General features: G+C 56.5%; 26 protein-coding genes, 1 long non-coding RNA gene and 1 other non-coding gene across 48 annotated transcripts; 15 read left to right on the top strand and 13 right to left on the bottom strand.

Annotated features, from left to right (window-relative positions):
* Positions 1 to 21,348: 21,348 nt before the first annotated feature.
* On the top strand, positions 21,349 to 32,330 carry KCNK3 (potassium two pore domain channel subfamily K member 3). The gene is made up of 2 exons (XM_062573343.1): positions 21,349 to 21,631; positions 31,144 to 32,330. Exons 1-2 carry the CDS (start codon positions 21,349 to 21,351, stop codon positions 32,052 to 32,054), a joined length of 1,194 nt encoding a protein of 397 aa, XP_062429327.1. The 3' UTR covers positions 32,055 to 32,330.
* A 5,420-nt stretch (positions 32,331 to 37,750) lies between these two features.
* SLC35F6 (solute carrier family 35 member F6) lies at positions 37,751 to 43,419 on the top strand. Of its 2 annotated transcripts, none has more exons than XM_062573344.1 (6): positions 37,751 to 37,854; positions 40,702 to 40,774; positions 41,452 to 41,623; positions 41,863 to 42,075; positions 42,280 to 42,390; positions 42,668 to 43,419. In XM_062573344.1, the coding sequence occupies exons 1-6, from the start codon at positions 37,778 to 37,780 to the stop codon at positions 43,135 to 43,137; spliced, it is 1,116 nt and encodes a 371-aa protein (XP_062429328.1). In that variant the 5' UTR covers positions 37,751 to 37,777; the 3' UTR covers positions 43,138 to 43,419. The 2 variants fall into 2 exon arrangements, with proteins under 2 accessions (XP_062429328.1, XP_062429329.1); XM_062573345.1 differs by lacking the exon at positions 37,751 to 37,854 and adding an exon at positions 38,009 to 40,058.
* Positions 43,420 to 43,533: 114 nt separating this feature from the next.
* Positions 43,534 to 52,324, bottom strand: CLU (clusterin). The gene is made up of 9 exons (XM_062573341.1): positions 52,220 to 52,324; positions 49,226 to 49,339; positions 48,288 to 48,436; positions 48,041 to 48,211; positions 46,899 to 47,277; positions 46,465 to 46,578; positions 46,121 to 46,347; positions 43,760 to 43,941; positions 43,534 to 43,672 (listed from the first exon to the last, which is right to left on the bottom strand). Exons 2-9 carry the CDS (start codon positions 49,308 to 49,310, stop codon positions 43,666 to 43,668), a joined length of 1,314 nt encoding a protein of 437 aa, XP_062429325.1. The 5' UTR covers positions 49,311 to 49,339; positions 52,220 to 52,324; the 3' UTR covers positions 43,534 to 43,665.
* A 320-nt stretch (positions 52,325 to 52,644) lies between these two features.
* SCARA3 (scavenger receptor class A member 3) lies at positions 52,645 to 57,178 on the top strand. Of its 3 annotated transcripts, none has more exons than XM_062571250.1 (6): positions 52,645 to 52,867; positions 53,945 to 54,004; positions 54,129 to 54,248; positions 54,845 to 54,943; positions 55,426 to 56,469; positions 56,561 to 57,178. In XM_062571250.1, the coding sequence occupies exons 2-6, from the start codon at positions 53,977 to 53,979 to the stop codon at positions 56,989 to 56,991; spliced, it is 1,722 nt and encodes a 573-aa protein (XP_062427234.1). In that variant the 5' UTR covers positions 52,645 to 52,867; positions 53,945 to 53,976; the 3' UTR covers positions 56,992 to 57,178. The 3 variants fall into 3 exon arrangements, with proteins under 3 accessions (XP_062427234.1, XP_062427233.1, XP_062427232.1); XM_062571249.1 differs by lacking the exon at positions 52,645 to 52,867 and adding an exon at positions 53,357 to 53,461; XM_062571248.1 differs by lacking the exon at positions 52,645 to 52,867 and having other exon boundaries at positions 53,850 to 54,004.
* A 2,521-nt stretch (positions 57,179 to 59,699) lies between these two features.
* CCDC25 (coiled-coil domain containing 25) lies at positions 59,700 to 73,021 on the bottom strand. Its single transcript, XM_062573340.1, has 9 exons — positions 72,851 to 73,021; positions 69,772 to 69,819; positions 68,827 to 68,866; positions 65,905 to 65,956; positions 65,303 to 65,378; positions 64,585 to 64,688; positions 63,216 to 63,418; positions 62,078 to 62,123; positions 59,700 to 60,693 (listed from the first exon to the last, which is right to left on the bottom strand). Exons 1-9 carry the CDS (start codon positions 72,873 to 72,875, stop codon positions 60,664 to 60,666), a joined length of 624 nt encoding a protein of 207 aa, XP_062429324.1. The 5' UTR covers positions 72,876 to 73,021; the 3' UTR covers positions 59,700 to 60,663.
* Positions 73,022 to 74,768: 1,747 nt separating this feature from the next.
* ESCO2 (establishment of sister chromatid cohesion N-acetyltransferase 2) lies at positions 74,769 to 94,832 on the top strand. The gene is made up of 12 exons (XM_062573135.1): positions 74,769 to 74,841; positions 76,762 to 76,830; positions 78,149 to 79,154; positions 81,420 to 81,513; positions 84,517 to 84,577; positions 89,428 to 89,557; positions 90,365 to 90,490; positions 91,224 to 91,355; positions 91,666 to 91,755; positions 92,814 to 92,957; positions 93,302 to 93,483; positions 94,606 to 94,832. The coding sequence occupies exons 2-12, from the start codon at positions 76,778 to 76,780 to the stop codon at positions 94,766 to 94,768; spliced, it is 2,181 nt and encodes a 726-aa protein (XP_062429119.1). The 5' UTR covers positions 74,769 to 74,841; positions 76,762 to 76,777; the 3' UTR covers positions 94,769 to 94,832.
* A 1,075-nt stretch (positions 94,833 to 95,907) lies between these two features.
* Positions 95,908 to 110,613, bottom strand: PBK (PDZ binding kinase). Of its 2 annotated transcripts, XM_062573337.1 has the most exons (8): positions 109,429 to 110,613; positions 108,133 to 108,197; positions 107,531 to 107,615; positions 106,728 to 106,870; positions 105,062 to 105,231; positions 100,315 to 100,444; positions 98,297 to 98,473; positions 95,908 to 96,594 (listed from the first exon to the last, which is right to left on the bottom strand). In XM_062573337.1, the coding sequence occupies exons 1-8, from the start codon at positions 109,839 to 109,841 to the stop codon at positions 96,380 to 96,382; spliced, it is 1,398 nt and encodes a 465-aa protein (XP_062429321.1). In that variant the 5' UTR covers positions 109,842 to 110,613; the 3' UTR covers positions 95,908 to 96,379. The 2 variants fall into 2 exon arrangements, with proteins under 2 accessions (XP_062429321.1, XP_062429322.1); XM_062573338.1 differs by lacking the exons at positions 108,133 to 108,197; positions 109,429 to 110,613 and adding an exon at positions 107,814 to 107,909.
* Positions 110,614 to 111,070: 457 nt separating this feature from the next.
* SCARA5 (scavenger receptor class A member 5) lies at positions 111,071 to 148,344 on the bottom strand. The gene is made up of 9 exons (XM_062573336.1): positions 148,159 to 148,344; positions 146,682 to 146,800; positions 145,306 to 145,434; positions 138,960 to 139,634; positions 132,444 to 132,524; positions 129,092 to 129,190; positions 120,254 to 120,301; positions 113,355 to 113,546; positions 111,071 to 111,891 (listed from the first exon to the last, which is right to left on the bottom strand). The coding sequence occupies exons 2-9, from the start codon at positions 146,791 to 146,793 to the stop codon at positions 111,755 to 111,757; spliced, it is 1,473 nt and encodes a 490-aa protein (XP_062429320.1). The 5' UTR covers positions 146,794 to 146,800; positions 148,159 to 148,344; the 3' UTR covers positions 111,071 to 111,754.
* A 1,128-nt stretch (positions 148,345 to 149,472) lies between these two features.
* Positions 149,473 to 165,673, bottom strand: LOC134138944 (nuclear GTPase SLIP-GC-like). The gene is given in 17 exon segments (XM_062573134.1): positions 149,473 to 149,559; positions 149,970 to 150,060; positions 151,103 to 151,239; positions 151,837 to 151,945; positions 153,149 to 153,281; positions 154,708 to 154,865; positions 156,029 to 156,193; positions 156,837 to 156,970; positions 158,058 to 158,163; positions 158,914 to 158,996; positions 160,924 to 161,131; positions 161,680 to 161,925; positions 162,208 to 162,417; positions 162,742 to 162,964; positions 163,644 to 163,749; positions 164,274 to 164,366; positions 165,658 to 165,673. Coding segments are annotated over 17 exon segments (2,277 nt in total). The 3' UTR covers positions 149,473 to 149,500.
* Positions 165,674 to 170,755: 5,082 nt separating this feature from the next.
* Positions 170,756 to 187,659, bottom strand: LOC134139026 (nuclear GTPase SLIP-GC-like). Its single transcript, XM_062573333.1, has 19 exons — positions 187,574 to 187,659; positions 186,932 to 187,061; positions 186,301 to 186,369; positions 185,701 to 185,815; positions 184,764 to 184,986; positions 183,875 to 184,081; positions 183,070 to 183,297; positions 182,298 to 182,473; positions 181,866 to 181,881; positions 180,260 to 180,349; positions 179,649 to 179,754; positions 178,601 to 178,734; positions 177,695 to 177,859; positions 176,219 to 176,376; positions 174,121 to 174,256; positions 173,497 to 173,605; positions 172,553 to 172,689; positions 172,072 to 172,162; positions 170,756 to 171,709 (listed from the first exon to the last, which is right to left on the bottom strand). Exons 2-19 carry the CDS (start codon positions 186,957 to 186,959, stop codon positions 171,642 to 171,644), a joined length of 2,256 nt encoding a protein of 751 aa, XP_062429317.1. The 5' UTR covers positions 186,960 to 187,061; positions 187,574 to 187,659; the 3' UTR covers positions 170,756 to 171,641.
* Positions 187,660 to 189,325: 1,666 nt separating this feature from the next.
* LOC134138943 (L-gulonolactone oxidase-like) lies at positions 189,326 to 205,180 on the bottom strand. Its single transcript, XM_062573133.1, has 12 exons — positions 205,079 to 205,180; positions 204,450 to 204,551; positions 203,663 to 203,788; positions 202,077 to 202,171; positions 200,831 to 200,921; positions 199,404 to 199,589; positions 192,215 to 192,322; positions 191,668 to 191,744; positions 190,614 to 190,763; positions 190,104 to 190,268; positions 189,787 to 189,877; positions 189,326 to 189,454 (listed from the first exon to the last, which is right to left on the bottom strand). Exons 1-12 carry the CDS (start codon positions 205,178 to 205,180, stop codon positions 189,326 to 189,328), a joined length of 1,422 nt encoding a protein of 473 aa, XP_062429117.1.
* Positions 205,181 to 209,092: 3,912 nt separating this feature from the next.
* Positions 209,093 to 220,613, bottom strand: EPHX2 (epoxide hydrolase 2). Its single transcript, XM_062573334.1, has 19 exons — positions 220,459 to 220,613; positions 218,887 to 218,971; positions 218,655 to 218,814; positions 217,942 to 218,132; positions 217,701 to 217,823; positions 216,307 to 216,381; positions 215,807 to 215,902; positions 215,068 to 215,146; positions 214,167 to 214,201; positions 213,559 to 213,585; positions 211,370 to 211,455; positions 211,131 to 211,242; positions 210,832 to 210,906; positions 210,191 to 210,236; positions 209,999 to 210,101; positions 209,838 to 209,907; positions 209,677 to 209,757; positions 209,520 to 209,578; positions 209,093 to 209,261 (listed from the first exon to the last, which is right to left on the bottom strand). The coding sequence occupies exons 1-19, from the start codon at positions 220,557 to 220,559 to the stop codon at positions 209,177 to 209,179; spliced, it is 1,689 nt and encodes a 562-aa protein (XP_062429318.1). The 5' UTR covers positions 220,560 to 220,613; the 3' UTR covers positions 209,093 to 209,176.
* Positions 220,614 to 221,540: 927 nt separating this feature from the next.
* Positions 221,541 to 223,878, top strand: LOC134139032 (uncharacterized). The gene is made up of 3 exons (XM_062573339.1): positions 221,541 to 221,564; positions 222,579 to 223,066; positions 223,427 to 223,878. Exons 2-3 carry the CDS (start codon positions 222,585 to 222,587, stop codon positions 223,572 to 223,574), a joined length of 630 nt encoding a protein of 209 aa, XP_062429323.1. The 5' UTR covers positions 221,541 to 221,564; positions 222,579 to 222,584; the 3' UTR covers positions 223,575 to 223,878.
* A 4,199-nt stretch (positions 223,879 to 228,077) lies between these two features.
* CHRNA2 (cholinergic receptor nicotinic alpha 2 subunit) lies at positions 228,078 to 235,000 on the top strand. Of its 2 annotated transcripts, XR_009958055.1 has the most exons (7): positions 228,078 to 228,371; positions 229,668 to 229,822; positions 231,228 to 231,272; positions 231,424 to 231,533; positions 231,961 to 233,044; positions 233,583 to 234,268; positions 234,508 to 235,000. XR_009958055.1 is itself a non-coding variant. In XM_062573335.1 (6 exons), exons 1-6 carry the CDS (start codon positions 228,308 to 228,310, stop codon positions 233,706 to 233,708), a joined length of 1,584 nt encoding a protein of 527 aa, XP_062429319.1. In that variant the 5' UTR covers positions 228,078 to 228,307; the 3' UTR covers positions 233,709 to 235,000. The 2 variants fall into 2 exon arrangements, 1 of the variants encoding a protein (XP_062429319.1); XM_062573335.1 differs by having other exon boundaries at positions 233,583 to 235,000.
* Positions 235,001 to 235,528: 528 nt separating this feature from the next.
* On the bottom strand, positions 235,529 to 264,216 carry PTK2B (protein tyrosine kinase 2 beta). Of its 2 annotated transcripts, XM_062573331.1 has the most exons (31): positions 264,154 to 264,216; positions 255,999 to 256,246; positions 252,801 to 252,979; positions 252,588 to 252,675; positions 252,080 to 252,159; positions 251,788 to 251,850; positions 251,316 to 251,370; positions 250,508 to 250,648; positions 249,628 to 249,702; positions 249,226 to 249,327; positions 248,641 to 248,758; positions 248,056 to 248,095; positions 247,903 to 247,949; positions 247,518 to 247,571; positions 246,780 to 246,877; positions 246,567 to 246,651; positions 245,435 to 245,535; positions 245,184 to 245,299; positions 244,501 to 244,601; positions 244,145 to 244,234; positions 243,288 to 243,492; positions 242,301 to 242,409; positions 241,967 to 242,032; positions 240,676 to 240,801; positions 240,091 to 240,237; positions 238,678 to 238,713; positions 238,180 to 238,207; positions 237,465 to 237,511; positions 237,180 to 237,323; positions 236,693 to 236,773; positions 235,529 to 236,567 (listed from the first exon to the last, which is right to left on the bottom strand). In XM_062573331.1, exons 2-31 carry the CDS (start codon positions 256,203 to 256,205, stop codon positions 236,352 to 236,354), a joined length of 3,045 nt encoding a protein of 1,014 aa, XP_062429315.1. In that variant the 5' UTR covers positions 256,206 to 256,246; positions 264,154 to 264,216; the 3' UTR covers positions 235,529 to 236,351. The 2 variants fall into 2 exon arrangements, with proteins under 2 accessions (XP_062429315.1, XP_062429316.1); XM_062573332.1 differs by lacking the exons at positions 240,676 to 240,801; positions 264,154 to 264,216 and having other exon boundaries at positions 255,999 to 256,124.
* Positions 254,483 to 254,564, top strand: TRNAS-GCU (transfer RNA serine (anticodon GCU)). Its single transcript has one exon. It is a non-coding gene; the product is annotated as a tRNA-Ser (tRNA).
* Positions 264,217 to 273,658: 9,442 nt separating the features above from the next.
* Positions 273,659 to 292,578, top strand: DRC1 (dynein regulatory complex subunit 1). Its single transcript, XM_062573132.1, has 20 exons — positions 273,659 to 273,957; positions 275,532 to 275,625; positions 276,195 to 276,307; positions 279,091 to 279,274; positions 279,824 to 279,961; positions 280,709 to 280,795; positions 281,061 to 281,183; positions 284,054 to 284,193; positions 284,554 to 284,688; positions 284,835 to 285,064; positions 285,861 to 286,033; positions 286,787 to 286,876; positions 287,963 to 288,049; positions 288,789 to 288,997; positions 289,477 to 289,620; positions 290,090 to 290,192; positions 291,069 to 291,139; positions 291,251 to 291,346; positions 291,471 to 291,712; positions 291,921 to 292,578. Exons 1-19 carry the CDS (start codon positions 273,659 to 273,661, stop codon positions 291,490 to 291,492), a joined length of 2,538 nt encoding a protein of 845 aa, XP_062429116.1. The 3' UTR covers positions 291,493 to 291,712; positions 291,921 to 292,578.
* A 2,534-nt stretch (positions 292,579 to 295,112) lies between these two features.
* On the top strand, positions 295,113 to 301,158 carry TRIM35 (tripartite motif containing 35). 3 transcript variants are annotated; one of them, XM_062571246.1, is made up of 7 exons: positions 295,113 to 295,128; positions 297,341 to 297,853; positions 298,694 to 298,825; positions 298,967 to 299,197; positions 299,336 to 299,358; positions 299,851 to 299,972; positions 300,450 to 301,158. In XM_062571246.1, the coding sequence occupies exons 2-7, from the start codon at positions 297,410 to 297,412 to the stop codon at positions 301,013 to 301,015; spliced, it is 1,518 nt and encodes a 505-aa protein (XP_062427230.1). In that variant the 5' UTR covers positions 295,113 to 295,128; positions 297,341 to 297,409; the 3' UTR covers positions 301,016 to 301,158. The 3 variants fall into 3 exon arrangements, with proteins under 3 accessions (XP_062427230.1, XP_062427229.1, XP_062427231.1); XM_062571245.1 differs by lacking the exon at positions 295,113 to 295,128 and adding an exon at positions 296,481 to 296,572 and having other exon boundaries at positions 297,406 to 297,853; XM_062571247.1 differs by lacking the exon at positions 295,113 to 295,128 and having other exon boundaries at positions 297,309 to 297,853; positions 298,730 to 298,825.
* A 12,636-nt stretch (positions 301,159 to 313,794) lies between these two features.
* STMN4 (stathmin 4) lies at positions 313,795 to 320,530 on the top strand. 7 transcript variants are annotated; one of them, XM_062573329.1, is made up of 6 exons: positions 313,814 to 313,897; positions 315,822 to 315,880; positions 316,377 to 316,472; positions 317,025 to 317,230; positions 317,496 to 317,687; positions 318,681 to 320,530. In XM_062573329.1, exons 2-6 carry the CDS (start codon positions 315,868 to 315,870, stop codon positions 318,738 to 318,740), a joined length of 567 nt encoding a protein of 188 aa, XP_062429313.1. In that variant the 5' UTR covers positions 313,814 to 313,897; positions 315,822 to 315,867; the 3' UTR covers positions 318,741 to 320,530. The 7 variants fall into 7 exon arrangements, with proteins under 7 accessions (XP_062429308.1, XP_062429307.1, XP_062429309.1 ...); XM_062573328.1 differs by having other exon boundaries at positions 318,231 to 320,530; XM_062573326.1 differs by having other exon boundaries at positions 318,228 to 320,530.
* A 4,934-nt stretch (positions 320,531 to 325,464) lies between these two features.
* On the bottom strand, positions 325,465 to 339,839 carry LOC134138940 (angiopoietin-related protein 7-like). The gene is made up of 6 exons (XM_062573131.1): positions 339,402 to 339,839; positions 332,540 to 332,762; positions 329,410 to 329,547; positions 327,548 to 327,764; positions 326,294 to 326,489; positions 325,465 to 325,611 (listed from the first exon to the last, which is right to left on the bottom strand). Exons 1-6 carry the CDS (start codon positions 339,837 to 339,839, stop codon positions 325,465 to 325,467), a joined length of 1,359 nt encoding a protein of 452 aa, XP_062429115.1.
* An 18,261-nt stretch (positions 339,840 to 358,100) lies between these two features.
* On the top strand, positions 358,101 to 359,830 carry POMC (proopiomelanocortin). Its single transcript, XM_062571244.1, has 2 exons — positions 358,101 to 358,226; positions 359,096 to 359,830. Exons 1-2 carry the CDS (start codon positions 358,101 to 358,103, stop codon positions 359,732 to 359,734), a joined length of 765 nt encoding a protein of 254 aa, XP_062427228.1. The 3' UTR covers positions 359,735 to 359,830.
* A 732-nt stretch (positions 359,831 to 360,562) lies between these two features.
* EFR3B (EFR3 homolog B) lies at positions 360,563 to 374,060 on the bottom strand. 2 transcript variants are annotated; one of them, XM_062573321.1, is made up of 23 exons: positions 373,998 to 374,060; positions 370,666 to 370,742; positions 370,423 to 370,550; positions 370,100 to 370,250; positions 369,297 to 369,418; positions 368,693 to 368,842; positions 368,186 to 368,320; positions 367,940 to 368,018; positions 367,407 to 367,542; positions 367,132 to 367,290; positions 366,568 to 366,679; positions 365,420 to 365,471; positions 365,113 to 365,285; positions 364,593 to 364,668; positions 363,973 to 364,134; positions 363,283 to 363,414; positions 363,107 to 363,174; positions 362,597 to 362,724; positions 362,379 to 362,470; positions 361,901 to 361,949; positions 361,629 to 361,735; positions 361,464 to 361,513; positions 360,563 to 361,332 (listed from the first exon to the last, which is right to left on the bottom strand). In XM_062573321.1, the coding sequence occupies exons 1-23, from the start codon at positions 374,002 to 374,004 to the stop codon at positions 361,227 to 361,229; spliced, it is 2,451 nt and encodes an 816-aa protein (XP_062429305.1). In that variant the 5' UTR covers positions 374,005 to 374,060; the 3' UTR covers positions 360,563 to 361,226. The 2 variants fall into 2 exon arrangements, with proteins under 2 accessions (XP_062429305.1, XP_062429306.1); XM_062573322.1 differs by having other exon boundaries at positions 361,629 to 361,732.
* Positions 374,061 to 378,030: 3,970 nt separating this feature from the next.
* DNAJC27 (DnaJ heat shock protein family (Hsp40) member C27) lies at positions 378,031 to 387,300 on the top strand. Of its 2 annotated transcripts, none has more exons than XM_062573319.1 (7): positions 378,031 to 378,156; positions 379,927 to 380,009; positions 380,498 to 380,567; positions 381,780 to 381,944; positions 382,399 to 382,521; positions 383,134 to 383,294; positions 384,599 to 387,300. In XM_062573319.1, exons 1-7 carry the CDS (start codon positions 378,070 to 378,072, stop codon positions 384,729 to 384,731), a joined length of 822 nt encoding a protein of 273 aa, XP_062429303.1. In that variant the 5' UTR covers positions 378,031 to 378,069; the 3' UTR covers positions 384,732 to 387,300. The 2 variants fall into 2 exon arrangements, with proteins under 2 accessions (XP_062429303.1, XP_062429304.1); XM_062573320.1 differs by lacking the exon at positions 378,031 to 378,156 and adding an exon at positions 379,272 to 379,471.
* A 1,987-nt stretch (positions 387,301 to 389,287) lies between these two features.
* On the top strand, positions 389,288 to 409,018 carry ADCY3 (adenylate cyclase 3). Of its 2 annotated transcripts, none has more exons than XM_062571243.1 (19): positions 389,288 to 389,962; positions 390,048 to 390,197; positions 402,198 to 402,328; positions 402,402 to 402,513; positions 402,705 to 402,832; positions 402,967 to 403,125; positions 404,389 to 404,683; positions 404,777 to 404,919; positions 405,021 to 405,182; positions 405,266 to 405,353; positions 405,589 to 405,705; positions 405,852 to 406,105; positions 406,156 to 406,285; positions 406,742 to 406,900; positions 407,262 to 407,408; positions 407,827 to 407,940; positions 408,043 to 408,169; positions 408,486 to 408,610; positions 408,691 to 409,018. In XM_062571243.1, the coding sequence occupies exons 1-19, from the start codon at positions 389,288 to 389,290 to the stop codon at positions 408,871 to 408,873; spliced, it is 3,399 nt and encodes a 1,132-aa protein (XP_062427227.1). In that variant the 3' UTR covers positions 408,874 to 409,018. The 2 variants fall into 2 exon arrangements, with proteins under 2 accessions (XP_062427227.1, XP_062427226.1); XM_062571242.1 differs by having other exon boundaries at positions 406,141 to 406,285.
* Positions 409,019 to 411,061: 2,043 nt separating this feature from the next.
* CENPO (centromere protein O) lies at positions 411,062 to 415,560 on the bottom strand. Its single transcript, XM_062571241.1, has 6 exons — positions 415,478 to 415,560; positions 414,838 to 415,007; positions 414,354 to 414,477; positions 413,242 to 413,501; positions 412,464 to 412,635; positions 411,062 to 411,319 (listed from the first exon to the last, which is right to left on the bottom strand). Exons 1-6 carry the CDS (start codon positions 415,545 to 415,547, stop codon positions 411,195 to 411,197), a joined length of 921 nt encoding a protein of 306 aa, XP_062427225.1. The 5' UTR covers positions 415,548 to 415,560; the 3' UTR covers positions 411,062 to 411,194.
* An 827-nt stretch (positions 415,561 to 416,387) lies between these two features.
* Positions 416,388 to 417,670, top strand: PTRHD1 (peptidyl-tRNA hydrolase domain containing 1). Its single transcript, XM_062571240.1, has 2 exons — positions 416,388 to 416,620; positions 417,399 to 417,670. Exons 1-2 carry the CDS (start codon positions 416,417 to 416,419, stop codon positions 417,567 to 417,569), a joined length of 375 nt encoding a protein of 124 aa, XP_062427224.1. The 5' UTR covers positions 416,388 to 416,416; the 3' UTR covers positions 417,570 to 417,670.
* A 1,144-nt stretch (positions 417,671 to 418,814) lies between these two features.
* Positions 418,815 to 544,666, bottom strand: NCOA1 (nuclear receptor coactivator 1). 4 transcript variants are annotated; one of them, XM_062573318.1, is made up of 22 exons: positions 534,403 to 534,505; positions 500,086 to 500,258; positions 466,900 to 467,005; positions 463,099 to 463,265; positions 445,086 to 445,180; positions 441,600 to 441,777; positions 437,580 to 437,759; positions 436,908 to 437,003; positions 436,372 to 436,512; positions 435,548 to 435,695; positions 433,477 to 434,815; positions 430,223 to 430,406; positions 427,976 to 428,102; positions 427,222 to 427,390; positions 426,624 to 426,941; positions 424,968 to 425,069; positions 424,185 to 424,584; positions 423,445 to 423,619; positions 421,621 to 421,804; positions 420,793 to 420,882; positions 420,092 to 420,148; positions 419,913 to 419,998 (listed from the first exon to the last, which is right to left on the bottom strand). In XM_062573318.1, the coding sequence occupies exons 3-21, from the start codon at positions 466,986 to 466,988 to the stop codon at positions 420,104 to 420,106; spliced, it is 4,227 nt and encodes a 1,408-aa protein (XP_062429302.1). In that variant the 5' UTR covers positions 466,989 to 467,005; positions 500,086 to 500,258; positions 534,403 to 534,505; the 3' UTR covers positions 419,913 to 419,998; positions 420,092 to 420,103. The 4 variants fall into 4 exon arrangements, with proteins under 4 accessions (XP_062429300.1, XP_062429299.1, XP_062429302.1 ...); XM_062573317.1 differs by having other exon boundaries at positions 419,930 to 420,001; XM_062573316.1 differs by lacking the exons at positions 420,092 to 420,148; positions 534,403 to 534,505 and adding an exon at positions 544,642 to 544,666 and having other exon boundaries at positions 418,815 to 419,998.
* A 1,297-nt stretch (positions 544,667 to 545,963) lies between these two features.
* Positions 545,964 to 547,360, top strand: LOC134138046 (uncharacterized). Its single transcript, XR_009957798.1, has 3 exons — positions 545,964 to 546,024; positions 546,101 to 546,343; positions 547,034 to 547,360. It is a non-coding gene; the product is annotated as an uncharacterized LOC134138046 (long non-coding RNA).
* The last annotated feature ends 1,308 nt before the right edge of the window (positions 547,361 to 548,668 follow it).

The following is a 548,668-nucleotide window of genomic DNA, read 5'->3' as shown; positions in this document are numbered from 1 at the left end:
AGACAATGGTCCAGCACACTGTTAGGCAAAGTGTGGCTTTTTGCACATTGCCCTGCAAGGTTTTATGTCAGGTGGACACCTACTCTGAAAAAGTGTTATGAGAAATGATTGAAGCAAAATCTCTTAAAAGCATCACATGGCTCCGGAATCCAGTTGCTTGATAAATAGAGCCTGAAACTCTCATAGGTGCTGTTGTCTCTTGGTCCTGCAGCACCACAGCTCTTGCAAGGCCTCTCTCCTGCTCCAGGGCTCAACGCATCAGATACAGATGCTTGCTGTCATTTGCAACCCAGCTGCCGGCCGTGTGTCAGGTTGCAAAACAAGACAGAAGCTGCAGAGAGCAGGTTATCAAGCGAGTCCAGAGGAACCACATTTGAGGGTCAGGTCTACAAATGTACCTTGGTGCTTGGTCTGTCCCTAATGTGGCCCCACATGTCAGTGTTTTGGCTGTTAAAGCAGAGGAATGAAAGAGATATGAGCCTATAATGTGCTTCAAACCATCCAGGGGCAATCTCTGCCCCTCACCCTCTTTATCCATCACAGAATGCCTCTGGAGCTCAGCTCCCACCTTGCTGAGATCCCCCCACCTCATACAATGAAGACAGTAGAAATTGTGCTGTCCTAGCTCTGCTGTTGAGTTGGCTGGAATACAGGGATCTACCACCTGCAAGAACAGGCATTTCAAAGGACAAACAAGAAAGTTTTGGTGGGAGATGAAGCCACTTCTACCTATCCTGGTCCCCCGGAGCAGGAGCACAGACTCACCAGTGTAGCTGTCTTGCACCCAGCAGGCTCTCAGGCTGGGCTGCAGTTTGCCACAGAGGATCCCAGGACAATGCTTTTACTTTGAGGAGAAATAGCTTGTTTTGAAGAAATTACATTTCCTGGTCTCCAAACATCAAAACTTGCCAAAAGGAGATGGGTGGCTCTCGCAGTAAATAAATGCATAAACAAGCAATGGCACTGAAAGACTGTGTGTTTCCAGTGGTGAAAGAGCTTTGACAGAATTATTTTCTCACACGCATGCTGCCTGCTACCTGCTGCGTGCTGACTTTAGGCAGCTATTTGTATAATTAGATGGGAAAACACAAAATTAGTGTAAGCTCTGTGGGCATGCTAAGAAAACATGTGGATTAAAAAAGCTGGTAATGAATACTCAGGAAACACATGCAAGAAATTGGCCATGAACCCACTGCCCCATGTCCCAAATATTCCCTAGAAAAGTATTGTGTTATCTGTGTTACAAGGACTTGGGGAAGGCAGCACACCTGCAGACCCTCCTCACCACAAGAAGCAGAGTCCCACCCCTTTGAAGGAAAAGGTGCCTCGTCCCATCTCCAAGGGAGGAGTGTGATGGGAGGGACCTGCAAGAGAGGACTGGTGGGATGAGAGAGATTCCCCTTGGGGTGCCCGGGTCCACTCCTCTCCCTAGAGCAGGGAAACAGGGACCTAAGACACACGCCCACCCGGGGCGTCCCTGAGCAGGAGGACGCCTGGACAAAGCGTCTTCGGCCAAGGTCTGCTGCAGCCCGGCTCCGCGTCGCCTGGTCGCCTTTCGCCGCTCCCTGCTCCCCAGATGGCTCCTTGCAAGGGCCGTCCGTGGCCCAACGCAATCTGCTCTACCCAGGCGCCCCCGGCGCTCGCTGAAACACAGCTGGACTCCTGTGCCCACGCTACAGTGCAATCCAATTTCCTACATTCGATTTTAAAAGTACTGGTAGAAGTGAAGAAATGCCGTGGGGACGGGAGAGGAGAGAGGAAACAAAACTTGACAACATTTGATGTTTCTTCCCAAGGAGTTGAAAGAGACTTCGTGTTTTATTTATTCACTGGCAAACCAAAATAGCTGCTGGGAAATGGAAGAGCTTTTTTGAAAAACTCAGACGTGGCTGGGGCTGAGAGCTCGCCGCCCTCACTGGGAGACCTGCTGGAGAAAACCCTGCAGAGCCTGGCTTGCCATGACACCTCCAACATGTCTCTTAGCCGTGAGGCTGTTGACCCATGGTGATATTTGCACTGCAAAGCTTTTGGCAAAGGGACTGATGCCATTAGATACCCAGGCAGCAGCCATCGTACACCCAGAGCATTGCCAGTGAATTAGCTGCTACTAATGTTTATCTTTCCAACTGACTTTAGGTCATGGATGGAACTGAAGCAAACAGATTTTCTCTTTTTGTAGATAAAAATGAGCCAGAAAACTGGGCACTTGAAGTCCTGAGAGCCCAGTGGGAAACAGGAGGCAGGTCTCTGCGAAAAGGCAGCTTTATCAAAGGGAAAGCGAGACAGGGAGAGCTGCAGCAGGGCAGTTTGACATCTGCCTCTTGGGCCTCGCTGTGCTCATCTCCCGGAAGAGATTCGTTTGTACATTCGCGCTGGCTCTGCAAGAGCCAAACTTGTCACTTAAAGGCAGAGCTGCCTGGCTGAGGGGAGAGAGGTTTCAGCCTTGCTTCACCCGCGGTTCACCTCCAAACACACCAGCCTGCTTGCAGGAGCTGCAGGGTTTGCAAAGACCAAGTAGTCACTGCAACTGGGGAGGAGGATGTTGCAGCTCAAAGGAAAAGGGGAACCGATGCCCCCGTGCAGCCAGCAGACCATCCTAATGTGCGCGTGGTGGCTCAATGCCCAGGCTGCTTCGGCAGCCGCAGGACTCTCTGTGTGCTCAGATGCATTCCCTGCTCCTTCACGCTGGAGAAAATCTGATGCAAGCTATGGAAAAGCTGAATATTGCCTCAGAAATTGGCTGGAGAGGTCTTGGCCAAGTAGCCAAGAAGCCTAAATCTCTACAGCCAGCACAGGGCTGGGAGGGATGGCCAGGGCAGGTGTTCTTCCGCTGTAACTCCTTGCTCCTTGGGGGTCAGTAGTGACCCTCAGTTAGTGCATTATGCACCTCTCTGCAACCTCCTTCCCCCCCCCCCGCCAAGAGCAGCCCATCCTTGAAACCAGAGGGTGCTGTCAGCACTCTTTTTTAACAACAGCTTGCCTGGTGCTGGTAGTGCATGAGCTTCTACACGAGCTTCCACGCAGCTAAACAGCATCCCGTGCCCCTCCTGTGGTCAGCGCACTGCTTTTCGGCTAACGCGTGAGAACTCCCCTTGCTGAGGTACTCACTGAGGTCCTCCCCACCGTCGCCAGGCTGGGATCCAGCCTGAATCCATCAGGGCTCGTTAGCTCAGGCATTGCCTCTTGGGCGCCTTTCCATGCCGTGCCCCCGATGCCCAAGGGGTTCGTTACCGCAGGCAGTGCACACCAACCGCACGGCACTGTAACAAACTCCACTGGGACTGCAGCCCCAGGCAGGGAAAAGCACGCATTTCTGTCCGGGCTGGATTTGCAGGGCACAACCCCACTGTTTCTGGGGCTCTTTGTAACCCCCAGATAAAGGCCTGCTGGATGCACGCTGGTGCCCATTGCATTTGGTTGTGCGCACTGCCTGGAAAAGCAGTGGCTTGGGGAACACGCTGTTCTCTTCCTCTGCTCACTTGTCAGAGTTTATTTTTGCTCTCCGGTGGAAATTGGATTTTCTCTGATTTCATTCCTCTGCTGTCATATCAGGTGGTTGTGGCTTTTATGTCTCTATCCACTCCCGGTACTCTTCTGTTCTAGCTTCAAACAACTGTTGGTGCAGTAGGAAAAAGCTTGGTTGCCTTCGTGATGCAGAGTCTCTTATTCCCCTGCACTCAGCACCACGGCCAATGCAGATCCCTGAGATCTCACATTGCTTCACTGGTGCTCTCATTCTGATTGGTTTTGGCAGTACAGAAATACGACCTGCAACAACAGTCAGGAGGATTGGGAATTGCTCTAGTGTAGAGCAGAGGCAGTGTCAGGGAGACAGGGCCATGTATTACAAATGGATAAAATGTGTCCGCAAATAGGAAGGGAACATCTCCTGTGTCCTGATGAGCAGATAGGAAAGCCAGGCTTGAAATGCAGCAAGAGAAATGAAAGTTAGGAAAATCTTTCTAGAAAGAAGAGTAAAGTGCCAGTCTGGATCATCCAAGGTCAAGGTGGAGTCTCCATCATGGGACATTTTTAAGAGCAGCTTTAAGAAGACTCTGCCTGGAAGTGTTCAGGACAAATAGGACGTTCCAGCTTGGGGTTGGAGTTTTTCAGAGTTTTTCATCTGGAGATACCTGATCTGCAGATCAGAGTTTTCCATCCTCTCTTAATTCACAGACCACTTAGCCCTGTTTGAAATAAAGCCCCGAGCCCCTTTAAGCTGCTCATCTGACATGATGGCAATCCCTTTGCATTGCTGATTTGCAATAGATTTGCAAGCCAAGAAAAAAGTTCAGCTGAGTAGGGATTGTGCCTTTCTTCCTGTCTTTGCCTTCCCACCACTTCCTGTCCTGCTCAAGGATATATAGCGTAGGAGTCTTCTGGGCAGCTGATTTTGTCACTCTTCTGTAGTCATCTTATGGGCTACCTCCTTCCATCTTGCATAGCCTACTGACCACCAGTGGGGCTACAGTGGAGCTACCAGTGGACTGTGCTACCCCTTGAAGGTCCTTCCAGCTTGCTTTTCTCAGCATTGTATGTAGTTCCCCTAATCAGCTTCACCAGCATCCCCCAACTACTGAGTCAACTGCAAATCCGTACAAGATACAATCCTCCTAACACAACAGCTCAACTTCGTTCACTCCGTTCTCCTCAATGACACCTCTTGATTCAGTTTTCTGCAGGGGTCTCAGTGGCACTACAGAAGAGCTGAGACTACAGCAGGACCCAGTGCTCTCATCATTGTGTCACTGGTGTACATAATGTATTTCCCAGGAAAGGCATCACATCCCATTAGCTAGCTGTGAAGTTGCACACGTGTGCAAACACAGTCCAGGCTCTTTCCTGCCTATGACTGCCATAGCAAATAGCTGTGGTAACTTGAACACATGGTTCAGGGCTTTGTCTGTACACCTTCAAGCTTGTCTGCAGTCAGTTAAATGCGAGTTTGAGTTTCTATTGAAGTCCAAGCTCTCCCTTTGCTTCTATTCCTCACCCACAAACATAGATGCAGGTCCAGCTGCAGAGCTCTTTGGAGGAAGACCAAAAGGGTCCTTGGCACTAATGGGACTGGTCCAAATTCATGTTGATCAGGGAGGAGGAAGGACATGCAAAGCTGAGCAACCACCCCAGTGCTCCAAGCAATGTCTTGTGCTTGGCAGTTCGTTTACATGGCAGCTGCCTCACTCAACTTCACAAATCTCCACCCAAGCTATACATCCTCAAATCTATTTCAGACCCCCGGAGAAAAGTATGAATTCCTATGTGCAATGAGACGAATTTGTTGTACTGTGATCAGCTGGGATGCGCCACTTTGCAGAAAAGCCCTTTGAGCAGAAAGGGAGTAGGAACAGCTTGGTCTGCTGCTTAAGAATCACGTCACTCATCTAAACGTAGTTGGCCAGATCCACTTGAAGTACTCGTGGCCTCTAAGAGGGCAACCAAGACGTGCTGAAAGGGATGGCTGAGATGACAGAAGAAGTAAGGGAAATCCATGGTTTTCTGGACCAGCAGGTGGGATACCTGAGGGCATCATGAATGACACTAGACACCTACCTGCGGGCATCTGGATCACACCCCCGGGATTAGAGACATAAATACCTACTTCTAGTCAGAAATGTTCCCTTGATCTCACCCAGTTTCTGAGCTAGTAACCAACTAACATCCAAGGAAAGAGCACTAGGCACAGTTCTTGGTGAGCCTGCATTCACCCATAAGCCTGTTCTTCAGTTCCCAGTTCAGATATAAGCAGGATATTTAGGGAAACTGTGATTGACTTGATTTTCAGATGCTGAAGTCCAGACAGTGGAAAAAGCAAAAGCTCACGTTTGTTCGAAAATCAGATGCTCTTGCAGCATCTCCAAATAGGTACTGCCACATCTGTACCTTTGTCTACTTCACCTTGGCCTTGCTCAGAGCTACGTGTCCCACAGATCCTGAGCAAAGTTGTAGCAATAAGTACATCTGCCTTCCCATTTTGCAAAGTGTTGTGTTTTGTATTTTAACTCATGGCTTTTCTCTTCTGGCCTCAAGAAAAGCAATCTGCAGTGTACCTTATGATTCACACCACATCCTTGGATAATCCTTTTTTCTTTATTTTCTCCTCCTTTTTAAAGGGAAAAAATATTTACATTTCCTGTTGGTAGACTGTGGTTCCCAGCCACAGACCTCAGCAGGACCAGTAGATCTAAGATTTCAGTTTAATATTTCCCCACATGTCTGTATCTGTGAGTCACTTATGACGCTCGTTGCACTTAGTCGTTCAGAATGCAAATGCCGGAAAGTGGCCCAGATGCTGCAGGGAGCTGTGGGCAGTTTTCTGTTGGAATTACCCAGCTTGCACATGAGTTGCCTTTGGGGCCCACAAAAAGCGAGGGATCCTTATCATCCCAGCCCAGCATATGTCTTTTACTCGCTGCTCTTTCCCAGGATTTTTAGAGCAATCTTTGGCTGCCTAAGTGAGGATGAAACACAGCCAACTGTGTGGACCAATGCCTAGTTTCAAGCTGGTTGGAAGAGTGCTGACCTGGGGTTTGCTCTTCATACCCAAGCAGAACTAAATACCCGGTCCAGATTCTCAACCACTGTCAATTTGCGTAGCTTGTCTGATGCCAGTGTTTGGAGATCTGAATCACGAAGGTCAGCAAATGCTCAGACTAACGTAGAAGCTGCTGTATTTCCAGCAAAGGCTCTCACACAGCCTTGGACTCCAGAACGCGTCTTGTGGAGAGAAGGAATGTGATCTAGGTCATAATGTCCCAAGGACCAAGCCCCCTGGATTCCTGAGTGGGACATGAGAACATCCCAAGGACAGGCTGGTCTTGGGTCTACTCAGAGCTGGGGCTGTGTTCCTGGGACACAGCCTCTGAAACTGAATCCAAGCCGGTGGGTGGCCTGTCCAGCACAGATATAGACAGCAAGGGGTCAGCCCTTGGCTGGAAGGAAGAAATCACAGATTTTAGTAGGGTAGCTCCATCCTTTCATCCTTCCCAGCAGCTGTGGGAGCTCAGGACCCCTAGACTCAAAACTGAGCCCAGGGACTAGCTGACTGTAAGAAGAGATGTCTTTAAGATGCTCTTGCCCACTCCAGGACTCTTGAGACCCTAAAGATTTTGTCTCCCATGATGAAGGTTCCTTCACTGCAAGATCTTGCTTCCCACAGTTTTCCACTTTGTGTACAGCTTAGTCCAGCCCCAGAGTCTCGAAAAACTTTATGCCCTCTGGCAGTGCAGGCATGCTCGGCTCTCAGGAAAGAGAGTCCTTTTACAAAAACACAGAAGGGAGCTGAGCAACGGCCCCAGAACGGTGGTCCTTGCTCCTTTGTGGGGAGGGAATATTTCAGCCCTGCTCCTGGACTGTCTGCCTCCCCAGAGGACTTTTCTGGACACCTATGGGGAAGGAGAGGAGGGCTTCTGCCTTGCAAAACTGCCACATCCACTTTTCTGCTTCAGATGAAAGAAACCAGAGCTGCTCTGTGTTTTCCTTCACTTTAGTGGAGACACAGATTTCGCTTGAAGTGGCGATGTGAGTGGTTTTTCAGAGTGAGGTGTTTGGAGACCTTCTTCCCTAAACCTTAGCCACCTCTGCAGGGATCTCTGGTGCCCATTGCACTCTCTTACCTCCCAGGACATCTCTCATCTCTGCAGAACAAATGTGTAGGATCCAGTGCACAGATGCTCCCATGAGCAGAATAGGAAGATTTCATCTCTCGTAGTGAACTAATCATCACCAGGGCCCCACGTCCGGGGAAACTCTCCCCACAGCTGGCACCCATCTGAAGGCCACGGGCATGTCCTGCCCCAGGCTAACCCCTGTAAGAGATGGACTGGGGCTAGGTGCACTGGCAGGGGCTCCACCATGTCAAACCTGGCAGACAGCAATCCCAGTGAGCACTAAAACCTACCAGTGGGACAAGGTGAGTGCTGTTTCGGGAATCACTTCCCAGCAAAAGCAAAAATAGGCTCTCTGGAGACCTCGAAGGGTCTGGGAGGATTGGCAGCGTTTGTGCTGGTTAAGAGCTTTCACAGGAAACCTTCTCCATCTCAGCTCCCAGAGAGAGGAAACGTGTGAAAGCCCGGCCGTCACAAAGCAGCAAGCGCTGGCCAGGCCTCCAGGGTACGTGGTGAGCAGAAGGCTGCGCTGTCCAAGGCAGCAGGAATCCAATGCGATTTGCTCCAGAAGGTCATTTATTAAAGTCAGTCAGAGCCGGAGCCAGACTGGCCCACATGGGAGGGGGCTCAGTCAAGAAAACTCTGCAAAGGGAGCTGAAATCCCAGGTTGTCGTGACAACAAATGAAAAGATTTGAGAAATAGGATTAAAATGCTCGGCTCTGCAAGCAGCATGATGCACTTTACTGCTGAATTTTATCGGAGGAGACTGCAGCCTCTTCTTCAGTGCTTCCCCTAGGGTCAGGAGGAGCTTTACTATTATGGCTACTCTCCCCAGTATCTCATGGGAAGCCAGACTGCCGTGATCCCACCAACAGTCACTACCTGCTTCCCTGGAGATAACCTGGCCAGACCGGGCTGTAGAGAGCAATCAGTGTCATCCTATTTCTACAGCACTCTTTCATATTCCATCCTTCACATTTCTTCTTTCCTGTCCCATTTTTGCCATCAGCCTGATAAAACAGTAGTCAGACTGCCCAGGAGGATGCTCTTCTTTTATCGTGAGAACAGAAGGGCAGCTAGAGGCAGCATCTTACTCAGCCCATCAGTACCTGGAGTTTGCCAGGTCTCAGAATGGCAAGGAAGAGCTCACCACGGGTTTTTCTAGCAGTCAGTGTCAAGGAAACATCAGCCCAGCACTTGGGACCTGTGTCCTCTGCCCTAGCTGTTCTTTCCACTTCCCTGTTGTATGTCCTTGACTCGGTAAAACACAGTGGAGCAACAACTTCAACACATCCCAGCTGAACTTCCCCTCACTTGCCTGGAGAGTGCAGAACAGATGAGGCTGGAAGAGACGAGCTGGGGACGTATCTCAGGAGGACAGCAGACCCACGCAGGGATCTGCCTGTGGGCAATGATTCAGGTCAGATGAACACCTTGTGTTTGGAGCCATCATCTTGCAGAGAGGTTCAAGCCTAGTCAAAGCCCTAGTTTGGGGCAGGATGTAGCAGACGTGCTCTGGAAAGGACTTCAGCTCCTCCCAGCCTTCAAGCCTATTCCGTGGAAGGTGCAGGGCAATATATAACCCATTCCTTGCTGGCAGCTGGGAGGCTTATTCAAGTCTTGTCCTCTTGAAAGCTCCTTCCTGAGGCATCCCATAATAGTCACTGTCGGAGCCTGTGCTAAGGGGACTAGTCTGGTCTGTCTTAATCATAAGTCTTTCTCATGTGTAACCCAGGACTTTTCCCAAAGCGCAGAGATTTCTCCCCAGCCGGGCGCATGCCAGTTGTGATTCCTCAGCTGACCCGGGCTCAGTCGCTGCCCGAAGAACGGGGCCGGAGCCCAGGAGCGAGGGAGGATTTCACGCTGCTCCGAGCAGGTGCCGAAAGCCTGTGGATTGAGCGTTTGGCAGAGGAAAAGGACATTGGCAACATCTCGCGGCTCGACTAGACCTCAGCCAAATATTCCTCTTGTTATTGCAGCTTGTTGTGTTTTACATAAGATTTGCAAGACCTTGGGAGAAATCCTCCTGGCACGGGGAGGCAGCGGGAGGCTGACGGACTCGCGGGCGCAGAGGCAGCTCCCAGCACCCTCTGCGGGAGGCCGCCGGGGCGGTTTGCTGCAGCTCGGCAGCTTGCTCTTCCACAGCAGGTCGTTTAACTCAGGCTGTGCCGCATCCCCGCTCCTGCCGGCGGAGCGGGAGGCTGAGGAGCACCGAGCTGAACTCTCCCGGGGTGGGCGCAGGGGACCTGGCCGTGCACAGACGTGCAGCCAAGCCGCTGCTCCTGCCATGTGTGGGCAAGGGTCAGACGGACCCTGCTGGTAGATGTCATGCACATGGTCCCGTAAAAGAAAAAAGCAGAAAACACTGCAGACAGAGGAGTGTTGAGGTGGCTGATTGGTTTGGGGAGCTGGTGCACCCCTCCTGGAGCCAAGGTCCGTGGGTGCACCTACACCAGGGTATACCCATGGCCAAACCCAGCATTTCCCCATGCACATCCATCCTGGGACGTGCCCCAGGCCTGGCATGGGGGGTCCGGGCTAACGTGCCCAGCCCCAATCCACCCCAGGACAGGTTAGCCCAGGGCAGGGCATCTCAGGACAGTTCAGACAGACGCTGGATGAAGGAGAGAGTTTTGCAGCCTGGACATAGCCAGCCTGGTCCAGGAGCTCATAGATGGAGAACAGGCCCTGGCACTGGTAATTTTGCAAGTAGGAATGGTGGCACTCTGGCTGGTTTTGGTGCACGGCAAGACAAGGTACTCAGACAGCTGCATGCACATGGACGGCTGCGTGCCGGCTTATCAGGTATGCTCGGGCAGGCACAGCCCCGGGCACGCTCGCCTCCAGCCTCGCGCTCGCCTCTCGGCGATGTGCAATGAGACACCTGCTTGCAAGAAGTAGCCTCAGCTCTGCCAGCTTTCCTGTGTCCTTTTGTGACCATGCACGTGGCATTGCGAGAAACTCGACTTGGGTTCTTGGATCAGAGAATGCAAATCAAATTCTGTGTTTTGGTCTTGAAAACCGCACTGATGTGTTTCAGGCTTGGAAACCTGCTTCCAATCAGTCTATGATGTTGTTAAAGCAAAAAAAAAAAAAAAAAAAAAAAAAAAAAAAAAAAACTATCCCCATGGTGGTGGGGGGGCTATCAGCTCCTTGCAAACCTCTCCTTCCAATCCCCGACTGTGTTTTGGAGTGCAGGGTTGGTGCTTTGTGTGTCACTTAAGATCACTGCAAATGTTGTTTTTCTTTGTTATGACTGCATTGCTCTATATTTACATTGCTTTTATTTTATTAGCATTCTTGGTTTTTCTTTCTGTGACAGCAAAAATATGTACCTCAGATGAATCAAAACACACATTTGGGAAAGTTTTCTGGTGGCTTCCAGTTTTCTGTTCTGTTTATTCTTTTTTTTTTTCCCTCTCTCATCCTGCCGGTGTATATGCTCTTAAAAAAGCAGTCACTAAACAGAATTCATTTGCTCTCTGGCCCTGCCAGAACATGGGACTTGAAAAAGCTTTGGCTCATCTCTGATGAGCCCTTCCTCGTCCCATTTTAAGCTGGGTACCTTAGGTTAGCTTGATCTACTTGAACAGTGATAGTCGCTTTCTTGTCATCTCACTGTAGCCAGCTAAATGTTTTACATCTATTTGAAGTCTAGCAACTTGTCTCCTTTTATAATCTGTGATGAGAAATTGCCATCTTAGAGGTCGTTCATCTCACCCTGTTTTAAAAACACCTCTCTGAGGATGTGCTGAATCACTGTTGAGCTCCTCCTGATGGAAGTGGGTTTGGGAGCGCTCCAGGAGGGCAATAACCTCCTGGAGATGTGAAGGTCTATGTAGCTGCAAGCAGGGCCATTTCCACAGCACAGCTGGATCTGGAAGACAACATCCATGCAGAACCTCCATGTTCCTGCGGACCCAGAGCCAGGAAGACCTGAAGTGCCCAGAGAACTGGGAACAACAGAGCAACAGAAGCTCAGTATTTTCTCAGCAAGGCTCATAAATGAATGCAGACACAAGCAAGGTTGTAAGAGAAAAGTTTTACCTATAAAATTATATAAAAAACCCAGTTTATTGCATCTTTGTGCTCACTTTTCACCGTTGTGATGACCTTACCCCATGGTGGAATCAAGTTGCTTTGACAAGACCTTCAGTCCATAAAACCGTGGCATGAATTCTGTCTGGAGCTTTCCTTCCCCACGGGCGAGTCCTACGCCAGCATCTCCTTTCCCTTGCGTGGGATTTCCATTCGGGGTCACTGGGGTCCCCTGAAAGCCACCTGGAGCTGCAGTGCCAGGATTTAACGACACAGCAGCTGCCCTGGCTCTCCAAAACCACATTCCCTGTGTTACTTGCTCCCCAGAACATTTTTGCTTGGGTTGCTATGAAATTAGGGCTGCCAAAACCCACCTGGTCACTGTGCTGTCCTGGCTGTCCCTCTCCTGGGCAATGGCCTTGGGGAGGACACCAATCCCATGTGCTTTGACCCAGGAGCTGGGCAGTGATGGTGTCTGGTAGCACCCCATGGACCAATTCCTAGCAGGGGACCTAGGGCGCACACAGCTGTGCTCTTTTTTCCTTCACCCCAAGGACAAGCAGGCTTAAGCCTACTACCTTGTGTGAGGACCTGTGTGAAAATATGGAATTACACCTTATTTTAGCATCTGAATGCACTGGGCTCCAGTTAATCCAGAATTTGGATCCCAGTCCACCTTTGGTCACTGAGTTCAATTCAAAACAAAGTCTTGGGAGGAGTTTTCCCTGTGGTGCATGGTTAGCTGGTGGGACCCCTTGCCACAAGATGTTGTGGCAGCCACAGAGGGAATGGGCAAATTCATGCTGCAAAGCTCCGTCCTTGGCTATTTAAAACAGCCGTTCCGATGCGGATTCGACTTTGGGAGATCTGCAAGCGTGTCCTGGGCTCGGGCTGCCCCTGTTCTCCAGGAGATAAGACCCTGGGCCAGAAAAAATTGCGATCAGTGCTGCTCTCAAGAAGGTTTCCCTCTCCGGGTTGTCCCAGCTCTGGGGAAGAAGAAACCCAGGTCCCTAGCTGTTCAGAGAGGTGCTGCCGGCGGCTGGTGGGGTGGGCACAGCGGAAAGACCTGCCGGAGGGCCGGCGAGCTCCGCCGGGCGCCAGCCCTCCGCCCCGAGGGCGTCCGGCCGTGGCAAGGCAGGAGGCCCCCCGAAACCCCTGTGTGCCGGCGCCTCCGGGGCCGCCGCTTACCGGGGAAGCTGAACTGAACGGGCAAAAAAAGAAACCCCAAACCAGCAAAAAACACAGTAATGAAACAACAACCCTGCTCCTTTCGCTGCGCCTGGGATCAGACCTTTGTGTTCCTGATGGGTGAATAACTTACAGCAAGACGATGTATTTATAGCAACCAGCTCATGAGTTTTTAATTAAAATTCCATTTTCTTTTGCTCCAGATGGCATGAACGACCGCTTTGGTGTTTTCATTGGGTTTTTAAGGGCTCCTGCAGCTCTTGGCGGGCCGGGTGTGTTTTGGAGGTGCGGAGCGGGGCCGGAGGGGTCCTTACACCCCGCACGGCACATCGGGTTTGCTTGGGCAAGGCGGGGGGTCCGGGCACTCGCTTCCCCCTCCTCAGCTCCGTGGCCAAGTGTCACGGCCTCGGGGACGGCGGCCGGCCGGCGCGGCGCGGAGGGCAGAGCGGCTCTCGGGTCAGGAGCGGCTGCATGTCAGAAAAAATCGCATCAGGAAATCAAGCCATTTACCAGAGCTAAATCGAGCTGGCTGCAGAGGCTGGTGCATTAGGGAGTGACGGCAGCGGTCTGCGCCCGGCGCTGCAAGCCCCTGTCCAAAACACGGGCGTTATGGGCTGCTCAGGATTTTCCTTGGGAAACAACCCGTCCAAACATGAACTAGCCCCCTAAATTTGCATTTGACCGAGCTAGTGTCTTGGATGGTGCTGTCAGTGCGAGATAGGAACGGCAAAGCTGGGAACGGCCGGGATGCAGCCAGCGCAGACAAGCCACGCTCAGGTCTGGCATTGGGGCTCCCCTCCTGCAGGAGCCCTTCCTGCAGCCCACGTCTCCCACCAGATCTGCGCTGACAGTTACCGAGGCAGAAAGAGCAGGGCCAAGTGCACAGGGAAGATGCAAAAGGCAGGACATGCGAAACTCAGGTTCAAACCCCAGCTCTGCTCTCCTCCATGGTCACCAAGCCACTTCCAGGTGCACCAAAAGCTACTTCACAGCAGGGCTTTGTCCTGATTCATGGTGATTTTGGGATCACTGGTGCTGGACAAGTGCTAAGCAAGGCAGACTGGACCAACACAGATTTGCTAGTCAAGGCAAAAAATTCAGAAAGATCCTGGAAGAGGTGGATGTTATTTCAGAAAGGAGCAGCGAGGGCAGGAACGGAGGACCCTGGTGAGGGCTCAGCTACTGGCTGCAGGTTTCTGATGGAGGGGTCTCCATGTGAGCTGGGCGTCTGAGCTGAGGCATGGGGAAGAGCCATGGAGCTCACCTCAGGCTGGACCCCAACCTTTGGCTGGACAGCCCTGCCCTGGGCAGGATGCTCTCACCCACCCACTCCCCTTGGCCTGAGACACAAGCAGATTAGGAAGCACCAAGAGGACATCTCAGGTTGTTTCCATTGTGCTATTGTCTTCTGCAGGAATAACTCATCAAGACGGAGCTGTATCATGAAAATCTTCCAACTCAGTGGCCCTATAAAGATAGGCAAGGCCCACATTTTGTTAGAAAACACACCTGGTTATATAGCACTTCAGAACGGCCCGGGAGGTCCCACAAGCTTCACCAAGGGATGGCACAGCCAGGCTCCCTCAGCACCCATGGCAAGGCTGCTGGGTGCCTTCCCGTAAACCCCCAGCAGCAGGAGCGGGCAAAAACACTGCCAGAAAGCTCTGCCAAAGAGTAAGCGGGGAGCTATGCAGCTGTCCTGAGGAATAAAGCAGGATGCATGGGATGGGGTCTTGGAGACCGGATTAGGGGTTCCCATCGAGCTGCAGACACTGAGGTCCTCCACAGGATGGTCCCAGGCTACATTTGTGGTCAAAACTGAGTCAGACCCAAGGGCAGTGTTAGGCCTGGACTGTGCAGGAAGGGAACCCTGCGGGATCAGGCAGCGTCTCGGCATTAAGGGAGCAGGACCAGGCATAGAACGGTTGATCATCTAGTCCAAACGCCCTGCTCAAGCAGGGTCACCTACAACATGTTGCACAGGATCACGTCCAGGCAGGTTTTGAAGGAGACTCCACAACCTGGCAGCCATCACAAGGAGCTGGCTCTGCCGTTCCAGTTGTGCCATTGCTTTCCAGGTCTGTTTTAATGCTGCCAATTGGAGACATCCCTCCTCCTGGGGGGTCCAAGCGGCCCTTGGCATCTCCTCCCCATGATGGTAATTGCTCTGCCTGGAAAACCCCTCATGCTCCATCCTTTCCTCGAAGGATTTTGCTCTTCCAGCCTGAGAAGAGACGCAGAGACAGGCAGAGCGCGGGCCGCTCGCTGCACGCCTGCCTGGGGGAAAGGCAGGGGGTAAATAAGATGTTCAGGGAGTGCGAACGGCCCTGTCCGTGCCAGCCCCCACGCAGGAGACCGTCAGCCCGTGCAGGCGCCGTGCGAGCGCGCAGGGATGTCGGCGCGGCGCGGAGGAGCCCCCCGCACCCGGGGGGACGGACGTCCCGTCCGGCCGTCGGGACGGAGACGCGCTGGGGCCAGCACGGATCCCGCGAAGACAAAATACAAACCCTTCGGGCAGTGACTCGGCAGCGCGGCCGGAAGAGACACAGCGCAGTTTTCTTTTTAGGAGGCTTAGAGGGTTTTTTTTCTTTTTTTTCCCCCCTTTTTGGCAGCTGTGATGGCAGCAGGAAGAGAGTAAATGGCCTTGCTGGAGCGGGGATGCATTAGCGGCTTCCGAGAGGCGGCGACGGCGGCCGGCGGCGGGGGAGCGGGCTGCAGAGCCCGGGCGGCTCCCGGGCTCCGGCCGGGTCACGCGCTGCGGCGTCGGCCGAGTCTCGGCACCAGACCTGGGCACGGCCGTGCAGCGGCCGGAGCTGGGCTCGGCGAGCCCATCGCGCGTCTCCCCCACGAAACCGCGGGAGCAAAGCAGACCCCCAAGGTGCTGCAAACAGCCCCTCGCTGCCTGAGGCCCTCAACCACCTTCCCAGGCGCCCCAGGCCATTTCTGCTCCAAGCACGGCGTTGCCTGGCTTAGGCGTGGGCTTCTCGCCTCCTCTGCTCTGGTTGTGGTTGAGGTTCATCTCAAACCCTGGCTGCAAACCCTTAACTCTGTCCATCCCGCGGTGAGCTCTAGCCGTGGGCCCTGGAGGGGAGGCAGGGATGCAGGGATGGGGCCTCGCTCTGCTGCAAGCCTGGGAGGAGCACGATGCAGGAAAGGACGAGAGCTTTGCTGGGCTGGAGACGAAGCCTAGGTCCCCCTCCACCCTCTGCCCCAGAGACCCCGTCCCAACCGCCAGGCCTGGGAGATGAGCTCTCCAGGAAGAGATGCTTCACCAGACGGTGCACGGTGGCTCAGCAAAACCCCTCACCACGAAGCAGAGGAAGCCGAAAGCTTGCACAGGATGCAAATGCAACTGGATGCCTTTGGGGGGGGGGGAAACCCGTGGGTGGTGTTTTTCTGCCCAGAGGAATACCTCTGCTTCGGCACACGATGACGGCTCTGCTGCAGAAGCCGCGGCCTCCCTGGGTGCAGCCAGTCGCAGCGGGTGCAGGATCCCGCGTGCCTTTAGCCCCTTCCTGCTTGGGCGACGCAGGTGCCTGGGCCGGGGCGGGCGAGCGGGTGCCAGGGCAGGCTCTGTGCCGCCACGCAGGGCTCCCCATCGCCGCGGGACAGCCGGCTGTGCCCCCTTGCACGGCGGCACTGTCCCCTTGGGTGAAGCAGGCTGGATGCTCCTCTTCCTCCAAGCAGCAGGTTTAAATAGACCGGAGGAAAGGGAGATGATGCTATTGCTTGAGCCCTTTCCAGTCCGGTGCTGGAAACAAAGCCATCTGCTCGCACCCCGCTCGTCTCCGCACCATGCAGAGGCAGCTTGGCAGGGCCTGTCTCTCCTCCCTGTCCTCCAGCCCTTTCTAAAACCATCCTTCTCCTCTAAGTGGAACCGGGGTGGGGGATCCGATGGCCTGGGGAAGGAGCAGGTTCGTCCCGGGTTTGTCCCCGGGGTGAGGAACTGCTGCCAGCACCAGTCCCGGGCTCCCAGCCCGCATCTTCCTCCATGCTGGGATGCTGCAGCTGGGAGCTGGGCCAGACCAGAGGTGCTCCAGGGCCCCCCAGGAGCAGGGCAGAGCCCAGCACAGCCCCGGGGCAGGCAAAATCCCCCGGCTTCTGCAGCAGCGAAGGGGGAGGCCATCCAGCTGGGCTCCTGCGAGCACAGGATCCAGCATGGCATTGCGGCTCGTTGCAGCTTCTTTCCCACATCCAAAGCGAGAGGTCCCAGAGCTGGAGAGGGCCCCCGGGCTGCGCTGCGGCCAGGTGACACGGGGCTCTTCTTCAGCCGGCTTGCAGGGGAGGGGGAGCAGAGGCAAAACGCAGTTAACCCCGGGCTGGCCGGAGACACCAGGGGTGAGCCCAGGTGCGTTGGTGCCGCCGGAGGGGCTGGGGCTGCTCGGTCGCGAGGCGCTGTGCACGGCGCTGTGCGTTTCCCCGTGAAGGACTGAAGCCCCCCGTGTCTGCTGCTGGCCGTAATCTTTACATCGCTAATCCGATCTTCTGCCTCCAGCTCCAGGCACCAAGACCCGAGCCCAGTCCTGGTCCAGGGATCCCGGTGGGTTTGTGAAGGGGGCAGGTCACGAACCGGTTTGGAGACTGGGGAAGGAAGAAGCATCAGAGGCTGATGGGCAGCACAGAGGGAAGGCAAGGCTGGGCCTGCAAAGTGGCACCTTTTTATTAAATATTAATCCTTCGTTTTTGCCTACTTAACAGCAAGGCCACTAATTCAGCGCGTCGCTTCATCTGCAACAGCTGCCTTTGGCTTCGCCAGGCTTATTCCTTAGTCCTGCCCTGGTGCCGGCACCTCGGGACCACGTGAGGTCCAGCTGTCTCAGTCCCAGCAAGCAGGATGTGGCCCCGGGATTGCTGGGGAGAGACCGGTGCTGAACTCTCAGGTCTGGGGAACACACTGCTGGCAGCAAAGAAATCACATCTCTGCCTCCTGCGTCAGTATTATCTCCTCTTTTTACACTTTGCACTGCCCTGAAAAATCTTTTCTTTCTCCTCTTTTTGCTCCTGCTGGATGCAAACCTTTTTGTTTCTTCTTCTGCCTCTTCAGGGCAGCCAAACCTGCAGCATCCTCTGGAGCAGGCACCCTGCGCTCGTCCTTGTCCCGGCAGGCAAGGAGTCCTGGCTCCAAGTTGCAAAATAAATGAAACGTTCCCGATCAGGTGGAAAAAAAGCAGCTTGTGAGCCGGGAAGGGTAATTGTTACCTCCCGGCGTGTGGGCAGGTCCCCAAGGGAAGCCGCTGCTGACAGCTAATTTAGTGTGACCGTTCAGCATCCTCCTTCCTTGTGCCCTGCGTCAGAGCAGCAGCCGCTGTGACATTCAATAATTCCCCGGCTCTCGCATCCCCGCCAGCCCTCGCGTGCGTTCGCAGCAGCCCCTGTTTGCACTCAGGCCCGGCTCAGGCAGGATTCGCTCCCCCTCCCCGGGGCGCGATGGCAAGCAGCAGAGACGACGTTGCTGCTGCGCCGTCAGTGCAGCAGCCCGGCCGCAGGACTCCTGGGCCTCCGCGGTGCCCGCAGCGCCGCTGCGGTAGGAACCCTCTGGGGACCGGAGGGGCCCAGGAGTCCTGCTGCTGCAACACGTGTTGCTGTTTGCCAGCTGCTTGCCCGAGGGGCCGACAAATGTGCAAAGAGCAACTGTTTCTCATTTCGGGTGTCGACAGCTGATGGATCGTGTCCTGGAACCACACTTGCAGGCCGGGATGATTTTCTCTCCAGACTCAGCGGACGACGAGACCCATTCCCCGGACATTCACACTTGGGGCTCTTCTCCCCCAAACCTCTGACGCTCTGTGTAGCAGGATGCAGCAGGTCGCGGTGCATTGCAAACACGCGCCAGGGCGTTGCCACCTCTTTGGAGTCAGGGAAAGCCCCAGCGCAGCTGCTTTGGGCGGTTTCAACTCTGTCCCCGCATGGTGCGTGCGGTGGCCCGGGTCCTCTCTGGGCACGGATGCATTCGCGCGAGCTCCTTGGCTGGTGGGACATTGCAAGGGGAATGGGCAGGTCTTGGACATGCTGCAGGGCAGATCTTGCTGCCTGCGTTATTTGCACATTGCTATGAAAATAAACAAATTAATGTCCTCTGGGCTTTTTCTGCTCTCCAAAGGCGGGGAGGGACGTACCTTGGCGCCATGCTGCCGCAGCCCAGGATGGGAGTAACACAGGCCACTATTCCCACAGCAGGAGAGGCCACAACGGTGGTGCCACAGCAGCTGGCCCCAGCTGAGGACGCCTGCAGCTGGGGCAGGACACTCCACCTGCCCTGGAGACTCCCAAAGCCCGCTCTGCTCAGCGGCCCTTTCTCTGGCTTGTGCTAATGCAGCCCCCACCCCTGCTGGCTCTGGTTCCCAGCCCTGTGTGACCTCTCTCTGGCAAGACCAAGTGTATCAGGGATGGGGACGCCAGCTCGCACCCCTGGAGATGCCAGGAGCCCGGCAAAACCCCTTTTGCAAGATGCAGGCAGTGGAGGCGCAGGGCTGCCGAGGGGCTTGCAGCCTCCTTGCTGCCAAAGGCAGTGACACCCTCGAAGCCCTCTGCAGAGCCGCAGCTGCATGACAGGCTTGGGGCAGAGCAAAGCCACCCAGAAAAAAGCCCCACAGGCTGCCTGAGCCGACTGGGGTGTCCGCACGTCCGTGCGGCTCTTGGGGTGGGTGGGTGTCTGTGTGCCCCTGTGTCGGGAGGGAGTGCTGGTGCATGCACGTGCCGGTGTCGGCGTGGTGGCCAGTGCTGGTGCAGGTGGGGGGGCCGGTGCGGTGGCTGGTGCTGGTGCTGGTGTGTATGGTGGCCAGTGCTGGTGGAGGTAGCAGCGCAGTGGCTGGAGCTGGCTGTGGGTGGGGGTATTGACGCCAGTGCAGCAGGTGCTGCTGTCGGTGCCAATGCAGGTGTGGGTGTGGGCGCAGGTGCCAGTGCAACGGCCGCTGTGGGTGCAGGTGCTGGTGCTAGTACTGGTGTGTGCAGTGTCTGGTGCGGGGGCCGGGGCGGGTGCTGGTGCTGGCGCAAGTGTGGGTGCAGGTGCTGGTGCTGCTGTGTGTGGTGTTCAGTGCCGGTGCAGGTGCCAGTGTGGGTGCAGGTGCAAGTGCAGGTGCTGGTGCTGCTGTGTGCAGTGCCCAGTGCGGGTGCAGGTCTGGGTGCAGGTGCCGGTGCTGGTGTGGGTGTGGGTGCAGGTGCAAGTGCAGGTGCTGGTGCTGCTGTGTGCAGTGCCTGGTGCGGGTGCAGGTGCCAGTGCAGGTGTGGGTGCGGGTGCAGGTGCTGGTGCAGGTGCAGGTGTGGATGCGGGTGCAGGTGCTGGTGCTGCTGTGTGCAGTGCCCGGTGTGGGTGCGGGTGCGGGTGCAGGTGCAGGTGTGGGTGCGGGTGCGGGTGCCGGTGCTGGTGCTGCTGTGTGCAGTGCCCGGTGCGGGTGCAGGTGCCAGTGCAGGTGTGGGTGCGGGTGCAGGTGCTGGTGCAGGTGCAGGTGTGGATGCGGGTGCAGGTGCTGGTGCTGCTGTGTGCAGTGCCCGGTGTGGGTGCGGGTGCGGGTGCAGGTGCAGGTGTGGGTGCGGGTGCAGGTGCTGGTGCTGCTGTGTGCAGTGCCCGGTGTGGGTGCAGGTGCGGGTGCCGCTGCAGGTGTGGGTGCAGGTGCGGGTGCGGGTGCAGGTGTGGGTGCGGGTGCGGGTGCCGGTGCTGGTGCTGCTGCTGCTGTGTGCAGTGGCTGGTGCGGGTGCGGGTGCCGCTGCAGGTGTGGGTGCAGGTGCGGGTGCGGGTGCAGGTGTGGGTGCGGGTGCGGGTGCCGGTGCTGGTGCTGCTGTGTGCAGTGCCCTGTGCGGGTGCGGGTGCGGGTGCAGGTGTGGGTGCGGGTGCGGGTGCCGGTGCTGGTGCTGCTGTGTGCAGTGCCCGGTGCGGGTGCGGGTGCGGGTGCGGGTGCAGGTGTGGGTGCGGGTGCGGGTGCCGGTGCTGGTGCTGCTGTGTGCAGTGCCCTGTGCGGGTGCGGGTGCGGGTGCAGGTGTGGGTGCGGGTGCGGGTGCCGGTGCTGGTGCTGCTGTGTGCAGTGCCCGGTGCGGGTGCGGGTGCGGGTGCGGGTGCAGGTGTGGGTGCGGGTGCGGGTGCTGGTGCTGGTGCTGCTGTGTGCAGTGCCCGGTGCGGGTGCGGGTGCGGGTGCCGGTGTGTGCAGCATCCGACGCCGGCGTGCGTGTGGCTGCGGTGGCCGGTGCCGACGGTGGCTGCGGGGTGGCGGAGGTCGGTGCCGCTGCCGGTGCCGCTGCCGGGTCGCGCCGGGTCGGGGCGGGGCGGGGCCGGGCCGGGCCGGGCCGGGCCGGGCGGGGCGGGGCGGCGGTGGTGCTGAAGGACAGCTCCGCCCCCGCCCGCGGGCCGCCCCCGCCCCCCCCGTCCCCGCCGCCGTCCCCGCCGCCGCCGCCGCCGCCGCCGCCGCCGCGGCCCCGCCGCCGCCGCCGCCGCCGCCGCGGCCCCTCCGCCGCCGCCATGCCCCAGACGGCGCGCGCCGCCGCGGCCCCGCCAGCGCCGCCCGCCGCCGCCGGCCGCGCACCATGAAGCGGCAGAACGTGCGGACGCTGGCGCTCATCATGTGCACCTTCACGTACCTGCTGGTGGGCGCCGCCGTCTTCGACGCGCTCGAGTCCGAGGAGGAGACGGCGGAGCGGCGGCGGCTGGAGGCGAAGCGCCTGGAGCTCAAGAGCAAGTACAACCTCAGCGCCGAGAGCTACCGCGAGCTCGAGTGGGTCGTGCTCAAGCTCAAGCCGCACAAGGCCGGCGTGCAGTGGAAATTCGCCGGCTCCTTCTACTTCGCCATCACCGTCATCACCACCATAGGTACCGGCCGCCGCCGCTGCCCCCCGAGCCCCCGTCCCGGCCGCCGCCCCGCTCCCGGTCCCGGGCACCGGCTCCGGTGTCCCCCCGAGCCCCCGTCCCGGCCGCCCCCCCGCTCCCGGTCCCGGGCACCGGCTCCGGTGTGCCCCCGAGCCCCCGCCCCGACCGCCCCCCGGCTCCCAGCCCCGGGCACTGGCTCCGATGTCCCTCCGAGCCCCCGCCCCGACCGCCCCCCGGCTACCAGCCCCGGGCACCGGCTCCAGAGTCCTCGGAGCCCCTGCCCCGGCCGCCCCCCAGCTCCCGGTCCCGGGCACTGGCTCCGGTGTGCCCCCGAGCCCCCGCCCCGGCCGCCCCCCCAGCTCCCGGTCCCGGGCACTGGCTCCGGTGTGCCCCCGAGCCCCCGCCCCGGCTGCCTCCCCACTCCCAGCCCCGGGCACTGGCTCCGGTGTGCCCCCGAGCCCCCGCCCCGGCCGCCCCCCGGCTCCCAGCCCCGGGCACTGGCTCCGGTGTGCCCCCGAGCCCCCGCCCCGGCCGCCCCCCGGCTAGCAGCCCCGGGCACCAGCTCCAGAGTCCTTCAGAGCCCCCGCCCCGGCCGCCCCACAGCTCCAAGCCCCGGGCACCGGCTCCAGTGTCCCCCCGAGCTCCCGCCCCGGCCACCCCCCAGCTCCCAGCCCCGCAGCTCCGGCTCCGCTGTCCTTTGGAGCTCCCATTCCTGCGGCTCTGGTGTCCTCTGGAGCCCCTGCCGCGACCCTCCCCAAAGCTCCCATTCCCGCAGCTTCAAGTCTGCTCACCCAGCCAGCTGCCCCACCACTGAGAACCCCTCTCTGGACCCTCCCTGCAGTGCCCATCCCCGAGGCATCGGGGCTGCTCGCCCTGCTGGCCCCCACCACCCCAAAACCCGTGTCCGGACCCTCCCTGCTGTGCCCATCCCCGAGGCATCAGGGACCCCGCTGGATGGGCCCCCTGTCCTCGGGGACACCCACCACGGTCTCTGGTCTCTCCACCAGACCAGTCCCCCCAGTCAGCTCCTGTCCCCACAGCCCCAGGGTCCTCAGAAGTTCCACCCCCCACACACCTTTGGGGGCCTAATCCAGACCTCCCCCCCCCCACTGCTCCATCCCCATGGCCATGGGGCTCCCCGCCACCACAGTCCTCCCTGTCCTCGGGGTCTCACCCAGCTCCCCCCCCCCAAACCATCCCACCCTGAATCCCTGCTTTCTGGCCCCAAAGGGTGAAAGCAGCTTTGGGACGGCAGGTCCGGTGTGTGTGGGGGGATTCGGACCGTTGCCTGGGGCAGGGACCCCCCTTTCCCAGCCCTCCAGGATGGTTTTGGGCAACACGTGGTGCAGAGCGCCTGGAGGGGCCGAGGCTGCTCCGGGGGGGTCCCGGCGACTGAGGGATGCAGCAGGGAAACAGGGAAAACTGCAAAGGGCTGCAGGCCGGGGGGCTTCTCCCTGCGGAGGCGGCAGCGGGACGAGCCCGTCGGCGAAGGTGCGACAGCCCGGGAGGGCGGCGGGCAGCGGGGAAACGCGGAGGGAATTTCCCCACCCGCGGGCTTTACTGCTCCGCGGGAACCGGGGTCGCCTCGCAAAGCAACCCCGAGCTCTTTCCGTGGCGCCCGAGGGTGCGCAGCGGGTGGACAGGGCTGCACGTACGAAAATGCGCAACTCTCAGCGTCGGTTTTAACCGAAACCCGGTAATTCCTAGGGAAGATGTGAGCTCCCTTAGAAAGGCGCTTCCTGAACCGGGCCAGTCCCTAACAGCGAAGCGAGCAAAATCATCCCAAGCCACGAACTCCTGGCGGGGAAGAGGGGAAGGAAAACCCGGCTGCTTCCACGCCGGGGCGTTTCGGGGCCCCGCGCCGCGTGCGCCCTTCCTCGCCTCCCGCGGCAGAGGCAGAGCGCTGCCGGCCCCTCGAGACGCCCCGCGGTCCCCGCGTGGCGCGAGCTCGGGCGCTCCGGCCCGAGGGCGGCTTTAAAGCGGGAAGGAGGGAGAGCGCGGAGGTCAGCAGGTCCCGGTCAGAAAGTTTTTCTTCCATTCTGTCTTTTTTTATATATATATATATTACTATTATTATTTATTTTTCCTGGGAAAAGAGCCAATGGGCGACGCAAGCTGAGGCTCCCGCGAGAGAGGCTTTCCGATTAACGTGCACCGTGTTCCCAGGGTCGGTCTCCGGCGGGAGACCCCACGAGCGGGAGCGCAGGTGGCTGTGTCCGGAGCGGAGAGGGACCCCGGAGCACGGAGCAAGCCCGGGGCTTGGAGCCCTTAGCTTGGCGCCGCAGAGGAGGCTGTAAAAAGGAGGGTGCAAATCTCATCCTAGCCCCATTCTTGCCGGGTTTTTTGGCCAGAGTGAGCGTTTGGGAGCTCCAAAATGCTCCCTCCAGTTAATGACCCTCCTGGGCCGGGGGGTGAGCACGGGACCGGCCCCGCGGCCCCGGCGGCTCCGGGCACGCAAAGGCGCGGGGTGTCTGCAGCCACGGGCCGGGAGCTCGGCAGCCGGCCCGCGGCCGAGCTGGCAGGTCCGGCCTGAACCCAAGCCAGGACGAATACCGCGCTCTGTGCTTCGTGCCCCGGTGCTATTTTCATCTGCGCTGCAATTCGGTTTCCCCCACTCCCGAACTGCTCACGCGCCCCCGCCGCACTGAGCCGCCATGGGGAGCGGGGAGGGATTTCTGGGGGGGGCGGGCAGGGGGCAGTGGTGGGTTCACAGATGGGCTCTGGGATGGAGGGGGGATAAATGCAATGGGGGGTCTCTGGCCTCAGGGGATGCAGCTTCAGGGGCAGGAAGAGGAGCCTGCCAGTCGGGGCAGCGTCAGGCCCGGCTGGCGGTGGAGGAGCTGGTCCTGGGGGATGACGGCCAGGGATGGAGCGCCCACCCTCTCCAGGCCCCCTGGACCTTTCTGGTCTCATTCTGTGCTAGCTGTGCCTCCCACAACCGATCAGCTGTGGCAATGAGTGCAGGTGCCCATAAACAGGCCTTTGGTAGGTTTCAGAGTTAACATATTAGAGGGAAAAACTGCAACAGTTTCTCTCAGAGCTGGGGCAGCAGCGGGTCTGTTCATGCCACCCCTACGGCTCGTCAACACAGTCCGGTCACTCAAATCCCTGCTGCTGGCGTCCCGGGATGCCCCTTGGGAAAGGGGCTCTGAGTGGTCCTGGTCCGGGGGTCTCACTCTCTCCTGACCCCACGGTCAGTCCCAGTAGAGGAGAAGCCTCCAGGGCGCTGAGCGAGTTTGGGGGAAATCGCTGGCCAGGGAGAGGGGCTGAGTTTTGGGGGCCCTTCCTGAGGTAGGGGCTGTGCTCTGACCCCCATAGCACGGCGCCAGCCAGAGGGGCCATGGGCTCTGCCCAGCCGGGCCGCCAGCTGGGACTCCGGCACCGCAGGCTTTGGAGAGGGATAGAGGAGAGCAGGACAGCTCTCCTTCCCTCTCCAGTTAGGCATAAGGCCACCCCCCCTCCCCTGTCCTCTCTGCCTGTGGTTAAGCTAGAGTGTTCACCCTGAAACCTAGTGAGGGCATGTTCACCAGCAGCACCTCTGCCGCTGTTCCCTTTAGCAGGAATGAGTGAGAAGAGGCCTGGCAGGATGAGGAGCTGCCATCAAGAGGGGACACACACCCTGGGACCAGAGCAGCGTCCAGGCCGTGTCCCAAGGGCCGAGAGCGGGTTTCCAACCCTTCCTGCACGCTACGAGCCCTGGCCCGCATGCCCGTGGTGCTCGGGGCCCCCGCACCGCTCCGCGGCCCGCTCGGCCCCTCCAGAGGGGCAGCAACGCCGCCGGGCGATCCCTGCTGCAGCCCCGCTCCCACCCCCCCCCGGCCCCTCTCCCTCCTCCCCGGCTGCCCAGGCTATAAAATTTCCATCCCGGGGAGATAACAGCAATTAATAACCGCGTCTCCCGGCCCCCTCCCGGCCCGGCCTCCCTCAGCCGATGCCTCATTAAACTCCGGCAAAAGCCCGACTCAAAGCGAGGCGTAAACAACACGTGCCGGAGCGGCGGTGCCCGGAGGCGAGCCGGATTTATTGCCCGGGGCCGAGCAAGCAGGGAGCAGCTGGGAGCTCCCCCGGAAACGGGCCGCGAGCGTCCGCCTCGACCCGCTCGCTGCCGCCGCGGCGATTTTTCCTGGGGAAAGATGCCCCAGCGGTAGGAAGCACTCGGAGAAGCCGACGTTGTGGAGAGCATCCCCGTGTCCCGTGGAGCGGGAGCTCCCGCCGTGCCCGGGGCGGCGGGGGGGGGACGGGTCGGAGGCGGCCGGAGCGGCGAGGAGCCGGGAGAAGGGGCCTGGCGGCGCCCCAAGGCGCGGCGCGAACTCACCGGGCTTCTCGCCGGCGCAAACAGGGCCGTTGGCCGGCGAGCGGATTTTCCATGACACCATCCGCCCTGGCGCGCGCCCGCGCGCTCGGCCGCCCGCCGGGGAAAGCGGCGCCGCGGGCAGGGGGGCAGCCGCTCTGCCCCCCCCCAATCCACCCCGTGCTCCCTGCCTCTCCCTTGACCCCCCCCCTCCCTGCACGCAAGCGGGGAGAGAGGGAGTCCGAGGTCTCCCTGCTCCATCCTCCCTCCCTGGCAGGTCCCGCGGGACACGGGGGGGGGGGGGGCTCTGAGCCCCCACGGTGCTCAGCTGGGACAAACCTGGGGTGGGAGGAGGGGGCGGCGGTGGCGCTGGGACCGGCAGGTCGGGCCGTGCGCCCGCGAGACGATGGGGCGAGCGACGGCGGGCGGAGGGGCCGGGGCGGGGGGCGTCTCCGCGGCGCGGGCTGAGCCGAGCTCCCGTCCCCCCCGCTGGGGCCTGCGGCCTGGGCGCGCGGCGGCGGGGGGGGTGCCGAGGGGGGGCAGCACGGGTGGGTGCGCGGGTGGGTGCGTGCGCGGATGCAGGCACGGGGGGATGCGCAGGCGGGCGCGCGCCTGCACGGGCGCGTAGCTGGGTGGACGCGTGACGCGCCGATGGACGCACGGATGGATCCCGGTGTGGGAGGGTGGCTGTCCGACTGGCTGGACAGGTGGATGGAGGCTTGCTTAGCTAGACGGACAGATGGACAAAAAGCTGTGTGTGAAGCCGGGTGGACGGGAGGCGGCTGGGTGGGGGGATGAAGACCCCCGCGGGAGGCTGCGTGGGTGGCCGGGCAGCGGTGGGACGTGCCTGCCGCGGAGCCGGGGAAAACGCCCGGAGCGGGCGGACGGAGCGAGGCACCGCACCGTGCCATGCCGTGCCATGCCGTGCCAGACGTGCATCCCCTCGCGCCAGGCTGCCGGGGGGGCCGGGGGGGCCGGCGGCGCTTGTGCCGCCGCCACGTGTCGCCTTTCCCAGCCGCTATCTGCCGGCGCGTTTGCTCAGCCCGCAGAGCCGGGGCGTTTCCCAGGGGGGCGCAGCGGACGGGCACCGCGCCGCACGCCCCCCAACCCCCCCGTGCCCCTGGCCCTGCCGGGGGAGCGTGGGGCTGCCCCCCACCCCCAACCCCGCGCCGGCCCCGGGGGGCGGCCGAGGCCCCCGGGCTGAGGCCTGACACCGGCTGCGTCGCGGGTGCAGGCGCAGCCCGTGTTGCTCTTGGCCGCGGTCGACGGAGGGAGATCGGCACTGCCGGCGCGACCTGAAACTCGGCCGAGCTCGCGCCGCTGGCACGGCGGGGGGCACTGGGGGGGGGGGACAAGCTCCCTCCAAACCTTTCCATGAGATACTCGCCGCTCTTGGAAGCGGCGGGGACGGGCGGGGGCCGGCGCGGGGCTCGGCCGGCCGAGCTTTCCGGCGGGCCGGCGCGTGCCGGAGGAGGCCACTGCCCTGGGGGGACACGGGAGCCCGGGGCGCGCTGCAGCGCCGGGCGCCCACCCGCCTCCCCCGGCTGCGGCCGCCGGCCCTGGCCCACGCTCGGCGCCTGCCTGTCCCACGGCGCTTTGCTGTGCTGGGGGGCTTCTTCCCTGGCCGCTTCGCACCCCGCCCCAGCTCCCGGCAGTTGGTGTCTTCTGGGATTCGCCTCGCTCTGCCCTGGCTGCCTGCACCCCCTACCCTGCCCCGTGTCCCTGCATCCCTGTGTCCCTGCATCCCCGTGTCCCTGCATCCCCGTGTCCCTGCACCCCCTACCCTGCCCCGTGTCCCTGCATCCCTGTGTCCCTGCATCCCCGTGTCCCTGCACCCCCTACCCTGCCCTGTGTCCCTGTGTCCCTGCATCCCCGTGTCCCTGCACCCCCTACCCTGCCCCGTGTCCCTGCATCCCTGTGTCCCTGCATCCCCGTGTCCCTGCACCCCCTACCCTGCCCCGTGTCCCTGCATCCCTGTGTCCCTGCATCCCTGTGTCCCTGCATCCCCGTGTCCCTGCACCCCCTACCCTGCCCCGTGTCCCTGCATCCCTGTGTCCCTGCATCCCCGTGTCCCTGCACCCCCTACCCTGCCCTGTGTCCCTGTGTCCCTGCATCCCCGTGTCCCTGCACCCCCTACCCTGTCCTGTGTCCCTGCATCCCTGTGTCCCTGCATCCCCGTGTCCCTGCACCCCCTACCCTGCCCTGTGTCCCTGTGTCCCTGCATCCCCGTGTCCCTGCACCCCCTACCCTGCCCCGTGTCCCTGCATCCCTGTGTCCCTGCATCCCCGTGTCCCTGCACCCCCTACCCTGTCCTGTGTCCCTGCATCCCTGTGTCCCTGCATCCCCGTGTCCCTGCACCCCCTACCCTGCCCTGTGTCCCTGCATCCCCATGTCCCTGCATCCCCCTACCCTGCCCTGCATCCCTGCGTCCCTGTGTCCCTGCACCCCTTACCCTGCCCTGTGTCCCTGTGTCCCTGCATCCCCATGTCCCTGCATCCCCCTACCCTGCCCTGTGTCCCTGTGTCCCTGCATCCCTGTGTCCCTGCATCCCCCTACCCTGGCCCTGTGTCCCTGTGTCCCTGCATCCCTGTGTCCCTGCATCCCCCTACCCTGCCCTGTGTCCCTGTGTCCCTGCGTCCCCCTACCCTGGCCCTGCATCCCTGCAACCCTGCATCCCTGTGTCCCTGCATCCCTGTGTCTCTGCATCCCCAAACCCTGCCCTGGCTCCCCGCACCCCGAGGCCCAGGCCCGTGACGCTCACTCTGCCTTCCCAGCCCTTTTCCTTGTCCAGTTTTCCAGGCAGTCGCCTCCGAGACGTTTCCACCGTCCTCCCAGCCCCGGGGAAGCGACGCCCTCCGTGGCTTTGCTGACAGCAACCCCGCCGGCCCCTTCCCGCGGCGCAGAGACAGCTGCCCGCTAATCCCGGCCATCCATCGCGCCCGACAGCCCGAGATTTACTGCAGGCCCGGAGCCAGCTGCCGCCTGCACCTGCTCCCGGGGAATAACAGGCGGATCCGCCCCGGCTCCTCCACGGCCCTAAAAAGGACACGAGCCGGCCACGGTCCTCAGGGACATGCCACGTAGTCCCGCCGTGCCGCCTTGCAGCACCCGCCGCGGAGGGAGCCCGGAGCGCCCGGACCCGGCCGTGCTGTGCCGTGCCGTGCCGTGCTGTGCCAGCCCGCGGGCATAGCAACCCCTGACCGCGTCGAGTGCACTCGGGGGCACACCGGCCTCTGCTCCCGGAGCACCCCGGCTCTGGGAAAAGCCTACGGGCTTTCCGCAGCGCTCCGCCGGAGCCGCTGCCCGAGGAATCGCCCGCGGAGCCCCGCATTGGACGGGGCAGGGAGGGGAATTGCGCAGGAAAGAAGGAAAAAGATGAAGGGATGTGGCACATCCCTGGGGCGGTTCGGACGCCGGGTCAGGAGTGGGGCGCTCCTGTCGGCTGCCCTGCCAGCCGGCTCCGGGGCGTCTAAGGTCAAGTTGCCTCCAGCCTTGGCACTGGCACTGCTCCACACAGAGCACACGGCTTCGGGGTTTGCTGTGAGCCAGAGAGGGAGGGAAGGAGAGGGAAAAAGTAGAGGGGAATAGCAGCTGCTCGGGGGTGAGGGCACCTTCGGAGAGCACCGGACACATGGACCACTCCCCCAGGGGAGAAGAGGGCTGGAGCAGGACCTGGAGGACCATCCAGCCTGCTGGCTGTAGCCCCCTCCTGGCAGCTGGGAGATGTGGGCTCACCAGGTGGGAAGGGGGCTAGAGCAGGACCTGGAGGACCATCCAGCCCGCTGGCTGTAGCCCCCTCCTGGCAGCTGGGAGATGTGGGCTCACCAGGTGGGAAGGGGGCTGGAGCAGGACCTGGAGGACCATCCAGCCCGCTGGCTGTAGCCCCCTCCTGGCAGCTGGGAGATGTGGGCTCACCAGGTGGGAAGGGGGCTGGAGCAGGACCTGGAGGACCATCCAGCCCGCTGGCTGTAGCCCCCTCCTGGCAGCTGGGAGATGTGGGCTCACCAGGTGGGAAGGGGTCCTGGAGGATCATCCAGCCTGATGGTTATAGTCCTCTCCTGGCAGTGGGGAGGTGTGGGCTCACCTGGCCTTGATCAGAAAGGGGCTCCTGTGCCCTGGTGTCCTCTGCTAAAGTGAAACTGGTCTCTCTGAGCTGAGCTTTGTGGTGTGGGTTAAACAAAACTGCTATTTTCTTTTCCTCCTCTTCAAATATATCAGCAGAAAGCTGGACAAATCCTGTGATGTTTGGGTCTCCATCCAACCTCACCTCGAAAAGCATTCTCAGGTCCTCCAAGTCATGCCAAGATGGAGCCCAGGATGGGGTCCAGACAGGGTGTCCTGCCCCCTGCCCTGACTCCAGGACCCGATGCAGCACGCAGAGGGTGCTGGAGCCGGAGAGGGGCCAGGATCGGCACTGGGATGCAGACGGGAGCTCACGGCACCCCAGAGCACCCAGCTGGGGAGGCAGCTGCAGATTTCCTCAGTCTCAGCTGCCTTTTCTCTGTTTCAACCCCCCAGCATCCATTAGAGGCAAATAATCTGGCAGCGCAAAGGAAGAGTAAGTCCTCTCTGCATGTGTTTGGTGCAGAAAGGAGATTAGCTGAAATCCGGGTGGGCCCCGGGGCCAGGTCTCTGGTGCACACTCCCTCCGTCTGCCCTCAGGGGCTGGTGGTGGAGGAGCGAGGACCCGTTGCCCTCAGCCAGCCCGGGGACCGCAGCGGAGGCGCCTCCAGCTCCCCCCGGCTCCTCTCCCAGCAAGATGAGGGCTTTTCATTTTTTCTGTCTTCTCTCCTCTTCCCCATTATTTTTATTCTGAGATCCTGTTATCCTCTTAGTCTGAAAAACCATCTGCAACCATTCCTTGCATCTCGGGGGTAGGGCAGCATGGGTCAGCAGCTGGCTTTGACCGCCAGGAAACTCAGATTGGGGAAGCGATTTGTGAGGGAAGCATGAGGGCAGGCCCCCGACTCAGTAGGAGGCCCTAAAAATAGCAGATACCATGCTGCAGAAAGTGCTCAGAGATCAGTGGATGCTTCCTCCAGGAAAGCTCCCAGTGTTGCCCTCAAAGAGCTGGGCAGCTTGCTGTCCCTCTCAGGAGCTTGCTCCAGGACCATGGCAGCCCTGCACCCTGAGATATGGCTGCGTCCAGCTGCCCTCAGGCAGCAGAAAACGTCATGTTAGGTGTTCAATGACCAAGCCAACTCGCTTTGTCTTTGCTCACCAGGGTACGGCCATGCAGCCCCCAGCACGGATGGAGGGAAGGTCTTCTGCATGGTGTATGCCCTGCTGGGGATCCCCCTCACCCTCGTCATGTTCCAGAGCCTGGGCGAGCGGATCAACACCTTCGTCAAATACCTCCTCCACCGCATCAAGAAGTGCCTTGGCATGAGACGGGCCGAGGTCTCCATGGCCAACATGGTGACCATTGGGTTCTTCTCTTGCATCAGCACCCTGTGCATCGGGGCAGCCGCGTTCTCCTACTACGAGCACTGGAGTTTCTTCCACGCCTATTACTATTGCTTCATCACCCTCACCACCATCGGCTTTGGAGACTACGTGGCTCTGCAGAAGGATGAGGCCCTCCAGAACAAGCCCCAGTACGTGGCCTTCAGCTTCGTCTACATCCTGACTGGGCTGACGGTCATCGGGGCCTTCCTCAACCTGGTGGTGCTGCGCTTCATGACCATGAATGCCGAGGACGAGAAGCGGGATGCTGAGCACCGGGCTCTGCTCACCCGCAATGGACAGGCCAGCAGCGTCCACACCACGGACACTGCCTCCTCCACCACGGCGGCCGTGGGGGGCGGCGGGGGTGGCAGCGGGGTGGTGGGCAGCGGGGGCAGCGGCTTTCGCAACGTCTACGCGGAGGTGCTCCACTTCCAGTCCATGTGTTCGTGCCTATGGTACAAGAGCCGGGAGAAGCTGCAGTACTCCATCCCCATGATCATCCCCAGGGACCTGTCCACCTCGGACACGTGCGTGGAGCAGAGCCACTCCTCGCCCGGCCGCTACGCGGAGACGCCCTCCAACAGATGCTTCTGCAACGCCCAGCGCTCGGCCATCAGCTCCGTCTCCACAGGCCTCCACAGCCTCTCGGCCTTCCAGGGACTCATGAAGCGCCGCAGCTCCGTGTAGCCACCCGCGCCCCCTCTCTTTCCCCACGCGCCCCCTCGGCCAAGGGGAGCTCACAGCCGGAGGGAACTGTCCTACGACCGGCAAAGCCGGCGGGGGCACCCGGGCGTCCCTGCCAGGGTGCAGCGTGGCCACGTACTGCAACGTCATCGCCTCCCTCCGCTCGCCGAGCCTTTGCTGGTCCTTTCCAGAGGTGAAGACGGGGCTGTTGGTCTAAATTTATTTCATGGTTTTGTTTCATTTTATTTTATTTTATTATTTTATTTTATTTTATCTTTATCATTTTGTTTATTTTATTTTATTTTGCAAACCACTCCGCAAAATGTGAAACTTGAACTGAAGACCTGGAGAGCTTTTTAACCTGATGGAGAGCCAAAGGGGTTGGGGGGGGCAGGAGGAAACAGGGAGGAAAGGGGCAGCCCCAGGGCGGGGGGCGAGCGGCCGGGCTGGGACCTGGCCGCCTCGCGCCCGGCACGGCCCTGCCCGGCCCCACGAGCCCTATCCCAGAGCCAGGGAATGTGCCGGGGGGCGTGAGGGCATTGCTGTCAACGGGGCGTGGGACCGTGCAAGCATGTCCACGCTTTTGCAAGCGTGTGCAAGCATGTCCACACGTGTGCAGGCGTGCGCAGGCATGTGCAAGCATGTCCACGCTTTTGCAAGCGTGTGCAGGTGTGTGCAAGCATGTTCACACGTGTGCAGACATGTGCAGGCATGCGCAAGCATGTCTACGCATGTGCAGGTGTGTGCAGGCGTGCGCAAGCATGTCCACACGTGTGCAGGCGTGTGCAGGCGTGTGCACACGTGTGCAGGGAAGGCGGCGGACGAGCCGGGCAGCGAGACCGGCCGCACGAGCCGGCGCCGGGAGGCGCTGCCTGCTCGCAGCTCCGGTCCCGGGGCCGCTGCGGCCGGGAGCGACGGCGCGGCCGGGCGAGCGCGGCGCGGCCCCCTCCCCTCCCCTCCCCTCCGCTCCCGCGGGGCGCCGGGTCCCGGCGGTCGCCTGCTCCCCGCCTCTCGCCGGCCCTCGCTCCGGGAGCCCGCAGCGCCCCGTCCCGCGCCGCGGAGGCGGCCAGGGCCGGCTCGGGGCTCCGGGGGCGCCGCCGAGGCAAATCAGGCTAAGAGGGGCTTAGAGGGAGCGCGATGCCGCCGCCGCGGCCGAGGAAACCAGCCGGGAGTCACGTAGCCAGCCGCAACCGCCGGCGGCGGCCCGGGCGGCAGCCCCACTGGTTTTAATTTATTATTATTATTTTTTTAAACTCTTTTTAGAATGCCAAACGCAGGCATTCCGGTACCTTTCCCCGTCGAGGACGTCCCACGGCAGCGGCGGCGGCGGAGCCGGAGCCGGCCGGCGCGCCCCGGGGGGGGCTCCGGGCAGGACGCCCGCTCCCCGCCCGCGGCGAGGGGCCGCCGGGCCGCAGAGCCCGCAGCCCCCCGGCGCAGTGCGGCGCGGAGCGGCGCCGGGCCGGGCCGCGCCCCGCGCCAGCCGCGCTCCTCCTCCCCGCCGCCGCGCCCGCGGCCCGCCCTTCCCCGCAGGAAAACCCGTGCGATCCCAATGCTTGGCGACCGTACGTGCTGGTAGACAGCAGAGGGGATATTTACTGCAGACGACGCTATAACCGCATCTATAGGAACCTCCAAGTACCTGCCGCACAGGAGCCGTGCGGGGAACTCGCGGATGACTCCGGGAAATTTCTTTTCGCTCTCAGCATCTTTCTCATCCTTAGGCGCCGGCGGGGAGCACAACTCCCTGCAGCGACGTTTCTCTGTTTCTCATGCCAAAGTGTATTTGAACTGCTGATTTCCCTTCGTGATAGAGAGAAATAAAGGCTGATCCCAACCTCGGCGACCGCCTGGGCTCCCTTTCGGGGTGGCGGGGAAGCCGAGGTGCCGGGGCCGTGGGGAGGCCGAAGGCTCCGGGGCCGAGGCCGAGGGCCAAGGAAGGAAAGGCTCGTCTTTGGATTCTTCCAGGGCCGCGGCGTCCTTCGGTGGCCTCGTCCCCAGGAGAGGAGGGCCCGGGGCTGTGGGCAGGGTTGGAGCCCCTCCGGGCTCCTGTGGTCCTCTCCTGCCCCGCCGCGACCCACGGGCATGAGGCTGGAGAGATGCCTGCAGGGCTCCCCCCCCCCATCACCAGGTCTCCCCAGGAGCCCATGGGGACCCCTGAAAAGCAGCAGAGCCATTTTCCTCCTACCACTGCCTGTAACAGCGTCTTCTCCAGCCTGCGCTCCACGGCCCGGGCTGGAGACCAGCTCTGCCCTTCGCTCAACGCAACAGCCAAGAGATGCTCAAACTCTGCCAGCAGCTGTGATCTGGGCACCCACAACCTTCTGCCAGGGGAAACCGAGGCTCGGACAGACCGGGGCGGTAGGCGGACGCCCGCGCAGACGTGGCTCGAGACATCTGCAGGGCCAGGAGGTGAGCGAACAACGGAGCCAGAGACTCGGGTGTCTCCAAGGGCCAAGACACCTGGCGCCCAGCCAGCCCGCCCGGGGCGTCCCCATGGCTCTCGGCTGCTCTCCTGCCTTTAAATGGATGACACGCGCTCCGTTCGAACCCAGTCAAGAGCAGCCATCTAATCTAATAACGCTAAGCCCTGCGAAGAGCAGATCTGCCTTGGCAGCAGCTTGCCGAGAGAGCAGCTTATCCGAGGAGAAGCTCGGAGGAAGCACCCGTGGGCACATAGGAACTTCCCTGCTTCCCGGTGGGCCCAGGGACCAGGACGGTCCCATGGCTTGCTCCCTCTGCCTGTCCTCTCCTCCCACTGCTCTCCAGGCCCGTGGTGGGCCCACGGTGGAGCTGTCAACGTGGTCGGTGGTGCTCAGGTGCAGTTCGGAGGCAATGGGGGAGTTTCACAGAAGAGAGGCTCTGGCCCAAAGGCCCTGCGAGTGCCCTGCTCTGCCCTCCCACTCTTGCCCTTGCTGAGGACATGATGCCGAGCCAGCAGGAGCTCTGCTCCGATCCTGGGGGACGTTCCCGGGGCTGCCCTGGCATGCCGGGCTCCCAGCCCCCTTCACGCAGCCACCAACCCGCCTGGCACGTCGTGCGACCCGCTGGGCCTGATTGAACGGGAGAAGCTGGGGGAGATGGGGCAGAGCCCACCCACAGCGAGCTCACATGCCGTACAGGTCTGGGAGGAGTGGTGGAAAGCCCAGAGGGCTGTGCTGCCCTTCAGGGGGACCTCGACAGGCTGGAGAGCTGGGCAGAGAGGAACATCATGAAATTCAGTGAAGGCAAGTCCCAGGTCCTGCCCCTAGGGAGGAATAACCCCACGCAGCAGTACAGGCTGGGGGCTGAGCTGCTGGAAAGCAGCTCTGCAGAGAAGGACCTGGGAGTCCTGGTGGACATCAAGCTGACCACGAGCCAGCAATGTGCCCTCGTGACCAAGGCCACCAATGGTATCTTAGGTTGCATCATCCATGTGTATAAGAATCTGAAGGGAGGGTGTCCAGAGCATGGGGCAGACTCTCCTCAGTGCTGCCCAGTGATAGGACAAGAAGCAATGGGCACAAACTGAAACATGGGAAATTTCATCTAAACATCTAAATGTGAGGGTGGCAGAGCACTGGAGCAGGTTGCCCAGAGAGGTTGTGGAGTCTTCATCCCTGGAGATACTCAAAACCCACCTGGACAGGATCCTGGGCAACCTGTCGGAGGTGACCATGCTTGAGCGGGGCTGTTGGGGGGATTGGACTAGATGATCTCCAGAGGTGCCTTCCCACCCCATCCGCTCGAGTTTCTGGGGAAAGAGCTCTTCCCTGGGGAAGCAGCAGGACCCTGGGGCTGGGAGAGCGACTGCAGCTGGGGCTGAGCCCATCATCACCCAACCAGGGCACCGCGGCTGGTCCCTGGTGAGGCTGGAGATCAGCCCGGGGCAGAGCCACCGGTGCGTCCGCGGTGGCCAGAGCCGCCTCCGGCTGAGACGATGGAGGGGGTCTCACTGTGCCAGAGCTGGGTGCCTGGCGTTCCCTTCTCTTGGCCAAGAAAGTTTTGTTAAATCCCTCTGTTTTTGGTTCCTAGCTTATTAAAAGCTATAAAAAAAGCTCACCCTGACACTTCTGGGTGGAAAAGCTGCTTTTTCTTCCAGCTGAGGATTTAAGAGGACCTGAGGGTCTCCCGTGCCCGTCTCCCACGTTACCGCAGCGGGCACCAGCCCGACACCAAGCCCGGCACTGCCGGCAGCTGCTGGGGGTCTTCCCGCCACCGAAATCGTCCCAGGCTTTGGTTTGGGCTCGCAGGAGGATTTTCCCCGGAGCCAGGAGCAGCTTGGCCCCGCGGAAGAGGTGTCAGGGAGGATGGAAAAACGCCGCTTTGACGGGAGCCAGCTGCAGGCGCCACCGGGCAGAGGGCCCCGTGCACCAGCGGCAGGAGGGGGAGGAGGAGGAGGAGCAGCGCGGCGCTGGCCCGTGCACGGCCGCCGCAGCGGGGGCCGCGTCGGGGGCGCGCCGCCGCCTCTCCCTCCTCTCCTGTGCTGCTCGCCGCCGCGCGCGGCCCGCAGCCGGCGGGGTTGCAGCCGGCGGGGTTGCGACCCGGTTTACGGGTGGCAGTACTGCCGCTGGGTGTGCGGCAGGCAGTACTGCGCCGGCTTTGCAGCTGGCGGTATTGCCGCTGGGCTTGCAGCTGGCAGGGCTGCAGCTGGCAGTATTGCAGCTGGTTTTGCAGCAGCAGCATTGCAGCCGAGTTTGCAGCCGTCTGTGTTGCAGCCGGTTTTGCATCAGGCAGTATTGCATCTCGGGGCAGGAATAACCCCGGAGCGGCCAGCAGCACTCCCTCCTCCTGCCGGCCTCCCCAGCCCGGCTGCGGGTGTCCGTGCAGGGGATGCGCGCTGGCCTGAATATGCACTCGCATGTCAGCGTGTGTATGCATGCTCAAGTGCTGTGCACATGTGCGTTGCAAAAGGGTGAGTGTGCGCGCACTGGCATGCGAGAGTGTGCATGCATGTGCACGTGTGCATTGCACAGCTGTGTGCGCACGCACACGCGGGCGTTGCACAGACGCGAGTGCACGCGTGTGCGTGTGTTGTGCAGGAGGGTGTGCACACACTCGCGGTGAGCGTGGGCAAGCGTGTGCCAGCGGGGTCTGTGTGCGCACGTGCGTGTGTTACCGTGCTGCTCATGTGCATGCTGGCTCTGCTGGAGGCCGCAGGGACGCGGGGACAGTACAGGGCTGCGGAGACACAGCGGGGACGCGGGGACGCTGGGGATGGGGGCCACCTCCCTCGGGGGCACGGGGACAGGGCGGCGCAGGGACATCGGCGCTGGACATGCAGCACCAGGACCCAGCGCGGGGACGGGGGGGGGGGCTGAGAGCCCCCACTGGGAGCCTGCGCTGGAGGGGGCGGGGCCAGGCGGGAGGGGGCGGTGCCAGACGGGAGGGGGCGGTGCTGGGTTGTAGGGAGCGCCAGTAGGGGGGAGGGGGCGGGACCCAGGCGGAGGGGGCGTGCCCGGCAGGGATGGGGCGGGGCCAGGGTATAGGGGGCGGGGCCGAGCTCTAAGCGCTAGCAGCCGAGAGGGGGCGGGGCCGAGTGGCTGGAGTTCTAAAGGCAGGAGGGGGCGGGGCCGGGCGGAGGCAGGGTAGCAGGGGAGGGGGCGGGGCCAGGCGGAGGGGGCGGGGCCGGGCGGAGGCAGGGTAGCAGGGGAGGGGGCGGGGCCGGGCGGAGGGGGCGGGGCCGTGACGGCGCGGGAGGAGGCGGCGCCCGGCGCGGCGGCAGCGGCGGCGGCGGCGGCGGCGGGTCCATGGCCTGGACCCGGTACCAGCTGGGCCTGGCCGCCCTCATGCTGCTCACCGGCTCCATCAACACCCTGGCCGCCAAGTGAGTGCGGGCGGCCCCCAGCCTCCCCCCCGCGGTGCTCCCTGCCGCCCCGCCGGCCCCCGAGGCCTGCCCCGGCCTGCCGTGCCCCTCCGGGGCCTGCGCTCGGCCTGCCCTTCTCCCCCCTCCCCCGTCTTTCACCCCGTGGTGGGTTTGGGGTCCCACCCCCACCCTGGGGCCCCTCTTTGGGCACTGAGGTGGGGGCTGGGGGCCTCCCTTTGGGCGCTGCAGGCCGCCGAGGACCGTGGGGTGGGCATAAAGTCTCTGTTCGGGCCCTGGGGTGGCCTCCTTGGGTCTGGGGTGACCTTTGGGTCCCCTTTTGGGCCTAGGGTGGCCCCTTTGGGCCCCAGAGCCCCCCCTTTGGGTCTAGGGTGACCCTTGCAGTCCCCCTTTGGGGCCTGGAGCCCCTCCTTTGGGTCTAGGGTGACCCTTGCAGTCCCCCTTTTGGGCCCCGGAGCCCCCCCTTTGGGTCTGGGGTGACCCTTGCGGTCCCCCTTTGGGGCCTGGAGCCCCCCCTTTGGGTCTAGGGTGACCCTTGCAGTCCCCCTTTGGGGCCCTGGAGCCCCCCCTTTGGGTCTAGGGTGACCCTTGCAGTCCCCCTTTGGGGCCCCGGAGCCCCCCCTTTGGGTCTGGGGTGACCCTTGCGGTCCAGAAGGGAAACTGGGCCAGGCTGAGGCTGCCCGCTTTCAGGACTGATCTGCTTCCCAGAGGGGAAGTGGGAGCTCTCGAGCACCCTGGGGTGCTCCCATCACTCGCAACATGGATGAGGTTCCCAAAAGCCGAGCAAGATGGACCTGCTGGGCCACCAGGTCTGGGACCACCAGGGAGAACTGCAGGCATCAGCGCTGGCCCACGTGGCCAGGCTGCGGCTCGTCCCCAGCATCGCGGCAGCTTGCGGATTTGCAGCTCGCCACAGGTCCTCAGCATCCTGCTGTCCTGGGGATGCCGAACGGGGAAACTGAGGCACGACAGCCCTGCAGCGCGTGCTGCAGCGGGGCAGAGCTGGGCCAGGAAATGGCGCGCCGAGCTCCCGGCCGCCCCGAGCTCCCAGCCGCCCCGCCAAAGCCACGCGCAGCCCGACGAGCGCCTCGCTCGTGCCGGGGTTCGCTGCCGCTTGCGAAACGCGGCGCTGAGCCGGCACGTGACGGAGGGGCTGCGGCACATCGGCAGCGAGTGACTCACGCCAAAATCTCGCCGGCCTGGCTGAGAAGCTCCATCCTGCAAAAGCAAAGGCAAGTCTGGGGTTTGCCCTGGCCTCTGCTCCCTTGGCGTTTCCCCGAGCTCAGCAGGCCCGCTGGCATCAGGCTCGAATCTGGGTGCGTGCTGCGGGTGCCCTGGAGCCGGACAGCTGGTCACCGTGAGGCTGGGGAGCCCTCGGAAAGCAGGAGGAGAAGACCCTCCCCGGAACCGGCTGCGGGGCTGGGAGGAGCTGTGCCACAGCCTCTGGGTCTCTCTGGACTTCGCATCGCTTGGACATGACCACCCCGAGCTCTTGCTGTTTGTCTTGCTGCACTGCTTGCTGCGCTGCCCTTCGTGCCTGGAAGACCCCAAAGGAGAGGTTTCTCCTGCCGCAGAACGCCGTGACTGGGTGTACGAGTGGTGGGAGCTGCCGCCTCTTCCAGAGCAGGGCCCTGGTGCTCCGTCTGTCCTGTAGCTCCAGGGTGGCTCCACTCGTGTTCAGGACCGGTGCGTGGGGAGGAAAGGGGCTGAGCTGGCCCCCCTCCCCGCCCCCGTAGCGTGGTCCAGGCGCTGCCTGGCGGGACGGTGACGTGCCAGGTCCCGTCCGCTGCTGAGCCGGCAGCGGTGGGCGCGGGACACTGGATCTCCGTGTTGTGCGACACGGTGGTGTCCGTTTCCCTGCCTGTCACTCAGGGCCGGGGAGGCGCCGGAGCCCGGCCAGGAGCCGCTCGCGGAGCTGCGGGCAGGTCGGGGCGGCTGCCGCGGCGTCTCGCCTTGCTGCGTGTCTGGAAGCGGGCGCTGGGGCCCGGGGACGGCCCCGGCTGCGGCCCGGGACCTCGGTGCCGCCGGCGCTTGGGCTGAGCGCGCCGCAGGGGATTTCCTCACTCAGCAGCTGAGCCGGGAGCAGCTCTTAGCCGCTTCCCCAAATCTCTCTCGCCCTCAAACGTTGCCAAGAAGAAGCCAGGATGAGCTCGGAGCAGCGGTTCGGCTCGGCCAAGCCGCTCCAGCGGGGATGGCAGCTGGAAGAGGTCCTGGATGCTGCAGGATGCTGCAGTCCTGGCCCAAACCCGGGAGCTGTTACCTGCTGGCCTGGAGGCTGCCGTCTCCGGGGGCACGGAGCGGATCCTGCGTGCTGCTGCCTGGAGCAGGCTTGGGGCAGGACTTGGTGTGGTTATGGAGAGGAACCACTTCGGTGGGCCTAACTCGCTCCTGGCCCTCCGTACCGCCTCTGCATCGCCTTGCCCTTGGGTGCTCCTCCATGGCAGCCAGGGCAGCGCAAGGGGCAGGGGAGGGAGGCTCAGGCCCTCCAGCACCTCTGGGTGTCACCCAGCCCTGGGCAGGGTGCTGGAGACCTTCAACTCCTGCTATGGAGACCAGTGAGCTCTCAACATGCTGGGGCACCCCAAGGTGTCGCAGACAGCCGGAGCTGGGAGTCCCCTTCACCCCACCCTGCTCTGCCTCTTCTGGGCATCCTCATAGAGGGTCCCAGGCACAGTGTCCTCTGGCAGATGGAGGACAGGACACCCCTTTTTTGCTCACTGGGACTGGGTGGGATCATCTCTGTTTCTCCGGGAAGTGGGAAAGCGAGGACAGCTCTGGGTTTGCTCTCCGGGTGTATTCCAGCTCCCTGACTCCCTGTGTCCAGCCATGACCTTCTCCTCTGCCTCTCAGGTGGGCCGACACCTTCAGCGCCGCCGGCTGCGGTGGGACAGAGGAGCATGACTTCGCGCATCCCTTCCTGCAGGTGAGACCCAAGCGTGGCGCGGCTGGGACATGTGCCCTGGGGCTCCCTCGGAGACGTGACCGCCTCGTGGTGGCTCACAGCGCGGCGGAGATTCCCCGCAACCTCTGCCCAGGACCACCTGTGGCTGGGGTTAGTGGCTGGGCCTGGCCTTTGAGCACTTGGCCTGACAAGGTGCTAGGAAGGGCACGTGCCCCTTGGGTTTCACACAAATAGGAGGCTTCCGGGATTTCCGACTCCTTGTCGTGGTGACCAAAGCAGCTGCTAGGTTGCCCGGGGCCGTCCGGGCCCTGGGGCTCCCTGTGGGGCTGGCACCAAGCCGCTCACCTTGGCAGGCTGCTCCCCGTGTGCTGCAGGCTCTGCGAGGCCGGTGCATCCTCGCCCATGGCTCAGCAGAGCTGCCGGAGCCCACGGGCCTCTCCAGGGCAGCAGGACGTGTCCGTGTGTGCGATAACCCCGTGGCTTCACCCGGGACCAGCCTCACACGAGGCTGTGGGATGTCTCAGCATCCAGCAGAGGAGAGGCTAAACCTCCTGGGCCTGTAGGCCACCACTAACTGGAGGTTCACAGCTATTCTGGGGGGGGTAAAACCTGGATGCGGTGCCCAGAGGGGCCCTCGTGGTTGCGGTAGGGCCCTGGTTTCCACCAGGCCCAGCGTCCCTCACCTACATCTCTTGCAGGCCGTGGGGATGTTCCTGGGGGAGTTTTCCTGCCTGGGGGTGTTTTACCTACTGGTGTGGAGGGACCGGCACAGAGCAGAGCCCAGCATGGCCTCGGCACAGCCCTTCAACCCGCTGCTCTTCCTGCCCCCTGCGCTGTGCGACATGACGGGGACCAGCATCATGTACGTGGGTAAGTGCCGTGTGCAGGGACGGGGACGGCCCCACCGCTGAGGCCCGTGCAGCAGGGGCGCAGGGCCCTGGCACACAAGTGCTTCTTCTGCTGACGGCCTTAAATAAGGAGCGAGCGCGGTGGACAGTGTCGCTGCCCTGTCCTGCCATCGATCTGCCCTTAATTACTGCAGCAGATCCCCCCGGAGCCCCGGGGCTGGGCTGCTCGCGCGACTCGTGGGTCCCCCTTTCCGTGCGCAGCCCTGAACATGACCAGCGCCTCCAGCTTCCAGATGCTGCGAGGGTCCGTGATCATCTTCACCGGGCTCCTCTCCGTGGCCTTCCTGGGCCGGAAGCTGGAGCTGAGCCAGTGGCTGGGCATCCTGGTCACCATCGTGGGGCTGGTGGTGGTGGGGCTGGCTGACCTGCACGGCACCCACGACCAGAAGCACAAGCTCAGCGAGGTGATAACCGGTACGTGGGGGCCGTGGCGGGAGGACCGGGCCGGTGGTGGGATGGCGGGGGTGAAACGGCGCCCGCGGTGCCACGTGCCGAGCTCTGCCGGCGGCCGACGTGCTGCTGCGGCGGCGGTGCCGCGTCCCCGCTGGCTCCGGGGCGGCCGCGCTGCCCGTTCGGCGGTCACGAGCTCAAGGGCTCTGCGTGATCCTCCCTCCCCAGGCGACTTGCTCATCGTCATGGCGCAGGTGGTCGTTGCCATCCAGATGGTGCTGGAGGAGAAGTTCGTCTACAAGCATGACGTGCACCCGCTGCGGGCTGTCGGCACCGAAGGTGCGCGCGGCCTCGGGGCGGCGGGACGGGCGCCGGGGCTGGGGGCTCCGCTGCTGGAGTCGGCTCGAAGGGGGCTGAGGGCGCGCTCGAGGGGGTGCTGGATCCCACAAACCCAGCTCGGGGCGGGCTGTTTCGGGCTGGCGGCGCCGTGGCACGGGGCGTGCCGAGGGGGTGCCGGCCGCCCCTCTGGCCCTCTTCTGTGGGACGGGGCTGGGGAACAGCTGCCGTGCTCGGAGCTGGCGCCCGTCTCGTGCCACGTCTCCCGCTCGCTTCTCAGGCTTCTTCGGCTTCGTCATCCTGGCCCTGCTGCTGGTGCCCATGTACTACATCCCGGCGGGCAGCTTCAGCGGGAACCCCCGGCGGACGCTGGAAGACGCGCTGGACGCCTTCTGCCAGCTCGGCCACCGGCCCCTCATCGCCCTGGCGCTGCTGGGCAACGTCAGCAGCATCGCCTTCTTCAACTTTGCCGGCGTCAGCGTCACCAAGGAGATCAGCGCCACCACCCGCATGGTGCTGGACAGCCTCCGCACCGTGGTCGTCTGGGCCGTGAGCCTGGCCGTGGGCTGGGAGACCTTCCACGGCCTGGAGATCCTGGGCTTCCTGGTCCTGCTGGCGGGCACCGCGCTCTACAACGGCCTGCACCGGCCGCTGCTCGCCCGGCTGCCCCGGCGCCCGGCGCCCGGCGGCGCGGCGGAGAGCGAGAGCTTGCTGCGCGGCCGGAGCCGTGCCCTCGACAGCGAGCGCTGAGCCGCCGCCGGCCTCCGCACGGCCGAGCGGGGACCGGCGTGCTGCACGCCGCCGTCCGGCTCTCCGCTCCCCCCCGAAGGACGGGAAGGGGCTTAAGGAGCCCCAGCAGCGGCGGCCTCCGTCCTCCTGCCGACGTTTCCAAGCGGCTCCGGCGCCGAGCGGGCTGCTGCGGCGGGTAGCGCGATGGGGGCCAGGGCCGAGCGTCGCCTCCTGCCCGGCGCGGGCTCGCCGTCGGCCACGCTGGGTCCCCCCCTTGCCCCCCAATAAATGCATCACCCCGCAGCTCTCTCTGGGGGTGTCTGTGCCAGCAGCCGGGAAAAAACCAACCCGCTGCGCCGGCACCGGCTCCCGCTGGCTGCCCCGGCCCGTGCGCGCGGCGGAAGAACGAGGCACCTCGGCTTTGGACTCTACCTTTATTTTCCGTTTGGGGACCCCCTCGCCGAAGGGGCCCCCCGCGGCGGGGGGCAGGCGGCGGGGTGGGCGCCCCGCTCAGCGCGGGACGGGCGCGAGGGCTGCGGCGCCCGGCGGCTACTCGCTGTCGGAGGGAGGGAGGGAGGGAGGTCAGCGGCGGCCGGTCCCCGCCGTGGCAGGGGCCGGGGCCGGGCGCCGCGGCAGGACTCACGGGCTGAGCTGCTTGTAGTGCTGCAGCGCCTGCTCGGCCACGAGCTCCATGAAGCGCGGGTCGTCCCACGCGATGTCGCCGGGCACCGTGAGCTCCAGCGGCTCCGAGTCGAAGAGCTGCACCGTCACCTGCGTGTCCGGCAGCGCCGACGGGTCCTGCGGGTTGGGGGTCCTGGAGAGCACCTGGTGGGGAGCGCGGGGAGCCCGGCTAGCGCCCGGCGCCGGCTCTCGGGCGGGCGCGCGCGCGCGCGGCAGCGCTCTCGGGCGACGCACAATCGCCTCTTTCTCCCCCTGACCCACTTTCGGTCGCCGCCGGCAGCCTGCCACCGCTGCCGCGGGGGAGCAGCCGGGCTGCTCCGAGGGCGAAGGAAGCCCCCGCGCCGGCGGCCCGTGGTGCAGGGCCCCGTGCGGAGCCTCGCGGTGAGCCTCGTGCAGAGCCCCGTGCAAAGACCCTCTGCAGAGCCCCAGGACCCCTGTGCACAGCCTCGTGCAGAGCCCTGTGCAGAGACCCTCTGCAGAGCCCCGGGACCCTGTGCACAGCCTTGTGCAGAGCCCTGTGCAAAGACCCTCTGCAGAGCCCCAGGACCCCTGCACACATCCTCGTGCAGAGCCCCGTGCAGAGCCCCGTGCAAAGACCCTCTGCAGAGCCCCGGGACCCCTGTGCACAGCCTCGTGCAGAGCCCTGTGCAAAGACCCTCTGCAGAGCCCCAGGACCCCTGTGCACATCCTTGTGCAGAGCCCTGTGCAAAGACCCTCTGCAGAGCCCCAGGACCCTGTGCACATCCTCGTGCAGAGCCCCGTGCAGAGACCCTCTGCAGAGCCCCAGGACCCCTGTGCACAGCCTCGTGCAGAGCCCCGTGCAGAGACCCTCTGCAGAGCCCCAGGACCCCTGTGCACAGCCTCGTGTAGAGCCCCGTGCAGAGACCCTCTGCAGAGCCCGGGACCCTGTGCACAGCCTCGTGCAGAGCCCTGTGCAGAGACCCTCTGCAGAGCCCCGGGACCCTGTGCACATCCTCGTGCAGAGCCCCGTGCAGAGACCCTCTGCAGAGCCCCAGGACCCCTGCGCACAGCCTCGTGCAGAGCCCCGTGCAAAGACCCTCTGCAGAGCCCCGGGACCCCTGTGCACAGCCTCGTGCAGAGCCCCGTGCAGAGACCCTCTGCAGAGCCCCAGGACCCCTGCGCACAGCCTCGTGCAGAGCCCCGTGCAAAGACCCTCTGCAGAGCCCCGGGACCCCTGTGCACAGCCTCGTGCAGAGCCCCGTGCAAAGACCCTCTGCAGAGCCCCGGGACCCCTGTGCACAGCCTCGTGCAGAGCCCCGTGCAGAGACCCTCTGCAGAGCCCCGGGACCCTGTGCACAGCCTCGTGCAGAGCCCTGTGCAGAGACCCTCTGCAGAGCCCCGGGACCCTGTGCACAGCCTCGTGCAGAGCCCCGTGCAAAGACCCTCTGCAGAGCCCCAGGACCCCTGTGCACATCCTTGTGCAGAGCCCTGTGCAAAGACCCTCTGCAGAGCCCCAGGACCCCTGCGCACAACCTCGTGCAGAGCCCCGTGCAGAGACCCTCTGCAGAGCCCCAGGACCCCTGTGCACAGCCTCGTGTAGAGCCCTGTGCAAAGACCCTCTGCAGAGCCCCGGGACCCCTGTGCACATCCTCGTGCAGAGCCCTGTGCAAAGACCCTCTGCAGAGCCCCAGGACCCCTGCGCACAGCCTCGTGCAGAGCCCTGTGCAAAGACCCTCTGCAGAGCCCCGGGACCCCTGTGCACAGCCTCGTGCAGAGCCCTGTGCAAAGACCCTCTGCAGAGCCCCGGGACCCCTGTGCACAGCCTCGTGCAGAGCCCCGTGCAAAGACCCTCTGCAGAGCCCCAGGACCCCTGTGCACAGCCTCGTGCAGAGCCCCGTGCAGAGACCCTCTGCAGAGCCCCAGGACCCCTGTGCACAGCCTCGTGCAGAGCCCTGTGCAAAGACCCTCTGCAGAGCCCCAGGACCCCTGTGCACATCCTCATGCAGAGCCCCGTGCAGAGACCCTCTGCAGAGCCCCGGGACCCCTGTGCACAGCCTCATGCAGAGCCCCGTGCAAAGACCCTCTGCAGAGCCCTGGGACCCTGTGCACAGCCTCGTGCAGAGCCCTGTGCAGAGACCCTCTGCAGAGCCCCGGGACCCTGTGCACATCCTCGTGCGGAGCCTCTGTGCAGAGCCCCGTGCAGAGACCCTCTGCAGAGCCTCGTGCAGTCTTTTGCAAAGCTTTGTGCAAAGGACCGTGCAGAGCCTTGTGATGAGCCTTGTGCAAAGCCCCGTGCAAAACCCTGTGCACGTGCAGAGCCTCATGCTGAGCTTTGCACGGGGCCTGGCGCGGTGGGACCCACCGTGGTGACCTGGAGGAAGCCGCTATCGTCCTGCGTGAGGTTGGCCAGGCGCGCGACCCAGCCGAACTGCCTGTTGAGCTGCTTCAGGAGGCTGGTGGTGTTGAGCATCTCGGCCTGGAAGTCGCGCAGCAGGTCGTCGTAGTGGCGGCTGAAGCTCTCGGCCAGGCGCAGGGCGTCCTCGAGCTGCTCCCGCGCCAGGCTCTGCTCCGCGTCCGTCTCCGAGCAATCTGCGGGCGGCCGGCAGCGCGTCGGCGACCCGGCGGCGCCGTCCCCATCCCTGGCTCTGCGTTTTGCACCGCGGCATCAAGCCGCGTCCCGTCCCCCCGCCGCGGCGCCGCGCTCACCCACGGACAGGAGCTCCCGGCACTTCTCGCACTCGTCCCGCATCTTCAGGCAGCCGGCGGAGTTGCGCCGCATCTCCCGGCACACGACGCGGTCGTCGCTGGCGTTACGGGACTCTGCGGCGAGGCCGGGGCGGCCGCAGCGTCACCCGCCGCGCGCGTACAAACAGCCTTTGCCTTTTCGCCTTTCCCCCCCCCCACCTCGCTCCCTCCCTGCTGCAATTCTGACTTCACCGAAATGCATTTCCTGGCCCCGAACCGGGGCTGTTTTTTCCAGCTGAAGGGTTTTGTGCCAACGGGGATTTCGAAATGCCACCCTCCCCCTTCCTCCTCCTCCTCCTCCTCCTGCTCCTCCTGCTCCTCAGGTGGGTTCCCGGCTGCCGCAGCAGGGCTGAGCTCAGGCTGGCGAGGCGGCCCGGAGCCGGGCGCCGTCCTACCTGCGAGCGGGCGCTGCCAGGGCTCCCAGTCCGCGGCGCGCTGCGCGTCCTCCACCATGCGCTGCGTCAGCTCCAGGAAGGGCTGGAAGAAGCGGTGGAAGCCGGAAGCGGGGTGCGGGAAGAAGGGGTGCAGGTGGCGGCGGCGGCGGGTGCCCGGGCGCCTGAGGCCGGGCCGGCGCCAGGCGCCCAAGGGCAGGGCGACGGGCGCCCGGGCGCTCTCCTCGAAGACGTCGGCGACGCCGTGCTCCAGCAGCTCGAAGTGCTCCTCGAGGTCCTCGAAGCGCCGCTCCTGGCGCTGGGCGCGCTCCAGCAGCGCCTCCAGCCGCTCGCCGTCCGGCCACAGCAAGAAGGGCGACGAGCGGTTCAGGAGCTCCTCCAGCTGCGGGCGGCACGGCGCGGTGTGGCACGGCACGGCACGGCGTGGGTCCTCCCGCGGGCCCCCAGCGCCGCCCGGGGTTTTTTTTCCCATGCCCCGGCATTTTTTCCCACGCCCCGGTGTTTTTTTCCCACGCCCCGGGCTTTTTTCCCAAGCCTCGATACATTCTTCCCATGCTCCATTTCCCCCCCCATGCCCATTTTTCTTCCCCACACCCCAATTTCCCCCCAGAAACCCCATCTTTTCTTCCCATGTCCCATTTTCCCCCCATGCCCTGTTTCTTTTTCCCCACGCCCCATTGTTTCCCCCCACAGCCCCTTTTTCCCCCCACACCCCATTTTTCCCTCCCATGCCCCATTCTTCACCCCCATGCCCCATTATTCCCCCCACACCCTGTGTTTTTTCTCCCCATGCTCCATTCTTTTTCCCCCAACACCCCATTTCCCCCCCATGCGGCATTTTTCCCCCATGCCACATTTTTTCCCCCATGCCATGTTATTCCCCCCTGCACCCCAGATTTTTTTCCCCCTTGCACCCTGGGGTTTTTCCCCCCGCACCCCAGGTTTTTTCCCCCCATGCTGTTCTTTTTGCCCCGTGCCCTGGGTTTTTTGCCCCACACTCCAATTTTTCCCCCATGCCCCATTTCTCCCCCCACACCCCAGGTTTTTCCCCCCGTGCTGGGTTTTTTGCCCCGTGCCCTGGGTTTTTTGCCCCTGCACGCCGATTTCCCCCCGCGCCCCGGGTTCGTCCCCCGCGCCGGGCTCACCTGCCGCCCCAGGAGCCCGGAGCCGCTGTGGCAGCTCCTGGAGTAGAAGCGCACGCAGGTGCGCTTGAGGCAGGGCTTGCACTCGTCCCAGAGCGCCGCGGCGGTGCCGTTGCACGCGGCCCGGCGCGCCGCCAGCCGCCGCTCCGCCGCCTGCGCCCGCTGCACGGCCTCCTGCGGGGCGGCCCGCCGGCCCTCAGCGCCGCGCGGGGCCCCCCGCGCCGCCCGCGCCCTCCTCTCCCTCGCCCACCTCCTTCCTGCGCTTGGTCTCCTCCAGGGTGTGCAGCACGGCCTCGTGCTCCTTGCTGCTCTTCTCCATGAGGGTCTTCATCTGCTTCACGCCGTCGATGGCGTTCTCCACCTCGGCGTCGATGTACTTGCTGCCGGCCGCCGACAGCTCTGCCGGGGACGGGCAGGGCGAGGAGCACCCTGGGGCGCCCGCCAGGCTCCCCCCGTCCAAACGGGGCTCGGCGTGCACAGGGCTCCCGGGGTGCCCCCCATGCCATCCTGGTCCTGTCCCCATCGTATCCCGCCCCTTCCCATCCTATCCCCCGTCCCCATCCCCCTGTCCTCATCCCCCCATCCCATCCCCCCATCCTATCCCCCCGTCCCCATCCCGGTCCCCCCATCCCATCCCCCTGTCCTCATCCCCCCCGTCCCATCCCCCCATCCTATCCCCCCCCCGTCCCCATCCCCGTCCTGGTCCCCCCATCCCATCCCCCTGTCCTCTTCCCCCCACACCCCATCCCCCCCATCCTATCCCCCCATCCCCATCCCCATCCCGGTCCCCCCATCCCATCCCCCCATCCTATCCCCCCATCCCATCTCCTCATCCCATCCCCCCATCCCATCCCCCTGTCCTATCCCCCCGTCTCCATCCTCCTGTCCTCATCCCACCCTCCATCCCATCCCCCCATCCTATCCTCCCATCCCCTTCTCCCCACCCCATCCCCCCATCCTATCCCCCTGTCCTGGTCCCCCCATCCCACCCCCCTGTCCTCATCCCCACCCCTGTCCCTGCGCCCCATCCCATCCCTCCATCTATCACCCCCGTTCCATCCCTGTTCCCATCCCAGGTCGCACCCCAGGTCCCATCCCCACCCCCCTCCTGTTCCCGTCCCCGTCCCCATTCCGGTTCCATCCCCGTCCCTTTTCCCGTCCCCTTTCCCATCCCCCGTCCCCACTTACGCTTGAGCTCGCCGGGGGGGACGAGGGCCCGGCCCCCGGGCCAGGCGAGCAGGGTGACGAGCAGCGCGAGCGCCCGCAGCGCCATGGTCCTCGCCGGCGGTGGCCTGAGCCTGGCTGCGAGCGCGGCGGCAGAGAGCGCCTGAGCCCGCCGGCCGCCCCCCCGGCCCCCCCGGCACAGGCCGGGCCGGCGGCCAAGCGCTGCCCGGGCACGCGTCCCCCGCGGCGGCGGCTTTCCGGGGCGGCGCGTTCACACGGGGGGGGGGGAAGGGGGGCAGCCGAGCATCCTCCCCCCGCTACCCCTCTGCGGCCCCCAGGGCTGCCAGCCCCCCCCCCACCCCTGCCCTGGGCTGTGCAATGGCCTGGCTGCATTGGGCTACAAGTCCCCCCCCCAAAAAATATTGTGCAATGACTCAGCTGCATTGGGCTACTGCCCCCCCCAAATGTTGTGCAATAGCCCGGCTGCATTGGGCTACCAGACCCCCACCCCAAATATTGTGCAATGGCCCAGCTGCATTGGGCTACAAGTCCGTCTCCCCCCCGCCCCAGATTTCATGTAATGGCCCAGGGGCATTGGGCTACCAGCCCCCCCCCACCAAATGTTGTGCAATAGCCTGGCTGCATTGGGCTACCAGACCCACCTCCCCCCCCCAAAAAAAATATTGTGCAATGACTCAGCTGCATTGGGCTGCTGCCCCCCCCCAAATATTGTGCAATGGCCCAGCTGCATTGGGCTACAAGTCCCCCCCCCCCCCAGATTTCATGTAATGGCCCAGCAGCACTGGGCTACCAACCCCCCCCCCCAAAAAAAAAATGTTGTGCAATAGCCTGGCTGCATTGAGCTACCAGACCTCCCCCCCAAAATATTGTGCAATGACTCAGCTGCACTGGGCTGCCGCCCCCCCCCCAAAGGCTTGCGTGATGGCTGAGCCGCACTGGGCTGCCGGCCCTCTTCCAGCACCTTGTGATGGGCTAGCTGGACGGTGGCTACCGGCTTCCCACCAGCACTGCACGCTGGGCTAGCGCCCATGCAGCTCCTAGCCCCCTCCCCAGCACCATGTAATGGGGAGCCACTGCAGGGCTACTAGCCCCCCCAGCACTGCGCCGTGGGCTAGCCACCACGGGGTTACTAGCCCAACTAGCACTGTGCCATCAGCTATAGCTGCAGCGTGGCCAGCAGCCCAGGCACTGCGCCACGGGCTGCAACTGCAGTGCGGCCACTAGTCCCATCCCCATGGGCTATAGCCACAGTGCGGCTACAAGCCCTGGCCCCATGGGCTATAGCTGCAGCGTGGCCACCAGCCCTGGCCCCATGGGCTATAGCCGCAGCGTGGCCACTAGTCTTGTTCTGAAGGACTATAGCTGCAGTGTGGCCACCAGTCCTGGTCCCATGGGCTATAGCCGCAGCGTGGCCACCAGCTCTGTCCTGAAGGGCTATAGCTGCAGCGTGGCCACTAGTTCTGTTCTGAAGGGCTATAGCCGCAGCGTGGCCACCAGCCCCCATCCCCATGGGCTATAGCCACAGCGTGGCCACCAGCCCTGGCCCCATGGGCTATAGCCGCAGCGTGGCCACCAGCCTCGTCCCGAAGGGCTATAGCCACAGCATGGCCACCAGCCCCATCCCCACGGGCTATAGCCGCAGCGTGGCCACCAGCCCCATCCCCATGGGCTATAGCTGCAGCATGGCCACTAGCCCTGGCCCCATGGGCTATAGCCACAGCGTGGCCACCAGCCCTAGGCCCATGGGCTATAGCCACAGTGTGGCCACCAGCCCCATCCCCACGGGCTATAGCCGCAGTGTGGCCACCAGCCCCGTCCTGAAGGGCTATAGCCGCAGCGTGGCCACCAGCCCTGGCCCCATGGGCTATAGCTGCAGCGTGGCCACTAGCCCTGGCCCCATGGGCTATAGCCACAGCGTGGCCACCAGCCCTAGGCCCATGGGCTATAGCCACAGTGTGGCCACCAGCCCCCATCCCCGTGGGCTATAGCCGCAGTGTGGTCACCAGCCCCATCCCCATGGGCTATAGCTGCAGCATGGCCACTAGCCCTGGCCCCATGGGCTATAGCTGCAGCGTGGCCACCAGCTCCATCCCCATGGGCTGTAGCCGCAGCGTGGCCACCAGCCCTGGCCCTGTGGGCTATAGCTGCAGCGTGGCCACCAGCCCTGGCCCCATGGGCTATAGTTACAGCGTGGCCACCATCCCCGTCCCCATGGGCTATAGCTGCAGCGCGGCCACCAGCCCTGGCCCTGCGGGTTATGGCTGCAGTGTGGCCACCAGCCCTGGCCCTGCGGGTTATGGCTGCAGTGTGGCCACCAGCCCTGGCCCTGTGGGCTATAGCCGCAGCGTGGCCACCAGCCCTGGCCCTGCGGGTTATGGCTGCAGCGTGGCCACCAGCCCCATCCCGTGGGTTATAGCTGCAGCGTGGCCACCAGCCCTGGCCCTGCGGGTTATGGCTGCAGCGTGGCCACCAGCCCCATCCCCGTGGGCTATAGCCGCAGCGTGGCCACCAGCCCTGGCCCCGTGGGCAGCGTGTCCCTGGCCCGGAGCCCCAGCGGGAGCCGCCGCAGGCGCCCAGCACCGCACCCAGTGTCCTGGCGTTGCTGCCATCCAAAACATCCCCCCCACCCCCCATCAAACCAGAGCACCCCGGCATCCGCCCCATCGCTGCCCCACGGCATTGTGGGAAACTCCTGCCCCACGGAGGCTGCTGGCGCATAGGGCCCCTGGCTGCAGCCCCTGCTGAGACCCGAGCGGCTCGTCCAGGATGGGGGGGACAGGATGGGAGGGGACGGGAAAGGGAGGGAAGGGACCGGAGGGGACGGGAAGGGACGGGAAGGGACGGGAAGGGAAGGGAAGGGAAGGGAAGGGAAGGGAAGGGAAGGGAAGGGAAGGAAGGGAAGGGAAGGGAAGGGACGGGAAGGGAAGGGAAGGGAAGGGAAGGGAAGGGAAGGGAAGGGAAGGGAAGGGAAGGGAAGGGAAGGGACGCGAGCGGTACCTGCGGTTTGCGCTCCGGCCGCCCTGGGAGCTGCGCCGCCCCCGCCTGCCCCTATTTATCGCGGCGGCGGCGCTCCGGATCCGCCCCGCTCCCGGCCCCGCTCCCGGCCCCGGAGCTTTCTGGAACCGGAGGGCCCGGCCCGGCCTGGGGAGGGAGGGGCGCCCCGGCACCGCGACGATGGGCACCCCCCCTGCTTGCGTGCTCCCCCCCCTCCCCCGACAAAAGCAGCGCCGCAAGGGCCCGATCCGGCTCCTTTCCCCAAGGGGGTGCTGAGCACCCCTCCGCCAGGGTCCTGGCCCCCGGCTCAAGCTGCCCCCCGCGCCCCCTCCCCACCCCACGGGCCGCGGTGTAAACCCGGAGCAAAGCGGGACACAAGCCCCCTTCTGCAGCTGAGCCCCCCGCAGGGGAAACTGAGGCACGGCCAGGGGCCTTCCTCCCCCTCCTGCTCGCCCCCGAGGGTGCCCCGGGGGCGCTGCGCCGCCAGCGCCCGCCTCGGCAGGCACCGCGCAGCGCGGAGCAGCACGAGGAGGAGGAGGGGGAGGAAGGCGAGAGCAGAGGCCCGGAGAGCGCAAACCCGGGCTGCTCGCGGAGCGGTGACGCAGGGCCCGGCGGCCGCGGTGAAAGCGAGGCCACGCGCGGCACACGCGTGTGCGTGGGGGTGTCCGTTCCCCTAGGGGCCGCGCGCGGCACACGCGTGTGCGTGGGGGTGCACGGCCCCCCCTGGGGGTCCACCCGCGGCACACGCATGTGCGTGGGGGTGCAAGCCCCCTGGGGTTCACACGCGCGTGCGTGGGGGTGCACACCCCCTGGGGTTCACGCGCGGCACACGCGTGTGCGTGGAGGGTGCCTGCTCCCCAGGGCCCTCCCCCCCGACACCGCCCGGGGCCCCCGGCGCTGCCCGCCGGCGCGGCCGAGCCCTGGGGTCGCGGTTAGCACCGACGGGGCGGCGGCGGCGCTCGCTCCCTCCCTCCCTCGCTCCCTCCTCCCTCGCTCCCTCCTTCCTTCCTCCTCCCTCTTCCCTCCCTCCCTCCCTGCTCCCTCCCTCCCCCCTCGCTCCCTCCCTCCCTCCCCGGCGCGGAGCGCGGCGCCGGGGCCGGGGCCGCCGCGGCCCGGCGGGGGGGACGGCGGGGCCGCGCCGCCGCCGCTTCCGAGGGCTCCGCAGGAAGCTGATCCGGGCCGGGGGCCCGCGGAGGCCGCGGCGGGCGGGCGGGCGGGCGCTCGCCGCTGCACGGGCCATGCGAGGTGAGCGGCGGCGGCGGCGAAGCCCGTCGGAGCCGCGAGCTCCGGTCGCCGTCGGGGCTCTGCTGCAGCGGAGGGAGGTCGCGGTTGGCACGGGCAAAATCCGGCCCGTCGAGGGGAACCGGCACCTGCCGGGGGGCCGCGGGGCGCTGCCCGCAGCGGGCCCGGCGCTGCCCCCGGGGCGCCCCGTCGGGGGGGGGGGGAGAGGCCGCGCTCGGCGCCCGCTGCCGCTGGGGGGGTCCCGCTTCCGAAGCAGCTCTTTACCCCCGCGGTGCGGCAGGTAGGTGCCCGGTTCCCCCGCCCCCAGCCCCCCCCCCCCCCCCCCCCCGCCATCACCTCCAACCCCCTCTGGCAGGGAGCCGGGCCGGGGGCGGGGGTTGAGGAAGGGGGGAACGAGCAGGATGTGGGGCCGGAGAGGCGACGGGGGGGGAGCGGGGGGACACACACGAGCCGGCAGCGTCCCCCCCCCCTTGCGCTGGCTTGCAGGAGAGGAGCTCGCCGGCGGGGAGGAAGAGGAGATGCCGTCTTTCCGATCCCGGCCGAACGGTAAGGGCCGAAGCCACCGCGGCGTGTCCCTCCGTCCGTGCGTCCGTCTGTGCGTCCGTCCGTGCCCCCCGGCCCCCGGCAGCGCCGGCGGCGGGGGGCCCGATCCTTCCCTCCCGGCCCCCAGGCAGGACCCGGCCCGGCTGCAGCCAGTGTCGGAGGAACCTGTCGCCTCGGACGGCCGTGCGGGTGCTCTACGCCGTCGCCGTCCTGCTCGCCGTCGCCGTGACCGTGCTGGCGTCCCTGGGTGAGAGCAGCGCCGCGAGTCAGCCGCCTTCCCGCCCGCTGCCTTCCTTCTTTCCCACCTTCCTTCCCTCTTCTCTCCTTCCCTCCTTCCTTTCCACCTTCCCTCCTTCCTTCTTTCTTTTCTTCTGGTCTTCTTCCCGCCTTCTTTCCTTCTCTCTTTCCTACCTTCCTTCTTTTCTTCTTTCTTTCCCTCTTTCCTTCTTTCTTTCCCTCTTTCCTTCTCACCTTCCTTCCCTCTTCCTTTCCCTCTTTCCTACCTTACTTCTTTACCTCCCTCCTTCGCTCCCCTAGAAGGGCCCAGGAGTCCTGGGGCCCGGGCAGGAGCCACCTCGCGGCCGGGACGCCCAGCCTGAGGCCCGGGAAGCGGCAGAGCAGCCGGGTTGGATCGCTGGCTCCGGTGGTGGGGGGTCACCCGGCCCGGAGCAGCCCCCACCGGGCGCTTACGGCTTTGCTTCCCTTGCTCATGGGCCCAGAGCTGTAATTTGGTTTAAAAAATAATAATAATAAGGAGAAGCATCCTGAGGGTGGGAAGTCCGGGGCTGAGCTCCCACCGCAGCGGCTGCTCGTGTCCTCTCACCACCTGCCTTTTCTCCGCAGTGTTCAAGAAAGTCGACTCCGTCTCCAATGACATCAGCTCTGCCCAGACTTACTACGAGAAGAAGATCTTATCCATCCAGGAAGACCTCCAGGAGCTGGGTGAGCGTCCTGCACCCCAACCGCTGCCGCCCCGGGCGGGAGGTTTTCTCCAGGGTTTGGCACCCTGCGTGTCACCAGCTGGGCAGGTCTCAGCACGGAGGAGAAGCCAGCCGGGGACCGGAGCATCTCCACCCCCTGGGCTCCCCCAGGACCAAACCCCCGCTTCCCTCCCAGGACTTCTGGGGCTGAGCTGCTAGAGGAGACAAAGTCCTCTACCACAGAGGTGGTAGGTGACGTTTCCATCAAGGAGCAGGATGAGCCCGGGAGTTTGTGGCTCCTTGTCCTGGTCTGGGACCACACAGGATGGTGGGATGGGTGGTTGTCCCAGCTGTACTCACCTCCAGTGTCTGGCAGGGCCAGACTGTGGTGAAGCTCCTTGCTCTGGCTCTGTTCCTTAGCACGGATGTTTCCAGGCCCAGCAGCTGACTCAGGAGATACTGGGATAGTGGTCAGGGTAACGCAGACCTCTGTCCTTCGTTCAGATCAGAAGGCCTTGGGGAACTGCTCCCTTTGCCATGAGACGGGGCAGCTGGGGCAGGAGATCACCAAGCTGCAGGGCGAGCTGGAGGAGATCCAGAAGATGCTCCTGGTGCAGGAAATCCTGCTTGACCGGACCTCCCAGACCCATGACCTGCTCTCATCCACCAGCAACAAGATTACCAGCGAGGTGGACAACTGCTCCTTCTCCATCCGGCAGGTCAACCAAAGCTTGGGGCAATTCCTTGCCCAGGTGGGAGGCTGGCAAGCGGTCACCTCCGAGCTGGACAGCTCTCTCAAGGGGCTAGTGCAGGAGCGCTACGACGTCAGGGCAGCCATGCAGCAGATGAACTTCACCCTGGGGCAGACCTCCGACTGGATCCACCTGATCCAGAGGAAGACGGACGAGGAGACGCTGACGCTGCAGAAGATAGTGACCGAGTGGCAGAATTACACCCGAGTCTTCAGTGGGCTGCGGGCCACATCCTCCAAGACCAGCGAGCTGGTCAAGAGCATCCAAGGCAGCGTTGGCTCTGCAGCCCAGCAGGTCAGCCAGAACTCGGAGAGCATGCACGAACTGGTGCTGCAAGTGATGGGGCTCCAGCTGCAGCTGGACAACATCTCCTCCTTCCTGGACGACCACGAGGAGAACATGAACGACCTGCGCTACCACACCAGGTACACGCAGAACCGCACGGCCGAGCGCTTCGAGACCCTGGAAGGCCGCATGACCTCCCACGAGATCGAGATCAGCACCATTTTTGCCAACATCAACGCCACCGACAGTCACGTCCACAGCATGCTGCGCTACCTGGACGACGTGCGGCTCTCCTGCACCCTGGGCTTCCACACCCACGCTGAGGAGCTCTACTACCTGAACAAGTCCCTCAGCCTGGCCCAGAGCACCACGGACCTGCTGCGGGAACGCTTCAGCCTGCTCAGCGCCCGGCTGGACTTCGACATCCGCAACCTGTCCATGATCATGGAGGAGATGAAAGTGGTGGACGTCCGGCACGGAGAGATGCTGAGAAACATCACCGTCGTGCGAGGTGAGGTGCATGCTGGTGTCCACGATGGGTCTCCGCATCTGCCCCACTCCCCCCCCCCCCCGTTCACCCGCTCTCCCTTTCCCTCCCGCAGGTGCGCCGGGCGTCCCGGGCCCCCGCGGCCTCAAGGGCGACGCGGGCACCGAAGGCCCCGCAGGCGGCAAGGGCGAGAAGGGCGACGCGGGCAGCTTGGGCTCGCCGGGCGCTGCGGGCTCGCCGGGCGCCGCGGGCGTCCCCGGCCCCCCGGGCGTCCCCGGCCCCCCGGGCGCCAGGGGCTTCCCCGGCCTCAAGGGCGCCAAGGGCAGCTTCGGGCAAGCCGGCTCCACGGGGCGAGCGGGGCCCAAGGGAGACGCGGGCGCCCCGGGGCCGGCCGGGGCTCCGGGACCGGCTGGACCCGCCGGTCCGCAAGGCAAACCGGGAATCCCGGGGAAGCCCGGCGCTCCGGGCAGGATGGGGCCGGCGGGACCCAAAGGGGATCCCGGTGCCCCGGGTCCCCCCGGCCCGCCGGGTCCCGCGGGACAGTGACGCCGAGCCGGGGCCGGAGGAGGGCGGGCCGGGAGCCGCGGCGGGTTCGGGGCGCCCAAGGGGCTGGTCCCCGGCCGGGAGCCGCCGCGGGGGTCGCGCGGGCCGCGGGGCGGCCGCTCGGCGCCGGGGCCCCCCGGCGCCCCCCGCACCGGCACTGTACTCGGGGCGCAATAAAGCTCTTTGGGGACGGGCGGCTGCTGCCTCGCGGCGCGGGCTGGGGGGCGAGGGGCCGGGGGGGCCTCAGGGCGGGCACTCGCACGGGTGTGCGCACACTCGTGTGCACGCACAGCGCTGCTTCGCTGCGCACCAGGGTGTGCACACGTGTGTGCGCACGTGCAGCGCTGCTTCGCTACACACCAGGGTGTGCACACGTGTGTGCACACATGCAGCGCTGCTTGGCTGCGCACCAGGGCGTGCACACGTGTGCGCACACAGAGGTACACGCGCAGCGCTGCTTTGCTGCACACTGGGGCGTGCACATGTGTGCGCACCAGGCATGCAGATGTGTGCGCACACATGAGCACACGCAGCGCTGCTTCGCTACACACCAGGGCGTGCACATGTGTGTGCACACGTGCAGCGCTGCTTTGCTGCGCACCAGGCATGCAGACGTGTGTGCACACATGAGCACACGCGGCGCTGCTTTGGTGCGCACCAGGGCGTGCACACGTGTGCGCACACATGAGCACACGCGGCGCTGCTTCGCCGCGCACCAGGGCGTGCACACGTGTGCGCACACGCAGGTACATGCGCAGCGCTGCTTCGCTGCGCACGGGGGTGTGCACATGCGTGCGCACTCCTTCGCACAGCCGTTCCCCTCGACACGTGCGCTCCCACGCGCGGGTGCGCGCCGGGGCTGACCGTGCACCCGCGCGTGCCCGCGGCGGCGCCCAGCCCCGGGGGGCCACGCTGGCGCGGGACGCGCCGCCCTCCGGCGCGCAGCCTCCGGCGCGCCCAGCGCTTTATTGCTGTTGGCAGCGCCGCTTCCTGTTTTTCCTCTCGGAAAGCGCCGTTGCTCAACGCCGCGGCCGCGGGGCCCCGGCCGACGGCGGCGAGGAAACCCCGGGGCCCGGCTCCTCCCGGCCGAGCTCGGGGCGGCCGGCCGGCGCGGAGGCTCCAGCAGAGAGCCGGCAGCTCGCGGCAGCGCCGCCGCGCGAGCCGGCGACCGGGGCCGTCGCCGGGATTTGGGCGGGTGACGCTGTTCCCCGCGAGCTGCCCGGCCGGACGCCGGCACGGGGGCGAGCGGCTTCCCCCGCGCCGTGCCGGGGGAGGACGGGGGGGACGCTCGTCACCACTGGGGTTTTTGCAAGCTCGAGCCGTCGCCTGCCGCTCGAGAGGGGCTGCTGGGGCAGAGACGCGTGTGCACGGCGGTGCACGCCCGCCTGCCCGAGCGTGCGCACGCCCGCGCCCACGTGCAGCCGGGGGGGGGGGGACGCAGCCCCCGGGGGTGACGCGCGGGGTGTTTGGGGACGCCGGGCGGGGAGGGACGGCGGCAGCGGCGGGCGCCCGAGCCAAGCACAACACTCTGCAGCTGCAGGGCCCGGCCGGGCGCTGGCCCTCGCGCGTGACGAGCCGCGGGGTCGGCGGCCTCGGCAGACGCCCTGCTGCCCGTGAAAGGGCCCATTGACTGCAGCGAGGAGGAGGAGGAGGCGGCCGAGGCCCTTCGGCTCCGAGCCCGCGCCGCCCCGAGGAAACGGGCTGCCGCACTCCCGTGTGCCTCAGTTTCCCCTCCATGGCGGGGTGGGAGGCCCGAGCGTGACATCCCCCGCGGCCGGGGACCCCCGCGTCCCCCCGGCAGCGCCGCTCTCGCGGCTGGGCTCCATCAGCCGCCCCCGGGTTTCCGAGGTCGGGAGATGCTGGCGGAGGGAAGGCATCCGGCTCCCATCCCCGTCACGGAAGGGGATGCGGGAAACCTGCTAGGGGCCGAGAGCTAGCTGGGGCCCAGCCGAGCCGCGCTCACGCGTGGGGCCCCCGCCGGCAGCCACGCTGCGCCCTGCTTCTCGCCCTCGCGCGGGAAGGAAACACAAACCGAGCTAGGAGGGACGAGGGAGCAACGCACCCAAGGCCTGGGAAACGCAGGGAGCAGCGCGGGCGGGAGCAAAGGCTGTTGCAAACGCCCACGCTGGTCCCTCTGCCGCCCCGGAGCGGGGCCACGACGGGGAAAGGCTGCGCGAAGCAAGCGCAGCTCTCCCAGGAAGGCTCGAGCAGCAGAGGAGGAGGAGGAAGCCCTGAGGCAGCAGCAGCAGGGTCCAGGATATTTAATCCCGCACCTTCAGACGTAGTAAAGCAAGAGTATCTCAAACCACACGTTTACCAGCATAGGGCAAGTAAAGGTGGTTTTAGGACCGAGTGTTTTTAGGCCTTCAAAAACACCCAAAGGCCGAGGCCTGCTCCTTCCGCTCCGAGCAGCGGGCAGCCAAGCCAGACAGCAGGGCTGCAGCACCGGGGGCCGCGTGCTACCGAGCCCCGGGAACAAGCCCTGCGCAGACAGCTGGGCAGCGCAGGCAGGTCCAACCCAAACGCCCAGGCGCCCGGCCGGGAGGAAGGCAGCTGCCTCTTGCAGCCTCGCCCTGCTCCTTCTCATTGCAGCTCTGCTCCACGTTAGCTCCCACCGGGTCAGTCAACTTCATGCTGCCCGGAGGAGCAGTTCCACTGACACTTCCAGCTCTGCTCATCTTCAGGCATCAACAAAAGCAGGCGAATCTGTCTTAAAAGCGTATTTTACCACCATGGTATGAATTTAATTGCGACATATATACAGGTGCTGCAGCAATTACCATGATCATTTCATACAGACTTATCCACAATACCTTACAGAGTGTCAGTCAAGAACTTTGAACTGAACAGGTTTAGATGCTGTGCAAAACTCAACTCTTCTTCACAAGCTTCTCTCTGCAAAAAAGGTTTCCAAGGAAGAGCCCAGAAATGAAATGTAATTATATATAAAAAAAAAAAAAAATGCAGTGTGGGACTATTCTCATCTTACGCTAGGGGTGCAAATCTCAGCCCGTGTTAATTTGCTCAGCTGGGCTGCAACATCAGCCAAGCTCAGCCTTCATGATCTGTAGTTCTGTATTCAGTGAATAGCTACAAACTGCTGGATTTACTACCAGCAAGGGCTCAGTAGGTCTGCAAAGCAGCTCTTAGCTTGTCAAAGATCAGGCACCCCAATTTTATAGGGATCCTCCAGCCTTGCTGACAATCACCGACATAAACAGAATAGTTAGGCAGTCAGCAGTGTCGCTTTGGGGCTTGCTTACATACCGGTAACACAAAGTTGTCACTGGCAATGCTTTTTGAGTCACTGCTGACAGGACATCAATGAGACAGCATTATTTGTTTTCTTTTCTTAAATCTCATTAGATTAAAAGCTATACCAATACCTTTCCCATAATAAATATCATTGTCTTTGTAGAACTGAAATTCTACTCTTTTTTTCTTCTACTCATGTCCCTTAAAGAGATGTATGTGCAGGCATGTAGATCTTCTCTGTTCAGATGTTGTCCATGCCACAGAGCTGGTGAGACTGCCAGGAGGAACCAACTAGGTTCTGAAGAAATGAAGTCAGTTTGCTTTTTTTCTTTTTTTTTTTTTTTTTTGGCATTCTTGTTGATGGTCACACATTAAGACATCCCAAATCCCGTTACAGTTGAGAAAGGAGAGAGACCTTATTTACATGAAGTCATCTGAATCGTTGCCATCCTGTAGAAAAACAGACAAATCAGGATCATTGTGCATGTTAAAATGGAAAGTGATGAAATGGTGTATTCAGTAGAATTCCAGAATTGCCATTTATTTTGGTTTCCTGCCATTTCAGTACCAAAGTCAGACCAGACAGACACTCAACAACAGGTCTGGAGTGGGAACAGCCCCGGGTGAGGCACTGCATTACGAAACAGCAGCTGCTTGGGTCAACTCCTGCTGCCCCTGCAGTGCATCTCCCCTCTGCAACTGCAACCTATGTGCTCTGACTTAGGAGGAAGCAGAGATCAGGCTCCCACCAGGAGCTGACTCTTTCAAATCCAGCAGCAGAAGGAAAGCAGCCTGGTGTCACGTGAGGCTCAGATGCAGAAGAGAGAGGAAACTTGCCCCCCACACAGCGTTTTCCACTGTCTCTCTGCCCAGCCCAGATGTGTCACCAATCAGGCAGAGTCTGCTTGTGCGTGTCAGGAGGCGCTCACACTGCAACACAATTCCCCACAATGTCACAGGGGATCTGCCTGCCAGCCAGCAGCAAATCAAGAATTCACAAAAATCATGTACTCCTCTAACAGTTAATCAAGGAGTATGATACAAGAGAGATTTTAAACTGAGGGTCACTCAGATGAGCTCCAAATTCTGTTTGCCCAAGATCTACCCAAGGGGGAAGCCGCAGACATGCCAGACCTCAGGCAAAGCACAAATGCACCGCGTACATCAGGACCTCTTCTGAACTTCAGCCTCCAGCTCGCATGCAATCCACCTCCTCTTCTCCCTCCTGCTTGCTCATGCTGCGCTCTGGTTTGGCTCCAGTTCTTTTGTTTCCTACTTTCAGACTGCAGCCACAGCATGCTGCTCTGTTCCCAGGCTGAAAACTGTTTGCTCTAACCAATGTAGCCCTTCAAGCTTTTTCTTCTGCCCCTTAGCACCTACAGTCTTCTCTCCTTGAACTGCTGTCCTTGCATCTGTGGTTTATTTCTTGTTAAAAGTATGCATTTTTCCCCTCTCTTCAAGCAATGGTATGGCACCTGCAGTTCATCTCTGCCTTTAGGGGGACCTTCTCTGCTCATAAGACAAGTCAAATTTTGCCCAAGCAGTTCACAAGGACAGTAAAGTCCACAGCTCCACTTAAAGCTCTAACTGTTCTTTCACTTTGGTGGGAGAACTTAGCACGCACATTACAAACAGCACAGGCTCACAACAGGATCATCTCCGAAAGCAGAGCAGAGGAGCAATGTCCTTGAATTAAAAGGCACAAAAAAAGATGTGCTGTATCATGCAGCAGTTGCTAAAAACAGACTGTCAGGCTGGGAGCTGTTCGACCGCAATCCTGTGTTGAATTTCATCCATCTCTGAAAGGATTCTGTGGGCACCAGCCACAGCTTACCTGATTAGAGGACATGTTCTCAGCCTTCATTAATGATGAGTAGCTCCTGAAAGAGAAATTACATTATCTTGCATTACAAATTCTAGAAGCCATCTACAAAGGAGCATTTTGATAAAACAGGACCAGAAAAGTGTTTTGCCTTTCTAAATTCAGACAGGCTGGACCAATATTTGCTCATCTCATACTCTTCGACTGGAGAAAGCCCAGATATATGCAGCACGCTCATTCTCCAGAGTTTTGTTTGGAAACTACCAACCAGATAATCTCAGAAGGTAGAAAACCCTTTGTTCTGGGGGAATGGCCAAGAAGCAGCTCCAAGAAAAAGTTAAGCAGGAAGGCAGACCCCTTACTCTGTAACACAGATGTGTGTGTTGGTAACTTCTCTTAAGTTTAGCTTGCATAGGTCCTCCTCTTTCTGATCTCTGTGTGTTGAATCACTCAAGAAATTCCAGGAGTTTTTCAATTTCCAGTCTCATGATCATTTACAGATAAATACGACTTACTACAATGAAAGAATTTCACATGCTTAAAAGCAAGCTCTTTGGACCAGTCAGCTGGTACATCCAGGCCTCTACAAGGGCAGTTACTACTGAAGAATAAACCCACACATGTTGTTACATGTTTCACTGTCAGACGATGGAAAGGTCAATACTCATTTCAAAACACTATTCCCCATTGTTTATTTAAAGCACTATGCAATTGCTTATGGAAAACTGAGGATTCCAACATGTTTTAATTCATCCTTTGGTGCAACATGAAGCTGAGGAACTCTACCTAATGCTCAGTGCTTTCCATATCTCACACAAGGCTGGAGGAAATTGCTTCCATCCTACAGACAGAAAGAGTTAAACATCTCGCCAAATTTCACCCAAGTTAGGGATAAGTGCGAAAAGAAACAGTTCTTTCTTTTAACAATGGTTTAACATCCGGGTTTATTTTAGGAGAAACTGGGAAAACACATTCATTGTAAAGACAAAGGAAATCACTAGGCCGTGCAGACATCTATGTTAGAGTAGGTCAGCTGAGTGCTGAATAGCATTAAGCCGACTATTAAACAGGAACTGCTGACCCATGACTCTCTCCCAGCGCTGATGAAAACTGCAGAAGATACAAGTTGGCACTGCAATTTATTACTCACCTAAGTTCTTCCAGCTCTTTCTTCTTCTTCATCTCTTCCTTTTCCTTCCGCTTCATCTCTTGGATTTGGGCTTTTTTCTCGTTCCTTTCTTCTCTGTCCCTGGCTTCCTTCTCAGCAGCCAGGTCTGGGAAGCGCTCCACTTTCGTCTTCTCTAGCCGGTTCAGGATCTCATTCACCTTTTTCTCCACTGTCAGCATTTTCACCTTTGGAGGGCAAATAACTATGATCCTTATAAAAGAAGTACTTTTATTCTGGCACTTTCTCTATGGAAAGAAAACATCCTGTTTCTACTTTACACATGACTGAAACCCACAAAAACAGATGCTAAGAAAAATCCCTGCCACCTCAGCCTATTCAGCAGGTTGCATAACAGCAAAAAGAGCCCACTCCCAACACCCATAGGCACATATCTAACAAGCGTAAGCACTATTAAGCACATAAGCATTTCCAATTTGGTTTCTTAGTGCATGTCTCAGCAGAGGCCAGGAGAAGAGCACTGGTCTCTACTGACACCTAAGGAGGTGGTGGCAGATCTCAGTAGACCATTTTGGGAAGAGAAACTCACGTGCTGCTTGCTCTGTAGGCTGGAGCGGTTTTGTTGTTTTGGGCCAGTCATGCCCCGGTACCGACCTGTTTTAATCTAACAGCTGCATGTCTAGAGAGCCTTCTCTCTGAGTAGACAAGCTGTGTAACTACCAATTTAAGCATAATGCAATACGGGAACATGAGCTCAGGCTTGGGAATAGCTTAGTACATTGGCCTGACCCTACAGCAAAACTGAGAAGCTCTGTCTCTCAACAAGTTTGACAAATTTAGAGGTAGCCTCAGGCTGACACAGCTTGTGGAGCAGAGACAGTAAAGCCAACACAGTGACAGACATCCTAAGGACCCTGTGAAGCCCTCCTCTGAAGAGTGGGTTCAAGTCCTGAGCCCTTCCACACATGTGATTACACTACCACCCGTTAGCCAGATCCAAAGCAACCGCTCACACGCGGGTCTTCAGCTGTCACAAGTTAATAGTTAATTTCAACAGAGATAAATTCAAGCAGAAAGCATAGGCTAACACTTCACACCATTCTGCACGAGCAAAGATTCATCAGCTGCGCAGGGCTGCTGTTTGGAAACACAAGCCATATAGGCTACACACTCACACATGCTCACGCTCAAGCCACGGACTTTCAATTTATTTTTTGGTAAGTCCAAACACATCCCCTGGGATATTGCTCAGCCTGCAGGTGCGAATGACTCCTCTGCTTCAGGGCAAACGCTGGAGACGATTTACCCAGCTTCTACCACAGAAATGTTACAGGAGTGGAAAGCTCACAGCCTGCCAGGAGGTCACCTTCACTGGCACGAAGCAAACACTTACATCTTTTTGTCTATGAAATCCGATCTGCCCCACATCCATGTCCGCTGTCTTCTTCAGGTTAGTCCACGGCGTGTACACCACATTGACGTTGTTCATCTTGCAACCTAAGAAGCAGGGGGAAAGAAAGAGAGGAAACATTTCTATTCTCTCCCTGCTGGAAGATGTCTTAAAGTCTTCTGTGTGAATGGAAAACCTGAGTGATTCATGTCACAGTCATTACTAACTAGGTAAGAAAGAAGCAAAAAGGACAAGTCCTTCCAGTATTACAGCGAAACAGAATAACACCACTACATCATTTTCTGCAGTAATATGAGCACTGCAGCAGTGTTAACGAACTCCAGATGGAGACCGTCTTTGCCAGAAGAGCGACTGCTATAGAAGGGGGCCCCAAGGCGGTGTAAAAGAAGAGACTGCAAGGCCTCTTTGGCTCGCATAGCAATATGGAGGCACAACCAGGAATTTAAGAGATTGAAAATTCCTCCTTATGAAAGTAAAACGGGCAGCCCCAGCAGCTGCAAGCGACATCTGCTTCCCATAAGACCAGCAGGCGTAGACTTAACAGAACAACATAGCAGAAACTTCATAAATGCTTGATCCAAAAAACACATATCCACATAGGCCAAATACACTCACCAAACACCTTGCACACAGCTCTTCTACCTCCCAACAGATGTCCCAGTAGCAGTAAAGATCTCCCAGTATCAATAATTAATATTACCTTGAATGCTATTAGCCTTCACTAGATGGGCACAGTCTATCAAAACTTCTTTGGGAATGTCATCCACCGTCTGCCCCTGTGACAGAGCAATGTAACGTGAGCAGCTTGCTGCGCAAGTGCGAGGGGGCTTTAGGACCGATGAGTGCACCAAGGCCAACCAGGGCCAGGAAGAAGGATATACCCTGCTGGCACACCCAGAATGTCCTATACTCCACATTTTACAGGATTAGAGTCTCTGCAGCACTTGTAAGGAGAGGCTCAAAGCACCAAAGTGACTTGCATTCTGCTTCTCAAAGGTATTCTTCCCATTTTAGTGCAGTGATCACTCTTAGACACATGCCTGGTGTCGAGCCAGAAATCATTTGCTCTACAGTCCTGGGCCACATTAAGTCTCCCGCTCCTCCCCACGTTTGGTAACGGAGGCTGTAAATTCAGCCTCTCCACACTGCTAGTTACCTGTATCCTTAGAGAGCCCCACTGACTTTAGTGCTTCGTACGGGAAAGAGGAGCTCACGTGCAGGGCTCACTGCAGAACAGGAGCCTGCAATTCTTACGCAGGCGAACGTTAATAAGGACTCATTTCAAGTGTGCCACAGGATTACCTTGTGTAACCGAAGATACACGTGCGCGGAGGAGAGCTTATCCACATGAAACCTACAGAACAAAAAAGCACATTTAAATACAGCATGCAAGTTGGCAATCTGTTCTGAAAAGTTTGCTTTCTAACAAACGACGTAGTGGCCACTCCACAGAAAACAAAACTGCAGGAAAGTTCTTGGTACGCATGTTTAGAAACGTGTAAAGGAGTCAGAGGTTATCTGTCAAGAAACATCATCTTATGAAGAGACCAAAAAAAACAAACCCTTCCCTCCCTGTTTTGAAATGATACACTACATGCAGAGGACACTCACGAGATAAGTCAACATGTGCAGTGTTTTGGTATTTCTATATATTCTTAAGAGAAACAGCAAACTAATGAACTCTTTAGCAGGCCCTGCTAATTATATCACTTATATGACTGGTCTCAAGCTCATATGGCAACCTCCCTCCCCAGGTTTCTTACTGGCTCAGTAACTCAGTCCATTGAGCGCAGTGCTCTGCCTCCAACAGTGGCAACCGGCAATGCTATGTGGGAAGCGCGTGCAAGCCTGGCCACCTCCTGCAGTCCACTTCCTTCACGGTCCACAGCAGCTACCATCACTGGATCAGGGATGCTATGGGGAACACCCTGCTGCTTAAAGGCCTGCTGTGTTTTTGAACTTGTTACTCTCTCCACAGCCTCCTGCACTGACAAGTTCCTGAAGTTCCCAACTCAAAACATAAAGAGTTTTTCCTTGAAACTGATCTAGCAGCTTCAGTGGTACCAACTCTAATACTGGGAGACTTGGTAAATAGCAGTTCACCAAAATGCCAAACACTAATTCACCCCACGCACTGTCTTCATTCTGTAAACCTTGATCAGCTCCCTCCTCAGCCCCCTCCTCTCCAAACTGAAGAGCAGTGGTCTTTTAAGTCTCTCCTCATAGCACAGTTGTTCCAGCTCCTCGAGTATTTTAGTCGTTCTTCTCCAGACCTTGTCTAACTCCACTGCATCTTTACCAAGGCCACCTATTTTCCTGATATCACCTACTACAACTCTATTCAACTTTCAAGGATGGAAGGGCCACTGAATTCATGTCACCTTCCCAATGGAAGGTGAATGGAATTTCATGTCTGCTCTCAACCTTTCTTTCCATCATTTTGTTTTTAACATAATGGAAAGTTCTTCCCTGCTGCTGCTGCAAAAACACCATACAGCACCAGTATCTGAACTCTCGCTTTTACTTTTTAAGCCTCTACTCCTCCCTTTCCCATTACACCCGGACCCCTATTAAGCAAAAGTTTAGACTAAAAGGTGCTAGACACTGTTTGGAGAACAATTCCCAGGAAGCCTTCCCAGAAAGACTTATGGTAATTTCTTGAGCTAGAACTACAATATAAAAAAAAACAGCACAGATGAAGTTGGTGTGAACTACAAAATGAGAGAGATGGGGAAGGAAGACTTTCATGGTTCAGGCAAATTGAGGATCAGTCTCAAGGTCACTCCTAAATAACAGTGCAGATATACCTAAATTATTATCTAGTAACAGGACAAGCATGAGACAGAAAAATTAATCTGACATCATTACAATGTTATTCAACTGAAGTAAAATGTCTTCTGTTAAAAAAGAAGAAATATACCCTTGCCAGTTAGCCTAATGATGACAGAACATCCTACACAGAGTGTATTAGCTAATACATATTCAATAGGGAGGGCAGACACAAGCAGCAGTGGCAGCTCCACTTCTACCAACACGGCTCAATTCATCCTGGAAAAGGCCACCTTGAAGAACGAGCGAGCTCACAAGCCATATGGTGATTCTTGTCCAAAACTGTTAGCAAAGGAGAAAGCAGCAACCGTGGCGTGTCCAGTCTGTGGAAGAGTGCCCGGGAGCAAGCTAACCATTTCAAAAGCCTCTCATGTACCTTATCAGTCTGCAAAACTCATGGACTAACCCAGCCAGCACAGACGCCATCAGCTGCTGCTAAGAGCAGTGCAAGAACTACCCCACTCTTGCTTTTGTTTTCTGATGAGATCTTAAGAACCAGAAATGATTTAAAACAAGTCAGAGTACTTCCTTTTGCCAGTCTGACCACACAGTTCTGGTGGGCCTGCTTAGAGCAGACATGCCTTTTGCTTGACAGGAATCAAAGTGTCAGTCAAACTCCTCTACTCCTGCTCACTGACTCAAAACACCCTAGACAGCAAGGGCTATTTTATCGGACAGGACAACACATCCATGGTACACATAAGGGTGATGCTATGCACACACACGCACACAGCAAAAAGCATTTGGAGACAGAATTTCCTTTAGGCATGGAATTTACTGTTGCTCAAGGCTTCTGGCTTCATCCTCAGACCCTGTTCTGACTGCTCCACAATTTCAGTTAAGTTTTCATACATTTGTGCTTCTACTCTCTCAGCGCTCTGTCAGCCTTTTGTTTTAGCTGATTATGCTTGTCTGTACACAGAGATATTCAGGAGCAGCTACACTTGCTTGACTCAGGACGTGCTTACCAATATCAAAGTGTCCTTCTCATTTAACTCTGCCTGTTTCCCAAACACACTAAAAGCAACAATAAGCAAGAGGGTGTATTCTGAAGCACAAATATCCATATATGGAGTTATTCAGCTTATTGCTACTCCAGCAGCTCCACGCACAGATAAACCCCGAAGAGCTTCACAAAGTGGCCAGGCAGGGAGGAGAGAGGGGATATGGAAAGGAATTCAGAGTAACTGGGATCCTAATATCTGCACTTAGGTCTGCTGCAACTCACTTCCAACCCTAGGATTGCATTTAAACTGCTAAATGACCTTGGGAAAGGGAGACTCTACAGTACCTATGAAAGCAAGACTGTTGATACAATCATTCAGCTTGGTTGCTTCAGGAAAGGCAATTTATTTCGAAGCACAAGCGCATACAGAAGAGTGTTCCAGTACCTACCAGATATCTTCAGGCCAGCCATACTTTATTAGGTCTTCATCTGCAAGAATAAAAGTAGCAATGAGCAAGGTAAAGGATCTCATCAGCAACAAACCAAATTACTTGTCAGGACCTTGATGAGAGTAGAAGTCAGCTGCTAGAGACCAGCTTTGAACTTGGTTAGCCACTGCACAGTAGTTAAATAGAAACAGAATAGTGCTTTTATGCTGTAGCTGACTGCACTAGACCAAAACACATGCATCACACATGCTAGGAATCACCATTTCAAAAATACACAGCAGCTTTGGCAAGCAAGAGGTCATAATCCAAACTCTGAATATATCTAATTTCCTCTCTCCCTCTCTGAACACATCATCATCGCATTTTTTTGAAAATTTTAAGTGAAAATATGTTTCTTCAGGTATCTGTCTAATGGAGACAGAGTTTCTTTTAGGGAAGGTCTTCAAGATAGCAATACTAACTCTTCTCACTTAGAGTGAGATATCTTGGTTTCACATCAGCTGATTTGGAAACAGGAGATGCAGCGAAATTGTAACCTTCAGCTAATGGGAAAGGACAGGAAGAGAAAACCTATGGGGTATGAACAATCACTGGAGAACAGAGAAATATAGACTAAGCATGGAATTGAAAGGTTCATTTGCAAATGGTTATCAGATACAAACAGAAAAGTGGTGTTTTTCTCTAGACAGATTTTTCAGTTAATTTAAATGATTTGTATCTGAAGTATTTATGTTGCTTAGAGGATCATAAAACTTTAGCTACCCCTGTTAAAACTAATACTATGGATTTCACAGGGGTACGTCACAATAACTTGCAAAGGCGGAAGTATTTTTAAACAGTGCATGAATTCAACATGTAAAAAGATATTCTTTCAAACAACGTTAAAACCCCATAAATCTAAACCCAATTTCTTAGGCATCTTCTCACATACAATAATATACTTACTTTCATATTTATCTTTTCCCATGTAAATGGTGTAAACGGAGGGAACAACTGAGGGATAGAAAGAGAAGAACAAATCAAAGGGGGTTTTGGACAAATTGTGCAAGGAGGTAGTGATGAACACACCAGTCTTGGTCACGGAAATTAGAATGAAAACCATCGGATCCATCCCACCTCCCTCCTGGTGGCCAAAGGAAGATTGTTTTGAATTTCCTCCAGACTTTGCTCCGACTGTTTCACAGAACTTATCAGCAGTATTACCACCCACTTTCCAAGGAAGATTATCCAGTAAGGAATGGCTTTCCAAGTAAAACACCCTTGGACATCCATGTGGTTCAGATTATAACAACCAGACAGACGCAATTCAGCATTCAATTAAGCAAGTCTGTGAGCCAGAAATGCCAACACTGTATTTGCAGTCCAATACTAGTTTCCTGTGCAACCAACGTAAAACATCCTGTTTTCCTGGCCTTAGTTTCCACAAAACGTCAGAAGGAGAATGCTAACCTATCTCAGACAGCTTACAAAGATTAACATTTGCAAGACAACTAGAAGGCCAAATTGCAGCTACTGACTAACACTGTTAGTCTTATTTGTGCTGTTTTGTGGCACTTTGCGGAATGAGCCCTGAAGAAGAGCATGGCGTTGTTCAATGTAGTAAAGAGACGCTTCGTTTCTGGAAAAATCAAACAACTCTCCCTTCAGTGCCTCGGGCCACCACAACTGGAAGACTGACACAAAGCAATAAGAGGGTGCTACAGTCAAGGAAGTCTGATTGCAGAGACCACTGAGCAACTGCCTTGAAAACATAACCAAACAAAAAAGGGCTTTCATATATGGCAACAGGAAAATACCAACTTCACAGCAACAGAAACTATCTATGTCATGTTTCTAGCTTCCACAATGCCTGAGCAGCAATTATGTTGTGCATGAGTAAACAATATCTACAACCAGCCATAGCTACAAACTTCAATGTTGTACTAAATCTTATCTTTTATTCATAAAGAACAAAAACATCCACACATTTTGGCAGGAATGATTTTTGAGCCCAAGCTTTTAGCAGATAGTTACAGTAACATCCAGTGGCTAAAACAATCTGGTAGAACAACATATAACGCTTTTTTCATATACTACTGGAGAACAAACAGAATTCAGAATGAGGCTTTTAGAGTCAGCCAATGATAGTAATCAAGAATTAAAGAAATCACAGATGAAGAGGAAACAAATAAAATGCAGATGACCAAAACTGCCTCAAGAAAGTATCCTTTGGAAATATAAGATCTAATCTTATATTTTCAAAGTCACTAAAATAGTAGACAGTATTCACTTATATGCTGCAATTCTGGTAGCAAAACAACTCTGACTCCGAATCGCATGGACTTGGATCGCTTTGGAATTGCTTGGATTCCAAATCACTCACAACTTTCTGAGGGCTTTTTTATTCAAAATCTAACATCAGCAGCATGAAGCCCAAACAATGCTTTTCAAAAGAAACCTATTACCATTTTAATTACTTCTAGTAATGAGGTAAACAGAAATGGAAATACAAATATATGAAAGGGTTTTATGTGCCTCTAGGAGTTAAAGAGTAGAAAAAAAATCCACCTTTGACACACAGGAAAGAAAGTCCAGAGAACATGAGTTCATCATGATTACAGGCACTACACATAAGCCTAAAACTAGATGCTCAAAAATAAAGAGGCATAAGGCTTGGTTTCATGAAAATTAAGTCCATCCTGTCAAAAGGATGGAAGAATGATATAATAATATGGCAACATAGCAGGACGTTACTTCCAATCCATATGATTTAACACACTTCAATAACAATGTTTTAAGCAAACTGCTAGAGCCTTCTTATTGCAGCCCTCTCTCTACCAACCTAACCAACTAACAGTATCACAAACTCTTTGCAAAGCTATCTTTTAAATATAAAGGATATAATTTGTATCTTTAGCCCATATAACTGCTTTACTACTGCAGCTTGTCTGCTTCTAATACCATCCAGGTCATCCCACTTGTCTGCTGTCCCAAACATGTCTGCAAGACACTATACCCAAAACATTTCCAGGACACTAGGAAACATAGCAGTCTCTTTGAGTTTCTCACTAGCAGTCTGTTTATCAGCAGCAAGCGCTTACATTACACTGTCAGATTAAATTAGCAGGGCATGTCATCAGTGCATCTGCTTGCGAGTGTCTAAGAGGCTCTACCTTCCACATCAGAAGAATCTTTTTAAACTGATCCCAGGAACAAATTTGCGTAAGAAACATCAACAAGACCAGAAAGCCTTGTCTCGTCCAAAGGAGATGAGGTAGCCAGACTCTCAAACACTTCTCTTTAAAGATCTTCACCTCCACAAGGGAGGAAGACAGTGCTATGAACGTACCAGCCTGTGAATACTGTGGGTAGGATGCAAAATCATATAGAAACTTATACTGTTGAAATGAACTGATGCAAAAATAAATAAATAAATAAAAATTCTACAGTGCTCACTACAATAGCAGTGAACCAAATCACAGATTCCAGATGCTCCAGAAGTAGCCAGTCTTTTCATATGGGCAAGCAAAGAGAATCTGCGTCTGTTCAGACAAAAATAATGAGACACTGCACACATTACAGCTTCCCTCACACCTCTGACACCATCAGAGCCCACTCACCACCACAGTTATCCCCTCCAGGCTGCGGTGACCGCAGAGAACACCCTCAGCTCAGGGATCCCCCTGCTTGCTGATGCGACTCTAACCTCTAGCCCACTCGCCTTTACCCTCGCGCCGCCCCCAGCCCAGCGGCTCGCGGAGAGGCAGCTACGGGCTAACAGCCGCGCGGGGAAGGGGGCAAGGGAGGCGCTCAGGGCACGACAGGGCCCTGCGGGCCCGGGAAGCCGGGAAGGGGACGTGGCGCTCCCGCACGGACGCGGACACGAGCGTGCGTAAGAAGCCGGCGGGGGGGAGACGAGACAAGGCCCGGCCCGGTCCGGCCCGTGTTGGGGGGGGGGGGGGGGAAGGACGAGGCCCGCCGCAGCGCCCCGCGCCCCGCCGGCGGGTGGGGGAAGGCCTCGAGCCGCTCTTCCCCCGCCTCTCACCGCTGGAGGTGAAGTAAAACACCATGGCGGCAGCGTCGGCGCTTCCCAGCCCACCGACCCGGACCGGACCGGACCGGACCGGACCGGACCGGACCGGACCGGGACTCCACTCGGCTCCCGCCGCCCAGCTCCCAGCAGCGCCTAGCGACCGCCAGGCCGCCCACCGGAAGCGAAGCGGGGCGCATGCGCACTGAGGGCGGGGCGGAGCCTGCGCGCCTCGCGCACGCGCATAATGACGTGCAGACCTTCTTCCCCTCCACGCGCATGCGCTATTTCCCCGCGCGGCTATAGCGCTGCGCATGCGCCGCAGTCTGCGCGTTGAGCGCCGAAGGAGCTCTGCGCATGCGCCTCCCCCCCCCCCCGGCAGCGCCGACACATAACATTGCGCATGCGCAACTCTGAAGCGCGCTCCTGCCATATGCCTTGCGCGCATGCGCAATGTGCGCGCAGAGACAACTTCGGTGCTTGCGTGTGCTTAGATTGCTATTAGAGGATGTCGGGGCGTCAGAGGGCTGCCTCCAGGAGCTGCTGTGCCCCGATAACCCCTCATGGCCCTCCTGAGGGTGCCACAGGCAGGGAAAGGGGGCACAGGACAGAAGAATAACCCGAGAGAAAGCAGAATTGCTGAGGGGTCTGTCTCAGAGAAGGGGAACAAGATGGGGGAGCATTCAGGAGGAGTCTCACCTGGCTTTGTGAATGAGTGTTGTCTTGCTGCCACTGCTGCCTTGGCTTTCACTGGCCTTTCCCTCCTTGCAGGTGTTTAACTGAGAGGAAAATAATAATAAAAAAAGAAGTAGCAATGGCCAAGAGCAGAGGCAGAGGGAAGGGTTTAAGAGGACCGGTAGGTAACAATCACCCTTCTGGCTTCCTGAGGCAGGGGTGTTGGTTTTGTCTACTAATGGTGGGTTTCCATTGCACAAACTCATCCACTCACTCCCTGAGCCCAGTAGACTTAAACTGGCTCCTGGCATAATCTTTATGTCCTACATCCCAGTATGATTAGCTTTCTTGGACTTCAGGTCAAGCCTCTGCAGTTTCTGAGTGACAGCAGGGTCAGTCAGTGCTGTTCAGCAAGGTGTTGTAGGATCTGTTCTGTTACTGTTTAGTAGAGGTAATGCTGGAATTTATGTTTATCCCTCAGCAGATGAGAGGACAGACAGGATTTGTTGTAATTAGACTTCGTAGCACATTATGCTCCAGCCATAGAAATGCTGCAGGGTCGTTGTCATTGCCACATCCAGTTCCTTTTTTTGTAGTTTCCAGCTCATTTTGTGTTGCCAATTTTGCTCTTCAATTGCAAGTAACCATCATTTATGGGAGATGTTCTTAACAGCAGGGCTCAAATGGCCCATTTAAAATCAAAGGCAATACTTGGCACACCCTTACTACCCCTGAGCACAACTTAAGCTGTGTGAATTCCTCTCAGTTCATGTCATGCCTTCATAAACCAACCTCCTCTTGCCCCCAGCCTCAGTGTTCTCCTTTTGGAGTTCTTCCTCTGCCATGTTCTGCCTGCTCATCCCAAGGCACCTCCTTTTTCAAGATCCAAGGATATTTGGATCCATACAGTGTGCTTGGAAATCTGTCGGTCTCCACGAAGATGCCCCCCAGCAGACCTGGCAGACTGGTCTTCCTGTAGGGGCCCACCGCCTACAAGCCCCAGCATGCCCCGCTCCCGGCGCGCTTCTGCTCCCCCGGAGAAACTGCAGCTCCCAGCAAGCTCTGCGCGCCATGCCAGGCTAGAGGCGGCTCTGTATGCGCGAGGCACGCCGGGAGTTGTAGTCTCCGACTGTGTGTGAGCGAGCTCAGCGAATCGACGGGCTGGAAAATGGAGGGGGCGGGTTCAAAGGGACCCGCGCACGCAGAACCAATGGCGATGAAATTCCGGACGAGTGACAGCTCGCTGGGCAAATTGGAAGAAGAGAGCAGGGGGCCGTGACGGGCGGGAGAGCCCGCGCGCTTTTGAAGGCGCGAGACGGTTGGCGGTTGAGGTGAGTGAGCGCGGCTCGGGGCCGGGGGGGGTGTTCGGGTGTGTGAGGGCCGTGGGGTGCCGGGGTGAGGGCCTGAGGGGGCGGTGAGGGCCGTGGGGTGCCGGAGTGAGGGCCTGAGGAGGCGGTGAGGGCCGTGGGGTACCGGAGTGAGGGTCTGAGGGGGCGGTGAGGGCCGTGGGGTGCCGGAGTGAGGGCCTGAGGGGGCGGTGAGGGCCGTGGGGTGCCGTGGGGTGCTGGAGTGAGGGCCGTGGGGTGCTGGAGTGAGGGCCGTGGGGTGCCGGAGTGAGGGCCTGAGGGGGCGGTGAGGGCCGTGGGGTGCCGGAGTGAGGGCCTGAGGAGGCGGTGAGGGCCGTGGAGTGTTGGGGTGAGGGCCTGGAGGGGCGGTGAGGGCCGTGGGGTGCCGGGGTGAGGGTCTGAGGGGGCGGTGAGGGCCGTGGGGTGCCGGAGTGAGGGCCGTGGAGTGTTGGGGTGAGGGCCTGGAGGGGCGGTGAGGGCCGTGGGGTGCCGGAGTGAGGGCCTGAGGGGGCGGTGAGGGCCGTGGGGTGCCGGGGTCGGGCCCAGCGCCGTGTCAAGTGCGCGGTACGTTGATTAAGTGCAGGTGCGGGCTGTAGGGTGCGTGGGGGCTGTGGGGTGCCGCGGTCCAGGGTGCATGTGGGGTGCCCGGGGAGGTGGGGGTCTGGCGCCCTGTCGACGTGCAGGGCGCCTAGCGGGAGCTGTTGGGGGAAAGCTGTGAGCTGGCCTGGTGGCTGTTAAAGTTACGGAGAGGGCTGTGCGTGGCTGGGGCTGATGGTGCGGAGCTGCTCTGCAGGGAACAGCTTACGGGATCCTCAGGTTAATAGCAGAAGAGTTTTAAGTGTCCTCGCCCTCTCCCCACACCTTGTATCTTATGCCCTAGCTACCTGCAAGCTCTTTCTTGCTGCCCTGTGCTTCCAGAGCCCTGGGCTGAGTGTGAGGTTGTGCAGCGCACCTTTTCTTGTAATTCCCCTTTGTCAGTGCTGCTGTATTCTGAAATTGTATAAGCTCTTGATACAGCTACACAGCTGACGGTTTTGATTCCCTGCCAACGCTTGTGCGGTGGCCCACAACAGCTTGTCGTTCACGGGTCACACTTCGGTTACTGCTTCCAAAACCAGCAACGCATAAATATCGACATGTTGTGAAGAATCTCCCCCTGCTGGCAGATTATTGAATAAGTTATTCTTTACATGGTGTTCTAGCAGTTTTTGAATGCATGTTGTAAATCATCTTGGAAAAGGGATACTGGGGATGACCGTTGCAGTTGTCTTTCTTTAATGACAAGCAACACAAGAGAAAAGTTAATGTCGTACAGCACTTATGTCAGATTGGAAGAAATTGAACAAACAATATTTAGTGTTAAAAGGGGTTAGATGGCTACTTCATTAATGAAGGCTTAAAAAGTTTTTTTTCTTGTATCTAGCAAGATAGAAGGTGTGTGAGTGAGATTTTTCTCTAAGCCTTTTGGGGGTGAACACAACAAAATAGCTCTTTCCACTTAAAGGTAAATGCCTCATGGAATGAACTGACTGTCAATATATGTAGAGGGAGAGTAAGAAGGTTTATAGGAATCACAGCGGTAAGATCTAGAATGAGCTTTCCAAAAGGAATATGAGAAAAAGTGTAAATCACTTCTGAGTTACGTGACTCCATTTTAGAAAAGAGACTTTGTATGATGCATTTGCCGTGATGACAGGACTGGACTTGACCCAGAGGATTCTTTCTGAGCTTAAACTCAAGTGAAACATAACCTGAAATTATTCTAGTCTCTGTCATTCTGTCAAAAGTTATAATGCTCCATCATGTTTGAACTGCTTCCATTCAGTGTTCCTTCCTAGTCCTTCAGCGTCTTTTCCTTCTTTACCAAGGCTGTTTTTTCAGGCTATTAAAAATGTGTTTTTTCAGGTGCTCTTGTGAAGATATGGCAACTGTTACTCCACGAAAAAGGAGCCATAGTTCTACTGATACTAATGGGTATGTTAACTTGTTGTAAGTATTTTGGTTTCTTTTCCCTTTGATTTAAAAAAAACATTTCTCTAATACTTGCCCCACATACTGAGAATAAAATAAATGTTTCAAATCCTCAAAAAGTTTTAATGTAAAGTGAAAAAGTATTAAGATGGTTATGAAATGCACCATCATTAACTCAAGTTTATCATTCAAGGACACCCCCAGTTACAGAATGGTTGAGATTGGAAGGGACCTCTGGAGATCATCTAGTCCAACCCCCTGCTCAAGCAGGGTCACCTAAAGCACAGGATCGTGTCCAGGCAGGTTTTGAATATCTTCAGAGAAGGAGACTAATGCACACATTATTTTTACACTCATGTAAAAGTGTTTATTATTTTTACCCTAAATCTGGTAGAGGAGAAGCCATTGACCGTGAACAAAAAAAAAAGTTTGAAATCTGAAAGAATAGATTGTTTTTTGTTCTTTTATAACTACTAGCTGAACAGATTTTTCTCATGCTTGTCCTGTATTTCCCCCACAAAAGTATTTCTGGGTGGAGACCAAGAGTGAGGTTTGATCTGTGAATTAGAATGACAGATACTTGAGAAAGTGACTACTGTTTCAGTACTTACTAAAGAAAAACCTCGCTCTGTTATGAACTGAGCAATCGTATATAGTATGTTACAGCCAGAAAGAAGAACAGCTGAATATGTCCTTTATATAAAATTTTATATATATATATACATATATACACACATATACATACATACATATATATATATATATATTTTTTTTTGGCCAGTAGATTCAAAAAATATTAGTGAGGAACTGACACATTTTTAGATTCTCACACAGCCATCAGAATGATATAAGACTTTTGCCTTTTGGAAACTGGTGGGGGGGATTTTTTTTTTTTGTCCTTTTTCTCCTTTACCTTTATCAATCATACAGATGTGGAGAGGGAAAAGGAAAGACAGGCTTTTTCAGAAGCACAAATCTCAGTTGACAGAGTTAGTCTGAAATGTATCAAGCATTTCTTTTGTTTAATCACTGACAGCATTGATTATATCATCAGCATTCCAGAAAGTAAAATGACTGTTGCTTCCGTGTGCTTTAAGAAGTTCAGGCAGGAAAATAGATTAGTTCTTTAAAAAAAAGAAGCAGTGTGAATGGTAAGAAATTATTATGCCTTATATTGATCTCTGTTCATGTTTGCATGTTACAGGGTATGTGCTAATATAGGCAACTAGTTTGAACTAAACTTTAGTGTTGTTTAAGCCAAGAAGTTACTGAAAAGCTTTTTATAATACAGATTATATTTTGCTTATTTGTTTATTTTTAGTGCATCCTTAGCTTTTGAGACTCCAGTGAAAAAACTGATTGTAGACTTTGCTGAAGATCTGTCTCCACTCAAGAAATCAAGAAGTAATTGGTGTGCTTCTCAAATAAAAAGGTCATCTACTTCCAGTGATGAACTTAAAGAAAATGAGGTTGCACCCACAAAGTCATCACTGGCAAGGAAGCTGGATCATTCTCCCTTTCAGACAGCCAGTGTTCCCACAGCTGCGTGTAGGGAATTCTCAAATTCTAAATTATCCCCAAAGACTGCTGCCTCATACAAGTCCGTTGTGCCTGTGGTGTCCTTTTACAGCAAGGACAAGCAGTATCTTACCCCTCTTGAGAGGAAACAATTGAATGAGAACTACTCTTTCAGTGTGAGGAAAAATGATGAAAATCTCCCAACTGCCAGTAAGACTGAGAAGATTGATGTGAACTTCAGCAGAAATATAAGCTCAAGACCAGCCAAGCATACAATAAATTCCAGACATGGCAAAGCTGTCCCCAAAAAGCTTAAGAAGGCAAATGGAGATATACTACCTAGTAAACCCAGCATAGAGAAAGAGAATTCTAATTGCTTAATTAAAAAGAAAATGGATTCACCTTTCAGAGTCCTGAGCATGAAAGTTAAACCAGCTCTGAAACTCCAGTCAGGAGCAGCGTTCTTTTCTGCCAGAAAGAAATCACACTCTGGTTCTAAAAAACTACCTGTAGACCATAAGTCACCCCAGGGTCTCCCCAGGTCTCCATATGGAAATGATCAGCCCAGATCACTGGTGGCTAATCAGTCTAATTCAGCTGACACACAAAAAAATCTTGAGGCTAGTGGTGTATTGAGAAGTATTTCTGTGCCTCAGAAGGAAAAAGAAACCATGGAGGAATTTACAAGTCTCAGAAATCAAGGGAGAGATGCAATTTGTGAAGGAAAACTATCTCTGCAGAGAAGTGAAAGCACCTCTGTCATTCAGTTTTGTACTTCAAAATCTCCCGCTCTGGATGCAGAGAATGTGGTAGGTAGAGGTATGACCAGGGTGGGTGTGGTGACATGCCCTGAGCTTGCTTAGCAAGTTGGAAGTAATGCACACTCTTGTTACTCGCCTGTAGGGTACTTAGGAAGATATGTTAGTGGATTTTGCCTAAGAAAGTCTTTACAGATTTGCTCCTGCCTTATGAAGACATAAAACTTTAGTAAACCTCTAATAACTTCTGTCATTCCTGTCTGTTGTTACTGCTACACTGCAGTAAAATATTCCATTTATGATAGCTGAAAGGAAAGTTTTTTGGATGGTGTTTTGCAAATGTTAATCTGTTTTTAATTATCAAGGGCAAAGCTGTAAAATAATTTCTTAAACATGTCTTTTTTTTTCTGTCTCTCGCCTTAATAAATGTAACAAATGCCAAGTCTGACATGCCTGAATTTTATAGGAGGTTCTGAGCTTGTATCCTAGGCATTCTCCCTAGATATTCTTTCTTTTCAAAAGAAAAAATATGCTTCCTCAAAACTGGAGGAAGGAAGCATTCTCAAGAGCTCTGCTGCAGTACTCCTTGAAGACCTATGCCTCTCCACGAGTGAAGTAGTAGGTCAGAGAAAGCAAAGTTGATCTTTTAGAGATCGCCTCTATGTTATAAGAATTTTGTTTGCTCATGCTCATACAGCCTGTGCAATAATTTGAGCAATGCTGGCCTGTTTTGATCTGGTCTGTGATTATCTTTAAGCAATTATAGCAATTATTTCCTTGTTAGAAGCAATGTGTGTTAGTTTTGCAGTTCCCTTAGCCAAAGGAATGAGGCTAAGCCCAAGCTTCTTTTATCTTTAACAAAGCAATAATGAGTTTACTGAGTTGGTCTGTATTTGAAGAATTTAACCTCTTAGTGTATTATTAAAGAGAAACAAGCAATTTCTATCTGTTGTTGACCTAGCAGTGAACATATTCTCAGCGCTTGATAGGGAAGAGATTTTCTGGGAGTGTGTTTTTTTTTTTTTTTTTTTAGGAAACTGCTGTCAAAATAATAATTAAAAAAAGGTGAAAGCATATTTTTTTAAACTTACTTTTAATTCTTTTGCAAATATGTCCAGCAGTGCTGGAATGGTTGAACTTAGAAATGAGTCTAGCTCATTGACAACCAAGTAATTCTTGCCAGACCTCACTTTTAGTTTTATGATTTGTTAGAGAATTGTTTAGTTTGGGATGTGGATTTTGCTTTCTAACTTAGGGCCCAGGTGTGGAAGGTAGGGGTGTCAGTGGAATGAGTGTAGCTACGAAATACAAAATTGGAACAGATTTTCATGCTGTTTCATTACACTTAATGCTGTATTTTGCTGTTGCATTCTGGCATCTAAAATGTATGGAAATAGGAAGGGACACTGGAATACATTTGTAGTAGTTCATACTAGGCATTGAAAAGAAACAATGAACAAGTTGGGAAGTTCTTTTTGTAGGACTAATATGTGGTTTATATTCCTGTATTGGTTCAATAAAGGGAAATTTATTGCCTTCTTTGTTCACCTGTACTGTATATTTCTCACATTCCTGATTTGATTGTCAATGTGTTTTTACGATGCAGCATTAATAAAAGACAAATGTTGGCTTGTGCGATCTAATCTTGCACATGCAGCAAAAAATATAGTTTGAAAGCATTTGGGTCTGCTGGGATTGGTTTTGTGTTGGCAAACTATTTCTCAGAGGGTATCACAAGAAGAGTGCAGGAAAAAGAAACATAGTGACTTTGTTATTGCAAAATCAATATAGGCCCATCCTAGGCCTTGATCGAGTTTCAGATCATTCCTGGTCGAGCTGGTAGCTTTAGCTGATGATTTTCTGGGGTTCCTGATGAGCTAGGAAATAGTATATAGTCATATATAGAAGAACAGCATTTAAGGCAAAAATCGGTTTGGCAAACTTTTATTATTATTGAAGATTTGCAGGAGGCTTCCAAAAGCTCTGAAGTTGCATAGTTCTAGACAGAAAATATGTTGATGTTATTCTGAAGTCCACAAGGCTGCAAGTAACTTGCAAAAAACCTGAAATTTTCAGTGCTGAGATGCAACAAGAGATTACAAATTCAACATCCAGTTATAGTGTTGATAATGATGGGTAGTCTACTAAGATTGTTTTGTTATTGAAAAAAACAACCGTTAGTAACATTTCATAATGTTGTTTAATGCTTATTCTGAAGATCACATCTGAGCTGTATTTGATTAACTTTTCAGGCAGTAGTTACAAAACAACATGAAGAGTTACCTTTGTGCCCTAAAAATTTGTCTTAATTTTTAGGATTTTGGTGAAATCAATTCTTCCATAGCCTGTGAGTCAGATGACCAGGAGATTATTCCTTCAAGCCAATCTGCAGGTGAGGAATATAAGAAAGGTGAGTAAGATTATATAGGTCTTGGTGTATGACTTTTGTTACTGTAGGAGATGAGGTGGAAGGGATTTTAAAGTCTTTTAGATTTTCTCCTTTTCCCCAACCAGGTCAACTCTACTTCAGTCAGATATTTTCCTTTGTTCTTTTCTAATAAGTTATACAGTAATGATTGAGATTCCACAGTCTCTCTGACAAACCTGTTTTAATGTTGAACAATACATAAATCTATTTTTATCCTGATATCTAACCTATCTTCCTCTTCCATCTTACTAGTTATCCCATTCCCAGTAGGATTTGAGAAATTACTATATCTGAAACTTATTAGCTCTCTCCACATTATTTTTTTCTCCAGGCTAAATAAGCTGGTTCTTTCAGCTTTCCTTTCAAGTCCTTTTTTTTTAAGGTATCTGTTTGTTTGTTTTAGTTTTGTTTTCTCTCCAGACTGAACCATATCTTTATTGTACTCCATGTACTCCAAAACAGAGCTCCATCTGAGGCAGAAAGGCAATAGTTTGCGTTTCACATGCAGTGCTGTGGTATACATTTCCACAAGAAGCATTGTGTTTTTGCCATGTGTCTGGTTTGAGATACAGAAAAACCCAAGTGTTTAATACACAGCTGCTGCCACCCAGAGAGTTGATCCCTATGTTTTATTCTTGCACCTATTTATTCTTTAGTAGTTCCCCTTATCCTTATTTCAGTCGCTTGCTTCTGCCTGTTTTCAATTTAAGAATGCTTTCTAATTAGATTTTGAAATGCCCCTATCTACTAGCTATTATTACTAAACTTAGAAGCATATATTATTCCTTCATCCAGTTAATTCATTTAATTTATTCCTGATAGTCACCTAGAGAACTCTATCCTTTTGACAGTGAATTATTGGCATTATTTGAATGTGACTTTTTTTTTCCCTCCCTACTCCACTTTGCCTTTCTCATAGTGGTTTCTCCTAGATCGCGTTTCCCTGTTGACACAACGCAACAACAACATAAGTTAATATATTACCTTTAAGACATCTATTGTCTCTTTCCTTTCTTGAGAATGACAAGTGGGAATAAAAAGAAAATATGTTGCTCAATGTTATTTTTATTAAGGCAAAATAATATGTTGGGCTCTGCCTGCAATCTCATCCTCCAAATATGTGCTAATATGAGCCAGTATGTTTGCAGAAATTGAGGTTATGTGTTTTGATCCCTAATTTCCTGGTTTTTCCATTTTGCCCTTTTAAAGATGGGTAGTATTCATTTTTCTAGCCTTTTGTGTTCTCCAAATTGCCTCAGAAGCCTAGGATTAATTCAGTCTTGGCTAATCTGAAAGTGTTTGATTTAACTGTTCTCTTTACATCTTTCTTTATACTGTGCCAAGTTGATACCCCTTTGTGTTTGAAGTATGATCACATAATCACAGCTGATCACAACTATTTATTTTTTTTGGTGACAAATAAAAAGGCATTAAATATTTTGTCTTACTTTATCATCTGTTTTAGTGTTCCCTTCTCTTTCAATAGCAGATACTTCTTGATCTTCCTATTAAAGAATGCTTTCTTGCTGCTGTGGCCTTTCTAGGTATAGCTCATTCTGCATTTTGGCATTTCTAATTTCAATCCTTCGTGTTGTTGCTATGCTTTCCCCTGATTTCTGTTCCTTGTGTGATCCTTGAGCTCTCAGTCAGTGAAGAGCTTGTGATTTAGCCATGTTTGTCTCTTAATTCACTTCTTCCATGCTGGTGTAAATTGCACATCTGGGCTTAATCTTTTTTTTGAGAAATTGCCAGCACTCTTTCACCCCCCCCCCTTCAGACTTGCTTCCCATGGGAACTTATTTATCCGATTTTGGAACTTACTAAAGTTTATTTTCTTGAAGGTCATCATTTCTCTGCTGTACTTCCTCTTCTTGTTCCAAGGAGTCATGTACTGTTGCTGCCAGCCACATTTCTTTCCATTATCTCCACCTCTTCCCTGAAAGACTCCCTCTTTGTTTTGTCCACCTGTATCTGTCCTCAAGCTGTATTGTTGTCAAAACAGGTTTCTCAGGGAGACCATGGAATCTCAGTCGTTACTGTCTAACCTGTTAGAAAAAGCTGTCCTCAACCCATTCCAAAAGCTTGCTTGACTACACTGGCCTGTTGGACAACATTTGCCTGTCACTTTTCCAAGTGTCTGGGCCTTGTAATGCCCTGCATTTGTATGAAGTCTTATGCTTATTATTGATTATTATTATCATGACTCCTTTTCCATTTGTGATGTTAACAAGAGACTTTTTGGGGGTGTCTTGTTTCCTAGAAGCAACTGGTTCAACTTAATGGTATGTTTCTGGGAGGCTATTAGGACCACCTTTTTTTGCTTATGTATGTTAGCATTTTTTTTCTGTAGTTACTAAGGAGACTTTGTCTATGTGCAGATGCAATCAAAATATTACAAGAGCAGAAAGCAACCAGCAACTAAACTTCCTATACTTGAAGGGAAAATATTTCTAACTGATAATTTACTTGTCTTTCCTTACCAGCTTTGCTACATTGTCCCAAAACTTGCATCTTGTATGCTGTAACCTAGCACTGAGTCTATAACTCTCCCACCTTCTCCAGGATGAAGAAGCTATAGCATCAGGCAGTCTTAGCCAAAGGAATGGAAACCGATGCTTGATTTAACACTGTTTATAATAACAACTTTATAAATAGCCAAGGAAACTACACTATTGCGACAGGATTTTCTGCTTGATGTAATTGTTCAGAATTCCAGTGCGACAGGGTAAAGCATAGGATAGCCTGATCAAAGTCAGTTAAGTGAATTGAAGGTAACTATTTCTGGATACCAGTCATGAACAAGTTTTATTATATTACAGTGTCAACAACTTCTGGTACTTTTATAAGCTACTGTAGATGGGAGTCCAGAGTTTCACACTTGTGTGTCATTTCAAAGTCTCACTGATTCCTGAATTTCTGTTTCCATGTATTCATGCGTTCTATAACTAAACTTTAAATCACAATTACTTTACTCATCTTTTCCAGGATCCTCTTCAACTGCTGTTGTCTACCCCATATTTAGTGTACCCTCTGCTAGCAAGAAAAGGTATGTTAATCTTTGCTAACGTTTCCAGAATGATCTAAAGTGTCGTATGCGCAGAATCATTATTTTTTTTTAAAAAAAAATCATTCTAAAAGTAATGATAGCTTACCTTACTATCTCAGTGTTCTGAGACAAAAGAAATAATTCTTGTAAGATTTGAGAACCTGGGGTTTGTTTTTTTTTTGAAGATGCAAGATTAATGTTGCTTTGATTTAGGGTGCTAATAGCCTGAAAATAAGGAAATACCCACTTTCTACCTGCCTTTAGTATATTTTATAGTGAATCTGGACCTACTGTTGAACTAAGAGAGCTCACTCTTCCAATTGAAAAAGAAATACTGGTACTTCTCAGCTGTTAACGTTCATGATAAAGTAATTAGAACTAGGGGACTGAATCTGGATGTGTTAAAAAAAAAAAGCTCCACTAAATCACATGCCTCCCAAAGCCAAGCAGAGAATTAAAAACTGACCCGCTTCAGTGACCTTGAATCAAACTGTCAACTTCAATGGCCCACAGGACAGAAAAATCTGATCACACATCAGCTTCATAGCAGCTATGAAGCTTCAACTACTACAAACAAGATGACAGACTCTTCCTTTCATACCCCCATACCTCTTCTGGGAGGTTGGACTAGATGATCTCCAGAGGTCCCTTCCAACCTTACTGATTCTATGATCTCTACTACAAATTTGATTTGGTACTAGGGTTGTCAAAACAAATTGTCTTTATTCAGATACTCCGACAAATGCAGTATAGTATTGCTTTCTGGCCATCCGATAAGTGGTGAAGCATTACTCCCATCATTAAAACCTGAAGAAGAATGAGTATATACATTTTAACCTGTTGCACTGTAGACAATTAGCAAACAATGTATGCTCATAAATTTACTACGCATACATCACCAGTCAGTCTGTTTACCTTTTTTGTCCTAGTATTCTGGAATATTTTTATTCTTAGAATTCAATGTCAAACTGATACCACTCTGCCATTAGGTTCACTGCTTTTATATATTAACCTTTCCTTAGGTGTGTTTTTGTTACTGCTACAGTGCAGTGTCTAACACTGACCAGATCTTCATGGTTTGCATTCTGGGAAGTATCTCTGTAAGAGGCATTACTCTATAGAAGATGCCTGAAATGTGAAGATCTAATGTAACTGCAGTAGCAAGATGCTTGTTGTGTTGCATTGGTTTCCTAAGAAGTTTAATACAACAGCACCAGTAGCAGTGTGGACAGTGAGGTGGAATGAGAACTGGCTGAAAGGCAGAGCTCAGAGGGTTGTCGTCAGTGGCATGGAGTCTAGTTGGAGGCCTGTGGGTAGTGGTGTCCCCCAGGGCTCAGTATTGGGTCCCATCCTGTTCAACTTACTCATCAATGACCTGGATGAGGGGACAGAGTGCCTCCTGAGCAAGTTTGCTGATGGAGGAGTAACTGACACACCTGAGGGTTGTGCTGACGTTCAGAGAGACCTGGACAGGCTGGAGAGTTGGGCAGAGAGGAATCTCCTGAGGTTCAACACGGGCAAGTGCAGAGTCCTGCACCTGGGGAAAAATAACCCTAGGCACCAGTACAAGCTGGGGGCTGACCTGGAGAGCAGCTCTGCAGAGAAGGTCCTGGGAGTGCTGGTGGACAATGGGTTGACCATGAGCCAGCAATGTGCCCTTGTGGCCAGGAAGGCCAATGGTCTCCTTGGGTGCATTAGGAAGAGTGTTGCCAGCAGGTGGAGGGAGGTGATCCTGCCCCTCTCCTCAGCCCTGGGGAGGCCTCATCTGGAGCCCTATGTGCAGTCCTGGGCTCCCCAGTCCAAGAGAGACATGGAGCTACTGGAGAGAGTCCAGCGTAGGGCTACAAAGATGATCCGAGGGCTGGAGCACCTGCCCTGTGAGGAACGGCTGCGAGAGCTGGGCCTGTTCAGCCTGGGGAAGAGCAGACTGAGGGGGGATCTGATCAATGTGTACAAGTACCTGAAGGGAGGGTGTCAAGGGGACGGGGACAAACTCTTTTCAGTTGTCCCGTGTGACAGGACAAGAGGCAATGGGCAGAAGTTGAAGCATAGGAAGTTCCGCCTGACCGTGAGGGGGAGTTCCTTCCCTGTGAGAGTGACTGAGCACCGGAACAGGTTGCCCCGAGAGGTTTTGGAGTCTCCTTCTCTGGAGATCTTCAAGGTCCGCCTGGCTGCAACCCTGTCTACTATGCTCTAGGTGACCCTGCTGAGCGGGGAGGTTGGACTAGATGATCTGCAGAGGTCCCTTCTGACCTTACTGATTCTATGATTCTAAGACTTTTCCATTTGATCTAGCTGCCAGAGAAGACAAGTGAGAATAAAAGTGGGCAAAAAATAATTAATTGTAGCATCTACTCATCTCTTCCACTTCCCCATGTTCACCTGAGTGGGTCTTTTGTAAGTCTGTTGGGCAGTGTTTGATATTTGTCTTACTGTAAATAAAACACAAGCAATAAAAATTGCATGGACTGGTTGCTTAAATTACTTGCAGGCACTAGTAAACTTATACAAGTAAATAGTCCTAACTGGTGTCCATGTTTCTCATCAGCTTATTTCTTCAATTAATTTGCTGCTATATCCTTAGCATTTTAATGGAAAGACTTCTGTTTTCTCACACAAGAACCGGAGCTCTAATCCCTCTCCCTTATTGAATCAGCTTGATACATTTTGTTAACAATAAAAACATTCTGAGCATAGTTTATTGTGAACATAAACACTTGAAATTACTTCTAAAAGAGCCAAAATAAACCTTCCAAAATTTGTCACACTACTGTAGTCCTCCGCCATAGAGAAGTGTTGAAAGAGAGATCTGATTACAGTATTTGCTTTGCTTCCTCGAGTGGCTTTTCAAATACCTTCCGTGGTGCAAATGGAACTCTGGAATATGTGAAAAATCCTGATGTTTGTGATTAACTAAAAATTGATTTTGGATTTGCTGTCATCTCTTGGGAAGTGATGAGTGCAATTTTTTTCCTATGTAAAGTCACTGCTTTGGAAATTCTTCTTAGAATCTAAATCTAGAGAAGTGCTTACTGCTTGTATCTCTAAATTACTTTTATGTTAAGGTTCATTGCTCAGCAGCTGGAACTTCCCACTTTAGGGTTGCTCAGGAAATGCCACCTTACATACAAAAGTCTAAAGGTAATGTTAGAAAAAAGCTGTGCAGTTATTAGCATGTGCTTCCCAATAGCTCAAGCCTGTGTCATAAATCTAAAAATCCATGTAAAGACTCCATCTGGATCTTTAGCTGTATGAAAAATTCCTCCTGGGCTTGCCTACAATTTGGTTAGCTGTGTGTTCTGCCTCAAAGGTCCCTAACGGATTACAGGGGAGAGCATAGCTCCATCATCACAGGAGTTTTCCTCAAATGCTGTGGATCCTTTGGGCTAAAGGTGTTGTTAAAATTAAGGTCCTGGATTTGTGGCGACAAAGCAGAAAATGGGTGGGGAAAGGGTCTTGGGACCCCAGCAGTATGTGGAGTGTGACCAAGCTACAGTAAGTCTTGGCCAAAACTTTGTCAAAAATTCTTGTATGCCTAGATAAAAATGCTTCATAGGTTTTTTGGAGTTCAATTTTTCATTTTGCTCCCCTCCTTTTCATAAGGGGAGATGAGTGATACACTGTACTTACAGACAGCCTTCCTCACAAAACAGGAATATTTGAGGCTTTATAAGATGATCTCAGATGGCAGAGTAGGATGCTTATCCTTGCCTTGTATCACGTTGCCCAGAAATTCAGTTGTTTAGAATTGCTCAGAACATGATGTTGGGTTATGGAGTGCAGTGCACTTGTGCAGCCAGGCACACGTTCTCTCTGCCACTCTCATTTAAATTCACGTGTGTCTGTAGCGACATTTCTTTGTACTCATCTCTTTTGAGCCCTTAGACAGTTGGGGACCTTACAAAGCTAGAGGGCTGCAAAACGAAGAGAAGGGTAGAGTGCATTCACTGCGTGCATCCTTGGTACGGAGTGTCTGACTCCAGGATTTGCTTCAGTGCCTGACACTGGCTTTTGGCGACCTGTTCTGTTGCCTGAGTGTTGGGTTTATTGCCTAAAGGCTGCATCGCAGTGTTTAGCGGCTACAGTCCTGTGCCAGAATTTGGGGTTTGTTGTGCTTTGCCTTGAAAAGAGAGGTATGGCTTTGAGTGCCTGGAGTGTAACAGACGCTGAACCCTTGCCAGTTGTGGTAAGCAGGGTTCTCTCTAGCCATGTTTTTAGGTAAGAGATTACAGCTGTGATTTTATGCAGAAACTGCACATCTAAGGGTATATTAGGAACATAGATGTGGGATTGTTGTGGGAAACTTTGGTTTTGGATCCCAATTGGACTCGAGTGTGAGAGTGTCAAGCGCTGAGCAATTTGCTGCCTGAAGCTCTGAGCTTGCACGGAAGTGTTTTGGATGTCTAGCTGTGATTAAGCAGTAGTCTGGCGATGCAGCTACTGCATTTGGGCACTTGAACTTTTTTTGCCCGCCATTTCCATGCTTCACAGATCCCAACCTTTGCTTCTCAGTTTTTGCTGTACAAATTCCTTAGTGACTTTTCAAGCAACTGCTGAGTTATGGCTAGCAGTAATGCCCGAACATCCTTGAAATAGCCTGTTCATGGAAGTGGGAGAGGGGTGCTTAATTGGGAGTTACTTAACTCTTCTGATGCAATTGCTGTTCTTCCTAAAGTGGTCTGCCTTCCTTCCGGGGGACTTGGCATCACAGCTCTTAAGAAGTTAGCTTTGCTGTATCTGATTTAGTTGGGGTATTCTGTAATAAATGTTGCTACTTTGTCCTGGCTCTCTGACTTGTAGCTTTAACCTTTGTGTGAAATGACTAACTTATTTCTGAAATGATTTTTCAGGACACAGGCTAACCTAGATGAATCAGCTACTCCACGCAAATCCAACCCACCTGCAAAAATGGCTCACAACTTGCAGAAAAACAAGAGCACAAAAGAACTCTGCAAACGCTCTAAAGATCAGATGATAATTGTAAGCTTCCCTTCAGGGTATTCTGGATCCTTTGAGCAGCTTGTGACTATGGTAGTGAGGAAATGAGAAATATGTCTTGAGGCTAACCAGTAACTAGATTTCCTTACATATAAACCTCAAACAAACCACATTGCAACTACCGTAACAGGACAGTGATTAACGTGTTCACTATACTCAACTTTAAGTATTGAATAAATCTCTTTCCAGAAGTTCAGATGCTAGGATAGTAGGAGTAGCTGGGAAATACAATTTTATGGTTTCCCTGGGACTAACACTTTGTTACATTTCAAAATTAATAAGAGATTTATGGAACATGATATTAAAAAACAAAACAAAACTCAAACAAGCTTGTATGGATACTATAGGAGTGAATTTGTTTGACTTTTTCCTTTCCCACGACTTCATGGCCTGCTGTGTGAGCAGAGTCAGCACAGTACTGCAACCACAGCAGCAAATGGCTAATGTCAGCAAGGGCAGTTCAGAAGCAGGAATGTGCTTTTTTTATTCTTCCTACCTCCCTCCTCTTCTTTTAAAAATTCATTCTGTAACTAAGAGTTTAGCCTGAAATATAGACTGTAGATCTGTTAATTCATGGTCACCTGTTCCGTAGATGTGTGTCTGTTCCTGCCGTTGTCTAAAGTCATTTATGGTCAGTTACAGGATACCCATCATGTACATGGATTTCCAGAAAATATGCCCTCGGTTTTGATTTTTTTTTTATTGAGCCATTTTAACTCAATGACATCCATGACTTTTCAGCCCATTTCCTGAGAAAATGGGGCTTGAGTGATCATTCTCGTCTATTAGTTTGCCCTTGTCACAACTTATGACAAATTGTCTAATAGATCAAATTTGATAATAGAAGCAGAGAACTCAAAGATACAAATTCTTGAGTGTTGTAAGACCTGGTCCCTGTGGAAGAGAGGGACGCAGGTGAGTGCCTGCCCTGAGAGGAAAGCTGCAGTGTGTACACAATACTCTTCCATTGCCTTGGCTCACCGTGGGCCGGCTGGCGCCCTGGGCTGTAAGCCAGCCGCAGCGCGGCGCTGCTTTGTGTGACTAACTGCTGGTCGGGCAGGTGATGGAGTGGGGACGGACTGCAGATGGTGTGAGGTGAGAGGGGAGCCCGTGCTGGGCCACGGAGAAGGGGAAGCAGCTGCTGCCGTAGCAGGCAGAGGGAAATAAAACACAGATCTATTTTTAGAAAAGCTAGGCTTCGTTTTGTTTCAAAGTGTAAAGAACAACCTGCTGTTTGTTTGTGCAATCAGCATTTAATGCCTTCTCTTCCCCTCCCTGTGTCCTGACAAATAAAGTAAGCCGTGTTTTTTTCGGATAAGTAGAACAATACAGTCTTTTCACCAGTTACCTGTTTTTTGGGGTTTTTTTTTCAGTGCAAATGTTGCTGCTGTGTTTTTTTTTTTCATGGCTTGTTCCAAGAAACAGATTATCATATGCCTCGAATAAATGAATGATGTATAGTTTAAATATTCTGCAAATAAGCAAAAGCTTGTCGTCCTCTTTTCAAATTCAATTGAAACCAAATATTCGATTCTTTAATTGTTACTATACCGAATTCTTAGCCTAATTCCTAAACTGGTTATTTTTTTTTTGAACAGCTGCTAAGAATGCTTGATGTTCCTGCTTAGCTGACTCTGTTTCTTGCCAGGATGCTGGTCAGAAGCATTTTGGGGCTGTTGTTTGCAAGTCATGTGGCATGATCTACACAGCTGCTAGCCCAGAGGATGAAGCCCAACACATCCAGCACCATGAGAGATTCCTCGAGGGACTCAGATATGTGGTGAGGCAAAGGTTGCATTTGCATGTGAGCTAAGGAACATTGGAGGAAGTAGTGTGTGTTATTCAGGTACAAAGTCGAGACAGCTGCAGGAAAGGTTTTGTCATCCAAAGGGGAGGCTGAAGTGTAAGTTGTATGCGATTCCAGCAACTGTCTGTGTTCATCAAGTTGATAAATGTGACTTGATTTTCTTTCTGAGAACCGAAGTGGTTCAAATTACACCTTCATCTGCCAAGTCTTCACTGAATCACTTCCTTTCTCTTGCTTGATCACTAACCTTTTGTTTTTATTGTTTTCTTTTTCCCCTTGGCAGGGCTGGAAGAAAGAACGGGTTGTGGCAGAGTTCTGGGATGGGAAAATTGTATTGATTCTTCCGGATGACCCAAAATACGCAGTCAAGAAGGTGACATTTTTCAGTTTGGTGTTTGTCCTGGGTTAGTGTTATGCTGGCTTAGCTCCACAAACTACCTCAGTGCATGACCTCATGTTGCTTGCCAGTGCACAGGAGGGAGTAGGAGAGCTGGGTGGGATCGTGACAGCTTGGACTCAAGCAATCCAGGTTGCTGTGGACATGCATCCCAGCTGCCCCATTGGAGAGGGACAGCTGCTCCACTCGCAGTTCTGAAGCTCTTGTTCTTAAATGACCACTATAACCTGATCTCTCCTGTACCGAGGATGAGGGATCTGCAGTTCTTTTAGCTCTTTAATGCTGAGGTAGGAGCTGCTTGCTCTCCCTTAGCATTTGTTTCCATGGGTAGTTCCATGAGCTCCAGGAGGTATGGTTTTCCTCATGCAAATGCACTTTGTTGGAGTGAGCAAGTAATCTGTTACCTGGCACTGAAATCACTACAGCAAGAAACAGACTGGTATGAGCAGTCACAGGGTTGTGGTGAGCGGCAGCTGTGCTCCATGCCCCGCAGGCGATGCAGCGGTATGAAGATGCCGCTGGAGCCTTTCCTCTTGCACCAACTGATGTCACTGGCTCATCCTGCAAAATGCTGCTTTTGATGCCAGGGCAAGATAGTTAACTATGTTGTCCAAAGAACTGTTCTCTAGCTGCAGAGACGCCTTTTCTATGGACTTTGCTGAAGAAAAGTGGGTTTTGGACACCAGTACTTTAATGTTACCTACACAGTTTACCTGTCTATGAGGAGATGGTTGTTCTGTTACAGGGTTTTTTCTTGTTAAATGGGGAAGCTCCTTGTTTAAAAACTGTTTCTGAAGAGATTATCCCTAAATAATAAGCACTGAAATGCAAGTTTAGCTACACGTGCAGCAAGAACCCTGGTATTGTAAGCAGTTGCAAAGCATTCTGCAGCTGCATCGTGAAGCCTTATCTTGGGTGACCACAGAATTATTTTTGGGGGGAGGGGGAGGAACTAGCCCCATTTCTGGCAGGGCTCACTGAGTCAAGGAATGTGTATGTCAGGTGCAAACATAGCTCTGTTTTTGTTTTCTTAGGCAGATGAAGTGCGAGAAATTGTAGATAATGAACTAGGATTTAAGCAAGTTACATTGAACTGCCCAGCCAAGACAAAAATGTATTTGTTTGTGTCCAATGAGAAGATGATTGTTGGGTGTTTAGTAGCTGAATCAATTAAACAGGTACGTGCTATTATTTGTATAAGTAGGGGGCAAAATTTCAGGCTAATGACTGGAGTCGTTAGCATATGCTTATCAGACATCTGGCCTTGCATAAGAAAGAGAAAAATAAAATTAACAAAATGACTTTGGAGCTTGAACTCCTCTTGTCAGAGATGTTGCTGATGGGAATTTGTTCTGACTGATACTGATACAACAAGCTTCCATTTGAACCCAGTTTGGGTATCACTTTATGCAGTGGTTTGTCTTGTAAAACAGCAGAAGACGTGGTTGGGGTTATAGGCATGTTGGCTGCTATATGTGCTTCTAGGAAGGAGTAGTTTGACGCCTCTGTTTGTCCCTGCCAGGCTTTCCGGGTGCTGTCGGAGCCGGGAGCCGAACAGTCCCCCGGGCAGGATGCCCTGCAGCACCAGCGAGCCTGGCGCTGCGCCACGAAACCCGAACCCGCCATCTGCGGCGTCAGCAGAGTCTGGGTGTTCAGCCTGATGCGCAGGAAGGGGGTCGCGCGTCGCATGGTCGACGTGGTCAGGTACGGAGCTGGGCGGGAGACAAAGCTCCGCAAAGCGGGGAGCGGCACTGGATCGCGATTCCTGCGGGCCCTTATTCTCCGGGAGAAAGTGATGACTAGAGCAAAAACTATTCAGAAGTAACTTAGGTGCCTTGTTCCTTAAAGGAAAGGTCTGTTATTGTGTCAGTAAGCAGGTCTGAAGTCCTCGCCTCTTAGTGAAGAGGTATCAAGTGGACGGATTAAAAATACATAGTTTAAAATCTGACACAAGTGTGAGCCAAGTTATTAAGTGCTGGGTGTAACATGAACACAGAGCTACATTGAGAGAATTTTTAAAGAAAAACTATTTCTGTTGGAAAGGAATATATTTTTTTAAAAATTGAACAACTTGATGTGCCTGAAAACTTGAGTTTTTCCAGGTGGGAAACTCCAAAGCGTTTCAAGTGTATTTAGCTTTGATGAAACTAAAAAGAGGTACTTTGGAGAAGTTTCCACATGTATTAATATAGATCCTTGAGGTTTAACTTGATAGTACCCTGTGAGCCCTTAGCAGTACAGATCGCCTTTGCATGTATTATCTGCTCGCTATGTATTTGTAAAATATATCTGTTTTGAGCTCAGCATTCTTAAAATTCACTAGCCAACGTCTGATTTCCATTTACTCCTATTCTGTGGTTAGTGTTTGACTTGCCAGTAGATGTGCTGCCTCCTTAAACGCAGGAGGCTCCTGTGCTTCCAAGCCTGTGGCAGGTAGGAGACAAAGGGACCGCGGTGACCTCTAGGTGCCCAGGAGCCCCGTTGCTGGGGTGGGCTTCGCTCAGGGACTCCTCCGGGACATGAAACTGGAACCTCTGGGCTTCCAGGTGCAATTGTAAGGGGTGTAATGATGTTCTCTGTCTGTACTGTCTTGTATTATCCTTTTTGCTAATCTTAAAATTCCTCCTGGACTGCTTCCCGATTAAGCCAGAATCCAAGACAGCAAGCTGGCATCTCGAACCTGTCCGCTCTGGTTTGAAAAGAAGGGTATAAAAGAAATACCTGTTCCCCACGAAGAAGGGCCTGGAGAGACTCTCCGTGTGGATGTTTTACGAGTCGGGTAGAACAGCCTATTATTTGCGCTGATAGCTCCGTTCTCTCTTTCAGGAACACGTTCATGTATGGCTGTTGCCTAAGCACAGACGAAATCGCCTTCTCTGACCCAACCCCAGATGGCAAGCTGTTTGCAACTAAATACTGCCAAACCCCTAACTTCCTTGTTTACAATTTTATTTGTTACAATCAAGTCAAACCAGTTAGCGTAAGCTGAATCAAAGCTTCGTTTGTTAATTCATCTAACAGAGTTTGTGTTTTTAAAATAACATTTAAGTGTTGTTACTGGGCCAAACTGCATTTTCCTACTGAGTGCTAGTTCTTCTCTCCATCTTGTGAGCAAGCTGTGAGAAAGGAGGTGTCACCTTCTGTACAGAATTGTTATATATTTTAATGTGTTCTGTGGAAACCAAGCAAACAAAAGCTTGCCTGGATTCCAGCTAGATTTTTAAATGTTTATTCTGAAACTAAATTTTATTGCAAGTAATTTAATTTCTTTAAAAGTTCTATTAATATAAAGATGTCTGTTCCCTGTCCCCCCGCTGTGTGGGTATTTCTCTGAGCTGTCTGCACGCTTTGGCGTCGCTGTAGGTGGGAGTGCTGCCCCAGGGGACTGCTGCGCAACTTGTCCGTGGGCGAGGACTGTGCCTGCCTCTAAGCAGGTACTGTGAACGTGCGGGAGATGAACGCAGAGGCCGTGGCTGGGGCCTAGGCACACGCTGACTTGTGCGAATACTGGCAAGAGCTGTCTTAAAACTGAGGCGTGTGGCCTTCCCCCGGCTCCCGCGGGGGGATTTGGTGGTGGGGTGCGGGCAGCCGTCGCGTGGAGCGCCTGTTCAATAAACTGCGCCTGAAACCTTCCTGCCTGAGCTCGTTTCTGTGCCCAGAAGGGAGGGGGGGAATAGTTCATGCTTCCCTAATTCTTTGAAATCGGGGGGAGGAAGACTCCAGCCCCTACCTTGGTCTCCAAGGAGTGGCTAAAGCCATGGGACCAGGGCAAGTGTTATAATCTGCTTAGCCTTTATCCAGCTGTGCGTCAGAGATTTCCTGACCTCGCAGGGTTTCCGCTAATAATGCCCCAGTAAGTTTGTCTTGAACAACCTCCACAAGCTTTCGCTGTTGCACAACCCCGTGAACCACCCTGTGGTTGCGGGAAGCCGCCCCCGGTCTTGTCTGCGGTGACTGCCCCGGCAGCCCAGGGGAGCGACCTGGTTGAGCTTCCCCCCCCAGTCTGTGGCTGAGCCCGAGGGCAGGGGACAGCGCAACCCCCCCCGCCCCCCAATCCCTGCTGTCCTGCCAGAGCTGCCTCACGCGGATGGATTAGCAGCCCGGGGAACGTTAGGAAAACGCCACCACTTTTGCACCGAGGTGGAGAAAGAAATTTATTTTAGAAGTTTCAGGCACAAAACAACAGACCAACAGTAATGAACTGACAAACATACAAGGGCCGTTACTGTATTCACAGCGGGGATGGGGCGATGGCAAGCATCTGCCTAAGGGGCTTTGCACAGAGAGCGGGGGGGCCGCTGAGGACCTAAGTGCAGGCCGGAGGGAGACTGCAAGTCCCAGTCGCCTCGGGCATGTCCTTGGCAGGGTAGTGTTAAACCGGGGTTATCTCTTAAGGACATCGGCCTCTGCGCGGAGCAGGTTTCACATGCTACAAGGATACGTACTACAGGCTCAGCCTTCCTCCTCTACCTGAAACGGGCCCTGCAGAACTCGGCAGCACCCGCCGTGGCCCAACGGCACCGGGCAGCTGCCCGCGCGGAACCCACACAGAAACAGCAGTGCTGCAGGCGCCTCGGCGCGCTGGAGCCGGGGCCGCACCTCAGGGCAGGCACTCCCGGGGCAGAACCGCCTCCAGGACTGCCACGATCTGGGCCGCGGAGGGGCGCTTCTGGGGCTCCTCGCTGGTGCAGATGGAGAACAGCTCGACCATTTGGTGGTACGACTGGTCCAGTTCCTCCAGGTTCAGCGCTGGCCTGGTTCCCAGAGCCGCGTAGTAGGCGTCCTCATCAAAGTCATCCTCATCGAAAGAGTCATCTGGCCAAAAGAATGTTTCAAATGCATTGGTAAGGGCACGGCTCACTTGCCTGCAAGCTGCACGTGCCTCCCCCTGCGGCTTCTGAGACACCTTTAGCCCCAGTTTCCCCCCATTTTTTTCGTGTGTGTGTGTGGGGGGGGGGGGGCTACAAAAGCAGGATCCTGGACTTGGGCCCTCACTTCGCAGGGCTGCCCAAAACCTACCTCAACTCCCGGCCTTCATTCAGCTCTGCTCCCTTGACCCTTGCGGCTTTACGCCCTGGCCGCCCATCACCCGCCTCTGGGCTCCTGCCACCCGGGTGCTCAGGCTGCTGCTTTACGCTAGCCCCAATCACTTTGCCGTCCAGCGCCAACAACCAAGCATCAGGGCGCCGGGCCAAAGCCCAGAGAGGCGCCCCGAGCGGTGCCCTGCTGAGCCTCGCGGAAACGGCCGCTGTCAGCAGTCACCCACGCGCACGGGTGAGAGCCCTGCGCACCAGGCGCATTCCTGGAGGTTTTTCCACCCACTGCGCCGTTTCCTTGCAGAGGTCCAGCCGGATGCGGCCGCTGCGCGAGTGCAGCCGTCGGCTCCTCAGCACCACAGCCGAGCTTGAGTTACTCCCTTCTGTTAGCGCTAACTACTGCCCGGGTCCCCTTAGACTTAAAACTTGGCTATTTTAAAGCTGCGCCCACCTCGCTTCTCCCTCCAGAATAAATTCGAGTCGCCACTGCAGAATCGGTGGCGTGAGAAGGAAAGCCTGCTGCTCCAAGATACCGCATACGGAGACCGGGAGCCGAGCGGGATTCCCTGGCTGCTCGGAGACGCCAGTTAGGGAGGGAGCCAGTCTGCAGGTACCGGGCCAGCGTGCCCGATGGCTGGCACGGCAGCGCTTTCCCTGCTCAGCCCCGCATCATTTTGGCGTTATCTAAACAGCATCCACCACCCTGCTGCAGCGTGCAGCTCCTCCTACGCTGCCCCGATGGCACGGGGCGAGGGGGAGCATGCAGGACAGAGGCCCGGAGCGTGGCCCGAGCACGCTGCTTGGCTCTCGGCGGAACAGTAGTATAGCTCAGGGACATCTTTCAAGCCTACTGTCCGAGCTGGGAACGGTGCTGATGGGAATTTGATGAGCAGCTGAATTTCAAGCTCTCTCAGCTGCTTGACGAGCAGCTGGAGCGCCTACAAAGAATGCTGGCTTGCGCTGCGATTAGTTACGATCGTTTATCAATTCGCCCTTTGGAGTTAAAAAGCCAAACAAACTTGAAAGCAGCCCAGCCACCTGCAAAAACACTGAACGAAGCTGGCAGGCACACGGTCTGCAGAAAGTCCTCGGGGAAGAGCCGAGTATTTCTGTGGGGAAGCGAGAAAGGGCTGGGAAAGGCAGCAGCTGCGCTGCGGTTCAAGGCAGAACACAGGGTTACAGTCAGCGGGCAGGAAAAGGCAGGGCTGCTCCCCAGCACTCACTACGGCTTCTCCCTTTTCCTCAAAGAACCCCTGAAGAGACCAACACAAGTGGCTCCAGACTCCTGACTCTGTTGGGTTTCTGGCGGTACGGACACACGCGATGGATGCCAGCCTGAGGGCTTGAAAACACGGAAGACTGACCATTCTGGTGGTACCAACACGCACTGTAAAAATCAATTCCACTAGGAAAATAAGGCACTTCTAGGAGCAGAAGTTGCTCAGCAGCGCACAACTGGCCAGCAAGAAATAAAGACAAACCTTCATCACCACTCTCATCTCCCAGGTTGAGATGGGGCACCGAGAGGGTCATCATTTCCCAGAGAGTCAGCCCAAAAGCAAAGATGTCGGCCCTATCGGTGATGACGCCGTCCTCTTGCAGAGCTTCCTTGGGCTTCCAGGGCTCGGTGCCGATGTAGCATGCCTCCGGGTCACTCACTGGAAGGAAACAAATTACTTGGTTAGCTGCTGGGACTCACAAACACAGTAAGATGTGGTCACAGCTCACCGCACCAGCTGGTCAAGATGTTCCAGGGATTTATCCTGCTCAGGCATGCCCTCTTTGTAGCTGCACCTGTTTGTTTATTCTTAAGCATCTACCTAGTCCCAAATTCCCTGTAACCTGCAACTTGCTCTGCTCAGCAGCAGTGTCGGACGCAGCAGAGCTCACGCTTCTCCTCCGCAGAAGCTGCTGAGTGCAGTCCCCACAACACACGTTAGGGACTGTGGGGATTTCATGTCAGAGTGCCTCTGAGGCTGCGCGGCCCCAGGGCGCAGCAAACAGCTGAAGCGAGAGGCCAGAGCTGATGTGCTCTGCGGCTTAATTCCCACCACAAGGAGCCCTGCAACGAAGAGGTGCGAGACCACCTGAGGTTTACAGTCATTTCCACTTCTCAGCTTTGCACTCCGGGGATGCAAATTCAGGGTGAGAAGCACTTCCCTTCCCAGGCCGGGTGGCTCAGAAAGTGCCAAGGTGACAAGTGACAAAGCCCGCCTGGCCCTCCGAGGCAGACCAGGCTCCATCAGTCCCCACCGCCACAGTACCTCCTGCTGGCCACACAGTCATTTCGTTTTCTTCACCCCAGCACAAATCAAATTCTTGCTAGTTTGTTTAATTTAACATCTCCACGAGCTTACTTAGCCTTGGGAGAGTCCAAACAATCCACTAACATCAGCCTGAAGAAGAAAGCACCAGGCCTGGCTCCATTCTGGCTCCATCTCTTCCTGCCAAACCAGCACAGTTATAGGAAGACTCTCCGGAATATAAGGACATTTCCCTCCACTTTCCTTAGCAAATTGCTGAGTTTTCAGTAATATCTCAGCTGTTCAAGAGACTACTTTCTTCCAGTGCTGATCTTCAAAAGCCCCGCCCGTAAGGAGAAGCAAACACTGAAATCCCTGAACACTTCACACGGATCATGACCTAGCATCCTTTCCGAAGCTGGGTGGATGTTGTCTCCTTAAGACCTTGAGGAGGCAAAGCCAAAATCAGGCTGAAGCGAGAGGACTTCTTGTTTAATCGACCCAGAAATTGATGCTTTAACCACACTGCTCTTTGGGAGATTACTCTGGTGCATTGCCTCTAGCTCCCTCACTCCTTATAAAAGGGAACAGCTACTAATAAAAACGTAATAGAGCAGCTTTATAAATGATAAGGCTGTTGCAGGCCCAAGCACCGTGGAAAGCAACACAGAACAGGGTTATTGTAATTAACCCAAACACATTCCTGCTGTTCACAGCCAAGCCATGACGCCATTAGACATCTGCTTCTCATTTACATGAGGTCTTTATAATGTTTGCATTTGGCTCGTGCTTCCTTCCAACCCTGTGAGAAAGATTCAGTTACTTAACTCTCTGGCAGGAGCATCCCCTCAACAGCGGCCAGCAGGGCCTAATCCAGTATTCCTTGAGCAATGGCACTCCTGCCGGCGGAAGCGAAGGTGTGAGCGCGGAGGAGCGCGAGGCTGAGCTGACAGACCTCCCTTTGCGCTGGAAAGGGTCCAGCCTCCCTGCCGGAGGCAGTCACGCAGCAGCGGCCGGCTGCCCTCAGGCTCTGGAGGTAGCAGACGTTGCGGGTCTGGGGGATCAGAGGAGGATCAAGGGGCCTTGTGCCAAAGATCCCCTTCACCCACACGCAGTGCCAACAGCACAGATGAGACCACGAGCCAGTCCTTTCCTCCAAGGTATCAGGAACATAAGTGTCCAGATGTTCTCCACCCATGGAGCCAAATGCTAAAAACCACTAAGCACTCAGGTCCCCTCCTCAACGTCTCACCTACCAGTCATGTTTTCATCCAGGGGCAGGGACACTCCGACATCACAGATCTTTACAGCTTCAAAGTCACCTTTAACAACCACATTTGAAGATTTGATATCTCCGTGGAGCAGCTTCTTATCATTGTGAAGATACTAAGAGGCAGAGAGAGGCAGTTAACACCTGTCTACAGGCTGAGCTATGAAGAAATTCACCTCACCAAGCAGGGCACATTTGCCTTTGCAAACAGGTTGGCCAGCCTAGTAAAGAGGGCTTTAAACTAGGTAGGAGGAGGGGACGGGGCGTGTCATACAGACGGGGTAGACACCAAAACACAAGTTGGGTTGGGGGGGCCTCCAACGGGTGCATGCAGCTGGGGATGTGCGTTTGGGACATGGCTATGGGGGACCCCTGTACACCCTTCCTGGGAAACCTGCAGGCATGACCACCTCTCTGAAATGCCTGTACACCAACGCATGCAGCATGGGGAACAAACAGGAGGAGCTGGAGATCTGTGTGTGATTGCAAGGCCATGATCTCACTGCAGTCACGGAAACATGGTGGGATGGCTCACATGACTGGAACACTGTCATGGATGGCTATGTGCTTTTTAGGAAAGACAGGTCAGGAAGGTGAGGTGGTGGAATTGCTCTTTATGTGCGACAGCAACTGGAATGCACCGAGCTCTGCCTAGGCGGGGAGGAGGCAGTCAAGAGCTTATGGGTAAAGATCAAAGGGCAGGCTAGCATGGGGGACACTGCTGTGGGTGTCTACTATGGGCCACCTGACCAGCAAGAGGAAGTTGATGAGGCCTTCTATAGACAGCTGGAGGTAGCCTCACCATCACAGGCCCTGGTTCTCACGGGGGACTTCAACCACCCTGACATCTGCTGAAGGGACAACACAGCAAGGCACAAACAGTCCAGGAGGCTCCTGCAATGCACTGATGACAACTTCTTGTCACAAATGGTGGAGGAGCCTACGAGGAAGGGTGTCCTGCTGGACCTTGTCCTTACCAACAGAGAGGGACTGGTTAGAGATGTGAAGGTTGGGGGCAGCCTTGGCTGCAGTGACCACAAGATGGTGGAGTTCAGGATCCTGCCAGAAAGAAGTAAGGCAACAAGCAGGACTGCAACCCTGGACTTCAGGAGAGCGGACTTTGGGCCCTTGAGAGACCTACTTGGAGGAATCTCATGGGTTAAGGCCCTAGAAGGAAGGCGGGTCCAGGAGAGCTGGCTAATATTCAAACATCACTTCCTCTAAGCTCAAGAGCGGTGCATCCCAAGGAATAAGAAGTGCAGCAAGAGGGGCAGGAGACCTGCATGGGTGAGCAAGGAGCTCCTGGCCAAATTCAAACAGAAGAAAATACACAGACTGTGGAAGAGGGGACAGGCTACATGGGAGAATTACAGGAATGCAGTCAGAGTATGTAGAGATGCTGCGAGGGAGGCTAAGGCCCAGCTGGAATTGAGTCTGGCAAGGGATGTCAAGGACAACAGGAAGGGCTTCTTCAAAGGCATCAGCAGCAAGAGGAGGACTAGGGAAAATGTGGGCCCGCTACTGAATGGGGCGGGGGCCCTGGTGACAAGGGACACAGAGAAGGCAGAATTACTGCATGCCTTCTGTGCTTCAGTCTTCACTGCTAAGGGCAGCCCTCAGGAATCCTGCAGCCTGGACGTGAAGGAGAAAGTCTGGAGAAGGGAAGACTTTCCTTTGGTTGAGGAGGATAGGATTAGAGACCTTCTGGGCAGGCCAGACATCCACAAATCCATGTGCCCAGATGGGATGCACCCACGGGTACTGAGGGAGCTAGCGGATGTTGCCAGGCTGCTCTCCATCGTCTTTTAAAGGTCCTGGAGAACTGGAGAGGTGCCTGAGGACTGGAAGAAAGCCAGTGTCACTCCAGTCTTCAAGAAGGGCAAGAAGGAGGACCCAGGCAACTATAGGCCTGTCAGTCTCACCTCCATCCCTGGAAAGGTGATGGAACAGCTCATTCTGGATGTCATCTCCAGACATATGGAGGATAAGAACGTGATCAAAAGTAGCCAGCACGGATTCACCAAGGGGAAATCCTGCTTAACCAAGCTGATAGCCTTCTCTGATGGAATGACTGACTGGGTAGATGAGGGGAGAGCAGTGGATATTGTATCCCTTGACTTCAGCAAGGCTTTTGGCACTGTCTCCCATAACATCCTCCTAGAGAAGCTCAGGAAGTGTGGGTTAAATGAGTGGACAGTGAGGTGGCTTGAGAAGTGGCTGAAAGGCAGAGCTCAGAGGGTCGTCATCAGTGGTGTGGAGTCTCGTTAGAGGCCTGTGGCTAGTGGCGTCCCCCACGGCTCAGAACAGGGTCCCATCCTGTTCAGATGAAGAATGACCCAGATCCTGGTTGTTCTTCATCAGTGACCTGGATGAGGGGACAGAGTGCCTCCTCAGCAAGTTTGCTGATGATCCCAAGCTGGGAGGAGTGGCTGACACACCTGAGGGCTGTGCTGCCACTCAGAGAGACCTGGACAGGCTGGAGAGTTGGGCAGAGAGGAACCTCCTGAGGTTCAACAAGGGCAAGTGCAGGGTCCTGCACCTAGGGAAAAATAACCCTAGGCACCAGTACAAGCTGGGGGCTGACCTTCTGGAGAGCAGCTCTGCAGAGAAGGTCCTGGGAGTGCTGGTGGATGATAGGCTGACCTTGAGCCAGCAATGTGCCCTTGTGGCCAAGAAGGCCAATGGTCTGCTGGGGTGCACTGGGAAGAGTGTTGCCAGCAGGTCGAGGGAGGTGATCCTGCCCCTCTCCTCAGCCCTGGGGAGGCCTCATCTCGAGTCCTGTGTCCAGTTCTGGGCTCCCCAGTCCAAGAGAGACATGGAGCTACTGGAGAGAGTCCAGTGTAGGGCTATGAAGATGATCAGAGGGCTGGAGCATCTGCCCTGTGAGGAACGGCTGCGAGAGCTGAGCCTGTTCAGCCTGGGGAAGAGCAGACTGAGGGGGGATCTGATCAGTGTGTACAAGTACCTGAAGGGAGGGTGTCAAGGGGACAGGGACAAACTCTTTTCAGTTGTCCCGTGTGACAGGACAAGAGGCAGTGGGCAGAAGTTGAAGCACAGGAAGTTCTGCCTGACCCTGAGGGGGAATTTCTTCCCTGTGAGAGTGACGGAGCACTGGCACAGGTTGCCCAGAGAGGTTTTGGAGTCTCCTTCTCTGGAGATCTTCAAGGCCCGCCTGGATGCAACCCTGTCTACCATGCTCTAGGTGACCCTGCTGAGCAGGGGGGTTGGCCTAGATGATCTCCAGAGGTCCCTTCTGACCTTACTGATTCTATGATTCTATGAAACAGGAAACATGAGATGCAGACAGCAACGCATCAACTTCTTGATATTTAACATATCTTAAAAATCAAGGTTGGATCAACATTTAACCGTAATATACACAAAATAACTACAAAACAACACATAACAGCCACAAAAATCTCCAAAACAAGCAAGCAAGTCTGGGGAGCTCAGGAGGTTTATAGCAGCTGACACTTCACCCCCCAGCATTTTATGCTACTATTATTAACAGCAAAGCTTGAACCCTACACAGGACAGATTGCTCCATTCAGCCTCGTTTGAGGCTTATAGCTGCCTTTTTGTAAAAGGCTGCTTGAAGTGCCTCCTACATTTCTAGCATGGCAACAAAGATTTGAGAGAATATTTGTGTGTGAAGAGAGGGCATCAGCTGAGGGTCAAGCACACATTAGTTTTGTCTCAAGAGCTCGGAGCCGCCTCTCCTCAGCAGCAATAAACTCACTGCCACGGCTCAGGAAACCTGTGCTTTGCTTTGACCGCTAACATGGCCTGGGAGAGGAGCAGTGCTCTAGGCTGTGCTGTGATTTAGACAAAATAATGCTGCTCACTGCAGCGAAAGTCACCATTTTCCCTTTTATCCCTGCAGTAATAAGGTGGGTCATGACAAAAACATCCTATATGGCTGCTGCTGCAGGTCAGAGAGAAGGTACACAAGCGGCACCAGCTGGCAGCCGCAGGCATCGTCTAACTGTTTTCACTGCCAAGACCAGGTTCCCGTGACCACCCAGCAGGGAAATAAAGATAGAGTTTGGTCAGGGCGCATGGAGGCTTCTACTAGCTTTCCAGAGGTCTTTATCTCACACCAACGTAAGGAACTGGGACAAGGAAGCTTCTCTCTTCTTGCTTCTCTCCTTCAAGCTACTCCAGCTCCCTGCTTCAGCTCCTCCATAGCTGGAAGAAATCTCTCCTGTCTCTCAGTCTCTCCCCAGTTATCCAAGGAGGGAAGCAGAAGGCTAACACATGTCACTACCCTCTCTTTATTCCCTCCTCAGCACCTCTGGCCAGACTCTGACCACCCACGACCTGTGGTGCTGCCAGATTTATTCCAACAGGGATCTGGCAGCCCGACACCTGCTGGGCTAGCAAGCAGGGACAGCAGCTAGCCCTCAGGGAAGGCAGCAATACGTTAGCAGGACATTAGTGCCAACCACTCTGTCTCATCAATTTTAATATATATGTTTAATATTACTTTGATCATTAGCTTTGGGGCTCAGACCGGCTGGGTTTCACTTTAGTTTGTACAGCCGTGATCCACCTGACCAAGTCAATTTTTGAAAAACCACCAAGGCATTATATGAAGCCTTACAGCATCTGCTCTCCATTTGCTGACACGAGTGCCGCAAATGGCCTTCTCATACACTGAATTCATTTATTTTTCCAATGTCACCAGTGTATACAATTCCAGAAGGAACAGCTAAGGTTAATACTAAACATACCTTCAGCCCCCTTGCCATGCTCAAGGCAACTTTGAAAATTGTAGCAGCAGGGAAAGGGCCCAAATGTTCCGAATTTCTTTCTTCAATTAAGGCATTGAGAGATTTTTCTCCTCCATACTCCATGGCAAGACACATGCTTCCATCGTGGGCCTCGGTAAACGCACGGTAACCTTCAGACAAAGACTGCATTTGTTAGAGAGTTGGAGTGGGCATCAGCAGGAAAAAGCACTTCCTTATGCTTGCACACCAACGTGACAAAGGAGTCTCACCGATTCATGAGGCATTGTTAATTATGGCAATCTGCAAATGAAGAAACCCTCAAACACATCACAGAAGGCACCTGAGTCCCTCAGTGGGAATTTTGAGATCGTGCCTGATGGCTCAGCAAATGCAAGGCACCCTCAGGCCTGACCAGCATGGAGCCCCAAAACGCTACACAACTATAACATCTTGGGGCTCTTTCCCAGGTGCTCTCCAGGCAGCTGCAGCTGGCAACCCCAGGAAAAAAAAATCATATCACGGGCAATCTGGATGAACGCCTAACTCCAGCCAGTTTTACATGGTGGACTCCCAGACAGGTGAAGCCGTAGGAACGTCAGTGGAGACCCGCGCAGCCGAGGAGCGAGGGCACAAGCTGCAAACCTTGTTAAGATAAGCCCCTCCAGAGCAAGGGAGCTCCCTCCACCAGGAACTCCCACAGACACCCCCCCCTTTTTGCTTTCCAGGTCAGCTTTGCACCCCGTGACAAAAGAATGGAGGTCCAGGGAGGTTTCCAAAAGAGGGAGAAGTGTAGGAGGGCAGCAGAGGAGCTGACCTGCTCTTTAACGGGCAGAAGAGCCGAAGATCTGTAAGACTGACTTTTCCAGTTAAAGAGATAAGGAACTGGTAAGTGAGACAAAGGCCTGGGGGATATTTGGGAACTCTAAGCCTCTTATCTCCCAGAGGCAACTTCACAAGGTAAGAGCGATGTGCATGTGGACCATCATTTAATCATTATTCCTCTGTGTTTTATCCCCACCCTTAAACATTGCTTTTCAGGCGGAAGTATAAATGGGATAGTCTTGCGTAACAGTACAGCAAGAGTCTTATCCTGTAAATGATCTAGGGCACATTTTACAAAAAGCAATGAAAATGTTTGCTATGCAAGAGGTCAAAACTCTCTTTGCTCATAAATTCCTGACACTCCATTTTAAAAACATACACTGGCAAAGTTCCCTAGTAGCATGCAGTGTTTATAGTGGAAGTGACATCACCTAGATATCTTAAAGTGCAAATAAAGAGAAAGCCAAACAGAGTTGCTATTCTGACTGAGAGATTTTCTAGAAGATTAGAGCAGAAATTAAACCACAGACAAGAGCAGCTTCTTAAGATATTTCTAATATTGACAGCCAAGAGATCGGCAGTTAGAGCCTAGACTTTGTCGCCCACACCTATAATGAAGGTAAGTCTGTGAACTAAGCAGTCAGTTAGCCAGGTTAGTTTAACAAGCTGCTTTGGGTGTGACAAAGGTGCAGGCAGCTCAGTATACTGCTCCAAAGCCTAAGAACAGGGCAAGCAGGCAGCGATGGGTTCCCTGTGCGTGCTCACGTCACATCAGCTGGCTCCAGAGTCAGCTCTGACAGCTTTAATTGCAACGTGAGTGCCATGGGCTGTGCCGGAAACTTACCCACAATGTTTGGGTGCTGGAGGTTTTTCAAAATCTTGGCTTCTTCATTCAGTCTCTTCTGATAGATGTTTTGCTGGCTCTTGTTGCATTTGGGGTTAATTTTCTTCACAGCCCACGGGGAACAAGATGAACCTTTGGGAGATCTGCATGGGAAAGTCCCACATACCTGAATCAGGGAGTGCTGCACCACTTCATTTGTAAGTGCCAGAGTTAAAGCTTTCAAAGGTCATTGAAGAAGCTATTCTCCAAGGGCTGAGAGTAGGGGTGGGATGCATAATTCACGGAATTAAGAAAAACAAACAAAAAAACCAAACCACCCCAAAAACCCTGCATTGCTAAAATAAAGAAACTATATTCTGCCAATGTACACACATTGCATAGGCGCATAGTGATGCTTTGTCCATATACAGCACTTCAATGAATTTAAGTGTTTTAGAAAAAGACACTGTATCCTTTTTAATGGAGAAACTAAGGCAAGGAAGGAAGCAGCTTGCTCGACAGACTAAAGCAGAGCCAGGAACCGTCTCCAGATGCCTGAATTCCAGTCCAGGGAGAGGCTGATGGGGTTATCCCCAAAACAGCTCCAAAACGATGGGCCCCTTTCCAGCACTGACACCTCCAGCACTGCTTTGGCGTATGTGGCCCTTCCTCAACTCTGTGCCCATCGCAGCCTGCAGGTCAGTTAAGCCAGTATTTTTTTCCTTCAGAATCGAATCACTTTCCGTCCCATGACATCTTTTCCTCCCGGAGAACTGTAAATCCCGTTCTTGAGCACCACATCCTATTTCTGCTTTCCCTCTTACCTTTTCATCAAGTAGACATTCACTCCAGTGCCGTATCCAAGCTTTTGCATGAAGGGAGAGGCTGGAATAGTGACAGAAGCCCCATCTAAAAAAAGAAAAGGCAAAAAAATAAAAACCGATCCCACAAATGACCACACAACCAGCAGAAAGATCGAAAAGCAGTACCTTTGCACCCTGTAGCTAGGAGCTGATGCTCTTATTACAAATCACATTTGTGACTATATCATCCTGACTTTGCTCTGTGCAGAATGAGTTTAGATTTTAGAAAAGCTTCTTTCCAAACCTCCTTTCCTCCAACAGCTCATAGAAGGGAACTCAAACGCAGAATGCGCCAAGATATCGTCTCCATCACCCTCGCTACATGGCCTCACCCAGAACAAATCTCCATGAAGCATTGTGGGAGGTTTGATTTCCGAGTCTCATCTCAGATCCAGCTTGTTTGCCAGCAGACAGGAGCAAACACCAGCCGAACTGGCTCAGCGCCGGCTGGGTGAACACCCGCTGCCACCAACGCAGCGAAGCTCGGGGCCCGAGGAAAAGCCCGAGCAGACCGGTGAAGCCTATCGGGAAACACGCAGAGCTTGTGTCTGAACGTGACTTACCAGGTTTCTCCTTGCTCTTCAGGTTATTCTGAGCTTTGAAGGCTTCCATCGCTGCAAACTGAGCTCTACAGCAGAGAGGAGCAGAGAATTACACCCCCGCCAGCCCGAAATCGCCCCCCAGCGCAGGATGCCGGGTGTGTGGCAGCAAGTCCCTACTACAGGCAGAGCTACTCGCTGCTGCGTGGTAACGTGTCGCACGCTTTGTGCCGAGCTGCAGGGAACCGCGTGCTGGTGCTGCCCCACCGACCGGTGCCGCAGCTGCTGGAGGAAACCGTCCGAGACGACCCAGGAGAGAGCCCCCCAAAGGGCACCGGGGTCCCTGCTGGGCGGTGGGGGTCCAGAGACCACCCCCCTCCAGAATGCTGGGCTGGGGAGGGGGGAGGAAGCAAGATACCTCGACCTGAGGTGGGGAGGGGGAAGCGAGACCCCCAGGACGCCGGGGTCCCCACTAGAGGGCAGTGGGGAAGCAAGAACCGCCAGGACGCCAGGGTCCCCACTGGGGGGGCAGGGAACAAGCGAGAACCCCCCCCCCCAAGGATGCCGAGTCCCCACTGGGGAGGGTGGGAAAGCGAGACCCCTCCCAGAACACCAGCATCCCCACTGGGGGGGGGGGGGCAAGCAACACCCTCCCCCCTCCAGCTAGGACACCAGGGTCCCCACTGGGGGGGGGGTGAGAACCCCCCACCCCAGGATGCCAGGGTCCCCACTGGGGGGGGGGGGTGAGAACACCCCACCCCAGGATACCAGGGTCCCCACTGGGGCGGGGGGGGGGGTGAGGCCCCTCCCAGGACACCGGCATCCCCACTGGGGGGGGGGCAAGCAAGACCCCCCCCCCAGCTAGGACACCAGGGTCTCCACTGGGGGGGGGAGGGTGAGAACCCCCCACCCCAGGATACCAGGGTCCCTACTGGGGCGGGGGGGGGGGGTGAGGCCCCTCCCAGGACACCGGCATCCCCACTGGGGGGGGGGGCAAGCAAGACCCCCCCCCCCCAGCTAGGACACCGTGGTCCTCACTGGGGCAGGGGAGTGAGACCCCCCTCCAGAACGCCAGGGTCCCCACTGGGGGGGGGGGGCAGGCGAGACCCTCCCCCCCAGGACGCCTGGGCCCCTGCGGCAGGGAGGGCAAAGCGAGCCCCCCAAGGACGTCGGGTCCCCACTGGGGGGGGGGTGTGAGACCCCCCCCCCCAGCCAGGGCGCCGGGGTCCCCACTGGGGGGGGAGGGGGAAGGGGAAGCGAGAAGCCCCCCCCCCCCCCCCCCCCCCCGCTGGACGCCGGTTCCCACCCCGCGGCCGTTACCTGCCGCCGCCGTTCGAATAGAGGCGCGCGCGCGAGAAGCGCCCCCCCCCCCCCGCTACGGCGGCCGCCGAGCGGCAAAACAGCGCGGCAGGCGAATCGGCGTCGGAAAGGGGCGGGCGCGACATGGCTGAGGGCGGGGGTATGGCGAAAGGGGCGGGGCTTGACGGGAGGGGCGGGGCTTGTGGGGGGCAGCGGGGAGCGGGGCCCCCGAGGCCGTGGGGCAGCAAGGGGGTCCCCAAGGCCTGGGGAGGGGGATGTGCCCAAACCCATGGAGGGGTATAGGGAGGGCACTGGGGCCCCCAAAGGCACTGGGGAGATGGGGGGACGTTGGAGTCCCCAAGGCTTTGGGGGTTCCCCAAGCCCGTAGGGAGGCATGTGGGGATATAAGGGTCCCCAAAGCTATAAGGGAGCATAGACAGCCATTGGGACTCCAAGGCCTTGGAGCGGAGGTCTCTTGGGGTTCCCCACACCCACAGATTGGGGCCCCAAGCCTTTTGGGGGGCCTCTTAGGGGTCTCCAAACCAATAAGGATAGGTCTGGGGGGCATTGGGGGCCCCAAACCCACAGGGAGTATAGAGGAACATCAGGCTCCACCAAGGCCTCGATGAGGGGCCTCTTGGGGTCCCAAATCCATAGCGGATCGGGGAGGACACGGGGCCCCCAAGCCCTTTGGGTGGTCTCTTAGGGGTCTCCAAACCAATAGCGGGATATAGGACAAGCTCTGGGATCTCCAAACCCATAGGGAGGCATCTGGGGATCTCTTGGGGGTCCCCAAACCCTTAGGAGGAGTCTGGGAGGAATTGCAGCCCCTAAACTCATAAGGAGATGTAGGGGGGCATTAGGGTCTCAAGGCCTTGAGGGGGATCACTTGGGGTCCCCAAACTCATAAAGGGGTCTTGGGGGACACTGGAGTCCTCAAATCCATAGGGCAGTATAAGGGGGGCACTGAGGTCCCCAAGGCCTTGGGAGGTTGTCTTGGGGTTCCCAAACCCATAAGGGGGTCTAGGACAGCATTGAGGACCCCAAGGCCTTGGTGGGGTCTCTTGGGGGTCTCCAAACCTATAGGGGGGCACGTGGAGGGGGCATCAGGGTCTCCAAACCCTAAGGGGGTCTAGGAGGGCACTGAGGTCCCCAAGGCCTTGATGGAGTCTGTTGGGGTTCTCCAAACCTATAGGGGGGCACGTGGAGGGGCATCAGGGTCTCCAAACCCATGAGAGGGTCAAGGGGCAATCCAGGTCCCCAAGGCCTTGGTGGGATCTCTTGGGGTTCTCCAAACCTGTAGGGGGGCACATGGAGGGGGCATCAGGATCTCCAAACCCATCAGGGGATCTGGGGGGGGGGGGCATCGAGGTCCCCAAGGCCTTGGTGCGGTCTCTTGGGGTTCTCCAAACCGATAGGGGGCATGTGGAGGGGCATCAGGGTCTCCAAACCCATAAGAGGATCAAGGGGTCATCGAGGTCCCCAAGGCCTTGGTGGGGTCTCTTGGAGTTCAACAAACGCATAGGGGGCACGTGGAGGGGCATCAGGGTCCCCAAACCCGTAGAGAGTACGTCTCTCTCTATATTTCTATATTGCAATCGCTGCTGTTTGTATGACCTGAGGGCCTCCCAGTTTCCGTAGAGACCAAACACAACACGTAACCTGTAACCGAAAGCAGATTTAAGGGCAGGATCTGCCCCTGGGAGACCGTAACGGGGCTTAATCACCCATCGCAACGTTAGCGCCGAAAAACAGGCGAGCGTCGCAGCTCGGGGTGTTCGGTTTCAGGGAACACCCTGAGATGTTTTCCCCTTTCCGCACGAGGCTGGGACAAACCCAGATTTCGACATCGCAGGCTTTCCAGCGGGACAGAAACCAGGCGGTTTTCCCGAACTCGCCGCGCGCCGGGAGAGTCGGCCGGCACCGGCGGCCGGTGCCTCCTCCGGGCTTGGTTCGCTCCCAGGTGAAGGAGTCCCTCGTCTCCCGACGTCCGGGAGGGAGCCAGGCTCCGCGCGCGTCCTCCGCACGCGCTCCGCGGGCGCCCGCTCGACGGTCCTAAAAAGATATTTATTTCTCTAATAAAAGATTTGAGGAAGCGCAGGCGGGAGCGGCTGGCTGGGCAGCGCGGGGGGCGACGGGGCCGTCCGTCCGTCCGTCCGTCCGTCCGTGCGCGCCGGGTCGGCCCGATGCTGGGGAGGAGGAGGGCAAAGCCGCGCGGGAGGCGAGCAGGGCAAGGCTGGGTTCCCGCGCGCCGCGTTCCCGCGCGCCGCCCTCTCGCCCACCCCCGGAGCCCCGCGGGCGCCCGGCCGCGGCGCCGGCTCCTCCGCGGGCGCCCGGCTGCGCCGGCTCACGGCGCCAGGCACTTGACGCTGGCGTCCTCGGCGTGGCCGCAGTTCGTCTTGCCCCAGCTGGAGAAGCTGCAGTGCAGCAGGCTCTCCTCCGTGCCCTTGCAGGAGACGTCGTCCATCCAGATCCTGCCGGTGCCTGGAAAAACAGCGCTGCCGTGAGCCCCGGGGACGGGTTTATCCCGCGGGACCGCTCGCCCCAGCCATCCCCGCCGCAGGGATAAACTCAGCTGGCCTGGGAGATCCCTTTGGAAAGTCCTCACCACCTCCACCTTCTTCCAGCGCTTTCAGGAGTTGGGGGACCCCTGCCCGCTCTGGCTGGAGAACCATCTCCTGGCGGACCGTGGGAAGGGGGGACCCTTCCTCAGACAGCTGGAGGACACTGTCCTGCACAGAGCTTTTCCCTGGGGCTGCAGGTGAGGTAGGCGCTACCCAAGCATGGCCCCGAAAGCAGGGCCCTCGCTTCGACTGAGGCGTCGCGTAGGAGCCCGCTGGTCCCCAGGCATGGTCACAGGTATGAAGCCAAGCGCCCGCCGGATGCCACCCGTTCCCTCCGCCTTATTGCAAGGAAAACCAGAAATCCCTCCGGCCTGGCGCGTGGCAGCGTCCAAAAATTTTTGCAAAGGAATTTGCAGGAAAAAAAAAACAGCTTGGGAGAGCCGGCGGCCGACCGTGTCTTGCCAAGGAGGAAGATGAGCTCCCCCACCCAGTGCCACCTCCCCGGGGTGCTGGCCGCAAAGGGCGCAATTAGCATCGTCCGATTAGCTCTGAGCAGCCCCAAGCTCTCATCCGAGCACCAAGAGGCAGCTGCCGAGCCGGGAAATGTCAGCTCCGGACCCTCCGGGCCATGGAGCTGGCCTCTGGCAAGGGGGAATATCCATGTCCTCAGATACAGGATCCATCATCTCCTTGGCAACTCCAAGCAATTGGAAAAAAAGCAACTAAAACACTTAAAAAGTCTACCCAGAACGAGAGCTAGCCTAAACAGAAACACCGCAACCAAATAATCTGGGGGCAAAGGCCATCACTCCACCTGCCAAAGCGTTACTGACATTTCCACTGTTTTTAAAGGGCCTTTATTATTATTATTCTAAAGGGAAAATTGATATTGAGAGTTGCCTCCAGCAGAAAAACCAAAGTGTTTGTCCAAGAAAGCCCTGGGGCTGCTGGGGCCGGCGCAGGACGGTTCTGCTTCGTTTGCTCGTGCCACGATCCCGCTGGCAGGACGATTTTGGCTTTTGCAACCAGGCTCAGCGCTACCCAAAGCGTCGTTGCGACCCCGACCCTGACAGCTGTGCTCCTGGCTGTCCCCTCTCCGGGGAGGACTTCCCAGCGTGGAGCACACCGAGCCGGGTCAGCCCGTGCACGTCTGAGTGTGCACGTGAAAACGGAGCCAAAGCGGGCCAAAGGAGGGACCTGGGAGAGAGCCAGGACCGCGCTTGCAGGCCATCCTGCAGGCAAACGGCAAACTATGTGCAGACACCCAAGGTCCGAGGTGAGGAAGAACCTGGCCCCAGCCAGACCACGGTCTCTCAGAACCTCTGGCCTCTTCGCAGGGGAGATGCCAGAGGCTGCCGGGCTCCTGGTTTGTTTTCTCCCTACCTTGGCCGAACCTCGCCATGCGGTACACCTCCTCGGCCCCGCGGAAGCCCAGCATGCGGCACACCACGTCGCCGTCCTTCTTGTCCCAGCCGTCGTCGCACACCGTGCCCCAGCGGCGGTCGTAGAAGACTTCCACCCGGCCCTCGTGGGAGCCGGAGCCGTTCACCAGCCGGATCATCCCCTCCTCCGTGGCTGTCACATGGAAGAGAGACGTCAGAGTGGGCAGCACAGGGCCACCAGCTGCCCCATACCCACCTCCGGCCACCCCCGTGTCTGCCCTCAGCACCCGTGCGTGGGATCCCTGCATGGCTCCATCGCCTGGAGAGCCAAGTGGGCTTTTGGTGCACGCTCCACTGAAGACCACCAGCCTCCGTTTGCTGAGCTGGTCCCCACAAAGGCAATGCTGCTGACCCCAAATCCAGCCTCTGCCCCTGTTGGCGTACACAACTGCAGTACAGAACTGGAGTCAACCCCGAAGCCAGTGGTACAAGCCTAACAGGAGAAGTTCAGGGATGAAAAGAGGAGGAAAGTCTGAGTAACCTCAGAAGAGGATTAAGATGGCAGCAAAGCCAAAGAACAGTTTCCAGATAGGATTAGGAGACAGGATTGCGGGTGATGGAGAAGGCTGAGCTCAGCCTAGCTCTTCCCAGTGCGTATTCCCAGTCAGCCTGGAGACCTCGGAGCCCTGCACCAACTCCGCTCTGCTGAGGTGGACCCTGACTTTGTGTTTGAGGGAACACCGTGGAGAGGAGGGGAAGCTCGAGTTGGTCACAAATGCCGAGTCAGAGGAAGGACTTGCTCTTCCTCGTTGCACTCCTGCTTGCCTACCCCTCAACTCCCTTTCTTTCACTGCTCCTTCTTCCTCCTCCTCCTCATCTCCACTGGTGCCATGTGGGATCACACATGGTCTTCCTTCTCCATTGCTCAGGGAGAAGCACAGGGCAGTGGTGATTTATTTGACAGGGGAAGGACTGACGAGCTCAACAGCAAAATTAAACCACAACTGTTCTTCCTCCGTGCCCAGCCAAAGTCTCCTTCAGGGCTGAGAAAACAAATTGAAGTGAACATCCCACAAATCCCATTATTTGGGATTATACACGAGTTGGATTTGAACAGAGAAAATAGCTTTCAGGCAGCTGGACTGGCTCTGTGACTCACTGAGTGCTGGGACTGCATCTGAGGATGGAACTTGGGTTCCCCAGAAACAAGGTTATATTACAGCTGGTTGAAGATTTTTATTTAAGGAAATTTTCTCAAAGCCAGTTTTTTTTTTCCCTATCAAAACACACATTCCCATTAGAAATGCTCACTGACATTAGTTTTCAAATGCTAAGATGAATGGCTTTTGGATTGCTGCATGAAATATTTCCAGTAAGACTGAGGGCTCTGCCTCGACAGCCATAAATATTCCAATTTTTGCTTCTTGAGCCAGAGTCAGAAAGTTCCCCAGGTAGAGAGAGCTGCTTGGGGACTTGCGCTCCGCTTCCACCGTTTCACCAAAATTGCTGCAAATACGGTGGGCAGGGCCCTAAGCTAGGCACCGAGACCTACTCCCTGCCCAGCCTCCAGCTCCACCACCCCCACCACTGCTCACAATCACCCCCTGCCCATGACGGGCGTCGTGGGAAAGTCTTTCCTTATATCTAAGCTAAACTTCCCCCCACTGACTTGTAAGTCTATTCCTGTCTTTTTTCTTCCAGCTGAAGCCTCAGAGCGTAGGCAAACAACTTCTCATGCCCTGTGGTTTTGCTGGTAGGTGGACCATGGCAGTCTTGCAAATGACAAAGTGAAAAGATCTTGATGCCAAGAGGCGACCACTGCAGCTGTAAAGACTTGGGTGGAATTTGACACTTCACTTGTTCAACATCCATGCTAACTGGGACTTCTGCTTTGTGCTAGGAGGTTATGGGAGATGTGTTGCATAAGGTCCTCAGCCACATGCTCTAGATGACCCTGCTTGAACAGGGGAGTTGGACTAGATGATCTCCAGAGGTCCCTTCCAACTTCAACTGTCCTGTGATTCTATGAGTCTGTGTTTGGCTCAGGCTTGTTTAAGTTATCGAGCCAACCAAGTTAGAGATTGTGAAGTTGAACAGCAGCCTAAACACCTGCCTTTTGATGGGCAAAGCTAGCTGAGTCCCAGCCTATGACATACTTTCTGGGCTGCAGCAGAGGGACACGAGTGGGCGTTGCAGATGTAGTAGGACATTTAGAGACCAGGGCAGTGTTTGAGACCTGCTGCAGTGAGATGCAACTGGTACTGCCAACTGGCTGGGACCTGCACAAAATTTCTTCGTGGTATCAGTCTCTGGGTTTACAACCCCTCCCTGGCTCACGCCGAGCTGGAGCAAGGCCACCTCTTCCCATGACCTACTGAAAGCACAGGCCCTGCTTGGCTTCAGCATACACTGGTCTCTCACTTCCACAGCCTGCTCAAGAATGGATCTGGAAACCCTGAGCATGTTTTTCTGGATCTCGGCAGAGTATCAGATTCACAGAGGAGCCAGGAAATATTTCATGTTGACTCTAAATTGTCCTGTTGATATTTTGCACAACCCCCTGTCTTGGGGCTGGTTGAGCCATTAAGGAGAGGCTCATCTGGGATGCTGCAGTGGTCTGATGGGTCAGAGGGCTTTCTACTGGTGTGACCTTTCTCAAGCAATGGAGCCATAAATTATGCAAGTCATCTCAAACAAGTCCTGGTTAAAAAAAAAAAAAACTGTTTGCAATCTGGGATGGGATATTTCCTCCCTGTCCTTGCACAGCTTTGCTGAGCCATGCTGAACAGCTGCCTTGGATCACCCTAGGGATGGTGTCATCTGAGGGCTGGACGGAGTGACTCTTCTCAGCTGAACACGTGCGCCACAACTGTGGCCACTGCTTTGAGTTGCCAAGAGAACTGCTGCTGCCAACCCAAGCTTGTGCCTGATTCAACGCTGATATCCTCTGCTCACAAGTCGGTTCAGACTCCCTGCTCCAAACAAGCAAGCCATCCCCCTTGAGCAAGGAGAGCGAGATTCTGCCAGAGAAACCCAGGATCTGAATGTTTTTGGCCCTACTCTTCACCCAGAGACAGCGAGCCTGTCATGACATGACCTTCCCAGTTCCGCAGGGATGCCCCAGGTGTTTGGTGTCCCCTGTCAACGCTCTTATCACAGTTGTGCTTGGTGGGAGCTTCGGGTCCAGCACAAAGGCAAAGCCACCCCAAGATGCCTTGGGGCCATGACTCTTTCTGCTCTCCAGGTACTGGAAAACGCAGCAGCTCTGGGACCTCTCAGGGGGGCTCTTTGCTACTGACAGCCCAAGTCCCTCTTCCTACCTCCAACCTGAATCGATTCCTCAACACAGCATCCTCATTTCCTCCTCCTCTGACCCTGTCCACAGCTTCAACCCTCCCCTCTTACCCGTGCATTCACAGAGAGCAGCCCAGTCCCCTCACAGCCTTTCTGCTTCTCGAATCAAGCCACGCTTTCCCGACCTCCCTTTGCATGGTTCCCAGCTCATATCGGCTGTCCTATCCGCATGCATTTGAGATCACGGTTTCTACCTGCACATTGCTGCCAACGAGGGCTGCCCAGCTCCTTGCATGCCTGCAGCAGTGCATCTTCGAGTGGGGATCCTGAAGCCCAGGGTCCTCCTGCCTAGCTCTAACTACACCTTGTCCCTTGGGTGCCCCTTGCTCGTCCCTGGATAGACACAGAGGATGATTCAGCCCAACCTCAACGTAAATCTGAAGGTGGCTATGTCAGGTTGCAGAGAGCACAGGGCACTGAGGACACATTGCCATGCTAACCAAGCACTGCCCCAAGCCTGTCCATCCTGGACATATCTCCAGGCCTGGCAGGAGCCAACACGCCTGGCTCCAACCCACCCCAGGCAGGGATCACTGGAGGACAGGGCAGTTTGGATGGGCACGTTGGGAGGGGAGCTCTGACCAGTCTGCCTGTGCCAGATTGCCCCAGACAGGCTCAGGACCAGAGGGTGGTACCAGGCGTCTAATACCAGGTTCTCAATAATCCTGACATCGACTGAGCCCCGGGGAATTTTCCTAGTGCACTGAAACACCATTTGCACTGCAAGGGAATTACTTAATGCCAGATCTGGTCCTGACCCCCCCCCCGGCACTGCCTGACCACAGTCGAAAGGACCAGCTCAGCCACTGCTTTGCACCAGCAAGGTGCCTCCACGCAGATGTCCCCGAGATGAAGCCTGGAGGACGCGGATGGGCTGGAGCAGAGGGCTCCCCACTCCCGCTGCGGCAGGGGACAGCCGTGCGGGAAGCTGATGCAAGCAGCCAACGCGGCCCTGGCGTACCGCAGCCCGCCCGGCGTCAGAGGTATCACTGCAGGTGGTCCCCACAGCCTCCTCCCAGCTGCTCCCCCCCGCTCCCTCCTCTTGCTGTGCCGGGAAGCTGGCACTATTGCACACGGGCTCCTTTACTGCGCCCCTCGCAGAGCGGGGAGCTGGCAGGACCTTCGTGAGATGCTCAAGAGCGCCTGCCGTGCTGGAGGAAAACGAAGGCTTCCCCGAGGCAGGGAGGAGATGTGCAATCCAGGCACGGCTCCAAGCACGCCTAGGACTGGGATGTTCCCATTAATCACTAGGGTGAGGGCTGCTAGGAAAGCCGCAGAGCTCAGCAGGCGTGAGCCCTGGCCACGGCCCTTCCGTTCAGCCTCTAACGAGCATTACTAATAGCGCTAAAAGCGGCCGAGAAAGCCCAGCACCTCCGCGGCTTTCCTACCAAAACAAAAATCCTGCAAATCCTGCAGCCCGGCCATGCCCAGACCCCTCTCACCGCAGTCCCCGGGCAGCTGGAGCAGCTCAGGGCGTCCCACCTAGTCCTTACTGCCACCCCGGCTGTCCAGAAGTGGCACCGGTGCCCATGGACACGTCCCCCCTTCCCCAGGAGCTGCTCCGAAGTGTCTGCACGGGGATGTTGGCGCATCCCGCGCTGCAGAACCGGGACGGCGCCGGCGCATCGGCATGGGTTGCCCAGGGCAAAGAGCCAGCACCATGGCAGCGAATCCCAGGGGCTTGGGTTCAACTGCTAACTTGAACTTTAGTGCTTCAGACCTTGCTTTCCAGCCCCAGAATCCCCCCTTTTTCCTACCCTACCCTTCCCAGCAACTCAAGGAAGACGGCTCTTCCCTCCCCGGCGTGGGCAGCCCTTGGGACCGGGGCTGGGCCACCACCGCAGCCTGGTGCGGGGCTCGGCCCTGCCTGCGACACGGCCCGGCCTTATCTGCCTTGGAGCAGCTCCCCGACGCATGAGGTTTTCCAACTTTCCCTTTGCATCATACTCAATAAACCCCGAGGTCTTTGCTCCTTTTTTTTTTCCTGTGCTTGTTTTCACCACATCAGTGACTTTCAAAACCTCTCGACCTCCTCCTCCCCACCCGGCCTGCTCCCCGCCAGCCCTCGAAAAGCCAACGCCAAACAAGAAAGGAAAAGCTAAAGAGGAGAAATAAACCCTGGTGGCTGCAAAAACAAGGGCCTGATTCTTTGCAGCTGCGGCGAGATATCGTCTCCTGCCTGGTAATTGAGACCATCTGCCCGATGAGGAAGCGGGGCCGTGGCTCCCCGCTCGCCGTGGGAGGAAGGCTCAGCGCCGGCACTGCCCAGCCTCTCCTTCATCTCCGCGTGCCGGTCACCCAGCCAGAGCTTTGATCCATGCGACCCGGAGATGAACCTCAACAGCACTGGCCTCTGGGTGGGAGAGGGGACGGGCAGGTCCATGCCGGCTTCGCTGCCTCGGCTCTGCTCCGCTGAGCCAGAGAGCTCGAAGCTCTGGGAGGTGCTAAGTTTTTTGGGTCCCACCAGGAAACTGAAGGTCCTGCTGGGGTGTGAGTGGATGGAGGGGTGGAATCTTCTCCATGCGTTGCCTCACTGTAGCTACAAGAGATGCCAGAGCCTGGGACCGTGTGGGTCCCTTGGGTGCGGGAGCTGGGACCTACACTATTCCAGCCAGGCAGCTTTGAGGCATCCTGGGGTCTGCTGTGCACATGGCCAAGTGGCCACATCTCAGGCCTTGGAGAGGCAGCAGCTGAGATGTCCCCAGCATGGTGTCCCCTGCTCCCCTGTCTCCTTCACTGCTACTCCTGGCACTCCCACCATGCTGGAGCCACCAGCCCCCTCACGCCCCTCCGGGCATCGCGGAGATGCTTGTTCCCAAGCTCTTGGAGCTTGCTGATGAGCCGGGACACTGCAAAGAGATGCAGGTCCTCCAGGCGCATCCCACACCATTGGAGCTGCCCCCCCCCCAGTTCGAGCCTGTTCCCAGGGAGCCACGTCCCCGTCCCCTCCTGCACCCGCGGCACGGGATGGGGCTGCGCGTACATGTCACCCAGAGCACGAACAGGCCCAAAGCACACCCTGCCAGGCCCTGCCTCTTTCCACTGCTGAGACCCTCTTTCACCTCCCACGTTGATTCCTCATGATGTGCAAAGCTTTCCTCTTGCCCCAGTGCACCACCGGTTTGACCTCCTTCTCCCACCTCATCCCTTCTGCCTTTCAATGCCCCCTGCTCCTGCTCTGCTCCTGCAGCAAGGTGGAGAAGGAGGGGTGACTCGGGTGAAGGAAGAGAGATGTCCTAGCTGGGGAAAGAGGGACATCCCAGCTGGGGGAAGGAGGGATGTCTCACGCTTGGAGAAGACCACGAGCATCTCTGGGGTTTCAGGGGCGAGCTCTAGCTCCTCATGCTCCAGGCTCCTTCCCCAGACAGGGCACAGACGCTTCTCTGGTTGCCAGCCTGGAAACCCAGCGCCGGGCTGCTGGGGATCATCAGGCACATGCTGCTTTTGGCGGAGATGCCCGCCGGAGACCGGGGCTCTGCGAGGAGGGGGCAGGATTGACGTCCTGCTCCCCGTGCCCCAGCCTTGCTCCCTCGCACGCCCGCTTACCCGTGTCGCCGCCGCGGTCCCCCTTCTCGCCCTTCGGGCCTCGGTCACCTGCAAAGAGGAAAAGCCCGGCGTCAGGCAGGGCGCCCACAGGCTCCGAGACGCCGGAGAGCATCGCGCGGGAGCGGCCGGGCCCCGGGCGCCCGCGGCCCCGAGCCCGGGCAGAGGCAACGGCCCTGCACGGGAACCAGCGACTGCAAACGGCTTTGGGGAACGCGCCGAGGGGCCGGCGCCGGTCGCCGGCAGGGCTGGACGCAGCTGTCCCCGACGAGCGCTGGGGTCCAGATCCTTCTAATACGAGTTTTGCACAGGGCTACCCGGCACCGCTCATCGGTATCGTTTATCCCTCGTTTTACAGACGGGAAAACTGAGGCACAAAGCGGCAGACGGCTCCTCCGTGGCCCCCGGGGTGGTCACCGCTCCCATCCAGAGCGGTTCTCATCGGGAGCCCGCCAGGCTGGTGAATCGGAAGCTTTTCCTGGGCAAAGAGCAGTTTGCTGGGGGTCCCTGAGAGCTCGGGGGAATATTTGGGGCAGAAGAACCAGAATTTTTTGCTCTCAGGGAAGCACCTGCTTCTGACGCGTCCCAGCCTTGGCCCGGTTTCGCTTCCACCTCTCGCCCAGCCGGAGCGAGTCGAAGCCTCCCTGCGGCCGGCGAGCGGCCGGGTTTGCGCCGCGGCTCCCTGCAGGCAGCGGCAGAGCTTTTTGCACCGCGCGGAGAAGACGGGGCGGGTGGGGGGGGCGAAAACCGGGGCGGAAGGAGCCGCTGGGTCCGGGCGCGTCGCTCGGCTCCCGCGCCGGCGCCGCCGGGACGGCTCGGCTCGCGGCGGCCGCTCCCCGCGAGCCCCCGGCGGGCTGCGCCGCTGGGCTGCAGCCGGACGGGTCTGCGGGCCCCGCTCTGACATTGGCTCCTCTTTCATCTCCGTGTAACAACAACAACCGCCACACACGCTCACACGCATGTAGAAATTTCTTATTAAAAAAAAAAAAAAGAGAGAGAGGGGGGGAAAAAAAAAAAGCGTGCAGGAAATTCTTGCCCTTTAACTCGGAGGCTCTGGGAAGCCGGGATTGCTCCCCTGGGCGGCCGCAGCTGTGTCGGATGGAGGAAAGCTGCCTGGAGCCTGCTCCGTGATGGGAACCAGATGCCACGAGCCCGGAGAGCAGCGGGAGAGGGGCCAGGGACGCGGCACGTGACGCCGGCTCCGCCGCCCCGGCTCCTGGCAGCGCCGCGCACGCGAGCTCCCACCCGCCACTGCACTCCTTTCGCGTTTCTGCCCCCAAAACGCTGCCCGGCTTCCCAGCTCGCTCTGCCCCGCCGCTACAGCAAAGCCGCCGCTAAGAAAACCTCCCCGCTGCGCCGCCCGCTCCGGCAGCGCGGGAGCGAGGACGCGGCGGGGAAGCGAGAGGCGCAGCGGGAAGGGCCAGGTGATGGCAGGAGGCTCCTCGATTCGGTGGCCCTAGGAGAAGCGCAAGGCGGAAGGGCCAGGCCGGCTGAGAAGCCGGGCAGGGGCGCGTGAACCGGCATCCTTCGGAGAGCGGAAGCGGGATCCAGCTGGGAAGGGTGGCAGGGAGCATCAGCTTCGGCACAAACGGAATTTAAGACCGTAATCGAACGCTCCAAGGAGAGATTTTTGAGGCACAGCTGGCGAAAGGCAGGAAAGGCAGCACTACCCCCCTTTTCCCGCAGCCGCCTCGGAGGCGGGACGGCTGCCAGGCCCTCCGCAGCGCTCGCGGCCGGCCGAGGCGAGAGCGGAGCGTAACGGAGCGCCGGAGCCAAGCGCCCCTTGGGATCCCCACCGCCGGCATCTCTCCTCGCGGGGGACGAACCTGTCCCCCCGCGAGGGCCTTCTCCAGCGAGGAGGCAAAATGCACCATTGCAAGTCTTCAGGGCCAGACGCTGCTCAGCCGGGAGCCCCGAGGAAAGCCGAGTATCGCAATGCTCAAATATCGCAATGCTCAAGTATTGCAATGCTGAAATACTATCAAACCCACCAAACCTATCACTTAAAACAACCCCCAATATCAGAAAAACAGGAGGGGCCAGATGCGGCGGGAAATGCCAGCACGGGCTGGACCCGGAGCTCCAGGGAGCCTGTTGAGAGGAGCCAAAACACAGGTTAGCTTCTCCTTTTATACGGCAAATACTACGTGCCAGCGCAGCCCGTACGGGGGAGGTCGTGGCTCACACCTCTACCAGAGACCCTCGGCAGAGCCCGCGAATGTGGCTCTTAGCGGCGTTAGCTGGGAGGTTGCACCTGGGTGCAAACAGCTTCCGCCGGGATCCCGCGGCAAACGGCCGCCGAGAAACCAAGCTGCTAAAAACCGCTGCGGCAGCCTTAGGAGCTGGTCTCGGGCAAAACAGGTCTCGAGTTGCCGTTTGCCCCTGCGAGGGCCAAAGTCTCTATTCAGGCAAAACCAAGGAGTGCAAAGTACACGCTGCATCAGCTCAGCGCGGCCGCCGCGGGGGCAAGGCAGAGCTCAGGCAACCGGGGCGCCCGGATGCCAGGGAAAGCCGCTGTGACAGACCTGGGGCACGCCAAAGCTGGTAAACGCAACGAAACAAATCCGCGAATTCATTTCCTCCCCATCTCAGATCTGCGCTGCCGCATTAGAAGCTGATTTAAACTGCTTTTTTTCTAGCCTCAGATACATCTGGCACAGGAAAGACCTTCGTCCCAGTGACCTGCTGCTACGGTGCAAACATAAATAGCGATCATGTAGGACGAGGAGACCTGGGAAAACGACCGCTCCAAACCGCAGCCTCTGCAATGCCCACGTGGCGCCGGGAGGAAACCTCTTTGCAAGGCCTCCCGTGCAGGCCACAGGCGTGCAGGGGAGGGAAAGCGCAGCACGGCCGCCCCGGCGCAGCCCGCGGCTCCGGGACCTCCAACATCCCGCCTCCAGCAGCGGCCGGCGGTGGAGTACCTCCCGTCGTCTCTCTCCTCTTTCAGCAGCGTTTGCCCAGCCGTGGGGCTAGCCACGCTGGGATGCTTTCAGTGCTGAGGAGCCATTTCGGATCCTGACCCCAGAGATGGTTAGAAAGCAGCTTCTTGCTTATACCCACTTGTGGGTCCTCCGAACCACCATCCCATTGCTTCTGCTCTTGCATCTCTCGACAGGGTGAAGGACATCAGTATTAGCACGTAGCTGCTGCCCACTGCCCTCCATCGGCATATCTCAAACACTTTGCGAAAACGCTGAACTTCACGCCCAAAATGCAGGGGCCGGCACCCCCGTGGAGGGCAGCTCCTCTGCTCCTTCTCCTCCTCATTTCCCATCCCTCCCCTTCAACCTCAGTTGCTTGTATTTCCTTCATTTCTGGATTTCCCTTCTTCCTTTCTTTTCTTCTAAACAAGCTTGCTGATGAGCAGAGGACAACCCCTTCGTGGCACAGCTCCTATCCAATTTGGTTCCTGTTCCTTCGGTTCAGGCCCAGCTCTCTGAGCTGTTGCGTCCCAGCCAAGTTTAAGGAGCATCCCAAGCTGAGGGCAAGGTCCAGCACCAGCTGGAAACGGGGGAGCCGTGGAAGCTCGGCAGATCAGGAAGACCGGGGGAAAGCCCTGGTGCTGGCATCACTACTGGTCCCACCAGGAGGGACGGCTGGTGCCTTCACTCTGCAACTGTCTTGGCAGTTTCTCATTGCAGTTAAGTCAGTGCAGTTGAGTCTCGGTTTCTTCTGGACAAACCAGTTCAGGTTTGCAGGATGCAGTGGAGGAGCGTGACCAGATCCCCTGGTCTCCGGTCTGTGCCAATGGCCCCGAGCAAACCCCAAGAGCAATTGCAAACCTCCCATGCAGTCAGCAAAGTCCCATCCCTCAGGCAGCTCCCAGGAAGGTTTGTGTGCCACGTCCTGGTGAGGAGAGGGATGATATTGTTCAAAAGACACAGGTTGAGTCCAAATGGCTCTGCAGGGTCATGTCCAACAGCTGTTGAGAATTATTGTCTGCAGAAGAGGCGAAATCTCTGCTAAATCCCACTTCCAGTTGCAGTAGGATGGAAGATAAATGATAAGAAACAGAAAGTATATAATATTTTTCTTCCTTCAACAATGCTGTATATGGAAATCACTGGTCTAAAAGGAAACCCTGAAAACAGGAAGACTTTAAAGGTGCTTTGCGCGATGTACCTTGGACGTTATTTGCTGCTCCCTTCTTAATGCAGAGGTAACCTTGCATGACTGCTTGCACGCAGAAATGTGCTCTGTTTGCAGCAACATGCAAGAAAATTCCTTCTTACCTGCACGCGGGATTTAGGAAGTGGATTTCTCTCATTGGCCGTGAATTCATTTATAGGTGAATCACTGCAGGGGCTAATTCACTGCTGTTTCCTCGTAAATGTGTTCCCCATACAACGGTCCCCGAGGAAGGGTAAAGCAGGCTGATTTACAGTCACTTTCAATAATAATTTTCCCCATTTGGAAACAAGGAAAATAATACTTTTCTGGGGTAATTCTGAAGGATGGGATGAAGGATAAGAAAACAGCAAAATGGAAAACGATGGGGAACGGCTGCTCCGTCGCGGAGAGGAAGAGCAGCAGCAGCCCCGCGGGGGAGGCGAGAGGGCGGCTGCACAGCGGTCAACGCTAGACCGGGTCGACCGTCCCTGTAAGCGAACCCAGACCTGCCAGAAACGCTCCCGCGGGGCTGTCGGGACCTGCAGCAACGGGATTTCCTGCGAGGAGGCTCCTCCGCCTTGACGTCCCTTCCCCCCGAAGAGGCTGCATTTCCCAGCGAGCTGATGGTTACTGTAGACTCAGAAGAAAGCCGGTGCAGAAGTGTAAGACTGGTGCTGCAGGAAAACAGGCCTTTCCCTAAAGCCGGGGCTTGGACCAGTGCCTCGCTTCGGGTCTGTTTCCTATAAATTGCAGAGAATCCCATAAACCATAGAAATTCAGTGCTTGCTGCCAGAGCGTTTCGCTATTTATTGGAGACCGGTTGAGATGAAGCCCCTTTAGCCGAGCACCCCTGACCTCAGGGAGCTGGAATAGGGAGGCTGTGATTTGGGAGCCGGGGCTCACTTGGGATGAGACATGTCCAACCCTGGTCTTTTCTGGCTGTCTTTGTCCAAGTAGGTTAAAAAGGCAACGTGAAGGGAAGGTCCCCCTGATGCAGACGGCGCTGGTGGGACCAGCAGCAAACACGACTGGGAGGAAGATTGCAAATGTTGCCCAGTCACTGGGCTAGCGGCTGGAGACAGTGCAGGCGGCCAAGGAGGAGCGAGGGAGCTGATGTGCTCCCAGACCCTTGCAGGGACGTGGGTCTTGGAGGGGCTCTGTCCTTGTGGTCTAGGCAGTTCCCAGCTTGAAGCATGACTTCATCAACGTCCTCCATCCCGAAGAGACATCTCCTCCCAGGGTCATTTTGCTGGGCAAATCTGGTGTCAGGGTTTGGTCCTGATGAGCCTCTCATCTCGAGAGACTGATGTTTATGAGGCCAAGGCCTCCGGCGCTTCCTGACACACGCACGGGCACTGGTGCTCAGGGAGAAACAAAAATGCACTTAACAACCCGCTTCAAGGGGGAGAGGAGGAGTGTTTGGCTGGGCCTGAAGTACAGTTTAAGTCGCCCATGCTTCTCAGTACAATTTCCTTGTCAAATCATTGCTTGGCATCAGCCAGTGAGAAAAGCCTACCTTCCTCTGCTCCAAGGAAAGAAAGGAAACCACAGACCCAAAGTACACTGTGGTTTTGGTTGGCGAATCTCAGCGCAGCAGTTGTTTGATTTGCTGCCAGGAACATCTTAGCCACTGATTGCTTGCGGAGTCACCACCTCCCTCGCATTAGCGCAAGGCTCTGTAGCGCTCATGGATTTGCAAGGCTCTTGCCAGAGTCCATTTCAAGGGAGTTTTATGACCTCCTGCAAAACCAGGCCAGAGGTTTTTACCCCATAGCTCTTAGCTTCTGCCTTAGCTCTTCACGGCTTGGAAAGAGTCCTGCACCTGGGACACTCATATCATTACCGGGAAACTGCAATCTTAAGGGCTGGACTTGTCTCCAAAAAGGCGGAGAGGTGGTATTGGAAAGCAGCAAAACAGACTTGAAATACTGCAGTTTCTCTGTTCTCTCACCCTCACAGCATGTGCCATGTAAGGCTCTTTGCTCTGACAGTGACCTCCACTTTGGTTAGCACGAGGCAGATGCAGACTGGGAGCCAAGGCTCCATCAGCTCAGAAACACTAGGTTTCCTTCCGCCGCATGAGAAGGGGCAATGGAAAAAGCAACTTGCAGCACTGAGTGCTTCTAGACCACAGAGCACTGCACAAATATCATCTAACCAGCTGTGTGGCCTGGAGAGCCATCTCCCATCAGTAAATGGGTGTTGGAAGGCCAGCTAATGTCCGGGCTGGGATGACCAGGAGACCGATGGGACAAATAGAGCTGTCATGTCAGTAAGCCAGGTGATTACAGCAGTAATGGCTCAAGGGAAATAGGATCAGTCATTAGCGGGAGTGATGATAATTCCTCCTGAAACCCCTCCAGCACTGTAGAAATGTTTGGTATGAGAAGAACGAGGTGAATAGTGGAGGCTGCCATCAGAGCTGTTGGTGAGAACCAGGAATGCATCTTGCTCGTGTTTCACTGCTGTTCGATGGCATGGACTGCAATGCAGCCCAGCCTGGTCTGGAACAGAGCTTCCCATCTGGAGGACACCGAGCTCCTGGCATCTCCCATGCTGCAGAGCAGCACGGGGGCCAGAAAGCATCTAAATCTCAGACACTGACAATCTGCCGGCTGGATGCAGCTGGGCTGCAGATGGGAGAAGGCTGCTGCATAACACAGCCGCTCCTCATCACACAACCCAGAACATGTGCTGCATTGCTTGAGACCTCCGTTCTGCAAACCCACCCCATACCCTACCTTCTCACCCGCCTCTGCTGCAAGGATGCAACTCTGCTGCGAACCATGCCAGCCCTCTGCAACGGTAGACAGAGCAATGCCTCTTTGCTGTGGCAGTGCCCTCAGCCTCCTTGGACCACTGAAGGGGGACACGAGCCAGGCAAAGGGAAGGAGTCCCCAGAATTAGCCCCTGTTGCCTGCTGAATGTGAACACAGCACGCAAAGCTGAGTCAGCTAGACTGGGATGTGCTAAGTAACAGAGATTAGAGTTGGAGAAGAACTAATGCACACCGCATCGCTGGGTTAAGAGCTCGTGCTAATTCTACAAAAGAGCATCTTGCCTTGAGCTGCATCTCCGAGAGCTTTACTTTGCTCTCATGCTAAGTAGGGCTGCCACTGGAAGTGTCTCTTCTCCTACATCTCCTTTCCACCTGGAGCTAAAGCTTTCTGGGTCTGTACGTTCAGGAACTGGCACTGTGGGAGGGGGAGACATGTCCCTAGGAAAGGTCCTTTGCACAAAGACACTACAAAATGCAGAAAGGGTGGACAAGCTGGTCCTGCTCCTAGGGCGCAATAAGGCTTTTGGTTAGCATGCCTGGTGCAAGAGGTGATAGACACAGCTTTGGCTAGCCACAAAAGAAGGAGGGACGATGAGGCTGGAGGTCTCCTCTGGATCCCTGCCTCTGGCAGTGACCGACACCAAACACTTCAGAGGATGTACAGGAAAACTGGAAGCTAACTCTCTGACCATCTTTTCAGTGTGATGCCGAGTTAGCAGATATAGGAGAGAGATGTGTTTGAAGAGGACATTTTCCTTTAGCTTTCACACGTGCAATTCATCGGAAGAACTCACTGTGTAGTACCGTCAAAAGCAAGAGGTTGTAAGACGTGTAACATACGGGACCTCCACACGAAGGGCCAACAGCGCCCACATTCCCAGAGCTCAGGGCGTTATTCCAGGCACGCTCATGGGCCCATACTTCCCTTTTCCCTGACCACTGTCACACATCCACCGGGGCCAGTGTGGCCATGTCCCAGGTCAACATCATGCACAAGCAAGAGATGAGGAAACGCGGACAGACGTACAGCTTTCTGCTGCGTGAGCTACTTGAAGTCACGGCACTTCCCAACTTCTCTACCGCTGTGCACCCAGCTGTCCGCAGAAGGGGCTCCCAGTCGCCGGGGCAGACTGCACGCACACACACTGCTCTGCCCAGGGAGGCACCACTTCTGCTGGGCCGGGCGCTTCCTGCCTCCCCCACGCTTCCGCCGCCCAAGGCGTTTTGAGGTAAAAAAAGTGTGCTTTGGAAACTGATTCTGTTTTAAGTCATAGCATGGAGCTTCTTTTAGAAGGTCTCCTGGGACTAATCTGTCCTGCTAAATAGGTGTCCAGACATTTTCTGCACCCAGAACTTTTCTCTGCTCTTAACCTGGGTGTGGTGAGGCACTGCAAAACCACAGGGAGCCAGAAAGGGTGACCAGAAATCTAAAGTCTGAACTCCATAATGTCGCTAAAACCCTAGCCAAGCCACATGTGGGAGGGTGGGAAGGCAGCCTGGCAGGTCCTCACACGACCTTGAAGGAGCCAGCCCCCAGCCCAGACAGCGCTGCCACCCATGCCAGGCCCTGGCCAAGCCTCCCTATGCTGCAGGAGCCATGGTCTCCTAGACTACAGCTGGCTGGAGCATGACCTTAACTGTCTTAACCTTCTGCCTCCAAGCTTTGTACTCTCTCCACCATTGTCCGTTGGTGGAGAGGACTCAGTGGAGAGGTCATTCATGCACAAGAGCAAGTAGGCACACTCCAAGCTCAACAAGATTTCCACTCTGCCCAGGAGGCTCCAGGTGCGTCACAAGCAGTGCAGATGGGCCCTGGGCCCTGTCACTCTCACACCACAGACCAGTGCCTCTGCCTTCTTGATGCTGGTCTCCAGAGCCAGCTTGTTGCAGGAAGCCCAGCTGGAACCAATGACCCACCCAGGAGCTTGTGCACTGAGGTTGGTCCTTACCTCTGAATCCCCGCAACCCTGCTGGACCTGGAGGGCCAAGATCTCCTTTGTCCCCTTTCAAGCCACGTGGTCCTGGTGGTCCTCTCTCCCCGGGTAGCCCTGGAGTAGGGACAAAGAAACAAAACAGTCCTATCGCAGTGGGAACCTACATAAACCAGCTTTAAACACACACGCACACAAACACACATGCACACAGACACACGTGTTGCTTGCCAGCAGAAATGCTAGTTGGTCTGTGGTTCTTTGTCAGCAGTCAAGGATCATCAGAAGGACACACCTGAGAGTTTAACCTGTATTTTCTTTCTGTATCTGCACCTAGATAAAGGATGGATTTAAGTTGGAGAAGGACTGGTGCTGATAAAGCTCTGAGCATCTTAGGTCTCAGAGCAATGTGACAGCCAGGCCCCAAGATTGGAGAGCAAGGAATGAGATGGAGGAGCCAGGGGTGATGAAGACCACATGGAGCTGTAAGGTGCCATGGAAAGAACGGGGGTTGTGCACCCCTTGCATCCGTTCATATTAGCCAAGCGGGATGCATGAGCAGTGGCTGCCCTGCAGCATGGACCCCCAACTGTGACCTGAGCCCAGGCCAGATGAAAAACTCGCTGGGGAGAAATCCTCAGTGAGAGCACAGCTCCTCCAGCATCCAAGCTCAGCCCTCTGCCTGGCACGATGCTGCTGATCTCCCATGCCCACATCCGGGGGTAGAAGGAGATCTGAGTTCCCCTTGCACTGAGCTTCGTGTCCCTCCTGAACTGGGCTTTTCCAGTCTAAGTCAATATTTTCCTGTGATTTGAATCAGATCCTTCCACCATCTACAATGCAAGTGCTGTACAGCCACAAGAGCCAGGTCTTCTCCATCTCATCTGCTTCAAGTCAGGTCCCTTGGGGAAAAGCACCTCCGGAGCAGAGGGCTGTGCACCCCGCTTGCCAAGGGTCACTCTGTACATGGACACATTTCTTCCCTTGAGGCTGAGCTCTGCAGCCAAAGCAGTCAAGAGGAATTTGGGCACCAGTTCCAGTGGACACAGTCTGGGGCTTAACCCTTCCTCTGCTGCATTCAGCTAACGCCTTGCCTCCTTCTAGGGGGGGAGTGCGGTGTCAGGGCCAGATTCGTATTTGGGTGGAAGACCCAGGGGAAGGAAGGAAGCACAGAGAGGCCCATCTATTATGTGAAAGGGAATGCAGCTTTATGGGATATGCTTGAAAATGCTGGCCACGTCTGAACCTGAGCCTCCTGAACCCAAAGTGCTGGTGTTGTGACCTCGTCTGGAAAAGCACCAGGGAAAGCAAGAAGGACAAGGCGCTAGAAATCATGGTTGTTTTGGCAACTTTTCCCATAGGTGAACCCTCCAGGGATTGTTTGGGGTTTTGGGGTTTTTGTTTAAACAAAAAAAAACAAAAAAAAAACAAAAAAAAAAAAAAAAAAAAAAAAAAAAGAAAAAAGGAAAGAAACCAGACGATGTATTTCTGATGCTTATTACACCCAAGAAAATGAGCCATGAATCTGTCAACGCAAATAAAATAGCCGTCTGTGAAAAGAGCACGGGCAGCCTGCGCTGACAAGGGCTTTCAGAGAGCGATCAGGTTTCCCAGCTGCCTTGGCCAAACTTGGACGGTCCTGCCATCCTCCTGGGAGCAAGGGAGAAGGGGGCACCAGAAGTGTGTGCGTTTCATACCAGCCCAGTACTGGCAGTTCGGATCCAGGTGTTTGGGGACCTGAACCCACCTGCTCCAGCACCAACACCTCTACGCAGGTCACATCTTCACTGGTTAATTCATCAGTGCCAGGGTGGGATATTGCCCCACAGCACTCCATGGTGCTGCCTGTCAGGACTGGCATGGTTTAATTTTCTGGCGGAATATGAGGTTGATGATTAGATCTGGTGGCAGGCAAATTTCTTCTCTAGGATGTAAGAGGATGGAAAAGGAGGACTATGGCACCACATCCACCCCAGACAAGAAGGATCTTCAACTCAAGAGGAAAGAGCCTGTAGGGGATAGAAGCCACCAGACTGCAGAAGATCTTCACCAGAACGGGTCCTCCAGTAAGCTCTGCACTATGTCCAAGTGCTGGGTGTAAATCCAGTAGTTCCAGGTTTGGCTTAAAATGAGAAACAGGCTCAAGCTGAGCACTTATCCAGGGGCCAGGCATACCTAGAATATCTGTGGTCAGAGTTCACTTGGCCAGAGCCCTCGGCCTCAGCCGTAGGGGAATCCGAGCTTGTTCCTCCTGGCTTCTTCTGATGTGACAGAACAGATTTCTTGTTAGTCTGAAAAACATGTTTTCCTGGAGGTACGGGATTGTTGCTTCTTAAATTGAATTTCTCTTAAAAACAATGGTTTGAATTAAGAAGAAAAAATAATGCATTCTTGAAATTGAAGAAATAGCCTACCAAAACCTCAGCTTTCCCAACCTTGCTGATGACTGTAGTCCCCTCCCACAGGCTGGAAGGGCCCTGAGCTGGGTCTCTCCTCCCCATCTTTGGTTGCAGGCTGCTGGTGCCAAACCTCCCGGTGTCTTCTTGATGTGCTACGGCCAGCTTCAGCTCTGACATCAAAATCAACAAACATCAACCTTTGCTGAGTGGCTATTTCAAAGAAGCCTGCAGGCTGCTAATGGACTTGTGTAGCTCTCACTATCCTTCCAGTATTGGAGGGGGAAGGTAGGAGGCCAAGGGATAAGCTGGAAGATGAGAGAGACTTTTGCCCCTAAAGACCTGCATTTCTGCACCTGAGAAAGAGACAGTATGGTCCAAATAGGAGCTTCTCTAGACTTAGTGTCTCAGCCCTGGTGCTGTGTCAGCCCAGGCATTGCAGTACTGAGTACCACAGATTTGCCCTGCTAATGGTGGGAACACGGGGTGCACACCCCATGGCATGAAGGTCCATTCAAGAGGCATGAAGGTCCTCTTGAAGCCCATGATCTGGGATCACTCAAACCTTCCAAATATGGGACTTCAAGAAGGGGCAGCTGCTAAGCAGCCAGAGGAAGAGAGGAACTGCCACGCTGTATTGGAAATACAGATAAGCTGAGCTTAGGGTAGAAGTGGTGATCTCAGATGACAGACTGGTCTACAGGATGTGGGGGACACATCATAATTTGAGGTACTGAAGTGTGAAAGGAGGCCAAGAGACAGAGGAATCTATTGCAAAGAACAGCCCCAGCTGTCTGGCAGGTGATGAGACAGCAGGTTTATCCTAATACTATTTCATCTTTGCGCAATGCCAGCAAGGTCCCAGTGGTCAGACTGGGACCCTACAGAAGTCATTGGGAATGGTCCCGTTGACTCTGTACGCTTTGGGTCAAGCCTGGCTGGATTATCTGTACACTGGACATGTTGTTCCTTACCTCGCAGCCCAGGGAGGCCGGGAAGACCAGGTTCACCTTCCATTCCTTCATTGCCTTGGTCTCCTTTGGGTCCCGGAGGCCCTGAAATACAACGGGTACGGAGTGCAGTGATCCCCCCCCCTGCAGAACAGTCATCCAGCAGATGCACGCACACACGTATACACACACGCACAGACTCCTTCGCCGGCCGTTATTGTTTATCAGGTATCCAGGGGCCTCTAATAAACACAAATCTCCGCCACAGAGGAGCTAAGTGACAAAGAGGCAGTTTGCCAGGAGCTTTGCTCTGTGATCTGTGGATTTTAAAGGCCAAGAATGACTCTCCCGATTGCTGCCTTGCATGCCAGAAAACTTTACCCTGTAGTTCCTGTGATTCCACCTGAACGTGGCTCCAAAGGAAATTCCAGTTTCCTGGAATTTCCTCTTAACCAAAACCCATGACTTTTCCAAAGAAATTGCTTTAAGAAAAAGGAAATGCATTTTGGAAATACTGAGGTGAACCTTTAGGAGGGGATTTGCATCACAGAACTTATCATGGCTGGCTAATAACCCAGTCCAGAGCTAACCATCCAGAGCTGCTTCAGTGTAAACTGTCGTGACATTATTGTATATACAAGCAGAAAGCCCAAACTATAATATATTTATCGGCTTGAAAAGGGCCAGTTCCACAAAGCTGAAAACAATTAGGAACTAAATCAACTGGAAGAAAGAATATGAACAGAAAAAAATGACTCATGGGATCATATAAAATTGGGCAAAGAGAGGCCTTAAGGGGTCACTTGGTCTTTGTCCTACCAAGGCAGGATGATAATTGGAAACTTTTAAACACTGTTTTCCTAGAAATCAAAAAAGGCGTAAACTCACAGTCATGCAGAAAGCAAACAATTGGCCAGGGTTATGGACAAAGAGGTAATACAAAAGGATCAGGAAAGAAAGAGGGGGGAGGCTTAGCAGTACTAACAAATGAGTTATTAGGAACTGCAAATATCACCCATAAATTAAGAGCAGTGTTCTGTGGGTTCCTAAGAGATGAACCACAACAGGCTCAGGACATATCCCAAGCTGAACATGGTCGGAGGCTGGGAGAGGACTACTGGAAGATGTTCCACTCGCTTGCCCTGGTTTTACTCTTGGACTAGATGGACTAGGCTAGATGGATGGATGCACTAGACGTCCATCTCTGGGCTCTGAGAGGACGTGGGGCTTGGGACACCCTGGGGTGACCCTGCATGGTAGGTCTCATGTTCTGAGTTGCAGAAAATCAGTTAGCGAAACAAAAGGATGCTAAGAACAGTCAATACCCGGGAGAGCCAAGTACAATAAGGAGGCACTTCAGCATAGGAGCAAAAGGGACGATGCACTGCAGGGGACGCGACGTGGCCCTGGGTGGGAGCGGCAGAATTGTCAGTGGTGGAGCAGGTTCAGCGATGCACAATTCAATGTTCAGCCGATGTCAAATGGGGCCATGGGGCAGGAGCCAGGAGAAGTATGTGCTGCATAAAGCTGCTGCCATTGCTGATAAAATAGTTTTCATTCCCATAGTTTTACGAAGGGTGTTACACAACAGCCATGAACACCACACATGCTTAAATAAGCCTATCTGTGTTAGCTGCTCCTTGGAGTCCGAAAAACTGAATGAATAGACAAATAAATAATAGGAAGCATATGATTACATAAATAGATGGTGTTAAGTACTCTCATTGATTTTCAGTGTCCCGAAAGGCCAAGAGGGAGTTCAAATCATGCCAGTTTGTTAAAGAGAAAATGGAATAATGTGGGAATATGTTTAGTCTGCCCCACGCCACTCAATCCCATCTGAAATAAAGAGCTAATTCAGAATTTGGTAACGATTTCAAAGACGATACCATTAATTCCAGCCTGCGAGGCATTACAGAGCCCATCGAACCGGAGCAATATCCTCATAAAGGTGACGGTGAGCTTGATGGGTGGTAGCAGAGTGTCGGGACAGGGGCATCTCTGTGACACTAGGGTTTTCTTCTGGGGTGTCTCCAGCCCTACAGCCCCAGGTCTCCCAGGGCGAGGAGCGGAAACTTTGTAGGACCCAAACGTTCTCCTGGGTTTGGGTCAAGTTCTTCCTTTGCCAGCTGCAGCCCAGCAGAGCAAAGGTTGGGCTGTAAAAACCACTTAAACCTAACAGATGCTTTCTCATCACAAGCAAAACTAAAAGCAGCTCTGGAAATATCTCAGAAAAAAAGTCTTCTCCTTTCCAACCCTTACTTTGCCCTGAATATCCTTTCTGATTAAACACCCTTCTCTTCCCCAGGGCCAACAGCAACAGGACAGGAGCAAAGCTGTCGCAGACACCAGATGCCTTGCTCCCACACACACTGGCTCCAGCATGGCTGGGCTGGGCTCCCCTGAGCAGGGGCAGCTCCAAAGACTTCCATCTGCTCCGGTTTTATGGGCACACTGGGAAGTAACCCACACAAAGGCCCCACACCTCATTTCCATTAACGCTGGGGACGTGGGAGTTGCCTGCCCTGGGCATATCCCAGAGGGGTTTGGAGTTGTCCTCCCTCCTTAAAATCAGCCCCGACCATCTCAGGTTGCAGATTCCCTCTCCAGAGACGCTGTCTCATTCGACAAGCGAAACCACATCAGCCGCCCTCCAAACAGCAGCCCAATGTCAAGGCGAGCCCACGGCACCGGAGCGGAGGCTGCTCCAGCGCTGCCTGCAGAGCCCCATTAGCTCTGCACCCTTCCGCCCCGCACAGCAACCCCGGCAAGGGTGGAAAACCATCCCGCAGGGTGTCAGGGAGGCCAGGGGCATGTACAGGCTAAGAGGGGGACTAGACCTCACCGAGGACAAGGCTATGGATAACTCAATCTCTTCTGCTCACAGAGCGCTGAAGAGTGGGAGAGTAAAGCCAGGGAAGAGACACGCTGGACTCGTCTCTTATTCCAGCATATATGCAGTCGAACAACAAACAGCAGAGATCTGACAGCCGGCCCCTCTTACGGGCCTCAAGGGCAGCAAACTTGGAAGCAAATGAGCAAAAAAGCTATTTTGTGGTCCGTAAGCCATCAGAGCATCTCCTCTTGGCTACAGCAGAGTGGCTCAATGAGCCATAGGGGAGCAGAGATGGTCCCATCCCTAGCTATACCCCGTGGCTGGGATGGGAGAGCAGGGAGAAGCTGGGATGAGGATGCAGGAGCACTGGGAGGGGTGGTTGGGAGAGGCTGCAGTCCGGAGACAAGGAAACATGACCAGCACTGCAGACACTTCGCCAAGCTGGTCCCCACCCCATCTCAGGCTGGAAAACGCCAACCCAGCTGCACCCCAGCTTCACTTTGCTGACTGCACTGGGCTGGGCTGCATGCTACGTTTGCTGCTGCTCCCTTGGGAGCAGCACAGGAGAAAAGCCATTCAAAACAGGCAGGACGTGGACTTTAGCAAAGCACAGAGCTCTGAAGTCCAGATGGGACTTTGCAATCACCCCACCAGACCTGCTGTGTGGTGCAAGCCAGCACATCCCACCCAGTGAGTTGTGCAAGGGACTCCGGACAGGCGGCCTGAGCTGCAGCAGATTTTGGGCACCCTCCCTCCTGCTGACACAGTTACTTAAGATCCAGATTCCCGCTCTGTGCTGCAAGGCTGAGCCCCCTCCGAGATGCACAAGGTGCTTGGCATGGCCAGCTGCGAGCTGGGGTGAGACCCCAGCCACCCACGTGCATCGAGTCCTCCCTGGCCTCTGCTGGAGACGATCCCAGTCCCCATATCCCCAGGACCTCCCCAGGCAGCCTTCATCACACAAAACGGCCTTGAGAAGCCAGAGCCCAGGGTAGTCTCCGGGGAGGGAAATGCACCACCCAGGCAGGCAGCCCCACACCTCCCTGCTCCGTGCCAATCCGTCTGGGAGCACGGCTGGCTCAGCTGGGAGCACGTGGAGCTGGGAATAAAGCCCCTTCCTGGAAGGTGGGTTGGCCAGATAGGCATAAGGCTCATAAACTGTCCAGCCGCCTGACCCATCGCTGCCAAGAGCGAGCGCGAAGGGAGAAAGGACGGGGAGAGGAAAAAGAGAAAGAGGGAAGTGGAGCAAGCACAGGTCGGGGCTGCCAGGAATGTGTCAGAGCGGCGACTCACAAATCAGGTGCCAGCCTATTCGGATGGATTTGGTTTGTTTTCTGTCCATGCTAATTGGAGCACCCTGGCGCAGGGGTGTCAGACCGTGACACGTGGACGGCTGTTGCCGTTCCTGAGGAGTCACAGCACAAATCCTCCTGCCCCTGTGGATTTATCTAAAGTTGCAAACCAGTTGGGAGTTTGGATGCAGTGTGGCTCCAGCAACCCTGAACCTGGCATCAGCAGCAAACGTCCCTCAGGGACCAGGGAAAATTATCCCAGGGTGCTGCTGGTGCCGGAGGACTCCAGGTGGCCAGCGTAGGTGAAGGCAGTTGCTGCAGTTCAGGATATGCAACCCGCAGCTGCCCAACAGGCAGTGCTTTGGTGTCCACTCCTCCGTCGCCTGTCTGGTGTTTCAGCTGGAAGCACCAGAGAAAGGTCTGCCTTGACTCAGAGGTTTGGTAGCAGAGCAATGTCTCATTGCAATGCTGTAGGTGTAAACAAATAGCCTGGAAGTGGGCCAAAAATTGCCCCCCAACATGCAGCTAGGCCTGGATGTGTCTGAAACTGCAGCAAGGACACATCACCGCTCTATTTCCAGAGCCCTAACGCAGCTTTCAGCACAGGGGCATCATTCCTGGGAGAGAAACTCATGGTGGTTCGGAGGCCCTGAGCCAGATGTGGTGGTCATGGGCAGGCAGCAGATGAAGCCGTGAGCTAGATGGACTGATGCTGCCCCACTTCACTGAGTAAGACCAAAGGGACTTCCCAAGCCACTGTGATCAAGCCATTGAATGTGTCCTGCATGGGTCTCAGCCAGGTGAAGAAGGCAGCATGTGGAAAAGGGCTTCCTTGAGCCTGTCTTTGGCTTGCTGCCTCCTTGATCTTCTGCCATAAGTCACAAGGATGCTCACAGTTTGGTGGGCTCCCATCACAGCCCTGCTCAGATGCCCTTTTCCTAAAGAGCCCAGCCCTTTCCCTCCCTCAGCATCCCCTGGAACCAGGTTGCTCCCACGGGCTGCAGGTCTCTTTGCTCTGCTGCTGGCTGTCAGAGGTCACTCTATCCATTGCACTTTTCCAGCCTCAGTCCTTTTTCCCTGCCCCACATCTGCCTCTTCTACTTTAGTATCTAAGACTCTTGAGGCAAAAAGCATCTGTTCCTTCATGGAGCACCTATCACAGAGGGGTCCTGATCTGACTGCTTCTCAGTCACATTAGACAACGGGACTGGGATCCATCACAGCAGACATGTCTCTCTCCAGTGCAGATATTCTCCATCTGAGCTGGTCACCTTTGAGCTCTCTATACCCAAGGAGATCTAATTTGTGCAGTTACTTGCTGCATGAGCTGTGCTGAGGTACGTGGACAAATGGTCTGTCTCAACTGTATGGCAACACTAACAAGATAGTAATGTTAAAAACAAGGAGAAATTCCTGATATCAGAAGAAGTAACGTCCAAGCAGCTGGCTCACCCTGACCATATAGTCACACTAATAAGATAATAATGTGAGAAACAGCTGGACATTATACATAATAAAAAAGGGGAGTAGGTGCTTAGCAGATTAGTGACTAAAGGGGGAATACCAAGGCAACCATGTCATAAACACCGAAAAAAAGATATCAGCAAAATTAGAGACTAGGGGCAAAGAGTAAACAGGGGTTGGCCTTTGTCTGGGAGGGGTTGAGGGTGGTAAAGGAGAAGAACATAGGAGTGAAAACATGGGGGAAAAAAAGGATAAGGTAGAGCAAATGATGTGATCAATAATTGAGGATATCTGCTGGGCAGCCCTCTGCTTGATCACTGCAGAAGAAACTCATTGCTTCTGCTGTACCCACATCTGGCTCACCTTCATGGTCAGGTGGGACCTGGCAAGGTTCTCCCTAGCATCAGTGAGGGAACCCTGGGAGATTTCTTCCTAATATTGACTGGTGAACATTTGGAGGGACCACCTAACATGTCACCCCTGCCTAACGCTTTAATAGACTAGACACTCACTTGCTACAAACAAAGTACAAGGTGCTGAAGACACCCGAACATTGCAGGCACCCAAATGTAGGTGCTTAGTGGGTTTAATACACCCCCCCAAAGACCCATGACATCCCCATAGGACAGCTACGTACAAGGGTCTGGGGAAAATCCAGCGCTGTCAGGACAGTAGCTGGAGGCAGGTGGGCTACCCTACAGTATCTCAAGTGATGCTGAACAGTCGGGTTTAGGTAGGTATACTCAGCCTACAAAGACAGAGGAGATGAAGCACTTGTCCCAGCAATAGCCAAGGATCCCATCACCCCACCAACTGCAGCTGCATGCCATGGGCCACTTTCTGTCACCCCTCAAATCACTGGAGACAACCCCTTCCTCACGCTTCACGCACAAGCTTGAGGCTTCATGCAGAGCAAGGGAGATGCTTACAAGAGAGTGCTCAGTTTACCTTGTATCACGGAGATGTTCTTTAGAGCAACTGAATGTTCCCAGTCCTTGAGCCGCAGGTCCTCTGTCACATTGTTGAGGATGGCCAGCTCATGCTTCAGCTGCTCTTCCATGGCTATATGGATGAGACGCATCTGCCGGGCATCTTCAGTGGCGTTGCTGATCAGCACCTGCAGGTCCTGGATGCGGGTGTGGTGGATGTTCACGTCATAGGAGAAGGTCCTGTTCATGGTGTCCACGGCCCCACTTGCCACTGTCACCTGATCACTCAGACTCTCCACCCTGCTGCTGAGGTGGGTCAGAAGGTGGTCGTGGTGCTGCAGTAGCAGCCGACTGCTGTTGCCTTCCACAGAGAGCTTGTATATCTCCTGCTGAGCTGTGTCACTCTGCTGAGTCAGACTGTCCCAGAGATTGGACACTGCCTTGTCAGTTTGGCTGGCCTGGGTCTGCAGGCTCCAGAGAAGCCCTTCCAGCTTCTGCAGTGATCCCGTCATGAGGAACAAGGAGTCCGAGTGGTTCTGCAGGAGGTCCTGGAGCCTCCAGATGTGATCCATCACATCCCCTTTCAGAGGTAGGTGCAGCAGCTTCAGCTGCATGTCCCGGAAACTCTCATTCAGGCGGTTCACGTTCCCCATCAGTGCCTTCAGGTCCTCAGGGGAAGTCTGTGGTCTGGAGACTGCAAGGGAAAGAGAAGAAGGGGACATCAGAAACAACTCCATGAAGATGAGAGGGCCCAGGCGAGACATGCAACCCTCTTTCCTCCCGAGGAGCACTTGGACATCCCCACTGTTCCTCCGTGCCTGGAGATGAAAGCTAAAGCTCTTTTGCAGATCCCCACAAATTCATCCCACTGGCCCCTCTTTGGCCCTGTGGTTTCCTGTGAGAACAAGGTTGGCTGCTGGGAGGGCTGGAGAAGGAGGTGGCTGCACAGGTACCTTGCTCAGGACGGACAATAAAGGCTCGCAGCAGTTCTGGATTTCAGGGTAGCTCTGCGCACGCGGGAAGGGCTTTGCCAGAGAGGTCTGGCAGGCCGTGAACCTGGGTGTGATGCTACGAAGCTCTGCACTGTGGCTTTGTCTGGACTGCCTTTGCCTTTGGTTAGCCTATTGGCTGCTAAAAGTCTCCACTTCCCTTTCCTGAAAACAGACCTAAAAACTGCACGCTCAAACTCCTCTTTTTTTTTTTTTTTTTGTCCTTTTCTTCCTTTTTTTTTTTAACCCACTGAGATTTTAATTGCTTAACAATCAGGTTTCCCTTCTGGCCACTAACTCCGGCCTGAGCTGCATCCTTTACTCCATAATTAACACCAGCAGGTTGGCTTAGCGGGTCTCTGCGGCTCCGGGTGCGGTTTGCAGAGCTGTGGCGAGCTCCCAAGCACCACACCATGGGCGCTGTCCACCCTCTCGCACAAGAAGGAAGAAAACCCACCCCAGCTCGGGAGCTCCAGCTGCCTCCATGCCCTGTACCTCCCTGCTCTCCATCACGGGTCCTGCTGGGTCTTGGCCACTGGAGATGCATGCAGGGCCACCAAATGAACGCAGAGCAGCATGACACCACACTGCAAACGCTGGGGCTTGTGGCACTGCACCCTACAGCACACTCAAATTGAAAACCAGCTTGTGGCCGGTCTTGCCCAGGGGAGGGAAGTGCAGAGCCTGCCTGGGACCCAGGCAGAGAATATCATGTTCTCCCTCCGCTTTGCGTTGACTGTGCGTCTCCAACGTGGTCCCAGGGCGAGGGACTCGAAGCCAAATCCATCTGAACAATAAGAATAAAAACCTCACCATTGTCCTCCAAGCGGCGGTTGGGCTTCACCTGGCACCATGCCCCGGGCTGGCCTGGGACCGGCCTGGTAGCTGCCCCCCTCCTTTCCAAGGAGGAGAAACCCAGCAAGGACATTTGGTTTGCATTAAGATCGCAGGAGTAAATATACGGTGAGAGAAGACATGCACACGCGAGGACTCCAGCGCTCTGTGGGGCGCCTGGCTGAGGTCCACCACCAGCAATAGCATGAGGTGTCTGAGAGGGCACTTAATGGACTGAACCGATGCAGGGGGGTGGACCGTACCCTGGACGCTCTTCTGCAAGAACAGGAAGGAAAGAAATCTGCAGTTACATCTGGGCTCTGCTGGGCCTGTGCTGGGGAAAATCCAGCCCCTCCAGGATAGTAGCTGGAGGCAGGTAGGCTGGCCTACAGTATCTCAAGTGAGCAGGACAGTTGGGTTTGGGTAGGTATACCAAGCCTATAAAGATAGGGGAGATGAAACACTTGTTCCAGCAATAGCCAAGGATCCCACTGCTCCATCAGCTGCAACATATGTCAGGAGAGCCTTGCTCTGGAAGGTTTATAGCTCAGCAAGACATGCCAGAGGAAGGGTGGGAGAAGAGGGAGAGTGTCTGCCCCTCTTACCCATTGGGAGCTGAGAAAGACACTAGAGACTTGCCCAAGGTCAGCCAAGGAGGAAACAGCTGGGAAGGAAAGACCTGGAGAAAAGCTGCTGTGGGACTGGCTGGGGTGTGGGTACCACCACCATCCACATGGACCCAGGGGGTGCAAAGATGCTCCTTCAAATCTTCCAGACCCAGCATGCCTGTGATGGACACCCAGGCACACACACAACCAAGTTGCAGGTGGCTTTCTTGCAACTGAATCGAGGAGCAAAACAGTCCCAAGCGGCCATCATATGTGGAAACAACCTAGAAATCAGGTCCTGCTGGGGCTGAGGAGGCAGAGGCAGGTCCCATACTTTGCATCCGTGGTTATCTGCAAAGCCTGTGGAGTTCTGCAATTTCACATAAACCATCTCCTACAGCTTCATCTCAGCATCCCCGCTGCTCTGCTCCACCCAGCGCTGGCCCTGCAGCCAGAGCGTTAAGAGCGGACCCGCAGATCCCGAGCCAAGGCTGTTCCTCGGCCAAAAACACCCTGGGAGACTTCCAAGGAGTACAAGCACCTCCGCGAAGGCAGGCTGGCCTGCGCGTGCAGGGGTAACAACAACTCTCCTGTCCCCCAAACGCTGGCTCCCGCTGCCCACGGCGGGTGCATCCTGCTGTGAGGTCCCACGCATGGGATCGGCGCGGCGTGGCACGCATGCGCACAGCGCCCACATGCAGGTGCACACACACGCATGTGCATGCGCACACGCGGACCGTGCACGCATGCACACAGCACGGATGCAGGCACACAACCGATACGCGCGTGCATGCGTGCGCAGAGCAGAGGTGCAGGTACAGGCACGCACATGTGTGTATACATGCAAGCACACAGCACATACATGCAAGCACATAGCACATACACGCAAGCACACACACAAAAGAGAGCCACACACTGTGCCACGGACACCCAGCCCGCCGCTAGCTGCGGCAGGAGGCCTGGCAGAGCTCGCGGTGAGCTAACAGTCCCAGAAGAGCCCAGCGGGGCAGCGGTTCCCTCCCTGCTTTTGTGTTTTGGGGACATGTTGTCTGCTGGCTCCCTCCCCCGCCAGCTCCTGGCGGCCTGGGCGCTCGGGACTCTGCAGCGTGGTGACGGGGCGCGCAGAGCTGCGAGCCCCAAGCTCGCCGCGCCAAGCCCTGGTGTCCAGATCCCAAACCCCAGCAACATTCCCGTGACCCCCGTGCTCTGTGCTGGGCGCTTCCTGGAAAAAAGACTGGTCTGGAAGTAGCTGGCTGAGCAGGGGTGCAAGAAATGGCTGAAAACCCCCGAGTGGCCTGGAGCGAAGAGCTAGAGACCGACTGAGCACCTCTCCCAAAAAACACTAGTGGGCATCAAAGGAAGTCAGGCCCCCCCAGCTGCACACGCGTATTTGCGACCCAGGCGCATGCACGGGACCGCTGGCGCCCCGAGCCACGCGCGGGCGCACTGCAGAAGTTTGGGGTTTATCCTCGGAGGAGGGGAAGCGCTGCCGACAGCCTGGACCTGGGCACGAGACGGGGCTGCCGGCGCTGACCGTCCTCGCTCCGGTTTTCCTTCCCGCGGGGGAGCGTGACGGAGGCTGATCTCAAAACGCAACCGAATGACGTCCACACACGCAGCAGCAAAGTCCTTGGACAGGATTCCTGCTCGTCGACCCCGACGAAATAGCCCTCTGGATGCTGGGGCGGGCGAAGCAGGTTTGAAATGTCAGCCCTGACGAGCAGGAAAAGAGCCAGAGGTTGGGAAAAGCTGTGACGGGCAGATCAGGCCGGGTGGCTTTGCAGAGCGCGTCGCCTCCCCGCGGCATTTGCGAGGCGAACGGGGGAGCGTTTCGGGGCCGGGCTCGAACGAGCCGCGTCCCGTCGCTCTCCTCCGGCTCCAAGCGGGACCGGCGCTTCCCGCGTGTCCAAGGTGGGGCAAGGACTTTTCCCCTCGCTTTGCGCCCCTCGCTCCGCTCCGGCGCCCCGGCTCCTTCCAGCCGCCCGCGTCACCGGCCGGGGGTGGCTTCTGCCCCCGTCTGCGGGCGTTTCGCTCCTCCAATTAGCTGAGCGAAGCTGTTTCCGGAGGTCACTCCCCGGAGCGCGAACTCCAGTAAACTCGCAGCTTGCAAAACGCCGTCTTTTGGCCCGGCACGGGACTGGGAGGCGCCGGGGGGGCCGGCACGGCCGCTCTGCCCGGCCCTCCGGGAGCGGAGCCGTCAAAACCGCGGCTGCACCCGTGCCTGCGGGAGCGTGGGCACCTGCACGCACACAAGCGTGTTTCTGCGCGTGCATTTGCACACCTGCACGCGTCCCTGCGCGTGCGTTTGTGGATTCACTCCGCTTCCCGGGGGAGGAAGGCGGCCGCGAGGTCCGGGCCACGGGGCAGAGCGGGGTGGAGGGGGCCACGGGGCAGAGCGGGGCGGAGGGGGCCATCCAAGAGAAAATGCCTCCGGCAGGCGACTCTCCCGCTAACGGGCCCTGGAGGAGAGGGCCTGGCCGGCCGCCAGCCGAGCAGGCTCCCGGGGCCCCGCTCCACCCCCTGCATCATCACTTCTTTAACGGCCTTAACGGAGACATCGCTTTTCCTGGGCCAGCAGGATTTTCAAGCGAACCAGCCTCCGCTGCCGCTGGAGCTTCGCTCCGACTCCTCGGTCCCTCGCGCGCTCCGGCGAGGGGACGCCCGGCGAGCCCGGGCGGCTTTGCAGGGCCGGCTCCGGGCTTCCAGCCCCCGGGAGCCCGAAACAGCCGAACCCGGGGCTAAGCTGGAGGAGAGAGACGTAGAAAGAGCAGTAACGAAAGAGATGATGTTCTCTTCATTTTCCTGCTTTCCTCTCCAAGATTTTCAGCCGTAATTGGGAGAATTGGGCACTTTTTCCTGTTTTTTTTTTCCTCCTTTTTTTTCCTTTAATTGAAGCATAAAAGCTGAAATTCTGCCAGTCCTGGGACTCTGGGAGGGGAGGCTTTGGAGAAGGTTGCCCGGTCCCGTGGGGCTCAGCTCTTCCTGCCACCACTGGGTGCCAAAACCTCGTCGCCGCTATTGCTGGAGCCGCTTTTGGGCAAGCAGCTGCAGCCCGGCGCGGTTCACGGCACCGCTCGCTCCGGGCTTTCTCCGGCCAACAACAACATTCAAACAATGCGAAACGGGGAATAAATAAGGAGAGGCTTCCGAAGCCCAGCCAGCCTCCTCCGGCCCGTCTCCGGCGCGAGGAAAGCCGAACCTGCCCCTCGCGAGGCGGCGGGCTGCGCTCGCGGAGCGGCCGTTCCCGCGGCTGCCAGCGCGGAGCGAAGCGCCGGACCCGCCAGGCTCCTCCGCGGCCGGCGGCGGGGAGCACCCAGAATGCTGCCCAGGAGACACGTGAATACCTAGAAAACTGCTTTCTGCTGCTCCGCGAACGGCCGAGGGTCCCTGCGGCTGGAGGACGGCTTCCCGGCGAAGGGCTACGGGTGAGGGGGGAGCCCTCCCCTCACCCGAGCTGCCCCCGGGGCCGGCGCTGCCCTTCTCGCACGCGCTCTCGCTGCTGCCCGGTGCTTCCTCCCAGCCCACGCTGCGACCGCGCGGCACCTCCGGCCTTAAAGGCTAAGGCACGTAATGCAACGCAACACCCAGAGCGTGCAATTCAAATGCAACATCCAGAGCCCGTGCAACTGCCCCGCACCGCTTCTAAAGGTTGGGAGCAGCTGCTGTGCACCAACAGGCTGCAAAACGAAGCGGGGTTTGGCCCTCAGCAACGTTGCCGTGGGTATTTTCCTCCTGTGGCTGGTCAGGAAACTGCCCCGAGCAGCCGCTAAAGCGGTTGAAACGAGGTCCTGGGGACAGACCAGGCTCGTTGTGCATCTATCCAGCAGCTCACGGATCCAGGACCCCCTTGGAGCCTGGCTCACACCGTGTCCCACCCGTGGCATGGGGACGCTCGGAGCATCGTGCCGGTGATGGCTCCCAGCTCGGCCCTTACCTGCGAGGATGAAGACTCCGACGAGGATGAGGAAGACAAGGAGGTAGAGCCCCACCACGGCATACTTCAGCGCTGCCAGGGAGCCCAGCCGGCCGCAGCGCCCGGCCGCTTTCATCCTCCTGCCGGGACCTGAGGGACGGGAGCGGGCGGTCAGGAGAGCATCTCCCCCTCGCCGAGCCCGCGTCCAGGGCTGGACCCCGGCGCCAGCGGGACCCAGCTCCTCTTCCCTCCCTCCGTGATGCCCAATCCAGGAGCCTGCTGCAGAGGCCAGGGCAGGCTCTCTCCCGCTTTCTGCCTCAGTTTCCCCAGTTGCCAAAGGGGCCTGGTGATCCCGGCCTGCCACATGTGCAGGGAGGTGGAATCTCAGTGGACCGTGGTCATAGGTGGGACCTCTGCACGGAGGTGACCCCGGAGTGGGGCATCCCAGAGCTCCTGGGCACCCCCATACCATTGCTTCCCTTTGGCCGAGGGGAAACTGAGGCATGAGGCTCCAGCTCTGCCCTTCCCTGGCCACCGAGACCTGGCAACTTTGTGCCAGCTCAGCTAGCGCTGCCCGGCTTCACCCCTTCACGCTGCCGGACCCGAAAGGGCTCCGGTGCGGCATTGGCGCAAGGTGGAGGAGCACGGCCCGAGGTTCCCATCCCCTCGCTCCCGCGTCTGTCCGTCCGTCCATCCGTCCCCCCCCCCATGGCACCATGCGGCTTGCTACCCGCCCGCCGTTCCCGTTTGCCACCACTGGCCAAACAGATGGAGCTGATGGGTTTTCGTGATGAGCAAAGCCGCAATATTTTTCTGACATTAACACTTATATCAGGTCCTGGGAGACTCCGGGAGGAGCTGGCACCGGGCCTCGAACCACCCACTCCTCTCGGCCAGCGCTCGCCGCCTCTCCGGAGAGCGGGAGGGATCGCGGCTGCGTCAGCCAGGGCTTCGCCGCAGCCCGGCTCTGGGACAGGATCCTGCCCGTAACCAAGGGGAAAAGCAAGATATTCCCCCCCCCCCGCCCGGCTTCCCTGCCCCTTCCCATGGCAGTGGGACACATGGGCTGCCCAGCCGCCAAGGAGACACCCAGCATCTCAACACCAGGATCTGTGGCCAGATTACAAGAGCTCCTGTTAGGACCAAGCACCTTGAAGGTCCTGTGGTGCCCTGGCCATGCTCAACCACTGGTCAGACCAGGAACGGTTGCAAGAGGAGAGGAGAAATCTCCCTGCAGCAGGATTCCTGGAGCTGCCCTCATCTCTGTTGCAGGCAAGGGCCATTCGGTCTCTGCTCACGAAACCCTCAGGTTCCCCTTCAGGGGGTCCCCAGGTTCCTGCCCCCATGTTCAAAGCCCCCAGCACTGAGCATCTCCGAGCAGGAGGACCCAGACTCACCGTCCTCACAAAGGTTCAGCTTGGAGAGGTTCCTTCCCTCGAAGGGCTCCTCGAAGATGGAGCTGTTCTCCCTCTCACTGAAGGTGTGAAGATACATGGCCTTGTTCTCCATCTTCCCACTGCCAGCAAAGCAGAACAGGTACATGAGAAGATGCTTGGCAGCTAGGAGAAATGCTGATGATGCAGGAGCCCAGCCCCATCTAGTCCTCAGCTGTGCACAGCCTGGGCACCCTGACCCAGGACGGTCTGGTGCAGAGGACATGGACTTGCCACCAAAGGAGTCCTCTGCTCTCCTGTGGCAAAGGTGGCTGCTACATCTCAGCATGTGCCAGTCATCCTGGAGGGGTTGAGGGGCCACCACCTGCTGCTCCTGACCTGCTTGCCACCAACACAGACCCCTTGTTCCTGGGCAATCTGCAGCAACGTGCAGCCTACTGGCTCCCTGCTCCAGCCATGCCCTGGATGTCTGTCCTGCTCCAAGGCTGGACAGGGAGACTGTGGCTCGGTCCATGCATGCAAGCTCTTCCCAGGACCTGATCCATTCTTGGGGCTTGAGGTCCCCCGACCCACACCACCTCGAGAGGTGCTCATGATGCCCCAGCGTGCTGGGTTTAAGACAAGCCAGTTCTTCCCCTTTGGAGACCGAGGACCCAATTCTGTTGTCACAGCAGGATCTGATCTCCGATATGGACAGCTGAGCTCAGCTGGTCACAGCTGTCCTTGCTTTTAGGGAATGGTCAGTCCTGCTAAGGTTATGCCCCTGCTGCCACCGAGGTTTTACAACGTACAGAAACTCCTGCAGGGAACCAGCCTCCAGCCCCCTCACCCCAGCAGGGCTCTGGCATGGAAGGAGTTAAAAGAAGTGACCTGCAGGCCTTGCCAGGTGGGATCTGCCGAGCACTCCCCAAACTCCTGTCTGCACACCCTTGGCCAGCTGGCTGGCTGCAGCGCGGCCGCAGGAGATCCTCTCCTCGCCCCGGCCACCCCTCGCTGTCAGCACATCTGGATCTGGCACGCTGCCTCCCGAGGGGTCTCTGCGCCTCCCAGCCAAGAGCAGCCCCGCTCGGAGCAGGGGGAGCCGGGGGGGGTCCCCAGTGCAGGTGCTCCCAGGGGTGCTCTGGTTGGGGGGCACGGGGCAGTGGGGAGCCTCCCCCCCCCCCGAGCAGCTCCGAGCTGCTCGTGGATCTCAGAGCGCTGTATAAACGCTGCGGAGCCAAAGTTTGTTGCCCAGGCTGGACACCCCCCCCCCCGCCCCGGCCGCCCCACACCGCGGGGCTGCGGGGCAGAGCCGGCGCCGGGATGCTCCGCGGCGGCGGGGGGAGAGAGCGGCCCGGGGGCCCCGGCAGCCGGCGGGCGCCCGCGCCCCACCGCAGCGCCCCTCCCCTCCAGCCCCATTGCACGCTGCCCCCCCCCCCCCAAAAAAAAAAAAAAAAAATCTAAAAAACCTCGCAATCTGCGCCGCCGCGGAGCGACTCACCTGCGGGACCAGGCTGCTGCCGTCTCGCCTCCCTCTCCGGAGCGCCGGGCTGCAGCGGGGGGCGGCGGAGGGGAGGGGAGGGGTCGGGGGGGCAGCAGAGCCCGCGGCCCCCTCCCATGGAGGTGCCCGGGCCGCCGGGGGGAGGCTGCGCGGAGCCGGCGTGTGAGCGCCGCTGCGCCCCGCCGGCAGCTTTATGCAGGCGGCGGGGAGCGGGCCGGGCTCCGCACGCCCTCTGCCGCCCGGCCCGGCCCAGCCCGGCCCGGCCCGGCCCGGCCCGGCCCGGCCCGGCCCAGCGCGGCCCGCCCCGCGCGCTGCCGCCGCGCCGGGCACCTGCGCGCAGCGTCCGCACGGGCGTCGCGGGTTGCTTCTTTATTTTTATTTATTTTTTTGCAGGGTTGGGGAGCAAAACAAAACAAAACAAAAAAAAAAAGATGCGGGTACGGGCAAGCTGCCTCCCGTCGCCTTTGCTGCCCCCTTCGCAGCCCGCTTCCCCACGGCGCGCTCGCCCCGCCGGGGCCCGGAGAGCCGCTTGCGGCTGCTGCGTGTGCGGGGAAACTGAGGCACGGAGGCTGGCCCCCGCGCCGTCGCCCCCGCGCCACGGCCGCCCCGGTTATCGTGGAATATTTCCAAGCTTCCATCTTAACACACGCAAATTCCCTGCCAAGCGGGCCAATTCCTCCTTCTGCATCCTGAGACATTTTGAAAAATACAGCCGTCAAACGCAAACCCCCAAGCGCTTAACATTTTATTATGTTTCAGGAGGAGAATCTCCATCAGAGCTGTGCTTTGGTGGCCTTACACGTTTCCCCATGCATATTCAACGCAACACATTTGTCTTTGGGCAGTTCTAGCTTTGCACCAGACCTAGGTGGTCTCACTCTGCTTGGCTTATAGCTGAATACTGAAATCTGCGGAATAAAGTTGTTTTCCTTCATAAAACCAACACAAAAGCGATGCACAAGCTGCTAGTAACATTTAGTATAAAAGCAATGTAACGAGGATGCACATTACATATTGTCCCGTTTCCTGGAAGACTTTCAGAAAGGCACCCAAGACCTCATGGCCGGACCTCCGCTCGCTGCCGGCGTGGGGAAATGCCCCTTCGCGAGGGGCTGCGGACGCAGCTCGGGACCTGCAAGGGACCTCAGCTCTTCCGGATCCTTACAGGCCAGCATTTTGGCTACTGAGTCCAATCCATAAGGTCTTTAAAATTCTTGCTTACAAAGTGGTCAACACAGAGAAGTGATGATCTGATCAGTCAAATGCAATTAAAGACAACAGCCAAAAATAACTTTGCTTAAAAAAAGGGGGGGGGGGGGAAGGGAAGACTTCCAGCAGGTTTTCAGTCAGCATGGAGACTTTTGCACAAACTCTCAATTTCTTGGCGTTCTTGATCAAAAACTGCAAGAACAACAAAATGAGAGAGACTCAGTTTTTGGCCTTTCTGATTTTATAGAAAAGGAAGAAAATGACACACGTTTCAGTACAAATGGTTGGGGATGTCTAATGTACACTCCTCAGTCACAGACCCCAGCTGCTTATGTAGGAATAAGCAGTGGGGAAAGACACGCATTACCCTCTAATCTGCAGCCCAGCAGCCTCTGATGACCAGCACTGAGAGTAATCCTCCAGGTCCTGACCCAGCAAAGGCCCCATGATGGTGTGAGCACACACCAAAGGCCTTTCCAAGCTCAGGACCCCACTCACTCCTCAGTAGCTTCCTTCCAGGACTGATCCTCAGCCTCTCGCTCACAGGCCAAGGGCTCTCCCTCCCAGCCCAGGTGTCCTGCAGAAGAGCGCTCAGACCCTACCTGGCAGCCTCAGGCACATCTTTTCCCACGGACACAAGGTGAGGCTGAGCATGTCAGAAAAGTCCTTCTCCAGCTTCGTGGTCATATCCACCTGTAGTCATCAGAAACGATGAACATATTTTTCTTTTCTCTTTTCTTTTTTTCTTTTTTTTTTTTTAAGAGAGAAGCTGTATTTAAGGCCATAGAGACCAGTGCAGACGGTGGCATAGAACTGAATTGACTTTATTAGAGCGCAAATTCAAGACACAAAAAAACAGCATCGTTACCTTCAGAAGCCATGGAGCTCCAAGAATTACTGCTCTACATTACTGTTATGTGCTGAGATTGCCAAGATTGTGACATTAGTGATGGCAGCTTTGGTGTTTGCACATCCAAGCTGCTTGCTGGGGAGCATCCATGCTGATCTTGTATAATACCCAAAGCAGATAAGACTTTTTTTTAGGTGAGCCTACCAACTCTGTCCATCTTCCTTGGTCAAGCAGGCATGCCAGATCTTTGGCCAGCCTAAAGGAGCATCACTCAAACGACTGTGATGAATCTTGGTGTGTGTGAACAAAACTTGAACCCAATAGGTGGTAACACATATGAAGGAACCCAGATAGCGAGAGATGAGGTAGAAGAGGTCATATAAGGTCAGAAAGCAGGAAATAAAGGGGCCAAACTAGGAAATTATTGCCTAGAAAACTAAAATTTTGCTTGCTAGCTAAGACAACACAGAAGTTGGTTTGGGAGATAACCAGGGAACTGAATCCAAACAGAAAATCCATCTGATGTTTTCTTTTCTCAGAAAGAAAATAGATTTGTATTGAAAGCACAGACAAAATTTGACTGGAGCAATTCCAGACAGATGAACCTCTCAAAGAATTCATTTTTGCATTTTGAAATTTATGAAGATCACCAGTTTTATAACATCCTAGAACAACCTGCATCTCATGCATTCACTCTATAATCCCAGGCAGTTGCTATGTCCTGTGTAGTTCATAAAACTTCACGGAGCATTAAAATTACTCTGCAGTGACCACCGGACTGTCTGCAAAGGGCTAGAGAGCCTTGTCTACCCATCAATTTGTCTATCACAATTGCTGCTGGCGCAGGCTTGGATTCAAAACAGCTATTTTTGAAATATCGCTCACCTTCAGATCCTGGAAATGGCTCATCATCTTCTCTTTTGCTTTTTCAAACATGCCCTTGACCACCTCCTCCTCAATGGACTGGGAAAGTTTGTTTTTTATATTTTCACATGCCTGCTTCCCGCATATCCTAGCTGCTTCTGTTGTGGTGGTGAGAAACATCATGTTGTTACCAGCCCAAAGCAGATTTGTGAAGAGGCACCAGGAATGGCCTGGAAGTGCAAAATGCATGCTCCCTGCTCCCAAGCAACTTTGACCCCTCCTAAAAAATTCCTTTGCCCATCAGCAAAACTGCCAAGCTAAACCCTTCCATAGAGCTTTAGGCCATGCTCAAGCTAAGCTACAGGTCTCCTCAAGCTTTTAACCTCAGGCAAGGTCTTCTCTCTCCAACCTCTCATGCTACTCTCTCCTTCCCAGCCTCTAATTGATTCACAAGAGATGTGATGGGTTTATGTGGTCTGATGATTAATAGATAGGACGACAGCATCATCAATAAAACAAATCTGTATAGCAGCTTTTGGAAGTGTAACATTTTCTTCCATGGTGACACAATTGTGACCCACTGAACGTGTCACCCAAAGGCAAAAATTTACACATCCTCCTTCCTTCCTTCCAGTTAGTGCAACTGTGAAGGCTTCTGTAGTGGGACTCTGTATAAAAGCCAGGAAACCCTCTCCCAGGGCCAGACAGCGAACGAGCGACGTCAGATGCAGAATCACTTAGAGGACCAGTCCTACCGTCATAATGCGGCGAAAGGCAGCTTTGGATGCACAACACAAGGGACTCATAGATCGTCTTCTTTTTCAAAAGAATTTGTCTTTCAAAGGTTTTCATGATGATGTCCATCTGCAGGAATTGATGTTAAAGTGTTCACCTATTTCACTTCAAACCCTCAATTACAAACAGAATCTGAACAAATGCTTAGAAGCTTAAGAGCAGGTTGAACATCCAGGTTACTCCAGCAGGTTCTACGCAGGACAGAGATGGCACATGCGGGCAGTTTTAAGATCAGATTTTAGGTAAAAGTGAGAGATATGAGGTGACACCTACACAGCTGAAGCCATTCACACGAGCAGCAGTCGCAGGCCAGCAGGCCAAACGGCACGCGGTGAATCAGGTTGCAATCGCTCAGGGATTCTCCCTCCCGCCCCACTGCGGCATGCTGCCGGTGTCCCCACGGCCAGAAGACAGACACTTCTGTGTACAAGAGTGATTTCTCCAATTCTAAGTGCCTGAAGTAAAAAGAAACTTTTCTCTGAGCTCACTTGACTGGTGTTTTAACAGCATGGCCTCAAAGGCACGCACCTTTGAGACTGAATTTGTATCCTGGGCTAGTCTGCCTTCCTAACCCTACACCAGGAGCCCCCTGACTCTCTGCAGTTCAGGGTATTGTCATTAGCTCTCGAGCCTCGAAGTAGACCCATCATGCTCACCGGGGATTCTCATTTGCTTTCCGTTAGCATCTGGCTTTGGTCTATCCCTAGCAACTCCCAAGGGACGAAATCTTAAAAGCCTTAAAAAGCTGTTTTGGGGATAGGGTCGTTTCCATCCTGGCTATTTACTGCCGCTCAGACCGTGCTTCTTCAGTGTGTTTGGGGGCTGAGCAGCACATTATCTTGAGGCCACCAAGGTGCTCTTGCTGCATAAGGCAGCAGGGGTTTTCCTGCTGCACAAATCTGACGGCAGTGTAAACCCAGTGTCACTAGCCACGGAAGATACCACTGCAAGCTCTCTGCCTCATGTCTTCCTGGGATTACCACCAGGAGCACAGCCAGGGTAGCTACCAAGCTGCCTAACATTGGCCCAAGGATGAAGCTGGCTGTGGTATGGCATTAAACAGTTTGCTCTGCCTGATGCCAAATAAGAACTCCTGGTCGTTAGAGGTCATTCCAGATGCCTGCACAGCAGAGGCCTGGCCATACTGCAGCCCCCTGAGCCCCTGCCAAGCAGGAGGGAGGCCAGCATCCACCCCCAGGGCTGGGCTAGCAACATCGGCTATTCCGCCTTGGGCCGTTGCATTGGGCTTCTCCTGCCAACTAGTAAACTTACCTCTTGGCGGAGAAAGTTGAGCCTTGTATTGCTCAAGTTGTTGCACTTGAAAACCTCAGTGAATTTTTTTTTTATCTCTGTGCTGAATTCATCGATGAACAACTGTAGGCTGTCCTTCGTGGGCCGCTGTTTTCTATTTGGATAGTAACAAAATGACTGTTAAATGCAAGGTGGGCTTGCTTCCCACTCGCTTTCTCTCTTGCACTCATTTCTCTCCCACCAACAGGAAGATTGGTGGGATAGGCAAGAGAAGCGGGCTCCAGTGCAAGGGAGCTGCGAGATGGGGCGGTGCTGCTAAAAAGTCTTCTAGGACAACTTTAGGAGCCCAATCCCAGGCTAGTCCAGGCTGAGAACTTAATTGCAGCCATTCTTTTTCTCTGTCCATTGCCAATCAAGGTAATTTTCTGTTATGGGAAGACATGAGATGAATTCACTCTAAATTTCCAACTGCACAGCAGAGATCTCTTCAGTCCCTGGGCTAGCTGGCATCCCCCTTCTTCAGGGAACTGGAGATAGGGAGATGAGATACTAATTTTCTTTTTTATTTCTGTCTGAACCTATGTAAAGCAGAGAACAGAAGGGGGAGATTGCAAGTGCCACTGTCATATACATATTGCACGGTTAATGCAACCAGCAGTCCTGATTTTCCAAGTGAGCAGATGTTGGAGGCTACTGATCATGGGAAGATCAGTAGCAATCAGGTTAAAGATGAGCAAGTTGCTGAGATCCTTCAGTCAGTCAAAAGTTTTGCCTAAGTTCATGAATTATGGATTTTAGTGTGTTCTTTGCCAGGCCAAAGCAATGCTGTTTTACGTTCCTTGCGGAGGAAGAGGGAAAGATGTGATGGCTTCCAGCACTGGGCTGTCTGTTCCCAAGATGAGGTCAGTGAGGGTATTTGAGAAGAGACTGGACAAAGTCTGACCACAGTGAATATTTCAGCATAGTGATACTAGTACTGTCACATAGCCAGAAGAATGGGAGAAACAGGAATGTGTATCACCAAGGCAAGGAAGGAAGAAGAGGGCTATAAAATTGGCACAATGAAGGAAAAGCTCTTTAGAGTTGCTTTGTCAAAGATGACATATTCATCATCCTGGCCTTGCAAGTCCAAAGCATGGCTTATGAGGTTATGTTTATAGTGCTTAATTTGACTACAGCAAGAGAATTAGCTCACTAGTTGTTTTGTTTCTACTAAAAAATAAAAATGATAATTGCAAAAAAGTTCCCAGTAACAGTTTTTATGTAGGAATAAACCTGAGAAAGGGAGAGTATCTAAACTAGCTTCACTTGTTTCGTTGCTGAACAGAGTACTTCACTAACGTCAGTGGAAAAGCACTCCCTCCCACTCTTTTATGTCCCTTCATGATATTTTTTGTTCCTGGATTCTTAGGTTGTTCCTACTTGTCTGAAAACATGGAAAGGGCACCTGGAAACCCTCTGCCTCTTTCTGCAGCCCCTTCTGCAGGTGCAGCCAGCAAAGCTTCTGCAGCCTCCCTCTGCCACAAGAGCGAGATGCAGGCTTGGTCTCTGCCCTCCAAGGAGGGCATCGTTCTCCTCACCTGAATATTTTCCCAAAAGGTACATCAATATGTTCATAGATGGGTTGCGCCAGGAGACTGTTGATGTCTAGGCGGTTGAAGACGCGGGATACAAACACTCCTTTCCTCACACACATGGCTTTTAGGGTCCTGTAAAAATTGCGGGAATTCTTGCCTTGCTGCACAAGGAGGAAAAAAGATGGCATAAGGGAGCGAGCAGCACCATGACCAGCAGGGAGATCCTGCTGGGACGGAGCCTCACGAGCCCTTCGCATGTAAGCATGGCACTACCTAAACTACTTGGTAACAGATGCCATAGTGAGAGAGGACTGAGACTTAAATAATGTCTCTTTTCAGTCTTCCATACCTCTCGCGGCATGCCGTCTCCACTCAGGATGGATAGCTCTACAGAGTCAGAAACTTGATTTGGCTCTAAGCCTGCAAGTGGAATTATCTCAGCTCACTCCAGCTCTCTAGAAACACACTGGCACTCAGTCTCCTGCTACAGAGAGAAGAAACAATCTCTAAAGGATAATGTATCCTATCTTAACAGGCAGGACTCAAATTACCCCTCCAAGGCCTCTCTCTTCACAGAATCACAGAATGGTTGAGGTTGGAAGGGACCTCTGGAGATCATCTAGTCCAACCTCCCTGCTCAAGCAGGGTCACCTACAGCATGTTAGACAGGATTGTGTCTGGGCTGGTTTTGAATATCTCCACCACATATCTTCAACAGAGGTAGCAGAAATCCAAGCAACTAGCCTAGCTCCAACGATGGATCTCCCACCCTGAGTGTGGCCAAGCTCCCACAAATGTCCCCAGCCAGTACCATAGCAAGAAATCCACTCTTCCAGCCCAGGCAGCAGTGATCCAAGAAAAAATCCAGGCACAGCTGGGTTCACAATGGAAAACAGCATGATTTACTCCATTTCTATACCTAACTCCACCTGAGCACTGTCTTCTTCAAGCAGAGTATATGGCTGCAGGGACATCAGATGTCCCTCTCTGGCTTTGGCCCTGGATTGCAAAACACCTGTTCTCCTCCCAGGAGTCCTGCTGAAGAACAAGCCCCTGGAAGAACTTGCTTCTCAGAGGAAGGACATCAGGTTTTGTTCTTCCCTTAGACTTTACAGGACGTTGACCTCTAAGTTATATCTAAGGTTAAATAACACTAAATGGGCAGCAAATATATCCCCTGATTGCCTCTCTCTTATCCACAGACCTCGAAGTATTTGTCAGTGATTAAGGAAGAACACAAAATGAACTGATGGTGGAAGCAGTTGCAGGACAGAAAATGAAATAAACTTAGTCTCAATAAGACTGTCAAACTTCTGCTACTCACGCTGAAGAGCTTCTCCATATTCCTCTTGTGCAACCTTCTGGCAGACTTCAGCCCATTGAGGAGAGGCAATTCTATCTTGTCAAAAACACGCCCAGCTGCCGTTCCCAATTCCTGGATCTTTATCTTCAAGTACTCTTCTAACTCAGCCTCCTGGAAGGGCTGATCCTGCAAGAGCAGAATGGCACAAACCTTATCTCTTGGCTGCTGGGGGTAACGGAAACATGTCCCAGCATTTTTCTCCCTGGAAACTTCTGGGCAGCTCAGAGTTAAATCAACACTCAGGAGGGGGAAACCAGAGTAAGGGCACCAAGTGAGAGAAGGAGCCTGTCGTGAATCCTAGCAGCGTGTGAGAGGGTCGCGCAGCTGAGGGAGAGGAGAGATGGTAACAAGAGCAAGTGATGGGGTTTCAGTGCTGTAAAAACTTGTTGAATCTCTGCATCTTCTTGCCTGTTCTGCTTCATCCCCTCTAAAGGGGCAAAATCGCTAGTCAGAAAATGGCTTTAGTCTTGGTGCATCTTCACAGCTGTACAAAATCCCCATTGCCCTGCTGTACAGCCCTGCTCCAGGGCTGCCCCACTCCTGCTGCAGCTAAAGAATAATCCTCATTCACGCAATAATCCTCTATTTAGCTTACTCCAGTATATGGGGAGTAGACTTGCGGTCGTTTCCCGAGAAGGATGAGGATGTTGGTTCCCTAGCTCAAATTACTAGAGAAGGAAGAAGAAGGTGGCAGCTCACAGATCGGTAGCTACAGAGGCAATATCCACCACTAACATTGCTCTGTTAGAGGCAACGCAGACGCACGTACCCTTTCGGTCTCCATGCAGTTGTAAACATCCATGAGATAGAAAACGACAAGAATTTCATTCATATAATCTCGTATCAGATTCTTCATTGTATTCAGGTGGAGCTTCCTGACGTAGTCTCTGAGTATGGGGATTTCTGAAACAGAATTATAAGAGGACACTTTAAACATTGAGTAGGAGGGATTTTCCTGCTGCTGGACACACTCTCTTTTTCCCATAGGTGAACACAGGAGCAGACAGGAGCTGTGACCCAAAACTTCCAGGTTTTTGACCTATCAGACTTCTAGACTTTTTTGGGGAAAAAAGAGGCTGTATCCTTAATAAAGTATATCATGAAAGCCTAACCAAAGAACATTTGGGTTAGAGAGCTTTCTAGCAATGACTGTCCTAGCTTTCCGGAGGAAGGGAAAGGCCGAGCCCTCTCCACAGCCAGTCTTCATGAATCCGACCATGTCTTTTGGAGATTAGACTTGACCCTGCCTCCAGGCAGGGCGACGGACAAGGGGATGGACAACTCTTCCAAGCCTGGCCATATGCAGGATCCAGAGAGAGAGAGAAAACTCCCCAGAAGTGCATGGTGATGCCAGAACAGTGATCTGGAGCAACTCCTGGAAAGCCAGAAAAGGGTACATAGCTCCTTTCCTTATTTGAGGTAATGCATTTATAAGATGATAAAGCATTTAACCTACTGCTGACAGAGGGAGGCAAATGCTTCTTTCTCTCCTTTGCCCATAGGAAGGCCATAAACAAGTGCCTTAAACTCAGCCACTCATTGATGCTAAAAGTTTGTAAGCAGAGAGCCCGGGAATGCTTCACCCTCCCCAGGACCGTGCTGCAAGCCTACAAGAAATGAGTTGTTATGTACTAAGAAGGGGCAAAAGGAGACAGGGAAGAGATCATGATCATAAGTGTCATGATCTTGAGGAATTTAAGGAACACTGATTCATGTCATGGGCCCTTCGGAGCGAGACTCATGCAGCACGCGAGAAAGCCCTGAATTCAACTAATGCCGCCAGATCTGACAGTGGTAACACTAAATATTCTCCCAGCATGTAGGGAGAACATCCTCACAATGACATACTTTTTTTGCACCAAATTCATGCACTTCTATGACTTTCCCATCAGTAATACTTCCCCCACCCCAAAGCCCCCAGTAGACAGGGCATTGCTAGCACTGACAGCCTCAACGCAGAATGGAGGCTCAAAGGCAACCTGTGCATTACCTGTTTCCTCTTTGCTGAGAATTTCAGTTCTCCAGTATTCTCGGGCACTGACTGTGTAAACCAGGTCAGACTTTTGCAGTACCTCTGAGTCAATGGGCAGTTTTTTCTAAAACACATGCACATGCAGTATTTATGCACGGGAGTCTCCACAGCAATGCAAAGATCCTGTTGCCGCAGCAGAACACTGTGGCAGTTCACGAATGCTGAAGAGAGCAGATGTCACCAGTGGTGCATGCTCAGCCAACCCACCACCCCTCATAAACCTACTCAGCATTGGACCTCCTGATTTACTATTTATGTTTTTGAAAGACAAATGGAAAGAAAAAGAAGTTATTGTATTTCACAAGAAAAGACATGCATAAAGATTAGATCCGAGGGCTGGAGCACCTGCCCTGTGAGGAACGGCTGCGAGAGCTGGGCCTGTTCAGCCTGGGGAAGAGCAGACTGAGGGGGGATCTGATCAGTGTGTACAAGTACCTGAAGGGAGGGTGTCAAGGGGACGGGGACAAAGTTTTTTCAGTCGCCCCGTGTGACAGGACAAGAGGCGATGGGCAGAAATTGAAGCACAGGCAGTTCCACCTGACCGTGAGGGGGAATTTCTTCCCTGTCAGAGTGACGGAGCCCTGGACCAGGTTGCCCCGAGAGGTGGTGGAGTCTCCTTCTCTGGAGATCTTCAAGGCCTGCCTGGATGCAACCCTATCTAACATGCTCTAGGTGACCCTGCTGAGCAGGGGGGTTGGCCTAGATGATCTCCAGAGGTCCCTTCCAACCTTACTGATTCTATGATTAGTACGTTACTAATGCATTGGTTACTGAAATAAAAAAATGGATAGCAAACTCTGCAGAATGACTTTACCTCCATCCTGGCTTTTATTGCTTTGCCCTTTCTTGCTTTCAGATCTTTGTTCTGCTCCAAGATGGCATCATGCTTGCTTATAACTTCCTAGATTCCAAAAGATAATAAATGTTACAAGGAGATATTTCCCAAATCTGTCAGAATACCCCTAAACCAAGACAAAGTCACCAACAAGGCTCTGTCCTAGGCCCTTGGAGCTCCTGTATGGGCTACGGTGGCATTCCCAGGCCTTTAGCATATGTCTTAGAAAAACAGCCAATCTGAATATCACAATTTCAGGCAACAGTCAATCCTCTGCCATCACCAGGTAAGCTATTCGAGCAGCTGGCATTGTTAAAAACTTGTCCCTGAAATAGGATGACTTGGCTTTAATTCACATTCCCACATGTGAAGGATTAATTTGGTAGCATTTAATACAGCAAGTAAGAGAGCAAAGTGGCTTTGTCCATTAACTGAGTTTTTTTTTTCTTTTTCATCATGACTCTGCTGCACACAGATTTCTTGCTGTATCTTCCCAGTTCCAGCTAATTAGCCTGCCAGGGCCCTCAGGAGTCTAACCAAGATTCAGGCTACCTCCTTTTTCCCCACCAAAATGCAGGACCAAGGCAGGGCCCAAGGTCTTCTGTTCCCAATGCCATGCATGGAGAATTGCCTAACCAGGTGCCCAGCATCCCTATGTTTCTGCGTCTAATAAGCAGAGGCCCTCAGTTTCTCCCTGCTCTGTTTAGAAGCTATGGAAGATAATGGTCATCTTCAAAAGATCAATCTGGCATATCTTGTTTCTGTTCTTTGGAAATATTCTGTTATAAAAGGAATGCAGATTTCAATCACATGAAGAAGTTGGCAAATACTTACTTTTGTCTTTTTTTCCCTGGAGGGGAGGAATGAAAAAAAGAAAAAAAGACTCATTTGAGCAAACATGATAACCTGGTAACCTTATATCATATCCTTTAGCAAGGATAGGGAGCAGAATCCACAGAGAAGCAGACAGCATAGCCCATCCAACCCATAGCATAGTCACAGGGTCTACTAGCTCACATTGGAGCCAGAGTCCACTTCAGTACTTAAATGCTTAAATTCTTCGATTTTGGCTGTTCCACAATAACTCATTACTTCCAAGATCCCTTAAATTAAGGATGGCTCATGTAATGGGATCCACAAGAATTCATCACAGACAGAACAGAAGGGCGATTCAAGGGAATTCTGGAAACAGAGATACTATTGATACAGAGGGCAAAAGGAGATGGATGATTTGTGCTTTTCAGAAAGACAGAAATAAAAATGAAGGAGATGAGGCAGCATTGGGCATTTGCTTGAAAAAGGAGAGAGAAGGGTTCAAGCAGATTGAGGCTGGATCAAAATCACTCTAGGGAAAGACAAATGGATTTTACTGGCATAATGATGGAATCGTGCTGTAACCCCCAGAAATGGTCTGGGTTTCAAAAAAGTTATGTTTGTAAATGCATAATGATCTTAGAGCAGCAATAAAATGTCACTCGGATATAATCATTGTGTGAGAACACCATTTTCCATGTGCAGAGTGGGTAAGAGAGGATACTAACAAGATCTGATCCTGCCATAAACAAATAGCCTCCACTCTTCAGCCTGTTCTGTGGGACCTGAACCATGCACAGAGGCTATTACAGCTTTAACTAACCTAGAGGGATCTTCTGGAACAGGTACCCAGAAAGGTTGTGGAGTCTCTTTCTCTGGAGGTATTCAAAACCCACCTGGACATGATCCTGTGCAATGGCTCTAGGTGACCCTGCTTGAGAAGGGGGGGTTGGACTAGATGATCTCCAGAGGTCCCTTCCAACCTTAACCATTCTGCGATTCTACCTTAAGTGTCAGCACCACCTCAGTTTAAACCCTAAGATCCCAGGCTAAATGCCCCTGTCTCTGTGGTCACTGAAAGCTTCAGGAACTAGAAGGGTTAAATACAGCTTGGAAAGTAGCCAGGGAGGTGGTATGTTGGAGGAAGAGGCAGATGAAGGCACTGCAAATCTCTACAGTCCTGAACACATGATGGAGCTGCTGCTTACCTCAGGTACTCTTCAGTATTCATCTTATCCATCTTGGTCACCACAAAAGTGATATCACTGCACTTCCCAGCCTGGCAAGCTTTAATTGCCTCTTGTAGAATATTTTCATGTTCTTTGGCCGCAAAAACACGCTCAACATCAGCGATAATCCAGATGGATGAACACTTCAGGATACTCTTGAATGAAAGAAGGAGAGACAATTTTGAGAAAGACATGGGAGAACATGGGCAGAGAAGATGCCGCCTTGGGGGGCAATGCCAGGCAGAGGCAGAAAGCACTGCGTTGGTGCAGACACCGGGCTTGAGGCTTGGGATGTGGCTCCCAGGGGCGGTGAATCCCTCCCTGCACATAGGACTGCACTTGGGGGCCATCGAACTTGGTTGTCATGTACATTGCAATGGCCAAGTGCCAGGAGGGCCAGCAAGGCACACAGCCAACACTAAGTGACAACAGAATTGCCTTGGACAAAGGCATATGGGGAATGGCACAAGAGGCTAAGGATACTTCTGCAGAAGTAGTAAAAGATATTGAGAGGGAAAGTATGTTGGGGTACACCATTCCTGCAGAGTAAGCATCTGGCCTCCAATTGCTCAGCTTGTGTCTTCTCTCCCTTGCCATAAGCATGTGGTCCCTTTGGAGTCTCCCTCTAAGATGGAGTCACGGAAATAGAGAAGCATTTCCCACCCAGATGTGTTTTCCCTCCACAGCATAACTTGCCAATCACCTCTTTCCACATTTCATCCCTTGCTTTGTTGGAATCTCCTGTCCCTGGAATATCCACGAAGACAACACCTTCTGGAATCATGTCTGACATTGGGAGAGTCACTTCCACGTGCTTGATCAGTGGCCAAAGACGCATCTTTTCTCTCCTTTCTTCCATCTTGCTGTCACCACTGTCCATCTCGCTACTTCCCTTGTCATTGTCCTGGCTCCGGATATATGGGTCCAGCTCTTCAGCGAGCTCCTGTGCCTGGGACACAATAAATAAGTTAATCTTTGCCCCATATAGAGTTAAAACCTCCAAATAGGCTAAAAAGAACAAATCATTTCATTTTCTTTTTCACTAGCTTGTCATCACACCTAGAAAGGCAATTCTAAACCCTACAACTCCGAAGGGAGGTAAGTCTTCAAAACAGAGTCACACGAAGGGTAGTAAAGGAAAACACTCACTCACACAACTGTTTCAATGCCCGACGTGTTTGAACCTGAAAGGAGAAATATTGGCCTTCCTAGCCTGGAAAGATACACTCACCTCTGCTTTCCTAAGAGTGACACGTCTCGAGGAGGGAATGGTAATCACAGGCTTGGCTCTCAGCAGCTCTTCGTAACTTCTCCCCTCTGCTCCTTCCCCATAAATGGCCTGCAGCTTACAAATGGCATACTCTGTGTCATCGTCTCTCTCACCGTCTTCGTTCTCAGAGTCCAAAAGCATGAAGAGATTATTCAGCTCATCCTTCCATTCCTGCCAAAGTGGAGTGAAGAGGATGCTGTTTAATGGGACGGATCAGGCTTACTAGGGTAAGAGCAGCTTGGCAACAGGATTTGGTTGTGAGGACCAATGGGAAGAAGCAGCACCGGTGGCTGCAATGCACCTTCTGCCTGCAGTCCTGTCTGGAGATACCTAGTTCAGACAACTCCAGCTGCCTGGAGCAGAAAGGAAAAAGCTTCTGCTTTCTCCTGCCTTCCCTTCAGTGCTGTGGCCAAAAAGCCAGCCACAAAGAAGAGCTTCGCTCTGGAGGACCCTGTTAGAAACTTGCTGGCACCTCTGTGGAGAAACTCATCTCACCTCCTCTGAGAGAAGAAAAATGTTCGCTTCGTAGTGCTTACTCCTGCAGGTACTGATCTGAACCAGGCAGGAGGTGCAAGCCCGTGTCCCAGAGACCGGCAGAAAGAACTTCTTGTCCAGAAGGGCGTTCAGCAGTGTGCTCTTCCCCGCGCCGGTGCTGCCAAAGAGACCGATGCGGGTGACGCTGAAGACAGACTTTGCCCTGAGTGCATCAAGGCGGTCTCTGAGGAGGAAGGAAGCAAGGAGAAATGTAGACCACTGTAGCAGATGCAAATATCAGGGGAGTTTTTTCCTTTGTAAACACAAATACTCCGTTAATAACAGCCTCACAGGGGAGCTTTTTCTGCAGCATAGTCTCTGTTCTCTGCTGTCCTTACATTTCCCTCAGCTGTCTGCTCCAAATCCTACTCCAGCCCATTTCAGCGGGGTAGAAGCCCCAGTGAACTCTGTAAGGACATGGCACCATGCTCACCATGCTGCATGCAGCGCTTGGCTCAGTTCTGGCGTCACTGCCAGGAGGTCCTATTGCATGTGTGTGCCATGAGGTCATACCGCATTTGCACCATCAGGAAGATGCCAATGCTGCAGTCGCCTCTCAGGAGGAACGCTATTCTGCCTCTGGTTGTAATGTCTTCCCTGATATTTCCAAGGGATGACAAGATGGTTAGTTAATTTTCCCTATGGAAAGAAGTTGTTCTCTGGCTGCTGTCAGAGAGTGAAATCTGCTTTATACACACCTCTGCCATGAGCCAAGTACGTAATTCCTTGTTTTATTTTCCTCTCTAGAAACAAGTCTCCTCCAAACCTGTCAAGCACAGCAGTGCCTTGTAGCTAGATGCAACACATAAAGTCCTATGCCAGTGAAGGACGTTCTGACTAAATCACTTTGGCTGCAGACTCACCTGAGATATCTCAGCTGGCCAGGCAGCTCATCCAGAAAGAACGAGTTGGGTATCTTCTTATATGACATGTTCAGAATTTTTTTGGCCTTGAACTCGATCTTTTCATCTAGGAGGGAGATGTGGTTACAGCATCAGACTGCAGGGGAGTGCTCAGAAGTTGAGCAAGAGTGGGAGGTCTCCAAAGAAAACAGCACGAGCATGCAATGAGCAGGCCTCAGGAAGAGGCTTTTACAGCTGTGAGCCACTTTTACTTGTAAAGTTCCCACATTCCAACTTACATAGTTCCCACCAGTATTTTTACCAGATGCAGTTTGCTGAGGAAGGCAACAAGGGTCCCTTCTCGTGAGCAGCAAAGTGAATGAATTGCTGCTGGCATGGCAGACCTGTATGTGATGCTCCTTGCTGCTTGGAGGCATCACTTGACTGGATCCAGTGATGGGATTCTCCACAGAAACCATCACAGCTGCTGCAGCTGCATCCACATGAGCTGCTGCAGCCTTCGATCTGCTCAAGCCTCACGTCTCCTCTCCACGGCAGACAGGGCTATGGTCTCTCCCAAAACCTACTGTGTTTTAGGGATGTCTCTGCCTGCCCCTGGGCCAACATGTGCTCTTGGCTTCTCATACTCACAGTTTTTAAGAACCTTTTGTTCATCGTCCTGGAAAGCCTGATGCATTCTTGGTCGCTTTCGAGCTATTTCAGAGGCATTTCCCCCTTCTGCACCTTTTCAGGTTGAAAGGACATCCTCATTATCATACTCTCATGAGAACTGAAGAGAGTTACAAGGCTTAATATTAAATAACCTACAGCATCTTATCACTGATGTCAAAAGATAGTCTCTGAAGCCTGATTTGATGTTGGAGTGGTTTATAGGGACAAAAGTCATGTCACTCACCTGCATTTAATCATTTGAGGCCTTACAATCCCTAGGGATAAAATCGAGGTGATGACTTACTTGATCAAATGTGGAGATGTTCTTCAGGGCATGAGGCTTCCTAACTCTGGTGACGTGCTTGATTAGATATACTTGGAGTATCCCATGGGGCTGGAGGTGACTGGCTGAGCTATACATACCGACAGTGTCGATGCACTGATGGAGAAACACTCCACCTGGGAAGTCGTCTCCTCTTTGACTTTCTATAAGCGGCTTTGGTAAGTCCTGGGAGCTGAATCCGTGCCTCCAAAATCCTAGAGGACTGCCTTTGGCCAAGTGGTAAGACTACGGCAAATCTTGGTTCAACCCAAAGGTTGTCAGTGTTGGATGTTTAAGGAAAAAGCAGAAAGAGCAGAACAGGACTCGGCATGGTAGGCATGCTATCACTGCCTGCAAATAGACCACAAGCCTGCGGAGACTGGGGGTGGAATGGACCTTGCCTAACAGACAACAAATATAATACAGAAGTCTCCACTTGAGCTAGTCACCCAAAAATTCCACTGGAGAAACAAGTATATTTAGGACATGATTCATCTGATTGATTCTGGAGGGAAGAGAAAATTATTTGTTATATTTATGCACAAATAGCATCAGGATTCTTGAGTCCTTTCCCATGTCCTTCCTTCTGGGTGAGTCTTCAGCACATCTATTACACTTCACCTTGGAGAAATTTCCATGAATCCCTCCTTTCTCTCTCTCTTTTTTTTTGTTTTAACAAGCTTCAAATTTTGAAGGAGACTGTGCTTGCTACAAAGGTAGTCCTCCAAAATGAGTTGTATGTCTAGGGGAGGAACCTTCACTCAAGCATCCCATCCTCAGCTGGCCCACGTTGTCACTGTGCAAAGTGGAGAAATTCTAAAAGGTTCATTCCTCTTCTAAGAAATACACTTTAAAGAGACACTGTGACTTCACTGTCCTGACACCTGGCTAAGCAGAGAGCGTTCTCTTTCAAAAATTTGCAAGTAAGTGAAAGCAGAATAATTTTGTACCAGCTGGTGTAAATTAGAAGCTGATCTGGGGAGTCTCTCCCCTCCTACTCTTGCAGAAACAGGGAGGTGATTGTAAAGAAAACCTTCTCACCTTGGGCCTCTGCCATGTCCACAGACCTGTCTCAGAGGCTGAGGTGAGTCCTTGCAGCTCAGGGTTGTCCCCAGCTTTTGACAACCAGGCTGTGCTCAGCGTGAGCAATAAGCACTCCAACAAAGACACCAGTATCCCAAAATCACCTAAGAGAGAAAAAACAGATAATCATGACATTTTTCACTCGATTTAATTTGTATCTTGGATCAGGCACTGGAGTGTGAAAAGGATATGCTGTCCAGCTCTTCAGTGGCAGGTTGGAAGCTAGTTGTGGCATGCAGCAGCAGCATCTCAGAGGCAGCCACCAATATAGCTCCCTAGTCTTTAAACAGAAGACACCTTACACACAGAGGTGTAAAAGAAATGATTTTATACCTTATGAAAGTCTAGGTGATGGTAAGCTGAAACACAGTCAAGATTTTGGAATGAAACCCCCCCAAAGATTTGTTTCTAGAAGTGAACCAGTCCAGAAATCTTGGTTGAGTGTCAGGAGACACCCAGCCAACCTTCCTGAGCTGCCAGGGAAGCAGAGTCCACCCGGGGGATACTGGCAGCCTACTTCCTAGAAAGTTGACAACCTTGCCTTTGGCCAGGGTGCAAATGCAGGGTCTGCACTGGCTGCTGCAAAGCCCCACCTGGAAACATGCAGGAATGTGAAAACAGCTCCTGGAGGCTTGATCCTATTTTACTGAAGAGCCATCCCTGCAAGATCCTCTAAGGGCCACAGGTATGTGCTTAAATTAAGTGTGTCCACAGATATTCTTCAGCTAGAGACTGCTTGGTCCTATCTGGTCATGGTCAAGCTGCTGAGTTGTCTCCTAACCCAAAGGAGACAGGCTGGACAGTTGGGCAGAGAGGAACCTCCTGAGGTTCAACAAGGGCAAGTGCAGAGTCCTGCACCTAGGGAGGAATGACCCTAGGCACCAGTACTGGGCACCACTGAAAAGAGGTCGGCCCCATCCTCTTGGCATCCCCCCTTCAGGTACTTGTACACACTGATCAGATCCCCCCTCAGTCTGCTCTTCCCCAGGCTGAACAGGCCCAGCTCTCGCAGCCGTTCCTCACAGGGCAGGTGCTCCAGCCCTCGGATCATCCTCGTAGCCCTATGCTGGACTCTCTCCAGGAGCTCCATGTCTCTCTTGGACTGGGGAGCCCAGAACTGGACACAGTACTCGAGATGAGGCCTCCCCAGGGCTGAGGAGAGGGGCAGGATCACCTCCCTCCACCTGCTGGCAACACTCTTCCCAATGCACCCAAGGAGACCGTTGGCCTTCCTGGCCACAAGGGCACATTGCTGGCTCATGGTCGACTTGTCATCCACCAGCACTCCCAGGCCTTTCTCTGCAGAGCTGCTCTCGAGAAGGTCGCCCCCCAGCTTGGACTGGTGCCTAGGGTCATTCCTCCCTAGGTGCAGGACCCTGCACTTGCCCTTGTTGAACCTCAGAAGGTTCCTCTCTGCCCAGCTCTCCAGCCTGTCCAGGTCTCTCTGAATGTCAGCACAGCTCTCTGGTGTGTCAGCCACTCCTCCCAGCTTGGTATCATCAGCAAACTTGCTGAGGAGGCACTCTGTCCACTCATCCAGGTCATTGATGAAAAAGTTGAACAGGATGGGACCCAGTACTGAGCCCTGGGGGATGCCACTAGCAGCAGGCCTCTAACGAGACTCCACACCACTGATGACGACCCTCTGAGCTCTGCCTTTCAGCCAGCTCTCAAGCCACCTCACTGTCCACTCATTTAACCCACACTTCCTGAGCTTCTCTAGGAGGATGTTATGGGAGACAGTGTCAAAAGCCTTGCTGAAATCAAGGTACACAACGTCCACTGCTCTCCCCTCATCTACTCAGCCAGTCAGGCCATCAGAGAAGGCTATCAGCTTGGTTAAGCAAGATTTCCCCTTGGTGAATCCATGCTGGCTACTTTTGATCACGTTCTTATCCTCCATATGTCTGGAGATGACATCCAGAACGAGCTGTTCCATCACCTTTCCAGGGATGGAGGTGAGGCTGACTGGCCTATAGTTGCCTGGGCCCTTCTTGCCCTTTGTGAAGACTGGAGTGACACTGGCTTTCTTCCAGTCTTCAGGCACCTCTCCAGTTCTCCAGGACCTTTCAAAGATGATGGAGAGCGGCCGTCCCGTTCAGTAGCAGGCCCACATTTTCCCTAGTCCTCCTCTTGCTGCTGATGTCTTTGAAGAAGCCCTTCCTGTTGTCCTTAACATCCCTTGCAAGACTCAATTCCAACTGGGCCTTAGCCTTCCTCGCAGCATCTCTACATACTCTAACTGCAGAGTAATAATCTCCAGAGGCTCCTGCCAACCTCAACCATTCTATGATTCTGTGGAAGAACTCCCTGCACTGGGGTTTGGTCAGAGCTGGGTGCTCTGGCAGGGAATCTCCACACTCAGCCGGGCACCGTGTCCCGGTGTGACCATCTATAACCAGACTTGGCACCGGAAAATTTTGTTTGCATAGCAGTTGCCCTGGGTTTCAAATAAGAAACTTGACACGGATGCTCAACTACAACGCTAGAGCAGGTTAAGTACCTGCAGGGACACTTAAGAGGCTTAAAGCTTAACCTGTAGTGCATGCAACTGCCTTCCTAATGAGGCCGTTCATCACAAATGACATTTTCCCCTTTTTCTTGGCACTAGCTATCTTTTCTGTCTCTCAGTTGCTGTCAGAGCCACGGGGCTGCACTCCCTCAGGAGACAGTGAAAGAGGAACAGGAATACTGAAACTCTCCCTAAAAAGGGATCTCAGCATGCCACTCATCCCCTCCACTCCCCCCAGATGAGACCCTGGCAGCTGAGCACTGGTTTTCCCCCCAAGGGTAAGTAGATCAGGGACCAGCCTAATCCTGCAGCTGGGGACAGCAGGCGCCTGCTAAGCAAAGTGGTCCCTGCCACGCTCCCAGCTGAGGTCTGAACTTCCCACATGACGGAAAGACAAAGAAGCCCCAATTTCCGTAGGTGCTGAGAACCCAAAGCAAAAGCATAGCCTTCTCCGTTATCGCACCTTATGGACCTTGTTCCGTCGGCCACTTGACCTAACAGACACACTTCAGCTGGAACTGCAACTGAGGCAGGAAAACCTCTGTACACATAAACCAGCAAGGATCCAAGGGGAAAAACTAGCTTCAAATACACCAAAAGCTCCCATGAAAACAAAGGGAACAAGTAAAAGGAGTAAAGCAAACAAGTAGCTTTTCTCACCTGTGCTCCGCAAAGACTTCCAAAACCCAGAAACGAACAGAAGTACAAATGACTTAATAGAATCTTTGTCTCAATCCTACCTCAGAACTGTTTAGAAGTTATTACTTCTGCCCAAAGAAACATAAATGCAGTTAAATCCTTGGCTTCCTGTCACTCTTCTTCCGTCTCAGAAAAAAGAAGAAACGAAACTTGTTGCAGAGCAACCTCTCACTATATCATGCCCCACCTCTTTCACCAGCTTCTGTACTTCTTCCTTCTTGGGTTTCAGCTTTGATTTTAATGATGCGTATCTCTGTTAGTAGAGAGAGTAGACACTTTTGCACCTTTCTTTAAGACTGAGTTTCTTAGCACAGTGAGGTCCAGGAGACTCGTACGAGAAACCCTCTCAGCTGTTGCACCTTGCAAAGTAGCTCAGAGCAGAGCAAAAAGCTCTGTGGTTTCTCTTCTCTAAAATAAAATGGTAGGTAGAGTCAGACCTGAAGAAACTCTGGTATGCGTGTGCAAACCACCACTTGTGCTTGCAATCTGCCGCTCCCTGAGCCCAGGGCAAAGGGCTCTGAGACACAGAAGCAGCTCCCAGCCGTGATGCCTACATCCTTCTCCTGCTGCCGTCCCGGACTTGCACGCAAAACACATCATGCCCTTTTGCTCCAAGTGCTCTGCAAAGCGACGTTTCACCTGCGAGAGGTCGCTCCTGTCGCCACTCTCTGAGCCGTCTTCTCACCAGTGTGAGCCACGCTCTTAAAATCCTTCCCTTGTTTTGCTGGGAACAAAGCTGGGACCTTTCTCCTTCGTGGCGGCTGGAGCTGAAGTTCCCTGCTCAGCGATGTCCCTTCCCTGGCCTGCTTTACAGAAGGGTTTTGTTTTAGAGGCAAAACGAATGCTCAGTTCGTTGTCCTAGCTCACGGAAGGGGCACGCGTGGATTTCCCTGGCACTCGTCAAAATCTCGTAGCCCCCAGCCTGAAAGTCATTGCCTGCCCCTGGCTGGGGCATAGGCTTTGCAGATGCTCACCTCGGAGATGAAACCTGCTCCGAATGGGTCGGTGCCACTCACGAGAGGGGGTGCAGGAAGTGGCAGCAGGCGTCCCGTGCCGGGGCTGGCAGCTCTGCGGGGAAAGGCTGGGGCCGCTTCCAAGCAAAGCAGGGTACAGAGGGCGTCCTCTCTGCCTCAGGCACCCTTTCATTTTCTCTAGTTTCGACCTGATGCAGATTTCCAACTGGCAAAGTGCTTTCTGGCAATTAGACGCCAGGGTGAAACCAACTCAGATTACAGGCAACCAGTTTTTAGTGTCTGCACGCGCGCAAGCGGCCCGAGGCTCCTCTGTTGTCAGCACAGAGCACGATGCAGGCGGCAAGGCTTGGAGCACCACTTCTTTCAGCCTAAAGTAGGCTCTGCCTTGCAAATATAAAGGGACAAATGTATGGCAGCAAATTTGACAGTCCGACCCTCAACTTTTTGCACGCCAGCGCCTACCCGCAGAGGAAAGAAGCAATTCCTTTCTCCTTAACAGCAGGAGAACCAAGCGAGGAGGAAAGCCACCTCTGCTTCCAGGCTGCGAGGGGCTTCCCACAACAGCATTACAAGGCTTTTCTGCGTGCCTGCTTGTGACGGCTGCGCTCCTTCCCCCCATGAGGAAGGGTCTGCACCCGCTGGTCACCCAGGTTGCACAACAAGCTGTTGCCTGTAGTAGGTATCTCTGTAACAAAATGATCCGCTATGGACAGCCACTTCTACTGCGCTTCAGGCCTTCTTGCAGCTGCCACTTTCCACAACTGTCACTTTTCATCACTTTATTTCACAGAGCCAAAGCACCTCCCAAGCAGCTCCTTGGGGCCAGTTATACCGAAGTACGGCTTTCACAGGACCAAGTGAAATAGGAGCAAGTTTGTTCTGAACTTTATTATTACTATTATTACTATTGCCAGTAAAATCCAAAGTATCGAAAGAGATATAAGTCTGGTAAGGAAAATCAGAACATATTTGGTGTGGGAGCATGGTAAGCTATGTGATAAAAGGCTTGTCCCCCCACACACGAAGGGGCACAGAGGCAGGGCAGCAAAGGAGGAGGTCCAATCACCCATCGGAGACATGGAGCCCCCAGCTCACCTCCTCCCTGGGGCATCTGGGACACACGGTGGACGCAAGGGAAGAGCATTTTGGGATTGCACAAGATTTGCTGTGGGATGTTTAGGGGAGGAATCAAAGGTGGGGAAAGAGAGAGACCAAGGTGGTTTGGAGGAGGAACAAGCACAGGAAAAGAGCAGGATGGTGGATAAAAGGGGCTGGTTGAGTATAAACAGTTGCTGGTTGGTACACTTGTCTGGGGATGCCCTGAGCCTGATCAGCATTGCCACTCCTGTCTTCTCATTACAATCCACTTCTAACTATTTTCCTGCATGAGGAAGTCTTGGACCAGGAGGCCCAAGCCAGCTCCTGGAGATACCATGGTGTCTCGGGATGCTGGAGCCCCATTTGCATGTGTGGGTTTGTGCAGGAGGTGACTAGAGACGAGAGGCTCCTGGGGCAGCTGCTGGGCAAAGCAAGTGTCTAAGGAGGGATCTACATTTTATATATGCAACAATGAAGGCAAATTTGATGCGTAAGGAATGTTCCTGATTAAAAAAAAAGTCATAAAATGCATATGAAATAGCTCACTTTAAAAAAGCATTTTTAAGAGGAATGTTTCATTAGGAACACATAGAGGAAAAAAAGAAAGGCACCAAGACAAGCAGGGAAACCCATGAATTCAAGGCAAGCCCCACAGCACTCTAAGCATCTTCAGCTGCCTGCAGCTCCTCATGTATCACGCTGAAGAAGAATAATTCCTGGTCTACGTCTGCAAAAAAGAACAGTACCTTAAACACAACCAGACAGATGCCGCATGTTCACGACAAACTTGCCTCGCCTACACCATAGAAATATGGCACGGTCCTCCATCCAGCTGCTTGGGAACAAACTTAGCTGTCTTAAATTGCAAATGAAGATGTACAGGTGGTATTTGCCTTGTCACCAACCACTTTGCCATCCCGCAGGCCCCCACAGAACGGGTAGCTTGTGTTATCCATGGAGCTTACAGACATGGATGGTCCCTGCTGCCCTTGGGCCATGACACCCTCTGTCCCTCAAGCCCCTTCACTCCCAGGCAAAGGCATCTCTCTCCCAGTCCAGGCATCCCAGAGGGGAGAGCTCAGACCATACCTGGTAGCTTCCCATCCAGCTCGTCCCATGGACAGAAGGCGAGGCTGAGCACGTCAGAAAAGTCCTTCTTCAGCTTTGTGGTGATCTCCACCTGCAGCCATCACATTGCCGAGCACATCAGCGGGCGGGTGGGGGGGAGAGAGGGAGGGGACAGGGCTCTGGGCTCCCCACCTTGACAGCCCCATAGAGCCTTGGTCGGTTGTCATGGGGTATTCCTGGCCTTGTAGCCCTGAACAGGCTCCTCCATGGACCCCCAAAACACTGGAGCTCTTCTTCCAGTGTCCTGTGCGATAGTCACACTTCAGGCTAGCACAGGTGAACCAAAATATCCCTTGGGTAGTTTCCCAGGCAGCATTTGCCAGTATCTTTGGCCATAAGCCTTAGCATGAGGCAGTCCTTTTCGGGATATTGTCCTCTATCCCCAAAGCACTGTCCACTACTGTAAAGGAATTCCCCCAGAAGAAGAAGATGCACGACTTACCTTCAGTTTCTGGAGCTGGCTTTTCATTTCCTCCTTTGCTTTTTCAAACATTCCCTTTTCCACCTCATTTTTTAGACCCTGGTTAATGACATTTTGCATCTTTTGATAGGCTTGTGATCCTCTTATCTTAGCAGCCTCTGTGGTAAAGTGGGAACAGTCACAATGATCTCCAGACCCAAGACGGATGTGGGGAGAAGGGCTGGTGTTTTGATCAGGGAACAGAAAACTGAAAGCCACAGTCTGCTGCAGTAAGAGGCCAACCTGGCTCAACTAGTGCCAGTAACGTGTAGTAACGGAGCTGACTTCCCTCCAGCACCTTTTCTCTCAGCCTTCATAAACGTTTCCAGAGGGCACAGGATGAGCCATTAAGATAGGATTTTACACTGCTGTGTTGGAAGTCACCCGTCTCCAGGACACTTTCCTACTCAGGGCTAGGTGTGACTAACTATTTACTGGTGTCAAGGCCTGCAGTCTGTTTTCAGAATCCACTAATCAAATAATTCAGATGACTTTCTAAAGCAAAGATGAATGATTTCTGGATCTTGTTTTTCACTTTTTCATTTGCTGAGAATGCCACCTACTGATGTAGAAAGAAGGTGGTAACAAATTCATGGGCTTTTTACTTTAGCATCCTTCATGCTCCTTCCTTCAAAGATATCTAACTAAGAATGAGTTAATGCTAGAAAAAAAAATCTTTAATTTACAAGAATAAGCAAATCAGAATAAATCAGGCAGTTAATTTTGCATATTTGAGCACGATCCACTTTGGACTTCAGAAATCTCTCTGAACTGATAACTCTGATCTTTTTGATCTTTGTTCCCAGACTTTCAATAAGCAGACTGTAAGTCTGGGCTCTTCTTCAGAGCCCTTGTTAGGATTATTTTATAAAAATCAAAAGAGATTTCTCAACAAAATGAAAGAAAAAAAGGATGACTGCTCATACCTTCATAACATAGCAGAAGGTCCTTTTGAATGGACACTGAGAGGGAGTGATAAACACCTGCTTTCCGTTGGAGGATGAGTTTTTCAGTCTCACTGATGATGAAGTCCAGCTGCAAGAACAGCTTGAGATGTTTACCGCTGTTGTTTCAATCACATAAATCATCTAAGCCAACAAACTCATCATACTAATCTCATAAAGACGATCTAAATTTAAGCTCGGCATTCAACACGTGATGGTGCCAACGGGCACCACCGTTCCATCGTGCTCTGAATTAGCGTGAAGGATGTCCAGCCAGGAAGGTTCTGCCACAATGTAAGAACAAATGTGTTAACTCTATACATTCCTGGATACCATGCTTGCCAAAGACAGGGTAGAGCTGCTCATATGCCTCTTCCCCACGCACTCAGGATCTTGAAATAGAGCGAATCTCCTCCACAGGTCCTACAAAGACCATGCTCTCCTCCTTTCCCTCCTCTGATAGCTCATTCTGGTTTGCACAGCCCCTCGTGGGACTGCCCTGGGCTGGGGGCCAGAGTGGGCCGGGCAGCAGGGCAATTCTCATGCCCAGGTTGGTGGATCGGAGCGTGTGCATTTCGGGTGCATCCCCTCATGACGCAAGCATACCTCCTGCTCAAAGAACTTGAGCCTGCAGGTGTCAGCCGTCGACTGCTCTGTCTCAGTTTCCTTCAGCTTCTGCTGCACTGCACATTTGAAAGCAATCAGGCTGGTTTTCAGCATGGCGTCGGCACTTATTTGGATCCTAGCGGGGGGATAAATTAATTGGCAACAAGAAAGAAAAAGGGAAGGCGAGGGAGAGGCTGCAGTAACACAACAGTAACGCTTGCAACAGAGCAAGCAGGGCAGCGAGATCTCCTGGGAGCAGTAAACCTTTCTCGCCTTTAGCTAGTCCAAACTGAGGACGAGGCCTTACTTACTTTTTTCCTTTGGAAAGGACCAAATGAAGGACACAGTCGCTTGTCCCTTCCTGAAGTCACTCACTAGGTTACATGCCCCAGGTTTTGGGGTGCTGCTACCCTGTTCCCCAGGTCTGCCGGACACTGCAGTCAATAGCTACCAGACGTACAGCGCTCTTCAGGTTAAGCAAGTTAGTGATGAAAAACTGCCTTCATTTTAGCTCTGTTCAGTGGTCATTCACCTTCCTCTAGTGACTCTCTCCTGTCCCCCACTCATCTACCATGCAAAACATGGCAGACAGAAACCTGCCTTATGCCATTCTTAACCGACTTCCTTGTACCAAGGGTGTTAAAGCAGGCAATGCAGGCAGATGTCCAGGCCTTGGCCTGAGGTTTAGCTAACAGAGCAGACCCTGAGAAACTACTGAACATGCCACAAGCAGCTGCTGGTCACAACATATAGAAGGGTGAGAAGCAGACAAAAGTTACAGATAGCGCCCTGAGAGATGGCTGGGGCTCATTGGTGGTTAAGAGGAAGGTATATAAAGGACAGTGAAACCTCATAGATAACCGAAGGAGCACCTTGGGGACATTTGGGGGTGTCCTGCAAGGCAAACAGGGCCCAGATAGTGCTTATCAGTAGTACCATATAAGACTGAGATCCCATACGTAATGATATCAGAAATACAAAGGTTTCATGTGCAAGTAGCAAAATTGAGATCCTTAGAGAAAACATAATTAGAGGTTAGTAATTTATTTGGGGCAAGAAAGAGAGGGATTGAGGTGGATATGGAAGAAGTAACATGAGAAAAGGGAAGGAAAGGGTGGATAAAAGAGGCTGATCAAATGCAAGCAATGCTAGTCAACATGCTTGTCAAAAGAAGCCCTGTGCCTGATCGCCAGCCCATCCTTGTCTCTTATTAAATCCTGTTGCTAACCATTTCCTGCCTGACCTCGCTCTATTCTGTGAGCGTGCACTTGCAGGCGTACATGTAATCTGCTAGCAAGCATCAAGGTGCGCTAGCTGGATTCAGCCCTCCTTAGCAAAGGGGATTCCTCCTGCTCCTCGGTACAAATGATGATGTTGAGATACGGTGGAGAGCTCAGTGATGAACCAGAAAGTGATTCCTCTCCTACAGTTACAGTGAGCGCCTGACCCTCTGCAGTGGAGCGACAGAGTTGGAAGTTGAGGGAAGAGCCCAATGGGACCCAAAGGACTTGTTGAGGAGAAGCTAGAGCCCGATAGCTCCTTGGAAGGCACTCACAGCCAAAACCCCGTGTCTGTAAAGATGGGAGTAAGCACAGAAAGGACAGACAGTGGTGGGCTGGGCGATACCAACCAAAGCCACACATCAGAGGGACAAATTCTGCTGGGAAACAGCTGCAGACAGCTGGGAGACGATCCAGAGATGGGCAACAAGAGTGATGAGAAGTCATGAAAAGAAATGACAAGCAAAGACTGAAAATGTGATTTGTTCAAACAAGAGGAGACTGAGGGCAAACACAGGAGGTTTCAGCAGAAAACATTAGCCTACTGCCATAATCCTGAGGAATAAAACAAAAAGCCAGAGGTTTAACATGTGGGACAGGACATTAAAATAATACAAGGGTTTGTGAAGCACCAGAGTAGGTTATGTAGGGAGAGTGTGAGGCCGTCGTTGCTGGACATGTGTAAGAATAGTTTAGACAAACACCTGTCAGAAATAGGGTGGACACAGCTGTTTAGCTGCAGGACAGTGAAAGAGCTATGGCACCTCAAGGTGCCTTTCTGCGCAGTTTAATTTCAAGCAGGGATGGGAATCTCTCACCTGAATATTTCTCCAAAATTCTTGTCAATTTTTTCATAGATGGGCTGAGCCAGAGATTCATTGATGTCTATCCGGTCAAAGATCCGGGAAGCAAATACACCTTTCTTCAGGCACACGGCTTTCAGTGTCCTGTGATAGCCTTGGTACCCACGGTCTCGCTGCAGGAGAGGAGACACAAGGAATAAAATGCATATAGGGCAGATGCCTGACTGATTTGCATTACGGTAACCCCAGGAGACTGGAGCTCCAGCATGCTGGACATAACACATGCTGGGTCTCTGTTGTGGAAAACTACCAGAGAAAAGGAGGGAAAGAAGGGTTTTTCATCCACTCTCCCAGTGGGTAGCTGAGGTTCTCAAAGTTTACAAACTACGTCTCTGCAGGAGCAAAAGGAACATTTTTACAATCTGATGTTTAGCAACCAGCCTTGTAGTGGAAATTAAGCCCTCTCTAAGCTTGCAGGGTTATCACTCACTGTGTAGCAAGCATCAGGTAGCTCAGCATGTTGTAGAAGAGCCATCACAACAATATTCACAAAGCTGCTCCACACTAAGCTGGGCTGTGTCTTAGTGCCTGCCTCTCTCCAGACCTCAGCCGAATACAACCAGGACACATATCCTGGAACGTTCCCCCTTTTCCTTCGCAAATTCCAGGTAGTTTGGATAGGAGAAAACAAGTCATGGTTTCCACACCTGGAGACCTCTGAGACACTGCAAGGGCCAACTACGACCCAGCTAAGCCTTCCTACTGAGACACACAAAGAAATACAACTTGCTGGTGCTTAAGCACAACCAAGCACGTGCGGCACATGTTCAGCACTGGGAAGAAATTTCTCCTAGAGCTATAGTGCCTTGAGCCGCAAACAGCCGTAAACAGTGCACTAGTTTAGCCTGTAAAACAACAAGTAAGTGTTCAGGAAGTTTCGAGGATGCTCTGAACACGCTGGGCACATTGTCCACCCACCAATCACTCTCTCATCTCAAAGTATTTTCCAGCAGCTGGCAAGCAGCAGAGCAGGAATGGCTAGCAGCATGTGCTGTTGACCAGAGGATGAAAGACACTGCATCTCTTAGACAGGGGAGTATGATGCACGTGGAGGGCCTGACAGCCCGGAGAAGAGAAGGCCAATAGGGGGATCTTGCTGACGCCTACAACTACCTAAAGTGGGTTACAGAGGAGAAAGAGACAGACTCTTCCCAGAGACATGCAGCAAAAGCACAAGAGACAATATTCACACATTTTAGGAAAGAAAATCCCTGCTTTATATAAGGAAAATTTGTGCAATGTGAGCTACGAAACACTGGAATAGAGGCTGAGAAAGGTTGTGGCAACTCCCTCCTTGGAGATTTTCAGGGCTTGGCTGGACAACTAGACCTAGCTTTGGTGTTACCCATCAGGAGTTTGGACTGCAGACCTCCAGAGGTCCTTTCTTAATTAAATTATTCTAGGATTCAAAACACACTGCTTTATACCCACATTAAGGAACTTGTGCAAAATTTTCCCATATGATCTTTTTGCTTCAGTTACACCTTCATTGAGCGGCTGTTCCATAGGTGCAAAACACTTGTCAATGTCTTTCTCCAGCTCACAGATCTTCCCCATAATGAAGTCTTTCAAGACAGTTTTTTTCACATGCAAATGCTAAAATGAAAGGACAAGACAGAACAAATCACTGAACACATGGTGGAAGCAACTGAAACATATCTTTGCATCTCTTCCATCTAGAAAGTGCGAGGCAAGCTCAGGGTGAGTTAGGCTTAGATTAGCAATATCCAAAAATTCCCCAGGGTGATGAAAGGGGCCGTGTTGGCAGTTCTGGGAGCAGTTTTCCTCTGGACTCATTACTGAGCCATAAACCCTGGGTTGGCAGGAGGGGGGTGTAGAGAGGGGCTGTTTAGACAACCTTCCAGCCCCAGGTTTGGGGAAATCCTGCATTTTTTTTTCCACCCTTGAATGCGTTTTCGGCTCCCTGGACTGCAAAATGAGAGACAAGTTTGCCCTATGCGCACCCTGATTCAGTCACTACGAGCAGTGCTGCCCCACTGGCAGCTTGCAGTGGGTTCATGGCCACTTCCCCCACTCCAGGGATGTCGCTCAGAAATGCCTGTGCAAAACTGTTCCCCTCTACCACCGAGAGATAAGAGATGGCCTGTGATACATCTTGTTGGGAAGGACATAGGAGATGCAGTCAAGCAATCATTTGGGGCACCCATGCATCAACACCCTCGTCTGCACACTGCTGTATATCTTACATGTCATGCACATGGCACATCTTGCCTGCTCAAAGGCATAGGGAAGGAGAAAGGCCTGTCTGGAGCCATTATTGTCTGCTCAGCAATGAAAAAAATGTCATAGTATTTGCTAAGGCTGTTCTTGACAAACCTGTTTATCTTGGTTGAAGCGGAGATTCTGAATCAGTTTAAAAATGACCAAAGTCTCTTGTACATAATCCAATAGCACCTTCCTCTTCTCTGATATATAAAACTTCTGGATGTATTCTCTCAGCTTTGGGATCTCTGAAACCATGTAAATAGGTTGAGTTAGAAGTGCAAGAACCCCATGGAACCTTATTAAAACCCTCTTAAACCCTTCGTGGAAACTCATCCCTCCTGCAGAACATCTGGGAGATCTACATTTCACAAACTACGCCTTGCAGGCCCTTTGGGTGCCAACAGGAGATCCTAGGTGTCCAGAAAAGGTATTTTCAGTTGCATCAGCTCCCTGAACTCGTTCAGCACATAGCCATAGAGGCACAACACAGGTCCATCAGAGCACAAGGTGGGCGCATGAGGGCATATGCAAGGTCACCTCAACCCAGATTGACTCCACAGCACCTTAAGGGCACCTTGGGGACAGGAGGTTGCTGTAGCAAAAATGCACCGAAAAAATATGTCTGTGATAAGCCAAGGACTAGATAAATACAGAGCCAGTGTATGCTCATGCTGATGTCCATAGCCTTATTATAGTAATAGATCCTAGTTCTGAAGAACAGGGAAAAGTTAATATTAGGATAAAAAGGTACCAGAATAATTATAGGCCCAGCACTTCAGCATCAAGCGGACTGAAAGTGGGAGGCCAAGGCCAAGGCGTGCTCTAAAGGTCAGCTCCATACTATTTGATACTTTTATCAATAAACTTGAGGAGGGAAAACAATAAAGAGAACTCCTGAGGACCTGTCTAAGCCAGGACATTGTTCTAATGCCTCTTCTTGCACTTTGTGCCCTCACTGCCTCCCTCCTTCTGCCACTGTCCTATCCCACCACTGCTGCCTCTGCTGTGGCCATGCAGCCCTGTGCCCTCTGCTGAACCAACCACCTGGTTCCAGTACCAGGACTGGGGATTTGTGCCAGTTCCTCTGCAGTCAGCTTGGGTCAACAAACATTCAGAGAGCAACTGCATGCTTTGCACAGAGATAAAACCTGAATGTCACCTGTTTCCTCCTTGCTGAGCTTCTTCCCCTGCCAGTATTCCCGGGCGCTGACTGTGTACACAAGATCCGCCTTCTGCAGAATTTTGGAGTTGCTGGGAAGTTTTTTCTGCAATGCACATGTACCAAGCTTATATATGCCATCTGCTAGTGGCACGACAGCTCAGGTACACATATTTTAATATATTAATTAGTGTATAGTAATTGCTGGTGCGTTCTCAAGCAACTACAATCATGTCATGGACCAGCTCAAAGCTGATCCCATTGGTGTAGCTGGGCTCCTTCCTTCTCTGCCTATGGTAAAGTTGTTTTGGGTTCTTAATTTTTCTGAAACAAATTCTGAATCAAAGGTCATCCTGGCAACCAAATTACTTTCTAGATTTCTTGCATATGGCAGAAAATTAAACTGAAGATGACTAGGAAGACCAGTCAGTCCCAAATAGAGAGATAAGAGAGAGTTTGGAAGTAATCAGAAGCTGCTAGATAATGACTAGACTTCATGGAAAACATTTATTAATGAATATTACAAGAATGAGCTACAGACATGCCATCAAAATCTAAAAAGGGGAGATTCTCAACACAGGCAACTCTGGCCAAGTTCTCCATGCCCTTACCTGTAGATTAGTCTTCATCATATTGCTCTTGTGCTGCTTCACGGCCTCATTCCTTTCTAGGATGGCATCATGTTCATTTGTTATTGGTGTCTATATTTGGGAAAGCAATAGGAATTATTACTCACATTTCCCAGCATGCTAAAGAGAACCCTAAGTTTTTAAGACCAAAGGGCTAGTGTGGTTTCTCCCTAGTACAAGGCAAAGAACTGCATGAGGTTTCTGGTTTCTCCATCAAGTCAATCAATTCTGTTCAAGTTGAATTAGATCATATGGAAAATTCCCCAGTTTTCTTAAACGACTTCAAGGGATGAAGAATCCATTCCACTTTCTTGTAAACTGCTCCAGTAACTTGTTAAAATTTCACACGCTGGCTCTGTTTATACTTGCTCACACCAGCTCCTCCCCATGCAATACTTAAAGATCCTGATGAAGTTATACTGTAACCCTTGCTTGGATGTATTAATCAGACTGGCTGATAATGAGGGAGCATAACAGGAAGAGTTCTTGTATCAAAGTAATGCTGTAAAATACTCATTCTCTTATAGTACTGGCATTGTGACACTTTGGCATAGTTAGACAACCTTCCTTGCAGTTTTTGATTTGTTCTCTGAATTAAAAGTAGTATCCCAGGTTTCTTAGGGAGACAATTTATATGGAATATTCAGGACAATGCTAGTAAACAGTTAGTTTAGGTTGCGACCTGAAAGGAATCTAATCTGATATTACGGTGACCTCCAAGTACTTCACTGGGCAAACACTAAACCAAGACTTGTCTTTATCTAGTTTCCAGATCACTCGTTCGCAGTTCAAAGTTGAGCATGGAAGTAGAAAGGCTAACCTTAGCTTAAGGCAGGTGATCCTCAAGGTATCAAACCTCAAGATATTCCTAGCCCTGCAGCAGACTTCTCTAGGTCCCTGGCTACCTTATTCTATTACAGCTATCAACATGGGAAACAGAAACATCTCCTCCTTGTAGCAGCGTACAGAGGACAAACTAATGAATGACTGTCAAGATTGTGCCCATATAGGTAAACATGCTTAAGTAAATATAGAAAAGGTGAGGCCATCCCACCTTGCTCTAGCCCTGTTCAGTTTTCTCCATGACTGTATTTTGCATTTCTCAGTGCTTTGCAAGCAGGGATCACTTCATATCCACAGCTGCTGCTTTGCCGACGTGGAAGCGGAGGCACAGGGCTCTCAGTAATAGTCCAAGAGTATATGACAAGCTGGGAGGAAAATGCCTCCTGGCTCTTGGGCCATTACCAATTGCTTGCAGGTCATCTCATCTCATGGTGATTAACTTATTCCCCAAATACTGAAAACCCAGGTTTAATTGCTGTTTAAGCTGCAGAGCCAAACTAGTTTCCTCCTATTCACCCAAAACCTTAGGGGGGCCCACATAAGCCTTTGATGTAAGTCCTCCTCAGACCCTCAGGTAAAATAATTATCTTTTAATTCACATTTAGCTTTACAGTTTCTATTGAAATAGGGAGGGCCTGCATCTTTCTTTGAAACACAAACCAGGGACCTGCCATCTGTGTTTGTGGAAACCATTCCTTGTTAACCCCTTTGCACACTTCAAAACTTAAGTCTAAAAAATACTCACATTTGTTTTTCTTTCCCTGAAAAGATAAATAAAAAAAAAAGTTACATATTTGGATATTTGGACTATTTTAACACACTGTACTCCTCAACTCTGGCAAGCACAGGGGAAGGAGGACAGGGCCGAGACACATCACTTTCAGTCAGTATCACCCACTCTTAGCTTGGCTCCAGCCGTGGGTAGGACTCAATGCTTTATAAGAAGGTTCCTTTTTTCTCAATTCAAAGATACCTTATGCCCTGAAGCCAGAAAGAGACTGTCACAAGAGAGCAGGAGGTTCGCTCCTTTTACCTCTTCCAGTCTGGTCCAAGCCCTGGTACACACGACTGCCCCAGGACACAGCTGCTGCTGTTAGTGACGGCCATTGAGCATTTTATACATATCCAGAATGACCTCTGACAACTCCTGGGCTTCAGGGATAGCTTGTTTCATTACCTCTTGTATTCCTCTAGGTCCAGGCTATCAGACTTTGTGGCCACCAAAGCGATGTCCCTGCACATCCCACACTGGAAAGCCTTCATGCCTTCAGTCAGTATATTCTCATGGGTTTTGTCTCCTTGAATACGTTCAAAAGCGCCAACTACCCAGATGACAGAGCATTTGTTGATGTTCTACAAGGGGCAGTAGGGGAGGAGGAACCAGAAAGAAAAGATATAAACATCAACAAAGAATGAATGCTAGAAATGGTGAACACTTTCAGTTCCCAGGAACTGGCTGAAAGAAAAGGATGTGCAGTCTTTGCAGAAGTGTATTTCCAGTCAGAGATCTCAGCCTCCCATCACGAATTCCTACAACCCACCACTGCAGGTGACAGGTGTTTGGACCAGACACCAGCACTTGCCCTTGTAGAGTGTTTGGCAGCAGCTTAACTCCAGGTGGGAAGGATGAATACAGGATAAGCACCTGCAAGGCTTCTTACCACCAAAGGAGAAACACTGTAAGACTTTGATGCTGTCCACAAGTAGAGCAACTCCACCATACCTGAGCTGCAAAGCTCATTAGTTCAAATGTGCACTACGGCATACACTGAAACGCTATTCTGGGACTTCTGCTAAAAGGTTTCCCTGTCCCCCACTGCACTGCTGATGACTTTAAATCTTTCCCTCACTTATTCTTCTGGGACAGGAACAGCTCTGCAGCGTTTAAAAGTTCCCAGCCACGGTCAACAAGTACTCCCACCCATCCAATAGGACAGCTTGCCAGTCACCTCTTTCCACATCGCGTCCCTTTTGCTATTGAAATCGCCTGTCCCCGGAATATCCACAAAGATGACATCTTCTGGAATCACTTCTGACCTTGGGAGAATCACTTCCACATTTTTGATTAACGGCCAAAATTGCGTCTTTTTGTCTTTTTTGCTTATTTCTGGTTCCATGTCATCATTAATGTTTTGAGCCCGAATATATGGTTCCAATTTTTTAGAAAGCTCTTCTGCCTAGGACACAGCAGAGAAATAAAGAAATATTCGTCCTTAGCAAAGAACCTCAGAGACACAGGAAAAACAAGATGATCTTCCATAGCTGGTTGTGACTCTCAGAGCCTCCTTTTTTTGGTGTGGACCCTGCAATATGAAGAAGGGAAATGACTTATCCAGGGTCCCTCACTGTCATCTCCGGTGGGGCAGTCTATGAAATCTCCACCCTTCCCAGCAGGAGGAACGTCCCTCAGGAATGCAACAAACAGATGGGGAAAAGACATTACCACCCATCCCCAGTGGACAAAAGCAGGTCCCCAAGATCATTTGGCACTTGGGATTCACCTTCCTCAGTAATCTGCTGGGCACTGCTGCTCACCCACACAGGGACAGACACAACGGAGACACAGTTTAACAAGATCTGGAGAGGAACTTGCATCACCAGCCTGGGTATCCTTCCCAGAGAGAGGCTCACTCCAAAGACTGAGCCCACTTGCTGGAGTTGAGGCAGAAGTGACTGGGTTAACGTCCCTGATTGTATTTTGCAAGGACACAGACTGAGTTGTCATGTTGGCCTGGAAAGGCACAGGCTACTCACTTGCGTTTCTTTGAAGCTGATACACCTTGAAGAGGGAATATCGATGATGGGTTTCATCGCACACAGTTCTTCGTAAGTCTTAGTTTCAGCTCCTTTCCCATAGACTGAACAGATCTTCAAAACATTCTCATCACTTTCATCAACTTTTTCGCTGTCTTCATCCGGTTCTATAAGTGTCACCAGATTCTTCAGTTCATCCTTCCACTCCTGTCCACATAGTTCAAATACACAGAAAAGTAATAGCTTGAGTGCCAGGAAGAGGGAGGGGAAGAATGGGTTGAGCAAGATTGCTGCAAGGTAACCAACACATGTGCACAGCTGAGGTATCTTGGGCCTCTGGGATAGGAGAGCAAAGAAGAAGTTATGTTGCTTCTCTCCTTGTGCACCTAAACCAGTGAGAACCACTGCCAGAGTCTTCAGGGACACTTCTTCAGGTACCCTTTGGCCATCAAGTGTTACATCCTCCCCCATCCCCAGGTCCCTTCCAGAAGGCTGAACTTCCCTCTGGAAGACTGAACTTCCCTCTAAGACCAGGCTGGACTGTTTTCAGTGGTGCCCAGCAACAGGACAAGAGGCAACGGGCACAAACGGAAACACAACAAGTTCCACCTGAATGTGAGGAAAAACTTCTTGACTGTGAGGGTGACAGAGCACTGGAACAGGCTGCCCAGAGAGGCTGTGGAGTCTCCTTCTCTGGAGATCTTCAAAGCCCGCCTGGACACGATCCGGTCTAACATGCTCTAGGTGACCTTGATTGAGTGTGGGGTGAGGGGTTGGACTAGATGATCTCCAGAGGTCCCTGCCAACCTGAACCCATTCTGTGATTCTGGGACTCAGTCTCCTTTCCTTTCTCCTTCAAGTGCAAAAAAAGCATGAATATTATCCTTGCCTCATCATCCAGAAGGTAAATTTTTGCTTCATATTTTCTGCTGCGGCTTGTGTTGACCTGCACCACACAAGATGTACAGGTTTTGCTCCCAGACACCGGCAAGAAGAATTTTTTCTCTATAATAGCATTCAGTAATGTGCTTTTCCCAGCCCCAGTGCTCCCAAAGAGACCAATGTAAATGGGATTCAGAGAAATATCTGTCTTGAAGCCTGCAAAGCGGTTCCTGAGGATAAAGAGAGAAGAAACGGCTATTTAAATGACTCCATCAGGTTTGCGTATTTGAAAAAGGTGAAGCACATTTTGTTATATATACAAGAGACTTTAGCTGGAAGCTGTGGGATCCTACGTATGCTCCATACCCAGTTCGAAGATGGTTTTCCAGTGACTCACTGGACGTCACACCAGCTTCATTCTCTTAGCAAGGCTATATAAATTTTCACCTTCTAACGGGCATTTCATCTCATCAAGAAAGAGGGTTTAGTGTCTTTAGAAAGGATTTCCAGCAAGCTCTGCAAGGTGAGAACAACCTGCACCCAGGGCCTCTTTCTGTACAAGGACTCTCTCCTTGGCCCAAGGAGGATAGTGCTGTTGAATCTGGATTTTCAGGGGTGCTCCTTGGCCAGAGTGAACCCCTGGAGTGTCAAGGATTGCTACTTGAGAAAATAATATTTTCACAGGTCATGCAGCTGAGGGAATGAATTTTCCTGAAAATGGAGATATCTCACAACTGTCAAGGCTCCTGAACATTTTTTTGGAATATTTACTGCACATCCAGCCTAGCACTTTCTCTTTTCCCCTACAAATACAAACTAGCTTAAAAGCCCATGAGTATGGCAAAAACTCTGGACCATCTCTTTCCACAGAATAACCAAAAGATGTCGTTCGGCAAAAAAAAAAAAAAAAAAAAAAAAAAAAAAAAAAAGGGCTGACAACTCACTTGATATATTCAAACCCGTCTGTTCTCCCAGGCATGCTATGCAGAGAGAGAAATTCTGATAGCTTCATGCAGAAGTCAGCCAGTCTTGTCTTCAGGTTCTCTTTCTCTCTTTTATCTGGAAGGAGGACATAGTTGTATGATCAGAGCTGCATCTATGTCCCCGGGTCCTAGGGTGGCACCTCCCAACCTAAGTAACCCTCAACAGAAGACCCCTCAAAACCCAGCCTGCAAGCATCAAGTGGACTGCTCAGCATGCTATTCACAGCATGGACAGCCCCCAAAACATTGGTGCTGCAGGGCGGTTTGGAGGCCAGGAGACCAGCAATGAAGAGCCTCAAGGATGGCATCCCCTGGCTCGGAGGACAGCTTCGCCCTTTCAAGGTGGGCAACAAGAAGGGTGGGAGGGCCACTGAGCTGGTGACTTCTTTTCATGGCAAGTGCAGATGCATCCACATGAATTTAAGCTGACACCGTCTCATGCAGACCAGTTTTGTCCCACAAGTCATGGCTGAGCATAGGTCACTTTACTTACGTGCAAAGCAATTTTTATTCCAAACATGCTCCCTGGGGTCAGCAAAAGCTGCAGCTGTGCATACTCACACTCCTTCAGAAGAGGAGGCATCTTTTTCCTCTTCCTGGGAACCTCTTCTGTTACGTCCCCATTGTTACCTTTCCAGAGAAAGAGGAATTCACATCAGCACCTTAAGTCTATCTAGGGACTACCCAGCCCAGAGCTCACGCCTGATGGCACTGGGAAAGCATCCATTTAAACACCTTACCTATTAGCTGGTACTGCTAGAAACGAAAGCCCAGGAGACTGAAATAGCTAAACTCAGAGCAGGATGCCTCTCACCTAACCCAAACCTGCTATCGTATCCCACAGGAAGCTTCATGAGAGATCCCCAAACTGCCTTCATTTGCTCCAGCTTAAATCCCCATTTTGCAACAAGCACTGAAGATACCATCGTGGTCCAAGCCCTAAGTGCTGCCCGCGGGTGATCCAAAGCTAGACGAGTAAATCAGCATTGAAACGGATTTCAGAACAATAAAAAACTAGATGAGGTGGGAGGGGCTAGAGTCCATTTCAGAGCTTGGAAAGCAGATGCTAATGGTGAAAATCTGGGCCTCTTCTCCACCAGGTGCAGGCTGAAGGACATGAAATTACAGCATCCAGGATGCCTCTGCAGATGCTGGGACACTTGTGAGACAGCAGGACACGATCGCTGCTTACCTTGTTGTTCTGGTCTTTCCTCTGCCATCAGGAGACACCAGCTCTGAAGCCGGGTGGCCTTAAGTGAGCAGCAGGTTGTGATCGCTTATTTGGAACTCAGATGTGTGCAGATCAGAACATAAGGTGGTGGCTTCAGGGAAAAAAAAGAAAAGAAAGTGAAAGTATTGCAGCCTTCTGAGGGAGAGAGCAGAGCACAGTTACAGGCTTCAGCCAGGCTCGCTTGATTTGAGGAAGACGTCACTGCTAAATCTTTCAGCTCACAGCAAGATTTTTATGAATGTTTATGCTACTTGCTCGTTTGCAGGACACCATGGCTTCACCTTAAAGTATCCCTAGGAATAGGACTAGCTGCACTTTCTGGGTTGCTACATGATTTTAAATGAATGAGAGTGACAAAAGGCAGAGAGGCTTGGAAAAGACAGGGAGACTGACAAGCAAAGTAGGCTTAACAGCACATGGAAAATTTACTCTTCAAAAACACCTGCCTTGCAATTGGATTAGGCAGAAAATAGTTGTCATGTACTCCATATAAACATGCTGCACTGCTGAACATAGGGGCCCTGTAGAGAATGAATTCTTATCACCTTAAAATCCAGTCAATTAAAAAAGCAAAAAATATTACAAATAATTTCTAGTTCTTACCTTCAGATTTGTGGAGATTCCAGGAACTGCAGTAGAGCAGAAAGGCAGAAACGAAACTAGAGCTTGCAGCAAGCTCTGCAGACACTCCTCCCTCTGCGGGTGCAGGCTTGCCCGCTCCTCATCTACTTCCTCTTCCAGCCTCCAATCCATCCCTACAAGCAACAGCCTGCCTTTTGCTTCAGGCTTTTGCCTGGCTTTGAGAGCTTCTGAATTTGCACTTCTCAAGTGTTTGTTTTGTTTTGTTTTGTTTTTTCTTTTTTTCTTTTTTTTTTTTTTTTTTTTTACATCCCACCTTACTCCAAGGGCTGGAAGATAGAAAAGCCACCAGCTAACAGGAACCTTGGGGACAAGCTGTCTGAAGCATCATCTCCCACGTGGCAGCTCTTGGCTGAGTGAGGATCCCCCCTAGGCTGTCTTTCACCTCATGTGCCCGTGTGCTGGCCACACATGTGCCGAGGCCACAGTGGGAACCTTCCTAGTCCCTAGAGACTCTGGTCCCCAGCTCTGCCTTGCAGCTGGTTGCTCACCATCTGCCCAAGCAGAAAAATAAACATGAAATTTGCCAGAAATCACTTTTGACATAACAGTACCGTTCAGACACCAGGTTTGTTAACTGACTTTGCATCCAAGTGCAGAAGTGGGTCTACTCGACAAGCTCACAGGAGCCCAGGACCAGCATCAGTGCAGAGTCCACAGCACCCTGACCTTGGCCATGAGGGCATCTTGGGGTAGCTACACCCTTAGGGTGATAAAACTCCCAGCAACGCAAAGCATCTCTCTAGAAAGGTTGTCGATCTGTTGGTCTGCCCTGGCCATTCATGCAGACCATCTGCCTGTGCCTGTCCTCCCTTATACCAACATGAGTAGGGATGGGGTTAAGCTGGGAGGGAGCAGCTTGGGCCAGTGTGGGGGCTGCCCTTCCGTGTAGAAAAGTCTAGTCCAGCACTGAGAACCTGTGGGTGATGTTGTGAGCTCAGCTTCTCCCCAGGTTGCGGTGAAACATGCTCCTCTAACCCCTCAATTCTCACCCATTCCCATCCTTGCAGAGGCTGCTCCTCCAGGGCACCCGCTCCAGAGTGCTGGAAACCTCCCTGTGTTTGGGAAGCAGCATCCTCAGGCTAAGCCCACTCTGCCCAGCCTCTTCCTCCCAAAATCTGCCCGTGTGCCTCTGTAAGGAGAGCCAGGCCCAGGCCTGGCCTCTGAGGACCCAAGTGGCACCTACGCAATGGGCTCAGCTCTCTGCACCCAACCAGCTGTGCTGTTACAATGGCCCCCTTCTCTAATCCCTGGGGCTGGGATCACCCTCAGACACATGCCTGAGCTGGGAACACATGTTCAGGTTGGCTTTGCTCAGAGAAAAGATCTTTATTGAGGCATCAGCTTGGACAGGAGGCACATGGGGCTGTGGAGGTTGCAGGTCTTGGGGTAGAGTGGGGGTGGGGGGTGGACAGGAACATGGCACACCTGAGCTGCTGGTCTCCTGGAGTGATTTCCAGGCCCTGCAGAGGTCCTGCTGGCATTAAACGTGGGGGCTGGGCACTGGAGCATCTGGGTTGCTGGAGCCTGGAGATCAGCACAAGCCCCTTCCCATGGAGCCAACTCTTGCAGCCATCCATGGTGACAACTGAGGACAGAGCTGGGGGTGCAGCGCCTTAGAGCCGTGGAAGACCATGAACTTTGTTGTATCCAGAGAACCAGGGCTGATGGGGCTGGTCTTTCCTCTATCCCCTGCCTCGCCCTGTCCTCACATCATCAGTAAAACACCTTTTCCAGGTAGGTGTTCAGGAACATTCCCGTGGGATCCAGCTTCTCACGGACAGCACAGAATTTGGGGAAGGCTGGATACATGATCTCAAAGTCCTTCCGGGTACACGTGTGGGCCTGCAGAAGAGAAAGCAGTCAGGGTCTGCCCATTGCTCTGCTGGCCCTGGATGCCCCCAGCATCGCAGCACGGGGGACACCTCCTTGCCCTTATCTGCACACCCAGGGTGGCTGGCAAAGAGGTGTAACCCCGCGTGCAGGGGGCTGCAAGCCATCTCCTTAAGGCATCCTCCCTGCAGTGCATAGCGAGCAGGTGGATAAGGGTGCCCTTCTTGGACTCTCTGTGGACTGCAGCCCCCCAGATGAAGAGCCTGGATGGACAGAGAAGGGGAAGTGACCCCCTTCCCAAGCCCCAGGCTCCCTCTCCCCCTGAGCAACAGGGCTGTGGGTACCTTTGCCCAGTGCGGTCTCCCACCATGCTTCTTCATGATGCCCTCATAGGTGAGCCAGTAGTTGAGTCGAGGGACGTTCTTCCCGTAGGGCCTGGAAGAGCAGTAGAGCCATTCGCAACCCCAGGAAACCTCCTGGAGAAACCTTCTCCTGGTGGAGAAGGGCTTCAGGGCAGACATCAGGGACCTGCCACTGCCTCTTTCACCAGCACTAGGGGATGGAAACCCTCTGGGGTGCAACCCCAAGGGAAGGAGGAGAGGAATAGGATGGGATGGGGTGAGGTGGGGGATGCCCCCGAGCACCCAGCACTGCAGCTCACCGGTACATGATGATGTTCATGTAGCAGCTTTCCCGCCGGAAGCAGGGGCTCAGCCAGATCTCATCTCCCTGCGCAAAGCGCACCTCCACGGGGTAGTGAGCCACTATCTTTGGGTTGTTCTCCAGGGCAGCTTTCAGCTCCAGCAGGGCCTCCTTCGTCTTCTCACTGCCCAGGAGCAGTCCCCAGCCCCAGTTAACGTTAGTGTGGCCATGGCCAGCTCCCACTGGGTTGGAGCCCTCCCCCAACCCATTCCCCAACCCAGTGCTAATTCAAGGTATGGCTTGACACAACCCAGCAGATCTCTCCCATTTCTTGGGGCTCACAGGCCCCAAGATGTGCCATGGGAGTTGGATCTGGTAGCCCAGGACAGGACACAGAAGGGTCCCTGTGCTAGGCCTGCAGGTGGGCATGGTGCTGCGAGTCGTGCTCCTTTGCGTGGCGGCATCGCCAATGCACCTGGAGCAGAGCACAGGCAGGGGATGGACATGAAGGGGCTGCAGAACCATTTACATGGGAATGGCCCAATCCTGAACGTGCTGCTTGAAGCGACACTCGTAGTTGAAGATCTTGTAGCTGATGGCAATGTTCTCCACTCGGGAGCTGAAGAGGAGCCAGAAGAAGAAGCGGTTGATCCAGCCCACCAAGCTGGGCACAAAGGTGCTGCAGGGAAGAGAGCAGGAGGTGAGGCTGGACCCTGGAGCTGCAGGACTGCCGCGGGCGGGGTGGGGGGAAGCTGCAATACCCCAGCCATAGCACGGGGATGCTGGGAAGGAGATGCCCTTCTGGGAGGCTGTAAGCAAAGCAGGGCAACCCACTACCATGGTCCTGGAGCCCAGGGCGATCTGCAGCACTACAGGGAGCTGCTATGCTCCTTGCAATCAAATCCGGGGCCTGCGGCCTTTTCCTCAGCTCCCATCTCCACATCCAGCTGCAAGTCAGGAAAAGGGTGCTGAGTTGTTATCCTCCATCCTCCCTCCAGCCTGTGCACACAGCCTTGCTGAGCTGGGGACACCAAGGGCCAGCGGGGACAAAGCAAAGCTGCCCCTGGCTGAGGGACACTATCAGCATGTTGGAGGTGAACCACTTAGCATCCAAAGCAGCCACATCCCTCTGCTCCATACTCATTAAGTCCAGACAGGCTCTCCAGTGCTACCAGGGTCCTGCTTTCCAGCCTTGGTGACCGGGCTGGAGCTCCTCTATCCAACTTGAGGCTCAGGATGTGTCTGCAACCAACTCCATCTCCCAAAGGCTCCTTTCCTACTGCAAACCCACGGTGCTCCCTCTCTGCGCACACGAGAGGGCACTGCAGACCCAGACATCACTCCTGGGCTGAAACCTGCTCCTTTCTGCAGGGAAGCTTACTGGAGGGGAACAGACGAGACCTTCATCCCCAGGGTGGGATCACCTGGTAAAAAGTCCCCCTGTGCCACTGTCCCTCCCTGCTTAGGGCAGCCAGCATTAAGGGAAGCAGCACAGGAGTTACTAGGGCATTTGGAGCTGTGCAAAGGGCCAGCAGCCCTGGGAAAAACCACCCTGTCCCTTCTTCCCCCGAGTGTGTTCCTACCTGATCCAGAGCAGAAACTCCAGCAAATAGTAGCCAATGGCGTAATCCCAAAACCAGCTGGCAGAGGAAGAGGGGGGCTGAAAAGCCAAGCAGAGGAAGGTGATGATCACTGGGGACCACCGGGACCTGCAACTTTCCTCACCTCACTTGCCAGCAGGAACCAAGGCGGGTGGCATGCACCTCGAATGGGAGCAGGGGTTTGGAGAAGGGCATCCTGGCGCCACCCAATCTCTTCCCAATGGTAAGATGGGGCCACATCCAGCCCCTGGAAGGGGCAAGCCTCATGGTGCTGGGCTGGAAAGCAGGCTTTGCAATGGGAATGCCAGGAGCTTGGAGCCAAGGGACAGGCCCAGCTGCCAACAACATCAATGCTTCTCCCCCCAGGACTGCGGAGCCGCTCCTGGTCCAGCCCTGGGATACTCCAGCCCAGCCCCAACTCCCATTTGCAGCATCAGCCACCCCCAACAGCCCTTGTCCTGCCTGGTTTCCCAAAGCGCTGGCTCTGGAAGGGCACCTGGGCTTTCTCCCTCCCATTGCAGGGGCTTGCCTTGCTGGTGGGGTCCTGGTAGATGACACTGACGTTCTCGCTGTGCGGGAACCACAGGAAGCGGAAGTATTCGGATCTCTTCAGGTGGTCATCGAGATGATCGAGCACCTGAAACACCCCAAGAAACCACAGCTGGTCAGCACATGCCCCCTTGGAGCTGGTGAGGAGGCACCTCAGGGTCTCCAGGCCAGCCGTGGAGCTGGGCATCACCAGTGCTGGAGCAGGGCCAAGGAGATCATTTGCAGTCTCAGCAATTCTGGGGCTGGAGGGGAATCAATGCAGCCTGGCTGTTCCAGGGAGGGGAAAACAGAGACCCTTGAACTCTGCTGCTGGGAAGGAGGGGAACGGGGCATGCCTGTGGTCTTCTCTGCCTCAAGCAGGCTGTGGCGGAGACCTCCGTCTTGCAGGCACTGCTAGCTCCTTCCCGCTTGTACAGCGCCTGGCACGTGGGGTGCCCGACATCACGGAGCACCCTGGAAGGATGAACCTGGAAAAGCCTGCACCCAGCAGCAGCACCCCAGCTCATGATCCTCCACACCCTCTGCACACCCCCGGAGATACGCAGAGCCCTGACCCGCTCACTACACCCAGTGAAGGTGCTGGAGGGCGACAGCCCTGGTGGAGGCTGCTGCCCCGGGCTTTGCCGAGGTGCTCCGTCACCTACACAACACCCCTACCCAGAAGCGAAAGGGGCGGGTGCTGGGGAGCGAGGCCCCGAGAGCTTTTCCCTGCTCGGCTTTGGTTTCCTTCCAATGCTGCCAAAAGCACCAGGGTCCCAAAGCCATCCTCGGCTTCTTGGGAAAAACACAAAATTGCGAAATCGTTCATAAAGACACAGAAAAGCTTTGAGAGGAGCCGTGCAGCTATGCTCCGTAACCTTGCAGAGAGGCTCAGAGAAACCCCAGCCACCTTGTTTTGGGGCGTCTGCCCGGGAAGGTCAGGGCGACCTTGGCTGAAGCCACCTGGGTCATTCAGGAGACCTGTTTTAACGAGCTATTCAGTGCCAGGCTGGGCCGTTCCAGCATCGAGCGCTTTGCCGCGACCCGCGCAGGGGCGAGACCTCCGTGCGGCCGCGCTGCCCCAACGCCGGTGGAAGCGGAGGTGACGGGAAGGCGGAGAGCAGTTACTGCAAGCGATGAGAATTAACAGCCTGGTGCCTGCAGCTCCCAAAGAGCCAGGAAACCCCCTCCAAAACGCTCCTGACAACAGCTGATTTTGGGGGCTGAAAAGTTCTTTTTTCGGGTGCTGCACCTCCGCAAGGAAACAGCTGCGGACTAAGCAAGAGAAACAGGGCAAAAGCCACGATCGCACGTTTTCACCAGTTTGGCTTAGAAACTAATGCGTCAGGTAGCTGAAGTAACCGGGGCGGGGAGAGGCCGTAGCAGGCGACAGCTCTCCGCGCGTTTCCGCAGGTGACGGGTGTTTCACGAGCGAGCTGCCAAACGCTTCGATCCTTGCGTCCTTGCAACAGGAGGATATCAGCCTGCAGGAAATCAGCCTGCAGAAAAGGAACCGGCGAGCCCGCGGGACAGCCGGAGCGGAGGCTGGGCGGCAGCAGCCTCGGTGCAGCGGAGGCAACGCCGGCGCGGGGCGAGACCCGGGGCGCTTGGCTCGGCGGCAGCGGAGCTCGCGGGGTCCGACCCGGCGCTGGCACGGCCGGGGTTGGGGCTGGCGAGCGGCTGCTCCGACCCAAAGCAAGGAAACGCCCCTGCACCCGAGAGGTCGCTCGGCTGCAGCCGTGCCTGCTGCGGGAGGCCGACGGCTTGCACGGGTTCACGGGCAGATCCGATAACCTAGCGGAAGAGAAACCCATCGGCTTATTGCATATATAGAAGCTGCCTCCAGCGCAGAAAGGCCCAGAGCTGCAAAGCGATCGGGGGAAGAAGCATCTCGTCTTAGACTCATCCCTCGACCACGCCAGGCTCTGCTGCGCTGAACGGCCCTGTGCTCTGACCCGGTCTTGTCCTCCTTAGCCCGCAGGCAGGGCTGGGGCAAGGGCAGGCTGGGCTCAGCTCTGCCACGGTGCAGGGACACGCAACACGTCCCTCGCATGGGCGGCCCCGCTGATTTGCCCCTTGTAAATTGGTTATTTGCCCAGCCGCAGTGCTCCCGTGCACGCTCCTTGCTGCTCCTCCCCAAACGCCCGCTCGTCTCCAGCGGGCCTCCTTCCCAGGCACCAGCAGCAGCCGGCACAGCTAAGGGGGTTTGTTTTTTGTTTTTTGTTTTTTTTCCCCAGTGATGGAGACGATCACGAGGCCAGGAAAGAAAGCAGACAGATCTTATATAACCGCAAATCCACGCCTGGCTCCTTGCACACATATATTATTTGCAATGTCTTAGATAACTCGGGCTTAAATATTTCAAGCAAGCTTCTCCCTTGTCATTATTCTCTTCCACCTCGCTGGGCCGCTCGACATGAAAGCCAGAGATCGGGAAGGGGGCGAGGAGTGGCAACAACCAAGAACTGATAATGGCATGAATATTTATCGCGCGCATTCCCATCTCGCTCTCCTAACAGTCCCGAGGGATGGGGCGAAACAGTCCTTACATATGCGGAGAAAGTAAACAGGCAAATTTTCTGGTCGAGGAAAGGTGCCAGAGGATGTGGTGAAGGTCCAAGCGGTCTAGTTGGACAGGTGAGGATGGGTGTGAGGTGTGAGGTTCAGTCTGTGACCTAGGGGCCATCAGCACCACGAGGACGTGGCAGGTCCCACCTCAGTGCATATCTCAACCGGGGTGCTGTCTGCCAGGGGGCACCAGGGAAGCCACAGATCAGGCTGGCTCAGAAGAACAACAGGCTGTTCCAAAGCAAAAGATCCCATGAGCTGACCTCTGCATCTGGCAACACCTAAATGCAACTCGCTGTATGCTGGAAGAGAAACGTCCTGCCAGGCTTGCCTCACTGCTGCATCTTCCTTTCCCATCTTCCAGGAAAAATAAGACCCTGAAGTACGACAGCTTTGGACTGGCCTGGTGTAGCCCTTGATATGGCTAAAGGCGTGACAGCGAGCAAGCAGAGACACACTAACAGGGTGAGACAACGCACCCAGACCTCCACCCATCTTCCTGGGCCAGTCCAGCCACCAACTGCACTGCACAACGAACCCTGGGTCGCTTCGGATCAGTACTTACAAAGGTGACATTGAAAAAGTGTATTAAATTCACATTCCTGGTGGTGTTCAAGCCACCCTAAAAGGGAATCGAATAATTCAATCCTAAAAAAAAAAGAAAAAAAAAATAAGGACAGCATTTTGCCAAGCTCTGCTAGAGCTAGTGCAATCCTGAGATAACAGATGAAGATGCCACTAAGGTTATGCACAGTGAAAGATGTAGGAACTCACAGAAAAACAAAAACGGCTAAAAAGGTGGTTGACAGCAGATCCAGGCACCAGAGAAGTCTGGCTTTCGTGGCTACTGATTTCTTCCTCCTGCTGGACTCCATACCTCGGTTTCCCTATACAGAAACCTAGCTCTGGGCTCCTGGATGTGTGCACAGCCAAATCACCACAACTCATTTTAGGGTAGAGGTTCCCAAGCTCAGAAGCAGAAGACAACCATGCTAGTCCTTGGCCATTAGCCACACCTCACCCCCTGGCACCCAGGATAGCAGCTAGCTCCACCAGGCTGCAGTGCAACGAGCTATTGCAGGCAGGAGAAGCAGCCAGTGATGACTCTAGATGTAGATGTGCACCACAAAACTGTCCCCTTTTGCCCATGTATCACACATCAGGATAACGCAGTTGCACAGGGAAAGCTGAGCTATGCCCTGCTGTGGTGGGACCACGTTTCTGCCTGCATCTGAGCAAACACTTTGCTCCACCCAGTTTTCCAGAGCTACAACAACACGTGCTCCATCCAACTTCCCAGCACCATGAGGGTAAGAAGGCTCCAAGCAAACGCACCCAACAGCTAAAGGGAGTTTATGTAACAGCAGAGACAGGGTTGTTCCCAGGAGAAAGAGGCTGTGTTCCTTAAAATTGCTCTGCAGAAATGCTCACAGGGCCTTCAAATTGTTTTCCAAGGGGTCCAGGTCACCCACTGTTGGCTGCAGAACCACAAGGAGACCTGGGTTTGTAAAGCCAAGCAGATGTATCACCCTCCGAAAGGACATTTCATGCCTCTTTCAGGGAAATCAGCCATTCTCCTCCATCATGCCAGGTGGTCACAGGATGCCCTTGCCTGGCTCACTGCATCCTCTTGCTCTCCACGGTCAGTTAGCTCAGGTCTCATGGACTACATGCAAGATGTAGGCCTTCAGAAGGGACATGGCCACAGAGAGGTGGTGGTAGCTGGGGCAACTGGGAGAGGATGGACAGCAGGACAGGTGGAGAACTGCCAGGGGACGACAGCATGTGAAGCGTTCAGAGCCATACAAGATCCTGATCTGTGAAAGACAAGCTCTGAAACCCTCCTCAGAAAGCCACATCCCTTGGAGATGTCCCAGATCAGGCCAGTCACTAAAACGCTGAGTTAGACAAGAGACACCTTTGGCAAGACAGAGACAAGCAAGACCAGCAGTGTGGCAATTACTTTAAAGGGAATTTTCCATCATGCTACACAAATGCAGCTCTGGACTGGTTCTGATGTGGGATTTAATTCAGTCTAGCCCTTGAAATATGTGATGTGTAAAACCCATACTCATCCTCAGCACAGTTCATCCCAAGCTCAGTTCAAAAAAAAAAAAAAAAAAAAAAAAAGAAAGAAAGAAAAGAAAAGAAAAAAGAAAAAGTTAAATCCAATCTTCACACTGGCAGAAGGACAGCCCATCCTGGAAAACACCCAGACCTCACTGACAAAATGGGATCGAGTCATCCTCAAGAGCACAAGATGCTCAAGAACTATTTTAGGAGGCCCATCTGTCACTGGAAGATGCTAGGTTCTCCGTCAGCTGAGCAGCAAGAGGCAACAGGATGGGAGATGATACCTCCCAGGAGAGGACACGGCCTTGCTCTGCAGGCTGCTGCTCCGCTCCTCCCGGACCTGCGCAGGCGCTGCCTGGCGCTGGGCACACGAGCCAGAACCAGCACAGTCATCTCCTCATTTTTGCTTCATCACATCAGTTCGCCAGCCCAGCCCTGGATTTCTAGCAGGGACAATTTTCTCCAGCTGTAACAGTAAAACTGCATTAGGCTTAGTCATACGTGCCTCGAGTTACCAGCTCTCAGCCGGCCTGCGGGGGCTGCCAGCGCCCGCGAGCGCTAGGTTAAGCCTCAGAGGCTGGATGGAGGTTTCAGCTAATCCATTTTGCACCGACGTTTTTCCACCGCTACAAGCCAGCGCACGGCTCTGACGCCTGCTCGCGCAGTAAGCGGCCGTAACCCGATCTGCGCCGGCGCGCAGCCCCGCAGCGGCCCGGGGACGGCCCCCGGCGCGCCGCGGCCGCGGGCGGCACGAGGAGCTCGCGCTCTGCACGCCCCAGGAGCGGGTCCCGGCCGCAGCGGCTGCACGCGGGTTTCTGCCCCGCAGGCAGCATTTCCCCGGCTGAAGCAGGACTCCACGCGGCTCCGGAGCTGGTCTCCTAGTCCAGCCTCTTCCCCAAAGACGGCACCAGCCGTGCTCGAGGGCGTCAGAGCTTCCCGGGATTGGCGTCCAGGAGCGCGAGGTGCAGCGCTGCAGCCCGGCGGCAGCCCGGTCTGCGAGCAAGGATCCCGCGCCGTGGCCCGCGGTGATCGAGCAGGAGCCAAGCCCAGACGTTTCTGCGTGGCAAAGGCCACAGCGACCTGCGCGTTGCAGGCCGACTTTGCGTGGAGCGGATGAGGTACGTCCGCACGAGCGGTCCCACCAGAAACTCCCTTCCGGCGAAAGGCAGCATGTGAAACGGCGATGGCTGCGCCCCAGGCCACCGCGCGGATCTGCTCTGCAGCCTCCTGCAGCCCAGCGCGCGGAGGGAGAGCGGGACCCAGGACGGTTCCCACGAGCGGGACCTCTGCGCCCCACAAACGTCCCACGGCTCACAGACCCATCCTTCCCTTCTGCTACGACCTGGCCCAGGTCCCCCCATTGCAAAGCCACCTCTGAAATGCTGTTTTGGCTGCGGGGAGAAACCCCTGACCACGGCCAGGGCTCAGGGCAGGGACAGCCCTGGTGCTGTTCCTCATGGAGAGGGGGACGTTCCCCAGGGACATGGCCACATTCCAGCTCAGGAAGCGCTCTCCAGAGCCCAGGATGAGCACAGAAAGTCTTTGATGGTTCACCAAGTATACCTGAAGCCTGCAGCCCTCCTTTGCAGCCATGAGCTGCTCTGGGTCTGCACAGAGCACTGAAACGGGGCTGGTCAGAGCCACTAAAATCAGCTACTCTCATCTCAGGCTGGAGAAACGCAGAAGTCGCAATCAACCCAGCCCAGCTTTGAGAGGACCATGGGAGCAGCTCAGGGGTGAGACACTTGGTGGCAATATGGAAGGAGGTGAGCTTCCTTCACCTTCACACCTCTGACCTGCCCAGGACAGACTCAGAGTTGAAAGCAACCGGGAACGCACATGACTTCTTGTGAAGACCGTGGCCTTGCAGCTCTCAAAAGTGACCAGGCAAATAAAGAAAATCACTGTCTTTTCAACATCTTTCCTCGCAGATCTCCCTCCCTGCCCTATTCCCACAGGCTGCACAGGGGTGGGGGGGTCACAGCAGAGGTGTTTCTATCTCCTCTGCTGCCCAGGAAGATGCCAAGCTCCCAGCTGCTCTTTCGCAAAGGTTAAAGCAAATGCAAGCGGCTGTCCCTGTCACAGCTCTTCCCGCGCTGCGGAGAAGCTGGGAATTCAGGGGCTCCAGCACCATCCCTTCAGCCTGCGCTCCCAAACCCCACTCCACTCCTCAATGTCTCCACATCATGATGGCACCACACGACACCTCTTGCTGCAGGTCCCGACCCGCCACCTGCCCGAAGTGGCAAGGAGGTGGCATCGACAAGCGCTTCTTCTCCCCACCTACCACCTGCACCGCTCTAATCTCAGCTGATGCTCTTCCCACCCATGGGAGACTGAAACGGCCTTTCCCAAAAAACAAAGTTCTCTGCTTTGCCGCCATGGATTATTTTCCAGCCAGAAGACACCATGAAGATGCACAAGAACTATAACCCACACACATTTGGAGGATTTGCTATCAAAGCATAACCCCTCCCCAGGCCATTTCACCCTGCAAAGAACTTTGCTTCTCCTCAAGGAGGCTTCAAAAGCATGAGCTGTGGAGGTACCTCAGTGAGGGTGGACGGGAAGGCCACCTCGTGCAGATGGAACTGGGGGACGCACTGGAAGGTGACCGTGAGCACGACGCCCAGGCAGCCCAGGTGCAGGCGGGCAGCCTGGAAGATGTCTGCGTTGACCGACTCCGAGCACTCCAGGATCTCCCCCGAAGCAGTGAGCAGTGTCAGTGCCACGACCTGTTGAGAGGAGAGCAAAGCGTCATCCCCAGGAGCACAGCCCACCAGGGAATGGTCTCCTTGGTCTCCTCTTCCCCATTTACACTGAGGAAAATGGACAGTATCAGAAAACAGGAGCACAGAAGGAGAATAAAGTAGGGCAGTGCTAATAATTCTTGCGTACTCCTCAGGAGTTGCTCTGGATTTGTGCCCTAGGCTTCCAGAAGACATCTCTCCAGCCCTCAGCAGCAGGTGGGTACCTGCCTGTGCCATCTCCAGGCTATGCATTTAGCAAGCGATATGGGGCAGCACAGGGCTGGTCAGGAGCAACAGGAAACCTCAAAATGTTCAGCATAACCCAGGGCACAGAGGGGGGAAACCTCAGAGGAATGCAACCAGCCGGAAGACCCCAGGACCCTCTGAACCTGCTGCTGGAAAGGGCCTGGTGTCCCATTTCCATGCTGCGCTGGGTCCCTGCAAACCCCAAACCACGGGGCTGGGGGCTGTGCACGGAGACGCCAACACCACGACCAGCATGACAGGGAGCTTTCAGCTGAGCTGAGCTCCACCAGCCCCTCTGTCTCCTCCCACTGTTGATTTTTCAGCATAAAAGGATCCCTCCCTCCCTCTCCCTCTGGAGGATGTTAGGAAAAATCATCAATTAAAGAAGTAAATCTCCTCCAAATGACTTCACTTCTCTATCATCATAGGTGGAATTACCAGACAGGATTTGAGTTCAGATTGAAGGATTTTCCATAACTATTTAAAAACAGACCTGAGCCCCAAAGAGATTTGGTTTCAGGGGGAGCTCAGACAGGAGAAGAAATGGTTTTCCTTTGATACAGAGGCTATTCATTGGTTCTAAGACAAGAAGCCCAGGGAGAGGAGTTTGGGGCCTGGAATGCCTTGGTTGGCTGATGAAGTTTTGCAAGAGATCAGCAGACCCAGGCTACTCTGACCCTTTGCTCCCCGTCGGGGACTTACGCCGCCATCAAGGCGGCAACATGAGGCCAAGGGCTGCGGTTCGGCAGAGGCAAAAAGCCCTGGCAATGCTGCGTGGGGGTGCACGGTCACACGTGGCTTCCAGCGTGCGTATGGGGCCAGCCAAGCTGGCCACGGTCCTCCGTCGCCCCAGGGCCAGGTGCACCAGCTTTTTGACCTCATGCTGGGACATCCGCCTTGCAGGCCAGATGTTGAGGTCCATGCACCCTGACACGCGCCCCCTCGCCCCTGCGAGAGCATCCCGGCAGTCCCGGCCTTACCTGGGTGGGGAGGATGCCATGCTTGATCCCAGTGTTGTGCGTCCCCGTGCCGATCACACCAGCCGCTGCCACCTCGGAAACGGCGCCCAAGCTGTGGGCGGATGAACAGGTCAGGTGAGGATCTCACCACCTAAGGTCTGGCCAAGGCTGACCTCAGCACCATCTCTCCAGCCACGCGGGCAAGGCAGAAGGTTGGAAGCAAAAGGAGAGCGCTGTTCCCACTCTGCGCTCCAAGCAGCCTTCCCACTTCCAGCTGTGGGTGTTCAGGGACTTCCTGAACCGGACAGGGTTTCGGTGCCTGTTGCAACCTTTTCAGTAGGTTTCACTGCCCTACCCCACGGCTCAACCCCACGCGCGACCTTAGCTGCTTGCTCGGGGCTGGGGGGGGGGGGGCTGTTCCTTCCAAACCCTCTCCCCAGCCTTGGCCAGGCCTCTGACGAGCTGATTGCTCATATGACCATGGAACACGTAGCACTGAGCAAGCCTGCAATTAAAGAACACTTTTCCCCTGGGGTCAGCAAATGAAAGAGTGCGAGAAAGGCCCTCTGCAGCTGCTGTTCCTTTCCAAATGCGTCTCCCAGCCCATTGCGAGGCAGCCGCGGCGAAGCAGGATCGGGGGGTTCAAGGTAGCGGGAGGCTGTGATCAGCTTGGGGACTCTGATCTTCCACACAGGGACCCACGACCCATCGCTGCACCTCTGGTGACAAGAGAAATCCTAAAGCGATGCTGAACTAAGACCCTCCCACGCCTCCCACTAACTCGTTCCAGCGGTTAATTACCCTTCGCCATTAAAAAACTCATTTCTAGCCTGATTTCATCTGCCATCAGCCCGCTTTTATGCCAGATTAAAGAGCTGTCTGCTGTCAGCCTCTCTCCCCTGCAATGCACCCAAGGAGGGCAGTGCTAATCTTTTTAGGGCTAGGGAGAGCAAAGCTTTTATTTGCGACAAAAAAGCACCAGCCTGGTGGCTGCAGGAAGGTCGGTACGAGGACGAAGGCTCCCTCATCCAGGCAGATGAACCAAGGCAGATGAACCAAGGCAGAACCAGCCATCTCATCCTGGTCATTTTGACCTGTGGTCTACAGAGCCCCCAGCAGAAGACCAAATCTCAAAGCAAACACCCCTATTTTGCAGTAAAAGCTCCTCAAACGTCCCTGTGTTGTCATGTCCCAGTACATAACATGGGGCAATGACGGACAACCAGGAGAATACCAGGGAAGGGCCCCCAGCAGGCATCTCACTCACTTGGCCAGGGCCAGTCCATGCTTGCTCAGCTTGACGTTCAGATCCGAGAGGAAAATCCCACCTTCCACTGTCACTTGCTGCTTCTCCTTGTCCACCTGCGAAGGAGTGGATGCAAGGCAAGAGGGAGTGGGTGCAGAGCTTGGTAGAGGAGCAGCCCATGCACAAATGCACCCGCTCAGCGGATGACATCTATCCAGAACAGGGTACCATGTGGTATCACTCCAACCTGAGTTGCCACCTCTCTCCAACTCTAACCCAACCCTAAACATCCGTGGTACCCTTGCACATCATGCAATGCAAAAGCTGCAAGTTCTCCTAACAGACCGTGAGCTGGGCGAGCAGGCACCTCCAGCAAAGCTCTACTCCTTGCCTTACTCAGCCAGCTTCGACCAGCTCCTGTTCCAAGGGTGGCTCATCAGGAGCTCCTTGTTCCGCTTCTGACAGATGGAGCTGTCAGGGAAGGAGCTGTTCTTTAATCATTTATTGCTGTTAATTACCATTAATGACCCAGCTCTCAGGATTTACTGCTGCAGTTGAGTGCTTCATCTTCAGCTACGCACGTGTTTGTGCGCTCCCATAGGTGCACCCTACCGAAATGCACGTGCATGCATATGCACAAACACATGTGTGCACACAGCCACACCCCCCCACACTGGCAGTCCTCTCGCTGTGTTTACAACCAGCCTGCTGTCCAGCCCCGGTAAGGGCCCCGTCTCTCCCTGGGCCCTGGAGGTAAACCAGGGCACGAGAATACCCCTCACTTGCAGCAGCTCTCCTTCTCCACCAGTCAGTTAGGATGTGATCCAAAGACAACCAGTCAGAGCTTCCTCCTGCATGGTGTCAAGCATAGGAAACTGGAATGGAGCAATTCTCCTCCTTCCAGTGGGGGCATTTCCCACCTTACACAGGAAGAAACCACAGACCACAAACATCCACATGAAATGCTCTGCCAGGCCTTTGCTAGCCCACTGTGCTAAGGCACGTTTGCATGTTTGCATCAAGTGAGCCATGTTGCATTTCCCAGAGCATCCTAAGAAAGGTTGTCCTGCCAGATATCTGCTCTCCACCCAGCAGATCATGCTGGCATGAGGCTGTCAGGCAGAGGTTAAGCCCTTCCACCTACACAGGCAAAGGCTAAGCTTGGTGGGATCTACAGCGATGCAAAACCAGGATCCTCAAGACAATTGTCATCTCCTCCCTGTTCATCGCAAGAGGGAACATCACCATGGTCCCTGCTCTCCACGCTCCAGCATCTGTCCTAAATAATTCTGCTATAAGGGGGAAGGAGCTGTGGGTTATGGGAACATAGACCATGTTCCTCCCCAAAGGCAGACTTTGCATTCATTGCATTCTCATAGCTGCTGCCTATGCTTCCAAAGCAATCATTTCACACAGGAAAAATCCCTATTGAACAGTCTTGCACCAGCATTTCAGTGTTTGGCTTGGGGAAAACCCTTGCTATAGGAGAGGAAAGCCTCCCAGTCCTTTCTTCCCCCACCCCAGCTATGAAGATGGTACTGCAATGCCTCCCAGCCCTCAGTGGCTGCAGACAGGATTGCTGCCATGTTGCCAGAAGAAGGTCTCACCTTCAGGATCCTGTTCATCTTCCCCATCTGGATCATGAAGTCATCAGTGCAGGCGATGTCCGAAGGGGAGTGGCCACCTCCCACCACCTTCACTCTCTTGTTCCTTTGCCTGGCCATATCCAGGATCTGCAGAGACAACGCAGCACCCTGAATGCCCTCTCAAAGCTGAGGGAGGTGCCAGACTGACTGAGACTTGGAGATCTTGGGTTTCTCTTGCACACATTTAGCTCTCTGAAGGTCAGAGTGATTAATCTTATCTAATCCCCAGGGTTCCTTCTTCAGTCAAGGGCAAGAAACTAGCATCTCAAGCAGATAACAAAACTCACCCATCTTTGACATCTGCTTTACATGGATGTTTCTCCCATTGCCTGGGGCGAAAACCATTGTTGGAGCCCAGACATCTTCTAAGACAGCCATTAGGATCAGCCCAAAAGACATGATGCCCATCCGAGACACCCTTGAGTGACCAAGGCATACTCAGAGCTGACTGAAGTGACACAAGACCATCAAAATTCCCCTGGAGGTGCCCAAATTTCCCTGAGCTAAACCCTACTCCAACCCAGGGATGGAATGTTGGTTTTCTACATCTTTCAGATGCTTCACACATCTGCTAGAGCATCTGTTGAGAGGCAGTTTGGTAGGATGGACCATTTCCTGGAGCTGAGGACTGATAGTGTAATCATCTGTGGTCTTTATGACTGAATGCAATGGAGCAGCACAGCCCTTCCTGGCCTTTCTTTCTCTTAATTTCTAATTTCCCTTCATTTCCTGAAACTACCTGCCTTACCTCCCGGATTTCCTCAACAGATGTAGGCTGGAAGTACAGCTCTGGAGAGGAGCCATACGTCTTGGCCCAGTTCTGGAACTTGACTCCTCCTTGGCCGTGAACCTAAATCAAGAATATGAGCTAAAGCAGAGGAAAGCAAGTTCTTTTTCTGGTTTTCTGCATAACCCATCCTTCACCTATCAAATCCACTGTCCCAGGGAGCCTTGGAGAGCCAGGTTTCCAAATGGATTTGATATTTATGCCCATCCTTCACCTATCAAATCCACTGTCCCAGGGAGCCTTGGAGAGCCAGGTTTCCAAATGGATTTGATATTTATGGAGACAGAGGGTTCACCTCTCCCTCTTTAAACCCTAGAGTGGAGGTGTTTCCATTTTAGGGAGACAGTCTGGGCTCTCTTTGAAGTCAGTGGAGAAAAGTGGGAGGATTCCTTGATCTGTGTGAAATATCCTCCCCCAAAGCAGCCCATTCCTTCCTTGTGTGCCAAAGTACAACCATGCCCTCTTGGTTCGCACATCCTCTTCTGCTCATGCTCTGATCTCTGCTCAGACCCAGTCTCAGCACCCATACCTAGGTTGTGGCCTGCAGGTTTGGCCTCACCATGAGGCTCTGCCTGTGACCTCCCTCCAACCTCAGCCCTTGACTCCAAGACGCTGACCCCAAGCCTGGCACGAGGGTCTGAAGCGCCCAGCTCCAACCCATCCCCAGGAGGGCCTGGGTTAGCTTGGGACATTGCTGGGGAATTTTTTTAGTAGGCTCTGGTTTGGGGAGGTGGATCTCCCGGCTGGGGGCTCCACGCAAGGAAGGATCTGCAGGGGTTTGGACACCAAACCCCAGAGCAGGGGGAGGATCCCTCTGCCCCCAGGCAGGACCGGCTCCATTGCACGCCGGGGGAGCCGCGTATTCCCGTCCGCTCTCCCGCCGTCTCCTTCCTCGCCTGTCCCCGGAGCCTCTGCTCCTTCCCGGGCTCGTTTCCCCCCCTTTCCCCTCCCCGCGCCCCGGTGCGACGAGCTCCCGCGGGCACCGCGCCGCCCGCGCAGGGACGCGGCGCGGAGCCTCCGCGGGCCCGGGGCCGCCAGGCAGCGGCTGCGGCTCCTCCCGAGCGGCGCGTTGGGAGCCCCCGGGCAGGGGGGTGGCGAGCACACCGAGACCGGGGCCCTCCGCTCCGCCGGCCGGGATGCAAAAGCGGCGAAAGCGGCGAAACCGGTTTGTCCTGCGGGGAGCGCGGGGGAGGGGGGAGGCGACGAAGGCGAGGGACAATTTAGGGAGAGAAAAGGCGGCTTGGTAAAAGAAATTCTCCGGGTTAGAAGTCGCTCCTGCTCAGAAGCCTGACCTTGCTTTAAAAATAATAAAAACAATAAAAAAAAACAAAATAAAAATAAAAATAAAAACAATAAAAACAAATTTCCAGCTCTCTGCTCAAGCTGCTGGTCTTGCTCGTCAGCAGCGATGTTATTTAAGAAGCGCCGCCGGGTGCGAGGCCCGCGGCGCTGCCCGGCGGCCCCTCCCGGCCCGCGGCCCCGTCCCCCCCGCCGGCCGCTCCTCCTCACCATCCCGCCGGGCTCGGGCCCGCAGCGCCGGTCCGGCAGCCGCTCCGCAGGCCGCGAAGGCTAATGAGTAACAGCCCTCGCCCGGGGCTGCTACCGGCCGGGGGAGGAGAGGGGCTGCGCCCTTCGCTCCAGCCTGGGGGGTGGGGGGGCGGGGGGGGAGAGAGAGAAAGAAAAGGAAAAAAAAAAAAAAAAGAAAAAAGAAAAAAAAAAAAAAGGGAATTCGGGCGCCGCTTTGGCCCCGCTTCCCGCGGGAAAGCTGCAAACTCCACAAGCTCAGCGAGGAGTCGCTGCCTTTGGCCACTTAAGCTGGTCCCCCCCCACCCCGAAACAGCGGCCCAGGCCAGGCGAGCTGGGCCCAAGGACAGGGCAGGGGACCCCGAAGCAGCGTCGGCGGTGGCACCCGGCAGCGGGTACCCCCGGGGTTTAGGTGCCGCCGGGTGCAGCGATACAACGGTGCCTGAGCATCGTGCGCCGGCGTTTTGTGGGGCACTGGGACATCTCCCCACGGCCTCGGTGCGGAACGGGAGCTGCAGGTCTTTGCTCCCTGCCCCACCGGGCGCCTGCACGGCTGGCAGAGAATCGCACCGAGCCTCGTGCGCTCCGTGCGCCTCCAAACTCCCCCCCATTTCCCCAAGGAGGAGGGGGGGGGGATCGTGCATGGGCACCGCTACAGGACCTGGAGCCCCCGAGCCAGGCTGGAAACGGCTCTCCGGTTCCCGACTCAGCTGAAGGACGGGCGAGGATTTGCAAGAGCTTTGCACAGCCGTGGCTGCGCTTTGGTGATAAGAAACCAACCTCCCCCCAATCCCTCATTAAGGAGAAGATGATAACGGTGCCTCTGAGGCGGTGTCGGGTGCGGGCAAGGTGACCCCCAGGAGCTCCTGCCCCCATGCACGCCGGGAGGTGCCACCTCGCCCTCCCGCACGCGCGGAGGGCTCGCAACATGATCGCAGAGTGCCAAATTGCGTCCTAATTGCGGAGCGGGGGTTAACGGAGCCCAGCGAAGGAGCCCGCGCCTCTAGCAGCGCCGCCACCAGCTTTTCCCCCCGGTCTTTGCATCCACTTTGGATGTCTCCTTGGCCTGTTGACAGCCAACAGGCCTCCTTAAACCCTGCTGGTCTTTTCCCAGCTGCATTGCAGCAAATTAATGAATAATCGCCCCAGATGCGAGCCCAGATAGGTGCCAAGGGGGCCAGCTTGTCGGGTCTGGGCACCTCCGGTCCTCCCAGCTAAGAGCTTCGGGTCAGTACGTTGTGCAAATAGGCCCAAAGGTCATCAGAAATCTCCAAAAGAAGCCCCGCTCTCCCGTGACGGCTCTTGCACCCCTGGGGAGGGCAAGGTACAGCCCAGGCGTTGCTCATTAACGAGCGCTGGGGGTGGCGAGCGCGGGCCTGGTTCACGGCTCTGCCCCCCCCCCGGCCTCGCTCCCCGCAGGCCGGACCCCTTTAACGTGCGGGGTTACAGCTTCTCACCGCGAGAAAAAATGGTCGAGGCACTCTGAAGCTGCAGTGCCTTCCCAGACCGCAACGCAGTCCCACGCTGCAACGGGATCTCAAGCCGCAAAACGCATTCCCAGGCTGCAGCGTGCTCCCAAAGCACAGAGCACGTCCCAGGACTGCAACGCATTCCCAGACTGCGGGGAGGAGAACGGAGGCCTGGCGCCAGCAACCTGATTCGGCAGGGCGAAGGGTCCGCGGGGGCCGCTCCATCCTCCGCAGCGGGTGGGGATGCTGGGGCTCCGCAGGGGGACCAAGAGGTTTGCTCCTGCTCTCGGAGTGTCTGGGAGCTCGAGAGCAACCAGAACACTGGCTCCTGCCAGGCAGAAATTGGAAGGCTTTAAGTTTTGCTTTTCTTTTTCAGTTCTTTCTTCTCCATTTAAAAATAAAACAGACAAAATTTAATTACAGGCAGCTTTTATTCTTTGTTTCTCGCCTCTCAGTCTCCATGGGCTCCTCCCCCCCCCCCCTTTCCCTTTGCAGAGTTAATTGCTTCCCCTCCAAAATGGGGCCAGTGAACAAAAAAAGGAGCAAGAAAGGACTTTGTCGGGGGGGCGGGGGGGGGTTCTGCTTTTCCAGGCTGATCCCAGGCCTCCGGAGGAAAGCACCGTCTCTCCACGGCTTTGCCCCAGCAGAGCCAGCTGGGAGAAGCCGGGTTATTTACCCATAGGGTCTCCGGGCGCAAACACCACCCGTGCCGGTGGATCCGTGCAAGCTAAACGAAGCCGGGACCGCGCCACCACCTCCTCCTCCCCCCTCGGAAACCCCCGGGTGCCTGGGAAAGCCCCGCGGCCCCCCGGCTTCGGCGTCGCAGCTCTCCGAGCCGCGGGCAGCGAGGACCCCGGCGCCTGCCCTCGCCCCCTCCAGCTGTTTTGCAGCTGGAAAAGCTACAAACACGGGCTAGAGCCGCCCGCTCCACGGGGAGCCCTGCAGCAACGGGCACAAGCATATTTCCTCCCCTCCCCAGCAGGATTTTTTTTCCCTGGATATTTTCCTGCCGCTCTTTTCCCAGGGGATGGGGTGGGGAGGGCTTTATTCCCAGCTGGATTTCACGAGACGCATTATCAAGCAGCTTATAAACCCCGCAGCCGCAGCCCGCGGTTCCAGCCAATTACTCCCAACCCTATCAGAAAAGTAATCAGGTTTGCCTGGACGGATTTATTCGTTGCCAAAAGCCTGGGCCGCTCAGAGCTGCTGAGTCTCCGTTACCCCGGGGACACGTAACGATTTCTCTGGCTGGTATTAATTTTTTGTTCCTCAGGGCGAACATTTGGATTTATAGAGCCGAAATGTCACGGATCGCCTCTGCTCAGAAATACAAGCAGCCATCCCGGGGCGCCCGCGCCGCTCGTGGGGTGACGCCTGGCACGGGGCGCTCGGGAGCCCGGCGGGGCTTCTCGGGCTCCGGCGAGCCGTGCCGGCGCTCGCAAACACGGCCGGAGCCGGCGCTCCGGGGAATAAACCCTCGGGGTGCCGCCGCGGCCTCGGCGGAGAGGCCGCCACGTGAGCTCAGCCCTCCTACGAGGCATCAGAGAATCCGTGCGAACGATGCCCCCGGCTCAGCACAATCCACCCCCCTCTAATTGCTACCTATCATCCAAAAAAAAAAAAAATTAAAATTAAAAAAATTAAACGCCAAGGGCCAAAGCGAGGCCAAGGGGCAGCGACTCGCCCCGGCCCGGCTCAGAGCCGGGAGATCTTCGGCGGGGACGCGCCGTCGGGAAGCTTCCGCAGCCACTCCAGGAGGATCCCGTTCAGCGCCGCCGGCCTGCGACGAAGGCAACCAACCTGGCAGGAGGTGCCGGCCCCCGGCCTCGCGCCCACGTCCCGAGGCTGCATCCGGGCTCCGCGCCCCGGGAACGGGGCTGGGGAAGCGGGAGCGCCGCTCCGGACCCCCGTCCCGCCTCGCTGCCTGGCGCGCAGCATCCCCACCCCGCCCCCGGCATTTTATTCTCTCGCTTCAGGCGGGAGAAGCCTTTTTCTGGGATTTGGGGTTTTTTTCTTTCCCCTCCCGGTTTCCCGGTACCTCTCCATCTGCGTCCAGTGCCCGCAGTCCTCGATGTGGCCCCGGCTCAGCTGCGGGATCTGCAAGGCGAGGGGTGGGGGGTGGAGGGAGGCAGATTTCCAGCCTTATTCCCCCCTCCCTGGGAAGGGGGGCGGTGGCGGGGGGCGCGGGCGCTCACCCACTGCTCCATGCCTTCGCTCATGCCGGGGCGCAGCACGGCGTCCTTTCCGGCGGTGACCATCAGCGCCGGCACCGCGACCTGCAAGGGTGCCGCAGGGCAGGCGGCGGCGGCTTTGCCGGGGCGCCCCACGCCGTGCGCCCCCCCCAAGCCAGCCCTACCTTCCTGCCCGCGGCCGACAGCGCCCAGCGCCAGTTGGGCCGCATGTTGCGGTACCAGTTCAGCGGTCCCCTGGGAGGGCAGGAGGAGGGGGAGATGGAGCGGGCGCCGCCGCGCACACGGGGCGGGGGGAGGCGGGGGGGGTCTCCGGCCGCGCGCTCACCTGAAGCCGGACTTTGCAAACCGCTGGACGTAATAGGAGAGTGCGGCGCCGCCCAGGATGCGGCTGGCCGGGGGGTCTTCCGGGAAGCCGACCAGCAGCCCTCCTGCGGGGCGGCCGCAGCGGCGGGCTGCTGGGGCGCCCCGCTCGCGGCGGGGGGGCTCCGCCGAGCTGCCCTCCCCGCTCGTCCCTTACCTCGCTGCAGGACGCCGGAGAGCTTGGGCGCGAACGGCAGGCGGTCCTGCGAGGAAAGGGAGGAGGAAACCCCCCATCCCCCGGGGACCGACCCCCCCCTGGCCCCCCGGGGACCGACCCCCCCGGCCCCCCAGGGACTGACCCCCCCGGCCCCCCACGGACCGACGCCCCCGGCCCCCCCGAGCTGCTCCGGCACGACGCTGACGTTTCCAGCCCGAGCGGGAGGTTAACGAAGCGACGCGCAGCGACGGTGCCGGGGCGGGGGGGCAGCAAGGGCCCCCGCGTGCCCCCTTGCAGGTGGCGCCGCGCGCTCCCGGACCGGCGCAAAACGCTCGCCCGGAGGCGGCCCGCGCCGGTCCCGGCCAAGGGCCGTTCCTCCTCTGCCAGCAGGGCAGTTTGCCAGAGGTCTCATGCACCCGCACTTAGGAGCGGGGCCTGCACCGCTTGCAAGGGCGTGTTCACTCTGGTCCCTAATGGTGGCTGTGTAAACACAGGCTTTGCTGCCCCCCCACCCCCGAGCCAGTCTGGCTGCAGCCCGGCTGCCGAGCTCTGCTCTCCCACCAGGCCCATCTGCCCTCTTTGGCCCTCACCTCCCGTGCCAAAACCCAGGCCACAACCCCCCGCACCATCCCCGCGCCTACCTCCTGGTGGACGGAGCGGATCAGGACCTTCAGGGTCCTGCCGATGTCCTTCTCGAGCTCTGCCTCCGCGACGCCCTGCAAGAGAGGAGCCTCCAGCTCCCGACCGCCGCCACCGCGGCGGGTTTGCGGGGAGGAGCCGCCCCGGGGGGGGAGCCACCGTTCGGCAGCAGGAGCGTTGGGGTCCCTCCGCGATGCGACGCGGGCGAGGGAAACTGAGGCACGGCCGCTCCTCCAGCCGAGCTTCGGAACGGGGCGTCCGCGAGGTCGAGCCCGAAGCTCGGCAGCCGCCCGCAACCCACCGGCTCCTGGAAGTAGAACTGATAGTCGAAGGTGGGAATGCTCCTCATCGCCTCCACGATGTCCACGCCGGGGTCCGCGGGCCTGTAGGGGGTATTCAGCGAAGCCACGGCTCTAGGACGCAAGGGAGGAGCGGTCAGGGCGGCTCCGGGCCACCGGGGGCTAAAATAACCCGGAAACGGGGTTATGGAGCCCCGGGGGGCTTCCGGGCTCCGCTGCTCGCCCATCACCGCCGACCCACCTCACTCTCTCGGGGTAGAAGAGGGCCATGTTCCAGGCCGCGGCGCCTCCCCAGTCGTGGCCGACCAGCACAGCCTGGGCGATGCCCTGCCGGGGCGAGAGGGGGGCGGCGGGAGGCGGCGGCAGCGGCGCAGCCCGTCTACGGCGCGCCGAGCTCGCGCAGGTCCCCAAGACGCCTCCCATCACCCTGACGGCCTGGACGGCTAGCGAAGGTCCTTCGGGGAGGAGGTCAGGAGCCGCTGGCCACCAAGAGGTGCCCAACCTCACCGTGCCCGTGGGGCTGTACCCGTCCCCAGCGACCCCAGGAGAAGACACCTGGCCCAGGGCAGGGGCGTCCCCCATCACGCCCGAAGCTCGCGTCCACCTGCGCGGGGCCGGCCCGGCTCCTCCGAGCCGTGGGGGCCCCTGCCCGTCCTGCCCGCTCCCGCGGGGAAGCGGTACCCGAGGCTCCATAAATCCCATTACACCTCTGCTACGGCCACCGAAACTCTCGTTTCCGACCGCGAGCGGGGAGGAGGCCGGCAGCGTCTCGCTCCGCTCCGGTGTCAGTACCATCGGAACAGACGCGGCTGGAGGAGGAGCCTTCGCAAAATCAGGATTGAGCTGTATTTTCTGGTTCTTTTGTCTTTTTTTCTTTCTTTCTTTCTTTTTTTTTTTTTTAAAGAGCAGCAGAGCACTTCCCAAAGGGCCCATCTGCGAGAGCTGGACTCACCCCCTGCGGAAGGCATTTCACAACGCAGCAAGGAAAGAGCCCCGGGGACCCGGGGCGCCTGCGGGCACCCCCGCCGCGCGATCGCAGCCACCTAACGAAGGGCCGGGGGGGGGGGCGAGGATGCGAGGCGACGGGCATCGCTGCCCCCGGCACGGCCAAGGGAGGCCACCCCGCCTGCGCCAGGCCCCGTCGCTGCAAGGCCCCGCGGGGACCGCGGGCTCGCGGAGGGCAGGGGGACCGAGGGCAACACACGCTGGTGACGAGGGTCTCGCACCTGGGCCGTACCGCTCATCACGGTATGGAAACGGTGCAAGGATAATTGCTGGGGGAAGAGCGAAGAGACCGAGATCGTCATCTCCATCTCTCATGCAAATGCAAATGCAGCTCCGTTGGCCTTCAGCAGAGGACGTATCAGACACCGCACCGACACCAGATATCATCTTTGCCGAGAGGCAGAATTAATCCATGCATCCACCCAGCTGCTCTGCAAGTCACTCGGGAGCTGCCTTTTATACAGCCGTGATTTGAAGGGGGATGAGAGACGAGAGAGCTACAGAGATCACCGAGGCCGTGTTTTCCTTGCAACTCCCACTGCCAGACAGCTCGGGACAACGATCCCATGGAGGAAGGCACACGCACACCAACACAACCGGTTCGGAGCACAGCCGATGCACAACAGTCAGATATTTGTCTAATAGCAGAAGAACTATTCTGTCTCCAAGCACTGATGGGAAACTCCTACCCAATTTTGTCCAAGAGAAATACAGAAAGACAGAAAACAACATCCCACTACGCAATCTGGAAGCGCTGGTTACTGCCTCAGACACCTCTTCTCTCTTCCCTGCTCCAACAAAAACACTGCCGAGCTATAGACCTAGCCAGCTGGTTTCCCTGTCCTCAGCAAGGACAGGAGGCCCTTGAGAAGGCATCTCAGTGCAGGACCTAATGCAGCCTCTTCCCAAGAATGCCTAGTGTGGTCTCCACCGTGGACTCTGGGCTGTATGAACATGCCCACCTCAAAAAAATCCCATCCACGGCCAGTGGAAAGTCAAAGCTTGGCTCCCTTTACAGCTGCCAGGTAGCAGGAGCCCTGCCAGCCGGAGCCCTCTGCGCACGCCTGTGTCCACGTCACGGGCACACGGCGCTTGCTGCATTTTGACTTTAAAAACATGAGTTGACACAGACACAAACTAGGATTTACGCGTTGGTGCTGCAACTGTGGTTGCAGCAAGAGTTTTCACCAGGGCTGCCATAAAACCTCTGCCGCAGGCAGAACCAGAGAGCTCAGGAGCTGCTCCATCAAAGTCGGACCCCAACTACACCCACGTGGCAAGGGGAGAGACGGGGGCACTACCCGGGCAGGACCCAGGAGGGAAGCAAAGGAGAAAAGTGAGCATCTGCTTTCCACGGGCAGGCGGGCGGAGACGCACACCCCAACCTTGGCAGGAGGGAAGGACGGACCACAGGGGGTTTCTCACCAGTTTGTCCAGGAAAGCTGCCAGATCCTGTGCAAAGGAGGAGAGGAGAGAAAGAGTCAGACCTCTTCTCCGGCACCATGCCCTACCACTGCCTTTGCTGCATGCCCGGGGCACCCACGCTGCCCCAGAGCACCCCCCATCCCCAGCGCAGGACACCACAGATCCTGGCAGCTTTAGGACAGAGCAGAAGGGAGGGGATGGAAAGGAAGGCGCTGCGCTGGGATTCAGGGAACTGATAGGGACAACGCATCCTCTGAGCACACCTGCAAGCCTCCTCTGAACCCCACCCTACACCTACACAGGTATTTTGAAAGCAATGAGCTCACATTGCGCAAGATCTCCCCGGGTTTCACACCGCGGCCGAAGGCCCGATCTGGGACACCCACGCCACAGCTCAACCGGAACAGCACGTGCCCTGCTGCCCGGGCTAGGTGAATTACCCGGCCCGGGGGGAGAGCAGCCCGCAGACTTCCCCTGTGTCCCCCCCACCTCCCCCCAGTGCTTTCCCACCACTCCCAGCGATGCACAGTCCAAGCCTTCACTGCAGCCGCAGTCTCCCAGCATGCACCAATTCATTTTGGTTGTGTAATTCTACTACGGCTTCTCACCTTGCATATCACCTCCTGGGAATATTCTTCTATGTCTGCAAGAAAGATATAATTTGCATTATTTTAGCACCCACACATTTCCAAGGAGGCGAAACCTGCTAGATTGCTCTCACCGTCTCCCATTGCCTCAGTCACATCTCGGGTAACATCCAGCCTTTAGATGAGTTGAGGATGCCACTGTCGGTATTGGTGGCAGTGCCCAAGTCCCCCACGTTCCCAGGGAGCACGGGGGACGGGGAGACCTCACTTGCCAGGCTCTTGGAGAAAGCCGACGGGAATCGGGCACCTCAGCCAGTGCCACCCGCTGGCTCTTGGCTGCCCGTGCCACTCCAGCAAGCCTGGCCCAGTGCCCACCCTTGGCAGCGCCACGGAGCTAATGAAGGAGCGATCCGCTAACGAGGACGGCTGAGCCCCCAGCAAAAGGGCTCGAAGCAGCCGGCCGCGCCGCTGCTCCGCGCTGACGCTTCTCAGGGGTGTTCACCGCCCGAGCGACGCGCAAGCGCCCCGAAGCCAGAAGAGCCACTTGAACGAGAGGAATCCGCTGCGCCTGACGGTGCCGTCTGCAGCCTCCGGCAGAGCCAGGCTCGTACTTGCAGCCTCTCGACTGCTGGGTCAGAGCTGTGTGAAAGCCTCAAGCAAAGCAGAAAGGGAGGAGGCGGCAAGAGAAAAAAAAGTCAGCGCCGGCTGCCTGCGGGCTGACGCGCAGGACGGCGCCGGTCGGCATCGCTGCGAAGAGGAAGGCGGCGAGGGGGAGGCGTCGCCGCGTCGGAGCGGCGCCCAGAACGTCGCTGCCGGGCCAGTGGTTTCACCAGGACGCTGCTGGGTTTGTCTCAGGCCAAAACCCTCCCAGGTGCAGGAGGGCCGGAACGTCTCAGCTGCTCCTCGGACGCACCCAACTCACCCGGCGGAGCCGTGGATTCCCCATAGCCCTTCATCTCCAACGCGATGACCCGGAAGCCAGCATCAGCCAGAGCTGGGATCTAGGAAAGCAACGGGCACCTTCAGAAAACACAGCCCTCGAGGACCTCCCTCTCCCCTCGAGCCACTCAGCCACACTTGTCCACGTAACAGCGGGCTAGTAACGCCCGCTACAGACACCCTCCGAAAGGTTTTAAGGCCAAACGTGGGCTGGTGAAGACATAGTACAGGGCTATGAACACGCCAGGGCTGCGTCCCGTTTCCTTCAAAGCTCAGACAGGCTGGAGAGGCAGCCCAGGGGATCCCAGGGCTGCACGGGAGCAAGGGCTGCATGCCACCAGCCCCTCTCCCCTGCAGGGCATCACGCTGCCAGCTCCTCAGGAGCAGCCGGCACACCAGTGGATCACACTCAGCCAATTTCTTAAGACTTCTTGAAGCAGAAGGATGGAGGGTTGGCATGGAGCAGATGCTACTACTAATGCTACAAGGTCTATCTGTCTGCTGAAACAACTCTGGGCAAGCAGAAGTCCCTGCCGCTCTTCTAGGACCTGGAAACTGCTCTCAGGTGGCCAAGGCCAGCGGCAAATGCGCTGATGGCAGGTTGCAGGAAGCAAGAGATGGAAGTGAGGGGCAGAGGGATGAGAAGCCAGTTGCCTCCACACAAGGTTGGCCATGCCCTTCCTCCCACCCATCTCCTCTCGGGGTGGGCACCTGCCTGTTACCTGATACCTCCAGGAGAACCAGGATTCAGGAAAGCCGTGGAAGAGGCACACGACGGGGCCTTGCCCCATCTCCACGAAGTGCAGCTGGACCCCGGGCTGCAGAGGGGACAGAGAGCCCTTACCAACAGCACGCAGCTCAGCTTAATCCCACCCTCCGAACCCACCACCTGCACACGGCTCAGCCCCAAGGCTTCGGAGCCCATGACCCTGCTCCCAGCTGGTTTACCCGACCTCCCCTGAGCCACACCAGCAGATTTTGGCACCCGGGGGGATGGAGAACATCTGAACGACCAGGTGGCTCTGCACAACCCCTCCGGGAGCAGCTCAGGTGAAGACAGAAGATCGTGCATGAGGGTAGACAACCCTACAGCACTTTCAACCAGCGCCTGAAGTATCCCTGCGTGGGACCCGACATCCTCTCCCTCACCTCCGGCTCCTTCAGCCCTCGCTCTCCAGAGCGCTCAAGCTGCCCAGCACCAAGGCAGCTCCCTCCACCCTACCCTGATCGGCACATATCCATGGCTTATGTTGATCGGATCGCAGGCCGTCGGCAGCATCTCCTCCTGGCCCAGAAGCTACGGGGCAAAGAAGGCAAGCTGATTTCCAGGGCAAATATTGCAGCTGCTCTGGAGCACAGCAAGTGCATGGTGTTTGCATTGGAGCAGGATTTCTCTGCCTCCCCGCCTGCTCAGCCAGCCCTGCTTCCGCTGGGAGGCCTGCGCCTTTGCGACGGACGTGACCCATTGCTTGCACACAGGATGAGCTTAGCAGGGTTCTGGCAGGATTTGCTAGAGTTTACAGCTGAGTTCAGAGTCCCAATCTCGTTGGCTTTGAATGCCACAGAGGCCTCATGCCTATCTGAAAGTCCTGCATCAGCACCGCCGTACCATGGCCAGACCCAGAAGCCCAATCACGAGGCAGGGCCGCCTCGCATTACGCACAACCAACCAAAGATCCTTCAGCACAGCAGCAAAGCCGAAAACAAGAAATAACAGGCAGAGACAAGGGGCAGATGGCAGGGAGCTCTAGATAGCAGCCGGAGCATCGGTCAGCAATAAGCCCACGCTCACGTGGCTGCTGCGTGCCACCAGCCGCCAAGCGCCGGAGCTGCTGGGAACGCTGCGCCGCGCTTTGTATTTCACCGGCGCTGTGGGGGTTTGCAGGCAGAGAGTGGCTTTATGCTACGTTTGTAGTTTTATCTCCCTGGTGCACGCAGGGCCAGCGGGAGCAAAGGTTGCGGAGCGATCGCTGCAGCCGGCAGGCAGGGAAGCCAGGGGAGCCGCGAAGCGCGGAGAGCCGCGGGCAGGGGCGGGAGCGACCCTGCACCGCACGGCTGTTGCAGACGCGGGGGGAAGCTGCGTCCGGCCGAGCGCGGTCCGACCGCTGTTAGGAAAGCGCTCGGGAGCACCACGGCCGGTCCTGCCGGGAGCCAGGGGGAGCAGCGCTCCGGGGCTCATCTCGCAGCACGTCTCGGCGCTCCCTGCCTTCGCCCGTCCTGCTGCCTCTTCCCACCAGCTTTTAAAATCCACAGCTCCACCTCTCATCCCTGATGCCCACACTGGATCTCGGAGTAGGGCAATTCAAACAGCTCCCACCGGGGATCGGCTCTGGGGTGATCACTAGCTGCTCTGACAGCTCCTTAGAGCTCTTCCACGTCCTGAGACACCCCTCTGCTACGCTGCAGCAAGTCTGGAGGCAAGGCCACGTTTACCGAAGGACTTGTCCAGTTCCTCCACCTTTCCACTGGGCTAGAGCCATGCAAAGGTGCACAAAACCTCCCCGAACCCCATGAAGCAGAATCTAAGGTCATTGCTCCTGGCTTCGGAGAAGAGAATCTAGCTGCTCCGCTGGCAGCGGGACGCGGGAGAGCAGGGCACCCATCCCCACCACCTGCCTGCACTCCAGAGAGCTCCTGCAGCTCCTTCAGGGCGGTTTCCGTGTCCCTCACCAGGATGGTGGCCATGCCCATCTGCTGGGCCGGCTTCAAGTTCTCACCGACGTCATCCAGGAAGATCACCTGCGGTTAGGCCGGAGAGGAGCGGGGTCAGCAGCCACGGGACGAGCTGGAGCTGGCTTTGACCAAGCCCCTTCTCGAAACGCTCAGGCGCCGCGGGCACGAGTGGCGGTGCCGGCACCTCGTGCGGCTGCGCCTGCAGCGCCTCCAGCGCGGAGCGGTAGATTCCCGGGTCGGGCTTCTGCATTCCCACTCGGCACGACTCGATCACCAGGTCGAAATGTCTCCGCAAGACGTTCATCAAGGCGGCCGTGAAGTGCCTCCCGGCGCTGTCGTCAATCCAGTTATTTGTCAAGACGCAGGTCTTAAATCCTAGGAGGAGGCAGAGCGGGCTATTAATAGCGGGGGGGTTGGGGAGAAACCTTGCTTCTTCTCCCACCTGGGCTCTCAAGCGAGCGTTCGGTGTCGCCTCTCGTTTCTCCGGGGCAAAAGCAGACGCACTGCTCGGAGCTTCGCAGCCTAACGGAGCCAGGACGCAGGCGAACGGCTTTGGTTCGCCCCCGCCGGAGCGAGCGCGCCCGTCCGGCCTCCGCGATTTTAGCAACAGAGCTGGGAAAACCAGCAAGATTTGAGACGCCGTTGGGGGGGGGGAAAAAAAAAGAAAAGAAATCAAACCAAACCCCAAGTTTCCCATGAATTGCAACGTGGAGTCTCCTTTGCTTTTGCGGCTGGCTGTTGAGCTCATTCCAGATTTGCCCTGCAAGGGAAGCCCCCACCCCACCCCAAACACCCCCACCCCCGGCTCCCAGCGCCGGCGCGTTTCCAGCCCGCGCGCGGCAGCGGGGAGAAGCCGCCCTTGGGCATCGCGCTCCCCGCGCCGCGCCGGGCGCCCACCGTTCCTCCGGAGCGCCGCGGCGGCCCGCAGCAGCGGCCCGTTGATCCTCCCTTCGGCCGCCGCGCTCTCGAAAGCCTGGGCGACGGAGAACGTCTCCGGGAGCGGGACCCCCGCGGCGGCGGCGTGCTTCCCGCAGCCCTCCTGCGTCTCCGAGCACAGCTGGGGAACGCGCCGGGGGTCAGGCGGGCGCGGGAGGCCTCGCCGGCGGCTCTTCCCCAGCCGCCCGCTCACCTGGGACAAGCTGATCTGCCCCCTCATCGCCTTGCCCAACGGGCCGTCGCTGCCGCCGTCGAGCATCACCTTCTGCAAGAAGTTCCTAGGAAGACGTGAAGAGAGAGGTCGGTCAGCGGGGTGGCTGGGGAGGAAGGAGGCGCCCGGCGCTGCGGGGAGAGGGAGGCACGAGCGGAGAGCTTGCCTAATTTTTCCCCTGTCAACATCGCTTTGCTCCCTTTGTCTTTTATTAGGAATTTTCCACTTGGAAACCGGCAGCTCAAACGGTTGCAGTGCTGCTCCGAACGGCTTTAACCACGAGCACAAGCCATGCCCGTGCTTTGGTGCCCACCTTCTGGCGGCGGATCTGCCCCACCTTCTGGCGGGGAGCACCCCCTTGCACCTCCTAGACGTAGGCACGGGTGTGCAGGCCCACACCTACGAGTCAGCCCTTAAAATGCTGTTATTTAGTATTTAAATGGATATTTAACAACACGTTAGTCGGAGCACAGCTCTTCCTTTCTGGCTTCGTGCATGGGGGCTGCACGTCCCACCAGCAGCGAAAGTCCGTCCTGCTCCCTGCTTCCCTGTAAGAGTCCAGAGCACCACCTCAATTAAGGGAACAGGAGACGTTTGCCTCAGCTCTGTCCATTTATTTCCCATGGCAGCTCAATTATTTTGCTCTGCAGAAGCCTCTCAAACACATAAACAGCGAGATTTGACGGGACAAAAAAATGCGAAGAGCAAGGCATTTTGCAGGCTCCAGCGAAGGGAAAATAATTCACCCTACACAGGCTCACAGAAGGCATTCTCAGCAGCAATAAAACACGGTTATAGCTGCTGGCTGCAGGACAGAGCGCTGCGCCAAGCCGACAGGAGCGCGACTCGCTTAAAAATAAAGCGGCGTGGTATGTTCCAACAAGATTGTTGCTGCCTTTTTTTATAACGCAAAGCCAGAAGTGTTTTATCGCCTGATAATCGAAGAATTTACTGCTCCCTCCGCTCTGCATCCTCCAGCATTTTTTGTTTATTTATTTTATTTATGTTTTTAGCTCTCTGTCCCTCTCCCGAGGGTCGGGGGCTCCCAGGGCCTTTCCGAGTCCTGGCTCTTCAGAGGAAGGGACCAAACGCAGGGGAGTGAGGAGGGTCCCCTGTATGTCCCCCCCCCTGCATGGCCCAGGGGGTCGGGGATGCCTTGGACCACCTGCCGGTCTCCCCCCCCCAGGCTGTGTCCCCAAGCCCTGCCACAGACCCCCGACCTACATGCCAGATCTTGGTCCGGGCCCCCCCGCTGAACCGCGGGTCCAAGCCTGGAGCCCCCCAACCTGCCCCCCAGCCTCAGGCCAGGACCCCAAACCGGCAGCCCCGACCCCAACCTGGGGCTCGCTGCGGCCCCCGGGGGTCTCTGCCCCCCGCCCCGTCGCAGCCGCTTCGCGGGGTGCGGGCGGGCGCCGCACACACAGCATCGCCGCCTCGTCTCCACGGGTCTCCGGCGGGGCTGCGGCCAGGGGTCGCGCGGGCGGGCGGGCGAGGCGCCGCCGCGCAGGCCCGCGTCGCGCAACCCGCGCCGGGCCGGGCCGGGCCGGGCCGTACCTGGGCAGGGCGGAATCCCGCTCGCAGGAGCCCAGGAAGTGCTGCAGGCCGGGCCCGAAGAGCACGCCGCCCAAGTCGAACAGCACAGCCCGCCGCGCCATGGCCGCCCGCACCGAGGCCAACACCGGGGCTCGAACCGGCGACCCCGCGAGCGGCCGCCGCGCCCAGGCCACGCCCCCACGGCGGGGCCACGCCCCTCACCGCCAGGCCACGCCCTCTGCGCCGCCCTGGGTCCTAGAGCCGTTCCCCTCTGTCCTCCCCCTCCCCCCCCCCACCGCTTGCAACCGGGCGGGCGGGTTTTTTTTCTCCCCCATAATCTCCTTTTCTGCTAATTCTGGCGAGCCTCTGGCCTCCCCCGGTGCCCTCCGGGCTCCTCCGGCACCCCAGGATGCAGCAGCGCCCGCTAATCAAATCTGTGTGCTTCGTTACTCCGCTGACGAGGGGCCGGCTAATAGTTCTTCCTTTTTTATAATAAAAATGATTTTTGCCCCTGGCTCCCAGCAGAGCCGTCCAGGCCTGCCGTCATCGTGGCTCTCTGCTGCTTGCTGCCCTCTCCTGGGTGGGCTCTGGGGCGTCTTGGAGGCGGCAGCTGGTGCTTTCTATGGAAATCCCTGGTTTGGGGAAAGCGGATGCTGCCTCCAGGAGCACTGAAGCGGCCCAAGGGGGCTTAAAGCGAACTGGGGGGAGAGATGCACGGAGGGGGCGCGAGGACGGGGGCACCCGGTGACCTGCCACCGCCTCTGCCTCTGGAAGGCAGTTAATTCGGGGGCAGAAAAGGGGAAAAACATCCCCCCGCCCCTTAGCAAGCGCCCCAGGCAGGCACGATGTATGCGGCCAGGTGGCCCGAAACCTGCTCTTTCTGCCCTAAAAGCACCCAACCCCTGGGCAGAGGCTCCTGGCTCGGCGGGCGGACGGCGTGCCTGGGCCGCGCGCCCGGCGCGTGTGCGTGCATGTGCGTGTGCGCGTGTGTCTGCAGCCAGCGGGGCCGGCCCTGCGCTGCCGCCGCCGCCGCTGCTTCCCGGCGCCGGGATAAGGCTGCGCTGCTGCCGCCGCCGCCGCCGCCGCCGCTGCCGCCGCGGAAGGGGGTCGCTGAGCGCTCGGCCGCGGTGAGCGGGTCCGCGGCGGGGAGCGGGAGGCCGAGGGAGGGGAGGCTGCGGAAGCTCGGGGCGCCCCGCGGTCCCGTCGAGCGAAGGCCAGGGGCGCGCGGAGGTGCCGCCGCCGTGCCTCGGTTTCCCCGCTGGCGCAGCGCGATCCCGATCCTCCCCCCATCCCGCGGCGAGGGACCCGGAGCCGTGTTTTGGGCAACGGTGACGGGAGACGGGGACACGCGGGGATGGGGAGCAGCTCGGGCGCCGCCGCTGCTGCAGCCTCCAGCCCCCGCGCACGGTGCTGCACGGATAACGGGAGCTGTTCCTGCCCCCCCCCCCCACCCCGTGGTAAAAACACGGGGATTTGGGGTCTGTCTGGGGGGGGACAGGGGAAGGCAGCGCCTTGCTGGCCTGGAGCTCTTGTTGCTATTTCCTTGGGAGCAAACGAAGCCAAAACCGCTCAGCGTGGGAAGAGGAGCAGAAACGGCCCAGCCGCCGCTTCCAGCGCCGCTTTGGGAATGCCAGCGAAATGCCAGCGCGGCGACGCCTTGCCGAGGCCGGGCCAGCTCGGAGCGGCGCCGGGCTCGACCTCTGCCTTTTAGCTCCCCCGCCGGCGGGATCCGGCACCGGCGCCGCCGCGGTTTTGGGAAGAGCCCGACCGCCTGCGTCCCCGCCGGCCCTGGCACCTCCGGCTTTCCCGGAGCTGAGGAGCGGCGAGGGGCGCTGCCGGGGGCCCCCGGGACGGGGACGGGGTGGGCAGCGGGTTGGGGGGACCCCAGCGGGCACCTCGGTCTCTCCCAAACCCTCTCCATGCGGGCTCAGCCGTCGGCGGGGGACGCCCGAGCCCGGCGGGGACCCGCAGGGTCTCCAAGAGCCGTGTCCGGCCGAGGACGCTCCGCGCGAGGAGCCTTTCCCGTCCTCTCCGCGGCCGCCCGGCGCGATCCGGGGCTGGGAACCGCGGAGGCGGGTTTGCGCCCGGCCGTCGGGCGCAGCGTCTCGGGGCGCTCAGCTCCTCATCTCCCCCCATCCCAGGACGCCATGGGGCCCCGGGGCGCCTGGCGCTTCGTCGTCGCGGTCGGGCTGTGGGCGCTGGTGCCCGCGGCCGGCGGCTCGCGCCGGCAGGACGACGTCGGCGCGGCCCCGGCGCTCCGGGCGGACGAGGCCGGGCGCTACCTCGCCGAGGCGGGGGACCCCCGCGAAGACGCCGGGCGCTGCGGCCTCACCTTCCGCACCCCCAGCCCGTGCGGCTCCGGCGGGCCGCCTCCGTCCGCCGCCACCCGGGACGAGCTGGACCATCTCAAGAACCTGCTGGAGGACACCAGGGCCAGCCTGAGGGAGGTGGAGACCGCGGCGAAGCTGGAGGACGGCGCGGCGCGGTACCAGGATATCATCGCGGAGGCGTTGCCTGCCATCCACGGGGCTAACCTGGAGTTTCAGGAGAGCCTGGACAACGTCCGCAGGGAGCTGGAGGCGCACGTGGCCCAAGCCGATCACCCGCAAGTGGCAGAGAAGAGGCAGAAGTAAGTGTCCGAGCTGCCGCCGGAGCTGGGGGTGCGGGGGCGAGCCAGGGACGCGGGTGGGAGATGCTGCTCCTGCTTGCCGGAGGGGAAGCCCGTGGGAGGGTGAAGGACCCCGAACGCCCCGGGTGGGAGCAGCAGCGGGCTCGCCGAGGGCGCCCAGCACCACCGGCAGCCCCCAGGCCTTCGCAGCGCGCCCCGCTCCTCCGTCCTCGCGTTTCACCTGGGGTTAGGCGAGCAGCCCGCTCCCCAGCTCAACGCTTAGACGGGGTTAGCGCGGCCGAGCCGCGCCGCGAGGGCGTCGGGGCGGGCGGGCTGGCGGGGGCCGCGGCGGCGCCCGCTGACGCTGCCCGGCCCCGGCAGGCTGCGGGCGGGCGCGCGGGCGCTGGCGCAGGCGCTGCGGCTCGCCGGGCGCCTCGCCGGGCGCCTCGACGCCGCCTCCCGCCGCCTGCAAGCCGAGCTGAGCCAGCGCCTGCGGCGCTCGGCCGCCTGGGCCGCCGCGGAGCCCTAGGAGCCGGGCGGCGGAGGAGAAAGCCCCTGCCGCGCTCCGGGGACGCTCCGCCACGCCGCCGCCCTCCCCTCGCCCCGCGGCGCCTCGTCTCGGCGCTTGCGTCGCCGCCGACCCGGCGCGAAACCTCGGGCTTCAGCAGCGCCCCGCGCGGAGCCGCCGACGGGAGACGGCGCGGCCGCCCGCCGCCCACGGCCCGCCCCTCCGCAGCCGCCGCCGCTCCCGGGAGCCTCTGGGTCGCTCCGCTCCTGCTTCTCCCCCCCCTTCCCAGCGAATCAATGGAGTTGGCTTTGCTTTTTTTTTTTTATTTTTTTCTATTTTTTTCCTCGTCTAATTAATTCGTCCCGATGTTCCCAGCCGGGAGCGCGGGGCGCCGCGCAGGCGCTTGCAGCGCCGGCTTTTCCCGGCGGACTCCGGTCCCTCCTGCCCCCGACCTCAGCCAGGGCCGCGCAGAGGAACCCAGGATGGGGTCCTGCATCGGACAGCGCGGCCGGGGGGAGCGGCAAATCCAGGCCCCCTCCACGCTGCAGTCCGCCTCCTCGTTCATCTCCCAAAAGGAAGGAAGCAAACGATTCTCCAGGTCCCCCAGGGCTTGAAATTGCAGCCCTGGGCTTCATTTGCAGGAAGGGATGCGGAGGTTACGCATTAGATTTCCTAGCAGGCAGGAAGGAGAGAGGCAGCTCTGGGGAGAGAGCTGAGTCTTCACCCAGGAGGTTGGGGAAGCGGGGGGGGGGGGGGGGGAGATTGGTGTTCCCCATCCTCCTGCAGCTGGAGAACCGTTCTCCCTCTCAAAGTAGCCCTGTCCTGGTCCCATGGTGGTCCCCATCCCACGTTTGCACCCTGCAGGCTCTATCCCAGTTTCATGGTAGTCCTCATCCCGTGTTTGCGCCTCATGGACCCCATCCCATGTTCACACTCTGCAGATCCCATCCCAGACTCTTTTCGGTGGTGCCTAGTGAAAGGATGACAGGCAATGGGCACAAACTGAAACGTAGGAAGTTCTGTCTGAACATGAGGAAGAACTTCACTGTGAGAGTAACAGAGCACTGGAGCAGGTTGCCCAGCGAGGCTGTGCAGTCTCCATCCTTGGAGCTATTCAAAAGCCATCTGGACAGGGTCCTGGGCAAGGTGCTCTAGGTGATCGTGCTGGAGCAGGGCTGGAGCAGATCTAGATGATCTCCAGAGGTCCCTGCCAACCTCAGGTGTTCTGTGATTTGGTGGTCCGTGTTCCAAGCTGGTTCCCATCCCACATTTGCACCCTACGGACACCATCTCGGTCCCATGTTGGTCCCATGCCAGTCCCCATCCCATGTTTGCACCTCGCTGACTCCATCTCAGTCCCCATCCTGCATTTGTGCCCTGCAGGCCCCATCCAGGCCCCATGCTGATCCTCATCCTGCGTTTGCAGCCCACGGACCCCATTCTGGCCCCGTGCCTGTGCCCATCCCGCATTTGCAGACCCCTCAGCCAGGCAGGGGTGACTCAGTGCTCGGCCGCGCGTGCACAGGGGAAAAGGACCTCTGGGAGGGGGATGCAAGACGTGGCCCTGCCTTTGCCTTCCTCACCTTGCAACCATCCTCATGGCAGTGTGGGCTCCAAGCGCTGCTCTGGGAGGTGCCGGGAAGCTCCAGAGCCTGGTGGGGAGGTGGAGGGGGGTGACGAGACCTCTGAGCCCCGATTCCCAGTGCGAGTAGCCCCCGCGGAGCCAGGGCCGGGGGACGTCCGCGCTCCCCGGGGCTACCCTGCCCCCGGCACCCCCAACCCCCCCCCAGCCCGGGACAACCCCAGGCCCAGCAGGTTCCCCAGGAGCAGCGGCAGCGCAGGGAGCCCCTTCCCCACGCGGCGCCCCATCCTCGCACGAGGCCGAAGACGTCCCCTTGCCCGTTCCCTGGCCGATCGGCGCCTCGCAGGAGGCCCCCATCCTGGGGAAGCGGCTCTGCAGCGGCCCCCAGGCTGACGGCAGTGGCAGCCGCCCTCCTCGACGTCCCCCCGGACCTCCCCGCCTTCGCCTGCCCCGACCGCTCTCGCCGCGGCCCTCCCTCCTCCCCCAGCCCCTGTCGTCACCGGCTCCGGCTCGAGTAAGAGCCGCGACAGCCCTTGCCGGAGCCCAGTCCTCGCCGGAGCAGCCCCGGCGCCTCGGCCGGCGCGGCGCCGCGGGAGGGAGCTCGGCGCCCCCAGGACCCCTCCTCGCTGTCCCCGCCGCAGGTAAGGGGGCTCCCCCGGTCTTTGCACGGTGGGGAGGGCAGGAGTGCTGTGCCCCAGGGTTTCGGAGGGACGGGAATGCAGCGGCAGGGAAAGTTTCCCAGCCATGCACGAAGTTCCTGCCTGAAGAAGATCTCCCAGCCTTTTAAATCCAAGCGGAGGAGCAGACGGACGTATCGGCACTGCGATCGCTGCTGCTCTCTGCAAGTTCCCGATTGCTGCCGCCTCTCTGTCGGGGGTCGGCTCCGGAGAGCTTAGCCGGGCTCCCGCATCCGTAAGCATCCTCTGCTCGTGGGGTCCGTCCTTGAGCCGCTAGCAGCCGCCCGGGGGGCTGGGGGGAGGGTCTGCATCCCTGCTGGAAAGCCGTGCGGCTCACAGCGGTCTGCAAGGATGCGAGTGCCTTGCGGGGCGTCTCCGAAGCCGCCTCAAGCCTGAAATCCCCAACTTTCTTCGGTATAATCGAGCCCAAAGAGGGAGCAGGCAGAAGCAGCCCCCCCAGCGTCGCTTTTGCACTTCCCGGCGCGTTTGGGTGCCGGGAGCAGCCGTAATTCTCGCCTCAGCTCAGGCAGTGGCTGTTGTTTCTCCTTTTGTTTCCCAGCCCTTTCACCACCCACCTATCCATCAGCCCCGCCGCAAGTTGAAAATTGCACAAAAGATAACGACGAGCTAATGAGGGTTTCTTGCTTTTACCATGGCACTTAGGAATTTAACCCACAGCAGCTCCCTGTTTACAAAAATCCACGTCTTCCCTTTGGCAGGGCTGGGGGCTTTCCAGGAACCCCCTTGGCTCCAGGGGTGAAAGCAGGAGCCCCTCCGGGTCGTTGCACGGCGTGCGGAGACGGCTGCCGGCTCGCAGGGCAGGCTTGGGGCAGGCGCCGCGTACGCGCGAGCAAGAGCGCTCGGTGCCGCTGCAGAGCAAGTTGTTTCCCTATTGACTGAGAAGGGAAATCGAGCGCTTCTGTGGATGGATGGACGGATGGATGGATGGGGGGACAGATAAGGGCGGCTGCGGAAAGAATGATTCCTCTTCGCAGAAGTGAGCAATGTTAGTAACTCCTTGGCCTTCCCCAAAATACACAGGACTGAGATCTCCGTGCTTTGCCAAGGCTCAAAGCAAGCGAGATCCAGCGGCCCTCGTTTTCAAGGGATGCTTTGGGACACCCTTCCCAAGAGGACAGGGCGAGGTCTTCTCCCAGCCCGCGGCCCCACGGGCAGCCCTGGAGCAGGGCTAGAGGGAGACCCCAGCCCAGTGCACGGCAGCCAGGAGACACTTCTCCTCGCCTGCTCCCGGGGGACGAAGGCATTTCCAGGTGAGCAGGGCAGAAGGGTGGATGCTCAAACCCAGTTCCTTTCTGGCATCTGGGCTCCATCTCTGCTGGGAAATCACCCATGGGTGCACCTGGGGAGATTGTTCCTGGATCGCTTTCATGGGGGACACCCAGAAGCTTTGCTCTAAGGCACAGCGTGAGGTTCCTCTAAAGCCCATCCACCCCTGGAGAGCCTGTGCCCTAAAAGGTGCTTTTTCTCCTTTCTTTACTGGCTTTGGGAGTGTTATGGTGTTACGCTGGGGCTGGAGGCTCTGCCTTTTAACACACCCCACATCGAGGTGAGATCCAGCCACAACTGAGGCGTCTCCGAGGGCCGGCTGCCCAGCGGGGATCGGAGCCCCCCAAATTAGCATCCTGCCTCCCTGCGTTGCGTTTGCAAAATGGGGTATTTTTCCCTTGATCACGGCATCGCAACGAGCCAGGCCTCGGGCAGCAGCTGAGGTCAAACAGAAACGCCGCTGGCAGCTGGAAGCGGCTCTCACTGAAGCAGCCACCCCGGGGGGGGGGGCGCAGGAGGAGGAGGGGGCTCCAGCGGGGTCTTCTCCCCCGTGCCAAAGCCGTTCCACTTATCATTGCGGGAACCTGCGGAAAGTTGCTGTTTGCACCTCTGACGTTGCCCAAGGCAGTGGGGTTTTTTTTTTTTTTTTTTTTTTGCTCACTGTAATTTTCGGTGTGGCTGGATAGACCCAGCAGATGTGAATGGCCATGAAAGAAACTGCAGCTCCTTGCAACGTCCCTGCACCCCAGCTTCGTGTCAGCAGTGAAGATGAGACCCTGGGGCCACAAGCCCGGTACTGGGGAGGTCGCGTGGTCCTGCCCTTCTCCATCTTTGAGCTCTCCCATGATTCCTCTGCGTGGTCCACTGCGTGGTCCACTGACTCAGCGTCCAACTGCATCACTCGCTTCTCTCTTTGCAGGAATAGCAAGGAAAATCTGGGCACAGACAAGCCCTGAGCACCAGCTCTGGCCCTGGGCACACAGGTGCTAAGGCTCTGCAGGGATCTGGCTCTCCCCGCACGTGTCCAGCTCCATCCACAGCTCATCTGGTCCCCTCACTGGTGGTCAGGGAGACCCTGGATGTCCCATTGGAGGGTTCACCGCTGAGCCTCCTGTCCTGCCTCAGCCCTGCTCACTGCTCACCCTGGAACTCCATGCAGATCGACTCTGGGTGACAACGTGAAAGCAAAGCTGTCAGTCCTGGGCAGCATGGAGCAGTGCTCCTGGGCGTTGCTGTCCCTCATCGCCTGGTGCTTCATCATGTTTCAGATGGGTAAGGTTGCTGCCGCGGTCCCTGCGGCATCCAAATCTCTTTCCCTGAGCCCTATCTTTCCCTGGGTTTCCATGAGGCTGTTGCAGCCCCAGGGGCTAATCCAGGGGGAGGGGAGGGGAAGCTGAGGGGCTGCAGTGCATGCACACAGAAAACCCCTTCTCTCCTGGTTTCCCCCCATGCAGTCGCCGTGTCCCGGCCTCCATTCTGCGTGGTGCCTTCCTCCACGCAGCCTTCTTGCATGGGGTTAGGAGGAGGGTCATGTCTTTTCAGAGCACCTTGACTCCACCCCAGCACGACAGAGGTCTGCTCTGAAACGTGGCTCTGGGTCAACAGTGCTGCAAAGACACCCCCCCTCCATCCAGGGGACCCCAGCTCCATCCTACGCAAGTTAGCAAGAATTTTCTTCCACCTCCCATCAATAAAAGGTCTCCCAGGAATAGGGCATCTTGCTTCTCCCACTCTGGCCTGGGGCGTGTTCTGGCTGCAGGGTCCTCCACCCATCCAGTTTCAGGGCAGAGCCACCCTCACGAGTTCTCTTTGGCCGCACTTCACCATGCAAAGTGCTTCTTCACCAGGAGAAATTTATGGAGCTGGGCAGTGAGCAAGGACACCTGAGCAATGCCAGCAGACACGTGAGTGAACTGGCAGCGAGCGCTGTAGACCAATGCCAGCTCTTTCTACGCAGAGCAAAGAGCACTTCACTCTTCCCCACTTGGCCTCCAGCCCAGATGGGAGAGAAGCTCTAGGAAGGCTGCAGTGGTCTCAAGCACTGAGTCAGCTATGGGCCTCCAGCTTGTGAAACTGAACCAGTTAGCACCAGTAACAGCAGGCAGAGGGGCTATGAAAGGATCTTCAGGCATCTTAAACTGGGATTTCCTCACTAAGATTCGTGCCGGGGTCAGCCTCGCACAGTCCTCAGCTCTCCAGGAAGCCCTGCAGGGGCTAGTTTCTCTCTGCCCACCAGGCTGCAGGGTTTAACCCCCCTGCATGCCGCAGGTAAGAGGAGAGGGTCTTGTCCAGAGCCACCCTGAGTCCAAGGCAAAGCGGGGGCAAAGGACCCAGGCATCCTGAGTCCCTGCACCGCATCGAAACACTACGCTTGGGTCGGGCTGCCCCAGAAGACAGAGGGTGACACTTCCAGTGGGATTAACTCTGCGGTTTCCCGGGTCTTGTGCTGTCCCTGCTTCCCACTCACCCCACTGGAGCCATGTCCCCGTTTTAAGCTCGGGGTTGTGGCAGGGATGTGGGGTGAGCTCTGCCCCCAGCCTGAGTCCCGATCCACCCCCGTGTCTGCAGCCACCTGCGTGCAGGAGCAGCCCCACGGCCACGCCGAGGAGCGCCTCTTCAAGTACCTCTTCACTGGCTACAACCGGTGGTCGCGGCCAGTGCCCAACACCTCCGATGTCGTCATCGTCAAGTTCGGGCTGTCCATCGCACAGCTGATCGATGTGGTGCGTATCTGGCCGGGCTCTGGGTGCCCTCACTACCCTGCGCCGCTGCAGCAGCCCTCATGCCCCATCAGGGCTCCTCTTTTTGAGGTCAGGAAGGGTGTCCTTTCTCCCACCTTCTTGAGAGCATAGCATCTTTCAGTGCTTTTAGATGTCCAAGTCCAGAATGAGGGCTTTTGGGATCGCAGGGAGGAAAACCCTGGGACAGGGTTCAGGAGACATCAGGCAAGTCTTGTTTGCTGCCTGCAGTTCTACACAGCGTCAGTGCCTGCCCAAGGCGGATGTCTGGGCATCTCTTGCAGCCAACAGAGATGCACACGGGAGTGTCTGGTGCCACCTGAAGAGGCCCATTCGCTGCTGCACTAGGAGGACACTAGTGTCTCCTAGGTCCTGTGATGCATCTATGAGCCCCATGCAGATGTCTGAAGATTTCTCAGATGACACCAGATGCCCAGCCAGGCCCATGGATGAAGGACATGATTCATTCCCCCTCGAGGCAGAGACCTGCGCTCCAGCAGCTGACATGTGCTCTGGCCTGCCTGGCTCTCCTCTAAGGGCTCACTCAGATGGAGATGCTTCAGGGCAGCTTCCACCAGGGCTTCTGCCCCTCCGCTTGCCAGTCTGGGAGAGACTTCTTCAAGGTTGCATACAGGTGGCAGCATCTACTCTGTCACCCCCAGCGGTGGCTAGCTGTCCCTCTTGCCTCCTGCTGGGCTGAGCACTTTCCCTCCAAGGGGTCCTTCCCTGGGCTCAGCTCCTTCCTCCTGCCCTGGCACAGGCTAAATCCCCCTCAGAGGGCACCTACCCCCTGTGGGGGGAGAGGTAGCCCTGGGGATTGGCACCAAGCAGACACCTCGGAAGGCGTCAGGGTGCAGGGGGCAGTGTGGCTGCATGGGGTCCCTCCTGGAGCATCCCAGGTCTTTCCTTGCTCCTGATGGCTGTGAGACTATCAAAGAAAAACTGCACATCTCTCCACCCCCGTTCCGTCTTCATCCATCCATCCATCCACGTACCCCGAGGCTATCCCTGTGCCTGCCCATCCCTTCTCTATTTCCGCTATTTGTCCATCTGTCTGTCCATGGCACTGTGCATTTGCCCATCCAGCCGTGCTTCACTGTGCTGGTGGAGCAATTCAGAGCGCTGTACTGCAATATGCTATTTCTTGCTGCCATCTAGTGAGCAGATATTCCCAGAGAAATACAGTCTCTCCATCTACTCATACTGGTACCAGTGTCTTCCAGTAACTGAGCCCTCGAGGTGGATGGAGGTGGAGGGCAGAGGAGGGACAGCTCAGCTGCATGAACTGGCTGGGCAACAGCAGCTCTTTGGGGGCTGACGAGGTGATGGGACAAGCCCTCAAGCTCTCTCCATCCATCTCCTCTCATGTGCTCCCTCTTGTCCATCGCAGGACGAGAAGAACCAAATGATGACCACGAACGTCTGGCTGAAGCAGGTAGGAACCTATAATCCTCTGTGGGGCAGGATGTCTGGGAGGGCGTTTGGGGCAGAGAAACTCTGCCAAGGAGGAGGAGGAGGGTCGTGCTGGTCCTCAACAGACCCCGCGGCAGCCTGATGCCCTTCTCTCCTTCCCCACTTCCCTTCAGGAGTGGAGCGACTACAAGCTGCGCTGGAATCCGGCAGACTTTGACAACGTCACTTCCATCCGCGTGCCCTCCGAGATGATCTGGATCCCTGACATCGTGCTCTACAACAAGTGAGTGGTGCCACCAAGAAGGGGTGGCCGCAGGCCAGGCTGCTCCAGCCCCTCAGGGCCCCTATTCACCATCCCATCCCCTTTTGGCATGGGTGCCAATCTGTCTGGGTCAGCAAGGGTGCAGCTGGTGCTCACACTCCTGCCAGTCTCCACATTCTAGATGGTGCCTGGAGGGGGAAGCTGGCACTGTGCAAGGATGCACGATAGGGCCACAAACCAAGGCTAGCATCGGTACTGAGAGCCCATTTTCCTGACTGCTTGGTGAGGAGGGGACCTCCTGCCCCTATTTCCCAGGGGAAGCTCTAGGCTATCGCTTCACCCCGCAGAGCAGGGTATGGCCAGGGCTCTCTGCGCTGACTTCACCCACCTTAGCAAGTTCAGCGCCTTCCTGCCTCCTCTGACCTTCATGTGTCCTTGCCCCATGCAGCGCCGATGGGGAGTTTGCTGTGACCCACATGACGAAGGCCCACCTCTTCTCCAACGGGAAGGTGAAGTGGGTGCCGCCCGCCATCTACAAGAGTTCATGCAGCATCGATGTCACCTTCTTCCCCTTTGACCAGCAGAACTGTAAGATGAAATTTGGCTCCTGGACCTATGACAAGGCCAAGATCGACCTGGAAAACATGGAGCACCATGTGGACCTCAAGGACTACTGGGAGAGTGGCGAGTGGGCCATCATCAATGCCATTGGCACCTACAACTCCAAGAAATATGACTGCTGCACTGAGATCTACCCTGACATCACTTTCTACTTCATCATCCGCCGCCTCCCACTTTTCTACACCATCAATCTCATCATACCCTGCCTGCTTATCTCCTGCTTGACCGTGCTGGTCTTCTATCTGCCCTCCGACTGTGGGGAGAAGATCACCCTCTGCATCTCCGTCCTGCTGTCCCTCACTGTGTTCCTGCTGCTCATCACAGAAATCATCCCTTCCACTTCCCTCGTCATCCCTCTGATCGGAGAGTACCTCCTCTTCACCATGATCTTCGTCACGCTCTCCATCATCATCACTGTCTTCGTCCTCAACGTTCACCACCGCTCCCCCAGCACCCACAAGATGCCCCGCTGGGTATGCAGGTTCTTCCTGGAGTTCATCCCTCGGTGGCTCTTCATGAAGCGGCCTCCTGTGCTGCCTCCCAGCGATGGGGCAGCAGGGCAGTATGACCTGCCAGGGACGAGGCTCAGCACCTCTCGGTGCTGGCTGGAAACCGATGTGGATGACAAGTGGGAGGAAGATGAGGAGGAGGAGGAGGAAGAAGAGGAGGAGGAGGAAGAGAAGACATACCCTAGCCGTGTGCCCCAGGCAAGCTCCCAGAGCCAGGGCGCTCAGTGCCGCTACGTTTGTGGGCGCCAGCTCAGAAAGGCCTTGGGAGGCCCGAGGGTGCCCTCCAAGGGTGACGATGCGGGTTCAGACCAGGGGCTGCTGCTGTCCCCCAGCATCCTGAAGGCCTTGGAGGGGGTGCAGTACATTGCTGACCACCTGCGAGCTGAGGATGCTGACTTTTTGGTGAGTGGGTGCCCCTATGGGCTGGGGGTTACCAGGGGGTCCCCACCTTGGTGCTACCAGAGGGCAGATGCTGGTGCCTGTCCACCAAGGGAACGCAATAGGATGATTGGTGGGGCCTGCTGGGATGTTTCTTGCTTTGCATTGGAGCACTGCTTCTCCCAGGCTCGGCTCAGGGATGTTTGAAGGCCACAGCCAGCCCATACCATGCTGCCCTCAGAGACCAGGGATAGACCAGACCAACCTGCCTAGACCAGGTTCAGTGATCTGCTTTCAGCCAGGTGGTTTCAGGAGACCTTCAGTGGGATTTGCACTGCCCCAGGCTCTGCACAGTCTCCCCAGAGAGGTTCCTCCCCAGCTCGGTGCTCCATGGTTTTTCCCGAAACTCAGCACGGGTATTTCCCTACCCTGCTGCGGGAAGCCGAGGCAAATGGCAGGACAGAGGAGAGATGGGTCATCTCCTGAGCCTGAGAGCATCCTCAAAACTGCAAGCAGCACCCTCTCCCTGCAGCCGTGCTAACAGCCCCTCTCTGCTCGGCAGGTGAAGGAGGACTGGAAGTACGTGGCCATGGTGATAGACCGCATCTTCCTCTGGATGTTCATCATTGTCTGCTTGCTGGGGACCGTGGGGCTCTTCCTCCCACCCTACCTGGCGGGGATGATCTAGGCACAAAGCTGGGCAAGGGCTGCGACGGGGTTGGGAGGGTGACATGCTCCCTCCGTGCCGGGAGTCGCAGCGGACGCTGCACATGGGTGCCGGCTCCCTCCAGCAGCAAGGACGCTCTGATGAGCCCAGCGTCCACCCTCAAGCGCACGCAGCAGCCCCGTCCAGCCAGAACGCGCTTTTCCCTGGCAGCGGCACCTGCACGCTTGGGGTGCAGTTGGGACCAGGGTGGGAGATGCAGTCAGAGCTGGGGTGAGAAGACCTGTGCCTGGGACGTCACAACCTCTGTGGGATGCACCCTGACTACAGCACGCTGGGGATCGACCGCGGCCACGCGCAGAGCCAGGCCAGGCAATGACGCATCCGGTGGGAGAACAGCTGCCAGGCACGGGCAAAGGCATCATCCGGGGAGCTCTACTCTGCAAAGCCCAGCCCGGCCCAGGCGCACCTTGAGTTCGCGCGGTGAAGCCCTCCGTAACCCACAAGCCCAAGCCAGCGCTTTCTCGCCCTCCCAGCTGCATGCTCAGAAACGGCAGGGAGATGGAGACAGCCGAATCAGAAAGGTGGGTGGCTCGGTAAAGCCCAGGCAAGTGGCTCTCTCTGGTCTGCAGCGAGGATCACCAGGCTGCTTTCTTCCACCCCCTGCCCACCTCAGGCTGCAGATCCAGCTCTGCCTCACTCTGATGACCATAGTCCAGCTTTAAATTTGTAGCTTCAAAGTATTCTGGAAGACCAAGCCTTATGAGGGGTCTGGTTTCTTCTTCAGCACCCTGAGAGAGCTTTCTGCTGTCTTCTGCTCCAGGAACCTGAATCAGGAATCACAGTGCTGGATGCAGTCTGGGGATTTCAGAAAAAGCACCCAGGAGCAAACTGGGCTGGAATAAGTTGGTGCCGTTGAGAGTTCTTAATAAGCATGTTATAGTCTTCCACGCGTCCTTCAGTGCATGCAGGCTGGCTCGGAAGAGCGTGCACATGGGGCTGAGAAAAGGGGTGCGTGAGGGAGCAGGTGCCCAGGCGTGGCTGGCTGGATGCGTGCTTGTGAAGGAGTCCACAGACACGTGCGTGTGCATGCACATCTCCAACACAGTACACAGGCCCTGGGGTTACACTGACCTGGGCAGGCACGCGCGTGAGAAGTCCTCCAGCAAGGATAACTTTTGGCTTGGCGTGGGCCGATTACCCCTGGATTTGGCCAGCACCCACCACCTCCCTGGTGTTTTCCTTCTTGGAAGAGAAGCAGGGGGAGAACAAGGAGTTTGGGCCTCTCATAGGGATTACGTGGTCAGTCGGTGTGAAATGGGGCTTGGGATGGGGCTGGAGGCTGCAGCCACCTGGAACTGCACTGCGAGCAATTCGGATGGGTGCCAGGTTGGTCCGGAGGAGGTCTGCTTGGAGCAGAGACCTGGCTCTTTCCCATGCAGACGCAGCATGGAGGCACCACGCTCAGGAGCTGCAGGTGTGCTGCCGCCGGGACACCGCACAGAGCCCCAGCAGACTCAGCATCCCTGCGCTAAACGCACCCAAGGCAGCTGGAGGGGACAGACCCAGAGAAGGTGGCACAAGGGGTCAGGAAGCGAGGGAAAGCCTCGCTGCAGGGTGTCGCGGGTGCTAAAGACTGGCCTCGGTCCACGCGGCCACAGCTGAGAACTTTGCTGAGGGCTGCTAAACACGGACAGACCGTTCCACTGCGGGAAAGAGGGCCCCGGGCCAGACAGCTCGGTGGTCTGACCAGCACGGCCCCTCCTGGGTTTTTCGGAAGGAGGCCGAAGCCTGGAGATGCAGCCCTGCGGCACAACGGGACCGGGAGAGCACAGGCACCACCAGACGTTGCGTATGGTTTATCTCAGCCGGAACGAACAGCACTGTGGGAAGACGCTGGGGAAAAGCCCGAACCGTACAATTTCTGACTCAAGCACAAACCGAACAGAGATTTCCTTGCTGCTGTTTCTTGCACGGAGCAGCTCGGGGAGACGCGCTGCTCTCGCGGGCGGTTTGTGTGACCGAGGGCTGCGGTCAGCAGCGTCCCTCCCTCCCGCGCTCCAGGGAAGGGCGCGCGAGCCGCTCCCAGCCAGGCGTGCAGGTCCACACGCTGTCATTAAATAATCTCTTCTATACAATGTACAAGGAAATGCAAACAGTCCCTTCGCAGGTCACCCGCGGCCACTCCAAACAACCCGGGGACTCGCACCACCATCCGAGAGGAGCAGCGGGCGGCCGCGCAGGGCTCCTGGGAAGCCAGCTCCCCCCGCCGCCGTTCCCAGCGGCAAGGAGCGAGGTCCAGCACAACACGGCGCCTGCGGCTGGCCTTGGAGGGGCCAGGGAGCGGACACGTGGATACCTCCAAAGCCGGGGAGCAGAGCGCCCGCGAAGCCAGGGGGATCTCTGGCCTCCCTCAGGGACAGCCAGCGTCACCCCAGCCCTCTCAAGGACAAGTTGCCAGGTGCCTCCCTCCTTCAGAAGACCAACGGTGATACTAAAGACATGAGCGGCTGCAGGAGGAGGTGGGACAGGGAGGGCAGGATGGTGAGGCCACGGCAGATACATAAAAGCCAGGTCTTCCGCAACACCCTCCTCCTGTCTCTGCCGACAGGAGCGTGCACTCTCTCCTTTCCCATCCCTTCTCCTTCCCTCTCTCCACCCCTTCTCTCACTCCAAGCACAGCTTCACCAGGTTGGCCTGGACCTTGGCTTGGTCCACAGCATCAAGGAGGTTCTTGGCGTCCACAGCCAGCGTGTGGGAGGCCGTAAGCATCTGCCGCTTACACTCCTCGCTCAGCGAGGTGACGGCGTTCTGCTGAGCCAGGCGCATCTTGTTGATGAGGTCAGCCAAGTCCTTATTCAGCAGCTTCTGGGTCCCCTCGATCTGCCCACGACACGCTGAGGTTAAACATGGAGGTACCATCTCCGCTAGCACCCTAATTCACGCCAGACCCACCCCTGCCAGCTCTCCCTCCTCTGTGGCCCCGCAGGGCACGGCGCAGGCCCTACCTCGGTGCGCGAGGCCGCGGGCATCACCGGCAGGATCTCGTCGACGCTGCCGATCAGCTTCCGGAGCGACAGGCCCACGTTCTGCAAGGACGGCAGCAGGGTCAGTATGGCTCCAGGCCCGGGGTGCGCCTGGCTCCTCCCGGCACGGCACGGAAGTGGTGCACAGGAGCAGCCCATGCCGCAGGCCCAGCAAGCCCATAGCGGAGCACGGTGGGAAACGCTTCCACCATTGACTGCAGGATCCCGCTGCGGAAGGAACACGATGGGAAATGCTCCCCCCACTGACCCAAGGGCCCATGGAGGAGCAGCGCATTCTGGAAACGCTCCCACCGTTCACTCAATGACCCAATGGAGGAGCAGAGCATGCTGGAAAGGCTCCTTCTGTACGTGTCCTAGGAAGGACGGGTGGCAGGAACCACTCAGCAGATGTGTCTGTGACTATCTCCCCAAGGAAGCCCTAATGTTGCCCCCTCCCTTCCCTTTCTACCTTCACCACAAGGATGTACCCCTCCGGGGGCAGGAGGCTGATCTCGTTCTTGAGCTGCAGCACAGACCGCACCAGCTCCATGACATTGCTGTATACCATGTCATCCGTGCGGTCCAGGTTGGCGGTGGGGGCCGGGTGGATGGACTGCCAGAGAATGAGGACATGATGGGATCAGACACCCGGAGGGAAAGACCAGGAGCTGTGGGCAGCCCTGGTCAGTCTCTGCACACTCCAGGGCATCCAGGAGGACCGGGACTGTGGTGGTGTGGTCTCGGGAGGCCTTACCTGTGCCCCAAGTCTTGGAGGCTTCTGGGGTGGTCCTGTGAACTCCGCTATGCCATCAGTAAGGGAAAGGAAGGAGGGTCACTCTAGCAGGTCCTCAGGACACACAAGCATGCTGAAGACCACCTTGGGAGCTGTGCCACATGCCATGCCACCCCGCAGCAGTGCCCCTATACACCCCGAAACCGGGCCCATCGCAGGGCAACAGGGGCATTTCCCAGGAGAGACCAGCCCCACAGTGTGCTCTCCCGTTTGGTCCCACTGCCCCGCAAGGGCAGGGAAAAGGGCCTGTGCCCTGGGCTCAGCTCCCACGCAGAGCAGGCGGCCCACAGGGCTCCCCGCACTTGGATCAGATCCCCTCACACCCCCAAATCCAGGCCAGGCAGGGCAATGCCGCAGCTTCCCTTTGCCCCAGGATGCCCAGGGCAGGCAAACCACTTCCCACGATCTGGGATTTCTTCCACAGGGTTACGGACACAGAGGACGCCGCAGCCGCGAGGGACGCGGCCCCCAGGCTCATAGCAGCTCAGCACAGGCACCGCTGCTTGCGGCCGGGTGCAGCGGCCCGGCCCCACTGCCGGTGTCGGTTCCTAAGGGAGCAGCCCCGGCAGGGCCGCGCTGCGTGCAGAGAGCAGCGGGTGCTCCCCAGATCGGGGCTGCAGGTGGCCCTGTGCTCCCCGTGCCGCAGCGGACAGGAGGGGCAGCAGTAGGCACTCACTGTAATCTGTCTCCTTCTCTGGGAGCAGCTGTAAAGGAAAGAAATAGAGCAGCAAATAAGAGGCACAAACTTGCATTTGGAGGCAGTAAAGGTGGAGAAGAAACCACCCCCATGGCAGTGCCAGGCCAGGACTTCTTGTGGGGAAGGTCCAGACCAGAAGAATTTCACCCATTAACATTTCTGGACACATTTTTCCAATGAAATGCTGAAGAGCACATCTTGAGAAGTGCAGAGGTGCTCCAAGCAGGCTCAGCCCAGGTGTCTGCACTTCTCTGCACAGCTCAGAGCAGTTTCCACCCTCAGTTCTAGTATATCTCAGGGCAAGGAGAAAAAGGGACAAGGACTGTGCAGCACCAGTGTAACCTGTAATTCTCTGTCTATCGCATGTCTGTACCAAAGCAAGCTAACATCTCCAAACATCCCCAGGAGAAGGACTCCGGTGTGTCCACCCCCACAAATACACCGTGACTCTGTTTCTCCAGGGTTGACATCACTCACCGGAGGAATGCTGCTGTTCATGAACACCGTTGGGTCCTGCAAAGGGGAAAGAGTCTTGTGAGAGGCACATCAAGGGGAAGCTATGGGGCCACTGGTGGCACAGGGCTCGCAGGGGATCCCACCCGGTAGAGCAGAGACTAGACTCCATTTCGGTTTTAGAGGGAGCGAGCAGAGCCGGGGAGCTGCCTCCAAGCTTCCCGGGAAACATTCTCCCAGGGGGAGAAACAGCAGCGGACCTTGCGCAGGGCTGCTTTGAGTGAATCACTTTTTCTAGCTGGTTTCCACATTGCTAAGCGGCGATTTTGGCTTTCTCCATGGTTTCACGTGGATTTTGGTTGCCAGGCTGCAACACGCATTGCTGTGCATCCACAGTGATGGGAAGGCATAGAAACCAGAGGGAAATGCGGGGGCTGACCCGTGCAGAGCTGCTCCTTCCCCTGCTCTCCCTCCCCAGCAAAACTTGCTCTAATTTTGACTCTCATCCCCATTCAGAAGAGGGAAAGAAGCACCAGCCTCACCTTAAACTGCCTGACAGGGGCCAGGAAAAACCGCTGCTGATCTCTCAGTACCAGTCTCTGAGAAACCCAGAAAATGCACTACGGGAGCCCCTTTTCATAGCTCTGCTAGGTCCAGAGATGTGGTAGAGGCTCAAGGCTTTATAGCCTATTACTGCTCCTCCTGCGTCCCTCTGCCAGGTAACTGCTCCACAGGAGAGAGCTCCATCCCTGTCTATCATCACTATCTACTCTCCTGCTTCAGGACCACCAGCCACCTTCAACTGCTGCTTGAAATAATTAAGCTTAATTCAAGCAACTGCCTCCAGCTGCTTATCACCTTAAAGCTTGCTTCATCCCCCAGACCTGGGAGGTGGTGGAAGTTGGGCTTTTTCTTTTCTAACTACGTCAATTGATCTAATAAAAGACCTTTTTCTCTCTTCCAAGCCTGTCTCACTAAAAGCTGATGCATTAGTCACCCATTAGTTATCCTTACTTCTTATTTTGAAAGTGTTATAAAACCCATTAAAATGAGATTGCAAGTATTTAAAAATTCCCTAAGTTTCAAAATATTCATTTCCCATAGCATCTCTGTGAAATTTTTAACAGAGTGCAGAAAATAAAGAGGTGCAAATGTTTTGGTTACTCCAAAAGCTGTTCCTCTTGGGGGAAAACAGGGTTTTCCAGCTGTGAAAAATGACCTTAATGACTGCAGTAAATGAAAACCACATACTGTGAAACATACAGCAAAGCACAGGGGAAGTTCACCAAAGGCCTTGCTATAAGCAGGGACGTTTTGCCTCGCACTGTGGGGGGCTAAAGCAAGGAAGAGTAATCTGGCTTCTCCCACCACCTTCATGAGAGTGTAATAGCTGGAGGTGCCCCCCAGAAACCCTGATGCCAGCTCCATGCCCCTCACCAGTGACTTTTCCTCCTGCCTCAGCCACTGGTAATCCTCCACCATCTGCTTCTGCTGCTTGTCCAGGACCTGCCGCATCTTGAGCCGCTCCATCTCCCACAGTTTCTGGGCCTCCTCCCTGCTGTTGGGCCGGAGGAAATCTTCCTCCTAGCAGAGGGAGGCAGTGGTGACAGCAGGGCTTGGGTGCCAGTGCCCTGCTCAGTGCATGCAAGCCATGCACCACATCTGCTCATCTGCGGTCATGCCTTCACCCGGACGTGCGTGCCCTCATGCATGGCTGGGAGCTGGAGATACCCCCGGGCCTTCGCAGGTCTGCGTGAGCAGGCACCATCCCTTCAACCTGAGCAGCCAGCAAACAGCCCTCAGAGGCAGGACGTTGGCAGGATGTGGCCCTCCCGTAGCTGGGTCAGGAACGGCTTTTAGCTTGAAGCAGCAGACACGGCAGCAGCACAAAGCGAAGCACACTGCATCCCTCACCCTCCCGCTGAGCCCCTTCCTCTCCCACATGCAGCAACCCCACCGGGCCTGTGGTTCGGGGCAGGGATGTCCTCCGGGCACAGCAAGGCTGGGGAGACTCTCTCTTACCCTCATGCTGTGGCGCTTGAAGACGTTGTGGCGGTTGAGCGGTGGGGTGTGCAGGGAGCTGGCTGGCGACTGGTACTCGGCGGGGCTGGTGAGCGTGGGCGAGCTGGCACACAGACCCTCGGGCACCTGCGGGTGGGCAGGGGCACGGGGAGCGGGACAGCGCGGGGCACAAAAACCAGGCCGAGGGAGGTTAGTGTGGATGGACAGACAGATGGACAGACAGAACGGCGAGCGGAGAGCACTTGGGAGAGGGGCTTTCGCACCAGGGCTTGCAGGAGGTAGATCTCCCTCCACCCCAATGGCCATCCATGGCTCAGGAATGCAGGCTTGGCTCTTCCTCTGGCTCCTGGCCGGGAGGTTTGCTCTGGCGCCCTGACCACAGGCTTGAGATCGGGGGCTGCCCCTTCTCGCTCCCCTACCCAAACCCATCCCTGAGGAGGTGCCCAAAATAGCAGCTGCTCTTGCAGGCTTTACCATGGCACTCTGGGGCTGGAACAGACACTGTCCCACCAAAGTGGTGGCATCCCAGCGGTGACACCCAAGGGTGCCACAGGTGCCCTATTGCACCTTGCTCCCCTGCCACCCAGCACAGCGCTCTTCAGATAAAGGAGAGCGGAGACAGCACAAGGAGAAAGGACTCGCCAAAGCCTGGGATGGAGACTCCAGGCCCCCAGCCAAAAGTGTGCTCTAGCATCTGGACCAGCTGAGTGGTCAGGATGATGTCCAGCCTGATCCAGAGCAATAGGAGCACTGTGAGCGCTCAGGGACCATGCTCTACACTTCAGATTTCTGAGAGACATTAGGCAAAAATTGAAACATCCAAATTCTACCCATCAGCTCCCACAACAGCTCTCAAGACTAAGTAGTGATCTCCCCTGTGCCACCATGGAAAAGGCCACCAAATTCAGCCTCCAGTAATGCCAGAGAACATCTCCTCTCTTCAGAGCTGCATGGGCAAACTGGCCTGTGCCACATGGCAACCTGCTCTGTCACCCTTCCCTGGGGCGAAAGCCTCTCTCTGAGCTCCAAGGCACGAACAAAACATGGGATGTGAGCCGTGTGGTTAGAACAGGGATGAATCCGAAGTAGAGCTGCGTCCTGCTTGCAAGGCAAAAGGAAGCACTCAACGGTGCGGCGGCGCAGATCTGCTTGGCAGCCGCTGTCTCAGACCCAAAGGCTGTGATGTCAAGTGCCTCAAGGACTGGAGTACAGGTCAAGCCCTGGGTGCTGATTTCTGGTGTCAACCCCCTTGCTCAGGTCCCAACTGGCTTGTCCCGCCCTGGAGCCTCACCTGGAACTGTAGCTTGGGAGCCAGGAGGTTGTTCTGGGGTGGTGGTTTATATTTGGGCCTGCTGGGCTGTGGGAGGAGAGGAAGAAGGAGAAATGCAGATGAATAAAATGTCTTTCCTGCTAGCTTAGCTCAGGGAGGCCCATTTTCCCCTGCAGCAAGGGCCAGCCAGGTCACCTGCCCAGGGTCAGGGTATTGCACACGTCCTTGGGGTCAGGGGGGAAGTGAAACCACAGCTCTGCTGAGCTGGTAATAACACCCTCGGGCATCCCCAGAGAGGGGCTGGCATCTGGTGTCCTGCCCACACTGGCCATGCTGGACTCTACCCTCTCCTCACCTTTGGTGGTGGCTCCTGGAATGATGGTGGCTCCATGATTTTGGGAGGCCGATGGCGATTGTTCCTCTCCTGTTCCTTGGCAAGCTCCTTCTCCATCAGGTAAATGTCACTGCATGAGGAGGTGAAGGGAGGAACCCCCAGCAGGGAGTGTTAGCACAGCCTCATCTGGCAGGGACATGTCCCAGGTGCTGGGGAGCACTGGGGGATTCAAAAACTGGATGTGTCATGGAAAGCATGAGTGAGCAAGGACGGGTGGGAAGAGCAAAGGGAAAGGACTGGGAGAAGACAGTCCTGGCTGGCCACACAAAAGCATTGCCACAGCTGGTCCCTGCTGTTTGCATGGCTGAGACACTTCCCCTTTGCAAACAGGGTCAGGACACCCCGGCCGCACCACCATGTCATGCTGCCATACTGGCCCTAAAAGGCAGAGCAGGCTGGGGTATGAGATCTCCCTCAGAGGTCTGTGGAGCCTGTCCTGATTTCCATGCTCCCCAACCACCGGCACAGTTTGTACAGCTCTGGCACCGGCCGCAGGCTCAGGGCCCCACTCAGCTTCTTCTCACTTGATTCCTGGGAAAGAAAATGGCTCAATAATACTAGACTAAAGAGTGAATTGGCCCAAACTTCTGGAGGAACCTCTTGGGAATGTAGTGAGATATGGAAGCTGCTACAAAACTGAGACAAGCTTTGTGTATTCAATTTATCTGCCATTTTGGAATTAAAAAGAGATAATTTTCCAAATTATGAGCAGAAAGGAATTAATACTCCCTTGTCCATGAGAAGCAAACCTTCATTGCAATCCAAACACCACTACTACAAGCTGGAGAGAGGTCATAAAGTCTTCTGAATTCAGGGTTTGCCAGAAAGCTCAAGACCTCATCTCTTGCATGGGTTCAATTTTTCTTTTGTCCATCTGTCCACCTCACCACCAAACCATCACACCTCACTGCCTCTCATCAGGCACCCCATCACTGCCACCCTGCTCACCTCAAGCTGCAGACCAACTCCTTGAACTTGGGCCTTTCACTGGGGTCATAATCCCAGCAGCGTGTCATGAGGGTGTAAAGGACAGGTGGGCAGAGGTCGGGCTTGGGGAGGCGGTCGCCCTTCTCCAGCACTCCGATCACGTCCTTGTTCTCCAGCCAGAAGAAGGGTTGCTTGCCGTAGCTCAGGATCTCCCACATGCACACGGCTGGGGACACAAGACATTGTGGCTCAGGGCAGGTAGCATGAGGAGCCACAGCTTGCACTGATGGGGTGGCTAACATGACACCGGATTAGAAGAGCAAGCTCTACTGATGCTATGGGAGCTAGCCATGGAATCACCACTCGCTTGGGTTTTTGGAGATCTGGTTCCATGCTCTGCTACATGACTCCAGGCTGGTCACTTGGCTACTCTGCATTTCTGTTCCCCATGTGAAAAACACAGAGAAAAGAGCTTTCCCAGGCATCTGCAAGGAACTATGCTCCTCTGTCACTGGTGAGCACAGGACTATCAGGATGAACAGACTGACAGATGAGCACTAGAGGCTGTGGGGAGGGGCAGATAAGTAGGAAGATGGATATTTGCAAGGGGCAGAGTTTAACTCAGCCTCCCTGACCGGAGACCAAGGTCTTGAATTCCCTGGAGGAGGAAGAGGCACTTAGTGATGGCTGAATTGCAGAAGACCCAAGCTCTGTCCTGGAATCCTTCTTCTAAGGTACCTAAGGCAAATCTGGGTAATATCACCACACTAGATTTGCACCAGGGAGCCGAGAGCAGAATTTGGCCTTATGAGTTAAGACAGTGCCCTGCAAGGTGGGCAGCCCTCAGGAGCCTGCTCTGTCCCCATCTCACCACGCACCAAACATCCACACGTCACTGGCCGTCGTAAAGCGGCGGAAGTTGATGGACTCTGGTGACATCCACTTGATGGGGAGACGGGTCACAGATGCTGGTGGAGGGAGAGACAGTGGCCACAGTTACAGTGAGGCTGCAGCCCTGGGTGAGCAGCGTGGCAGGAGAAGAGGCAGGCCCATCACAACCATATACAGGCAAGGCAGGCAGACGATCTCAGCATGGCCCCTGCCACCTGCCCCTGTTACGCTAACCCTGGTCTCTTCCCACCACCCCTCACTTGCCCTTCCTGCAATTGCATTGAGCCCCATCACATGCCTGCTCTTGTGTCCAGGGCCACCAAGCCCATAACAAACCCCTTACCTTTATAGTATTCCTCTTCTTCTATGTATCTGGAGAGCCCAAAGTCACCCAGCTTCACACATTCTGGTGAGGCCACGAGGATATTCCTCACAGCAATATCCCTGCAAGGAGAGAGAACTCTGGGGAGAAGGAGGCATGTGGAGAACGGATGGACTAAGCCTTGCTCAGGCCAGGAGACAAGCTCACAGCTGGAAAATCAGCTCGCCTGGCTGCAAAATGCCCCCACCTCCGTCCACAGCAAAGGGTGCTGCCAGCATCCCTTACCAGCTTGCCTACACAGCATAGTCCTGCTTTCCCATCAATCCATCCCAGCCCCAGGTCTGTACCTTTCCCTTCCTCTCTCAGCATCCAGACCTTCTCCTTCTCCCTCAGCTCCCAAGAGGGGACTTGCCTCTCCAAGGAAAGCAGGGTAGGTGGAGACTGCCTCCCCACCAGGAAAGCACAGCAGCGTCTATGTTAGCACCTCAATACCCCACCCATTGCAATGAGCCAGGGCTTGAGAGAGGCCTGCTCCCCCTGCTCCATCAAGCAGTGCCCCATCCATCTCCAATATAAAGCCTAGCACGTTGGAATTTGCCATTTCAAAAGGGAATTCCCTTCTCTAATGTCCATCTCCACATGCTGGGTCCTTCTGAGCTGCCACACAGGCCCATGGCCAAACCTCCTCCCTTGACCTGTGTTACCTGTGGACGCAGTTGATGGCCTCCAGGTAAGCCAGGGCTTTGCTGATCTGCAGCGCGTACAGGATGAGTGTAGGCACAGTCAGTGAGTGCTTGTTCTGCTCGAGGTACTGCCCCAGCTGCGAAGCAGAGCTGAGTTTAAGGGCTGGGCCGTTGCACAGCCCAGCACAACACCATGGAGCCGGGGGAGGAAGGGTGGCAGAGGGACCGCTCAGCCCCACTGCCTTGCTGTATGGCTCCCCCACCCTGCTCACCTCTCCATAGGGGTAGAGCTCCATAATGATCCAGGTTGGCTCCTCTTCCGCGATGCCGATGAGCTTTACGATATGGGGGTGGTCCAGCTTCTTCATCAGCACTGCAGGGAGACCACTGTCAGACACTGAGCCGTGCCACATGGGGCACCCGCCCCAGGAACCCAGACCTTCCTCTAGGAGCATAGGGCCAGATCTCTGCCATAACAGGGCAGATGACAGGGCAGAAGGAATTGCCAGGGATATCCTAGTATGTCTGCAACAGGGCTGGGGCTGGAGAAATCTCCTGACTTCTAGTTTCTGAGGATTTGTGGCCAGATGGTGCCTGTCTGCTCTCATGCAAGGTTTCTGTAGCTTTCCTTCCTCCTCTGCTAGCCACCTCTCCCATAAGACACTATTTTGGAGAACGGGCATGTCACAGGAGAGAGGGCATGAGACCACTTCCCTCTTCCACTCCGTTCTGCCTTGCAACACTGGTATGTCTCAGGAAGAGAACAGGGAACAGAAGGTGCAGGGACCATGCCTTGCTGTCCTGTCCCTAACACCTAGCCAGCGCAGTGTTGCAAACACCTCTAGGCCCCAGCACCTTCGTCCCCTGCAGCCAGTCCCCTCTGTAGCCCCTTGCAGCCTGGATCTGACCTGCAAGCAGTTTTCCTCTGGTCCCTTTGGATCAGCTGCCTATTCCACCCACCTGTGTTGCCTTTCTCTGGCTGGCTGCAGCCCTGCCAGCCCGGGAGCTGCTAGCAGTGAAGGTATGAAGGCACAAGCCCCATGATGTCCCTTCCCATCTCCTCCTAGCACTGCTCAGTATCAACCCATCTGCACTCTCAGTGTGACAGAGCCGAAGATCCAGGAGGGACAACCTGCCTCTTAGCTTTCCCTCGTCCCCTCTGCTCACCTCTGAGCCCTTGTGCAGAGTCCTGCAAGAAGTGACCTCCCTCTGGACCAGGATCTTGGTCAGCCCTAGCCCAATGCCTGTATCAGGCATCAGGGATCTCAGAGCAGGAGAGAGGGTCCACGTGGGAGGCTATGGTGCAAGCACCGTGCTGGGCAAAGGTCAGTTGTGCCCATGGTGGAGGAGGCCACCTCAGAGCTGGCCATAACACCCCAAAGGGCAGCAGGACTCCCAGCACACCTGCTTCGCTCAGGAACTTGTCCTTGTTCTCTGGGCTGCAGTCCTTCTTGCAAGTCTTCACAGCCACGTTGATCCGCTCCCCTTTCTGCAATGAGAAGCAGAGGGAGGTTCCCCTTTTCACCCCACACCCATCATGCTTTACCCCACTTCCCTCAGCTGTCACTGCCGGGAAGAGCGGAGGATGGTGGGGAATGGAGAGGGGAGAAAACTCACTGGGTTGGTGTAGATGCCCTCATACACTTCTCCGAAGAAGCCTTCCCCAAGGATCCTGCCCAGCGTGATGTCCTCCCGGGAGATCCCATAGTACTGGACTTCATGGATGGGGAGATAGGGTAGGACCAGTGGGTGCTGGCAGCCCCTCTCTCCTGAGAGCAGCCACACGGGAAGCTGCCTACACCCCAGTCCTGACCCATGGGCAAAGCGCTCATGCTGAGCAGGAGATTTTGGTGACCCTTGGGTACCCTTCTCCATCAACCCCTCACCAAAGGCAGAGCCATGGGTCCCACTCTACGGCATGCAGAGCAATTCCTGCTCCTTCAGCCCCTCTGAGGACATAAAATGAGCTGTGTGGGCATAGTCTTGCTCCTTGCTTTTGGAGGGTGGAGAGGGGTAGGTGAGGTCAGGATGGGAAACTGGGATAGGGAAGAGGGTGAGAAACAGAGAAGAAAACAGTGGGCCTGGTTGGGGCACTGGAGAATAGGGAAGAGGAGGCCATTTCCTGGTTGGGGGGTGAAGAAATGGGTGAAATGGGCAATGTGGGAGTTTCTGCAGGCGTTGGTGGTATGGCGGGTGATGTGACAGGTAGAATGGCAGACGTGGCAGGAGGTGTGTGACAGGAGAGCGGGGGAGCTGGCACATATCTCCACATGAGCTCAGCAAGGCCCTGCTCCAGGAGTCCAGCTCCAGCCCCACACTGCCCAGTATGGAGCACTTGGCAGGGATGACACTTACCTCCAGACCTTGGTCTTGAGGACTCATCTGGGATTTCTGCATAAATATCAGATTCTAGAGCAAGGAAGACATTTCAGGTACTGATTCAGACAGCTACTCAGGCACACACATTTCTTGCCGTGTCCCCAAAGGGTCCGGCCCTTCATGGTCAGAGTCTCTTGGTGTCCCTGCAGGGTACCACCTGCAGGCCTGGCTTTCACGCTCACGGTAGGATGCTCGGCTGCATCTCTTTGAGTGTGCTGTCACATACAAAGAGCCAGGGGTGTCTGGCTCCATCAAACCCCCAAACCCCACGCTCCTATGTCCCCCTCTCAGAAAGGCTGTGGGACAGCCCTCTTGGCACCCCTAGGCTGGTGGTAAGCAAGGAAAAGAGCCTAAAACTCACCCATGCTTATGCTGTCTGATAACACGGACTTTCTCTCCTCTACATGCCTATGGGGCAGACGGAGGCTCAGGTTATCGAACAAGGCAGGGAGACACCAGGATGGGGCTCATGCGCAGGGGCACAGCCCCACTCTGAGGGCCGTGTGCGACTTACTGGGTCGGGATCTGCGGCAGGCTGATCCTCTTCTCCTTTTCTGCAGAGTGGACAGCAGAAAGCCATTACCAGTCATTCCTGACAGACCCTGGGGACCTCTGGGCCTTCCCCTGCCCATCTGTGGCCATGGTGCTGCCTCCAGGGCAGATGTGGGACAGGTCACCCCATGCACCCTGTTAGATCCTCATGAAGTGTTAGGAGCAGATAGGGGAGAAGAAGTCTGCAGGAAATCAGCCAACTACCCTTGCTTTAGAGGTGCCACTACCCTTCGGCTAGGGACCAGCTGGGTTAGAGCACATGTGCAGCAATTTTGGCGGACCTCAGCTAGGACAGTCTAGCCCCAAGACAGCAGTCAGCGATGCTGTGGCCCTGGTGAGTGAAAGTCTGAGGTGGAGAAGGATCTGATGGGTGCCACAGAGCTGCAAGGTCTCAGGGGAAGCAGATGGGTAGCAAATGAGGGCTGCTGGGGATTGCCGGGGGGAGGCGGGGGAGGGAAGCCAGCCCTTGGGCCAGTCCTAGCTCCCCATCAAGACCCCGCTCCTGACTCCCCAGGAGACTCTGCTGGGCTCGGTGCTCCATGCTCACCTTTCCGGGGGAAAATGATGAGGGAGGTTTCCAGGTCCCCTTGCAGCCGGCAGTAGCCGTCTATGAGGTCGGCCATGTTCTCTGCTTCAGCCAGAGAGGATGTCTTGATAGCCAGGGACTAGGAGAGATGGCAGGGGCAGGGTTCCAGGTGAGCCCAAAACCTGGCATGCAGAGGGGCTACCCCAGCCCTGTGCACCCAGAGTCGAGGATCAGGAGGACGCCGGGGTTAGGGCTCCCACCCCTCTCCTCTCCACCTCAGGGTAGCTCAGAACATCTCCAAGACCTCCCTTCCTGCTCAGCAGCAGCCCCCAGTCTCCCCCAAACCATCCTTCCCAGTGCCCCAGGACTCCCCAATCCACGCACCCAGCACCAACCCACCCCAGAGCCCATGAGATCATCTGTCAAGTCCTACCTAATTTCATCCAACAATATCTCATTCAATAGAAAAACATGTCATCCCATGGTACCACCATCCCACCCACAGTCCAGCAGAGCCCAGCACACTCGCTACATTTGTGTTTAACCCTCCAGTCCCCAGCCCAGCGTGGCATCCACGCAGATGCCATGGCAGCCCTGCCTCCTCACCTGGGGGGTGCCCGCAAGCCCCAGTTGCAGCACGGCCCTGCCGTCCTCCACGCTTGAGCACTTGATGGACTTGATGTGCCTGAACTCAGCCAAGCAGGTGGGCTGCAGGAAGAAGGGCATCACCAGGCTATCAGGTTTCCAGGATACAGCCAGCACTCAGAGACCAGTGATATTCTCACCCCTGCATACACAAACTTGTCCTGGCTCACTTCGGCCACTATTTGCTTTCTCTGGTGCTTCTTTCATGCTCCCTGGCACCCCACAACACAACTCATACACCATGAGCACCCCAGCTCCTTCCAAATTCAAGGGAGAAGAACCTGCTTAGGACCCTACCGTGCTCTGGCAGAGCTCCTGGGTCTCCTTCTCCCAGCCATAGCACCCAGCACACGCGCCACGTACCTTGGCCTCTTTGCTCGTCATCTGTCGGATGCCCTTGGGCCCAATGACAAGGTCCACGGTGATGTTCCACCCTTGCTGCAAGGGAAGCAGAAGGATGGCACAAGTTTTGGGGGTCTCCCTCTGGAACCAGCTCCCTCCCCATCTGCCATGATAAGTGTGGGACACCCGGGAAAAACCACCTTTAAGGAGAGATTTGGAGAGGTGCTGGCTCAAAGAGGGGCCCAGCAGAGGGTGCAACACAAGGCAGCCCGAGGGAAGACCACTGCACTGGTCTTTTACCTCCTCCTCGCCCCAAAGGGGTTTGGCAAACTTCAGCTTCCCAGGCACCAGCTCACACCGGCCCCGCTTGCACTTGTCCACGTGGAAGCAGCCCTGAGGGTCCCTGCCACCCAGAATCCCTCCTGCAGCCCTAGCCCCTTGCAGTTGTCACTATCCTCCAAAAAGGGCTCCCTAGTCCTTCCCTCCACCGCGGGGAAAGGGGAAAAACACTAAATTTCCCCTCCGAGCTGCCACTTCCCTTCTGAGACGTGACACCAAGGTATTTGCAGGATCAGGAATCCCCTCCCTGGGGGATTTGGATTTTTTGCCTTCCCTGGGAGTCCATAACTAATTTCCAGGCATCGGTCATTCCCTGCAGAAATTCCCCAGAGCGCGTGTGGCTGCACCCGTGCACTGAATAACCAAAAGCAGAGCCCTTCTCTGGCCCAGAGGGAACGCGCAGGGACCAGCGTGCCCCTGCCTACTGAACCGCTCCAGCCGCGGGCGCACGGTGGCTTTGCCCACACAGCTGGCTGGGGACAGCCCCGTGTGCGCCATCCCAAGCGGTGCCGCGCAGGGTCCGGGCTGCCACGAGCCATGCCGAGCGCGGCTTGGGACTCACTATGAGCTCGCAGCGGTAGCTCTCCTGGTCGATGTTGGCGAAGGTGGCAAGGGTGTGCAGGAACTTGAGGATGCACTCCTCCTCCCGCAGCAGGGCGTACTGCTGGAACGTCTGCTGGATCATCTTCCGAAACTGCTTGGGCTGTGGGCACAGCGGTTGCGAGTCACCCCGGGCACGGCCCAGCGGCGGGCAGCCTCGAGGGGCGCAGCAGGAACAAGCGCAGCCTTGCACACGCACGCAGACGCGTACGCACACACACCTGCAGGGACCCTCACCTGCAGCTGTGAACATGCACCTGCACATACACACATACAGGTACATCTGCGTGCATGCCCGTACGTGTGCACACGCATGTGCGTGCCAGTATGCCTCCACGTGTGTGTACATCTACATGTATATGGACATATAAGAGTGCGCACACATGTGCAGACCCACACATGCACACACATGGCCACAGGTGTGTATGCATACGTACTCACACACATGTGCGCATGCAGATATAGCTTCACATGTGTGAACAGATGTTCCCTCATTCACACATACGTATACATACACATGCATGCATACACATACGTGGGCATGAAGATGCACCTTCACATGCGTGTGCAGACCTCCGCATGTGCACAAGTGTGGCAGATATGCACGTACATGTGTTTGCAAAGCTGCACGTGGGCAAAGCTGCACACCCATGAACATCCTTGGCCACATATGTGCATGCATACCTACCTTGTATATGTGCACGCAGACCTATGTGTACACATGAACACACTCATCCGTGCACATGCGCACCTGGACACAAACCCCTCACCTTCAGATTCTCCTGCATCTGGCTGGGGAAGAACAGGTCCAGGCCCACCTCCTTCCTGGAAAGCAGAAACCCCCCGTGCATATTAGTGACCCTGCAGAGCATCTCTGGGGACTGCAGAGCAGTGACATGTGGCATATGGTTGGCACGTGTGCTGGGCAAAGGGGGTCCCCGCTCAGGGGCAATGGGGTGCTCATCGCTGAGAAGCTGTTGTCCCTGTGCGGGCACAAGGAGCGAGCCCACCGCCTGCCGGGGAAGGGACGACGGGCTCCCAGCCTGCTCTTGCTGCACCCTTCACATCAGCAGGGCCACCTCAAGCCTCAGGAGGATAAGGAGAGTCGGCGCCGAAGGCCCATCTGTAGGGTCCCAGCTGGAAGGGGGGCGGTTGAGGGGCGAGGGTTTTCTGTGCAGGTAGGGGGGCTCTTTGGGGGATCCCGAGGGGAGCAGTCCAGCAGGTCCAGCTGTGCCTACTCACTCCAGGAGCTCGAAGTTGGACTTCTTATCCAGGGCATTCTGAGGCATATCCTTGTAAAATCTCCTGCAATAAGGGAGAGACGCTGGAGAGCCATATAGCCACTGCCCACACGTCCCGCTGTCCCTGCCCTCAGGTGCTCACGCTGCATCCTATCCCCTGAGTGCAGAGCCCCAACACACTCAGTGCAGCAAACTCCTCCCTCCCCTGTGAGGGTCTATCCAAACTCGCTCCTGTCCTCCCCATGCTGTCTGCCCCCCGAGGGTGTATGCTGGGATGCTCCAACGGCACGTACCTGAGCTCGAGGCAGCCCAGCTGCAAGGCCATGCCTTCGCTCACCTTGCTGGCATAATTCTGCATGTACTCGCTGCGGAGCTGCACAGGACAACGCGGCGTCAGAAGGCTGTGGAGGCGTCTGCATGTCCTGCAGCTCCCACGCTACCCTGCACCCCCAGCTCGCATGCAGCAGGGGCAGGAGCGGGGTAAAGAGATTTATTGCTACAGCCAAGCTGGCTGGGACCGGTAGCTGCTGCTGGAGACCCACAGATCCAGTGGCTGCACAGGACCACAGGAGTGGGCTGCAGCCTCAGGGAGATGGTGTGCAGGCAAATGGGCTGCAAGGTCCTGGGGTTCACGGACACACACTTACAGGGCTGGGGAGCAGGAGAAGCCCTCCTGGTGCTGGGGCAGTGGCTCTGGAGGTGAGTCAAGGTGGCTGAAGCAGCCCTTGCACACCCAGGCGCAGTGACATTTTATTGGGGTTGAGGTCAGGGGGCTCAGGAGACATCGTTTAAGCCTCTGACCTGCTGGTAGAAGTAGAGCAGTGTGGTCCTGTCTTCCTTGAAACGCTCCATGTAATCCTCTGGGAGATATCGGATTTGGAGATCATACCTAGCAGCACAGGAGAGCCCCTCGTTCAGCTCGGCTGGCACCCCCAGCTTGGCACGGGAGCAGCTCTCCCTTTGACGGGGAGTGCGGAGAGTCCACGGCCACCGCGGGGGTACCTGTCTGCCTACCTCCACTCGGCCTCCAGGTGCAGGCACTCGTACTTCTCCTGCACTTCGCCCACCGTCAGGTCCGGGTGCAGCCAGTGGATCTCATCCGACTTGACGTGCTTCAGGCGGAGCCCGTAGCACTCAGCCAGCTTGATGTCAGGCCCCATGCGGCCGCTCACCAGGATGGACTTGATCACCTCCTGGTGAAGGCGGTGGGAAAAGTAGCCATGAGACCCACATGGCTGATGCTGGCATCCCCACCGGCACGTTTCATGGCTGCCCTTTGCGCTCCAGGTCCCCACGGACCTGTCTGTGTTTACACCATGACCAGCCCTTGCTCAGCACAGTCCCCTTCATGGGACGGGACGGGATGGGACAGGACAGGACCGAACAGGACAGGATGGGAACATGTTAAAACCAAGCTCTGACTGCTCATCCTTACCGCAGACCCCTGACACTACCCGGGAGCACTTATCCTCCCTGGGCAGCCAGCCCCTGGGCTTCTCTGTCACGTAACACTGGGGTGACTGCAGAGGTAAATTTATCTTTCCTCTTACAAGGGATCGGCTCCTTTGAGAGAGATCCTTGGATAAGGGAGGCATCAGTTTTGCAGAGCTGAGTTCAGAGTTCCTGCAGTTTCAGTATATACATATTTCTAAAGCAGGTGTGTGCCTTCACTATGTGGGCACTTTAAAGCTGAATTTCCCCTAAAAACCCCCCTTTTCCCCCTTGCAAACTTTACACCTAGCCTTCAAGTCTATAGATGAGTTTAGAGAGCTCAAAAATGAAGAGAAAATACACTATGACTGCAACAGAAATATCCCTGTAGCAAGAACACAGCTCCATGCACAACCGCTAGCCCCAAGGATCTCCACACAGGGCCTCCAAAGATGCCTTGGCCTTGGCCAACCCACTATGCAACAACCCATATGTTTTGGTCAAGGATGAAAATCTGATTGGGCCATTTGCTTCCTCCTTTGCACACCCGCAGAGCTACGCCTGATGCACAGCATCGTCCCACAAACAAGCATCAAAGCAGATACTGCTGGCAGTGCACAGCCTGGCTCACCCCAGCCCTGCGTCCTCGCCAGGCTTTCACTGACTAGAAGGGATGCGTGGGGAACAGAGAAAGAATATCTGATCCGTCCTTCAAATCTCCCAGTCTCCAGCTACTTGTGCCTGAGAAGCCTCCAAAGCCAGACATAGTTTCCAGATGTTCAGGAGCCCTCAATACATTTCTTCTCCAGGAGCTTGTCCTGTCTTGCCTGGACACCACAGTGACTTCTGACCTCTGCGATAGTCTGCTCTCCCCAGCGAGGAGCAGCCTCCTCCTGCTTCAGGTACAGGAGAAGCAAGGACTAACCAGAGCAGTTTGGTTTCACAGCCTCTCTCCCGTCTCTTGCTCCCAGGCACCTCTTTCCCAGCCTAGAGCATCCTTGCCTGCTCCGATTACTGCTGAGCTCCTTTCAAAAGCCTTCTGCCATACTATGAGCTCCTCTGGGCAACAGGAAGAGCAGCAGTGCCTCGCGCGTCCTGCTGGCTGAGCAACAAAGCCCAGCTCTGTGTTTCGGTCACCTCCACACAACTGCTGCCCCCAGGATCAGCCCTGGCCAGCGCGTAGCATCACCCGCTGCACCAGGGCACGCAGCTCCCATGCTCCCCATAGAAACGCAGCCCAGCCTGCAAGCCCCCCAAACTGGCCTGGCATGGGTTTAGCTCAGTTGGCTAGAGCGTGGTGCTGCTAATGCCAAGGTCGTGGGTTCAATCCCCACATGGGCTATGCTGAGGTTTAGGCTAGATGACCTCCAGAGGTCCCTTCCAACCTTACCATCCTACGGAAAAGAAACAATACTGTTTGCTGTCCTCTCCACTGATGCAGGGCTTTTGTGTTTTTGTGGGTTAGTCAGGGGCCTGCGAAGCTCTGCAGAGTGCACCGTGATAAGCATCTGCATTGAGAGCCACCCAAGGCAGATCTGACCCTGCAACCTGCAGATAAGCGGCTCAACATTGCTTCACCACGCTGCGCCCTCCAGGTTTTCAGGTTCGCTAAACAACCCCTTGCCTGTAAGGATGGGTCTGAACAGGTCCTGGTGTGGGGCCAGTCCTGGGGTGGACGGGAGGCGTGAGGCTCTGGGGAGCAGCACAGACAGGGTGAAGTGGGAACAGAATCACAGAATCACAGAATGGGTAAGGTTGGAAGGGACCTCTGAAGACCATCCAACCTCCCTGCTCAAGCAGGGTCACCTAGAGCATGTTAGACAGGGTTGCATCCAGGTGGGTTTTGAATATCTCCAGAGAAGGAGACTCCACAACCTCTCTGGGCAACCGGTTCCAGCGCATCTCCGCAGCAGCGCTTCACCACCAGACTTTGTGGCTTCTCTAGAGCAAGAGGAATAGCAGCTTGGAAATGCCAGCTCCTCTCCACTGCCTGCAAAGGGGCCAGCAGCGACTTGCAGTGGCAGAGGCTTGCAGTGAGCAGGGAGCTAAAGCCATGGGACACCAGCCTGGCACGTTAGAGCCATGGGACACCAGGCTGGCCCATTAAGGCCATGGGACACCAGCATGGCACATTAGAGCCATGGGACACCAGCCTGGCCCATTAAGGCCATGGGACACCAGCCTGGCACATTAGAGCCATGGGACACCAGCCTGGCCCATTAAGGCCATGGGACACCCGCCTGGCACGTTAGAGCCATGGGACACCAGCCTGGCCCATTAAGGCCACGGGACACCAGCCTGGCACATTTCAGCCATGAGATACCAGTGTGGCACATTAAATCCGTGGGACGCCAGCCTGGCACATTAAAGCCACGCGATACCCACCAGGCACCAGGGTCTTCACTGATGCAACCCCAATTCACCTGAGTTTACCTGGGAAGGCCACAGCAAGGGAGCTTGGGCACTCAGACACGCGGATATTCCCAGCACGGCCGCACGAGGCGCGCGCACCCCTGCACACATCGGCATGCTCACGTGTGCCCATATGTGCACGTGCACCTATGGGTGCACAGACCCTGGGGGACAAGCATGGCAGTTTCTTCTGCCACCCCAGCCCTGCCCAGTTCCTCCCTTCCCTCCAGATCTTGGCAAGTCTCACTTTCGGGGCACCGGGGGATACGGTGCTGCAGGGAAAGGTGTCCGCAAGGAAACCAGCTCAGCTGCCACATGGACGGAAAGGGCCTCGCACCCCAGCCCGAGCGCGCCCCCATCGCCACCTACCCGGATCTCCGTCGTCACGGGGCACTTCACCAGCTTGAAGTTCTTGCCCATGTTGAAGCTGTTGCTGTAGAAGCACACCTTGAGGATGCGCATCTCCTCGCGGTCGGCCTCCAGCGGCAGCATCACCATGGGGCTCTCCAGCGTCCCGGCCAGGCTGCGGAAGGAGCTGCTCCGCTGGCGGCCCAGCGCCTCCGGGATGGCCGACATCCTCACGACGCCCGGGCCGCTAGGAGCAGAGCATCCCTTCCCTGCGGGAGAGAGATGGCGATGGGGGGGCGCCACGCCGGGGGCCCACGGGGGACCCTGGAGAGGGGTGTCACCCTGCGGGATGGGGCGCACGGAGCCTCGCGGTGGACAAGGGCGGGCGAGGAAACTGGGACCAGGGAGATTCCAGTGTGGGATGGAGGGAGGGAGGGAAGAAGGAAGGAAAGAGAGAAAGAGAGAGAAAGAAAAAAAGAAAGAAAGAAAAGAGAAAGGAGACAATGTAAAAAAAAAAAGAAATACAAAGGAGAAGAAAAAAAAGGAAGGGAAGGGAAGGGAAGGGAAGGGAAGGGAAGGGAAGGGAAGGGAAGGGAAGGGAAGGGAAGGGAAAAAAGAAGGAAGGAAGAGAAGAAAAGAGAGAGAAAAAGAGAGAAAGAAACAGTAATTTTCCTCAGGCGGTCACAGGGAAATGGACCACTTTGCCATGACCGTCCGCGGCTGGTTTTGGAGATGGGGGTCTCGGGGTGGCCCGCCGTGGCCGTGGCCGTGCCAGGCACCCCCGGGGCTGCTCCCGGGCGCCCTCGCCCCCCACCGAGCCGCCCCGCAGACCCCACGGCTCTGGCAGGGCTGCAAAGCTAAAACTAAAGAATAATTTAACGGAAGGGCTCTAAGAGCCGTGTGACTCCAGCCGCAAGCGGCTGCAAGCGCGAGGCACGGCGCTGGCGCTGGCGCTAGCTCTCGGAGGACCGTCGCTGCGCGAGCGGAGGAAGCAGAGGCTGTGGTCGCCCGGCGAGGATTTGCAAAGCGAGAAGAAACCTCCGGCGCTCTCCCCCGCCGATGCGAAACCCCACGACAGGCGAGGCGCCCCGGCAGCGGGCCGCAGCGGCGTTCGCTTCCATCCGGAAGAAAATCCGGGAGGACTATTAAGTCTGGGCTGCTCCAAAAGGGAGCGTGGACCTTGGCTGGTCCGAAAGGGAGGCAAAACCGCCTCCGCCACGACCGCAGCCACCGAGGCTCGCCACCCCCAAACCTGCCCGCTAAAAGCGAGCTGCCGGCCGCCCTGGGAAACGCCGGCCGCCGGCGCGTCCTCGCGCACGTTTTCACGCCCGGCTTTTCTTTCTTTCGCAGCTCTGCAAGCCACATCCTTTGCAAAACGCTCCCACGCAGCCCGTCTCCCCGCAGGCGATGCGCGTGGTGACCGCGGCCCCGGCTCGTCCCCGGGGGGCCCCCGACGCCGCACGGGGCATCAAACCGCAGCTCCTCCCCTCCACCACCTTTCCCGCGGGAGCCGCCGCTGCGCAGCGGCTTCTCCGGCGGCGCCCGCGTCCCCACGGCTCCGCGCGGGACCCTGGCATGTCACAGGCCTGGGGCTGCGGGCGCCCAGGGGAAGGGTCGCCCCGAGCAGACACCCGAGGGAAACGGCGCGCCCCGGCTCGCCTGGCTGCTCCCACGCGCTCCAGAGGCATCGGAGAGTTTCAAGCCCCGGGTGCGTTTTTTTTCCAGCCTTGGACGCGCCGGGGTCGGAGCCAACCCTGCCGCATCGCCGGAGCCGGCAGCATCCCCGCCGCGTGCGCCGGGGACCCTCCGGATGGCCGATCCCCCCCCCCCCAGCTGCGCGTCACGAGTTTGCAGGCGCTCGGCCCTCCGGCCACCGCGGCGGCAGGTCCCGGCCCCGGCCCCGGCCCCGGCGGCGCCCCCCAGCCCCCCGGGCGGCGCGGAGGAAGTGGCACTTACGGGAGAGCAGCCCGGGAGCCCGCGCTGCCTGCGCCGCCGCTTCCTGCCTCCGCTTCGCCGCCCGGCCGAGGGCAGCGCAGGTTTGGGGCTCCCACCTCCCTTTACCCGCACCCCCCCCCGGCCGCCCCGGGATGCGGGGCGCAGGGACAGCGGGGACCCACGGCTTACCGCCGCCACGCAGGGTGCCGGGGCCCTCCCGCAGCCCCCGGGACGCTCTGCCTCCGGCTGGGGCTGTTTTTCACGGCACGCGTCCCGCGATTGGGATTCTTAAGCCGCCGGTTCCCGGGTCGCCAGTGCCGGAGGCACCGGCCTGAGTCAGCCGGGAGCTCGCGGGTCACCGCCCGGCGCAGCTCTGCCCACGGCCCTTCCCCGTATCTATGCAGGCATCTCAACGACCTTGCCCAGCGCTTTATCGCCCGGCTTCCCGGGGCGCTGGAGGCGGCCGGGCCCACGGCAGCACGCTCAAGCCCGGCACCGAAACCGGAGCATTTATACTCCCTTCCCGATTCCGAGCCGCAGCAGGGCCAGCGTCGGCGCTCCCCGACCCACTGCGCTGCGCCCCGTCTGCCGCGCACCGCGGCGGCTCTGCCCGGGGGGACCCGAAGGAGGCGGCGGATAACGGGAACGCGGAGGCGGGAAGGGGCCGCCCGCCCCCGGCTGACGGGGGCCTCGCCGTGCCGCCGCCGCTCCGAATCCTGCCTCGCCGAGACGCTAAGGAGAGGCGCTGGGGGCCCGCTGGGCTGCGGGGACCGGCACCGCGCTGCCGGGGAGTTAGAAATAGCACCCCGCGAGCTGCCGTCAAGCCCACGCTCGGCAGCTCGGCTGGAGCGGGTGAGTCAGGCACGGCGGGACGAGATCTCCGCGTTCCCGGCGCGCAGAAGCGCTGTTTATCTGCAGCCGGCGACAGGACGAGGCAGGGACCATCTGCGAAGGCGCTTGTCGCGCGCGGGAGGGTCGGCGGGCCGGGCCGGCGGCCCCGCGGGCGCCCGCGGCGCCGGGAGCCGGGGGGTTACACCGGGGAGGGCTCTCGGCCACCGGCGATGAGGGCCCTTCCGCACACGGGGAAGAGCCTCTTGGCTTGACGGCTTCGCAAGCCCGAAGAAGCAGCGGCTGTTCCCCTGAAAGCCCTCACTGGCAACAGCGACTGCTTGGAAAGAGGCAGTTTCGAGGCAGGTTTCCATCAAAACATCAGCTGAACATGGGTAATAATAATGTTTCCCTCCCGCAAACGCCCACGCGACGGCATCCTGCTTCCAACCCGCCCTCCCAGGGGCCCGGGGCACCGCGGGCGCGACGAGGTCCCGCTCCGCATCGCGGGGGCTGTCCGGGCGCTCCCGTCCGTTCTCGCAGTTAATCAGGTCGTTTTTGCCTGGTGTGGTGTTTTTTCTCGGACCTCAGTAACCAAAAACGGACCCGAGGCCGTTCCAGCAGCAAACATCAAGCTGACCGTGGGGTGAGGAAGAGGGTCAAAGCTGCCCGTAGCGCAGCGGAGCCTCCGGCGCAGGGCTGGGGCTCGGGAAAGCCCCCGAGCGCCGCTGCGGCGGGGAGGCTGGGGCAGTTCCCGCTCTGGGCGACGCACGGGCGGGAGCCCGGGGCTGGACATCGCCCCCGCGGCCAGGGGCTGGCGACGAAGAGGAGGGGGGAGAGCCGCGGCGGGGCGGCAGGCGGCGGCCTCAGCCCCTTCGCAAGCAAACCCGGCCGTCAAAGCTCGCAAAAAGCTGCTAAAAATAACCGGGCGAGCAGCGCTCAAAGCCTCCCCTCGGGGAGGGGGGAGAGAGCTTCCCGGGAACAGGGTGGGCGTATTTCCCGGTAACCTTTCTGGGCGAGAAGGAAGCGTCGCTTCGGCACCGCGGGGAAGCGCGCCGGCGGGTCTCGCGCCGGTCGCTACGCATCCCCGTCGCCAGGCAACCCAAGCCCATTCCCACCCGGAGCTCCTTCGGGAAGGTGGAGGCGGAGGGGAACGGCAGGTCCGGGACGGTTCGGGAGGAAGGCGAGGCCGCCGGGAGGCGAGGGAGCTGGCCGGAGGCATCGCCCGCGGGGCGCCGGCTGGGACGGGACCTGCGAGCGGCGGGAGAGCAGGTCCCGTCCTGCTCCGTGCAAGCATCACGCCTCCTTTGGACCTCGCTGACGGTCACGCAGGGAGGCAAACGCTCAGCCGGCGCCCGCGAGGCCGAGCAGGGCTAATCCCAAGTGCAGACGCGGGTCCGTTTTGCAACAGGACGGAAAGGGGAAACGGGAGAGGGAAGCGCCGGGGGCGGGGGGGTGTGCGGTGACGGCCGCCCCGGCCGGCGCTCGTCCTTCCTCTCCCGCTGCTCCAAAGCCCCGCAGCCCCCAGCGCCGCTGTCGTCACCCGCCGGGTGCTCACTGTAATTACGCTGTTATATTCGTATCAGCTTCACCGGGGAAACTCCTCCCTTCCAAAACTCCTGGGCAGATTTTGGCTTTTCTTTTGGCAGAAATCACATCCTAAGGGTGCCGACTTGCGGCTTCTCCGCGGAAAATCCAAGCCGTTCCCCTAAAGCTCAGGGAATTTCAAGTCCAACCTGCTTTTCTGCAGCCGGGAAAGGCCCTTGGCCTCGGTCACATCTCGCAGCCACAACTTCCCCCGGCAAACTGCGCGCCAGGCGCCGGCTCTGTGTTCACCCCGCGTCCCCTGCGGGACTCGTTTCCCTTTCCAAAGCGCCGACCTCCGCCTCTAAACCCGCTGGAAATTTTGACTAGGTTCACCGGCAGGTCCCACGCTGCCGCCGCTCCGTTTGCGCCATCCTAAATACCTGGATCCGCGGGTTTTATCCGCCCCCTCCGAAGAGCGAACGCCTCGGCCCGTCCAGCCACGGGCGGGCGCGAGCCGCACGGGCCTGTCTCCCTCTTCGGCAGCGCCCCGGTTCATAAAACGGGAGGAGGTGTGCATTTACCAGGGTAGTTCAGATGTGTTTGGGGAAATTAATTTCTGCAATTTAATTAAGCATTTTATTTTATTGATTGCCAGTCGTTTCTCGTGTGCGCTATTATGCTGCTCTGTGGGCTTCTGGAAGAGAGTATCTCCCCCAAACTGAAAGTAAAGAGAAAATTTTTACCCTTTAAAAAGCTCTTAACCTTTCCGTCAGGAAACATAAACAGTTCAAATGTATTTTTAAACACGAAATATTGCGAATGGCCCGCAGAGCCTGAGGGTCCCTTCCACCCTCGGTCAGGCTGCGGTTGCAAAGGTTTCGTTCCGGACGTGCACGGACCCGGAGCAGCACACGGCTCTTACTTCCCTTCTCCGTAGCTGCCCCGAAACGGCGTGATTTCTACCCCGTTTCAAGGGATCGCAGCGCACGTTTTGACCTCGAGGCTTTCCCCGGGGCCCGGCGGCAGGGAACTCCGGGCGCAGCACCGCGAAGAGGTGCACGGCGAGCGCCTGGCCGCCGCGCTCCCCGGAGCTGTCCCGCGGGGCCGGAGGCGGCCGAGCCCCCGCGACGGGGCCGGCGCAGCGAAGCCCTCGCGCTCGGCGCCCGGGTTGCCGTCTTCGCAACAGGAAGGCTTCGGGGTGGGGGGATTTCCAGCCTGAAAGCTGTCAGCGCGTCAGCCTTCGGAGATAAAAACAGGCGGCGAAATGGCCCAGTTCCTGCCGGGTGGAAACTCCACGCTCGGGGGCTTTCCCGGCGCTCCGGGGGGCTGCGGCCGGCAGGCCAGCGCGCGGCACGGCCGGGGCCCGGCAGCGCGGCCGCGTCCTTCGCTCGGCGCTGCCCGGCCCCGAGCCCGGCCCGCAGGAGGGCGCGTTGCGGGCCGAGCTCTCCGGCGTCTCTTAACGGAGTACGAGACCAACGTGGCGATGCAAAAAACCTTCCTGCAGCTTCGGGCACTAACAGGGCAGCTTTTTAGGCAAAGCACACTTTTAGGCCACAATACGCCTCGCCCGCTTTCAAGCTATCCCCATTTTCATGCCCTGAAAACACCTCTCTTTTCGCCACCGATTGCAAAGGGATCCCTAGCTACGTCTCCAAATGCCGCTGGGTCGCCCAAGCCCTGTCGTATGAAACAGCCGCGCGCACGGAAGATGTCGCCAGCCCCGAAATCTGCAGCACTTCCTTCCCTCCACGAGGCCTTTCCTCAAAGTTGGGGGTATCCCAGTTCAGGCGCAAGGCACCGGTTAAGCTGCCTTACTGGCAGCGAGGGCTTGGGAGGAGTCTTCCGCCCGAGGTGGCGGCTGGGTTTTTGCGAACGGCAAGCAGAGTTGCCACGAAATATTTTTTTTTGCATTTTTTTTAAGAAACATTTGCAAGCTGCACATCTGCAAATGAAAAAAGGAAAAAAAAAAACAAAAGAGCCAAATCGATTTGGCAAGGTCTGCCCGGTGGCTCACGGGAGCTGCATTTCAAGCGCGCCAGGTTCCTGTTTCCTTCCCCGAGACTAGTTCCCCAAAGGGCCCCGGCGGCCTCGGCGTGACGCGGCTGCGGCCGCCCGCCTCCCGGCCGCGGGGTCCGCGCGGGGGCACCAAACCCAAGGCGCAGCGATTCCCGACCCTCGGCATCGCACCGGCAGGGTTCCCCTATAGAAAAAACCAAACATCGCCCCCCTGGCTTCGGAGGGAGACGTCTCCCGCGGGGGGGGGGGGGGGGGGGTTCGTGCTGCCCGTCCCGGGTTTTTCTCCTGCTCGCCCGTCTGCCCCCGTGGCGGAGCCTTGGGCATGACGCGGGCCCCGATGCTATCGCGAGCCCGACCGTAAGCAAGGCTCCGCGCGGAGGGTTCGCGTCTCTGCCAGCCGCTCGTGAGTAATAACCGTGCCAAGGAAAAAGCGGAATGATTCAGAGGTTGTTCTCCCAGCCCGCCCCGCGCCGGAGGAGCCTGCGCGCTGCAAACCGACAGCCGCCGAGCGGGGAGGCAAGGGCGACGGACGGGGAGCGCGGCGCCGGGGCTCCGCGCGCCGCCGGCCGCCCGCCCGCAGCCTGCTCCGCTCCCCGCCTTGCCACGCCGTGCCCGGACCCCTCCCCGCCCGCGAGCCGGCGCCGCCTTCCCCGAGCGCTGCGCGATCGGGCTTGGCCTGAGGGTGGAAATCCCGGCGAGGCCAAGGCAGGAGCCGGGGCGGAGGAAGGGTGCGGGGAGGACGGGGACGTTACGGGAGCGCGTTTGGGTAGCGGCGAGTGGGAGCGGGGCCGTAGGGAAGCACCGTGTTCCCGCTCCCCACCGAGCCCAGGGCTCTCCTCCGGCGGCAAAGGGGGTGAGCAGGAAGACGCAGAGGATGCAGCGGGGCGCCGAAGCCGCAGTTTGGAGCCGAGAAGCCCGGCACCAGCTCCTCGGTCAGGAAACCTGCTTCACCCGCTGCATCACCCGGCCCCGGCGTGTCCCCAGGGGCATCCGCTGCTGGGATGACCCAGCCCCAGGCTGCTCGAGGGAAGGAAAAGTGCAAGGAACAGCGCTTGTTAGCCAAGCCAGACTCGGGCTGGGGTCCGCAGGCGCCTCGGGCGCATGGGGGCCGTTGCATCAGCCCCTCTGGCCGAGCTCTGCGTCTGCAAGCAGCCACGCGCCCTGCGAAACGCTCCCGTCTCCTGGCTTCCCACAGCCCGGTGCGCCCCGGCGGACGCCCACGCGCCCGTACACGCAGGCCGGCACGCTGGCCGGGCCCCGCACCTCCCCGTGCCGGCAGCGAGAGCGCGCTGGGCCCCGCCGTCCCCGGCACGGCGTGGCCCGGGGCAAGCGCCGCCGCTGAGCCCGGGGACCAGAGCACCCGGGAGCGCTGCCCGGGCCCACGATAACGCTGTGCCAACGCTCGTGCCCGAGCTTCTGCCGAGCCTGCTCGGCGCCGCCGCGAAACGCGACCCGCTGGCGACCCACGTCCAGCCTCCCGTCCTCGCCGCGGCGGGGAAAAGCAGGCGCGTAAGGGGTTAACGGAGCTCCCTACCTTTCCACCCACCTGCGGAGCTGGCGGCGGGCTGGGCTCGTGCGGTGGGCACTCCGCGTCCCCCGCCCCGAGAGCCGCGGGCACCCCGAGGGAGCGGCGGCCAGGGCGTTTCCGGGACGGGAGACGAGCTCGCTCGCCCTCCCGGCCCGGAGGCCCCGACGGCGAGCTGCACACCCGGCCCGGCTCGCACTTCCTGGTCTCGGCTCGCTTCTCTCTCTCCGCGTTCCTCCCTCTTCGCCCTGCCTCCCTCGCGCGCCCTGCCAGCGTCGCCCCGGGGCAGGAAGCGTCCCCCGGCCAGCCCCCCGCGGCGCCCCCAAAGCGCCCGGAGATGCTCACCTTGGCGAAGGCGCCGGGGAGGGCGCGGGCGGCACCTCCGCCCGCCTCGGCCCCCGCCGCTCCCGGCCCTGCCCGCTGCCCGCCTCTGCCTCCGCTCGGCGAGGGCCGCTGCTGCCGGCGGCACCGGCGGGCGCGGGAGCCCTCGCCGACGGGGAGGGCCGGCCACGGCAGGTATTTATCTGGCAGCTCGTTACTGGCGGCGAAACCGCTCCTCCCCGCTGCCCACTTCCTGCACGGGCTCGCCGAGCCCGGCGGGCGCCGCCAACTGCATCCCGGTGCCGGCGACTTCCGCCGCGCCAAAGGAGGAAAAGAAATGAGAGAAAAAAAAAAAAGGCAGGCGACGAGGAGGTGAGGACGGCCCAAGTCCGCTCACCTGCTGGCTCGGCCTCTTCCTCCCGGGGAGATGGGTCTAGGCAGCTCGCCGGCTGGCCCAGGGCTGCCGTGCTGGGAGCTGGGACCACCGGGAAATTTGGGCAAGGAGCCCAAGGCGGCTCTACCGGAGGGCAGCTTCCCGGCTCTGCTCTCGTACCTTGGAGGAGCTTGCAGACTGCCCTCACCAAGTCCCGTCGCTGACGGTCTCTCCTGCTTCGAGGCTGGTGGCAACTGCGGGGTGCCGGTTCCCACGCTGCAGGACCAGCGACAGGAAAGAGGATGGTGCAAGAGCCTCTGTACCAACATCCACGCGCAAGCGGATGGGGTGTGCGTGGCCGTGCCGGACCAGGTGGACAGCAGGACCTGCCTCCCAGCACCACAAAAGACCTGGCCCGGGCTCTGGGGCAGCAACAGGCTCTGCCAAAATTCAACGCCGTGACTCCTCAGAGGGGGTTGGCAGCTCTAGGAATGCAGAGGGGCTGACGAAGAGCTGGAGGAAGAGGAGGGAAGCGCTAGGATGTCCCCCCGCCACCAGGCACGCCGGCAAGGGGAGTCATGATATCAGCACACAGCAGACCCCGGCCAGCGCCTGGGAGGCCCGCACTCCTGCCCAGGGTGCCGGGAGGGCGCTGGGGAGCATCGCCCCATGGAGCAGGAACTGCCGCACAGAGCGGGGAAGTGGGAGGGCAAAGCCGCATCGCCTGCCGGGCAGGCAGCTCCTTCCCCTCCCCTGTCAGCTTGGCAGACCTCGGGCGCGTGGCAGAGCCACAAGCGACGTGGGCTCCAAGCCACAGGGGCCTCGTTTGGCTAGCAGGGGCTTCCCAGAAAGTCACCGTCCCCACCTAGTCACCTGCCCCCACAGCAGCTTCCTTTTACGACTGCTCTGCCCAACATGAGGCATCTCTGCAGCTTGGTCTGGGGATGGGGGACCAGGTTGCAATGGGAGGTCCCTGGGGGTGGCCCAACTCCTGCTCAGTGGCCACCTCATCTCCTCCGCTCTGGGACTCCATCACCAGTGAGGCCACACGGCCCCACTGCCCAGCAGGGTCACGGGGAGGCACAGGAGCTGCAAGGCTCCCGGGGAACCCCCGCCCTTCGTTCAGCAGATCCCTGCCGGGCAGCACCATCACCAGATGCACCGAGATCCCTCCTGGCGTCGGCACCTCTTGCTCTGGGTCAGAGTCCTGCTGCGGCGTCGCAGGAGGGACAGCGGTGGCCGGGGAGCCAGCCGCAGCCCCGGCGTTAACACAGGCGGGCAGCACAGCTCGTGGCCAGGCGTGGGTCAGAGCAACCCAGCCAGCGTGAGGTCCACTAGCCCGAGCACTCGTGTGACCCAGCCCCGGTTGTCTCATCTCATGCCCAACCGTTTCCTCCTGCATCTTTCCTCCTCTGTTCAGAAAAAGGTATCGTTCACTCTCCTCCCCTGCTCCCCAAAATTAGCATCCCCTTTGAGGGGTGATGCACGGAAGCGACAGATGTTACAGAAAGCACAAGCTAGCCCGTACCACCAAGGAGTGAGACACAGCTCCTTCAAACTGCAGCCACTGCAAGACCACCGGAGCCTCCTGGCTAGGCATGCTCTGGCAGCTGGACACGCACGGGGCAACACCACCTTTCTGCACCAAGATAGATGGGGAAAGAGCCACAGAGACCAAAGGGCTTTTGGGCAGCCTCGCAGAGAGCCGCTCTTGGGGGCCAGGAGTGCTCTGCGTTGGCATGGGGCAGTCACTGTCACCCCCTTTGCAGCCTGGCCCGGCCACCAGCGGTGCCCAGCTCCTGAGGCAGCAAGCTCCGTCTCCCACGCTGACAGCGCTGCATGCAGCGCAGTGCTGGCAGCCTGCACCCACTCTCCTGCCCAAAGCCAGCCAAGCTATTTAACTACCTAGATACCACTGAGGGGTAAAGCTACCTCCCAGTGTGGGCTGGCAGCTCGTGGCAAAGGGCTGCAGGGAAGCAATGGGTCCTACCGGCTTCATGAGCTGGGCAGCCGAAGGCAGAGACCACCAGCTCCCGGGGACTTGCTTCCCCTCTGCCACAACTCCATGAAGCAGCGTGCACCAGCTCCCCTGCGTACACCTTCCTCTGGCCTCCCTTCCCTTCTCCATCCCTTTGCCCTGGTCCCACCATGCTCCCGAGGAGATGCCTGGGCTCCACTCAAGTCGAGTTGTGAGAAGCGCTTACGCTGCTCCAGCCCGGTAGCACCCACAGAGCCTCCGCAGACTAGGGCAACCCTTCTTCCCTATGATCCGTGCCAAAAATTGACCCAAGACCCACCCAGAGCCCATGCCAGATTTAGCCCGAGAGACTTACAGGAAAGCTGGTTTAGCAGCCTGCTGAGCCATCCCATGCTCCTGCACCGAGGGCGAGCTTGTAGCTACGAAACGCTCAAGAGAAACAGGTTTCCCCCCTCCTCCCCCCTTCCCCAAACCACCCTCTTCATTGGCACAGAGAGAAGCGATAAAATCTGACAGGATTTATTAATAGCACCTCTCCCATCACTAGGGAGCGGCGCTTAGAGAACGGCTTCAAGCACCCCAGTGCACGGCTGCTCGATGGGGAAAGGCACCAACTTACTTTTGCCAGGGAGCAGGGACGGGGCTCGAGGGTCCAGGCGCTGGAGGAGGAAGCCAGCTGCAGCTCCAGAGCCTCCAGCAGATGATTCCCTTGCTGGAGGGACCGGAAAGGAGTAGAAGTTGCATGCGCCAGAGTCACGTATGAGAAGTGGGGGGACGATGCCAGGAGAGGCAGCTGGGGGTGTCCTTTGAACAGGAGGGTTGGATGGAGTGGTCCCCGCTCACTTGGAGCTAGTACACAGATGCTGCATGTCATTGCTGCCATCTTGAGGCCAGCTACCCTGAGGAGGAGAAATACCCTGCGGTCCCCCACAGCAGCCTGGGGAGCTTGGGGCTGCCCTCATGCCTGGACCCTAACACAGCGTGGGTGAAATGCGGCGGTCGCAGGCAGAGCTGGGGCTCCTACCTGCCTTCCGCAGGGGAGGAGTGAAGACAGCACCATGTTACACCACCACATAAACAGGGGACACACCGTCCCCTGGGCCACCAAGCCCCAGAAGCTGGCTCTCACAGGGGAACCTGCTGGTTAAAGAGGGTTTTAATTAAAAAACTCCACATGACCGATTATTTTCATCCAAAATCCCGGCAGTGTTTTCAAAATGTCGTTCTGAACGTGGGTTTGAGGAAGAGTGTACAGAATGGCACAAAGAGAAGGAAATCTTGGGTCCCTTTTGTTTGCAGATACAAACTAGAGGCCTGGGCCTGGACACATTATTGGTATCAGAGGTTTAAAACATTGGGAATGGGTTTGAATGACATGTTCAGGTGAATCCGGAGGGATGTTGTTCTGATTTCAGCGGTGCAATGTTTGCCTTTTGCAGAGGTGAGAGAGCTGATGCTTTCAGATTCCAGTTCCAGGAAAGCAGTTACTTCTATTATTTACTTAGGAACCTAATTTTCTTTTCATGTACAGGGGACGAAAAATCCCCTTCCCAAGTAGCTCAGGCCTTAACTTTATTAAAACAGGAATAAGAGCAGGCTTCCACCATGGAGTGAATCCTAGTGCAGACACTCCTGTGTAGCCCACAAAAGTTGATGCTTTTGCAGCCCTCAATGATGGGGAGACACCAGCCACGTCAGCTCCACAATATTAAGCCAAGAATCATATCACATTGGAGTGAGAGTCTTAGTACTCAGGTATTTTGAGGGGCTGTCAGTATGGGCCCAGATAATTCCTACTACTACATGAAGGCCCAAACAGGAGCATCTCCTCTCCTAAGTGGCACCAAGATGACTCACAGCGTGTAGAGTCTGTAGATGTTCCCCACCAGCACAGTATCTCTCCTGAGCCCGGGGTCAGGCTCTGAGGATTAACAGAATATGGCCCAATATGGGGCTAGATTTGCTCTTATTTTGCCATCTAGTGGTCCCTGGTGAGATGACCATTTGGCTCACAGGACCCTAACCTTCTGAAAGCCATCCTTCCACTCATCGCAGCTTCAAAGGGGCCAAGCAGGCAGCATGGTGAATCGCAGGCCAATAAGGTCCTACACGAATTATCTACTGACATTTTTCTCTTGTTTGACCTCACTTCTGCCTGTGCCTATGGTCCCTACGCTATCCTCCATTTCACTCAGCCCAGTAGAGCTGAAATCTTACCAGCGGCTTTGAACAGCCCGAACTCATTTTCCCAATATCACCTTTGAAAGGTGCATTTCAGACGAAGTGAGCAGAGGCGACAAGGATGAGGCTGACACAACCATGTCTGGCCAACTCAGGGTTGCAAGACATCCTTTTCTCCTCCATCGCCAGCAAATGGTGCTCACCAGGTCAAGGAGGAAAGATGCTGCCTGTGAAACTCCGAGGAAGAAAGCTCCTGGCTTCAGTATGCCCAGATATCTGCCCAGCAGTGGGCCACGGCTGTGGAAACCAGTGGAGTTGCCTGTGTTGTTGCCAAGGGGTTGCCATGGTATTTGTATCTGCGGTTGCCATGGAGAGAGGAGGAGGTTGGAAGTAGGGAGGCTGCTGCCAAGGCCACCAGCATCTCACCCCAGCCCCAAGGGGCTGCTGCAGGGGTCCTCTAGGGATGGAAACCCCAAAGCCACCAGGAGCCAGGCAGCTGCTAAGATGGCCTTCTCAGAGTGTGAAAGGATGCCCACGGATCAAAGAGACCGGAGTGGCCAGGCACACTGCAGCCTCCATCTGGAGCAAGGGACCCTCGCAGGGTGAAACCCACTGCTCCAGGGACAGCACGCTTTCCTTGGGGCAGGGACACCAAGGAAAGTGTTCACGAGGACATCCCTGCTGGGGGGCCCAGTGCGGCCCAGGACACAGGTGCGGGTCTCTGCCAGGGAAAGGCCACAGGCTTTGCCTTGCTCTGACAGCACAGAACCAGCTCCTGTTGGGGGAGAACCTGTTGCCCACAAAACACTGCACACTCCCTCCTTGGGCAGCACCACTCGAGGAGCCGGGCGGATGCCCATGTCTGGGCCAGTGTGGATGGGCCCTGATTTGGGGGGCAGCTGAATGGCCTAGTTAGGTCCTGCCTGGCCGGGTCCCACTCTGGAGCTGCCGTATCACCTCCAGTGGAGCCAGCCCCTTCTGAGAAAACTCCTGTCCCCACCTCACAGAACAAGAGCAGTGGTGTTTGTGAAAATACACAGACTGGGTAATATGTTTAGGGTTTAGTTACCACTTGGGAGTTTAAAGGCCCCGTTGGCTGAGGCCTATCATGCAGGTTTCTGTACTGTTCTAGCACTTTCTTTCATGGACAAGCTGTGAACAGGGTCACTGGTAAAAAATGAATAAAATCAGCCTTTAAGCGTGAAGGGAGTCTAGCTGTAGCCTTCTATAAAAGGAAAGGTTTCCAGATATGAACTTTAATTGGTTGGAAGCTTCTGAAACATGCAAGAAAGTCCATAAAAAGCCTCATTAGTGGTGGAAGACAGACATGATATTGGTGAGGTTTGCTGTGAGTGATAGTGCTTTGTGCTCTCCCCTACATAAAGCTGCTGTTCCAAGCTAACCCAGAAATACAAAGAATTTCTTTGACAGTGGGGACATCTCCAGGCACTGCTGCAGCAAAGACACACTGCCTGCTTTCACCCACTCTGCCCTTGAGCAGCTCCTGCAGCCTCAGGGCCCCGATAGCCCTCCTCGAAGTCCTGCCTACACCCTGAGTTACCCTGCCTAGGGCCAAGGTGTTGGCCTAGGGCAGGGCAGAAACATGCAGTGCCTGCAGAGATGGCTGCAGAGCTGGGTGGACAGGAGCTTCTGGGGGAAGCGAGGCCACCTTCTGGGAGCAGAGAACTTGGTACCTCTGGGCCCTGCTGGAGCAGAGCAGCAGCACCAGCTGCTTGCTTGCCTGGCTCAAATCTGGTCCCTCAGCTCTGGGATGAAGCGAGCTGAGGTGACAGGGATAGGGCTGACACGATTGTGGCTAGCTGCCTCAGGACTCCAGGACAGGGCCTTCTCCTCCATAGCCAGCGACTTGTGTTTACCAAGGCAAGGAGGGAAGGGTTCTGGCTGTGAAGAACCAGAAGAAGAAGGCTCCTGCCTTCAGCATGCCCAGATATTGCCACAGCTATTTGGACACCAGTGGAGTTGCCTGTGCTGTTGCTGAGGGGTTGCCATGGTATTTGCATCCGGAGTTGCCATGGAGAGAGGAGAAGGCTGGGAGTGGAGAGGCTCCTGCTTCCCTCAGCATCAGCCCTCGTTGCTACCCACCAACCCCCAGTGCTTGGTGTGACTGTCGTGTGGGACTTCCCTGACCACGTACATGCAGTGCCAGTCTTCCTGAGCAGCACTGCAAGGCCAGGACAGTGTGAGCCCAAGGAGCGTATCACCATGCACCATGAGACAAAGCACTGCTGGGAGATGGACCTGCATGCTCAGTCCCCCTGGACTTGTGTATGTCTGATTTGCTTAAGTGATCCCTAACCCAATCCTCCTCCACCAAGAGACAGTCTTCCTTTCTCTAGACTTTCTCCCTCATCTCCAGGGCCTGGGATTCCTGAGGGCTGGTGTTACCAGTAAAGACAGAGGCAATGAAGGCATTCATTATCTCTTGCCTTTTTTGTATCCTTCGTCACCAAAGCCCCTGCCCTGTGTAGCAGCGGGCACATATTTTCCCTAGTCTCCTTTTGTTACTGATGCATTTGAAGAAGTCCTTCTTGTCCTTGACACGTCTTGCCAGATTAAACTTCAGATGCCTCTTGGCCTTCCTAGCCTCATCTTGTACACTCGGACAACTATATTCCTCCCAGGTTATCTGTTCCTGCTTCCACCTTCTGTATACTTCCTTTTTCTGTTTTGAGTTTTGCCAGGAGCTCCTTGTTCATCCATGCAAGTCTGCTGCCTTCTTGCTCTCTGGGACAGACCACTCTTGAGCTTGGATGAGGTGATTTTTGAATATCAACCAGCTTTCTTGGACGACTCTTCCATCTAGGGCCCTATCCCATAGAATTCTTCCAAGCAGGTCCCTTAAGAGACCAAGCTTGGCTCTCTGCAAGTCCAGGGTTGTGATCCTGCTTTTTGCCCTGCTCCATCCTCGCAGGATGCTGAATGCCACCATCTCATGGTCACTGCAGCCAAGGTTGCCCCCAACCTTCATGTCACCTACTGACCCTTCCTTGTTTGTAAGTACAAGGTCCGGCACAACACCTCTCCTCATTGGCTCCTCTATCAGGAAGTCCCTAAATCATCTCTGATTTAGGCTTTGAACCCCAAGGCTTTGAACAAGCCTGCCTCCCTTTCCCAACACCCCCTTGGGAGGATGCATTTCAGTTCCATCTGGCTCCCCCCCAACTTGGGTCCTATGCAGCCTTCTTAGGAGTGGAGAGGACACACAACCATTACACCAGCTTAAAACCCAAGCTGAACTTCTCCCAGTGGCAAGAGAGAGAGACAGGAGGGGACACATGGAAGGGAAACCAGAACAAGGGGGACAAAGCACAGAACAGGACAGGACATCCTGGGAGGATGAGGGCAAAGTGCATTGTCCAGCTCCAGTCAAGGTTCAGTTCCTGGTGCAGATGGAGCCACCATGACTTCTGCACCATTCAGAGGTGGCATGGTTGTGCTGGTCTGGGGAACCTGATACCCTGGCTCTGGGATGAAGCGAGCTGAGGTGACAGGGATAGGGCTGACACGATTGTGGCTAGCTGCCTCAGGACTCCAGGACAGGGCCTTCTCCTCCATAGCCAGTGACTTGTGTTTACCAAGGCAAGGAGGGAAGGGTTCTGGCTGTGAAGAACCAGAGGAAGAAAGCTCCTGCCTTCAGCATGCCCAGATATTGCCACAGCTATTTGGACCAGTGGAGTTGCCTGTGCTGTTGCTGAGGGGTTGCCGTGGTATTTGCATCCGGAGTTGCCATGGAGAGAGGAGAAGGCTGGGAGTGGGGAGGTTGCTGTCAAGGCTATGAGCATTGCATCTGACCCCAAGGGGCTGCTGCAGGGGCCCTTGGGAGACACAGGTGCTAAAGCAGCCCTGGAGCCACCAGGATTAGGGCAGCTGCCAAGGTGGCCTTCCCTAGTATATGGATGGATGCCCATGATCCAAAGAGAACTTCCCTGCACCTTTCCACTGCATGCCCTCCAGCTACAGCCTGGTGTGTGCTGCCCCATACCAAACCCCAAAGTAGCAACTCTGGAGCCACCTGCTCCCTGGGGCCTTCACAACCACCTACTCTGCCTCTCAGGCTCTCGGCACTGTCACCTGTCACAGAAGCGTGACGGGCTCTTGCCAAACGAGGAGAGACTCGGATGCAGCATACAAGATCACAAGGATCAGAACTTCTAATTGTGTGCACGAGGTGTCCCCGGGACAAGCCCTAATGGGGGGACCCGATCGCTTCATTGGTACCTAATTTATATGATTCATTTAGTCTTACATATTCATTTCAGCAGTCATAGCTTGACACGCTTCCCATGGTTGTCCAGTCACCATCGGCAGAGCGTGCCTGGCATTGGGCAGGAACTGGCCTTTAACCGTCACGTTCTTTTCATACCCCTTCACAGTCGCTTCCTATTGGTTTTCACTGTACTTTCAGTGTTGTTTGCCATATACGTGACATGAGAGGGGAAGAGGTGAAGGTTAGCACTGCTCGGTGACGTCTCCTCAGCCAGAAGACGGCCAGTGGTGGGGACCACCGCTTCCCACGAAACGGCTACCAGGGCCGGCCCTGCAGAGCGCGGCTGAGGCAGCCGCCCACCCTGGGCCCGGACTGCCCGGATTACGGGGGGAAGTGCCAGGATTACGGGGGACACGGGACACCATGGAACCGCCGCATTTCCCTAGCAGCAACCCCCGCGTCTGCCGCCGCCCGCCCCCTCAGAGCGGCTGCGCGGCATGGCGGCGCGCATGCGCGTTGCCGGCGGTTGCGCTGCCGTGCGACGCCGCGCGCACCGGCTCGGGCCGGGGCGGGGCGAGCGGGGGTGGGGGGGGAGGAGGAGGCGGAGGAGGTTCGGCAGTGCGCATGCGCCCTGACGGCGTTGCCATGCAACGCGGGGCCGCATGAGCCGCGGAGCGGGCGGAGAGGCTGAGATGCGCATGCGCTGTGGGGGCGTTGCCGTGCAACGCGAAGCCGCGTGAGCCGCGCAGACCGGGAAGTGGCAGCGCGCATGCGCCGGATCGTCGTTGCCGCGCAACGCGGAGCCGCGAAGCGGTATCGCGCATGCGCGGCGGCGTTGCCGTTGCCGTTGCCGTTGCCGTTACCGTTACCGTTACCGTTACCTTACCGTTACCGCTACCGCTGTCGTTGCCGCGAGGCGCGGGGCCGCATGAGCCGCGGTGCAGGCGCCGAGGCGGTGTTCCCGGGGCGGCGGCGGGGCCCGGGCCCGGCCCTCATCGCGCCCGGGCCCGAGGAGCGCATCGCCGCCCGCCGCCGCCGCATCGCCGCCCGCCTCGACGCCAAGCGCCGGTGAGAAACGGGCGATCCGGGATCGTACTTCTCCGCCCCCCCCCTCCCCCGCTGCTCCCACAGTCGGTCCGGGGCCTTGTGCCTCCTCTGGGCCCGGGTCAGGGCCGCTGTGTCCAGGCCTCCCCTCGAACTGCTCCCCGTCCCATAGTGGGGCCAGGGACTGCTCCCTTTAACCGGCACCGGCTTCTGGACCCCCTACGTGAGCCGACGGCAGGTCCAGATTGCCCAGCCCAGCAAACCGGCAGCTGGGGCAGGACCATCTCCTGCCGAACCAGCCCTTCCCAAACCGACGTAGATGACCAGGTCAAGGATGGACCCCACAACCCCCAGCCTGGTGCCCAATCCACAACCATCCTCCCCCAGGACCAGCACTGGGTCAGGGACCATCCACCCCAAACAGGCACCAGGTCATGGACCTTCTACCCCCCACTCCTCTGCCCCCAAACCAGTACTGGACTGAGGCTCCTCCACCCTGAACAAGCCCTGGGTCAGGGACAGCCCCATTTCAAACCTGTACTGAGTCACGGACATGCGGATGTCCTTGCTCTGCCTTCACTGGATCTAGGATCTGGATCTAGGACCTTCCCCCTGGTATTGGCACTGGGTCAGGAGCTGCACTGAATCCCAAAATAGCACCAGGTCAGAGACATTCCCTGCTCCCTGCCAGATGTCACCGGGTTGGGGACTGCCCTGCTTCCCAAACAGGCCCCAGGTCAAGAACATCCCCTGTCATGCTGAATGGCCCTGGGTCAGGGACTGCCATGAATCCTGAACAGGCACAAGGTCAGGGACCACCCACACATCCTGAACCAGTGCTATATTGAGGACACCCCTGGCCAAATAGCACTAGATCAGGGAACTCTGCCTATCTTAAACCAGCACCAAATTAGGGACTCCTGCAGCCTGGACCCAGACCTGGTCAGTGCTCCCCACTGTCTACCAGACCAGGGCCAGATTGATATCTTCTGCATCAGGAGGGGCAGGTGTCCTCCCTTCCTGTCCCCAGATGCCCCTGTGATACCGCTGCCCCAGAGTTTCCCCCCTGCCAGTAACCCTCTGCCCTTTGGGCAGAATTGCTACAGACCCTCAGGGCTGTACTGCAGGCACTAACCAGACCTAGGTTCTGCTTCCAGGTCCAGAAAGGGAGGCCTACGATCTGTTTTCCCTCAAGCAGTTTTGTCCACGCTTACCTGTCTCCTTTCCACATCTTGGAGGGCCTCTTGCCCTCCAAGTTTAGCTGGAGCTAAACCTGCTAGAGGAAGGAAGGAGCAAAGTGTGCTTGGTGGAACTGAGGCTTCTGTCTCCTGCTTTTAACAACACCACCTTTCCTTTTTGCTTTGTGAAAAAAATGGAGCCCAGCTCCTTTGCAGTCCCTGCTTCTCCCCTTCTAAGATCTGGGGTCTGGCACCCAGGATCTGACCTAAAGCCTACAAGGTTGGATCTTTGCCCCAGACATTGCCATAGTGAACTCAACAGTCTCTGCTGGGATCCACATGCACAGCTGTGGGCCCTTCAGTGCTAGAAAGGTGGTATCAGGCCAAATGTTGTCTCTCCTTTTACTTCTCTCTGCCCAGGGAGGCCCTTGGAGAAGATGTTGAGACAAAGACAGCTGAGGAGGAGGAGGAGGAGCAGAGAGGAAGCCACAGGCAGATTGAGGAAAGCAGGCAGGTACGGCACTGAAATAGGAAAGTTCTCAGGTCCTTGACCTGTAGACTTTTGGCCTTGTTCTCCTTTTAGCTTAGTGTCACACAGCAGCTTTTATGTGGGAAGAAGCAGTGATGCACACTCCTCAGGACTGGATGGGATGGGAAGTGATTCTTGGGCAGAATCTTAGGGATGTGATTTCCCTCTAACAAACTGCCCATCTGTCAGAGGGATCTAGGGCTCGTGGTTGCACATCCAAACCCAAATCCTGACATGCTCAGCCCCATCCACATATCCAGGGGAAGAAAAAATAGACTGTACTCTGAGGAAGGGACCATTCCTCTTGGTGCTGATGACCTGCTGGGTCTCCAGATGAGGATTCATGGGTACATTGAGGTCCTTCCAGTGTGCATCAAACCCTGCCATAGCATGGGGAGACAGGGCTTATGGGTCCACACAAGCACCTCAGTGTGGGAACAAGAATGGGGACAAGAACTGGGCCCTGGGCATACAGGATTAAGGGAGCTGCTCCAGTATCCCTCCTTATGGAGCTCAGGTCTCCGGATGTAAGATGTGTGCTGTCTCCTTCACAGAGGCTGGCCAAGCTGCTCTTTGATGGCACACAGTTGGTGACAAATATCCAGGTGGCTGTTGACTCGAGAGAAACTCAGAGGAGGGCAGAGGAGGCAGAGCTGAAGCTGCAGAGGTAAAAGACTGTGGAGTGGGTCTGTGCTGCTGGGAAGATGTATGTACTGCTCCCTAAACACCTCCCAGAATGGCCATGTTGCAGCTGAGACTTCCCAGCTCTGGTTACGCAGGGATGCTTTGTTAAACATTAGAAGTTAGGGCTATGTTGAATTTATGCTCAAGGGCAAAATTCCACACACACAAGGAGCCTCCCAGTCCCAGCCTGCCACACGTTCTGATCAGCTGACTCTTTACAGAGCACCCCAGGCCAGGGCTGGTGGCTTCTCAGGTTTGCACTACTGTACTAAAGACTTTCTGGTTACCAGTCTCCTCCAAACCCATCACATCTTCAGGTCTAGATCATGAGAAACATGCTGGGCTCTCAACTTCCCACCAGGAATGCTGTACCACATGTGTTTGCAGTCTCCTTGCTCCAGAAGTGTAGGCTTAGCTGCCCTCACTTCTTGTTTGCCAATGAGCTCTGCTGAGCTTGGGGGTCACAGAGGAGGAGACGCTGAGGGCAGGGAGAGGGAGAACATGCCATCCTGTGCTGAAAGGTATCTCGGTAAATGACCCATGCTGCAGCGGTAGACTAATGCCAGAGCCCCTTGGTCGAATGATCCAGTCAATCAAGGATATGCCCTAACACCTGGTGACGTGCAGTTTCACCTAGAACAAGCAGAAAAAGCTGAGGGTGCTGGAGTGATCGTGTGTGTGATCCTGAGTGTCCCTGAAGTGACTGTCAGTGGTCTGAAGCACCCCAAATGAATTGAATGATTAACTTAGAGCCAGTTCAGTAACTACTTCAAGAAAGATTTTGAATTTTTAGCAAAAAGCAGATCTACCATCATGCGGAAGTCTATTTTGCCAAGACCTCTTGGAGAGGTTGCAAATTGCAGCATATCATGCACAAGGGTCACAGCTAGACCGCTGCTCTTGGGACCTTTTATTTTTGGAGGTTGCCCTCTGGTAGAAGAGATAAGGATAGTTACTAGCCATATCATGGGAATGTGCGTCACCAGGCTGTGCTGTGTGAGGAATGAGAATTTGAGAAATTGGATATTAAGACATTCACAGTGAGAGTGATTAAATGCTGGGACAAGGGCCCAGGATGCTGTGGGAACTTCTTTGGGAATACCCAGAATTTGCCTGGACAAGGTCCTGCACAACCTGCTCTAATGTTGAAATTAGTCCTGCTGTGAGCAGGAGCCAGAGAATTCCTGAGGCCCTTCCAGCTTCAGTTATTCTCTGATCCTGCCTGTATGGCTTCCTGTGCAAACCTGTCCTGCTTCACCAGAGGAGCTGAGCTGTCTCTAAGGGACTGGCTTTTTTACCCCTGTCTCCAGGATTCAGTGGATGTGGCTCTGCTGGGAAACATGGAGTCCTTACTCCTAGTTGCCTTTGGAGGGCACTATAAGAACAGTTTGTTGGAGCACAGTTGCAGCAGGATGCCTGTCCCTTGCTCAGATGGTTTCCCACAGGGAATCTTATTAAGGAACCAGATGCTGTGCCCAAAAACTGGCCCCTAGAGCAGGTCTGGGGGTGATGGGGGAGGAAGGTGAGTGGGAGCAGCCTGCTGCTGTGCCTACGTGTGACTAAACAGAGGCCATGTCCTGTGTGCAGTCCCATCAGGTATCCAGCGCTGGGGCTGAGGCTTGCATGGTCAGCTTGGCTCTCCTCCTCAGCAGCACAGAGCACCGTTCTCTCCTGCTCCCCATCTCCATCCAACAGACTGCCTTAACCGGCAGCTCCCACCTTGTGCCCTGGGGCCAGGCCACGGAGAGGGAAAGGGTTTGGCACTGTGCTGTGAAGGTGAGTGAGTGCTAGGGGGTGTCCTGTTCCAACAGCAGGGTGATGTGGCAGTCTTTCATCCTTAGTTAACCTGGTGCTAACCTAAACGCTTTTGCTGTCACGACACTGGAGTGATGCTGCAGGGCCATATCTGTACTGGTACCCTAAAGAGCACTAGAGCAGGACACAACCCCTCTTTTGGCCTTGCTGGCATGCTGTGAACCTGCTCCTTGGCACGACTTTGGTCCATGCAAATGAGCCTTGCCCCATCCCATCCCCAGGCAGGGGTTAACCTGGGGCAAGGCCCATCCCCAAGGCAGTTTGGAGGGGCTCCTATTTGGAACAGAAGAGCATTTCGTAGTATGGACATGGGCTGTTCTGTGACGCTTGGCTTTGATGCTAGAGTGTGATCTTTGGGCAGTTTGGTTTCCTAATCTAGACACAGCTGGGAAGCTGTTTGGCACCACTTATCCAACAATTTCTGCTGAGAGATGGCTCGCTTGGCAGAAAGACCAAAAAGAGCAGAGGTCCCTGCAGAGGTGACCACTGCTTGAACTGAGCTCTTTAGTCTTTTCTCCCTCAGGTAAGTGGTTATAAGAGCGTTGAGCAGGGGCAGAGCTGGCATCCTGCAGGCCATTCTCTTCAGACAGGCATTTCTCCAGCCAGTTTACTTTGGCTTCCTTTCCTTTGTGAAAAGCACTGCCTTTAATGTTCAGGGTCTCTGAAACTAATGAATTAGCTAATGAAGTAGCAGGTTTGGATCTGTTGGTTCTGTCATCATTGCTCTGAGTGTGTGGAGTGTCGGGGTAGACTGTGTAGCTGAGGTTCCAGGAAAGCTGCTGGCCCAAAGATATCTTTATGCTACTTTGTATTCAAAATGAGTTACACAGGAAAATGCTCCTGTGGTGCTGAATGTGACATGGGCCACTGAGCCATGGCTGGAGCAGCTGTCCTCTCTGCTGTCCTCCCTCCCTCACCTTGTGTTGGTCTTGTACTCCCTCCTGCCTGCAGGGTGGAGAGGCTGGAGAATGAAGCCAAGACTAATGCCTGCAAATTTGAAGCAATCACCTCAAAATGGGCCTTGGCCGAGAAGAAGACAATCCCTCAGGAGTTGTGGGAGCTGCTGAACCAGCAGCAGAAGCAGTGCACGCTGCTCCTAGAGGAGAAGAACAAGCTCATCGATGAACTGCAGCAGGTAGCATGGGGGCCAGAAAGGGACAGCCAGGAGGGTCTGGTGTTTTCAAGCTCTGGAGGATGTCGTTCTAAAGCAGTGGTTGTCCCTCTGTCCAGCTCTCAGCCCCTCAGTACCAAGCCCTAGGCAAGCAATGGCTCTTCTGTACTGGAAACTGAAAGTGGTGGTATTACCCTGAGGTTACCTGGCTCAGAGCCACCCCTATCCACACTGCTAACTTCCCCTGCCAATAGACATCTCCAGTAGCCTTTTGGGATGGTTCATGAGCTGAGATCCATGTGTTGCCAGTCATTCCAGGGATAGCTGTATGTCCTGGTAGTAGTAAGGCCAGCCTGCACGTCTCAGACTGCACAGGAGGAAAACAGTGAACGAGCAGAGAGGAGGAGCATCTCTGTAGAGGGAAATAGTCTTCCCTGCAGCATGTTCTTGATGCTCTGGCCCTTCGCCCTCATAATCTGCTGTACTTTGAGAAAGGCGGTGTCTGGGTGTTAGCCTCTCAATTAGCCTCTGAGGATTCATGACAAAATTTCAGCATCCTCTCGTCTCTTCCAGGAGCTGAAAAGCAAAGATGAGCAATATGTGCATGCCCTCAAGAAGCAGTCAGATGATATCCACCTCCTTTTGGAGAGAATGGAGGAGCAGATCAGGAACATGCTGAAAAACTATCGTCATGAACTTCTACAGATTGAGGTAGCCAAATAATTTGTTGGAGAAAGAGTCTAGTGAGTAAACTGGCAGCCATTTCTCCATATCTGCCACAAGAAAAGCCTCAGGCTGATTGCACTGGCTGGGCTGACTACTGTCCAGACAGGTAGGTCTGGTGTCTTGGTGAATGAGGCTGAAATCAGGCAAAGCAAGAGCACTGAATGGTGCTGAGTGCTAGGGGCCAGCCTATATGATGCTGGAGCTTTCCATGTGAACAACTGTAAGTATAGAGAGAGTCAGTAGCATGTGAAAGCTCTTATTGCTTGATGGCTGGTTATTCATCTCTCTAAAAGCTGTAAGGAAACACTGTGGTTGTTTGGCCTGACTTTCTGCAGAGCACCAGCTGAAAGGTCCCACTACACAGGTCAAGCCTGCATTTGTTGTTGAGTAAGGGCATCTCTCCCTCTTAATGTAATGTCTTTCTAGGTGAAATTAAGTGGCTGTCTGACCAAGTTCCTCTGCTAATCACTGAAGAATGATTTCCAGTGAATATGAGGAATTCCCGAGCACCAGGAGCTCTAGGTGGCTGGTAGTAGCAGTCTCAATGGGCTCACAGTGTAAGCTCGCTGACAGCGGGGTCCTGGGACGGAGGTCAGGCCAGTGTGTGTTCAGCGGACAGCGGCAGCAGTCTGAAGCCAGTCCTCTCCTGAAGGCTGCTGGCCCAGACTGCTGCAGGGCTGGCAACCAGAGGAAGTGGGACCTTGTGATGCTGAAGGGCTGTTTCCTTTACAGAAGGCTTTTGAGCTAGAACGGCAAGAGCTGCTGGACGACAATAAGAAGAAGTGGGAGGAAGCCATTCAGGCCCACAACGCTCAGGAGGTAAAGTGCCCCTGCGGTTTATAAAGGCTGCCAGGACCAGTGTTGCTCTCCAGCACTGAGCCTTCTCCAAAGACACTGTGTGCTGAAAGGCAGCCGGTTCCTCAGGAATGTGTGGGGGCAGAAGGACAGGCTTGCAGCCTGCTCTGCCAGGGAATTATCTGTGCATAGCTTTGCTTAGGATGGCTTTGCTTAGGATGGCCAAGAAGCTGTGATCATGGGGGAAAGCTGTTACCGCTTACGTATGGGACTCTCATTGTGCCCACAGCTGGAAGACCTGGCTGCCCGTATGAAAAAGGTGGAAGAGTTTGAGAAGCAGTTGAATCAGCTGCAGGTGCAGGGTGTGGAGGAGTATAACAACATGAAGAGCCAGCTGGAGAATAACGTACAGGTACTGGAAGGGCTGATGTGTGCCATGTGGGAGGGCAGTGGAGCAGACCCCCTGGCTTTTCAGTGTGAGCTGGCTGAGGAGATCAGCTAGCTAGTAGGAGAGCTGCAACTGATATCTGGCCACCTCAGCTCTTCAGTAGGCACAGTCTGGCCCCATGTTGTCAGGAACTGTTGTTCTCTCCTCCCCATGTCAACACACATCACTGTCTGTCTGCCCTTGGCTCCCAGAGGTCTGTAACATGTGAGCTGTGACTCTAGGACACATGAAGCACTTGGGAAGGTTGTGGGGTTCACTACTTCTGGCATCACGATTGATAAGATGAGCAGTAAGTATGAGTCTCTCACGACCCATGTCATACCAGCCTTATTTCCTCCTTTGTCAAGGTTTTAGGAGATGTCAGGCCTAGGATAGGTGAGCTTTTTCCTCTGATGTCTAGCCAAGGATCCATGACTTCTGTAATACTTGTGATCTTCACTTGGCGCTAGAGTTACTGTGAGATCGCCCTTACTCAGCTAGTCAGGCACCCAATGGAAGAGCACAGCCCTTGCACACGGCCAGCTGAACAAGCATGGGCGGACTCGCTACCCTGCAGTTGGGATCCAAACCTCGTTGCTGTGGTTGCCCAAGATATGGATGCTTTTTAAACCACTGCATTCTCTGCAAGTAACTTTGCAGAGCAAAACTTTGCAGAACAAAGCAGTGCTTCTGTGGCTTTCTGCAGTCTTGCTAGTCGGTTGAGGTGCAGCCATCATGTTTTTCCTAGGCTCTCAGGCTTGCTTTCCCCCATATTAATTAGACTTCACAGCTCAGTAGAGCTGCTTTGCTGCACCTGACACATCTCTTGCAAGTTGTCACATATTGTTTGCCAAGGCCTGTGTGGGAGAAATGGGACATGTAACATGGACTTCAGTAAGGCCCATAATATTTCCGCTCTGGTGGGAAAATATTATATATAAAAATATTATATATAAAAATATATGCATATTTGAAGACTTACCATCTCCCAACAGAAATCTCTTTCCGTGGTCTAAACAGCCTCAGACTTTCAACCTTTCTTTGTGGGTCATTTGTCTCAGCTCCCTTTGGTCTGTTCTAGGCTCTCTCCCATCTTCTCAAGTGTGCTGCCAATCTGGATGTAGGTACAAAGCAGAGGAATAATTACCTCCCCTGTCTTACGTACAACACTCCCATGACTACAGCTGAAGATGGCAGGTGCATTTTTGCAGCAGCATCACATTTCGTTTTGTGAACCTTGATCCCCAAAGTGCTGCTGCCTCCCTCCCGCAGGCATAGAGCAATTTGTGAATGTTATGTGCTCTGTTATCACCTTCCAGGTTATCAATATAAAGATGAAGAAATTGCAGACTCAGGACTGCCCCACTGAACTTGCCATTCCAGTTTGACAGGTGTTGACAGTTACATATCACTGTAAAACCTTCTACAGATTGTCTCTAGCCCATATTTCCCGGGTTTCCTCTGAGAACATTTAAATTGGCATTCAGATTAAGGTTTGAGTTGTTGAGATTTCACATGAGGAAAACCACAGAGATAGCAAGGGCTTGCTGAAGGTTAGCTACAGTGATTGTGCCATGCTCTGGTGCAGGGTTTTAGGGATAGCTTGAACCAACTTCTTACCCAGGTGGGACTGCTTCTGGATGTATTTCCAAGTTGTCTCTACTAACCCTGTTGTAAAATCAGCTAACTCACGTACCAGTGTATGCTCTGCTCTCTAGCCTGCAGTTCAGGACTGCCCACAGAGATCCCACTGGGCGGAAAACAAGGCCTCTCTGGCCTTAGCCCCGGGGGATAAAGGCTGACTGTCTTTCCGGTGCAGATTGTTGTGACCTTTCTCTGTCTAACTGAGCCTGTAGGTGATGGTTTAATATGGAACCATGTAGCAGCTTAATTCAAAACACTTTCTATTGTGGAAGAAGTCTTTATAGACCTCCACAGTAAATTGCATTATAAGATTTTCAGTATCAGATTTCTGCACTACCTCCTCTCACATATGGGAAACACTTATACTAGTGAATTAAACCATGCCAGGCCTGGACACTACTGCTCACTCATACCTGCAGGCATGCTGCCGTCAAGTCTGTGGCTGGAATTCCCCTGATCACACACCAGTGTGTCCCCCGGCACTTGTTTCCAAATGGCCTTTAGGGCTGTCAGAGAACAGTGGTCATAGGCTGGATGTGATATCTCCCGGCCCAATGGAGCATCCCCAGGAGACTGGGGGAATCAGCGCTGGAAGTGCCTCTTCCTTTCTATCAGCTGTCAAGAAAACAGGGTGCTGAGGGGCTGAGAGAGACTCCCCATTGCAGCTCCCATTGGAGGAAAGGAAGGAACCTACTGCCTTTCTCCTGTTCTCCAGGCTGAGCAGTGTGACCATGCTGTCACAAATGCTTTGGTGCTAAAGACATGTTACATGTTTTTTCTTGGTTTCTATAAGCTTGTGGTTTACTCCCCTTGTGTGTCCGTTCCTCCAGTTTCCCTTCTAGCTCAAACTGGTAGGAGGAGGGTAGAGGTCTCAGAGCCAAGAGCTCCTAAAAGCATCGTGAAAATCAGTGGATAGTTTGAGGAGAGAGGCCCAAATTAGCATCCCGCTCAGCCTCAGGGAGAGCTGAGTGCAACTTTGGTCCCTTCCCCATTCCCGGGACCTAGCCAGGCAGCATGTATTCATGGACAACCAGCACATCCATCCATCACTTCAGCTCCAGAGTGTGCCACATGGCTAGCCAGGCAGATGGGGTAGCTGAGAGAAGTGTTCATGGGAAGAGGGCATTTGGGGATGTAGGATCAGTAGGCTCCAGGCTTCAGTGTGACCTTTGCTCACGGCACTACATTATTTATGTTGTTTGAAATGCTAGACCCTGGAGGAGCAGCTCCAGCGGGTGAGAGCCATCTATCAGCTCAACCAGGAGAAGCTAGAGTATAATCTCCAGGTGCTCAAAAAGCAGGATGAGGAGAACACCATCATCAAATCCCAGCAGAAGAGGAAGCTCAACCGGTAAAAACAGTCCCTGGAAGATGGGCTCTGCTTTACCTGCTTTCACCTTCCATATGCCATATGTTTTGGAACCCATCATCTAGCAGAGGCCAGTAGGCCCTTTCCCAGCACATTCCTGGGCAGGAGCAGGGGTCAGTCTGAGGCAGGGCCATTACCAGGACAGCTTAGATAAGGCTAATCAGAGAGTTAAACAAGATGGCAATGGCCAGTCTGTGCCAAATGGGTCCGGGACCATGCTCAGGCCTTGGTGCTGGGTAGTCACTAGTAGATAGGTAGCCCCAAGTCCCAAAGCCTTCATACAAACTGGATATGTGTAAAGACCCCTCTTCAGAGATTCCCAGCCTTGCTCTCCCCTTCTAGGCTTCATGATGTGCTCAATAACCTGAGAAGAAAACTGGCCAAACAAGAGAAGCAGATGAGGGAGGAGAACCAGAGCCTGGCAGTGGACTATGAACGCATCGTGGGGCAGTGTAAGGAGCTGCAGAGAATGATGAGGTGGGGTGTGTGTGGAGGCCTGGCCATTCATCCACCATGAGATTTGGCTGCAAGCTTCAGAGCAGCTGAGCGAGGCGTTGAGGGAAGCTGCCTCATTGCTCCAGGGTGTGGAGGCTGCTTCCGTGAGCTGTCTGCCTTTTGCACAGGCATTTTGCTGTCAGCGATACTGAGAAGTTCATGGAGGTTTGGCTCATGAATGAGAAGGAAGCCAAAGGGCTGATACGGAGAGCCTTTGATGCAGATCGCATCATTCACACGCAGCAGCTGGGGCTGCCCTGGGAAGAGCCTCATTACTGGTTCCTGAACAATGTCGGCCCCCTCAGGCATTACAAGGGAAAGAGGACTGCCACCAGGCTGGCTGCGGAAATGCTGACAGGTGGGACGCACAGCCTGGGTGTTCTTGTTGTCCCTGTGGCACTGGAAGGCCCTCCCATTCCCTCTGACAGCCCCCTCTGTCACTACTTTCTTTGCTCTTGCTTGGAGGAGGAGGCTGAGGTGCAGATAGATTACAGGGCTATTGTCAGCACTCAGCAGGGACCTTCCCATGCTGTCAGAGAGCCCTTACTAGATGGGGGTAAATCTCCCTTCTGTAGAGCTCATCGTCCCTTTGGGAGGTGACCAGGAAGGAAAGGCACTGGGCCTCGCTGTCTGCACTGCAGGGAAAGCCAAGGCCCTGGCTCTGTCTGTGGCCCCACTGTGCCTGTCTTTGCAAAAACCTAGGGCTGACATTAAGACAGTGCTTGGCAGGGAGGAAAAGGGTTTAACAGGCAGTAACATGGGGACCTGCCCAAAGCTTGTGGCAGTAAACATGATACTTATGGAGAGTGTTTCACAATAGAAAGCAGTGAACCAAAGTCTAGAGTCTGCACTCCATCCCAAGGGCTTTATGTGGGTTCTTACAACTATTTGAGCCCAGGCAGAGGCTGGCCTGTGTCCCACTCTGAGCTGGCTCATGCTGAGCCAGCCTGGGAATCTGTACCTGGCCCAGTGTTGCTAGCTGCAGAAATGCTGACCCAGAGCCAACTTGCATCCTTGGGCCTCAGTGAGGCTTTCTAGGTCTCAGGGCACAGCTGTGATTCTCCTCATGACTGCTCCAGTGACGTTACTTGTGGCAGTGTGCGAAGCACAGTCAGAGCACAAAGATCTTTTGCTCACCCTTCTCTGTGTTTCAGAGAGCAGCTGTGAGGGACAAGAGGAAGAGGGGAGAGAAAAGGGGAAGGAAGAAATGGCCAGTGGAGAAGGAGGAAGAGAGAACCCAGAAAAGGCTGAGGATAAAGTCACACCTCTGCGAAGTATCTCCAAGAAGACTGTCAAGAGGATCCTGGAGCTCGTGAGCGATGAGTTGGTGCGTGACAGGTGTAGTACATGCCTCGATCAGGAAGGGTAGGTGGAGAGCAGACATGCTGTCCCCTGGTTGCTGAGCTCTTCTGAGCCCTGAATCTTAGGGTAAAGGCTTCTGCATGGCATTGCCTTGCTGTGCCAAGCAGTCTGTTGGCAAAGAGCTCCCACAGGCTGCGAGTGGATCCCTAAGCTTTTCCCCTGCATGTGGGGACATACGTGATTCTAGTAACAGCCACAGCCCAAGAGCCCGGATCCACAGGTGAATATGTGCACCTGGATCTCACTGGGAATGAGGTGATTGATCTCTGTGGGTGGTGGAGGGCTGCATGCTTCCCAGGCCAGAATAAGCATAGATCAGCAGAACTGCCACATCTAATGGTCCAGGCTGTGTTCCCCTTCTCCAGGGAGACTCAGGAGGTCCTTATGGCTATTGCTATGCTGATGAACTAATGAGTGCCAGACCCTTCTCTGCCCTTGCGACCCTTCTTCAGCAAGAGGCACTGAGGATGGTAATGCCTTCCATGCCTGCTCCTGTTGGGGGGCTATTCCAGAGTCTCCTGGCTGAGGAGGAACATCCTCATGCCACCTAGCCTCTGCTGCCCTTCCCCGCTCAGGCTGCGGTTGTAGGATGGCACAGTCACAGGATGTTGTAGCTCCCTGGCTGTTTCTCTGACCCTGGCTGTGTTGCAGCTGTATTCTGAGCACAAAAGAAACACTCACTATTTTTCTGTTCCCTTTTCTCTGTGTGTCATTCAAGGGCTTCCTCATTGAGAGCAAGCTGCTGAGGCTCCTGCAGCCACTGGGGAAGCACGAGCGCACCCTCATGAAGCTTGACTCCATCTTCACTGTGAGTTGGGGGCTGGCCTGTAAAGGGCTGCAGAGAAGCACTTCCTGTGGCAAGACTGATGATCATGTAGGAAAGCGTGTAGGACACAGTGTCCCAAAAGTGGCCCAGGAAAATGGTTGGGTGCATTTTGGGAGGGACGGATACATGTAAGCAGGAAAAATCGGGGACCCAAAGCACGAGAGCCGACCGGGCAGGCAGGTATTCTTCTGGGCTGCAGGTAGCTGAAAGTGTTGGGACATAGGAAGGCAAGTCTCACACACGGAGACACAGAGCAGTCGTCACGATAATCATGGGGCTTTGCTCTGCCTTGGTCAGGCTGCTGCTGGGTAATTGCCTCCAGGTTTGGTCCCTGTCCCCCTGAAAGGTGGGAAGCAGCCAGGAGAGTCCAGAACAGGGGGCAAGAATGGTGAAAGGGCTGGAGAGCATGACCTGCCAGGAAAGGCTGAAGGAACGAGACTCGGTTCATCTGGAGGGGACAGGAGTGGCCTTCAAAGAGGCAAAGAGCTTCTGTACAAGGAGAGGGAGTCACCTCTGCCCCATGTCCATGTGGACAGGACAAGGAGACATAGGATTGAGCTGCCCAATGGATGTTCAGCTGGGCTCTTTGGGGGACTTAGTGGCAGTGAGGGAAGAGAAGCATTATGGGAGAGTGCTGCAAACTGGCCAGACACCTCTCAGCCCAAGCCAATGCTGCTGATGAATCGGACAATGTCTCCAGCCTGTTCTCAGAAGCTGAGGTTTGTACTCTTCCATCCACAGGTACCCCCCAGCTGTCCCACACAAACCACTTCTTACTAACTGCTCCTGCACAGATTTTGCATAGCCATTACCCTTACTGCAGAAGAGGTGCAGAGATGCCCCCTCCTCAGGGCCTCCCAGAGGAGCCTTGGCAAAATTCCCAGCATCTGGGACTTAAAGCTGATTCAAACTCCTTCACAAGGGTAGTCAAGCAGCATCCCTCCGTTGCTGCAGAATGACCTTCCCTTCCACAGAGAGGCACCCTCTTCTCCAGGGAAATGCTGTTCATTTAGTTCCTGCTCCCGTGATGTCTCTGAGGGACTCTAACCTGGCTTTTCTGCTCCCCAGGCCCTCGAGATTGACAGTGAGGATGACCTGTACCAGCTGGTGGATTTCTTCCTGAAGTACAAAGCCCAGGAGGTGGCTGTCAGCCAGGTGGGACAGACAGGGACAGTGGTGGGGAGAGCCTGGCAGAGCAGGGGGACCAGGAAAGCAGGAGCAGAACGCCTCCTGACGCCTCCATGGGTCATGGATCCAAGGAGGACAGTGTGGGACAGCACAGCCCAGCAGACCTGAAGTATCTCCCTGTGACTAGACAAGGGAGGTGAACTGTGGGGAGACTGCCCACTGGGTGGGGTGTGGGGAGTCCAAACCAAGGCCCCCAGCCCCAACCTATCCCCGCGCAGGTACAGGGGTTAGCTTGGGGTAGGGCCATCTCCAGGATGGTTTGGAGGAGCCCTGGATGCAAGGGATGAATTGAACAGGCTGGCCAGGGCCTGCCCAGGTGCGGGGTTGGGGCAGGGAAGAGCTCTGCTACAGAGTCACTTCCTAGCAGAGAGGGAGTTGGACTGATCCCAGTAAGGAGTTTAAATGAGACCACAGTGTTTGGGAAATGAGTTTATACCCAAAGGGATTTATCCAAGCATGTCAGTTGACCTCCAAACAAGAGAATATCTGGCCTATTTTGTTACTAGTACAGGCACAGCCCGGGACAGCAATGAGGCCAGTGAGCTGTGATCTGCTTCTGCCATAACCAGAGAGAGTCTCCTGTACCTCCTTTTTTTTTGCCTGGGTGCTCTAAATTTGTGAGAGAATGAGGCTGCAGGGGGCTGGGAGCTGTGAGGAGAAGGAAACAGTGGGAAGGACACAGTACTCATCTGGGCCTTCCTTCCAGAGCCAGGCCACCCCTCAGGGCCAGGAGGGCCCAGCCAGTGAGGATCCTGCAGATCTGTCTGCGGACGCAGCAGATGATGGATCCAGTTCCCACAGGACCGAGCTGACATCCTCTCGGAGCTTACTGGACTCCCTTCCGTCTGTGTACATCCATGCTGACGACATCCTAAAGGTCCTCAAAGCATTTGTGCGGGATTTCGACAAGCTGAGGTGAGACTATTAGCAGGGGTGCTTTTCCAGGGACAGAACAGGGCTCTCGTCACTGGGAGGGAGCCAGGCGGGGCTGGGAACACTGAGGAGGTAGAGGACTGTGGGGATGTGTGCAGAGCTGGGGGAGACTGTATTCCCCTTGCTGGAACCAGATCTGCCCCTGACTACCCTGCAAGCTGGCAGAAGGGTGGGAAGGGTCCCGCCGGAGCATGGATTGCTCCTGATACAGGCCAGCTCTGAGGGGCAGTGCCAGGGTGAGGGATAGCTGGGAACAACCAGGCAAGAGGTGTACAGTAGCCCAGGGAGAAGCAGCAAACCTCTGAGGCAGGCAGTGCCAGCAGCATTCACAACAGCTGTGGGGTTGTGCTCATTTGTGTGGTGATGGCAATAGCACTCAGTGCAGCTGAAGGATCCAGGGTTGCTCCTCACGCAAGTAGAGCTGAGCCCGGAGCCCCAGAGCTTTTCTCTCTGTCCCTCAGGGGGAAGGACGATTCAGCGATGGATTTGCTGCAGGGACGGGACAGCTCCAAGGACGAGGAGTACTGGAACGCTCTGGCACACGCTATCCCTGAGTCAAAGCTGAAGCTTTGGGACGCACTGATGGTGGCACTGGAGAAATACCAGTGAGTGCCTGGCAGGCTGACAGCTTGGCTGGGAGAGCCGTACTGGGACTGGCACAGGCTGATCCTGCAGACCTTGCTGGGAGAGTGGGCTGCCAAACCCAGCTGCTCCTGTGGGCAGGAGCTCAGTAGGACTTCTGTGATGCCCCCACGGTGGCTGACAGGCACTGAGCCTGGAGCAGCTAGGCACAGTGCCCAGGGCTCCCTGGGGGTGCTGCCAGGACAGCGTGGCAGGAGAGCAGCACTGGTGTGTGGGGCTGGTGCCGGCACTATGCTGAGGACCAGCTGAGGGATGCACAGCACTGGTGACAACCAGCAGGGCCCCATGAGGTGGCCCACCCACTCTGCACATCCCTGGGGAGTGGCTCTGCAGGGTGTGTTAAGACCCCAGAGACCCTGCCAACGGCTCCCTGTCAGCCTCTGGGGCCAAGGCTTTGCTGTTCCCTGTTAACATAGTATCCTTTCTGCATAGCCACATCCTTGCCCAGAGGGCCAACCTGATCACTGAAGTAGGTGTCCTGCAGCAGCAGAACTCAGAGTTGTGCCTGCTCCTGGATCAGTACGTCACCTCCAAGGTGAGTGGAGCATCCTCCTGTCCCTTCACCCTCAGAACCTTGGTGCTCTGGCTGAGTATGAGACTGTCCAAGCCAGTTTTGGATGCAGGTTGCAGCTTGCAGCCTGTTGGCAGTATGCTCGGCACAGAGGATGCTCAGAGGTAGGGGCTGGGCATGCAGGAAGGAAAGCAAGAGCGTCTGGAGCCCATAGGACCTACAGGGCTAGACAGGGTCCGGCTGCACAGCCTGCCAAGAGAGCTGAGAGCTAGCACGTCACTGGCTGTGGAGGTCCCACAGCGGGCATTAGTGTGGGCACAAAAGGCAGGGCTGGCCATTGACCTCTCCCCTCCAAGGCTAGGGCCCATCCAGACTACCCCAGGGTGGCCCTTCCCCTGGCTAAGCACTGCCCCTGCCCGGGAATGGGCTGGGCTCAGCACTGTCCCAGTGTGGATGACCAGAAGGCAGTAGCTGAGCCTTGCTGTGATATTTATTAGCATAGACAGAGCTGAGGAGTGCTCTGGCTTTTTAGCCAGACTTTGGAGGGTCCCTGCCCCTCTGCCCAGGGGGCCTGGAAACCCAAGAGTGAAGATTCACAGGGCCCTGGTGTCCGCTGCGAGTCCCAGCAATGCTGCCAGCGTTCCCAGAGCTGTAGCAGACAACCCAGCCCGGACATACTTGGTGCCACATCTCTGCTGGGTCGTTAACTGGTGCTGATGTCTGACCCTGGGTGCTGCCCCATGGCATGTACTGGGGGACCCATAAAGATGGCAGATTAGCCCTGTGCCATGTCCCCAGGCTTGATCCCAGCTGTGCCCACCCTCTCTGCCCCACAGAGCTTGCAGACACTGGGGCCACTGGAGCCCAGCGCAGTCAGGCTCAGGGTTCCTCTTCCTGCAGGTGAACAGCGAGCTGCTCTCCCCTCCCATGCAGTGGATGGACCTGAAGCCACCGGGCCCCAAGGAAGCGCAGTAAGCGCCTGAGGTTGGGGCATGGCTTTTCTCAGCCCCCAGCCAAAATTGTGTCTGGAGCTGGTGCTGCCTGGCAGGGGCTAATACACTTCTTCCAAACCTGGGCTGCAGGCATGTGTGTGATCTCCAAGGAAGGCCCCTCTACCCTCCAAAGATGCTGGTGGGTCACAGCTTAGTGCTTCCCCAATCCCAGGGACTCACAGCACGGTAGGAAAGTGCTGCCCTCCTCATGGCTCAAAGCCATGTGGTCTGTGTCCTCTCCTGCCTGCCCCTTCCCTCAGTGGGGCCAAAGCCAGGCAAGAGCCTTCATCTCCAGCCTGGGGCTGTCCAGGCTTTCTGATAGCAGGTTGTAGACACTGCTGGCTCCATAGACCTTTCCCAGCTCTCTCAGCTGAGCCAAGCCCGCCAAGCAGCAGTCTCCACTCTTGTGCAATGCCCTGCTCCACACTACCCTGCTCACAGCCTCCTCCCATCAGCCTGGTACATCCTCCAAGAGCGCTGGTCCACCCTCTCTCCCGTACAGAGAAGCCTAATGTCTTTGCTGTCTGCAGCTGTTTTCATTCAAGATCACAGGTTGGTTGATGGAAATTGCAGCGGTCACATATAACCAGTGTAGGACCTGCCACCCCACCTCCTGTCACAGCCTTCAAGTTACGCTAAAGGGTTCAGCCTTGGCCCTTCTCCTCTGGTTCTCTTGACCACTGTGCCTGAGCACAGGCAGGCAGTATTGCTGCCTCTGCCCAGACACCAGCTTGCTTACTGCTTGGTGAATCTTCCTCAGGATGGGAGGATGCAGCAAGCTCAAGGCAGAGCCACTTCAGCGCCTCTCCTCTGCTACGTCTTGGAAGGAGCCTTGTTCCCTGCTTCCCCAGTGCACAGCAGGAACACGGCACCAACCCAGCCCTGGCTTGCTTGCATGCAGCAGGGATGTGGCACCACTCCATACTGCTGATGGCGGGAGCAGCATCAGAGCAGCCCATGGTAGTGGGGAAAGAGGGGCAGGGAGCACCCTGGGGCCAGTCTGAGACCAGCTCTTTCATAGCCAGCATTTCTGCAGGGTTGGGACAGGGCCCTGTGTGAAACCAGCTCCTTCCCCCTTCCCAGATCTCTCTAACCAGCATCTGTCCATGCTGCTGCCATAAGAGTCATGGCCCTGGTGGGTCAAGTACCGCTGAGGGAGACCCTTCCAGAAGGTCAAGAGAGGTTCCTGCACCTTGGCCCCCTTCAGTCTTCTGATCCCACGATCCTGCAGCTGGGACTAGAGATGATCCCTCAGCCTCACTCTGGTCCTGAGCCCAGCGTTGTGGTGTTTGGGATTAGCATCATCCTAAAACCAACTACAAGAACCTTCCCAAATAAACTGCACCCTCAGTTACCTTTCCCTCCTTGCTCTCAGTTCTGCTGCATCTCTACCTAAATCTGGGGGGTTTGACACTTTTAGTATCACACAATAGTATTATTTATGTAGTTATATTAATTATCTAGATGAGGGCAGTCTGGCATCCCCCAGTTCCCTTCCAATGCTTCGGTTCACATTGTGTTTTAGGCTTTTTACTGGGAATTATCATGCTTTAGCCTTGACTCCCCTACCTGCCTCTGACTAAGCACAGGCAGTTTCTCCTCCCGTGTGCAGCCAGCCTGCATACCAGAGCAGGAGAATAACACCTTTTTTGCTCGCCAGTGTCTGTGCCCTTGAATAGTTGTCATCCCCCTCCCGGTTCCCATCAGAGGCTGGAGCCAGCTTCGAGGCCTGGTGCACCCATGGGACCTCTTGCTTTCCAGTCACCCACTGGGCTAGATGATCTCTGAGGACCCTCAGGCCACTCTGGATGCCCAGCTCAACCGCCTCCAGCTGGAGTCCATCACAGCTTCCAGAATGGATACCAGGTTGCATAAGATGTTCATTTGGATATCTAAACACATTCCCTCCTTCTATTCCAAGGAAAATATATGCAAAACAGTGCAGAATAACACCACTTGTATCACTAATAATACAACTATAGCATGTAGCATTAAATGTAGCACAGCAGTAGCTTTTGGCGACTATCCCATGAATACGTCTTTCCAGTGACGAGCAGTGACAAGCAGTTAGCAGTTCACTATCAGTCCCCAAATCTAGGGTTCTTGTTCTCCAGAGTGACCAGCAGGCTTGCAGCTTGTTGTCAGCTTCTGAGAGGACTATAACCAAGTACCTATAACTAGATATAAAGCGTGTGAAGTTGTATCTGTTGTCTCAAGGCTCAGGGTCAAAATTCACCTGAGCTCTTTTCCTGACATGACACAACATTCCAGCCTCAGCAGTTGTGTTGCTTGTTGCTATACCTTGGAAACAACAGAATAACCTGAACCAGGCCTAAAATGCGCAAGCTCTTTCCCCCTGCTAGAATCCCTTATTTTAGGAGCAGTTGTATTACTCCCATGCCCTTTTCCACCTCCATGCTACACTTGTACGGGGGCTGGAAGGTGGGGTTTCCCATGGGAATCACTCATTTGCCAGCCACGCTTCTGCTTTTCTCTTGGCCCAGACCACCTTCAAGAGTCCTGTGGCTTCTTCATTCTCTATAGCAGCAACAGGATATCATTTCCCTCTGATACCCTACTGAAACCCAGTCAGAAGACCTATACCTAAGATGTTTGCCCCTTTTGCCAAAACCACCCACACCTCCAATCTATCCTCCCCTCTACACAACTGGCATCCTACTTCCTTTTCCTCATTCACTCTCTACTCCTCATTTCCAGATTGATTTTGGTGCAAGCAGAGGAGCCCAGTACTCTAACAAAGATGTTTCTGATTCCGTATTTACTAAGAAAGTATTTGCGATTTCCAACCCACTTTGAAGCGTACGTCATACTGCCGCATGACCCTTCTCCCCAGATCCTGTGTCAGTGTGGTGGAGGCAGATCCCACTGACACCAGGAGTTAGGACTCCCACGCCCAAAGGTCTTTTAAGGATGGATATGGGTTTTTCTCCATGTAAGAAGGATCTGATGGCTCCTTTTCCTGTTCTGATTTGTCCCAAATTTTTCTCTCATCCCCTTTTCTAGTAAGATTTTCGTCATTCAAGCAAGTAAAACTCCCATGGGCTGGCCATCTTCTGATTCTTCCCCAATCACCTCAGGAACTTAGCAAGAATTTCCAAATCACTTCTCTAGGACCATTTTTTCTGGACTCACAGCTATCTCCCTTTTCAGCTCCTCTTTTCCTGCTACTCCTGTAAGTGTCCCCCCATCCTCCAGTGTAGCCGTACACTCACGAAAGGATCTACAGATGGGAGCATGTCCCAGGCTGATAAAGAGTCTTCTCTGCAGCTCTAGGGTACGACAGGCCAACACTCCTACATCATCCCGATCCATGATTACTTGATCTGTGTCAACACCAGGGATCACTGGATCATCCCCCTGCTTTCACACTCAGATAAGCATATTCTTACACAGATAGGCTGATGCCTCCAGGTCATCTGCTCAGGGCATCTCCTGAACATTATCTTTCAGAAGCTTGTGATCTCCCAGATTCATGATTATTGGTCTTAAGCTTTCTCTTCTTGACATCAGATGGTTATAAGGGCTCTGATGACTGCTGCTGCCTTTGAGCAAGGTAGTCCTGTCTCTCACACCACTCATTTAGCCTCATCACGTAAAAAAGGAGTACTCTGCTCCTCGGTGCAAATTCAGTACAGCCATGCAGGCCATCCTTCTGTCTTTTTTTCTCCTTTCTGGACATTACCCACTCCCCTCCCTGGTCTAACATCCCCCCATGGGCTCTTACAGCTCTCTTTCTTCATACCCCAGAGCTGCTCAGCCTGTTTGTTCACCAGCAGGTTATTGCGCCATAGTGTGAGTATCTCGCAGTGAGCTGCTCCAGGTTATTTTGTGAGCTCTTTACAAGCTGCTCCTTCTCTTCCACTGCAGCTTGTAAATCGCCGATAAGATCAAACGACAGCCTCTGGAAAGTGGAGCGTTCCTTTTCTCCTCTTGGCTGATACCAGCAGGTATGTTTTTTCCCAAGTTTTACCAGTTTTGAGAGAGGGATCCTGGCTAGTAAGTTCATAATCCCAAGGAACCTCTCTGTGCTCCAGAGTAGCCCACACTAGCAGACACCTGCCTTCCCAGCCCAGAGGACCATCAGATTCCCGTTTCTCCTTTAAGTTTCCACCCTTCTTTAAACTAGGACATCTCAGTGCCAGTTAGTACAAGCCCCAACTGGAAACTCCCGGACAAGCCTCCAACTTACTGCTGCCCCAGTCCAACTCTCCCCTTTTATACTGGAAACCTGAGGCTTGACTGATTCAGATGTTTTTGATGCTTAATGATTAAGCAACACCTCTAAGGAATTAGTAATGCCTTAATGGGTTTAATCACTTTTAAAATTCTCCACTTTTTCTGTCCTGAAATGACCTTTTGCTGTCCCTGCACTGCCTTTTCTCACCCCAGAGTCCTCCCAAATAAACAGCACCCTCAGTTACCTTTCCCTCGTTGCTCCCAGTTCTGCTGCATTTCTACCTGAATCCAGGGCTTCTGACACTATCACCCAGGCAATCTCAGCCCCAAATGCTGCTACTGATACACTCTCTAGATGAGGGCAGTCTGGCATCCCCCAGTTCCCTTCCAATGCTTTGGTTCACATTGGTTACACTTCCTTTGTGTTTTAGGCTTTCTACTGGGAATTATCGTGCTTTAGCCTTGACTCCCCTACCTGCCTCTGACTAAGCACAAGCAGTTTCTCCTCCTGTGCGCAGTCAGCCTGCATACCAGAGCAGGAGAATAACACCTTTTTTGCTCACCAGTATCTGTGTCCTTGAATAGTTGTCATCCCCCTCCCGGTTCCCATCGGAGGCCGGAGCCAGCTTCGGGGCCCGCTGTGGGGTTGCTCCCTCGCTGTGCCCGAGCAGGAGGAGCTGCCCCGGCTGGCAGTATTCAAGAGTAAAGCTGGGAGAGAGTCCACAAAGCAGAAACGCAAACAAAGAGCGAGACGGAGGAGGTGGGAAACAGGAAAAGGGGACCGGGCAGGGCAGGTGGGAGACAGGGACAGGCACCCTCTCTGCGGCAGGCGCTCCGGGGCAGGTGCCCCTCAGCAGCAGCAGGGAGCAAACGGGCCAGCGGAGAGTCGCGGGCAGGCAGAGCCGTGCCGGAGCGGGTCCGACGGCCGAAGGCGGGCGCCGGGGTGAGGGTCCCCCCCAGCCGGGGGCTGCGGGAGCGCGGCGCGGCGGACGGGAGCGCCGGGGGCCGTGCCCGGCGCGGGGCCCTCCCTCCGCGCCGGCCCCGGCCCGGCCCGGCCCGGCCCCGGCCCCGGCCGCGCTCCGCCCCTGCGAGCGCCGCCGCCGCGCTCGGCCCCGGCCGCACCATGCTGCCGGCGCCCGCCCGCGCCCCGCACCGCCCGCCGCGGCGGAGGGGCCGCTGCAAGCGCTGCCACCCGCTCGCCTCGCCCCCGGCAAGGTAGGACCCCCCTCACCCTCCCCGGCCCGGCCCCGGCGCCCCGGGGTGCTCGGCGCTGCGCACCCCACAGCGCCGGGGGCGCACGGGGTGAGCCCGGCACCGGGCACCGGGGCTGCCCCGGGGAGCGGGGAAAGGGGGCTGCACCGGGTCTGGGGAAAAGGACTCTGCTGGGGGCCGGGGAAAGGGGGCTGCACTGAGTCTGGGGAAAGGGGGCTGCTCCGTGCCCGGGGAAAGGGGGCTGCTCCGGGGCCGGGTACCGAGGCTTTGCCGAGGTGCGGGGAAACGGGGCTGTACTGGGGTGCAGGGAAAGGGGGCTGTGCTGGGGTGCGAGGAAAGGGGAAAGGGGGCTACACCGGGCACCGGTGCCGTGCCGGGCTGCGGGGAAAGGGGGCTGCTCCGGGGCCTGGCACCGGGGCTGTGCCGGGGTGCAGGGAAAGGGGGCTGCACCGGGGTCCGGGCACCGGTGCCGTGCCGGGGCGCGGGGAAAGGGGGCTGCACCGGGGCCGGGCACCGGGGCCGTGCTGGGGCGCGGGGAAAGGGGGCTGCTCGGGGGTCCGGGCACCGGTGCCGTGCCGGGGCGCGGGGAAAGGGGCCGGTCCCCTCGCCCGCGGGCTCGCCGCACGCCGGCCGCAGCCTGCCCGCCCCGCGCGGGCGCCAGTGGCCCGATCCGGTGTCACTCAGGCCGGTGCGCGGCCGGGGAGGGAGCTGCCGGCGTGAGTCAGAGCCGCAGGAAGCCGATTGCATCAGGAGCAGGGCTGTTTTTTCCAGTCGGGGCTCTCCGAAGCCTGGCTGTGGCCTCCCCCTCTCCATCCCCTTGCCGCTCTCTCTCCCAGCGCCATGGAGAAGGGAGCCGGCACCTCGGCCACCGGCTCCATCGCCCTGGCTTCCTCCTCCACGGCCACCTTCAAGGAGGAGCTGCTGTGCCCCATCTGCTACGAGCCCTTCCGGGAGGCCGTGACGCTGTGCTGCGGGCACAACTTCTGCAAGGGCTGCGTGAGCCGCTCCTGGGAGCACCGGCAGCACGTGTGCCCCGTGTGCAAGGAGGCCTCCTCGCTCGACGACCTCCGCGTCAACCACACGCTCAACAACCTGGTGGAGATGATCCTCAAGGAGGAAGGGCAGCGGCGGGGCCGGGCCGCCGCCCTCTGCGCCCTGCACCACGAGGAGGCCAAGCTCTTCTGCCTGGACGACAAGGAGCTGGCGTGCTTCGTCTGCCAGAGCGCCGAGCAGCACGAAGGGCACAAAATGCGGCCGGTGCAGGAGACGGCTGCGGATTTCAGGGTGAGTGATGGATGCTCCGGCCGCGGGGCGGCGGAGGAGGGGGGACACCCCATCACTGTGGGATGCTCGTGCGTGGGGTGGTGTGGGGCGCGGTGCCTTCTGCCAGGCTTGGCACGGCCGCGGGAAGAGGGGTGCAGCCTGCCCGCGCCCCGGCACGTACCTGCCGACACGGGCCCTTGGCTCGTGCACCGACGCGGGCTGGCTCCCAGCGCACTGGGATAAAAGCGGAAGCAGCTATGCAGGGTGCGTCCCAGCTGGAAGGGCGCAGGGGCACCCCAGCTTTGCCCCGACGCCGTCCCCAGATGATAATTACTCCGGGCCACCCCATCCTCGGGGCGACGGCGCCTTGCTCCGAGGGCCTGCAGGAAACGGCTGGAGCAGTGACTCTCTGAGGCCCGGGGAGGGGTCTGGAGAGCAGCCCAGTTCCCGCGTTTCCTCGGCTCGTCCCGGATCCGGGCGCGCTGGCTGTTGCAGCAACGCCGCAGGGCTGGGAGCGCGTTTTACGGAGGGTGGGGAGGGGGTTGCACAACCACACTCCCCGGAGGGCGGCCGGCGATCCTGCCGCGTCCCTGCTGCTTCCCAGGCTGGCTGGGACGTGGCGGTGCATTAAAGGAAGGGCTTAAAAACAGAGCGACGGGTTCACCGTGCTGCAAACCTCCTGGCTGGGGCCGGCGCGTTTGCACGGCCCCGTGGTGCCAGCGGGCAGCGGGGACCCTGTGCTGGGCGACCTGGTGCCCCGGCCGCAGGAGGGGACGAGGTGGGTCAAGCAAGGATCCCGGTTAACCCCGTCCTGCTGGGGCTGGGGTTCTTGTCTTTCCGCATTCGAAACCCTGGGCTCAGGCGCGCGAGGGTCCTGAGGGCGTCTCCTCCCCGCAGGCCAAGCTGAAGAACATGGAGACCTCCCTGCGGGACAAGGTGAAGGATTTTGGGGCCGTGCATCGCTCCTATGAGTCCATCTCCAAGCACAACCAGGTACGTGGCACCAGCGCTGGCCTCCCGTGGCCGGAGGGCTCCGGAGGAGTGGTGCGGGGCGGGAGGACGGGGGGCAGAGCCGGGGCCGCCGCGCGGGCTGCCGGCCGGAGCCGTGACGTGCCTCCGGGCCGCGCGGGGCAGGTGGAAGCGGCGCGGCTGGAGGAGCAGATCAGGAGGGAGTTTGAGAAGCTGCACGAGTTCCTGCGGGGCGAGGAGAAGGCGGTGCTGGCCCAGCTGCAGGAGGAGACGCGGCACAAGCAGGGCCTCATCGAGGGCAGGATGAAGCGGCTGTCGGAGGAGAGCCGGGCGCTGCTCAACGAGGCCCGCCAGCTCCAGGCTGACCTCAAGGAGGACGACTACACCTTCCTCAAGGTAAGGTGCTGCCAGGGGCCGGGGTCTTGCCGTGGCCGTGGGGACCACGGCGGTGCTGGGTGATGCTCCCCTGCCGCCGGACAGTTGCAGTCCCTTGCGAGCAGGGGGTTTGATGCACGGTGTCTCCTTCTCTTTCAGACACACAAGAACCGCAAGCGCAGGTAGGTCCCAGCGCTCTTCTGACCTCCACTGCGTCCACGGCACATCTGGGGCAGCTGAGCCCTCACATCCCCTCCCTGGGGCCAAATGTGGCTCTTCTGCAAGGGGCAGAAGCCCGGCTCTCTTTCCACTAGGGCCAAAGTGGGATCTCTGCCCCAAGTGAGGCCCAGTACCCACATGTCCCCTCTTGATCTGGCCACTCGGGTCCTGGTGCTCCAGCAGAACAAGGTGCTGGAGGTGCTCATGGCTGGTGCTGCACCCCTGGGTGCCCAGGGACATCTAGTCCTGCATGCCGGAGCTGCCCGGATGCCAGGGCAGGAACGGGCACATGTTGCCTGCTGGACTGAGTCCAGTCCGGGGGTCTGGGGAGAAGCTGTGAAGCCCCTGCCGAGATCTAGTCCCCCAGGGTGCCCTAAGCTCCAGCCCAATTCCCTCCTCTGGTGCTGCGTGTCACCCTCCGAGGCCTGTCCCCATCCGCTGCGGTCCTGCCCTAGGATCGCCTGCACGGCCGAGGAGCCAGAGGCTGTGCCCTCGGGGATGCTCATCAACGTCGCCAAGTACCTGGGCTCACTGCAGTACAACGTCTGGAAGAAGATGCTGGACATCATCACCGTAGGTGAGGCGCCGGGCACGGAGCGTGCATGGGTCCCTCCTACCCTCGCAGCTGCCCTGGGCACCCTCTCATTGGGGAGGAAGAGATGAGCTCTCCCTCTTGGTGCTGAGGTGGTCAGGGCTGCCTTGCAGCTGGAGCGATGGGTCGCAGGAAGAGCCTTTGGGGTGGGGAGGTGGTGGGTCTCCGTCACTACATACTGAAGAGGAGCATGGAGTAGAAATGCCCACAGCAAGCCACTGCCATGCTTGGGGAGGGGGTTTGGAGGGCAAAGGGGTGCTCTGGGGCACACGCACCCCAAAAAGGGAGCCCCAGGGGATGCATTTCTCCTCGTTGGGGTAGATCCATGCCTTTGGCTCTCTCCTGGAAAGGAAAGGATGGGCAGATGGGTGTCTCCAGGGTTGTGGTGGCTGCTGTCCCCTGTAAGCTCGTCCCCCTGGGAAGACAGCGTTGGCCCTCCTAATGCACTTGTCCCCACCGCAGTCCCCTTCAGCTTCGACCCTAACTCAGCGGCGGGCTGGCTCTCGGTCTCTGAGGACCTCACCAGCGTCACCAACGGGGGCTACAAGCTGCTGGTGGAAAACCCCGAGCGCTTCACCTCGGCGCCCTGCATCCTGGGCTCCCGCGGCTTCTCCACCGGCTTCCACACCTGGGAGGTGGAGCTGGGCGGCATCACGAACTGGCGGGTGGGGGTGGCCCGGCCGCGCGGCGGCACCCACTGGACCTTCCACCACGACGCCCGCTCCGGCTTCTGGTACATCTACCGCCTGCCCGGGGCCGACGGCGAGACGTGCCGGGCCTCCAACTCGGCCCGCTCGGAGGCGGCGCTGGGCGACCTGGTGCGCGTCCGCGTGGAGCTGGACTGCGACGAGGGCGAGCTCTCCTTCTACGACGCCGACCGCCGGACCCACATCTACACCTTCCACGAGAAGTTCAACGGCACGGTCTTCCCCTACTTCTACGTGGGGGGGACGCCGGTGGACGCGGTGCCCGAGGCGCTCCGCATCTGCCCCCTGCGCGTCCGCGTCCACGAGGACGTCCCCGTCTAGCGGGGCCCGGCCGCCGCGCTCGCCTCGCCCGCCGCTGGTGCTCCCGGGTGCCTACGCGCGCCGAAAGAGAACGGGAGGAAGAAAAGAATGTCTGCGCGCGTTGCCTCCTTTTTTATCGTTAATAAAGAGCCTGTCGTTCCGGTCGTGCTCTGCGGGGCCGTTCCTGACCGTCTCCGCTCGCTCCGCGCCTCTCCTGCCGCTCCGCCCTGGAGCACAGCCAGGAAGCACCTGGAGCAGGAATCCACCCACGAGGGTGCGCGTGGATCCCGGGAGCAGGAATCCACCCGCGAGGGTGCGCGTGGATCCCGGGAGCAGGGCTCCGCCCGCGAGGGTGCGCGTGGATCCCGGGAGCGGGGCTCTGCCCACGAGGGTGCGCGTGGATCCCGGGAGCAGGGCTCTGCCCGCGAGGGTGCGTGTGGATCCCGGGAGCAGGGCCCTGCCCGCGAGGGTGCGCGTGGATCCCGGGAGCAGGGCTCTGCCCGCGAGGGTGCGCGTGGATCCCGGGAGCAGGGCCCTGCCCGCGAGGGTGCGCGTGGATCCCGGGAGCAGGGCTCTGCCCGCGAGGGTGCGCGTGGATCCCGGGAGCAGGGCTCTGCCCGCGAGGGTGCGTGTGGATCCCGGGAGCAGGGCTCCGCCCGCGAGGGTGCGCGTGGATCCCGGGAGCAGGGCCCTGCCCGCGAGGGTGCGCGTGGATCCCGGGAGCAGGGCCCTGCCCGCGAGGGTGCGCGTGGATCCCGGGAGCAGGGCCCTGCCCGCGAGGAGTCGCGTGGATCCCGGGAGCAGGGCCCTGCCCGCGAGGGTGCGCGTGGATCCCGGGAGCAGGGCTCCGCCCGCGAGGGTGCGCGTGGATCCCGGGAGCAGGGCTCTGCCCGCGAGGGTGCGCGTGGATCCCGGGAGCAGGGCTCTGCCCGCGAGGGTGCGCGTGGATCCCGGGAGCAGGGCTCTGCCCGCGAGGGTGCGCGTGGATCCCGGGAGCAGGGCCCTGCCCACGAGGGTGTGCGTGGATCCCGGGAGCAGGGCTCTGCCCGCGAGGGTGCGCGTGGATCCCGGGAGCAGGGCTCCGCCCGCGAGGGTGCGCGTGGATCCCGGGAGCAGGGCTCTGCCCGCGAGGGTGCGCGTGGATCCCGGGAGCAGGGCCCTGCCCGCGAGGGTGCGCGTGGATCCCGGGAGCAGGGCCCTGCCCACGAGGGTGCGCGTGGATCCCGGGAGCAGGGCTCTGCCCGCGAGGGTGCGCGTGGATCCCGGGAGCAGGGCTCTGCCCGCGAGGGTGCGCGTGGATCCCGGGAGCAGGGCCCTGCCCACGAGGGTGCGCGTGGATCCCGGGAGCAGGGCTCCGCCCGCGAGGGTGCGCGTGGATCCCGGGAGCAGGGCTCCGCCTGCGAGGGTGCGCGTGGATCCCGGGAGCAGGGCTCCGCCCGCGAGGGTGCGCGTGGATCCCGGGAGCAGGGCCCTGCCCGCGAGGGTGCGCGTGGATCCCGGGAGCAGGGCTCTGCCCGCGAGGGTGCGCGTGGATCCCGGGAGCAGGGCCCTGCCCGCGAGGGTGCGCGTGGATCCCGGGAGCAGGGCCCTGCCCACGAGGGTGCGCGTGGATCCCGGGAGCAGGGCTCTGCCCGCGAGGGTGCGCGTGGATCCCGGGAGCAGGGCCCTGCCCACGAGGGTGTGCGTGGATCCCGGGAGCAGGGCCCTGCCCGCGAGGGTGCGCGTGGATCCCGGGAGCAGGGCTCTGCCCGCGAGGGTGCGTGTGGATCCCAGGAGCAGGGCTCTGCCCGCGAGGGTGCGTGTGGATCCCAGGAGCAGGGCTCTGCCCGCGAGGGTGCGCGTGGATCCCGGGAGCAGGGCCCTGCCCGCGAGGGTGCGCGTGGATCCCGGGAGCAGGGCTCTGCCCGCGAGGGTGCGCGTGGATCCCGGGAGCAGGGCCCTGCCCGCGAGGGTGCGTGTGGATCCTGGGAGCAGGGCTCTGCCCGCGAGGGTGCGCGTGGATCCCGGGAGCAGGGCTCCGCCCGCGAGGGTGCGCGTGGATCCCGGGAGCAGGGCTCTGCCCGCGAGGGTGCGCGTGGATCCCAGGAGCAGGGCCCTGCCCGCGAGGGTGCGCGTGGATCCCGGGAGCAGGGCTCCGCCCGCGAGGGTGCACGTGGATCCCGGGAGCAGGGCTCCGCCCGCGAGGGTGCGCGTGGATCCCGGGAGCAGGGCCCTGCCCGCGAGGGTGCGCGTGGATCCCGGGAGCAGGGCTCTGCCCGCGAGGGTGCGCGTGGATCCCGGGAGCAGGGCCCTGCCCGCGAGGGTGCGCGTGGATCCCGGGAGCAGGGCCCTGCCCGCGAGGGTGCGCGTGGATCCCGGGAGCAGGGCTCTGCCCGCGAGGGTGCGCGTGGATCCCGGGAGCAGGGCTCTGCCCGCGAGGGTGTGCGTGGATCCCGGGAGCAGGGCTCTGCCCGCGAGGGTGCGCGTGGATCCTGGGAGCAGGGCTCTGCCCGCGAGGGTGCGCGTGGATCCCGGGAGCAGGGCTCTGCCCGCGAGGGTGCGCGTGGATCCCGGGAGCAGGGCTCTGCCCGCGAGGGTGCGCGTGGATCCCGGGAGCAGGGCCCTGCCCGCGAGGGTGCGCGTGGATCCCGGGAGCAGGGCCCTGCCCGCGAGGGTGCGCGTGGATCCCGGGAGCAGGGCTCTGCCCGCGAGGGTGCGCGTGGATCCCGGGAGCAGGGCTCTGCCCGCGAGGGTGCGCGTGGATCCCGGGAGCAGGGCTCCGCCCGCGAGGGTGCGCGTGGATCCCGGGAGCAGGGCTCTGCCCGCGAGGGTGCGCGTGGATCCCGGGAGCAGGGCCCTGCCCGCGAGGGTGCGCGTGGATCCCGGGAGCAGGGCTCTGCCCGCGAGGGTGCGCGTGGATCCCGGGAGCAGGGCTCTGCCCGCGAGGGTGTGCGTGGATCCCGGGAGCAGGGCTCTGCCCGCGAGGGTGCGCGTGGATCCTGGGAGCAGGGCTCTGCCCGCGAGGGTGCGCGTGGATCCCGGGAGCAGGGCTCTGCCCGCGAGGGTGCGCGTGGATCCCGGGAGCAGGGCTCTGCCCGCGAGGGTGCGCGTGGATCCCGGGAGCAGGGCCCTGCCCGCGAGGGTGCGCGTGGATCCCGGGAGCAGGGCCCTGCCCGCGAGGGTGCGCGTGGATCCCGGGAGCAGGGCTCTGCCCGCGAGGGTGCGCGTGGATCCCGGGAGCAGGGCTCCGCCCGCGAGGGTGCGCGTGGATCCCGGGAGCAGGGCTCTGCCCGCGAGGGTGCGCGTGGATCCCGGGAGCAGGGCTCCGCCCGCGAGGGTGCGCGTGGATCCCGGGAGCAGGGCTCTGCCCGCGAGGGTGCGCGTGGATCCCGGGAGCAGGGCCCTGCCCGCGAGGGTGCGCGTGGATCCTGGGAGCAGGGCCCTGCCCGCGAGGGTGTGCGTGGATCCCGGGAGCAGGGCCCTGCCCGCGAGGGTGCGCGTGGATCCCGGGAGCAGGGCCCTGCCCGCGAGGGTGCGCGTGGATCCCGGGAGCAGTGCTCTGCCCGCGAGGGTGCGCGTGGATCTCGGGAGCAGGGCCCTGCCCGCGAGGGTGCGCGTGGATCTCGGGAGCAGGGCCCTGCCCGCGAGGGTGCGTGTGGATCCTGGGAGCAGGGCTCTGCCCGCGAGGGTGCGCGTGGATCCCGGGAGCAGGGCTCTGCCCGCGAGGGTGCGTGTGGATCCCGGGAGCAGGGCTCTGCCCGCGAGGGTGCGCGTGGATCCCGGGAGCAGGGCTCTGCCCGCGAGGGTGCGTGTGGATCCCGGGAGCAGGGCCCTGCCCGCGAGGGTGCGCGTGGATCCCGGGAGCAGGGCTCTGCCCACGAGGGTGTGCGTGGATCCCGGGAGCAGGGCTCTGCCCGCGAGGGTGCGCGTGGATCCCGGGAGCAGGGCTCTGCCCGCGAGGGTGCACGTGGATCCCGGGAGCAGGGCTCCGCCCGCGAGGGTGCGTGTGGATCCCGGGAGCAGGGCTCCGCCCGCGAGGGTGCGTGTGGATCCCGGGAGCAGGGCTCTGCCCGCGAGGGTGCGCGTGGATCCCGGGAGCAGGGCTCCGCCCGCGAGGGTGCGTGTGGATCCCGGGAGCAGGGCTCCGTCCGCGAGGGTGCGTGTGGATCCCGGGAGCAGGGCTCTGCCCGCGAGGGTGCGCGTGGATCCTGGGAGCAGGGCTCTGCCCGCGAGGGTGGGCGTGGATCCCGGGAGCAGGGCCCTGCCCGCGAGGGTGCGCGTGGATCCCGGGAGCAGGGCTCTGCCCACGAGTGTGTGCGTGGATCCCGGGAGCAGGGCTCCGCCTGCGAGGGTGCGCGTGGATCCCGGGAGCAGGGCTCCGCCCGCGAGGGTGCGCGTGGATCCCGGGAGCAGGGCTCCGCCTGCGAGGGTGCGCGTGGATCCCGGGAGCAGGGCTCTGCCCGCGAGGGTGCGCGTGGATCCCGGGAGCAGGGCTCTGCCCGCGAGGGTGCACGTGGATCCCGGGAGCAGGGCCCTGCCCGCGAGGGTGCGCGTGGATCCCGGGAGCAGGGCTCTGCCTGCGAGGGTGCGCGTGGATCCCGGGAGCAGGGCCCTGCCCGCGAGGGTGCGCGTGGATCCCGGGAGCAGGGCTCTGCCCGCGAGGGTGCGCGTGGATCCCGGAGCAGGGCTCCGCCCGCGAGGGTGCGCGTGGATCCCGGGAGCAGGGCTCTGCCCACGAGGGTGCGCGTGGATCCCGGGAGCAGGGCTCTGCCCACGAGGGTGCGCGTGGATCCCGGAGCAGGGCTCCGCCCGCGAGGGTGCGCGTGGATCCCGGGAGCAGGGCCCTGCCCGCGAGGGTGCGCGTGGATCCTGGGAGCAGGGCTCTGCCCGCGAGGGTGCGCGTGGATCCCGGGAGCAGGGCTCTGCCCGCGAGGGTGCGCGTGGATCCCGGGAGCAGGGCCCTGCCCGCGAGGGTGCGCGTGGATCCCGGGAGCAGGGCCCTGCCCGCGAGGGTGCGCGTGGATCCCGGGAGCAGGGCTCTGCCCGCGAGGGTGCGCGTGGATCCCGGGAGCAGGGCTCCGCCCGCGAGGGTGTGCGTGGATCCCGGGAGCAGGGCTCTGCCCGCGAGGGTGCGCGTGGATCCCGGGAGCAGGGCTCCGCCCGCGAGGGTGCGTGTGGATCCTGGGAGCAGGGCTCTGCCCGCGAGGGTGCGCGTGGATCCCGGGAGCAGGGCCCTGCCCGCGAGGGTGCGCGTGGATCCTGGGAGCAGGGCTCTGCCCGCGAGGGTGCGCGTGGATCCCGGGAGCAGGGCTCCGCCCGCGAGGGTGCGCGTGGATCCCGGGAGCAGGGCTCTGCCCGCGAGGGTGTGCGTGGATCCCGGGAGCAGGGCCCTGCCCGCGAGGGTGCGCGTGGATCCTGGGAGCAGGGCCCTGCCCGCGAGGGTGCGCGTGGATCCCGGGAGCAGGGCCCTGTCCGCGAGGGTGCGCGTGGATCCCGTGAGCAGGGCTCTGCCCGCGAGGGTGCGTGTGGATCCCGGGAGCAGGGCCCTGCCCGCGAGGGTGCGCGTGGATCCCGGGAGCAGGGCTCTGCCCGCGAGGGTGCGCGTGGATCCCGGGAGCAGGGCTCCGCCCGCTAGGAGTCGCGTGGATCCCGGGAGCAGGGCTCTGCCCGCGAGGGTGCGCGTGGATCCCGGGAGCAGGGCTCCGCCCGCGAGGGTGCGCGTGGATCCCGGGAGCAGGGCTCCGCCCGCGAGGGTGCGCGTGGATCCCGGGAGCAGGGCTCCGCCCGCGAGGGTGCGCGTGGATCCCGGGAGCAGGGCTCCGCCCGCGAGGGTGCGCGTGGATCCCGGGAGCAGGGCTCCGCCCGCGAGGGTGTGCGTGGATCCCGGGAGCAGGGCTCCGCCCGCGAGGGTGCGCGTGGATCCCGGGAGCAGGGCCCTGCCCGCGAGGGTGCGCGTGGATCCCGGGAGCAGGGCCCTGCCCGCGAGGGTGCGCGTGGATCCCGGGAGCAGGGCTCCGCCCGCGAGGGTGCGCGTGGATCCCGGGAGCAGGGCTCTGCCCGCGAGGGTGTGCGTGGATCCCGGGAGCAGGGCTCTGCCCGCGAGGGTGCGCGTGGATCCCGGGAGCAGGGCTCCGCCCGCGAGGGTGTGCGTGGATCCCGGGAGCAGGGCCCTGTCCGCGAGGGTGCGCGTGGATCCCGGGAGCAGGGCTCCGCCCGCGAGGGTGCGCGTGGATCCCGGGAGCAGGGCCCTGCCCGCGAGGGTGCGCGTGGATCCCGGGAGCAGGGCTCCGCCCGCGAGGGTGCGCGTGGATCCCGGGAGCAGGGCCCTGCCCACGAGGGTGTGCGTGGATCCCGGGAGCAGGGCTCTGCCCGCGAGGGTGCGCGTGGATCCCGGGAGCAGGGCTCCGCCCGCGAGGGTGTGCGTGGATCCCGGGAGCAGGGCCCTGCCCGCGAGGGTGCGCGTGGATCCCGGGAGCAGGGCTCCGCCCGCAAGGGTGCGCGTGGATCCCGGGAGCAGGGCCCTGCCCGCGAGGGTGCGCGTGGATCCCGGGAGCAGGGCTCTGCCCGCGAGGGTGCGCGTGGATCCCGGAGCAGGGCTCCGCCCGCGAGGGTGAGCGTGGATCCCGGGAGCAGGGCCCTGCCCGCGAGGGTGCGCGTGGATCCCGGGAGCAGGGCCCTGCCCGCGAGGGTGCGTGTGGATCCCGGGAGCAGGGCTCCACCCGCGAGGGTGCGTGTGGATCCCGGGAGCAGGGCTCAACCCGCGAGGGTGCACGTGGATCCCGGGAGCAGGGCTCCACCCGCGAGGGTGCGTGTGGATCCCGGGGGCAGGGCCCTGCCCGCGAGGGTGCGCGTGGATCCCGGGAGCAGGGCTCCACCCGCGAGGGTGCGTGTGGATCCCGGGAGCAGGGCCCTGCCCGCGAGGGTGCGCGTGGATCCCGGGAGCAGGGCTCTGCCCGCGAGGGTGCGCGTGGATCCCGGGAGCAGGGCTCCGCCCGCGAGGGTGTGCGTGGATCCCGGGAGCAGGGCCCTGCCCGCGAGGGTGCGCGTGGATCCCGGGAGCAGGGCTCTGCCCGCGAGGGTGCGCGTGGATCCCGGGAGCAGGGCTCCGCCCGCGAGGGTGTGCGTGGATCCCGGGAGCAGGGCCCTGCCCGCGAGGGTGCGCGTGGATCCCGGGAGCGGAGCCCTGCCCGCGAGGGTGCGCGTGGATCCCGGGAGCAGGGCCCTGCCCGCGAGGGTGCGCGTGGATCCCGGGAGCAGGGCCCTGCCCGCGAGGGTGCGCGTGGATCCCGGGAGCAGGGCCCTGCCCGCGAGGGTGCGCGTGGATCCCGGGAGCAGGGCTCTGCCCGCGAGGGTGCGCGTGGATCCCGGGAGCAGGGCCCTGCCCGCGAGGGTGCGCGTGGATCCCGGGAGCAGGGCTCCGCCCGCGAGGGTGCGTGTGGATCCCGGGAGCAGGGCCCTGCCCGCGAGGGTGCGCGTGGATCCCGGGAGCAGGGCTCCGCCCGCGAGGGTGCGCGTGGATCCCGGGAGCAGGGCTCTGCCCGCGAGGGTGCGCGTGGATCCCAGGAGCAGGGCTCTGCCCGCGAGGGTGCGCGTGGATCCCGGGAGCAGGGGCCTGCCCGCGAGGGTGCGCGTGGATCCCGGGAGCAGGGCTCCGCCCGCGAGGGTGCGCGTGGATCCCGGGAGCAGGGCCCTGCCCGCGAGGGTGCGTGTGGATCCCGGGAGCAGGGCTCCGCCCGCGAGGGTGCGCGTGGATCCCGGGAGCAGGGCTCCGCCCGCGAGGGTGCGCGTGGATCCCGGGAGCAGGGCTCCGCCCGCGAGGAGTCGCGTGGATCCCGGGAGCAGGGCTCTGCCCGCGAGGGTGCGCGTGGATCCCGGGAGCAGGGCTCCGCCCGCGAGGGTGCGCGTGGATCCCGGGAGCAGGGCTCTGCCTGCGAGGGTGCGCGTGGATCCCGGGAGCAGGGCTCCGCCCGCGAGGGTGTGCGTGGATCCCGGGAGCAGGGCTCTGCCCGCGAGGGTGCGCGTGGATCCCGGGAGCAGGGCCCTGCCCGCGAGGGTGCGTGTGGATCCCGGGAGCAGGGCTCTGCCCGCGAGGGTGCGCGTGGATCCCGGGAGCAGGGCCCTGCCCGCGAGGGTGCGCGTGGATCCCGGGAGCAGGGCCCTGCCCGCGAGGGTGCGCGTGGATCCCGGGAGCAGGGCTCTGCCCGCGACGGTGCGCGTGGATCCCGGGAGCAGGGCTCTGCCCGCGAGGGTGTGCGTGGATCCCGGGAGCAGGGCTCTGCCCGCGAGGGTGCGCGTGGATCCCGGGAGCAGGGCCCTGCCCGCGAGGGTGAGCGTGGATCCCGGGAGCAGGGCTCCGCCCGCGAGGGTGCGCGTGGATCCTGGGAGCAGGGCTCTGCCCGCGAGGGTGCGCGTGGATCCCGGGAGCAGGGCCCTGCCCGCGAGGGTGTGCGTGGATCCCGGGAGCAGGGCTCCGCCCGCGAGGGTGCGCGTGGATCCCGGGAGCAGGGCCCTGCCCACGAGGGTGCGCGTGGATCCCGGGAGCAGGGCCCTGCCCGCGAGGGTGCGCGTGGATCCCGGGAGCAGGGCTCTGCCCGCGAGGGTGCGCGTGGATCCCCGGAGCAGGGCTCCGCCCGCGAGGGTGCGAGTGGATCCCGGGAGCAGGGCCCTGCCCGCGAGGGTGCGCGTGGATCCCGGGAGCAGGGCTCTGCCCGCGAGGGTGCGCGTGGATCCCCGGAGCAGGGCCCTGCCCGCGAGGGTGAGCGTGGATCCCGGGAGCAGGGCCCTGCCCGCGAGGGTGCGCGTGGATCCTGGGAGCAGGGCTCTGCCCGCGAGGGTGCGCGTGGATCCCGGGAGCAGGGCTCCGCCCGCGAGGGTGCGTGTGGATCCTGGGAGCAGGGCTCTGCCCGCGAGGGTGCGCGTGGATCCCGGGAGCAGGGCTCTGCCCGCGAGGGTGCGTGTGGATCCTGGGAGCAGGGCTCTGCCCGCGAGGGTGCGCGTGGATCCCGGGAGCAGGGCTCCGCCCGCGAGGGTGCGTGTGGATCCCGGGAGCAGGGCTCCGCCCGCGAGGGTGCGCGTGGATCCCGGGAGCAGGGCTCTGCCCACGAGGGTGCGCGTGGATCCCGGGAGCAGGGCTCCGCCCGCGAGGGTTCGCGTGGATCCCGGGAGCAGGGCCCTGCCCGCGAGGGTGCGCGTGGATCCCGGGAGCAGGGCTCTGCCTGCGAGGGTGCGTGTGGATCCCGGGAGCAGGGCCCTGCCCGCGAGGGTGCGCGTGGATCCCGGGAGCAGGGCCCTGCCCGCGAGGGTGCGCGTGGATCCCGGGAGCAGGGCTCTGCCCGCGAGGGTGCGCGTGGATCCCGGGAGCAGGGCTCTGCCCACGAGGGTGCGCGTGGATCCCGGGAGCAGGGCTCTGCCCACGAGGTTGTGCGTGGATCCTGGGAGCAGGGCTCTGCCCGCGAGGGTGCGCGTGGATCCCGGGAGCAGGGCCCTGCCCGCGAGGGTGCGCGTGGATCCCGGGAGCAGGGCCCTGCCCGCGAGGGTGCGTGTGGATCCCGGGAGCAGGGCTCTGCCCACGAGGGTGCGCGTGGATCCCGGGAGCAGGGCTCTGCCCACGAGGGTGCACGTGGATCCCGGGAGCAGGGCCCTGCCCGCGAGGGTGCGCGTGGATCCCAGGAGCGGGGCCCTGCCCGCGAGGGTGCGCGTGGATCCCGGGAGCAGGGCTCTGCCCGCGAGGGTGCGCGTGGATCCCGGGAGCGGGGCCCTGCCCACGAGGGTGCGCGTGGATCCCGGGAGCAGGGCTCCGCCCGCGAGGGTGCGCGTGGATCCCAGGAGCAGGGCTCCGCCCGCGAGGAGTCGCGTGGATCCCGGGAGCAGGGCTCCGCCCGCGAGGGTGCGCGTGGATCCCGGGAGCAGGGCTCTGCCCGCGAGGGTGCGCGTGGATCCCGGGAGCAGGGCTCTGCCCGCGAGGGTGCGTGTGGATCCCGGGAGCAGGGCTCCGCCCGCGAGGGTGCGCGTGGATCCCGGGAGCAGGGCTCTGCCCGCGAGGGTGCGCGTGGATCCCGGGAGCAGGGCTCTGCCCGCGAGGGTGCGTGTGGATCCCGGGAGCAGGGCTCCGCCTGCGAGGGTGCGCGTGGATCCCGGGAGCAGGGCTCTGCCCGCGAGGGTGCGTGTGGATCCCGGGAGCAGGGCTCCGCCCGCGAGGGTGCGCGTGGATCCCGGGAGCAGGGCTCTGCCCGCGAGGGTGCGCGTGGATCCCGGGAGCAGGGCTCTGCCCGCGAGGGTGCGTGTGGATCCCGGGAGCAGGGCTCCGCCTGCGAGGGTGCGCGTGGATCCCGGGAGCAGGGCCCTGCCCACGAGGGTGCGCGTGGATCCTGGGAGCAGGGCTCCGCCCGCGAGGGTGCGCGTGGATCCCGGGAGCAGGGCTCTGCCCGCGAGGGTGCGCGTGGATCCCGGGAGCAGGGCCATGCCCGCGAGGGTGCGCGTGGATCCCGGGAGCAGGGCCCTGCCCGCGAGGGTGCATGTGGATCCCGGGAGCAGGGCTCTGCCCGCGAGGGTGCGCGTGGATCCCGGGAGCAGGGCTCTGCCCGCGAGGGTGCGCGTGGATCCCGGGAGCAGGGCTCCACCCGCGAGGGTGCGCGTGGATCCCGGGAGCAGGGCTCTGCCCGCGAGGGTGCGCGTGGATCCCGGGAGCAGGGCTCCGCCCGCGAGGGTGCGTGTGGATCCCGGGAGCAGGGCCCTGCCCGCGAGGGTGCGCGTGGATCCCGGGAGCAGGGCCCTGCCCGCGAGGGTGCACGTGGATCCCGGGAGCAGGGCTCTGCCCGCGAGGGTGCGCGTGGATCCCGGGAGCAGGGCCCTGCCCACGAGGGTGCGCGTGGATCCCGGGAGCAGGGCTCCGCCCGCGAGGGTGCGCGTGGATCCCGGGAGCAGGGCTCTGCCCGCGAGGGTGCGCGTGGATCCCGGGAGCAGGGCCATGCCCGCGAGGGTGCGCGTGGATCCCGGGAGCAGGGCTCCACCCGCGAGGGTGCGCGTGGATCCCGGGAGCAGGGCTCCGCCCGTGAGGGTGCGCGTGGATCCCGGAGCAGGGCTCCGCCCGCGAGGGTGCGTGTGGATCCCGGGAGCAGGGCTCCACCCGCGAGGGTGCGCGTGGATCCCGGGAGCAGGGCTCTGCCCGCGAGGGTGCGCGTGGATCCCGGGAGCAGGGCTCTGCCCGCGAGGGTGCGTGTGGATCCCGGGAGCAGGGCTCTGCCCGCGAGGGTGCGCGTGGATCCCGGGAGCGGGGCTCCGCCCGCGAGGGTGTGCGTGGATCCCGGGAGCAGGGATTTCCCAGCAGGGATGGCAGGGTGTGCATGGACTATTCGGGCGCACCAGTGACGCCGGAGCTTCCCCCGGGAGGGTTTCCCCTTGCCTCCCTCCCGCTCAGCTCGTGCGGAGATCGGAGCGGCAGCCCGGGGGGTCCCAGCTTGCGTCTCCCTCGGCCTGGGCGGTGGGAAGAGCGAGGTCAGCCGGCCGGGGCTCAGCCCCGCTCCGCTGTGCCTCCTCCTCGGGTGGCACGGGGAGGACGGGGCCGGGCTTTTGAAAATCGACTTAACCGCTGGCCAAGGGATCCGTAAATCCCCAGCTCCAGGAGGCAGGCGATGACGTGCAGCTGGTGTTCAAAAAATATGCAAAAAGTCGTTTCGCAGCAAGCAGCCCGGCCGAGGGGGGGCACGAGCCGGGGCGAGCCCGGAGCCGCGCGACGCCGCCGGCTTTGTGCTCCGCTTCCTCCCCACAGCCCAAAGGAAACGCGCCTTTGCCTTCCTGTCCCCGAGCCGCAGCTGGCGGGATGCGCCGGCCCGAAACGCCCCGGCTGGAGCAGCCGTGGGCTTCGTCTCGCTCCCGGGCCTCCCCGCAGCCCTCCGGAAGGAGCCTCGGGATGCAGATTTGTCCGACTGGGCGATATTTGGGAAAGCAGGCAGCTCTCCCATTGGGTGTCCGCCAGGCGGTGATGTCATTCCTGCCCAATCCGGGCGGGAGAGCATCCTTTCCGGGCGGCCCCCTTCCCTGCTTCCCTTGTATCCAGAGCTGGGCATTAACCGCTGCAGGATGGGGGGACCCAGGCGGAGCCCCCCAGGGCAAAGCCCGGCAGCACCTCCTGCCTCAGTTTCCCCATGAGCAGAAGCCGGAGGGCAGAGCTGGCGGGACACCCTGCGCTTCCGCTAACCCTCCTCCAAAAAAATAATCCCATGGCCGACACGCGTTTTCCAAAGGGGGAATCGCCCCCCTCCCCATCCCAGCTGCTCCGGGCCTGTCTCATAGCGGAAGGGAGCAGCGCCAGGGGAGCGCTGCCCCTGAGGATGGTCGGGCGAGCGGGAGGGAGCGGGCGATTCCCGCGCCGGCTCCGGCACGGCGGGAAGCGAGCCGGCACATCGAGGCGCCTCCGAGGCCGCGTCGCCGCGTGGGGCCGGCAGCTTTGCCGCGCTGCCTCGCTCCCCTCCGGCAGCCGGAGCGAGGAAGCGATTTTCCATCTTTTCTCCCCAAAAGAGGAAGGCAGATGCACGCAGAAGATGCATCTTTTTGCAATTATTATTATTACTCCATTTTTCCCCGTTTTTTCTTTTTTTTTTTCCCCTCCCTCCTCCCCTTTTCCCAGGCTCGGCCCGAAAATAGCAACTCGGCGTGATGTCACCGGGCTGGTCCCCGGTTCGCGCAGCGCCGGGCGGGCGCCGGCCGCCGCCGCCCGGCCGCGGGCCAATGAGCGCCGCGCCGGGGCCGCCGCCGCCCGGCCGCGGGCCAATGAGCGCCGCGCCGGGGCTGCGCCAATCGGCGGCGGCGGCGGTGATGTCATGGGGGGCGCTGGGCGCCGGCGGGGGGGGGGGCTGCGCGCCGAGACCCCCCGCGTTAAAGGAGCCCGGCGAGCGGCGGCGAGCGGCAGCCCAGGCGCGGCGGTGGGTGAGTGGCGGCGAGCCGCGGCCGGGGGCCTGGGGGGCGGCGGGTTTTTTTTTTTTTTTTTTGGGGGGGGGGCACCAGAATGTGAAGTTTGTGCAAGGCTTTTTTTTTTTAGATTTTTTTTGGGGGGGGGTTTTTTTTTGTTTTTTTTTTGTTTTTTCTTGCATTGCAAAAACTTGCAGTGAGGAGGGGGGAGCGCCTGGATTTTGCTGCAACGTCCCTTTTTGTCCGCCGCCCCTCTGCGTCCCAGCTCGGCCCCCCAAGGTTGGGTGCTACCCCACCCTGCGTGTGTGGGGGGGTGGGTGCTGGGTGCAAACCCTCGCACCCCGGCGCTTTGCACCGTGCCCCCCCCCCCCCCCCCCGCCCACCCCGGCAACAGCCCCTCGGTCCCGGGCCGCGGCCGCCGGGGAGGAGGCTGCAGTTTGGGGCAGACAGCCCCCAAAGCGGCGCTTTTAGGGGCTCCGGAGGCAAGGGAGCTCCGCGGGGGGGGGGGGGGGGGAAATTTACCCCTTGGAGGGGCTTTGCAAATGTCCCGAACCGCCGCTTCATCCCACGAGGATGAGTGCGGAGAGGAAGGACGAGGAAGCCCACCGCGGCATGGCCCCGGCGCCCCCTTGGCTGCCCCCGCGGTGTCCCCTCTGCTGGTGGCACCCTTCCCAGCCCCCCCCCCCCCGGGACCGACCCCCCCCCCCCCGCCTCATCCCCGCTCCAGGTCTCTTCTCTGGGAATCTGGAGTGGCAACGCAAGGAGGGAAAGGAGGGGGCCGGGGTGGGGAAGGGCGGCGGGAGCCGGCTGCACCGTGCCGGCTTCTCTCCGCCGGCGCCGCGGTCCAGCATCGCTCCGCGCCGGGGCGCGTCCGCCGCGCCGCTGCGCACCCTTCTCGCTGGCGTGGACCCCTCGCTCCAGGGTGTGCCCGTGCCGTCACCGCCTCCTGTGCCCGGCTCACCCTGCAGCTCTGTGTCCATCACACCGGCATGTGTCCACTGCACCCCGCCATGGCATGCCCATCACACCACCCCGGTGCATGCCCATCACACAATGGGTGCCCATCGCACCACAGCATGCCCACCACACCAGGATGAGCCCATCTCACCACCTCGGTGCATGCCCGTCACACAATGGGTGCCCATCACACCACAGCATGCCCACCACACCAGGATGAGCCCATCTCACCACCTCGGTGCATGCCTGTCACACAATGGGTGCCCATCGCACCACAGCATACCCACCACACCAGGATGAGCCCATCACACCACTCCAGTGCATGCCCACCACACCAGTATGAGCGCATCAGACCACCCCAGTGCATGCCCATCACACAATGGATGCCCACCACACCACAGCATGCCCACCACACCGCAGCATGCCCGTCACACCAGTATGACACTACCCCAATGCATGCCCATCACACAGTGGGTGCCCATCATACTGTAGCATGCTCATCAAACCAGTATGAGCCCATCACACCACCCCAGTGCATGCCCATCACACGATGGATGCTCACCACACCATAGCATGCCCACAACACCAGTGTGAGCCCATCACACCGTGTGAGCCCATCACACCACACCGGTACATGCCCATCACACCAGTGCATGTTTATGATAACAGAACGTGCCCATTATCCCACACCAGTGCATGCCCATCATGCCACACTGGTATCTACCCATCACACATCACTGGTGCCTGCCCATGACACCAGTGCATGCCCATTGCACCACACTGGTGTGTGCCAAGCATGCTGTACCTGGGCGTGCCCATCACACTGCACTGGCATGTGCCCATCACACCACACTGGTGCTCGTACCTGGCAAGGGCCACCCATGAGAGGGTGGCCACAGCAGGAGGGTGAGGCTGGGTGATGTCTGCAAGCCACCCATGGACATGGACACCCCTGGCGCTGATACCCAGTATCCTTCCTCCCCAGACCTCCGGGAGCTTTCTGGCTGCAGACACCTGAGCAACGCGACACCATGACTCTGGCTGGTATGGGCACTGTTGCGTGGCTGCATAGGGGATGTGAGGACAGCTGGGCTGGCACCATGCGCTCTGCCTTACTCAGCCCAGATCACTCCCTCCCGCCCAGCCAGGGCCACCTCCACCCCAGAGATCAGGACCTTTCCCTCAGCCCATCAGTTCCTCATCCAAACCACCCTGGGAATTGCCCTGACACTTGCAAAACCATGCTCTGGACACCCTAGTGTGGACAGGCACAGGGTCGGGCATGTGGCTAGTTTGCCAGGACTAATGTAACCTGGGGAGCCATGAGTAAAGCACCCACTCACTGCATGCCTCAGTTTCCCACTTTGCAAGTCTTACTCCCTCGACCAGCATTGGCTCATTTGCAATATTCGAGAAACCCCTGGTGCCCCAACCCAGCCACTCTCCTGTCCCGGGGAGGCCACGTGTCCCCGATGTCTGCCAAGATGCCCCTGCACCCCTCAGCGCTGGCCAACCTGCCTCTCCTGCGGTCTCTCCCCAGCTTACAAGGAGAAGATGAAGGAGCTGCCTCTCGTCTCCCTGTTTTGCTCCTGCTTCCTCTCGGACCCCTTGAACAAGCCAGCATACACTTACGAAGGTAGGTGTATGCCTACAGTGGGGGCTGCAGAAAAGCCCCGCTGGCACGAGCAGAGCTGCCCGCAAAACCATGATGTTCATCTAGCGCAATCAGCTGGGTGCAGGAGGCCTGGCTGGGGCTGCACCGGGCACCACGCTGGCCACAGCCACCTCCTCCACCGCGAGAGCCGCTCGGCAGGGCTCAGCCGCGTGCAATACCGTGTGTGGGTTTGGTATTTTTAGGCAGACAGCTGATTCAGACTGATTCATGTCAGCAGGCCCAAACGCAACAGCGGCGATGGAAGGGGATGTCCAGCCTCACTGCTGGCTGCGGGAGGTCCTCACAGCTGGAAATGGGCCTCAGGTGCCCCTTCCCCTCTGCTACCTGTGAAGGGTTTTGCTTGCACACCTTTCCTCAGGGGGATCTGTCAGCCCCTCAGCATGCCCAAATATTCCTCACCAGGGACACTTAGCTGAACGCATGGGTGGGAGGCACCTGCCCATGGAGACAGGTGAGGTCTCGTGGTGCTCTTGCGCCCAAGCTGGCACTCAGCCTGTCCCTGTCTCCCAACAGACACAGTAGATCTCACCTGGTGCGTCATCTCCGACATGGAAGTCATCGAGCTCAACAAGCGCACTTCAGGGCAGTCTTTTGAGGTGATCCTGAAGCCCCCCTCCTTTGACGGCATCCCCGAGTTCAATGCCTCCCTGCCGCGGCGGCGTGATCCTTCCCTGGAGGAGATCCAGAAGAAGCTGGAGGCAGCCGAGGAGCGAAGGAAAGTAGGTCCCATGGCTCATATACGTTGGGGAGGCATGGGGATGCGCGACCGCATGGTCAGGGCACCTGCTCAGCACAGCACATCAAACTGCAGAAGTCATGACATGGAGGAGATAGGGACCCATTTCTTCATGGCCAAGATCCGCCATCCTGGTTGCTAGAGGGTGTCCCTCTGTGGGGCTGGATGCAGGGTGGTGCAAGCATGTGAGTCAGCAGCCCATGGATTATCCATCACCCACAGCCATCCTCCCCTCTTTGCCCATGCAGTACCAAGAGGCCGAGCTCCTGAAGCACCTGGCGGAGAAGCGGGAGCACGAGCGAGAAGTCATCCAGAAGGCCATTGAGGAGAACAATAACTTCATCAAAATGGCCAAAGAGAAGCTAGCACAGAAGATGGAGTCCAACAAAGAGAACCGTGAGGCCCATTTAGCAGCCATGTTGGAGCGCTTGCAGGAGAAGGTGAGAGCCTGGCGAGGAGTAGAGGGAAGGAAAGGGAAGGGGGATGGGCATGGGAGAGAGGTCCAGAAGGTTCTGCATGGCCTTGGGGTGGCATTATTCCCGTGGGGACACCACCAAAGGGTGCCCCTCTTCCCCTCCAGCTGCATGACATTACTCAAGCACAGTGTCCCACTGGGGGGATGCTCAGTCCTGGGGACCCCGCCAAGCCTGGCATGTCCATAGGCTCACAAGCGGCCCCAGAGCTACATGATGGCCTTCAGTGCATACATTGCTCTCCAAAGGAGAGCTGGGGCCCATATCCTGGCCCCATGTGTGCAAATCCTTAGCTCCCCTCTGAACAGCCCCATCTCCCTCCATGGTGGCCCTGGCCTGCCATTAATGGTTTTTCCACCTTCTGGGTCTCAGATCTTCCTCTGGGCCTTTCCTCAGTGGCCATGGACCTGCCAGCTCCCTGGCCGGAGCTGGAGGGGTCTATGATGCCTGTGCTAGGAGATGTTTCCACCCTGCCAACATGTGCAGACCTCTTCTTTCTCCCTGAAGCAGGTCTGTTCCCAACCTCAGCATGGAAGGTCCCACTCTCACCACCTCCAGCTCCCTCCAAAACATCCCTTCTGCAAGGAGCTCGCTCAGTGCCCTTCTCCAAACGCCTCAGCTAGCCTTGGGTCAGAGACAGAGAGCACAAGATAATGAAGGACAATCCGAGCCAACCCCATCTCCTTGGGGCTCCCATCTTGTCTGGTTGACGTCTACCTCCTAGCTAGAGGGCAAGGACAATCTGTCTGTCTGTCCCTGAGTGCCTCCACAGTCCTTAAAACACCCCGGGGGAGGAGAGGATGCTGTTGACCCATCGGTGTCCCTCCCGGGACGAACCTGGCCTGGTGAACGCTCTTGTTCCTGCGAACCCCTCCGAAGCTGCTCACCCACCAGCAGGGCCCAAAGCCCGGCAACCTAACCCGTCTCCCTCCCCCCCTTCTCCCTTCCACCTCCCCACAGGACAAACATGCGGAAGAAGTGAGGAAAAACAAGGAGCTAAAAGAAGAGGCTTCCAGGTAAAGAGCCCCAGGTGACGGTGGATTGGACTGACAGCTCCGGAGAGGTTGTAGAGGCTGCCTCAGTGCAAGGTTGACCAGTGGAAGGGGATGTTCCTCTGCTTTCTTTGTTTGTGAATGTAAAGAATTGACCAGTGAAGCCATCCTATTCGTTTGGGGAGGGTGGGGAGGGAGGCGTTGCGGGAGGAGCAAGGAGGGGGGTGGGTGGGTGCGTGCCTCTTTGGGGCGCCAGCTTCGGGACGTCCATCTGGAAACCTCTCCGAGGTCTCATGCGTACTTAACTCGCGCGCCATCCGCGTCCGACAGAGAGATGGGAACGCGCCCACCAAGGGCCAGCGAAGCGGAGGAGGTGGCCAAGGGGGGGCCAGGGAAGGAGCGGGTGGGGAGGGAAGGGGGAAAATGTGCATCATGTGTGACTTTAATTTGGTGGTCCGTGTTGGGCAGATGGGGCAGTGCTCTCTGCAACCATGGGGCGAGCGTGCGTGCGTGCATGCGTGTGTCCCTCGAGCTTTGTTTCTTTCTCCTCTTCCTTCCCACCCCAGTGGATGTCTGGCCATCGATGTGTGGCAGCATCTCTTGGTGTCCCTCCCTCATTTTCTCCTGCCTCTTGCTCCAGGCCTCTTGCCCAGAGCAGGCATTAGTTGCTCATAGACTTTGCAGCACAATTTTGGGAAAGAGATTGGGAATAAGGTTGTCAGAGAGTGAGAATTACTTGCTCCAAAGGCTTTATCCAGTTGTAGAAGATGCTGAGGGTCCTTTTGAAAGAGTGAAGTCAAAAAGCCCCATGATTTCCCAAAGAGCTGCTTTTTGTAAGAAACCTCCTGAGACATCTTCCCAGGAACTCTTGGATGAAATCCCTTTTTTTACTCTAGAGCAGCTGAAAAGCCTTCTGCCTTCAGAGGCTCAGATGATTAACTGAAGAGAGAAATTACCCCCATGGGGAGCTAGAGCAGAAGGAAAAATAGAGTAGGGCTATGGCAACTGTGATGAAAGGAGTCGGGAAAAGCAAAAGGAAGGGAGCAGCTGAGAGAGCCCAGACTAGAGAGCCAGGAGGTGGGGTGGAGACACCTCTCTGGAGAAGATAATGTGTGAGACAGTGTGAGAAGGCAATGTCTATAGCAAAGGCAGGACTGGGAGCGAAGGAGAGGTGAGCCTGAGAGTCCCTGGGGATGGCAGTGGCACCTCCTGATGACTCCAAGCCAAGAGCAAGGCCAGCCTGGGACACCACCAAATCCTAGCCCCGAGTTGTGAATGTCCCAGGAGGTTTTTGTGGGTCCTGCTGAGCAGACAGTGTGATCCCAGGGTGATCTTTGTGTCCAGGCCAAGGGTGAGCAAAGCAGAGAGGTTGCTGTGAGATGCCTCCAAACCAGGGGAGGTGGAAAATCTGCTTTCTGCTGGGGCGGTGGGGGGACAGAATCTCCACTCCCAGTTAATAGCAAGCAGTGGTCCCAGTACTGCCAGGCTCTGGCACATCATCAGTCTCTAATTCTGGTGTTAACTGAGGTCTCAGTCTCCCCTACTGCCAGATAAGGCTTTTAAAGCACTGATTTAGCATGGGCAGGTCTGGAAAAAAGACCATTTCTTGTTCATTGTGCTGCAAAACACTCACCCAGTCCTGGAAGTCCAAGGGGAAGAGCAGCCCCCAGGGCAGGAAGGGCTGCCGGGAAGGGGAGCACAGAAGACGGTGATGGGCAAAGAACGAGGGGGCTGTTCTAGTTGTGGCACGAGCTGTCCTTTTTTTGTACACAACAGTTGTAAATAAACTGCCTTGGCATTTCTTTTGTTTTCTCATGATCTGTGCAGCGTCTTGTGTGTGTTTTTGTGCAGGGACATCCCAGAGTCTCTTGCACTGTGTGTGAGATGGTGGGATGGGGGGCAAATGGGGGAAAATTTGTTGGGAGATGGCATGCAGTGGTGAAGCTCTTCTGCTCCAGACCTGGAGCAATGAGTTTCTGCCAAATTCCAGCCATATGCTAGGAGGTGAGGAGAGGAGAGTTGGCTGGCAAGGTGAGGAAGCATGGAGGTAGGTGGACACATGCCACAGTCTTCACTGAAGCGAGATGACCTGTCAGTCTAGCCACAGAGTAGAAGAAATCAAAATGTCATATCCTCAGTGCCAAGAGAGGAGCCAGGGGTTTCTTCTCAAGTCCTAAGAAATGGCACTAACTCCTCTCACACCTTCGCTTAGTCTGAGAGAAGATGGTACAAAAGGTTAGGACCAGCGTGTCAGAGAGGCCAGCTGTCCATTCCTCCTGGGCTCAGTGGGAGCCCAGGGAGATAGGTGTCTAACCAAGGAGTGGGTGATCTCATGGGTATGGGATTCAGTGCCAGTATAAAGACAGATCCTGGGAAGGAATCCTGACCTCGCTGTGAACACATCAGCCGTGGTCAGGGGCTCCCACCATGCTCAGATACAATAGCAAAAGGGTCATATTGCAGGGCACAAATAAGTCACATGGGCAGTGACATACATGTACTGATACGTATGTCAGTGTTGAGGGAGGCACCATGAGCATATGAAGTGGTGGGACATGAGTCATCAAACTCCCCAAAAATGTATGAGAGAGGAGCTGGGGGGACCAGAACAGCTTCTTATACCCAAGAAGGGAAGAAACGCTGACAGTCAGTTTTCAATGACTGTCACTCCAGGAGCCCTTCCCTGTATTTTTTCTGATCTCAGTTCAGATGACTTCTCCAGCCACAGGACTAGAGATACATGGACCATGGGCCATCTCCATCTCCAGCAGATATGCTGAATCCTGATTGTAATACCTATAGAGGTGTGTGTGCTCTGACCTAATCTCTCAGATGCAATAGCTGGCCTCATCCCTACGGGCTTGCACACCACACTTGTCCCAAGCCATATCAGAGCCATCTTCCAGGCAGCTCCAGGGGAGCCACAGAGAGGAGCCACGAGCTCCCATTGCTGCAGCACTGGGTGCATCTCTTGCATGTGGCTTGCCAAAAGCCAGATGCTCAGCACGTGCCTGGACTTTGTGCAGCACTCGCACAATCCTGGGACAGGATTGTCAGCCCTGTACAGAGAAGCAGCGACAGGGGAAGTATCCCCACTGCCCCATCCTCTATAAGCTATGGGGCGTGAGGGCCCATGGCATTCTGGGATGAGTTTCATGTCAACTTCAACAGCAGGACTCCTCTGGTTGGATTTGGGGGTTGCAAAAGTTGATGTTTGGGCTAGTAATGGGGTAAAATTCCTACATTCCACGTGTAGGTATGTGGAGCCATTTGAGAACCTCCCCCCCCCCAACGTTTCCCATCAGGTTCCCAGATGCTCCTCCAGCAGGGCCCCTTGTCCCATGAGTCCCACGTCACCTCTGGCCACCCCAAGGGTCTGTCTATGATGTCCAGGGAGTCTTAAATGGCAGTAGATGCTCATACCCCATGAGCAAAGAGAGCCTCGAGCCTTGAGCCTGGTTGTCCCTAATCAAGTCCCTACCTTCAGAGAAGGCAATGGAGACCAGACCTCACCTATGCAGCAGATTCCCCCTCCTGAAGCACCATCCCACGGGCACAGTCAGGATATGTGATAGAAAAGGTATGGTATTTTCTACACACATCTCAAGGTGTGGTATGATATGAGATGTGTTACGGCACATGCCAGGCCCTGAGGCATGAGAACCAGACAGGCCTTCTCCAGCCGATCTCACCTCTCCTGCTGGTAACCCAATAACTATGTGGGAGTTTTGGGGCACCGAATCTCATAAGGTCACCTGTACCCAAGCAACCATAACAGTAGTACCACAGAAGGCTGAGATTGCCTCAGCACCTCCGAAGCACCAGCGACATCGAATTTCTCGTTGCTGCCAGAAACACCAAAACTGAGTATAGACGAAGCAGAACTAGAACCAAGAGGAAAGACTAGTTAGGGGCAGGTTGTTCATGTGAAAGGTGTTTGGGCTGAAAAAGAGAGGTGCAAAAGCAGGGATGGAGTGGATCCAGAAACAGAAAAAATTTGAGAATAAAGTATAAAACCAGGAAAAACAAAGGAGGCTGGGGAATCTGATGGTAAGAGGACAGATATCTAGGGATGGTGGTGACACTGATCTGTGGACCCAATCGCCTCAGATGCTGGAAGGACCTGCTTGGATAACCCACTGGACTCTCCATCAGGGCTGTGGCCTACAGGCCTGGTGCAGAAGGGTAAAGAGGGAGAGACTTGCACCTTAGGACTAAGGAGAGCATCCCTATGAGTACTAAAAGTCAAACAAAAGGGGCAGGAGACCTGCCTGGATGAGTTAGGAGCTCCTGGCAAAAATCAAACAGAAGAAAGCACACAGAATATGGAAAAAAGGGAGTGGCCACTTGGGAGGAATATAAGAACATTATCAGAGTATGCAGGAATGCAACGAGGAAGGCTCAGGCCCATTAGGAATTAAATCTGGCAAGGGATGTCAAGGACAACAAGAAGGGCTTCTTCAAAGATGCTGGTAGCAAAAGGAAGACTAGGGAAAATGTGGACCCACTGCTGAATGGGGCAGGGACCCTGGTGATGAAGGATACAGAGAACGCAGAGTTACTGAATGCCTTCCTTGCTTCAGTCTTCACTGCTAAGGCCAGTCCTCAGTAACCCCCAAGCCTGGAGACAAGGGAGAAAGTCTGGAGAAAGGAAGATTTTTTTCCTTGATCAAGGAGGATCAGGTTAGAGATCATTTAGGCAAATTTGACACCCACAAATCCATAGGCCCTGATGGGATGCACCCATGAGTACTGAGGGAGCTGGCAGATTTACTACTAGGTCACTCTCCATCATCTTGGAAATGTCTTGGAGAACTTGAGAAGTGCCTAAGGACTGGAAGCAAGCCAGTGTCGCTCTAATCTTCAAAAAGGGTAAGAAGAAGGATCCAGGAAACAACAGGTCAGTCAGCCTCACCTCCATCCCTTGAAACGTGATGGAACAGCTGATCCTGGATGTCATCTCCAAGCATATGGAGGAAAAAAAGGTGATCAGGCGTACCCAGCAGGGATTCACCAAGGGGAGGTTACCCAGAGATGTTGTGGAGTCTCCTTCTCTAGAGATATTCAAAACCCACCTGGACATGACCTTCCAATCTAACATGCCCTAGGTGATCCTGCTTGAGTGGGAGGGGGTTGAACTAGATGATCTCCACAGGTCCCTTCCAACCTCAGCCATTCTGTGATTTGGTGTGATTCTGTGAGTGTGGGGAGGCAAGGATGCTAAAACTGTAATTCAATAGTAGCTGTGTGAGATTAATGCAATTTAAGAGTGGTATCGTTATTGTTGTATCTAGCAATGTGTAAAACAAAACTGTAGATTAATAATAATGGCGCGATTATTCGTTAATTATATTATTGATTATTCAAGTAATTTTTTAGTTTCTTAGCATATTGCTTAATCAGTGAACATCGTAACCTCTCAAATCAGTTATGTCTCAAGCCTGCAATGCAAAGGGGGAGGGCCGGACTCTGCAGTAACAGCATTACTGCAGACCCATGCACTCCGGAGGAAGGGTGTTTCCCCACCCCACCGCCGGTACAGTACAAGTGCCCAGATACACGTTGCAAGGGATGCGATAATGGCAGTGTGGATCAGCCCATTGTAACTCCAGGACATCATCAAACACGTCTTGGACACATCCAGAAAGACTACGAAGGCAACCCTAACAAGGGCAAAGACAAATTGTGTCGTTTTATTAGCTTGAGATATTAGTTTTTCAGATGTATAAAAGGTAACTTTCCTACTTAATTTGCCAGTGAAAAATGAAGATACAAGTGAAAGAACATAGTCCAGAACAGAACGAAAGCTACAGAAACCACCAGGGAGCCAACCCAGCACCAAACAGGAGACAATTAGTTCAGAGGAACAGCATTTTGTCTCTAATGCATCTGCCATTCTTGTTCTTTGAACCTTCTTTGAACTCATCTGCTCACATGAAACAGGAAACAGGTAATTTAATTAAATATTCATCACCAAACACAAAAAGGGCTGAAGGTAAGTCAATCTCCATCTCTAGATCCTACAAAGAGGCAAAGTCAGGAAAAAAAGGAAGGGATCTTGCTGCAACTTTAAATGAAAAAAAAAGAATAAAAGACAACAACAACAAATCTTGCGTCTTCTTTATCCAGAGTAAGGCAGTAAGAGAAGACTTAAAATTATGTGTAATCAATCATCCCTGCAGACCACTTTTAACATAGTTAGAAAATTCATCAAAAGTTCTTTGCTTAAGGAAGGAAGAAGACATAAAAATGAAATGAAAAATGGCAACTTCCAGCATCCTGATTTTTAAATCCTTTTACTTGGAATATAATTATTGCAGGTAGCTAAGGTCCATGGGTGACACACAAGATCCCTGTGAGAGACGATGAGAGTCACTGCAGACCTGCCTCCTCTCTTGCCTGCGATGCTGTCCCTGCGTGATGTGTCCTGGTTCTCCCTGGCTCCCCAGGGACCATCTCAGCACCAATCCCTGCACATTCCTATGCTTGATTTTGCAAAGTCATTCTCAGCCATCACCTTCCCTAGATGGTCTAGGAGAGCTTTTGCTATCCCAACACATGTTAAAGGCCTTGGCGCTCCTGCTGTTGGTTCAGTTCTTCTGAGGCTGCCCCAAAAGCGAAGAGGCAGCAAGAAGGATGGTGGCTCCATCCCTTAGCAGTCTCCAGTATCAGTTTCTGCTTAAAACAAACTATTTCCAGCCTCTTTTTCTAGAGTTTACCATTAGAAGAAATAAAGACCATCCCAGGTTCCTTCATGGGGAGATATGGGGCCGAAAAGTGCGTGGTCGAATCATCATGACAACCTTCTTCAGGGAGTAGTAGTCTGTGTCCTTCCATGAGTACCACACAACACCATCCGGCCCCAGTATCTTGCGGTTTTTAATGGAGTATCGGCCACCCTGTGATGCAGAGAAAGGACAGTCAGGTATGGGAAATACATGGAAGTGTCATGCAGATGGGAATATCCAGATGAAACACAGAAAGTTCCCCTGAATATAAGGAAAAACTTCTTTACTGTGAGAGTGACAGAGCCCTGGAAGAGGTTGCCCAGAGAGATTGTGGAGTCTCCTTCTCTGGAGACATTCAAAACCCGCCTGGACATGATCCTGTCCAACATGCTCTAGGTGATCCTGCTTAAGCAGGAGGGTTGAACAAGATGATCTCCAGAGGTTCCTTCCAACCTCAACCATTCTGTGATTCTGTGAACTCTTAAAAACTGGATGCTCCCAAGCACAGGAGCAAAAAACTTAGAGATGACACAGTAAAAGGAGCATGTAAAGCATTTTTTGAGTGCTCCTATGGGAGCTGGTGTCCTCAGTCTCAGGCCACATGAGTCACCTAAACAGAGAGCTGCCATTGCATGGTCCCAAAGCAGAGTTTGTAAGAGTGTCTCAATACTCATACCTAGCCTGTGGCACTGAAGAGCTGGACTGACTTGATGCCCAGCATTTGCTTTGTACCCTCCCTGGAGAACATGAGCTGGTCAAGCCAGGAAGGATTGCTGTGATGTGATGACTGACAGCTCCCTCCCAGCCTCGGGCCTTGCATGCTGATATCTGTGTCCTCTTTCCTCTAACTTACCTTGTAGTACACCCCATTGAGGTTGGAGAAAAAGCACTGATGGTACCACCAGCCTCCATGGGAAATCTCAGCACAGATGTTCCCCGAGTCAGGTGTGCTGAAGCTCCTCTTGTTGTGGTACCAGGCAAAGGAATCCTCCACCGTCCCACTGAACCCATCCACATGCAGGCGGTAATAGTTTGTCTCGTCCTCAATGCTGCAAGCAACAGGCACAGGTCAGACTATTCGGTGGGATTGTCTAAATCTCCTTTCCAGCCCGGACAGTGCATTCTTAGTGTGGACACCCTACAATCACTGAGCTGCTCTGGCCAGGCTCCTTGCGATTATTCACCACCTTTGTATGTCAAAGATGCTGTGTTTCACCCTTCCGTGGGATGTGCATGCTTTTGTCATGACTCAGGGTACTTGTGAGGAGTCTGGGCTGGGCAGACCATGACTCTATAACCACAACGAAAGTCTGCAGCAGCTTTGGCAAAACAGCTCCTCTGATTACACAGTCCTGCCTCCTCTCCACAGAAAAAGCACCCTGCTCTTCACATAAACTGAGCTAACGAGTAGTTTGCTCCTGAGCCAGCAAGGGCTGAAGATCACTGCTATTGAACATGATATCTGATGACAAAAGCCAGGGACAGTATTTGCTAGTGGAGAATGCTCCAAGGCACATTCAGTCAGTGAGAACAGCATCTTCAGCAGTCTCTGGGTCTACTCTAAGCCCTCAGGCTGCCAATGTCATTAAGGAGCAATGCTTAAGGGCATAAATTTATAGAGATCTAGTCACCCCTGTTCAAAAAAGGATATGGCTGATGTTGATAAATACAAACACTAGATAAGGTGAAGAGCTATAGACACTAAAGGATGTTAGCTTGGGAGCAACAGGTAAAAGCCATCAGTAAAGTGTAAAAATCAAAATATGATTCTCAGCCATCACAGCAGGGAGATGCTGAAGGACCTGCCCAGCAAGAACAGGGGATGCAAAACTCTGCTTTTGGTTTGAACCTTGGGAAGCTCAGCAGAAACTACACCCTGAAGCTGTAGGGGATTGTTCCTTGTGCTCCTACAGCTACGTTCCCCTGCAGCCGTGGATGTCAGTCACGGCTGAACACTGCTTCACATTTGCTAGCTCACTCTCAGGCTCCAACCTGGAGCAAAGTTTCCATGGTAAAACCAGGCAGGGAACTTTGACTGCAATGGGGTCTTCCAGCACTGAACCAGCTGTGTGTACCAAGAACCAGGGAAGGCCATCCCACTTTCTACCTGAAGACTTGGTAGAAGGCGTGCTTGTGCTTGCTGTTCCAGTCCTCCAGGTCAATACGCAGAGAGTAGTCCCCTTGGCTCGTGACCTTGTGTATGTTCTCATTGCCCAGCCAGAACTCACCATTGAGATCCCCAAAGCCCTCTTTATACTCATTCCAGGTCCGATTGAAGTCAACTGAGCCATCCTGACGCTTCTGTATGACTGTCCAGCCCCCACCTGCCAGGAGAGAGATAACATAACATGGGAACCACCAGAGCATGCCTGGGGTCCCCAAATCCTGCACATGTGCCAGAGTTGTCCTCACCAGCATCACCTCTGAAGGTCTGTCTGCAGCTCAGAGGTTTCCTTGCCACATCCCCTCCCATCAACCATCAGAATACAGTGTCAGTTGCTGCATGGGGATAATACATGACGCACAGCCATAGCTCATGGAAAGGGGCTCTACATCTCCTGTGTTGACTCCAAGATGATATTCCCTTGTTGTCTGTAAGAGGGTCATTTCAGATCTAAGGTGGTTTTAAATGAGAGAAAGCTGATTATTTTAGGGAGGGAAATGTTTTGGGACTGGAACAAACTAGAGAGCCTGGAGTTTTGGGATTATTATGTACTGTTCCTGCAGCACCACAGAGGTACATGAGCTCTCTCCAGTATTGTCTCACTGTCTCCATCTGCTCTTCCATCTGTCCAAATCCCTCTCTCCTCTCTCATTTTATTCCAATACTGTAAGCTTTAAGGGGACTGGGAGAATCTTTTTATTTAGTGTTTTTACAGTATGTCACTCTGCAGTGTCCAAGATTGTGACGATGGTCGTACAAATAATAGTAATGACATAATTGAGACCACACTGTATCAACAGCCTGACTCTTAATGATGACTTGTATCCCAAAGCAGCAGTCACCTGCAGATCCTTCACACCAGCCTTCTACAACTGAGAGAAACTCAGTCCAGCTCTCCTTTTCACCAAAGCACTAGAGCCAGAAAGCATAAGAACTAGGAACTCCATTCAAATATTTAATCAAAGGTATCTATTGCCATTTGAGATGTCCTTGGTCTCTGAGACATCTGCACAGGCTAGTAGATATGCACAAGGTCAATGGGAGACCTATGCCCTTCCAGAGCAGCAGTTAGCAATACCACTGGGTATCTCAAATAGCACTAGACATCTACATGTGGGCAGCTGAAGCAGTTCCTCCAGCTTGGGACATGTTGAGGTGATGCACCAATCCTGGCTGGAGCAGGCCCCTGGAGCAAGGATTAAAAATCCACTGCTAAATTTCCTGGAAATTACCATTATTCTTACAACACTCTGATATTGCAAGTAACTTCATTAGTAACTTTGCACCTAGAGATGACAGTAACATCCTCTGTCCAGATATTTAGACAGAAAGGATGCATGTGGTTGCCTGCTCCCTTGTACACACCAAAATATTTCTGAGAGACATTCGTTCCTCACACTTCAGCAGCTACAGTTAAGGGTTGCCCACACATAGCCCATTTAGTACCCAGAGATGCCTCAAGTGCCCGCCTGGTGACCAGATAGTACTCCAGAGGGGCTTCTGTTTCCCTATCTCCTGCGTCATATCCACTAGTTCTTTCCAAATATCTTGCTTACATAAGAACATCTCAAAGGGCACTAAATGCCTGTATTTAGGCAACTGAGCCCCAGTCAAATTGTCTGTTTTGAGCTATTCAGCTAGACCCCCTTTATAGCCAGTGGTCGAGTCCTCCATCCTTGGAAGAGATCCCTTCTGGAGATGCTACTCTCACTGACAGTAATGTAACCTAGAAGCAGCTTAAGTGAGACAAATTCCAAAGAGTCTCCAGCTTTGCTGGGAGATTCTGTAGATGCATCCTGCAGTACCTTCTGTGTCCATTTCACACAATACTTCAATAGGCGTCCCTCCAACCGAGGGCATGATGCTGTAGATCCCTGATCTCCGGAGCCCGTTGTAGTAAACCGAAGCACAGTCAATGGGGCAGTTCCTTGCATGCTTTACCTCTAAGCAGAAAAGCAGAGAAAAAAAAGCAGTTTAGTGTTCAGTACGAAGAACGGGGCATGCAACCAAGCCAAGCATCTTTTTCATGCAATCGTAATGCAGAACCTGGCAAAAAATCCTGGAATTCTTCTTCTGGGAAACACCAAAAGCTGAAACAGCTTTTGCTCTTTTTGCAGTGAGCTGGCTTCATGCCTGATTGCAATGGACTATTAGTGATAAGGTTCATTAGCACAGATCCTCACTCAGGATGCTGAGGCTGAGGAATGGTCTTTAATTCAAGTGAGTTTGTGACAGAGTGCCTTACAGTAACACGGAAATGTTGTGCCTTTTGCAAGGTTCAAGTCTCTTGGATTATATCCCACACCAAAAAGGTCTTATACATTGATAAATAATGGCCTGTTTCTCCAGCAGTGGTCAGTGCCGCTAACAGTGGAAGGATTTTTCTTCTCTTAAACTGCTGCTCTAAGGGTGTTTTCCCTTGTCAGTCTTATAACAGAAGGGGTCAAAAGCATCCTATAGAATCTAAAGATGCTCTTAGCTGGGATATGTCAGATGGGATTTATTTTATCTGGTACCAGTCATGAAAACTTTAGGCAGCTAGCCTCAGCTTGTCTTCTAAAACCGACTTCTACAGAGGGTAATTCTTTCTAGTTTCACGTAGGAGAGGAGAGCAGAATCACTCTCTCTGTCTCCCTCCATCGGCTCAATTGAGCTGTCTGCATAGATGTGCACAGTGATATTTGCAATGCCCTGGAGTGCTCTGGCTGTCTTTCAGCTGCACATCTCCTGTAGGTCCTGTTTTGTATCTGCAAGGCTTATGAGGGCATCTCAGACGCAAGAGCATTGCAGGCAGCACCAGGTGTCTGCACGCGGGTAGCTGAGCTAAGACCCTAGTCACAGCAGTGGAAAGCACATGCTGAATCGCTTTCCTCAGTCCTTTCACTGTTTGCGTGGATAGTTTAAACATCCAGTTCACGTGGGCATGCCTACAGGCAGACACACAAAACTAAGCGTCTTCATTTGCGAGCTGAGCCTCAGTGTAGACGGCTATACTCTGGTGAGATGAAAAGAAAGGTGCAATAGCAGCTCACACAGACAGTTCACACAGCTAGATCAGCCTGAAGCACAGTGTGGCCTTGATACCACGCTGGTGGCACACTGAGGTCAGGGGCCCAAGAAAGGGGAAGCAAAGAGTATGCGTGGGAGATTGTCTTCTCATGGGGCAAGCAGCCCGGATGAAGCCATGGGTCTGGCAAACAAGGAAAACATGCTGGGGATGGAAAAATAGGTCTGGGGAGACCATTGCAACATCTGAGCCCACTGGTGGGAGCGATCGGTGGCTCGGCGGTCCCCTGCGGACTGGTGACAGATTGGAGACATCTCTTAGGGATGGCATAGGCCAGGCCAACTAGCAGCATTGCTGCAGGGGATCAGGCAGCAGAAACCAGTTGCATGCAGCAAGGAGCAGTCAGGGAAAGACAACCTAGATCCAGTAAGCATCTGGTGTGTTGGGCAGAGCCCAGTTCACTTCAGGTTAATCAGCTAGAAGAGCCACATTAGTTGGCTGCACCCAGGCTGGGATTCTTCCGGCCAGTTGACTCGTGCACATGGATAGAAGTCTGCATTCCAGTTACATAAAATTATTGAGATTAATCCCAGCTTTGATTTGAAGGTGGCCATCATGTTGTGTGGACATCAAGTTAGGCACTCATTCATGCCTTGTGTCTGTGCATAGCACATCTTGCTCAGGGAAGGGCTCAGTGGCAGCTGGAACCAGGTATCAGCGGAGCTATTGGTATTACCTCCACCATGTCATCAATGTCCAAAAGAGCTTTAAACTAGCGCAATGGAAAAGTCTTAGACTAGTTAGCTCAAGGGTAAAGTAACATGACTTCTCAGTAATCTGATGTCACCAGCTCAAATCAGATCAAGGTTGGTAGGTGAAAGGCATTAGCAGCACCTGAGTGTTGAGCTGTGCAAGCCATATGAGTCATCGGACACAGCCTGCTTCTTACTGGAGGACAGTCTCTCTACAAGTTCCTGAGACACAGTTCATGGCAAGTTGGAAGATTATTCTGGAGAAGTATTGCTTCTTTCTTGCCCTTTTCTAAACACTCTTCCTGGGGATCTGCTGTGAGAGAGATGGGATTTGGGGCATGGTAGTCTGCCCTGGCACAACTGGTCTTGTCTCCTCAAACACCATCACTCCCTTACTAAAGGCACAGAAAATCGAATAGGTTGAAAAACCAGCATAGTTTCCTTTCTAGCTCCTCAAGGCTGAGCTTTCCAGATTGTGGTTACAGCAGGCTCTGGTCAAAATGTTTGCATGGCAATGGATTCTTCAGCAGAAAACGGGGTTTTGGTCAAACTGAACCTTTGCATTTTTTAACTTAAAGTTGCCATTCTTGTCATTAGAAAAAGGAAGACATTCCAGGAACTAATAGAGAAAACACCAAAAACCTGACATAAGTTTAAATGTATTGATTTTAAAAAGGTATGTGAGAAATAACAAAAAATGATTGGATTTCATACCTGAAGGTTTTCACCCAAGTCCTAAAATTTTGCTATGAATTTTTGAAATAAAAATAGTTTCTTGCTTCTTTTCTTTGATGGAAAAATGTAGTCCCTGGAGCTGGAAGGCAGGTTTATGCAGCTAACTGCAGGTTGAGTAATGGTGGGAGCAACGCCGACCTCGTTGTCCAAACTGAAGCTGGTCACTGCGAGCACCTCACACAATCCATGGAGAGAAAAAGGAGCTGCCAAAGAACAGGACTGCTCTCCTGGACTGCAAGGAAAGCACCCCAGGAGGTGTCCACTTCTCCAAGGAGCCCTCCTGACTACCTCAGAAATGCTGTCTGGGAGAGATGAGACTCCTAGCCAATGCAGAGGGAATTTGAAGCAGTTTTCCTATGCCCTTTTCCTACAACAGTCCTCAAGACAGCCCATAAGAACAAACCACCCCAGACCCCTCTGGCCACAGTAGGTCCCCATCACCTGGATGGTGCATCTCCTCCTGCAGCCTCATCTCAGCGGGGCCGAAGCAGCCGGGGATGCGCCGGGTCCAGTCCGTCAGCACGGAGATGTTGTTTATCTGCGCCTGCATGTCGTAGAGCAGCGTGGCCTGGATGTGCTGCAAGGTGCTGGCCTCGCTGTAGCGCTGCTCCAGGTCCTGCACGCGCTGCTCCACGGTGCGGTTGCGGCTTGCCACCTCCTCGTGCTGCAGGCAGGGTGAAACACAGAGTCCGTGTGGGTCACCAGACACCGGTGGAGAGGCGGAGGGACAGCCCGAGAACCCCCCTGGGGACGATGACATAGAAGAGCAAGTGGGCAGAGGAGCACTCACAGTGTGCAACCCTCTGGGGACTATGGAGCCCAGAGTGGAGATGGCACCTGCATCATCAGCTCTCCACCTAGCTCTAGCCATCATCCTGCTGTGGGACCCATGGACAGTTTGATTTCCCCAGGATCAGGCACAGACAGGATTTGCACAGGCAAGCGTATAGCATTCCTCTTCAAACGGCCTCCCAGCCTCCGGCCCTTCGTAACTCAGGTTGCACAACCTGGATGTGGCACTTATCTATTTAGCCACCCCTTACCATTCAGTTTTCCTTCCAAAAAGTTGTCCAGTCTCCCCTTCAAACCTATACACTTCTAACATCCAGCAGCAAGGAGCTCCACAGCTTATCTGCCTGAAGAACCAGCTCCTGCTTTTTGGATAATGATCAGCGTCCTGCAATCAGCAATGACCACATCCACTGTGTACAATGGGTGGTTGTGATACAAGGCCCCTTCCTGCTCCTTTTGGTTGCTTGTTTTCAGGATGATCAGTCTCTAATCCTGTGCCAATACATACCCTAGCTCCCTGGAGATGCTCACAGATCATGCCAGGAGATGGGTACTTGAAATCCCACCAGCACATGCAAAATGTGCTCTAGATGCACTGTCACTTCAGAGGTGCTAGCCTTACCTGCTCGGTGCTCCCTGTCCATTAGATGGCAGAGCAGGCCTTAAACAGCATCTCCAAAATCCACAGCAGCCACAGAAAAATCCCCTCCCCTGGCCAATGCAGTACCTCTACAGTGTGCTCCTGGATCCCTTCCAGGGGTTTGGCAATCCCGGGAACTCATATCTGCTCAGAGGAGGACAGCTGTTCACCAAAGAGCCCCTGTGCAGCTCTGTCCTCCTCACATTCTGGTGTCCCCACAACACCAAGTGACCAGATGCATTGCCCAGGGGGTGAAGAGTGACCCCATGTCACGTCTATCCCTGCAGCTCAGGACATGTGTACCTATGGCCATCAGTGCCACCCGCTATATCACTAAAGGTGTGCAAGCTGCCCACCGTGCTTCGTCATACTGCATGACTGCCCGGATGGGGGTCTGGGGCAGGACCTACTGAGACCACAGCCCCTGGGTTTCCAGGCGTCAGTGTAAGTCTGTGGCTTATTAAATATACGCGGGGATGCAGGGAGCTTGTGCTTAGCAGTATCACCACTTGCAAAACCGCAGCGATGCTGCCAAAGGCCTGGGATTTCTTTCAGCTAGAAGTGGCTTGTGCATCCAGCATTCATTTTCTTCCCTTTTCAGCTGCTCCAAGGATCTGACTCACACCTTGGTCCCAGCCACAAAATATCTTGGCTTGTTTTTCCCATGAGATGGCATATTCACTGCTGGATTATTTGACCAATAACTAATAGAAAGCCTGCTTGTATCCCAAAATATAGAGCAGCTAAACGGGTAGTGGCAGCAAACAGGAAATTATGGTGTGCAACCATATGATGCTCTCCTTATCAGGACTGAATTGTCTCTGGATCTGCCATAAATCAGCTGGCCACCCCACACCTGCTTTGCCAGCCGTGACCGACACCAGCCGGCTGCTTCCAGCTTCGTTCACCCACGCATCAGCTCTCCCAGCAAACCTTGTCATGCTTTCTCCCAGACAGTCCCCTCCTCCACAGCTGATACTTTCTTTCCTGGCTGCTTGTAAAAAATACGCTGCAGCATGCACTGTGACTGGGCCCAGATGCTGTCTGGTTCCTTCACCTCTTCTCCCTCCTGGCGGCATCCCATCACTCCCACTTGCCTACCCCAGTGGGGCCGGAGTTGTTTTTTTTTTGTACAGCACCATGCGCAGCAGGGTTCTGGTCTGCAGCAGAGGCTGGCATGGTCCAGTAGCACAAACTGAACTGAACTGAACTGCAATTCAAGAGAGCAAAGGTGCAGAGAGGGCTGCTCTCCTCCAGGGATTTCCCTTTGCTCGTGTGTGTCTAGTGTGTGCTGGAAGGAGAGAGGTGGATCCGGCTGCGAAGGAGGACCTCAAGATACCTGTGAGGTATTTTGGAGCAGCCACAGCTGAGTGGTGGAAATGCTCCCAAGGAACAGGAGACCTGAATTCTTGTCTTCCTTCACCTGGGGGGAACTGACACACAGACTCTGGAGAAAACTCTTACCAGCAGGTAAGGATGAGACCAAGGACCAGCCAGGCCTACTGTGAAGCTGGGAGGCTTCAGGGGAAGCAAAACAGAGAGAGCGCAGGGAAAGAGGCAGCTCCTCTGACCCATTTTGAGTGTCCCCATTAGCCTGAGAGGAACCATGACCTGGGAGGACCTGTTGCTCTCAGACAACTCTGAAGTGCTCCCAGGACACTGAGCTCAGATAGACATCTCTGCTCGGACAGACAAACCCACGCAGAGCTTCCAGAAAAATACTGATGACAAATCTGAGGGAGACAAACTAGCAGCAGCAAGAGGCTGATTTATGAGGATGGATTACAAGAGCAACAGCTTCTTAGTGGGAGGAATGGAGGTGGAGGAGATCTACAGATGCTGGAAGCTGACATAGCAGGGTATTCAGTAGGGTGGCTCCCAGGGATGCTGGGACATGCTATGGGATACAGCTGGCACAGATATTGGGAACTGGCCAGACCAATGCAGCAGAAAAACTCCTAATGGGAGAGCCCCTAGGAAAATTGCAGGGAGCTCAGGCAACCAGCTCACCAATCATCTCTGTCTCTGATTTTCTTGATTTGACTAAAAAGGTTCTGCCACGGTCAGTTGCCAGCTCCCCTCTCTGCACTCAGCTTTGCTTCTTGCTTTTTGCCCACTCCAGTGCTCGGAGGATGACAGGACACACTCCTTACTGCCCACTAAACTCTCTAGACTTTGTTCTTTTCCTGCTTGTTCGCAGGCCAGCTCTTCCAGCCCTCTCATTCCTTTATCTCTTAGACTGATTGAAAACACTGAGGTTGGAAGAAATTGCTGGAGGTTCCTAGGCCAATGCCTTGCAGAAAGTAGGGCTGATTTCAAAGCTAGATCAGGTTGCTCAAGGCCTTTTCCACTCAAGTGCCAAAACTCTCTACAAATGGCCCCGGGGAGCCTCAAATGATCTCATCGGACGGATCCTTTCTGAACGTGGTAGTATCTTGGCGGCACAGTTACTGCTAGTGTTCTGCCCCAGGAATGAACCAAATGCAGGCATCTACGTAGGGTTTGAGACCTGGCTACTTCAGGACACCTGGGTTCATCCTGCATGCCAGGAGCAGCTCAGCTCTCCCTTTGGTCCGATGGGTGAGGGGCCTCAGCGTCACCCCACAACAGGCAGGACTCCTTCAGAGCTGCTCCCCTGGGAGCGAAGACAAAAAAGCTCTCTCAACTCATCTTCAACTAGACTGCCAAGAGGTCCTAGGAGCAGCTATGTGTCTGCATTTGCCATTAAGGTAGCCTGAGGACGAGTTCCAATACAGACTTCTGCATGATGGATACTAGAGCTAGATAACAGCACTTCTTTGCTTCTGCTTGAAGAAATAACAAATAGCAAGGAAAGTGATAATAAAAGAGACGCACAGAAGCACAAGGTTGACACAATAATGGAGACAGCAACAAAGACTAGAACTTTTTGGTTGTTGTTTGATGGTCTATTCAAGGAATTACTCGAGAACAGCCCTGAAGAGGGTCAATCTAAGCTTTGCAACTGATTAGAAGGGGGAAATATATTTATCATGAGTACTATGGGATAGCTGAAGGGGCTTGTGCAACTGCACAAAACTGATGGGGTATCAGAAGGTGCTTTTAGGGTTATGTAAAACCTATTGTGGGAAAGGCTGAAGACAAGGAAAGGAGGACTGAGGGTGCAATGAGGAGGAGCAAGCATGGGAAAATAGAGAGGAGGGGGGTGAAAGGCACCAGTCGCACGTAAGCAGGCTGCCAGTCACTACACTTGTCTGGCTAAGCCCTGTGCCTGATGACTGCAATATTCTTATTAAAGTCTTCTCTTAACCCCCCTCTTTTTTTCTGATTAATCTCACTTTCTCTCCTGTGTTTGAGTGCTGTGAGGTCTGAGTGCCAGCAACTGGAGAGGAGGGTGCAGGTCACAGGGCCTGCAAGTCAGGGTGCCAGGACTTGGAGAGACTGGCATGCCAGAGATGTCGAGGTGCCAGCAAGAGTACGGGAGACAGGGCTTGTGGGTCTAAGTTCCAGCAGCTGCAGGGACCGGGCTGTATATGCATGTGTGAGGTTGAAATGCCAGAAACTGGAAAGACCAGAGTGTGTTTATGATTCCCTAGTGAATTTAACCCCATGTGTGCGTGAGTGTAGGCGTAATACACATCTGGGATACGTGCTCAGCCTCACTGCTGGCTAGACCTGCCAGGGGGAACAGCAGCAGCCACATCTGTCAGATGGGATGGAGGGACCTCAGAGCTCTGAGAGTGCACCCAGCTGGGCACAAGCAGCTGGGAAGGAGGAATCGCCATGTCCCTGGGTCCACAGGAACTGGCAGGTTTTGTAACATCCTTAACAAGGAGACGAACAGGAGTCACTAGGGCGCTGTTAAATGGAGCAAAGACCAAACCCACCACTGATAAGAAGGGGTGGCTTTATTTTATTTTGTGCTTCTTGATTTACCACAGTTAAATATGAGGAATATGAGGGTGCCCCACACCTAATTTCCTCCACTTGAACATCAAGTAACCTGTCTGAGGCAGTCAGCTCAGCTCCCTCTGCAGTCAACACTGAGCAACTAGCATCTCCGAAGGGAGATTTGTTTTCCTCCGCCTTTCCTCTGACTGCAAAGAGACTCTACTCAACTGCATTTAGATGAGTCATTTCAGAGCCTGGAAATGGAGAGCAGAGGAAGAGCGACAACACTGAGGGGAAAGTCTTTAGTGCATTAATATCTTCTCCTTGGCTCTGGCCTGGAGAGCTATGCTCAGTGAAAGAGCTAAAGCTCCAAGTAGAACAGAAGTATAACGTGGAGTCAAAACAGGGAGCTAGGATGGGGAAGACCAGATTAAACAGCCCTAAGGGACTAGATGTCACCAGGGGAAGGCCATGAGATGGCAAGAGGACAGAACACCTATCATGCCAGCTTGTCTCAGTGCAAGGATAAAGAAAAAGAGGGAGAGAAGTGGAGGATGGATGAGAAGGCAGCACTGGTGCCAGTACAGGAGGAACGGACCCTGCATGGGTGAGCAATGAGTGGATTAGCTCAACAGAGCATGAGGCACCCATCCTAGTCCAAAAGCAGCTGGCTCTTCTGGAGATCTCTACAACACAGTTGTCCATGTCTAGGCACCCAACAACATTGCCACCACAGAGTTCATTGTCACCAAATGTGAGGGCTCTTGCAGAGGTGGGAGGAGGCAGGTGCTTTGGTGGGCATGGTGTGTCTCTTTAACTGCATGTTTGCTTGCCACAGCTCCACGCAATGGAAACGGCCTAGGGCACCAAAGGCAGTGTCTCACGAGGACGCACAGGCTGCCCAAGAGACCAAGGTCTGAGCCCACACCTGGCCCTGCCAGCAGATGAAAGCAAAGGCTTACATTAGCTTGTATTGCAGGTGTCTCTGGGCTACGGCAAAGCGTGGGGCAGATGGAAAGGTTTAGCGAAATGAGACGTGGAAGCAAAACCCCAGCACCACATGCAGATCCTGGGAAGGAAAGGCCTTGCAAAGAGGGAGCCCAAAGGAGGAGCATAGGTGATAATGAAACACAGCAAAATAGCAAACGAATCACAGTGATTCCCAGGGCCAGATCGTATTAGCCCTCATCTCTCCCAAGAGCAAGGACAAGAGTATCGTTTCTAGGGCTTTATCCAAGGCACTTCCAGTCGACTTCAGTGTATTCAGCACTATGTAGCCCATTGCGAGCCACAGCTGCGTTTCGCACTCGTTTCACCCAAAGTGCTCATCTCTGTGGCAGCCCCAACAACACTCAACTGTCCCTTCCCTCCAGACCCTAGGTCTGTAACTGCGGCCATGCTACAGTGAGCACAGAGGTGCAAGCAAAATCAAAGGGCAGTGCTAAACTTCTGAAAGCTTCAGAAGCACAACAAGAGGTTGGAAAGAGCAGATAAGCATGAAGCTTCAGCCTGCAGGATAGGTGAATAGACCCAAGGCAGCACGAACACCAGCACACAGAAAGGAGACTGCAGAAAGGGTGCCACAGGCTAGAGGTTAGAGCTACTCCTGCTTAGTCATAGCCACCAGAGGTGTGGTTCATCACTGACCATGTAAAACTTTGGGGTCTAGTCTGGTATCCTGCTATGGACAATAGGACAGATCAATAACCCCAGCCCATCCTAGATGGATCCAAAGCAGAAGGAGATGTTTTCACCCCTAATGGGGTCCCTACATGAGTACATGAGTAGCATAGACAACACACCAAAGGCTTGGTGGCTAATGTTAAAACGGAAGGCTTCTGACTTAACACAACATGAGCAGCGGGTGTTTTAAAGGATATTTCAGTCCATGGCCAGGACAACACCCGGTGTTCTACCAGACATCCTATCCCAAGTGCTGTCTGGGGGGCAAGGGAAGGGACCAGATGCCCCGCTCCCCATGAGTGAAGGGAAAAGCTTTACCTGGAGTTCCAGGACTTTGATGCGGTGGCGGTGGTTCCTCAGCTCCTCCTGCAGCTCTGAGATCAGCTCCCGCAGCTCGATGATCTGCTGCTTGCGCTCCTCATTCTCGTGGAGCCAGTAGGAGACCTCATCGGTGCAGCGAAACATGTCCGGGCACCGCTGCTCATCCAGCTGTGGCAATGTCGCTATGATCTTACACCGGCCGTCAGGCAGCACCTGGTTGCTGTACTCCCCACACTGGATCAGGCCAGTGCCCTCCTGGAGCCCCTCGTCGTAGCTGTAGCTTTCCGCCACAGCCAGGGGTTTCTGCAGCGAGGGGTCGTTCAGGGCGGCTACCAAAAATAGTGATACCAACCCCAGCCTGGCACAGCTCGTGCAAGGACAGACATTCATGAGGCAGATGAAGATGGCCCCCAGGGATAACCCTGTACATCTCATCATCAAAGGCGGCCTCTTGGAAAAGCACATGTGCCTAACACTGACTAGACCCTCAGGAGCTGGTGGTTGAAGTTGCAACCGGCACGTGGCCTGGGGAGGAGATAGCTGTATGGGCAGGAGACGTCAACAGGGATCTCAGAGCTCTTGCCAAGGAGGTCACTGCAGGCAAGGGATCTGCCTGTCCCCATAGAGCTTCCTCCCCTTTGCTACCCTGTGGCCACCAAGCTGGGACCAGCTCCAGAAGGAGAGCCTCCACTTGCCTGGCCAGGCTTTACCCTCTGCATGGGCTTTGATGCTGTCCCGTAGAGCTGCTGGTGCTGCTGGAGGGCACCAAGGGCTGGCTGAGGGCTGTCAGTGCTTTAGGCAGGGCTTTCTGCTCACGCAGGACAGGGCTGGCTGGCTCCATCAGCACTGGGAGGCATCCCTCAATCCAGGCAGGATCAAGTCCTGTCCATAGGCAGCTTCATGGGGTGAGCCCTTCCTCCTTCAGCCTGGAAACAGAGGGCAAAGCAAAAGAGGCTTCATGCCTGTGTTCATCTATCGAAGCAGCTGGAGCTGTAGGTTGTGCGTTGTCACCCACTGAACTAGGAAGCAGAGTTATGAGGGCTTTGGTAGAGATGATGGATGAGCAATCAACCCTCCCTTCACAACTCTTTCCTGCTCCCCTTTGCACTGTCCTCTCATCTCTCTCCCATGACAAACGAAAAAGTCCCCCCCTGCCCCTGCCCCAAACATCCTACTGCACCCTAGGGCAAGGGGCAGTGGAGAACGGACCACTGCAGCAAGCCACAAAACTCTTATCCCACCCTACTTATCTGGGGCAAAGCCCACACAAAGCCCACAAAGCCCTGCCTTGAGGTTCAGGCATTTGTTCACCGTTGACTGCGCTCCTGCTTGGAAACACTTCTTTTAGCTGCATTGCCAGCCTGTGCCTGCAAGGACAGAGCACAGAGGCGATCTGAGCATTTCAGGCTCTGTTTCCTTGTGCATGACGTTTTCGTGGAAGATGTAGCTATAAATGGAGTCACCAAATGAATGGTGCCTGTCTACATGGGAACACATCCTATCAGGCTGGGCATGGGGTCCCAGGCCACCAAACCACACCGGAGAGGGGCAGGGGAGAGCCCAGGGCAGGGCATCACTGGGGCTATTTGGATTAGCCCCAGCTAAGAGCGCAGTATTTCCCCCTGGCCATGGGCCCAAGTGGATTTAAGTCCAAGTGGGGATAGTGGTCTGGGGAAGGAGTGTTCAGGAGTGAGAAGTGGAGAGGACCCAGGCAGAGCTCAGACATTTAACCATCCCCATGCAATCTCCCAGACAGAGTCATCCACGATCTTACCTTGAGCTGCATGTTGCCGGCAGCAGCTCCGAGCTCCCAAACAACCCTCAGCACCATCCCAGAGACCCATGCTCAACTCCAGCTTTTGCTGCATAGGAACCCCCAAGCTCCACTTCCCTGCAGAGGGATCAAGCTCTCCTTGCCATGAAAGCTGCCCTCCTCATCCCTTCCCGGCAGCTGGGCTCTCCACTACAGCATCACAGGGTCTCTTGCTGAGGTTTCTCCGTACATACCTCCAAAAGGACTGGCCGCGTGCTCCCAGTCAGGCTGGCTTCAGCAGTGAGAAGAGACAGCAGTGAGCATGGACCAGCCATGGGAAGCAGAGTGTGTTTCAGGGGACACTAAATGCTTATTCCCCCTGATCCTATCACAGCACTATAAATAGGGCCAAGAGAGCTGCAAGTCTCAGGCAGTTCACCGGAAGGAGGAGCCCAGGTCCCAGCGTGACCTTCTTAGCGCGTGGAAGATTAAGCCAGCATTTTGGCATGACTTCTCCTTTCTGAGAAGATCCCCTGTCTCATCCTGAGGCTGCACTTCAGGGAGAGGGTTCATTCCTTGGGGTGCCAGCAGTGAGCCGCTGCCCCTTCCCAGCAACGTGGACGGGCAGAGTTTCCCAGCCTGGCCACAGCCAGCGCGGCCAGGAGCTCAGGGATGGAACAGGCATCATTTGTTTTAGTCACTAGCCCAGGGCTTGCTCTTTTCATCTGCAAGGGACGCTGGAATGAAAGAGGGTTTGCTGAGCAGTGCAAGGGGAGCCCCCTCCCCTCCGTTCCCCTCCGCTCCCCAGGCTTGCTCCCTGAGCTGTGCACAAACTTGGCATACAGAGGAGCTGTGCACGTGGATCTGTTTTCAAGCATTTCTCTGGAGGGTAGTGGGTAATTTTGATCTTTCTCCCCCTCAAGCTGTCCGTTTCTTGGGAGAATGAAGAGTAATTATCTATCTGACTATAAATGTCAGTGGGCTTGCTTAATTAAATATGCCAATTACTTCGCTGTAGGAATGAGAGTTGAAACCAGAGATTTCCATATTGGACAAAAGAGCGTGTTGTTGGGGGGGGGGATTCACTTTATGAAAAAAGTTTCCGGACAATGTCCCTGGAGTGATCCTCACAATGAAGAAAGATATTCAGAGCAGCTCAGATGGTCTCAAAAAGGGGGGAGCTGCCTGCAGAAAGGGAACTTCATTAACAAACTTCTGCTCCAGCAGGTCGGAGAGGCCCAAAATTGTGGGGAGCCCTGATTTACCAGTCCTCCAGCAGACATCCCAAGGCCAAGTGATCAGCTTTTGGAGGACCTGCCATCCTCCACAGAGTACCTCCAGCCCCTCAGCCAGTCCTCCCGAGCCATCTTCATCACCCTTCACCTGCAAAGGTTTGCAAAAACACTAGATGAATGGGCTTTCACTTCCCCTGTTTCATGTAGGGAGCTGGTCAGGGCAAAGCCGAGGGCTCAAAGGACCCCAGAGAGGTAGCACCTCTCCGTGAGTCCCACCAGCTCAGGATCTGTCATGGGGCTGCTGAGATGACTTCGGCACCTCCAACACAGCAGGCATCCCTGTGCCTGTTTGCAACCCCGGGTGGCTTTTACAAGTGAGCGCGCCAGCAGCAATGCGTTGGGGCAAATGAAGGTTGTTTGGAGCACACACACTTTTGGTGAATAAGGAGAAACCAGCCTGCATAGGGAGCAAACATCTGAGCTGCTTTAGAAACCACTCCCCTCCTAGGAGGACCAATGTGTCTCGCTGGACGAGGAATGGAGCCACAGCCGCCACTGCTGATGGAGGCATCCCATTTGCTTCCTCTCCCCACTCCCATGGAGACTTTTTGTCAGTTATTCTCAGGGTTTTGCTTGTCAAGAGGAAGACCAGGATAGCTGCACACCTCTTCTCACATGCTGCCTCCATCCAAGCCAATCTCTGCTCCTTTAGAAGTATCGCCATGTTTTGCTTCAGCAACCACTTGTGGGAATAAAAGCAAGATTGAAACATAAGACCCACACTTGGCAGAAGCTGTGGCCGAGGCAGAGGCTGGAAAAATGGGGACTGAGGAGGGAAAAAAGACCAATGTGGGAAAAGGGGATCCTGAACGGGAGGTGGAGCTAAACTTAGACTCCTGAGCAATGTGGTCTGATCACATCAAGCCATGTGGCAAGTGAAGTGGGAACTGTGGGGAGGGAGGCAGCACTGAAAAGCAGGTGATTTCTTCTGCGTGCAGGCTTGCAACCTGGCAGAGTGCTGCAGGCACACACGAACGGCCTTTTTCCTCTGCCCCTTCCGCTCACAGGTGCTCCGAGCATCGCGTAACATCAGGCTCAGGACAGTTACAGCTGACCAGACTGGCCGAGCCCTTGGAGGAAGCTGTTTCTCTTCTGTGCGGGATATTTCAGTGCTTCCTTCCTTCCGGAGGCACACCAGTTCAGCTTTTGAGTCATCCCTCCAAGAACAAAGTTTCCCAGATGCTTTGTGTCAGGAGCAGCAGGAGGCCTTGGCCAGCTCATGCCATTGCACGAAGTGCATCTTCTCAGGACTGCAAGGATGCTGTTCCTGATGGGTGTCATGGCCAGGACTTTTTGAGCAGTTAAGCAGGCACCAGCACAAGAACCATCTTATGCATCAGGATGTTGTTAAAATGGGTTTGGCCCAGCCAATGCGCCCGGCCCCAGCCCACACTGGGTAGGGGTAAGGGTTAGCCCAGGGCAGTCTGGATGGATCCTGGCTGGGAGAAGAGTTTCCCAGGCTGCTCAGGGCCAGCCTGACCAGGGCTCAGGGCAGGGAAGGGCCCTGGGATGGGACAGAGCGCTAGGAGAAACGGAGCTACTTTGTCCCCCCAAATCACAGGTCTCAGAACAGAATCATCTGTCCAGTGGGAAAATATTTCTTTGGCAGGACAGTGGCCCTCAAGTCATGAATAATTCACAAACTCTGCACATAATATTGTCCTGGGGGAGGTAAAACTTGAGGCTCGGACACCTGGAAATTGCTGTCTCTGTCCCCTGTCCAGTTTGCTGACAAACAAAGCAGGCAAACTTTTACAGCTGGGGCTGAAGCGCAGGTCTCGGGGCCAGTGACATCCACGTTCTCCGTCAGCTGGGTTCCCAGTGTCCAACCTGCATTTAGAGCTTTGGCCTCACTGCCACTCATGCAGCAGCACTGGTACGAGGGACATCCCGTGGCTCCCTGCTGTATGGCCATGAAGACCTCTTAGGACCGATCGTCAGCCTCTTTGGGCTTGATCCATCCATTGCAGCAGCAAACCCCACTCAGCTACCAAGGACAGCTTCCTCTGGCCAAGCGTGGCTGTTACGCTCCAGGATCATCCGTCTGAGAGAGTACTCCCATAGTCAGTGGCGAGAAATAGGGTATGATCGATCGATGGTAGACACCAACGCGAGGACAGGATCAATTGCACCCCACGGCTGGCTGTCTATAGGGAGTCATGGCGGGGATCAGGGAAAGGGACCGAGGGGAATGTCTTGCTCTCAAATCCCTGCCAAGAGCTCCTCCAGCACGATTAGCTAAAGGCCTTTATTGCGTACGAGCAGATAGACATTTAACATGCTTGTCTATAATGAAATCCATTATCCTCATCTTTCGCTAAGGCCCTACAGTTCTGGTTTCCTTCCCAGGGCCGGGGGAGGTGGAGGAGGGATGGAGCCAGGGACAGCCAGGTCTTTTGTGCGGCCACTCAGGAGGCACTCTTTCGATAAATGTTTGGGCTCCTAAATGGATCTGACCTCCCCTCCCCCAGCCCCTTTCCCTTTCATTTCTCATCCCCATTATGCTCAGAAAACCTCATCCGTATCATTAGCGTCAGAGGCAGAGACGGGCGCTGAGTGCCACGCGGAAGAGGCGAACGTACATTGCGTTCAATGCCCCTCGAGTGGTGTTTCGCTCAAGGCTGCTCCCGCACAAAGCGAGACGTGAAAATGGGCCCTGCCGGCAGCGCCGTCGGGGCGGCCGGCCGCGCGGGGCGGGTTTAGCCTGCAAAGTCCCCTCTTGAGGGAAACAAAGAGCGGCCGTTTCTTCTCCCTTCAATTCATGTCTGAGCTGTTTGCGGAGCATTTAGCGAAGAGGAGGCAGAGACGAGAGGGGGGCTAAATTCAAAGAGAGAGCCCGGGCAGGTGGCCGCAATGCTAATAGTCTCTGAAGAGATGACGGATGTGAAAGAGCCAAGGCTGAGAGCTCGGCGTTTGGCCCACCCGTGCTTGGCATCCTTCCCCACCACTCCTGATGCCTGCGCCCCTTCCCCCAGCGCAGCGGATGGGAGTCACTCTCGGACAAAGAGATGGGCTGGAGATCACCTATCATCCTCCCTGCGACACAGCAAGACCTCCCAGCGCTCTTCTTGAAATGCCCCTAGTGCCCTTCCACCTCAGTCCTTTCCCAGCTGTCTTCCCAGGCTGCTATGTGCCATCCTAAGGCTCCCAGCTAGGGCAGAACTGGACATCCATTCCCCACACGCATCCTCTGCTCTTCCACTGCATGGAGCATCCTCCCAGACTGGGCATGTTGAGGGGCTGCGTCTCCTCCAGCAGTCCAGGACCAGTTGAAAACGATATCAAGAGTCCCAAGAACTCCTCGGCCAACTCCTTCCAAAGTCACAGAAGCAAGTTGCACCATCCTGCTGTTTTTCAAGCGCCGAGGTGAGTGGCTGCTGTGTAGCAAGCATCTCCCCAACTTGTTCTTTGTGAAGAACAGCACTGCGAAGCATCACCGCCATCCTCTGCTGTGAATCCATCTTCTGCTTTCCCCCTTAACACAGGAACAAAACAGCCACATCACGTTTCTGCAGACACGCAACTTCTGCTCTCCCCTCTGTTTCCACTCACTCCTGCGTGTATGATGGGCAGTGGATTGATGCTATGCAGACAGCCACCCGGGATCCATGCTGCCCGTTGCATTCAGACCAGAGGTCTCTAATTCTAAATAATGTCTGTGACAGAGCACAACACATGGGTGGCCCCATGGTCTTCAGTTGGCACAGCTCTTAAATTCCTCATGTATCAGGCAAGGGTCATGTCTGCCCCTTTTCCCTCAGCCCACACTCGTTTCTGGAGAAGACAATGTCTCTGCTGCCACTGCCCATGCACTGCAGACTTTTCTCCCTTGTGACTGGCCTTCGGCCAGCTGGCAACAGCCTGGACATGTGCTCAGTGTGCAAACAACTCACCAGCCCTCATTTGCATCTTTCTTTAAGGGAGAACAGTTGAAAAACACAATATTTCTCCATTCTTCATTCCTGCCCATTTGGTACTTGCCCAAAGGAGTGAAGAGATCATCCAAGTATCCCCAGATAATTTGCCATCCCCTGATGCTGCCTTGGCTTCCTGGAGGAAAGGTCAAATTGACCCAAATCTACTCCCAAATCTACATGCTTGCCATTTTAGGACTTCAGTGATCCTAATTAGCTACCACCATTAATCAGTTTTAAAAGACCTACATGATTCACAATAAAATAACTGGCAGTAAGAGATGGCTCAGAAGCTTCTAAAGACCACCAGGGAACCCTTAAATCAGAGTAAGTGTTAGTGCTCCTCTGCTGCAACCACCCTGGGTCTTGTGGGCAGACAGCAGGCTTCCTGCTCACCCACAGTGATGCTCCACAAATGTCAGGAAAAGTCAGAGCCTTCTCCATAAGGGAGGCATGGGAAGACAGAGACCCCACGAGTTTCCCAAACCTCAGCTTCTCCATCAGCCTCCAAGCCCCGGAGGTAAATCCCCAGTGCCTGACCCCCACCATCCAAACTGCCCCAGGGATGTAAGGCTAAGCCCAACCCCTGCTCAGGGGTGGGTTGGGGCCAGGTTCATTGGTTTGGAGACTTAGGGTCTGGCTGGAGCCAGGGAGATGCTTGCTCTCAGGAAGGGAAATAAGGAGAAGGTCTCAGAGATCCTGCAGGGATCTGGCTCTGCCCTGGGGCTTTGCTAAGCTCCTTCGTCTTTAATCCTCTGCCAGGCCAGGGCAGAGCGAGCATCTTACAGCGGTGAATGAGGCCATTCATAGGGCAGCGTCTGTCTTGGCTTTCTGCAGCCTCCCAAATCTCCCCTCTTGATCTGTCATGCCTGTGAAACTTTTGCTCCCCAGCATTGCAGTTTAAAGAGCACTAAAGTTGCAGATAGCAGGAAAACAGCCCAGAGAGGGGTTGTCCTGGCTGTGCTGGGCTGTTCCTCATCCACGCAGTGCAATGCACCCCAGGGGTTCTCCTACCTCGCTGTATCCATCTCCCTCTGACCTCCAATCTGCTGCCAGCTGGGTACAAGGTGGGTTTGGCTCATCTGGCAGCAGGCCCCATGCTCTCCCCTCTGTCCACTGGCAGTGGCACAGCACCCTGCTCCACTCTGCTAAACCCTGGCTGGCACGGCAGAGCAGGGCAGCACCCAGCCCCCAGGGCACCCAGCCAAGGCCCAAGGACACATCTGAATGTCACCGCTGAGATCAGAAAGAGCCTTTCAGCCTCCTGTGCCATCGAGCAAGAGGCTTGGGGTGGTCTGACATGGCCTGTCCCTGCTGAGTTAAGCTGTGTTCCCTGCAGCAACAAAATCCCCATGACTATCAGCTTTGCCTCCAAGCCTCTGCTGCAGAGCTGCACGGCAGGAGCCTGGCACCAGCCTCCACCAGTTGCATTAAGAAGCTTCCCACTGCTCCTTCCTGGGTCTGAGTTAGCACCATGCAAGAGGGGACTGAGGGAGGAGCTGGGTGCAATTCTCCTCCATCGGCATCCCACAGCACCCCTAAATGCACAACAGGCTCTTGGTTGCAGGAAGTCCCAGCTGGGCACCTAAACCCTGCTGAAGGCAAGCTCCTCCTCTAAGAAGCTGTAATCCCTCTTAGGGGCACGGGTAGTAATCAGGGATTTGGCTCTGGGCGTGGAAGCATGCGCGCATGCATGTGTGCGGCTGCTGTGCAGGGCGGTGGGATTTGCTAAGTGTACCTCTGCGTGGGCGCACGCTCGTGCTGGCCTAAGCATACATCTCCGCATGTATAGGACTGGCTTAAAGAGAAAAGAAAGGTAGCATAAATACGGGAAGAAAAAGTTAAATAGGACTGGGGATGGCCCTGCCCTGGGCTCACCCTGCCCAGGGATAGGTTGCACATTGGCTGGGTGCATCTGTGCCAGGGCGGAGGGGATGATCTGATCACAGACCCTGAGGGAAGCCAGGATTTACTGCCGGCAGTTTTAGCCTTCAGGAAGTCAAGCACCTCATTCAAGCCCATCATCTGGGTCTGAGCTCACAGCACTGTGGAGAGGGCGCCACAGCCCCGAGGGCACCTCCACGTCCTCAGATGGGCATCTGGGACCCAGGAGACATGTCCTTCCTGGGCATGGGACCAGAGCCAGGATGGGGCTACCTACCTTGAGTGAGTCAGGGAGCAGCATAGCCCCACACTGTGTCCCTCCTCAGGGCAGAGATTTGCTAACTCTGCTCTTCTAGTCCAGGAGAAGACAGAATGATTTCCAAATCCAGGAGCTGAAGTGAGATGAGCTCAGCCTGAAAGCAAAGTGCAGCATTTACTTACCTTTTTTGGTGATTATTGTTGTCACCACTCAGGGAGCTGACAGAGCAGACGGTTCACCCTGTGCTGCAGGTTGTCCATCCCAGCCACACTTTGAGTTACCAGCAAGGTTTCCCCTGACACTGTCTGTATCTGGAATTTGCTGCATGAAGCTCTATGGCTTGTGTTAGGCCGGAATTGCTTCTTGGCCTCATCACCCAGGGGTGGAGGTGAACCTCGGGGAGAGTTTCCCATGCTAGGTCCTGCCTCGCTCCTGACGGCCATCTGCAACCCCAGCCAGAGAGACAGGCTCGCTCTTCCTGTGCTGCCTGAAGAACAGTCCACACCCGAGAGGGCTGTGCCGTCATGGAGAAAAGGGACTTACTCTTACACAGGCTGTAATTCCCCACCAGGGCTACAGCCCCACCAGGGTTAGGATGCACAGACCTGCAAAGCATGGTAGTCCAAGTCCCTGCTCAAACAGGGCTGACTTCAAAGGTTGCTCCAGGGCTTGTCCAGTTGAATTTCAGATGTCTCCAGGAATGGAGATCCCACCATTTCTCTAGTCTCTGTTGTAGGGCTGCACCAGTTCCCCTCTCGGGTGAAAAGCTTTTTTCTTTATGTCCACTTGGACCATCCCATGTTCCAGTTTGTGCGGGTCACCTCTTGTGCTAGCAATGTACCCTTCCAAGAAGTGTCTGGCTCCATCTTCTCTATAACCTACCTCCCCTTTTACTTTCTCTTCCTCATGCTAAACAGCCCTGCTCTCTCAGCTCCCCTTTGCAGTTCATGTGTTTTGCCCTTTTACCATGTTGCTGGACTTGTTCCTGTACATCAATGTCTTTCTTGAGGTGCCACGGGGCTTTTCTGATCCTCTGCACTTCCAAGAAAAATCCTCTGTATTTCCCTCAAACACACATAATGATGGGAATATAAATAGCAATGGTGGGAGGGATGATCATGAGTTTCTGCTTTGCAGCACTGTGCTTGCAGGAAAGCTGAAATGGGGCACAGAGGGGGTTGCTTGCCCTGGTGAAGGAGATGCCTTGTTTGTAGCATCCTGGAGAGGAAAGGCTGGCACACTCAAGAAGATCAGGTGCCATGAAGAAAGGTCATAGTGTTATTTGTCCCTTGCATTCACTGGTATGCAAGCAGACTAGTGTGAAGGAAAAAAAATAGCACAAAGGAAAACAAAAACAAGTGCTGGACTCATCTGCCAGAAGTGGAGCAGAAAGTGGCCCTAAGAAAGCATCGTGTGTCTCATCAGGCATTATTTCTGAGGCTGAGAGCCTCCTCTGAGCCAGCACAGTCCCTACCGGAGAACGTCGTCTCCTCGGACAACCCAAGTCAGCTGAGCTGCAACAGCCAAAATGAACCAGAATCCAACTTTCCAAAGTCATGGAAAAATCAAGCTGCAGATCTTTGTCATCATGTCAAAAGGGATCAAGACAGAACTGCAGGACAGTGCTTCCCAGAAAACATTTGGCCAGCTGCGATGAGTTTGCTGTCTAGAAAAACTAAGGCAAGGGAGATGAGGGAATTCTGGGGATACCAGAACATTTTGACATTTTCAAGCCCAAACTGCTTGCTGCAGAAGACCTCATGGTCTGTGCTTCTCACTTTCCCAGTGGACCGTATCCAGTCCTCATTCACTCCTGTTCAGGCACCACTCCCACGGCAGCACAGCCTTGGTACCTGGGGGAGGTGATACTGCGCAATGCAATAGAGATTTTAGAATATAAATAGTGCCAAGGGGAAGGAACTGGCACCAATAATATCAAATAGCAGTGAGTTCCACAAGTTGACACAAAACACCGACATTTTTTTCTTCCATTTTAGGAAGTCTGATCTTGCTTTTGTATAAGTCAGTGGGAAAATCACTAATCGTATTAGAAAGGAAGCAAGTCACAAAAAAAAAAAGAAAAAAAAAAAAAAAAAAAAAAAACTCCCTTCTGTGCACTAAGTTTCATGTGCTCTGTGTCCCATTATGGTGCCAAAGGAAGGAATTTTTTCAGCTGGAGATTGTCCTGGGTTGCTGTTGCTGTAGAGCTCAGAAGTCTTCAGGTTAACTTAAAATGGGTTGCAAGTGAGTGAAGGACCAAGGAATCAGTGACGGATGCCCAATCCCTAGTGTCAGAGCTGCTCTTGCTCCTACAGGAAGACTATAATTGAGCAAAACCTCTCAGAGCAAAGTGCACAACTTGCATCTCACCACTGGGTCTGGTGGCTGCCCCTGCAGATATGCAGGTATGGTGGTTTTCAGAGGGAGGGAGACCCTTTCATCAAAGCTGTCTGAAAACCAATGCTCCAGGTGGGCACAGATGTCATTGGCTCCAGTTCTGCACTGGAAGGTCCCCAATCCTACCAGCAATTTCACAGAATCACAGAATGGTTGAGGTTGTCAGGGACCTCTGGAGATCATCTCATCCAACCCTTGCTCAAGCAGGGCCACCTAGAGCATGTTTTTCAGGACCCCTGCCCAAATGTCTTTTGAATATCTCCAAGGATGGAGATTTACTGGTCCTTCACGCCACAGCTCAGATCTACCATCGTTAAGTGTCTGTTCCAGCTATAAAATCTGAAAGCAATGAAACGATGAAGATATTTTTGCTCTGACAGTCCCATTTTCACTTCACCTGGATCTCTTCTGGGTCCCTACTCGCTATGCTCTGAGCAAGCCCTCAGTGCAGCTACTTTGGGGGTCCATCCCTTTCCCACATCTCCAAATACAAGATGAAGCAGATCCGGGCAGTTAAAAGCCTTCAGTTTGTCTGGCTCTGAAACAGCCCCAAAGCCTTGAGAGGCGGCCATGGATGTGGGCTGCCTTCATTTCCACAACGGCAGCCGTTTCAGCACTAGAAAGCCAGGACTCGCCCCCCAACTACAGCTGAGCAGCAGGAGACATGACTGCTACATCGCCCGTGCAGCCCCATCTCACCTTGAAGGCTTTGCATGAACCTCTCAAGTTTACGGACGATTATTCTAACATTTTTCTTCCCCTTTCAAATCTCTCTTCTTCAAATATTTCCTGTCACACAGCACAGCCACCAGCTCAGCTCCTGAGCTGGAAATCACATCAGGGTGCGTGGAGCGACGGAGCACACATGGCCTTGGTGGAAAGGCTCCTTTTGTGCATCGTATAATTGACGGCAAATGGCTCCAGCCGGCGAGGTTACACAAAAGGTGGCTTTTACCGTGCATCAGGGGAGCTACGCGCTCCCCGCTCCCGGAGCAGCCCTTAGCACTACCGCCCGTCCCTCCGGCCGCACCCCTGAACGGAGCAGGGATCGGAAACACGGCCTTGCCACCGGGCGCAGGAGACTGGTCCCCGAAAAGGCTGGCACTGAGCAGACGTTTTTACCGTCATTTCTCCGACCACCACCGCACATTTGTTTTTAAATGAGACAGAGAAAAAAATTAGGCACACATGCGGAAGACCACCGGGGGCAGACATTTAGCCCTTTTTGGGTCTCCTTACCAGCAAACCTGCACTGATTTTTCTTTTCCTTGATGCTGCAAAAACAAAATAACTTTGAGAAAGAAGGCAAGCTGGAGGCAGCTGACATCAGGCAGATCTGAGCTACCTGAGGGCAAACAAGAGGCTCAGGGAAGGAGCCGTTCTCACCACTCAGGTGTAAAAGAGCAATGCTGGCCTCGGTGACGCGGCTGCTGACAGCCCTGCTCCCATGGGGACAGATCCCCATCACCTCCGGCTCCACGCCTGCTGGATTTGAGTGCAGCCGCCAGATTCACACCTGGCCCTGGAGCTCATTTGCACGGAGGTGCAAGTTGTTCTCCAGATTAAAATGGAAAGGCCAAAAATCACGCGGCTAATCAGCCCGCTCATCTGTAGACACCTCGCCCACTGCTACGTGCACCACCACCACGTGCCACCGGGACAAGGCTACGTGCCCTGAGCGTGTTGCTCTTTCAGGGACAAAGTCATGAGGTTCCTGGATTTGCTTCACTCCATGGTCCTTTCCTTGACATCTTGGATTTATACAGCTGCCATTCACCTGGCACCAACTGTATCCAAGCAGCTAATCATGTACATACTTGTGTAAAGAAGAAAGGAAAGAAAAAATGAAGGGAAGGGAAGGGAAGGGAAGGGAAGGGAAGGGAAGGGAAGGGAAGGGAAGGGAAGGGAAGGGAAGGGAAGGGAAGGGAAGGGAAGAGAAGAGAAGAGAAGAGAAGAGAAGAGAAGAGAAGAGAAGAGAAGAGAGAAGAGGAGGAGGAGGAAGAGTTAGAGAAGGAGGAGGAGGAAGAGGTAGAGGAGGAGGAGGAGGAGGAAGAGGTAGAGGAGGAGGAGGAGAAGGAGAAGGAGAAGCAGAAGCAGAAGGAGAAGGAGAAGCAGAAGCAGAAGGAGAAGGAGAAGAAGAGCCAATCCAAGGTTGCCCTTTCAATTTGATGAAAATACAGAGAAATGAGGCACCCAGACATCTGCGTTGGCACCACGCGCCAGCTGACTGCAGCTGGGGTCAACGTTGAAGCAGACCTCTGCCTTTGACTGACACTCCTCTCTGTCCATCCTGGCCAGATCTCTACTTCCATCCCTATTTCTGCAGCTGGATCCCACCTCCAGGGCTCAAGCCAGCTGCCTGGGCATGGGCTTCCCCCATGGACACAAGGCAGCCTGGAAAAGCAGCTCTCCATATATCAGGCATAAACGTTCATGGAAAGCAAAAATTTAAATTGGTGGTGGATCAGGCTGATGCTCCATGGGGCAGGGAAAAGAAACAATCCCATGCAAGAACCGTGGCCAACCCAGGGCCATCGCTGAGGATCCTAGTGGGTTTTTCCTGAACACAGACCTGTTCAGGAACAACAACTTCAAAATACGCCTTTGGCCCTGTTCAGATCTCATTGAATTAGCAGAGCATCACTAGTTCATTCCAGCCAACACAGCAGCCACCTTTTTCATCAGCTGCTATGGGGATGTTTCTGAACTGGGGGGCTCTGATCTAAGGTCCCAGCATTGCACTGAACCTGCCTCTAGTTTGATGGGAAAAGGGGCTGATGGAGCAGTGGTGCAAGATGCTGCTCTGCGAGGTGGGAGCAAGCAGAAGTTGCTGGCAAGGGCTGCTTCGAGGCCGGAGAACACAGAGGCATCCGGCGCTGCCGAAGACGGGGGGAGGAATCCTTCATCTCAGCCTTCACCTGTAAGCGCTCCACTCAATGAGGTTTCCGGGTTTTCATAAATAGATTTCAAGTCTTCCTTATAAAAATAAACCGCTCAGATTGGCCTAATGAAGATGAAAGAGCCTTTAAAGTGGGAATCATAGCTCCATTTTCGCCATAAAGCATCTCAGAATAGCTCTCCGTCATGGAAAAATATTGCAGGTCAGGGGATCTGTCAGGAAGATCGGAGGAGCTAATGCTGTTACAGGCACTGCAGTAAGACACAGCCTGCTTGTGGCTCAGAGGGGTCCTAGGTCTGGAGACGACAAAGGTCCAGAGAAGGCATGAACCAAACCGAAACGCTAACGCAGGTAAAACCGGAGCAGTGGCTGGGTGGAATAGGTGTCTGCTGTCCATGCACGAAGCTTGCAGATCTCCTCGGGCTGTTATCGCTGAAGGCACGTTCATGCCTTTGTCCAGAGCCCCAAAGGGAGCCAGGAGCCACCGAGCTCAGAGCCAGCCCCAGCGCTGTCCATTCCTGCCCACTTCCCCCTGCCCAGCAGCTGCGGAGGGTCTGGGACGGGGTCCAGCCCGAGGGCCAAGTCCCCACCCCTGCTGAAGCAGAGCGAGCACAGACAGGAGCTCAGCAGGCGCTCGTGCTTACGAGGGAGGGAAGCGCTTCCCATTCCCCTCCGTGCTGAACACCCCCGAGCACTCGCTCCACCTCATTAACACGTGGTCAGCTAATTCATGCATTGAACCTTTCTGCCTGTGTCGGGGCACGTTCCCGGCTAGTTTCCAGAAGTACCTGGGACTTCTGAGTCGAACCTCCAGTTACGCTAGCAATGCCGGGAAGGTCTCCTGCCTTCCCTCAGTGGTCTCCTTCCCAATGAGATCTGGGTTCGAAATGACATCCCACTGATGCAAAGTGACAAAATCTGTCCTGTTCAGACCAAGGGTCTGTCTAACACAGTATTTTGTCTCCAGCAACAGCATTAAACAGATCTTCGAGGAAGAGAAGAAAAGAGCAAGTGCATATGATACCTCTTCTCAATCCTACCTTAACACTCAACTATTTTTAGGTCAGGGTATTTCTTGAACCCTTGTGGTTTGCCTACTTAGTAACCCTCTACAGAGCTTTTTGTCCAGTCCCAGGAAACTCAGGTAAAATTGTTTTAACCCGCTGTCTCCTTTGGCAAGGAGATGCACTCGTCTGCAGCCTGCTGAAAGACAACTCACCTCCTTTTTGTTTAATCTGAGCCTCCCCAGGCTTCTCTGGCAGCTCAGAAGTGAGAAGTGTCTCCAGAGGGTGATTTATCCATTCTGAGATAGATGTCTGGAAGAGGTGCATCAGTCAGGCTCTGGATGTGTTGCTCTCTCTTCATGTTACCCTAGGGGAAACATTCCCTGCTTAGCCAGGCGCTCGGTCCTAAGGCAAATCTCGCCTCCCCAGGCTGTGCTCATAGGAGCAATCCTCCTAACGGCGTCCGTCCAGCCCGGGTCCTGCCCTCGCCTTGTTTTCTACCCCGGGAGGTGGGTTATGGGCTGCTTCTCTCCAGGAGGGTCACTTTGGGAGCCCTCCTTTCCTTGCAGAAGGCTATGTCAAGCAAAACATGAGCAAATCTTTAGCCCACCCGGGATACAGCCACATCGGTTCCCTACTGGTAAGATCACAGGCAAACCTCCCTGTGTGGCTTTTCCATATCCTGCAGTTTGTTTTCACATAAACATAAACTGAGCTTCATCCGGACACACGGGACTGATGCTCATGGCCCATTGCTACCTCTTGACTGACCAAAGTCAAGACCAGCCCAGACCAGACAGAAGCCACCCTGAGGTCCTCCTGGGACATGGCTCTCTGCCCCATCAAGGACCACCCCAGCATCACGTCCTGGGAAAGCAAAATCCCAGCGCAGAAGTGTTTCTCCAGCTGGGTAGGTCAACAACAGGAAAGAAGACCGCAAAATTTGCCCACGCCGTTGTGGGAGCAGTGAGTCTGGAGCTGGCATTCCCAGCACGCGTCCCAGGACCGCTCCTGGTCCGGCAGCAGGAGGTGACATGAGGACCAGCAAGGTCCACGGGGCATGGGCACAAATCTGCCTCAAACAAAGGCTCCCGCATGAGCCGGGGGGGGGGGTTGGGGCAACGAGTCCTGCCCCAAACCCTCCCCAGGCAGGGACAGGAGCGAGCACGAGCCAGGGGCCATCACAGGGGCACTTTGCATGCAGCTACTGCTTTTGGGGTGGAAAAGAGAGTTTAGCCCCAAAGCGCGTTTCTTCCCCGGACGCGAGTTTGAGCAAGGGCCCTCGTTCCACTCGCCCGTGCGAGGCTTGGCCACCAGAAGGAGACACCAGGAGGCCACCAGAGCTCTAGCAGCACCTCCTTTCCAACACCCAAGGCCAACCCAACGCTGTGCAGCAGGGACGCACGGCGTCCCTGCCCGAAAGCCGGGCCAGCTCACCGCAGCTCCCAGCGGAGAGGTTTGGTCCGGGCGCCGAAAGCGGGTCGTAACCCTCACCCCGTGCGGCCTCGGCTGCCGGAGGACCCGGGACCTGCCGGGACAGCTCTGGAGAAGGCATCAGCGAGGCTGCGGGACCCTCTCCCGTCGCGCGGCTTTTGCACCCGAAGGTGACGGCGCGGTGGCCCCATCCACGCCGTCCCGCGCGGGCGCCCTGCCCTGGCCGGGGCCCTCCGAGGAGCGGGGAGAGCAGCTCAGGGCAGCCGCCGTCATCCCAAGAATTTTTTTTTTTTAAAAGAAAAAAAGAATAATAATAATAAATAAATCTGCCGGCCGCCTTCTTTCCGCTAAGCTTTCGTTCGCCGCCCGCAACCTTCCCCGCTCCCGTGCCGCCCCCCCCCCTCCTCCTCCTCCTCCGTCCGAGTCCGCCCGCCCGCCGGCCCCTTCCCGGCGCCGCTTCCGAAGCTCTGCCCGGAAGAGCGCCGAGCCCCCCGGCACGCGGTATAAAAAAAGGCGCCGGGGGGCCGCGGCGAAGTTGTGCGGCCGGACGCTCGCGGGGAGGACGAGGAGAGGCGGAGGACGGCAGGCTCCCGCCGCGCAGCCGCAGGTAAGCGCCCCGGCCCCGAAAACCCTAAAAAATTTTTGAAGGATAATAAAATAATAATAATAATTAAAAAAAATAAAGGGGGGGTGCAGGACTCGACGGCCGGGCAAGGCGAGGCTGCCACGGGCATCGCCGCGGCGCATCGCCCCCGGCGCCCTGCCGGGGTCCCGGCACGCTTCCTCGCCGCCCCCCCGGGGCTGTCGCCGGCTCCCCAGCGCCAAGACGCGGCTGGGAGAGCAGCAGGGAGGCAGCAAACCGCGCTCTCCGCTCGCCCGGCGTGGTCACTACGCCCCTGCCGCCCCTTCGGGGGCTGCTGGCTGCACCGCGGCGCGCGGCCGTAGCGCAGCCCGGGGGAGCGGGAGCCAGAACGGGGTCTGCCCTGGGTTTTTTTTTTTTTGTTTTTGTTTTTTTTTTTGCATGTAGGGTGGGTTTTATTTCTTTTCCTTTTCTTTTTTTTCCTTCTCCTCCTCCCTCCTCCTGGAGACCTCTTGCAGCGAGCTAAACGCAGCTGGCTGGGAAAGGAGCTCTCTTCTTTTTTTTTTTTTTTGCAAAAGGAAAAATGCTTAAATAGCTACCTGCCCCATCGGTGGCAGCGTAATTCTGGCGGTTCCCCCGGACGGAGAGGCCGTAGCGGTCCCGTTCCTCCGGGCGCTCGCCCCTAGCCGGCTCTCCGGCCGCAGCCGCCAGCTTTGCCGGGATGCTGCGTGAGTTTCCTGCAGCCGGGCTGCCGCCGGGAGAGCGGCTCGGAGAGCCGAGCCCCGGCGCGATTTAACGTAAAACGCTCCTGCCCGCCTTCTCCTTCACCGCGGTTTAAACCCCACCGTCGCGCGCCTCCTCGCAGCTGCCTCTCCCTGCGCGCCGGAGCTGCGCAGCCGTCCAAGGGGCTTCGCGGCGTGGGTATCCCGGCGCAGGGAGGGGGGCGGCGAGGGGGGCGGCAGGGCACGGCAAGCGGGCTGCGAGCCGCCGGCACCTGAACACAGCCCCCCCGGAGCGCTTTGCGCCGGCGGCATTCCTCCCCCCTCCTCCACCGCGCCGCGGCTCTCGGCAGACGATCGCCGTCCTCGCAGCCAGCCCTCGCCACCCGCCAAATGGGTCCTTTGCAATAGTTCGTTTGCAGCAGCTCGTTTGCAGCGGTTCCCTTGCAATAGTTCGTTTGCAGCAGTCTCTTTGCAATAGTTCGTTTGCAGCAGTTCGTTTGCAGCGGCCGCTGCCCGCCGGGCCCTGTCTCCGCAGGCCGCGCGCCGCGCGCCAGGATGCCGAGCCCGCTCTGGAGCCTGCCCGTGCTGCTGGGGCTGCTGCTGGGCCACCCCGCCGCCACCCACGGGCCCTGCTGGGAGAGCCCCAAATGCCAGGACCTCGCCACCGAGGCCGGCGTTTTGGTAAGTGCAAGGCGGGAGACGCCCTGCGGGAGCATCACCGCCGGGCGGCCCCCGTGCCCCGGAGGTTTCGGGGGGCTCGTGCCTCCCGGCTTTGCGCCGGGCGATGCTGAAACAGCAAAGCGGAGCTCCCGGCATCCCTCCCGCGCGGTGCAGACCTGCAGCCTGGCTGTCGCCTTCACCCCGCGCCAGCGCCAGTCGGGTGCCGGCGCCCCAGCACGCCGCCCCTTTTGCAGCAGCGCAGGGCTGCTTTGGCATCGCTGCAACCCTTCTGCCCTGGTTTGGCATCGCTGCAACCCCCCCCCCCCCCCCGGTCTGGCATCCCTGCAGCCCTTCCCGGATTTGGCATCTCCACAACCCCGCTCCTGGTTTAGCATCGCTGCAAATCCACCGGTGCCGGGACTACACTGTGCCCCTGCCTGCGGAGGGGTGGGACCAGGCACCTTCATGGCGCACGGGCGATCGAGCTGCAGCTCCCGAGCGCGTGTGTGATCGAGCTGCAGCTCCTGGGCACGCGTGCGATTGAGCTTCAGCTCCCAGGAGCACGTGTGATTGAGCTGCAGCTCCCGGGCGTGCGTGCGATCAAGCTGCAGCTCTGGGCACACGTGCGATCGAGCTGCAGCTCCCAGGTGCACGTGTGATAGAGCTGCGGCTCTGGGCACACGTGCGATCAAGCCACAGCTCCGGGCGCGCATGCGATCGAGCCGCAGCTCCGGGCACACGTGCGATCGAGCCGCAGCTCCGAGCACACGTGCGATCGAGCCGCAGCTCCGGGCACACGTGCGATCGAGCCGCAGCTCCGGGCGCGCGTGCCGCGTGCATCTCCACGTGCGGGCGCCCGGCCGCAGCCTTTCCCCCTCTCGCCCGGCCAGGTGTGCGCCAAGGCGTGCCGCGCCGACCTCTCGGCCGAGGCGCCCGTGTACCCGGGCAACGGGCACCTGCAGCCGCTCTTCGAGAGCGTCCGCAAGTACGTCATGAGCCACTTCCGCTGGAACAAGTTCGGCCGCAGGAACAGCAGCAGCGGCGGCGGCGGGCGCAAGCGGGAAGAGCTGCCGGGCAGCCCGCTCCCGCCGGCGGCCCCCGGCGCCCCGCCGGCCCGGCGCGGCGGCAGCGAGGAAGAGGAAGGCGCCGGGCCAGAGCGGGAGGAGAGCAAACGCTCCTACTCCATGGAGCACTTCCGCTGGGGGAAGCCGGTGGGCCGCAAGAGGAGACCCGTCAAGGTCTACCCCAACGGCGCGGAGGACGAGTCCGCCGAGAGCTTCCCGCTGGAGTTCCGGCGGGAGCTGCCGGCCGGCGGGACGCTCCCCGCGGAGCAGCAGCAGCAGCAGCAGCAGGAGGAGGAGGAGGAGGAGGAGGAAGGCGGCTCCCGCGGGACGCGCCGCTTCCGCTGGCAGGAGCCCCCCAAGGACAAGCGCTACGGGGGCTTCATGACCTCCGAGCGCAGCCAGACGCCTCTAGTGACTCTTTTCAGAAACGCCATCGTCAAAACCGCCTACAAAAAGGGCCAGTAAAGGGGCCGGGCCGGGCCGGAGGGCGGCTCGCGCCCGCCGCGGCCCCGCGTAGCTGTAGCATCCCGCTGGCATCGCCCGTCCCGCAGCCGCAGCCGTCGGCGCCCGCGGGGCTGCGGCACCGGGGCCCCCGAGCGGCTCCGGCGGCGGCCCGGGGGGACGAGGGCCGCGCGCCCGCCGCCGCCGCCGCACTGCTTCGCAGCCCCCGGGGCCGCTGGCGGATTTCCACTGAGCTGTACAGTACTGTAAATGAGGGATTAAACGGAATTCTCAAAATACTTCTTTTGAGGGGGATTTGGGGGTTTTTTTCTTTGCAAGCTCGGCGGCTCCCCGCGCTGTCCCGCATGGCTTTTGCAGAAGGGCCCCCGCGGCCAAGGGGGTGGGAAAAACCAACGGGATACCAAAATCCTGCAGCTGGGGGGGGGAGCAAAGAGCCAGGACTGGGGGAGGAAACGTCGCGGGGCGGCGGGCGGGCGGGCGGAGAACAGGCGGGTCTGCAGCCGCCCCGCGCAGGACCGCGCGTTCCTTTGCGGCTGCTCCGGGTGCTTCCTTGGAAACACCAAGGCAAAACAGAGCTCGTGTGAACGCTTTGAGGGGGGAGGTTGGTTTTTTTTTCCTCCTCCTGCTCAGCTAAACGTTGCCCTAAATCCGTCCCTAACGGAGCAAGGAGCAGAGAGCAGGCGCAGCAGGTGCCCGCACGCTCGGCTCGGCGGCACCGCAGCGTTTTGCCACCCCAAACGCCCAAACGGGTTTTTTCTACCCCCCCCCCCCCCCCCGGGGCCCATTCCCGCCCCGGGAGCAGCCCCCGTGGCGCAGCCAGACCGGAGGCGCTTAGCAGGGCGACACGGACGTTTATTCGACGGTGCGTTCGGCGCCGCAGCGCCGGCGTGCAAGCCACCTCCGGAGAAATACCCGGCGGAGCACGTACAGCCGCGAGCGTCTAAACTAAAGGCGCCGGCGCGGTGGCGGTCACAGGTGCAGCGCGGGGGCCGGAGACCCAAGGCGCCTCCCGCGCCCCCGCCACTCGGGGTGTTGGGGGGTGACGTAGCTTCTCCTACTGCATTTTGCTACAGTTCTTAGTGCTTTTCATTTAATTAAAAAAAAAATAGCCACTTGAGCAAACTCTGCTTTTCTCGCTTGCGGAGGCGGATCCTAACGGCCGGCGGGAATTCCCTACCGCCTAGCGGGATGCTGCCGGCGGCCCGCACCCGGCCTCATCCTCGGGAGCGCAGCGGGCTGCGGGGACACGGCCCGGGATTCCTCCACGAACCGCCTTCGGCATTGCGCCAGGAGGGGCCGGCCGCGTCCCCGCGCGCCCAAAGGGAACGGCCCCCCCCGGCCAAGGAGCAACGCGGAGGAGGAGGAGGAGGAGGAGGGAGGTCAGAGCTGCCAGTCGGCTTCCTCCCCCCCTCCTCCGGCACCAAAATCCTCCCCGGCATCCCGCAGCGGCCCCCGGCATCCCGCAGCGGCCCCTGGCATCCCGCGGCGGCCGCCCTCAGTACACGCACAGGTCCGGGAACTTCATCTCGTACACGGGGACGGAGTGGTTCTGCGGCTGGCCGTAGGCGGCCGTGATGGTGCCGGAGGGGCTCGGCGGTGGCCTGGAGCCGGCACAGAGGGAAGGAAGCGTTACGGGGGTTTGGAGCAGCCCCGGCGCGGGAAAAGCGCCAGGGCGAGGCGGTCCCGCAAGCAGGCGGGCAAAGGGGAGGCTGCCGGCGGTGCCGCGGCTCACCGGATGGTGATCTCGAAGATCTGGTTGAGCTTGCTCTGCAGCAGCGTCGCCTGCAAGAGAGGGAGGGCGGCCGTGGCGGGGGGCGGCCCGGGCCGAGGCGGAGCGGCGGGGCGCGCGGCGGCGGGGGGCGCGGCGGCGGGGGGCACCGCGGCGGCCCCGACTCACCCGGGCGCCGCAGTGGGCGGCGATCTCCTCGAAGGGGGCTTTCTGGAACTTCTCCACCACCTGCCGCCTCCGCTCCCGCTCCTGCTCCTCCACGGCGACGCCGTCTGCTGAAGCACGGGGAGCGGGGCTGGCATCCGCGGCCCGGCCCGGGAGGAAGGGGCGCGGGAGCGGGCACGGCCGCGGGAGCGGGCACATCTCCAGGCGCGCGCACGACCACGGGCGCACGCACGGCCGCGGGGGCGAGGGCACCCACCAGCGGCTCCATCGCTCACCTATCGCCTTCTTCAGCGTCTCGTAGGTGATCTCCTCCGCCGGGGCTCGCTGGAGGAAGGGGAGAAAGCCGCCGAGGCTGGAGGCACGGCGGGGCCGACAGCGCGCTTCGCCCGCGGGGAGCTCGGCTCGCCCGCCCCAGCGCCCGGCGCCCTCTTCGTGCCCATCGCCAGGGAGCAGGGACGCCTTTCCCGGGAGCCCGGGCTCTGCCCACGCGCTTCTCCAGGCCGCATTACCCCGCACCGCTCCCCAGCGGCTCCCGTTGCTACAGCGCGCGCGTACACGGAAAAAGGAAGATTTGCCAGGCAAGCGGTGGCGTGAGACCCTTCCTCCCGCGCTGGGGGCTGACGGCGGCATGCTGGGCGCGCTGGGACTGGCACGGACACGGACGGGGGTAGCGGGGGCTTGTCCACGCAGCCAGGGGGAAAATTAGAGAGGGCTCAAGCGCGCGGGGCCGAGGGGACGCTGCTGCCCCGGTACCTCCTCTCGCTCGGGGCTGTTCCTCGACTCCACCTCGACCTGCAGGGAGATGGTCTCACCGATGCTCTTCCTCTTGGAGAGGCGATCCTCGTCTGCGGAGGAAGGCGCAGGGCGCGGGAGCTGAGCGCAGCCGCCCTCCCCGGAGGAGGGCTCTGCCCACAGGCCGGCGCTCGGGGGCCGGCGTCCCCCGCCCCGGGGCGCCCCGGGCGGGCGCGTACCCGTCAGCTGGGGGACGTAGGGCGTGCTGAGCCGGTCCGAGTTGTAGCCGCTGCCCCCCAGCACCTCACTGATCTTGCTCTGCCGGAAGAAGACCTCGGGGCCGAGGCGGTCCAGGCTCCTGCTCAGCCTACGGGGAAGGAGGAAACGCCAGCGGGGACGGCGGCACCTCTCCCGAAACCGCGCCGGGGGTGAGGGGACGGCCAGCCCCTGCGGGGGCAGGAACGGGGGGCTCGCACGGCTTCGCTTGGCTCCAGCCGGTCCCCACGCCCCAGCAGCTCAGAGAGAGAAGCAGAGAGAACCAGAAAAGCCCTCGCTCAGTCAGCCCCGAGCCGTCGCGATGGAGCCGGGTCGAGCCCGCGCTCGGCCGCGGAGCTCTGACCCCGAACGGGAGAGGAGGCAGCCGCGGGCACGCTAAGGGCTGCTAATCCCGGCAGCAGCCGCGCTCTCGGGGCTGCCTGTCCCTTGGCACCGGTCAGCAGGAGCTGGCGCTTCCCAGCGGAGCCTCTTACCTGGGTCTCTCCACAAACACGTCCTCGGGGAGCAGATACGGAGCCTCCTTCTGCCGCATCTGGATGACCTGCGAAAAGGAAGCGGGGAGCCGAGTTCAGCCCCCGCGGCCAGCCGGAGCAGCCCGGCGCGGTCACGGACACAGCTCCGTCCCCGCGCCCTCACTCGGCCCACGCACCTCGTGGATGTGCTGGCAGAAGGTGGGCACGGTGGTGAGCTGGCTGATGAGGTTCAGGTAGGCTGCGCCGAGGGCGTAGAGCGCACAGCGGTTGTACGTCGGCAGGTTGTCCTCGTTGATCTGGGCGATCTCCTGCAGTGGGGACATAGAGCCCGTAGGGCGGGCATGGCCAAGGTGCCAGGTGGGATCCCACTATGTTGTTCTGGAAGTCCCCGGGGTGACCTGGGTCTCTCTCCACTGTGCTGACCCCATCCCACTGCATGACATGACTCGGGGGTGGGGGGGGGGAGAGAAGAAGCTGGGAGCAGGGGATGCACTTGCATCCTCCTGTCTCAGAGCCCTGACTGCAAAATAACCCCCCTCCCAGAGGCTTCTTCACTTCCTCCATCACCATCATCACCAGCACAACTCAGGCAGATGCCCAGACTCCAAAACTGGTGTAAAATCCCTGCCAGGCCTCCAACACTGGCTCAGCACCTCGCTGCAGGCTGCTGTCCCTGGCCAGTATCACCACCACAAGGCCACCTCCAGTCCTCAGATGCTGCAAGGCCACCTCCAGCCCTCAGCCACGTTAAGGCAAATCTCCAAGCCCACTTCATTAACACTCTTTATGAGCTCCCATGGGAGACCCTGTCCAGCTGTGGTCCATGCACCCCATAGGTGCTCAGCCTGACTCCATCACGAGCCTACCTGCACCGCCAGCACCAGGCGGATGAGGTCCACCACGACCTCCTCGTTAGCCAACTCAATGCTGATGAGCACCAGCATGCTGTAGAGAGCCTCGTAGTGAGCCTGCATGTTGCTCTCCTCCTTGCAGGTCAGGTAGATGTGGCGGTAGAGCTGCTGGGCATGCTGCAGGGATGGGGAGGCAGGCGGTCACCTCGCGAGCAACTGCTCTGAGCACTGCCACCTTCACCAGCGCCGCAGGGAGAAGGAAAAGCCGCAGGGCCCATCCATGCAGCAGGGAGCAGAGCCCGGGAAAGGACACTCCTGGTGGAAAAGCTGCCAAGAAGGTGCAGCTTGGAGCACAGCAGGGAAATGAAGCCTCGAGGCACCGCAAGGGGCTTTAGTGCCAGAGGGGTCTGAACCACCTCTGGAAAAGTTTGGAAGAGGGGAAAGAGGAGTAGTCATTCCTTGGGGAAAAAGGCAGGCTTAGGGGGACTCCAAGTATTAAGCACTGATAGAGATGAAATCCCACCAGCTTTTCCTGGGGACCTCCCCAGGTTTAGGGGCACCATGAGACTCCTCCTGTCCCACGTGATTTGAGGAAACTGAGGCACAGGCGGCTCGACCCCAGGCCCCGGCACTACCTTCTTCATGAAGACGGTGTCTTGGCGCGAGCACTTGTCCACTTTCAGCTTCAGCACGGAGATATCGCTGATGGTGCTGCAAGGAAAGGCCAAGGGAAGCTCAGAGACCAACACAGGGAGGACGCAGGCTTCCCACACATCTCCACCAGCTTGCAGAGCTGCCGCCTGGGAACAAGCTATAACTGAGGCAGGAAGCCAACAGTAGGTTTTAAAACCCAGCTGAGCAACTTAGACATCCAGGACTACCGAGCCAAGTCACCATGGGATTTCACATTGGTGGTGCTCGGAAATACTAAGCCAAATTGACAACAAAAACATACAAGCAAAATGGATTAGCAGGACCGCATCAAACCCCATGGAGATATCTTCATCTGGGATTACAGTGGCCTTAGGATCCAGCTTTGATCCTCTCCAGAGCACGGCTAGCTAAAGCCAGCACCGGCACGGTGGCCGGCCCGTGGGGATGCAATGTGGCCAATGAAGCCACCAAGGAGGTGATGCTTGAGATGCTGGGAGATACCTGATGGTGGAGAACTTGTGGCGGTTCCCATGGCGGTCGATGAAGCTGATGAGGATCTCAAGGACGAAGAGGCGGATCTCAGCATCTTCCATGAGGGCAGCAGAGAGCAGCCTGTCCAGGAAGGAGCTGGGAAGCGCCGTGAGCATGTTGCTGCACTGAAAGCCCAAGGAGACCTGCAGCACCAAGGAGGAAGGAGGACAACATGACCATGCCACTGGGGGGGGGGTTAAAACACAACACAGAAATGGGGCAGAGAAGACCACGTGGCTCAGGCTCCCTGGACGCAGGGACGGCGACGTGTCCGTACCTGGAGGAGGGACTTCAAGAGCATTATCTGCGTCAGCCGATTCCGGTTCTCACTGCGGGAGAGAGAAGAAACGAAGGGTAAAACCCAGGGGAAAACAAACCAACCCTCCCTCCACACCCAAAGGGTGGAAACGCCTCGGAAAGGGCTCCCCGCGAGCCACCGCGGCACTCGGCCGCGCTGCAAGGGACTCGGGCGTAAGAGCCGGCAGCGATGCTGCGTTTTGCATTCGCCCCGCACCAGAAACCGGAATAAGACCCGTCCTTCACACGGCCTCAGCTAGGGCTTAGAAAGCTCTCCCGGAGCGAGCTTGCGAGCCCACAAACCGAAAAGCAGGCGCACGCAGCCTGACGCGGAGAAAAGGTTCACGCGAACCAGGAGCGAATCCGGGCGCCGGGGAACTGCCCCGGCGGGAGCGCGAGGCAGAGCGGGCGGCAGGGATCGCTGCCGGCTCGCGGCGCGTCTCCCGGCAGCCGGCAAAGTCTCTCTCCCGTCACCGACAAGTGGGAACAGCCTGACCGCGCTCTGGGGATAAATATAGCTCGCCAGTCTGTTTGCCGCTTTCCCTCCGTGTCTCAGCGCCGTCACCCTCGCTCCAAACAGCGCGCTCCTGCGCCGCTCCCACACTTCTCCGGCAATTCTGCTGTTTGGGTGTTTTCCTGCCCTTCCTCCAGCACTGGCTCCCACTTGGTGCCGGTAAAAGCTTTGACGCGGCTCAGAGGCAGCAACGAGAGCGGCTGCTCCTCCCTCGCAGGGCGATTTTTATCCTTTCCTCCCTACTGATTTTGGGCGAAGCCCCAGGACCAAGCTGCGGACGGCCAAATCGCCTGGGGGGGCCCCAAGCGGAGCGGCGGTGCCCCCCGCAGCCTCGCTGCCCGTGCCGCCCTTCTCCCCGCGACGCTCCAGCATTTCACACCGCCGGACAGCAAAGCATTTTCAACTGGGATCTGGCATCGCTCTCCTTCCCTCCGGCTCCAGGGGAAGGGCCTGGCAAATACTCGGCCCGTCCAAAAACGCACCCGCCTCCTACCCTGGCCCGGAAGGAGCAGCCCCGGGCTGCGGCCCCGGGCACGGCGGGACCGCGCTGCCCTCGCCGGGCACGAGGCAGCCCGCGCCGCAGGGCGGAGGGGAGGGAAAGCATCTGTCCTCACCCGGCTTTGCCGGCCTCCATGGCCTGGTGCAGGGAGGGCAGCGGCACCTTGCTCATGATGAAGAGCATCACCTCGGAGCGCTGGTAGGTGGGCAGCGTGCTGGCGAAGGACCCTGCGGGCATGAGAGCGCGCGGGCAGCGTGCGGGGCGCAGCTGGAGCTGCCGCCCGCCGGCTGCTTCTCCTGCCAGCGTGTGAAACCCCTGGGAAAATCCAGGCAAGAGGGGCCCCGCAAAACGCCTTTTCCCCTCCTCCAAACCCCGCTGCGGCGGCGAGCGGCGCCCGCGCTCCGTCCGCTGCTTCCCGGGGCGGGGGGACGGGACGGTGCGTCCCCGCCGTGCGCCGCGGGCTCTGCTCCCGCCTGCCCTCTCCTCCTCCTCCTCCTCCTCCTCCCCCTTCCCTGGGCTGCGCATCCCCGGCAGAAACGCGGAGGCGGCTCGCCGCAGCCGGGGCTGCGATGCCACCTGCCGATAACGGGCCGCCGCGGAGAAACGGCGGCTTCCCCCCCGGCGGGGCGCGGGGGACGGGCCCGGGAGGGGGGTCCGCTTTCCCGCGGGCGCGCCGCACCTATGGTCTTGATGACGGCCTCCTGGAACATCCTCTCCTCGTGCTCCTTGATGCTCCTGGCGCCGCCGGCGCCGCCGTCGTAGCTGCCGGTGAGGGCGTAGTCGATGCTGAGCCGCAGCTGCCGCAGCAGCGTGTTGAACACCTCGAGCACCGTGGGGCCTGGGCCGGCGGCAGGGCGGGCGGCGCGCGGCGAGCTTAGCGGGCCGGCGGCCGCCGCCGGCGCTCGCGGCACGGCGGCCGGAGGGAAGGGCGAGGGGAGGGCGGCGCGGGCTTACCCACGGAGCCGGAGGCGGCGATGACGGCCGCCTCGGAGAGCACCTCCACGATGCCGGCGCGCACCGTGGCCGCGCTCTTGCTGTTGGCGTCCAGGTGCCCCAGGAGCTGCTGGATCACCAGGTGCGAGTGCTGCGGCTGCAGGCAGAGCAGCGGCGTCGGCGCCGGTTCCCGCCGCGGACGCGCGCGGGGCTTGGGCTTTTGCCGGGGTTTTCCCGGCACCTCCGTGCTTCCATAGGGCCCTGCGGTGCGGCGGCGGCCCCGCGCTCCAAACGGGCGCTCGCAGCATTTTACAAAACCCGATCGCGCCGTGGAGGGGAGAAGAAACACGAAACGAGAGCGGGGAGGACGACGGGCTGCTGCCTGCGCGCGTCGGCGTCCCCCCCCCAGCCCCGCGCCCCGAGCGGAGCCGCAGAGGGGCTGCGCGGAGCAGGAGCCAGGCGGGACGGCGGCGCGGAGCCGGAGACCCCAGGGAAGCGGGGCCGGGGGCCGCCGAGGGCAGGGCGGGGGTCCGAGCCCGCTGCCGGCCGCCCACCTGGATCGAGTACATGATGATCTTGAAGCAGCGGATGGCGAAGGTCTTGGGCTCCCACAGCGCGTGGTTATCCAGGTGGCTGGCAGAGGCGGCGCCGGGAAGGGGCACAGCGTCCGTCGGCGCTCCGCACCCCGAAGCCCGCGGGAGCCGCGGCCCGGCAGCAACCGCCCGGCCGTTTCTCCGTGCCTCGGTTTCCCCGCGGTGGGCCGCGCGGCGGAGCGGGCCCCCCGGCAGGACGGGACTTACATGAGGACGGGCTTGATGGCGTTCTTGATGTTGCCGTACGCCGCCCGGCCCAGCAGCTCCCGCAGGCAGCGCTCCGCCAGCTCCGCGGGGCTCTCCTTCTCCTTCTCGGTGGCTTGCAGCGGCGAGGGCGAGCGGCTGCGGCGGGGCAGCGGGGCTCAGTGCCCGCCGGCCCGGGCGGCGGCGCGGGGGGCACACGTGCCGGGGATTTTCCCTGGGAAATCCCAAGGGGAATTTCCCCCTCCTCCCCCCCCCCACCCCGTTCCGCCCCAGGGATGCGGCGCGACGGCGCGTTTCGGCTCCCGAGGTTCATCCCGGCGGGCTTTAAGCTAAGAGCTGGAACAGCGTTTGGGCAGCGGGGACCCTGTGCGGCAGGCGAGGGGGGGTTCAGCCGGCTCGGCGGCAGCTCAGCACCCTCGAGCTGCAGGGCCACAGCTTTTTTTCCTGTTTTGTTTCGTTTTTTCCCCTCGTCCCAGTGCGAGGTGCGGGCGCGCGGCGGCCGGCGCTCACCTTTCGGCCTCCTCGGCGTGCTGCAGGTTGAAGAGCAGCGAGGGCACGATTTTGTCCATGTGCTGCGGGTCCCAGATGTTCGCCTGGAGCTCGTCGTTCACCGTCTTCCTCACCACGCCTTGCAGGCCTTTAATGCCCGACATCCGGATCCTGGGGAACCAAGTGACGCAGCGATCTTTACCCATATAAATAAATACGTATGTATACGTGGAACGTGTTCTTTTATGTTTATACATGCACCCGCTCGGAGGCGGCCGTGCAAGCAGGCCCCGAAGGAGGGCGATGCCCCTCTTGGCAGCTCGGGGCCCGGCGGGCCGGGAGCGACACTCCTGCTTGGCGATTATTTTTCCCTCCAGGAGGAAAAAAAAAGAAAAAAAAAGAAAAAAGAAGAGTAGTGCACACAGTGCAGCTGTAAAATAAATATACAAATAAGTCTAATTTTGCTAGAGGGAGAAGAAAGAGCAATTTGAGAAAAGGGGGGAAGAAAAGAAAAACCCCCAAATAATCGCTTCGAGGCCGGGCGGCAGCGGAGAAGCAGCTGGGAGCCGGCGGTGCCAGAAGGCAGGTTTTCCCGCGCCGTGCCGTGCCGCGCCGCGCCGCTCACTTGGTGCGGACGTCCGGGTCGTCGTGGCTGGAGTGGCACATCTCGCTGAAGCGCGACACGAAGAAGTCGTAGCTCCGGTGATACGACGGCGTGTCCTCCTCGATGTTGGCAAACTTCACGAACTGGGAGAGGTGGAAAAAGAGGGATGATGAGGGCGGGGAGAGGGGGTGAGCCGCGAGCCAGGGAAAGCAAAGGGAGGGGCGAAAGCCGCTCTCCGGAGCGGGGGACGCGGGGCTGCCGTGCTCCGCGCCGGCGAAACGCGGCCGGGCCGCGCGGGGAGCCCGGCTGGCTTCGGCGACGCGGAAACGCGGCCGTCTATAAATACACCAGACGTAAATACATCAGGAGGCGAGCGCGAAGGAGGGAGAAGAGCTGCTTAAATTAAAGCCCGACGTTGATCAGAGGAGGAAAAATGACAAAAAAAACAACAACAACAACAAAAAACCCACAACGGCAGTGACGTCAAGCTGCAAATTCACCCGCAGCGGGGCGGCTGCCCAGCCTCCAGCCCCGGGAAGGAGCTTCACGCTGCCCCAAATTCCTGCCGCGGCAGCGCGCTCCCGCCCGCATCCCTCCTGCCCGAAGGAGCCTCAGCTCCTCCCAGAGCCCCGGGGACGGGTGCTCGATGACAGCCCCCGAAACCCGCGGGGATCGCCTCCCGCGCCGCCCCAAAAGTGCCGCCCAGCCCTCAAACCACCCCCGCCCCGAAGAGGGGGGGAACAGGGCGTCCGAGCCCAAACCCTTCCCCTACGGGATGCGGGGGGCGGGGGGACCCCGTCCCGGCGCCTCCCGCGGCCGCTCACCGAGTTGGTGCCCAGGATCTGCAGGTTGGGCTTCTCCGACTCCAGCAGCTTGGCCACCATCTTCAGGAAGCTCTCCACGAAGAGGTTGATGCTCTGGCAGTGGCAGGCCATGAGGAGCTGGTCCAGCGCCTCCATGGCGATGCACACGTACCTGGGGAGCGGAGGCGGCGCGGGTCACCCCGCGGCAGCGGCCTCCGCCCCGCGAGCCCCCAAGGGATTTTGCATCCCCCCTCCCGGGGCCAGGGCCGGCGGCGGGGAAGGACCTCCGTTTCGGGGCCGGGCCCCTTCCGCAGCCGGACTGGGCAGCCGCGCCGGCGCTTTACCCGTAGCGGTGTCGGCTCACGTCCCTGATGAGGCGCTCGGAGAGGTAGGCGCCGATGCGGTCCAGCTTCTCTGGGGCGGACAGGGCGTAAAACGTCAGCTTCTCCATGTTGGTCTTCACCAGCCCGTCCTGCGAGAGAGCCGCTCGCCACGGGGCTTCGGGGAAAACGCCGAGCGGCCGGCGGGGCGGGAGCGGAGCATCCCGGCGGGGCGGGAGCGGAACATCCCGGCGGGGCGGCGCTTACCTCCGGGTCCTCGGGGAAGATGTTGTCCACCAGCCGCTTGTAGCGGGGCCGCAGGGCGCCGCAGCAGCCGCACACGCCTGCGAGGGGAGGTCCGGGTCAGCAGCTTCCCGGTATGGAAAACGGGCAAGAAACCGGCCCGCCGGAGCCGAGAACGGTGCGCGGGCCCAGCTCGGCTCCCGTTCGCATCACTGCTCTGCCCTTGGGTCTTTCCTCGTTAATCCCCTTCCCTTTCCCCGTTTTAATTACAGCTCAGCAATAAACACGGCAAGGGGAAAGCTTACGGCCGTATTATCCGAGGCCTGGAATTTACTTAATAAGGGCACTCGGACTGATTGCAAATAAATCTTAATTAAATCACGCCAAAACTCTCATTAAACCTAGCATCCCAGGAAGGGCACTCCGGGAGCACTCCGGCACGCGCCCCGAGCCCAGCAGACGCCTTTCCCTAAGTGGCTTAGCGCAACCTAATTCAGGACAAAAATCTCCCCGTCAGACGTGAGAAATGTCATCCCGCGCTATTCGAGTCGGCCCGGAGTCCCTTGGCTCCTACGGCCTGGAGCAGGGCACCTGGGGCCACGGGAAAAAGGGGGGAAAAGGAAATAAAATCAAGGGAAGGAGCAGGGAGGAGGGAGGGACATGGAGGCAGGCGGCGAAGGCGGCTCCGCTCGCAGACTGCCGCCTCCCCGCGAGCTTTTCCCCACGGGAAAAAGCCCGGCGCCAAGGGGAAGGGCTGGCTCAGGTGCATCCTCCAAGCTGCTGCCACGGATTTTAGCACCGAGGAAAAGTGGCAGCAAAACCGCTGCAGCGTCACCCGACTTCCCTGCGTTCCCCTGCCAGCAGCCAGGGTAGATCCCGATGCAAATCCGCGCGGCTCCCTGCACTGCCAAAGCTGCCCTTTAAGCCATCCCGATCCCTCTAATCATGTTTAAAAGAGCCCAACGGGGCGTCGGGGCCAGCGGCCACCCCGGGGTCGGGGCCTGGAAAGCTCCGGAGTGGCAGCGAGACTGAGCATGGAATCACTTGGAACCACGGCTGCGGATGGGAAAATAAACCACAGCGGCGCAGTGCACCCGCCGGGTGCGGGTGCCGAACATCACGCAGGCTCCTCTGAATCCACTTTGGAAATAAAGCTCTGGAGCTGCGGAAAGTCCTCGGCACCGCCAGCACCGGCGCCTTTTCCTCCAACAAGGGCGCCGGATTAATTTGCAGAGCATTTGTTTTTTTTTTTCCCTGAGCTTTTTAACTAAAAGAGAGGAGGAAAAAAAAAATCTTAATTGCATTTCTCGTTTCCCTGCTGAGCCATCCAGTCCCGCGGTGCCGATTCAGCGCGAGAAGCGGCGCGACCACGAGCCTGGCAGCTCGCCGGAGCCTCGCCAGCGCCCAAAAGGCCTCGTTTCCCACTCCGAGAAAAGGGAACCTGCTGCGCTGGCAGCGCGGGAGGAGGCAGCGCGTTGGAAAACGCGGGGCCGCGGAGCCGTGCATCCCAGCCGGCCGCGCTCCGATCGGCACCGCTTCCTGCGCTGCCAAGCCGCCAGCTCCCGCTCGCCGCCCGATCCTTCACGCTGGCTGAGAGACGGTTAAAAAATTAAAAAGCTACTGATAATCCCGCACGCAGCCTAACGCGCCTCTCATCCCGAGGATCCCCCCGAGAGCTTCCCAACCGCCGGGGGAACCGGCTGCGGCTTTCACGCCGGGATCAGCAGCTCCCAAGACGTGTGCCCGGAGGGGAACGGCAGGCTCGAGGGGCGACCGGAGCCGCCGAGCACATCGCAGCCCCTCGAGCCAAGCGACCAAGAAGAAATCGCCCCCCCCAAATAAATAAATATATATATATAAGTAAATAAATCAGCAGCGACATGGAGGCGGCTCAGATGGAAAAGGCGCCGGCTGGTTCCTGCAAAGGGCACCCTGCGCCGCCGGCACGGAGCGTTGCCGGCACCAGACGGACAAGCAGGGCGAGGATGCGCTGACCCCGGCAGAGGGGCCGGGGGTGAAGGGAGCTGCCGCCGCCGGCGGGCACCGTCCCCCCCCTTCCTCGTTTTGTGGGTGGAAAAACACCAGCCGGGAGACCTGGATGACTCAACGTCGGCCACGGAGGAGAGGAAGCCGGGCGTCCTGCCGGCACTTCCCTTCCCGCTGCTCCTCGCTCCCCGCTTTCCCCACGCCCGGTCGCCTTCCCTCCCCCCCCCCCCCCCACCTAAATCCCGGCTCTGAAGCCAGCACCCTGCTAGCACCCTGCCCGCCTCCCTGCTCCCCGAAGCCCCCCGCCTCCCCGCCGTGACCTGGCGAAGAGCAGGCTCGGCTGAAGCGGCCCCGCGGCTCAGGGACCCCCAGCCGGGCTGGGGGGACCCCCGGGACGGGCGGCTCTCCCGCGTCGGCGTCCGCGGGAAAGGATGCTCAAGTGGCGAGGGCTTAATAGCCCACTGGATTCGGAGCGGCTTAAGGGCAACCCGCTGACCCCGCGTTTCGGGGGGGGGGGGGCCGCCAGCTGTGCCTGCCAGCTGTGCCCCATTACGTGCACGGTACCAGCCCCACGGCCAGGGAGAGATCCCGGGGCACACGGTCCCTATGCTGGGGGGTGCGGTGACCCCCCTGCAATATGCGGTCCCATATAGGTCCTGTACGAGCGGGTGACCCCCAAAAACCGGAGGGAGGGGGAATGGGCAGAGCAAGGTGGCCGGGAAAGGGGCACTGCCCCATAGAGCCAGTGGGGGGTGATGGGGACACAGCCCGTATTGGGGTCACAGCCCCACACATGGAGCGAATGTCCCCCCAGCCCCACGCGGGGGGGACACAGCCCTACACGGGGTGGGGGGGGACCCGCTGCCTGGACAGGCTGAGACCCCAGGAACCAGGGGACACGCACGGCCCGGAAGGGGCCAGTCCTGCACCGCGCTCTGGTACCGGACCCACATGCACCAGCCCGGCCCCCCGCCACGAGGCGCCGGTACCGGCCCCCCACGCACCGGCCCTGCAGGGGGCCCCGGTACCGCCTCCCAGGACCGGCTCCGCACTGCACCAGCCCGGCCCCGCACGGTGCCGCGGTCCCGGCCCCGGTCCCGGCCCCGCACTGCACCGGCCCCGCACGCTGCTCTGGGATCTACCCGGTCCCGGCCCCACACGCACCGGCCCCACACGATGCCCTGGTTCCGGCTCTGGTACCGGCCCCAAATGCACCAGCCCCACATAGTGCCGTGGTAATGGCTCCAGTACCGGCCCCCCTTGCACCGGCCCCACATAGTGCCCTGGTACCGGCTCCGGTCCCGGCCCCACACGCACCGGCCCCGCAGGTACCGGCCCCGGTACCGGCCAGGCTCAGCGCGGGTACTCACCGTACATGGCCGCTGCCGCTACCCCGGCTCGGCTCGGCCCGGCTCGGCTCTGCCCCCCGCGCCGGGCGGGGGCGGCAACGCAGCGGCGGCTCCTCCCGGCGGCCTGGCCGCAGCGCCCGCCCCGCCCCCGGGGCCGCCTGGCGCGGCTCGGCTCGGCTCGGCTCGGCGCGGCCACGGTGGCGGGCACCGTGCACCATGCGCACAGCCCGGGCACAACGCTGCACCCCACACCCCGCACCCCACCCCGGCCCTGCACTCTGCACCCCACACCCCCCGCACCCCTGCACCCTGCATCCCACCCTGCACCCTGCACCTCCCACATCCCTGCACCCCACATCCCTGCACCCCAGGCCCCGCGCTCTCCTCGTGGGGGACCGTGCGGCTCTGCAGGCGCGCACCCCGAAACACCCCCCTCCCCACGCGAGCTGCCGCGGCGCCGCTCGCACGGCGACGTTCTTGCACCCCAAGCCCTAGCGGAGAGACCTCCTGCGCCGCCGCCGCCGCCCCAAGCCGCCCTGTCCCCTGCCCCTCGGAAATCCAGCGCTCGCCGTTCGGTATTTGCATTGCCGGCCGGATCGGCTCCCGAACGCTCCAGCCCAGCTGGTCGCAAAGCAGGCACGGGCTGGCACAGCATGGCACGGCACGGCACGGCAATGCACTGCATTGCGCAGCGTGGCACCGTGCAGCACGCTGCACCGCTCGGCACGGCTCGGCACACTGCCCCACGGCCCCGCGCCGCCCCCCAGCGCCTTGGAAAGCTCCCGCTGTGGGGTTTGAACCCGCGCCACAAAGCGGACGGCCGCTGAAAGGCCTTACCCGCCCCCCGGGCTGACCCTGTTTTCCCCCTTTTCCTCTCGGTTTGGACCGCTTCCGCGGCTTTTTCCCAGCCGCGACCTCGCCGGGCAGGCGCGGAGGACAGAGTCTCCCATCGGAGCAGCCTTTCGCTTCCCAACGGGGCGGCAGCTGGTGCCCGCTCACACTCCTCCTCGCAGGGAAACCACGTTTTAATTAACACATTTCTGGAGTGAGCCTCTCCTGCCGATTCCCCGGGCAGCAGAGACGACGCAAGGGAAGAGCCTAAGGCTAGAGCTGGACCCAGCGAATCCCTCGGCCCAGAAACCCTTGGACCGCTGCGCGTGGGGATCCGAGGCCGCCGGCTCGCTGCCGGCTTGGGCCAGCGGATTGCTCTCCCCTGGGATATCCTCCCGGGCACCCAGTTTGGTGGATCTCCTGTATCCAGTGCCGAGACCCTGTCCCGTCCCCGGGGTGCCTGCGGAGAGGGTGGCGTGCCGGGACCCTCCCATGCACCGGGAAGCCGGGCAGCGTCCCGCTCCTGGGAAGCAGGAATGCTGGACGGACGCTCGTGCCGGGCATCCCCACGATGCCTGGGGTTGGATCCTGCCCCTCAGCACGGCCTGGCTGTCAGCTCCGACCGGGACGGGCGAGGCCTGGCCACATTCCCACACGTGGTTCGTCCCGATTTCTGGCACAAGCCGAGGGAGGAGAAGAGTTAAATCCTCTGCTCCCTCCTTCCTCATATCCCCTCGCTGTGCTGTGGCGGTTTCCATGGCCACGGAGCTGCCGGAGCTGCCGCTGCGGAGGCTCAGGGATCGGGCCGGGCCGCACGTCCCTGCCGCAGCCGGCTCTCCCGGGCAGGCCCCGGCCCCAGGGAGGCGAGCGCTGGCTGCTCCCGCACACCGGCACTTGGCCGTGGGGCGTTTGCACTAGTTTTGCATGCTCGTGTCTCTCCTTGCACCAACACATGCTTGCGCCGCTTGTGCAATGCTCAAGGACAGGTGGTTCATGTGTGTGCACAGCTCCTCTTGTGCCCCGCCGGTTCTCACACACTCACGTGCGACACGGCATGTCTTGCACGCCTCCACACCGCTTCTTACACGAGGGTCTGCTCCCTGCGCGTGCCTGGTACAGGGTGGGGGGACGAGGACGAGGAGCACCCCGAGGTCGCCTTTCTTGCTCCGCTATGATCCGGGCAACGCGCGCCTTGGCGTGGCAGCGTGCAACAAATCAAAGCCCATCTCCCACGCTGACCGCAGGAGGCCACCTCTGCCACACGGGGAGAAGCTAGGAAGAAGATGGAGTTGGCACCAAAATCAGCAGCAAACCTCTACCACATCCGTAGCACTAGGCAGACCGGCAGAGGGAACAGACCTTCTGGTGCGTTCCTCCTTCAAAGCAGCAACGCCTCCTGGCCCTCCAGTAACAGGAAAGGGATCTACTGGCCTCCCTAAACCCGCAGGGTGGACCTGGATTCCCAGACAGCACTTCTCCATGAGGACCCCTCCGCAGGCAGCACAGTTCGTAAACAGCAGCGAATGTGGCCGTGGATTTGTAAGAAATATTAACATCCATATGAATGGAAACATCTGCACGTGGAATGCATTAGAAGAGCAGAGAAAAGGTTAAAGGAACCGGCTTTAACAGCCGCAGAGCATCGCGTGCCTGGTTTCATCAGACAACTAGACAGCAGGAAGATGAAGAACTAAAGATAAGGCGACGAGAAGATGAAGAACAGAGCTGGAGCCATAAAACACCCAGAGATGAGAAACAGAAGTATGCAGAGACTTGGGACTTCTGGTGGAGATTTATGAGGTGAGATAATGAGGCAGAAGATCCCAAACGGTACATAACAGACCTGTGAAAAGCAGCTCCTCATCAATGCTCAGGAGGAAGCCAGGAGAGGCTGCAGTGACTCAACTGCCAGCATCCCTCATCCGTATTGCACATTAGTGACCCTGGCAAGACCCCCGGCACCCACGTGTGGTGGGCAGGATGTGGGCAGCAATGAGTGTAAGATAAAAATCACCTTCCCCACCTTTCCATGGAAGTGCTCTGCCATCCCCAACTCCAGACAGGACCTCTTGACAGCCAGACACCTGCTCTCAGCAGGATGCTGTGAGATCAATAAGCTCAGGGAATCCTGGCTAGAGAAAACCCTTCCCACACGCATGAGAGAGAGATGCTCTGAGTCCCCAGAGGGATGCTCAAACCACGTGGGTGCTGCATGGGGATCTCCTCCCCAAGACACAGCCATGACCAGACCGGGGAAGGGGGACTCAAATGCCAGAAACGGCTCCTTATGAACCATCCCCTGCGGGAACACATCCCGATTGGCATCTGTGGGTTCTCCTGGCTCACAGTCCTCACACCCAGGCTAGGTGAAGGGGTGGCCACAGAGCTGTCACATCCTCCTCCCCGTGCCTTGGGGCTTGCTTCCAGGTGTGATGCAAACATTGCTCCTTCTTGCCAGGTCCTCAACAGGCAACAAGGAGCAATTAAAGATGTCATGTGCAACCAGGGTCCCTGGGGATGGCCAGGTGCATTGGCCCAGGGCAGGCACCCCAACCCAGGCCTGGCAGGCCCTGTAGCAGGGTGCTGAAACCTGTTGGTCTCACCAGAGCTGGTCTCAGCTCTGGTGCCGCCTTATGTCAGGCACCGCACTTCCCACCTCAGCAATCAGCACTGTCCTCCCCTGAAGAACGAAAGAAAACACTTCCGTGAGAGGCCCCTCCAGGAGGGGATATTACTTCCCCCAGAGAACCAATCCAACACCGACCCCTAAAGCTCCTAACCAAGACCAAACCCCTCTCTTGCAACCAGACCCCTGCAGAAAGCTCACGAGCTGCTGCCAGCCCAACCCCCTCAGCCCAGCCTAGGCCCGACCCCAACAGGAGAGGGCTGCGGGCCAACATCTCCACACACGAGGGGCCAGGAGATGCGATCCTGGACTTCCCTGCTCTAGCTGCACTGCTCCTGGGCCACGCAAACCCCCACACGACCAGCGCCCCAAGGGCCCAGGCGTCCGGGCCTCAACCGCCTCCCCGCGCCGGCGAACTGTTACGGCCGTTAGAGCCGCCCCGCGCGCTGGCCCCGCCCCGCGCGCTGGCCCCGCCCCTCCCGCCCGCCAGGCGGTCGCCGGCCGGCGAGGTCTCGCGAGAGTTCGGAAGCCTCGCGCGAGCGCGGCCCGGCGCGGCGGCGGGGCGCGGCGGTGCGGCGGCCCCGGCCCTCCGCGCCGCGTCGGCGGCACCGGCGGGCGGGCTCGTCCCGGCCCGCCATGGAGGCGAATGTGCCGAAGCGGAAGGAGACGCGCAAGTCGCTGCGGATCAAAGTCATCTCCATGGGCAACGCGGAGGTGGGCAAGGTGAGGGCAGCGGCGGGCGGCGGCGGGATTGGCTGGCGGGCGCTGATCGACAGCCCGGCGGCTCAATCGGGAGCTCCGCTGCAACGGCCGCGCTGGCAGCGAGGCCGCGGATTGGCCGCCGCCCCGGACTGCGGCGGCGCGGGAGCCAATCGGCTTCACGCGCTAGGCCCCGGCGCTGTGTGGTGCGCGTCTCACACCACTCAGCCGGCGAGGAGGGGGTGTGGCGGCGTGATTGACAGCGGTGTGGGCGGGACTTGCCGTGGGAACGCGCTTTGATTGGACGGGAGGCGGAGGAAGGGCCGGGGCGCTTTGGGGCGGGGTTTCCTGGTGGGTGTCATGGCGGGCTGCAAGGTGGTGGCTCTTAGCGGGGCGCCCGCTTCCCCCCGTGCTGCCGGAGCCCCGGCGGGACCGAGAGTGCTGCACCGCCCCGGCGGGAGGGCGGGGGCCCTCTCGGGGCCTGTGCCTGCTCCAGGCTCGCCCCTGGCTGCTAGCACTGCGTAACCGTTGGCACCGCCAGAGCACGAGTTGGCTTATGGAGGTCTCAGTCGCCCCTCTGGAGATGTCCCTGTCTGTCTGCTTGCTTCAGAGAGAGGCAGGGCGAGAGTGGCACCTTGGTTCAGTGCCGGCGCTTAGGAGGTACGGATCTAGGCCCAAGAGCCCTCCCCAAGGGCGCCTAGGAGGGGTCTGAGTCGACCCCACTGTTAATTCCCCAGCTTTGGCTTTAGTCAGGGTTTCATCAGGAGCCCACCATCCCTGTGCTGTGGTGAATGACCCAGCTGCTCCCCAGGACACCACTTCTCTTTCCAGTCAGGTTCTGCTCTGAAGAGTTGCCAGTTTTGTTTTTGAAATAAATCTTGTCCTTTTAAACTGTTGATACCAGGAAGGCTCCCGTGGGGCATATAAATGCCTTGCTGGTTGTGAGGAACTCCAGAAGGATCTTGCAAAACTGAGTGAGTGGGCAAAGAGGTGGCGATCGACATTCATCTGTGTGGCATTTCTCTGAACTGCAGATAGCAGCTAGCTTTCTTGCTCTCCTGAAAGAGCCACTGCCGTGTTCAGAGGCAGAACAGGCTGGAGGGACCTGGTGCAACCTCATAGGCACTTCTTATGCGGAGCACTCAGGTTGCCAAAATGTTCCTTGTGACCCTTTGGGAACTGACTCCTGTCAGGCCCTGGACTAAACAGCTCTCTAGGGGAGTAAACCAGAGTTTCTTGGCACACCCCTTTGATCTCCAAAGACAAGTTTTAAATTCTGGAATCTGCATTGTAAGAAGTGCAATGAATGTGCCTCCATCTGGCTCTGTGGGAGTCTGAGGTAAGAAATGCCCAAACTGCGCGGTCCTCCCTTAGGTGCACGACAGAGCTGTCTGCTGTGACTTGCGGTGCTGCACATAGCCCTGTGTCTTAATTCAGCTTGTCCTTGTCTCCACCTCTGATGTCCCTCCGTCTCAGTCACCTGAGCGCAATCCTCAGCTCTTTAGGGGGATTTGTCCTGCAGGTCAGGCCCAGTGCTCTGAGTCTCCTTGCCCAGACGGACAAGGGATAACCATCACTCAGGCAGGGCCTGGAATCCTGTTTTTTCTCTGTGGCAGGAAGAAAACTGTTCTCAGTAAAGGTGGACGGGTTGATTGGTTGGTTTAAGGACTAAGGGCAAAGTTAATGTCTCTGCAGCTATCCAGCCAGCTAGGGGCTGTTGGCAAATCCAGTATTAATGTGAATCACAGTCCCACAATACAGTGTCCTCCTGTTCAGGCTCTCCCTCTCTTCCAGAGCTGCATTATAAAGCGCTACTGTGAGAAGAGGTTTGTTCCCAAATACCTGGCAACTATTGGCATCGACTACGGCGTCACGAAGTGAGTACTGCTGCAGGGATCGCAAGGGGCGCGGAGCGAGCCGCGTGGCCGCAGACAGCAGGCGCGGGTCCCTGCAGGGGCAGAGGGGATGCAGCGAGGCTGTCCTCCGTCCTGCTGTGCCGGGGTGACCGCGCGCCCCCGCGCCAGGCGTGCCGAGGAGCGCGGGGCGGACACGCGCAGGCCGGCTCTGCTGGGGCCGCTCAGCTTCTGCGACAGTCGGATAATCTGCGTTTCACCTTCTTCTGGGTGGCGTAGCTCTCCGCTGCCACATTACGTCCAGAGCTGGTGCTGCCTTCTTTGTCTGGCTCTGGAGCAGGTTTCTGGCCAATAAAGCCTAGCGCTTAGAACTGCTTTCTGATTTTCTGGCTCTGATCACCCAGCTCTTTCTCTGCAAAGGGTTAGCAGAGACAGGTGGTGTTCCTAGGGGGCACAGCCTGCGCAAGGGCTGACACGGAGCCCTTTTGAGCGTTTCCCACCTCTCCTTTCAGAGTGCAGGTCAGAGACCGAGAGATCAAAGTGAACATCTTTGACATGGCGGGGCATCCGTTCTTCTACGAGGTAAGGCAGACCCGGCTCTTGGCAGCACGCTAGAGGGCTGCCCCCAGCCTGCCCGTTTCCAAAGCGTTTGGCACCCGTATCTGCCTGTACACATGGCTGGAAGCAGATTGACACAGAAACACTCAGCCCTCACACAAATCCAAACAGCACCAACAGCCTCTGATGAGGGTAAAGGTCCGTTAGCGGAAAATATGTACATAAATATAAGGTAGATCCCTCCAGTGATTGGGATTAGGCTCAGTAATCCCAGGAGCTGCCCTGGGATCCCCAGTCCTGCAGTTGCTGGCACTTGGACGTGTGAGCTCCCAGGGTTCACAGCCCCAGCCCAGCTGCTGGTGCAGACCCCTCGGACATACCAGCACACGTGCAGACAGACGTGCTGTGGGTCCCTGCAGAAACTGGGCTCCGATGCACAGTCCAGCCTCTAGTTGGCCACAGATCCTCACCTTCCCCAGCTGCCTCGCAAAGACGCGTGCAGATGTGTCCTCAGTTGTCCCCAAGACATTACGATCTCTCCAGTTGCTGCGCTCCAGGCACACAGGCCCCTGTGACCCGGGGTCCAGCTCAGACCCCCCCACACATACATGCACACAGAACAGAGAGTCCTTCACCCAGAAAAATGATTAGAAATGGAGTTTAACGAGAAGATAGGACAGACTACACTGATCAGGCGCAGGGCATGACCAGACAAGTGTGTGATCAGCCCTCTTTTACAGGTGACCGGTCCCTTTTATCTCCTTACTCTGCTGTTTTCTCACACTTGTTCCATCCCAAACCACCTTGGTTCCACTCTTCCCTGCCTTTAGTTCCTCATCTTAGTATCCCATAATAAATTTTGTACAGTGGCAAAGTGCTCTTCCCCTGCATCCCATAATGAATCCCATAGCCAGTCTGGGAGATCCTCTTCTGCTGACTTGTGGCAGTGGATGTCAGCCCTGGCCCTCGGGGTGGCTGGGTCTCCTGGGACAGCCCTGGGGGGACCAGGGCAGGGGCTCTTTCTGTGGCTGGGTTGTTGGGGTTCCCTGCCTGCCGTTGTGCTCCCTTGTGTGTGTGTAGAGAGGAGCCTTTTTTATCACAGGTGCCAGGCAACAACGATGACCCGTCTCTGTGCCTGATGCCCTGAGGGCCGGTTTCTGGGGCCAGGCTCTTCTGCCAGGCTGTGCTCTCAGCCTGGCTGTCGCTGGTGCCAGCACCCTGCGTTTGTCCTGGCAGGTGAGGAACGAGTTCTACAAGGACACGCAGGGGGTCATCCTGGTCTACGATGTCGGACAAAAGGAGTCTTTTGACGCGCTGGATACATGGCTGGCTGAGATGAAACAGGAGCTGGGCCCCCACGGGAACATGGAGAACATTGTCTTCGTTGTCTGTGCGAACAAGGTGGGCCATGCTGAGGAGCTGGGCTGTTGCACAACCCTGATCCCTCTGTGCTCATTGTGTTCCCAATTTAAGCCCAAGCTATTGAGCTGCATTTGCAGCAAAAGAAGCGTTGTTAGGTAATTAGGTAGGCTTTCTAAGAGCCAGAACTGTGTTTGAGGAGTAATGGAGACTACATCTCAGCAAGATTTCGAGAACGTTGTAGCCACATGTGAGTCAGGAAGGGATCCAGTAGAGCCAGTGCTACCTCTGGACTAACCAGACTTTCAGAGGCCTTTACATTTGTCTTCTGTGCTTTCATTCCATGCTGTCTCCATTCCTTCAAGAGAAACAAACAGCCTCTCTGAACAGACAGGCCCCTTACTGGCTGTTACGCAGTCAGCCTCAGAGCTGTGTTCCTTCAGCTGTCACTGCAGACCCGGGCTGTGCGCTGATCTCTCCTTTTATCCTGGTCTAGATCGACTGCACCAAACACCGCAACGTGGATGAAAGTGAGGGGCGGCTCTGGGCTGAGAGTCGGGGCTTTCTTTATTTTGAGACTTCAGCGCAAACAGGAGAAGGGATCAACGAGATGTTCCAGGTAATTTGGAATGAAGGTGATGAGGGTACAGAGCAATAATACCGAGACTGGGTTTGATGGTAGAATATCCTGGCCCCTGGATCCCAGGGGATCCTGGAACTGCCTGGATCCCACAAAACCTATTGGGCATCTGTCTCAAAAGTGTCTTCCTAATGAAACACAGCCCTGAGAAAGCGTAACTTTTTAGCTCAAGGTTAGTGCTAGTCCTCCCAGTCCCAAGCTGGCCCTAGCATTGCGATGCTCTGAGCTGACAATCCCTCTTGCTCTGCTGGGAATGTGGTGCAGAGATGCCCACTTCGCCTCTTCAAGCCCAGCACTGAGCTGGGATGGGTGTGAGATGAGCACAGAGCCACCTGGGGATGGTCTGGCTTCTTCCTCAGCCTGTCCTGTGGTCCTAGCCTGGACCAGATGTCCCCTTACCTTGGGGATCCGAGCCGCCCATGACCCCAGGCAGTGGGGAATGGACTGTGGATGTTCAGCTGTTGTACAAATGCTCCCCCTTGTGTCCAGTGATGAGCCAGCAGTCAGTGAGGGCAGTGAGGACTCGGGGCACTGGCACTGCCCCTGGTTTGGTGATGATCCTTTCTCACTAACTCCTCCCTGTGTCCACAGACCTTCTACTCCGCCATCATCGACCTGTGTGACAACGGCGGGAAGCGTCCCCCTTCCAGCATGGGAGTTGGCTTCACCAAAGAGCAGGCAGATGCCATTCGCAGGATCCGCAACAGCAAGGACAGCTGGGACATGCTGGGGGTCAAACCTGGAGCCACAAGGTGAGGGAGTCTTCAGCACTCACTAGACTAGCCGTAAACTCTCTGCTTCTGCAGTTGCAGGCTGGTTGGGTCTGTGATCTTTCAGTAATGTGCTTGCTGATAAGCTCACCTTGGTTTATCTATCAGCTAGGCAAAAGCTGTTTGTATCTAGCCACAAAACTGAGTTAAGGCAAAAGAACCCTCTCTCTGGAGCACTGCATTTCCCCTTTTAACAGAGAAGCCAGGTTTAAGGCAAGGGAGGAGTGATGAACCAAAGATCTTCAGCCCTGCCAGCTGCCCAGCCACACATCTTTCCTCCAGGCCATCTCTGGTCACTCACTGCCAGATATGTTAGGTCCATCCTCCTTGCTCTCCAGGTCTGGAGAAGCTTTTAGGCTGCCATAAAGCTGCTGCCCAAGTTACCCAAAAGGGATTGATGTTACAGTTCTTCCACCTGGAAACGGTACTCTCGGAAGAGGAGCTTTCCCTTGTCTGCCTCAGAGGACCACTAGCCCGGTGGAATTGGTCACTGCCTGGGTCTGAGATCGGAATCTCCCAGTTCTGCTGTATGACTTGTGCAGCTTGAACAAACCCACAAAGTTGTGCCTCTCTTTGCTCGCTCTGACACATGGGGAATACCTACTTTAGAGGGCCTGGAGAGCAGATCTTTGGATTACATAGGTCGTTCAGGATTCATACATCCTTCCTCGTAGGTGTTCCTCCCTCCAGCCTCCTCTTATCCATGGGGAGAGATCGGCAGCTCTGCCAGGCAATTTGTGCTGAGATCGCCAGCTCAGACAGACTCACCTCCCTCTGGAGATGCCGCCCTCTCTCCGTGGCCTGTAGCCGGAGCCGAGGTGTCTGCCTTGGACTAGACGCCCAGGGCTTAGAGGGCTGAAGTGATGTGTGATGCCTTTGCCTGGAGCGCGTAGGCGGTTTGATGCGAAGCTGAGTCAGGGTGCCTGTGCCCCCACACTGTCTCTCCTCATAGTGCCATAGAGACACTGCACACCTTGGCATGTGTCACAGGCACGTGTCTGGCATTCGTGCCTGCACGGCCGTGGTGGAAAGGGTGAACTTGCCTTGAGAGGAGCTCTCCCCCTCCTCACGCCGTGCTGAGAAGTGCCCTGTGTGCTTTGCGTCTGCTCTTACTCTCTGTAAGTCTTGAAACTCTCAGTGCCAGTGAGGAAGGTGCTCAGAAGCATCTGCTCAGGGGTGTTTAGTGCAGGGGGCAGTTCCTGGCCCTGCTCTGCTCTCGCAGGCAGGACCAGGCTGAGCTGGGCTGTCTGCTGCTTGGGTCCCCTCACTGCTGTCTTATCTCCTAGGGATGAAGTGAACAAAGCCTACCGGAAGCTGGCAGTGCTGCTCCACCCTGATAAGTGCGTGGCGCCCGGCAGCGAGGATGCCTTCAAAGCGGTGGTGAACGCTCGGACCGCGCTTCTCAAAAACATCAAGTAGGGAGAGGAGCTACCTTAAACTGGAAACCTTCCCCTCGTCCCCACTAGCTTCGAGGCATTTGCACATCTGTGGGGTGCCTCTCTCCTCCTCAGCCCTCCTGCTGGCATGGACACAGACTCCCAGCGCCAGCCCTGGGAGCAGGACTGCATCCGACATCCTCCTGCTTGGGATGCGCCGCAAAGGGGGCAGAGAACTGAGGAGGGGAAAGGGACCTGAGGTCGTGGTTAGCATGAGCAATGCAGCAGTGTTGAAAGCAGCAGGTTTCCAGCCTTCTTGGCCAGGCTACACCCCCGAGGATCTGCCAGCCTTGGAGGGGTTCATTCATGCAGCCCTAATGTGTCATTTCTCACTGCAGATGGCCAGAGCGAGAGCTGCCTGCAGCAGCCCAGCGCAAGTGCTCCCCTTGCTCTGTGGCCGTAGCTCGCCTGACTGCAGCAGCCCTGGGACTGGCTCTCGGTCTGTGAGAAGCCTGGCAAGGCAGCCGACTCTCGCAGGGTTTGCTCTTCACACCACGCATGACCAGGGAGGCTTAGGGCTGGGGCTGTATGATGGCCTCGGGGCTTCCCCTTCCTCCCTGACCTGTCCCCTTCCTCTTCGGGCTGCCGTGGTGCCGAGAACGGTCCCCTTCGCCAGGCTTTCGCAGGACTCAGGCTCTGCCCCGGGCACCCACCTCCTGATCACAGTGTGGAGTCTCCTGCCGCTGCTCCCTTCCCTTTCCCTGAGCTAGGCTCGGCATGGAAGGCTCCAAAGGCTAAAGTCCCTCAAGCCATGCATTTCCTCTCCCCTGATCCTCTACCAGCTGTTCGCACCAGGCTGATGAGCTCCAGGTAAGGTGACACTGGCTCTGGGGGGGGAGTTGTCCTTGAGCGTAGGTGGCCCTGGCTATTTGCAGTCAGGACGAAGGTGCTGCCCCAGAGGAGGTAGTTCGGGTCCTAGCATGGCTGCACACCCCTCCTGTCAGCTCTGCTCTTCCTCCTCTCAGCCTCGTCTCCCCGGCTTCACCCACACTGCAGATCTGCTTGCCCTTGTACACAGCCACCAGCTCTGCAGACCTGCTCGAAGGGGGCTAAACCCAGCAGTGAGTTACGTCCCTGAGGGAAAGCTTTAGGAGTGGCTGTGTAAAACAGCAACCCCAAAAATGCAGCACCCCCACCCGTGCGAGGAGGCTGTGCGTGTCCACCTGCCTGCTTGATTGGCCTTTTGGCTCTCTCAAGTGTGGGTAAGTGATGGAGGGGGCATGTTTTCTCCCAACCCTGTTTTCTCACAGCAGTGATGTATCACTCTGCTTTGCAGGTAGGATTACAGGTCTGCTTCTGCCTCGCTTATCAGCAGACAGGTCCAGGTCGCTCTGTCCTAAACACACAGTCACTGTTTTCTCTGGATATTCACGTTGATGCAGAGGGGATCGTCACTGGTCACCCCAAGAAGCGGTGTGTGTGGAGGCTGGAGATCTGGCTGTTGGCAATGCTGAGAGAAGTCCGAGCTGCCAGGCTCCTAGGAGAGAGCAAATTGGAGATCCCTTTAGGTCCCACAATTTCAGCAGGATCCTGTTATATTTCTTTACTGCTATGTGAGCTTGTGAGGAAGGGACCCAACACTAAGTTTTGAGATGAAAGCCACTGAGTGTGTGTGTGTGTGTGTGTGTGTGTGAGAGAGAGAGAGAGAGAGAGAGAGAGAGAGAGAGGGAGGATACTAAGTTATTGAAAGTCACTGAGTGTGTATGTGTGTCCTGCCCCAGTGTATCCCATTCAGAAGTATTTTCTCCTGTGGTCAGTGCAATTTTCGTTCACTTCAAGGCAGCTTTACTGTATTGCCTTTTCAAAATGTATTAGAAATCAATAATAGATCCCCTCCCCCCTTTTTGGCAGCAGGCACTAAGGGAACTTTGAAGCCAGCATCATTTCGATCTCTCCCCGGTTTCTGATGCCAAGTTGCTGGGAGGTAAAGATACGCTGTCCTGCTGGGAAGCACTCTTTGCTTCTCTAGTGTAGAAATATCCAAGGGGAGATGTTGCTACAAAAGGTTAATGTTTAAAATAGCTTTTTCTATCCTCCCAGATACGTTAAAAACTGTATTGGGGGAGATAGCAGGACAGGCACTGGAGCTGCAGCAAGTTACACTAACAGAGGATCTTGTTGTAGACACTTCATAGCACTCCAGAGTTCACTGGAAACCTCCCCACTTGTCTAGCGAAGGAAACCACTTGATTCTGGCTTCAAACCCATTTTTCTGCACTTCTTTCCCATTGAGGAGGGTAAATAATCCTGCTGCTGAATGGTGCACTTTACTCTGAGGGAGAGATCTCGGTGCCTGGAGCAGTTTAAATGCTTCCTCGGTTCCTGTCGTGCAGGGGCTCTCCAGGTCTGTTGTGCCGTGCCCAGACTCTCCTCGCAGAAATGCTGTTTGCTCCTCAGGTGACTCTGTCTGCCAGGCCGAGGTTTTTCCTGTCTGTTCGCAGAGCTAACCGGATGTTTAGAGATGATTGCACACGCATGTCACGTCTAGTGATGCCAGTGACCTTCTAAGTTGTGTTATTTTTATAAATTAAACTCCCTTTGGAACAAAGGAAGCCCTGTGAGCTGTCGTCCCGCCATGACTGCCTGCTGTTAATGTTTAATTGCCCTTTGACTCATTTCTCTCCTCCCCAGCCGGGTCTGGCTGAGGCTGGTGGTGAAGAACTGCCCTCGAGAGTGATGGTGGTTGTGATTCAGCTCTGCAGGAGTGGGAGCTGCGCTGAGGGTGCAAGGGAAGGAACCAGCCTGGGAGGCGATGTGGGATGCACCTCGCTGCGGTGGGGCCTGCAGGCCTCCCCGGCTCTGCTGGGGGAACCCGTGAATGCGCAGAGGAAGAAGGGTGGCTGCATCCTTGCTGTGGGCACAGGTACCTCCACAGCATCAGTGCCAGTCCTGTGCTTCCTCCCGTCCTTCCTGCATCTGGGCTCCAAAATCTGTCTCCCTGCACTCCCCAGCTGGACCTGCTGCCGCCTACCAAGGCTGGCACGATCCAGGCCCCCCTTCCTGCCTTGTGTGAGGAGCGAGTCCTGCCGCTGAAGCATCCGTCCTGCAGTGAGGACTCAAGGATACAGATCCCAACCAGAGCGGGAATTCACTCTGCATCCCAAAACGCAACTAGGGGCTCTCTCCGAAGACCTCTGGGGTCGGAAAGCCTCGGTATCCCTGCAAAGCGCCTGCACGCTGCCCCTCTCAGCGGTCGGTGGAGCCGGCAGGCAGGGAGGACAGGAGGATCTCTGGCCTGGCAAGTTGCCCCTGCGATGTGTGACTGCCCGTACACGTCCCCGACGGCCGGCGCCGGCTGCCAGGTCTGCTCCTCGCTGCTGCCTGCAGCTCGAACCCTGCAGCAGGCCCAGGTGGTGCCTGGGGACCCCCGAGCTGGGGCTGCACCTACCCTAGGTTGCTAACCGGTGCCAGGTCCCCTTTGTGGCCTTCAGACCAACTGACCTGGTAGTGGTTCACAGCTCTGCTGTTAACCTTTCTCAAGCAAACTGCCCCGGGTACCTGGCCTGGTGTCACCTCCCTGGCCCTGGCGGTGGTTGGCTTAGCAGCGTGGAGGTAGCCAAGAAGGATAGACGGGTCCACCAAGCCATGCACGCGAGCCCCCCGCACGACCCCCCTCCCGTGCCCTCCTCTCCAGCCGCAGCAGGAGCAGCCCCGAGCGCGCCGGAGAGCTGCAGCTTTGGCGCTCTCATTTGGGTATTAATTACTGCACAAAAGCAATTACTTCCCCTGAAGAAGCAGCTGAGGTTGCCTCTCGACTCCTCCGGGTCGGAGCTGCGGGCCCGAGGCTCGGGGACGCGCGGGGAGCGGCGGGCGAAGAGTCGTCGTCCTTCCAGGTATCGAGCGCACCGGCACGGAGGTGGTGGTGGTGGGGGGGGCACATGCGTCCTCCCCCTCGGCGTGCGGCCCGCCTGCACTCCGAAAGGCGACGGGGTCCCCCCCCCGCCCCACAGTGGGCTCCAAGGGAAGGCCGCGAGCGGGACCCATCCCGAAATAGCCGCCGGCTCCGTCTCGGCTCGCTCGGAGCGCCCGGCACCGCGAGGGTTACGGCGGTGCGCGGGGGGCGGGGACGCTCCGGCGAGGGGGGGTCCCGCTCCGCACCCCCTCCCCGCCGCCGCCGGTGAGTCAGGGCTTCCCTTCGCCGGCGCCTCTGGGGTCGCATTTCTTTTTTTCCCCTCCGCCTTTATTTTTTTTTTAACCCTTTTTTAAAAAAATCGCTATTATCGCTTCCTCCTCCTTTTGCAAGGGGCCGGGACAGGCAGCGGCGGCGGCGGGAGGCCGCCCCCAACTCCCGCCGCCCTCGAGGGAGGGCCGGCGCGGCATCGCGGCCGGGCTTTGCGTTTCATTTTTGCATTTTTCCCTTTTGTTTTTTTTTTTTTGTTGGTTTGTTTCCCCCCACCACCACCCCCTCCCCGCCGCTGGCACGCTGGCCGCGCGCGAGGGCCGCGGAGGACGAGCCCGGCGCGGAGCCGTCCTGGGGGGCTCCTCGCCCCGGGAACGCGGCCTCGGCGGCGAGGCGCGGGAGAAGATCAAAGCGGCGGGATGGCCAGGACCGGAGCGTTTTCGGAGCCCGAGCACTCGGCCGAGTACTCGGCCGACTGCTCGGTGAGCCTGCCGTCGGACCCGGAGCGCGCCGGGGGCCGGGGCCGCGACGTGACGGTGCGCAGCTCGGGGCCCTGCCTCTGCCTGCCCCGCTTCATGCGCCTCACCTTCGCGCCCGACTCCCTGGAGAACCTCTACCAGACCTACTTCCGCCGCCAGCGCCACGACACCCTCCTGGTGCTGGTGGTCTTCGCCGCGCTCTTCGACTGCTACGTGCTGGCCACGTGCGCGGCGGCGGCGGCGGCGGAGCGGCGGGCGCCGGCGCTGGCGGCGGCGGCCGGGCTGGCGGCCCAGGCGCTGCTCTTCGCCCTCTGCAAGCGGCGGCTGCTGCCCGCGCGCCTGGCGCGCCGCTTCCTGCCCTACGTCCTCTGGGCGCTCATCCTGGCCCAGATCTTCTGCTACCTGGGCCTCAGCTTCGCCCGCCTCCCCGAGGCCGGCGACACGGTGGGCTGGCAGGCCTTCTTCGTCTTCTCCTTCTTCATCACGCTGCCGCTGCGCCTCGCGCCCATCGTGCTCCTCACCGCCGTCTCCTGCGGCGTCCACACGCTGGTGCTGGGCGTCACCGTGGCCCAGCAGCGCCCGGACGCCCTGGACCGCGGCGTCCTGCTGCGACAGGTACGCGGGCAGCCGGGGGCGGCGGGCAACCGTCCATCCGTCCGTCTGCCCGCCCGCCCGCCGCGCTCACCGCCGCCTCCCGCAGATCCTGTCCAACGTTGCCATCTACCTGTGCGCCATCACGGTGGGCACCATGTCCTACTACATGGCCGACCGCAAGCACCGCAAGGCCTTCCTCGAAGCGCGGCAGTCGCTCGAGGTCAAGCTCAACCTGGAGGAGCAGAGCCAGCAGCAGGTAGGCGCCGCGGGGCGCCCGCGCTGGGGGCTCGCGTCGCCCCGAGCCCGTCGAACGCCTCGTTTTTCCGCAGCTCGGCTGGTTTTAGCCCCTTCTCCGGGGGGCCGGGGTGGGGGGGGGGGGGGCCTCTCCGCCGCCCGTCTCTTATCTGCTCCGATCGCCGCCTCGGCCGCCCGCTCGCTCGCTGCAGCCCCTCCTGCTCCGGGTTGTATTTTTCTTTTTTTTTTTTTTTTTTTTCCCCAGAATTGGGGGGTTTCGGGGTTATTGAGCTCTGCCACGACCCGCCCTGGCGGTGGTGGCGGGGGGACAGGGCCGCGCGCCCTTTCCCCGCGGCTCGAATGCGAACGGGGCCGAGCCGAGGGGTTTCCTTTTCCCCAGTGATTCAGATTAAAAAAAAAAAAAAAAAAAAAAATCTGCCCCGGAGGCAGAGTTAAGGTGAACGGCCGCTGCCGGGGGCGGCTGCCTGGCCTGCTCCCGAGCAAATCCGGAGCAGCTCCGGCCGGCGGCAGCCCCGCGCCGTCCCGGGCTGCCTTCGGGATACCCGCCGCGCTGCGGGAACCGCGAGATCGTCCCCGGCACCGGGCCCCGCGTCGGGGGCTGCTCTGCAAAAGCCAATTTTCCGCAAAATCCGCTGCCGCCCCGTGTCCCCCCCCCCCCCTTCCCCGGGGACACCGTCCCCGTTCCCGCTTGCAAAAGCCTGGGAGAAGAGGGCGAAGCGATGCCGAAGGCGGCGCCTGGCATCCCCGGCCGCCGAGCATCGCCGGCAGGGACCCGGGTTGCCATGGCAGCCCCAGCCGACATCCCGGTGCCGGGGAGACAGACGCCGGATGCCGGTGACTTTCCCGAAGGGCTCGTGCCCAGGCTGGGGGCGGCGGCGTGGGGCCGAGCCGCCCCGTGCCCGTGCCCCTGCGCGGCGGCGGCCCTCCGGTGCCCGAGCCAGCCAGGCCCGGCTGGGCCTTCGGCTGCAGCGAAGTTGTTTGTCTCCCGCTGGGAAACGCGGCTCTGCAACCGCTTTTCCTTCTCGCTCTGTTTCCATCAACATTTTTTTGTTTATTTTTTTTTTTGAGCCTGCTGTTTTCCCAGGAGGAAACGTTGCTATTTAGCTCCACGCAGCATCGCTGCCGCCTTTGCCCTTTGCACGGGCACCGGCGGTGAGCGGGGGCCGCAAAAATGCAGGGGCGAAGCTCGAAGCCAGGCGGGCGGCCGGGAAGGCGAAGGGCACGTGTGGTTTCTGCTGCAAACTCGCGGTCGCCTTCCTGGAGCAGCGGGGCCGGCGGGTCCCGGCCGGCGCGGCGGGGGGACCGGGCACGGGGAGGCTCCCGGCTTTGGGATCCACGTAACCCCCCCGGCTGCTTTCCCGTGCACCGTGAATTTACACCGCGCATCTACGCCGGCGTTTGCATCGTGCGTTTGCACTGTGCGCTTACGCCGTGCGTTCGCACCCGCGTTTCCGTCGTGCATTTGTACTTACGCCGTGCGTTCGCACCCACGTTTCCATCGTGCATTTGTACTTACACCGTGCGTTCGCACCCACGTTTCCATCGTGCATTTGTACTTACACCGTGCGTTCGCACCCACGTTTCCATCGTGCATTTGTACTTACGCCGTGCGTTCGCACCCACGTTTCCGTCGTGCATTCGCGCTTACGCCGTGCGTTCGCACCCACGTTTCCGTCGTGCATTCGCGCTTACGCCGTGCGTTCGCCCCCGCGTTTCCGTCGTGCGTTCGCGCTTACGCCGTGCGTTCGCCCCCGCGTTTCCGTCGTGCGTTCGCGCTTACGCCGTGCGTTCGCCCCCGCCTTTCCGTCGTGCGTTCGCGCTTACGCGGTGCGTTCGCCCCCGCCTTTCCGTCGTGCGTTCGCGCTTACGCCGCGCGTTCGCCCCCGCGTTTCCGTCGTGCGTTCGCGCTTACGCCGCGCGTTCGCCCCCGCGTTTCCGTCGTGCGTTCGCGCTTACGCCGCGCGTTCGCCCCCGCCTTTCCGTCGTGCGTTCGCGCTTACGCCGTGCGTTCGCCCCCGCCTTTCCGTCGTGCGTTCGCGCTTACGCCGTGCGTTCGCCCCCGCCTTTCCGTCGTGCGTTCGCGCTTACGCCGTGCGTTCGCCCCCGCGTTTCCGTCGTGCGTTCGCGCTTACGCCGTGCGTTCGCCCCCGCCTTTCCGTCGTGCGTTCGCGCTTACGCCGTGCGTTCGCCCCCGCGTTTCCGTCGCGCGTTCGCGCTTACGCCGTGCGTTCGCCCCCGCCTTTCCGTCGCGCGTTCGCGCTTACGCCGTGCGTTCGCCCCCGCCTTTCCGTCGCGCGTTCGCGCTTACGCCGTGCGTTCGCCCCCGCGTTTCCGTCGTGCGTTCGCGCTTACGCCGTGCGTTCGCCCCCGCGTTTCCGTCGTGCGTTCGCGCCTACGCCGTGCGTTCGCCCCCGCGTTTCCGTCGTGCGTTCGCGCTTACGCCGTGCGTTCGCCCCCGCGTTTCCGTCGTGCGTTCGCGCCTACGCCGTGCGTTCGCCCCCGCGTTTCCGTCGTGCATTCGCGCTTACGCCGTGCGTTCGCACCCACGTTTCCGTCGTGCGTTCGCGCTTACGCCATGCGTTCGCCCCCGCGTTTCCATCGTGCGTTCGCGCTTACGCCGTGCGTTCGCCCCCGCGTTTCCGTCGTGCGTTCGCGCTTACACCGTGCGTTCGCCCCCGCCTTTCCGTCGTGCGTTCGCGCTTACGCCGTGCGTTCGCCCCCGCCTTTCCGTCGCGCGTTCGCGCTTACGCCGTGCGTTCGCCCCCGCGTTTCCGTCGTGCGTTCGCGCTTACGCCGTGCGTTCGCCCCCGCGTTTCCCTCGTGCGTTCGCGCTTACGCCGTGCGTTCGCCCCCGCCTTTCCGTCGTGCGTTCGCGCTTACGCCGTGCGTTCGCCCCCGCGTTTCCGTCGCGCGTTCGCGCTTACGCCGTGCGTTCGCCCCCGCCTTTCCGTCGTGCGTTCGCGCTTACGCCGTGCGTTCGCCCCCGCGTTTCCGTCGTGCATTCGCGCTTACGCCGTGCGTTCGCACCCACGTTTCCGTCGTGCGTTCGCGCTTACGCCGTGCGTTCGCCCCCGCCTTTCCGTCGCGCGTTCGCGCTTACGCCGTGCGTTCGCCCCCGCGTTTCCGTCGTGCGTTCGCGCTTACGCCGTGCGTTCGCCCCCGCCTTTCCGTCGTGCGTTCGCGCTTACGCCGTGCGTTCGCCCCCGCCTTTCCGCCGTGCGTTCGCGCTTACGCCGTGCGTTCGCCCCCGCCTTTCCGTCGTGCGTTCGCGCTTACGCCGTGCGTTCGCCCCCGCGTTTCCGTCGTGCGTTCGCGCTTACGCCGTGCGTTCGCCCCCGCCTTTCCGTCGTGCGTTCGCGCTTACGCCGTGCGTTCGCACCCACGTTTCCGTCGTGCGTTCGCGCTTACGCCGTGCGTTCGCCCCCGCCTTTCCGTCGTGCGTTCGCGCTTACGCCGTGCGTTCGCCCCCGCCTTTCCGTCGCGCGTTCGCGCTTACGCCGTGCGTTCGCCCCCGCCTTTCCGTCGTGCGTTCGCGCTTACGCCGTGCGTTCGCCCCCGCCTTTCCGTCGTGCGTTCGCGCTTACGCCGTGCGTTCGCCCCCGCCTTTCCGTCGTGCGTTCGCGCTTACGCCGTGCGTTCGCCCCCGCGTTTCCGTCGTGCGTTCGCGCTTACGCCGCGCGTTCGCCCCCGCGTTTCCGTCGTGCTTTCGCGCTTACGCCGCGCGTTCGCCCCCGCGTTTCCGTCGTGCGTTCGCGCTTACGCCGTGCGTTCGCCCCCGCGTTTCCGTCGTGCGTTCGCGCTTACGCCGTGCGTTCGCCCCCGCCTTTCCGTCGCGCGTTCGCGCTTACGCCGTGCGTTCGCCCCCGCGTTTCCGTCGCGCGTTCGCGCTTACGCCGTGCGTTCGCCCCCGCCTTTCCGTCGCGCGTTCGCGCTTACGCCGCGCGTTCGCCCCCGCCTTTCCGTCGTGCGTTCGCGCTTACGCCGCGCGTTCGCCCCCGCCTTTCCGTCGCGCGTTCGCGCTTACGCCGCGCGTTCGCCCCCGCCTTTCCGTCGCGCGTTCGCGCTTACGCCGCGCGTTCGCCCCCGCCTTTCCGTCGCGCGTTCGCGCTTACGCCGTGCGTTCGCCCCCGCGTTTCCGTCGCGCGTTCGCGCTTACGCCGTGCGTTCGCCCCCGCCTTTCCGTCGTGCGTTCGCGCTTACGCCGTGCGTTCGCCCCCGCCTTTCCATCGTGCATTCGCGCTTACGCCGTGCGTTCGCCCCCGCCTTTCCGCCGTGCGTTCGCGCTTACGCCGTGCATTCGCCCCCGCCTTTCCGTCGTGCGTTCGCGCTTACGCCGTGCGTTCGCCCCCGCCTTTCCGTCGCGCGTTCGCGCTTACGCCGTGCGTTCGCCCCCGCCTTTCCGCCGTGCGTTCGCGCTTACGCCGTGCGTTCGCCCCCGCCTTTCCGCCGTGCGTTCGCGCTTACGCCGTGCGTTCGCCCCCGCCTTTCCGCCGTGCGTTCGCGCTTACGCCGCGCGTTCGCCCCCGCCTTTCCGTCGCGCGTTCGCGCTTACGCCGCGCGTTCGCCCCCGCCTTTCCGTCGCGCGTTCGCGCTTACGCCGTGCGTTCGCCCCCGCCTTTCCGTCGCGCGTTCGCGCTTACGCCGTGCGTTCGCCCCCGCCTTTCCGTCGTGCGTTCGCGCTTACGCCGTGCGTTCGCCCCCGCCTTTCCGTCGTGCGTTCGCGCTTTACGCCGTGCGTTCGCCCCCGCCTTTCCGTCGTGCGTTCGCGCTTACGCCGTGCGTTCGCCCCCGCGTTTCCGTCGTGCGTTCGCGCTTACGCCGTGCGTTCGCCCCCGCGTTTCCGTCGTGCGTTCGCGCTTACGCCGTGCGTTCGCACCCGCCTTTCCGTCGTGCGTTCGCGCTTACGCCGTGCGTTCGCCCCCGCCTTTCCGTCGTGCGTTCGCGCTTACGCCGCGCGTTCGCCCCCGCGTTTCCGTCGTGCGTTCGCGCTTACGCCGTGCGTTCGCCCCCGCCTTTCCGTCGTGCGTTCGCGCTTACGCCGTGCGTTCGCCCCCGCGTTTCCGTCGTGCGTTCGCGCTTACGCCGTGCGTTCGCCCCCGCCTTTCCGTCGTGCGTTCGCCCTTACGCCGTGCGTTCGCCCCCGCGTTTCCGTCGTGCGTTCGCGCTTACGCCGTGCGTTCGCACCCGCCTTTCCGTCGTGCGTTCGCGCTTACGCCGTGCGTTCGCCCCCGCGTTTCCGTCGTGCGTTCGCGCTTACGCCGTGCGTTCGCCCCCGCCTTTCCGCCGTGCGTTCGCGCTTACGCCGTGCGTTCGCCCCCGCGTTTCCGTCGTGCGTTCGCGCTTACGCCGTGCGTTCGCCCCCGCCTTTCCGTCGTGCGTTCGCGCTTACGCCGTGCGTTCGCCCCCGCCTTTCCGTCGTGCGTTCGCGCTTACGCCGTGCGTTCGCCCCCGCGTTTCCGTCGTGCGTTCGCGCTTACGCCGTGCGTTCGCCCCCGCCTTTCCGTCGTGCGTTCGCGATTACGCCGTGCGTTCGCCCCCGCGTTTCCGTCGTGCGTTCGCGCTTACGCCGTGCGTTCGCCCCCGCCTTTCCGCCGTGCGTTCGCGCTTACGCCGTGCGTTCGCCCCCGCGTTTCCGCCGTGCGTTCGCGCTTACGCCGCGCGTTCGCCCCCGCCTTTCCGTCGTGCGTTCGCGCTTACGCCGCGCGTTCGCCCCCGCCTTTCCGTCGTGCGTTCGCGCTTACGCCGTGCGTTCGCCCCCGCGTTTCCGTCGTGCGTTCGCGCTTACGCCGTGCGTTCGCCCCCGCCTTTCCGTCGTGCGTTCGCCCTTACGCCGTGCGTTCGCCCCCGCCTTTCCGCCGCGCGTTCGCGCTTACGCCGTGCGTTCGCCCCCGCCTTTCCGTCGTGCGTTCGCGCTTACGCCGTGCGTTCGCCCCCGCCTTTCCGTCGTGCGTTCGCGCTTACGCCGTGCGTTCGCCCCCGCCTTTCCGTCGTGCGTTCGCGCTTACGCCGTGCGTTCGCCCCCGCCTTTCCGTCGTGCGTTCGCGCTTACGCCGTGCGTTCGCCCCCGCCTTTCCGTCGTGCGTTCGCGCTTACGCCGTGCGTTCGCCCCCGCCTTTCCGTCGTGCGTTCGCCCTTACGCCGTGCGTTCGCCCCCGCCTTTCCGTCGTGCGTTCGCGCTTACGCCGCGCGTTCGCCCCCGCGTTTCCGTCGTGCGTTCGCGCTTACGCCGTGCGTTCGCCCCCGCCTTTCCGTCGTGCATTCGCGCTTACGCCGTGCGTTCGCCCCCGCCTTTCCGTCGTGCGTTCGCGCTTACGCGGTGCGTTCGCCCCCGCCTTTCCGTCGTGCGTTCGCGCTTACGCCGTGCGTTCGCCCCCGCGTTTCCGTCGTGCGTTCGCGCTTACGCCGTGCGTTCGCCCCCGCCTTTCCGTCGTGCGTTCGCGCTTACGCCGTGCGTTCGCCTCTGCCTTTCCGTCGTGCGTTCGCGCTTACGCCGTGCGTTCGCCCCCGCCTTTCCGTCGTGCGTTCGCGCTTTACGCCGTGCGTTCGCCCCCGCGTTTCCGTCGTGCGTTCGCGCTTACGCCGTGCGTTCGCCTCTGCCTTTCCGTCGTGCGTTCGCGCTTACGCCGTGCGTTCGCCCCCGCCTTTCCGCCGTGCGTTCGCGCTTTACGCCGTGCGTTCGCCCCCGCGTTTCCGTCGTGCGTTCGCGCTTACGCCGTGCGTTCGCCTCTGCCTTTCCGTCGTGCGTTCGCGCTTACGCCGCGCGTTCGCCCCCGCCTTTCCGCCGTGCGTTCGCGCTTACGCCGCGCGTTCGCCCCCGCCTTTCCGTCGTGCGTTCGCGCTTACGCCGTGCGTTCGCCCCCGCCTTTCCGTCGTGCGTTCGCGCTTACGCCGTGCGTTCGCCCCCGCGTTTCCGTCGTGCGTTCGCGCTTACGCCGTGCGTTCGCCCCCGCCTTTCCGCCGTGCGTTCGCGCTTACGCCGCGCGTTCGCCCCCGCCTTTCCGCCGTGCGTTCGCGCTTACGCCGTGCGTTCGCCCCCGCCTTTCCGTCGTGCGTTCGCGCTTACGCCGTGCGTTCGCCCCCGCGTTTCCGTCGTGCATTCGCGCTTACGCCGTGCGTTCGCCCCCGCCTTTCCGTCGTGCGTTCGCGCTTACGCCGTGCGTTCGCCCCCGCCTTTCCGTCGTGCGTTCGCGCTTACGCCGTGCGTTCGCCCCCGCCTTTCCATCGTGCGTTCGCGCTTACGCCGTGCGTTCGCCCCCGCGTTTCCGCCGTGCGTTCGCGCTTACGCCGTGCGTTCGCCCCCGCCTTTCCGTCGTGCGTTCGCGCTTACGCCGTGCGTTCGCCCCCGCCTTTCCGCCGTGCGTTCGCGCTTACGCCGCGCGTTCGCCCCCGCCTTTCCGCCGTGCGTTCGCGCTTACGCCGTGCGTTCGCCCCCGCGTTTCCGTCGTGCGTTCGCCCTTACGCCGTGCGTTCGTCCCCGCGTTTCCGTCGTGCATTCGCGCTTACGCCGTGCGTTCGCCCCCGCGTTTCCGTCGTGCATTCGCGCTTACGCCGTGCGTTCGCCCCCGCCTTTCCGTCGTGCGTTCACGCTTACGCCGTGCGTTCGCCCCCGCGTTTCCGTCGTGCGTTCGCGCTTACGCCGTGCGTTCGCCCCCGCGTTTCCGTCGTGCGTTCGCGCTTACGCCGCGCGTTCGCCCCCGCCTTTCCGTCGTGCGTTCGCGCTTACGCCGTGCGTTCGCCCCCGCCTTTCCGCCGTGCGTTCGCGCTTACGCCGCGCGTTCGCCCCCGCCTTTCCGTCGTGCGTTCGCGCTTACGCCGTGCGTTCGCCCCCGCGTTTCCGCCGTGCATTCGCGCTTACGCCGTGCGTTCGCCCCCGCCTTTCCGTCGTGCGTTCGCGCTTACGCCGTGCGTTCGCCCCCGCCTTTCCGTCGTGCGTTCGCGCTTACGCCGTGCGTTCGCCCCCGCCTTTCCGCCGTGCGTTCGCGCTTACGCCGTGCGTTCGCCCCCGCCTTTCCGTCGTGCGTTCGTGCTTACGCCGTGCGTTCGCCCCCGCGTTTCCGTCGTGCGTTCGCCCTTACGCCGTGCGTTCGTCCCCGCGTTTCCGTCGTGCATTCGCGCTTACGCCGTGCGTTCGCCCCCGCGTTTCCGTCGTGCATTCGCGCTTACGCCGTGCGTTCGCCCCCGCCTTTCCGTCGTGCGTTCGCGCTTACGCCGTGCGTTCGCCCCCGCGTTTCCGTCGTGCGTTCGCGCTTACGCCGCGCGTTCGCCCCCGCCTTTCCGTCGTGCGTTCGCGCTTACGCCGCGCGTTCGCCCCCGCCTTTCCGTCGTGCGTTCGCGCTTACGCCGTGCGTTCGCCCCCGCCTTTCCGCCGTGCGTTCGCGCTTACGCCGTGCGTTCGCCCCCGCCTTTCCGTCGTGCGTTCGCGCTTACGCCGCGCGTTCGCCCCCGCGTTTCCGTCGTGCGTTCGCGCTTACGCCGTGCGTTCGCCCCCGCCTTTCCGTCGCGCATTCGCGCTTACGCCGTGCGTTCGCCCCCGCCTTTCCGTCGTGCATTCGCGCTTACGCCGTGCGTTCGCCCCCGCCTTTCCGTCGTGCGTTCGCGCTTACGCCGTGCGTTCGCCCCCGCCTTTCCGTCGTGCGTTCGCCCTTACGCCGTGCGTTCGCCCCCGCGTTTCCGTCGCGCGTTCGCGCTTACGCCGTGCGTTCGCCCCCGCGTTTCCGTCGTGCGTTCGCGCTTACGCCGTGCGTTCGCCCCCGCGTTTCCGTCGTGCGTTCGCACTTACGCCGTGCGTTCGCCCCCGCCTTTCCGTCGTGCATTCGCGCTTACGCCGTGCGTTCGCCCCCGCGTTTCCGTCGTGCGTTCGCGCTTACGCCGTGCGTTCGCCCCCGCGTTTCCGTCGTGCGTTCGCGCTTACGCCGTGCGTTCGCCCCCGCCTTTCCGTCGTGCGTTCGCGCTTACGCCGTGCGTTCGCCCCCGCGTTTCCGTCGTGCGTTCGCGCTTACGCCGTGCGTTCGCCCCCGCCTTTCCGTCGTGCGTTCGCGCTTACGCCGTGCGTTCGCCCCCGCGTTTCCGTCGTGCGTTCGCGCTTACGCCATGCGTTCGCCCCCGCCTTTCCGTCGTGCGTTCGCGCTTACGCCGTGCGTTCGCCCCCGCCTTTCCGCCGTGCGTTCGCCCTTACGCCGTGCGTTCGCCCCCGCCTTTCCGCCGTGCGTTCGCGCTTACGCCGTGCGTTCGCCCCCGCCTTTCCATCGTGCGTTCGCGCTTACGCCGTGCGTTCGCCCCCGCCTTTCCGTCGTGCGTTCGCGCTTACGCCGTGCGTTCGCCCCCGCCTTTCCGTCGTGCGTTCGCGCTTACGCCGTGCGTTCGCCCCCGCGTTTCCATCGTGCGTTCGCGCTTACGCCGTGCGTTCGCCCCCCGCGTTTCCGTCGTGCGTTCGCGCTTACGCCGCGCGTTCGCCCCCGCGTTTCCGTCGTGCGTTCGCGCTTACGCCGTGCGTTCGCCCCCGCCTTTCCATCGTGCGTTCGCGCTTACGCCGTGCGTTCGCCCCCGCCTTTCCATCGTGCGTTCGCGCTTACGCCGTGCGTTCGCCCCCGCCTTTCCGTCGTGCGTTCGCGCTTACGCCGTGCGTTCGCCCCCGCCTTTCCGTCGTGCGTTCGCGCTTACGCCGTGCGTTCGCACCCGCCTTTCCGTCGTGCGTTCGCGCTTACGCCGTGCGTTCGCCCCCGCCTTTCCGTCGCGCGTTCGCGCTTACGCCGTGCGTTCGCCCCCGCCTTTCCGTCGTGCGTTCGCGCTTACGCCGTGCGTTCGCCCCCGCCTTTCCATCGTGCGTTCGCGCTTACGCCGTGCGTTCGCCCCCGCGTTTCCGTCGTGCGTTCGCGCTTACGCCGTGCGTTCGCCCCCGCGTTTCCGTCGTGCGTTCGCGCTTACGCCGTGCGTTCGCCCCCGCCTTTCCGTCGTGCGTTCGCGCTTACGCGGTGCGTTCGCCCCCGCGTTTCCGTCGTGCGTTCGCGCTTACGCCGTGCGTTCGCCCCCGCCTTTCCGTCGTGCGTTCGCCCTTACGCCGCGCGTTCGCCCCCGCGTTTCCGTCGTGCGTTCGCGCTTACGCCGTGCGTTCGCCCCCGCCTTTCCGTCGTGCGTTCGCGCTTACGCGGTGCGTTCGCCCCCGCGTTTCCGTCGTGCGTTCGCGCTTACGCCGTGCGTTCGCCCCCGCCTTTCCGCCGTGCGTTCGCGCTTACGCCGCGCGTTCGCCCCCGCCTTTCCGCCGTGCGTTCGCGCTTACGCCGTGCGTTCGCCCCCGCCTTTCCGTCGTGCGTTCGCGCTTACGCCGTGCGTTCGCCCCCGCCTTTCCGTCGTGCGTTCGCGCTTACGCCGTGCGTTCGCCCCCCGCCTTTCCGCCGTGCGTTCGCGCTTACGCCGCGCGTTCGCCCCCGCCTTTCCGTCGTGCGTTCGCGCTTACGCCGTGCGTTCGCCCCCGCGTTTCCGTCGTGCGTTCGCGCTTACGCCGTGCGTTCGCCCCCGCCTTTCCGTCGCGCGTTCGCGCTTACGCCGTGCGTTCGCCCCCGCCTTTCCGTCGTGCGTTCGCGCTTACGCCGTGCGTTCGCCCCCGCCTTTCCGCCGTGCGTTCGCGCTTACGCCGTGCGTTCGCCCCCGCCTTTCCGCCGTGCGTTCGCGCTTACGCCGCGCGTTCGCCCCCGCCTTTCCGTCGTGCGTTCGCGCTTACGCCGTGCGTTCGCCCCCGCCTTTCCGTCGTGCGTTCGCGCTTACGCCGTGCGTTCGCCCCCGCGTTTCCGTCGTGCGTTCGTGCTTACGCCGTGCGTTCGCCCCCGCGTTTCCATCGTGCGTTCGCGCTTACGCCGTGCGTTCGCCCCCGCGTTTCCGTCGTGCGTTCGCGCTTACGCCGTGCGTTCGCCCCCGCCTTTCCGTCGTGCGTTCGCGCTTACGCCGTGCGTTCGCCCCCGCGTTTCCGCCGTGCGTTCGCGCTTACGCCGCGCGTTCGCCCCCGCCTTTCCGTCGTGCGTTCGCGCTTACGCCGTGCGTTCGCCCCCGCCTTTCCGTCGTGCGTTCGCGCTTACGCCGTGCGTTCGCCCCCGCCTTTCCGTCGCGCGTTCGCGCTTACGCCGTGCGTTCGCCCCCGCGTTTCCGTCGTGCATTCGCGCTTACGCCGTGCGTTCGCCCCCGCCTTTCCGCCGTGCGTTCGCGCTTACGCCGTGCGTTCGCCCCCGCCTTTCCGCCGTGCGTTCGCGCTTACGCCGTGCGTTCGCCCCCGCCTTTCCGTCGTGCGTTCGCGCTTACGCCGTGCGTTCGCCCCCGCCTTTCCGCCGTGCGTTCACGCTTACGCCGTGCGTTCGCCCCCGCCTTTCCGTCGTGCGTTCGCGCTTACGCCGTGCGTTCGCCCCCCGCGTTTCCGTCGTGCGTTCGCGCTTACGCCGTGCGTTCGCCCCCGCCTTTCCGTCGTGCGTTCGCGCTTACGCCGTGCGTTCGCCCCCGCCTTTCCGTCGCGCGTTCGCGCTTACGCCGTGCGTTCGCCCCCGCCTTTCCGTCGTGCGTTCGCGCTTACGCCGTGCGTTCGCCCCCGCCTTTCCGCCGTGCGTTCGCGCTTACGCCGTGCGTTCGCCCCCGCCTTTCCGTCGTGCGTTCGCGCTTACGCCGTGCGTTCGCCCCCGCCTTTCCGTCGTGCGTTCGCGCTTACGCCGTGCGTTCGCCCCCGCCTTTCCGCCGTGCGTTCGCGCTTACGCCGTGCGTTCGCCCCCGCCTTTCCGTCGTGCGTTCGCGCTTACGCCGTGCGTTCGCCCCCGCGTTTCCGTCGTGCGTTCGCGCTTACGCCGTGCGTTCGCCCCCGCCTTTCCGTCGTGCGTTCGCGCTTACGCCGTGCGTTCGCCCCCGCCTTTCCGTCGTGCGTTCGCGCTTACGCCGTGCGTTTGCGTCGTGTTAAAAAACCCCAAGGAAACTGGACTCGGGGGGGGGGGCAGGGAGCGGCGCCAACTCGTCCCCGCCCCCTCCCCAGGAGCGCCTGATGCTCTCCATCCTGCCCAAGCACGTGGCGGACGAGATGCTGAAGGACATGAAGAAGGACCCGAGCCAGAAGGAGCTGCAGCAGTTCAACACCATGTACATGTACCGGCACGAGAACGTGAGGTAGGGCCGGGCCGGGGGGGCTCGGCCGGCGCCGCGCCGGGCGGCGGCGGCCGCTGACGCCGGCTCCCCGCAGCATCCTCTTCGCCGACATCGTGGGCTTCACCCAGCTCTCGTCGTCCTGCAGCGCCCAGGAGCTGGTGAAGCTGCTCAACGAGCTCTTCGCCCGCTTCGACAAGCTGGCGGCGGTGAGTGCCCCCGCCGGCGGCGCGGCGGGGAGAGGCTGGGTTGGGGGGGGGGGGTCCGGGACCTCCGCCCTTCGCCGGCTGCAAAAAGCAGCTTGGGAAGGGGCTGAGCAGAGACGCGAGCTGCCGCGCGTCCGGCCCGGAGGAAGGGGCCGCGGGCTGACGCCGGCCCGCTCCCCCCTCCCCGGCCGCAGAGGCACCACCAGCTGCGCATCAAGATCCTCGGCGACTGCTACTACTGCATCTGCGGGCTGCCCGACTACCGCGAGGACCACGCCGTCTGCTCCATCATGATGGGGCTGGCCATGGTGGAGGCCATCTCGTAAGGGCGCCTCGTCGCGTCCCCCCCCCCCCGCTCCCCGGGCCAGGCAGCGCCGTGGGGGCCAGCTCGAAGTCGAGCTGGGGGCGGGTGGGGGCCGCCGGCCGGCGTCAGCCCCTCGCCCCCCCCCCCCGCAGCTACGTGCGCGAGAAGACGCGGACGGCAGTGGACATGCGCGTCGGGGTGCACAGCGGCACGGTGCTGGGCGGCGTGCTGGGCCAGAAGCGCTGGCAGTACGACGTGTGGTCCACGGACGTCACCGTGGCCAACAAGATGGAGGCGGGCGGCATCCCGGGGTGAGGTGCCAGCTCGGGGCGCGCAGTGCTGGGGTTGGGGTGGTTTGGGGGGTTTTCCGAGCCTGGCTTTGGTGGGATGCTCATTGGTGGGTTTGGGGGAGGGTTTAGGGGGCAGGGGTTCTCTGGTTCTCCAAGGCTGGCTTTGGTGGGACACTCTGTGGTGGGCGTTTTGGAGTTTTGGGGGGTTTTGTCTTTGGTTTTCCAAGCTTGGGTTTGGGGGGGGGGGCACACAGTGGTGGGTTTGGAGGAGATATTTTGAGTTTTTTTCCAAGCCTGGCTTTGGTGGGACACTCAGTGGTGGTCTTTGGGGAGGTTTATTTTAGAGTTTTTTTGGTTTTCCAAGCCTGGCTTTGGCGGGGCGCTCAGTGGTGGGCTTCTTGGAGGTGTTTTGGGGTTGTTTTGGTTTTCCAAGCCTGGCTTTGGCGGGTCGCTCAGTGGTGGGCTTCTTGGAGATGTTTTGGGGTTGTTTTGGTTTTTCCAAGGCTGGCTTTGGTGGGACACTCAGTGGTGGGCTTTGGGGAGGTTTATTTTAGAGTTTTTTGGGTTTTCCAAGCCTGGCTTTGGCGGGGCGCTCAGTGGTGGGCTTCTTGGAGGTGTTTTGGGGGTTGTTTTGGTTTTTCCAAGGCTGGCTTTGGCGGGTCGCTCAGTGGTGGGCTTCTTGGAGGTGTTTTGGGGGTTGTTTTGGTTTTCCAAGGCTGGCTTTGGAGGGACACTCAGTGGTGGGCTTTGGGGAGGTTTATTTTAGAGTTTTTTTGGTTTTTCCAAGGCTGGCTTTGGCGGGGCACTCAGTGGTGGGCTTCTTGGAGGTGTTTTGGGGGTTGTTTTGGTTTTCCAAGCCTGGCTTTGGCGGGGCGCTCAGTGGTGGGCTTCTTGGAGGTGCTTTGGGGTTGTTTTGGTTTTCCAAGGCTGGCTTTGGAGGGACACTCAGTGGTGGGCTTTGGGGAGGTTTATTTTAGAGTTTTTTTGGTTTTTCCAAGGCTGGCTTTGGCGGGTCGCTCAGTGGTGGGCTTCTTGGAGGTGTTTTGGGGTTGTTTTGGTTTTCCAAGGCTGGCTTTGGTGGGACACTCAGTGGTGGGCTTTGGGGAGGTTTATTTTAGAGTTTTTTTGGTTTTCCAAGCCTGGCTTTGGCGGGGCGCTCAGTGGTGGGCTTCTTGGAGGTGTTTTGGGGTTGTTTTGGTTTTCCAAGCCTGGCTTTGGCGGGTCGCTCAGTGGTGGGGGGGATTTTGGCGGGGGTGGTTTCCCGAGCGCGGCTCGGCCCCGCAGGCGCGTGCACATCTCGCAGAGCACCGTGGACTGCCTGCGGGGCGAGTTCGAGGTGGAGCCGGGCGAGGGCGGCTCGCGCTGCGACTACCTGAAGGAGAAGGGCATCGTCACCTACCTGGTGGTGGTGCCCAAGACGACGGCGGCGGCGGCGCGCGGCGGCATCAACGGGGTGGTGAGCGGGGCGGGGGGCGGCTGCGCCGGCGGCCCGGCCTCGCCGCGGGCCCCGGCTTCGCCGCTCGCCCTCGCCGCCGAGCCCCCCGGCAGCGGCGGCGGCGGCCCCGAGGAGGAAGCCGAGGTGCGGGCAAGCGCCGAGCGGGCGCCGCGCGGGCGCCGGGCCGCCGGCGCCGCCGTGCCGACGTCCGCCTTCTTCTCGCCCGTCTCGGGCCAGGCGGCGAAACCCTCCTTCCCCAACCCGCGGCGGCGGCTGCGGCTCCGCGACTTGGCCGAGCGGGTCATCGACGCCTCGCAGAACGAGCAGGAGCTCAACGAGCTGCTCAACGAAGCCCTGCTGGAGCGCGAGTCCGCGCAGGCGTAAGCGGCGTCCCCGCGTCCGTCCGTCCGTCCCCCCGCCCCGGACCCGTCCGAAACGGCTCCCCGCGGCCGCCGGCGGGCGCTGACGGTGCCGCCGGCAGGTCGAAGGGGAAGAGCACGTTCCGCCTCTCCATGCGCTTCGTGGACCCCGAGATGGAGACGCGCTACTCGGTGGAGAAGGAGAAGCAGAGCGGCGCGGCCTTCAGCTGCTCCTGCGTGGTCCTCTTCTTCACCGCCCTGGTGGAGATCTGCATCGACCCCTGGTAAGGGGGTGCTGGGGGAGGTCGGGCCGGTCCCCCCCGTCCCATCCCAGGCCTCCGAGCGCCTCCCTCTACTCCCCGTGCAGGCTGGTGGCCAACTACGTGACCTTCGTGGTGGGGGAGGTCTTGCTGCTCGTCCTGACCGTCTGCTCGCTGGCGGCGATTTTCCCCAGGGTAGGAGCCGCATCCTGGGTGGTGCTGAGCCCCTGCCAAAGGGGCTCGGCGTGGCGCCTGTGCCCGGGCACGTCTCCATCACCGTTGCTGCTCCAGCCCGGTGGGGACGGCGGGCTCAGGAGGACACTGAGGTTCTCCGGGCGGCTGGTTGCCTTGAGGGCCGGAGGCACTGCGGAGGGGGCGTCCGCGCGGCTGGATGCGGCCCGTCTCCTGCCCGGACCTCCTCTCCCCATAGGTCTTTCCCAAAAAACTCGTGGCCTTTTCCACGTGGATCGACCGGACCCGCTGGGCGCGCAACACCTGGGCCATGGCGGCGATCGTCATCGTGACCACGGCGGACATCGTGGACATGGTGAGGGGCCCTCCTCGTCCCGCGGCGAGGCGGGGACAGCACTGCCCGGGCTCCCGGCACGCCTGACGCCTTCGGGCAGACCCATAACCGTGCACAGTGACTGGGTGTGGGGCGCCCCGTGCTCACCCTGCCCTCCGGTCCCCCAGCTCAGCTGCCAGCAGGTCTACGCCGCGTTCGGCAACGGGACGGCGCCGCGGTCAGGCGGCTGCGGCGAGCAGCCCAAGTACTACAGCTACATCGCCGTGTTGGCCCTGGTGGCCACCATCATGCTGGTGCAGGTCAGCCACATGGTCAAGCTGACCCTCATGGTGCTCATCACCGCGGCGGCCGGCACCGTCAACATCTACGCCTGGGAGCACCTCTTCGACCAGTACGACCGGCGGCGGGGCCAGCACGGCGCGTAAGGGGCCGTGGGGCACGCGGAGGGCAGCCCAGCGTGGGGACGGCCAGGCCCACCGCTCGCGGCCCACCCACGCCTTGCCGGCGTCTCCCCGGCAGGGCCACGCCTGTGCCCTCCAAGTACTCCATGACAGCGATGATCTTCGTGGTGATGCTCAGCTTCTACTACTTCTCCCGCCATGTGAGTGCCGCGGCCCCCGCTCCCCTCCCAAGGTCTGTGGCAGGATTGCCTCCGTCCCGCGGGAACCTTCCCGGCTGCGTCCAGCCCCACATCCAGCCTAGTGTTTCCTGCACCCGCCGAGGGTTCGCACCTGGTGGTGGGAAAGCTCTGCTCTCCAGTGATGCCCTGGACCCCTCGGTGTAGCTCACCAGCTTGCAAAGCCACCCTATTTTCCCACGCCAGGACAGCACTGTGGTGGCCCCAGGCCTGTGCCCACCCTGGGGACATCACGGTGCAGCTCTTTCTTTGCCTTCCTTGGAGCAGGTCTCACAGCTCCTATCAGGGCTTGGCCTTGTCCCTGAGCCACCCTCCAGCTCGTCACCGGTGCTGGCCGGGATGTGCCCAGCCCTGGGAGGAGTCCCCGTGGCCGTGGGGCACCCGGTGGCGCTGCGGCACCCCTCTCCTTCCCACCTGCAGGTGGAGAAGCTGGCCAGGACCCTCTTCCTCTGGAAGATCGACGTCCACGACCAGAAGGAGCGGGTCTACGAGATGAGGCGCTGGAACGAGGCCCTTGTCACCAATATGCTGCCCGAGCACGTGGCCCGGCACTTCCTGGGCTCCAAGAAGCGGGATGAGGTGAGGGGACAAGGGCAAGGTAGACACGGGCTCCCCACGGCCACAGGCACCTGGGCCGATGCAGCCTGGTCTCACGCACGGGGGGCTGCTCTGGGGTCCCTCAGCAACATGGTAAAACTTAGCAATATGCCCCAATTTTTGGTGCAAGATCTCCAGATCTGTTGGACTTGTCTAGGGCTCTAACTGGGCCATCACTGGTTGGAGGAAGGTGACATCTTTGCCAGGGCAGAAGAGGCTTGCAGGACACCCTATTTTTTTTCATCCATGCCAAGATGACCCAGGGGCTGAGGGTGCTTTGCAAACGGGTTTGGGCATGCTGGCGGTGCTGGGCTCACACTCCCGGCTGCTGTGCCATCCCCAGGAGCTCTACAGCCAGTCCTACGACGAGATCGGCGTCATGTTCGCCTCCCTCCCCAACTTCGCCGACTTTTACACGGAGGAGAGCATCAACAACGGAGGGATCGAGTGCCTGCGGTTCCTCAACGAGATCATCTCCGACTTCGATGCGGTGAGTCAGGCTGGAGCTGACCATGCAGGGTGGTGCAGGGCTGCCCTTGGCCAACATCTACTACGGAGTGCATCTGGGTGTCTCCTCCCGTCCCGTCCTGCTTGTCCCATCATGTTTATCCCAACCAAGACCCATCCCAACAACCCCAGAGATACCCTGGGGTAAACCCTGTCTGGGGGATAGGTCAGGGCTGGGCACATGGGCCTAGGTTACACCATGCCCTGGTGGGCAGTGTCCTAGGGTCCTGCAGAAGGACGTGGGAGCCTGCACCAGTGCCAGCCTGCACAGCCAGGGCTCAGCCTGGCTCCATCCTGGGGCAGGGAGACCCAGTGCTTCCACCCCGTGGTCCCCGGGACTCCATGTTCCCGTCCCGCTGCCGTGGCCCTGGGGTGCCTGAAGGTTGGTCTCCATGGCCCAGCTCCTGGATGAGCCCCAGTTCCGGTGCATCACCAAGATCAAAACCATCGGCAGCACCTACATGGCCGCTTCCGGAGTGACCCCCGATGCCAACGCCAATGGCTACAACACCAAGGTAAGGGGGTCCCAAGAGCTGGCGGGCACCGCCGTGGCGCGGCGTGCAGCAGGAAGGGCAGTCGAGGAGGGAGGGTACGCCTGACCCCCACCACTCTTGCAGAAGGAGACCCTCTCGGAAAAGGAGCGCTGGCAGCACTTAGCTGATCTGGCCGACTTTGCCTTAGCCATGAAGGTGACGCTGATGAACATTAACTACCAGTCCTTCAACAACTTCATGCTCCGAATAGGCAAGTCTGGCCGTGGGGAAGGGGGTGAAGGCCCCTCAGGTGCCACTCTGGAGGGCAGGGCCTTCCTCTGCGTCCCCGTCCCTCCTACCCTTGTCTTCCCCCAAGCAGAGGGACATCTGGCAGCAGCCATAATTTAGAGACTTGATTGCAGCTGCAGGCATCAAGGTTGGGGCACCGTCTCTGCCCCGGACAGGCTGCCCCGACCCATCCCAGGCAGGGGGGTGGTAGGAGCAGAGCCCACTGGTGCTTCCTGGGACGGGCTCACGCGGGGCGTCCCGAGCACGGGGGTGGGTGACGTCCGGCCGCCCTCGTGCAGGCATGAACAAGGGGGCCGTGCTGGCGGGAGTGATCGGCGCCCGCAAGCCGCACTACGACATCTGGGGCAACACGGTCAACGTGGCCAGCAGGATGGAGTCCACCGGCGTGATGGGGAACATACAGGTGGGTGACGACGCTGCGTGACAGCCCAATTTCGGGCGCCGGGAGCGGATCCCCTTCCCGGTCTCCCCTCGCGTCCGCAGGTGGTGGAGGAGACCCACCTCATCCTGAAGGAGTACGGCTTCCGCTTCGTGCGCCGCGGGGCCATCTACGTCAAGGGCAAAGGCGAGCTGCTCACCTTCTTCCTCAAGGGCCGGGAGAAGCAGGGCTCCTTCGTCAACGGCTCCTCCATCACCCTGCCCCACCAGGTGGTGGACAGCTCGTGAGGGCCCAGGCGTCCTGCACCTGCTAGGGACCACAGCCACCGGCTCCCCGGCACGGAGGGGAGCCGGCTCCGAGCGCCTGCCGCTCGCCCGACGTCCGGACGGGAAACCCGGCTCCAGGACCCAACCTGCCCCCTCCCTCCTTTCCGACCCACCTCCCGCCAGGGTCCCCAGGAATTTTGGGGGGGGGGGGGGGGAGATTAGCTCGATTTCGTCTCCGCCGGGGCTGGGGGGGGGGGGCGGGAGGGGTGCGCGGCGCTGGGCGCGAGGCGGTGCAAGCTCGGGGCCGGGCGGGAAGCCGCCGCGTCCGTGCCGCGCGCCGGCAGCGGCAGCGCTCGGGGGTCGCTGTTAGCTCATCCAAAGTCCATCCTCAGGAGCGCAGGGAGCAGGCGAGCGCGTCGCCTGGGGCTTGGAGAGGAAACGGGAAAACAATAGTGCATTTCAGATAGCTATATAAAAAAAAAATATATATATATATATATATATATATATATATATTATATATATGAAAGAGCAAATCGATATTTATATTTTTAACCGTGACTGTTCACGCCCCGCGGCGGGGGCTCTCTCAGCCTGATGCTGCCCTGCACTTCGCTATTGCTTAATGGAAGAGAGGACCGGGGACCGGCCGAGGAGGAGGAGGAGGACTGTTGTTCAGCCCGCATTGTCAGGGTCGGAGGGAGTGTAATTACGCTACTAGTTTCTTGAATAGAAGCGGTTGAATTTCAAAGCCTGATTCTGTGTCTGCTGTGTTGCGGGCGGTGGCTACGGTGGAAAGCGCTTGGGCACCGACCGTCTGGAGGGGCCTCGGGTTTGGAGGGGTCCGTAACGGGGAGGGCAGCTCTAGCGCGTCCCACCAGCGCCGTTTGTGCCTCTCCCTTGGCGCAGCTCGGCTGGCGTCGGGGCTGCGTCCTGCTTCCCCCCCGCCCCAGGCATGAATTTCCCTCCTTCCCCCCAAAAATCATAGAGAAGGAAAGAAAATCCGCGTTCGCTGCCCCTGCCGCTCCGTCCTCGCAGCCTCAGCACCCGCCTGACGGCGGGAAGCGCGTCCAAGCGCTGGGCGCCGTATCGAGAGCAGGCACGGAGCAGGGCAGGGGAGAGACCCGGGGCCGAGCCGCCGGGCGCAGACCGCTGCGGGCCTCCGCGCCCTGGACTCTAGGCCCGGAGCTGCCTCCATCTATCCCACACGAACGCAGGATCACGCTGGGAGCCCTGGCCTGCAACCTGGGGCGAGCCCGGCTTTGCCACTGGTTTCCCTCGCAGGCCAAGCAGGGTCCAGGCCTCTTCCTCTGGGCAAGGTAAGGAAAGATACCTTAACAGCAAGGGGTGCAGGACTGGGGCAGCAGGTTACACGCCCCCCTGACGCGAAGAATCAAACAAGACTGGCATAAAAATGAGGCAAAAGAAGAAACCGTTGTGTAAAATACACATTAAAAGGTTAAAAGAAATCAATAAAAGCAGATTTTTAAGTACTACAGTTTCTGCAACGCAGTATTTTTATTTGCGACTTCAAAAGCTCAAAGGAGATTTGAGTACTAGTTTCCATAACAGCGTTTTTATTAACAAGCTAAAAAAGTCCTGTTACAAAACCACAATTTTTTAAAGATTCTAATCCAAATTTGGAGCAAAAGTGATGCCAAGACATCAGGAAAGCAGGCCTGTGCCCAAAGGGGAGGGCAACCGCACGTCCAAAGGCACTGCGAGAGTTCAGCGTTAACGCTTTGGGGGGTTTAACACTGGTGGTGCAGCCTGCACACGGGCACAGGGTGCTGCTGGCAACCACCAAACCTCACCGCTGTCCAAACCCGATGCAGTGGCCTACCAAAACGATCCCTGTTGTCCCCTAATCCCAGGGTTTCACCTGATGTCTTTTCCTGGCCCTTGTAAGCAGGGGACAGATCACCCATCTGGCTCCCCGCTTGTCAAGGTCTGCTGTCTGGGTTAGCGCGCAGTGGTGATCTACAGGCCTGCTGCCCCAAAAGCACCAAGAGAGCAAAGTTTTAATATAGTTTCTCATTCCAACGGCGAGCCACTTCCCGTGGCTACGGCGTCCTGTGGAACCACGGCACCATCTCAGAGAAACACTGCGAGCAGCTCCCAAACTACAAGGAACAGGCATGGCTCTGAGGAAAGTTTGTCTGGAATAGACACCTGAAAGCCTCAAGGAAATATCACTCTCAAGACTCAAACTGGGTCAACTGCTGCTCAGCAGGTTCCCAGCCACAGTGCTGCAGTTCACAGAAAACATTCGCACTTCGAGACCACTCCGCGCGGGCTGGGAAGATCAGGAAATACACGGTACTGGGGAGGGCCGGACTCGCTTACGGTGCTTGATCCAGGCTTTCTTCAGGGCTGCTGAATGAGTCAAAGGCTTTGTGCAGAGCCACACGGCGAAACACGTCCGAGTGAGCTGCTGTCCTCTCTGCTAGAGACGCGGGAGCATCCGCTGGTAGAGAGAAGCCAACACATCAGTGGGGAAGGGAACACATAACTAGTGTAGAATAACTGTTTGCTTCTAATTCTTCCTTTGTCCCTTAGGAGATTTTCCACTCTCCTTTTTGTCATCAATTTTTTCTTTCCTCATAACCCTTCTTTCTCCTTCCTAACGCTGTGTCCAACATCATCCCCGAGGGAGCTGAATGGCTGCAGAGAGCACAAGTGCTTCAGAAACACCCACAGCTGAAGGGCTGTTTGCGAGAGGACGAAAACGTGGGGATGCCTTAGCCCTCTAGCTGCTTTCCCAGCTCAGAAGACACAAGCTGGGGAGCGAAGGCAGAGCTTCCCCTACGAAGGGCAGCCTACCGCGGGGCAAGAAGAACGGGAACTGTCTATACAGCGCACAGTTTCCCCTCCAGCCCAACAGTGACCAGAGGAGCACCACAGGTGCCTCCAACCAGAGACCAGCCTGAGCTGCTCCTCTTGGAGCTCCACCTAGCTGCACCTTGGTTGGGCGCTTCACGGCCCAGCCAGCTCGCCCGGGCGGAGCGGGATGCCGGGCCGCTGGAGCAAGCCCACAGCTCTTCACTGCCACCGGCAGAGAAACAGGCGAGTGATTCCTCAACCCAATCCGATGTCCAGAGTTAACCAGTCATAAAAAAGCACAGATCCAGCATTAATCTGTGACACACTGTTAGGGCTGCACCTGCCATCCAGCATCGCAGGCAGTCTCTGCCGTATCAGCGTCACGGAAACAGAAGAGGGGGGAGGAGGTGGTACTGAGAAAGCGTTTCAGGCAGAAATCACTGTTGTCAGTATTTCAGAGTATCCCTGCCTCTTCCACAGGGGTCACAACCCTGCTCCTGCCTCTCTCCACGGTGCTGTACCGCACACACATGCCAGCATGCCTAACGGCACAGCAGAGGCGATTAGGGTGTAGCTGCACAGCACAAGACATCCAACACCAGGGCTCTGCCTGCACCTGCAGAGCGCTCGCTAATCATTTCTCTAATTGCACTGAGAAAGAAATTCCTGGTGCTAAAGGAATTCAGTCTTATCCCCCTACAACTCTTGTGTCACCCCACCCCAGAGACCGCAGGGCCGAACGCCAGCTCTTCGAAGATCAGAGACAGACGCCAGCGCCGTCCACTTACGCGTGCACGAAATAACGGCTTCGGTGGGGAGGCTGCGACAGAGATCTCCATAGAGCAGCTTCGCGCGGAACGGAAAGGCCTGTTTGTCTCCTGACGTGTTGTATTTAAAGACCAACACGTTACACAAGGAGTTCCTCTGCAAGGTTCCTTCTAGGCGGTCTGAAAAGCGTTCCTGGAGGGACAAGGACAACCTCTGCAACACCGAGCCATAGAGGGAGCCCCTCAGCATGGAGCTGGGCGCTGGCCAAGAGCAGCGTCCCCACGCTGTACCTTGAGTGAGCCGTGGGTGAGGAGGGCCTAAGGGTGTACACGAAATCCTAGCATGTTCCCCATTTCGCAAGCGCAGGTTTCCCCAGCGCTTCTGAGGCGGACGCACTCACGTGGCTTTAAGATTTCGATGAAATCTCTTTCCGTTCTCCCTACCCTTCCGCTCACACGTACACAAACAGGACTGTGAGGGTAGCAAACCCTTCCCTCAGAGAGCTTAACGCGAATGTTAGCACTCGGAGCATCCTGACAGGGAACGTGGCAAAAGCTAAGGGACTTACTCCACAGTGTAACTTACAGTTTTGTTAAAACTGAGTTTGAGAACACAGGAACACATGAACTGTGCTTACGACACTTCACTTTGCTGCTACACGGGTTTGGAGCTACAGCCTCGTTTAGCTGGGAGATGGGAGGGGAAGATGCTCGCTCTGCACTTTTAGGTCATCTCAAAAAGTCTCTTGGTACGCAAAGGGGAAAAGGACAGCTGAACATCACGCTGGGCCACTGGTACCTGTAACTGGTCAGCCTGGTACCTCCTCCCAACGTAGGCGTTCAGGTGGTCGGACAGCACAGACAGGAAGCGCTTGATGTCTGTCTGCAAGTACTTCTTGGCTAGCTGCTCCAAGGGGATAAAGACGGGGACAGAGTGGCGGCGAATCTGCACCTCCAGCTTGGTGACGAGGTCCAGGTAGTAGGAATCCAGGTAGGTGCCCTCGTAAGCAGTGCTGATGCAGAAACACACGCCGTGCTTGGTCAGCTTCCCACTGATCCCTTGGGTCCAGAGAGAGGGTTTACTTAGCAGCATTATAGCTCGTTGCCACAAGGAAGCTTTGCGGGGGCAATAGGGACTGCAAAGGAGCTGTATCCCCATACACGAAATATGTTACACCAGCTCAGAGAGGTCTCTAAGAGGATTAAAGACTTGGAAGAGTTTAGGTACACCAAGCACAGCAACCTTTTGATAACGGACTCCTAAGAAATGCAAATATTATTGATTGGTAGCTCAAGTTCCCAATGACTGAGTTATTCTGCCACCTAAAAATGTGTTCCAGCTCTGGCGTGCCATGGAGAAGAGGCTGCTCTGGTGTCCCAGGCAGCCCTGGGTGGAGGAAGGCGGCATTTCACTGCTGAGGAAAGGATCGGGTACGCTCCTGAGCTCAACCCACCTGCATCACGGCAGGACTTGCTTCCCCCACACTCTAAACTAAAAATAAAAATAATAAAATAATGGAAACTAAAAATAAAAAGCAGGTGCAGGAACACATGAGAAGAGTATGCTGGCTTTGCAAGCTTGCCTGGAAAGAGCCAAATGGGGTATTTAGCTGCCTAACTCCCAAAGAGCTAATGAGGACTAAAGTAGCTGCACACTGTCCAGAATCTAGATCATAGTCTGAACGATGCAGTTCAGCAAATAACAGGCTCTGCAACACCCCAGAGGCCTTTTGTGTGGGACAGGGTACTGCAACGTGATTGCTCTTCCAGCAGCTTCAGACCTGAAAGGCTTAAAGCACAATAGAAGCATATTAACAGGGAAATTACACTTCGCATCGAGGTCATCCTCCAAAACCCAGCACCCCGAAAACGCAGCCATCAGCTGACCACAAACAGGTCTTGGGACGTTACCTGTGAGGTAGAAGACTTGCAGCATGGCCTGAACATTTTTTATCTTCCACTCCAGAACGGCCCGGTCACTGGGCCGGGCTGCCTCTGAGACGCCGCTCGTCACGACCCCTTCTTTCTCGAGGAGCTAGAAAAACCGGAAGATGAGAACCACAGCTCAGAGTTACTGACATAAAACGCGTCCCTGTCAGGGACCATGGTCAGGCTACAGGGAGGTAACTTGGCTCTGAGATAAACACGAGAGCATTTCAAGCAGAAGAGGGGGGAAAGAGAGCTTGGAAACGGCCACACAACCTGTAAGCAAGGGGACCCAGCAGGACTGCACTGTACTGGAAACAGTGGGCACCAGGACTATATGTTACTTAAAAAGGGAAAATAAAAAATAGCAGCTGGCTGTACTCTGTAAATAAGCTCAGCAAACCCGCCTTAGGAGCGCGGGAGCGTGCCGGAGCCCTTTGCTGGGCCTCTGCAGCGAGCCCGCTCTCACCCTCTGCTGCTGCAAGTCCACTTTAGCCCGCAGCTCATCCCTCCGAAGCCTCAGCTCCCGCACTCTGGCTTTCAGCCTGGCCAGTTTCTCCTCTTGCTGCTCAGTTTCCTCCTGCTTTAGGGCTGCCTCATGAGCCTGGGCCTCCAGCATTTCCAGATGAGATAACACCCCTGCAAGGAAGAACATGACACGCTCAAAAATCCAGGCTGTGCTTACTAGCTGTTCACACTGTGATATCCAAAACAAAGCAGGCCCAGTAGAGATACACAAAGCAGCTCTCCAGTGGGGCAGAGAAAAGGCAAACTTCTGCTAAAAAGGCTTTTGGGCATTTTAAACAACAAGACCAGGCGCTAGCAGACGTTAAAATAAACACCCCATGCAGCTAGCTAACTTCCTGGAGGACAGACTAAGGCAGTGAATGCACCAGTCTTGATCCCCAGAGACCCAGAACTCCCAATTTTGTTTGCTAACCTGAGACACAGAACAGTCAGGCTACGTGTCACCCCAAGCTGGCCATGAGTGAACCAACGCAAGCCAGGAGGTCGCTTCTGGTCCCATGTTTTTTACAGGGACATCCTGCAGGGGAGCACAGCTTGCCCCCTGCGCTCTAGGCACCCCTCCGCGTTAAAGGGCAGCTCACCATCCTGCAAATATGCTCTCCCTTCTTCTACTTTCCTTCGCCGCTCTCGATCGAGTGGAAGCACAGACATCGGCCAAGGCAAGCCCTGCTCTGCCGGGCGCTGTCCCAGGACGCAGCGGCTTGGGGGCCGCAAGAGCTCTGCTCCGCAGGACCTCTCTTTGCCTCGCGCTGTTGGGATGGGGCTCCAAAACGCTCAGCGGACAGGCCTGGCTCCCAGGCAGGTGCCACGCAGGGATGGACCTGTGGGACAGCAGCTGAAACGGCACATCGTAAACCACCATATTTTTTTTTTTTTTTTTTTACAAATTGCCCCTTTTGCACCATCCCTACAAGGAAACCTCCCCCTGAGGGGCTGAGTAGGATTGCCAGCCCCAGGGGAGCTGCCGGCAGGACACGCACAGACATCGGAGCCCCAGAGAGCCCAGGGGTCTCGGTACAGTGACCCTCTGGGAGCTTGACTGGGCCCTTCCCACGCGGGAGACGGGGACCCAGGCAGCCCGGCGACTTTGGGCCGCCCCACCGAGGGGGGCGGTCGCCGGGGGGCGCGGCCCGGCCCCGGGACCGGGGTTCCCCCCACCGAGGGGGGCGGGCGCCGGCGGAGGGGGCAGCCCGGACCCGTCGGTGAGAGAGGGGGCAGGACGGCCCACCCCCCCCCCCCGGGGGCCGCGCTGCAGGGCGGCCGCGGCGCCCCCGCCCCGGGTCCCCGGCTGCTCCCGCGCTCACCGTGACAACGGCCGTTCAAACGGCGCGCGGCAGCACCGCCGGAAACGCGTCCCCTTTACGTCATTTCCCCCACCCCGCCATTTTCCGTACAGCAAGATGGCTGCGCTCCGGGCGCTCCGCTTCCCAGCATGCCCTGCGCAGCGCGGGGCGGCTCGCTGGCCGCCCCGCCCCCCGCCCCCGCCCCGTCCCGGCAGGCCCCGCGCGCCGTACGGCGGTATGGCGGCGCCCGGCGAGGCGGCGCTGGTGCAGTACGTGGTGCTGCGGGGCGACCTGCGCCGCGCGCCGCTGTCGTGGCCGCTGGGCGCGCTCGTGGCGCAGGGCTGCCACGCCGCGCTGGCCGCCGCGCACGCGCACCGCGACCACCCGGACACGCGCGCCTACCTGGCGGAGGGCGGCGCCATGCGCATCGTGGTGCTGGAGGTGGGCGGGGCCGGGGGGCGGGGCGTGAGCTGGGGGCGGGGCGTGAGCTGGGGGCGGGGCAGTTGGGGCGCGGCTCTGTGGGGCGGGGCGGTGGGGGGAGGGGCAGTTGGGCGGGGCGGTGGGGGGGGCGGTGTGGGGGGTGAGGGGCGGTGGGGGGAGGGGCAGTTTGGGCGCGGCTCGGTGGGGGAGGGGCAGCGTGGGGGGTGGGGGGCAGTGTGGGGGAGGGGCGGCTGGGCGCGGCTCGGCGGGGGCGGGGCGGTGTGTGGGATGGGGGAGGGGCGGTGTTGGGCGCGGCTCGGTGGGGGCGGGGCAGTGTGGGGTGGGGGCGGTGTGGGGGAGGGGCGGCCCGGCTCGGTGGGGGAGGGGCGGTGTGGGGGAGGGGCGGTGTGGGGGAGGGGCGGGGCGGTGTGGGGGAGGGGCGGCCAGGCGCGGCTCGGTGGGGGCGGGGCGGTGTGGGGGCGGGGCGGTGTGGGGGAGGGGCGGTGTGGGGGAGGGGCGCGGCGGGGCGGGGGCGGGGCGGTGTGGGGGAGGGGCGGTGTGGGGGAGGGGCGCGGCGGGGCGGGGGCGGGGCGGTGTGGGGGAGGGGCGGTGTGGGGGAGGGGCGCGGCGGGGCGGGGGGCGGGGCGGTGTGGGGGAGGGGCGGTGTGGGGGCGGGGCGGTGTGGGGGAGGGGCGCGGCGGGGCGGGGGGCGGGGCGGTGTGGGGGAGGGGCGGTGTGGGGGAGGGGCGCGGCGGGGCGGGTGGCGCCCGGCCGCGGCCCGCAGCACCGGCTGCCGCAGGCGGCGGACGAGGCGGTGCTGCGGGCGCTGGCGGAGAGGCTGCGGCGGCTCGGCCTGGACCACGCGCTCTGGACGGAGCAGCCCGAGGCCGCGGCCACGTGCCTGGCGCTGCGGCCCTACCCCCGGCGCGAGGTGCGGCCCCACCTCCGGGCGCTCCCGCTGCTGCGCTGAGCCGCGTCCCGGGCGCGCGGAGCTCCCGCTCCCCGGGCAGGAGGCGCCGCGGGGCGCGCCCGACCCTCTTCCGCACCATTAAAAAAAAATATCCCCCCCGCCCCGCACCCGCATCCGCGTCTCTGTTTCCGACGCCTCGACCCGCCGGGGAAACCCAGGGCGGAGGTGAAGCCGGAGCCGCCGGCCTGGCACGGCACGGCTCGGCACGGCACGGCCTGGCACGGCTCGACACAACCCACCTTGGCCTGGCATACCTTGGCCTGGCACAGCACAGCTTGGCACGGCTCGGCCTGGCACACCTCAGCCCGGCACAGCACGGCTCAGCCTGGCATGGCTTGGCTCAGCCCAGCCTAGTCCAGCCCGGCCTGGCAACGGCTCGGCCCAGCACGGCTCAGCCTGGCCTGGCACGGCCCAGCTCGGCCTGGCACACCTCGGCCTGGCACAGCACGGCTCAGCCTGGCATGGCTTGGCTCAGCCCAGCCTAGTCCAGCCCGGCCTGGCAACGGCTCGGCCCAGCACGGCTCAGCCTGGCCTGGCACGGCCCAGCTCGGCCTGGCACACCTCGGCCTGGCACAGCACGGCTCAGCCTGGCATGGCTTGGCTCAGCCCAGCCTAGTCCAGCCCGGCCTGGCAACGGCTCGGCCCAGCACGGCTCAGCCTGGCCTGGCACGGCCCAGCTCGGCCTGGCACACCTCGGCCTGGCACAGCACGGCTCAGCCTGGCATGGCTTGGCTCAGCCCAGCCTAGTCCAGCCCGGCCTGGCAACGGCTCGGCCCAGCACGGCTCAGCCTGGCCTGGCACGGCCCAGCTCGGCCTGTCACACCTCGGCCTGGCACAGCACGGCTCAGCCTGGCATGGCTTGGCTCAGCCCAGCCTAGTCCAGCCCGGCCTGGCAACGGCTCGGCCCAGCACGGCTCAGCCTGGCCTGGCATGGCCCAGCTCGGCCTGGCACACCTCGGACTGGCACAGCACGGCTCAGCACGGCTCAGCCTGGCCTGGCCCGGCCCAGCGCCAGGCGCGTCCCACCCAGCGCGCTCGCGGATGGCCCCGCGCCGGCCCCACACGGGCCCCCACGGCCCCACGCAGCCCCACGTGGCCCCACAGCCCCACGCGGCCCCACGGAGCCCCCCGTGCGCGGCAGCGATCCCAGCTGGAAGCGCAGGGACCCAATTCACACGGAGCCCGGAGTTGTTCACAGGGGGGCCTTGGAGGGGGGGAAAAAATAAGCTTTCTCCCAGCAGAGAATTCAATTATTATTATTATTTTATTATTATTATTTTAAATAGTTTAAGCTACCTCAGCTGTTAAACACAATCAAAGCAGAAAGAACCGACTGCTTAATTTTATTTAATATTTAATCAGAAAATTTTTATCTACAATAATTGACAGAACCCTCCCCCCATCCTTCCCCCTAAAAATTATTGCAGTTTTTTTTCCCCCCGAACTGTTCTTTTTTTGTCTTTTTTTTTTTTTCCTCGGTTGTCATATACACGTTGTCGCCTCCGTTTTTTTTTTTTTTTTTTTTGCGAGGAGGCTTTTAAACCAGCATAAACCATGGAAAAAAATGGTGGGTCAAAATACTCTGTTCTTCTTTAAAACCGACAAACTCACGATTGCTAGAAAAAGCTGATTGTACGCACAAGCGGGCTGGGGCGCGGGGCGAAGGGTCTTGTTTTAAGCGTGAGTAAAACCGGCTTTCCGCGCGGAAATCCAGCGTCCCCCCCCACCCCGGCGCCGCGTCCCCGGGCCGGGCGCGATCAGTGACAGATCCAGCTGAAACTGAGATTGCTCCTCTCCTCCTGCTCCTCCTGCTCCTCCTCCTCCTCCTCCTCCTCGTCCTCGTCTTCCTCCCGACGCAGCCCTGCGGCTCCCTGCGGCCCCCTTCCCTCCCCGCCTCCCCGAGAAACCGTCGTCCAGATTAAGAAGCCAGCAACTGATTACAAAAATAAGAATCATCTGTAATTTTGGCTCAAGAAAACCGGCTGTCCTGCCCCGTCGCTTCGCCAACATCCGACGCTTTTAAAAAAAAAAAAAAGGAAAAAAAAAGGGGGGAAAAAGGGGAACGAAACAAAAAAAAATAGCCCCCCCCAAACAAAACACCCCCCGTTTTTGCTCCAAAACACTACGAGCTGAAGAATGGCTGCAAGTTGTTGAGATATCAAAAATCTCAGAAAAATATATAATATATATATTTATATAATCTCTGTACGTCTTATTATTTAAACTTCACATTCCTCTGAGAAGCGTTATTCGGTCAGTAGCTGCTGCAGGAGGCTCTTCTGCTGGCCCGGCGGCGGCGGCGGCGGCGGCGGCGGCGGCGGCCCCGCGGCGGCCTTCGGGGCGCCCAGGGCCGCCGGCTGGTTCAGGTAGGGCTCTCCCACCAGGTTCACCGTACACTGCACGTCCGCGAACACCTGAACCTGCTGGACCTGCTGGGACACAAAAAGGGAGAGGGGCCGTGAGCGGCGCGGGGGCACGGGCCGGCGGCGGCGGACTGGGAACTACGTGAAGTGGAAACTCACTAGAGAATTCCTCTAGTCTGGAGCCACCACAGAGAAGAACTCTTCTGTCTTCTTTTCCTACAAAAAGAAAACCGCTGCAACTCATTCGGGTCGGAGCTCGGCACGCTTCGCACGTTTTGCATCGGGGAAAAAAAGATAAAAAAAGGGAAAAAAAAATAATAAAAAAAGCGGCGGCCCAGCACGCCCCCGAGGAGGAGGGGGGGGCCGCCTTGGGCCACGGCCCCGCCGGCGGCGGGCGCTTCTAAGAGAAGGAAATCCATCGCGTTATCGCTGCGTCGGTGCACAGGGGAAAAAAGGAAAAAAGGAAAAAAGAAAGCACTGCACTCCCGGCAGTGCTGCAGGAGTCTCGGAGTTTCGGGGCGCCGGCGCTCGGCTCGGCGCTCGCCGGCTCCGGGGGTGGGGGGGGGGGGGGGGGGAGCGGAGGGGCCGTCGCTGCCGCGCGGCGCCGGGGAGGCTCCCGAGAGCCCTCCGAGGAGACGCCGGCCTAGGAAAGAAACCCTCCTGGAGCACGCCGAGCCGCTTCCTGCTCCTCGGCGCCTGCGCGGGAAGGCCGCCGCCGCCGCCGCCGCGAGCCCTGGTGCTGGCCGGGTTCGGCCGGGGGCTGCAGGACGTCTCGGGGCCGCCGCCGAACGCCGGCCGGCGGCGAGCGCGCCGCGGAGCCCGCTCGGTACCTGAGATGCGCTTAGCAGTTTCTTACTGACCTGCGCCCCGTCTGCTTCCGTTTTCAACAGGTCAGTGGAGGAAAGCTGGTTGCAGTAAAGGCCCGCGGGTCTCAGCGCCGGGTCGCTGACCTGCCGAAAGCGAGAGCAACGCTCAGCCGCGGGGCCCGGCGCCGCGAGGGGCGGCGAGCCGTCGCGAAGGCGCACGGGCCCCGGCGGCTCATCTCCGGCTTCCGCAGGTGCCGAAGGGCCTGCCGGAGCGGCAGCGGTGGCGGCGGCAGCCCGGAGGCCCCGGCGCGGCGCGGCGCGGCGCGGGCGCTGCTCGGCGCGGTCCCCGCGCGCCCCGGGGACGCCGCGGGCGCTGCTTCCTCCGAGCCTGGCTCGCGGGGCGCTCGCGGGTTTAGCACAGCCGAGGGGCTCAGCTAGCACCGGCAGCGCGAGGCAGAGGCCTTTGCTGCTACCTCACCCAAGGGCCAGAGGAGCGAAAGCGCGGCGGGGCCCGCTGAAAGCTGTCGCTACCCCGGAGCGAAGGGAGGAGCAAGGACCCCGGAGGCGCGGGAGCGCGTCTGCCAGCGCAGAGACGGCCGGCTGCGTGCCGAGGCCGGGGGGCAGCTGGAGCACAGCCCGAGCCTCAGCGCCGAACCCCCTCGGCAGGGGGAATCGGGCAATTCCCAGCGTGGCCGGGTCAGCCTGGGACACCCGTCGCTTGCTGAAATTCCAGCAACGACATCAGCCTAACGAGGCCGGAGAGACCCGCTGGACAAGCAAACCCCCAGGGGAGCAGGCAGAGCGTCGGGCGCCCGGCGCGGCGGCTGCCGGCGCTCCCGGGAGCGCTCGGAGCGCGGGGGGCCGGCGCGGCGCGGCACTGACCTGCTCCGAGCACATGGAGTTCATCCCGGGCATCGGCAGCGAGTTCATCTGCATCTGTGCCGTCATGGGATTCATGTTCTGGACGCTGGTGTTTCCCCCGGCCATGGACACGGTGATGCTCATGTTGTTGTACATGCCCTGCTGAGCCGGCGCCGCCTGGGTCTGCCCGGCTTGGCTGAACACGCTGTCAACCGAGAAGGAAACACGGGATCACGCGCGGCAAAGGCAGCACCCGGGCGTCCCCCGGGGCCCGTGGACGCCTGCCGTTCGGGCCGGGCTGGGACACGCGGCGCCCGTCCCCGGCTCTGCCCTCAGCCGCAGGGAGCGGGGGAGGCGGCGGCTCTGCGGGCAGCTGGTGCGACGCCCGCAGCAGCCGGCTCCCGGGATGGCGTGGCCCCCCCGGCCCCCCTCCCGGGGCGAGCTCCGCGCCGCGCTGCCGCTTGGCTTGCGAGACGTGCCGTTCCCCTTGCACAAAAGCTCTTGAGGTTTACCAGGGAGAGGGCTCTCCCCCAAGAACTTCCTCCACCAGGCAGAAATCGGCCCCTTGGGGCGGACAAACTGTCCCTTGCTGCTGCCGCGTAGAGGACTCCAGTCTCTGAAGAAGAGCAACTCGCAAACCCTCCGGCTTGGGACCCTCTTCTGCCCCGTTCCCAGCCCCAAACGCAGCAAACTGCTGCCAAGCACGTCGCAGCCTGGACCCGTCACGTCGCCCGCTGCTACAGCCCGGTCTGTGCCGCTCGGACGCGGGAGAGCAGAGCCCGCGCGGCAGCGAGCCCTCGTGAGAAACGCAGCGCCGGCAGAGGCCGAGAAGGCCCTGCTCCGGCTCCCGGCCCAGCGGCGAGCTGCGCCGCCCGGCAGAGCTGCTCCGAGCGGTCTCCGCGATGCACCGCGCGCCCGGCCGCAGCTCAGCACCTTCCTCAGCCTCCCCGCCTGCTCGCTGCTTCGCGTGTAACGGCGAGACTGAGAGCGTGCCGCACCGAGAACGGGTTCGGACGCGGAGCCTGCTTGAAGCCCCGAGGTCTTTGTTTTAAAATACGGCTTGTTAAGCACAGCAATCCTGGAAGGGGAGAAGAGCTGCCCGTGAGCAGAACGAGGCGGAACCGGCACGGAGGCTCCAAGAGCCCGAGGAAACCCTGGAAACGCGGGAGACGTCTGCCCCCCGCTCCGGCCGCAGCAAGACCCACCGGCGTGCCGAGCTGGGTTGGCGGCACGGCGCGGGAGCGCCAGCACAGCGCCAGGGCGGGAGACGCCCGCGGGAACCCGGGCCGGACGCGGGGCCGGCCCTGCGTCAAGCTCCCCGCGTATCGCGCCCAGCGCAGAAGCTCCTGCCGAACGCCGGCAGAGCCGGGCGAGCCGCGCTGCGCCGCCACGGCCGGGCCGAGCAGCCCGCAGGGGAGCGCTCGGGCTCTTTTCCTCCTGTTTCAGGCATACGTGGGAGTTCGGCCCGTTTGCTCGCCCAGGTCAGGGCAGGGTAAATCCCTGCCGAGGAGGCACCCGCGCAGCGACGCGGGCCCGCAGAGCAGGGCGACCGCAGGCCGGGACCCGTCCGGCGCCACGTCTCCCAGGTCCGTTCACCTCCACGCCACCTAACCAAGCCGCCCGCCTAACCAAAAGCCAACGCTCTGCTCGGCATCCTGCTCAGCACACATCTTCGCCGGGTCAAACCAACGTGCCGTGGGCTTCTGGACGTCCCGGCACGGGACCAGGCTCGGAGACCGGCACGGGACCTCGCACGCCGCCCCGCTAACAACCTCCGAGGCGAGCAGCAGCCTGGCGCCGCCGCCGCCTCCACGCGCACCTCGATCCGACGCTGCATCATCTTACTTGTTATTCCCCATCGCTCCTTGCTGCCAGGTCTTCATGTCCGGCGACTGGTAGCCCGGCGTCGGCGCAGCCGGCTGCAGCATGGGGCTCTGAGACGGAGGGAGCTGCGGCGACATCAGCGGGCTGCTGGGGCTGAGCGACGGGGCGAAGGCGGGCTCGCTTTGCTGGCCCATGCCTGCGGGAGGACAGACCGCGTCACGGGGCGGACCTCGCCTCCGAGGAGGCCGCGGGACCCTCCCGTCCCTCCTCCTCCTCCTCCTCCTCCTCCTTCCCACGCAGCCGCTGCCGTGGAGCCACAGGCGCCAGCCTCGGCTTTCTGCTTCTGGAAAAGGCCCATGGGGATGCGGAGACTGGAGACTAGCACCCCGTGCCAAAAAGCGCACTGGGCAAGTTGCGCGCCGCCGGCAAACAGCCCTGGGACAGCCAGGAGGCCACGGTGGTGGCACCACCAGAGCCGGGCTCCCTCCACCCTCGCGAGCCACAGCGGTGCCACCACCTCTGCTCCCACCGCGGGACGGCTGCTTCGGTTCGAGTAAAACCACCTTCTGCTGGTGCTCCGGCAACCACGCCGCGGGATTTTTCGGCAGCCTCTTTGCTCGCGAAGGTTCCCCCCGGCCGCAGCCCCTGCGCCGCGGCCGCGGCCACGTCGCGCCCGTCCCCTCCAGCTCGCAGGAGCCAGATCCGGCGCCGGCTCCACACAGCCCACCCCACCCGGCCCCGGGGGCCCCGCCGGCACCCACCTGATCCCGAATACTGGAAGATGTTCTGCTGCATCTGCGGGGTCATGCCGGCGCCGAACTGCCCGCCGACGCCGCCCATCATGCCCCGGTTCACCATGCCGCCGCGGTTGGCCAGCGCCGCCTCGGGGCTGGCGGCCAGCTGCGAGAAGGGGCTGGTGGAGGCGGGCGGGTTGCCGGGGCTCGTACCGTAGCTGGGGGGGTAGGGGAACTGCTGCGGGGGCGCCTGGGCCAGGCGGGCCGCCCCCATCTGCACGGGCAGCCCGCCCGAGGGCGGCAGGCTGCTCCCGAAGCTCTGCTGCCGCATCAGGATGGCGCGCTGCTGCATGAGCTGCCTCTGCCGGTGCTGCTGGCTGTAGAGCTCCCGCTGGCGCTGCGCCAGCATCTGGGCGTTCAGCGGCGGCTGCGGGGAAGCAGACGGACGCCCCGGTGGCCGCGGCTGCCCTCGGCCGGGGGGCCACCCGCCCCGAAAGCGTCCCGCCCGAGGACGCGTCCCGCTCGGCCGGGACCCCCGCGAGGCACCCGGGCAAGGCTCCGCGCGGCAGGCGCGAGCTGCACGAGGCTCGCAGCAGCCGGGAGCGGCGCCACGGCGGCAACGCGCAGGCCCCCCGCGCCGTGGCTCGCGCCGCCCAGTCGCCGAGCGCCGGAGGCCTCGCAGCACCCACCAAACCCCGAAGGCTTCCCGGAGAACCGGCTCCAAGCCGCCAGAGCCCGGCCCGGCTCTCCGCGCCCCGGGCTGCGGCCCCGACGTCCCCTGCCCGCGCGCCACCGCTGCCGGGCCCTTACCTGCGGCGTCATCTGCTGCTGCATGCCGGCCCGCATGTTGATGCCGACCGGCGAGCTCGCCGCGAACTGGTTGAGGATTGCCTGCCGATTTTGATGGATCAGCTGAAGAGCAGGGAGAGGAGCGGGAAAAAAGCGATCAGGAAGATCTGAAAGCGGTTTTGCTCGACGCGGCTCAGGCTCGGTCGCTTCAGGGCTGCTCTTCCCCCTCGCTCGCCCGAGCCCACAGGGCTCCCCGACCGCAAGCAATCTCGAGTGCCCCAAGCGTCCTGCAACCGCGCGGTGCCTGCCGCAGGGCCACGGCCGGGACGGCGGGTTCCCCCGTGCCGGCAGCCCAGGACCGGCCGGGACGGCGGGTCCCCCCGTGCCTGCGGCCCAGGACCGGCCGGGACGGCGGGTCCCCCCGTGCCTGCGGCCCAGGACCGGCCGGGACGGCGGGTCCCCCCGTGCCGGCAGCCCAGGACCGGCCGGGACGGCGGGTCCCCCCGTGCCGGCAGCCCAGGACCGGCCGGGACGGCGGGTCCCCCCCGTGCCCGCGGCCCAGGAACGGCCGGGACGGCGGGTCCCCCCGTGCCGGCAGCCCAGGACCGGCCGGGACGGCGGGTCCCCCCGTGCCGGCAGCCCAGGACCGGCCGGGACGGCGGGTTCCCCCGTGCCCGCGGCCCAGGATCGGCCGGGACGGTGGGTCCCCCCGTGCCTGCGGCCCAGGATCGGCCGGGACGGCGGGTCCCCCCGTGCCCGCGGCCCAGGACCAGCCGGGATGGTGGGTCCCTCCATGCCCACGTCCCAGGTCCAGCTAGGATGGTGGGTCCCCCCATGCCCACGGCCCAGGACCGGCCGGGACGGCGGGTCCCCCCGTGCCGGCAGCCCAGGACCGGCTGGGACAGTGGATTTCTCCATGTCTATGTCCCAGGACCAACTGGGACAGAGAATCTCTCTGTGCCCACGTCCCAGGACCGGCCAGGACAGTGGATCCCTCCATGCCCCTATCCTGGGAGCAGCCGGGGTGTCGGATCCCTCCATGCCTATGTCCAGGGACAGCAGATCTCTGCGTGCCCACACCTCAGGACCAGCCAGGATGCCAGAGCCCTTCATGTCCACATCCTGGGAAAACTGGGACGGCAGATCTCTCCATGCCCACCTCCCAGGACCAGCCAGGACAGAGGATCCCTCCGTGCCCGCATCCTAGGACAAGCCAGCACAGCAAATCTGTGTCCATGTCCCAGGTCCGTCTGGGACAGCGGATCTCTCCGTGCCCACAATCAGGACTGCCCAGGATGGCTCATCGCTCTATGCCAATATCCCAGGACCAGCCAGGACAGCTCCTTGCTCCATGTCCATGTCCCAGGACCGGCCGGGACTGCAGACCCCTCCGCGCCCGCGTCCCAGGACCAGCCGGGACGCCAGACCCCTCCGTGCCTGCGTCCCAGGACCAGCCGGGACGCCGGACCCCTCCATGCCCATGTCCCAGGCTCCGGCCAGGACGCTGGACCCCTCCGTGCCCGCGTCCCAGACTCTGGCCGGGACGCTGGACCCCTCCGTGCCTGCGTCCCAGGACCCACCGGGACGGCGGACCCCTCCGTGCCCGCGTCCCAGGCTCCGGCCACGATGCTGGACCCCTCCATGCCCGCGTCCCAGGCTCCGGCCGCGACGCCGTACCTGCTGCTGGCCCTGGAGCCGCTGCTGCAGCTGAAGTCGCAGCTGGTTGGGGGCCGTCGGGGGCCGGCTGAGGGGCTGCCGGGGCTGCATGGCCATGCTGGTGGGGAAGGCGCCGCGCGGCGGCGGCGGCACCTGCACCGGCACGGGCCCGAACGACGGCTTCTGGCGCACCATGCCGGGGAAGGCGGCGGGGAGGCTGGCGGCGGGCGCTGCCGAGGAGTAAGGCTGCGGGTACGCGCCGGCCTTCTGCTCCAGCAGCAGCGGCGCGGCAGCCTGCTGGGGCGGGAACCTCTCCGTCAGCGCCTCCAGCCCGCCGCCCTGCAGCGGAGAGAGGGGAGAGGAGGCTCGCCGGCGCGCCGGGCACGGCCCCAGACCCCCCCGAACCCCCCGCCGCCCAGCCCTCTCCCGAAAACGGCATGGCCCGCGCCTCCGGGGCCTCCTCGCCCGGCGCCGAGCGAGCCGGGAATGTCCCTTTTGGGGGGAAAAACATTTGCACGGATGCTGCGGGGAGCAGAGGAAGAAACCGCTCTCAGGAAAAATCCCAAACCTCGTTTTCCTCCATATCCCTCCCCGTCTTTCTTGCGGCCCAGCCACGTACCTGCACCAGCTTGTCGATGCCGAGCGCCCGATCGAGCTCGGCCAGCTCCGTCTCGTCTTTGCCGCTGAGGAAGGACACGAGCTGCTCGAGCAGGGCCTTCTCGTCGTTGCGGCCCTCCGGCGTGGTCGGGGGGCAGAGCAGCTCGTCCAGCTGCGAGGCGATGCACTGGCTGCGGAGGCGAAGGAGCGGGCGTCAGCGCCCCGGGCGCCCGGCACCGCGGAGCGGCCGCGGGGAGCGCGCGGGCGACGAACGGGGCTCGCCGCACGCCGCAGCCCGGGCCCCCGCTGCTTCGCATCGGACCCGCTTTCGAAGAGTCGGGGGCGGGCGCGTTCGGAGATGGACGGGAACGGAGCGCCGGGGGCGACCGCAGCGAGCCGGCGCGAGCCCGCCGCGCCAGCCACGGTCGTTTGCACCCGCCGCGGCAGGCGAAGCAGTGCGGCGGGGAGCACCGGGGCCGCCGGCGCCTCCCGTAACGGCGCTGCGCGAGCCCCGCGTCTCATCCCGGCGCGGGAAGAGCCGCAGCAGCCTCCGAGCGCGGGACTGAGATCAAATCGCAGCGGAGAAGACCGCTTAGGCAAACCTCCTCTTGGGCCGAGCGAGGGGCTTTAAAAATTAACCCGCGTTCAGCCCTTAGCGGGGGGAAAAAAAGGCAAAAAAAAGGCTGTTTGGCTCCCGCCTCGCTCCGGCCCGAAAGCCGCTCGCTGCCCCTCCCCGGGCGCCTCCCCGCCGGGGCTCGCGCGCCCGCGGCACTTACTCGTCGGGCTTGCTCAGGGCGCCGCGGCTCACGGAGGCCACGCTGTTGTCCGGCCACGGCATCTGCTCGCCCAGTCCCGGCTGCCCGAACTGGTGCTCCGGCACTGTCATCTCCAGTTCGGTCATTCCTGATGGGAAAAGCGAGGGCGCCGGGGAGAAAAGTGTCAGCGCGGCGCCGGGGAGAAAAGCATCAGCGCGGTGCCCGGGCCGGCCCGCCTTCACCTTCGCTCGCCGATCGGCACCGGGGCAAGGAGCGCCCGGGGGCTCTGCACACCCGGAGGCGTCCGAGAGCGGAGCCGCCGGCTCACGCGGCCGGGCGAGTCCCCGAAAGCCGCGTGCCCGCGGGTCCGTCGCCCCCCCGCCCCGTCGAAGCTGCTCTTCCAACAGCACTTCCAAAATCCCAGCCAAGCCGCACGGCTCCTTCCCGGAGGCCAGTCGTTCCTACCGGAGATTTTGGCTTAAGAAGCCCAGCACAGGGCTGGCCCCTTCCGACTGGCCGTATGGGAGAGAAGCGGCGGTGCACAGGCGGAAGAGCCAACGCGATTAAATTAAGTTCAGCAGAACCTTGGAGCCCAAGCCCAGGACGGGGAGATCTATGAGGCCGCGGACCTCACGTCGTCCGACCTGACACCGCAACGGGGCTGGAAGATCCAAGGGCCGGGGCTAAACCGGCCCTCGGAGGTGGGCGCCGACGGAAAGCCGCGGCTCCCACGCGTGGCAGGGCTCGGAGAGGCACCCGAAGCCCCAGATCTTTCCCCTTCCCAGCGAGCTCGGCTGCGCTCGCTCTTTTCCCGGTCAAGCACGTGGCTCCCAGGACGTCGGAGGAGCGCTTCCGCGCCGGAGCGGCTGCCGCCGCCGCCACTGCCGGCCGCTGCCCCTGCACCGCCGGCCGCGGCCGCTCCCGACTTTTCCGCGCGTGCCGAAGCCGGTCCGGAGCACGGTCCTGCCCTTCTCCCCCCCATCGGAGGAATTCCCCCCACCGCCTCACTCCTCCTCCCGCTGCAAAATTTCGGCCCTTTTAAAGATCCCGGCTCGGCAGCCTCGAGTCCCGGGAAGACCTCGCCGGCTCGCGCCTCCCCCCTGCTCGCCGAGCCGCGGCGGGGGCGTCTGCCGGCGACGGCAGCGACAGCCAAAAGCCTCATTACCTCCCTCTGCTGAACAAGCAGCGGGCGGATTATCCCTCCCCGGGCAGCCCGTTAAACGGCGGCTAATTGGTTTATACCCGGCGTTATCCCGCCAGCCGTCAGCTTCTCCCTGCCGGACGGCCCCGGCTCTTCCCGCGGGCAGCGGCTCGCGGCGGAGAGCGCGGGAACCGGCGCTGCGGCCGGCGGGAGAGGCCCGGGCGCCGCCGCGCAGCTCCGGGCGCTGCCGCCGGGAAGCCGGCGGCTCCGAGCGCCGCCCGGGAGAGGCGGCGACGCGCCGGGACCCCCAAGGACGTTCCCCGCTGTCCCACAGGAACTGTACTCCTGACCCATAGGGCCTCTATCCTTGTCCTGCAGGGACTGTATCCCTGTCCGGTGGAGTCGGTATCCCTGTGCCATGGGGTCTGTACCCCTGTTCTGTGCGGTCTGTGTCCCTGTCCCATGGGATCTGTATCCCTGTCCTATGGGGTCTGTTTCTCTCTCCCGTGGGGTCTGTATCCCTGTCCATGGGCTCTATATCCCTGTCCGATAGGGCCTGTATCCCTGTTCCATAGGATCTGTATCCCTGTCCATGGGGTCTGCATCCCTGTCCACGGGGTCTGCATCCCTGTCCTATAGGGTCTGCATCCCTGTCCTATAGGGTCTGTACCCCTGTCCCATAGGGCCTGTTTCCCTGTTCCGTAGCATCTGTATCCCGGCCCGTGGGGTCTGTATCCCTGTTCTGTGGGGTCTGTATCCCTGTCCCAGAGGGTCTGTATCCCTGTCCATGGGGTCCGTATCCCTGTCCCATGGGGTCCGTATCCCTGTCCCATGAGGTCTGCGTCCCTCTCCCGTAGGGTCCGTCTCCCTGTCCCCTCTCCCTGCCCCACGGATCCGTCTCCCTGTCCTGTAGCGTCCGTCTCCCTGTCCCCTCTCCCTGCCCCACGGGTCCGTCTCTCTGTCCCCCCTCCCGCTCCCGTCGCGGCTCTTTGCCGTGCCGGCAGCAGGGCCCGGCACGACCCCGGCACGGTGCCAGGACCCCGGCGCAGTGCCAGGACCCCGTCCGCGGAGCCTCACCGCGGGCCGGCGCCCCCCGCGCCCCCCGCGCCCCGGCCCCGGGCACCTACGGTTGAGTCCGGCGGGGGCCCGGGCGGCGGCGGGCTGCAGGGGGGCCGCCAGGATCTCCGGCTTGACGCCGCCGCCGCCGGCCGCGCTGCTCTCGGCTCGCTCGGGGCCGCCCAGGCCGGGCGCTGGCGCCGCCTTCTCCAGCGACGGCAGCAGCTGGTCCAGCTGCTCCAGCTCGGCAGCGAACTGCGGGAGGAAAGGAGAGCGCCCGTGGGGCCCCGAGCCGCGTCCACGCCGCCGCGTGCCCCGCGGCGGGGGTCCCGCGGCCGAGCCCCGGCCCTCGCGCCCCGGCCGCCATCGGCATCGCTGCGAGCGGCCCCCGCGGATCTGCTCCGCTCGCGGGCGCCCGCTGCGATTACCGCCATAAAAACCGGCGTCCGCTGAAGCAACGGGAGCGACTTTATGGCTCGAGCTGCCCCAAACTCTGCTGCCCGCACGGAATTTCAGCCCGCGGCGCAGGGAAACGCGCTGCTCTTTCAGCCTCCGCCGCGGCTCCGAGCGCAGGAGCCGGTGTCCGGCCCCCGGGGCGCGAGGAAGCGCGAAGGGATTTTGCACCAGGGGACGGAGCAGCCCTAAAGGGCTTCAAGGGGGTCAGATAAACGAGCTGTGGCTCGAAAGGAAAACACCTCCCGGCGAGCCGAGCATTGTAAAATCTAAGTGCTCGGGCGGTCGGCAGCGGAGCCGCCCCGGCGCGGCGCCTCTGCCCGCTAGCACGCGGTGCCCGGAGGACAGCTCGAAGCTTTGGAAAACACCCTCGCTTCTCACCCGCTTTTCAGGAGACAAGCAAGGAAAAGGAGCAAACGCAAGACGCCGAGGGGCTTGGCAGGGCCGGGGGCTGCCCCGGGGAAATAAAACGACAACAAAAAAAAACCCTTTTCCCTCTCCCGGCGACGGCTGAGGCTTTGCTCCCGGTCGGGTGGGAAAAAGCCGTGCGAAACGTGACCAAGCGCCGCTGCGTCCCGCCAGCCCGAGGTCAAGGTTGTCGCTCTCCGAGGAGCCAACTTAGAAGGCTCCGTATTTATTCAAGCACCGCGAGAAAAACCGCAGAAGACAGAGCTGTCTGCTCCCATTAGCCCTCTCTTTTTCCTGAATACAGGAAAAAAAAAATCACCTGTTTATCGAGCACTTTACAAAGGGACAACCTAGGAGAAGTGCTACTACCGGGAGCCGTGCGAGGGCGAACCGCTCCCGGCAGCGCCGCGCATTTCCTGCTTGACCTTGCACGCCCGCTGCATTTTTCCCTACAGACTCAGGGAGAAATCAGTTCCCGTCTTTAGGATCTTGGTTTTCACACCGCTCGATTTTCACGGCGAGCGGGCGCCACTTTTTGCAGGAGGTTCTGCCCGGCCACGAGCGGAGGGGGGTAAAGAAGGAATAAAGCCGGGGAAAGGCGCGGCGAAGCGGAGCCCAGGGGAGCGGGAGGGCGCTCGGAGCCAAGAGGGAGCGAGAGCTCAGCTCATCCGCTCGGAAACGACGACGAGGCAAGAACACGCTCCGGTTTCTGCAAGGATCAAAGGACTCTGGGCAGGATCCGAGCGGAAACGCTTCAAGGTCAGAATCCTCGTTTCAAATCCCATGATTTTATCGCAGGCGTCACCTAATTTGAATTTGCCGTAGCGCCCCAGCTCCTGGAGGCTGCTATTTCCATAAAGATCTCAGACTTTCATCGCTCGCTGTTTTTCCTTTCCGAGAAAAGGCTTCTACCCTGCCGGTGGAAGCAAGCAAAGATATGGGAAAGCCAAAAAGCGAACAAAAAAGAAGGGAAAGCTTTATTTTGGGACTCTAAACCTCTACTTCCGCGTGCACGGCGCGGAGCACCGAGCGTGCCCACGAAGCTGCGGCCGGGCAGGTCGGAGACAACCCAACCGGCCGGGAAGTTTCCTCCTAACCTAGCTCGAGCTCGGCTCACGCCTTGAAGCAAAAGGCCTAAGAGCCCTTCCAAAAACCTTTCTTACAGGTGTGCTATTTTTTAACTCGTAATTCCTAGTAGCAACGTCTAGCTCTTCTGCAAGTCCTGTTCGAGTGTTTCTTGCTCTCTCCTCTCCAAGCGCAGGAGGCTCCAGCTTCCGAGCAAGCTCGAGGCATCGCTGTAAGATGAATCTGGAAGGGAAATCATGACTCTGCGGGCTCCTCCGTGTCACTCCAATGACTCCTCGTCTTAACTCTTTGGAAGCGCTCCTGACGGCCCGACACGCTCCGCCGACGTGCTCCGGCTGTCCCGCGGGAGACGCTCGGGGAAGAGGAGCCGCAAACGGCTCGCTTGGTTCGCAGAGCACCGGCGAGAGGCTCCCGAACGCACGCAGCCTCCACGCCCAAGGCTGCCCCGCTTCCTGGCCGCGCTGCGCCTGCTCTGCGCGCAAACAGCCCGCGCCGAGCCCCCTCCGAAGAGAAAAGGAAGGAAAAGGCCAGGCGCAAGCGGGACCGCCGCCAGCGCCCCTCGGGAGGCGCTCCCGAAAGAGGCCCGGCTTCGCGGTCTTGCGCGGGGAGGCGAGGGGGGAAAGACGACCCAACGCGCCTAGCGGGCGCGGACGATGCCGGGGGAGCCGGGTACGTTACAGAACGAGGGAACGAGTCGGAGCGCCGCGCGCCCGCAGCGGAGCCGACCGCGATCCCGGGCGCACGGGAGCCCTTAACCTCATTAGAGACTTACTGTGCCGCTGCCACCGGAGGCTTTCCGAGCGCTCTGCTACTCGTCCCGTATCGCCAAGGCTCAGCGGCCCGATCTGACACCGTCACTAAGCAGCTATCAGGCTCGCTCTTCGTGTCAGCCTCTCCGCACTATTTGCTTAGAAAGGATTAAGCAGCCTTATCCATGCTACCATCTCCCCTGGCTTTCGAAAACAAGAAATCTCTTCTATTCATAGCTGCATGTAATGAATATTTATACGCCCAAATCTCTATTGCAGAGATCTGTCACCGGATTATTCAATTTAATAATACTGCTGGGATAACTAAAAGGCCCGTATAATTGCTAATCTCAGCCAACAAGAGGGCAGCAGACTGAAAATTCCCGAGGACGCGAGGCCGGAACGCGCCCGGAGACGCAGAATTAAGGACTCGGCAGCGCACAAACGCCGCCTCTTCCTTCAGGCCCGCCACCGCGTCGAGGGGCTGCACTCCCTCCTCGGCGGTACCCGCCTCGGCACCCTCCTTCCTCGCTGCTTCCGAGCTCTGACCTGGGGAAACAGACCCGGAGCAGGCGGCCGCGAGGCAGAGCGAGCACCTTCCCGGCCCGGATCCGGAAGGGTCAACCCACCTGGCCCTGCGACTCCAGCTTGACCTCCTCCGCGGCAGGCGCCTTGGGCAGCGGCACCGGGGTGGTGTTACACGGATCCATCTGCTCCGTCTTCTCCACCTTCACCTTCACGTCGTCCAGGCTGAGGGCCGGTGCCGCGGCGAGCTCCTTCTCGTCCTTGTCTAGCAGGTAGCGCAGGAGCTGGTGATCCTTGACATCCTTTTTCTTCAAGGCGTCGGGCTCCAGTTTGATTTCCGGCGTGGCCGGGAGCTGGCTGGGAGCCGAGGGGGTGCTGGCGGGGTTCGGGGCGTTATCCTTCTTGTCGTGCTCCATCGCCAGGGTGGTGATGTCGGAAGGGCTGCCCTCCTGAAGGAGCCGGTGCAAAATCTTGTGCCGCTCCGTCAGCGAGCTGTGCGAGGAGGGACAAGTGCTGCTCGGCGGGTTGCCGGCGGCCAGGCCGCCAGCGGCGCCCGCGCAGGCGAGCGAGTCCTTGCAGCTCGTGTCGGCGTCGGCGTGCCGCAGCTGCTGCTCCGCCGTGGTGGCCAGCAGCTGGACCAGCTTGTGGCTGGTGGCTTGCGAGCACTTGCTTTCCCCCTCCGAGAGTCTGTCACCGGCATGAAGCACGCCCGAGTCCAGGGCTTTGCCATCGCTCGAGCCGCCGTCCGACTGGATCATCTCGTTGAGGATGGAGGCGATCTCTTTGCTGTCCTTCGACTCGGCCTTCATGGGCTGCATGCCGAGGCGGCCGGGCGAGCTCTGCGAGCTCAGCTGCCGCAGCACGGGAGGCGGCGTGGAGTAGCCCACCGGCGTGCCCGGGCCCTCGCTGAGCCCCTGCATCGAGTTCAGCGGGGCGCTGGCGAAGGGCCTGCCGCCGCCGTTGCCACCGCAGCCGCTGCTGGCCATCCCCACGGGGGAGTGCATGGTGGGCATGGTCGGGGAGAAAGGGTTGTTGCTGGGCACACGGGGCCTCGGTACCAGTCCCGGGCTCACCCGATGCCTAGGAGACATGAACTGCGGTGGGGTAATCCCTGGACTACTCATGGGGGAGCTATTGAGGTTCAAAGTGTGGTTACTGTTCTGGGGACCAGCTTGTCCCTGACTTAAGGCAACGTTGGCTCCTATCTGGTTACCAGGTGAACACCCAAAGCTTGTCTGGCTGGTGCTGGAGTTGCTGCTGTGGAGGCCGGAGCCTGGCTGCTGGTTTACGTTGGTCGCCAACATGCTGCCGTTGGATGGAGGGATGGAGGGTGGCAGGGCCATGCCTTGTCCTGGGGAGATGCTGGGATTCAGCGAGGGGCTCACCCGGGGCAGGGACAGCCCCGCGTTAGTGTTCTCCTGGGGCGAGAGCATGCCGTGATCCCTGCAGAAACAAGGGGAAAGGAGAGGAGAAGTCACACAGTGCCTTGCCCAAACCTTCAGTACAGCTCAGACTGCTTCTGCCTCCTCTTTACGCAGGCACAGAGCCTGGAGAGCAGTAGCTTGCCAGCTCTGGTGGCGTCAGACATCCCCATTCCACCACTGTTTCCAGATCTGTTTCAGGAACGTGGAATGAGTGGAGCAGCCCCACCATCTCTCCAGAAATGTAATACCATGTGCAGGATCACAGCAGCTCTCTGGCTAAATCCTTCAGACGTCACCTTCTCCAGACTTAGGCTCTAGAGGATGCTAGAGGAAGGCTGTGCCGGCAGTATTCCCCTCCAACCCAGCCTACTCGCATTTCTCTAACACAGTCCAGGTCCACAGGCTCAGCTCACCTGGTTCTACCTGTTCTTCAGAGCCTCTCCCTCCTGAAATATTTTGATTAAGTTCTCCAGGGCAAGGCAGAAGTCTGAGGCATGTCTATAAACCTCCACGCATTACTCCTCCTTCGCAAAGGGCGAATAACCAATGAAGAGTCGTAGAGCTGCTGCTAGGCTGGTTTTCAGACCCGCCACGGGAGCTACATCTCCAAACCAGCACCACAAACCACGAGCGCATCCATCCTCCTTCCACCGCTACGGACCAGCGCTCTGAGTTCGGGATCGCCCGCCCAGGCCCTGCTTTCGCCCGACTTTGCCCGGCGCTACTCGGCGGCAGCGGCGCCAGAGCTCACCTGTCGATGACGTGGATGCCCATGATGAAGGGCTGCATCTCCGGACTGGAAGGGTAGCAGAGCTTACACTTGGTGTGGGCGCTGAGAACCGTCCCGTCGCTCAGGGTGAACCGGTACGAGGGGCTGAAGGCTGTGCCGCGGGTCATCACTGAGGGACAGAAACAGAAAGACAGGGCGTACGCGCCGATGAAGCCGAGCCAGGGACCGACAAGCTGCGACCCCGGCTGCTGCCGCTGCGACCCCGGCGGCAGGAAACCTTCCAGCGGCCCAGCCGGCCTCCCTGCGCATCCCGACCTTCCCCGCGCTCGCCCCCACTGCACCCCAAGGGGCGACGGCGCCTGAAACCACGCTGTTGGCATGGTTTTACCCCAGTAAAAGCAAAATTAAAGCAAAAAACACAGGCTGGGGGGATTTAGATGCTGAAGATGGTGTTTACATGCAGCACTAGAAAGGAGAGGGGGGGAAAAAAAGAAAAAAAGCATATTTAGCTCAAAGCAATGCCCGAACGGGGCCTGCGGAAGTTGGTCTCAGTTCTTTCTTTCCCAAAGGGCGCAAAGAAACCTCTCGGCTGGGACGAGGCAGAGGCACACCGGGCAGCGGAGCGCCGCGCGCCGCCGCGTCCGCGGGCAGCCTCTCCGGCCGGAGGAGCTCTTCCAGCGGTACTCAGCCATTTCGCTTCGTCCGCTGGCGCTCTGCAGTTATTACTGCAGTATTTGTCTTTCCAGACAGCAGCTATCTCGCAACAAGGACTAGGCAGCAACTGCTTCGAGCAGCTACCGCTGCTCAGCGTGAGCGAGAGGGGGCAGAGCAGAGGAGCCTGTTACCTTCTTGAAATAGCTGCTTGGCGTAGGACGGCTCTCTGCCCTGAGGCTGGAAGAAAGCGTAGATGCACTTCCGCACTAAATCTTCCCAGCCCGTTCTGCCGGCAGCTCGCAGGGAACTGGTGTCAATGGAGATGATTTTACCTGGGTGGAGGGAGAAGAGCCGCGTTACTCCAGCGCGGACCGGCTGCGCAGCAGGTCGCAGAGCTATCTATATACGTAGAACGGCAAAGAGAGCGGCTGCACGCACGCGACGGCTCTCAGGCAGCTGAGCAGCCGCGGCGCTGGAAGACCACAGAAAGAGGAGTTGAAACCCCCTCTCCGGTTACCAGCGCGGAGCGCGGCCGCCCTCGCAGGTACCGCGGCCGTCTCGGCGGCGCACGGACGGATTTCGACGGCGGAAGCGGGATGCGGCGCTGCTTCCCGGCAGCTCGCTCGCTCCCTCCGGGCTGCTTCGCGTCAGCGCGCGCCCGCCGCCCGGCCCCGACGGGATGACGAGCGCGGCGAGCGCGGCGTCCCTGGCCGCCCTCCGACGTTACCTGTGGTGTCCTGCTTGGTCACGAAGGACTCGGAAGGGGCGACGGCGGCGGGTCGAGGTAATCTTCTTGCAATGCAGATCAGACACGACTGGAAATCTGCCAAAACAGAGCAAGGAGAAGCGATGAGGATTGGGAGAGTCAGATGTTACAGCCACCACTGGCAGTTCAAAATTTTAATTAAAATAATGCTGCTGTGCTCGACTGCCACGTCCCACCCTGGAAGTGTTTACCCCGAGCAATCATCCAGGCCTTCAAAGCGAGCAGGCTCGCTCTAAACTCTATAAAGTTTGCTGGAAGAGAGAGGTTTCCAGCTTTTGGAGAAATTAATTGCAAAGGCTTTTCAGATCTGGCAGCATCGTACAATAAAAGTCAGCACTAAAAGCCAGCAACTGTCAGCTTCAGGCAAAGTATTTGGTCATAAAATATCATAATTTATTCCTTCCAGTCATGATCTCCTGTGTAAACCGCAATGGATTAATTCAGCTAATGCACTGGAAAATAATAGCTGGTATACAGAGCTGGGAGCTGCGGCTCTTGCAGGAGAGCAGAGCCGCCGGCGGCCGCGCGGGCCCCGGAGGCAGAGGCGCGCGAGGCCGGCAGCCGCCCCGCGGCGCTCCCGTGCCGGGCGCTAGCAGGGTGGGGAAGCGCCGCCCGCCCGCCCGCCCGCCCTACCTTCTCCTTCCTCCTTGAAGGACTTGGGCTGGGAGACGGTGAAGCACTGCATCACCTCGTACCGCTGGCGAGCCTCCTGGTTCTCCGCGCCCGGCTCGTCCGGGGGCCGGATCAGCATCCTGCAGCTGAACGTATGGCTGTTGCGCCTCGTCGCTTCTTGAGGCCAAGGGACTCCGTTCACTGCGCAGGGGCAGAAAGGAGGGCGAGAGGGAGGCTTGCGGGCTGCGACCGCCCGCGAGCGCCTCCCGAGCCGCCCGGCAAGGCTCGGCCGCCTCCCGGTCCCCTCGGCTTCGCGCCCCGCGGCGCACCCGCCCGCGCAGGCTCCCCGGCGAGCCGCCAGCTCCAGCGGACCCCTCCGAGAAAGGGACGGGGCGGAAAGAAACCCAAGGCTTGAGGCCAGAGCAACGCCCTCCCCGTGACTTCTTCGGACACCGCTGGAAAACATCGCTCACCGCACCTTCCCACGAACCCAGCGAGCCCCACGGCTAACGAGCCGCGCTTCGCGGCGCCCTCCGGGACGGCCGCGCCGCCCGGATTACTGTATTCTCCGGGCGCATGGGGAAACCGAGGCACGGAGCGGCGCAGCGACGCGCCGAAAGCCCCAGCTCTCGGCTCCCCGCGCAGCTCTAGCGAAGTCAGCTTCGCTGCCCGCTCCGCAGCTCCCAGAGCCGATAAATCAGCAGCCCGAGCCGGCACGTCCCCGGCGCCCGCGGGGTCCGCAGCTGCAGAGCGGCTCCGAGGACGGTCGCTGGAGACCGGCGCCGGCACCTCCCGCGCCTGCATCTTCTCACTTTGGGGGCCGACGGTAGGGAGGTCCCTGCTGCTGCCCGCAGAGCAGCGAGGCCTCCCGGGGTCCGTCAAAGCGACTGCCGATCACGCTCCCGAGAGCCGGCGGTACATGAGCCAGCACCGAAAACCAGCGGCTGAACCGCAGCGGCACGTCCCCCGTTTCCCCACCGCGTGCTCGGAGGCACGTCGACATTTCTGTTATCAAGCGCCGCTTTAGGAGGGCACCTCGGCTGTAAAAACTCACTCCACTTGCGGACCCGGCGTTTGAGCTCGCGCCTCAGCAGCAACAGAAAAAGCAGCGGCAACAAAACACTCTGCAGCGTTTGTTTAGCTGCTCAGGAACTGCAAAAATCTGGAATTTAAACCGCAGATTTTTTGGTGAGGCCTGCAGAACTGGCTTCGATTTTTGTGTATGACCTCGTCTTCTCCACAAACTCCTGTGCACCAATGTAAGGGCAGACTGTGCTGACCCTCTATAAAACCTCTTCGCAGACATCTGTATTCACCCCAAGTGATTTTGCTGTCAGCAGATTAGGAAGCTTTCATATCAACTGACCTACTAGAAGAGCTGAGGGACTCGTAACATCCAAGTGCAAGGAAGAAAACAGCCATTCACAACCTCAAACTAGGCAACCAGAGGGATAAGACTGAGCCAGAGTCTTTGAAGGCTCAACGCGATGTGTTTACAAATTTAGAGGCTGAGGCTCAAGACATCCTTGTGTTTTGCAACTTGTTCTTCCATGTGAACTCATTCTTCTACTGCATGCAAGTGTCCTCTTTCAGGTCCACCCGAGGATCTCCACATTCAGTCAAGGAGTAAAAAATTGGATTTTGATTGAGCCACATATGCCTCCATCTCAGTGTACTTCCAGCTTCACAGAATTGGTAAGGTTGGAAGGGACCTCTGGAGATCATCTAGGCCAACACCCCTGCTCAGCAGGGTCACCTAGAGCAGGTTGGACAGGGTTGCATCCAGGCGGGCCTTGAACAGCTCCAGAGAAGGAGACTCCACAACCTCTCGGGGCAACCTGGTCCAGGGCTCCGTCACTCTCACAGGGAAGAAATTCCCCCTCACGGTCAGGCAGAACTTCCTGTGCTTCAATTTCTGCCCATTGCCTCTTGTCCTGTCACACGGGACAACTGAAAAGAGTTTGTCCCCGTCCCCTTGACACCCTCCCTTCAGGTACTTGTACACATTGATCAGATGCCCCCTCAGTCTGCTCTTCCCCAGGCTGAACAGGCCCAGCTCTCGCAGACGTTCCTCACAGGGCAGGTGCTCCAGCCCTCTGATCATCTTTGTAGCCCTACGCTGGACTCTCTCCAGGAGCTCCATGTCTCTCTTGGACTGGGGAGCCCAGAACTGGACACAGTACTCTAGACGAGGCCTCCCCAGGGCTGAGTAGAGGGGCAGGATCACCTCCCTCCACCTGCTGGCAACACTCTTCCCAATGCACCCCAGGAGACCATTGGCCTTCTTGACCACAAGGGCACCTTGCTGGCTCATGGTCAGCTTGTCATCCACCAGCACTCCCATACCTTTCTCTGCAGAGCTGCTCTCCAGAAGGTCAGCCCCCAGCTTGTACTGGTGCCTAGGGTTATTTTTCTCTAGGTGCAGGACTCTGCACTTGCCCTTGTTGAACCTCAGGAGGTTCCTCTCTGCCCAGCTCTCCAGCCTGGCCAGGTCTCTCTGAATGGCAGCACAGCCCTCAGGTGTGTCAGCCACTCCTCCCAGCTTGGGATCATCAGCAAACTTGCTGAGGATGCACTCTGTCCCCTCATCCAGGTCGTTGATGAAAAAGTTGAACAGGATGGGACCCAGTCCTGACCTTTGGAGAACTCCACTAGCTGTAGGCCTCTAACAAGACTCCATACCACTGATGACGACCCTCTGAGCTCTGCCTTTCAGCCACTTCTCAATCCACCTCACTGTCCACTCATCCAACCCACACTTCCTGAGCTTCTCTAGGAGGATGTTATGGGAGACAGTGCCAAAAGCTTTGCTGATGTGAAGGTAAATACTGTGACAGACAAGAAGAGCCTGCTCACTGCTGGAAGTGTCTTCGGGTCACACTGCTGGAAGTGTCTTCTGATCACACTGGTTAGTGTCTTCTGCTGTCAGGGCCACCAGGTGGGCTTAGTGTCACCCAAGGGTCCTACTGCTGCCCCGACCCTGCCATCATTTAAGATAACCCTGACTTTGCAGTAACCTACCTGGGGAAGAAGTTCATCTGATCCTGCAGACAGCTGACTTCTCCAGCAGAGCTGCACATCCCTGGCCACATTGAGCCATGCCAGTGGAGCAGCAGAAGCCATCCTACATGAGCTGGGACAAGCACCCGGCCTCGATCCCCCAAGCCAACACCTCCAAACACTCCTTAAGTAGAAGCCTGAGTGCACCGAGGAGCTTTTATCCGAGCAGAGCTCCACCCATCTTAGCAAGAACGAGCAGCTCTGCTGGCCTAGAAGACGGCAGTGGCTCCAAGAGCTGTTCTGGTCTTCGGCCCCTCTCAACTCCCAGCCTGCTGCGGCAAGCCCAGCCCTGCCTCCGGGGGTCAGCAAGCAGCAGCGTTTTGGGCAAACCACCCTCAACGATGCCCCACCGAAGTCAAAGCTTCGCAAGCCACGTGTCCCATTGGAGTCCGCGGAGGTTTCGGGCTGGGGAGCCGGGGCAGCTTCCTACTGGGAGCTAAATCACGGTGCTGTTGAGCAAGCATGGTAGTTTTAAAAAAGGAGCGTGCACACCAGTGCTGTCCCCGGGCTTTCTTTAATCCTGCCCCAGCCACTGGGGCTATTACTTCTTCAAGATCTAGTATTAATTTTATCCGTATAGGAATTATTTACCTCGGCAAAAGTTTCTGGCTCGTTATCTGGGTCATGTATTTCCGTACGCAGCAAAACCGCACCAGAAGCGCCCGCTGCCGTAAGGTGAACTTCACTGAGGACAGAAGAGCCTTTCGACAGCACTCTCCAACCGCCGAGCGAGCAGCGCGCTCCCGACTCCCCGCTGCTGCTCCCAGGACGCCGTACCCGCAGCAGCGCACGCCGGACCGCGACGCGCGCTGTGATACCTGCAGACGGGCCTGGGGCGTCCAACAGCCGGTGCCAGAGCCCAGCAGCGCCCCGAGGCAAAGCAGGCTCTCGCCTCCCTGCGAACTCGAAGCCACAACGGGACCAAGACCGCCTTACCCGAACGAAGGCGGGAGAGAGCCAGCCGCGCGAGGGCTTTCTTACCTAGCGACTTGGGCAGCAGGTTCTTGACGAACTCGGCGTGATCGCCCACGTGCAGGATGCTGTAGACGCTGGTGTTCATGAGCTCCTCCTGGTTGTAGCCCAGGTAGCTGGTCACGTTCTCGGAGACGAAGACGATGCGCCCCTCGCGGTTCACCACGAAGAAGAAGCCGTCCAGGGCCTGCAAGGGGGGACAGAGCGGTGAGGGCGGCGGAGCCCCGGCGCGCCGGGGCGGCTTCGGCACTGCTGGGGTCCGGCCGTCACGACTGCAGACGGCAGGTGCAACCCGGCACAACCGGCCCTTCGCCTGCTTTAGCTCATATCGCCCTGGTGGTTTCGCTCAGCTCTCCCCCCGCCCCACGGTTTCCACCCGCCTTTTGGTCGCGCGCAGGATCCCTCTGGGCGGGCGGCCGCCCCGCGCCGCGGGCTGCGGGGCCCCGAGCGAGCCCCGCGGGCCCTTTGCCGGCGGTCAGGCAGCAGCTCGTTCGCTCGAGCCCGCGCGCAGGGCCCCGAGCCACGCGCCGAGGCGTCCGCGCTCCCCGGCGCGCGAGCCCGGGTCCGGGTCCGGCCGGCGCGCCGCCGCAGCGAGCACCCGCGAGCAACTTGGAGAGCACGGGGAGCGAAACCACGCGGTCGCCGACAACCGGCTTCTGCTGCAGCGCGACGTTCAATGCAAGAAACGGGAAGCGTTTAAAGAAGCGAGGCGAAAAGCGAAATCTTTTGTCAAAACGGTTCTGGCAGATCAGCTGCAATTTGCCGTCTTGGCAGCCGTTGCCAAGACGACCAGCCTCTGCTCTTCGGGCGCCCGAAAAAGAGCCAGGCTCGCGCCGCGCGCCCGCGCCCCGCGGCGCCGCTTCCGCTCCTGCCCCCCGCCCCGCCGCGTCCCCGCGCGCGCCCCCTCGCCAGCCCCGGCCAGCAAAGCCGGCGCAGGAAATCCAGGTATTTCAGCGAGGAAGAACGGGCGGAAGGTGGCACCCGGGAAGGCTCCCGGGCCAGGGAGAGGGGGGGAAGTGGCACCTTGCTCGGCTCGTGCCCGGCTGCAGTCCCGCGCCGTGCCCAGGTGCAAACCCTGGTGCCTGGCTGCAAACTCTCCTGGTGCCGAGGTGCAAGCCCTCGCAGCACCTGCGGGCGAGCCATCACGCCTGGCTGCAAATCTTAGTGGCACCCAGCTGCAAACTCTCACATCACCTGGGTGCAAACCACCATGGTGACTCAGTGCAAGGCCCTCACACTGCCCAGGTGCAGGCCCTCACCACACCGGGGTGCAATCCCTCGCCATACCTGGGTGCAGTCCCTCACCGTGCCCGGGTGCAGTCCCTGGGTGCAGTCCCTTGCCGTGCCCACGTGCAGTCCCTGGGTGCAATCCCTCACCATGCCCAGGTACAGTCCCTCGCGGTGCCCAGGTGCAGTCCCTGGGTGCAGTCCTCGCCGTGCCCGGGTGCAGTCCCTTGCGGTGCCTGGGTGCAGTCCCTGGGTGCAATCCCTCGCCATGCCCAGGTGCAGTCTCTGGGTGCAGTCCCTTGAGGTGCCTGGGTGCAATCCCTCGCTGTGCCCGGATGCAATCCCTCACCATGCCCGGGTGCAGTCCCTCACCATGCCCGGGTGCACTCCCTGGGTGCAATCCCTCGCAGTGCCCAGCCGCAGTTCCACGCAGCACCCAGCCAGCAGCACCCAGTCGGGCTCCACCACCCGCATCTGGCCGTGTCCCTCACCCCTCTCAGCAATCCTCATTTGCAGCTCGTTCTGGGGAGGGACAGGGGAACAGGGCAGCAGGCACCCCTAGGTGAAACCCTGCAGGACCAGGGTGGCGAGCGTGGCTCTGTGCACGTGACGCTCGGAGCTGCCCGGGGGCTGCTCTGCCCCAGCACCCAGGGAATAAAACACCCTGCTGTTAGGCCAGCAGCAACCCGGGGTTTTTCCAAACCCGCCTCAGCCGCAACAGGCTGGAAGTCGCTGCGGTGACATTTCCAGGGAGAACAACAAAACCACAACCTGCTTCTTGCGGCCAAGCTTCCCAGAAAAGAAACCGCAGCCTCCGCACGAGCGGGCCGGAAATCTGCCGGCTCCAGCGTCTCCCCAGGGCTTCGCCCGTCCCTGGGGCGCGAAAGCTGCTGTCCCCGCCACGAGAGCCGGGGTTCAATCACCTTGCTCCATGCCACGGCTTCCCCTTGCATAGATATGCAAAAATACGTATCTATGTAACACAAGAAACATCCAAAACACCCCCAAGGAGATATCAGATGTTCCTCCGTGTAACTGCAGAGATCACCCGCGCAAAGCCGAGCAAACCCCAGTTTCCTGATGGGGCAAGAGCCCCGAGGTGCCCGGGCGCTTGCGCCTGCTCCGAGCGGTGTGCGCCCCCGCTGCATCCCAGTCCTGTATTTTTCCTTATTGCACCTCGGTAACCCGCACGCTGCAGCACCGTAGCGCCGTCAGCTTCCGACGCACGACGTGAGCTGGGTGCTTTGCCCTCGCTGCTCACTCTTGCTGCGTTCAATTCTCCTTCCTGGGGTCCGGCCTGGGAAGAGGAAGTTTTTCAGCACGTCTCCAGGAGCCACGGTGCCCGGAAAAGGCAGGCAAAGCCTTCGTCCCCGCAGGGCAGCCGCTGGGACGACGTCGGGGACGGCCCCTCCGCTGGGCTTTAATTCCCAAAGAAACGCGGGTAGGTTGCAAACGCGCAGCAGCTTCTCCAGATCCTTCAGAGAGGCAAACACGCGGCGGGGGACGTCTCGAGCCGCGCGGCCGCCTCCCGCGCGGACTCAAGCATTCGGGCGGCTCTCCCTCCGGCGCTCGAGGAAGCGGCGCGGCGCGGCACGGCACGGCACGGCACAGCGGGAGAGGTTACGCAGGTCTGGCAAAGCCGTGAAACCTCGACCTTCGGCGCTGCCCTGGCTTCCCGCGCCCCGGGGCGCCGCCGCGTCCCCAGAGCCCCGGCGCCTCTCGCGCCGTCTCCGCGCGTTTCCCTTTCCAGCTATTTGTTGGGCTTTGAGCAGAAATCACAGGGTAAATCCACGTTCTGCCGGCAATTATGCTATTATAGGTAATTACATGAAACAGATTATTATCCTGCGCTCTTTGGTCTGGGAACCTGTAATTTTATAAGCCACTTTAAATCAAACAAGGTCCCGCCGGGAAGGTGCCGCCTCTGCCTGACGGCACGGCCGAACGGTTCAGGATTTGGGGGTCGTCTCCGGGAGCAAACGCGTTTTCGGCTCGGCGCAACCCAGCGTTTCCACCGCCGTTCCACGGCCCCGCTTGGGACGCAGACAACCCCCGTGTGCCGCTGCTGCTGTTACACGGCTCTGCGGCACCCCTTGGGTTTCAGGCGCGCGCGCGGGCAGGTTTCCTGCTCCGTCAAGCCTGGTTAAGATTCACCTTCTAAATAACTTGCTCAAGCAAAGGGCTAAAGTAAGTTTACCTGCGCCTCAGGCGAGAGCAAAGCGCCCTGCTGCTCCGCACTGCCCGGTGGGCAGGCGGCCGAGCACCTACCTCCAGCAGCAGCGGTCCCAGCGACTCCTTCTCGATCACCCCCTGGCTGCTCGACGAGATGTCCGACTTCTGCACTTCGTCGTCGGCCGCTTTCTCTGGAGCAAAGGAAAAGGCACATTTCAGCCAGAAGAACCGCGCTCTTCCGACCGAACCGTCACCAGACCCAAACAGAGCATCGACCGCTGAACTCCGCGTTTCCCGCCGCACCGAGGCAAGGGACGGCACGCGTCGGAGCCACCTTTGCATTTTCCTTTAATCCCTCGATCCAGCGAAGGGGAAAAAGCTGGAAGAAAGAGATAACGTCGCTTTTAATCACAGCAAAACACAGGTACTAATTAAATCACAGCCGACCGCGAGCAGGAAGGAAAAACTCGTCTTGAGCAGCAGCCTCGAGAAATGCAGCAGGGACATGGCGGAAAGGAAACGGCACGCGCGGCTCAGCCCACCTGCTCCGGAAGGCGCGGGCCACGCCGGCACGGGACGAGGGACGGGCGGGATTCCCGCGGCGGAGCCGGGAAAGCGGCGGGAGCCGCAGATGCCGGAGCCGCAGGGAAGCGTCGCAGCCGGGCGAGGCACGACCCGGCTCCGCCGAGAAATCCCGGGGGTGGGCAGCAGCCCTCTCCCCCCCCCCCCCGGAAAAGCAACAGCGAAACTGCGGGGACGCTGGTGCCACCGCCCTCGCGAATGCCTCGGCGGCTCCGGTGTGCAGCGTCCCTGCGAGGTCGACGGTCCCAGCTCGCGGGAGGGTTCGACGCGGTTTGCGACGGGGCACAAATCAGGAGTCTCCGGCTAGCGGGAAAAACAGCGTGACGCTCGGGATTGCTCCCCGATAGCCCCCGCACCCGACGGGCGCTAAGGACAAGGCTCTCCCAGGACCGCGCGCCCCGTTTCCCACGCTCAGGCCCCGCTTCCGCGCTGGGCTCGCGGCCAGCGGCACCCACCAGCTTCGGTGACTCTGCTTGGAAAGCAGCAGCACCTCGTGTGCTCATGAGCTGGTGTCAGCTCCGAGGCAGCAGAGCGCCGAACCCTGCCCCGGGCTGCCCCGGGCGCTTCTCCTCGAGCCGATGGGCGCAGCCGATGGGCCCCTCCTCGGGGCCACCCACCCACCCACCCCGGGACGGAGCGGCAGTCCCGCCGCGAATCCCGGCCCCGTTTATAACGCGATCGCCTCAAACGGGATTAAAAACGGGCTTTTCTCGCAGCCCAAAGCTTTCAGTTAATTAAAATCAGACGGAGGAGACTCGGCGCAGCCACGGACCGGCAGCGTGACAGAAAGCCGTGCCATCAATTAGTGCCCACTGCGGCACTCGTCAGGCCGGCAAAGCCAAGGGGAAACAAGGGCCGTGAAAATAAGCTGCTCGGCAGAAGGCTTTCGAGGGCGCTGAGGGCACCTTTCGGCGCGGCGAGAAGAGCCGTTCGCAAAGGCACAAGAGCGGCAGAAGCCGATGGCACGAGCAGAGGGGAGCAGCGCGGAAGAGGATCCCGGCAGTATAAGGGGGAACCTCTTATTTGTCTGGTGTTAACCAGTACCCAGCCAGGAAGGCTCATCCAGTGCCACTTTTCCAGCAAGAGGAAGAGCCCAGAGGGTCCACGCTTGGCTCCCTGCTGACGGTGGCGGTTGCCCGACCGCCTGCAGAGACCTGGGGGCTTCAGCTCCCGCTCCGAGCGCTCAGGCCCAGCCTCCTCCCGAGTCCCGTGGATGTCCGAGCTCTCTCCTCCCCATGTGCTGGTCATTAATGAGTAGGGGAAGATCAGTCAGCTCTGCTGGGAGAAGGATGGGGCTGTGCCATGCGTGGCACTGCCTGGGCAGGGGTGGCAGATGGCCTGGCTCCTTCGTGAAGCCAAGGCATCGGGACAAAAGCATCACGTGAAGCATCATGCTGAAGAATTCGGTTCGGGAAGTCATTTGCAACAGGCTACGCAAACAGCTTTAACGAACCTATTAATTTATGAAGCTTTTCCTGCTCATAGATGATGTTCTTTACATCAGCTATTCCCCTAGCAGTATCACCCGCAGAAGCTGGTGTGAGGAAACCCTCCCAGTGACCCCACCTGGGGATGAAGCAAACCTCCGAGGAGGACCGTCCTCGCCTGTGCCCGGGGCACGCAGGCGCCGCTCGCGGCAGCCACCTCCTTGCAGACGCTACACCCGAGCGCTGGAGCTCGGCAGGCAGAGCTGCGCCCAGCACCCACCTCTGTAAGGTCAGCATACTCCCAAGGAGACGGGGGCAGAAAACCCAGCCCGGCCTCCTCACGTCTCCGCTTCCACGAGCACCAGATTCCCATAAAACACTACGTAGAAATCAGCAGCTCTTTCGTTGTTTAACTTTTTATCCCAGTAGGAGGAAGGAAACTATCAGATCTATGAATTTGGAAAAAAAGAAAAAACTGTGGAAAAATACAGTCTGTGAGAGACCAGGCTTGCAAACACCAGCGCGCGAGAGAGAAGCCCAGATCCTGGCTTCCATAAATCAACACGGCTGCTTCAGAGAGCGGCGCTAGCCCGGCTTATACCACCCACCGAGACAGTCTATCAGTGTCAAGCCACAGGGTGCCCACGAACAGCGGGCCGCAATGCCAGGCTCCAGCCCCGAGACATCATGGGGGAGATCCATCTCACCGAACATTAGACATCTGTGATGGAGACATCTCCACCTGAGCTCGGCACCTCACCCTCCCCTTGTAGACACAGCAGAAAAAAAAGGCACTTCTAGAGGGTGATTCACCTTTTAAAATGCTTATTCTAAGACAGATTCTAGGATTTATTTCACTTTATTTTAGGTATTTTCATCTGCCAGCCTTCCTTCACAACGAGCAGGGACAATCAGTTTCCCTCACTCTCTCTTTTACAGCAAGAGCCAAAATTTCACTTCATCACCCAACTAACTCCAGTGCTGGCACCGAAAGAAAACCTCCGCGTGTCTCCAGGGCGGGCAACACTGCACTCGCTTCAGCCCCGAGCATTTCTAGGTGTTACTGGAGAATGTTCTTCCCAACGCAGCCCCAGGTGGCCCTTCAGCAATCCTTACTCCTCTATCAGTGTGCATGGAAAGGTCTATGTCAGGAGGACCCACCTCTCCACCTACCCAACCTTAAAGACACTGGGAGTTCAGAAAAGATGACTGCATCTCCAGGGCAGCCAGATGGATGGAGCAAGTTGAGGACAGAAGCCGGTGGCTGGTCTACTGAGTGCAGGAGAGTCAACAGTGAAGAGGGATCCTGGGAGGGCCAGACCCTGAGGATGTCCTGCTGTGCTCCCGTGCTGCATCTGAGCTCCTGCCTTCGTACCCTGCTTAGGAACTACACGATCAAGTGGTGCTGCCGAGCTGGGGACCACTGCAGAAGTCCAGTGGCCTAGCAGCTATTTCCACTGCTGACTGTGGCTTGGAAAACGAGAGCCTGTTCTTACAAAACCACGGCGACCAACACAGCATGCACTGTCGTGGAAAGTCTCACTGAAAGCCACGGACTAATCACAGCAGAAAGCACTGTGGCTGGAAACATGAAATCCTAATGCACTAGGACACGCAAACGCATATTCATCCATCAACACAGATTTCCAGGTGGAATACCGGGTATATATCAAGGTTAAAATAATGATTTCAAGGTACCTTTTAAATCGTATGAACTGAAGATACAATAGACTAGTTTCCGTATTAACAGAATCGGTTCGATTTTTCTCTTCCACTTCCCTGAAAGCCCTTCAAAACTAATATTTCAAAACCAGAACATCCCACCATGCTTCAGCGCAATCCACCACGCAGAGGTGACAGCAGCTAGAGACGCTAACTCCCATCAGCACAAGGGCAAGAGCCGCCTCCAACCAGCCGACAAGCCAACTCTTGAAAACAGCCATTTCCAGCTGTAACATGCAGATCTTCAATCTGGTGATCCCATGCAAAAACCACCTCGGGCAACACCACCCAATTTTCCATATTGACAACAGCATTTGTATCTCTTAACAGCTTCTCTGTGTAACAGTGTGTGGCAGATCAGCAGGACTTCTTGTTTTCAAGTGGTTACCGTTTTCAGGAGCTACTCTTTTCAATCTGTAGGAGGAACCCTTCTCCCATGGGGTTATCAGATCAGCTCACGACACAATTTGCTTGACACAGGCCCCTGGAAATCACCCTGCTCAGCAGATGTTTGCCTGGGTAGAAATGGTCTTACGAATGTGAACTTAGAATTCAAATACGGCCGTATCCATAATTTTAGGTTATTTTCATCAAGAATGTGTACCTTTATACGTTTCTGGAAAAAAAAAAAGAATTTTAAAAAGGAACTAATCCATGAAGAGCAGAGCTGACAAAGTCTGGTTGCCTTCCATACCGTATCCTTCTGTCTCTTCCTCTCTGCCCATGACCGTAACGCGGTTTCCCTTTTCACCCCTGAAGACTTCCTCCATGGCCTTCTGCATATACTGATCGGCCACACATCTGCTGGCAAACACAACATATGACGGCCAAATGGTCATTAACTCTTTTAAGAAGTGGTCATTAGCGAGCACAAAATCCTCAGCGACGGCACAGACTTCCTCCTCCACCCACCCGTTCCGCCATGTTTCCAAGAAAGGCGGAAATGCAATCTGTCACCGCGATTTTTATCTCACTCTCAGGTTGGGCTGAAATTTGGCAGCAGACCTGCAAAGCAACGGAGAGGCTGGCTGGGGAGATGGAGACTAAACGCGGCTCTTCTCGACCTTGGGTGAGGAGCCTCCGCACTGGACCACGGGAGAGGCAGGTTCGCTCCAGCCTCTGCCAGGTACCTTCCACGGGGCCAAGACAAGTCCTAGTTCTGGGGACATAAATCACCACCGTCTGCCCGTCTGTCTGCGCCCCGCAGCGCGGCGCGCTCACGCCGTTAGCGTACGGCAGCACCGGGACTACGGCATCAGCCTCTGCTCCCACCACCCAACGCCGCTCCCTTCGGAAAGCTTTGTATGGACAAGCCTGGTTCTCTGCAGCTGGTGGCAGCCTCGTCTAACGGCGCGGAGAGCAGGGGAGAGCGTGCTGCACCGGAGCAGGAGAGAAGGGACTCCTCTCCGTCTTCACACCTTTCAGAGTTAAACATGAACGGTGTATAGATGTCTTCAGTAAAAAAGGCTGGCTGTCTGAACAATGTCAGGAAAAATTACACGGTGCTGACGGAATGCAAAATTAATGAGCGCTGAACGCTGACAGCAGAACAGGAATAAGGAGCTGAGACTTTCCTTACAGCCAGCTCAGAGATCAAGCAGTTAGAACATCTCCATCTTACTGCGGGAAGGAATAAAGGAAGAAAAAACTTTTATCTCAACCTGAAGAATTTAATTCATTCAAAATCTGTGTCAACTCGGCACGGCCGAATCTGCAAAGATGAGAAAAGAATACACGTAGCTCCCACAGGCAACTCGGGTTCGGCCCCGGCGCAGGCATCGAATGCGTTACAGCAGGGCCTTCGTGAGCCGACTTAATTAGCTGTGCCAAGAACGGGACCAGCTGTCCTTCCTCGGCTCCGGTACGTAGCGCCTCCCGTCTGCCTCCCCCGGGCCGCGAACGGCGAACTGGCGGTCTGCGCCCGCCGACGGGCAGCCGTAACGCACCCGTGCCTACGCGGTCGGCGGGTGCAACCGCAGCTCCGGGCCACGAGCCAGCCCCGAGGGGCCGGGGGCCACCTGGACAGCGCGAGCCACGTCGCACGGGCGGGCACCGCTGTTCTGGCCCTCATCTCTTAAAATGAGCTTTGAATTTTTAAGTGCACCCACTATGCAAACCATGACCTCCCAACCGCCCCGGATCGTCACAGCTCCCCGGTTCCTGACCCCGCAGCAGGCGAGGCCCTGGGGACGAAGGGCTACCAGCCCACTCGTCTCAGGAGCGAGCCTTCGCTTCGCTGCGCACCGCAGGGAACGGCGTGGAGACCAGCGCCACGGGGCCGGCGCACCTCGGGCAAGCTCTGCTCCGCTCCGCTCCCGGCGGCACAAAACCCAGGGCAAACCGGCCACTGCGCGAACCCAGTGCCCCCTCCCAGCATCCCACACCGTGCACTGTAGCATGAACTTAATGATTTAAAAGGTAGTTAGTTGAGACTGGCAGTTCAGTTAATTAAGGAACACGCGTCCTGGGATGTGGGAGGGAAGCTGACTTCCCAAACAGCAAGGACAGAAAGAAGAGCAGCAAATATTATCTAAAACCTTCCAGCAGTGTCCGCGGCTTGGCCAGGCTCCAGGTTGCCAGCTCCTTTCTCCAAGGCTCTGGCTCACCTTCTAGTGCCGCAAAACGCACCAGGATGAAACAGGGCTGCTTCAAGGTACCCGGGCTCCGGTGCTGCTGGTGGGCTCCGGTGCTGCTGGTGAGCTCCAGCGACCCGCTGCTCCAGGCTTGCTCTGCCTTGGCAGCAGGGCTCTCTCGAGGGTCACTAGAGATAGGTGCTTCCAGGGGTTCGTTCAGCCCCTCCAGCAGTGGGTGGGATACGCTGATACGCTTCCCTGTGGAAATGCCTCCCTCCCCACTGCTCACCCAGGAAGCCTGGACGATGAGTTTCCACGTAGACAGTCAGAAGAGGTAAGACGAATGCACCTCTTGCTGGCCATGTGCCAAGCAGACGGGTGCTAGCCGCACCGGTGGGCCCCTGGGACAGCTTGGCCTTTCTCCTCCTCCTCCTCACCTGGGTGAACAGGATCCCCAGGACGGCAGTGCCAAGCTCAGAGCACCATCCCAGGGCAAGCACGCCACTGCCGTTGCAGATTCCTCTACCCTAGGGAACCGGGCTGTGACCCTCTCCAGGAAGGGCAAGGTGGGCCAGGAGAAAGGACTTGAAGGGAAGGAGACATTTTCCTCCTCGTTTTCTGCACTTCTTAAAAAGGAGACAGAATCAAGCCCCCCCCCCCCCCAAAAAAAAAAAGAAAAAAGAAAAGAAAAAAGAGCTAATCCGGCACAGCAGAAGGCAAGAGGAGGAGTAATTTCTACAGGTGGTTTATGACTCCCTGCATGATCCACACGCCTGTTACATCCTATCAGATCCTCCTCGTACAGCTAGGTGCTAAAGGATTTATTAGTTCTTGACAGTGTGAGATGCTTAAAAGCTTGCGGATATAATAACCAAATGTTCACTTGTTAAAATAAAGGCAAGGTTTGGCGAGGCCTGTGCAATTCTTAGCAGCCTCCCCTTCCCCTTGCGCTATATTTAAGCTGCCAGCTAGATTAAAACTGTCACAAGAGGAATGTGAATTTTATTGACATCCTTTGTAGGTGGTAGGGCTCTATAAAATAAACACATACAGAGGATGCTCCCTGGTGTAACCGCGCGGGCAGCGGTTTTTACAGCACTGACCTGGGGGCGTTTGTATCCGAAATCGATCCCTGGTATAAAGCAGCTTCCCGGGGATCGAGAGAGACGGCCTTCCCGAAGGGCCGCTCTGCGCGCTCGCAGTGGCTGTTCTGCCAAACCGTATTCCTCTGCGGTGTGTTTTAGCAACATTTGGGTCATTTCGTGTGGAAAAGAGCAGACCTTTCCTGCAACCAAGAGGAGCCCGACCAAAGAACACGCGTTTCCCTGGGAAAAGCATCCCCAAAATCCATGCAACAGCTTCTGCTTTGCACCTCCTTTGCTCGTCGCTTTGCACCTCCTTTGCTCGTCACTCCTGCGAAGTCACAGCCCGAGTAGTGAATTCAAACTGACGTGTTTACTGCTCCGAGGACGCAGGAAACACGATCTCTACAGTTCAAGATTTACCGCGTTCAAGGCCAGAAGAGCTCCTCAGATTAGCCTATCTAACTTCCTGAATATCACCGAGCCACAGAACTTCACCCCGTTAGACCGCAAGGAGCCCTTAACTTCTGCCTGGGTAAAACCCAGCTGAAGAGCTGCACAGTTCACCACTTCCCTTGGCAGCTTGCTCCAAAAGTCATCACCCGCAGAATTACAAATCTGGGCTCTACTCCTAATTTGCTTTTGTTTGGCTTCAGTTTTGAGTCATTCTTTGATAGGCTGGATTTAAAAACCGCTTTAGTAGGCAGTATTTTCCGTTCTTGTTAGTGCTCATACAGTGTCATCAGCCTGCCCCCAGCCCCTTCCTCCTCCTGTTGGTATACTCAACAGAGCTCTCCAGCTTTCCAAGCTGCAGGACATCTTCTCCAGCCGTTGAATTATTTTTGCGGCTCTCCTCTCCACCTTCTCCAGACCTGGCCATCTCCTTTTTCCAGCGCGGACACCAGACCTGCCTTCTGCGTTCCAGTTTGGTCCCACTAATACCATACACTCGGTAACGATACCCAAGGGACCACTTTAGTCTGCTTTGTGTTTCGTCACATCAATCACGTGGACTTTCTGCTTTCCTAGCATCTCCAGATGGCTTCCAAAAGCACCATTCCCCAGGGCACAGCCCATTTACACTTCCTGTATATAAATGTATTTGGCTGCACTGAAGCACATTTTGTCTGCATGGGCCCAGCTCTAATAAAGATCCCACTGCTCTGGGTGAACTATAAGGACAATAATCTGCCAGCCAGTCAACAGCAGTTCTGACTGATTTTGTATCCACCTCCACATCAGTGAAGGTGCTGAACAGCACTAAGGTCTACCACAGACTTCAGAGAAACTCCATGAAACTCACTCTTCAGAAAAAAATGTGTTTCATCAGGAGGAGAACTTCCTAGCAGTATTCCTTGGGAACCTGTGGAGCTTCATTAGCCATGCAGGGAGAAAACACACACACACACAGCTCAAGGGTAGGCAGATCTCTCCACATAGAGGAGGACCAAATGGTAGAAAAAAACATCTGATTGCATGGCCAAAGTATGCTGTTACGTTTCATCTAGCTTCTGCTACTTCAAAGTCATGCACTCAGCAACCAAGAAGATGAGCTTTTACTAAAATCTGGGGACATCTTAACTAGAGGTGACAGAGGTGATGACAACAGTCAGCCACAATAGTCTTGGGCCACAGTAAAGAATGGCTGAGGTGGTGCTGGCAACAACCTAGAAGGACTTGTAAGATCTTACTTGAGGAACTGTGACAGTCTGGGCCAATAAACCCCAGAAAAAATGGACTTAAATTGGAAGAAGTACAGAAAAGAGTTCCTAGGTTGATTTAAGAAAAAGCTTAACTATCTGACATAAAGAGCCAAAGAGAGCTTGGTTTGGTTGGACTCTAGTCCCGTGAAGGTAGAGAACCAGTGCCACAACTTCGAAATATGTTCACTAACTGCAAACAATTCCTGGAAGGATGAATTAAACAGTTACAGATGAGCTGGGTCTGTTTGTTCTCCACATACTTTGGACCAGCCTCCCGCTTCAGGGCTCGCAGCGGGCACTGGCCGAAGCCCAGGAGGAATTCCCCCCCACCTCTGCTGTCTACTCCGGCCTCCAAGGTTCTTCATCTTTCTTTCCACACAGCCCTTGGACGTACAGTGCAGGACTGGCTCCGGAGCCAGGAGGAAAGGGGAGCGCGTTGCTCCGTCCCTCCCAGTGTACGGCAGCGGATGAGCGGCTCAGGCACGCACGTGGGGTTAAGACCACTGACTTCAGGGCCAGGATGGAGCTCTTCTCCCGAGCACCCACGAAGGCACCACAAGAGCGACGCTGACCAAAGCGGGCCATGCCGATCCCGGGGCAAAGCCAGCTGGCAGCTGCTGAAGAGCTCTCGGAAGACAGACGCAAAGCTCCCCTTTCTGACCTCCCTTAAAGCAAACAAAATCAGGATAACTCCAATAAAGTCGATGCATTCGCAGCAGAGACTGCAGAACCAGGCTGACAGTTGTAGCCTGAAGAGATTACAATCTAATTTTAGATTTGACACAAACCTTAATGTGGTTTTAATTAATTAATTAAAAATCCTTTAATTAATGTAAACCCCTTAAAGCAGTTTTAATTTACTCCATATCCAGGAGACATTTCCACTTGCATTGCTCCTCAGACGCCATTCGGCTGCTTGCTTTTGTTCTTCAGTAAAACTCCAAGTGTTAGACCTCAACTTTTGTTCATAGTGCAGGTACATTACTGAGCTGTCTCAGCCTGGAGTAAGAACTCCATTGCTTGAGAAACCAACAGAAATCAATACAAAAATAGCAAGACCGTCCTTGCCCTAGCTCGTGTTCCAAGTACAGCACTAAACCAGAGAGGTGCACCAAACCCAATTTCAAACGTGTGCCCCTCTTCCTCCATTTTTAAGTTAAGTTACCTGGGGTGGGTAAAGGGGTAACCTCATCTTCCTTTTGGATAAATATGTAATTTCTTTTTCACTGCCAGGGTGCAAAGCGCTCTCTGCTCGAGCGGGAAGGCAGACGGTGGTGGAGCAGGTCCCTTGCTGTGAGCAAAAGCTGTTGCAGCACATCGTTCATTCACACTGACTGGCACTGGCCTTGAAGCCTTGCTCTGGGATGCTCTGAGGTCAGGCTATTTCTCAAGCCCTTGGCTTAACACTTTTCCGAGTAACGAGGTTTTTATGTCCTCTCTGAGGATGCACAAATTCTACAGCTTGTTCTGCTCCTCCCTGGAAGTGTCCTCTCTTGGGTCAAGTGAAGGATCTCCATGTTGAGTCAGGACACAGAAGCTTTTGCTTCAATAGCTTCCATCTTCTGACATCAGCTTCTGCCACCCTATACTTTCTCCCAGTCTCACAAATCTTAGTTTCTCCTGCATCCATGATCACTTTGCATTTCACCTTCACATCCAAGCTTCTCCTTTTATCCTTCAGCACCTTCCCTTTCGCACTTGGACCTCTCATCTCCAGCTGACCTGCCATTTCAGGCTCACTTCTAAGATTCTGGGTGATTCACAAAACTACCACAAGTTGCACTCAAATTCTCTGAACTGACTCTCTTCAATTTATCTGAATTCCTTTGCAAGTGAGCGAGAAGACCAGTCGCCGTACCTTAAGGACAGTAAAACCCACCCTGAGCAGGTCTCCCAGGCTATGAAGGAAGGGGCTGAGGTGCGACATGGGAGCGCAGCAGAACGTCCCTAGGGTTCAGCCCTCCTGGGGTCACTCTCCACCACTGACCCTCCTGATGGCAACCTGCACCCGCGGACCGGCCACCGGCTTCTATCTTCATCCTCTCCACTCGTCTGGCCGGGATAGGAGGAAAATGCTGAGGACAGTCAAACCCTCCTAAGAGTCTCTGTCCTTCAAGGCTTTCAAATCCCGACCAGGTAAAGTCCGGAGGAGCCGGGCGTAACGCCCCGGCTGAGCTGTCAGGAGCAGGAGCTCAGACCCGGGCGCTCCTTGCAGCCCGCACCACGCTGCCCTCCCGACCGAGAAACGCGGCGCTGATGGCCTTCATCCGCAGCCACAAAGTTAATAACTCAGCTGGAGTTCTTTAATCTTTCTGAATCGACTGAAAACAAGGTAAAGCCTGAGTGAAGGCAGCAGATCCTGCCCACCCGCAGCTTCTGCCGCGCCTGCCCCTTCCTCAGTCACGGCGCTGCCGTGCTCCTCCGTGACACCGTGCCAGACGGGCACAACCCGCACGGACTGCAGACGCTTCCAAACCGACACGGAGATCATCAGCACCGGGTAAAATGCTAGACTTGTCCCAGAGACACGCGTTTAACCTACGTGAACGCTTTCGTTGGTGGTCTTCACACAAAACCTAGGACAGTTTTAAAATAAGTTTACTGCTGGTGCCAAGTCAGGAGATGAGATGGGATTACAACATGATGGGAGAGAAGAGCCGAAACGAAACAGAGTTCAAAACAGAAAATGCAAAAATATGCAATTAGGCAGAAGTAGTAAAATGTTCTGCTGAGAACCGGGAGACAAAGACCCCGGGAGCAGGAACCCAGAAAGTCAGACTCAATTTCTAACCACAGCCACCACCAGATGACTGGGAGCTACTCGCAGAAGAGGCTTCTGTCTGTCCCACCAAGGACTCAGGACCTCTCAGTGCTAGAAGTCGTACAAGTTTATAATAAAATAATTTCAGGGCCAAATCTAAACATATGACAAGACAGCAGGGAAACATAATTAAAGGAAAGCCACTGACAGCCCAATGATCATATGCAACAGAGCAGCCAAAGTCAATAATGACTTCATATACTACACTTAATTAACCTCCTATATTTACCCAAAAGGAAAACCACTTCCTCAAGTAGGTTAATGTACAAATCAGGGGGGGTCATATATTAAGGGCTCTCTGCATTTGGGGTTGATGCAGTGACAGGTTTGCTGGTGACCAGAGCAGCCCAAGTGTGCCCAAGGTAGTCCATGTCTGAGCACGACCCCAGTTCACCCAGACATGCCACTGGTGATACCTTGGAAGAAATTATCCATTTATCTGAAAGGAAGATGAAGGCTCTTCTCTTCCCAAAGCAATTTAAAAATTGGGTGTTATCTCCTTTGCAGGTTAACACAGTACTGTTTAGAAAAGAAAGCTAACTCTTAATCTACCGCCCTTTGAAAATGTCCTCTAATCAGGTCAATCGTCCGTAACATTGTTACAGAACAGAACTGCGTTATCTAAAGATCTGCATTTTTTTTTCTTATGTACCCGTAAAAATAAATGCAGCAGCTCTACCAGTGCACACGGAAAGGGAACGGCTCATCCTTCTAATTCCCGTTGCCGTAAAAACCTTTCCGCCGAACCGACACGCAGACGAGGCAGGGGCCTTCGTGATGCATGGAAGCTGCAGGCACCCCAGCAATCACGGAATAAATCCTTTCTTTTGGCAGCTCCAGAGCCAGTCTGCTGGGGCTTCTGGACCTGACAGGGACAGAAACTAATAACCAGCACCCCAAGGGTTCTGGCCGGGCTGAGAGAAGCTCAGCTTCCAGGTAGCTTGCGGCTCTCGGCCCCGATTTCCGCGGAAAAGCAACATAATGCAGCACAGCAGGAGCAGCCGGAGGCACGCGGCAAAGAGCAAACACAGGAAGGACGGGGGAAGGAGGTCCCGCGAAGGCTCGTGCTTGTAGAGTTACTCGTAGCGCACGAGGAGGTGTTTCAAGGGCAACCCTCTGCGGTTGTTCGAGTTCGCAGGCAGCGTAATGAGAACTTCAATACTATTTGATTTATTCTATTAAGATGCTGCATTTCCACTCCCGCTTTGGAAGGAAATTAAGCACCCTATCAGTGTAGAGGGCTTTGGGGAAAAGACGTAGCGACTTAATCGTAAAGAGGACGCTCCCAAGGTTGGCAGGCCTACAGGAAAGACGAGGTGCCCCTGCGCCGGCAGCAGGCTCCCGTGCCCGGGGCTTGCCGGCTCCTTCAGACCTCTGCACGCCCTGCTGCACCGCTTGCCTAAGCCCAAGGTCATCTCCTCACAGAACGGAGGTGCTGGATTTAAATTTCTCCTGGGGAAAAAGGAGGGTCCCTTCCAGAGGCAGTGAGAGCCCCCACCCAGCATCGCAGGACGGAGCAACACGACCGGGGCCAACGAGGCCTCTCGGGGCAGGAACGGCACCGCTCCGGCCCTGTATCTCGCTCTGTGTGACTCCTCTGTATGATCCACTGCCTTATTTTTCCCCCAAAATACAGATTATGAAGGGTTTTCCTGTAGTGAAGGAAGCAGACATTTTAAATAGCGGGATGTTGGTGTAACCCACAACACAGATGTGTTGAGGATCAGTTTGGGTTTGATATCCACACAGAGGACTATGAGGAGGGAAACATGGAAAGCCACTGCCAGAAAGCATCAGAGGCTCTTGTAGGAGTGTTAGAGCTTGGAGACTACCAGACCCTCAGCCAAACCGGCTCACTGACGCGAAGAGAGATATGAAGAGTTTAGGCTTCAGCCTTGTCGTCCTACATCTCCACTCTTTCTCCAACCTCCACCTACTCTGTCATCCGCCAATCTCTATTTACTCTGCCTCTACTGTCTCTCCAATCTCCATTTACTCAGTTGTCCTCCGATCTCCATTTACTCTGTCTCTATTGTCTTCCAGTCTCCATGTACTCCGTCTCCACAACCTTCATCAACTCCATCTCCACCGTCTCTGTAATCTCTATCATCCTCCTACATCTCCAAAGCACCCCAGCCTGGGGGTGGGACATCCACAAGAATCAGTCCAGGCCCTACTAAAGCTGTAAGCCCATTACAAGTCTGTTATTTAGTGGTATCTTTGGAGCTATTTTCCTTTTGCAGAGTTCCTCGCTGCCCAGCTTACTTCAGCGGCCCTTTCTTCTCGTTTCCCATTGAGGGACTGGGCTCCCACGTGGCCAAGGGCCCCAAAGCAGCACTCTCCAAGCCACACAACTCTAAATCTCAGAACTTTGCAGATGAACGCTGAAAAATTAACTGTCTGGCCCCTTCCTCTGCTGCATTTATTGCTGTCTTGGCAGATGAATTTCAGGTTGCTGCCACAGCCGCAAACTGCTTGTTCTGCCAACTGTACATTACTAACATTGGAAGGTGTCCAAACCTAGGAATCTTTTCTAAAAGCATTTGCTTCATACTTTAAATAGCAGCCTAGCGTGCAGGGGGAGGGGAGAGAGGGCTTTGCTGCTGCATGCAAGGCATTTACAAGCTTTCAACTCTCCTTCTGGCTCCTCCACTGTTTAGCGGGTTAAAAAATGAGGAAGGCTTCCAGCGAGAGGTGCCCAAGTGGACATGGAGGTGTGGTGGGGGCAGAGCTAGGAAGATGGGACCTCTGGAGCTTCAAGAGAGGCAGGACGCTCTGCAGCGGAGGACGGGGAGGCACTTCCCGGGGAGCCGCGCTCGGGCGCCAGGGCCGCGCCGGCTCCGCCGCTCCCAGCGCAGCCGCCCCGTCTGCAAGGCGACTTTCTCGGCGAAGCCAGTAAGGGGAGGCTCGCAACCTTTTCATCAAAAGCTCAGTTTAGCGGGGTCCCCCTCTGCTGCCTATCGATGCAGCTTAACTGTTGGGCTGGCTTAGTCCTCTTTAGACCAGCGCTCGCATTTCGGTCCCTGCCCCTCAGGCCATAAACGGGCTCTGGGTGGCTCCCCAGTTCCTGCCCAAGCGCCTGCAGCACCGGGGCGGGTGTCGCTGGTGGCATGGAGGGACACACGGTCCCTCCCTCCGCCTTCCCCACACCAGTCCCTCCCGAGGTCTTTGAGCTCTGCTGGAGGTCACCTCACCGTTCACAACCCTTCAGCAACAAAAACACAACCTTAATAGTTAGCAAATATTAATTCGTTCTGCTGTTGAGAAACAAAGACAAGGAGGAGAACCAGGAAGGACACAGGGAGGGAACAACTTCTCTGTATAGTATCTCGTGTAAGTACTAGTACAGAAAAATGTCTTTGCCTGCAGTAGAAATGTTATCATGTTTAGACATATTTCTCCCACCTCCTCATGTAAAATCCGCTGCAGAACATTGCTAAGAACAACTATAGGTGAAGTTTCTTCAGTAATTTGGTGCAGCACTAGATAAGCCAGTAATACAGAGCAAAGCTCAAGGAACAGTATTTTTAAGTAGTGCTTGTCCTAGTTAATGTTCAGCCCTGCTGTGCAATGTCAAGAAAACTAATGAATACTGAAGTGGCGGTAAGCAAGAACCTCAGAAGTACTTACCCACTACGAAATTCCTTTCAGAATTCAGTCATAACGTGAATGAAATCTAAAAACAGTCTCCTTGTTTCTGCAGGAAGGCCGTGTAGCTAGGCAGCACGCACAACAGCAGACGAATGCTTTGCAACCATTTCTTCGTCCTCTAAGCAGCCTATGTTCCACAGTTCTGTACCTGAAGTAATACCAAACTAGGAGGACCCATGCCAATGCCTCCTGCACATACAGCCTGAAGCTGCAACCTCCTTGAAGGACCAAACGAGGTTGAACCAGCCTGTACACACATATCCATGTCCCAGCTATAGGGCTCATGAAAATTACAGCATCTGTCATCAGGCAACCCCGCTATGCTCAGAGTGTGCAGCAGGAGTTTTGGCAAAGGAAACACTTGACTGATCAAGCTTGCCTAGTACTAATACTAAATGAACGGCAGTCACCTTGTGCAAAAAGGACAAAACACTCATGGCATCTGAGATCACAGAATGGTTGAGGCTGGAAGGAACCTCTGAGATCATCTAGTCCAACCCCCCTGCTCAAGCAGGGTCACCTACAGCACCTTGCACGGGACCCTGTCCAGGTGGGTTTTGAGTATCTCCAGAGAAGGAGACTCCACAACCTCTCTGGGCAACTTGCTCCAGTGCTCCGTCACTCTCACAGGAAACAAGTTCTTCCTCATGTTCAGGTGGAACTTCTTGTGTTTTAGTCTGTGCTCTTTGTCTCTTGTCCTGTCCCTTGGCACCACTGAAAAGAGTTTGGCCCCATCCTCTTGACACCCTCCCTTCAGGTACTTGTACACACTGATCAGATCCCCCCTCAGTCTGCTCTTCCCCAGGCTGAACAGGCCCAGCTCTCGCAGCCGTTCCTCACAGGGCAGGTGCTCCAGCCCTCGGATCATCTTTGTAGCCCTACGCTGGACTCTCTCCAGTAGTTCCATGTCTCTCTTGTACTGGGGGGCCCAGAATTGGACAGTGGAGATGCTGTGCTGCTGATGACGACCCTCTGAGCTCTGCCATTCAGTCAGTTCTCAAGCCACCTCTCTGTCCACTCATCTAGCCCACACTTCCAGAGCTTGCCTAGGAGGATGTCATGGGAGACAATATCAAAAGCCTTGCTCAAGTCAAAGTACATAACGTCCACTGCTTTCCTCTCATTTCCCCAGCCAGTCACTCCATCAGAGAAGGCTATCAGATTGGTTAAGCAGGATTTCCCCTTGGTGAATCCATGCTGGCTATTCCTGATCACCTTCTTGTCTTCCACATTCTTGAAGATGACATCCAGCATGAGCTGTTCCATCACCTTTCCAGGGATGGAGGTGAGGCTGACTGGCCTGTTGTTTCCTGGGTCCTCCTTCTTGCCCTTTTGGAAGACTGGAGTGAGGTTGGCTTTCCTCCAGTCCTCTGGCACCTCTCCAGTTCTCCAGGACCTTTCCAAGATGATGGAGAGTGGCCTAGCAATAACATCTGGTAGCTCCCTCAGTATTCATGGGTGCATCTCTTCAGGGCCTATGGATTTGTAGGTGTCAGGTTTACCTAAAGGATCTCCAACCCAATCCTCCTCAACCAAGGGAAAGTCTTCCTTTCTCTAGACTTTTTCCTTTGCCTCCAGGCTCTGGTATTCCTGAGGACTGCCCTTAGCAGTGAAGACTGAAGCAAGGAAGGCATTCAGTAATTCTGCCTTCTCTGTATCCTTCATCACCAGGGCCCCCATCCCATTCAGCAGCGGGCCAACATTTTCCCTAGCCTTCCTTTTGCTACTGATATATTTGAAGAAGCCCTAAAGTGTGGCCACCTCTTAGCTGAGAGGCTGCAGAGCAAGCTCCTGCTGCAGCCCTGAGGGAGAAGCCCAGGCTGCAAGGACTCAAGCAAATCCCAGGCACATCCATGCCCGAACGCAGCTCACCTGTTTTCTTGCGCGCCTTGCTCAAGCCCTTCGGAATTGCATACTTCAGCCTATGAGTTGACACTCAGGGTGAATTTCAACCTTTATATGGCTTCTCAAGCATCTCTCCTCTGCTTATCGCTTACAGTGCCTACGTTCACCGGCAATAGATGCATTAATGCCCCTCTAATCTATTTTGTTGGCAGGAAAACAGACCTGACAAGGGTAAACGGTTCTTCACGAAATCTCGCACAGCATGTGGCAGAGCTGTCTGTCATTCATCTTACCCACCTGTAAAATGGGCTTTCTATACACATACTAGTTAAGAGCAGTGCTGCTGCTAAGTACTTAACGGGCCTGATCCTGCAGGCTTCAAAGGCATTTCTGTGGAATCTAAGGAATAATTTCAGGACGAGTTACAAAGACTGAGCCTTGTAACGTGCCATCTTACAGCACACTTGTGCCACAGGACCGGCAGCACCAGCAACACAGGTGCCATTCCCAACAGCCCAAGCGACAGGAGCAAAGTCACCTTTTTACGTTAATGCTTTAATAAAAGTGGGAGAATGAAAACTGTAACAAATGGAACTGCCTCTAAGCCATGATTATTCATTGCAATTTAGTGCCTGAAACTACCAGGAGAATATTCGCACTCTAAAGCTTTCAGACAAAGAAAGTCAAGAGGCTGCAGCTTTACCTTGTTCCAACCTCTTCATCTGCTGGATCTGATCAACCGTCTTTTTTAGGATCTTGCATTTGTCGGGTTTGACACTCAGAGTGTCGATGTCCCCAATGTTTGCAGACAGCAGCTCCGCCAGCTCCTCTAAATATTTGTTCTCCTGTTCCCGTCGCCGCTTTTCATTGCTGTTACAGGAAAAAAAAAAAAAACAGGAAAATTAAAAGCCATGTTAATGATTTTTCCCTCGCTCAGTCCAGCCCCACCTACACACTGTTCAAGTACCTAAGAAGACAAGTCCTGGCTAGAGCCACAGCTGTGCTATCATCTGAACACCTCCAAATTACTGAGGAGTTGCTTGAGGGTTTTGTGTTTTTTCATGCATATACAAAAAAATTGAAACTAATGCCAAGGAAGATGCATTCAACTAGCCAGACGCTCCCATATTCCCTTAACAGAAACAGACCTGTAAGGCCTCTGTCTTCCTCTCAGAAATAGTTATAAATCTGTACAGCCTCTTATTTTCCCAAAGCCAGCATTCCAGTTGTCGTGAAGTAAATCCTGAATTCATACAAAAAGGCTAACAACATCTACTGGAGTCTACCAGAGTGTCTCTGAATCAACAGTGACAAGGGTAAGACGAAAAATATTCATGAGGTCAACTTTTTCCCAGCAAAACAGCTTTTCTTTTAGCTCCAAGTCAACGCAGAAGGCCCAATCCTCTCCCACCAACTATTTCAAAATTCTGGGAATGGAGTACAGATTATTTATGTGCTACAACATGGCTATCATTAAAGCCACTCTGGACACGAAAACATACTCCTCTGACAAAGGCAAAGCACCAAAAGCAACACAAAAGCCCTGCTCGTGTACCTGAGAGACCCAAAGGTACACATTCTCCCTAACACGTCATCCACTTTAGCAACCACTGGAAGAAATGAGAATAGCTGAAAATGTCCTCAACTGTAACGGTCAGTGAATGTACGATGCATTTTTCTTGATGTTCCTCCCCACCCCCCCCCGCAATAAGTCACATCATTTTTTGCAACCTCTGCAGGACACCCAACATGCTATTTAAAAAGCCCTGCCTAAAAATGTCTAATATTTATCAGACACCAAGAAGCTGGTGATGAGATGCATGTGGTGCCATGAGATGGCTTTGCCCTCAGACAGGCCAGAATTCTGCAAGCGAATCCGACCAGAGTTTCTGAAGGTCCTCCAAAGCCCCTAGCGCTCCCCGGGAAGAGATACGCAACAGGAAGGGAATATGTGCCACTCTGCAGGAGCTCTGTGGTAGGCTACACAAGCAGTTCTTTACTCTTTCTTAACTCCAGCTTAATATCTACGCCTGGAAAGCATGCATCATTTCTTGGGCATTTTACAGCATGCAAACACCCAACACATGCAGGGGTTCCCGAACGGACACCTTTCCTGCTGAGCGTTTCATTGTCTCGCTCACGCAGGCTTCACTGGACCAAATTTCACTCTGTTCCAACACCTCGTTTCTCCTCCTCCCTTGTTTCTCCATGCAGGCATGACTGGCCAGAGAAGCTAGAAAATGGCCTTCTACTTGATGGACATAGCGGAATCCAAAATTAAAATAAAACAAAATATATTTGGCCACCAGAAAACCTAGCAGCCAGGTATGGAGAACATAAGTTGGGTTTCCGTTCGGGCCACCAATGGTTTGTGGTGATCTGAGGAGGCTTGTGGCAGGTTTGATTTCGAATTTCTGTAAAGTTGTTGGGTCTGGGCAGTGACCTCAGCTGCTTTTCGTACAGCTATGGGGGAAATCAGAACTGCACGGGAAGTGCTTTCAGCAGCAACCCATTTGCACCAAGGAAAGCACTAACTTGTACCCAATTACGCTGCCTCTGGGGACCGGATTATATGGAAAAGAGAGAAATCTACTCAAAAAGTGCCACCTTCCCCTCTCCCATCAGCACATCAAACCAAGGGCTCCCATTAACACCCCGTAACCGTGCAAAAGAACATGCTGTAAAGAGGCCAGTGGTTTATTCTTTAGATAAATCACAAAAAAAGAGAAGGGAGGTGAGATGCCAAAGAAGTAAGATTTCATAAGCTGAGTGCTAGAAGTGCATTAAAAAAGAACCGCAAGCAAACTGATTGCAAAAGCAACTCAAACTGATGTGGTGGTTCACTCTACAGGCAAGTCACGGAGCCGCCGGACCCAGCCTGGCACCAGGTCCCGGCCACGGCACCGAAACCAGCCCGATGGCCGTGAGGCTCTTGGCAAAGCGGTCCGACCTCAGGCGGCAAGCGAGTGCTCCTCCGAGGAGCCAAACGAGCATTTTGGTTAAGGTCAAACTCATTCCTAGCTCTCTTTGCAAATGAGAAAGAAATAGCAGGGGAAAAAAAAGGAAAAAAAAAACTCTGTTGTGGGTGAGCTCATTTCATGAAAAAACTTAACGCCGCTGTTGCTGTGGCAACTTTCAATTTGTAGGAGGGAGAATTGGCCAATTTTCCTTACATAAAAGCATCATGAGAATATTACAGCAGTGGACTGTTCTTTATGACTCTGAAGTATCATCAAAAGCACTAGTTAAACCTTCCCGCTTTTAACAGAGGAGTTTTGGAGTTCGCTTCGCTTCGGATCGTGAAGGAGGAAGGGGTCCCACATACCTTCAGCCTCGGTTGCTGACGGGGACAACTCGGCCAGAAACGGTCGATATTTCACATGGTTACTAAAAGGTTTGTTAGGACGAAGATAACTGCAATGAGTGCTGTCCAAATGGGCTCTACTATTATTACTTATTTTAATGGCACAGCTAAATCAAGAGTTTGAGAGGCTTTGTAAGAACCTATGTGAGCTCTGCAGTTAATTCGCTGCCCTAGAAGAGAGAAGTGACCACTGAGGACTGCAACAAATAGAAAATCTTAAGCAACCACTTAATGTCTCTCCCTCTTATACTATTAGCACACTGTAGCTTTTACACGTACCGTCTCAAACGTCAGATATACGCTGTAATTAACAAAAAATACAACTGGAGCTTGCTTTTCACGTCAATATTCTGGAACCACAGGCTGAACAGCTTCTCATGCAGGAGCCAGGCAGAGTCAGCAGTGGCACTGCAAATTCATTCTTACTAACAGGCTGTATCGCACTGGAAAGACCCAGAAGATTCACAGAGCACCAGCAGAAGCCTGTCAACAGGGGATCACAGTCGTACCTCTCCAGGGCTTCTTATTCTAAATCTACTGGCAACGCAGCTAGCCCTTGCAGGTGCAGTCGTAAGCAAACGGGGCGTTTCTGCAGTGAGCCGAGCTGCCAAGCAGGCTGCGCTGCTCGCAGAAACGGAAGGATTTCAGACCCAAATTGCTTCACCATTGTACCGGGGAGCAAGAGGGTCTCCACCGGGGTTTCTGAACATTACAGAAATGTGTATTTCTCGAGAACCTGCCATGAAGAGGCAGAAGGCTCAGGATGAGCTGCAGACCTTATCCTCCTGCCCCTGAGAGAAGTATCTGTCCCAAATTTACTCTGAGAAAACTTTCTTGATGCTCCTCTACATGATCGAGTGCTCTCAGTTTACAAAATCAATACATTAACTTTGATAACGAGCCTCTAATCATCATTTGCCACCTCAAAACAAGCAGAGCAGATGGGGAGCTGTATTTCCATCATGTTCCATCTTCCACCACAGCCACTGATAAAAGCAAAGCGAAGTTCTGGTGGGAAGTGTGAACGTTTCTGAGCGGCTGCAACCCTGCTCCATCTGCTCGAGCAGACGGGACAGAACGATGCAGTCAGAATGACAAAGTAGCCGTGGCAGGGGAACGGCTTCAGCAGCGCACACGTACCTCTGCGCCAGCGTATCACACGGCGAGCCTTTCCTCTTCCGCGAATCGGGGTTGGCAGGGTCCGTTGAACTGTCCCCAAGGCCACTCATGTTGACCTACTTTGCACCTGCAAACCAAAGAGAGCCAGAGTTAAGCGTAAGCTTTCCGCAGCGCCCGCATGATTGATGCGTTCGCAGCGGGGCCAGGAAACACACAGCGAGCGACCTTTCAAGAGGTAACTAATGCAACGCGAGTCGTCCTTACTGTTCAAGACCTCCTTCCAGAAGATCTCTTCGGAACTTAAGTGCTCAGATTTACGCCTCGTTGCAGCAGTTTACGAAGGAAATGGTGCAAGGAGAAGACAACAACTAATCACGCCGCCCTCCACCTGGTAGCTCTCGGCGAGCAAGCCCTTGCCACCAACACCTTCATCTTTGCATTGCAGACTGAGCTCTTCCCTTCCCTGTGTGCCCTGATTTCAGCTTCCCGGCCTTCTCTCACTTTAGCTGCTGCTGTACAGGATTATAATATTGCACTATCCCACATGTAAATGTTCCTTAATAATGAGTTATACATTTTTTTTCTTTAATTGAATAAAAATATGATGTAGCCCTGATACATCTGTATGGATTTCTGCGAGATTCTTCACCTTGAGGTGCGTTAAAAGGGGTTTGGCCAAAGACTGTGACGCTTTCAGACCCGAGCACTGATTTCCTTGCAACGATTTCCAGCAGCTTCGCAAGGCAGCCGTCCCCACCGCCCGCAGGCGCCGGCAGCCTGAGCGCTCTGCCCACGACCACCGGCAGGAGGAAAGGCAAAGCCGCCCGCCGAGCACTTAACGCTCACAGACTGCCTATTCCTAAAGCGCGTTCCCACCTCCCGGATGATTTTGACATCCTCTCCCCCCCAAAAAAATTGTCACATCTGTCTTGTGCAGCAGTCCGGGCTTGCTGCCACCCTCGCTCTTGCATCCTGACTGCCATGGACCTTCAGGCCACCAAGAGAGGACGCTGCTTAACGAAGACCCTTTAGCACGGGCTCCAGGTCTCCAAATTTGGGCTTCTCAACCACTTAACCGCTCTCCCCCAAGAAGCATTTTGCTTTGGAAGGGTAACATGGGTGGTCAATCACATTGAAGCTCTTTGGCCAAAGGCCGTCCTGCGGCAGGGAACGGCAGCAGATGCCTCCAGGTGGGCTCCCAAAGGAGGAAAGCGCCGAACAACCGAACGCTGGCTCAAACCGCGTTCAACAAGGGCTGCTTCTTTACGCGCCAGACTCCTAGGAAAGGCAAAAAGGAGGGAAAGAGCCACGAGCCAACATCCTGCAGACTCGGTATCATCCTTAAAGCTGCAAGGTCCAAAACCCTCGGAGAAATCCTGATTCTGAGCGCGCCAATCGTCCGTAGGGCATTTGCAGCTCACGGACGGGCGGCTGCCATCCCCCTTTAGCCTGGGGATAATTCCAGCAGCCAATTTGCTTTACAAATGAATGGGAAACCGTGGGAAAGGGCTGACGGACGGGAATAATCCAGCTGCGGGAAAATCGATAGCTGATGCCGAAGGAGCCCTCTGCAAATCCACAGTGTCGTCCCCCCCCCCCAGTTATTTTCCCCAGCTGTCTTTAAAACTCAAGGTCCAAACCCACAACTGGAGATGCAACGGCGGCTCCGCGGCACCGGCGAGGCCCTCGCTGCCCGGGCTGGTTTGCCAGGAAGAGCGCGGCCCCTCCGCGAGGCGCGCACGCGGCTGCGCTGCCGCTCTCCAAAACATCTCCCCTCCCACAACCACTTTACCTCGCCGGAAATTCAGTGCGCCGGAGAGCGCGCGGACGGCGGGCCGTTTCGCCATGCTAGGTCACCGGTTACTCGTGACGCGCTTCCTCCGGCTCCGGTTCCGGTGCAGCTCCGAGCGCGGAGGCTCTGCGCCGCACCGGGAAACGCGGGCTCTGCAACGGCGCTGCCAGCCCAAGCAATCCCGTCCAGCGCCTCGGAGCCGCAGAAACATCACGCGCGGCTGAGGACGGCATCTCCTAGCGGTGGCCTCCTTTCTTCCAGGAGAGTTTCTTCGTCGCTCTCCAGCCGGAAGCACCGGAGCCCAGGGACCTTTTCCAGCCTCTCTCTCCCTCGTTTGGAAACATCCGCGCCTCGAGGTGCCAGAGACGAGACGGCGGCAGGGGACGGGCGGCGAGGCGGCGGGCCGGGAGCAGTCCGAGCCGCTTTACCCGGACGGTGCCCCGAGGGCTGCGCCACGTGCGCTCCGGGGTTTCGGAAGCGGCAAGGCTGGTAGCAAGGTTAGGAAAGCGTGGGAGAGAAACAGCAGCGAGGAAAGAAACCCTCGGAGGAGGTGAGTCACGGTGAGGGCTGTACCGTGCCGCTCACGCACCGCTCCGCGGCATTTGATCTTTTCCCCAGCACTCGTGCCTCCTCCAAACGCGCCTTCCTGAGGGCACCAAGTAAACGCCCGTCGGTGCAGTTCAGCCAGGGGACGGCAAAAGCGACAACGTTCTGCTTGAAAAACTGCACCGTGCCCAGGGCTCGGCCCAGGATTGACCACACTTTGCCTCTTCGTACTGTCACCTCTCGGGGACAGGATGCTCTTCTCTGCTCGGAGGAAGCAGATGTCTCGGAGGAGCTGATGTCACGGCATCAAGGTGACCATCTTTAGCTTTGCAATGGCTTTGCACTAATAACGAGAGCACGCTGCAAATAATTAACTAGCCTGAGGCCCGGCGACTCAAAGGAGCCGAAGTGGGTACGCACGAGAGATGCCGTCCTCGCGCAGCCAAAACCCCACGAGCACCAATCACCTGGCGGTGTTTATAGCAGAGATAAGGTACAAAGCCAAGCTACAACAACCGTGACCTTTTTTCCCAGTAACTGATAAGAAAAGTGGGTTAATTTATACAGCCTCTGAAAGGAAAAAATAACATTAATTCCCCCGTAGTCACAGAACATTACACACTTAGTTTCGTATTACGTTTGTGAATTACACTTTGCAATTACACAATTTTCTCTACGGAGCGAGCGGAGCATTTGGCAGCACGTACAAATACATCGGGTTCTCATGTAGCACAAATTAAATTGCGGTAGAAGCACATGTGGCTTCACAAAAATCACCGTACGCCTGCCCGGGTTACGCAGTAACGCGCAGGCGGCGCCGCCGGCAGCAGCAAGGGCGCTCGGCCGCTAAACTGGAACCTCAAGTCTGCACCAGCCAAGCGGGAGCCGCAACAGCGCCGGCGGTGGGACCCCAGGCGCCCTGTGTCCCGCAGCGCGGAGTTTTCTCTAGAGTTCGGGGCATTAAAATAGCCTTTTACCGCAGCTGGAGCCACAGCCCCAGCAGACCAGCGGTGGCCAAGCACGTCCCAGCAGTGGCCCAAGCCCGGACTCCGGCTCCGTCCTTCCCAGGGACGCAAGGAACATGATTTTGGTTGCGTTGCGGCTCAGTGTCAAACAGCTCAGACGCATCCGCTTGGGCATGTTAATGCAACAACAGCCAAGCCACTACCTATTGCTCCCAACGTCGGGTCCAAGGTCTGCGCGTTGTGTTAGGGAAACATTCAGCAGCCTTCGGGAGGACAGCCTCAGCACCACCAAACGCGTTTAATTCTCTGGTCCAGCACACTGTACGCTCACCACTGCAACTGCCCCAACGGAGAAACGTCAGGGGTGAGAGCATCTCTGTCGGCTGAGCCACGGGAGGAAGGTGCCTGCTCCAGGTTTGCCCTCCAGCCAACCAAGGGCCAAAAACTTACATGGGACAAATCATCCCCCTGGAGCTGCATGTCTTCCGGCACTGACTGCGGAGGAAACACGGTGGGGAAAGCTCCCTGATGACCTGCCTTTGCTTAGAGCAAAGCGGCGAGGCGGATTTACCCAAACCTTCATGTCTTAGCAAGGCGCTTTAGCAAACTCAAGAGTCCTGGTGGACGAGCCAGAAGGGAAGGCACCGTATGTTGACTGCAACATGAAAGACATCCATTAAGATGACCGGAAATGCCAAGAAGCTGAATTTGTCGAAGGGCTGGAGCCTCAGATCTAATGACTAATCCTGTAACCATGCTTTGAAGAAATCTGAAAGAAGGCTTTTATACCAACACAGATTCTGGCCAGTCCTTCACTTCTTCCCCTTTGCCTTTTTCTCCTGCTCTTTTTTAGTTTTGTTTGCTCACATTTTTCTTTCCTTCAGTCAGACACTTTGGACTACTACTACTTTCTCCTGCAGGTTCCCACCAGCAGCAATATTCTCAGGTGCTTCTAACACAAACTAGCAAAAATTTTGCAGTGAGCCAAACAGCAGGCCTGCTTCTTCTCCTACCACCATCCAAGAGCTCTGTTTTTTTGTTCTCTGTCTCTGGTCTGCTTCTCTTAAGCTCATCTAATGGCAAGAGCATGAGTCCTACCAAGAAGCAGCATGGATTTTCCCGAAGAAGAGCTACAGTTCCAACAGGACAAGTCTTCTGAAGATAGTCCTTCTTCTGCTATTGCACACAGGGCCAAGTCAACCCACAGGGCATGTGCAACACAAGGTCCTGAAAACCCTGAGGCTCTTCATGCTTGCACACGGGTATAGAAAGCCCTAGGCTGCAGGAACACTGTATTTCCCTGAGCACTGATGAAAAGGAAGAGAGAAGTGTCACTCTCAAGTGTCACTTTCCAAATGATGAATTTTATCTGCTGGAGAGAATTTTGCACTTACCAAAACTGAGCACCACACTACCAACCTTGTTTGAAGAAACTGCTCTGGGTTCGCTGCAAAGAAATTGATCCATTTGAGTAGATTTGATGCTAAATTCCTGACTGGCACCTCTAGTTCTGAAGATGTAGACTCTGAGCTGGCTTCCTTGAAAAAAGTCTAGGTGGCTACAGCTAGGATAGCTAAGGCACCACAAAGCCAAATAGACTCAAAAGCGTGCATGCACACGCACACACACACGCACAAAACAAAAGAATATATTTTTAACCTACTGATCGCTACCCTTTTATGGAATTGTAACTAGAGTGCCTGATCTCTAATTATCTGCGGATAAACACACAAGATGGGAATATTATTTTCCCATAGTTTAACCACTTGTGGTTAGTGTTGGTCACCACTTGAATTTTTTTTTAAGTAGAAAAAACGCATCCTTTTTTCTTTTAAACCACAGATTTTCTTCCCTTCTCCAGTTATGAGCTGAGCAAAGCTTAGGAGTCCTCAACACCTGAATCCATGCTCAGGGTAATCTTTTAGAGCAACACACAGATCTGGCGCTGTTTAACTGCAATCGCTGGCATTTGTCAGAAAGGCCCAGCAACACACAGAGTGTTTCGGCAGAGGCAGGAGGTTCTGAAGTTCCCCTCTCCCAGGCTTTCACAGCATCATAGAAGGGTTGAGGTTGGCAGGGATCTCTGGAGATCATCTAGTCCAAGCCTCTTGCTCAAGTAGGGTCACCTACAGCAGGTTGCCTAGGACTGTGTCCAGGCGGCTTTTGAATATCTCCAAGGATGGAGACTCCACAACCTCCTTTACCCCTGTTGCACACATTATCTCTTCACCAAGTATGGCTCCAGAGGCCGAAGGCCAGGGTATCACCACCGTGCATCAGGTAGGCACAGAGGGAAGAGGCAAATGAGGGGCCCCAGGCTGCTCCCAAAGGGAAGATTTCCCCCTGGTGCAGAAGTAGCCGGAAGACCTGGTAGGGCAAAATGGCTGTAAGAGCTTGCATGGACAGCAGAATCGGGCTCCGTGGGCCAGCTCCCTAGGGGTACCTAGGAATACCACACCCTACGTATTTAAACAAATTATTAATTGCTCTTCTAGAAGGCATTTTTAGCCTAGTGCATTTTAAAGACTTCAGAAGATACAAACTTCTACTAAGCTTCCTCGAACGCTCCTATCTACACTACCGGTGACAGGTCTGCGCATCCCTCTCCAGCGGTACTGCAAGCACAAGGTTTTGCTTACCAGTGTTTTATGACTGAGCATTAATTTACCCATGACCAAAGCAAACAATCTAGCAGAGCAAGCGAGTGCTTCACCTTCCTGATTAACGTCCTACCCGCACGTAACCAACCACATCAGCACAAGCGAAGTGCACTGCCGCGGCTTTTTCAATAGAAGCAAAGCTATCAGCAAGCTAGAATCAAAACATACCTCGAATTTGGTTTCTTTTATATCAAAAACAAACATTTTGAAAGGACACAGAAGGAAATATATGTGAAAAAACCACACACGCATGCAAAAAAAAACAGCCTGAAAAAACAGCCTCTTCAAAATGAAGTCAAACTCTTACGAAACACAGAGAAGATGTGGGCACAGAAATGCCTAGACAACTGAATTATTGGTGTTAGAGAAACATTCTCGAGATGCAGACACCTCTGTTCTTGTTATTGTGTACCGAAGCTCAAGTGACGCACTACCAACAAAGCTGCCAAATGTCTGTTTGATCTTCACAGATTTTAAGCTCCTAAAGACCACTCATGACCTTCCCTACCACAAGCTGGAGGAGCTCAACCAGCTTCAGAACCGCAACTTCTGACCGAGCCAGAGCAGATCGTACACGGCGGCTGCGCTCCCAACTATTTTTAGAAGGTGGGATGACATGTGCTATCCTTCTCCTAGCAAGGATGAAGGAAAGCCTCTATTCTGGATAATACATCAATCTAATATTCTCTTGCCAAAGGGCATGAAGACTGCTGTCATCTGGTGCTGACTCCACTATAAACGCGGCCGCAACCTTTTTGTTCCCCCCAGTGCGTGCAAGGGAGTGGGGCTTTGAAAATATGAAAAACAAGCAACGTTTCATGCTAGACCTCTCCACCGAGCAGATTGCAACTCAGATACAAACGCTCTTTATATTGCATTACAACTTCCTCTTGCTTTTCGTGGAGTGAGGAGCTTAGCCCTTCCAATCGCTCTGACCAGTCTGAACGCGAGCTCCTCTCTCATCATCTGGAAACAGTTTGCAGACCACAAACGAGGACCTGAAGAACCACTAAGTGGTGTGTGAGAGAGGTAGCTGATGGCGTGTTCACAGGATATGGGCTAAGCCTTCGTGTATCTAATAACTTAATTAGGGATCAGAGAGCTATTGAAATTTGCATACAATACCAGATATGAAAGAGGTGTAACCACCACTGAGAAAAAAAATTGATTACGAAGCAAACCAGGGAGTTAAGATATAGGGGCAGGAAACAAAACTGAATCTCAGTCAAACCCAATCCTAATCAATAGCTGTGGGTGGAATAAGCTAAGATGCACAGAGAAATGGCTCTTGCTGCCATTTATTGGTTTGGGGTGGGGTTTATATATATATATATATATGTGTGTGTGTATACATTTAACAGAAACCAGAACTGGCCATGATATTGAGGAAGATACTGGATGCAAGCTTATGCAAAACGCAGGCATGACATAGCAGCATTCATGCCTAGCTGAACAGAGCCAGGAGAGCATGGAGAATGAAGGGCTCAGGTTTTAGACGGCATCAGTAGCTATCTACGCGCAATTAGCTAACCAAACAGAGAATTAGGCACAGTTGAGATCATCTTCTCAACAGAAAGGTATCAACAAGTGGTCATAAAAGAGCACCATAAACGACAAAGTGATTAGAGGGATTCGTAAGAAAAAGATTAAAATAACAAAGAGTTGTTTGACCAAGCTTCAACGAAAAGGAGAAGCACCTCGGTCTGAATCACACGCTACGTAGCGCTGGCCAAACTCCGCCTGCGCAAGACCGCCGCGCGCAAGTAGTCCATACACTGGACTCGGCAGGTCTGCAAAAGGAGCGAGACTTTTCCAACCACGACAAACTGGGCTGCCGAATCCGGACCGTGGAAAAAGCCAGGCTGTCGAGGCGCTGCCAAGGATCAGGCTCTGGGTACGTCTCCACGAAGCCCTCGCTTACCACCTTCATTAGCGCTGCTGGAGCAGAAGGCTACGGCAGGGACACGAGACATTGCAGCAAGAGGCTCTTCTACTTATCCTTGGTGGTTTTCAGTTCTCCAACCGTAAGCTGGGAGTTTCAGCGGTGAAGAGCTACCACAGCCCCCAGGAAGGACGGGTCCAGGCAGGGCAGGAGGAGAGGGCAGAGCAAGGGACGGCGAGACGCTGGGCCGGGGAGACCTGCGCCCGGGGGAGGAGGAAGGGCACCCAGGAACGAGAGGGTGGAAACCGCAAAGCGAAGCGACGGCTCCCGGGGCGCCGGCACCCCGCTGCCCAACGCCGCCTCCAGCCGTCGGACAGAGCCGGGCCGGCTCGCGCCCGGGCCGCAGCTACGGCTCCCGACGCCTCGCACCGCGAGCGTTTCGCTGTCACGGTTGAAGCGACGTGTTTAATTAAAAGCAGTCTCGATAATTAAGCTTCCCGGGCAATCCCCCCCCTCCGCAGCCCTGCTGCCCAAAGAGATCTGCAGCGAACGCCTCCGCGCCGGGCTAACGCGCCTGCAAAAGCAACCCTCAGCGAAAGCACGCGAGCACCTCTGAGCCGGCTCCGGAAGGGAGCGGGGAGCAAACACACCCGCATCGCTTCGTGCCCTTGGAATAACCTTGGATGCCGATGCCTTTTTTTTTTTTTTTTGCGAGGGAGAATAAGGAAAGTCGAACTAACTAAGCAACGAGCACGCGCAGGCGCACCATGCGGCGCACAAAGCTTTTAGAAGTCCGGCGAGTTGCTCAGCTCTCTGCTTCGGTTTCACGCTCTCATTTGGGGAGCAACCGCGATGGCGCAACAGCCGATTACCTTTTCTTTCTTTCCAAGCGTTAATTCCGAGCAGCAAAACGGAGCACCGTGCAAACAGGCACTTCTGGAAACGTTTCTGACACTGCAGGCAGGTAGCTAGCTGCACCCACCTACCTTCAGTGCGACGAAGAAAATCCAGCCCTGCTGGTCGCATTCAACGACGTGGGAGCAAACCCAAGTCCCAGCTACGAGGAACGCTCCCACTCCAGCACCGAAGACACTAACATCTCTCTCCTCCATCAGCTGGCACCCACAGACATCCTTCACTCAACGCGCAGTCCTATCATCAGCTATCAGCCATCGCTCAAGCCCAGGGCAACCTCTCTGAGTACTGGAGCTGAAGGTCACATCACGCACTTCAGCCTGACCAAGCATGTCTGTCTTCTCCTTTCCGTTTCCTGCCACGACCCCAGGAGGAATCCTGGGAAGTCACCAATGTGCACGGCGCTCCATAAAAGCTGTGACTTTCTTCTCCACAGTGCTTGGTAACAACTAGCATAAGGCAAAAGGAGTTAAGTCTCTCTCTCTCTCCTATTGGAGCTGTGACTTGTAAATCAAAGACCAGGGAACTCTCAAAATCTTAGAGAACTGTAAATGTTGGGATCAGTTTGAGTGGAGGAGGAATGGGGAGGTCAAGGGTGGAAGCATTAGAAGGAAGAAATGGCAGAAGAAGGGCAGGCATCAATGGTACCTCAAATAACAGGCCATCAAGGTCTTGGGACACATCTCCGGCAGTGTGTCAGGAGATGGAGGGAAGGAGACAAAAGGCGGTGAGTAAATCCTGGTGAGCCGCAGAGGTGGGACCGGGCGGGCAGACCAAGCATGGTCAGCTCCCCCAAGGCTTGGAAGGGCATGTCCGAAGCCAGCGCACGGTCACCCACCTTGGAGGAGTCCAGGAAATGCAAGGAGGGCTCAACGGTTGGCCTCTCCATCAGCTTGGGACTGGGTTTGTTTGAAACTAAAGTCCCTTTGCACTGGGACTTGCTACGCTGCTGCTACAATGATCTCCCACAACACTCAGTAGTCACCAACATTTCTAATCGGTCACTGTTAAAAACGAACACGTACATAAGACTATTAAAGGCTGGGCAAGAGGTATCCAGCTAAAAACATAGTAGCACAGGTTATCGCGTTATTACAGAGAAAGAGCAGTTTCCTGACCGTGTGAGCCTGAGATTTTGGGGGGCCTCATTTCAGGTGACAGCTCTTCTCGACTGTCTGAGCACGTTATCATCTCCCTGTACCATCTTCAAAACCAATTTGCCATCTTCAAGGCACAGAACACTTCCTGCCACTCTGCCTTACCAGACTGGCTCATAAGATTTTCATGAAAAAGAGGTTCTTTTAATGAAGCGAGGCCTCTTTTGATTGAAGACCTGCATATGTAACAGAATAGAAAGGGATAACGAAAGAACTCCGAAAACACAGGCAGCGACGCAAGGCTGAGGAGCAGCACCACGAGACCAAGCGCTCGGACGTTACTCTTGTGCTATCTGGCGACGAGCTGATGCCATCAGAGACAAAACAGCTGCTGAAAAGAGAGGCAGCGAGCTCTGGAAACCGCAGTTTCCCATTGCCACTCCACAGAGGTGTAGCAGGGCTTCTGGCAAGAATTTACGCAGCTTTTGAAAGGTTTACAGGTTGCATAAACTCTAAGCGCTATTCTCCATCAATCCAGCCCGTTACGACGACGTGCATCAAAAGCAAATGCGCTGTTCACGTAGGATTTACTGCGGAAAGCACTAAAACAGGCAGCGTGCTCGAGGCAGCGACTGCGTTTCCACTGCTCCTGCGTGCCCCAGCGCCGCCGGAGCGGAGGGTGCTGCCACGCGCAGGCGGCTGCGCTCCCGGCGCCGGCACAAGACGCGACGCTGCAGCCAGACTCCACCGCAGTATCCCAACTCCCGACCTGGCAGTGCACAGTTTGGGTTACTCCAATCTCACCGGACAGGCAAATAGTGTAAAACCGGGCAGCACAGCATGCAAAAGGGCACTTTGTGTACGCTGTAATCTGCGGCACGCACAGCCCAGGTCCGACACCAGCCGTTTCCCTGGGTCGGTACAATCTCCTTTCCGTGTTGACCTAGGCAGGATTTCACGTTCGCATCTTCGGAGCTTGCACAGGAGCACAGGCCGGCGATACTTTCATCTGGACTAACAGCAGAGAAATCCTCCAGCAATTGCATGCACAAACTCTGCCTGTAGGTCCGGTGTTGCTCACCAGACCCTTTTTCACCATTTTTGCCATAGCAGAGATTAGGCAAACGAGGAGACGTGCATCTAGCGCATTAACCGCGTTCTCCAGCCTGCCTCCGCAGCTCTTTCAGGACCTACCAAAGCCCTTCCGGAGCAGAGGGGCTCGAGCCCGGAGCAGTGCTCAGAACCCATTTTGCTACAGCAGCTTCCACCCAGGGGAAGAGCTTCTTCAAATTGTGCAACGCTTTGCTACAGAGAACTCAATCCCCCCCCTCTTCACACATGTGAAATCATTAACTTCATCCGCCGCTTTTACTTCTCCCATCAATGATTAACGTACATTAAGCAATCAGCATTTTTTTCTTTTAACGAGGAACACACTCTCTCTCTCTCTCTTTTAAAACTCATGTCCTTACTTCTGCAAGTCGTTGCGAGGAGTCTTGCCAGATCTACCCAGCTCAAACATTTACACATTGATTTTCAAGGTCACTGCTTGAAATATGTAATTTTCTACTTAGCCCGTTGCGCTGAAAGTGCACAGCTTTTCTAAACCCGAGCAGAGGTGCAGGCAAAAGTGCCGGGGAGGGAGCAGTCTTAATGAGCGCGGTCAAAAAAAGAAACGGGAGGTGAAACGCTCGAGGAGAGGCAGCCCTGCAAAGCGCGCCTACGATCCACTGACCAGCACAAACCGCGGAGCCGTCGCGAGTTTGGGCTGCGAAAGGCCCTGTGGACGGGAAGGCGAAGAGCTCTGGTTTCGCTCTCGACGCGGTCCCGGCACGTCTGACCCGTGGGCTTCCCGGAGCAGGTTCCTCCTGTGCTGCCCTCCTCGTCCATCGCTGCTGGAGGCAGACCAGCGTCCCAGTTCTCTTCCTCAAGCCCGAAGGTGACTCGTTTCCACACTAGGACTTGCACAACGCCGCTACGGACATCAGCGACCCAAAGGAGAAAGAACCGAAAGAGCCATGGAGGAAGGAAGCCTTAACTGGAAATCTGGGATAACCCAAGTGAAGGAAACGATGAGAAAGGGTGGAGGGAGGAAGACTGCCGGAGGCAGAGGTGGAAGCAAGTCTTGGAGGACCAAAGAGCGATACGGTTACGAGTACGGCACAACTCCGTTACGGAGTGGTGCCCAGGCAGGATTTGCTGCCGCGGGGGATGTCGTTACGTGCGCTGCACGGCCTGCAAGACCTTCGGCTTGGAAGGGCCGTGCAGAAAAGGAGCCCGAGAGCACGGCGAAACGCCAGAGGCTGCGCAGGAACAGCGCCGAGGCGGGTAACGAGCACAAGCAAACACAAAACCGCCAGGTACCGCAGCGCCAAACCTACGGCCTTGCTGCGGGGACCGCACGCGCCTCGACCGGACGCAGACAGCGCAAGGGCAGCGGAGCAGAACGGCAGCCCGGGCGCAGTTCCAACCGCACGTGAAGACGCCGCTCCTTCCCCACCCGCGGAGCGAGCGGCGCCCGAACCACCCGTCCACCGAACGGGCTTCCCGGCGAAATCGCTTCCAAGCGCAGCTCGCTTTCGAGGGGCCGCGTCCGGCTTGCTCGCTCCCTGCGGCCTCCGAACCTCTCCCGACACCGCTCAGCTCGCACGCTGCGTTTCCTAGAAATGCCCGTTTCCAGAGCGGAGCTGAGAAGCGCGTAATGCAACTCGGGGGAGAAAAAAGGAAAAGAGAGTGAAATATGGTAAGTTCCAAGAGTCTACCAACAAATTCCACCCCTTCAGCTGTTCACTCGTTTTTATGGCTTCGGTACGAAAAATACCCTTGCTGCAATGGCCCGGCTCCAGCAATGAATCTGATCACAGCTGCTGCGTTAAGTGAATGATTAATAAACAGTCGGCTTTGTCCTCGCGGCATCGCTAGGGCCCCTGGCGAGAACGGCGGGGCCAGGCCGGGCGTCAGCACCACGGGGCCGCCGCCACCCCGAGCATCCCTGCGGCTGCAGTGCCCGGAGCTATCTGCACCCTGTCCCCCCCCCCATACTCCTACAAGGCAGCAAACGCCGGCGGGGTGCATCCCCCCCCCCCCACCAGGCAAAGCACTTAACTGGCGTTTCAGCGATCCTGCTGCAATCTCTGTTAAACGTAAGGACAGAGGGAAGAAACTAATGCAGTGTCACCATAAAAGGGGAAAAAAACTCCGTAAAACCAGATCTCCCCATGCAGAGTTAGAGAAGACAAAAGCTCGAGAATACAACGACGTGTTTGCAGGAAGCGTTGCAAGGAGCCCAAGCTTCATTTTCTTGCTCGTCCTCCTGAGTACAGTGATTAATTATGAAGCCTGCGGAAAACAAGAGCGCGGAGGGAAGCGAATTCCCTGCCGGCAGCCCAGCGCGCTCCTGCCACCGATCCATCCACCGGTCCAGCTGCTACCGTTTGCAGGCATCACGAGAAATCTGAGCTTTCAGGATTACGGGCAGAACGTTTCCGAGCCTTTTCAGAACACTTTAAGCCCGATCTTGCACAGCTACGGGCTACGACACGTAACGGCTAGAAGACACCAATGTATCTGAGCTCTCCCCTGCCGGCAACGGCAAGCTCCCCTGATCTGAGCGAGCCCTAAAAAGCGAGCAGGTAGCACGTGCACCAGCAGATACCTCCGGAGTCACCGCTTTCTGCGGCGCGCTTTCTATGCGAAAGCCACCGACCTCCCCGCTCCGTGCGCGCCCAACGCGACGCTGGCGAGCAAGCGGGCTCGGAGCGGAAACCTGCCTTTAACCCCGAGCGCTTTACAAGAGAACAAGTAAAATCAGGCCGTCCAGCTTCACCAGGCACTTCAGCCCCCGACGCCCCTCCGAGCTCAACACCCTCGCCCGTCGCTCAGGCAAAATCACTTTTATCGTCTCCTCCTTGCTTACAGACAAACTTTCCACCAAAAGATTCATCTTCCTTGAAGCCTTGGGCAGCCAGAAAGTCTCTCTGCTCTGGACAGGTTTCCACCCTCTCCAGGTGGGAACAGCAGGCGCATCCAAGGTGGACGCCTCGATGGAAGGGCAGGAACAACGCAGCCCTGGTTTATTTAAGAAAAACAAAACAAAAGCAAAACGCACGCGTAAGCCTGCGCGGGGGAAGGAAGAGCAAAATTCAGCCCTGATTTTTTTAGCTAAAATTCCCCTTCGCCTTCTCTCCAGCCAGATCTCCGCCTGAGCAGCTGCACGTTCCTCTGCATACACCCACCTCGAGCTCTTCAAGCTCTGCTCTGGAGAGGTCCCACTCTTCAGGGGTAAAAAAAAAAAAAAAAAAAAAAAAAAAAAAAAAAAAAAAAGAGTCAACGCTAAGAAGCAGGTCAGCTCCGGGTGTCGCACACACAAAGTAGGCAAATTATGCAATTAGCTAGCTGCTTTTGTAATCCAGTCTTCTGCGCACTAAGGAATACCCTGAAACAGAACCTCTTCCTCCGGATTGCAGACTGGGTTTCAGCCAAGGCATTCAGGGGTAAGACTTTGCATTTCTTTCCAGAGGACTATCTCAAAGTCAGGTGTGACACATCCGAGCGCCGTATCGTCCGCTTCAGGCTGTGCTGCAGGATAACCACATGCACACTATGTACGTACACACATTTTGCAATATATTCCTGGCTAGAAAATGCATCTGATGATGCAAAACCTTCGCTAGCCGCGGGTAAGGCAAGGGTGAATTTTGCTGCTGAAACTGAAACTCAGCCTGGAATTGCTAAGCGACAAAAACAAAAGATGTTCTCCCGAACGGATGGTGTGTGTTATACGCTCGGCAGCGGCGCGATCTTGACATTCAGCAGCAAGAAGAAAGAAGCACCAACTCAGGAAAAAAACCTAAGGCACGCTCCCCCCGCTAAATCCCAAAAATGCCCACGGCCAAAGGGATTAAGTACACAGTCCACCCTTGTGAACTGGAAGCGGTGACCAGGGGCTCCAAACGCAAACGCCTGAATTTTTGCACATCAGTCCACAACGGAAAACCCGCAGGCATCGCAAAGCCTCCTCCTCTTGACAAGGGCAGGCTAGTTAACTGCTAGGAGGCCACCCTAAAACGACACCCGCGGAGATGGACAAAAGCCTGCTGCTGAAGTGCACTCCTCCCCCGGGAGGAAGAGCCTGGTGTCCTCCACGCAGGACAGAGCAGCACCCGCACAGGACGGGGCACACGTCACTTCTGCTGCCTACAAACACACGGAGACACTGACTGAGTCGGCAGCAACATCTGCCGAAACACGTGAGATGTGCGTGTGTATATATATATTTAAATAAAACCTACAACCCCGAAACAGGCAGAGCCTGCCGCTGCGGGGGGGGATAGACAACCTGCCGGTGCACTAATGGGATGTGCCCCTAGGTTTGCAGTCCTGCTGTCTGATCCCTTCTGATCCACAAAACGCTGCTTTAACGAACTCCAGAATTACGTACGAAGCACCTGGAGCGGTTTCCAGCCCCGAAGCCCGTCAGAGACCAGCCGCTGGAGGCAAGAGGCGATGTGCAGGCTCCCCCCTTGCAGACAAATGCGATCGATACATCATCGCTCGTCCTACTTTAGTTTTAATGCCCTGTAAGGGGCTCTGCAACAGGAATAATTAGAAACTAGTTATGAAAATAACTTATCTCCCATGGAGCAGAGAGGTCCTAGGGGCTCAATTACGTGACAACAGAAAACAACCAGGAGACACCCTGGGATGGGTCTTGCTTTAAAAAAAAACGTTATCGTCTTGTTATTCTTGTCTAATTGCGACGGCTTAGGTAACCAAACTTAATTGTGAGCCAGCTGCGACTGCGGTGTGCGCCCGGTGCCTGCGCCCCCGGTAAACACGAGCCCGTCCGCTGAGGAGCTCATCGCCCCAACTTCAGGTGGCATCATCCAGAGATCTCCACTTATCCCCCAGAGGGGAGGAACAAACACGGGACTTCGCACTGGCAAAACGTCCATGAGCCTTGTTATATTTTTGAACTGAAGCTCTGGTGATGGCATCATTGTTTTAATTCAGTTGTGTTTTCTCCCTATTCAGTAACATCCACGACAACAACACTTGAGAAACGGTGGTGGCCTTATGACTAAGGCTCAGCGCCAAGAACCACAAAACCCGGGTTCTCACCCTGGTGCAGAGGTGGACTTCTCGTGCAATCATCTCTAATCCTCTTCCCTCTCCATCCTGTAAAGCCAGGATAATGCTTCCCCAAAACCAAAGGAAGAGGGGAAAGAAAATAACTTATTAACATTTATATTTTTCTTAGGATCCCCAGCCGGAAGCGCAAAGCTGCAATGTGGAGCTACACGTGCACAGCGGTGTCACAGCAGACGAGATCCCAGCCCGAGCACCAGCACACTTCGAAACCCACTGCACACACGGCATCTTCGGCACGTAGGATGGATCCCCGTTGGTCTGAACACAAGGAACACAAAGGTCTCTCGGTTCCCACTGCAAATCTCATAAAAAGAGACCAGAAGTACAGCCCAGGTGCCAAGCACTGTGCAGAGAGCACGGCACAACCCAGGAAGAGCACGCACCCGCAAAGGTGTCGGCACGCTGGGCCACCCCACGCCCGCCCGTCACCCAAAGGACACCGAGAAGCCAGCCTGCTCTGTTAGGACCTACTTCTGAAGGAAGGTACGCATGCCAGCGATCCTCTCTGTGCTGCCATCACCAGCAGCTGGACCAGAGCTGTACCCTCCTGGCAAGGCAGCGCTGCGGGACGGCTGCCTTCGAGGAGAGCGTGCCCTCAGAGCGCCGGAGAAGGCAGGCGGGCGCACGCGTAAGAAGGGACAAAACCCGCCGATTTTGAAACCCTTAACCCTTCGCGATCGCAATCTAATTATTTTCTAAAGATTCAAACGGGCACATGCTTAATCTTGAACTCTGTGCAGCCAAAAAGAAATCAAGAAAGAAAGAAAAAAACACTATTTTCTGCACAAAGCTGAGGGCTGCATCTTCACGAGGCAGCCAAAAAGGAGGGCACAGGCTAGAACGGCAGGGACGACTAGGGCTCCCCCAACGACGCACGCAGCAGGCGTTGGGAACCTCTTCTGTTTGCAGACCAGCAGGATTCCGGCAAAAGCTCCGCTCCGAGGCGCGCGCAGCTCAGCAGGGCCCCCGAGCCCTTGCCTGCTGGAGGCGAGATGCTGCCTGCGCTCGGGGGACGGGGCGCGGGAATCCTCTGCCAACATCGAGCACCAAAATACCTTGCCGCTGCCCTGCCCAGAATCGCAGTTTCGAAACGAGCAAGCAAAAACCAAATGCTCAAATTGCTGCCGACTAAACGCGTTAAAAGAAACTCGTTAATAATCTCAGAGCTGGGCGCAGGTCCCTAATCAAACACTTAGTTTCTTCTCCACCGCCTTTACATCCAGGGCTATCAACCGCTCGGGGGACCGGGGAGCTGAGACGGATACGGCACCCCACGCAGCCGGGCACATCTCTCCGCCAGTTACCATTTAGCTTCCACCCATCCACCCCGGCGAGACCTTCCCCAGGTCCAGATCAGGTAGCGTTTCAGCAGGACCTCCCTATCGCTTTTAAAAATGCAAAATTAAAAAGGTGAAGAGCAATCCACAAACGCAGCCGAGGGTCTCGCCGCGCTCCGAATCCGAAGTCAGGTGTGTCCCGGCACTGCGCCCGTAGAGACAACGCTGCCCGTTTTCGCGACCCTCCAGCCTCCTCCTCCAGCCGCGACCTGGACGGCGTTCCTCCGCGCACGCGGCCTTCCCGGCTTACGAACAACCGGCCCCCCGCACGCCCCGACGTAACCCCGCAGTCAAAGCAACCGCGACTCCAAAGCCGCCTTTCCCCAAACCCGGTTTCAGGCTGCGGAGCAGGTTGGTGCAATCCCGTCCGCCCCAAGCCCGGCGAGCCGAGGCGGCCCAGCGCGCGCCGGGAGAGAGCGGCTCGGGAAGCCGGGCCGCGCGGGGCGGTAAGGACGGCACGCCGAACGCCGTGGCAAACGCCCTTTTTCCCCCCAAACCAAGCGCTCCTAACCAAGGAAGCCGCTTCGGTCTATCCGCAACACCCAAGCCTGAACTAACCCCAGTTCTTCCACGCAGATACAGAGCCTAGAACCTGCTAATTTTTTTTTGTTTTAAGATTAAGATTCCCAAAATAGCTTGATTTAGAAGGTTGAGGCTTAAAAGACTCACGTATTACCAAGTTTGCCATAAAATCAGTGCTTTTGGCAGCTCTGGGAAGGTGGCGGGCAGCTCAGGAGCAGTAAGATTTTGCTGCTTCTCATTCCCGGGCTTTCGCGCCGCCTGCGGAAATCGTTTCCTAACTGTTGCTTTAACGCTAAAGTCCAAGAATATCAGGTTTCTTGGGAGCTTCGGAAACTGAAACTAAAAGCGAGCTGGCTAGGTAAAGCTAAGCAAAAATTGAAATGAATACTTTTGTATTTCCAATTGCTCGCGCTTCTAGACGACAAAAAAAGGGGGAAGTCTTTTCTCAAATATTTTCAATGCCTCCCAGAGTCTCTGCACTCCCCAAGCTTTGCATCTTCACCGAATGCTATGATTATACAAGAATTTCTATTACACTTGCAAACAGCACGTTTTTGGTTTCTCGATCAAGAAATTCCCCCCTACGCCCAAGACAGAGGAAGAAATCTTAGGGAAGGAATTCCTGAAAGCTCCTGAGGGCTTAAAATCAGCCCCGCCAGGGTCTGCGTCCAGCCACGTAACAGTACTGTTTTCTGGCGCAGCTGCATTGCAAGTTTTTAAGTTGATTTTCTTTTTAAAGGGCGCTTGGCCCTGCCAACAGCTCCGTGCGGCAGAGACGCGCTCCGGGCCAGAAGAGGGTAGTTTTGGCAAACGCGGCCGAAAACGATAAAGCAGCGATAAAGATCGTTGCTTCGAGCAAGGGATTTTTACCCGACCGAGCGCCGTCCGCCAGCGCCGAGCCCGCTTTGCTCGCTCGCGGGGACCGGAGCAAGAAGCCGCGCCGGCTTTTAGCCTGTAATTACCCGGCTGTTAGATTTGCGCCTCGGGTGTCGCGACGCTGGGGAGGAAGAAGTGGCCCCGGGACGACGCATGGTGAGAGGAGCGGGCCGAGGAGCGGGCCGGGGAAGGGGCAGGCGCGCGGCGGCGCACCGGGAGCCTCCCGAGCGGCTGGCACCCGGCGTTACCCGACTGCAAAATCGAGAGCACGAGACCGAGCTCCGCGTCCCGGAGGAAGGAAGGAAGGAAAAGACCGAAGAGCTAAGGAGCCAACCAAGACACGGAGGCTAGACGGGCTGACGGCCTGCCTCCGGGCGCTCCGCAGCGGGAGCTGCCCCGGCCAGCTCGCTCCTCGTCTCAGCCATCAACTCACGTTCGCGACAAATCCGATCAGGGCCCGACCCTACTCCATCCTCCCTCCAGAGCACCTCAGGGGAAGTATTTCAGTCTGCAGACAAGGTAATTTTTTGCAAGCCATAAAATTCACTCCGACCAAGGACTGAAGCTCCCTCCTTTCTCACCCGTGCACCTCTACAGGCAGCCAAATACAAACCGGACGGATGAGCAACGAAGCCGCGTCACCTCCTTTCCTTGAACTCCGTGCCGAAGGCTACCTAACGCTTCGGGGTAGCAGCGATTTGCGGACGCGCTCTTCACAGCGGGTGTCTGCAAGCTCCCGCGCGCACCGCGTTTCCCTGCGCCAGAGGCGAGGCCGCGAGCGAGACGGCAGCCACCCCCGAGGCACTGAGCAGCCACCAACCGCCCCTTGCACGCGCCCGACGCGGGACGCACCCGCCTCGGCGTACGCGTCCCCATCGCCTCCCGGCGCCTGGGCAGCGGCGGGCGTTCCCAGCGGGGCGTTCCCGCGCTCGCAACGCGGACGTCCCAAAACGCCGGCGCTCTCGTGACATGCGGCGGACCCCCCGACGGCCGCGCTCCGCCGCGTAGCTCTGCTCCGCTCCGACGGACGAAGAGGCCCGAGGCGCGAGGCTGGAGGCCAACACGGCCGCCCGGCTGGGGAAGCAGCCCCCGACCGGCAGCTCTCCGGGGCGGCCGGCGGCGCCGGGCGCTCCGGCCCCCTCGGCCGCTTCGCCGCGCTAAAAATAATCGCCAGTGATTATTAAATTGGTGCTTGCTTTGTGCCAAAACCAGGCACCCGGCAGCTGGTTTTCGCCAATGTTTGATTAAATGCAGTTATGCGTCCCTGCGTAACAACCGGAGGGCTGCTGCACCGGCAAGGCACATAATCCATTACACTTCTGTTCAGTACATCCTGAAATATTAGAAGCCCGCGTCCTAATTAAACAGTTTATTCAGGCAAAAACTAAAATTGCAGCGCACAATTATGTAACGAATTACACGTTTTACACTGCAATCAATAGCGCTAAACGCCAGGTAACGGGTGACGCTGCGGCACCGCCGCGCCGCGAGAGCCGCGCCGGGCAGGCAGGCCGAGCAGGGGGCCGCTCCCGTCCCGCCGCTCCGCGCGGCCACGGCCATCGCGGCACCACGAGCGCGGGCCGCGCCAGAACCACGGCCCGCTTCGCAAGGCAGCAGCTTTTTGCTCGGTGCAAAGGAGGGAAAAGCCGGGGAAACGCGGCGGCTCCGCGGAACCCGCCCAGCGCCCGCCTCCGGCACCGGGCACGCGCCTCGCCGCGGCTCCGCGGCACGCGAGCTTTCCGTCCCCGTCTGTGCGCGTTTGCAGGTCTCCGGTTTTTCACGAATCTCCCCACACGCATCTTTTTCCCATGTTTTTTCATCCGTTCTTGTATTCTCCCAATACTCCCCCTTTTTTTATGTTCCATTTCTTTTACTTCTTTTCTGCATGTTGAACCTGCAGGTTCCACTGTGTTTAAATGCAACCCCTCTTCTTGACTTCCAATTTTATTTTTTTGCCTCCTCGTTCTGCGTCTTTTCCTCTACGGTTTCCGTTGTATTTTTAGGTTCAACAAGGGCAAGTGCAGAGTCCTGCACCTAGGGAAGAATAACGCCAGCAAAACCCCTGTAAGAAAGAACTTTTTTTGTTGTTTTGTGGGTTTTTTTTTTTTTTTTTTTGGTTTATGGAGCTCCATTCCTTATACAGAAATCCCCATACAGACTTGGAGGGAGTTAAAGATAGCAGCATTAAGGAAACCGTAGGAAGATCTTTGATTAAGAAAAATGTCGATACTTAATGTTCTCGGAAGCAAACTTCTGCCACGGATGAATGCCAGCTTTTCCTTTCTCCTGGCCTTGGACAACACCGGGCTGCTCTCAGCCTGGTGGCCAGCCTGGGCTGAGATGCAGCTGGCATCACCTTTTAGAGGGGCTGCTTGGGGGATTCAGCTTTTTGGAACCCAAAATAATTGACTGAATTAAAACAGAACCTGAAAGGGCACTTTGCAAAATACAGACATCCCCCTGGGACTGTAAACAGATCCAGACTGGGGAGACGAGGTCCTGACGGGGTGAAATTTGGAGCAAGCGGTCTTCTGATTCACGACCGTGCACCACCAAAAAAAAGAGCGCAGCTTAAAATGTTCCCTGGGATTGAGACACATGAGCTACTGCACCTGCAAAGAGGTACAGAAGAGGATATAAAATATGATCTTGCATAACAGTGTACTTGTATGCAAGATACTTTAGCCTGGGAGAGGATGGCTGGAGCAGAAATCTCATACTCTGATTCAAATAAATCTCTACTATTCCGATAATGGAAAAGAATATGGGCTTTCAGAGAAGAAAACACAGGAAGCGTGTTTAAGCTCCTTGCCCAAGATCAAGTACTGAGTCAATGGTAAAGCAAATTTCTGACCCCAAATGACTGCAATCTAATCTCTAGATCGCATCTGACTCCCCGCGCGATAGCATACAGCAATATCCTGCTTTTAAATGCCAGCCTGGTAGGAACAAGAATGACCATCTCAACCATCATGTAAATGCTCGAAGAATGAAAATGAATCATAGCAGGAAGGAAAATCTTATCAGCCCAATGTTGTATTAATTACTGTTTCTCATTACCGATCGGCAAGAAGTGGAACTGCCGTTATTTGGCCGAAACGCCACAGAAGCTAAATCCGACGTTGCGGTGGAGAGGAGCCGTGCTCCGCTCAGCTGAGCGATTTTCCGAGCACTGCCTGCACCTCCTGGGGCTGACTTTCGGGGATGCCAAGCTTCCCAAACCCCCAAGGGCTGCAGAGGAAGCCAGTAACGCTCCGCACCTCGGAGAAGGGATGGAAAGCAGCCACCTGGGAGGCCGAAACTCCAGCCTCGAGTCCGCCCATGCGGGCACAAAAGCATTTGCCAACGCTTATACCCTACTCGGGAGCTCCCCCGGGACGCGCGGGGGCGAGGCACGCGCCTCGCCGGCCACGAACCCCCCGTCCGCACCAAGGCCCGCGGCTCTCGGCGGCGTTCGGCCCCGGGACGGAAGCGCCGGGGCGCGTGCGCGCAGAGCAAACGTCACGTCAGCGCGCCGTGCACGCCGCGCGCGCCGCGCCGCCTCCCGGGGCCCCGGCTGAAGGTCGCTCCGGGCAAAAGCGCGGCCGAGGAGCGGAGCCTTCCTTCGGCCCCGTGCGGCGTCGCTGCCAGGGAGCCCAGCGACGGAAAGCGATGCCCTGCGCGCGACTTCCTAACCCGGGCACTTCCTCAGATGCAGTCTGCGCAAACCTGCCACGTTGACTCTTTTTTTAACTCCAGTTACTTTCTACCCTTTTCTTGAGTTTTTATCCCCTTCTTGATCCACCCAGCACGTTGCGTTTTCATGCGGCTATGTTTTCCGAGCAACGCATTTGAAGCACGCGAGGATTTTTAAGGTCTTCGGCTCTCTTGTTTGTTTTCCTTAAAGACGCGTCCCTGGAGGCAGGTCCAAACCCCGACCCAGAGCCCAGGGTATGTGTAAACACCACTCTCCACTTGTACCGCTTTGCATCTGGATCGCTCCCCACGGAGGGCGAGCAGCACAGCAAGGATGCCGCGGCGGCCTGCTAGCAATACGTTTACCCAGCACACCATTTATCTTTTTTTCTTTTTTATCCTTTTTTTTTTTTAATTTTGCTTTGCTTTGCCAGAGCAAGATCGTTCTGCCTCCTCGTTATATAATTCCCACTCGCAGTCTCCTCTCGGCTTTCTCCTTGAGGCAGACGGCAGAGCGCTCACGAGCGGCAGCTCTGCCACAAGGACCTCTGCAGCAGGAAGCGGACGAAACTCAGAACCGGGGGCAGCCCGCCGGGAAACGCCGGCAAAAAGCCAGTTACCTTGGCCGCACGGAAAAAATAAGATCCGGCGTCGTTTTGCACCACCTGCCCTATGCATCACCTCCAAATTCAGCATGAACTACGCAGGCTGCTCTGCAAAAGAAAGACACGACCCAAGTACAGGCGCTCAACCGCGGGAGCCTCTGCCCCTGCCAGCACAGGCGCCCCAGACTCGCTAGCTTTTGTGCTTGAAAACTAAACGACAGGTATTAAGAAAAAACACTACAGTTAGAAGTAAAGCACAAAAACAATTACCGTTCTCCTCAGCTGTCTGGGGTTTTTTTGTTTCGTTTTTCTTTTGTTTTTTGAGTCCTACGGACGAAGAAAGGGGATGGGGCAGCACCACCAAACGCCTCGAGGAACGCAGAAAAAACGCACGCGAGGCCCTCGGGCCCTCGGCACGGCGGGTGCGTCAAGAAGCTAACGGGAACGGCGAGTGGGTGCACCCGGACGGGGCGAGAAAGGGCGACGGCACGCCACGGGAACGCACGCGAGAACCTCGCCGGAAGGGCGAGGACGGCAGGCAGGACAGCAGGACGGCAGGACGGCAGGCAGGACGGCAGGCAGGACGGCAGGCGGGAGGGCAGGACGGCAGGCGGGACGGCAGGCGGGACGGCAGGACGGCAGGACGGCAGGCAGGACAGCAGGATGGCAGGCAGGACAGCAGGCAGGACGGCAGGCAGGACGGCAGGCAGGACGGCAGGACGGCAGGATGGCAGGCGGGAGGGCAGGACAGCAGGCGGGACGGCAGGCAGGACGGCAGGACGGCAGGACGGCAGGACGGCAGGCAGGACGGCAGGCAGGACGGCAGGACGGCAGGACGGCAGGCAGGACAGGCTTTTCGAGAAACGAGGGGCACGAGCACGTGCACGCAGCGCACCAAGGCGAGGGCGAAAGCAGGAGGCGGTCGGGGAGCTCAGCTCCTGCACGGAGCAACCGGGAGGCGAAACCAATTAAAACACACCGGCCCGGGAGACTTTCAGAAACAACGCGCTGCAGAAACAAGTCCAAAACGACGCTGTTAAATCACAGATATTAATAGCAGGAGAGAGCTGCAATTAGCTGGTAAACGGAGGGCACAGCGCAGGCTGCACTTGCGGCCGCTTATCTGGCAGGATGCTTCGTGCAAAGGCATCTGCAAACAGCCCCTCTCGGGTGCGCGCTGGAGACCTTCCCTCCGCGCCGTTGAAAAGCGCCGAATTTTGGCACCAAACGCAGTGACAGGTGAGGGGCTTGGGGATGACACGGCCCAGCCCGGCTGCGGCCTCTGCGACGCGGCTTTGGCCCAGCAACACGGACGGACGAGACGCGCCGGCGGCCGCGCGCAGCGAGGGCAGAGCGACGGCCCCGGCGGGAGCGGGGCAGGCGCACGCGGAACGGCACGCTCGTGCGGCGGCACAGCCGGAGGAGAAACCACGCCAAAACCTTTTCCCGACGCCACCCGGCGGCCCTTAAAACGAGATGTTTCAACGCTGCAAAAACAAGCGGGTGCCAGAGAAATATGCAGCAGAACAGCTGGGCTGCTCCACCTAAGAGCAAACGTCCCCAAGAAGTAGGGCATCCTTGACAGACAGAGCACGCCGCGGAGGCGGCGCGGGGCTGCAAGCCAGAGAGGTAACCCGGCGGCATTTTTGCTCTCCCCAAGATTCCTCACTGTGAAAAAGCTCCAGAGATATAAGGACAAAGCCACATATGGTCCCCAATAGACTGAACGGCTCCAAAAAAAAAAAACGGGAGGAACGCAAGCAGAAGATCACAGAACCACAGAATGGTCGAGGTTGGCAGGAACCTCTGGAGATCACCTAGTCCAACCCCTCTGCTCCAGCAGGGTCACCTAGAGCACGTTGTCCAGGTTGCCCAGATGGGTGAAAGATCCAATCTTTTAAAGAAAACTTCAACTGGAAAGAAAAAAAGAAGAAGAAGAAGGGGTAGGAGAGGACTACCTGACTGTAAACCTGGCAGTATCCCCCGGCATCCAGTAGGAGATAAATTATCTTCCTGCATGAACTGGAGAAACGATGAACACTGAAAGCAGGAGAACGTGCTCAAGTGCTACTTCAGTAAATGGTCACTGCTCCAACGCTACAGACGTTTGAAGGGCAGCTCACGTAAAACACTCGCGCACGTAACAGGCGTCCTCGCGGTGAATCTGTAAAGCCAGCATGACCAGAGCATCTCTGAGAAGCTGCCCACCGTGTTTTTTTTTAAAAAAGATGAAACTCAACGCAAAAAACAAAAGAGCATGGATATTTTATTAAACCATTAAGGAACAGCTAAAATTACCCATTCACAAGGATCAGTAAACGTGGAAGAGGCTGAATTTCAATAGAGCAAGACCCGCGCGCCTGCAATCCCTACAGCTGCCCAACAACGCGGGCAAACGAGACGGCTCCTGAGCTTCACCGCAGAGTCCCCGCCGCTGCAAGGATACCGCCTGCACCATACTTATATAACCGTGCAACGGTGTCGGTAACGGGTTTGTTTTTATTTTAAGCCTTTCCCCTCCTAACCCACGCCTGTGGGAACGAAGCGATGGAAAGCCCCGGCTGCGGCGCGGCGCCTGCTAACCCTTGCAGCGGGGGAAAGGCTGGGAAGGGAGATCCTTCCTGCAGGAGACAGCGAGCGGGGCAAATCACAGCTGAATTGCATCAATTCATATATTAACACCAAAGAAACCCTTCCTCGAGGGCTCTTTGCCTAAGGAACAAGCTTCGCTTTAAGGCCGTTATAGGAACAAAACTTTGGCTGGTATCAAGTCCCATTCAAGCAAGAAGTCAAATTTGGGTGCAAATAGTCGGCACCCCCAAAGGCTGGCGAGCCCACACGGGCTGCACCAGCGCTGGGTCCAAACCAGCGCAGGGTGGAAAGATCGTCTGGACGCACCTAACGCGTCCGAGGAAACCACGGTTGCAAACAGCAGGAGGGAAATACCAAGCTATTATTTTTGAGAACTGCTGCACCAACAAGAACAAACATCGAAGAGCAAGCACGAGACGACAGCTTAACCGACAAGTCTCACTCGCCTATGCTAACGTCAAGGCAATCAGTTATTTAATTTGCTAAATTACCCTTAGGAAGAATGAAGGCTTAGGTTGTACGAAAATACTTATTTTCGTGCTTCTCTCCCAAAGCACAGCTTGCAAAGGAGAGCGTTGCAGAGGTGGACGCTTGGAAAGAAAGCTCCTTGGAACCGACCGCAGCACTCCTGCGCGAGACCAGCGGCTCTCACCGAGCCTTCGTCGAGGTGGATGCCGTTCTTGGACGCTGAAGCAGACATTCAGTCAGCTGTCGTGAAATATTTATTAGTCTGCTGATGAGTTAATTAAAAATTTTAACAAGATTTCAGTACTTACTGAAATTATTTACTTCCACGTTCGGGCACAGGGCTGACAAGAGATGGTAAGTGGTGCATGGAGGGATAGATCCTGGATGACTTATCTACTCGTCTGCAAATGCTCTAGGCATCGCTAGCAGCTGCAAATTTAGCTGTCCTTCAGATTTAACATGCAAAATAGACGACGGATGACATAGCTCGCTATCAGCACTGGTGCTGGTAACGGCAGGGCGGGAAGGGGCTGAAGTTTCACCGCGCGCCCTCCCCGGGAAGAAGGCGCGAACAGCAGCTAAGCGAAATGAAGTTATTCTCGTCTGCTAGCGAAGCACGGACGGGATGGGATGGGATCACCCCGGTGTTTTGCAGCAACACTCCTTCGTGGTCACACGAACTGGAAAAGCTCCCGATCCGTCTCTACGGGATTCGGGAGACTGCCGCGCAGCTGTATTTTCCATCTAAAGATGGACGGAGTCCACAGTCATAGAGAGCAAGGGGAGCTCGTTTGTGGCATTACACTATTATATTAAAAAAAAAAAGAAAATAAAAAAAAAAGCAGCGGCAGCTGTATCTGTATATCATCATTCTGACACGTGCTCGGTCTCCAATTACTTACTTTTACGAATTAAACAGACATTAGAGATGGGGCTGCAGAAGATGGGGAGACGACGAACGCCGGGGGCTCTGCCCGAGCCTCGCGCCGAAGTCAGGCTACGGTCGGCAGCACCGCGCAGCGCTCAGAGCGCAGAAACATTTGCCTTCTGAAGCTGCAAAGAAATGTGGAAAAAACCGAACATGCGAAAAATATGAAAAACCCAATGAGTGTTTGGTGCTGCGCGTGGGTAAGAGCAGCCTCACTGCGTCCTCTACTGCGGTAAAAGCACCAACAAATGCAAGCGTTCGTGCTGCAAGAAAAAGAACAGGATTTCTGCGAGAAATTAATTGCATTAAACTCAACCGCAGTCCGCTTAAGTGATCGCTAACAGCTTTTTTGCCCACAACTAGGGTTGTGCATGCAATGACGACAGTAATGCATGGGTTTGGACTGCACGTCCTTGAGCACGGCTGTCCTCGAGGTTTTTTGTTAATTCTTCCCTGTAAAGCACGCAGCTTTACTTATTTTTTCTCTGCGATTTTCACTATGACACTCCCCACAGGTTTAAGGCCCCTTTCCCATGCATTCCTGCTACTTCAGAATTTCATTCCAGTATCTTAATAAAAGATTTTCCCTTCCTTTGTTGCACGTTAAGAGCTGCATAGACACTGCTCAACCGCATAGATCTGCGGCTTTGCTTGTAACACTAGGAGACATACAACCCAGCTGATAGACTGCTACTTTGTTATTAAAATTTGCTAATTAGTTTGCCTTTCACTCTTCGCACTGGGGCTTAAGACAGTAGCAAATTTCCCAGCGGATAAAGCGGGTCCCTCCTCAGCAAGCAACTCGCGCGCCGAGAAGGAAAACGCGCTCTCCCAGGCGACGCTTTGATAGGAACTGCAACAAGCAACGGGGCGATTTCCCTTTGATTCTGGATTTCATTTTAACTTCTCCAAATATATTTTAATATCCTTCCCACAGTTCGTCGGGAGCTGGGATTTGTGACAGCTCTATTAAATAAACGCATGTCTTTCGTTGTACAACGGGAAGCCGGGATAGCAAGGCAAAGGAAGCGGAGGAGGGCAGCGCGAGCGCACGGCAGTCGAGGCTTTATTAACCTCACGAGATTTCTCCGAGGTCTGCAGAGGGAGTCTACAGTCCTCACGAAAATGAAAGAGTAAAGCATCTAGGAGGAGTTTGCAGCATCTTCCTACCATCCGCCTCGCAACAGCCAGTGCGGCCCTAGCCCCTGAACTCAAAATTCCCAAAGATAAGCCAAGGAGAGCAAGTGTTGCAAATATATGGAAAAAAACAGATCTTACTAGAAAAAAAAAATCACTTGATTGTACCCTATAGAGCCCCGAGAGCTGCCTCTGCATTAACGATCCCCGTGCCCGAAGCGGGAGGTGAGAGCCTCTCGCTGCCAACCGGAGGGGGCATCCGCCAACGCCCCCCGTGGATGCGGGATTTCATCCCGACAGCTTGATCATTCCCACCAGCGATGTATTTGGGAGCTGTAAGCATCGTTTCAGGCGCTCGCAGAGGCCGGCACGGCGAGGCCGAGGCGCAGCGGAGGAACGCTCATGAGCAGGATTATGGTTCGCCTTCCACAGCGGCAGCATCGCGCGCGGGTTGTGTAATGAAAATTATTTGCCAGTATTTCTGGTTCCTGGAAAGCAGTACTGTCGATGACTCCGCCGTCTCCAGCTCGTGAGGCTGACTCAAGGGTCGATAAAATCGCTTACTCCAGCATTCGGGCAAAACAGCCAGCAAATGCTTTAAACCCCAGTCCTTTTCCCCCCATCGGAGTCCAGCGGCTCCCGGCAATTCCCAGTTCCAGGAAAAAAAACAGTGGCAGCACACGTGTGTATTTATTAACACGTACCTTCAATGTCAAGCTGCAGGAACCGGGTACTGGCAGTTTTCCTCCTGGGAGGCCAAGAGAGCCACGGACTTCGCAAAAGCTTGCTGCTGCAAACGCACAAACATCCAGGAAATAAGAACTGCAGAAAAATTCGTCTCCTTTTTTGTCAGCCCCCAGGTAGGTCGGGCGTGTCGTGTTTATTTTTCGAAAGCTTATCGGAAACAGATCTAACCGCTCCTGCGTTATTGACAAGTGGTTACACAACTCCCTTTCAGCACTAAAAGTGTTTTTATGTGATAACCGAGAAAAAAAAAAAGAGCAAGAATTAAAAGCACAAATGCTCACTACAACAAATTCTCACGCAAGCATCTACTGCTTTGCAATGGAATTTTTTTTCCCCCCTTAAATATCTTTACACTGAATAAACAGCCCTCTGCTTCATTCAGGTCAACCGACCGCTGGCCAAGCCCGCTGACGGCCAGTGCCCTTGCGAGGGCCAAGGAAGCGGCTAGACGTGCCAGAATAGCGAGAAGAACGGAAGAAAGCAAACAGGCATCGATTTACAACCTCGCACCCGCCGGAAGGGCTCGTACAGCAAATGCTACGTCAGGCAAAGAACGGCGTCAAACGGCGGTGGGGAAGCCGCATCTCCGGCACCGCCCGGGTTTCTGCAGCAGATGTCTTGCTCTGGTCTACGAATTGGAGCTCCATCTGAGCAGGTATTTGACAGCCTAAGAAAAAGCTCCATTTGCTTAGAATTGCTAAAGACAGCAAGTAAAACTGATGAAGTGGCTTGTTCCAACAGAAAAGCAAAACGACGATAGTGTTAGTGACAGCGGCAGTTAGAACAAAGTGGCCAGAACAGATATAATCAAGTTTCTGGGCAAGTAACATTTCATGCGAGCCGACCAAATCCTTACTTAGACATTTCAAGCACGAAGCAACGGAAATTTCTACTTAATGGAAGCCGTGGGCGTCCCAAATATTTTCTATATAAGCAAAGTACGTAATCTGACTGTCCAACTAGAGGATGTATACGCGAAAACATTAGCACCTAATGCTATTTTTTAGAAAAGGAAGTTCTCAGACACGAAATTAAAGCAGCTCCCCTATCAAAACAATTCTTCCTTAATTTCTTACAGGAAAGCCAAAGTCATTTGCAGACATGTCAAATCCTATAAAGTGCTTTCTTCTCCATACATGCTTGAAGCCTTTGTCTTTAGTATTGCGCAGATCCCTCCGAACCCCGTAATATAAACATCCAACAGAAAGGCATTTCAGCATTAAGCAAATCATCTTCACTACGGGGCCAAGCACTGCAGCAGACTCAAATGATCAAGTGCAAAAGGAAAAGGGACTCAGTTAACACTTGAACACCTTTAACAGTGCAAACGCTTTTTATCTAGGCCTTCCAGGTCCTTACCGGGCACACGGGGAGCAGCGCGCGGGGGGCCTGCCCTCCCGCGGGGTCCCCGCGGCGCCGCACGAGGCACGAGCAGCTCGCGATGCCTCCTCCCCGCGCTCCCCAAAGCGCCGCACGCGTCTCTGCTCTGACCTGCACGACTGCGGCTCAGACGCGCGGCTGAAACAACGTAACCCTCTAAAACTAACCAAAGATGCAGGAAAAAGGATGATTTAGGAGGACTGCAACTGCCAAACCTGTCTTCTGCATCCTTTAGGCTCCTGGAGCAGTCTCGGCGAGAAGCGAACGGCAAGCGAGAGGTTACGGCTTCAAGGAAACGCACGTACAGTAAACACCTCTCCGGAGATGCAATTTATAAAGTGTTGCAACACTTGAAAACGTTGTTAACAGCAGGAAATCTATTTAAAGTGGAAGGAATATGATCATTAAGGAATAAAATGGGAGTTTCAGTTCAGCAAAGACCTAGGGCTAGGGTGGAGGAAGGAGCGTCTCAGCTCTCCTATTTACATTCTTTCATCTCAAAGCGCCATCGCAGGATAAAGGGGAAGGGAACGCAATCATAACACGCTGATTTAATATAAAGCCAAAAAGTCTATTTGCTAGGGAAAAGAAAGAAGTTTAATAAGGCAGGTAAAAAAAGCCGGATGGGAGGAACCACCTTGGATGAAGGCAGAGCTCTGCCCGGCAGCTACTCCGACACACGCCTCGGGGGCTAGTCTGCACGGCCCCTAAATTAGGGGGAAAACCAGAGCAGCCAAGGAGGCACCTTGCCATTAATTTTAATCTAGAACTGCATTTTCTTGGTTTATCTTCCTCTCTGTAAAGATATCCAATTTTACAGTTAAGAATTTAACCCTTTACTGGGCTTGGCAGCATCCATGAAGTTGCCTGATGTTCAGAGCGACCTCAGGAGAGCATGCCCACCGCCTGGAACATTATCCACACTCACTGCCTGGAAGAGAGGACAAAAATAAAAAGCTGTGTTCAGCCCAGGCCCTTCACAGCCATTACCTGGGCACGGTTTGGGACAAAAGTCCAACCCCACCGGTGGCGGCTCTGCTGGTCCCCAAGACCAGGGCAGACAGTGGCCCATGCCCTAAAGGCAGGAGGTTGGCAGCAGAGACCACTTTGGGTTATCCGGTGCTCTCACCACCTCCTCCAAGACTGCTGTTTATTTATTGGACAAATCTGCCAGCTCAGTTTAATAATTAACTCTGAGCACCACTTCTGGAGCTCTGTGGGTTTCTCACAGCTTTATAAATATACCCATGGGAACTTCAGCCCATGGACAGCCCTGCTACCCACTGACTACGGGCCCTCTTACCCACTGACTGTGGGCCCTCTTCCCAGGGGCAGCTGCAAGCCTAGCAGGTAGTCAGGAGTGCCACGCAGCAATACTGAGCGCCAGGTGTTACAACCATGCTATCATCCATCACAGATGGAGGAAACCGAGGCACAGAGCTAAGCAGCTCGCCCAAAACACACAAGGGGGCTCACAAATAGACTATCACAACCAAATCGATGGGGCTGTGTGAAAGGTGGAGGCTCCTGCACTACTGTTACCTCTTCCCCAGCTCTAGTGGTGGTATCTACCCCCGCTTTGCCCACTACACAGATCAGGTAAGCACTTCTCCCTGCTCCCATGCAAAACAGCCCTCTTGGATTAAACCACTTCTAGCAGCCCCATGCACAAATCCAGCTCCTTCTGCACTGAAGCAGAAGACTCCGCATGTGACCTTTCCTGCTCCACGAGCCGAGCGCTGGGGGGAAGCTGACAGTAGCCTCCAGAATAGTGGCACTGACATTGTAAAATCACAGCAGTTCCTGCTGCAGCGATCATCCGCCCAGCGCTCAGGGAACCAGCGAGCGCAGCAACCAGGCGGCTCGGCTCCTTCAGCCAAAGCAGCCTTCGGAGGATGCCAGCGCCAGCATCTTACTGTGTTTTACTGCACAGGAGAAGAGCGTAAGAGCAACTCATGTTCAAGTCAGGAGGAAACGTCTCATTTTCCCTTCCACGCAACCCAAAACCAGGCCTGACTCAAAGTATCTTGCACAACCAGCTTGCTCATACAGAGAGCTGTGATACAAGCAATATAAAAGCTCACTAAAGAAAGGCAGCTGTAGTGACAGGTATTTTTGCCTTACAGCGTGTCAGTTAGAAGCTGATTTTCCAGTGGAATTAGCAGGTACAGATCTCCCTGCTCCTGCGCACTCACAGTCCACAGCAGGACATGTTCCCACTGCAGAGTGGCTGCAAATCCCATGCTCACACAGTAGGTGCAGCTGACCCACCTTCTAACTGCTACTTGTTTTACCATTTTGTTCTTTTCTAAATATATTCTACTGTCTTTCCAAGTTACCACTCCATTAGAACAATTTTCCTTGAAGATATTGCTGGCTGCAGGCAAACCACAGAAGTGTTCAAGTCGTTACATGCATCAGCTAGTAAGGGCTACGAGGATGCTGAGTACACTGTTCTTGCTCTAGAGGTTGTATTAGTCCTTGCCATAAAACATTCTGATTTCCCAACTTTGTGACTTTTAAAATCTCTAGTTATGGACTCAATTCACCTGGTGAGAAGCCTAGAACACTACAAGCCAGCCTACAATGTTAACACCGACTTACCAAAAACATGTGGTATTCTTTAGGACAAAACAGCTATTCAAATTTGCAGAGAATATTGAGACAACCTGGTTGATTCGGGCGGTAATTCCATCTTTACGAGCTTTTAAAACAATTCTTATAGCCACCAATGCAATGCAGACTGAGTGCACATCTCATACATGGAGAAGAACCCCAAAGGATGCCAAGGACAGAGAGAAACAATGACTTTTGCTTTCAGCATTCTCAATAATTAATTCCACATGAAGAGGTGCTTCAGCAAAAGCAACCTCTATGACAGGTTTAAACATTTTTTGCCAGAGGAAAGAAAAAACAGAGACTTGAAAACTTACCTCTCTTTTCCAGAGGTGAAAGATGGTTCATGGGAAAAAAAAATGGGACTCTTCAGTTAATTATACAGCAAACCAAAAGAATCCTAGAACTTCAGCAAACACCGACATTGATTGTCCATGGGCAGTCTTCAAACAAACTCTTCTGATAGCAGACCAGCATCAATTACTGAATCCTGAAGAAGGAAAATAAAAGATTTTGTTTGCATTATTTCCCAAATAATTAAATATCACAAGATGCAATTTTCAGCATCAGTGGAAAAACAGCAGAGTTAAGGTCAACTAGTAACTCACAGCAGCACCACTAAGAGTGTCGGCCTTAGCAACCCTATCAATTTCACAATGTCTCATTTCTTTTATTTTTTTGCAAAAGAATCCATCAAGGCAGTACAGCTCCTCAAGCTGCAAGCCACTTGGGGAAATCAACACAAATGGAAGCTTAATAATCCTACCGATAGGTGTTTTATTTTAATTCTCCTGCCCCTCTTTGCCAGCGCCACTCCTGGGAAATACAGACTGCCCTCCAGAAATCACAGCGCAGATCAGGCTGCAGCGAGACAGCAGCTACGCGGCTCAGGAGGCGAAACCTAGCACCAGAAAACTGAGTTGGTGTTTACAGCCAACAGGCCACAGACCACCACCAAACTCATAAAACACGACGATAATTAGATCGTTCCCAGCCTCACAAAGGTACCGAGAGTAAATTGCTGCTGTTACTAAGCATTAAGCTACAACTGGATCAAGGGGATTTCTCGAGTCCCTCCCCATCCCCACGCTTTCTCTATCATCTTCGATAAGCCCTGTAGCCTCCAAACCCGAGATGAGGATAGATAACAGTTCTCCGCCGAAACACGCACGGCCATAAAAAGTTATTAAAAGACTGCAGCACACGCATTTTCTTCAGCCACAAACTCTCCCAGGGTCGCACCAGTTTGAACTTTCTTTTTCTCTATCCAGATGCTAGTGCTTTAACAAAGCTGCAGCTTGCAAATACCTGACTTGGTAGGAAAAAAAGAGTTTCTAAAATTGCATTCTTAACATTACGAAGCACTGCCTGAATTCTAATGAAAAAGTGAGTCATTAAGAGAAGAAAAAAAAGGAACCTATGGAAACATCTAGCCAAGCTCAAGAAAATGGTTTCCAAGCTCCCCAAAGCACAGGGAGGAGGAAGACTCTCCGCCACCAGCGCTGAAAGCTCTCGGCCCGCATCCCGGCGGGGAAGGGGAACGCCACCGGCCACGGGGACGCCCGGGACCCGGGCAACCCGCGGTGGCACGGCCAGCCTCTCCGGCACCCGGTTTTGCACGTGCACGACCCGCTGCACCGCCACTGCGCCCAACCTGAAAGTTTTATTCCACGGGCAGAAAACACTCTCAGCATTTCTAAATAACGTACGTACGTATGTCCCAGCTCATTACAGAGCTCTGTCCTCAACACAGGAGAAAGCACACGTTAATCACACTCATGACAGTGGCTTGGACAGGCAAGAAAACACTGATCAAAGCCGGCCATCCCAACGCCTAAAATAAATAGATCAAGTGATTCAAAGGAGAGAATGTTAAAACCAGAAAAACATAAATACTAACGGAAACCTTGAGAATATGTTTCCAGATGCCGGTGGGGGGCACGTCAAGCTCTCAAAGCTAGGAAAGTTGTCCCTGTTTTAAAAAAATAAAACACACATCTCAAGCTGGCTTTCATGAAAAGGAAAGCAACCGCTAATAATAAAAACACATATAACAAATGGAATAAACGGTAAACCGCTGACACATTAAAATACATCAGAAACAAGAAGCGATATGAATCAGCAGAAATGGTACAAGAAAATGTTAGGCATTACTCATAGCTTTTGCTAAACTAAGTTTTAAAAACCATCCAGGAACAAGGAATTCCAATGATGGCTGAGGACTGTTATTACGCAGAAACAGAGCAGTCATCAATAATATTATGGAAAGGGTAGAAGAGTGCAATAAATATTCCGTTTATCAATTTAAAGGGAAATCAGATAACATAGTCGTATCACAGGGTGGTACAGAAGTGTTTTCTCTTCCAAACAGCAATTCAGGCAGAGGAGAAACAACAGCTAATAAAAGGTGGTCATTTTTAAGTCAGAAGATCTTAACCTGCATCCCAGGAGGTCTAAAGGAGCTGGACCAGAGGCCCTCTGGACCATTTATCAGGGTTTTTAGCAAGCGTCAGCTCTAGAAGCTCCAGAAAACTGAAGGAAACCAGATGTTGTGCAATATTTGGCATTGGCGAGCAGGATGATCAGACTCATTGGAAGCTATCTGTCTATCCTACATCCTGGGAAGATGAGGGACATGGTGGTATAAAACCTGGTGAGGAATTGGAGAAAATAAATAACCAACGTCCATCAAACCTACATCGTAAATCAGTTGGTATGTGTCTTCGTCAAGATCTCGATTTTGGCTGCAACACTTAACAGCTCTGATGCAACGTGCTTGTAGCTCTCTAAATCATTTACCTTTGTACAGTATGATTTCTCAAGTAACTGGAATTGTATTACATAACACAGAATACATTAAACAGATTAACAGTTGGCCAACTGCCAAGTCATAAAATATACCTAGATCATCATTAATCACGTGCTTGCACTGAAATCCCCCGAGAACCGGCCCTTGTGCTCTGCATCATTCCCTCTCCTGCAGGGATGAGCGGAAGCCACTGCAGCCCACCGATGCCGACAGCTCCGAACAGTGAGGAGCGCGAGAGCTAGGCCCTTTTCTGAAGTAATGGCAAGCAAAGGAGCTGCGTATCTTCACTATCAAACACGAGTTGCACCGAGGAGCAGGGATACTTCTCAGTCCTACAAAGCTACTAGCAGTGTGGAAAGTGGTCAGACATTGACTGTTCCTTTATTTTCCAGCATTAAGAACAAGGGGGAACAAATGAAAGTGGAAGGTCAAAAACCAAGCAAGGGACAACGGTTCCTTGCACACGCTCCTGCTATGCTGCTCAGCTCCTTGCCACAGGATGTTGCTCATGGTAAATCTGCATAAGTTCAAGAGAAGACTGGGCATGTCACAGAGGAGAAGCCCATTGATGGTTACCAACAGCAATCGTGTCCAGCTAAGAAAGTCCTGGAAATGTTAAACATGAAGAGGCTGGAGAGGTGGAAAAGTATCACGCTTGTCTGTCCAGTTTTTTGGTCCTTTGGGAGTCTCTGCTTTTGGACACATGTTACTGGGTGAACAGATCCTTCTCCAGATCCGTTACTATCGCTCTTACAATCTCACGTGACAGAAGAACAAACAGAACATTGTAAAGCAGTAACTTTGGAAAAGATAGCAGTGATAGTGATCATCAACTGAACATGACCTGTCAGCGCTGGTCCCTTCAGCAGCAGCCCTGCATCACCCCCACGTGCAAGAAGAGACATGCTGAATGGGGGTGCTATATTTCCCCTGCACTTGGCACTAGAGTGCACTACTAAAATAGCAACTTCCTGCTCTGCCCTCCGAGAACTCAGGGAGATTCACAAATTAAAACGCTAATACTCCCAAGAATGTGGAAGGATTGGGAAGACACAGCTTATGGCGAAAGGTCACAAGAGCACAAGCTATTCACATTATTAAAGAGAAGATTACGGGCAACTGCATTGCCATCTGTAAACACCAGTCTTAGGAGAAAAATGTAGGTAACAGGCTCTACACACTAGCCAGCAAAATAAAGCAAAGATCCAGTGGCTGCACACCAACCCTAAGCAAAGTCAGATGAGACATCAGGCACAAAATATTATGAGTAAGAACAATTATGGGATTTTAAAACAGCTTAGTGAGTGCTGCTCTGCATTCTCCACCACTGTGAACTTTTCAAAATGGTACTAGACATCTAAGAGCAACAGAAATCCTCAACCCATTATTTCAAACAAAGCTGAACTTGAGGAGGTCCTATGGCATCTCTTAGAGAAGGTCATGCTGAACAACATTAACAATCTCTTCTTTTCTGGAGTTGGAGAAACTGTGGCTTTTAAACTAAATGCCACTAAAAGTAGCCCCAAAGTTGCTCCTATACTGCAGATATGCGGCATATTTAGCAGCAGGTCTACGCTGTCACAGGGCTGTTGGATGATCTGAATTCACACCAGAGAAGAAAGCAGATCCGTGAAGCAGACACCACCAGGTCTTCTTGGGATACAGAACCACTTTAGAGAGCAGCAAAGATCTTCCACATGTAATTCCATGCCAGAAACTCTCTACTGCCTCAGGTTCTCCAGTGTCATCCACGTTTTCTTGTTCCCAACCACGAAGGTTTCTGCTACGCTTCCGCAGGTCAGGAAGCCTCCTCTACTGTAGTCTATGAATCAGTCACCCACAGCTGACCAGAGAAACAACCACTACTATGAAATCTGTCTGCAGACCACTACCAGTAGTCCATGAATCACAGTAAGAACTTAGAGTAGCTGTATTTTGCCTTTTCTTTTCAAAACATAGTACCTTGAAACAACAATAAAAGCATTTTACAAGTGTTACTATATCTTCAGTTACTATGTCCCCAGTTTAAGACAAAAATAGTCCATGGTTGCAGAGTCTCCTTCTTTGGAGATAATCAAAACCTGCCTGGATTCAACCCTGTCTAACATGGTCTAGGGGGGCTTGAGTAGGGAGGTTGGACTAGGTGATCTCCAGAGGTCCCTTCCAACCTTACTGATTCTGTGATAATATATCTGGAGGACAGAAATTAGGAATATGTACCCATAGATAATACACATCAACAGCTCAGAATATCTTTTCTTTCATAAGGAGGCATTTTAATTAGCAGCAATATATATTCAGAGATTTTCAACACAAAGAGCCAGGTCCTTTCAATAAAGTTTGCATTGACTGGTGATCTTTGCTCTTCTATTTTCTTCCAAAATCCTACATTCAGCATTTCTTGTTCAAGCTATTGAAAACTTTCAGTGAATTGTCTGAAGTGACCTGGTTTCAGGGTGCCCACGTTCTACTCCCAGTTCTGCAACCCAACAGAACACGCTTGAGAACAAACAGCCAACCTAAGACAACAGAACAGTCTGCACGTCAGTTTTAAGTGATTCAAGTTCAAGGCAAGATGTTGGTTGTCCAAGACCTTGCTGAGCGTGTCCTCTGACGCCGTTTTGAGCACAATTCAGTTAAGATGACCTCCTAACATCCCTTCCACCTAAACTATCCTCAGCTACCTCCTATACACAACTATATTCTACTATGCACACACAGCATCTCAAATGTTCTCGTAACTCTGTGAAGATGTGTTCAAACACACAGAGGAGCGCCAGTTGGGTTGCTGGATCTAACAGCCTTTCCACTCGTACATCTGCTTTGAGAATTTACTTGCCAGCTGGAAAATTCCTGGAGAGTACAAGGAGAGCACAAGTACAAAATCTAGCAAGGTCGCCCAAAAATCACTAACGTATATTTGAGAAAATACACCCACTAAGCCATTCTGTCTGCTCCAGCCACCAAAAGAAACAACCTCTTGTCCCTCTTAATCCAAGATGATCTCAGACAAAGCCCTTCGTCGTGTCCCGGGTCCCTCTGACACGTGCTTTCCGTGGAAGGGGCAGCCACGCGCTATTTGCGGCACGGTTTCGCACGCAGCCTGCAATGTCCCCAATCGTTACAGCACCTTTGAAGCAGCCATCATCTAGCACGTGAAAAACCCACCTTCCAAAACCTCTCTTGTTAAGATTTTCCTTAAGGCCCTAAACACTTTCACAGTGGCTGTTTTATATTAAATGCATATAAATGACAGTCTGGGGAGCCAGGACCTGGAACAGCATTATTCTTATCACCGAAACGAGGGGGCTCCAGACCTGCGCCACCGAGGGAAACAAGAACGTGCCTCCGCGCCCACGCTGCGACCGTAGGACCCTCTTTAAACTGTAATCGTTTACTTAATTTAGCTTCGGTAAACATAGGTAATAAATTATACCCAACTACATGAGGCAAGTAGAATGGATTAAAGAAGGATTTCATGTTTATTGTACGTTGACAAAATTTGTGTTTTATTTACCCATTTTCACTGCAATACCAGATATAGAAGGGCATGCTAAAAATGACTAATAAAAAAGAGCAGCTTTGTTAGGAGAGGCTGCAGAGAGTCTCCCATGAAGGTCCTTCCCTCTCCACATTTCCATCAACAGAGGGCAGAGCCAGGGATTTTTAAAGGATATTTAAGCTCCCCAGAATAAGGACATTTTTAAGAACAACGCTTCCAAGGCAGTGCTAATTCTCACTATTTCTCCCCTCCCAAAAGTAGACACTTTCAGGTGCTGTTTAAATTTAATTTGGCTCAGGAAAGTCATAGACTTTTTTGGGCATCTGGAAAGCCTGTTTTTCTCCTTGTCTACTTGTTCGTACACCGCTGCCTGATTTATACCCAATACTGAATAAGCGTTGCAGGAGAAAGAGAAGCCATTTTGCAAGAAGGCTAAATCTGCTTGCCAGTTAACTGCTGCAAATTAAAAGGTCAAAAAAGCAATCACTGTATTTGAAAAGAATAATTTTACACAACTAAGAACTCAACCAAAAAAGAAAAATATATTAACTTTGTTCCAGTAAAATGAGCTGTCTTATCTGCTTGCGAGGAAGTTTAATAAACAGCTTTCTGGACTTCTAAGGTTTTTGAACGTATGCCAGGTCCTGTGGGGATCTTACTTGTCCTGGGTGAAACTGCAAGGCTTAAATGAAAAGTAGAAAGTGTAAAATGGGTTTTAGAAGAAATTGATTGGTTTGGTTACTTTAGCCAATCAATAATAAATGGCAACACTCTCGCTGAAGTTGCATCTGGAGGTTGCTCCCACTGCCGCAGATCCAGACCCAGGACTTAACGCGCCCGTTTCCACAGAGCAAGGTGCTCCCACAAAGCTGGAAACGCACGCTGCGGAGCGCACGGTGTCAGCCCGGCCAGATTTTCACTGACTTGAGGCTAGGGCAGCTCCGCATGGAAACACCTGGGCTTCTTAGTTCAGGCTCCCAGCCAGCCCCGCTGGAGCCAGCCAGGCAAGAGGAGCAAGGCAGGAGGCGCTCCAAGGCTTGGGCAAAGCAACAGCATGTCATGGGCCATCATTCAGCTCTCCAGGGGTCTTGACAGACCGCCTGGTAGTCCTCCTTGGAGGTCTCTGAAGGACAGAAGAGGCCAGGCTGAACTATTCTGCTAATAATTTGTGTTTGGGCCCATTGAGAGACAAGCCAGGAGAAGCTAGAGACAGAGGGCTGTTGGGTTCATGAACCCCAGCTATCTCTAGGTGGCCCAGAAGGGGAGAAGCCCTCCACGGAAAGGAAGAGCTGTATTTAAGTATTCAAAACAGAGGATAAAAGAGCATCTCTCAGCAGGTTTCCAAAACAGTCTCATATACCCACGTACACTCACCCTGCAATAAACCTGCTACACCGTTGCTGGCTCTTCGTCACTCAGCCGGTTCCTCGCAACACAGAGCACAGAGCTCTCAGGCTGGGTGTTTATGCAAATCGCTGCCGTTCTGAACCAGCTCAACATTTCACTAGAGCTGTAAACCTGCAAGAGCACTTTGCTGGCTACCATCAGCCAGCTGGTACGTTTAAGGAGCCGGTATTCAAAACAAGCAGCACAAGTTACTCAAGTTGAAACCTCTCCCATGTCATGACTTGACCATCATCCACCTCGCTGAGTTCCGGGGAATAACGAGCCTGCTGCGGTCATTACAGGCATCCTGCAATGAGACTAAACCAGCAAGCTCTTCGGCAGAGGAACTTTCCAAGGGTGCTTCCTCCTGCTTCCGCCACCCCTGCTACGGTGCATGCGAGCAGCTCGCCCGTTTTGCATGCGTTTTAGACTGCACAAATGTAGGGAAGGAAATTTCTTCAGCACGCCCACCAGAATCCAGAGAGCGTACCTGAGTCCTGCCTGCGGTGTAATATAGGAACATCACTCATTACCAGGGCAAGCTGAGAAGGAGACAGCCTGAAAGCAGTAGTGGGCTCTAAGTTGGGGGGGGGGAAGAGGAACTTAAACCATTTTTCTGTCTGCTCACAACCTAGCACCACAGATGCTCACACGCTACATTTTGCTGCTAACTGCAGAATTAATCCATAGCCTGCTCCTAACCAGAAAAGGTATCATCAGACTTATGTCCAAAAAATCCTCAATCATTAACTACCTTTGCTGCACACTTCATATTAGTTTTTAATAACTTCCTGATACAGATTAGATCAAACTTTATTATTCATCCACTGGCTGAATCTGAACTCTGTGAACACTGATTTCTTGAAGAACATCCAAATTCTCAGTGAGAATATTCGGCTTCTCTCATTAGGACAAATTTAGTTCCAAGACAAATTACATATAAATACTGATCAGTACTCCCATATTGCTCAGGTTCCTTTTCCCCTTAAGCCTAGCAGGTATCTTAAGAAGTGGCTACTGTCATTCACAAACTATTTTGTCACAGTGATGCCAAAGGGTGATGCTGCTTGCTTTCTTGATGTCAGCCCTTTGGAAAGGCTGAAATTGCATTACGTTTCCAAAGGGCTATCCTTACAGTTATCTTTAAGTAATCTAGCAGAGACGATGAGAAAAAGAGTAACCGGTGTGAAGAGTTCTGCAAATGCCAATTCCACGTGCTGGAAGGGAGGCGCATGCTCGAAAGCGCTACCACACTTCCAAGAAAACAAAAGACAAAGAAACGCTAACGCCTGCTCGTCTGCTGCAAAGAAATCTGGATCTCAGGGACCTGGGACTGACTTTTAATCCTTTCCTACCTTTCCTAACTCGATGATTCTGAGGGGGTTTTTTTAGACATTATGAAATCCTAATTCTCTTGATTTCAATGAATTTGGAATTTCGCCTAAATCAGATCTCCAATGTTGTTACGAGGGCCTGGGCCGCGCTGTTCAATGGGCAGTCTCCAAGCCAGCGTCTCCCTGGAGTTCACGTGCTCATAGTCTACCCGTCCAAGGGCATACAGGCTCTTGGCCAACACTGACAATGTAAAGGAGTTTTCTATACATCTGCAAATAAATACTTCAGCGTGTATTAATGGCATGGGAGGAGCTAGTGGCAGGAGGCATGGGGAAGGAGGTGCGACCGGACCGAGCGCAGCCGGTTCGGGAAGGCAGACAGGAGGAACGCGCTGGAGCTTGCCAACGCACCGAGGAGCTCACCAGAGCCACGAGCTCTTGGCTCTGGAGCAAGCCCGAGCTGAAGATACAAAGCGTTTCGCAGCAACAAGCGTGCGCGTTTCTAATAAAAACATCACTGTCTGCAGTCCCGCGATTTCAGAGCTGTGTCTCATCATCTTCACTGAATCCAAACTGTGGCAGAGCTCATCACAGCCAGAAGCAATTTAGAAGTTTCTGAGAAGCTGACTCAATAGGTTTCTTTAAAAAGTAAAGCCAATGAAATAATTTCAGTATTTTCTCTGACATTTCTTAAGTATCACATCTTCGTGATTAACTGTTTTGGGATGATGAAGGGGAAGAAACAATCATAGAATCAGTAAGGTTGGAAGGGACCTCCGGAGATCATCTAGTCCAACCTCCCTGCTCAGCAGGGTCACCTACAGCATGTTAGACAGGGTTGCATCCAGGCGGGCCTTGAAGATCTCCAGAGAAGGAGACTCTGGAGTCTCCTTCAAAGTCAAAGAAGTCAAAGAAATGGAATCAAAGAAATGAAGACGACTTTCAGAAACAACCGGTCCTGCGAGATTTGGAAAGCTGCAGTTCTCCTTCTGCCCCCGTGACTGCCATCATCACGTCTGAGATGTTCCTACAGCGCAGGTAACACGTGTAAACAAACCAGACAGCAATATAAAAGTACTAGGTTTACCAGACTCCCTGCCTGACAATTAAATAACGCAGAGCATATCAATACTAAGAAAACGCACGCTTACCGAGGCCGAACGCCCAGCCGCTGCTGCGGAAAGGATCGCCGGACCCTGCCTGCGCAAAGCTCCTCGTGCTTGTCCCGGAGAACTGCGCTGCACTTGCAGAACTCAAAGCGAACAAATCAAAGCCCATGCAATCCTCGATGGTTATCTGAGCACTTCCTGCGATTCGACATCTCTCTCCTCGTCACCCAGCCAGAACAGGTCGTCCTTGTGCTCGCACCCCCCTCCCCGATCCGCTTAGTGCTTTGCCAGAGCAGGGAATTTCTCCCTGCTTTTCCAGCAGCACCTTTGCAACCGCGGTGCGTCTCGCATTTTCGGACAATATTCCTCGGCGGCGCTACCAGGAAGGGGCTGCAAGGAGCCCAGCGCGAAGCGGCGAGGCTGGAGGTGGCAAAGACGCGCTCCGTCGGAGCGACTTCAGCAGCGACTCTTATCTCCTGAAATAGCTCCTCCGCGTCTCCGTGCGAGGGGAGAATTTGATATACCCTTTTCTGACAAACTAGCTAACAGCAAAGCGAAGGACTCAGAAGTGTCACCTCCAATCTCCGCTGGAAACCTGGACGACGTGCAGCTTCCACAGCCCTTTGATCTACCTACCGGCAGCCACCGAAGAGGCCGCGTTGCGGGCAAGGCCGCCTGCGAGACACCGGGCGCGCACGGGTGACCCAGCGCCACAGGCCCGCGTCCTCAGGAAGGACCAAACATAAACAGGAGAGACGAGGAATATCTGGGCAAAACGGGTGGGGAAGGAGCATCATACCAAAACAAAATCTAAATAATACAAACATCAGGGGTTTAAGTCAAAAAAAAATAGTTCAATTCAATTTAGATTTAATACCTTCATCTCCTGGCTGCCAGACTATGCATTGCTGACGTGTAATAGGGGAGCTTTACCATCATTTCTCTAACTCAGCAGAGGTCTCGCAGCAGCTCGCCAGTGTTTCTGCAGCCCCCTTCTCCGCGCGTCCTCGACGAGCCCCACGCGGCAGCACGCGCTTCGGTCGCGTTCGCAGAACGCAAACGGCTACAAATAAAGGCGTCTGCGCTTCATCGCAGGGGCAAGATTTTCATTTAGCAGCAGCCCGAATCGTCGGACTGTCGCATCACCAGCCCGGCGGGCCGCTGGAGCGTCCCGCTGGAGCGGCCCGCTGGAGCGTCCCGCTGGAGCTCCTTCTCCTTTCTGAAGCACACGCGAGTTGAACGGACAGCACCGAAGTCTTAGCACACGGCAGGAAGATTGTTAGGTACTGCGCTACGAGAGACATGATTTTAAAATAAACTGTTTGGAGATGAGCTTTTTATATAAAATCTCCATGGTTACCTCCAAGCAAGTTACCATGGATTAGATGGGACTAAGTACTTATTTCTCCAAAGCCATTTAGAAGCATTTAAGAGATTTTTCCGTTCTTGCCTCTAAGTATTTCATACCATTAGCTATTGTTTTTCTGATCAGATACATTATGTATTAAGTCTTAAACAAAGCTTCATTTTGTGTTTTTACAATTTATGCACGCATTAAAATACACATTTGGTAAGAGCATATTGCACACACTTGTAGAAAATGTCAGGCTAACGTCGACAGCTAGGGAAAGCCATAGCGCGAATTAAAGCCTGCAAGGAAGCATTTTAGCATTCCACCGGGTAAGACGGCTATTAGATTTTTCCCACTGTTAAGAGAGAAGTCAGGGGCCACGCTCACATCGCTAACCACGACTAGCAGCTACCCAACTGTGTTTAACCCTCATGTTAATGATTCTTGGTGTGACGGAAGGAAATTGAGGTACAGCAGTGGTGGTTTCGGTCCAAGTAGTAAAACCCATACAACTGTGCAAAATTAGAGCTCTTTCTGCTTAGCATCACTTATGGAAAAACTGTAAGTGGGAAAGGATTTCTGTATTTGTACTTTCAATGAAACACGCTGGTGCACTTCTAGGCTTGGGGGTACCGGTATGGGCAGCTGGAGATCAGCGTGAAGATGACCTAGCTCAGTCAACCAGCCCATTGAGCACCAGAGACCCATCACCTATCCACCTCTGTTCTTTCTTCCACTGAAACTGGTGGAAACACATCTTTTATAAACATGCTTGGGCTTACCAAAACAGAGAAGTACTCACATGGGATGTCAACATATCAACAGAATTGCCAAGCTGGAAGATCGACCACTCAATCAGAAGGATGAATTCAGTTCAGAGAAGTGGATCATGCCTTCCATGACCTGAGCTGCCCACGTATGACAAAATGACAACCAGATTTACACGACAGAGTGAATTTCTGCTTGGCAGCCAGCCCTTCCTCTGTCTAACACCCCCACAGGAACCAAGTCCTAACAGCCTCAATTCTCCCTCCTCCAACATCCACATCTTGTCTGTTCCTTCCTCCCCTATATGCTACTTAAAAGAGACCCCCAAACATAAGACCAAGCAGACAAGTAACTCATCTGGAAGGTGCTGGCCCCACTCAACTGGGACTGCGGGTGTGTTATAATAGAATTAAGACAGAGCAAATGAGTTACCCCTGCTCTTTGCAGTCCTGCTTCTCTTCCTAAAACTGCCAGAGGCATCCTAACCTTCAGATCAAGAGGATCGTTTCTCAAAAGGAAAATGATTTTCAAAGTCATCCAACCCGTAAAAGGAGATTGCAAGCACAGCAGCGTGTTAGCGGCGTGTTGGCAGCATGGGGCTTCTGCCCGGGGCTGAAGCAGCCTCCAGCGCTTCCAGCAGGTCCGAGTCAGGCTGCCGTTTGCATTTATGGCACAAATTACGAGCTCCTGTTTCGCACTGGACTTGCTTTAGCTGAATATCTCACTGCAACGAACACGCCGTGCGGAGGTGGTAGATGTGCCTCACAGCTGCCGTTCAGGAACTACATCCAAAACTGAGGAGAAGATACAGTTGGTAACTCATGACTTCCTACTAGATCATCCAGTCCATTCATCCGCATATTCTTGTGGATCTGCTATTTTAGCTCTACCATCACCGGGCATGTTGCCAAGAAACATTAAAGATGATTTAATTTCCAAAGAAGCAGCAGGAAAAAATCACAAATCTGGGATATTACAATAAAGACATCTCCTTTGTGACTTGCATGAGGGAATCCATGGAAATTAGAGAGAGAGACCCATCATGAAATGATTGCTTTTAAAGTCATCTATCATGCTGTAAAACCAAACAGGCAGCAGAGTGTTGGTACGTGGCGGACTTGGAGGTTTTAACCACGTAACTATTCCCTAAAGTTAAAACAGCTTTCCACAAAGTTTTAAAAACAAAAGTTTATTTCTTTTAATTTGGATCCTCTCAAAATCTAATTTCTCCAGTTCACTTTTTGAGGAGATACAGACAAATAACAATTTAAAAAAAATACGCTGCCGAACAGTAATATATGCAGACTAAAGGGAACTGCTCTTCCTCTAAGAAAACACACCCCAAGACAAAAGTGTATGTGAAAACCACTTCAAGAAGGTTTTTTTTTTCTTTTTAAGATCAATCTTAAGCAAAAGCTCCTTGCAATCAAAACCCTACTAGAATCTGAACATATCTGGCCAGAGAAAGCACTAAGAAATATTCTAACATTGCTCCTCTGTTTGAAGAGATTTACTCACTTCTTGCTCGTTTTAGAGAGGTCCCCGAACGCCTGTCAGGACTGACAGGTAGTAGGACACAACCTGCCCAGGAGGTTGAACCATTAAGCAGCACCACAAGGTGCAGGATGACTATCGCAGCAGTATCCCTCTGCGGCGGGGGGGGGGAGGAAGTTATCTGGCTTTTCCAAAATAGCCTCAATTACCAATTTGCAAGAAAAATCCAACCATTACCCATGCAAATCGGCATCTGCACAGGGATGTCCTCTCAGAGCATCTGCCCGAATCCAGAACGCCTCCAGGAAGACGATCTGTCGACATGCTTTGGGCGCCCTACAAGGACGCAGCAGCCAGCATTGGCAAGTTATGCCAAGCTTCAGAAATACATATATATTAAAAAAAAAAAAAGCCACAAAAAATTATCTCCTTCCTTTTCACCCTCCCGCTGTCTAGCTTTCTCCTCCCTCAAACCCACGCTCATTTTCTGAAGGGTGGGTTTGAGGACCTTCCACCTGAAGTTGCCCAAGTGCTTACGCATTAGCCCCAAAGTCCTCGCGAGCAGAGGTGAAGCTCCCGCCATCGGCGCAAGCACCCCGACTTCGGATCCCGTTTTCACTCCATTCTGACGTTGTATTTCACAGGCCCTTAGCACACCCGCAACATGAAGGACACAAATGTCGAGAGCTAAACCAGAGATCAAAGGCGTCCCCAGCAGACAGAAATTAAACTTGATATGCCTTGAGAGTGCTCTTTTATAAATAAGTATTTTGAAACTAATCAAGTGCTGGTGAGCCTTAGTATACTTATAAGTATCTGCCTGCAGCAAGAAAAAAGATCAACTAGGAGACAGAATTTGACGATACGCAAAATGTACTCATTTCATTAAACGAGCAAATTAAAGGAAAATATTTTTATTTATTTCCATGTAGAAATGTGATCTTTGAGTGAATTGTGCCATCCCTGGAAAGCTATCAACTGGCTAGTCCAGATTGGTGCAAGCACACAAAATTCACCGCAGAGAAAATCTGTAGCAAGTAACCAAAGACATCTTCCATAAGAGTGGGGACGTGCAGAAATCAGCAAGAAGAATCCAAATTAGAAAATGACTGAAGCACGGGGGAGGCAAACTAGATCACAAACCCAGATGCTAAGTTCAGCAAGTATTATTTACTAAAAACGAGGACGGAGATCCAAGCGCTCGCTCTGCGTATGTCCATCTGGCGCACTTCTGAGACATCCTCCGAAAGCTGCCTTGGCTCTGCACGAGTAGGACTTTATCCGTTAAGGAAAAGAGATGGCAAACAGCTCACAAGCCTCCTCCCTACGGACCTTATTGGAGAAAGAGTAGTTTTATTCTCAGCATAGGAAATAACAGATTTAGAGATAATGTTATTAGGCAAGGGGGGAAAACAAAGCTAAATCTCTTTTAACATCTGAACGATGCAGTCTGGCTTCACCTTTATACGCCTCGAGTTTGGAAAGGGATACTCACAGATCTGATTTCCAGGACATGCAACTACCTCGGACAAAACGGCGTAAGGGACATATGGAATAAGGACATATGGCTTCGCAGTTATGCAAAACCTGTATATGGTGGATCCAATACAAATGCCTGCAACTCGTTAACTCTCCTCGCAGATGTGACTGCAGCCAAGAATACTGCATTAGTCAACTGATGAAATAAAGAACATTTGCCCCAGGCTCAAGTGGATATTTCATTAATTATGTGAGAATTAAGCTAAGATTCAGAGAAGATAGAGACCTCTCTTATGAGAGCAGAGGTCAAGAACTGAGAATTTGTTTAATTTCATGGATAACAACAAACTGACATCAATAAGGAATGTCTAATAAATGCATTTTTCCATGCAAGCCTGAGGTTTTGTAACGCTAACATTTGTGTACAGATTGGATCCACTGAAGCGACCCAGCTTCCCAGTTTATGAACCTCTTCCATGCAAGGAAAAAAAAAAGCCAACTTGGACAGTAACTTTTACAATTTACTGGAAAGTGCTGGTCCCTGACAGAGTGCATTTGCAGCGTTACTGGAGTCTGTGCGCGCAGGGTGAGATGAGGAGAGGTCGTTTTGGGTAGAAGACAGGACCATTTTGCTGGACGGGCAGCTCCAAGGTTGACCCACTGCAGAAGTTTGCATGGCCCAGCCAAGATGCAGCGTATGCACTGGAAGGCCCATCACAAGGCCCAGCACCACGCAGAAGCCACCACGCCAACCTCACCGGGTCCCAGAGTGAAGGATGCCTCCACAGTCAGACACAGTTTTCCGCACTCCTCACATCTCCTCGGAGATCTTTTGCAGTCTCCTCGGCTTGGGAGGTGCTCAGGGTTTGGACGGTTCCAGCAAGATAATTTCTTGTTTAATGTGAAGTTTTCAGTGACCATTCTTCGAGCTGATTGCCCTTCATCGGTTTGCTTAATTCACCTGTCAAGGTTGTTTTTCCTGTTCGTTAAATGCAAGACCCCAAGGCTTCGGGCAAGGCTGGGACCAAGAACTCTCCTGCCCTGGGTCATTTGTGGGGCAGGCAGCCACTGTCAGGAGCAAACTTCCAAAAACAGAAATGCTCCTAGAGGAGCCTGAGAGATGAAACAAAATAGGCTAAAAACTTACAATTTCATTTCAACTGTAGAATATTTTATACAATCTTCTTTCAAGGGATTTTGCTGACCCATGGACTATTTTCATGTTCTATTTGCAGCTGCATGACAGCAGTGCATGCAAGTGAAAGACTAAATGCCACGAGCTTGCGAACAGTAGCCTATAGCTCCCAAATCTTACATCTTCATGTGGAAAAAAAAAAAAAGAAAAAGAAAAACCCAGTCTGTGAAATCACCTGAAGGTATTACCTAATAAGGTAGTTCCGAGTCATCTGCAACATGTTATTTTTCATGAAAGAACTTGCAGATTATTTGCTCAGTTCAAATAAGCACAGATATGAATCCCTGTCATGTAACTTCTGAGGACAAGAAACAGTTTATGAATCTTCTAAACATAGAAAAAAAGCTCAAATGAAAGAACTCAGTCTGAATATGAACCTTTCCTACTTGGCAAGCACTTTCATTTTTTCCAATAACCCATCCTTAAACAAATAGGTAAACTCTATCCAAGGGCGTCTTTTGGGAAAGGGGAAAGGTAGGAGGAAAGGAGGAGTTGATGCAAATGCTTAAATCAGTATACAGAAATAACATCTTGCAAAAATATAGTCCTTCCAAAAATCTGGCATGAAATAAGGAATTATATCATTTATCAGATTCTGGAAGTATGTGGACTCCTGAATGCCTAGGACTTCTCATCTCAGCAGCTCCTCCCCACCACTAAATCCCATCATGCAGGCTCAAAGTAGTTGCCTCGAACATACTTCCAACTGCAATCTTACTGCAGCTCCTTCTCCTTCCCTGAAGGGCTGGGGTAAGGAGCCCAGCAAAGCCCAGCTGCTACGGTTTCCTGGAAAAGAAGAGCCTGCACCCGATCCTGCCTCTCTCCGCCTCCGAGCGGGAACGCAAGCCGCGTACCTCGAGCAAGCGTCCGCTTCCGAGACGGGCAAAACAACCGGAGCTGAGCAGGAGAGGAGAACCCGGTCCGGATGGAAGCGGAGCGGCTACGGCGCGGCGCTTGCTGCGCCGGGTTCGTGGAGCCGCGGCAGAGCCCGGCGAGCTGCCGGAGCGCCTGGAAGGCGGGAGCTGCCGGGCCCGGGGACGAGACGTGCCGCGGTTGCACCGCCGAGGCTGCGTGCACGTGGCGCTATCCGGAGGCCAGGCAAACAAGCTACTTGTTTCAGCCTGTTTTGTATTTGCTAAATAAATTTTTTTTTTTTTGGCATGACAATTATAGTGGGTTGGGGTTTTTTTATTTTATAAAGTAGTATTAATATTTTATGATGGCAGTCTTCTGCATTGCAAACATATAAATAACTTCACGCTGCTGAATGCTTCAACTGCCAAGAATATATGCGCTTTACCCTTTTCTGACTTTATGTGCTCTGGGAAAAAAAAAATGTCCTAGGTATAATGAAAACGCAACCTGACATCATCAGTAATTCTAGGCTTGTTCAAAGACATTTTTTTTCCTCTAAAAGAATATGAAATCAACACAGCAGAAGGTCTGCCTAACAGAGATGCATAGTAATGTAGATACAATGAAACTGTAAAACCTGAAAAGGCAAGATGATAGACTATGCAGGGGGAACATAATACTAAGGTCATTCATAATTTCTCCTAATTTTTTGAGGTTATCACTTCCTCCAGGTCTCCTTCAGCCATTCTCATATATTAACCTCGCAACATCACGCACCGAAAGTTTCGTCTTCCTGGACTCAAAGCAGAAACAGTCCAGCAGTCTCCTCTCAGTTCAGTATTTCCACCTCCTCCTCCTCAAAACACTCAAACCCCACCGTGAGCGGCTGAAAAGTATCAGTAATAAATGCATTTCATCTACAATTAAGGAAAAAAAAACACAGAGAAGAAGATATAAAACCCAAAGGGCAACCAAGCCCAAGCCAAGCTTTGCAACCATGCCGTTTTCGATGCTCACCAACTTGCTGCTTACGCTTTCTACCTTTCAGCAGGACGATGGATAAAGCAGGCGAACGGAAAGCTCGGTCCGGTCCAGCTCCAGGACGGGGTACGCCCGCAAGGCGAGCGGCCCGCCGACGAGGAACGACGTGAGCACGCGGGCCGAGCTCGCACGCCGGCAGGCTGGCTCGCCACGGCGATGCTGCGCGCGCTCCTAACGCCTGGTAGATCGAACAGCTTAATAAAAATAAGCTCGTTTCTGAGGGAACAAATATTCAAGGGCATGAAATACTGTTTTAAATTACTTCACTTCTATAGTGGAAGGGAAAAAAAAAAAAAGAAAGAAACATTCTTGGCTGAGCAAGCTGCATGCAAGAGCCAAGTGCTGTGCCAGCAGCTGCGGGGTTGGGAGGTAAACCCTTCCAGCAGAAGGCTACCTCGGCCCGAAAGCCGCTCCGCGGGCTCGCACGCGCCACGTCTGTAAGGCAGGCTTTCGCAACGCCCGGCGCGACGCCCAACAGCCCGAATGCGCCCGCGCGCCCCACCGCACGCTCGTCCGAGGCTCCCGGGCGACGGGCGGGAACCGCTCCAGCCTGCAGATGATTTCCTGCTTCCTCGCACGTGTAGGAAGAGATCCCTTCCTCCCCATGTCAGAAGCTTTTTACACAGTTAGCACCAACTAAGTCCCCAGTGCAGCAACAGGGGAAAAAAGATCCCCGAGTTTCCTTGAGAAAGTCTTTAAGAATTTTCCTCCTGTATATAAAGGAAAACGAATTTAATATGCAACCCCATGTTGAAAATTACTTGCCTCTGCGTTACTTATGTCCAATCTGCTCAGCTTGCAAGTCACTTATTTTTTTTTTTCCTCTTAACAACCTGCCTTGTAGAGTCACCTGGGAGCCAAGTGTCAGCAGCACTTGTGCTTTGTAACAAAACTCTGCAATTAGAGCATTTCATTACAGCACTGGGTATATTAAGCACATTTATGCATTATTCCTTTTTGTCGTTTGACTTAATTTAACCGGTATTTTTGCTTTAGTTTCTTGCTGGAGAACACCAGAACGGTTTGTGTTACTAGTTAATAGAAATGCTTAAAATTGTCCTCTCCTAAAAGGAGCTCTCATGCGTCAACATAAAACAGAAGCAAGCTGCTTGCCGGCAACTTATAAGCCCCTTAAAAGAAAATGGATATTTACGGGGAAAAGACAGCGAAACCGCGTTAATGCGCAGAGCACCACAACACGTACTTCTATCTCGAAAATCACCGAACAAATCCACTTAAAAAATACCAAGCATAGCCTCAAGGCCACAAGGAGAAGAAAGCGGTTCGGCAGGTAAAACGAGACACCCCACACTAAGAAGCAAACCAAACACACGGCAACGGTTCCTGCCAGGAACGCTGCCCAGCTCGCCACCCTATCTTGTCCGCAAGCGCCGTTTAGCTCGCCGTCATCCAGCGAAACAAACTGGCTCTTTTCTTAGAAATGCCAGGACCTCAAGCAATTACCCTCAGACTTTCTAGTGCAGTCAGCAACTGGAGATTTTAATTTCTGAAGCCCAGTCTCTGCAGTCGGCCTTGATTTAATTTCCCATAATCTTCAGCAATAAATTGCTTTTGCCCAGGCTTTGCCCCTGTAAGATTACTCATACGGAGGCAAAACGTTAGGAACAGCTGAAAAATAGCTTATGGGAAAGTTAGCAGTCGTACCTGAAAGGCTGTCATTTACAACAGATCGGGCTGCACAAAAACCTTGCACTATGAGCCAGAGGATAAAGGTAAAAAAAATAATAATAATAAAATGAGATCTGGAGCCAGTATTATCGAAATGAGAGTTTTCTCGTAGAGTTTGCTCGCCAGCTCACCGGGGCACCTCCTCAGGCTCTCTAAGGACGCGCCGCAGCCGCCTCGGTTCTCGCGCGGCGCTGCAGCGAAGCGTTACTCCAAGCGCCTGCAAACCAAACGGCGGCCGCGCTCCTGCGAGCGGCACGGCGCGGCGGCCGCGGGACGGCGCCGGGAAAGCTCCTGCCCCCTCCCCGACAGCCCCATCGCGGCGGTCTCCGCTGGGGGAAGGAGAACGTAAAACGAGGAGGAAAAAAAAAAAAAAAAAAGAGAGAAAGCAAGGACACAAACCAAAGCACGGTAGGCAGAGAAGCCTCCCGAGCCCCGCCGCAGCCGAGGCCCTTTCCGCCGGCGGCTGCTGCGTCCAGCCTCGCTCAAAGCCGCCTGCCGCCAGCGATCCTCCGCTGCGGCCTCTCTCGTCCCAGTTCCTCCCGCTGCCGGGCGAGCGCGGCGCTGGTAATGCTTTCCACGCTCACGGATCCTTCAGAAAAAAAAAAAAGAGCTTTTTTACACCAGGCGAGCGTATCGCACCCACGCCAGAACTGCTTGTGTTGCAACCAGAGCCCTTCCAAAGGCCAAAGCCAATTATTTCCACGGCTTTCACCCCGTTTTTCCGATTTCCTCGAAGAGGTTAAACAAGTCCGTCACGGTTGCGTGACCTCCTGCAAACCTACCCGGCCTCCCTCTAACGCGCCGTCGTCGTCGCGAGCGCCCGGTCTCGCCCGAGAGCGGCGCGAGCCCTCTCTGCCTGCACGCTGCAGGCCAGGACCTGACGGCCCTCGCCGGCCTGTTTAATTAGGTTTTAAGAGGGACCCCGCGACGAGAGGGCTTGCGATCTAGCCCAGCTCCCCGCGTGCGGACGCGGCGCTCTCCTGGAGCTCTCCGGCGTTTTAGCAGCGACGAGCACGGCACTCAAACCGCTCCGGCAGCCTTTGGATTGCTGCGGGGGCGGACTGACAACGCTGCAAGGAACCTTAAAGCAGTAGCAAAAAAAAAAAAAATAAAATAAAAAGGAGTCAAAGCAACAAGCCTGACTACCGCAATCTGCGGCAGATCCTCTATTTGAAGCAGGTGTTCAGGATTCGAGTGGGAAAGCTGGAAAATTTAACCCTCGAACAGTTCGATAACCACACTAATGAGGTGCATCAAACGTTTCATCATTCCCAGGGCGGTTTTGCTGCGCTCCTACCGCTGGCTTCCAGGTAAGGAATGGTTCAGCCTTGAGCCGCGCGCCCGGCGCGCAGCGTCGCCCCGCTCCAAGGGAACGCCGCGGCGAGGCTCCGGCACGGCCCTGATTAAAGGGCTCACAAACACCTCGGTTTATGTTTTCCAAGCTCTTGGCTGGCTTCTCGGTTTTCAGCGCACCTCGTCTCCCGAAAGCGAGGAAGCGACCGAACCCGCTCCCGCCCGGCCGGCACCGACGCGCCGAGAACCGGGTTACGCAGCTCCCCCGCGCTGCAGAAGCCCGGGCGGGTTACAGGAAGCTGACTGTGCAGAACTAAATCCCAGTTTCCTCTTTGGGACGTATAAATTGGCTGGAGATAAGATCATTTTACTTTTGCAGCAAGGCAGAGGGGGGTTTTGCACGCCCGAAGTCGGAGGCGACACGACGGCTGAAGAAAGGGATCAACAGGACTGTTCATCACGGTTGGACGGCTACGGACGTTTCAGCGCGAGCGTTTCTGAGCCGCTTCTTTGATTTGACATTTCCCCTTCACTACAGCTTTTTTTTTTCCCCCCTTAGGGGAAAAAAAAAAAAAAAAAAAAAAAAAAACTTTTTGTACAGCAGAAGCTGTAATTCACAGGAAGCAGACATTAGAGGGCAAAAGTCTACGAATTCAGCGTGCTCGCCACAAAAGCAGGACTGCTCCCATCGCCTCTTCTCAAGCGTTTCGCTAAACGAGGCAATGAAGCTCCCACCACAGTCCTGACGGAACCGCCTACTGGGAAAAATTTACTTTATATTTTGTAAATTTAGACTTGAAGATTTTTGGGTGTTTAAAGGCTCTTCCATGCAAGCACAAGCTGATTTATTTTCTTCTGAATTCACAACATCTTGCAGACAAGCAGTTGAAATTGTCTTAAGTTATCTTTAAATATCTTATCACTAAAAACCTGCTAATTGCTTTTAACCCTTCTAAGTTTTCTCTTTCTTGCTTGCTCCATCATACTAGCTGCTTTTCAGTTCACCCTCTCTGCAGTTCACTGGCAAAGACTTATTCTTTTAAAAGTACTACTTGAGACAACATAATTTAGCTTTAAAACAGAAGTTTTGTCAAATACGTTTCTTAATTTCTTTTGCTACGACAATTCACGGCACTTTGTACGAGAGCACCCAGGCTCAACACCGGCACCTGCAACGACACGGAACAGCCTGGCTGCAGAACCGCCTGTTTTGTGCCTGGAAATCTCCAACTTCCCAAGCGCACAGGCGAAGTGACAGGCTGTGTTTTCTCAAAGCGAGTCTCATCCTGACAATGAAGGGTTTTGACCGTCCGAGTTCATTAAAAAACAAAAATACAAATAAAAAAAAAAATCTAAAAAATCCACTCTCCAACTATATAAAGGGCTTCCACAGTTTCTAGTATCTTCAAGCCCCTTCCTGATCTGTGACCGTTTCTCTGCCCCTTTAACGTATCAGGTCTCTTCCACAGCTTGCAGCACTCCCTGGCGTGCTACAAATTTCTTCTACATACCTCTCTAGCTGGAGTCCGCTCCTCAGGATACGGTGGTATAAACTGTCACAGCCTCAACGACTCCCATGGGTAAATCTATACCATCTAAGATCTTCTCCACTCCTGCCTCCCCACACCTCAGCTCTCTTCTCTTCACTACGTTGCTGCTCTCACTTCCCACGACGTTTGACCACTGCCGTCCTTTTCACCCACGTTAACCCACCTGCTCGCGGGGGATCTACGCTGTATGCTCGGCGTTGGCACTTACATGCACTGGCTCTTAAAGATTTGACAATTATGGAATAGCTTTTGTAGTGTTGTTCACGGTGAAATAACTTATACTGCAAAAAAAAAAAATCCTCACTATAATGCTTTGGTAGCTAAATCAAGAATCTAAGCCTTCTTTTTAAAAATGCCATCAGTAATGAGGGCATTTTGGGGACTCCAAGCTGCTCTCCGACTGAATGTAGCTCCCTACATATAAATCAAACTTCAGTTTGCAGTGCCTTACACTTTTATACACTGATGGGGAGGGAAAAAAAAAGAAAATAAATCTCATTCAGTGCTGGCACCTCATCTGTCTTCCCTTTTTGCAGTCTCCCGTTTAGAGCTTTTTCCAAATAAATATTTTTATGATCTTACTAAGAGTTGCAGTGGTCCAAACCGTATTATTACACAACCTGTTGAGACAACATTTTGAAAGCACCACAACTATAAGTAGTGATGATGTATTAATTACTAGAACATGGACAAGTAGTTCTACCTTCCTGATGTTCAGAGACGAGACTTTACATAGCTCTTAAAGGGAAGAGGCAGATTTTATCCCGAGATGACTACTCAAGAGGCTTCTCCTGAAGTCCTCCAGTTTTGGCTCTTTTCTGCAGAATTCCACCAGCAACTTACTACAATCTCCCAGGCAATATATGATTCTGGCAGCACTCACTGCAATCTATCACTCGGGCGACAGGCAGAATATAAACTGTATCCTGGCTGACATCACGGCTGCAGTCGCTAGTGAAGTCAGAAGAAACCATCACAAAATGAAAAACAATGCCGAAAGAATTGCATGCTTTCTACCATTCCATTATTCCATATTTCTTCCTCAACAGATGTTCTTTGAAGTCCAGACTTGCTTTATCCGAGAGGACTTTTTAACATCAATATTAATTGAATCATTGAAACACTCAAATAAAAGAATAAAATAGCACAAAGCAAGACTCTGAAATCAGGAGAAGGGAAGCTCACAGAGTTCTCAAAGCAGCTGTTTTGCTGCAGCTACCTAAAATCTAGGTATATGTTTAATTACCAGGAAAGGCATTATGTAGAGGGGTTAGAAACTACCAGAAAATGAGCAAATGATTTTATGCTACGAACCAAAACACAAAACCGGCGAGGAACACAATTTGCTAAAGGCATTGTAAATTGTAAGTATATTCTGACCCTCCTATTGAAGTAAAGCTTTTATTCACAGCTAATTTGCTATAACGAGCTATATAATAATTCAGTCTTGTTACACGGCCCAAACAAACTGTACATAAAGGTAATTCAAACAGGTGAACTCTTCACATTCCTTAACTCTCAGAGCAGGCTGTACAAGAAGCATCTCCAACCCTCGGGGGAAACATGTTTTCTAAAATATTCAAAAAATGGGTAAGTCTTCAGTAAATGCCATTCCCGCATCAACCTCTGAGGCAGGTCACCAGAAATTCCTGCTGTCGTTCGAGGACGATGTCGGCACCCCGGAGAAGCCGTACGCAGCACATCGCTAACTACCGACGCATCAAATCCAAGCCATCGTACAACCTAGGCTATTCCCACAAATATCTTTCATATTTCTCATTCCTCAAACAAACCAAAAAGGAAGTTAAATATTTGCATATCACTGCTAAATTCAAAGACTCCATGCCTGTTACTAAACGCCAGCATCCAGTATAGCTCATTGCCACCGGTTACGATCGCCAGCTTCCAATACACCAGTGACCTTGTTCAGAGATTAAAATTTCCAAGGATAAAGGGGAGCAAAGTTGTCAACTACTAGAGCATGCAAATCCAGTCCCCGTCTCCTCGTCCCAATGCCGGGAAGACGTACGCAACAGCCGGCTGCACAGGAACTATTTTACCTCCTGCCCACGACTGCCGCAGCGCAGAAACTTTTCCGGAGGATCCTGCCATTCGGACAGAGATTTGCATTTGTTCTGGATTCCTTGCAAACCGAGCAATTACGGCAATGCTGACCTGGCAACTCAGCCAAACACAGAAGAAACCTGTCCTGCTTAGCTACCTAACGCAGCCAACCACGGGCAAAGTCTGCACCATCCTCCTCGGGCTTCCCTTCCCAACAGCAACGGAAGGACCTGAGAGATTCTTCTACAAGACCAAAATCAATTTAATAAGGCAGCATAAATACTTCACCATTTATCCTCTACCCTCCCTTCTTCTAATACCTTTATACATTTTTTTTAACATTAATTCCAAAAGAATGCAGCCAAAATTACAGAATAAATTAGGGCCAACATTAAAATACTTGTGCAGTTGTTTACTTCACTTGTTAATGGTCCCAATTACAGAGGCCTACTGTGGTTAAGTAATTTACCTCTCGGGGTACAAAAATTTTTTTTTAAATTCAGTAATGACGGTGAAACTTTATTTGGAAAATGAACAGGCTCAGATCAAAAGAACTGTACAGAACCTGCAACCGCATCCAAGAAAGCGGAGCACGGCAAAGGCAATGCAGGAGGACATACTGAATTTCCTCACCGTGACGCTACGTTTTGAAAAGCTGAAAGAGCAGAGCCCAGAGCCTTGAATAGCATTCTCAAAATGGGGAGAATACACTGCAAATAGTATTAGCCACCAAGGCTATTCATTTAACAGGTTTCTGCTGTAGTTGAGGTGTGCCAAAGAGCTTAGTAAAGCATTCAGAGGGGACTGCTGGATCACATTACAGACAGCACTTTAATACTTACGTGCAATAAAGATGGAGTTTAACCTAAATATACATTCACTTCAAGTGACAGCTATCCTTTCAAAAGCAAAACACTTTTGAATGTTTTTTTTTCCCAAAAGTTTTCTTAAATGGTTTAACCTTGCTTGCAAAAGTTTCCGAGCAATCTGGTATCAGTACATCGTGCTCCTGTGCTGAAGATTACGTTCAAGACCAAATCCAGCTCTTGTTACACGTCTACAGGGAACTGGAACACCAAGCCTGTAGATGTACTGCAATGGTCTTTTTATCTAAATCAGTTTAAATAAATAGCATTTGCATCTGGCTGGAGACAGAGTATAGATAACAAGCATTCCTGACACGCCAGTTGCAAAACCTGCACGCTGGCTTTAAGACTTGTTCGTTTTTACTGCTCAAGCTGCCTGAATTCCCGTCCATGCCATGGCCACAAATCACCTACGACTTCTGCTAAAATTACTACAGCAAGAGAGCCTATGACAGGGGCAACAGACGCTGCTGGCATGGTTAATACAGGTTTGTTAATGCTGGACACATTCGTAGAGTCATAGAATCGTTCTCAGCCGAAGCAGGTTGAGCTAAGAGCCCCTCTCAGGCCGCGAGGAAGATGAAGAAAAGCAGTGGCAAGGACAAAGCCTAGATCGGCTGCGACTCAACAGCAACAGCTGCCGAGGAGCACAGGCTGTGGAGCGACCATCAGGAACGACGGGGACCTGGTCATCCGGGGGACGCCGCCGCGCTGGCTCCACCTCTCAGCTCTGGCTCACGCTCACAGTTTCTTCTCCCGCTTCCAGAAGTTAAGCTGGCATACACAAGTTTTAGATATTCTCGAGTATTTTCTGTACTTGCTAAAGTCAGGAAACAGGCATACAAGCGTTACACACCGAGGTACCGAAGAACAGGCAAAATGCACTCTTCTAAACAAAAGCGTGATTCACCAAAAAGTCTCTGCTCAGCTGATCCTTCGATAGCATTTTTCATCCTATTCCCACAATATATCTAGCAACAGGATTTCTCGTGCATCAATACAGAATCAGGCGCATCCTCAGCTCCTGCTGCAGGCAGCAAAGCGTGGATTCATAGCCTGAAGGAGATGAACCTCAAAAGATGATGCTCAAAAGCATGTAATAGTCGTATAAGCAAGGAAAATCAACAGGAAAAGTAAAAATGAACATAAAGAAGTGGTGAAGAAGAAAAGCGAGCTAAGAATTATGATATGCAAATAATCACGGTTGGTTCATGGTCACTACTAGTCAGTCGTGCAAGACAGCTCTCAAAGAACTGGACCACTAACCTGACTAAACCTGTTCAAGAAGCAACCGAGATCCAAACCTGATTTATAATACCCAATAAAAGACTTCTGATACGGGCATCCCTCTTAGCCCGACCGCCACGTGGACCTTGTAGGTCAGACAGATGGACACCAACACTAAACCAAAAGATCAGGGTTACTGGAACAAGTAAAGCTTTCTCCTGCCAAGGGCTTCTCTTCAGCACTGCACGTAACGTCCATCCTTCGAGCAACTGCAGAGGCTATGAGCTATTCTCCACGTTGACAACAGCTTCCCTCCTGCCGACCGAACGGCTCAGAGGAGCACACCATGGCGGTCTGTCTCCCTGCTGAAGAGCCTCTTTCCAGCTCGGCATCCAAGAAGAGGGATAAACAACTGCTTTTTTCCCCTTAAGCAAGGGATGGAGAACATTAAACTGCTCTGTCCAGTCCATAGTAAACACTGAGCAACTGGTATCATCTGGGAAGAAACACAGTAAACAGACGTTATAAACATCATTCATTTTTCCACAACTAGCACAGGGGCAGTGATGCAAGCTTTTCAAAATGATTTAACTTCTACTGTTTTCTTGAAACTGGTTAAGCCGGCGAGGTTCTTATAGCTTCCAGCTCCTCACAAATTCATGTTATGAGCTGTGGTTTCCTGTTTGTTATTTTTCGCCAGTATACTTAAGACACTGACTTGAGAAAAGTTACTTCCCCTCCATATGCACAGGTTGAGATCAAGCTATGTAAACATCTGTTTGAGGTAACAAGGTTTTCTCACTTGCAGAGGAAAATTGCCTCAATTCAGGGTCTTCATTGCATCCCTTAGCAGATATAGAGCCCTTGATTTTTTTTTTAAATCATCATCGAGGAATGATTCGAGTGCTCAAAATTAGGCTGAAAGAAAGCTTGAAACTCATTTTAATTATGATTTGATATAAAAGTTGACCCATTTCTTCCCTGCTATTGAAAAGTGGCCATTTAGACTGCCATTTTAGCAAGTGAATTAATTCTCCAAAGAGCACGGGAGAAAATCAGAATGATTTTAAGGTAGCGCTGAGTAACCAGTAAACACTTACGGCATGTACCCAAGCCAATCACCTGGTTAAAGCAAAATACGGCTGAGTCAGGCCACCTGCAACCCAGCGCAGCTTCGCAAAGCCGCGTTAGTCCTTGGCAGAGGGGAAACGCTCGGCAGCGCGGCGGGAGCGAGCTCACGCACGCTTGCAGAGCGCCGGCCCCGTCCGCGGGGTTTGGCAAAGGTGAGCCAGGTACCGGAGGCGGCTGACGCCGGTAAACGGCGGTCTTGCCAGCAGAGTTTACTTTACGCAGGGTGGAGGCGCGTCAGCGCAAAGCATGTTAACCAAGGTTGCACCAAGAATAGGATACGGCTGCCCCAGCAACGCCGCACACGTTTTACAGAGCGTTTACGAAGAAACGGCCCGCAAAGCTTTATCGGAGCGAACCCTTCGGCCGGCTCTCTGTAATTCACCTAGCTTCAGTCATTTTCACCAATAACACTTTTCTGGATAAGGCTATCACTCACTGCCAAAGGCTTAAATCCCTTTGAAATACACAGAGTTGAAAGTTGCTTTACCTATTAAAAATAAACAAATAAAATTTTTCTCCTGGAAAGGCACAAACCAGGTCATGGGGAAAGCAACAGCAACTCTTGCAATCTGAAAATGCAATCTGTGGTACCAAGTCACAAGAAAAACGTTCCAGACTTTCCAAGAAATATAGTTCTGCTCACTTTTTGATGTTTTCCTATTTCAGTTTTTAAAGCAGGTTCTTCAGCATCTCACAAGGAGGTTGGAGCAGTGGTGTTACCAGGTTGTCCCAGATAAAAGCCTTCTGAGATGCATTCTCCCAAAGATTAAATTCTATGCAAAACTTCTGTCTACATTAGATGCAACAACAGCCAAAATGTTTATTGCAGAAAAACCTTGAAAATTCAAAGTTATGGTTTTAGCATCAAAACGGAAATAGGTAGGAGCAGGCACTGGCATCTTTTTTATTCCACTGGAAAGTTTTCCTCGTTCCTCTGTGCTCTCTGTGCAATTCACCATTTTGCTCGAAGCACATGGGCAAGGTGCAAACACCACAGCACCCCGCACCAGAACGAACCGACTTGGGCTCCCTGCTCGCCGGGAAGGCTGAGCTCACTTCAGCCCTATGCTGGGAGTGCAAAGCAAATATTTTCCCCTAAAAAAAGACAGGAAAAAAGAAAAAAAAAAAAAAAAAGGCAGGGCCATTTTCTCAGCAGGCTATCAACTACAAGGAAATCAATTATTTACAGCATTCTTTCAGTTACAGTTTGCAAAAAATAAAATTTTACTGCATTTACACAGCACATGCACATTCATTAAATTTGCAGCAGAAATGTCATCTAAACCATTTCAAGCAGGAATTACAGCCAATTCAGAGATCCTGATAGGGTGTAATAACCTAAACAAACGTTGCCAAAACATTTAAAAAAACCACACACACAAGAAGGGTACCACGTGCTTAGAAGCAATTGCAACCTTGCCCTGGATAAAATCTTCATATACAATAAAATAAAGCCCTGCATATTTTTAGCTTGACTAAGAGGATTACACAAGGGTTTTATGAAGACATTTACACCAGTATTGACAGACTACGCAGCAGCAACGAACGCACTGATGCAACCGTGTTACATGTAAGAGCAGCCATCCCTTGAGGAATTGCTTTCAAGTATCAAGAAGAAAATTACGCTTCGCTCTCTACACAGGATTACACGACACCTTTTTGACACCAGGAGGATGCACGCGAGAGCGTAAGGCGCAGCACCAGCCCCGCAACAGCGCTGTTAGGCTCTCCAAGGCAGTTCGGCCCCGGAGCGGCCAGCAGCGCGATCGGGAGCGGCCGCGGAGATAAGGGCACCGCGAAGCTCCGCGGCCACGTGCCCGAGCGCGTTATAAAGCCTCGGAGGTGGGACTCCGCTAATAGACTTCCACATTAAAATGTGATTAGCCAATTTAAAAAAAAAAAACAACCCTGTACCACCCAGGCGCTACCCTCAGCGGCGAGAGGGCACAAAGCCGACGCCTGGGTCCCCGCTCACGGTGCCTTAGCATCAGTTTTGTCACCAGCGAGCAAATTTCAGGCAAGTGGCAGTTGCAAGCTGCAGGGAGAAGAGTGAGATTATACAGCCTTAATGGAAAAATATTATCTACGAACTTCCCAGATCTAAAAACAAGCTTTTGCACACATATCAGTTGGATGCACGGCAGAGCACGACAACGCAGTCTGCTCCATCAATTTGGGCAACAACCTGCAATCCATTAGTTACATCAGCCATAATCAATATTTCTAAGCCATCAAGTGTCTGTCATGAGGAAGGTGGAAATGTTAACGACTATTCTAAATGCACAACCATGGGCAAGTCCTTCAGTCCATCCTCTTAGAATTACTCAGCTCATCAATTTTGAGTTGCACTTCAGGAAAATTCCTTCATCTGCACCCCCTTAGCTGAACAGTCTCCAACATCCTCCTCTCTCAGTGCATCTGCCCATAAAGTGACATGCAGATGCAAAACCAGATTTGTAAAGATGCTAATCACATGCAGCATCTTTATTAGAAACTGGACAAAACTTCACTGCTGCAGATCATGCCAGTAAGCTAAAAAAAAATGCTAGTTTCTTTTATTAGAAAAAATATTTCTTCTTTGGGTATTGCAACAACAAAAGCAGACAACACTTCAGGGATTACAGTACTTCTTTTGCTCAAGGTGCCATTATTAAATATACACTCCTCAATGAGCAGAGATTTCTCAATATACACTTAACCATCCCTTTTCTTGAAGAACCATTACAGGAAAGCAAGAAAATTTTGCTACTTCATCATGAATTGCTCCGCATCTGTAAGTTTGCCTTAGAAGCTGCAATATCAGTGCTGACCAGAAAGGATTGTTTTGTGGTTGAAACACAGGGCTGCACCCCAGAAGATCTTGGTTTTATTCTGAGCTTTGCCATGAACATCCTCTAAGATCTTGGCCAAATCTAGTTAAGTCAAATTGGGGGAAAAAAAAAAAAAAAACACTATTCCTTTAGAATAAGAGAGTAAATTCGCGATAAGAGCAATCCACACTGCTTACACCACGGAAATACAAAATAATTACTCCCAAATAAACTGAGGTGTGAAATGTTTAACTTAGTTTTCACTAGTGTAGACAATCTTTTCTTAATTTTTAGGAAGTAGTCATATTTAAATGGATGAAGTGCTTCCCTTCTATCACCCTGTCAAACATTCTTCTGCAACCGAGCTTTTTAAGAAAAATATTTTCAGGTTGGGTGGCTGGAACTTGTACCTTTGAAGCTGGCGTGGATTTTTTTGTTTTGCTTGAAGGAGAATTCGGGGAGGGGGGGGGAGAGAACAAGACACGAGTACCTCTTTAACTGCCCCTGAAAGTCTATCAAGCTAAGAACCAAAATCGTCCGCAGCTGGATTTCCAGAGTTGGCCTCGAACTCCCAGGGCCTTCGGTCTATAAAACAGAAATTCTGGTTCTTGCATATCTCACAAGAGATACTCAAGATAAATTCAGATGAATTTAGTGATTGTGAAGCTCAAATACCGTAGCTGGGGGGACTACGAAAAAGACAATGGAGCAATTCATAAAATTTCAAATTCAGTGCAGCAACTCAAGTATGAGACCATACAGTGAACGATGAGGGGAGGAAACAAAACTCAGCCACTGACTGATGCTCAAGCACCATCAATCCTTTGCTCTGAATAAGACAAGTGTCCTGATGTAATAAAAACAATATATAATTGCATACTAGTGTTTACAGGCACCAAAGCAGCGCCAGAGCAGAGCCAACAACTCTGGCATTTCTCCACTAAAAAGGTAGTAACATCATTTTTAAGTAACAGTTTTTATGTACCTTCTTAAATATTTAGAGCATTATGCCATGAACATAAATTACTCATCTGGGACAGGCTGTAAGTGAATGGATGTTTAATAGATATCACCAGCTTCAATAAATTAGGCTTACATGAAAAATAGTTAATGACACTCAGGTTGACTATTAAAATACTTTCCACTACTGCAACATATATCAAAGAAGTGGCTAAACAGTAACTGAACAAGTACATATTAACATATAAACACAAATAATGCCGTATTTTACAGTGATGGGTATACAGGGACTGCAATACATGTCTAGCTCCTGGTTTGCTTTAGTAAGGGTCTAATCTGCAATACAGCTTGCTCAGATTTTCATAATAAAAGTCTAAATATTGAAATATTATTTCCTCAAAACTTTCGGTAAACTGCTGTAGCTGCCTAAGACCTACAGCCCAGAACATTACTTGTTCTAATGGGAATGTGCAACTAGTACTGAAAAACAACTGAGAGTGAAAAACTCTATATGGTAGAGAATAAAGGAGTTTTTTTCAATATTTTATATGTCTTTTTCAAAATAAGCTTTCTTCATCTGCCACTTTCCCTTAAACTGTCTACTGTAATTACGTATTAGATCATTATCCAAGCATCTAATTCAATACTCTGTGTCTATGAAAACTGCTGGTATACTTTTAGTTTGAAAATATTTCATCACTATCATGCCAGCAGTAAACAAGTCTACAGTCCATAGGCATTCTTAAATTCTTTAAATTCTAATAATACTTGCTGCAAGGAGTGACATAAAATGTCACTGCAAGCATTACTAGAATTTAAAGACAGTTAAAGAGAGAACATAAACAGAGCTTAGGTACATCAACCCAACAGGGATCAAGGGAAGCAAAACACACACTGCCTATATTATTAAATATTATACCTATGTGGCTCTTAAAAAAAAAATGTGTACTAAATATTACGTTATAGAATATTTCCAATGTAAGGCAAGAAATGACAAATATACTTGGATCATGGCAGTCCCTCCCTAAGTAGCTTGTTTGTTTAGTTCCAGGCACAATGGGAGCTTGGGCTAATTCAGGTTGACTGCTACTACCTCATTATAAATATTAATTACTGCTATTACTTACTAAATGTTTATTTGGGTTAACCTATAATGCAAGCCAAGATGCCTTTTCAAGCTTGTCTTAGAAACTCGGCAGGAGCTGAGTGGACCTTCTCCTCTGGAGCAGGCGCTTTATGGTCCTGAAATATATAATGCATCAACTACATTGCATCAACAACATTTAGAAACATTTTGGGGGTCTGCCTGTTCTTGAACTACAGCCTTTGGTAGCACAGAAATCCTTCAGAAGGATGCATTCATTGCAAGAAGGAATTCGTTCGAGTCTTCCCCCACAGTATGACGGATTATATGGCAAGGCAAAGTCCCGCAGCAGTTTGGGGCCGGGAGAAGGGGGAGAAGGACTGAACTCTTCTCCCTTTAAAGAGAAAAGTCTTTCTTTTAAATCATACCAGTTATGTTCAAGATGCTGTGCAAACGGCTAATTGATCCCTGATACAGGGAAGCAAGATACTTGTGAAGTTCTGAAAAAAGAAAAATCAAGGACCAGTAAATTAATTAATAAGCCAAGGGGGGAAAAAAAAGAAAAAAAAAAATCAGGCTTCAAGCCATATTCAAACCAGTAAAACCTAAAATATTCCTTATCAGTATATCCTCAGTCTGAACGCAAGGAATCATCACAGTTAAAACACAGGACAGAAAGGTCCGAACTAAGAATCCTTTCAAAACATAAATGCCATTTCAAAACAGAAGCGACTGAAATAGGTGCTAGAAACGAGGTCCAAAGGCTCTAAATAAATAAATAAACGACTTTGCAGCCGGCACTGCCCCGAGCTCCGTTTCTGCAGCAAAGCTGTGCCCGTGCAGCAGAAAGGCACGTCTCTGACGGCTGCGCAGAGGCGCACGCACCTTCTCCCACGCGAGCAGGCTCACGGGTCATTTCGGGGTGTGGGGGGGAGATAACTTTTGTTTCTTCTTCAACGAGGCTGAGGTTCAAAATGCCCAGGTGCACAAAACTTGTGATGTATTCAAGGAGCTTGCAGAGATCTCAGTATTCACAGTATTTTCAGAGACCGGGGGTAGTCTTAGACAGTGAAGTGGGAACAGAAACTGCAACGAACAAAGCTTAGTTTCAATATTCAAATGGGGAGGGGAAAAAAAGCCATTTCTGGAAACACAACTGATTGCAGGAGAGGAGGGAGACTATCTTCAGTTTTGACAACCTACTGCGAACAGGGAGGGAGAAAGAGCTACAGGCTCAGACAAGGAGTCCGACGATACGAATTTATAGCCGCTGATGTCTGAGCTTTGCACGTAAGTGATCTAATCCCCTTAAAAAGTACCGCAGCGTCTTCCCCGGGATGCAAATACTCAGTTCCACTTCATTCTCCTGCTGCTGCTCTCAAGACCCGCGTTACAAAAGCGTGAAGTGCCGGCTGCGCGCGGCTCCGGGGCAGGGGCACTGCTCGCGCCGTCCCACGAGCTACGGCACCGCGGCCGTCGCCTACAGAAAAACTCACATCCTTGACTTAGATGCGGCTGGGTTAAAGCCCAAACAGCAGATGCTTCCACCCTAGCATGACCACCCTGCCACTGGCGCATCAAATTGCAAGGATCCTATTAGCAGTTTAAAAAAAAATAAAAATAAAAACACAACACACCTTTCCACCGCCCGGTGAGCGTGGCGGGGCAGCTCTTGCTCTGCCCTCGGCGTCCGCGTTCTCCTGCGACGACCCTTCCTCGCCTGCGCCCTTTCGTTACCTCCTGCCGATGGGGAAAGAGGACAGCCCTTCAGCGCTTTCCGGCACTTGGGAGACATAACTTCCACTCATCGCAGCAGAGAACACTTAATCCCGCAGCCTGTTCACGTGCTCCGAGTTCCAGATAGCCCTTCCTTCCCCGCCAGGCGCCCAAGCGCTGCCGCCCTCGCGCACGCCGAGAAACGCCGCGCAGCTATCACAGCCGCCTTCTGGAGGGGGAAGCCGCTCGCTGATTGAGCCCCGTTCGCAGCCTATCACGATTTCCTCAAATACTTCCACCGGCAAGGGCCGCCGCGAGCAGGGCTGCGCGCCGAACCACGCGCGTCCTTCCCTGGGTCAGGGGAGAACTCGTTTCGTGCTCCGAACCTCACCGTACCTTGCTGGTCGGGATGCGAAACGCACACTTATCTCTGAACCGAAGGCTTTTAACCAGCTTGAAACAAGCTCAGCCCCTCTGTCTTCAAGGGGCATTTGTTTCCCATTCCTCACGCTCCGGGAGGCCTATTTGGAGAACCTTCTCAGTAAACAAATTAAAATTATATTGCTGTATTGGATTTAGAACGTTTAAACCAAAAGCCAAAGGCTGAAGACCAACTGTTCAATAAGTTAATGCAAATACAGCGGTCAAATACCAGACCTCTGAATTTCCCTGTGGCAAGCTGGACAAGCCTGGGCCGATCTGTGAAACGGGAATACTTTCTTATTCCACAGAGATGCTGTTTGTATGCAGAAAAAACCCACACAGCCTCTGGACAGCAAGGGGCTTTGCTTCGATACTCAGGACTTCTCAAAGGCGCCTAATTTTGCAGCAAGCAAATTTACTCCCGGGGCAGATCGAGCGGCGCAATAGCCCTGACAGCACCAAGCTGCCAAACACCAAATTGCAGCAACTGCCACCAGTTTTAGTATCAAAGCTGCCCCGGCCAGCAGACTGAGGGGCAGCACACAAGGAGGAAAAGATTTCCAGGCACGTTCTTTTTTTGCTTTCTATTCGTAATGGCTGTTCCGTGTATTTCCTCTCGCACCTTAAACCTCTGCAATGAAGTTTTGACCTTGTTTAGCCATATTCATTTAAACTGTTTTCACAAGCCGCAAAGTTTATTTTCAACTCATCAGTTGCACAAGAAATATATGGATTACTCAATGTAGGTATTTTCCAGCATCTGGATGGAGACCCAAGAGTAAAAGCATGTTTCTCCTTTTTAAAATACCTCCTTAAAAAGCCTTCAGAAGCTGTTTAATACTGTTTTCAGAAAGCCTGTGGTATCTCTTCAACCGCACGTTCTGCGGCAACGGTAAGAAGTGGGCAAGCCGAGCTCTCCACGCGCGTAGCGCCGCACGCCTACACCTGCAAGCAAGTCAGCAACGACAGCGACGCGCAGGGCAGATCTCGGTTTGGGCCGTAACGCCGCGGACTGCTTGGATGCCATCAGTAGCAACACGTCTCTGCTCTTCTACGGACACACAGGCAGACGCAGCCTCCCAAACCAGGTTGTCCCCTCCTGCCTCCCACTGGATGAGGTTTCTCCCCAGTAGGACCTTCCCGCGGCCCAAAACGAGGACCCCAGGGCCATCCCCACCCAAAAGGCACACTTCCCTCCGCGCACGCGAGGGCACAAAACCTACGCTCATCATCTCTCTCTGCATCCCTGCAACCGGTCTGATGGCACTGCGCAATCTCCTGGCCACCGAATGCTAAGCCTTTGCTCCTCACCTTCCCCACGTACCTCAGCCTTCCAAAATCAGGGTCCCAGTCCCAAGAGGCAACGGGCAGAAATTGAAGCACAGGCAGTTCCACCTGACCGTGAGGGGGAATTTCTTCCCTGTGAGAGTGACGGAGCCCTGGACCAGGTTGCCCAGAGAGGTGGTGGAGTCTCCTTCTCTGGAGATCTTCAAGGCCCGCCTGGATGCAACCCTGTCTAACATGCTCTAGGTGACCGTGCTGAGCAGGGGGGTTGGACTAGATGATCTCCGGAGGTCCATTCCAACCTTACCGATTCTATGATCCTCACCCACCTCTCCCCTTCCTTACTCGTCTGGCTCCCTTGCATCTGCACCCGCAATCAGGAGCGCAAACACACCTGCAAACTTCAAAACGACGAACGCCCACCAGCGCCGGCAGCTCTGAACGCCACGATCCAGAGCCACCTCTTCCCAGATCCTGCTCGTATTTGGTGTCAGGAGTTGCTGCCTCATCCCCAACATCCCGACCCCGCTTCGGGGCAGGTGGCGCACCAGAAGCACATGCACACCACAGCTCGGGAAGCCCTGCTCTGCAGGAGGAAAGCCACGAGGCGCCTGTCAGCAGAGCTGCTCGCTGGCAATGGCGAAACCACTCGAGCCAAGCCTCTCGCGCTTTGCTGGCAAAGTCACGGCAAGTTGCACCCAATTTAATACAACTACACATGCAACCAGCGTGGTCTAGTGCACCGGGTACTTGAGGATAACCTGTCAAGTGCCTATAGCCTTTCACTGACACCCTGCTATGGGGAGAGATGACTCAATTTCCGCGATTCTATTTTATTTGCCCCCAAAATGGGGACAAAAACTGCAATAATATTTCTTTGCCTTGCAGGGGTATTGCAAAAAGTAACCAATACATGTGCGATGTTCAGTTCACACAAAAATTTATGTCCTAAAAAATCTTATCATCTAAAAATATTAGAAGAAAATTAAGTATGTTGCAAAATCAAGCACTAAAATTACAGAATAACAGATTTATGATCATCTGTGCAACCTTAATCCGTTCCACTTTGTTAGTCCAACCCATAGAGCGAATAAGTCAGAGAATCTATGGAAAAATATCATGTGGCTACACAATTATAATTACAGTTGCATCTGTTTTTCCTAACTTTTGAATGCTCGGCTTTACAAATTAAATAGTTTTTGATCTGTTTAATGGAATTTCCTAGGTTTTGGTTCTAGTTTGCAGTATAAAATTGTACTTTTCCAACATGCTGTATTTAAACATCATTCATAGAATCATCAGAAAACTATGTTAAATTATCACATTGTGACACATGGAAACAAATTTAATTAATCTGATTTAGGTAGTTTATTTTTTCCATTTTCACTGAATTTGAAAAGCAAAACTAGATTAAATTATATTTGCCAGATAGTTATTTTCCATACAGCACGCCTTGTATATACAATATTGTTTCCGTTTCCAACAACAACCAAAAAAAAAGTAAAAAAAACAGGCCAAGTGCTATTTTCAATGGCATCTGTAAATTCATTAAAGCATTTTTTTTATTATTTATTTCAGGCCTTCAAAGAGATTACCACTATTGCATCTTCAAAAAAAAAAACAGAACTTCATGCCAACACTGTCAAGTCTGGGTAAACTGTTTTAAAGGTTAAGGACGTAACTATTAATCTAGCTGTCAGAGGCACTGTGATCCCACAGCTCCCACTATGTTCAGTGGATATTCCACACAGAAAGCAACTCAATCGCACTAAAATATGAACTTGGGAAAGCAATTTCAGGCCCCCAAGGAAAATTCACATAAAAGCTTTTTTCACAGAGAACACTAGAAAAGGATCTTTATAGAAAAATAATTCCTGGGATAACAAGCTATAGCTGAAATCGAGTACCAAGAAAGCTTGCAGACAAAATAAAGCATGTTTTAAAATGCTGGATTTTCATAACCTTAATAAAAAATAAATAAAAAATTAAAAAGAAGAAGTTACATGCAGCCAAAGGCAGAGCTAGTCAACTCCTATCATGCGGGTCCCAGAGGCCTGCACAACGTGGTGTCTTACCCGAACCTTCACCAGTGCCTCTCACTTATTCCAGAACCAACGTTTTTAAAACAACATTTGGAGACAAGAGCAGAGAGATTTTACACTCTAAATCAATTCCAAGAAATTCTAACTATTCACTCAAGAGCAAATTAGGCTTCACGCTAATTATACTTTAATGCATATTTGGACTTTGTGCTCAACTGTACAGTAAGTTGAGATATAACCATATTGTAAACTTTGAGCTTCATACTCTAACAGTACTGCACACACAGTTTTTTACTACTGCATCCGAACTTATGAGGCACACAAGAAAGCGGCATGGTCTACTGGGTTCTACTGTAAGTGCTTCCAGAGCATCCACCTACCTCTCCTCAAATCCTAGCTCAGCATCTTCCATCATTAAAGAGCGCTGCCCGTTGTTTCCCTTTCAGCTGAGCGCCACTCACAACTAGAGCATGAAAGAAAGAGTTTGGTGGACTCCTAACTTCCCTGTTAAAAGTCCACTCACAAATCTCGTCTTGTGAAAAAGGAGCAAGTACCGTAACTGCCAGCTGCCTGCAGCACTAGGGAGAAGACCCAGGGCTCCTATTGCCAGCAACCAAGTTTAAGAACCACAAGACAGACAAAACGATTCAGCTTACACACCCAGTCTGCAACAGGTTTAACTCTAGTGACTTGTTTATCTTCACGTACAATTTTTCCAGTATGATTTAAAATAACTGGTCGTAAGCATCAAAATCCTTTTCACGTTAGTCAGACTTTTTTTTAACTTCAAAGACAAAGGCTGAACAGCAGTTCCAGTAAAAAGTGTATCTCTCAACTTATTCAAAGATCTTTGAAGTATGTTGATAAAACTGGATGTAAAGTCTCTGATGAAGAGCAAAATACAGGCTGTAGTGCAGGGAAAAAAAGAGAGGCAGGATAGGTAATAAGTTTGTTATTTAAAAGAAGTAAGAAAAAAGCTAAGGGTTCTCAGATACAAGCTTTCTTTTACAATTTACACAAGAATCTGGTTGAGTGGCCTGGAATTTTCTCTCCTATTCCTTCAATCAAGAAGTTGCAGAATTTTATCAGAAAAGAAAAAAAACAGAAGATTTTAGTTTTGTTAAACTCTCAATACCATATTTTTCTGTAAGATGATAATACCCTTTTATTCTTTTGCATTGAAATATTATCAAATACTACTCTAAAACTTCTGGACAGCGGATCCCTGTGCTGAGCAGGAATCTCTCCCCCTTCTCTAGGCCCCTGGGGTCCATGCCAAATTACCAGAAGGAAAAAGAATAGTAGTAGGTCTATAACATTATCAACACCTACACATGTTGATATTGTTCAATACCATTTAAAATCATTTGATCCCACGGTAGTGTTGTGATTCTAAATTTATCCCTCTATTCATAATCAAGAACTGAATTTCACATACGCAGGAAGGCTAAAGGTTTGTTCGGTTTTTAAACACTTCCTCATTCACATTTGCACCATAAGAATACAAGAAGTAAGCCTACTTTCTACCTTGCTTTGCATATTGATTTATTTTTAAAGTCTTCACACTCTGCAAATCCAAAAAAGAGACCCTTTGCATCTGAGGTGTTAAATTACAAACGCAAAAAAAAAAGTTCAACCAAGGAAACCCAGTTCTCAGCTAAATAGCTTGTATCATAGTACATTCCATGATAGATAATTCAAAATAAACACAATGTAAACCTAAATAGCTCAAAACAGCTATTTTGATTATTTGTGATCCAAAATAGCTAGTTGTAGGATCAGCCTTGATTAAGGCCTTTTTGATACTTGCTCAAGACAGGCTTTACTATTTAAAGAACTTTCTTCTTCGCAGAAAAGAGCAAAGGCATCCAAGATTCCTTCCCACTGGTCAGTTTTAAGTAAATGACAATTTATGGATCTCCGTAGCAAGATACAGATACTCTAGAGTTCACTAACCAAGGCACAACAGCAAGTTGTTGATGTACGTGTCATCCGCACTTTTTTGCTTTCCCATATCACTTCCCTGTAACTCACCAACCTGCACTGGCTTCACTAAGTCAAGGTGAAACTCTGGGCAGATGCACCTGCATCCATTTAAAAATAACAACCAGGATAGCTTGCCACAGTTTAGAGAACAAGGTAAACCAGTAAGCATGTTTAAAGAAATTTTAAGAATACCTATGTGCACGTTTACTTAAAAAGGTCTACAAATATGCCAAGTTTAGGCAACACGACCTTGTCCGCATGGCACATCTGACAGGCATTTGGCTCAGCAGCAAGGATTCCCCCTGCAAAGTCCATTCACAAAACCACGTCCTCGTTTTTTCCACACTCACCCAAGGGCGCCTGAGGGAAAATCCCACTGGTCTTTGTGCTGAGGTGCTTTACAATTCCTTCCCAGTTGACTGAGTCAAGGCACAAAAACCTATCGATCTTTCAGGGAAAATGGTGGGAAAAGTATTGCAGGATTATCAGCACAAAAGCTATTTAGCCTGCATTTTCCCTGCAGAGCACATTGGCTCCAGCCCAAAGCCAAGCGAAGCCTAGTTTCTAACCTATATTCCCAACCAGGTAAATTAGTTCAGGCCTGAAGCACCTCCAAACCAGTTCAGCAGTTTTACCTTTGGAAATGACAGGAGCCCAGGTAAGCTGACACATCCTTTATATTTAGACCAGGCCTCAAATGCCTTGAAGCACTTCAAAGTTCGTCCCACGCCAAAGCTGTAGCACTTTAATGGTCAGCTTTATACGTAGACACTGCTGCAGTGGTTTAAACCTATCCTGAAATACCCTGACTCATATGTGCAATGCTATACATGCAAAACATTGGATGGGTCTACAAGCAAGCCTTAATTTTTGTATACCAGGCAAAAGACCTGCTCCGGATCCTGCTATGTCAGGAGAAGAGGTTAAAACTCCTCGGCACTCATCACAGCCCCTGCGGTACGCGGCTACACCTCAGACCTGTCAGCAGGGCGACGCGTGTGAATCCTCCCCAGCCCGTGCCAGCTCAGACGGGCTGGATTAGCTCAAGCAGCTCCAGCCGCAGGGAGGGAGCAGCAGACTCCGGCACAGCAGTGGGCAGCAAGCTCCTCCAGCCCATCTTTTTGCAGAAAGCCCGTCTGATCTACAATTTGTACCACACTTATTTTCCCAGCAGACCTTAGAGAGCACTTTTGCTGCAATATCTATTTAAAAACCCTCAATATTCATGCTGCTGAGCTGCTGGGGCTACCGACTATCCTGCCACCCAGTACCACCCAGTTGCTTCCTCTGCTCCTCTATCTCTTGCCTCATGTTTAGGCTGCAAGTTTTTGGAAGCAGAGACAACTTTCGTTCTATTTTTGCATCACTCCTACCCCCCTGAAACCTGGTCCATGGCTAGGATTCCTAGGTGCTGCAGCAATACAAATAATATATAACCACCAATAAAAATTGCTTGCTTGCCAGCAATTAAAGCTTGTATGTAGATGTGGTAGCCACATGCTGCTGTATATCAGAGACAGCATATGGCCTTTCAGGAATACTTGGTTCAGATATTTACCTGTTACTCCAAACCTTCCCTGCTTCTTCCTTTAAAGACAGGATTTTAATCTAACTTTAAAAACTACTTTTTTATTCCACCTCTTTGATCAAAGAGATAAGAACCATGCTTCAAAGAAACACAGTCAACCAAGCAAAACAAGAATAACTTGTAATATAAATAGTTTCCTTATACAAAATATACTGTTTTTCAACTGGCAAACTATTTATGCAGGAGACAGGATATTTTTAGTAGTAGCACTCACACCTTCATTTCTGACAATCCCTGCAAAGTCCCATGCAAATTAACCCTCTCAGATTAGCAAGCAACAAGGTACTGATCTCCAGCAGATCTGTTCACTGAAAATATGATTATATAATTAAGCAAGTCTAATAATCTTAAAGGCTTCAAACATTTGTAAGCAACCTACCTCATAATCATGCTAAGGAGACCAAAGAAAATCAGCAGAGGACACATCTTCCCAAGCCCAGACTGTCACAACGCGAGAATGACAGTGATACTATTCCAATAAATCTACAGTGGATGTGTATGACTAATTATACGAATTAGTCACGCAATTGCAAGCATGTGTTTTAGCCTTATCAGAGGGCAAGACCCAGGGAAAATGCAAGCACTGAAATGAAACCGTAGTGAGGAAGAAGTGAGGGCCTTAATTCTGAGTGTTCAAACGCCACATTCTGTTCTCAGGAAGGGTATTTGTTTTGGAAGCAAGGATTTGTGCTGCCATATTGTTTGGCAGCACGTCTCAAACGACAGATACCCATCTTGAGCAAATAAGTTGAGATTTAACATTTCATCATGCCCCTCGGCTTTGAGCCAGGTATAGTATTGCCAAAGTTACTACTGTTTATTATCTAACATCAAGAGCTGTTTGTCCCCTTAAGTGGCAACTTGAACTTTAATCATTTTTCACAAAACAGTGCTAGAATAGCTACAGATACTCCACTACTCGGTAAGCCCCTCTGCAAATCTGCAGCTTTATGCTTACCTTCTCCTAGTTTAAAATATTTTTCTCCTTGTTGCTGTGCAAGAGGCCCACATATACAATTACATATGTACCACATACTACATACAGTTTCGCAGGTAACATATTTTTCACTTTCTCTTACAGAAGACAGCAGGCAGGCACAATGTAAACAGCTCAGAATGCATATGAGTTTGCTGAAATATTATGCAGATTGAAGACGACAGCCTCTGAACTGCAAGGGGACAGCACAGCCCCATAAAAGTAAGGAAAATGCCTTTTTTGTTCATAGGAGTTCTAGCTGCAAGAAGGTGGACAGTTCTACCACTCACATATATATGTATACACACACACATATATATGTATATATACATTATATACTGCCAGCCCACACAAATCATTTCTTTTTTCCTTTTTCAGGCTAAATTAGTAACACAAAGAATACAAGTCTTCCAACAGGCCCAAGACCGTGCAAGCACCACCCATACCGGTCCAAATTTTCAGTTATAATATACTTGCTGTGTCACTCTTTTTTTTCTCAGCTATGCCGTATTTGGGTAGTGCAAATTTGCTATCTACCGTACGCCAATGAAGCTTCCAGCGTAAGGAAAAGGAAAAAGCAGCCCTAGTGAGACCGCCGCACCTATTCACCTTCGAAAACACCTCTTTTTTGGAGGGCGTAAAACCGGGAAAAGCATCACCCAGCAAGCGCGACGGGCGACCCAGTTCTCAGCTACCGAAAGGTCGCGACGCACCTAGGAAACCGGAGGGTTTTAGCGCGTCAAAAAAGCCACCTCGGGAGGAAGCAGCCTTTCCGTGGCAGACCCGCTGCCGCCAAGCGTCACGTTGCCCCGGCCGGACCCCCCTCCCGGCTCCTCCATCCGCGCCGGCGGCTCCCGCGTCTCCCGCTCGCCGAGGCGCCGGCCGGGATTAACCCACGCACGCGGCCCGCGTTCCTAGGAGGGAGAAACCTGGCAAATTTAAGGCGCCAACTCCGCCGCGGGCCTTCGTGCGCCAACTCCGCCGCCGGACCCTCCGCCCCGAGCGCGGCTCGCCGCGTCCCGGCCGCTGCCTCCTCGGGTCGCCCCCAAAGCCACGCGCCGCCCCGCACGCGTACCCGCACCGCTCGCCGCCGCCTTCGGCTCTCCTCGGCCCACAAAACTACGGCGGCGCCGAACTTGCTCGCCAGAAAGGGGCCGCGCGGAAAGGGGGAAAAAAAAAGAGTAATAATGAAATAAAATGATAAATTTAAATAAATAAAATGATTTCTGGCGGGGGGAGCTGCGGGCGGGCGTAAGCGCGCGACGGAGGCGAAGATGCGACACGCAGACAAAGAGCTGTCACCGAAAACGCCCCGAAACGAGGTGCCCCCCCACACACACGCGCACACACACACCCCCCCCCACACGCACACGGGGGGCCTGCGCCCCCCTCCCACCGCGGCGCCCTCCGGGGCGGCTGCTCCCGCGCAGGGTGGCGGGAAAAGGAGGGGGGGGGAGGAAAAACCCTTTTTTTTCACTTTTTTAATTAACTTTAAAAGAGAAGTGGGGTGTGGGGGGGGGGCGCAGGAGATATTCGGGAGAGGCAGCGCCGCCGCCGCCCCCTCAGCGCCGCGGGGGGAGGACGCGCCCCGCCGCCGCCGCCGCCGCCGCCTCAGGGGGCCGCGCGCGCGCGCGCAGGGGGGGGGCGGGGGGGGGGGGGAGGCCGCGGCGCCCCTCAGCGCTCCGCCCGCCGCCATGGCAGCGGCCCCCCCCCCGCCTCCCCGCGGCGGTGCCCGCCCCCGCCGTGACAGCTGCGCCGCCCCGCAGGCCGCCGCGGAGGGCGGCGAGCGAACACCCCCCCCCCCCCCCCAACCACCTCCTTCCTCCTCCTCCTCCTCCCGCGCCCCGCGGCCGCCACTCACCTGCCGGGGTGACAGCAGCCTCCGCACTCCCCCCCCCCCCCCCCCGCCGCCTCCCCGCCCGCCCGCCCCGCCGGGGCTGAGGCCGCCGAGCTGCAGCGGGCAAAGCGAGAGCGACTCCCGCGGCCAGACGGAGGGGGGCGGCCCCGAGGGGGGCGGGCGGCTCGCAGCGAGCCCGCCGCCGCCGCGGTTGCTACGGCCGAGGAGGGGGGAGGCGGCGGCGGCAGCAGGCTGCGGGCGGGCGGGCGGGCGCTGCGGGGGGCCCCGGCTCCCGCTGCGGGGCTCCTGGGCACCCGGGGCCCCTTGCGTCGGCGGCGCGGCTGCGGCTGCGGGGCTCCGGCTCGCTCGCCCGCCGCTCTTCCCTCCCTCCCTCCCTCCCGGCGGGACGGGGCGGAGCTGGGCACGGAGGACGAGGGGGGCGGTGTCGGAGGAGGCCGCGGCCGCGATCCCTCCCTCATCCTCCTCCTCCTCCTCCTCCTCCTCCTGCTCTCCCTCAGCCGCTGGCGGCCGCCATCTTCTCCCCCGCCCCTTCATCATCCTCCTCCTCACCCCCGCGGCCTCCCGGTGCGGGGCGGCGGGGCCGGGGAAGCCGCCGTTGTCCGTCCCCTCCCGCCGCGGCGGGGCGGAGGTTGGGGTGGGGGGCGGGGGGAGAAGGGGGCCGCAGGCGCCATCTTGGTGGCAGAGGGGGCGGCGGGGCCCGCGGCCGCACGGCGGCCCGCAGCGCTCCGCTCTTCCTCCTCCTCCTCCTCCTCCTCGCCCGCCCTCGCGGGGTGCCGCTTCCACGTGAGCCGCGGCGAGGGGAGCGGTTAACAGTTCCCGCTACCAACTATTTTTACGACATTCAGGCTGTGTCTTGTTGCATTATTCATCCCCTCCGTGGAGCTGCGAAATCCCGAAGCGCCTTGTGTGTCATGAGGCAAAACAACTCACTGGGCTGAGTGGTAAAATAAACCAGAGCTTCAGGTGGCTCCGTTTCCTCCGTGGGGGCTCCTTACTCCTCCGGGCGTTACAGCCCATTCCTTGCAACCACACAAGTTGGGCTTTAAAGGCCTCGCCAAACATCTCAAAACCTACCCAATGCAGTGACCCCCACCATCGTTTGATCTCGGTTTCTTCTTACTCAGAAGCATTTGCCTTTCTCGAGTTCCAAACTCTGATGTTTCCTGCTTCCCAACTGGAAAAAACATCCTGGCGTTTATTTCATAACTGCCTCATTATCTCTAGAGCACCTGTGGAGGGGATGGGCGAGCTGAGCTTGAGTTAACCCCTTGCTTGTGCCGTGCAGGGCCGGAGAACTTCGTCGCAGGCACGTCTGCGGGGCTTGTTACTCGGAAATCAGGAGGACTTTTCCTGGACTGTTTTGTATTCATTGCAACACAGTTAACTGTAAGTGAATTTATTTATAAAATGCTGCATAGAGTCAGCTAGATAAATAGTTACTGCACAGTTCTTGTTTTTTCAGAATTTCAAGCCTATGCGCACAAATGAAAGCGTTGAAAAGAGTGGGAAAGCAGCAGAGGAACAAGGCGGAGAAGAGCAGCTCTGTGAGATCGTGCACCCATAACAAATTCCCTGCTGCAAAACTCGCACAGTCTGCCAGTGACCAAAGGAATACTTCTGATTCTCCTTTAATTGCAGACTTAATAGGGGCTGAGGCAACTGCCGCTGCATGCTGCTGCATGACTCTTCATTGCAACACATCTAGGTGGAAGTGCTAATATATTCCTTCTGGTCCTGCTCACTGCGTGACAGCAGTAAGAGAAGGAAGCTGTGTAAAAGTCCCTTCGTTTTTCTGTGCTGCCAGCTCTCCACTGCCTCTTCAGGCTATGCCCACTTTACTTTTATTCAGGCAGAAAACACTCAGCCTTCACGACTAATGCAAAGTCCTAGAGCCTGATGTTAGAATATACCCCATCCATGTATTCCTCACAAGAAAGCAATATATGAGCTAATCTCAGGCAATAGGGAACATTCCAAGTTTTCAATGATATTAACACTGAGAAGTATAAAACCATTTTTATTACTTTCATCCGCAAGTTCATTTTTAAATGGAATACAGGTATAAACAATGGCATTTTAAAGTGCATTACAATACTGTCAGGCCGTGGAAATTTAAATGAATGAGACTTCAAAACATATTATGGGAAAGATTAATGTCTCGTAGAAATACACGTGGCAAAAATGAAATCCATCAGCAAAATGAAATTATTTCAAAACTTTGTAGAATTAAATCCAAAGGCCTCTCCCACCATGTAAGTTTGACTTCAGCGGGTGAGACTTTATGTGAGAGCAGCTTTAATTTGCATTTCATTTAAAACGACAGTTTACTTCTGTTACATCTTACTAATCTGAGCCCTTTATAAAACTAACTGATATGATTGTTTTCATTTTACAGATTTGAAGCAGTGGTTTAGAGGTTTAAGTGGAGGTCAAGCATCAAGGGAGTGATGGAATCACCAACCAAAACAACACTGAGGTCTTCTGGTTGTCTCCTTCATGGCCATAAACCCCATGTTTTACACCACCAGTATTTAGCCTGTCACTCCATGTAACCTGCTTGGGCTAAAGGGCATTTTCAGGCTTTATTTTGGTTTATGAAGCAAACTATTTTAAGAGTGTCTTGTACATTGCAAGTATCCATGGTGCAGTTGTTAATCTAAGAGCTTAAGATTAATAGTATGGAGTTCCTTAAAGCTTCTTGGCAGAATTCAGCATTGTAAAAAGCAGTAAATAAAGTCTTTGATGATAGTATTGCATCCACTTAATATGAATATGGTTCAAACCATATTCATATGGTCCACATAACTCCTTAATACGAGCTTGACTGTGTAGTGCTCAGCACCTTCATTACTACTAACTTCCCTATCCCCTAAAAAATTAGCTGCAAAACAGTAACAGTTGTGCACAATCTTTTTTCTTCAGTGCAGTTTAGCTATCTTGTTTTGGTTCTGTTCCTACCCTCACCTAGAAGGATATGCGTCAGCCTTTTACTCTGCTGTGATGTAGAGAACTGCGATAGAAACTTGAATGCTGGTCTAAATGTGGGATGAATGGTAACGTGGGGTGTGGAAGCAGCAGAAGGACTTCAAGCAGGGCAAGGGCGGCAAGAGTGGCATTTGATGATGGCATCTGGACTAGCAGGTTATCAAGACTGCAGCACACATCTGTCTGCAGGGAGCCTGTCTGCCTGAAAAGCTTGGATGTGGGAGGTCCCTCCACAGGGCCGAGCAGTGGTACCAGCTCCTAGAAGATGTTCAAAGCCAGCACGTGGAGGAAATCCCAGGAGACCTGAGGAGGGCTAGGGGCTGGCATCTCTTGTCCTCCAGCTCATCCCAAGAGACTGAGCCCTGGGTACAAGCATCCTGGGGCCTGCACCAGGAGGGACCACTTGGACCCTGCTGGGTGCTTGTGAGCACGTGGGGTGTGAGTGTGAGAATGTGATTGCCATCAGTTTTGTTTCAGATTTCCTTCCCCCTTGCGAGGTCTCAGGTGGAGATGCGCTTCACTGTTTCCCCATCGTTTCCTGCATTTGAGACACCAAAAAGTGCAAAGGTTTGGGGTTTTGCTCAGTAGAGGATGCACTTAAGAAATACAACTCCAAGCCAAGAGAATAACACTTTTAACACATCGAGGTAGCGCCTCTTATTTTTACAACTTTGCAAACGTACTTTAGCTGAGATTAACGCATAACCCCGTTAAGGTCGATTAGTTGTTTTACACTTCAGACACCGCGGCAGTTCACGCAAGCCCCTTGGCCTAGCTGCAGCCTCCCGGGCTCGGAGGAGAGCCGCGGCACGCTGCAAGGAAAGCCGTCCGTGCCGTCCCGGCTGCTGGGGGCTGCGCGGCCAGCGCCCGCTCCCAGCGCCGCTGGCCCGGGGAAGCCTTAATGAAAAGCAGCTCATCAGCGGTTACGTAACCTAATGATAATCCGGCTCAGGCCGGCAATACTTAAAGACACAGCGTCCCTCTGCCGTGACCTATTTTATGCTCGATGCAAGGGCAAAAGTATGCGGTTAGCAACTTCGCTGGG

Source organism: Rhea pennata, chromosome 3 (assembly GCF_028389875.1).
Source record: "Rhea pennata isolate bPtePen1 chromosome 3, bPtePen1.pri, whole genome shotgun sequence".
NCBI lineage: Eukaryota > Metazoa > Chordata > Aves > Rheiformes > Rheidae > Rhea > Rhea pennata.
Note: the sequence above shows the minus strand (reverse complement) of the source record. Positions and strands in the feature narration are given on the sequence as shown.

Bases quoted from the DNA above. Each gene is read 5' to 3' on its own strand.
- ADCY3 (XM_062571242.1), top strand. From the start codon at position 389,288: ATGGCCAGGACCGGAGCGTTTTCGGAGCCCGAGCACTCGGCCGAGTAC. The intron at 404,684-404,776 runs GTGCGGGCAAGC...GTCTCGGGCCAG, and splicing joins GCCCCGAGGAGGAAGCCGAG to GCGGCGAAACCCTCCTTCCC. The intron at 408,170-408,485 runs GCAAGTCTGGCC...GCCCTCGTGCAG, and splicing joins CAACTTCATGCTCCGAATAG to GCATGAACAAGGGGGCCGTG.
- EFR3B (XM_062573321.1), bottom strand. The intron at 366,680-367,131 runs GTGCGGCGCGCC...TCATGCCCGCAG, and splicing joins GGCCGTCATCAAGACCATAG to GGTCCTTCGCCAGCACGCTG. The intron at 363,415-363,972 runs GTAGGCTCGTGA...TCCCCACTGCAG, and splicing joins GCCTGGTGCTGGCGGTGCAG to GAGATCGCCCAGATCAACGA.
- PTK2B (XM_062573331.1), bottom strand. From the start codon at position 256,205: ATGTCGGCCATCCCGGAGGCGCTGGGCCGCCAGCGGAGCAGCTCCTTC. The intron at 242,033-242,300 runs GTGAGGAGAGGG...CTCCTCCCACAG, and splicing joins TCCAGGAGCCACCACCAAAG to CCCAGCAGGCCCAAATATAA. The intron at 237,512-238,179 runs GTGAGTGCCTAC...CTGATGGCATAG, and splicing joins AGAGAAGGAGACAGATTACA to CGGAGTTCACAGGACCACCC.
- CCDC25 (XM_062573340.1), bottom strand. From the start codon at position 72,875: ATGGTGTTTTACTTCACCTCCAGCG. The intron at 68,867-69,771 runs GTAAGTATATTA...TTATTCTTGCAG, and splicing joins GGGAAAAGATAAATATGAAA to ATGAAGACCTAATAAAGTAT. The intron at 62,124-63,215 runs GTGAGTAATAAA...TTTCTCTTTCAG, and splicing joins AAAGAGCTGGAAGAACTTAG to GAGCTACTCATCATTAATGA.
- EPHX2 (XM_062573334.1), bottom strand. From the start codon at position 220,559: ATGGCGCGGCGGGCTGTGCTGTTCGACTTGGGCGGCGTGCTCTTCGGG. The intron at 215,147-215,806 runs GTAACAGGCAGG...TTGCTTTCCTAG, and splicing joins GGTTCTCCTGGAGGTATCAG to ATCCCAGCTCTGGCTGATGC. The intron at 211,456-213,558 runs GTGAGAAACCCC...TCGCCCCGGCAG, and splicing joins CAGCTTTCCTGGACAAACTG to GGCATCGCCCAGGCTGTGCT.
- SLC35F6 (XM_062573344.1), top strand. From the start codon at position 37,778: ATGGCCTGGACCCGGTACCAGCTGGGCCTGGCCGCCCTCATGCTGCTC. The intron at 37,855-40,701 runs GTGAGTGCGGGC...TCTGCCTCTCAG, and splicing joins ATCAACACCCTGGCCGCCAA to GTGGGCCGACACCTTCAGCG. The intron at 41,624-41,862 runs GTAAGTGCCGTG...TTCCGTGCGCAG, and splicing joins GACCAGCATCATGTACGTGG to CCCTGAACATGACCAGCGCC.
- SCARA3 (XM_062571248.1), top strand. From the start codon at position 53,860: ATGTGGGGCCGGAGAGGCGACGGGGGGGGAGCGGGGGGACACACACGA. The intron at 54,249-54,844 runs GTGAGAGCAGCG...TTTTCTCCGCAG, and splicing joins GACCGTGCTGGCGTCCCTGG to TGTTCAAGAAAGTCGACTCC. The intron at 54,944-55,425 runs GTGAGCGTCCTG...TCCTTCGTTCAG, and splicing joins GGAAGACCTCCAGGAGCTGG to ATCAGAAGGCCTTGGGGAAC.
- PBK (XM_062573337.1), bottom strand. From the start codon at position 109,841: ATGCTCCCTTATAGCTTTGGGGACCCTTATATCCCCACATGCCTCCCT. The intron at 105,232-106,727 runs GTAAGTTTCCGG...CTTTGTCTGAAG, and splicing joins CCAGCACCCAAACATTGTGG to GTTACCGTGCGTTTACCGAG. The intron at 98,474-100,314 runs GTAGGTGAGACG...GTTTCCTTCCAG, and splicing joins CCTGGATGAAAACATGACTG to TGAGTGACCCGGAGGCATGC.
- LOC134138943 (XM_062573133.1), bottom strand. From the start codon at position 205,180: ATGTCCCAAGCTAACCCAGGCCCTCCTGGGGATGGGTTGGAGCTGGGC. The intron at 204,552-205,078 runs GTTGGAGGGAGG...TTCTTGATTTAG, and splicing joins TCTTGGAGTCAAGGGCTGAG to GTTCACGGCCAAGGAGGAGT. The intron at 191,745-192,214 runs GCAAGCCCCTGC...TTGGCTTTTCAG, and splicing joins ACCAGGACCCCACCAGCAAG to CCCCCCTCTTCCTCTGCCAG.
- CENPO (XM_062571241.1), bottom strand. From the start codon at position 415,547: ATGTCTGTGCTTCCACTCGATCGAGAGCGGCGAAGGAAAGTAGAAGAA. The intron at 413,502-414,353 runs GTAACGTCCCAA...TCTGGACCCAAG, and splicing joins GCAAGTCTTCTACCTCACAG to GGATCAGTGGGAAGCTGACC. The intron at 411,320-412,463 runs GTAAGTGGACGG...TCTCTCTACCAG, and splicing joins AGCCGTTATTTCGTGCACGC to CGGATGCTCCCGCGTCTCTA.
- LOC134139026 (XM_062573333.1), bottom strand. From the start codon at position 186,959: ATGGCAGAGGAAAGACCAGAACAACAAG. The intron at 176,377-177,694 runs GTGGGTATAAAG...CCTCTCCTGCAG, and splicing joins TTTTGCACAAGTTCCTTAAT to CGAGACCGTGGGTACCAAGG. The intron at 174,257-176,218 runs GTGAGAGATTCC...TCCCCCCGCTAG, and splicing joins AATTTTGGAGAAATATTCAG to GATCCAAATAAGTGCCGACG.
- PTRHD1 (XM_062571240.1), top strand. From the start codon at position 416,417: ATGGCGGCGCCCGGCGAGGCGGCGCTGGTGCAGTACGTGGTGCTGCGG. The intron at 416,621-417,398 runs GTGGGCGGGGCC...CGGCTGCCGCAG, and splicing joins TGCGCATCGTGGTGCTGGAG to GCGGCGGACGAGGCGGTGCT.
- LOC134139032 (XM_062573339.1), top strand. From the start codon at position 222,585: ATGGGGCCCCGGGGCGCCTGGCGCTTCGTCGTCGCGGTCGGGCTGTGG. The intron at 223,067-223,426 runs GTAAGTGTCCGA...CGGCCCCGGCAG, and splicing joins GTGGCAGAGAAGAGGCAGAA to GCTGCGGGCGGGCGCGCGGG.
- KCNK3 (XM_062573343.1), top strand. From the start codon at position 21,349: ATGAAGCGGCAGAACGTGCGGACGCTGGCGCTCATCATGTGCACCTTC. The intron at 21,632-31,143 runs GTACCGGCCGCC...TTTGCTCACCAG, and splicing joins CACCGTCATCACCACCATAG to GGTACGGCCATGCAGCCCCC.
- CLU (XM_062573341.1), bottom strand. From the start codon at position 49,310: ATGGCGCTGCGGGCGCTCGCGCTGCTCGTCACCCTGCTCGCCTGGCCC. The intron at 46,348-46,464 runs GTGAGCGCGGCG...GGCCGCCCGCAG, and splicing joins CCGGGAGCTCCTGTCCGTGG to ATTGCTCGGAGACGGACGCG. The intron at 43,942-46,120 runs GTGGGTCCCACC...GCTCCCCACCAG, and splicing joins GCTTCCTCCAGGTCACCACG to GTGCTCTCCAGGACCCCCAA.
- DRC1 (XM_062573132.1), top strand. From the start codon at position 273,659: ATGCGCCGGATCGTCGTTGCCGCGCAACGCGGAGCCGCGAAGCGGTAT. The intron at 275,626-276,194 runs GTACGGCACTGA...TCTCCTTCACAG, and splicing joins AGATTGAGGAAAGCAGGCAG to AGGCTGGCCAAGCTGCTCTT. The intron at 281,184-284,053 runs GTACTGGAAGGG...TTGAAATGCTAG, and splicing joins AGCTGGAGAATAACGTACAG to ACCCTGGAGGAGCAGCTCCA.
- LOC134138940 (XM_062573131.1), bottom strand. From the start codon at position 339,839: ATGAGATGTACAGGGTTATCCCTGGGGGCCATCTTCATCTGCCTCATG. The intron at 332,763-339,401 runs GTAAAGCTTTTC...CCCTGCCTGCAG, and splicing joins TCAAAGTCCTGGAACTCCAG to CACGAGGAGGTGGCAAGCCG. The intron at 329,548-332,539 runs GTGATGGGGACC...TTTTCTGCTTAG, and splicing joins GGAGGAGATGCACCATCCAG to AGGTAAAGCATGCAAGGAAC.
- SCARA5 (XM_062573336.1), bottom strand. From the start codon at position 146,793: ATGGAGAACAAGGCCATGTATCTTCACACCTTCAGTGAGAGGGAGAAC. The intron at 132,525-138,959 runs GTAAACTGAGCA...GTTGTATTTCAG, and splicing joins GAACATCTCCGTGATACAAG to GGCCTCCGGGACCCAAAGGA. The intron at 113,547-120,253 runs GTAAGCGGGCGT...TCCATGTGACAG, and splicing joins GGACCGCGGCGGCGACACGG to CCACGGAGGAGGGGATGATC.
- DNAJC27 (XM_062573319.1), top strand. From the start codon at position 378,070: ATGGAGGCGAATGTGCCGAAGCGGAAGGAGACGCGCAAGTCGCTGCGG. The intron at 380,568-381,779 runs GTAAGGCAGACC...TTGTCCTGGCAG, and splicing joins GGCATCCGTTCTTCTACGAG to GTGAGGAACGAGTTCTACAA. The intron at 382,522-383,133 runs GTAATTTGGAAT...CTGTGTCCACAG, and splicing joins GGATCAACGAGATGTTCCAG to ACCTTCTACTCCGCCATCAT.
- STMN4 (XM_062573326.1), top strand. The intron at 316,473-317,024 runs GTAGGTGTATGC...GTCTCCCAACAG, and splicing joins GCCAGCATACACTTACGAAG to ACACAGTAGATCTCACCTGG. The intron at 317,688-318,227 runs GTGAGAGCCTGG...TTCTCCCTGAAG, and splicing joins TGGAGCGCTTGCAGGAGAAG to CAGGTCTGTTCCCAACCTCA.
- POMC (XM_062571244.1), top strand. From the start codon at position 358,101: ATGCCGAGCCCGCTCTGGAGCCTGCCCGTGCTGCTGGGGCTGCTGCTG. The intron at 358,227-359,095 runs GTAAGTGCAAGG...TCGCCCGGCCAG, and splicing joins CCACCGAGGCCGGCGTTTTG to GTGTGCGCCAAGGCGTGCCG.
- NCOA1 (XM_062573316.1), bottom strand. From the start codon at position 466,988: ATGAGTGGCCTTGGGGACAGTTCAACGGACCCTGCCAACCCCGATTCG. The intron at 445,181-463,098 runs GTAAAGCTGCAG...CCTTTGCTCCAG, and splicing joins GATGAAGAGGTTGGAACAAG to AGAAAGCGGCCGACGACGAA. The intron at 437,004-437,579 runs GTAGGGCGGGCG...CTGTTTTGGCAG, and splicing joins CTTCAAGGAGGAAGGAGAAG to ATTTCCAGTCGTGTCTGATC.
- CHRNA2 (XM_062573335.1), top strand. From the start codon at position 228,308: ATGGAGCAGTGCTCCTGGGCGTTGCTGTCCCTCATCGCCTGGTGCTTC. The intron at 229,823-231,227 runs GTGCGTATCTGG...TGTCCATCGCAG, and splicing joins TCGCACAGCTGATCGATGTG to GACGAGAAGAACCAAATGAT. The intron at 231,273-231,423 runs GTAGGAACCTAT...ACTTCCCTTCAG, and splicing joins CGAACGTCTGGCTGAAGCAG to GAGTGGAGCGACTACAAGCT.
- ESCO2 (XM_062573135.1), top strand. From the start codon at position 76,778: ATGGCAACTGTTACTCCACGAAAAAGGAGCCATAGTTCTACTGATACT. The intron at 84,578-89,427 runs GTATGTTAATCT...ATGATTTTTCAG, and splicing joins CCCTCTGCTAGCAAGAAAAG to GACACAGGCTAACCTAGATG. The intron at 91,356-91,665 runs GTGAGGCAAAGG...TCCCCTTGGCAG, and splicing joins TCGAGGGACTCAGATATGTG to GGCTGGAAGAAAGAACGGGT.
- TRIM35 (XM_062571245.1), top strand. From the start codon at position 296,481: ATGCTGCCGGCGCCCGCCCGCGCCCCGCACCGCCCGCCGCGGCGGAGG. The intron at 297,854-298,693 runs GTGAGTGATGGA...CCCTGGGCTCAG, and splicing joins AGACGGCTGCGGATTTCAGG to GCGCGCGAGGGTCCTGAGGG. The intron at 299,973-300,449 runs GTGAGGCGCCGG...TCCCCACCGCAG, and splicing joins GCTGGACATCATCACCGTAG to TCCCCTTCAGCTTCGACCCT.